General features: G+C 47.6%; 24 protein-coding genes and 5 long non-coding RNA genes across 84 annotated transcripts in view; 17 read left to right on the forward strand and 12 right to left on the reverse strand.

Moving 5' to 3' along the window:
• The first annotated feature begins 3,428 nt into the window (after positions 1-3,428).
• cacna2d1a (calcium channel, voltage-dependent, alpha 2/delta subunit 1a) lies at positions 3,429-47,733 on the forward strand. 5 transcript variants are annotated; one of them, XM_029162127.3, is made up of 39 exons: positions 3,429-4,226; positions 12,758-12,839; positions 13,482-13,598; positions 20,760-20,828; positions 22,825-22,860; positions 23,230-23,350; positions 27,407-27,538; positions 27,658-27,712; positions 27,892-27,942; positions 28,514-28,613; positions 30,489-30,650; positions 31,003-31,104; positions 31,189-31,267; positions 31,346-31,395; positions 31,507-31,596; positions 32,239-32,301; positions 32,875-32,958; positions 33,057-33,131; positions 33,236-33,307; positions 33,406-33,477; positions 33,556-33,617; positions 34,047-34,123; positions 36,305-36,365; positions 36,504-36,610; positions 38,243-38,327; positions 38,467-38,529; positions 38,697-38,812; positions 38,895-38,966; positions 39,263-39,330; positions 39,408-39,446; positions 39,532-39,603; positions 40,924-41,073; positions 41,793-41,845; positions 42,261-42,316; positions 42,498-42,624; positions 43,235-43,347; positions 43,768-43,850; positions 44,340-44,428; positions 45,222-47,733. In XM_029162127.3, exons 1-39 carry the CDS (start codon positions 4,147-4,149, stop codon positions 45,259-45,261), a joined length of 3,225 nt encoding a protein of 1,074 aa, XP_029017960.1. In that variant the 5' UTR covers positions 3,429-4,146; the 3' UTR covers positions 45,262-47,733. The 5 variants fall into 5 exon arrangements, with proteins under 5 accessions (XP_029017960.1, XP_029017959.1, XP_055367516.1 ...); XM_029162126.3 differs by having other exon boundaries at positions 3,430-4,226; positions 42,495-42,624; XM_055511542.1 differs by lacking the exon at positions 3,429-4,226 and adding an exon at positions 12,018-12,195 and having other exon boundaries at positions 42,495-42,624.
• An 11,588-nt stretch (positions 47,734-59,321) lies between these two features.
• Positions 59,322-74,423, forward strand: hgfa (hepatocyte growth factor a). Of its 2 annotated transcripts, none has more exons than XM_029163734.3 (18): positions 59,322-59,598; positions 62,166-62,328; positions 62,422-62,534; positions 63,082-63,196; positions 65,742-65,884; positions 65,959-66,079; positions 66,245-66,363; positions 67,899-68,070; positions 68,130-68,281; positions 69,180-69,273; positions 70,292-70,431; positions 71,589-71,621; positions 71,739-71,847; positions 71,930-72,004; positions 72,374-72,511; positions 72,595-72,701; positions 72,783-72,916; positions 73,000-74,423. In XM_029163734.3, exons 1-18 carry the CDS (start codon positions 59,535-59,537, stop codon positions 73,174-73,176), a joined length of 2,169 nt encoding a protein of 722 aa, XP_029019567.1. In that variant the 5' UTR covers positions 59,322-59,534; the 3' UTR covers positions 73,177-74,423. The 2 variants fall into 2 exon arrangements, with proteins under 2 accessions (XP_029019567.1, XP_029019568.1); XM_029163735.3 differs by having other exon boundaries at positions 59,323-59,598; positions 68,148-68,281.
• Positions 74,424-74,895: 472 nt separating this feature from the next.
• Positions 74,896-78,751, reverse strand: pax4 (paired box 4). 4 transcript variants are annotated; one of them, XM_029164157.3, is made up of 9 exons: positions 77,743-78,630; positions 77,501-77,655; positions 77,205-77,417; positions 77,029-77,110; positions 76,825-76,935; positions 76,673-76,755; positions 76,526-76,589; positions 76,194-76,454; positions 74,896-76,120 (listed from the first exon to the last, which is right to left on the reverse strand). In XM_029164157.3, exons 1-9 carry the CDS (start codon positions 77,774-77,776, stop codon positions 75,849-75,851), a joined length of 1,275 nt encoding a protein of 424 aa, XP_029019990.1. In that variant the 5' UTR covers positions 77,777-78,630; the 3' UTR covers positions 74,896-75,848. The 4 variants fall into 4 exon arrangements, with proteins under 4 accessions (XP_029019990.1, XP_029019989.1, XP_029019991.1 ...); XM_029164156.3 differs by having other exon boundaries at positions 76,825-76,938; XM_029164158.3 differs by having other exon boundaries at positions 76,825-76,938; positions 77,525-77,655; positions 77,743-78,628.
• A 2,083-nt stretch (positions 78,752-80,834) lies between these two features.
• snd1 (staphylococcal nuclease and tudor domain containing 1) lies at positions 80,835-200,631 on the forward strand. The gene is made up of 24 exons (XM_029163567.3): positions 80,835-81,153; positions 83,172-83,321; positions 83,665-83,785; positions 83,939-84,020; positions 86,875-87,035; positions 88,361-88,452; positions 89,062-89,220; positions 89,302-89,408; positions 89,747-89,837; positions 94,292-94,396; positions 101,779-101,880; positions 107,940-108,040; positions 110,070-110,180; positions 111,489-111,561; positions 114,821-114,962; positions 120,814-120,923; positions 158,571-158,759; positions 173,745-173,886; positions 184,433-184,556; positions 186,096-186,165; positions 188,090-188,203; positions 190,677-190,880; positions 198,763-198,807; positions 199,768-200,631. The coding sequence occupies exons 1-24, from the start codon at positions 81,079-81,081 to the stop codon at positions 199,831-199,833; spliced, it is 2,736 nt and encodes a 911-aa protein (XP_029019400.1). The 5' UTR covers positions 80,835-81,078; the 3' UTR covers positions 199,834-200,631.
• On the reverse strand, positions 136,410-141,712 carry lrrc4.1 (leucine rich repeat containing 4.1). Its single transcript, XM_029163566.3, has one exon. It carries the CDS (start codon positions 139,827-139,829, stop codon positions 136,965-136,967), a length of 2,865 nt encoding a protein of 954 aa, XP_029019399.1. The 5' UTR covers positions 139,830-141,712; the 3' UTR covers positions 136,410-136,964.
• LOC114862845 (uncharacterized) lies at positions 187,324-190,678 on the reverse strand. Of its 3 annotated transcripts, XR_003787073.3 has the most exons (3): positions 188,913-190,678; positions 188,571-188,668; positions 187,324-188,360 (listed from the first exon to the last, which is right to left on the reverse strand). It is a non-coding gene; the product is annotated as an uncharacterized LOC114862845 (long non-coding RNA). The 3 variants fall into 3 exon arrangements; XR_005898141.2 differs by lacking the exon at positions 188,571-188,668; XR_003787072.3 differs by having other exon boundaries at positions 187,324-188,668.
• LOC114862844 (uncharacterized) lies at positions 200,496-328,469 on the reverse strand. Of its 6 annotated transcripts, none has more exons than XR_008695487.1 (10): positions 327,618-328,171; positions 327,069-327,119; positions 325,822-325,942; positions 324,861-325,001; positions 279,788-279,869; positions 209,999-210,141; positions 203,612-203,696; positions 203,466-203,530; positions 202,595-203,386; positions 200,496-201,985 (listed from the first exon to the last, which is right to left on the reverse strand). It is a non-coding gene; the product is annotated as an uncharacterized LOC114862844 (long non-coding RNA). The 6 variants fall into 6 exon arrangements; XR_008695485.1 differs by having other exon boundaries at positions 203,466-203,533; XR_008695486.1 differs by lacking the exon at positions 202,595-203,386 and having other exon boundaries at positions 327,618-328,170.
• A 1,561-nt stretch (positions 328,470-330,030) lies between these two features.
• On the forward strand, positions 330,031-337,213 carry LOC114862949 (leptin-B-like). The gene is made up of 3 exons (XM_055511925.1): positions 330,031-330,138; positions 332,720-335,955; positions 336,031-337,213. The coding sequence occupies exons 2-3, from the start codon at positions 335,821-335,823 to the stop codon at positions 336,349-336,351; spliced, it is 456 nt and encodes a 151-aa protein (XP_055367900.1). The 5' UTR covers positions 330,031-330,138; positions 332,720-335,820; the 3' UTR covers positions 336,352-337,213.
• Positions 337,214-337,385: 172 nt separating this feature from the next.
• On the reverse strand, positions 337,386-338,914 carry LOC114862948 (uncharacterized). Its single transcript, XM_029163721.2, has 3 exons — positions 338,667-338,914; positions 337,940-338,436; positions 337,386-337,837 (listed from the first exon to the last, which is right to left on the reverse strand). The coding sequence occupies exons 1-3, from the start codon at positions 338,687-338,689 to the stop codon at positions 337,491-337,493; spliced, it is 867 nt and encodes a 288-aa protein (XP_029019554.1). The 5' UTR covers positions 338,690-338,914; the 3' UTR covers positions 337,386-337,490.
• A 2,909-nt stretch (positions 338,915-341,823) lies between these two features.
• prrt4b (proline rich transmembrane protein 4b) lies at positions 341,824-355,831 on the forward strand. The gene is made up of 4 exons (XM_029162086.3): positions 341,824-342,088; positions 345,589-346,590; positions 349,649-349,729; positions 352,306-355,831. Exons 2-4 carry the CDS (start codon positions 345,681-345,683, stop codon positions 354,348-354,350), a joined length of 3,036 nt encoding a protein of 1,011 aa, XP_029017919.1. The 5' UTR covers positions 341,824-342,088; positions 345,589-345,680; the 3' UTR covers positions 354,351-355,831.
• On the reverse strand, positions 355,001-365,853 carry impdh1b (IMP (inosine 5'-monophosphate) dehydrogenase 1b). Of its 10 annotated transcripts, none has more exons than XM_055511465.1 (16): positions 365,833-365,850; positions 363,051-363,149; positions 362,803-362,880; positions 360,874-360,922; positions 359,653-359,754; positions 359,488-359,562; positions 358,990-359,196; positions 358,807-358,894; positions 358,519-358,718; positions 358,306-358,396; positions 358,066-358,161; positions 357,580-357,723; positions 357,339-357,483; positions 357,112-357,255; positions 356,940-357,023; positions 355,001-356,704 (listed from the first exon to the last, which is right to left on the reverse strand). In XM_055511465.1, the coding sequence occupies exons 2-16, from the start codon at positions 363,146-363,148 to the stop codon at positions 356,683-356,685; spliced, it is 1,623 nt and encodes a 540-aa protein (XP_055367440.1). In that variant the 5' UTR covers position 363,149; positions 365,833-365,850; the 3' UTR covers positions 355,001-356,682. The 10 variants fall into 10 exon arrangements, with proteins under 10 accessions (XP_055367440.1, XP_029017923.1, XP_029017924.1 ...); XM_029162090.3 differs by lacking the exon at positions 365,833-365,850 and adding an exon at positions 364,361-364,521; XM_029162091.2 differs by lacking the exon at positions 365,833-365,850 and adding an exon at positions 364,223-364,364.
• A 5,957-nt stretch (positions 365,854-371,810) lies between these two features.
• si:dkey-159a18.1 (sortilin) lies at positions 371,811-377,360 on the forward strand. 3 transcript variants are annotated; one of them, XM_029163225.3, is made up of 21 exons: positions 371,811-372,059; positions 372,269-372,331; positions 372,401-372,477; positions 372,547-372,643; positions 372,723-372,890; positions 372,973-373,046; positions 373,130-373,176; positions 373,248-373,384; positions 373,468-373,551; positions 373,788-373,848; positions 374,687-374,839; positions 374,907-375,004; positions 375,104-375,203; positions 375,288-375,462; positions 375,541-375,734; positions 375,890-376,079; positions 376,178-376,294; positions 376,370-376,511; positions 376,593-376,699; positions 376,787-376,907; positions 376,990-377,360. In XM_029163225.3, the coding sequence occupies exons 1-21, from the start codon at positions 371,811-371,813 to the stop codon at positions 377,002-377,004; spliced, it is 2,469 nt and encodes an 822-aa protein (XP_029019058.1). In that variant the 3' UTR covers positions 377,005-377,360. The 3 variants fall into 3 exon arrangements, with proteins under 3 accessions (XP_029019058.1, XP_029019056.1, XP_055367439.1); XM_029163223.3 differs by having other exon boundaries at positions 375,288-375,734; XM_055511464.1 differs by having other exon boundaries at positions 375,288-375,734; positions 376,818-376,907.
• Positions 377,361-377,850: 490 nt separating this feature from the next.
• fam3c (FAM3 metabolism regulating signaling molecule C) lies at positions 377,851-381,636 on the forward strand. 3 transcript variants are annotated; one of them, XM_029163226.3, is made up of 10 exons: positions 377,851-377,984; positions 378,370-378,465; positions 378,767-378,871; positions 379,135-379,161; positions 379,511-379,634; positions 379,892-379,950; positions 380,036-380,086; positions 380,182-380,266; positions 380,371-380,497; positions 380,899-381,636. In XM_029163226.3, exons 2-10 carry the CDS (start codon positions 378,450-378,452, stop codon positions 380,986-380,988), a joined length of 684 nt encoding a protein of 227 aa, XP_029019059.1. In that variant the 5' UTR covers positions 377,851-377,984; positions 378,370-378,449; the 3' UTR covers positions 380,989-381,636. The 3 variants fall into 3 exon arrangements, with proteins under 3 accessions (XP_029019059.1, XP_029019060.1, XP_055367441.1); XM_029163227.3 differs by having other exon boundaries at positions 377,882-377,984; positions 378,413-378,465; XM_055511466.1 differs by lacking the exon at positions 377,851-377,984 and having other exon boundaries at positions 378,029-378,465.
• Positions 381,637-383,876: 2,240 nt separating this feature from the next.
• LOC114863210 (uncharacterized) lies at positions 383,877-390,411 on the reverse strand. 3 transcript variants are annotated; one of them, XR_008695575.1, is made up of 5 exons: positions 390,317-390,411; positions 387,373-387,490; positions 387,023-387,096; positions 385,261-386,896; positions 383,877-385,150 (listed from the first exon to the last, which is right to left on the reverse strand). It is a non-coding gene; the product is annotated as an uncharacterized LOC114863210 (long non-coding RNA). The 3 variants fall into 3 exon arrangements; XR_005898179.2 differs by having other exon boundaries at positions 387,373-387,493; XR_005898178.2 differs by lacking the exon at positions 390,317-390,411 and having other exon boundaries at positions 386,988-387,096; positions 387,373-390,300.
• Positions 390,412-404,281: 13,870 nt separating this feature from the next.
• On the forward strand, positions 404,282-411,623 carry btg1 (B-cell translocation gene 1, anti-proliferative). The gene is made up of 2 exons (XM_029162492.2): positions 404,282-404,699; positions 407,384-411,623. Exons 1-2 carry the CDS (start codon positions 404,555-404,557, stop codon positions 407,785-407,787), a joined length of 549 nt encoding a protein of 182 aa, XP_029018325.1. The 5' UTR covers positions 404,282-404,554; the 3' UTR covers positions 407,788-411,623.
• Positions 411,624-434,200: 22,577 nt separating this feature from the next.
• On the reverse strand, positions 434,201-437,119 carry LOC114863239 (uncharacterized). Its single transcript, XR_005898191.2, has 4 exons — positions 436,982-437,119; positions 435,509-435,591; positions 435,341-435,428; positions 434,201-435,114 (listed from the first exon to the last, which is right to left on the reverse strand). It is a non-coding gene; the product is annotated as an uncharacterized LOC114863239 (long non-coding RNA).
• A 686-nt stretch (positions 437,120-437,805) lies between these two features.
• On the forward strand, positions 437,806-442,556 carry LOC114862727 (uncharacterized). 2 transcript variants are annotated; one of them, XM_029163341.3, is made up of 4 exons: positions 437,806-440,442; positions 440,552-440,623; positions 440,732-441,776; positions 441,852-442,556. In XM_029163341.3, the coding sequence occupies exons 2-4, from the start codon at positions 440,557-440,559 to the stop codon at positions 442,267-442,269; spliced, it is 1,530 nt and encodes a 509-aa protein (XP_029019174.1). In that variant the 5' UTR covers positions 437,806-440,442; positions 440,552-440,556; the 3' UTR covers positions 442,270-442,556. The 2 variants fall into 2 exon arrangements, with proteins under 2 accessions (XP_029019174.1, XP_040928327.1); XM_041072393.2 differs by having other exon boundaries at positions 437,806-440,623.
• Positions 442,557-451,956: 9,400 nt separating this feature from the next.
• Positions 451,957-461,750, forward strand: dcn (decorin). The gene is made up of 8 exons (XM_029163342.3): positions 451,957-452,426; positions 456,690-456,892; positions 458,320-458,432; positions 459,065-459,278; positions 459,459-459,572; positions 459,661-459,754; positions 459,839-459,977; positions 460,455-461,750. The coding sequence occupies exons 2-8, from the start codon at positions 456,709-456,711 to the stop codon at positions 460,653-460,655; spliced, it is 1,059 nt and encodes a 352-aa protein (XP_029019175.1). The 5' UTR covers positions 451,957-452,426; positions 456,690-456,708; the 3' UTR covers positions 460,656-461,750.
• Positions 461,751-464,369: 2,619 nt separating this feature from the next.
• Positions 464,370-467,535, forward strand: lum (lumican). Of its 2 annotated transcripts, none has more exons than XM_029163907.3 (3): positions 464,370-464,528; positions 465,296-466,179; positions 466,261-467,535. In XM_029163907.3, the coding sequence occupies exons 2-3, from the start codon at positions 465,300-465,302 to the stop codon at positions 466,413-466,415; spliced, it is 1,035 nt and encodes a 344-aa protein (XP_029019740.1). In that variant the 5' UTR covers positions 464,370-464,528; positions 465,296-465,299; the 3' UTR covers positions 466,416-467,535. The 2 variants fall into 2 exon arrangements, with proteins under 2 accessions (XP_029019740.1, XP_029019741.1); XM_029163908.3 differs by having other exon boundaries at positions 464,389-464,528; positions 465,299-466,179.
• A 1,704-nt stretch (positions 467,536-469,239) lies between these two features.
• Positions 469,240-474,032, forward strand: kera (keratocan). 2 transcript variants are annotated; one of them, XM_055511509.1, is made up of 3 exons: positions 469,240-469,436; positions 472,214-473,085; positions 473,189-474,032. In XM_055511509.1, the coding sequence occupies exons 2-3, from the start codon at positions 472,227-472,229 to the stop codon at positions 473,356-473,358; spliced, it is 1,029 nt and encodes a 342-aa protein (XP_055367484.1). In that variant the 5' UTR covers positions 469,240-469,436; positions 472,214-472,226; the 3' UTR covers positions 473,359-474,032. The 2 variants fall into 2 exon arrangements, with proteins under 2 accessions (XP_055367484.1, XP_029019984.1); XM_029164151.3 differs by lacking the exon at positions 469,240-469,436 and adding an exon at positions 471,240-471,397 and having other exon boundaries at positions 473,189-474,031.
• A 1,003-nt stretch (positions 474,033-475,035) lies between these two features.
• Positions 475,036-485,753, forward strand: epyc (epiphycan). 5 transcript variants are annotated; one of them, XM_055511507.1, is made up of 13 exons: positions 475,036-475,449; positions 475,532-475,656; positions 475,745-475,930; positions 476,080-476,414; positions 478,790-478,988; positions 481,511-481,664; positions 481,998-482,843; positions 483,095-483,307; positions 483,623-483,751; positions 483,915-484,073; positions 484,167-484,369; positions 484,486-484,581; positions 484,791-485,753. In XM_055511507.1, the coding sequence occupies exons 5-13, from the start codon at positions 478,797-478,799 to the stop codon at positions 484,959-484,961; spliced, it is 2,163 nt and encodes a 720-aa protein (XP_055367482.1). In that variant the 5' UTR covers positions 475,036-475,449; positions 475,532-475,656; positions 475,745-475,930; positions 476,080-476,414; positions 478,790-478,796; the 3' UTR covers positions 484,962-485,753. The 5 variants fall into 5 exon arrangements, with proteins under 5 accessions (XP_055367482.1, XP_029017981.1, XP_029017982.1 ...); XM_029162148.3 differs by having other exon boundaries at positions 475,552-475,656; XM_029162149.3 differs by having other exon boundaries at positions 475,552-475,651.
• Positions 480,102-481,523, reverse strand: LOC129604575 (uncharacterized). Its single transcript, XR_008695582.1, has 2 exons — positions 480,752-481,523; positions 480,102-480,254 (listed from the first exon to the last, which is right to left on the reverse strand). It is a non-coding gene; the product is annotated as an uncharacterized LOC129604575 (long non-coding RNA).
• A 1,115-nt stretch (positions 485,754-486,868) lies between the features above and the next one.
• On the forward strand, positions 486,869-489,866 carry si:ch211-244b2.4 (uncharacterized protein LOC541512 homolog). Of its 2 annotated transcripts, none has more exons than XM_029162152.3 (10): positions 486,869-486,999; positions 487,586-487,671; positions 487,778-487,970; positions 488,084-488,228; positions 488,316-488,448; positions 488,536-488,656; positions 488,747-488,828; positions 488,947-489,040; positions 489,119-489,233; positions 489,339-489,866. In XM_029162152.3, the coding sequence occupies exons 1-10, from the start codon at positions 486,984-486,986 to the stop codon at positions 489,392-489,394; spliced, it is 1,041 nt and encodes a 346-aa protein (XP_029017985.1). In that variant the 5' UTR covers positions 486,869-486,983; the 3' UTR covers positions 489,395-489,866. The 2 variants fall into 2 exon arrangements, with proteins under 2 accessions (XP_029017985.1, XP_055367483.1); XM_055511508.1 differs by having other exon boundaries at positions 486,871-486,999; positions 488,747-488,834.
• Positions 489,867-490,341: 475 nt separating this feature from the next.
• On the forward strand, positions 490,342-493,295 carry si:ch211-244b2.3 (uncharacterized protein LOC557230 homolog). Its single transcript, XM_029162153.3, has 11 exons — positions 490,342-490,672; positions 491,052-491,178; positions 491,258-491,402; positions 491,471-491,591; positions 491,674-491,752; positions 491,875-491,986; positions 492,175-492,280; positions 492,368-492,449; positions 492,567-492,630; positions 492,707-492,821; positions 492,901-493,295. Exons 1-11 carry the CDS (start codon positions 490,663-490,665, stop codon positions 492,960-492,962), a joined length of 1,023 nt encoding a protein of 340 aa, XP_029017986.1. The 5' UTR covers positions 490,342-490,662; the 3' UTR covers positions 492,963-493,295.
• Positions 493,296-493,362: 67 nt separating this feature from the next.
• scyl2 (SCY1 like pseudokinase 2) lies at positions 493,363-501,832 on the reverse strand. 2 transcript variants are annotated; one of them, XM_029162143.3, is made up of 19 exons: positions 501,667-501,832; positions 499,914-500,103; positions 499,613-499,770; positions 499,192-499,336; positions 498,884-499,033; positions 498,573-498,794; positions 498,380-498,496; positions 498,168-498,293; positions 497,889-498,065; positions 497,654-497,665; positions 497,355-497,477; positions 497,137-497,250; positions 496,920-497,052; positions 496,699-496,817; positions 496,495-496,595; positions 496,293-496,362; positions 496,113-496,190; positions 495,907-496,029; positions 493,363-495,816 (listed from the first exon to the last, which is right to left on the reverse strand). In XM_029162143.3, exons 2-19 carry the CDS (start codon positions 500,088-500,090, stop codon positions 495,184-495,186), a joined length of 2,778 nt encoding a protein of 925 aa, XP_029017976.1. In that variant the 5' UTR covers positions 500,091-500,103; positions 501,667-501,832; the 3' UTR covers positions 493,363-495,183. The 2 variants fall into 2 exon arrangements, with proteins under 2 accessions (XP_029017976.1, XP_029017977.1); XM_029162144.3 differs by lacking the exon at positions 497,654-497,665.
• Positions 501,833-501,986: 154 nt separating this feature from the next.
• On the reverse strand, positions 501,987-505,836 carry depdc4 (DEP domain containing 4). Its single transcript, XM_029163318.3, has 9 exons — positions 505,501-505,836; positions 504,843-505,266; positions 504,553-504,701; positions 504,252-504,447; positions 503,846-504,096; positions 503,475-503,617; positions 503,224-503,349; positions 503,064-503,142; positions 501,987-502,864 (listed from the first exon to the last, which is right to left on the reverse strand). The coding sequence occupies exons 1-9, from the start codon at positions 505,574-505,576 to the stop codon at positions 502,665-502,667; spliced, it is 1,644 nt and encodes a 547-aa protein (XP_029019151.1). The 5' UTR covers positions 505,577-505,836; the 3' UTR covers positions 501,987-502,664.
• Positions 505,837-506,149: 313 nt separating this feature from the next.
• tcp11l2 (t-complex 11, testis-specific-like 2) lies at positions 506,150-511,786 on the forward strand. Of its 2 annotated transcripts, none has more exons than XM_029163320.3 (9): positions 506,150-506,276; positions 508,264-508,444; positions 508,658-508,790; positions 509,004-509,124; positions 509,219-509,442; positions 509,534-509,858; positions 510,033-510,214; positions 510,307-510,479; positions 510,562-511,786. In XM_029163320.3, exons 2-9 carry the CDS (start codon positions 508,276-508,278, stop codon positions 510,825-510,827), a joined length of 1,593 nt encoding a protein of 530 aa, XP_029019153.1. In that variant the 5' UTR covers positions 506,150-506,276; positions 508,264-508,275; the 3' UTR covers positions 510,828-511,786. The 2 variants fall into 2 exon arrangements, with proteins under 2 accessions (XP_029019153.1, XP_029019152.1); XM_029163319.2 differs by lacking the exon at positions 506,150-506,276 and adding an exon at positions 507,824-507,980.
• A 538-nt stretch (positions 511,787-512,324) lies between these two features.
• Positions 512,325-531,913, forward strand: apaf1 (apoptotic peptidase activating factor 1). 5 transcript variants are annotated; one of them, XM_029163091.3, is made up of 27 exons: positions 512,325-512,484; positions 512,996-513,177; positions 513,279-513,468; positions 513,640-513,837; positions 513,998-514,187; positions 514,507-514,619; positions 514,744-514,875; positions 514,956-515,194; positions 515,299-515,466; positions 515,554-515,685; positions 515,825-515,938; positions 516,049-516,233; positions 516,335-516,464; positions 516,541-516,666; positions 516,741-516,881; positions 516,974-517,099; positions 517,234-517,380; positions 517,773-517,901; positions 517,983-518,108; positions 518,244-518,363; positions 518,522-518,647; positions 519,460-519,576; positions 520,669-520,794; positions 521,758-522,015; positions 523,379-523,504; positions 524,653-524,799; positions 530,734-531,913. In XM_029163091.3, the coding sequence occupies exons 2-27, from the start codon at positions 513,034-513,036 to the stop codon at positions 530,878-530,880; spliced, it is 3,897 nt and encodes a 1,298-aa protein (XP_029018924.1). In that variant the 5' UTR covers positions 512,325-512,484; positions 512,996-513,033; the 3' UTR covers positions 530,881-531,913. The 5 variants fall into 5 exon arrangements, with proteins under 5 accessions (XP_029018924.1, XP_055367763.1, XP_029018925.1 ...); XM_055511788.1 differs by lacking the exon at positions 524,653-524,799; XM_029163092.3 differs by lacking the exon at positions 519,460-519,576.
• Positions 531,914-539,104: 7,191 nt separating this feature from the next.
• anks1b (ankyrin repeat and sterile alpha motif domain containing 1B) overlaps positions 539,105-567,831 on the reverse strand; it is a 92,853-nt gene continuing 64,126 nt past the window's right edge. For 3 of the 12 annotated variants that reach the window (XM_055511208.1, XM_029163641.2, XM_055511210.1), the window contains 13 exons: positions 567,542-567,648; positions 563,041-563,139; positions 561,937-562,089; positions 550,418-550,525; positions 549,528-549,731; positions 548,669-548,794; positions 546,647-546,718; positions 545,449-545,535; positions 544,897-545,034; positions 544,651-544,818; positions 542,880-543,002; positions 541,404-541,495; positions 539,105-540,298 (listed from right to left, as the gene is read on the reverse strand). In XM_055511208.1, coding sequence (XP_055367183.1) covers positions 540,250-540,298; positions 541,404-541,495; positions 542,880-543,002; positions 544,651-544,818; positions 544,897-545,034; positions 545,449-545,535; positions 546,647-546,718; positions 548,669-548,794; positions 549,528-549,731; positions 550,418-550,525; positions 561,937-562,089; positions 563,041-563,139; positions 567,542-567,648 — 1,526 coding nt within the window. In that variant the 3' untranslated portion in view covers positions 539,105-540,249. Of the gene's footprint in view, positions 541,496-542,879; positions 543,003-544,650; positions 544,819-544,896; positions 545,035-545,448; positions 545,536-546,646; positions 546,719-548,668; positions 548,795-549,527; positions 549,732-550,417; positions 550,526-555,670; positions 556,045-556,647; positions 556,700-561,936; positions 562,090-563,040; positions 563,140-567,541 lie in introns of those variants that run through there. The other 9 variants (XM_029163635.2, XM_029163633.2, XR_008695518.1 and 6 more) reach the window with 8 other exon arrangements.

Genomic DNA, 567,831 nt, shown 5'->3' on the forward strand with positions numbered 1-567,831 from the left:
CAAATCAGAAGAGGACTCCACTTCCCCTGGGTGAGCCGCATACCTGCTCTTAAATGGTGATCAACAAACACTCCTCTGTTGCTGTGAGCTCGGCCTGATGGTGACTAATGCACACACTCGTGTAATTACAACCTTCGCATGGGTCATAGCTGTGAGGAGGTAGAGAAGGAAATGACCTGTTGCCGCTAAATTCTCCAAAGATACGCTGGTAACTCAAAGATAACTGTGTAATAGATGCGCGTATAGTAGATGTGCGATTTTCCGATGCTACTGTGAGGATGTGAATGGTTGACTCTGTGTTTTCAGATCAGAGGATGCCGGCCGGCGGCCAGGCTGTGGTCTCCGTCGCATCCTTTGCGTCTCCTCCTCCCCTTTCATGTAGCGTCTTTCGCCCATCTACATCCATCTCCTCCATAACTCCCCCTCTTTTTTCCCCGTTTCTGTCCCCGGTGGATCCCTCAGATCCTTCACTTCTAAAGACGCGTTTGTTCCCTGCGTTTTGCCTTCAAAGACGTGGCCTGCGTCAGACGGAGGCCTGGAAACACGCAGCTGTCGCCGCGCGGCTGCGCCTCGGTCGGCGCCGGGGCTGATCAAAACGACAGCGATGTGCCGAGGCCACGTCAGACGATGCTGCCGGATGCATCAGCGGATCAGAGGTCGCGCCGGGGTCACACATCTATCACAAACCACAAGGCTCCGCCACTCCAGCCTCTTATCTGTGCCCAGCCTCCTGGTTTCTGATTATTTCCGCCAGCCTGCTGCCAGGTGTCACAACGGCTCCCTGAGCTCCAGACCTCAGCTCATGGAGCCAGGACATTCAACCAGCCTAGCCTCGAAGATCCATCAGGACCTAATGAGGGGCTTTTTCCTTGTTGGGCTAGTGACATGTTCCAAAATGGACATCTAAAGAAAACAAACAAGGAAACGAGATTTTATAAGTAAAGAAATTGAACAGGACAGTCAAGACCCCTCATGCCCAATCACTTCAGATCTGCCGCCCGAAGCCGGCGTCCTGTCACTGGGCGCCTCCTTCACCCCGAGGCCCTCCTCGGCCCCGGCCATAACGTCTCCTCCTGACAAAATAGCTTCCACTAATAGTAATGTGATCAGTCAGTGTGCAGAGGGGACTGAGGCTGCCGCTGTCCCGAGTCAGGCATCATATCATCACACAGACTCACCGCCGTGTCGCTTTCCCTGAGTCAACTAGACGCTACCATGCCAACCAACGATGAGGAGGCAGAGGAAGCGTGGGCTTCTCCTTCTTTGTGGTGACCTACTAAAGCTCAGTCACGGTGACCAAGATGAGGAGGTTAAAATGGGTTTAGCTCAGGTCTTGCTGAGAATGTTAGCGTAGCTTAGCACAAAGACTGAAAGCAAAGGAGAACAGCTAGCCGACCTCTGTCCATATATATCTGACCTCATGTCCCATCATTCTTGCCTAGAAGACACTCTGTGTGGAAACCAATTAAACTTTATACCTGGAAATCATTTGTTGCCATGGTAACGCCCGAGCCACCCCCAAAAAATAAATGAAATATGCTCAGCAGCCTGTGGGGGCAGGAGAAAAGGCAAACAGATCTCCTGAATTTGCCTCCTTGGTTGAGGCCCGGCAGAAAACGCATCTGTTTGTTTTGTATGTGTTTGACGGGAAAGTGACAGTGAAAGTAACACGTTGACTGCTTCAGATTTCACAGATGCTGCATCCGCATCCTGTGACTTCAGCTGCTGCAATACGAGCACGTACAACAATGTCAGCATTAGGAAAGTAGCAAGAAATACAGTAAGAGCACGATCACCAAAGCAAGAGATGATGGGAAGACACACTCTGTTTTCTGTACTTGACTTTAAAGTGTAATTTAAAGTGAAAAAAGCCCACGGGAGCTTTTCAAATGTTATTTTAATAAAATGTAAAGGCTTTTGCCGTGGGAATGTTTTAATGAGCTGCTACATTAAGTAAAACCATATTATTCAGCGCTGCTTCCTATTTTCTGCTCGGCTCCACGAGAGGAGAGGCACATGCAGCGGTTCATTAAAGCACCACCGATACTACGACGTGCTGAGATGGTTTAGCCTCACTGCTGCCGCTTCCTCCTCTCCCGTGCTTCGCGCTCCGTCTGCTGCTCCCAGCTTTAGCACGCGCTAAGCACGGGAAGCGCGCGCTGCTCGGAAACAACAACAGCCGCGCGGCTCAGTTGTGATGAGTCGGCGTGGAGACAGCGAGCCGGGTTGCTAGGCAACGGCAGCCGGGCAATTCCCCGGACAGGTGGGTGGGGTCGGGCACTGGTCACACCTGCTCCCTGTCAAACACACACGCACGCACGCACGCACACACACACACACACACACACACACACACACACACACACACACACACACACACACACACATTCCTTATTCGTTCGGAAACATACTGCAACCTTTGCTACAGACCTGTCACCGACTGCTAAACGGGCACACACACACACACACACACACACACACACACACACACACACACACAAACACACTCTTGTGCTGCTTGTTTCGTCAACGTGACCTGAATTATACTTCAGCTAGTGGGTCAAGGGGTTCAAATTAGTGGAACAAAAGCCCAGTCTAGACACTTTTCTCACCATAAAGCCTAAACAGTAGAAGTGTGGGCTATTAAACCAAAACAACACGCTGAAGGGCTGCAAAGCCGAGGAAAAGGGTTGAAATTACTGCTTTGGTCATCATTAAGAATACTGGTATTGATACAACATAACACATCACATGTGACAGTAAACCAGGATCTATTTAGTCAAACCAAATTTGCTGATTTTGAGAAGCTTTTGTAAAACAGAACTAATCCCTGTGAAAATCCCATATAATCCTATTTAAAGAAGTGTGCCGTTGGCTCGCCTGGTTCAAAGACGTTGGACGGCGATGGAGGAATGCTGCCGGATTCTTAATCGTATGCTTTTGCTGCTTCCCCCAAACTCGGGGGAATTGGAGAACAAACCGGGGGCCTTTTAGAATTAAATAACACATTGAATACGAGGACGAGACTCACTTAATGGCAGGTGAGCAACACTTTGCCTTGTTTGTCTGCTCCGGCCCAACTTACCTCACGAGGGCAAATGTGAAAGTCAGCAATAATATCGCTGGGGCTCCAGATATAAGCGAGGTGCTCTGGGAACATTAGCCAGATTAGTTTTGTATCTAACAAACGGCTTTGGAGACAAACTCATTAGGAAGTGCAGTACATTCTCCTGGTGTTTACCTTCCTGATTGTCCCGGCAAAAGGGAACCGTCACTTCATATTAAATTTGCCACAGCCCTTGGAGCAAGTGGAATTTATTATCACATTTCTGCATAAGTGGATGCACCTCGCTGTTGCAAATTAAACTTAGACTTGTAGTAATATACATAAAAGAACCTTGAGTAGACTTTTTCTCACTTGGACGAAGGGAAGGGGGGCTTGTTGGGATGCGGAGGACAGACAGCGAAGCCCATCAAATTCAGATCTGCAGGTTGTATTTGAGAGCATCTCTGAGGAAGTGTCGAGGCCGTGTTTGACTCCAAAGGCGAGAAAGCCGCACGTGCCCCTGGCGGCGGCGGTCGGAGGTCGCGCGCAGCGCCATCTGCGCGCCACACTGTAAGAAATGCCATCAACTCGATCGGCGCTTTCAACCTGCCGTCAGGCGTCGGTTTAAGCCACAAGTGGCTTTGGTTGCATTCACTTTTTAAGCAAGTTGTGATGAGACTGGGAGGAGGTGTCCCGCGGTGAGGCACGACCGCCGCCGCGCCGCTGTCCTGGACGGATTTTTTTTTTTTTTTTTGCAGCGTGCGGCAGCGGCGGCGCGTCCGAACGCGCCCTCCCCCCTCTTTTCTCTCTTTGAGTTTGTTTTTTTTTTTACACGCGCCGTGGACTTTCGCTAAATGACAGACACTCCTAGCGGACGCGCGCGCCGAGCCAAAAAAAGCCCGCTGCCCAACTCCACCGGTGGGTGGAGGAGGGGGAGGGGGGGCGGACTGTAGACACCAGATGAGATTTGTTTCCAAGCGCGCACGCATGGCGCTGTGAGGCGTTCGGATGAGCAGGACGCACGGCGCCGCCGCTTCGTGGGGGCTGTTTTGTGCATTTTCTCGTGGACCGGATTCGCGTCCGGTGGAATAAACAAAGCCATGGATTACTCCATCTGCCTACTTTTACTCGTGTCATCGTTTTCGACCACGTCCACCGGACTTTTCCCGTCGGCGCAGATGTGAGTACGGCTCCGAAGCAGCCTGTTGGCTTTTGAAAGTCAGAATGTGCTGCGCGGAGCAGAAAAGTGAATCAAACGTTCATGTGAACGCGTATTTTCTCCTAATCGGAAACGTGCAAACATATTTTCTGTTTTCTGTTTAGTTGATGCTTTAATGGTGGTAATGCTTCAAGCGGTGATGGTTGCATCTGTATGCATGTGGACGTCACATGAATCGGCTGAGAACAGACACATGTGAATGTGGTTCTGATCCAGCCCAGGAGGTTCCACATGCTCCATCAGATATTACATTTCCGTTTCATACTTATTATGCAGTTCAGCCTTTGGGTCCCATGGGGTTGCCTGATCTAACTACTTGTCCTGCAGGATGGTACCGGACAGCGATCCGTTAAAGCCCGGCCCTGTTGAGATGCCTCTGCCTCCGTCCGTCTAAATTTGACCAACTCTATATTTGCAGCGCAGCCTTAACACATGATCTGTCCGGGGTCACAGAAATGCTGTGGCCGTGTGGGCGGGAGCCTGATCGGACCCGGCGTCTGCACATCGCGGTTCATCAACAGGTTTAAGATATTCCGGGTGGTTCCAGAGTCTCCGGGCCCTGGTTCTGGACGCAGCCCAAGTACAGCCCCCCCCCCCCCCCCCCCCCCTCCCTCCCTCCACAGAACGCTGGTGAGCCACGATGGCACTCAGCCTAATGGCCGAGCGCATGATGTCAGACTAGGAGAGTGGCCCACTCCCTATATTTCATAGGCACTAAGTGGATTGATCTGTGGGTTGTGTGCATGATATTCACGCAGGCCTGGCGCGCCGAGGACCCGCATCCACCGGCGCCGTTGACTTGCTGCGGGGAACTGGCAGGAGAAGGATTATTAAAATTCACAGCAAGATTGGCAGAAGCCTCTCGCTGAATTAGGCAAAGTTAATTTCATTCCTCTCATGGTCCTATTTGCGGCATCTGCTCCGTCGTCATTAGTGAAACCAACGTTTTTTCTCTAAAATGCCCCCCGCGCTGGCGGCGTCCCCCCCCCCCCCCCCCCCCCCCCCCCCCCCAGGGCCCGGCTTGGTGCCGGTGATGGTGATTTTGAGTGACAAGCTGCACGTTGACTCCTCGAGATGAAAGTCAGGGCGAAACGGAGACACTACAGGGGCAAGGGTGCGCAGTGTGACCCAGGGTTCGGCTCCAGGGAGTCCACAAACGTGAACAGGCCAGAAGCTGTGTGACTGAAAACTTTCTTTTCCCATCGCCCCCGTGTCTCCTGGTTGGGAGTGTGATTGTATCGCTGCACACGCCAGCATCTGTCTCCTTCAGATCTGTTTTCCTCCGCCCGCCCTCCATCCTCTCTCACGTTTTTTGCTCATTCCCTGTCTATATTCTTCCCGTCCCACTCCCCGCGTCCCCACAGCTTCTGTGCTTCTTTATTGCCGCAGGGCAGGTGATTAACATCATCGAATCTGAAATGCAAAGTGTGATGTCATAGACTGTGCCCCAGAGATCCGGGCACTGGCTAACACACAGAGAGATCCAGAGAATTAAACGAATAAAAAGAGAGGATCGGAGACGAAGAAAAGAATCCAGGCTTTGTTGTTTTTAGTCTCTGTGCAGCAAAGACTCTTCCTGTGTTCAGCTCAGCCATTCAAGACTTGTTCTCCTCCCTCTTTATCCCAGTCACCAAACAACATATTCTCCTCCATCTGTTTTTCCTCAGTTTCTGTCGCCCTCTGCTCTGCGTCTCTGGCGCTTTTTTTTTTTTTGTAAAGGCTAACAAGATTTCATGCTCAACCAGTTAAACAGCCATGTTTCATGTGTTCGCGGCCTTGTCTCTGGCAATCAGTGGCAATAAACGCGAGGGAGCGCTTCATCTACTGTACGTGTAGAAGATGCTGAGGTTTGAATTAAAAAGCAACACGTAGATAAAACTTCAGGAAATATAAGGATTTAAAAAAGAGAAAATGCTCTTTCTGTGTAAATTTTGCAAAAGATTGTTCTTCATTATAAAATTACATGAATTCAGGCATTCTGCCCCAGAGACCCAGCATATCAGCCTTCAGATTAATGATTAATAAGCGATTTCTGTGACTTTCTTCCTTTTGTTGTGTTGGATGTGTTTCTGTTCGGTCCTGACACTTGTTTCGTCCCGTTGGCCTGACGCTGACAGTGGCCTGTAGTGATTATGGCTCAGTTGCTGCATGAATGCTTCCATATGCATGAGCGAACTTCCTCTGGATCCAGGGTGACGTGATTTATCGCAGTGCGGTTGTACAATCTAATATTTTACAATTATAAAACACTGTCAAACATGGAGATGCAGCCGAAGAGCTGGAGCTTGTTGAGGCTTGACGTTGTGGTAGAAAATGAGGAAAATGTGCAGATACCGTGTCTCTAACTAGAGTCACAGCCGTTTTTAGTTTCATCAATGGAACAGGCTCCAGCTTCAGGCTCCGCTTCTTGATTGAATCGCTGATCCTCAGATTCTCACTTCTTGCTTTGGGGGAAACCACGATTAAAAGTCTCATCTAATATAATCAAAGAATAAAAAATAAAAATGAAAAAACAGTTTGCCTCTTAGATTTCAGGGCCGCGTGCAAATAATAAGGGAGGTTTGAAGCGAGTGAATTGCTTCAGACGAGCCGGTGGTCATGGCCAGGTCAGGGTGTGTAGGGTTTCCTGGGCTGTGATTAGCAGCTGAGTCGCTGCTGGCAGGTGTATTTCAGGAGTCAAGCAGCTGGAGGCCGTATCTGTTACACGTGCAACAGTGCAGCAACTTTTTACATAGACTGCTTTAGGTTTTCACAGTATTTGTGCTGTAAGAATCAATTTCACAGTTTAAACTTTGTCTTCTTTTTTATATTTTTTCCTCTTCTCTCTAATTTTCTTCCATTCACACCCTCTACCCCTCCTGAGCTCGGCTATACTTAGTCAGGCCTGTGTCGCTGGGGAAGGGGAGTTAAGTGTCCTGACTCAGCCCAAGGTAAAAATACAGCAGAGGGGTGCGGAGTGGCCGCGGACTCATCCTAAGTCTGAACGAGCTCCTCCACTGAACTCCTGTGGAAAAAGTTCCTGTATAGCAACTCTGTGAAGTTTTATATTTGGGATTCTCTCCCAAGAACCCTTTCAAGAACGAGAGACATGTTTCCTCAAAGCAGTGTGTGTGTGTGTGTGTGTGTGTGTGTGTGTGTGTGTGTGTGTGTGTGTGTGTGTGTGTGTGTGTGTGTGTGTGTGTGTGTGTGAAAAGAAGTGGAGTAAAGGAGCCCACAATCCTTTGCGACATGGAAATTCCCAAGAATTTTCCACTGCGCAGTTGCCTGGGGAACGTGGGAATCGCTAACAGCTGTTTGGACGCGTGTGTGTGTGTGTGTGTGTGTGTGTGTGTGTGTGTGTGTGTGTGTGTGTGTGTGTGTGCGTGTGTGTGTGCGTGTGCGCGTGTGCGTGCGTGCGTGTCTAGAACAGGAAGCACATCTGTGTATGTTAACAAAGTATGGGAGATGTAGTTTTTCAGGCCGGATTGTAAACGAAGCGTGCGTCAGGTTTATTTATGTGAAAGAGCAACGCGGGTCTTTTTATGCAGAAGACGAACCGATGGCAAACAGATGGCACAGAAGTAGAGGATGTTTGAATTAAAAGTTAATGTGAATCTGATCACTGACTCACTTCATCTGTTGTTAAACCGGGGGTTTTCATGTCTATCATGTCTATGATGTGGCACTACTGCTGTTTAATTATATGAGCGTTTAAGCTGCAAAGTGAGACTTCACACCCGTCCACTGCCCTCCAACGAGGCCTCTCTCGCTCCCTCCAGGGCTGAGCTCTGCTCTTTATATTTTATATTTTGCACAAGAATCACTCAGCAGAGGTGTGAAGTGTTTAAAATAGGTCTAGTTAAAAAAACACCACGAGCACAAGAGACCCACAGTGGCCTGTGATGGCTCCTCTTGAGCCCTTTAATGGAGCTGTTCTGCCGCGTAAGTGCAGTTAATGCCGGTGTTCAGACGGCCCCGGACAGGACATAGTTATCTAGTCTAGGACTCCGTATGTAGGCTTGTGTAGGCGTCTCGATTGATGTTAATTGGACATTTTGGCCAGTGGGGCTGCGTAATCTCTCTATTTATACGTTGCGTCCGAGAATGTGAGCGCGTCGAGGCAAAAGGGTGAGGTTGATGTTCAGAGGGACAGAGGGGAGTTTGCTCACAGAGTGTGAAGGTGACAGGGATGTGGAGCTTTAGTCATTGGAGCAGAGGTCAAAAGGACATGCAGCCGATGGACGGACGCTGCAGGGGGTTGGGATGAGCAAGAGGAGGGGGTCAGATCTAAGAAGTTCGACTTCCTGTTCACATTCGATTCAAATGCGCACAAACAGGAGGTGTGTCCGCTTCCTCCCCTGGACCGGAGCCTCTGCGGCAGGAGGGGTCGCTCTGCAGCAAGCGTGGACGCCCGGAGGTGTCACAACAGCTCAGTTTTGTGTGTCCGACTAAATGTGTCCAGACACCTGCAGGGAGAGGTGAGACCATGGGAGCCGCGCGTTCTGTCAGCATGTATATGGCATCTGACGTGGGGGGGGGGGCGGCTCGTCGCCGTTCCGAAGTGTGAGGTCAAACGTTGCCAAGGGTGGGAACAGCGTGACCCCCGGCCTCTGTGGCAGCGTCACGGTGCCAGTGGACTGAGTGTTGGAGCATTGCTCACATGTCCACACGCTTCACTGTCTTTGCCCATCCACATTTACAGACGTGCGAATGATGTTGCCTTTTGTGGGTTCATTCACATCATCCTCTCAGTAATCTCTAATTAACTGATTAGTAATGGAAGAGTAATTCTAAGGTGGAGCACTAAATACATGTCAATGAGGCTATGGCTGTACAGTAGCTGCAGCTGCCATGTCTAGACTGGATAAAATAGACCAGCAGTAAAATATGTGCTAATAATGGAACAGAAGTTGGTTTAAAGAGGCAGGCAGGATCACCCTGCTGTTGAACCCAACCAGCATTCATTCAGTCATTAATTCATTTATTCATTTACAAATGCTTCGGACCTAAACTCGTGTGATGGGCCAAACGATGGTTTCAGAGGAAGGTCTGGCTTGTTGGTTTTGGTGGAGGTTAAACTGAGCTGAACAGTCGGCGCGAGGCTGTTTGCCACCCGTTAAATCAGTGCAGCAGAATGAGCTTGGCACCAGAGGTGTCGGTGCACGACGGCCAACGAGGTAGAGTACAACGTCGAGTCAGCTCTCACACAGATGTTGTGTGATCCACCCAGACCTAAGTGCCTAATAGAGCGCGGCCGAGCCGGTTGCCGAGGCTGTACTCAGACGTGGCTCCTCCGACCCCGGCAGGGGGTGGTGGTAACTCGCTGAGAGGAAAACGGTGGAAGAGAGGCCCGAACATCAATAACATCTCCTCTCCCAATATCCAGTAATGAGGCCATGATGCATTTACAAAGCCTGCAATTACGGAGCTATTGACCTCCATAAAGGAGAAAATATCATCACTTGCCTCTCATTACGGAGGAGGAAGAAACTGTTGAGCGCTGGATCACAAACAACACAGTGTAAAATAGAATGAAAAGCTTTCAGAGGTTTTCATTGCGCTGGATTCACGCTGAGCCACAGAGGTGGGAGGAGGACATGGGAGGCGCAAAGACTTGGGAAGTTTGTTTTACACAAAACCAGACGAGTTTAAAGAAATCCAGCAACAGCCGATGAGGCTACAGGAAGTTGGTCAAAGAGGGAATGAGGCAGAAAGTGACAATGAGGGGTCTGAGTTGCTCAGCGGTCCCCCAGTGGCCCCGCTACAGTATGTCTGGTGACCAGGAGCAGAGGTAGCAGCTATTAGAGTTTTAGGGTTTCAGACAGACTCCACATCAGGGTGAGAGGAAAAGCATCTGTTGGTGAATCCTTTAAGATTTCAGCTCCACAGGATGAGACAGAGCTGAGCCGGAAACTCCCAGCCTGACTTCTGCTCTTTTCCAGCTTTTCTGTAATTCAGGCCATGATGCAGCGTCCGGCGTCTGCCGATCAATAAGGTGGACTTTCACTTGGCTCGGGGTGAGACGTGGTGTCGGGTGGATCCCTTGGTAAAAACAAGGGGAAACTATGTGATGAGACGAGCTGAGTAGATGCTGCTGAATGACAGCGCAAGGTCATAGTGGGGGAAACACGCAGTATCACCCTAGAGGTTCCTTCCTGTTCCTTGAATATGACAAGCACGGTGCAGGAAATTAGACTATTCATACAGCACCATGATTCTTTATTCTAATAGTTTAAAGTTTGAGTATAATTTTTTTAGTGAAAACCTTGGAAAGTTACAAAAAAAAGTCAAGGACATTTTAAAAGTTTGTACTAAATGTACTAAAGGAACCTGGGATAAGATTGGGCATTTGTATTTACAGCCAGTGTTGTCCACTAAAACCATCTCACTACAGGCTCAGTTAAGTAGTTCTTGAGCTTTCGGACATTCGATGAAAGTATGTGGTTGCAGCATGTCCATAAACACTTGGGTGGTACGAATCAGGCAGGAAGACGACCAGTGTGGGTGCACTCTTCAAAACAAAAGTCTTTTCTTTTCTTAACCAGCCAGAGGGGTTAAAAAGCACCGCTCTCCTGCTGAGTCATTGCTCTCTTTTCTGGGGTTGTGTCCACTTCCCCATTTTCTGCCCTCGCATTGGCTGCTCTGCTCTAACTGGCAGAACGAGGTTGTTTGTTTTTCGTCTAGGTTCTAGTCATGAGTCAGCTTAAAAATCCCAACAATACGATCACTCGTAATTTCCCACAAATCTGAATCAAATAGAAAAAATACCTACCCTAATCATGCCATATACTTTTACTACTAGTCTTACTGATCCCAGATCCATTACTTTCACAGCTGCACCTGTCCTGGTGACCTTTGACCTTGAGTAACCCCCTTGCGGTGTTCTGGTCACGTTCCACCACATGCTGAGTGAGGCGGGTCTGACAGGTTTTTATCTCAACAAATATCTGATCCAAAATGTTGTTTTCCGAGCTCGGCACATGCAGAGAGGCTGAATGAGGGAGTTATACAAACACAATATTGTGTCAATCCAGTTGAGGCCTTGTTTCATCCTGAATGAGCTGGATGTGGTGACTGGCCAAATGCAGCCTCACTCCTTCCTCACCAGCTGGAGATCCCTTTACAGAGCCTGTCAGAAAAAAAAACATGTTCTTCATAAGTGGGGGCATAGTAATGAGTCACTGGGACGTGGGAGGGAAAAGAGGCTTGTGATGCCAGCAGGTCTCACACTCGGCTGGCTTTCACATGGCTTTTCTCATTTCCAGCTTTACAATCTGCAATCACTGTAGCCCAGTGGTGCTACACGGCTCAGCAGCCATGTTAGAGGCCTCAGATTTCCCCAAGGAACTGGAACGAGAGAACGAGAGGAGGAAGGAATGGGATCTAAGAACACGAAAGGACCACGATAGCATCTGATTTTCCATATCCTCCAAGTTTTCACCCCCTCGTTACATGTTTCAGTGTCACTCTTTGCTTACAAGGAAGCAACAATCCTTGCTGTTGTGCAGGAAACACATGCGTTTGGCTGATAAGATGGCTACATGTGAAAAACACTGCTAAATAAAGCCTGGGCCTGTTTTTGTGCCATGTCCATAACAAAAAGGTTATAGTTCTGATAAAGTGAAGTATGTATGTTCAATCCGGCCCTCTGAATGAATTTTAAAAATTAAAAAAATGCATATAAGACACTAACTCGAATTTTTTAATAAAGTGCGATTCCTAAACTATCCGCTAGGGGCGCAGTGTTTTAGTCAGAGCAGAAGAAGACGCACAACTCCGGTGCTTAGACCGAACAGCAGAAGCAGTGCGCCTTGTGCTACTTGACTAGCTTATGTTCCAACACACCTTCCCACCCCCACTAGCCAAAACGTCTTTGTCAAAAATGAGAAAAGCCGACTCCAAGTGCAGAGTTTACCCAAAGAAACGAGCCGCTTCCTATTTACTTACAGAGGTGAATGGATAACGTTCTTTGTGTGGAATCAACAAGCGTCAGCTAGCTAACTGCTAAACAGCGTTAGCATCAAGGCCGTTAAGCTAAAAGCCACAAGATGACGTTAAGCTGAAGCTGACGAGTGGTGAATACATTCTTGCTGTAGGAATAGTTAAAGAATTAATTAAGAAACAATTAAAGAATAAATGTAAATAAAGTATGTACTGTAATGTTTTTTAAAAGGTCAAGATATTTTAATGTACTCATACAAACAGAAACATGGCGTTATTGTTATTTGTAGGCTATATTTATATTGTTATTTTTAGTTTTCTCCTGTTCTGTCCTATTTGCCATTAAAAGACGTTAACCAACATCACACCCAAGGGAGTGTGGCTCACTTTATAGCTGTGACGCTATAAGTAGTTTTTAGTAGTAAAACGAGTTCACTCAGCTGGGCGTTAGTATTTCATGCTGTCTTTCCCAGTGTCTCACCAGCTCTTTTACAATGCTGTGGCTCAGAATCAGTGCAGCTCATGGGATCACACTGGATGTGTTTGAGATGTTTCTTGCTTTGTGTTGTCAGGATAAAGGAGTGGGTGGAGCAGATGCAGGAACAGCTGATCACGTTAACGGACACAGCCAGCGGCATGCAGAACCTAATAGAGGTAAGCCTGACGTCCTGTCCCTCGATTCACGCACACACATCAAAACATTCAACAAATATTATGTGCGCACTGTTCTGCGCCCACACTGGACAAAGAAGAAATAGTCTCGCCTCAAAAGTCAGTAGTATGACCCTGCAGCCTAGCTCTTGCACTAAACCTAAATCTGCCGGACGCCTGGAGGTTGGAGACAAAGACGTGCATGTGGCTGTGTTGTGTGGTTTGAATGTTGGATAGTGAAATCCCTCAAGGCTGCTAAATAATTGGCTATTTGGCTTTTGTGTTCCTTATTTTCTTTGCAGAAGCATATTCCATAAGAATAAATGGTCTGGTTACATAACCTGACAGTGCAAGTTATTCACTGGACTTTTTTTAGTCATTGTGCTGCAGTCAGAAATGTTCAGTAAAGAAAAAATGCTGACCACTGATGCAGAGTAAAGGTGAGGACACACCTGTAGACCACATTCAGAAATGGGTCAGTCTCTGTTGTTTATGTCAGTTTCCTACATTTAACTTAACGCACATACAATACTACAACCACAACGTCATCTTGTTGGTGTCCTTTCTGTAGATTGGAAAGGTTTTCCTTTGCTCTGGATCAGTTTCTGACACATAGCCTTCTCAAACCTCTTCTGTTTTCTGCAGATATATGAAGCACACAGAACTCACTTCACCGTGGAGAACAACAATGCAGGCGAGCTCGTGGCCACAGCAGCTGGAAATATAGAGAGACTGCTGGCTAACCGCTCTGAAGCACTAAAGGTGAGCGTGATCTCTTCAATGAAGCCCATTTACTGCAAAAGAAGCTTGCTGTATTTCAGGTTTAGTTATACTGTACAGTAGCTAAAATGTTTGAGAGAGCACATCCAGTGAAAATCTGCTTCTTTTTCTAAATATAATAGAGCGTATTTAGGTCACACTCGAATCGAATACACGAGTCAATGCTCTTTAGTTCAAACATTAACAGCAACTGGTTTTCAAATGAAAATCTCTGGCCACTTTGGTCTCTATCAGTCTGGCTCCAAGAACCAGAAATATCCAATTAAATCCTGACAGCCTGTTCCCTCAGTTCCATTGTCATTGATTACCCCATCAGTTCAGCTGAGCGCTTTGTTTTTCTTACATTCCTCTAACTGCCAGGGGACAGGGCACAATTAGTTTTTGGTGTTGCCGTGTCAATCTTGGGGGCGGGAACAACTGCTCGGTGTATCGATGAGAGCAGAACAGAGACGTTAAACCACAGGTCTGTTTTTCTCATTTTATCAACACGGTCGTCTGTGTTTTTACCTGCCTCTGCAGCTGCCTCAGCAGCTGTTTTGCTTAAGGCGATGGAGCCAAGGATGAAGCTAGCCTGTTGTACAGTAGCTACTGTAAATGTTGTTCTATGCAATGATGCGGACCATAAATAGTCAGAGGGTCCATTTAGTTAAATTCAAAAAGAGAATTTCAGGGAGACTGCTTTTACTCTCTGTGGCAAGGTGAATTACACCTTTGTAGTTTGCAGTCATCTTCTATTTTTCCTCTCAATGTCCCTCTTTACCCCATTTCACAAAATGCTGATTACACGGCAAGAAGAGATTGAGAGTGAGCTTACAGCTTTCTGTCTTGGGGTAAAAATGAGAAAGTGAATGTGTACTGGAGAGAAATGAGGATGTGAGTGGTCCATGAGTGCACCAGAAGCCACACCACCCATGAGGCAGCGCACAAAGGAACAGGAGCCTGTTGCAGGCTCTTATCCATTAGGAGGCTGCCCCGTAGTGCACGATTCAACAGGCAGCACATAACAGCATGAACTGTCTCAGTCTCATTAGAATCAAGTACACAAGGGGTAGAAACAATAAAACCTGCTTATTGAATGAATATTCTCAATAAGTCCTGGTTTCTGGATGCGAATACATTGTCTCTGACTGTCTTTTCACGTGTGTGTGTGTGTGTGTGTGTGTGTGTGTGTGTGTGTGTGTGTGTGTGTGTGTGTGTGTGTGTGTGTGTGTGTGTGTGTGTGTGTGTGTTGTCAATGAACAGAGTGCAATTAGGATGATGGCTGCTGTCGTTAACTTAATCAGGGGCCTTCTTGGATTCGCTGTCTGTCATTCTGACATCTGCTCGTCCTGTCACCCAAATTCAAACGCTGCGTTTGACACTCGTGCTCCCTTGACATGCAATCTGTCCAGCGTTGGCAGCTGTGGCTACTTAGACGGATCATGTCCACGCCTGAGAATCACGCCCGAGGTTGTGTTTCTTTGAGCTAACTAAGACTTCCTTATTGTCTTTTACAGTAACTTTAATATTTAGTAGGTCTTGCCAGCATTGATGGGTGTGTGTCTTTCTCTGTGTCTGCCGGGCTGAGTCTCAGTCTCTCATCTCTCTTCGATATTTCAGAAAATGAGTCATATTTTCACTCTGGAGATTACAGTCGCTGAAGCTCCTGCGTGTGGTCCAACTGTACTGTACCATTTCTTTCTACCTTTTCTTTTTGTTCGCATGCGTTGAATCCGTTTCCCCCCTCTTGTCACATATAATGTCTCCTTTGTCTTTCATCCCTGCCTCCAACTGAGCCTTTCCATCTATTTTGCTTAGAACTCCCTGTTAACTTCCTTTCCCATAACTTCACCCTGATTTTCTGTCACGTTTCATTTCTGTTTTTCCATTTCTGCCTTGCCCTGTGTTCCTCTCTTCTCCTTTTCCTGTCCTATCTTATTTCTTCCCATTTTTGATGTAGGTGTGCAGTTGCAAGCGCACGTGTGTGTCTGCACATCTGTGTGTGGCATAGTTGGGATACAGATGATAAATCCTTCTGAAAGTAGCAAGTTGTTTTGCTTTACTCCACCTTTTTAAGGCCGAGCCCTGATTCATCATAGTGGGCAAATTATTTTCTGTGGGATTAAACTAGCTGAGTTGCAAAACATCTGCGAGAGAAGTAAATGTGCGGCTGTGCAAAAGTCTCCGGCGCCGTCTCATGAGGCTATTTATGACACAAACTGGAGAAGCTGTCAATGTTTTGATGCAGGAATATTATCTGAGTGCCTTCAAGGAACTCCTTTTGATGTTTTGCATACAGTTCAACCTTGAGGATCATGTCTTGTCAAAACGACCTGCTCAGAGAGACATGGCGTCCTGCCAAGACCTCCCTCAGATGGAGCAGACGGACCTGTGCGGAGCATGCGATGATTAAAATCAGAGCTAGACACATAAAAGGAAGAACGAGGAGTAGGTGAGAGAGATTGTCTCCTGGGAAGTTGTAAAGAAAAGACAAAGGAAGGAACCACCCATGAGAGGAAGGGAGAGGAGAACCGAAATAGCCGGAGCGAGACTACAGAACAGACAGCTAAGGACTGTGCTGTGTGAATATTGATTAGGGAGGGTTATTTCAGGCCTGGGATTGCATTAGCACTTTGGCAGCAGATCCAAAAGACTTTGGCAGCCAACCAGAATCTGAACCACAATCGGTGGCCATTTTGGAAACGCTAACAACAGTTGATTTTGATGCTATGGCCACTTGCACTTGTTTAAATCGTTCTTAGCGTGGCCGTCATGCTAGTGTTAAATTTCCTAATTATGAGTAGGCTGCTGGCGTTGGCCTGAAGGGGCAGGTTGGACTCGAGTCCTATTTGGGCCCAGGAAAGATGTCCTCTTCAGTGGGAGGATAGCGCACAAAATGTTTTTAGGTCTCCTGTGTCGGCATCACTTGGGATCTTTAGCTCTCCACAGTGTATGATCCACAGATGCAACAGGTTACCATGACACCCGGTTGCTTGGCAACATGAGCATCATAAACAGTTTTCTTCACTCCCGAAATGAATCACCTCTCTCTCTTGCTCTCTCTCGCTCTCTCTCGGCCCTGTTGTACATTTAGCACGGGGCAAACATAATGAGAGAACTTCAATTCAAGTACCCTCATCCGCCATAATCCACCACATGCATGTCTTAAAGACTGTAGCATTAGCATTAAGTAAATTGTCCAAGTAGAATGAGCTGCAGTACTCGAACAAAGCTCTCTTAGGCGTTGTGTTATGTAGTGGTGCGTAATTACAGAGGAGTCACTGATCTCAAGTGTCTGGAAGTGCATTATTAAACTGACACTGGATGACACACTGTGAGTCATTAGACTGTGCTGTTAAAACCCTAACCGCAGAATACACACACACACACACACACACACACACACACACACACACACACACACCGCTTTCCTATGTTAGACTAAACTTGTACAATTAGCTTGTATAATAATGTCCTATTCACTTTTCAATAGCATCCTGAAGAAAGTCCATTATCCCATCAATCACCATGGATGCATTTCTCTTATCGATACTCTGGGAAATTTATGTGCTCAGAATTGCTGATTGAACAACATTTTCTACTCATGTCACATGTCAGCAAGATGTTGGGAGATTATTTATGTTGATAGCCTCACAAGTTAAAGTGGGTGTTCCAGAGTAAAACACTATGAGTAGACTTGGAACTGTGCTGTTTCTTTGGGGGATCAAGAGGGTCAGATAGTGAAGTGTCATGTAATTTTAGTATAAATGATAATTAATTCCCCATACTATTATTTAATAGTACTGTTTAATCAATAATAGTTCCACTACTGTGCTTATTGTGCCTTGAGCCAAAGTAGGAGCCTCCTGTTTGACATTTTCTTGGTCGAAAACTATAAAACATATTTAAAAACCGCAACCACAGCCAACAATGTACAGTATACACAGTGCGGGGGCAGCACACAGAAGCTAAAAGCAGATGGTCTAGCACATCCACAAACATATTGAAAAGCATATTGCAGACTTTATAATATACCTTTTTTAGGTTTTGGAAGATGCAAGATCAGACGTGTTTTAAACTTTGAAAGCACACGATACATTAGTTTTAAAGGGTTTTTTATGAAGTCTCATTGTATTTAATAATCTGAATCAGTAGAACTGTCTACCAGTGACTTGTCGACCACTTATTGACCACTTCCTAGTAACCCTTACTATTCTAGCTATGGTGTCACCATCTTTTCAACTTTATGTACCAGGCGTGTGCTACAGTAAACAAACAGAGACGAACAGTACAGTATCTATAATGTGACTCACTCATTGTTGTCTCTCACTGTCGTATTCAGGCAGATTCAGGCGTAGATGGCAACAGCTGTGTTGTGGAACAAATCGCAAGTCTGTGTGTGACGCACAAAAGCTACAGTAGTTGATGTTGTGTAGCTCGCTGCTTTTGTCTGCTACACCAACAGCGATGAGCACTGATGCTGAAATAAATTAAAGAATGAAATGATTCCTGGCAATGAATCAGCTTCGTTACAAATAAAGTCAGTGCAAAGAAAGCGCCACCCGGCTTCTGATGATCACACATCAATGCAAAAAGCCAAACTTTTACGACTCACAGGGCAGTAGGCCTAGTGACGTGGGATAAGTGATGTGGGTTGCTGAGGTGGTTATGCATGTTCAGAACCGCGGTGTCAGCATTGCAGCTGGGTACATCTGTAATTGGGAGTTGTGCCAGCTGGTCTGCTGGCACGCTGAAAGAGAGCTGAGCTGTCAAAGCGGCGCACGGTAGTGGGTAGCAGCCTCTAACATGTCACCTCCTTCAAAGGTGGTGTGTTGGTGAGAGCAGTGTTCTTTCTAAAAGACCAGTGTAGGGGTCAGTGTACTTACAGTACTGAACACCTGTTTCTTTTTGTTGTGACTGGGAGCGAGAGAGAGAGTGAATGTGTGTCTCTCTCTCTCTCTCTCTCTCTCTCCTCCTGGCTCCCCACGGGCCGAGCAGGATACGTAGATCTGAGTAAAGTGCTGCCAGTCACAACAGCAGATGCTCATGTTTCCTCTGCTGTCCTGTGCCTCGCCACACATCAGTGCGATGGCAGGTGTGCGCGTGTCCTGTCCTGGCAGGAGTAGATGCTCTAATCAGGCTGCCAGGAATGTACGTCAGAACGTTTGCACAGTTCATCAAATCCAGTCACAGAGAAGCGTATTGAATCAGTAATCCGGTGTTCAAGATCAGGCTTGAATCAATCTAAGGGACATTTCTGATTTGTGTGTCACTAAGTAAACTAGTGAGACTATGCCCTCGCCCACCTCTTCTGCACTGAGATGAAGAGTGATCTAAATATGCATTTTATGTTTTTCATCATTCTCATTTGATAGATGCACTGAGAATACAACAGACAATGCAAAGAACATAAAGGACCCCAAAAAAGTGCATTTCAGCCCTTAATAGATGGATGCAGGTTGAGATGCAGCTCATTTCTGTTGTGCAGCTCTCAGGCATCAAACACAAACCAAGCATAAATCATCTTCATTATCTGTTCTGTACCTCAGCAATATGCTGTAATTAGTCATTCTCAGCAGCCGGCTGATATCGCCTTATTCCAGCTCATTAGCAAGTCCTATTGTTGCCAGGATTCCTTTCTTTTATTCAAAGCAATATTTTCTTTTCTTTTTATGAGATACTACCAGATCACATGGCATTTCCACCTGTACTAATTGCAGTGCTTAAAGGTGTGGAGAGACAGGACTGTAGAACCAACACAGGAGAACAAATTGGCTGAAGTATGCAGCAACTGCTGATCTTTGACCCATCAAAGTGCAGCAAAGCCTTTTTACCTTTGCTAACCTTGACGTTCCCAGCCTGTGACAGCTGCTGAAAGATTTTCACCCTAATTCGACATAACTGAGAGGTCATCATGACGGCATAGGGCTTTGGGCCTGGTGAGTCATGTGTAGCCCAGTCTGCAGGTAGAATCCTCAATGCTGTCTAATATAGACTGATACAAAAGAAGGAAATTCAGACTTTCATGTCATGTTTAAAGACCCCAAAACATGGACACGTCGTAGACTTTGTTCTGCTTCTCTGCTTCCTGTGACTGTCTTGTTCAATTTCACAGCAGAATTAACTCAATCACTCATTGTTGCAACAACCCCCTCCTCAAATTTCATAAATTCATTTAATCCCAAGTCCCCATCAGATCCCTCATCTTTCTGTGACTTGATCACTTTGTGTCATGCTCATAAGAAGGAAGAGCTGAATTTGATATTTCCCATGGGAAATTAATAATACAGTGCATTTCTGGACCAGGTACAGATTAAAAGCTGGGCCCATTATAAACTCATTAACCTAGTCATTAGGACCAGATCAGGGGAAGGATAGAATAGGTGTGAGTGTCTAAATTTAGCCCAACACTGTCACAGCTAGTCCTAATTCACAAGTGTTGCTGAGGAGATCAGCTGCCATACAAGCCCTGGATTGATGTGTCTGTGGTTTTCTGGTGTGGAATGTGAGCATTTTGTGTCCTAGTCATGAAACATGGCTTTACTTTTTTCCTTAATTTCTCCTCTTTGGCAGAGGAGTGTAGTCTGTGCGTGGGCGACGCTGTGGGTCACAGCCGTGTTAAATCAGCGAGAACAGTGAGAACAGTGTCACGTTCGTGTCGCCACGGAAAATACTGTCTCTCTTGAATATGTCTGCCCATAAAAGAGCGAACAGTTTACAGTAGATGCTGTATAGTCGCACGTACTGGGAGTGAGGGCGCTGAGGGTAGTGTAGTGACAGGTCAGGCGAGTGTCAGACTGAGGGAGACCGGAGCAGCTGTCAGTCAGAAAGATGTGAAAACGTTGAATTACAGCAGCAACAGCGATGGGGTTTCACTGGTTCCTGCAAGAACACAGAACAGCAGGAGAGGAAAATGTTCAGGTCCTCTGTCCAAGACAACTGCACATAAATCTGTGAGGCTCTTACAGTAGGGGGAGGCCAGTGGTCTCCTGGAGGGGTCCTGAAATAAATAAATGTGTTAACGTTTCAGGTCAGGAGCTGCTTCTGTATTTAAGAGTCAGAGCAGACTTTAGATGAAAAATGGTGATCTGTGACTCGTCGGCCATCTGCTCTGTCATTGAGGGGAGTCATGTTTTACTGGCGTGTTCTTTTACTCTGTCACAGAGGCTGGCAACGCATGCAGAGAGGCTTCAGATGGACCACACGTGGAAGGTGTACAAGGACGACACAGAGGTAAGTGGACGAGGCCAGTCTGTGAACACTGGTAAATGATGCTCTATATTCTATAATAAATAGCCTCCACATTATTGATTATCCAATTCTGTTGTAATAATTGGAACGGCAAATTGCGTAATAATTACTTGCTGTAATGACTTTTTACTATATCGTGTTGCATTATTGTGCCCGAGAGGCAGAAACTATTACAACTGTCTTTGCTGCTCGTTGCTGCTCGTTGCCTGTGTTGCTGTGTTTCAGCTCCGGCCTTTGTGTAATAAATGCAAATTGTACATTTCTTTCCCTGCTTTCCAATAAGAAACCCATCACGCTCCTGGCAGCCTTTTAACAAATGATAAATGATATAGTGTTCATACATTCTGTGGTGGAAGTACTTCAAAGAAATTCAACTCAACCGTATTGTGCGTATTAGCTAAAGAGCTCCACAGTAGAGTTTGCCAAGCCTAATGATTCTAGACCATTAGAAGCTTCCTATTTTTCAGTGTCTTGCTGTCTGCTGCATAGAAACAGAAAGAGTAAATGAGAATAGGCTCATTTATCTGCTTTATGACTCATTTAGTCAGATATTTGTGCAGCCTGGGATGCTTGGCTAGCAAACATCATCCTGACAGATTGACATGAAAATGTGTTGCAGTATATGAATTTATTCAGAAATGAACTTGAACTTTGAATCTCTAAGGCTGCGACTACTGGACTAAAGCGGCACACCATCTCTATGGAGCAGTTTAATTATATTAAAAGTTCTGGTCGTCTAAATGAACCTTAATCAATCTTATTTTTATCTGAAAACATTGCAGATGATGACATGCAGTACTTAACCAGCTGCATTACATTTTGTGTGAGGGGAACCAAGGTCTTGTTTTGGGGGGCTGATAAGAGACTGCAGGTGCTGCTAATGGAGACAAGCATCGTACCTGGCGGGAGCAGATGATTTTGCGTTCTCAGTGTGCGGGAGGAATATTGGTTGAGTCGTTAGTAGACCTAGAGCACAGTAACACCTGGATGAGATTATTAATACCTCAAATAGCATGTTCTTCTTCCATCATCCTCTTTCAGCATCTTTCACTTTGAGATGTGATACATTTGGCCTTGTTACTGTATAGTCATCACATTACCTATACCCTATAGTATGTGTGTGTGTGTGTGTGTGTGTGTGTGTGTGTGTGTGTGTGTGTGTGTGTGTGTGTGTGTGTGTGTGTGTGTGTGTGTGTGTGTGTGTGTGTGTGTGTGTGTGTGTGTGTGTGTGTGTGTGGTTTTTGTTTTACTTACCTAGTCATGTGTTTCACCAGCCGTGTTTAAGCTGTCATTAGTCACGTGACCCTATCAGCTGTCTTGCCTTGATTGTTAGTCTCTCTATTTAGTCTCCAGTATTCACCTCATTCCTCTGCCAGATTGTAGCATGTACTCACTCACTCTATCTAGCGTTCATCCTTAGTTCTAGTCCGTGTAAGATCCTGTTTCTTTGCCATGCTTATCTGTCTTTGCCTGTTCCCTGTCGGTACCTTTGCCTGTGTTTTTGGATCTTCTGTTGTTGACCATTGCCTGTCTGAGTTTTTGCCTGCTGTTTTGTGGAGCTGTCATCATTAAACGGACATTAACACAAGTCCTGTCTCTGGCTGTGCATGTGGGTCCGTCACCTTGCTCACTCCCTGACAAACGGCAGCAGTGTTTGCTCACACCTGCACAAGTGCTGGGCAGTTGGTGGGAGTCACTGAACCAGCTTCGTGGCTCCAGGACATCCTTGTGTCAGCGGGTACGCTAGCTTGTTAGCGCCGCGTTGGCCTGTGGACTGACAGTAAGCCCAGCAGTGTGAGAGCCAAGCAACACCACTGACTTCACTGGTTCTCAGTGTCAAACAGGCCACTGTGCACAGCTACGCTTTGAGCAGGGACGTAGATTAGGCCAGTGTGTCAATAAGATGGACAATCTGCGTTTGGAAATTTTCCCACTAAGATCTATTTTGTCATTAATTGTTTTCTCTTGTTCTTCGTAGGCTGATAAAATTGTTTACTACAATGCCAAAGATGACGTAAGTACATCTAGATTCTACTAAACATGTACATATTCAACACACTAACAACACAAACAAACACAAGACAGTAAATGCATCCCCTGGCCCCAGACGTCATCAATCTGTCTGATAAACAGGGCTGAGCATATAATTCCCTATCACACACAGAACACTAATGTCACTACGAATCTGACCAACACGCCTGTCTCACGTATTTCACTGCCTAAAACTTGGATTCAGTTTCTCTTCCATCTGTCAGTAGTGACATTTGAGTAGATGCTCAGAATTGACCACTTGTCATTCAAAGTAACAACAAATGCCATGTTTGCAACGTGAAGCCCAAGACCAGGCTACATAAGTCACCGCTCTTTCTTTCTTTCTTTTCAGGGGAATAAGACAGAGAAGAAGCGATATATTCCAGATGATTTCCGCGTAGACCCTGACTTCAAGCGACTCGTCTCCTACAACACCACTGCCGTCCACATTCCTACTGATATATATGAAGGCTGTGAGTACAAACGTCCCTCGTTCAGTCTGTTCCCATGATGCAGCCTGTCGCGTAGACATTTCCACTCCGACTGGGCCATTCTAGTCTATATTTAACGATGATACCACACATGGCCAACGCACTCTACCCCACTCTTTACCCTGGTCCCCAGCTGCTCCTTTCCCTCCCGTTCATTGCTAACACTTTACAACTCTCTGGACAGTTGCAGAGGACAGCCAGTCATAAGTCGACCTAAAGTCCTTCCCCTTAGCCTTATACACTGATGACTAGCTGCACTGTTTTTGTCTTGTTGGTACCTGTCTGCTGCATTAGCATATTGCTTTTTTCAGCCTCATCTAGGACACGGATTATTTTTAAGATGACGTGAGACAGTTGACGCTTCCTCAGCTCTGATTGATCATTCAATATCAATTACAGTAATGATTCTCACAGCCGGTTTGCTAAATGCATTGGCTCCTGTCACGTGACTCTAATGGCCTCATGTGGCCAACAGCTCCATGTACAGCACGTCTCACTATTGATGTGCAGCGCGATGAGGCCTCTGACTGCGCCGACGTATTCAGTCATTGCTAAATGGCCAAATGCACTCAGTTATTCTTACAAGCAGCAGTTACAGCGATTGAGGGCCGGGGTGGGCTGGGGGTCTTTCACATGTATTTTATAACATAGGAGAAACTGTGCAGCCTGGATACACGTTCTGATGGGTGGGGTCTGGGTGGAGCTGTAGTGGTGCTGGGCAGGAGTTAGTCTCTCTTTGTCTCCCTCTCTCCATCTCCAAGGACAAGCGACCACATCGATGCCACTCCAGCTGGCCAGCCCTGTCAGTGTTGCCATGGCGCTGTGTGTGTGTGTGTGTGCGTGTGTGTGTGTGTGTGTGCGTGTGCGTGTGTGTGTGCGTGTGCGTGTGCGCGTGCGCGTGTGCGCGTGCGCGTGCGCGGAAACACACTTAGACACGCCCTGGTGTTCTATCTTGTTGCTTGGAGGAATGACTGGTAACTTGATTAGGGGACTTTGTCTAGACAAGGCAGGCGTCCTTGTGGCTTTCACTGATGCTGGAGGAGGGATGGCCACATCATCTCCTTTAATTGCGGTCGACTTTGTCCACAACCCTTGTGCCTTATCGCGCGTTCACCTTGGTTTCTTGACTTGTTTTACATAAGCTTCCTCACTAGCTTGTGCTAATTGATGAATTCCACTTCATAGTATCACTCCACTGGCCTCCATCAGCCTCTCCATTACTCCACCCCCTAAGCCATCACTCTGTCTTTATGAAGCATATCAGTAGTGGGTGTATGGAAACGGATGTGCCACTGCCTTCCTCCCCCACGTTAGTCTGACTGATTGGAATCTATTGTCCCTGCCGGTCACGTGTGGGTGGTCAGTCTGGGATTCATTATCAGGTTTGTGTGAGCCTGCATGCGCTAAAGGTGAATCAGAGTTTGTCTCAGGGTGCGAATGTGTTTGGGCGAGAGAGAAACACTCGGGGTGTGAGAGCTGGCGTGCGTGTCACTTTGCATGCACCCTATCCACTGTACGCGAGTGCCGCCGCTGTGTCTGCGATTCCTTTCACTCATTAGGCCCATCGGTGCGGATGCGGTGAGAGGAGATCGGGGGCAGAGCGCCGCAGCCTTGGCAGCAGATCGGAGGCTCGTCTGATGCCCGTTTGCATCAACGCTGTGTGGCACCTGTCAGCTCCACGCATGCACACACGGTGACATGCTGACATACGCTGACACGGTGTGTGTGTGCGTGAGCAAGTTTGCGGTGAAGTCAGGGTCCCTGTGGCAAAGCTCCCGGTGTACAAATAGATTCTTTTTATTTTTACACTCTTGTGCCCGTTGATATGCGTCTTATTTCATTTGGGAAGACTGCCAAACTCTGAGGTATCTTTATCTTCGTCGTCGTCATCTCTCTCTGCTTCATCGCGTCTTCCTCCCTCCTCTTACTGCTGTTGCTGCTGCAAGCCGTGTCCTTGAGTTGGACTCCACGTCAGGATCATGACCAGGAGTCATGTCGGGCTCCATTCTATGCCAGAACATTCCTAGAAAAGGCTCTTGAGGGTAAAGAGTAGAGCCATTCCAAGATGTGTTGGCTCCTTAATTCACTATTAACGTGTGTAAAAGGCTATTCATCCGCATAGTCGCGTAGAGTGCCCTTCTGGTGCCAGGATTGCATGTTCTCGCCAACATGTAATTAATTTTAAATCCACAGGCGGCTTCAGCTACCGGCTCACTGCCGAGCGCCGCTTGGCGCGGCACTGCGCAGCTTCTTCCCCCCTCTCTCTGACCTCCTCCCACCACTGTCACCCTCATCAGTCACTGCCAGAGTCCTGTTTGATTTGTTTTTGAAAGTGTCCTCATGCCTCCGAGGGAAAATTTAGAATCTCCTTTTCCATATTCAGCTCCCATGTCTCATCGAGGCCATGAATCATTCATTTTTTTTATAACTCGTGTCTTCACTCGTTAACTACGTGATATTTGACTTCTGTGATTTATGAGGATGCCATGGTTGTTGTCAGGGCGTCCTTTCTGGATTCATCATCATCTCAAACAATGATTCTGCATTATTTTAAATGGTGTAACACCGTTAAAGACATGTTAATGAAAAGTATCCTTATAGGGGTCCAACCCATATAAATTCATGGGCATTATTGCTTTATTTATCAGAGACACTGATAATATCCATGCCTGTTGCTCCAATTAGATTCCCTGAATTCCTTTTAGGATGTAGTGTCATGCCTGACAAACAGAGCTTTTTCTCTCTCATCATCATGACCTCGAGGAAGAAACGGACGCTCCGCCGGGGAGATGGATCTGTTTACACTGAAATGGTGATTTATTCCAGCATTTAGCTGATGTTGGAGGACACTGCTTTGTCACACCTTGACACCGTTGCTAGGACTCATCGGTGGTGCCCTGCCTGCCTGTGACTGTTCGTCTGTGTCTGTAATTGCTTCGTCAATTTGGCACAGACGAAAGATGCCCTCAGAGACTTGCTCATTTATTTTGTCCCTCTTCTCTATCATGTTTTCACGGGCACGAATCGCTCACTGCGTCACCGGCCTGCAGCCGCGTCGCGTGAAAACGTGGAATTTCCTTGTTAGTGTGCCGCTCGGCCCGAGCTCCCTGGTTGAGACAAATACCAGAGCTTCTTGTTAACCTGCAACTTTGTGTCACTGATGTCACAGGAAGCAGCGGGACTGATCCATTAGGGCCGTCCTCTGGGAGCGCAGCGATCAGGCCCCAGCTAATTGTCACAACTTATCATTGGGACATGCTTTGCTCTACAGCACCACAGGGAGCCGTTGAAGGCCTGGCCTAAACTTAGTCTTTATCCCACGGAGCATAGAGACTTGGCAAGGGAGGAGGCAGTGGAGAGGGGAGTGAGTGGGGAGCCAACGGGGGCATGAGAGCTGCAGGACACTGAGGCAGAGGCTGAGGGGTCAGACAGAAAACATTTGTCAAGGTTTTATGGCCGGGCATGACTTGTTTACTTTGTTAGAAAGAGCACAGAGTTCCTCTTGGTGGCACAGGATTATTTTTAAATTCTATTTTTGCTGGGTTGCTGTTATTTGTGCTTATTGTGAGCAGTTTGTATGTTTCAAACAACAACAAATTGTAATTACTACCACCTCTTCCTATCACTTTCTTACTTTTGCTTTCTTACTTTTTGCTGTTTCCTCCATACAAACATTCAGACAAACACACAATACAGTAGATTTTAGTTACCGCCTCACATGGAGGTATGACTCATGCACAGCGTCCGTTTGACATGCAGCTCACTCTCCCAGCAGAGAACTGCCTCTTTGGATCAAACTAGATTGTTAGAGCATTAAGGCAGAAAGAGCTGCAGACAAACAGGTAAACACAACTTAAACTGTGTGTCTTTGAGAGATATTAAATTGAGTTTCTCTGTTTTTATATCTGTCTCCTTTCGCATCTTCTTGCTTTCCAGCGCTGTAGAATTTGGTGCTCATGTGTCTGTGAAGAGGTTTTAGTGAAAATATTTCTAATCAACTAGTGACTTTTCGTCTTTCTTCTTTTAATCTTTCTACAGCCACCATTATTTTGAACGAGCTAAACTGGACAGAGGCCTTGGAGGACGTGTTCCGGAAAAACAAGGAGGACGATCCGTCACTTCTGTGGCAGGTGTTTGGTTCTGCCACTGGATTGGCTCGATACTACCCAGGTGAGCAGCTCGGAGGAGATTCTCCAGTGGCTTTAGAAAAAAAAAAGTATAATAAAACACAATGGCCAACACTGTATTTCGTGTCATTAACATTTCTTTCTGTTTCTGTCAAATGCCAGCGTCCCCTTGGATTGACTATAAAATTGACCTCTACGATGTGCGCAGGCGACCATGGTGAGTTCAGGTGCTGTGATCGTGTCATATTGCTGGCTGCAATGTATATAATGCCAAAAGTAGAATAAGAGCCATACTGTGTCTTTACATTAACCAGAGAATGGTTCCATAACTCCCTTTGTCTTTGTGTCCTCTTGATGTGCTCAACCAACGAGTGTCCGCGTGTTATTACTCACCAGGTACATTCAGGGGGCGGCGTCACCCAAGGACATGCTGATCGTGGTGGATGCGTGAGTGACAATCCCATGATTCACCCATTACAGTCAGATTTAGTTTTCCTTTGTGTGCCAGAAGGCCTTGATGCTCTCTCTGACTAGCCGTGCCCCCCTGGGTGCTGCTGCGTTACACTCATGGTTGCCGCCAAGCTTTTGTGACACTGACAAACCAGAATGAAAGAAGCCAGTGTATGAGGCAACCTCATCATTTATGGTGAGCTTATCTTGTCCTGTTGTGCTTTAAAAATACAACGTTTTGGAGAAAGGATTCAGTAAATGCTTCTTATCAAGTTAATGCCGTGTTAAATGTGTAAACATCAGGTGAGGTTTCATTGGAAGAAACACTCACGGCACGGCACCAAGCCTAAATTACAGTGCAGGGTGATGGATGAGAAACTAAATTTGGCCCCTTGCAGCTCTTAACGCAGCTCTGATGAGAGGTTAGCAGACATTAAAACCTGGAACTCCTTGTCTTTCCAACCTTTCTTTGTTCAATCTTACTGATTACTTAATCTGTAAGGTTTGAAGATGGCATCCATATCAGTATTTACTAAACTAATTAGTCTTTTTATTTGTTAAACTACAGGAGCGGCAGTGTTTCGGGCCTCACCCTAAAACTTATTCGATTGTCTGTGAACAAGATGCTGGAAACCCTCTCTGACGATGACTACGTGAACGTGGTCTTTGTGAGTATTCACAGCTACAAACTCAACATGACTGAGCAGCGACACTATTACATAAGTATGTGCACACGTGTGTTTTTGTATGTGTGCTGAGCCGAGACGCAACACCGTGTGAACAAACCCTGAATGCCACAAGCTAAGGCTGATAAATGAATGTGTGCTGCTTCATCACGTCCCTAAGTGATTGCTGACATTGTGGTGGGGGGAATATTCATCCATCTTGATTTAAAGCGCCGTCCCCCATTCGTTTGAGGTGGACCCTTGCGTCCTAGCAACCGTGCTCGTGGAAAGAAAATTAAGTTTTAAATAGCGACATTGGATATTTGCTGTAAGTTTGCGAATGTCTCCAAAGCGACAAATATCGGTGCCACACAGGTGCCATCAGCTTGGACTGTTCTTTCACATTTACCTCAGGATACATCCTGCCCATGGATGCGACTGTGTTCTGTCCTATTTGTCCTACTTCTACTCCTTAATGGCAGGAAAGATAAATTACTTTTTGTGTTTACTTTCTAGATTGAACTTTGATTAAATTTTCCTTCACTTCCCTTAATAAAGTGGTGGTTTGTGTTTTGTAAGGAGCTTTCAAATCAGCCAAGTTGAAAGGCTTTTGAAGCTAATGAAATAAGGCAACAGTCTAATAACCATATCAATGGCATGCACCTCCATTTGTAGATCTATGTATAATAAATTTATCCTATGATGGTAGAATTACAGGTGCAGTGTTCCGCTTTTATTAGAGGACTGTGGTATTTTGAGATGCTTTAAGTTAGATGAAGTTCTAACTTGTACACTATATGTGTGTGTGTGTGTGTGTGTGTGTGTGTGTGTGTGTGTGTGTGTGTGTGTGTGTGTGTGTGTGTGTGTGTGTGTGTGTGTGTGTGTGTGTGTGTGTGTGTGTGTGTGTGTGTGTGTGTGTGTGTTTCGGTTGAACGGGCTGGTGTCTTGGCAGTACCTGCAATGAAACGTTTGCCAGAAACGATGGAGTCAGACATCTTTCTTTTAGCATTTTAGACACATGAACACAAATAGCCAAGAGACAACACACGGGAACAAGCAAAACCAATGAGTTGGAGACTGTTGTGTTTAGGAGGTGATCAGACAAAACTGTTCAGCATTATGACATCTTGCATGTTTCACATTAGTTACATCAGGCTGAACTTTCTTCTTCTTCTGAAATGCTTCATGTCTGCGTTTTGAACATGATCATGATTAGACTGGTGCAATTAAGGCCAAAACAGATGTTAGGTGCTAATGAGCCATGTCCCAGTCGTCCATAGATGCTCTGAGTAGATGTGCCTATGCAAATTTTTTGTGTGTGCATGCATGAATTGATTTGGTTCCATCTGTTCCTTCATATTATGAACTAGTCGCCAGTGTTAACGTGAGGACGCTCTACATGTAGACCTGTGTAAATGTGCTTTATTCAGCTACAGTCTGTCTGTCTCAACACCATAATCCTGCATAATCAAGCTCTTCGGTTCTTTTTTTTTACCTCCTTATGCCACTGTTTTCACATCCCTACCTGCTCTCCTGCCAATTTTTCCTTCTGCTCCCATAGCTCCCTTCGGTCTGTGCAGATTTGATTAAACTAATTTATTAAATCATTTTACAAAAGCAAGGCCAGAAGATAAAGTGTTATTAAAATACAGTAGACCTTTATACTACATTACATTTGTCAATTTTATTTTATTTTTATTTTTTTTACTTTATTTAATTTAGGTTATATCATAATATTTTTTAAAGTACTTTTATTTAAATCCTCCTATACATCTACAAAACTGCAACGAAGGGAATACCGGCCACATATTTAACAGCAAATATGTGAAAGTGCCTTCCCTCTACTTCCCATCATCCCTCCTCCCCTTTTCCCTGCAGTTCAATGAGAAGGCCTTCAATGCAGTCAAGTGCTTTCAGAACCTCGTGCAGGCCAACGTCCGCAACAAGCGCGTCCTCAAAGAAGGCGTGAAGAACATCACCGCCAAGGGGATCACCAACTACACGGCCGGCTTCGAGATGGCGTTCGAGCAGCTTGCGCAGGTTAGGTCGTTAAAAAAATCATTTTATTTTGCTTATATAATATATTATATGTTAAATATATTATATTATATTATATTATATTATATTATATTATATTATATTATATTATATTATATTATATTATATTATATTATATTATATTATATTATATTTTATTTTACATGTGCAATCAAATTGAATTATGCAAATAACAATAGCACCCAGGCAACTCATTTAGCAGTGGTCTTTTTGTTGAAATGTGAGTATTTGTCGACCTCTTGTGGTTCTTCTGGACATTGCACTTTCTTGCGCCTCTTCAGTAAATGCCATTGCAAATGCACTTCATTCCTTTCCTTGCGTCTGCATCTTCTAGAATGTGTCGAGGGCCAACTGTAATAAAATCATCATGCTCTTCACTGACGGAGGAGAGGAGCGGGCCGAGGAGTTCTTCAAGAAATATAACCCAAAGCAGGCGGTAGGGCCACCACAGAATCCACAGACTGCTCAACTCCACTGTTTCTTACTTTACTGCTTTTTTTACACTTCCTTCTCCCCACAGGTACGCATCTTTACATTTTCAGTAGGTCAACACAACTATGACAAACTGCCAATCAAGTCGATGGCCTGCAATAATAAAGGTTAGAAATATGGTAGAAATTCACAACATTTAATTATTTCAGCATAAATTGTAAAACGAGTGCATTGTTGTGTTCAAGGCTATTACTATGAGATCCCATCGATAGGTGCCATAAGGCTCAACACCCAGGTAAACTGTCTGTCTTTCATATCACCACCTAGTTTTATATTGTGCCTCCTTGTGGTTAAGTGGCCAACATGCAGCTTGCAAGGTGATTCCGAATACTTCTCATCCTTGCAGGAGTACCTGGATGTTTTGGGCAGGCCCATGGTTAAGGCTGATGAAAAGGCAAAAAATGTCCAGTGGACCAATGTTTACCTGGATGCTTTGGTACGTCACATGCTGTAAAACATCACTTGCTCACTCATTTTCTTGGTTGCCAGTCCATCACAGGGCCACATATATAGACATTCACACCTAGAGACAATTTACTCTCCCCAGTTGAACTAATTGCATGTTTTTGGACTGTGGGAATATATTAACCTATTAAATAATTACCAAAAGCAAGGCCAGTACAGTTTAAGTGCAAGACAACCTTGTGGGAAATGTCAATTGTGGCTGTGACATTCATGGAAGCCATTCTGTTTTCTGTCGAATGAAATATTCAGAAATTAGCTGATATTCTTAAACTCTGCTTCAACCCTTTTCCATTATCACATGTCAAGTTAAGGATAAACTAAATTTAAAAAGTCTGCAGAGGCTTGAGCCAGGGTCTAGTCCTTGGCGACTCTGTAGATAAGAAACCAGAAATGGCTTGTGATCATCAGTTTGCTGATGATCGCTGTCAACGTGTGTGACTGCGCTGACCTCACTGGGAGTTTAGTTTATAAAAGAATTTAGTTTATAAGCTGTGGATCAAGGGACACTTCCACATAAAAATAGATCATCCTTGAAGAAAAAGTATGATGTGAGTTAATGCTACAAACAAGTGCAAATACTTCACATATGTTCTATTTGTGCTGCATTTTCCAGGAGCTCGGCTTGGTGATCACTGGGACTCTGCCTGTCTTCAACAAGACAAAGACAGGACCAGGGGTAGGTAGAGAAACAGATTTGGGCTCATAATCACAGCTTTCATCAGTTTTCCTTCATAGGTTCAGTCTGCATTTGGCATGTGGGAGATTATTCTGGTACAGGGACATGTCATAGGGTTTTGCAGACCAAGCAAATGCTCTCAACCAGCATCTCATCACGTGCCTTTAACCTCTGCCTTCTTAAGGCTCCTTACGTCCCGCTACACCGACGGTCCTCAGAGCTCTACCATGAACCATGTGTCGTCACAGGAAGAGAATCTAAAATGTCAAAAAGCAGAAATCAAAAGGAGATCAATGGTACAGATCAGAGAGACAAATGATCCGGTAGCTAAGTGCTTCAAGATGAGTTTACATGTCTAGCTCGGAGGGTTCAGGGTTAGCTCCGCTGTGACTCAAAGCGAGACTGGAAATGCCTTGTCAGTGAGTCATGACGGCCCCTAAAGCTTTTGGGAATGAGACTGTCCAGATTTCTATTGCACTCCATTTCCTTGAAATCACTCAGTATACACAGAGGGACCTGACTCATCCAGAAAGAACAGCAGGACTCATAAGATCTCTGCCGGTTCTCTCTCAGAAATCTCAGAACCAGCTCATCTTGGGGGTGATGGCTATTGACGTCTCCTTGGAAGACATCAAGAGACTCACTCCTCGGTTTTCTGTAAGAACGCACACAGTTGAATAGAGCCGACAGAAACCAGCCTTTTAGACAATCTGTGTCAAACTGTGTCCTCTTGTTCTGTTTCATTTTTCCTGTAGTTGGGACCTAATGGCTACTACTTTGCCATTGACCCCAATGGATACGTGCTGCTGCATCCTAATCTCCAGCCACTGGTACAAGAGTCACTAGATTTAATGTTCTGTGTTATCAGTGCTGCTTTTGGAAACAAATATTGTAGAATAAAGTTTGCTGTAGAACCGTTTGCCTTTTATTTTAGACTGCCAAGTTTCACGAACCCGTAACGCTGGACTTTCTGGATGCAGAAATCGAGGATGAGATCAAAGTTGAGGTTTGAGATTCTTCCAATTCAGCATAACATGAGCTCATCAAACAGCAGCAGTTGTTTCCTGTGTGTTCTGACTGATTTTGTTTGAAATTGTTTAACAGATACGGAGGAAAATGATCGATGGACAAAGAGGGGAACGCAAAATACGCACATTGATAAAATCTCAAGATGAAGTAAGTTTACTCTGCATAATTCATGAAACTTTAGTGTTGAAACGTCCATGTTCACTGACCCCTCTGTCATCTTCACAGCGCTACATTGACCAGGAGTGGAGAACGTACACCTTTGCACCAGTAAAGGGGACAGATTACAGGTAATTCACACCAAGTGATTGCTTGTTGTATTTGAAGTGCTTTCTCTAAAATACTGTAAAATATTCATCGTAATTACATAAAACATGCTGTAATTGCTGTGATTTGGATGAGGAGGCCCATTAGAAGCTGCCTTCATAGCGCCTGTTAAAGTATGAGGAGCGGGACCTATTGAGACATTTGTAGTGGTGCTTACGATGAAAGCATGACTTTATTCCAAACATAAGGAGCAATATGACTTTGCACTGGTTGCCAAAACACACATGGAAACAGCTGGTTGAGCAAGATTTAATAGCAGTGGACCCATAACTGTACAAGTTGTGTATGCTGTTATTAATATTACTGTATTGTGTGTGTGTGTGTGTGTGTGTGTGTGTGTGTGTGTGTGTGTGTGTGTGTGTGTGTGTGTGTGTGTGTGTCCATCCTCGCAGCCTCGCCCTGGTGCTTCCAGACTACAGTATGCATTACATCCGAGCCACAATCGGTGACACAATCACACAAGCAAAATGTAAGTGGAGTAAGATTTCCAGGTTCCTTACACACACACACACACACACACACACACACACACACACACACACACACACACACACACACACACACACACACACACACACACACACACCTTAAACTCCAGTCTCTGTGGACTCACACCCTCAGCTTAGCTTTTTTGTCGCCAGACTGAGGGACAAGTGGCTCCGGGTTCACCTTTCACGCATTCATTTATTTAAAGCTGTGTGTCACTCTGTGTGTGTTGAGCCCCCTATTGAAGGGCACGGGGTGGATCAAAGGCTGCCTGTCTGTCTGGTCTCACTAGTTACTCATGGTGTTACTCAGGACAGTGTGTGTGTGTCTGTCAGTGGCCATGTTGGTGCTTTTATTTCTTGTCTAACAGGCATCTTGACCCTACGAGTGAATGATTAGAGCTCCTTGAGTGATTAGTACTTGGCCTAGATCGTCTGAACGTAAACTGATTTCATCATCTCACCCTTAATGACCTAAACCTCCTCTTGTATTCTCCTTTGGCTGCTTACTTGAGTTTAGAGTCAAAGTAAGCAAGACTTTTTCCTGTCCTTCTCTTTCCCCATCCCCTATTCCCCCTGCTCGCTTCTTTATCCTCCTCCCGTGCTCCTGCCCTCCTCAACTCCTGACCATCCCTGGTGTGTTGGACCCCTGCAGCATTTTTAGGCAAGTATTCTCCTCCTGTGCTTGACCTTTAACCCCAGGCGTCTTGGTACTGTGTCTCCCTTTGGGTGTATCTGCACCAATCACCTGATGTTAGTCACTCGTGAACACAGGAGGGTTTTACTAGCTCCTGATTAATAGTAATCAAGCTTGTGCTCTCGGAGGCAGCGTTTCGCATGCGATGCTCGCCCACACATCGAGCTGCACATGGTGCGTGTGTACATGTCCCTGTGTGTGTCTAACCCCCCACCTGCTCCAGTGGCTCTCAGATGTGGTTCTGGCACTAACCCGCTGTGGCAGGAAGAACCACGGACAGGACTTGTGCATTATTTAAAAGTGAAGCCATAAAGGGAAAAGCTGTGAGTCTGCAGAAAAAGAACATGAGTCGTTCCTTCCCTTTTGTTTTCTTTAGTTTTCTCTTTCTTGACTCACTTGGATGTTTTACTGCCTTGTTAAATAACACCTCATGAAAGACAGAGTTCCCCCTGACACGCTGACCTTCACCTCCTCTGGAGATCCTGTGCCTTTTATCATGTCCCGGTTCGTTTTTGTCACGCATTTACGTGTTTGCAGGTTCATTCATGGAAGGAATGCAGCAGCACATTTTGGATATTGTCAATAATTTAGTTGTGAGTGCAGGAAACACACGCAGTCGTCACTTCTCAAATCTCCCTGCTCTCCGTCATTACTCGGTACTTGTTGAATTAGTCAGTATTGACGGGATATCAAAGGAGAACCACATGGGTGCAATTATTACCCAATCATGACCACCGAAGAGCCCCTGTCGTCATGAGAAATTTGTCTGTACAGTATAATCAACTGTCGACACGAAGTGCTTTGGAGAATGTCAGGGAAAGTCAAGGTCCTGCGCTGCGCTTAAGATGCCTCAGTTCACTGTGATGTGCAAATACCTCACTGAAGTGTAGTAAGCCCCACGATTTACAGTACCACCAAAAGAATGCTAATATTAATGTTAAAGAGGAGCTTAATAACAACTTTAAAGCTTTCTGACCACATTTTAAGCCTGTCTTTGTGTTCTCCATCAGCACTGTCTCCATTTACATCCAAAGGCCTCAAACCCTTTGTTCACAATGCAATATTTCTATTCAGGACTCGCTCTGTGAATAAAATATTGTGTCACCTCTGACCCCTGTGGTTTTACCCTGTCTTTTTCTTTCCCCCTGTCGTCTTTTACCTCCCTGGGGAACGATCCTCTCATTCGCTCACTCTCTCTCTCTGCTGGGATTTTTTTCCACTCCAGGGAAAAATGGCAAGTATTTATTTTTTCTTTACTTTCATCTCTCTCCTCCCATTTTTGAGCCTTGTCAGTCCTTTACCCAGTTTGCTTGGCCAGCTCTTATTGCTTAGTGTTACATTAACTGAATATGCAGTGTAGAACTGTCCAGAACCTTTACTTCCATTAGTCCCAGTTTATTAATCTATACCATTTCATCTTTCACTTGAATAATCAAATGTCAGATATTGACATTATACCTTTCACTAGTTTCTGAAAGCCTCCTGGCGGACAAGTTTGATGAATATGGCTATACATTCATTGCACCAAGGTAAGATGTTATTCAGTTGTGAATTTTATATTTGGAACAGTTTGAAAACGTGTAATTTCTAAATGTGTTGGAGAGAATAAAGAACTACAGATCTAATTTATATCTTGTGGGTCATAATCTACTCCTGTTTTCCCTCAGGATGTACTGTAAGGACCTGAAGCCTCCTGACAAGAATGCAAACAACACAGAGTTCCTGATGGACTTCAACAACTATATCGACACAAAGACTCCAAATGACCCCATGTGTAAGTTTGAAAATCTCTCTTTGCGACATGTAAATTCCTATTTCCATTTCAAAGAGCAGCTCCCCTTTACGGTCTCTGCTATAGTATGTATATGTGAATGAATTTCAGCCATGTGGCTTCACATTAAAGTGAACATTTAATGGAAGAGCACCAGCCTGGGCCTGTTCCCAGAGGTCTCCGCTTCCAGTGAAATACGGGTCTGACTGGACGCTTCGCTGTGCTTGACCGGGCAGGGCTTTGTAATGCGGAACCCCTGCGTTCGTGTTACCTATTTGATGCTAACTCTAAAAGTCTGACGATCACACGCCTGAGCGCACATGTGTGAGGCTTGTCGGCTCAGATGTGACACACGCGCTCGCACACACACAATATTTATCAGTAATGCGCCTTCCACACCCCACCTATAGCCGCTCGACCTCATCCAATTACTGTGTGTTTGTGAGAAAGAGCAGGACACGTCAAGCCAAGAGTCAAGCAGGGCCATAAAACAAAGCAGGGGCCAGTGGACCTTCACCCAAACATCTGACCAACGCATTAGCATCCTTGCCTCCTTTTATATCCACTAATTAATATGCATCACCCTCGTTTTTTACTAGTTGACTAAAGCGAATGCCTCTGGTCTCCATTGGGTCCCATATTATAACTTGATGGTCTGCATTTAAGAACTCACTTCAAACATCTCACCGTGAACGGTCCAATAAAACTTTTCACCCAATTGAAATATTACTTTCACCATTATTAGCTGCTACTTTAATGGAGTCCCTGAGGAGCGGGGGAACGAGCGCGAAAGAGGAGTTGGGCCCATGTGGCCGGTTGGCGTTTCCAGTATCGTTACACGCCTTTCTTGGTTAAGCCACTGCAGTGGCGAAGAAGTTGAAGTGCATTAGGAATTCCTGGGCTGCGTCCAATAAAGAATCTCTAATGAAAACCACAGCCAGAGAACAGAAGGTGGGTTGGTGTGGAAGTAAAGTGTTAGACCAGCTGTTTTCTCTGATGTGTGTGGTGTGCCATAAAGGTTGGAAGAGGTGCTGGGGCTGCATCAACGAGCCTTAATGTTAATGGACTGAAGCGGGTCGTCAACGGGTTCAAAGAGACGGGCACGGCTAGAAAACGGCAAAGCAGCTTTTATCACCTGTTATGTTAATCAGGTGGTCTGAAAATAATTAGTCCAGCCTCTGGCCGTGCAGCCCCGCACCCAGTGGAGATGCTGCTCGCCTCCATGCATGGATTCCACTCTTGTCCTGGGACGAGGCAGCGGCCCAGTCTGGCCCGCCGAGCCAGCGCCTGCTGTTCCAGCCCACAGCAGCGACACTTTACTGCCGTGAAGTGTCCCCTACAGCATCGAGCCGCGTGTCCCCAGGCGGCGAGGAAGAGGAAAGACCGCAGCCACACAAGTGCTGCTGGCCCACCAGGAAAGATTTTTCATCCTCCTCCTCCTCGCTGTCACTGCAGCCTCGCCGAGAGCAGAGCTGTCTGGCTTTTGTGTCTGAGTGTTTAAATGTCTTCAGCAGGTGAGGCCTCAGCGTGTCGCACTGATTCATCTGCCAGCTTGGCTCCTATAGGGGACCCGTCGACGTACACGCTGTACCTGCTTACCATAGTGATCCACTAATGCTTTTTAATACTGCTTAGGTAACGTGGAGCTGGTGAACCGATTGCTTCTGGATGCTGGCATCACTTCAGATCTCATCAAGATTTGGAAAGAGACCAAGTTGCAGTATGTGAATCACTATTTTTCCTCCAGTGCCGTATCAGTACACATGGTTCTAGTATTTCATCCCCACCAGTAAATGTCAGGCAGGCATGAAGTACTTTCAACTTGTGTGTTTCATAGCTTTATCTCCTCTGCTTGTCAGGCAAGGTGTCTTGGCCAGATTTGTTGCCACTGATGGAGGGATCACCCGGGTCTACCCCAAAAGGTGCGTCCATAATATGTTGGTGATTATCCGAGGAGTGGAGAAATATGACATGGTCCTCTAGGTAGCCTGCAGCTCACACGTGTACAGCCGTTTCATGTCTAATGACCCGCCGCTGGCCGTCAGCGTCTGGGCCTCGGGGTCATGTTTTGCGCGAATGTGTTTCACAGCGCCGGGACGAGCTGGAAGGAAGAAGCCGAGACGTACGAGTCCAGCTTCTATAAGCGCAGCCTGGACAACGATCTCTACATCTTTACTCCGACGCCGTACCTCGCGAAGGAGAACGGTGAGGAGCGTCCTCTGCCCTTCTACGCGATGCAAATATAAATAAATGCAATAAATAAAAGTCTTTGTTTAACCTCTTCCAGCAAGCGACGACTCAGTGCTGGTGAGCAGAGCAATAGACCTCACTATTGATGGCGTCACACTGAAACCTGCTGGTAAGAACACACACACACACAAACACAAACATACACATAACTCTTTCACTCTGTCATTTACACATAAACACACACTCTGGACTTTGTCTTATTTGTAGCTTATGTAGGTTTTACTTGACGGCCTCTCAGCTGTTTGTCTGTTTCCCTGCTCACCCTGACACACACATACCAACCACACATCAGCTTGTCTCGTCTCCTGTGATCCTTGGCCAAATTAGCATTTCCTAAGTTCAGAGAGGAAAGTTTACGCAGCGGTCCCGCATGATGGAGGGTGTCTGACTCGTGTTTGATTCCAGTGGTCGGAGTGAAGTTGGACATCAGCACTTGGATGGCGAGCTTCACCAACACCATGCAGAGGAGCAATGTGAGTAGAGTCTGTCTGCAGGGACACACACTGTGCTCACCATTGCCATTCATTTGGCTGCTCTGCTGTGTTTCCAGTGCAGTGATGAAATCTGTGGCTGTCAGAGAAACCACCCGGTAAGAAGCTTCATTTCATATTCATATTTCAGGCTGAGAATCAGGACTCTGCAAAAACGGCTTCATGATTTGTTTGTGGTTGTAGTACGTGGACTGCTTCCTTGTGGACGACGGCGGCTTCCTGGTGATGTCCAATAAAGACGAGTATATTGATCAGGTGGGCCTCTTACTCACAGACCTGCACTGTATTCATCCCCAGCACCGATCCCTGTACGCGAGAAGCTACGAGGGGGCTTGTGCGGTCGTCTTAGTAAATGTTTTTTCATGTGGCCCCAGCTCCTTCCTAATCAGGGCTGGGTGTGCGCTGGATAAATCAGTCCCCCTCTGAAGTTTGGCAGCAGCACTAAAACCCAGGGACCTGAGGTCTTGTTTGGAAAAGGTTCTGTGCCCTCAATCATATTTGCTAAAGGAGCAAATTCTCCCTCTCCCTCTCTCCCGCTCTCTCGCCCTCTTTCTGTAAGCTTCTCTTGCTCTTTGTCGTCCTCTCTCCGGCTCGTTCTATTCTCTTACCCAAAGGCCCTCGGAGAGCGTGCTGCCAGCAGGGCTGTGACTGTTAATTCATTCTTGATGTTATTGCACAAAGAAAGCAGAGAAGATTTATATTTATGTGCATTCGTGTCCTCCGGCTGTTAGATGAAAGTCAAGTGGTTGATGATGTGGAGGATGGGTTGTTAACGGCGACCTTACAGAGTGGGAGAGGGAGACGCACGCATACTCAGACATGGATATTACTACTTGAACATTTCACACCTCCAAGAAGCCCAGACAAGCTGCTTCCTAGATGAAGGAACGAACGGCCGCCTTCATGGTCTCCATCGTCCTGCTTTGAGAGAGATTTACTGCTCGAGTGCGTATCTAAATTAGCCGTGAGCATTTACTGCTTATGTATTCACATTATTGGCCATTTAGCACATGTGTTTTACATACATACGCTGATTTAAGTATTGCGAGGGAAGAATATAAAATACGCCGAAGCCTAAAGTCCACTTTGTGCGTTTTAGTGTTTTTGCTCACACATGGCTCAAATATTTCTCAGTGGACCCTGAATTCATTTCCTCCGTGACGTTGTGAGGTCACATGCTAATAGTGCGGTGGAATAATGGATGAAGGCTTGTTTAAAAAAAAAAAAAGGTTAATGAAAATTATTTGTGTAGAGGAGCGATTGTGAGAATGGGCTGAATATACAGAGTTTTACAACAGGTAGTTTCTACTTTTATTGTGGGTCAGCTTATAAAGTTTCGGTCCTCTGTATTTTGGCTGTAGAGTACATTAAACCATTTTTAGCTGCTTGTGAACATTTTTGCAGATGGAAACTCACCTAGTTACCCGCAGCAGCCCTGAAAGCCCCAGTGAACTTCCACTAGAGAAGCACTTGAATCAAAAGGACCTTGATCATCATCAGCACTGAAAAGGTTCATCATTCACTGAAGCACCGCTGCAACATCTAACGTAAACCTTTTATAAATGTTTTCATTAGATTGGAAGTTTCCTGGGTGTTATCGACCCCTTCCTCATGAGGAATTTGAATGACTCCTTGTTCACGCTGAAGAAGACCTATGACTACCAGTCCCTCTGTGACCCCAAGAGGGAGAGCAAGGCGGCTGCAGGCCTACGGTCTGTTTATGTGGTGAGTTACATTGCTGCACACCTTTTGATAGGCACACATGCCTTTACTCATGTAATTACACTGTTGGTTGGCAGCCAACCATCAGTCTGAGCCGGGCACATTGGAAGGGAAGCCGAGGGTGCGTGGAAGTTGTACTAAAAGTAGTGGGATCAGGTGATCTAGTGAGTCTTCATTGACGCCAGTGAATTTCTGCCTAATTCTCCAGCTTACGCAAAAGGGAACTTTGTCCGAACCCACTTCTACTTTAACCACGTCAAATATAAATGTGTACAAAACACTTCAATCACCAAGGTGAGATGAAAGCTGCAGATATCGTTTAATCACACACACTGTCAGCAGCCCATGGTGCTTGTAACATGGTTAGTTCACGATGATTCATCTGACGGGAGGAGGATACAGCCCTGATTCACCCAAACAAGGCCCTTGCATGCTAAGACTAATTAAAGCAGCATGTTGGGTCTTTTACTTAAGTTGTGTGCTACATGTTTTCTCACTGGCTCTTTGTTTACATATTTATATCCGCATCTGTTGAGGAGGATTGCGTCCTAATTTCCCCTGAGAGGCAAGAAAATAAAATCTCTGGAACCTCTTGGTCCAACCTGGACGCGGCAGAGCCACTGTAAACACAATCAGGATGTTCAGATTGTCTCATCCAACTCATGATGACTTATTATTATCCTTTCCTGATATTAATTCACTTTTGTTTCTTCTTTTGTCAGCCGACAATAGCAGATATTTTGAATTTAGGGTGGTGGGTGACAGCTGCAGCCTGGTGAGTCCAACTCGTTTCTAATACGATTAGTGTCATCCTCTTTATGCTGGTGTTTTTTTGATTTATATGATTAATAACAACATTGTACCATAAGTTCTTGTATCCTAATGAAACGCAGGCCTGGATTTGCTTTTAGAACAGTCACATTGCATCTGTTAAACAGCTGAATGAATCCTTCCTGAGAATCTTCCACATGGTCTTGTCTCACTTGAAGTCGCTCTGTCTCACTGCCCTCAGTTTCATTAATAACTTGTCTCATAATGTATTAATAAAGTGGACATCTTTTTTCCTCTGTCTGGAACGAGTTCCTTTGTTCTTACATTATGCTAATGAACATTCCCACGTGGCTTCTATTATAGATCGTGTTCTAGCAAGTCCAGATATTGTTCATGCTTGGTTTATTGTTTGTGCTCAGGTCGATGCTGCAGCAGCTGCTGGTCAGCATCACGTTGCCCACTGTTCTGGATGCAGGTGAGCGCTCTCAGATTTTAGCTACTGCATCTCATTATTTGCACTATTCCTTTGTTTATGTTTTGCTGCCTCCAAGTGGCCAACATCCACCTAAAACACACAATGATCAAAAACATCGCCACAGGTTAGTGTTTAAATGTCGGCTCCTTGATGCTGATGTAGCTTTTGTGTTCTCCAGCAGCTGAAATGGATGATGAGGTGTCAGATGCCATGCTCAAGGAGGTCTGCATCACCGAGCAAACTCAGATCTACTTCATGGACGGCAACCTGTCTTTCAGCCGCACTGTCGACTGTGGAAACTGCTCCAGGTAAAGGCCTCACAGCAGGATGCCTCCCACGACCTGCGGTGACACACGCGTCCACGAGACAGAGGTTCAGAGCGGAATGTAGAGTTCACATGCCATGCGAGTATGTCAAGTCCAATGTAGGGACCACCGTCCTGCTCCACGCGTGCACACACACACACACACACACACACACACACACACACACACACACGTGCGACGGCACATGTGTGCCTCGGTGCTGGTTTAGGGCCCCCTCGTGCCGGCTAATGGAGTGCCTTGCCCGCATGCCGTGCTGCGTTCCTGCACACAGGGCGCACGCACGTTCCCTTTTTTAACGACGGCCATAAAAGAAGCAGAGAAAATCATTTGTGCCCCAGCGACATGTGGATTTCACTAAAGGTCTTAAGGACAGTGAGGTGGCAAAGCGGTCCCCACAGGAATGAGAGCGGTTAAAGGGTCCGAGTGGGGAGCACTCACACAGTTTACGTCGAAGATGAAAACTCCTCTGGTTAAATGTTCAACTTCCAGCATCTCTTGTGATTCTATTTATTTATTTATTTATTTATACCTTTCCCCGTCTTTCCTGGACTCGAGCCCATGTGTCAGCAACTGTGCATCTGCTCCTCTCCAGGACCTACCATGCTGAAAAGCTGCCCAAGACAAACCTGGTCTTTATCATTGCTGATGCGAAAATCACCTGCTTGACATGCGAAGCCAAGGAGTTTAAGCAGGAGGAAGAGCCGTGTATCCTTAAACAGTCACAACCCTGGGTTTTAGTGTTGACGTGTAGGTTTTGGCTCATTTGTTGAGAAGTAATACACAATATAGAAACGGTTGTTTTCCATACGCTACAACTTGAGTACTCTCTATTGTGAAGTAATTGATTGGCCCAGAACTGAGAGGTGTCTGTGCTGCAGATGGTTGTGTTGGACATGTCTGTTAAATAGCTTACAAACATATATCTATGATGCACTGTCAAGTGCCAGTTGGCCACATCTTTAAGTTATTGAGCATCGTGCTCAGAATCCAAACATGAATAACTCCTTTCAGCTTTAATCGCCTTTGATAATGTGGCAATAATGTAACACATTCACATTGTTGGACAAATGTTGGCCGGGAGTGAAAGCACTGCTCTGTGTCGTGGTCCTGACGGTTCGCCTCCAGCTGACGGTCCCGATCCCTGCGAACTGGCCCGGAACCCGCGCTACAGGAAGCAGTCCCAGTTCTGCTTCGACAGGAACGACCACGTAAGTTGCTTTATTAAGGTCTCGGAGCGGAACGCGTTGGAAGACGACGCGTTTGTCCCACTGTGGATCCCGTGTTATTATATTACTGGTGTTTGTAATCGGCCACATCCTGTGAGCAGCACCGGAGCGGGTTTTACAGCCACTTAGTGGTTCCAGCGCTTGTGGCTGCATCACAGCATCTTAGCCCAGTGCATGTTGGATGAAAGCTATACGTGCACACATTTCCCACACAAACACTAGGTTGTCCCTCCGCTAAGCTAAACAAACTGGCTCAACTCTGTTTGTTTTCACTCTGTGGTCTTTTTCCAGTGAATGAACTCTTCTGCCTCCCCGCTGACGCTCTCGTCTCACACTCCTCTGCCTCGTTCTGCTGTACTGTACTAATCGATACTGTGCACCTACTAACTAGTTTTTTTTTGCTCTCTCTGTTTGGAACCGCTCGCTGCATGACTCTGTCTCTGCTCTGTGATTGGCTGTGTCGCTGGTTAGGATGAGGACATGTGTCGAAGGAGCGCGGGCTCCCCGTTGGTTTCCTCTCCGCTCGTGTTACTGCTGCCACTGTTCATGTGCTGTCTCGGGTCAGTCCCATAACGCCAGCTCGCGCTCCCCCTCGTTAACGTCTTGTCTTTATCTTCTACTCAATCTTAGCAGCCGTCTCGCTCTCGCTCCCCCGATGTTTCTCCTCTGTTTGTTTTTCTCACCTTATCTCCTCTTGTGTTTTCATATCGCCATTGTTCCACGGCCTCACGTCCGTCTCCGTCAGCCTCCCGCCCTCGTCCCTCTTTGACGTCGCTTTCTCGTGAACCCTTGTTCCTCAGCCGTCTGTCCTCACGTCCTTTCCGTCTTGCATCTCCCCGTCTCCTGCCAGCGTTTCGTCCGTCTCACCTGACTTTGAACTCCAGCCGTGCTCTTTGTGATTTTTCCCCATCCATCATTATCCGTCTCTAGTGTCCGTCTCCACTGACGTCTGATTGCGAGTGTATCCAGGCACTGGCTAAAACAGGCCACTCACTTCTGATTTGCATCTCAGCGTTTGTTTTGACAATTGTCACCTTTTTTACCTCACATCTGTAAAAAGACTTTTTTCCCTTTGTACCTCTCCAGATGCTAATCAGTTCATGAATATTTATATTTCCTGACCCTGTTTGAAACCTGTGATCTAATTACCTACAGGCTAAGCCCCTACACCCAGTTGTTTGCTGTTAGATTTACTATTTTCCCTACTAAATGCTAATAGTGAGCATTTCTTAATAGTGTATGTGGAGTTTTGGCAGTTCCATCGCTCCTAGTTAGACTTTATTCGTAGGATTAGGGGTTTAGGAGTCTTTCTGTAGCTTTTAATAAACATTAACTTTTTCTTCTTTGCTTCAGGAAACCAATAAAACTGACTGTGGAGGGGCGTCCGGCCTGAGCCCCTCGCTTTGGCTTCTGATGGCTCTGCAGCTGGTGATGCTCTGGGTTGTGACGGGCTCCAGACACCACGCCATCCCATCATGACCCTGTACAAACTGGTCTCACCCTCTGTCCCGCTCCCCCCTCCCCCTTATCTCCAAGATGGCAACCAGCATGCAAAGCTGCCACAGAAACCATGAATGCTCAGCGGGAGCCAACAGAAAGCCTGTGAGCCCGTGTTTTCTTCTCATACCTTTCGTTTTCAAAGGTTTCTCACAGTGACGTCACCTGGTGCGAGGTTAAAGGCAACAGAACACCTCCTGCATCCCTCTGGCGGCCCCTGCCAGCTCAGATTAAAGGGATCCAAAGATTAATTTTGATTGGCGGTTTCCGAACTTTCTCTGGCGCAAGTCGCCTATGGAGATCAGACTGTATCAGAGGGACTCGTATCACAATTTTCTGTTTATTTGGAACACTGAGCAGCTTTAGTCTCTGCCAGAAACCGCGCCACCCTTTGCAGGAGTACCGTTTATTTTGAATCGATTTGCAGTGGCTCATTTTTAGGCATGTGTTGCTTCGGGGGTGGGATTTGGGCTGAGGTTGCTCAAAGACAAACGGCTACGTCCCAATCTGTACGCCCTTCATTTGCCTTAGTTGAGTTGTAGTCCGATTTTTAGGTCGCACCACCCAGAACATTCTCACAGCGCACGTGGATAGATGAGGATGATCCTTTGCATGCTCAGTGGACAAAACCCCTAGTGCCATGTGTGACTGTGCGACTCAGACAGAACCTTTAAGCTTTTAACTCCCGGATGGAAAGACATGTCTTATTTATTTATTTCACTATTTATTGTAGTTTTGAATGACGTGTCAGAACAGCACGCTGCTGTTTGTCACGGTTGTGGAGGATATGAGCATTTGTGCTTGGGATTTTAGTCAACAAAAGGAAAAATCAAACCTTTCACTACTGGCATGAAATGACTACTATCACGTCACACTTCCACCTGTAGAACAGGTCTTTGTCTACACGCCTGTGTATTTTCTCATCAGTTTTAGTTGAAACTGGAAACGAACTTCAGCGAGATGATTTCAATTAGAGTCCTAGTGCCACAAGGCATAAAAGTCACAGTCTGACTTAGTTTTCTCCCCAAATGCACTTGCGGAGCTTTAATAAATCTGCCAAAATGACAACAACACTTTTGACAGGACCAAAACAACAACAGCCTGAAAACAATCAAGTGCCAACGTAGTGCTACTACTAAAGGGTTAGTTAAGAATAAAGTATGACTCTAAACTAGCAGCTGTGTTTTAGTGGTTCATTCATGTATTAACACAGACAGGGAGGAAATAATGAATCAAGCTTGATGTAAAAACATTTTTGTTTTGATTTTTTAGATTTCTCTTGAATTTGACAATCAAGCTTTTTAAATCTCATCTGCATCCACTGATGCTGTCTGTGTTAAATGTACACATATGCATGTTAAGCTGCATTCAGAAAAGTCGTCTGTGGTTTTGTGAAACCAAACCGGATGCATCGCTACTGACGTAGACCCCTTTTTCTATCACTATCACAGCAGTTTGTGTGTGATGGTGGTTTTTTAACCATTACTCTTAATGTTTTCTATAACCTTCCAACTAAACAACGTGGTGACGCTTAAAATAATGGTATTTATGCTCCTTTTGCATTTACTAACACTCAAGAATATCAAGTGCCATATAAAAGTCATACTCTGGTGGAGAAATATATTATAGTCCTTGCAATATTTAAGCATAAATTTAGCAAGGCGAGGTGTAAGTCTGACGAGTAGTTTCCCTGTGCTGCATGGTAGTGGCTGACAATGTGTTTGATGACATATCCAGTGTGCTCCTGCTTTAGTGTGTGATGATTCTGGGTGTCAAGCATTCGTACATGAACTGATGAGACGTGATCAGCTGCTACTGCCTTTCTCTTGGGGAGACAGCGTTTGGCTCCACCCTGGAGACCCCATTGGGCCCCCCGTCCTCGTCTTCACTGTGACCGAAGGACCACGTGTGGGATCTGTAGCGTCAACTACTGGCACTAGAACGCTTCGGCTGGAACCTTTTGACAAACGTGGGGGAACGTTGGAGGAGAACCCGGGGGCCGTTGTGTCCAGATGTTCCGGACTACTCTAAGTGCTACAAGCAGATGCTGTCACCTCAGGAATTACCTACTCTCTGTGTGATATGAAGTGTTTTTCATTCTGTTGGTGCTCTTCGTATGGATCGTGTGTGCGTTTCTGGGGGGTTGTGTGTGTCTCTTAGCTGACGCTCGACGGGCCTGTCGATCGACCTTGGCAGGTGTCACTGTCCGACCTCTTCTACTATGTGCTTTATCACATTGTGTAAAAACCTGTACAGCGCCGATGTTGTTCTCAACCAAAAAGAACATTGTTTCTAATCCTGGAGAGGACAAATGATGTTTATTCATGTGTGAATAAGGTATATTCAGAATAAAAGTCTATGATTGCTATGGGTTGTATTGCCGTTCACTTGCAGAATGTCATTTCTTTTCCACAGCGGATCAGATTTCATTTTTGCTAACCTCTGCTTCACTTCCCATGCAAATATGTGTGAAAATGAGGAGGAGGCACCCCGGGCCTGCTCCCAGTGTCTCGCCGGCCTCAGACGTTGACGCCCGGCCAACATCAACAGCACCGCGGCCCCGTCCACGTCTCCGGCTCAAGGACGCGTCCATTACCAGCGACCCGCGGCGTGCCTCTGGTCAGATTACAGCCGGTCCCGTTCTCCCCACTGCGTGTTCGTCAAGTGGTAGGCGACGCTCTCGTTAGCGCTGGCTGCTTCAAACCAGCTGTGCTGAAGTCCAGATTCTGAGCCACTGCTGCTCACGGCCCCCCGAAGACAAACCACAGGCTCGTTTTACTCTTTATTATGGACGTTAAAGCTCGGCCTAGTCCTGCGTGGCGCACCGCTGACCCACCAAGGAAAAAATCCTGTTGGGGCTTGGGGACGCTTTAAATGAGACCAATTACAATGTCTTTAGTATTTACTTTTAATAAAAAATGGCCTTTATTGTTGGTAGGTAACAGCCGGTGAACGACTATACTGAGACCAATAATGTGAATGCGCATTTTAGAGCCCGACTTACAAAGATAATGATTTGATAGACTTTGTAATGTGTAGGAGCTAGAAAGCATTTCTTCAGGTTTCCTCTATGAGCCCTTTTTAATGCATTATCTCTCCTCCAGTGAATATTACATGAAAGATTTATGGCCGTGCCTGAAACCGTGTTTTCCAGCGGCTGCGCCCCGCGTCGCCGTCTTCTGGGCTCTTCCTCTCCAAAAGTGTTATTCCTTGTCTGTCGTGGATGAGCTGCAATGTCAACAGCACCCGGTGGGTTTCCTGTCAGGGGGGGGCTCTGGATTTCAGGTCTGGCCCATTGGTTTACACTGGGAGGTCGCCCCTGTTGTGTTTTCGATTGTTATCCTAAGTCCCCGGACTTGTGGCCCTCTGTCTCATCAGTAAACAGCCTTGAGAGTAAATATGAAGAGTTTATTGTGTCAATAATTACATTAGTGAGTATTAACAGTCTTCTCATTACACCAGCAGGTTTGTTTTTGCACAGAGTGTAGACGTGGTGTCACATATCCTGTGTCCTACTCTCTGGCCCGGGCACAGTCGCGTACTGTAGCTCACCTCTTCATCTGTATGCATGCGCCTCTCTCTCCTCCTCCTCACGCATTCCTCATCGCGCTGCGCTAGATGGGGAAGATACGGTTTCGGTATTCTCCCCCCTGTAATTCAGTGGAAGCGGTCCCACAGTGCCACTGGTTTTGGGTTACTGAGGATCACATTGTCCCCACACGTAACCCGCTCGGCGCCCGCAGACAATCACAGCCGACCACTACTGAGGCCGTTCTGTTGTTCTGTGCACAGATGCCGGCTACAAAGGATCCAGTAGGCACATGCGAGTCGGGAAGAAAGAACAACTTTGTGGAATTGCGGTTTGAGACGAAAGAAAATCCATTTTTGGGCCTCGTCTGACAACAAAGAACAAGACCACCAAGGCATTGTTGGGGTTTCGCTTCCACATCTCTCGTCTTTTAGCCCCTCTCTGTTATTTTAAAGGTTATTACTTTGACTCGGCGCTCAGGAGGGCCGTCCGCAGCCAGGGTCGCACTCCTCCATTTAAATTTCAAACGTCTCATAAAGGCATTTGTTTGGCACAGGCTCAAAACCCAATCACAACTGCTGTAATAAATATCTTGTGATACTCATGAGGCACAAGGGGATCTGGTTTCAGGGAAGCTGACAGTGATGTGTTTTGCATATCGTGTTCTTCCCCACAGAATTTCTTAGTCTCCCCCCCGTACCCTGAGGGTCAGCCGAAAACTGCATGCAGCTCCTTACGTTCTTTTTTTGATATTAGATCACAGTGAAGGAGATAACAGTCCAAGTCTGGCATTGACTCCGTGAGGTCAGCTGTAGTTTGAGGAAGGCTCGAAATAAACTGAGGTTACAGTTTATGTACAAAGACCGATCATACTGTCTTTTTTAATTCATCACGGAAGCACAAATCTGATCGCCTCACTCGGAATTCTGATTTGCCCTGATCTATTTGTGTCCATGTCTTGGGTCTGTGATGGGCTGATCTACCACCCACTGTCCAATTGCTGTAATGGAATTCCCGCAAGGAAACACTTATTGTGGACAAATTGAAGAAAATAATGCAATTCTAGGAATTTGCTCTTTAACGTTTTACTGTGCATCATTATGTAGGAATTATTTCAGCCATGAAGGTCAAAAAGAAATGTCTGCTACATTTTGAGTTGAAATAAATATGACAACAATTGAAAATACAGAAACTCAGAAGGCGGTAGTTCATTTTAAAGACACCGATAACACTGTAAACAGAAGTAGTTGATATGATGAAAGACCTTGTATCTCATCGTAATCAGGTTCAGAGTAATTGTGCGAAAACAATGCAGCAATTGCCTTTTGGAAGGTTTGCAAAATAGATTAAATTGGAAAAATCAGGAGTTTGCACAATAACTTGGCAAAGTTTGGCTGTTTCCTTTGTGTTTTCAGCTCAGCCCAAGTCCCAGATATCCTCCACCTGCTCCATGTGTCTCCACACGCATTCACGCCCGTCGGGTGCCCTGCTGCTTTGTGACTCATCTGCTCATCTGCTCCGCTGTAATTGCTGCAGCTTGGTAGCATTAGCTTTCATGTTGTTCGGCTGCAGAGAAAGTGAGGCTGAAGTGCTGCATCGGGGGAAAACAACAACACCCCCTGGGCAGCTGCGGGCCGACCGCCCTCGTCGGTACGAGCCCTGGCCGGCACCGCGGCTTTAATGTGGCTTTTGAATCACCGGCATCAGCTGCAGTTAGGTATCAGCTGGCCTTGACTGGAAAAGTGAGTGGTGCTTCTCTCTGAGGGAAACCAGAGCAGAGCAGCTCTTACTGTGGGGCGATGCAGATGAAAAAGTAACAATCTGTTAAACTCTGTCTCTACTTGATGGTGGTCCTAACAGGAAGAGGAAAATGGGAGAACTTCAAGAGCAAACGAGAGGATAAAGACATAGATGACACTGTCTAGAAATGCAAAAAGACACGTATGTTCATTAATAACGATTTTGTCATTCCTGAAGATGCTGGAGCCACAGTCCCATTACGAACATCTGCATTTCTAAGGACGGTCCAGAGAGAACCCCGCAGTGATCACCTCCAAAATACAAGCACACGGTGTTCTAGGATAGAAGGATCAAATTCAAATGAGAGTCACCTTGAGAATGTTGTGGTGGGAGCAGAAAACAGAAACAGACCGTGAAATCCTTTTAGACTAATGCCAGTGTTAGTTAAATTAAATTCACTTTAATAACATTTGATTACATTTAATTACATTCTCAAGACCCTATAACTATTTCAAAAAGTAATTTGAGACCAAACTACCTTTGCTTCTCTTGTGTTACTTTATCAGTCAGTTTCCTAGACAATGCGATCCTACAGAAACCCCACACGGGCTCTGGGTGGGCGGCCATCTGCCTGGACCGGCTGCAGGGAGGGCATGGCTTCAAAGGCCTTTGTTTATTTGATCATTAAGTAAATCGCTGGCGTGGCAGTGACGCAGCACGAGTCAGTCTTGAGATCTGCACTGGCGCAGCTTCGAGCCGCTGCTGTGACTGCTGCTTCCTACCAGCACAAAGACCGATCAACCGACAGTTCAGGCACGAAGCCAGCGGATGAGTAACGCGTGCAGACAAACTGTTAACGAGAACCCTGTCTTCATCAGATATACTTCCACTTTATAACCCACAGGAGAAGGAGGCAGCCATCTATTATTCTCGTCGGGAGTGAGTTATTTCCTGCGCTATGAGGCCCAGGTGTGGGATCGGGACACGCAGTCCACAGGACAACAACGCGGCGCGTGTGATTAAGCGCCGCTGACTGGCTGGCTTAAAGGTTCTCTGACACGCCAGGTCCTGCTGTGGGTAAAACTACAGCTGCATCAGGCGACTGGAGGGAAATATGCAGATGTGCAAATTCCTCCAACAGACACGCACACATACACATATGCATACATACAAAAATAAAAACAGACCACACAAGAGGATGTGATGGATCGTATAGTGCTTGTCTGAGCAAAGGTCACTGGGATGAGTCATTTACAACCTGTCATCTCCCAGACAGGACCACTCTCACACACACACACGGAAGAATTACAGGCACGCAAACAGGAAAAAGTTGCACCACTGCAACTGCACCATCACAACAAGGTTGTCGTGTTTGTGTGGCACTTAGGTAATAAAACACCGTGAAGGAAAATGGAGTAGCACAATTAGTTAAGCAATGTTAGCTGGAAACCTGAGACCTAAGTGACATGACACTTTAACTTAGTGCTTTATTGTTAGGTGATAAATGAAGCCGTCGAGCCAGCTCTGTCACAGGTGCGGACACAGGAGGAGATATGAAGCGATAAAGTTTATATCAGGCTTCCAACAGAAACTGTTAGCAGGTCTGTGCAGGCTTCATTTGTCGCCTGTGATTGATATCTCACTTAGTCTGAGAGTGAGTCTTAAAGGAAGTGTTTGCATTTTTGTTTTCTAAGCGGAAACACATTTAGTCTCTTTTAGGTCAGACACAAAATCACGTTTTAGGCCCAAATCTATTTTTCAGGAGTTTTGTTGGCTTCTACTTGTTCTCCCAATGCTGTGATGTCATCACCTTCGCATCCGTCTGTCAGGACATGAAGTGCTCAACTTAAAGAAAAACTTCACTGATTTTCAGTTGGGGTTGGTTGACTAAAACGATGTCGGGTAACATTTAAGAATAAAGAGACTTTCAGATTGCTCAATAATTTCTAGGCAGAGAAGTTATCATTTATTCCTCTGGTAAGACGCCTCGGCAGATGGTTTGCTGTGGGCCCACAGACCTGTACCTGCCCCAGCAACGGTCGGATGGAGAGGGGGCGGGGCTAGCTTGAGAGGGGGTGGGGTCAGTCGGCTGGAGCGAAACTGCTCAGGCCGCCATTGTTTTTCACGCATACAACTCCAGCACTAATACACAATGGCAAGACGACCTTCTCTGTATTATTTAGAAGACGGCAAGTTCTATATTCTATGTGACGGCCAAGCGTCCAAAGCGATGTCGCTTTTTGATCCTTTGATGTCGGCTCTTCCTATCATTGTGAAGCAGAATTCACCAAGCGTTGGATTGTTCACCCACTAATAGGGAACGTGAGCTGGGTTTAGACCGTCGTGAGACAGGTTAATTTTACCCTACTGATGATGTGTTGGTGCAATAGTAATGTTGCGATATTCAGGGTTACCTGTGAGATCCAGAATGCAGCCCAGGCGAGTTACATTACGCAGAGTGGACGAAGCTGTCACAGCCGGAAGGCGAGGCAGCCATCAGCAGGGAGATCCGACCATGGGGCAGTTTACAGGAGCGGAGTGCAGGAGACAGCTGCACCACACGCCCATGTGAACTCCTGAATATCCCTGTGCTGGATTTCACCGCTGCTGATTTAGTTCGGATGAAGTTGCGGATTCTACTACTGACGACATACCATCAGTTTTTGGGCTATATGTGGACAGAGAAGCTGGAAACTGGACAAAAAGCCGGGACAGAACAGTGGAATTAACACTAGGTAAGTAATAAATTAAACCGTTTATTGTTTTAGCTTGCGCTGTGAAGTTTGAGTAAAGTTACAAGCTGCTGCTTGTGTGTTTTAGACTGTCAGGAGTACCGTTAGCTTATGTTGCTAACGCTAGCTGAGTGGCTGTTACGACTAATTTAATAATACTATTTTATTTTGTCAGCAATATCGGCTTCATTGCTGCCGATTCCTCTGGGATGAAGTTGGGGATTCTACTGCTGATGGTAGAACGTATGAAGGATCCTCGTGTACTGCTTGTAAACAGAGCAGCAGTCCAAACTAGCTCCCGAAGGCCAATGCCAAACCAGAATAAACAGCCGGGACAGAGCCGTGGAATGAACACTCAGTAAATGATATATTCAACCGTTTATTGTTTTAGCTTGCGCTGTAAAGTTTAAGTACAGTTATGAGCTGCTTCTTGTGTTTTGGCCTATCGAGGATAGCGTTAGCTTATGTTGCTAACATTAGCCCGTATAGTAGCTTGGCTAGCAGCACCCTAATACTAATAAAATTATTAATTTAATTCTCTTGTAGGTAATATTTGCCGGTCGCAGACAAGACAACTGTCTTGTCCAGCCATTGAAAATTAGGGCTGTAGGAAAACAATGACGGACAGAGCAGTTACGCTTCAGCAGCCTGGCCCCGCCCCCTCGGTCCGACCGTTGCTGGGGCAGGAACAGAATAAACCAGGAAGCAGTAGTTATAGTCTGTGCCAATGGCAAATAATCCGCCAGGCTGTGTTGGAGGAGGAATGAATGATAAATTCTCTACATAAATAATACAGAGTGTCCCCACATTCTCACATACTACCCAAAGATCGGTGAAATTTTCCTTTAAACTGGACAACAAGCGGTGCTTTTTAAGTTTTTTTGTGCGCGAGCTCTCCGCCGTCGACGGATGTGGGCGTGGCCGTATGCGCGGGTCCGCGCGCGCCGGACGCAGATCAAACCTCCGTCCGGCTAATTTGGCGCAGATGAAACCCAGCCCCATTCCAGGCGAGCGACACAAACAAGCGCTTCAAAGCTGCAGGAAATCTATTAGCACCTGGCGGGACCCTCCCCCCCTCCCTCACCCCCTCCGCACCCACCCTGCCTCTCCCTTCCATCCCTCGCTCTGCCACCTCACCTCTCCGCCCCCCCCCCCACCCACCCCACTTAATAAAGCCACACAAGACCACCGCACCCCTGCTGCGCCACTAAAACCAGAGGATCGGGTGCGTGTGTGCGCGTGCACGCGCGCCCCAGCGTGCGTGTAACGTCCCTGGACCTGTCTTCACACACGTGGAGCCACTTAGCAGCGAATGAGGTGCCAGACAAGCACGCAGCAGCTGCCACACTGGGAAACAATGGCTCTCCATCCAGACGTGGGCTGCTGTCAGTGTCCAGCTCCAAGTGCCAGCTTGCAAATAAACTAGGTTTTGCAGTTGCATTTAATCTAGTATTGGGGGCTTTGATGTTTGCTGTCCATGTCTGGTCATATCTCATTTGTAGGGGTGGGTGGTTGACAACAGGGGTTGGATGCGTCTTAATTCCGTTATGAATATAAATGCAGGATCTCCGTGGTTTGAGGCACTTTGTCTGTGATTTGTGTGCTTGGTTTATCAGCAGACGTCCCTCTTCCCATGATGTGGTTGTGGACACGGGCCAGGAATCGGCCTGTTAAAGTCGGGCCGCTATGTCTGAGCCGCATGAATTTTATTTGTTCATAAATTGTTTAGCATCGACGTGATATTCTGATCACTGAGGGGAGTGAGTCAGGTCATGCATGTAAAGCAAAGTCAGTCAAATTAAATTTTCTACGGTTGTTCCAAATAAGAGTCTTGCAGCTAAATTAAAAAGAAAAGAGACTTTTTAATTTTTCACTCAATGAACTTATTTTAGCTATGAATGACTGGAATACACAAACATGTAGTTCTCGGGGTCCCATGAGGCTGGAAAGCTTTTATACAATCATTCCTTAGCAGCTATATTGGCACAGCAGGCCTCTAAAGCTTTGTGTCCCTCCAGACGAGGACATGGTGTGCACGGTATCCAACAGCGATACCCAGCATTTAAAGAGGTTGGAGAAAGGATTAGGGGCTGTTTTTCTTTTTCTGCATCAAACAGATGACTAACAACTGTAAAGATCGCTTTGCTCGTATGTGTGATCTCAGCCGGTGGAGGCAGATGGCCGCCCACCCTGAACCCGGCAATAACCGTAACTTATCAGGCGTTTGACTTAACAAGTGGACATTACAGAGGTTTTGCGTTCGTGACTGATGACCTGAAGCGAAGTCTTCTCTGCACTTGCCAACTTCACACATGTTACAGTTGCCGAGCCCCAATGGCTCCGAAGTCGTTTATTTCACTCCATAAAATTACAGTTATTAATTCTGCAGATATAATCCAGAGCTTGTTAACCATCAGTCCCCACGTCCAAGGTTTTGTTATATCAGGAACCAATAACAAATTTCTGGACGATGAGATTCTTAAATGTATTTTAATTATATTTCGCTTTTATTGTTCTTCTGGAAGGACTGGCTGCTGGCTGAAAGCTTCATCATCGATGTCATGTTGCCTCCAGGTCCATGCATGTTTTTTTTAATCTGCATTATTGAATCATTTTCAGCTCAAGGTGACAGCAAAGGCCTTTGCAGCACAACCGCAGCCCTGACATTCCCAGCGTCAGGGTGTGATTTCAGAACATTTTCTTTTTGGCATTTTATCAATTGGATAGAAAAAGGATGAGAAGCTGTCGAGGCCGATCAGCGACCCGCGGGAGCGAAGGCGGGCTAACCCAAATAGCCACAATCTCGCATTAGAACATTGGTTTACTCAAGCTTAGCAGGTCTTAAGCCATTACTACGCCGACATCTTCCTCTACCTGCTGTGAAAAATCAGATTATTTAAGTCAACTGTGTCTGCAGAGTGTTTGGGCGGCTGGCGGCGCCCGCCCACCCTTACCTAGCTCGTGTGCAGGGTCCGAACTAATTGGATTTATGTGCGGGAATGTTTTCCAAAGCCACACTTGTGAAATACCTCCACATCTGTTGGCCATTAGCAGTGGACATAACACACAACAGAGAGAGGAAAGCCCCCATCGCCCTGATTCATTGGACCTCGGCTCGGCTTTTATTGCAGCCGAGGAGGAAAAGAAAGGCTTGCTGCTGCGTTTCAGCTGCCTTATCTCTGTCTCTCTTTCTTCTTTGTGTTCCTTTTGTTTTTCCTTCCATCATTTAGTCCTTCCACCCATTCTTTGCCCCCCCCCCCGGTGCAGCTACAGTCAACTCATCTCTCAGTCAACAGTCAACACATCTTCACTTCTCCTCAGGTTTATTTTCCATTTTCGACCTCCACGCTCATTCATCTCCACCGTGACTTCCATCGCTGAGCCCTTTTCCTTCTCGCTCCCCATGGCGAGGACGTCCTCCCGTTTCATCCGTCCGTGGGCACAAGGAGACGCTAGCAAGGAGGTCTGGCAACCTCCTGACCCCTCATCTGTCATCCGAAAGGGGAAAAGCACCCTTCTAATTGGAGGTGGGGCGGCGTTGAGGGGGTGGGCGGGCTGCTGGGGCTGTTGTTATTCTAGCGTGGGGTGGGGTTAAAGGTCAAAAGAGGTGGGGTGGGGTGGGGGGGCGATCACGACGGTGATTAGCCTCCTTCGTGTGCAGGAATGGAGGGAAGGACGGGACACGTCTAAAACCTGCGGCATCGACAGGTAGGAAAGCTTCAAAAGCAGCCGTAAAAGACGTTCAAAGGCACTTGAGTTACAAGGATGGGTGTAATTCCAGACATTTGTTGTTCTTTGAGTTACACACACCAACGGCTTCGTGTGTCAGAGCTGTCGGAGCGAAGAGCGCATGAATCGGTGAGAAAACAAGTTGATCTAAGGAGTCGCTGGGCGCTGGCACGGCCCTGCGAGCGGCGCGTCACTTTGGCGGTTTAGCGCCGAGTGTTGACAGGCTCGTTCACACACCTGCCCTCCCATCGTACCAGTTCTCCCTGACGACGACAAAAAGACGTGAATGGAAAAAAGACTAACCGCTACGGGTGAAATTATGGACAGATTTTAAATCACTTTAATGACACCGGGTTTTGTTTGTTGGAAAACACACCCAACGATCCCCAGGAGCGCCGGCCACAGATCTGCAGAGTCTGTGGGTGGAAGTGTCACAGTGTTCATTCCTGTAATGGAGACTACTTCAATTTCCAAGAGCTGCCACAAATTATGTGGAAATCCTCCGCCAAGGATGCCGTTGATCCGCTTTATTGTTATTGCGATTGTTATTCCTGGCAGCGACGCGAGCGTCAGTCACGCCTGCTGCGTGAAGGCTTCGCTTCAGGAGCCGATCGGCTCCGAGCGTTGAACGAGAGGAACTCGTGGGGCTCAATGCCGCCGTGCCCCCGCCCCCCCACCCCCCCGATGCATAATCAGCTGTCAGACTTAACTTATCCACCTGCGGCATCTGAAGCACGCGGGACGGCGCTCGCTGCAGTTCAGGAGGTGCGAGGCTGCAGGTCGACGCTGATTGACGTTCCGCGGGTGTGATGTGTACAGTGCAGCTATGCCCCCCCCCCCCTCCACACACATGCCTCTACACCTGCTCCACACACACGCAGACCAAAGAGAAGAAAAGCCACCAAAGGAAGGGAAAATCCAGTGACCTGCGCTCGTCCTAATGAGGGAGGACCGGGCATCTGGCGTTTCCCTCCGACCCGCTCCCTCTGGAGGCTGTACGCCAGCCGCCCGTTAACGGCTGAAGTGTGGATTTCCTGTCAAGCGAGGGGGTTCGGGCCCTGGTACCTGAGGAGGATCACTTCCAGGTGCCCCACCTGAACAGGCCCCTGTGCTGCACAACCCACACTTTTGCTCCCGCAATGCAGATATTGGTTGTATTTCTGCATAATTGACACACTGCTCTGTTGTTGTCTCGGCTCACTCTCTGATGTGGTGATGGGACGAGCCCTGAATAGACTCCTGGCACCGTTTCTCCTTCATACCACTTTCTCTCCACGGGACAGGACAAATATTCCCTGAGCGGCCGATAGATATTTTTCATCTTCGTCACCATTTGACTTTCATGAGAACCGCTGAGCCGCCTTGTCTTCGGTTGCCGGTGCGGGAGACGCGGAGCGCCTTGGGTTCTGTGGGTCCAGCTGTCATCAGGTGGGTCTCAGTCATCGGGCCGTGGTGCAGGATCTGGACCCGCCGGGGCGCCGAGCGGCCTTTGGCACCACATGTGAAGAGTCGCATCTGCCTTTTCAGCCGAGCCAAAGCAAAGGCAGGCGCGGAGGCCGTCGCCTGATGATTGTCAGCTCGCTGTCACGCCGCCACCGCTGCCCAACAGTGATTCTTTGTGCCGTGTTTGCTTTGGCACCGTCCGCTGATTATTATTTAAAGAATCTAACAAAAAACAACCTGTCTTACTTGAGAATACCAAGCACAAGTGTTAACAGGTCTTTAACAGAAGTTTAGTGATTTGAAAATAAGCCAAGTAAAAGTCACTGAGTCATGTGTTTTTACAACAATAAATCAACACACCCTCAGTGAGAAACTCTTTTCTGGACAGCCCCTAAATAGTGCCGGCTAATGACTTAAACCCGGATTCTATGCAGCTGATTACAGGTCCCAGCCAAAAAAAAGCGTTTAACTGAGACGTCTCTTAATAGACGATGCCACAACAAATCCTCCATCAGGACGAATCCTTGCAGCTGTGTTACTTTCAAAATAAAAGTTGGGACACGCACACGCTTGGGTGCCTTGGGGGGACGGGGACTGTTTTGGAATTATAAAAAATATATAAATATTTGGCTTTGGATTTCATTGGAAACGTTTGTAGAGTATTGGTGAACTGTGTCCGTTTGTTTTAATTAATTTTATTACTTATTTATTAGTGACTGAATAGAACAATATGAACTTCTGCCCACGTCCCCGCCTGGTTTTATTTTGAAAAAGCCAATCGGAAGCATCCCGTTGGACTTGACAGGCAGGAGGACCGCTGATAGAGAGCAGCTCAAACTCAAGTGAAAAAGGGGGTTGAACCAAGGACGAGGGGTTTGTCGGAGAAGTGGCGCGTGGGTGAGAGGAGCGAGTCTCGCGCTGGTCATCGGCCGCTCTGGACTTCACTCAAGCAGCGGAAGGTCGGATTCTAACCCGAGCGAGCCCACGTTTCCAACCATGAGGACAAACGCATGGATTTATCAGGCTGTGGTTTGCGTCGTGGTCACTATGATGAACGCAGGTGAGTGTGACAAGTTTGTCTGCTGCGGTTTATTAGTATTTATTCATCTCCAATTAAATTTGTATTAGTTTCCTGTGTAACTGCACACTGTGGCGAACAACCAGAATAACAGAGACGGGAAGAAAGTCAAGGAAATGATGGATATCTAATGAATTTCTTCCTCATATTTTAAGGCATCTTTAAAACATTCTGATGCACACGTGTATTTGTCAGTGTAAACTTGGTGAGTGTTTAATTACAGGTTGCTGACACTAGATGAACTCTGTCACAAGTCCCGTCATGCGCTGTTGTTTCAACCCGCTTGTTGATAAATTACTATTATTCATTGAGGTTTGACAACCTGCCCCGGGCTATTTTCGTAGATCGGGGAGAGTCTGTTACCGAACGTTTAACACTTGCTCCTATTAAACAATCGCCGCGCACCTCCCTCTGAGAACCTATTGATGCGCTTGGAAGCTGCGTCGTGTCAGTTAACGTTCGGGAAGCGAGGAGAGATGCACGCAGAGAGCGAACATGTGAGGGTTCTGCAGAATAAGGAAGCTGCGCGACTCCGGCAGCCTCGAGGTGCGAACTGTGCCAACGCGCTTTTCATTCAAAAACTATTTGGGCATTTCAATAACAGGCACCCTGTGCGGGAGCCGCGCCAGCGCTCGCAACTCGAGCTGCGTGACGGCGATTAATCTCGTCGCGCAGCCCGTGGCGCGCACACGACCGACGCTCGTTAAACGGACCCGCACGAGCGCTGACTGCGCGACGGAGGCCGCGACCGTCCCGATAGGAGGTGCCACTTCGATAGGAGGTCAAGGGGGTGCGGGGTGGCGGGGGGGGGGGGGGCTAACATCTGGATGCTCGCGGAAGCAGATGTCATTTTTGCCTAATTCCCAGACACAGACGCACCCTTTAACCTGCTACACCTCCGCCGTTCACATAATCGTCTACAACCTTTTACCTGCACTTCCTGAGAAGTGAAGCGATTAGAAAATAACCGCTTTTGGGTTTTAACAGTGGGAAGGTTGACTTGTGCTGACGCTTGGGATGTTTGCTCAAGGGCACCAAAGTGGAAGTCTCCGGGAAAGGTCGCTGTTGGTCATTCACCTTTCCCACCTACGCATCTTATGCTAAAGCAGACACTCAAACCTGTACCTGGAAGCCATGGCTGTCTCTTCTCAATAAATCCCACGTCTCCCGCTTTTGAGATTACGCCGAGTGCCTTTTATTATAATCTCCAACTTCAACAAATGCTTGGGATTTGGAGATAGCCGCTGTCTGACTGCAGGCAGAGGAAGAGACTAAGTGAAATCTAATTGAGCGGCCTGGCCAGACATGAGGGCTGGAACAACACTGTGATGAGGGCCAGATGTGGTCCGGTGGAGCCCAAACATTAATAACATGTCCTCCCCAAAAAAGCCTTTTCAACCACGAGGAGCCTCTAAACGCCCCAGTTTACAATATCCTAAGTACACACACGGCGTCTGGAGTCGGAACTTGGCACCGTGGCGTGATGCTGTAACTCGGTAGCATTACATTTCCCCCTGTCATTTAGCTCACACTTGGTTTTAGGTGTAGACAGAAAACAAGTTGAACCCAGCTCGTAGCACATCATATCCTCGGCCTTCAGAAACTACACTTACATTTTCCAGCAGTTAAACATGAACGATGAACGATTTGTGTAAAAGGCCTAAAATATGGATTTGTCCTGCTTTAAACCCACTTGGATCACTTACGCATGATGCTATGGCTTTGCAATGATGGAATCGTCTTTTGATGTGCAAACAAACATCTCAACTTAGGCCAGTGCATTAAAAGAAGAATGAAATACAACCTGTCCTGATGGGTCTTCAACAAAATGTTCCGCTTGTTAAAGACGCAGGAATTCTGATGCATCCTGGTCTGAGTCTCCAAAACCTGAAGTACATGTACAAGAAGTACAGCAGGGGTTGGATACGACTTTCATGACGTGACACCAACTTCGACTTTCTGTAGGAATCCCACATATGCATTACACTTATCAGCGATAACATAAACTGTCCTGCAGTAAATCCTATCAAGTAGTAAAAGCTGACGCTTGGCTCTTTTGAAAGCAGTAAAATATGAAATATGCTTTTCATGAGCATCAAATCTCCGAAGCACATCAGCTGGATTGACTTCATTCTGTGTTCTTGGCTGCCGCCGCACTTCGACACCCGCCGCATCGCTCCAGCAGCCACCCTGGGTTTGCCGAGGGGCGTCTGGGCCTTTTCAGGGCCTGGCCTCTGACCCTAGACCCGTTTGGGTTCGGCTGCTTTGGGGCTTTAACCAATCGGAGGCTCCAGTCGGAGTTCTGACGACGCTGCAGCTGCAGCGGGAGCGATGAGGAAAGTTCTTGGCGGCTCTGAGACAGGTTCGACCCGTTTGCCGTGTTGCACAACGAGTTAGCGCGATGCTAACATGCCAACAGGCATAAGGAGCTGAGCTCATAGACCCTGAAACCAATAAGCATTAACATTCCCAACGCTGGTTTAGTGTTGGGAGGCAATTCTCTGGATTTCCCTGGATTTCTCTGCATCTGTGTCCTCACTTTGTCGCAGGTTGCTGTAGAAAGTCCCATCAGACGTTACAAAGGTATGAGAAGACTGAGAACCACGTGCTGGTCTGCGCGGGCTGTCCCCAGCCCCCCTTGGTCCGGGACAGCCGATCCCAGGAACACTGCGCCCGCAAGTGCAAGAAGGTGAAGCGGAACTTCAGCTGCAGGTGCGTTTCCACTTCCTTCCGCCTCCTCTTTTTTTATTTATTTACGTTTTTTTTCTTTTTTGCACTGGGTCATTCCTGCTCCTCTCTCCGCAGGGCCTTCAACTTCCAGAGGCACAACAGGAAATGCCACTTGCTTCCCTTCGACCGGTTCACCCACGGCGTGCAGAAGCAGGCCAACGTCAACTTCACTCTGTACGAGAAAAAAGGTAACCTCCGCGAGCGCCCGGCTCGCTGGGGGGGGTCCGGGCCGGCCGCTTGTTTGTTGACGATCGCAGGTTGTGCCTCTGGCCTCGCCTCCTTCATTTAGCCCCTCTCTCTCTCTCCCCTCCGTCTGCTGCTTAATGGCCCCGGCGGGGAGAGTCGCACGCACAACACGCAGCAGACTTGAGTGAAGTGTAAACAAAAAAAAAATTAATTGTTTACAGTCGCGGTGCAAAGGGGTTTTTTCCAAGGCATGCCGGGGAACCTAACACTTCTAACACTCTAGGATTTACTGCAAACTTTATAGAAACTCCCGCCTGGTGACATTTAATGAACTTCAGGGAGTTGTCTGCTGGGAATAAACACGCAAACTGAATGTGCTGCAACACATGCTGTAAAACGCCTCACTGCCCATACATGGGAAGATGCACCTCAGGTGGACGAGCGCACGGCTCAAATAAGGTCTAATTGCTGAAACGCTGTTTAAACTAGGACCGAGGACATGAATGGATGCCTTCAAACGCTTCTCCTGTCTCTCCCTCCCGTGCTCAGATTATATAAGGGAGTGCATCATCGGCACCAAGGACAACTACAGAGGGAGGAGGTCCTGGACCAGGTCAAACATCACGTGCCAAGCGTGGTCGGATAATAACATCAATGAGCACACGTAAGTCTGTGCGAGTGTGGAGGAATCGCCTGTCGCCCCGAGAGCGAGGCGTCGCTCTCCGCGGCGCAATGATCGCTGTGTTTTTTTTTGTTTTTTTTTTTCGTTTTTCGGGAGGCGGCGAGGTTCAATCGCTCGCCTCCTCTCGTCGCATTCCCGCAGCCTTCAAAGCCTGCGTCTCCCCGTCCTCAGCGCCTCCACCGCCGTCCGGGGCCGCTCCGCTCCCGCTCCCTCTGCGCCTGATGCTGCGCAGGCCCCGCCGCTTTTATTTATTGACGTGCGGAGCGTCCTCCTGCACCTCGGGGGGTTGGGGGAGGGGGGGGGGGACGCCTGAGCGTTTATCCAGAGTTAAGTCGGATTTCTTTCAGCACACGCGAGGATGTCCTCCCCCGACGGGCGTCAGGTGTGTCCCCGAGCGGGGCTCCATCAGTGACTTGGCAGAAGCGCTCCGGTGCCAGCATCTCATTAGCGGCGCTCATTAGTCATGAGATATTTTAGCCTGGGGGGGAGGAGGGGGCCCGAGAGAGAGAGAGAGAGTATTAAGAGTTTGAAGAAGTGCCTAGTGAGACGGCGCAATGAAAGAAAGCAAGCGCGGGAGATTTATAGACTGAAGTCTGTTCTGTGTGTTGTCCGGCTGAGACGTGCTGAGGGAAAATACCAGATCAGTGGTCCCCCACAATTAAAACGCCCGCCTCCCCCTTCGTCTCCCCCTTCGTCTCCCCCCAAAACCTCCCTCGGCTTTCCGGGAGCTTCACATTTGGAAGCTTTTGTCACTGTTTATTTGACACGCGGGCCCCGTCCCCCTTCCAGATGCTGGTCGGCAGCTGTTAGCCGTCGGGGGGTCGCAGGGAGTCGTAGGTGAGGGAGCTTTAGTGCCACTGTGTGGTTACCTAACGCGGGACTGTCCCGCTGAGTGAGAATTACCACCGTAATGAACCACGCTCCATTTGAGCCGTAGGCTAAGGATTATGTTCACGCTCGACCAGACGCCGCGGGCAGGGGCCATTTCTCAGGAGGCTCCCGTCCAGGAATGGGACTTCCACCTGTCTATATTTAGTGCCTGATGGAAGTAATGGGAAAATGAAGGAACAAAGAAAATGACAGTTCTCAAATAGTAATGAATGACACAGCAGCATTGTGTTATTTTACTACATCCTTTGGTTAAGTCGAACCTGCATCCATTCGTTTCCTGAAGCTTAAGATCAGAATGCTCAACTTTTCCATTTGCCAAAACTTCCAACTGTTCCTGTCATTGTTTTTGAATCTCACCTGTTGCGCTAGGCTCCCAAAGAGGAGAATTTACGCCCTCTGATCCGTCAGCCCTCTCTTTAATCTCTGAATACTTTATGCCCGTGGATGTCGCGGCGCTGCAGCGTTAGCGCGTTTGTTCCGCCAGGTGCGCGCTCCTGGACCTAGCGCAGCGGCTACTTCAGGTCTAGATTTCACCTCCGCTGATATCCCAGATCTGGCCGGCCGGTCTGAGGCATGTGTGCGTAGCGTCTGCCGGGGCTCCGATGGGAGAAGGCTTTGGCAACGAGATGAATAACTGGCCAACATCTGTTAGCGCAACATCATTACGGCTAACTTGCTCCCAGGCTGCGGCCTTTTACAGACTCTCACCACATGCAACACTTTCCTGTAACGTGCGGGACCTTTTAATTGCTTTGTAGACGTGTAATATTGTGTGTGATGGTAAAAGTGAGTACACACAACAGATGTGAGTTGGGGGTTTGGAGGAAGCGATGGCGTTCGACTGAGCTCGCTGGATTCGGTGTCATTCCCACGTTTGTCCCTCTTCTATCTCCTCCTCCATGCGGCTCAGTCAGACGCTGGAGATTTCTTCTGCCTCTGGCTTGAATGATGTTGTGCATTAGAGGAGAAGCCTTGCGTAAGCCCCAGGGCACGGAGGGGAGAGCGGAGCAGACTCCCCCAAGAAAAGAGTCATTGCCTGGGGTGGATTGTTCAGACAAGCTGCTGAAGGGAGGGCGGACTTTGGTTCTTTTCCTGCTTTTTTTTTCCTTCCCTGCACATGTTTTCTCTTTTTACATCACAAATTGAGCGCTGAGCCTCCAGTCTTTGCTCACTTCCTCATGCTCCCTTTTTATACTTTAAGTCCGTCGCTGGGCTTGCTTCTTTTCATCCTTCCGTCCTCCGCACCTCGAACGTCTCCCGTCTCATCCCCGTGTTGGGGCAAAGCATCAGGGAGGTGCTGACGAGCCAGCTTTTCATCATCCTGCACTGACAGAAGACAAATTTCACACACTGTCCATTTAGTGCGGGGATCCTGCAAAATCCCTTACGTGTTTAGGCCAGGTCTCATTTTTTTACAGTGTTACTGTATAGAACAGCCTTTCATTATGCTGTTGTAGCAGTTGACAGAGACAAATTGGCTTCTTAAGGTGTTCAAAGGACCTCCTTGACGCCTAATCATTCCAACATTTGAAATGTGCTGCTCAGATTCCTTTGTGCTGCTGCAGAGAGCAGGTTTATTTGCACGGCTCACGGCCTCGGTTCACACTTTAAACCGTGCCCATCCGCTCCCTTGCAGGTTTGATCCCGACAGGTATCCGACGCAGGACCTGCGGGAGAATTTCTGCCGGAATCCCAACAACGACCCCGGTGGTCCGTGGTGCTACACCACGGACCCCAACGTGCGCGCCGAGGAGTGCGGGATCCCGCAGTGTGCGGAAGGTAGGGCCGCAGCGCAGCACAGTGTGTCTACACACCATGAGGCTGAGTCCGACCGAGCGTTGTCCTGTCGACAGACGCGTGTGTGACCTGTAACGGGGAGGACTACCGGGGGAAGGTGGACCACACGGAGGGCGGCAGGGAGTGCCAGAGATGGGACTCGGCGAGGCCGCACAAGCACCGCTTCCAGCCCAAGAGGTAAGCTGCAAAGCCCATAATCGCCCGCTAGCCTTTCTCACGGACGACGCGCTCCACACCCATGACAAACGCTTACATAAATTACAGTAATAGCTGCTCCAGGCCTGAGCTGCGATAACGTCTCTCTGTCCCCCGCTCCTTGTTCTCTCCTGCCTGTCTTTGAAGGTATAAGGACAAGGACTTAAAGGACAACTACTGTCGCAACCCGGATAATCGCCTCCGTCCCTGGTGCTTCACCATGGATCCCAAAACTCCATGGGAATACTGCAACATCACTCTGTGTGGTGAGGGCCAATCTGAAATCTCAGAATGGTTGTTTAACTGTGATTTAAGGCTGTTGCTAGTGTTTCTCAGAGCCTCCTTCGTATCTTTACACAGCGCTGAGGATGTCTTCCTCAGACACGCTGCGGTTCGGTGCTTCCCTGAAGTGGTTCGGCGGGGCGGGGGGTTGTTATGTACAGGACTTTGGTGGTTTTGGGGTCGGCTGAGTAAAAACGCTCCCCCTGTCTCCTGCAGAGTCTCATAAGACCTTTGTTTACCCGACTGGGTGTTTAATGTGGTGCTTGGCTCCACATCCTTCCACCTCAACAAGGAAGGGTAAATAGGCTGTTTGCAAAGGGGGGGGGGGGCTGACCTCAGAGACAAAGATGTGTTTTACTGAGACCACGCACAGATGACAAGAGGCCATAAAGTGGCAGATGACAATAGGAACGACTAATCTGAGGTGCCTCACATACAGTAGAACGCCTGTAAGTTAGAGTGTAGCGTAAACACCGGACAAACTGGAAAAAAAAAACTGGGGTTGAAACAAAACTGTTGCAGATGCTCCCATGTTCAGAGACGGGGAGAATGAAAGCTGAGGGGCACTGAAGCTGCTGCTGCTGTTGTTGTCCATGGAAGCCGTGTGACGTCTCCGCACCCCACGGAGATGGGCTGTGTTCCTGATTTGAGATCATTTTTAATAATTATATCATGTTATTACGCTAGACGTGTTTGAAGCCTGACGGACGTGTAGATTGGATGACCTTTGCCTTCATTCATCATATAAAAGAAAGGAGGAACAGAAGAAGGATGGATGTCAGAAGGAGGTCACACCTTTGAGGAAGCACACAGAAACTTTCCCACGCGCACGACCCGCGTGCACGCGTGTACTCTACAGTACACGTTATGATTTACAGCCAGGGTGGAGGATCTGCATTTGTCCAGATGTGTGGATGCCTCAGTGCCTTCCTTTAGAAGAGATAAAAACCACTGACCTGTAGTGCGCTGCACACAGACACTGGCATGCATCAAGCCAAAGAATCCCACTCTTCCGCCCACCTTCTCGTTCCTGTCTGAAAACATTCCCTTTCCTCCTCCATCTTCTCCCATTTCACTTGTCAAAGGCTAAAGAAACAGAGACAGAAATCCGGCGGGGAGAGCTTGTTCCCCGTGTGCCGCCATCCCTGCTCTGCTGAGACGCGGAATTCCACGGGAAGATGTTTGGAATAGTTTTCCGGCGGATGAAGTTGCCCAAGCCCGACGGGGTTCGATGTGATATCTTTGGTCGGGCTGGAATAAACAGTTTCGCCAGAAACGCAGCTCTGCTGTTTAATGTTGAGGCAACGGCGTGTAAATAAATGGGGCCGGGCTCCGGGCCTTTCTTCCAGCAACCTGTAACAGTGTGTCCTGTCAGGCATGTTGTTGTGGATGTGCGGAATCCAGGGCTCCAGTGTTCCCAGCGCTCTCAGTGGGAGGCCTGCTGCTTCTGATCATCTGTCTCTGGGCCTTTCTTCTTCTCCGAACGCCGCCCTGAGCTCTGTTTGTCTTCCTGTGCTAGAGTCCGACTCCAGCGGCCGCTCCGACGTCAACGCCACCACGTCCTGCGTCCGCGGAAAGGGCGCCGGCTACCGAGGCACCATGAACGTCACCCCGGAGGGCGTGACGTGCCAGCGCTGGGACGCCCAGTTCCCCCACAACCACTCGTTCCTCCCCCAGAACTTCAAGTGCAAGTGAGTAGACGCGCCCGTGCTCGCGCGCATCCTCACCCGCGCCCTCATTTAAATTGTAGCCCGTGTGCGTGTTACAGAGACCTCAGAGAGAACTACTGCCGGAACCCCGATGGCTCCGATTACCCATGGTGCTTCACTACAGACCCCAACCAGAGGAGGGCCAACTGCACCCACATCCCCCGGTGTGACGCTGATGCCACGCAATCAACAGGTGAGGTTCATTAGGAACTGACAGTTAGAGCAGATACCTCACCTGCATGACTAACCTGTAATAGTTGCAATAACGATTAGTTTACACAAGTCAGCGAAACACGGGACAAGACGTGTTGACTGTGTCAGGTTTCTGGGTCACATACCAGCCTTCTGTTGTCATCTCCGTGATGTTTTTGGGTTGTGTTGTTGTTCTTCCTGGGGAGAACAAGTGGCAAGAACGTCTTGTTTTCGTGTTCTCTTTTTTTGCATAGCATAAAGACAACACGACCGAGTAGTTAGGCTGCAGTGGGTGTTTCACTTTCTAGGATAATCGCTGGTACACAATCACCCCGCGGACACAAGTGTGGTATTGAGCTTGTCGGCTGATGTCACCGTGTGAGTGATGGTATTGAAACGCCGAACTACAAAGGCTTGAAAAGACACGTTGTGTGCAAAGAGGAATTACTCAGACACTCCCCGTGGCCGTTGCCGTAGGACTGGGCCGCTTGGCAGGGTGCAAACCTATCAGTTGTTTCATAGAAGAGCTAAAAAAAAACAAAAAACCCATCAGCGCTTGGCAGCAGCACCCGCTGTCATGTCCCATGTTTACCTGCTTTGCATTGAAGACCACCCATGTGAAGGAAGCAGCCAGTGGGTCAGTTCCTACAGCTCCTCTGACTCTGTTTACGACGTTTTCCTTTACACTACACCTGACAACCACTTACACTGGGTGGATCCTAAAATCCATTGATTCAAACCACAAGAGAAGAAAAAATATTTTTTGACGTAATTATGTTAATTAATCTTGTGTCAGTGAGGTATTTGAAGATGCTCACCTATGGGTGGTTGCCACGATTGCTTTTGGCGTTTACTAAATTGTAAGTTGGTCTAAAAATAACCCGGTGTTTTTCTTGCAGAGTGCTACGAAGACGGTGGAGAGACGTACCGGGGCACTCTGTCCACAACCCGATCGGGGATTCCCTGTGCCGACTGGTCGCACCACATAAACAGGTACCGGAGTCACTGAGTCCGTGTCGTGCTGTCGGCCCCGCTGGGTGGAAAAGTTTCCTGGAGGGACCAGAGTGACATTCTTCTTCAGCTCGGTTGATGAGTGTTTGTTGACAACTTAGCTCCAGCCGCCTCGTGAAAATCCCTCTTTCATACGAATGAAGCTAAGCAGCGAAAACAAACAGCGAGAGGAAGCCGGGGGTTCCTCAGGGGTCAGCACCGGGCCCAATTATTATTCATCTAACTGACGAGGAGAAGCCCCTGCGGTGCTCCCATCCGAGCTTGAAGCTGTTGGACTGACTTAATTTACAGGAATTTTAAAAGCCAAAATGGCACAGACAGATGGACATGTTCCAGAGCCGACCCCTGACCCCAGGAAGTGCTTTCTGAGAGAAGCAGATCAAAGCCAATCGGCTCCCTCGCACTGACTGCAGCCGGCGAGTCTGCCCCGTCGGAGGTCAGAGTTCAACGTAGGAGAAACCCCTGGAAGCCGCGACTTGTTTAACGTTCTCCTGGGAAGTGGAATTATCTTCACCACCTGACAAATTGTTGCTTATTGCCCAGAATTATTTTCGCCTGCGTGTGTGTGTGTGTCCACACGCCGTCATGGGGATTGCAGATATGCATAGTATCCGTGAAAAATATTCCAAGTAACTGCTGCAGAGCCAGGTGGAACGCTCGGCATAGACGCGATTGGAGGTGAATTCTTCTAAATCGGGTGCAAATCGTGGAGGATGTGGCTCCTGCTGGTCTGAGCCCTCCTAAACGCTCAGAGTGCATACTTTCATACTCCCATGAGCACGCTCCACAAAACTCTGTTTCCTTCTAAGGCCTCTGTGCAGTCGGAGGATCCATTGCACTATAGGAAAGTCAGACTTTCCAGGCTCCCAACTCTGTGCTCAATACGCGTGCGACGACTCTTGTGTATTTTTAGAGAATGAGATCGTATATGAATCCGTATGAGATGCAACGTGCGAAATAACAAACGCAACGTGAGAGTCTGTATTTGTGTGTTTTACAGTGGGGATTCTCACTCCACAGTGTCCCACGTCGGGCTGGAGAAGAACTACTGCCGCAACCCGGACCGGGACAAGCACGGCCCCTGGTGTTACACCAACCCAAACAGCCGCCTGGCCTGGGACTACTGCCGGCTGAAGCGCTGTGAGTGTCTCCTCCCGCGTGCAGCTGCGCGACTGTAAATATCAGCAGGGCCTTATTTCAGGCTGCGAGTGATGCAACGCCTGTGATCGGTTCCGCACATGGAAAAGTTTGACTGTTCAGACCATCTTGCAGCATGTTTAGATAAGAAAACCTCCGTGACCCACATTCGCAGTGTCAGCGTATTAGAACAGCTGATTAACACGGCACACGGTGCAATCTCTGGGTTTATTAGCCTGTCTTGTCCTCATCAGGCGAATCGGGTTTCTCGCATGTGGGATCAAAACGCCTCAGGGCGTGTTTCTGAAATCAGAACGTGCCTTGTTGTTGCCAGCGAACGTGCGTACAGCGCGTAGGAGCGGTGAAACGGGAGGAATGCGGGGCGAAGGAGTCTGGAGCCCCGTGCCTTTTCGCAAGGTTGCCACCTGGCTAATTGCCGCGGGCGGCAGGTGTCCGTCCACGCGTCCGAAGGCGTCGCTGGCTTTAAAAGGCCCCAACGCTTGTGCAGGGCTTCATTCGCCCACGAGTCAGTGGACGTGGACGGGTTCTCGTACGGCTCGCGTTCCGTTTGTGCAATGTTCCCGAGGTAGACGTGTCCCAGATGCGCCGATAAGAGTGATCACCGCGAGCACGATCCGCCCTGATGAGTCCTTTAGATCCTGCAGGTTTACGCCAAACGCAGACACGTAATGCGGGTGGAGCGCTGGCAGCCCCGTCCCAGCGTAAACAGCTCCGCTCCGCTCTGACTCAAACGCTCAAACGCTGAAACGCTGCAGCGCTGCGGTTTCGTCCGTCCACAGCAGCGCTTGATGCCCAAACGGCAAACAGATGCACGTCTCCGCTGACATCTTCTCTATTTTTGACAAACACACAAGCGGCCGGGCAGCATTTCCCTTTCGCCTCGTTCTCAGCTGGGACGCATTGAGCGGCCTCGCTTTCAAAAAGGCCGCGCGGCCGATCCCCGTAACGCGAAACATGCCTTGCGTGAAGTTCTCTTGAGCAAATTCATTTGCCGCCTGCTGAGCCCAGATTCTGAGATAAGTCTTCATTTAGTGCAGAACGGGGTCTTTTTCGTGCTGTGCGTGTGTCAGCAGGGGGTCAGGGGGTGGATTTATTCCTGCTGCTGTAAATTCTCACCTTGCTTTGCTTTCCTCTATCAGGTGACTCGGACACAGCGGCTCCTCAGCTCGTCGGTGAGTCCGAGTTCTGCTTCTTCTCCTCATCCCATGTCTCTCCTTTTCCTTCTTCTGGTTCCTCTGGTTGTCCTGCACCTCGGTAAACATAGCCTTCTCTCTTTTGGACCCGTTCAGCTGAAGCCAGGCCCAGGATTTCATGCTTTGTGCACATAAACACCAGGATCGTTGGAGGTCACCAAGTGCGGGGCCCGGACGGCAGCTGGGTCGTGAGCATCCAGAGAGAGTGAGTCCCTTTGCTCCGGTGCTTGTGCAAATGCTTTGACCTGTGCTGTGGCTCCCATTCACCGGGACCATCGTCTCCCCAGGAACGTTCACCTGTGCGGCGGATCCCTGATCAGAGAAGACTGGGTTCTGACCGACCAGCAGTGTTTCACCTCCTGGTAACTTACATCCTTCATTCTCAAGCTCAGTTTAAAGCATAGTTGCGGGTTTTACTGTACTGAAAGTGATTTCAAGCGTGACCTGACCTCCGATATGGAACTAAATGGTTTGGACTGGAGGCCTGTTTAGCTTCTGTTGTTGAGTTGGAGCCACATATATTTATGCAGTATCTCTGTCATCTGCAGCAGTGGCTTCAATGAAAGCGTCCTCATGTCAGTAGGAATAAATAGCACATGTGGAGCAGGTCAGCTTTTGAGGTGCAGTGTTTATTTTGCAGTGAGTCAGAGTTCACCAGGAGCTTCTTTTCTTGCCGTTCGACTTTATTCAAATTCTAGCGGCGCTCGTTTGACGTGTCGTTTCGTCCTCAGTGTTCCAGACCTCCGGGACTACAGCGTGCAGGTCGGCCTGCGGCACCTCAACGAGTCGTCGAACCACCCCAGACTGCACATCTCCCGCCTGATCTGTGGCCCCGAGGGGTCCAACCTGGTCATGCTCAAACTAGCAGAGTGAGTTTCTGCTGGGATCTCGACTCCGGGGCAGACGGCGTCCTCTCAGCAGCGCGCTGAGTTGCTGTTGTTGTGTTTTCTAGCCCTGCTCCTGTGTCTGAGGGCGCTTCTACCATTCACCTACCGGTAAAAGAGTGTCACATAGCAGAAGGCACCAACTGCACCATGTACGGATGGGGGGAAACCAAAAGTATGGGCCTCAACACCGCATTACACGCATTAGGGTCGCGCAGCCGTCATCCACCATCATCACTGATTCTTCTGTTCTCAGGCGCAGCCACCGGTGAAGCTCTCAACAGAGTCACCATGCCGATGGTGGACAACGACATGTGCTCCCAGATCAAAGGCGACGCCGGCGACAGCAGGATATGCGCCGGAGGCAGGAGGGGGGAGGGCGTGTGCGACGTAAGGGCCGCTCGCCGGTGAGTTAGCGGGTCCGCTAGCGCGTAGCAGGCTCCTCATGGCTTCTCTCCGCCCTCTCCACGCAGAAAGACAACGGCGGCCCCCTGGTCTGCCAGGAGCACGAGCGGAAGGTCGTCGTCGGCGTCAGCATCCAGAGGACCAAGTGCGCGTCGTCGCAGCCCGCGCTCTTCGTCAACGTCGCCTTCTACTCCGAGTGGATCTACAAGGTCTTCAAGCTGTACCCCAGCGCCGAGAGGAACTGAGAGCGGCTGCCGCGAGGGACCGCCCCGTCGCCGGACGCCGGGGGTCCGCGCTGTGCGGGGCGAGACCAGACGAGGCTCCTCCAGATGCTCCGCCCTAATACTGCCGCTCTCCAATCAGTCTCGGGCACATCAGCAGCATCTTAAAGGATCTCGACAAGTTCAGAACTCCTGAAGCCATGAAAGAGACACTTCAGCGATTCAGTATTATCTCCTGGAATATACTTGAATATGGACCGGCCCCAGTCTCCGGCTGCGACTGCACTGGGATTTGGCTTGTGCCGAGCGACGTGGATGGACACAGGTGCCGTTGAGTGATCCAATCGGACCCGCCTCCGGTGCTCCAACAGCTGACTGCAGCGCCTGACCACGCCCCCCCCCCGGCCGGTCGTAGCTGCACAGCCCACCCCGTGGGAGGGTTTGAGTGGGACTCCGCTAACCGCTCCTAACCTTATGCTAACAACTCGTACCATGAGGGAGAGCGGGACGGGCCATGCCAAGTACAATATGGCTGTTTGGTCTCGGGTTAGGAGGGACCTGTGGCCCCTGGCGGGCTGTGTGTGGTCAGTAGGATGTTTTATAGATGTTTTTCTTGTTTCATGAAAAGCGACTCCTTATGTACATAACTGCAGATTTATTGAATGCGTTGCTGCCGTGCTGTTAGCTTTTATAGGTCTTATAGACCCGGAATGCTCATGGACTCAGATCGTGTTTAATATTTAAAGAGGCTGGTACAGTCGCTTGTATGTAGCTGTTAGGGATATTTATTTATGGTAATCGGCAGAGAGGACGACCTATCGATCAACGTAATCGCAGCTATTTATTTAATGCGCATGAGTCACGGGAGAGCGCGCGTGTTCATCTCCATCGGCGCTGTTTAAATCCAGAATCAGCGTGATCCACTTTAAACAGGCCACTCGCCCCATGAACAGTCTGTATATGCAGCAGGTCAAAGGTTACAACGCTTCCTTAGGTTCAATCCCATAATATAAAATGTGATAGATCTTGTACTTCTCTCCTGTCAGTGGAAGTCTTATTTAATTTTGCTTCGTGTAAATAGTCTTGTGCATTCTGTAAATTACAACTTGTAATTTTCTGTAAATATACAGTATTAAGTATTTTTACTTCCTGGTCCTGTTTATATTTGTACATATAAACTTTATAACAGCTGCTATGTTGCATTAATGAGACCTTTCTGACGTTGTTGCCTTTGTATTATTCCTATTTTAATAAACTCATTGACATTTTTCCGAACCTCTTCGCTCCCCTTCGCGTTTCGCACTCAGGGTCTGTTTATCCCGTTTCTGGCAGTTTACTCCCTGCGTCACATGGAGCGGCAAATTGCGGGGAATGATAAATATCCCTAAGTGGTTGAAAGCAGCAGAGGTCACACATACAAGCGCTGAAAGAGATAAATAAGGAGCAGCATTTGGATAACAAATCTGGACGTCCCCCGGCCCAAGTGATCTACGGCCCGACTTGGATCAGCTTTTCAGCAACTAAACCACTCGCTTGCTCAACGCGAGATAAGATGCAGCTAATGCTCCAGCTGGAAGATTAATATTGTGCCTAATTATCATTTTATATCTAAACAAAACATTTTGAAGAGTTAACAGTTTAAATACTCGCCCTGAAATGCATCATAGGGCAGATAAAACATAGTGTAAGTAGTTGGAGTACACTGAAAGCCACCGTGTGTAACCCTGCATCAGTAAAACTAGATTTATGTAGGGTGCAGAAACTTTTATTTCTGTTTCAATAACAAAAACAATCCCACAGGCACGCTGATAAATTACGTGGCAGCTGAAACCCCTGCACCATCATGTGCAGATGTAATTCACCTTCATTTGGCCGGCGGACCGTCTCCACCGAGCCGTTTGCCTCCCGATCCCGGCCTCCCTCCTCCGGTGGCCAATTATCAGGGAGCTCCGGGTCCCAGCGTCTCGTCCCCGTAGTAAAGGGACATAAAGGAACCCGGTGCCTCTGCCCTGTCGGGGTCATAAAAGCTGATACCGAGCAAAGCAGATACCGGGGTCGCGTTTGGACTTTTTGAAGCTGTGCTTTTATAGATTTTCCCATTCGCCGTCGCTGGACGGAAATGTTGGACGGGTGCCTTCATCTCCCCTCACACTTAAACAAACAGCGAGCCCAGGACTATAAAAGAAGATAACGTCCATATTGTACGGTGGTAACCTTAAATGATCCGTGTCGTTTTGATTTATGCCCGGAGACTTTTTAAAACAGACATAATGTCATCTTCTCATATTAGCAGTCGTAACTACACCCTCTAAAATATGCAGCGCTGCGAGCAGGACCTGTTTATTGGCTCAGTCACACCTTGATATTAAAACACTTTATGTCTTGGAATCTCATGTCGATGACTCCGAACTCCATTCATTACTTTCTCTGTTTAATGGCGCTTAATGTTGCAAAGGCTTTGTCAGTTCACGGTCCACTGCATGTGTCTCACAGCTGAGAGGCATAAACGTCTCCTAGTCTTTGTTAAAGACATTAAGGGACTTAAAAGCTGACGAGAGAATATTTGGCGAAATATGCGTGAAGGACAAGTTCGGTCACTTGTCGCCCTCTGCTGGTCACAATGCGTCGCTGCAGCCTGCTAAAATCAAATGAGTGCTTAAATACTTGGATGTAATATGTCGGGACTGTGGCTTCACTCAGCCCGTGCACAGATGGGGAGTCGCCTCCCAGGGCTGCTGAGCGAACGCGGGCCTCTCGTCTGTTTGATACTGGCTCCACGTGAAGGGAACCCCCTGCTGGTTCCAGCACTGGCCCGCCATGACTGCGTCCGTCGCCAGCGTCAGCGACGTCCTCGAGTCCGTAAGGTGGTGAATCAGTGGGAAAGTGACTCTGTCTGAGGGCATTATGTTGCCGCACTGGTGAATGAATGCCGGGGACGCTGACGTCAGACATTCAGGATTCCTCCAACCTGTGTGTCATATAATATCACGATTAACTGCCTCGTCCATTTCAAATGACCTCCTTTTTCAGAAGCGCCTCACCAGTTTCTGTTGGGAACACGTGGCTCTTTTGCGGCCTCCGGACACCTGCGTCGCGTGAAGTCCCTGCGTCACCGTGGACCCCCGACGCTCCCGTCGCTTGCGAGTCAACGCCCTCACGGCCCGCCCGCGCTCTGACGCCGCACGCCTGCACAGGCCCGACCGAAGGGCGGAGACCGCTGCACGTGCGCTGCACCTGCCGAGGCGCGAGCCCGCGCGCCACCGCCGGGCGCAGGAGCGCAAAACCCCGCTGCTGCGCCGCATCTGCAGAGAAAACGCGCTCCATTCGAGGGTCACTCCTTCCACGCAACGCGTGCGCGCTCGAACCTACTCACTGTGCGCGCCGCCGCTCTGCTTGGCCTCCCTCCTGCACTTGGCCCGTCTGTTTGAAAACCACACCTGGAGGGAGACGCGCAGTCACAGCATGAGCGCACGCGGGGAGCGGAGCCGAAGCTCTGACGTCACAAGCAGCGTGACTCTACCTTGATGGTGTCCTCGGGAAGCCTGATCTCAGCAGACAGCTTCTCCCTCGTGTACATGTCTGCGTACTGGCTGTTGGAGAACTCTGATGAGGGGACACAGGCGTGTCAGCGGGAGACGAGTCGCTGTAAAAGTCAGTGGAAGTGGACGTCACCTTGTTCCAGCGCTCGGCTCTGCTCTGGGGTGAAGCTGGTGCGGTTTCTGTACTGGACGCCTTTAGGTCTGCCTTCGCTGCGTTTCTCAAACATCTCTATGCCACTCCCCTCTTCTTGAATCAGACAATCACAATCAAAGCACGCGGACGGTCACGTTACACGACTTTACTGATGCGCGCGAGATTCGCAGCGAACCCACTCACCTTGCGCGGTGCTGCCGCGCGCGTTGATCTCCGCGCAGCCGGGTCCTTGGATCTTTCTTAAAATCCGATTTATAGAGGACACCTTCCGGAACACATGACGGGACACACGCGGTTCCACGATGAAACATTCTGAAAACCCGTCCAAACACAAACAGCGGACTTTGCGTGTCGCTTACGCTGGGCACTTTGGAGCTGCAGGCTCGCGCTGCTGCCAGACGCTTTCGGATCTCCCACGCGAAGATGGTCGGGTTCTCCCGTTTGCACTGGACTATCGTGGAGATGACACCGGGCGTGAGGAGACGGGGTCGGCTTCCTCCGATCGTTTTGGGCTCGAGGAGGCCGGTGCACCGGTACCGACTCAGGATCTTACTGACGCACCCGTTGGACACCTGGAGGATGCAGAGGAGTCCACGTTTGAGTTCGGGCCCAGTGGGTGGTGTGTGTATTCAGTGCATGCGCCTCTCATGCTTACAGTAAACATGATTATTTGTGATACCCGAAGCATCCTGGATATTTGGCTTGGACGCACTCCCTCCGAGGCCAGTTCTATCATCCTCCTCCTCTTGGATTCTGGGAGAGGTCTGCCGTTTAGGAAGCTCCCTCCCAGCTGGTTGATGCTTCCGCCACCTGTCACAACACACACAGTCTCAGCAGGTCGTTTAAATATCCATCAACAAGTACGCTTAAGTAACACAGTAAAAACACAACGATCACCTCTGCTGTGGAGATCAATGTTTGCTCCGCACATCCCTGTTCCACTGGTGCTGATGATGCGGATCCTGCTGCTGCTGATGATCAAAAATAAATAAACGGCCACAGTGTCCACGGAAAAAGAAAACGACCTCACTGCAAAATGGAATTACGAGCCGTGAAGGGGAAAGGGGTCCGTGTAACTCCACGTAGAGCAGCGTGGGCGACAGTGAGAGCGATGACGCCCTTCAGCAGACATTTATAGGCCCGCAGACCTCAGCGTGACGTGGCGGCCTGGTGCCAGAATGTCAACATAGCCTGGATTCATCATAAACTGGCATGTTTGAACCGTTACGGTTCTTGGGTCTGTGCTGCAAAAACGACTTCACGAACCAGTTAATCCACGCGGTCTCGAGTAAAGCGAGGTAACGTGTTTTTTACGTACTTACTTTTTTTGTATTTGCCTGTAATAATTTTCCTCCCCCTAAATGATAAATTAGACAAACAACTCATACATTTTTATAAACTGTGCATTCTGTCATCAGCGAATCGACGTCGTATGAATAAAAGCTGCAGTCAGACTGGTACTGCGTTTTTGCGCAGCGGCGGCCAACGGTCTCCATCAGACAAACTGGCTCTTACGGAGCAACATAACTCCGTGGTTAAACCTTTGGTGCATGTTGTTTTAAGAAAATAAAGTTTAAATCCCATCCTTTAAAGCGCTTCATGATCGACACCGGCATGTTTCCCCTTTACGGGGCCCTCTGGATCACGTGACTTGAGCATCCTCTCCCAGGTGAAGTGGATCGGATTGAAAGGATCTCTCGTCTCCTTCCATAAAGCAAACATTTGGAAATCTGCTCCAATGACGACGGCCATATGGTAAAGTGCTTTTTATAAATCATAAATCCATCACGCACTCTGTCTTTATTACATTTTCCTTCAAAACATGAACAAATAGACTCCTATATGGACGCAAGAAAGGGCCAATTGGAGGACCCCGTTTATCCAGAAGAGGGAGGCTAAAATAACCCTCACAGATGTTCCTTGGGCAGCCAGCAGATAAAAATGCGTTGTAAACGTTTCAAAGGGAAATATTTGACGAGCAAATATTAGCCTATGCGAAAACCCACACATGGCTCGTCTTTTGGTCTGTTTAATGACTAATTGAATATCATTAGTTGGGTCCACAGTGATCGACGTGCCACCGAAATAAAGGCTCAGATTTTAAAATGCCATATGGCCCAAATTATACATTAACCACGAGTTAGGGGACAATAACACCCTGTGTACAATCAGCCAGTAAACTAGAGCACAGCCATTTTGGACACCATCCTCTCCTTGCCAACGAGACAAGGGACAAATAATGCGAGCCTTTTTATTTATTACCGAGGAATTGATGCAGTCATTGATTTATAGTACTTTATTGCACCCACGGTGCGTGCTAGGCAGTGTTGATTAATGCATTTAGGTTGTGTTGTCAAGACAACACCACATATTCGCGGTGCGTAAATGTCAGCCTCGACCTCTCCAAAGGAGGGGGCGTACGTTTAAGTCCTGAAATCATGCCAGTGTAACACGTTTACACATTAGTTACGGGTTCTGTGTGTTTGTCCTGCTCGTAAAGTCAACAATACGGAGCTTTCCTGTGGCCCAGTGCGCTGAGTAATGTCAGTAATTTTTCCGCGTAAAAGGAGTAACCGAAACGTCTCCAAAGCGCACCGAGCGGCATGTCTCTTAGGACGCGCCTCCATCCTGCTGTAATGATGTAAAGGAGTCACGAAGTACTTTTTTGTTGTTTATTTTTTCTGTTTATTTTTACATCACAGATGCGTGTTTATGTTTCTTATATTTAACAGATCTATGACGTGTCCACGTTCGAGACTGTGGCCAAGTGTGCTGGCATTTTGTACTGCAGTAGGTTACACCACAAACATTGTCTGCCTTAGCGTCATTCCGTTTTAATTAAGCCTGAGATGCTTCATTATTTTTATTAGAAGTAAAAGCTTGTGAATCAGAGTCAAAAGAATAGTAATTATATGTTAATCACATTTATGCAGCGGAGGTTACACAAGGTCTACAGCTATTCTTATGTTCTTTAAATTAATCATCGTAATGATTATCATAAATGTTTTTACCTACAATTGAGAGGGGAATATCGCTCATATACTCAATTACATATATTTTACACTATATTTTAGTTACTTGTGTTTTGCACACATAGATCATTATAAATATAATTCCTCACACTGTTTTTATTTATTTTATTTCCCTATGTTATTCTCATAAATAATTTTCACCTTATGACAGTTTGTGAGACAAATTTGAGTTTGTCCAGTTACACACTGATGCTTCTCAGTCATAGGTTATAGCTGCATCCTGTCACATGTTCTTTTACTCTCTCCCTGTCGGCTGTCCCTCTCTCACACACCTCGTTACAAGTTTCTTCTTGTGGGAATTAATTTCTGAGCCTCAAAGAGTCAAAGCATACAAAGACATCACAAGGTATTTGGCCCACAGATATGTAGAGTGCCTCCCCAGAGCACCAATGTTCGTTGCAGTAATGCCCTGCTTCCCACTCACAGTTACTCACCTCTGAGAGCTGCCAAGTACAACTGAGCCGCAGCAAAACTGAACAAATGATTTGCTTCATCTGATACAGTGCTGTCCCTGATTTTAAGATAGCATCTCAGCTTTGATAATCAATGATTGGTCACCTTTATTTTTTATATTATTAGTCCAGCTCCATTGACAGTTGAAGTGTCATCAGCCTGGCTGCTGACTCCTGTTACAGCTATTTCAAGTTACTGCCACATGTAGCAGCATATCTACACTACATATTCAAATTCTATTACGTTAAGTATAATATTAAATAATATACCTGCAAATGTTGTGTTTAAACAAAACTATATCTAGGCCATATAATTTATTTAATGTTTTGTAGCATATTTTACAATATTTATACTTTTCCACTCTGTAATGTCTGTTAGTGTATGTGCTGCGTAATTATACTGTAAAATCCTGAAGCCATCATTTACTATTTTTTCGGCTACACATGAAGGCAGCATTAGCCGAGGCAACGCTATGCTGACGTGTCGCACCTCTTGCTCCGGAAGACTTTGTTCCGAATTGGCTACGCGGCCGTGAAGCGGCTCCGTTCGCTCCCATTCACTCTGGTTCGCAGACCCGGAAACGTTTGGAGTCGTGTGTGTACGCATGGCATAGTGTGTTTCCGGCATACCGTGTGTGTTGATCGGTGCTCAGCCTTTTTCTCTCGGCTTTCAGTAGCACAGTCACTTCAGACCCCCAGCTCCCTTACCTGTTCACCCCTCAGCGGCGTTTTGTCTCAAAGCGGCGGACATGGCATCGGTTTCGGCACCAGCTCAGACAGCCCTCGGTCAAGGCTCTCCTCTCCAAAGAGGAATTGTGAAAATGGTAGGAAATCTAAAGTGAAAGCTCACAACACGAATCACTGCAAACGGCTAGCCGTTAGTTAGCCTAGCATTGTCAGTTAAGGGCTAATTAAAGCCAAAACAGCTGTCTGCTAACGTTTAGCTTTAATCGACCCAATTTAACAATAGAAATGCTGTTGTCTGTTGAGTGCGAGTGTTGACATTACGTTACTGTGAGCTGTCATTTGCGTTTAGCACACCTGGCTGCAGCAGCATGCCAGTTAACATTAGCTTTGCTTTGCTAGCCTGCTAATACGCTAGAACCCATTGACGTTAGCACATGTTTGCTAACTTGGTGGTTAGCCACTTTAGTAACTTAAACTGAAAGGGAAATTAGTGTATTAGTAAAGGTGAAGTTGTCAAAAGTCCACACATTTCAGAAGTTTCTTTTTACATCATCTCTATATAAAGAACTGACTAGAAACAGTTTATAATGTTTAATCTTTCGGCTTTTTTTTAAACATATGTTTGGCTTCCAAGCTAACTGTTAGCTTGCTGACTATTGCTAACTTGACTTTACAGCCCAGTAAGTAACGTTGCTAAATGATATGGAAAAATTTCGTGATTTTTGGGTTTGCTGAAGCCAACATTTACACAGCGGAGTAGAATTTATGTTACAGATCACATTCAACAGCAGAAGCGTCAACTCAGACTAAATGGTTTTATATTGTCGTTTCAGGGTTTTTCCATAAACGCAACTGTGTAAATTTTGGCTACGGGCACTTATTAAGATGAGAAGACGTGAGTCCACTGTGTAAAACGTGAGGTGGTTGTGTAGATGTGGTCTTTCTGGGCACAGACCGCGTCTTCTCTGCGTGCTGCTCAAAGCAGACCACGGGGAACTGACACGTAGCTATAACTTTCTTGCCCCCCTGTAATCGCTCATCATATCTTGGTACTCTGTGGACTGTGCTCACCCGTAGGTTTCAGAACCTTTTTTCATTTATGCTTTGCCTGAGTCTTTAGTTAAAATTTGCCTAACTGGTAACAAGCCTGTCGCACTGTTTTTTTGCATGTTGATTGCACTCCAGTGTCCCTTTTGTTAGATGGAAATCGATAAGTCTAAATTTTTCACTGGCACCATTTACTTGAATAGGTTTAGAGGCGCAACCATAAAAGTTGTCTTCAAAAAGCGGAGCCATAATTACACAGGTTGTGAATATCTGTTTTTAGATTTGTGGTAACTAGTGTAAACAGTTAAGTGTCCTCCCAGGAGAGGGGCATGTGAGCCAGGCTGCACCCTTGTGGCTTTACTACCAAAGGAATTGACTGTTTTAGTAACGGGATGATTATAGCATCTGTTATCGCACCACAGACAGAAAATGTGGAGGTGATCGAGTCAAGCAGGGCCATGCATAGTGCAGTACAGATGGAACTTCACTGCTTTTATAAACAGAGAGGTCGGTAATGAATAGTACCTTCTTGGCTCTTTTTTTTAAGTCAAGTGAGTGTTTAGTTTGTAAAAGTGCAGCAAATCGTGCGCTTCATCTCTACTTGGAGGCAGTGAGTCAGTGGTAAATGATGGAGGTATCAGTTTATCCAGCTCTCATCTTAGATCAACATCCCCCAGAGATGCTCCCTGCTGACACAGTCAAGTGTCTGCAGATAAAATGTTTGCTCAGATTTGTGTAAATGCCACAGTTGTCAAACCCAAGAGGTGGTGGTCTTCCTTTTTTTGGAATCAGGCTGTGTTGTCAGATAGCGTGACCTCACCTGGTGTTTGAATGACTGATCATCACCAGGGCAACATGTGATGTAAAGTTGCTTTCTAGGTCTAAAACAGGCAGGCAAGCTTTGCTAATGTATTGCTACTGTATTAACTTGTCACAACATGTATTAAATTAAGTGCTTAAGTTAAGGGCAGTTAATTTGCAGACGTGCAAATTAAGACTATTACACGTTTTCCAATCTTTTGTGTTGAATAATTAAAGCTAAAGGTCTGAAGCTACAACTACAGGTTGTATTTGCTGTTGTTGACTGTCCTCATTGTCATCCTTTCAGGTCTTGTCAGGTTGTGCCATCATTGTTCGGGGCCAGCCTCGAGGCGGCCCACCCCCGGAGCGGCAAATCAATCTCAGTAATATCCGAACTGGGGCCATGGCTCGTCGAGCCGCCCAGGGCCAGCCAGACACCAAGGACACCCCCGATGAGGTCTGTAGCTCTGTCCCATTGTGTGTGTGTGTGTGTGTATGTGTGGTTTTATTTGTATTTCTGGCAAAGGCAAAACAAGGTTCTGCTCAGTACTCCCGCTGTTTACAAAAGGATATTCCCACTTGGGCATGAATCCTAGTGTGTGCATGTTGTTTTTAGTGTTCTAGTGTTTTAGTTGATCTCAGCAGCTATTGTGTTATTACTTTATATTAATCAGTTGTAACGTAATTACGTATGTTAATATTGAGATCATGCTGGTAAAAGTGATGTGACTTAGAGACAAGCATTTAAAACATTAACATCTAAAATCCTTTGCACATTAATGCTTCTGTCTGTAATGCAGCCATGGGCCTTTCAAGCCAGAGAGTTCCTGCGAAAGAAACTAATTGGCAAAGAAGTGTGCTTCACTGTGGAAATCAAGACTTCTTTGGGCAGGGAATACGGGATGGTTTACCTGGGCAAAGGTGAGGGCCCTGTCATTTCCCACCCGATAAACCTGCCTTGAGGAATGTCCACATTCATTTTATAATGGTTACATTTTCTTTTAGTAGAATGAAGAGTTGATATTAGTGAATTCATCATAACTGTATTTTTGATTCTCTGTCTTCTCATTATAGATACATCAGGGGAGAACATTGCTGAGTCTTTGGTGAACGAAGGCCTTGCCACAGTCCGCAGGGAAGGAATCAGAGGGAATAAGTAAGGTTTTTGCTTTACTGCCACGTGTGTCCCGACCTGAAATGTGCATATGCTATTTAAATATGGGCATGTATAAAATGACCCAAAGTAAAACGCCTTCAGTCCAAACTTTGTGTACTACACTCGACTGCACCATATGTTTTGTGTTCTTGTAGGTTTACCAGATTGTAATATGCATATTATGATTCTGTGATGAGACAACTGACCTTGAGTTGCCATTGTGCAAGAGACTAAATGAATTCCCCTCCATAATTTTAAATTTAATGCAAGAGAGCTAATTTTATTGCTGTTTTTATTGTGTTCATGCTGTGCAACACAAAGGGTTGCAAAGGTAATTACTGTTTTTTTTTTAATGTTTGCTAAAGCTTATTTCAGTATGACACTGGAGAATCAGTACATATACATGGTCCTCAGCTGGTGGAAGCAGAATTGAGATAAAGCCATCATGTCCCAGATGGTGGCAGCATAACCCCACTGCTACGCTGGTGTCCCTCTGAAGCCCCTTTGCTCCTTATTGCCCTAAAGCACTAATCATCTAAATATACCCCGCACTACACGACAAAGTACTGTACATCCCCCCCGGTGGCAGTATTTGCACATTACAAGTGATTTGACTTGTGCTGCTACATTTGTATCGTCCAACATGAGCACAGATGATGTGAATATTTCGCTACAAATGACCCAACTCAAGCGTTTTGCGCAATGGCCCAGAACTCGCACTAATGTAAATGATGCTTTAAGTGTAAACGGGCGCCATTTGGCCGAGGGAGGAGTGTGGGTTTCAAGGACTTTAGGCCTTAGTTTTCCCTGAGTACACACGCCTCCAATATCATTACCCCTGCTGCACATACTAACTATGATGCGATGATAATTATGTGGGTGATGGTAATGATGATGGCTTTGGACAGTGCAGTTAAACATGTGGTCAGACTTTGCCTGTTGGGAAAACTGTCAGCCTGTGCTCAGTGCTCAGCAGTGCACCAGAGCAGGCGGACACGCAGTTGTTTTGGGCTGGTTTTCGTTGGTTTATTGGAGCAAGAGAGAACACTCGGCCACACACGAAACGAAACACAAGTGGGACTGAATGTGTTTGCGTCCGTACAAATTATCAGGCAATTGTGTGCTCAACCTTATATTTTTACATGACCTTTTACAAATAAATGTCATTTTATTCTTACAATTATTGATATTTTATGTAAAAATCATCCATAAATAGCATTTGTTTGTTAATAATCGATCCATTATTTGACTAAGTTTAAATTTCACTAGGTCACTCAGACTGTCAGAAAATCTATCTTCTACTCATTCTTGTATCTCATCCTCGTTTATCTGCTAAAAACAGTGACAGTGATTTTGACTGGTGTTTATGAAACCGACTCACTGGAGCAGACGCATGCTGCATAAATAAACCTACTGTTCTTTATGTTGTTCCTCTTTCACGGGATCTCGAGAGGAGTTGTGTTTGAGGTGTGTAAATGTCTAGAGGATGACCGTTGCACTAGAAGTGGAACCCTGAACTGGGGAACACGACATTGCACAGCTTGAAGTGAGTGTTTAAAGACAACGGGAAGCTGTAAGAGGGTTTACTGAGGTTCAACATGTTATACCTATTTTAAGTGTTTCTGCTTGCACAAGGGAGCTATATGGAGATCAGTGATGTAGCCTACAGCATGTTTGTAACTAAGGGAATTGGAAAGATTTTTTTTCGGGCCCCTGTTCCTTTAGTAGTCTTACTTGGTATTGCATTTTCCTAGCCATCGATATCTGTTTTGATTCGAAGCAGTGGGTTGGTTGGAAGGAGTTGCTGACCTAAAAGGGAACCAACCATTCTTTTTAAAGAAATGGATAAGTTCACTATTATCTGCCTCCACACATGAAGCCACTTCTATATCGTAACCAATCTCCGCTTTCCATTTATTTTTGTGGCTTTACAATGCCTGCTACCCTTGATTCAGATTGAGTCTCTGTTTAGCACTCACATTCTAAGTAGCTTAAACACAACTGACGTCTTACAGAAAGTTTCAGTATTGTTGCTCACTAAGCAAGAAACTGTTTCAATTCAATTTGAAGTTGGTGGCTAAATCAGTGTAAAGGGGAGCGCGGTCTTGGGCACGAGTCCAAAAACACAATTAGGAGCCCACAGCTGGAGAACTGCGTGCGTGCGTGCGTGCGTGCGTGCGTGTGTGTGGCATTTAAACCCAGTCCTCTAAAGTGAAGTGTCTTATAGGCAGCAAGATGTAAAAAATTCTGTTTATGTACTGTTCATTTTTCAGAGGCTCTAGTTCCCATTGCGACGTCCGTATCAGTTGGACACCCTTTGGTTCTTGGAAGAAGAAAAGCCTGCTGGCCATTTGAAGTTCTAAATAATTAAATTTGTGCGACGGCCCTCTGAAAGCGTTAGGCTGCACAATTTGCAGAGCCAGTGTGGGATTAATTGTGGCGTTTGTAGCGACTTGCGTGGTTGCTTTTGTAGGAGCTGTCAAACGCCGTTATTATCTCCTCACTGGATGCTCAGATGCATATTTTAAGCAGTCATAATCTGGTCATGGGCCCATTGCCACAGAAACAACAGTGCGGTTTGTCAGGAGCAGCACTTAATCACTTTACCGCCTTACCAGACTCCTGTGATGCTAATATTTTGCGTAGTTGTTTAATTGCTGCCTGGCGAGAGCCATTAGAACATGTTAAACCTAACGAGAACTCCAGCTCTACAATTAAAACCTTATCTGCTCGTTAGCTGCTAGTTGAGTGTCCCTGAACTGCCAAGATGCTGCTTGAAGCTTAATTCTGTTCACTGCATGCTCAGAACTTGTATGTGTTTCATGCGTTGTGCCCTTTTTGTGTGTTCAAACAGCCCAGAGCAGGCCAAGCTCTGCGAGTTGGAAGACCAGTCCAAGTCCTCGAAGAAGGGCATGTGGAGCGAGGGCGGCGGCGCCCACACCATCCGCGACATCAAGTACAACATCGAAAATCCCCGCAACTTCGTTGATTCGTTGCACCAGAAACCTATCAATGGTAATGGGTTGGGGAGGGACATCTACACTGGTATTCATGCTGAGAAAGCTTAGCCTGGCAAGCGAAGATGCATAGGATGTGTATATATTAGAGAAGCCTCTGTTTTCCCCCGTAAAACAAAAAATTTCAGGCTGTGCAGGAAATCCACACTGTTTGCTGCGGATACATCACTCAAATCCACTTGAGGGCATGTAATGGCACACAGTATATTCCTCTTTACTGGCTCATTTCTCCAGTCTCTCATCTCTGACCCACCCGTGGTATAATGTGCCACTCAATTCATTTCCAGGCGGCTGCCGTTAACAGTGGCTCAGCTCATTTCACCACCCTTTAATTGAATGGGAAAATGAACAGGGGAAGACGTTCTTTCAGTTCTTGTTCTCATTCACCAGGGACTGTTGAGCTTGTTTCTGGATTGGAGGCAGCAATCCTGTCAAAGCACTCTAAATGTGAACAATACCAATTTCTCTCTCATCCACTTATGTGGACACACACACACACACACACACACACACACTCATACCCATACATAGAAGACAGGAAAAGCTATTACAGCTGTTGTCTGAATATCATTTGGGTGTTAAATGGCTCTCTCGCAGGCGACCCTCAGCCTGTCTAGACCTTCCATACTTTAGAGGCCATGAGCAAAAAAACAAGTGATATTATTTGTTGAAAATGTTCAGGAACAGTCAAACATTTCTCCAAGAACGGAGGTACACGATGGCTGTAGTCAGCTACAGGAACGGTTTGACTCGTTCATTCAGTCCTGTTACAACCATTTATTGTTCTGTCAATATATTGCTAAACACAGCTCTTGGAGTGTCAGGAAGTTGATGTCAATAGCCTCACCCTGAAGTGGTGTATTGACTGAAATTTGGCCAAACAGTATGGGACACAGTTGGCAACCTGACAGCTGGGTATTAGTAGAGGAAACCTGACATCTAAAATGGATTTAAGGTGACCACAGCCTTTTTGTGTTTTGAGAAAACCACAACCCTCTTCTCCTTCACCGTGTGATGAAAACTGGGTTTATATGGAGCATCACTTGGAGTGGAGTATAGAGTATGCCACAGAGGTCAGGACATTTCTTCTGAGAAGTGTCGCTCCCTCAGAAAGGCACTGCAATTCTGCTGCTCAGTAAAACACTGGGTCTTTTCAGAGGATCACAGATGTTATTGTTTTCAGTGTAGTAGTGTCATACAGGATGTTGTTGGAAAAACAAAGTGAAAGAAAGTCCTGATGTTAACCTGTATCCTAATGCTTATTGTAATTTGGCATACACGCCTCTTGAACCCATTTCCACGTGTTCCTTCCCTTGTTTACAGCCATCATTGAACATGTGCGTGATGGAAGCGTTGTCCGTGCCTTGCTGCTCCCAGACTACTACCTGGTCACTGTCATGCTTTCTGGAATCAAGGTAACTGCTGCACACATATAGTTAGGAACAACAAACAACACAAAATAGCTATGAAATAAGCACAAAGACTAACTTGAACGTGAGGCTGCAATGTTTTGACGGTTTCCTTCACACTCTTGTTCCACACTGTCAAAAAAAGACATTAAAGAGTACCTACTCATTTTTGCCGTTTCTTTGAGTTTGTTTCTTTGAGCAGTGTCATATCCGTTCTTCCAAACTTTGCCATCAATCTCCTCGCCAAGTCCAGCCTTTCCAATAGGCCACTCCAGACAACTAATCTTTTTCATCTCAAGATGAATATCTTCATCTTGAAGATATTACATCTATTTCACTGTGCTCTTTGTCTGCTTGTTCAAAGACTTGTCTGCTTGTCACACCTTAATATAAATCTGTGCAGTGTTTTGCTACACTCAAAAGAGTAATGGTGAGTGTGCATCTAAATGACAGTCATTGAAGGGTGATAACAGGAAAATAGTGATTACAGATCTCAAAAGTCCTCATGTTGTGCATTGATTATTGGAAATGGCAGTTGACAAAACTTGCTTGTCTTTTTAGAACGCTTTTCCAGTTGTGCAAACTGCTCTAAGCGTTGTCCTTTTTTGTTTCTAGTGTCCTACATTCAAACGGGAAGCAGACGGTACAGAGACACCGGAGCCATTTGCAGCAGAGGCCAAATTCTTCACTGAATCCCGTCTACTGCAGAGAGACGTTCAGATCATCCTGGAAAGCTGCCCCAACCAAGTTATACTGGGAACCATCCTTCACCCGGTAACACAGCGTCATTAAACGCCATTGTTTCTATGTCGGTAATTGTTGTTGACCCTTGTTCCTGTTTCATGCTTTTGCCAGAATGGCAACATAACTGAACTCCTGCTGAAGGAAGGCTTTGCCCGCTGTGTGGACTGGTCCATGGCCGTCTACACCCAGGGAGCTGAGAAACTCAGAGCTGCTGAACGGTATGCAAACACTTGTCTGACAGATGAATGAGGAGTGAAAAATCAATCACAAGAAGGATTATTGAAAATGATATATACATTTATTATCATATGTAAAGTTATAGGGCCATCAAAAGAGATGAACAGTCTCTCACTCTGTTCTGCTGTTATTTACTGTTTACCATTAATGCAGCAATGACTCTAAGCTAATCATCTAAGGGGTTTCTCATTTTAAAGAGATTCTGTAGTGTTCTCCAACCAGATGGCTAATTTGAGGCACTTAGTTAGGCTCTTTATCTGCTAATATCTGGCTGATTTTGAGGACTACCGCTCATGACGATTATGCGCTTTTTGCCTAGATCTGCTAAAGAGCGCAAGGTTCGCATCTGGAAGGACTACGTAGCGCCCACAGCCAACTTGGACCAGAAGGACAGACAATTTGTAGCAAAGGTAAAGTCGGGTCTACTTATTTTCCTACCTGTTGTTGTTTCAAGTGATAACATTCAGTCTCCGTTTGCATTGTGTTGCTCCAGTCGGCATCCAAACTTATTTAAACATAATGGGGAGAAAAGTAGTCCTAGATAAAACCGTCAAAAGCTCTTACCATTGCTCTGGTTGATGGCCACACTTCCAGTTCTGCAGCAAATGAAGTGCCTTTTTTGAGGCTTCTTACGAATGCTTAACAGCAACCTTGAAGCACTCCCCAGTCAAATTAGGGCCAATTCGCTGGCGTATGCTGTAGCAGCGGCACAGGACGACCCTCAGAATCCAAGAACTGGAGATATTAGTTTTGGAGGTTATTGGCTAAGGCCCCCGGGGGGAAGAAGTGTCCTCTACATCAAGTCCAAGGGAGTGCACTTCCTCCTAGTTTTCGCTATGCATTACTTCAAATGAAGTGAGATGGATTCTTCTGTGCGTTTTGCTAATATAAGCTAACCTTATTGCCGCTGTGAGACAGCATATAGACTTCCAGTGCGTTGCTTTAACGCTATGCTTAAGACATCACCTTTAAATCTGTTTCTGTGTGCGCGCACACACGCACACCCCCACACACTTTACCTGATGCATTTTTCTACTGAAATGGAGAAAGAAATGAATACCCCCAAAGTTCATCTTTAGCCTGTGTTTGCTCCCTCTGGACAGCAAACTTTTAAGACCCTGAAAATTCATTCATCTGCGGGTTACATAAAAGGTGTAGCTTTGGCAATCTGCTTACAGAATGCATTTCATAAACTGCACACGCATAAAGTAGGCGCATAAAGAAACTGCGCGTATGTATATTTTTCCCTGAGTCAGAGGGAAGAGGCTGCAGAAAGGATAAAACATTTATATTATCAGTGTGAGCTGCTCTCAGATCTCTCTGAACTTACTCAATAAAGGAAGGCTGCATGTGGGTAGTGGGAGGGAGCCTTTGGCTGTGGACTTAAGGGTGTTGCAGAAAGACTGTGAGGTAGTGGGTAAAAGAGAACTCCTTATCAGGGTCCCTGGGGCTGTGCCTGTCCTTTCTGTGGTATTGTTGCACTTTTTTATTTTTATTTTTCTTTAATGCTACAGTAGTGCTCAGCAGCTGGTTAAACCTCCATGCCCTCGCTTCTCTGATCCACTGAGGAATCTTGCTCCCTGTCGGCTGATGCTGACCGCCCGTTTGTTTGCAGAGTCGAAAGTTCTGAGTCGCACCTGGGGAAATTGTGCCTTGGGCAGAATGCTCCTTATTATGACCTTGGAATAGAATAATCTTCTATAACATGAATATCGGCAAATGGCATGAAAGGGCATTCTCACATGGGCAGCAGGCCATCATGGCCTCAAACGTTCACTATGACATGGTGAAGTGTTTTTAAGCTAAATAGATAGTGGACAGGCTAAGGTTATTTAGGCCCATCGTTGCCCTCTTCATACTTGTTTCTCTGACAGTGTACCACCTCTCCCAGGGACACGGCTATCCATCAGTCTTATCATCAAGCCCTCCTCTTCTCTCTTCGTCCATCCATGCTTTTCACTTCTCATTATTTGAGTGATGGATATGGTGGAGAGGCAGAGCAGGTCCAATCCCCACAAGTCAGTGCTGCTGACGCATCTTTCTTTTTGACTGTCTTGCATCTCTTTCCTCCCACCTCCACTGGGACTGGAGAAGCGGATGTAGGCCACGTCCCAATAGTCTTTCTCTTGCCTCCTCTCCTCTCCCTTGGGTAACCACCGACCAGCAAGCTGATGGATAAAAAGTGACGTGGTGTAAACTGCTTCACCATTCTCTCATCACAAGTTTGTCAGGCACACTACCACCTTTGCCTTTGGTTCACTAAAATCATAGAAATGCTATGGATAGAATTCAAAGGTCTATTGTAGTGGGTTTAAGTTGTACAAATGATTAATGATATTAATTTATTATGACTTGGTGAAATAAGGGAGTAAAAGGAAAAGTGCTTCTTTGATCAATCGATACAAGTGAGGGACGTTTTATGTCATTTGCATAATCTTTACAATGAGAGAAAAATATGACGTTATGGCCTCAAGTTAAAATAAGCCAGACAGAATGGTGACAAAGGGAGTAAGTAATTAAGTCGCATTTGGGGGAGATGCTGAGAAAATAGTAAATTGATTTTGTGCCCTAGTTAAAGTCGTTGAAGTGGAAGCACAGTGGGGCATGTTTCTCTGCACGTTGTTGGTGTCTGTCTCCCAGAGCATTCTGCACTCGGCTGCGCGGGCCGTACGCCAACTTAAGGTGTTCATTATGTCATCAAAAACCCACACCATGTAATTTGGATGACAAATCATCTCCCCTGGCAGCAAGACTGCATCACTGCCATAGGTGTAGTGTTTGAGGAGTATGATGTGACGTGAGTAATGAGTAGGTCCTGGCCAAGCTTACGCCGGGCCCTTTGGTCAGCGCGACCATGGATTCATCTGACAAGCAGCACATTCCCTTGCATTAGGCGGGACGCTCCTTGTGTTGTGACCGAACGTGGCCACTGCAGATGTCGTTTCAGCCACGGGGCTGAGGGTGGCAGTAGATCCCCACCTCTGTAGTATCACATTAGACTAGTGAGTCATACTCGCTGCCTATTTGTCTTGTCTTCTGCTCGACCCTCATGACAGCTACTTTGCAGAGACTTTTCTGCTCTATTTTTTATCTGTTCTCCATCTTCTCCCCAGCCTCTGTTCTGGTGATATTTGCGGAGAGATTACACTCAGTCTTGCTGGCTGGCTGCATTGTTCTGTTCCCCTGCCTTGGTGTGTGTGTTGATCTGTCCTCCTCGCCTCTCACGTCTCGCCTTCTGTGGCTGATAATTAGTCAGGAAATGCTAAGCTGTTCTCTCCTGCTCCTGCCACATTCACTGCGTTGCACTTTATTTACTTGGGCAGGCCACAAAATGACCTTGTTACAGTGTAAATGTATGTAGGCTGGTGTGCTCACATGTTTGTGTCCCTGTCATTACGTTTCACACACTTTTTTTTGGCCTCCCCCTCCCGCTCTCTCTGTCTCTGCATCTCTCCCACTCAGCCCAGTGATTACTATATGATTTATTTTGGCTGCTGTTGTGGGCAGCATATTTAGCATGTGGGTTGGTCTAATTTTTGTTCTCTGGTGGCAAATGCAGTGGCAGTTTGATTTGTTTTTAGTGGAATAATGAATATCCCCAAGAACCTTAAACATCTGCGTATTTCTGATAAATGCACAATCGCGCTACGTCAGCCGCATTTTAATAAACACCATTTCTTTTGGTGTTTTGTTTTCCTGCCACATCATACGGCACAAGAACACCCACATGGTGAAAACTGCGCTTGAAACACTGGATTGACCGGCAGCTCTCGCTTCTAGGACCTGAGCTTGAGCGCAGCCTACATATGAGCTTCAGTTTGAGTGATGAGGCCATTTAATGCACATGTGGGTGGCAACATGTGAAAGGCGATTGATTTCTCACTCTCCTGCGAGCGGCCTACTTAAAAGCTCTTGGTTTGGATGCCTCCTCTGTATCAGTCACATTACATCCCCAATCTGTCTTCTTCCTTGGGACAGACTGAGTTATGGCTGTTATTTCACGCCTGTTTACTCAAGAGCATAAGCAGCGAGTTTGAAGAGATAGTCGGGCACAAGTGGCTGGACATCTAACTGGTTGGGTTGCTGGAAACCAGTGCTTTAGTCCGATACCAGACTCGTGTAAGTCTTGTTGCCTGTGATGTAACAGCTGTGATTTTTTTTTTTCTTTTTTTTTTTTGAACACCTACACGTTTTCCACTGAACTGTACCTGCTATGAACTGCGGTTGCGAGCTTAAGTACACGGAGAAATAACATTTAAATGCCAGAAGTAAATTAGTCTGTCTTCAGTTACACTTGTAAAGGTCTCCAGAACAAAGTGCTGGCAGCCAGTTGTTGGATAGAGGACTGTGTAATGTTCTGCTAGTCTATCTTTAACAGCATGTTTGTTTTTATAAAGATCCTTCTCTTGCACTTTGTCTCCCTGTCTCTCTCTCCCTCCTGCTGCCAATCCCCAGATAGCGAAACGTCCTCACCGTGTCCTCCAAACCTCTCCGGCCTGCTGGGACGATTTAGCTCGCTCACTTACTCAAGTCACTCAAGGATCACTCTTTCGTGCCTCGCTCCCTGTGCCTTCTGCTCGTGACAATGCACGATCTGCTCTGTCACTCTCCTTTGGCCTTTGAATAGATCACTTCCTCTCAATTTATCCTTTACCTAATCCTTCACTTCCCATCATTCTTTGAGTCTGTCTGCTCTGACTCTACCAAATGCAGTGCCAGTCTTTTTGCTCCAGTGTTCATCGGTCCTAGAAGATCTTACCTTTTACCTGTTTTTGAAACCTAACATAAAATAATGCTTAACGATGCCAGTCTTTCTGCTGTTTTGAATTCAAACCAGTCTTCCTTGTTTCTTCTCTTCATCTAGGTGATGCAGGTGGTGAATGCTGATGCCATGGTGGTCAAGCTCAACTCTGGAGAATACAAGACCATCCACTTGTCCAGCATTCGGCCCCCCAGGATTGAAGGAGAGGTAAAATCATTGTGATCTGTGTATTTGTATGTTTGCACAGGGTGTGTGTGTGCCCAAGTAATGTGAAAGATCCACAGGAATGACCAGCCTCAAAATCTGGCACAAGACCACTTGACTTCCATTGTGTTGTGTTTCTCGTCACATTCTCGTGCACATTGGTCTTATCTTTCTCTGAATGGCCATTTGAATAGATGTGACCACTTGGTGGCGCCCTTGCTGTGGGGGGCACCAGAAAGCACAGCGAGACACTTGCACACACCCAGTTGCAGTACTGCAGAGAGTGAGGCAGATCGATTTTTTTTTTCCCCTTTCCCCTCCACACTCCCTGTTTTCCTCGGAAAGTCTGCGAAAACACACACACGCACACACACACTGACAGCAAGGGAGACATATTTACTGACACAAAAGGGGCAGTATTGGGAAAAAGAACTGTGCGTAGTTGTGCCCAGACACCGTCTGTCTGCTGCCCCTGTTGTTCCTCTGTCCCCATCGCTCTCCTCCTCAACTGATTCTCAGGGAAGTTGTTATTTAAAACGAGTGTTTTCTTTTCATTGAAGTGCAGTTGACGCTTGCATTGTCAAGGGGTTAATTTCAACACAATACCTTCTTTTATTATTTTAGAGAAAACATACCGAAGCTGTCACATTAATTAAAGCTTTTGGTGAGATTCACCCTTTTGATTTCTTTTTCTTAATGAAACAATACCTCTGGCCGACACACTGTTTACTGTAATATCAGTCTATACCCAGCCCTGTTCAAACGGGTACCAGGCAGTGGAGGTGTTGTGCATCTGTCTGGGGAATATTTGGAAAAATCAAATGTCAGAATGTTTCCCACTGCCCTTAATTATTTCTGTTTCTCTGCATCTTTTATGTTTTTTTGTTTACTCTGTCTTTTCCCCTGATTGTTTAGTTTTTATCATCTACCCTCCCCCCTTCTGTTTCCCCTCGTTGCCCCCGTTGTCGTCAGTGCTTTGCATCATTAAGATCCTGCATCGTATCCGACTCGGTCTCAGTTTTCCGCTCCTCGCTCTTCTCCTCACTAGCGTTCCCTCCAGGTGTGCACGCTGGATTGGTTGTTGGCCTGCGATGTTGCACTTTGTGTGTTTATTCTCCTTAGCCTTTGTCACAAGCTTGTGGGCAACAACATCTCTCCATTTTTCTTTTTGCCCTTTCTCTTGTTGCGAACATTGCACAGCTTTCTCTCTCAACACTAATGGCTGGTCCTTACCTTTCTGGGCATGTCTCTTTGCTACCTTACTTTCCCATTCTCTGATGCTGCTCTGTCCCTCGCCCTATCTCCATTTGCCTTTCCTTTCTCCCACTTATTTTCCCTTTCCTACTTATTTTTCCATTTCTTTCACTCAGACCCCCTCTCCGTTCCATCACTCTGTCTTTGCATGCACCAGATGCCTCCACATTAGGCATATCGTGCTTCATTACGCTATTGTATGTTACAGGAAGCCGGAGAGAATGAGCCCAAATGTGAGCTCTGTAAAAATGTGACACAGCATTGGACTTGTGTGGTTGTGTTTTCTTGATATTTGTCTCAATCTGTCATTGTACGTGCTCACTGGGTTAGTAGAGTGAACTTTACTACCCTGGGTAAAATCTTCCAAGCTCTGTAATTATAATATTCATCATGAGCTAGACAGACAGAATTTATTATTGGCGTTTGTCTTATATTATTTTCATGTCCTTGCTTCCTGTATCCACTCTTTTTGTGCCTGATAGAGATTGGTCTTTTTTTGAGGTGTTGTTACTTAGAAACTGTTGCTTTTTGTGTTTTAATAAGGGTTTGTGCTGCTGCTGGTTTTGTTTGTTAGCTAGTTATTTTGGTCTATGAGCTAAAGAGCTGCCTGCCTGTCTGCAGCGCTGCTGGCTCAGATTGGAGTGTTGTCGCTATGGTAGCAATGCAGAGTTGTGATACTTTACTGAGGCTATGATGAGCTCTGGGCTGGAAGGTAAAATAAAGGCAACTGACAGGAAAGCCAAATGCAATTTTAGACTGTTGCATGATGTTTAATGTCTAGAGAATTCATTCAAAGCATGTTAGTGTACAGGTATGCTACACATGCTGCGATGCATGTAGGAGTGAGAACACAGCATTTCTCTGTGAGCTTGTAAGCAGCAGGGATGACTTTAATCTGCAGGTCAAACCAGTTAGAAGTCACAGCGGGCGTCTCTCAGCCGGTGCTCCACACACACTGACAACACGTTGACTGCCTCTGACATGAGTGAGCTACCTTAAACCACATTATCGTATCTCCAAAAACCTCTTGTACACTGGTGTCAGCTTCGGAATATATGTAAATATACAGAAGAGAAAGACAGGCTTCATATGCACATGATGGCTTTCCTGCGAGCCTCTAAAAGGGTCAGAAATGTAGTATTGTGACAAATGTGCAGATGTGTGTTGTAGTTTCTAGAGGTCTGCTGGGATTTTCCTGTGCCAGTTGTCATTATTATCTCGGTCTCCCTGGATGTGTCTACCCGTGTTTGACCGTGCGTTTGTGTTTGTGTGTGGGCGTGCCTGTCTGTGTGTGCTGTTCGGGGGGGTACCGAGGCCAGATGCGATGTACCAGTGCACTGATGAACTGTGACAGTTCCTGCCAAGCCCCTCTCCTCCTCTGGTTCCTCTAAGCCCGCTAACACCACACCCCGGTCCCCTCTCGTGACTACACTTATTGTTGTAAGACTGACAGATTGGTGGACCTTGCTCTCCTTCCTTTTCCGCTTATTCTGGCGTATCTTCAGATAGGAGTTATTTTGAGCCTATGGGATGGTGTCAGCATTTTATTTCCTGTTTAGCCCCCATTTTGGTCTCTTAGGCCTAGCATAAACTCGAATGGGGCGAGATGTTGAGATCTGTATTTACTTTGATGTGGATGCATTGAGTCTCCAGCTCCTGCTTGTCACACAGCTTCACTTAAACCACATGACCACAGCCATACTTTACACTAAGGACAATGCTGATGGAGCACACAGGGAGGTCAGCTCAGTGCTTCCTGCAGCCCTGCCCACTCATTTAACCTGCCTACAGTCGTGTGTGAGTGTGTGTGCGTGAGTGTGTTGACTTTGTGGATGATTTAGTCTCACAATACATCTTCCTCTGTCCTGTCTCTTGCTTCCTCCCATAAACCACCGGTGTATGTATTTCTGCAACTCATCCCCACTTATTTTTTTACTTTCACGTTATTTGGTTTACTTTTATACTGCAACACTGCACGTTGATTAGCATTTCTGTAAGTAAGGAATTTTTTTGCACAGGTCTTGGGGAAAACATTTACCACATTTGTGTTTGTGAATTTTAAGGTTTGAGACGTACTAAACAAATGACTGCATGATTCTGTAACTGCACAGCTGCTGTCATTTCACAATTTGAACAAAAGCAGTACAGATGGATGGCTGTGGTGTTACTGTCTGTACATGATAATGAATTCTGTTTCACATCTAGAACAGAAGTCAAGATGTCAAGGTCCTGACATGCTGGTAATTCTGTTACAGCAAGTCAGCTAATTATCAAGTGTAGCCATATTAAAAAGGCACCAATACAAGAAGGAAAAAAAGATGCTGACACCATCCTCATCCTGTCAGACAGACAACTGACACATACTAAACAAAAACAATAACGTGTGGGACCAAAAGACGAACAGATGGGGAAGATGAGGAGAGCGACGAAGCAACTCACAAATGGCAACGTAACATTATTTTAGTAGTTTTGGGCATAGTTATTGTATGATGCAGCATAAGTTAGGTAGAAATATCAGTGATAAGACAGAAATCCTGATGCACAGTAAACTGATCTTTACACTTGCTAGTAAACCCGAGGACGTTAATAAGCAGACGGACCCATTTGCCTTCACTGTGCTTCTTGGAGCTATTGCTCTCCACTCACCACCCCCTCCTCACTTCTGTCCCCATCCTCCAGCTCTTATGTCTGGCCATGTGTGTGCCGTCAGCGTGCCCACTGCCAAGCATGGCGTGCTTTGACCTTAGGTTGGGAGGAGGGTTGCCCACCTCATGATTTGTCTGTGCGCTATTGGCTGGATGGAGTCGGACTGATGGCCAGGGTCCCTCCCTGTATTTTTTGGCTGTATTTCACTATTTGGCAATCACTGTTGAACTTGGCTTGTTTGTGTTGGTGTAGGAGGAAGTTATACAGACAGAGGATACTGTTACTACTGAAATTATCAGTATAAAGCACACATACAATTCATTTGTTGCTTTTGAGCAGAATTTTGAATTCAATGTTTTTAATAGATGCAGTATGTTCCATATTTTGACTGTATATTGTCATCAGTCTGTAAGCAGTTCACTTGCTCATGGCGCTACAGGTAATTTCTGTCTATTACAGGATCAATTCAAGTCGCTTTAGAAGGGAGCTTTTGTATTCCGCTGTGTGGGAAATAGCGATGTAATTGTAATTTAATTCTGAATTGTCGTACTATAAACGTTAATATCCTTCATGCTCCTGCTTCAGGAAGTGTTTCCCCCTTGTACTGTCTCCCTCCGCTCATCCCAACCCTAAGCAGCTATTTAATGTTTATGAATGCACAATTGAGTAATGCTCATAAGACGTACAATAGTAAATGTTGACTGTTTGTCTAAGGCTCCCAGTGCACTGGTTAATCAAAAACATTGCAGTGTTTCTCTGCAGATACTATAGGTTGCACAAAAATTGCAAACTCTACTCAACTGCTTAAATGTAAAGTCCCCGAGGACCACAGCCCGACGTAAGACCGCATGACGTGCTCCTGAGTCATGATTTTTACCCTTGACGTTCCCGAAGCTGCAAATGCTTCCAGCCGCGGCATCCGCACATTTGCAGCCCCTGCAGCCCCGCGACACTGTACGATCCAGCGAGCGTCATGCCGCTGCCATAGTCAAAGATGATTCCTGAGCTGTGGCTGGTAATTTGGAAGGAAGGGAATTTACCCCAAATAGAACAGAACTCTGCCCGAGGACAGCGAAAGCAAACTGTTATTAGGTCATGGTTGAGACATGGTGGTGACTCTCTCCTCTTTCTGTAACCTTCCTGCAACTGCATAATAACAGTTTAAAGGATGACGTGCAGACGGTGTGTCCTGTTGAAGTAATTCAATAATACTAATGTTGTCAGCTTATCTGCGCCTCGAGACGGAAATTGAAATTGGCTCCGCAGTCAAATAATAAACACGCTCTCCTTTTTCATGCGCTCATTAAGGTGGAACAGCCTCGCGTCTGTTTTGTTTGATTGGCAGGACGGTTTGAATTGCTCTTAGACGTGAAGGGCCGCCTAAGCCTCGGTTCATTAGCACTGCAGCCGTCTCGGATTCCTTTGTAGTAGAAACAAAAAGTGGACCGGGCCCTCTGTAAAATGCTGGGTAGCCGTTGGAATCAATTGGCATCATTGATTCCTGGCGGCGCAGAGGCTCTTGTTAGCTGCCCTTTAAATACACTCTTTGGTTTAAACGTAGCCCCGGCCTCACCTTTTAGCTGGTCGCCGCAGTTGTGACAAAGTAGTTTCACCTACGGCGAGGGGAACTTGTCCAGCGGGTCACCTTGGAGGTGGACACTGGCTGAACATGTAACCCGACATGTATGGGTTCGTTTCTTGTTTTCTGACTTGCTGTCTCCCACTCTGTCTTACTTCATTCCCCACAGATGTTGTAAAAGATGAAAGAGTTTTACCTTTTGTCCCTCTTGTCTGCTCCTCCACTCTTTGTGCCTAATTGGTACAGAGTGCTGACATTTACACTCTTTGCCCTCAGTGACATGGCGGCCTCTCCTTTGTGAAATGGCTTATTAGCAGAGAGGATTTTTTGTATTTCCCCCTCCCTTAGGTGTATTCTTTTACTCCTCCCTTTTGAAGATTTCATTGTTTTTACTTGTTTGTCAGAGTTGTACTGGACTCTTTGAACAAGCTCCTAACCTACCTATCCTTATGAAAATCCCCCAGGGTATGAACACACCGCCTGGCTGCTAAATGCTAAAACACAAGCTGTAAACGTCGGTTTCACCCAGCCAGTCGCAGCTCGATAAATTCTCCTCATCACCAGCGATGCACAGCTTAGCCAACAGCTCAAGCACAAGATGGAGGTTTGCTGGCTGGCACTGCTCCTAAAAGGCCCCATCATCCCACTGCTACTGACTCGGTAGGGATGAAAGACCCTGACAGCGAGCCCCAGCTGACAGCAAAACAGAGGACGTTGGTTGTTGCAGGACTTCCACTGGCCATGTGTGAGATTAACTTGCCTAAGAGGTTCCCAGCTAAACTGCCCGAGTCTAGTAAAATTGGAGTGGGAAAAGGGTGAGGGCGTAAGAAAAAGATGGAAGGCTATTTAACTCTGAGGTTATTACCATCCTGCCAGGGTTAAAAGAACTGTATTGGCTGCTGCATCTGGCAATTTTCAGTGCTTCTTACCCAGGGCCAGCACACTGGGTCTTCTGTGCTGCCATGCTGAGGCGTTCAAAATATAAACAGTGTTTTGGAAGGAAAAAATGACTGAACCATTCTGTGTTGGACTTTTCTGATACCCCATCAGATTGTAAAGCTGTAAGTACATGCCCGACAATTCCAAACCATTTGCTCCACATCCATCGACCCAGCTGAGCACCACACCTGGCACACCCGAACAACTGGAGCCACATTAAAAATGAATGCAAACCATCGAGGAACAGAGGAAATGAGGAATTAATCCAACATTGTTTGTATGACAGAAATGATTGCGTTCATAGAGGAATGTGGGAGGGGCATTGGTGGCGAGCACACTGGTATTGTAATTCATAGCATCATTCTGCCTGTCGCTTATTTACCCACTGCGTCACTGTGATTGGCTGTATAATATTTTTTTTATTCCGCCCCTACAAAAACAGCACCTGTCACTGCGTGTGTGTGTTTGTGTTCGTGTGTGTGTTTGTGTGTGTGTGAGTTTGTCTCTTCAAACTGGGAGCAACACAAAATCTGAGCCTTCTTTGAAAATGCAAATAGGTTCTATTTGTGGCCTGCTCCTGTCAGAGTGGGTGAGTATATTAAGGGGAAGTTTTTGTGTGTGTGTTTGTGTGTGTGTGTGCGCAGGACATGGCTACATATGCTTGTGCACATGGTGTCAGCTCACTTTTATGCATCTGCATCTGCCATTTTCATCTGGGTCTTTAGTAAATATGACAGTATTGACATTAAGAAAGATACGTTTGCATGCGGCCACACTCAAGTCCAGAACCCAGATCCTCCCTGTAGGACTGAAGCCCACCTGTAGCTATGAGGGGAAAGGTTTTTGTTAAACTGTACAGCCTTGAACAGTGTGAATAACTTTCTCTCTCTCTCTCTCCCTCCCCCCCCCCCCATTTCCTCCACCTGACCCTTCCCCCCACTTCTCTTACCCCTTCATCTTCATCCAGGAGAAGAACAAGGACAAAGACAAGCGTTTCCGTCCGCTCTATGACATCCCCTACATGTTTGAGGCCCGTGAGTTCCTGAGGAAGAAGCTCATTGGTAAAAAGGTAAGAAGCAGTGACGGACTTGGAGAGCTCCTAGTCTCTCGCTCTGTGAATTAACGTGATTGCCCCTAATCGGCTTGTAACGCGTTAAACAGTAGCTCTAAATAAGGTTTTCCCCAGCGGCAGTGCATACACTCCAACGCCCTTTTACCCCTCACCGCTGGCCAAACACACATTTGTGAAGCCCTAAGCTAGATAACTGTTTCTCAGTGTGAATACCAAGTGCTCTCAGTAGATGCCCTGGGGCTTGGTATTGGCCCGGACGCACCCATTAAACAAGCAGTGTTGATTTCCCTCTCTTGTGTCTATTGATCGACTGGGTCTGTACACCTGTGGGGACTGCTATGATTTACACACATCTTACGCAGGAGAAATGAGCACAGAGCTGGAGAGCACTCGAGATACACACCACTGAGTAAACATGTGCCTTTTTGTGTTGACTTTCAAAAGATTGAAAGCTTATTCAAAATAGTTTGGTATAATTACTAGGGGCGAGTGGGCTTTGGTACATTTACAACTTTTCTTTGGCTGGACAGATTTAGACATTTGATTCAAATGGAAGCACAATGCCTACAGTGTTGTCATTTACTATACAGAGGCAATTTTGCAGCCTGTGGTGGCAGTAATGGGACAAGGACAAAAAGCACGTCCAGCAGATTTGTCCACAGCCCCGGCTTTCTCTGAGAAACACTAAACTCCAGCACGCAGGCGTTGTGTTACACTGGGAACCACACTGGACAAGACACAAAGCTTTCCTGCAAGACTTGCATAATCATTCCCTGGTCATAAATTCATGTCTGAAGCTAAGACTCTCAGCATGTCTTCAACGTCTCAGCATGTGCTTCTGTTCCAAGCAGATTTACAGATTTCCGACATTGCTGGTTTTCTTCTTTAATGGAATATTAACTTCAGCTCAACCTGCTAATTTAACTTGGTGTGGTTCCATACTATTGATGCTGTAGACTCTAGAGTGTTTCAAAAGTCAGTTAAAATGTTTCCATGCCTTTTTAGCCTCAGTCAAATTGCTGTTTGTAACAGTTATTGTTTGGGAAAGTATTCGTGATTGTGTAGGTGTCAAAAAGAGTTATTATGCTAAGTGTGATAAGAGTTTGCACGCTTCCATGGCCCTGTGTTCCACCTGCATTAAAATGCACCCTGGGTGATCCAATTACATGTGGCAGTGCATTCCATGATGAAGGCTGCAGTTGGAGGTGCTGGCGTCCATGTGTAATGTAGTGTGAATTTTAATGTAACCCTGGCAGCCTGTTCATTGTAACATGCAAACAAACCTGCACACAAGTACAACCTTTTATTTCCTAGTCTTTACTTAAATGTGGCCTTACACAGTCCTTCTCCATCATCACCTGGATGTATATACATGTACAGCTCACTGCACTGTATACCTCCACCTTTGATTAGTGTTGAAGTCAGGTCTCCCAAGGGTGTGCTCATAGGCGCTTTGAAGTGAGTTAGATTTAAGTGGAGATCTCTCGCCCATTTGCCAGCAGAACGGACCCCCTCCCTCCTCAGCCTGTAAAAATCAATAAGGGAAAAGCTCTGGAGCGTTGCTTCCCTCCCCATGTTTTATTGTTGCTAAGACACAAGGCTAAAGCTTTGAATTAAACCCCCTGTCACCATGTGTTATTTTTGCTAGAATAATTGCGGAGTCCTGAAAGAAATGCACTTTTTTTGAAGTTACAAGTCAGACGCTACTTTTCAACTAACCAACGAGAAGAATTAGTTTGGATCAAACGATTACAGGCTCACCAGGGGAGGAAAGGTTTGTTTCTAAGTACAATACTTGGCCCTTAAGGCTTTAATGTTAATCTGTGCTTCACTGGCCTACTTCTTAAGTTGGATACAGGTAGATGCACAAGTGTACAGATGCATGTTGCACTTGTACAAGGGGAAGAGTTTAGTCGACCCACTTATTGTCATCCTGTCTGTGAACACTAAGCTCTATGGAGACAGATTTGGAGCAGCAAGCATTAGTAGAAGACTGTAAGACCACTGCTTTCCCAGAAATTCTATAGTGAGCTCCACTTTTCATCTGCCAACATCTTGACAAATATTTTACCTCCGAATTGGGGCTTGGGCCAAAGGATATAAGGATAAATGGTCAATCTGATGTGGGTCTGTCCTCAAAGAAGCATAATACTCAAATCACTATTGAGGAGTGACTTGAGATTTGTTGGACCACGAAAGAAGTACCTTCGCATCATCTAGCTTGAACTGGACCGGAGCTAATCGTCCTGTCCAGTCGCATGGTTGAGTTAACGGACTGACCCACAGGCGTTTCTGTTGACAACAGTCCCTTTTAAACCCCGGAGTTCAGTACAGTTCATGAATCGAGAATAGAGCAGATTTTCCTTGACTCAACTTCCAGGACGTGACTAAGCATTAACTTGGAGTCTCAGTGTGCCGAGTCGCAGCTCAAAGCCTGCATGCTACTGTTCTGCATTAGGAGAATAAAGCTGCATTAAATGCTTTTGCCCCATTAAACCCCAATTCCTCCGCTCTGTAAGGAGAATACAGTGCTGTAGATTCCTTTATAGCATATCTAATATCCTTTTTGAAAGGAGAGCTTTTTTTTTACTTTCAGGAGCCGAACAGCTTCTATATTTGAAAGCTGTCAGAGGCAGAAAATAACTAGTGCCGTGCCTGTTCTGGTTCATCAAGGAGGACTCCACAGCCACAGGTTTTACATTGCATTACAGCGTCTACTCCATCAGGCAGTAGACCCTTGTCCAGTTCACATTAGAGACATTAAAGAGCCTAAAACTGAATTATCTGGTGTAATAAACCAGCATTTATGGGGGTGCATTGTGGTGTTCAGGCGATCTCTGTTGCTGAATAGCTAATTGTACTTAATGCCGTAAAACTTCTCGTGAACTATGCATTTAAGGTAGGCTAAAGATGCACCCCGGCATTTTCCTTTCTCTCCGTTCTGTCTGTCAGTCCCTCTCATATATATCCCCACCCCCATTGAAATGGCAGCACTTGCATGGTGACATAATCCCAAAAAAGCGTGATTTGGCTAACTTTATAAGTAGCGCTTCTTGTGCGCCTGGGTCTCAGCCTCAGCAGAAAAAGAGTTCAATGGAAATGTTGCATTAAGCCACTTATCAGGCTTGAGCACATTCGGATAATCCTTCGTGCTCAAAGTGGCTCCTGTTATGCAGCTGCATGTGTAGTAGTGTTAGCGCCAGAGTCCCCCCCCCCCCCATATTGGCGTGCACGTGAGACTGTTCATACGATGAGGAGGGGAATTTGATGTGGCGCGTATTTGTGGGAGCGAGACTTTGGGGAGGGGGGCTCGAGGTGTGCGCGTTTAGCAGATGCGTCACCAGGTCCCACGGTTGAAGATCCAGATGGGGCTCCCTCATCCTCCCTCGCTCCCCTCTCCTTTTACATTTTTGCCTTTTTAGCCCGAGGTTTGTTTTTCTTTCAGCACAGCTCTCTTCATTAAAGATGGCCAGCTGTGATTACAGCCCGCTCAAACTTAAGTACCTCTGTTAGACGCATACACGTACTTGTTTGTGCGCGGTCTTGCTTTCGCCTCCTACTTTGCTTTCTCATTTGTGCTAATTTCCCTTCCCAGGACTTAAAAGGAATTCAGGGATGTTTTGTTTAATCCAAAATTGAGCTTACAATTGGTGACAATGCTCAGTCTACTGCAACACCTGTGTGTGAATGTCTGCATGTTTAACATTCTCTCTTCCGGTGGCTCAGTGCTCAGTTCGGCTGTGATCATACACCTTTCCACCAAGGACCCTCACTGTTTCACAAAGTGCTCTGCAATATGGCTATTTTCCCCACTCATTTGGTGGCAGATGTTATAATAGTGCAGCCAAAATGAGCAGTTTTAGATGAAAAGGTGCAGGTGACAGGTGCTTATTTCAGTCTGAGCAAACCTGACTGCTCCTACACTTGATTAGTCAATGCAGCCGTGGTGGAACCCTCCATCCGAGATCAACATAAGCTGTTTGTGAATGCCTCGCCAATTAAGACCAGCTCAAATCAAACATAATTTGGAAAGCAGCCTTAGAAAGCGACGTTTTAAGTGTAATTGTAACTTTGGCACCTCCTTGGTCTTCAGACTTATACCTACATCATCTTCTGTGTCGTATGTAAACATAAACACTCCTGTTTTGTTGATCCCCTCGTGTACATGCAAAAGCACTACAACATATCCCATCAACTATTTATTCTCCGCCAACACAAACTCATTACACATGCAAACATGTAACACACATGATTCCCTCAGCAGAGTGAACCACCGTCTGCGGCGTCGCTGACAATACACGCTTGGCCCCACACCTCTTCGCTGTCCTTGTCCCTGTCACTCCCCCACATTCTAATCTATCCACTGCCGCTCCCCCTGTGTGCGAGACTCCCCTCTGGGGGATTCTTATAGATGGCTGTGTCTTATCAGGAGATCTGTTAGATGGCCCGAGGAGAATGGGCCTGGGACTCCTCTAATCTAACATTGCTTGGTCAAAGTTTAGAATCTGTCAACACCTCACCTAATGGAGAACTACCGCTTTATAGTTTCACTGTGTCTAAATGCGTTTCAGATGTTTGTTGTGTGTTTGTGTCCCCATTTTCTTGTTTATTTTCATCTTCTATTATCCTATTTTGTCCACTCTAGCTAACTCTCATTATTTTTTCATTGCTTTGTTTTGTCCCCCATCTTCCAATTACCCATGCATGACCACACAAGGCTATTATACACAAATGTAACCAAGTGCAACACAGTTTTTTACCCCTCATTTAAATGCTTTCACTTTTCAATGAGGCTGAATAGACATGAAGCTCAGCTGGCTTTGCATTACGAGGAGATGAAGAGCTTTGATGAGGGAGTCGGCCTAAAATAATTTCCTTCGTGACAATAGGAATTGGTTATTTGCATGGTAACAAAATTAATGGAATTGGGGACATTACATAATTGTTGCTGATAATATGATGGTTATTTTTGAACTATGTGGCTTGGTTTTTTCTGTGTCTTCATGCTACCTTTAATTTAAACTGACATTTATTTTGTATGTGGCATTTTTGAGTAAATATCTCATCACAAACACCTTCTTCTATAAAATTCCAAGCCCTACAAACTATTTGGTATTTGTGAAATGACTTTTTTTGGGGTCTCCAAGTACAGCATGTCCTCTGAAATCGACGATCCGTTCACTGGCGTGTCGTTATTTTCCATCAGCTTTTAAAATGCGCAGCTTCTGCTGAACAGTCCTCTGCAGCACATCCGTCCATCCATCCAGCCATCCATCCAGCCATCCAGCCATCCATCCATCCATCCAGCCTCGGCAGCAGCGCTTCTTTCCCCACTAACGCCGCCATGTCGTCATCCTGTCCGTTTAATGACAAGTTGACATTATTCTGTGTCCTGGTCGGTGTCTCTTTCATGTCCCTGTAATAGGCCTGTCTGCGCGGTCTCTGCTGGACTTGTGTCTGTGCTCTGATGTGGATCCAGAGTCCTGCAGTTTCCCCCCTCTATCATGCTTGTCTGACATGGTTGACACGTAGTGCTTAATCTGCCAATTGTGTGTACCGGTACGACTGCACCCCTGCTGTTGGCGCTGTCTGCCTGTGTCCTGCCCGTGGTACAGACCCACTCTGTCGCATGCCTTTGGAGACACACACACACACACACACACACACACACACACACACACACACACACACACACACACACACACACACACACACAGAGCAGAGTGACAGAAGTGTGTCTTCAGGGTGGGGGGGACTGGAATCGCTCCCCAGGGAAACACAGTGTAGGGTCATTTCAGTTCTGTTACGCTTTCCTGTGTGTGCGCGCACTTGTGTGTATTTTCCCAAACACTCAGTGTGTTCACACTCCTCCTCTGGGGAGATCTACATCGCTGCCTGATGTGATTCACACTGACTGGGGGTGACCTTGAGAACTAGGACGAACGCAAAGACGCACACAAGCCAGAACCCTAAGTGTTACCGTAACTGCTCTCGCTGTCAGTATCTCTGCTGTCTTGCCATGTTGATTGACCTTCTCTTGCTTGTGTGTCTCTCAGGTCAATGTGACAGTGGACTACGTAAGAGCAGCTACTGGCCCCGGGGAAGGCACCCCTGCTTTCCCAGAACGCACCTGTGCCACAGTCACTATTGGTGGCATGTAAGTAATGGGTCTCATTAAAGACCCCGTTTTTGTGTCTTCCACTCTCATGGTTTATTCTTTTGTTGTTGATGTATTTTGTCAATAAAGACGAGCTGACTGCATGAATGAGGCTTTTATTTCTCTATTTGCAGCAGACATTACCATTAAGCTTCAAGTAGGAGTTGGTTATGAATTGGCAGCCCTTACTGATAGATCATACAGTATCTAATTTGTCAGTGTAAGAGCCTCCACTAATGCATTTCTTTTTTATTACATTTGCTGTCTGTGTGAAAGCTATAAATTCTAAGTTAATCTGATGTAAGATGGCACAGAGTAATCATTTGTAAATGCTCAGAACCTGTAATCCCACCATGAGTCACAAAGTAACCCGGCCGTGCTTCTTTGTGTTTTAATTTTCATGAGGAAGGTTGCCTCTGTGCAAGCAATTACCTTCTAGATTTTAGTTTGAAACACGTATTATATGCATATATAAATGGGGAATTACCACTCAGAGGTTCACGCTTTAATTAAAATTGGATTTAAGAGAACTTTAATGCCAAATGATGTAGCGCTAGTTCTCACTCAAACAGTTAAAAAGTTGCACTCAGCCCCTGCACCATCCCACACTCAGAGCTCAGTCGCATGGAAACACGGATGTCTAGTTATGGTTTTGAATCTGTGTTTTTGTTGCAAAGGTCAAACCTTGGCCCCGTGACTGTTGGCATCACCCCCACTGAATGCCGACAGTAGGCTGGAAGGTTTTGACCATGTATGACCTTGTCTTCTTGCTGTGTTGTAGGAACCTGACTGGACTCTTATGGGCACCTACTTCACTTATGAAACCATGCATAGTTATTGAGCCTGTTATGGGAAAAATTGTGTCTTCCTTATTTCTATGCAGTTATTATATGATTTATGACTTATGTCCTGCAATTAATATCTTATGTTTTGTCTTACTGTATGCATTTGACATTTGACCTAGATTGTTCAATGGTTGTCTCTGCCAGATAGACTCTCAACTCTAGCTCCCAAACCCAAGGTCGGGGAGTTGTGTCTCTGTCTGTTGAGACTTGGTGCTCCTTTCTCACAGATAGTTGGACGTCAGCAATGCAGGTGTGAGAATGTAAATATCTTCACACACTGCGACAGGGAGGAGATGGTGCATGTCATTTGATTGGGTTAGAAAGACATTCCACCCTAGTTGGACAGAGAAAGGGGTTAAAAGGCAGAAGCAACGTGAGGATCGTGGGCTCTTTGCATCACACCTTCGTGGTGTGTGCACTGATCTCCCCAGCTGGTTTTTGGTTTGTTGATGTGCACGATCAACATCCATGCTTTTTATTTGCTTACCCCATTATTTTTATTTTCTTTAATATTTCAATAAATCGCACAAAAGGACAACTCTCTCTCTCATCTGCTTCTTTATGGAAAATTTCCACCACAAGCCGCAGTCATTGTCTAAAGAAAATAGTTGTTTAGCAACAGTTTAATTGTAGTTTTTTCTTTTTATTGTTAGAAATCTGGTGATTGTCTTATTTGTTTGGCTGCTGTCGTACCCCTGGTGTGGAGCGATGGAGTGAAATTTGGACGAAATAGGCTTAAATAATTTAAAAGGAATCCAAAGAGAACCTAATTGTGCTTTTGTTTTTGCTTTCCCGCTGTTGACGTGGACTTGAAAACATTTCATTGGCGTCATGAGAGATGTAATAAAATTGTTAGTCACACAAGGACAGACAAACACGCTCAACAGAAAGTTATTTCACAAGAAACGCTGTCCCCCACAGTTTAACTAGAACAGCGATGTCCAAAGGCGAGTCACTAAGTGCTGCTTTAAGTCCAAAAGTACTCTCCCCTCTGTGCCCTTCATCGTCTCGTCTCTACATCTGTGACACAGCAATGAAGTGCTTAGTCAAGTGTGCAGTGCCAACATTTAAGCGACCTTTGGGCTTTCTCATGCCTTTTTGTCAATCTTTGACTTGGAATTCAGCGTGAGGCCACAGACTCTTGTTTCTATTAACCCCCCCCCCCCCTTTGCTTTGACTTCCAGTAACATCGCAGAGGCACTGGTCAGCAAAGGCCTGGCCACGGTCATCAGATACAGGCAGGATGACGACCAGCGCTCCTCCCACTACGACGAGCTGCTGGCCGCAGAGGCACGGTGAGCAGCCCGCACACGCCGCACCCTCGCTCCCTTTCATCGCCTGCTTACATTAAGCTGCACACGCAACACAATGGGCTTATCAGGGGTACGCTCGTTGTTGGCCAAGGCACGGCATTGTGTGATTAAAATAACGTGTGTACACCTCTCGCACATTTTTCTACCATTCACACCTTGTGTAAATCCTTGACAAATATCATTCTTGGGAACTGGAGGAGAACTGAAAATGACCTTGCTTTTACAGCCATTGTGGTAACTCACTTAAAATTTCACAATTTATATAAGCAGCTCCTCTATGATTAGTCAGTCTATTACAGCCTTTGCTATATTTTCCTGGAAACATGTCATCACTCTCAAATATCTACTAATCCATAAATTCGTCCATTTTTTATTTTTTTAAGCATCCATGATTGGACACATGCACCTTCTGAGGAGCTGGACTCTAAATCAAAAGCTCTCTTTACACAGGCCCTATGAATATAATTATATGAAAGTGCAGTGGAGAGATTTAGTACAAGCTTTATTACTCCGCCGTAGATTAAGATCTGCTGGCTATAGGTGAAGCAGATGCAGCCACAGCCCTTTTAATGGGCCTAATTCTTTGTCTCCCCGTTCTCTCATGCAGTCCTCCCTGTCCATCTTCCCTTCTGGCTCTCCCCTCCTGCTTCTTCCTCAGCACACTTTGTCCTTATTTCTTCTGCGTAGCTGTTTCACTTGTGTCCTTCTTTGGCCTTGCACTTCTGGGTCTTCTCTTCTTCTATTTTTCTCGCGCTCTTCCCCCCTCTCTCCTCCTTGCTCACGCTTTCTCCTTCCCTGGTGGGGTCTTATTAGAGTTGATGAGAGGTTTCTGTTCATAGCCTTGGCTTTATTTTTAGTTCCCACTGCACGAGGCCACCGGCCCGCAGCTTTCAAGGAACCTCCTTCCAGCTATTAAATGAACATGTAGACATGTTTTAATAAAGGTACATGTCTTTTAAAGGCAGTTGCCTGCATGCTGTCGGTCATTTCAATTCATACTGACCACAGTGGTCATATCCATCACATTTGAGCCTGAAAGGTTTTTAAAGCAGGTTCCACCATCATCAAACCTTTTAAGTCTTATACAAATTTTCTAGTTTTATATGTCATTTTAATGCCAGTTTAACTGTACTTATAACCAGATACTTTGTTTTACATATTTATATCTGTGTATCTGCAGCAAGTACTTATTTCCCATTTTCCTATCCAGAATGTTACACTTCCAGACAGAGCCTTGGTTTAGTTTGGCCACGCAGGTGAATTGCATGCTTGTGGTTTGTCTGATTGTAGGGCCATCAAGAATGGAAAGGGGCTGCACAGCAAGAAAGAGTTCCCCATCCACAGAGTTGCTGATATTTCTGGGGTAGGTACCCTTCTGTGTAATATGACAACTGTGACTAATGTATTTTAACCTTTCTTACTGCTGACCCAACGACAAGACAATATAGAGTACTGTGTCTTTCCTGATGTTTAATGCCTGTTTCCTCATCGTAAAAAAACTAAGCAGCCTCTAAAAATAATCAACGCCATTAATAAAACCATCGGGGGTGCTTGGTCCTAGCTTGTTTACGTGTGCCCAGGGGCTTGATAGAGGCATCATTTGGCTAATGAAGCCTGATTGGGAGTGCTCACCAAATGAACATTAGTGCAGAAAACCCATAAAACCTCTCAGTAATGAGTAATGGGTGATTGGCGCACATTCTTTTTAAGCATGTGTTTTTGTTTGTGCAACCCAGGAAGCAGATTTTTAAATTGTTTCACTGCGATGTCTTGTCTTCCATTTTTAAATCAGCTTTATGAAAGTTGAGCATTTGTTTGTTGCTGTAGTTATTTCCAAAACTGCTGTTAACTTTTTCTTTCATTTTTATTCCCCCAAAATGACTTTAATGCACGTTGCTGTGCTGCAGCTGAGTGTCTGAGTATGTTGAGCTCTCATGAAGTGCAGAACAGGGCAGTGGAAAGTGTGATCAACTAGAATGGGTCCCGGTGGCATGACGAGGACTTAATCCTGGCACTGTGATGTGAATTGTTCCACGGTGGGAACTGCCCTTGCTACTGGCTTTATTTTACCATTGTGTTATTCTACTCCTGCCCGAAACAGGAAATTGGGGTCAGCTATTCAGGTGGTGGATAATTCACACCTCAGTACCTGGGTGACATCAGATGTCAGGTCAAACAACACATTCAGCACATTAGCCCTTTTTTATTTTACCGTCTTTTAAATAATATTAGCATGTTCATCAGCCTATGTCTTTATTACCTCTGTCTTTTGGTTTGAGGTGAACGCATACAGCAACAATTACAGATAAGTCAGTGGTTACAGAGCAAAATCGACCTTTGCACATCTGAATAATGTCCTCTATTATTCTACTGAACCAGAACATGTTACACCAGCTTTAACATTTCTATTCAGAATAATTCAAGCACCTCTATGTATTTTCTGTACTTGTTCACTAGCCATCACTTCCACATTACCATGAGCCACTAGATGGTCCACTTTGAAGGACTCAAAACTGAACTTCAGAAACATTAGCACCTCGTTGTCAGTCTCACTCAAGCTCTCCTGAAGCACTTGTGTGTGCAGTCCCTTGAGACACATTTGGTTAAATTAATCAGGCACTCTGTCTTTTTATTTTTTTATTTTGGGCCTGTCGTTATGCACAACTGTGCAAGTTGCTTTCTAAAGTGTCCTCGACTTCCATTTTAAAGGCGGCTTTCAGCTAAGTTATTAAAGCTGTTTAACACCAACAGGACTTTAGAGTCTGGCTAATAAGTTCGACGTTGCTTTGCATAACTGCCCTCCGATGTTATGCTGTTGCCCATTGTCATCATTGTAACTTCCCTGTGTCTTATTGTGTCAGCAGGACAGCTAAATTACTGGAGCCTGTAAAAATAATTATGACAGGGAATTGTTGTGCTGACTGAGCAGCCCTGTGCTGTTTTATCAGGGGTTTTAGGGCATTGGCTGCTTATAAACCTCCACCCAAGTTAACCGGCTGAATTGACCACATTGTGTGCGCAGTAATAACATGGGAGCAGTTAAAGGGGCAGGTGCTCAATAATTAATTTACTTTATTAACAGCGAAAGGGCAATATATGCCACACCCCACGTCCAGTTGGAGATTCCACAATGCTCCCTAATTAAAAAGTGTCCAAGTAACCCAGCTGTGTTGTGTGTTTGTGTCTGACCAGCGCCTTTTACACCCTCCGTTATTAGTGCTGCGCCGTCGGTGATTCAGATCGCTGCCATTACATGCAGCTGCAGCCTCTCCCGTCTATTAACTTTCTCAGTGTTTTTCCGAAAGGCCAAAGATTTGCGTCCCAGTGCGGGACCGCTGCCAGTCAGCGCCAATGGGCGTGTGTGCACGTGCATGCACCAGTTGTTTGGCTGGGCTAATGTAATGAGCATTCTAATAAAAGGACCGAAATAGCAACATTGCCTCCTCCCCTCTCCCTCTTTCTGATGCACACACAGCTGTACACGTGCATAGGCACATCCCAATACACACTTCTATACGTCAGCATCTTTTATCTTGGTGGTATTGGTTTACTGAAAGGGATTATGTACAGAGTGGGCTGCAGTCTCAAATAGAGCAGAGATGGGTTTGTAACGTATAGTGTAGGAGATCAGAACAGAGGTGGTGGGAAGAGAGTGGATAAAGCACTTGACTCACCTTAAACCTCTAAAGGTTGCATAATGAGGTCCTCTCATGTCTCCCCCCCCTTTTTTTTTTCTGAACCCAGTTAGGCTAGACAGCCCACACACTGCAGGTGCTGTAAAAGTGTTTGTGTGAACAAGTGTTTGGTTCTGTTGTCTCCCACTCAAGGGGCTATTTTGGACTTAGGTGGGTGGAGTTCAGGTGGTGCATCTCATGGTTAAGGCATGGACTTAACTCACGCTGTCCCACCGATGACATGTCACCCGTGGTTTCTGTTCAAAGCATTAGAGCAGTTCTGGACTCGCATCCGTGTCCAGCAGAACACGGGGAACCCATTTGTTTGTTCTGACTCTCCTTGTTTAAATGCCGTCCTTCCCTCTGAGCCTCTGCTCCTACTCGCATGTCCACAGTGCCACAAACACGCATACGATCTCTCTAAGCTGCTGCATGATTCACTGGTCTGTTGTGCCTACATGCTCATGCCTAGAGTAGGCGCATATTAAATAATTTTTTTATCGTTCATGAATCTTTCCCAGCCACTGCAGTACCAGCCTTGCTTGAATACACATGATTTAGCTCCGCTTGTAATTTTGGCCTGGGCGCACCAATAAGCTCATGAGTCACCCTTGCAGACGGATATGGAGGCAGAGATGGAGAGAATTATTTTTGATTGCATGCAGTTCCAGACGTGTCGCTTAGAAGCGACGCAGACTTCATTAAGGCAGACTAGAATTTAACGATGTCTTGAAAAAGCCCACAGATTCTGTCGTCAGCAGGTCTGTTCAGACTGTTTCGCCGCCTATATATTGTTGCTGGTGATTCATCTTGGTACTATCAAGTTTGTCTTTGGATTTTTCAGCTCTAATGGAATTCACCTTTATCAGTTACGCTGTAAATGTTGACGGTAAATAAGACATTGACACTGCGTTAGGAGGTGAACTCGTCTCTGTCTCTGTCCATTAGGAGACGCAGAAGGCCAAGCAGTTTCTGCCCTTCCTGCAGAGGGCCGGCCGGTCGGAGGCGGTGGTGGAATACGTCTTCAGCGGCTCCCGCCTCAAGCTGTACATGCCTAAAGAAACCTGCCTCATCACGTTCCTCCTTGCCGGTGGGTAGAGCTTTCTCTTACCTCATTAGTAGGTCAGTTCATTCGGTCTTTTAACCGACTCACTTCTGACGCTGTTTAAACATAAATCACTGCAGTGAGCAACATTGGCCAGTGTTTGCCACTTGTTCCAGAATGTGGAAAACGCACTTAAAGACGCTTATGGGGGTGAAATAAAGACTGTGAGACAGCAGGTCCTCGCATGTATTTCACCTCTTTGACCATTTTGGCAGTTTGCATTAGTAATAAAAACACTGACACACTATCTTTGGCAGCCAGCAGTGATTTACAGCCTCCTCTCGAATCATGGGGATGCTCAGAACAATGGATGACACTCTTGTTATTTCAGTCTCGATCTCCATTTCTCTTACTAGCACCCACACAGAGCTCCTCCTTTTCTTGTAGTAGAACAAACACTGTGTTATAATTCTGCCTTTAATTGTTTTTTTTGTCCACTGCCGTCTACAAGATGCACCGCCATGACCCCCGCCATAAACCAAATGCTGCAATAGGACCATTGCAAGCTTTTCAGAACTGAAGTGTGATAATAAGACGTCATGGTGTAAACGCTTGCTTTCAGAGCTGTCAAGTGTGTGTGAGGTCATGTTTACTTGCGGGAGGATTTTATTCAATCTGGTTATTGGCAAAATTGTGAGAGGCACATTAGAGTGCATGTCTGTGCACATTCAATTCACTCTGTCCCCAGAATAAAAGCTTCATCTGCTGGAAGTGAGTCAACATGTATGGTCTTTAATATACACATTAGGCTGAATCACCATTGATTGATACAAATGGCTCCTTTTCCTATTTTGTGTATTTTCATCTTCCCTTGCAATTATGCCCCACTGTATTGCCTGGAGAGCTCTCTAGTGTGCGGATGCTTTTTACTGTCACCTCATTCTCAAGCGTTTTTATCTGTGATGCGTTCACTTCTCATAGATTAGATAGAAGAGTCAAAATGTTTCATGTGGTCATGGTTTTTCTGCCCTTGTATGTGTTTTGCTTTCCTTTCTTTGTTCCTGTCTTGTTTTTTCCTGTCTCATAGCTGCTTTGTAATAAGCAGCCTCGTATTCTCAGTCTCCCTCTCATCTCCATGCACCATCTCCTACTGTTTCATCGCAGTCAAAGGTAACTTTGTTTATTCATCCAACTGCACCGTCTTATTCACAGGGCTTTATGAATAAGCTCTTAATGCTTTTATAGAGCAAATTATCACCATTTCTTATAATAACTCCATTCATTTTCCATTAAAGGTTAAGAGGTTAGAACTGCTTTGAAATCTGAAGTTCCTCTTTAGTAAATATTCACTATATTCAGATAAATGTGGCGTTTATTCGAATGGTGCTCCTGTCCTGCCTTAGTCATCTGTTTCATTAGAAGTGTTTTCTTTGTACTGTATTCATCATCGCATTTTCATTCTTTACCAGTGTTGTGGGAGGATGTTGAAGAACAAACAGTTTACAATAGTGCTGCAGATGAAATTGCCCTGTGGCAATAAGTGATGTAACACTGCAAGTTAAAATTATAATACCAAAACACAGCGCGGGCCTCTTGAAGCTGGAGTCCCAGCCTGCTTGGCTGTTGCTTAATGTGACTTAACACTAAACCCCTTTGGTTGGAATGACTTGTTTCTACAGTTAAGCACCCCAAAACCTCAGTATCCGTCCTCGCACATGGTGTCCTCTTCCTCCCAGAGTTCTCCTTGATGGATAAAGACAGCGCTTAGAGAAAAGTAGGTTGAGGAAAACTAGAGAGACCAAGTGAAACCCGTGCTTCAAAAGGGCCGGAGGTGTGCTTCAGGAGTTAAAGGGAAGTTCCTTTTCCCCTCCCACATCACCTTTCCTTTCTTGTCTGCAGCTGCTGTCCCGTGCAGTGTCACGTCCATATGCAAGTTTGATAAGGGGCAAAGGAGTCGTCCTGTTTGGAAGAAAAGAGCGGTACCACACAGGAAAGGGATTTGGGAGGGGGATGAAAAGAAGAGGAGGCGAAAGAGGTGTGGAGGCAGAGAGGACCGAGGAGAGATAAAAAAAGAAGGGGGATGTGGTATAGAGAAGACGAGAAAAGTACAATTGAAGTACGGTACGTGGGTACAAAAGCCTGTTGAAGCTAAGGGAGACCAAGCAGTGGAAAGGCTGTAAAAGTTTACTGGCTTCAATAGCTTTCATGGAGTTTCAGATGGAGGCCACTGCAGGTGAAGTGTACTTGGAAAGTAACTAAGAAAGGTCTGTTGAGCAGCAGCAGTCTGTCAGAAAGATGAAATGCCCATCACCCGGACACAAAGATTCACGGTGTCAGCAGGACGCATTAGCCGCTGCAGTCTCGTCACGTTCCTGAAACCAGCGCGTGCACGGTCGCCGTGTGTGATTGCGGGAGATGAATGTGTTTAATCGCGCAACCTAAAAAACGTTAGGCATTGAAGCAAGTCTATCAAATAAAGGCCAGAAATAAAATGTTGCTGTGCTGCGTCCTCGTGTGTGTCTCGCACATTTATTACAGCGCTGGGGGGCAGGATGCTTGGAGGCCTTGAGGCCCACTTTAAGGCCCGCCACATTACCAAGTTGCTGCTGAGCAAGAAATAATAACTTTGGCTAATAACACCTTTTATAGGTGTTACATGTACGGCACAATAAGCTGTAATCGTGGATCTAAACATAGAGCGTGAGCTGCATCAGCCTACAGGCAACCCAGTCAACCAACACGACCCAGTGTGCTGCAGCCACACGCCAGTGTTCGTTAGCTTAGAGAGTCTGCTCTGAGAGAAATGATTTTAGATTATGCTGCTGTCAAGGTGGTAGCAGATGGGATTTAGGGTATTGGGACCTGCTGGAGAAGTGTGATTTTACTCAGCAGCGTACCGCTCATTATTTGGCTTCAACCACTTGTGTGCGTTATTCTGCAAATTACCAACTTTATTTAGAAAGAACAAATATTACAAAACTGTCTTCTCGCAGTATGTCAGCAGGAACCAAGGAGACGTTATGAGAACTTGTGGTGGTTGGTGAACGAAATAACGAGCGAGCTTCAGAGCTGAAGTGAAACTGGATCGTGTTTATTGTCTAACATGGGTGGTAATCGCGTTTATACTGGGCTGGATCCGCCCGGCAGCCATCCATCTACAGCTGCAGACACGCCAGAGCGTAAAGCTTCTGGGAAGATAGGAGTCGAGCGATCAATATGCACACTATTAGTATGGGAATTTGCAACCTGATGTATTTCGGTGGGAACTGCAGTGGTGACACTAATGCGCAGCAGTCGCACATTGCGGCATTTGTCCCTCCAGACCACTTTTTTTTTATTCCCATGTATTTCTACTGGAAGAAGCTTATTATCCTGGCCCGGCTGATGGAGGCGGAGAGCTTGACTCAATCCTGTTCTCGTAATATGTTTGGTCAACTGAGAACACATTCAATTATGAAGTATGAAAAATGTATTGGGAGCGAAACGTCCTGCTGTAAACGGATGCATATGAATCCACCAAGTAACCAAGGGTGTGGTCTGCTAGAATGATCAGTCCTCACTTAACAGATATGCAGGAAACCGCGCTAAAGGGAAGGCGTGACGATAGTGACGCTGGCGTGTCCCGAGCTGACAGGCTCGTCTGTGTATTGATACTTGTCGGGCGCCGCTTTGCTGGCGGCGGCGTGAGCGATTGTGCGAGGAAGCGGGACCGGCGGAGACGGACGAGTGGAGTCGCCTCTGGACGGCGGCCAGGTGGGCGCGTGGCGGCGCGTGGCGGCGCGGGGGGGCAGGTAGTAGCTCATGCGCCGCTCGGCTTATCGCAGCATCGCGTCTCCTGCCCCTCTCGCACGGCGCCGCCAAGGCGCTGACAGACACGCTCATGTTTTACACATGAAGTATAATAGCGGTGAGACGCGGAGGACGGACGCCGGCCCTGCGCCCCGGGCACGGGATCCTGTGTGTGTGACGTGACGTCAGCGTTGGTCAGCGCACGTCTTGTTTGTCTCTGGGATCAGATAAGATGGATTCCCTGTAGTTTGACCCAGATGCTTATCTGGGTGTCAGGTGTGAGTTATGCATGGTGGTGCAGGATAAAATTGGCCGTGCTAAGTGACTCCCTGCCTCGGTCTAAATGCTGCGGGGGGGGCTGCGTTCAGCTGCTTATTTAGCATTATTAAATGATTTGCCTCATAATTCTTTAAGTTTGTGTCGTCTTAAAGAGCTTGACTTTGGAATTGTTGCTCCTGTGAGCCTGTAAAACCCACAAAGACATTTCACTGTATGCGCTATACAATTAAAGTCCATTGTGTATTACATCCTTGAGCAGTCTTTTCTGTGGATTATGCCAGAGAAAAGCGCCGTTCCCGGCCTTATCGTGGCTCCAGTCAAGCCAAGCAGAAACTTAAATCTCTCTCTCTGCAATTACTTCACACACCATTTTTTTTCACCAGTGCACACACACACACCTCATTCTGTCTCCCCTCATCTCTTTGCTTCTCCCTGTATTCTGCATTGCTTCCTCCTCCTGTCTTTCTTCTGGCTCTGTTGTAGCCAGCGTCCCACGTGGAGGCCCTGTCCTGGTCTACTTCTATAAATACTTGCAGGTGATCTTGGCCATCGGCGCGTCTCCTTCTCCTCTTTGCACTCCTGCAGACTCTAATGTTTGCGTTGATTCCGATATTCCGTCGTGCTGTGATGCAGCGTGAAGAACACGCATCGACAGTAGCCTTGTTTTTCTTGGTGATCTGCTGTACAGCTCAGTAAAAGCTGCACACTGAAACTTTTTTCTGCAGAAGGTTGACTCAACAGTTATTCATAGCTCCTAGGCGCTGACTGTCCTGTAGCCTCATTGTGCCGTTCCTGGGTCATTTCCCCTTCCCTGCCATTGCGCTACGTTGGCTGCTCTGATGTTTCTTGTTCTCATAAATAGGACGGACACAAGCATGGAGGGATTTGCAAAGAAACTGCTTTGTGTTGGCTGGCCGTCCTTGTTACGCCAAGGTTATGGGAAAGTGATTTTAGCTAGGGGTTAAGTGAAATGTCTTCTATTGAAGCTGCTTTTTGCAGCTTTTGACTACGGTGCAATTTAAATGATGGTCTTTTCACTACGTAGGCCTTTGTTGGAAACCACTTTCGTGTTTAAAGACTAGCGTCATCCGGTGACCTTCACGTATGAGCCGTCATAGAAACGTCGCTGTCCACACGTTATCTTTGTGCCAAGTCAGAAACACTTACCCGTCTGTTTTTCAGTGCAGGGCTGCATGAATAACTAATTGCGCGTGGTGTCATTTTTTGAGTATGGCCACTGTGCCTTCTGTTATTGCTCTTCCTGCACCTCCCACTGCAGCTGCTTGAGTTTGGCTTATGTTCAGTAGCCTACAGATGCTCCTATACCCTGTGTTATGTTTATGAAGTCTCGCAATCTGGCTTCCTACTTGTCCAGCCAATGCCTTCTGATGATCAGGACAAAACTGGAAATTAATAGTTCCTGTGCAGTCGGCTTTTATTGGAAGTCACTGTCATAAACGCGTACAGTCTCTCCAACCTCTGCCCAGAAGCTTCTGTATTCTCACCCAAACTCTATAAAATGAGTGCCAGCTGATGTTGGAGGACCCCAGGGACAAAGTGTCCACTAATGGTTGCATTTAGCCTGATCCCTCGATGACCAGTTTGCCATCATCTAGTTAATCTGCCTGGGGTCATGGATGACACAGACTCTTGGACGCAGACCTTGACAAAGATGCTCGATGCGTCAGTTGTCAGGAGCATTAGAGACCTGGAAATACTGGCTACTGTCTATTCAGCGTCACATCAAAGTTTCTTTTATTTTGTGACTGAAAATACCTTTTGATTAGCTGCTGTGCTGTCGTCTAACTGCTACGTTTGTGTTGGGCAGGTATTGAATGTCCACGCAGTTCCAGGAACACGCCTGGGGGCATGCAGGTGGCGGAGCCCTTCAGCGACGAGGCCATGCTGTTCACCAAAGAGCTGGTGCTGCAACGGGAGGTGAGCAGTAAAGCTGGACGATGTGCTGCAGCTTCACCACATCCAAATATGTCAAATTCCCACCCAGTCTTATGTTTACGATGCTGTTTTTGGCTTCGAAGCACATTTCTAACAGTGTTTCACATTCTCGCTCTGCTCTGCTCTGGTCCAAGCCCTTATTATTTGTGCAGTTCTTTGGTAATTGGTTTATCTATTCAAGCATGAGTTTTTATTTACCTATATGGTGAATGTAGAAAAATCTATATATCAAAAGTCATGTTTTTTCACCAAGCTACTATAAAAGCAAAATATACACTCGTCTTTTGACAGTTTGTCTGTTTCTGATGACAAGTGTGTTTCTCATCTTGAAACGAAGTGTCATGCTGCCAGACAGCTCGTGCTAAAATAGGATCGCTGACTTTAAGAAGCTGTCTATTCCCGCAGAAGCATTATTGCAGCATTTATTTTTTTTTTTATGTGGATATCAAGTGCTGTAAAAATCTGGACAGAAATGGCCCTAATGAAGTAGACGGACCCTAAAACGCACACCGTGCTCACAGGCAGTTTATGGAAAGCTCACGTGATAGTGGATCAGGGCTCCTGGGCTTTAGAAAACTCCATCCACTGTGTGCCTGTTCATTCACATGGTAATAGGTTTTTATAAGAAGCAGTGAACGGACCAAAGCCATGATGAAACTAGCTATAATCCTGCCACCACTTATCCGGGCCACACACTCTCTCTCCTGCTCCCCACACCCCCACCCTCCTCGTTCCTATCTCCGTTTTAAAGAGCTTTTTTGCGTAGGGTGGCTGACTCCACTGTCCTCTGGTGTTTAGTTGTCATGGAAATGTAGCCTTGGTCAGCATCGGAGGTGGACTTGTGTTTAGTGTGTATGTGTGTGTGCGCACCGAATAAGCCGTTACCGAAATAGGTGATGCAAGCACACGGCGGATTTTGATCGACAGAGATGCAGAGCTTTCCCCCCGTGAATCCGTAAAGAGCCTCTGTAGCAGCAACAGTTTGAAGCGAGGCTTTATTTATACAAATGCATAATTAATCAGATTTCTAAGACTTTTTTTCTGCTTTGACACAGCGTCTGTAGTCATCCCCGATTAAACCGAGCATTCATCAGGCACATATCGTCTTCCATCCTTACACACTCTGATGCACACACTCGCTCACACATTTTCTCCCTTGCCAGTCATTAGTGGTGTCAGCAAGTTTTTCACAGGTAGGTGGGAGTTAGCAGGCAGGACGGAGCCACATAACGAGTCCGGAGCCCGGTGCGGGGGCTGCTTGGCCGCCTGCAGTGACCTGCTGTTATGGGCTAGTATGAACACAAACGCACACGTACACTGGAGGGGACACATTCAAACAGACACCGCAGTTAAGCATGCACGCACGAGGTGCTGCAAAAAAGCGGCAAATTCATTATCTGAGAGGAAAGTATAGGTGAAAGATGTGCGTGTAATGGTGCACTAGGGTTTGTCAGTGAAGAGGTGAGAGCTAGCGCTGAACTCTAACAAGGGATGAGTCGCTCGCAGCAGAATTAAAGTCTCCACCTCTGACGGCGAGGGAGAGCTGTGCCCTTGAGCCATCTTTTCCCCGTTGTCCCTGTGGACCAGGGCGGGGAGCGCCATCCAAACAGGTGATCGCATGAATATGGATCATTAGATTTCATTAGCATGAGACTCTGCTGTTGATTTAGCTCTGAATAGCATCTGATTGCGGCCGCTCTGCGAGATCGGCTCACGTGAACAACGTTTTATTTGGGTTTCGCTGCTGCGTTTATTTGCATTCATCAAATGTGTTTTCTCACTTGTGCTGCTCGACAGCCGTTTGAAGTTTCCTAGAGGTTTGTCGATCTGAAGATGGGCTGATTCAAGGAAGGTTTTTTTTCCCCACCACATTCATTCTTCTGAATTTCACTGCTCTATAATTAGCAGTCTCCTTTGAAACTTGCTTTTGGTGTGAGGATGAAGGCGCTTCTCCTGCCTTTGTCTTGCTCTTTTGGCGCTTCACTAATGGCCTTTTCCCTTATTTGCTCTCCCTCTTCCCACTTGTTTGTCCCTCACACTTTGCTGCCTTCTTTATTTCGTGTCCGGCTTTAAATCCCGCACTGACATTTGCTCTCAGTCGCCCGCCCATTCTCGCCTGCCATTTCTCCCCATCCTCTCTTTTTTCCGTTTCTCTCTCTAAACTGCCACGCAGCCATGTCTTAATTTCTCCAGATGCAGACGCGCATAATTAATGTGGCATCCAGCGAGGGGAGCGGCCCTGCGTTTCTGTCTCTGCTATTTATAATCACCCCGCCACTCTCATTCTCTCTGTCTCTCTGGTGAGTCTGTCGCGTTTCTTTCTCTCCTCCAAAATCACTTTTGTGTTTCTCCTGTCTTCCCTCGCCCCCTTTCTCCCTCTCTTTCTGCCTGTCTTCCCTCTCTGTGGCGTTAATCTCTGACAGACACTGCTTCCGTTCCCAGCGTGGAGCTGAAACGGCAGCACAGAATAGAGGGGAAAAGCAAACGCATTGGTAAACACCACTCCCCAGACGTTTTCCTTTTCCTTCTTTTTTTCTGATGTCTTCCATTTAATTTCTCTCACCTCCCACCTTCCATTGAGGAAAAACATCCATTCACTATCTCAGACACTGAGCTCCTGTTGATTTTCTCTGTGCTTTTGGGTGGCAACTTCAAAAGCTCAGCCCAAGCAGAAACGAGAGAATTTTACTGCATTGACGTGTTTATCTTGGATGAGTCAGCAAGGCATGGGACATAATTAATGGTGTAGAGTTAGAAAATCAAAGACAAAAGTCAGTGAAACAATATTTATATTTATATATTTATTCCCAGCACCATAAGTATTTTTATTGAAGATGACTGCAGTGTGAATAAATCGCTGTCAGAATAAGGTGCCTCATATTTTAAAGATCAGCTTCTGCTTCACATTTGCAAGTGTAGTTTGAGCAGTTTCATACAGGATTAAATAGTCACTTTCATTCCCCTGTGTTAATCAGAAGAGGAACAGATGCCTGATTGAAACCAGTGTTTTATATATGTCTAGATTTCAGTGGCCACCGGGCGACAGATGAAGCAAGAACAGGGAAAAAAAGAGGGTGAAGCAGAAGCAGAGATGGAGTGTTTGATTGAGCAGAGATGAGAGTGGGTTAAGTGGACAGTAATATGCAGTGTACTGTTCCACCTACGTACACTGTCAGTCCTATTGACCTCATTCAGTCTGGGTGGTATCTCATCTACTGTACTGCCCTGACTGCCTACTCAGAGTTGCCCGTAGCTTACTTTCTCATTCGCCGGCATGTAAATAAAAGCACGCTATACTGTGCGTTCATCAAGCCGTTGCCATAGTTCCCGCAGACACAAGCGACGGGTGCCGTGGGCCGTGCACGGCGTCCCAGCTGGGCTGCGGCCACCTACCTCGGCGTGTGACGTGGACGTGGTGCACCAGGCGGCCGGGGTTGCGTTTGAACCTGCAGGAGGTCACGTTGTGGAGCACCGATGAGTCACCGCGCCAGCGTGGCGGCGCAGATGCCCCGCTAGCGCCCGTCTCCCCACATCTCCCAGCTTTAATAACTGTTCTTAGTGAGCACTTTAATTAGATACTAATAAATCCAGCACCTTTGTAATATCAAGAGGATTTGTGTGGATGTGTGGTAATCCCTTTTTGTACCACCACTACAAGTATAAATAGGCACACAGAGTTGTGCATCTCCGTGCACTGCCGTGGTCACTGCAACACAGATAAAATGATTTAGCTCCTCACATACCCACATAACCATGCAGAATGGATGCTCCATGCATCCCAGCCTCTCTTTATACGTCTTATTTTGCTTCTCGGGGCCGCAGGACAGCTCCGGATTTCTCCACAGCTTCCATGCTCCCACATTGATTTTCGATCACGCTTGAATTATTTTGGCACGAGGCCGATTACACAAGCACTGCATCTCGCACTCTTTGACCAGGCCTGCTCCTCTCCTCCCCTCTCCCTCGGTCTCTCCCAGACTCTTGACTCACATTCGGCAGTTTGCGTTGGCCCGTTTTGCCGACGCACGTTTGTATGTTTTTCGTCCTGCGCATCAATTTCCAAGATGTTTGTTTCTAAACTTTGTGATGCGCAGTTTGCAGCGTGTGTGTGAGTGCGTAAGCGAGGGAGGGAATGAAACACGTGGTGAATAATTCATGGTGTGGTTTCCTGGTCAGTGAAACAGGCAGACGGTGGGACGGTGAACTGCCCCTTGGGTCCTTTTCCCCACCACAGACTGTAGTTAAACAAACCACAGGAGCAGTAGGCAGCCCCACGTCCATATTACTGCTGCTTTATGGCCACAGACAGAGTCTGTCCCCTTCCATTTGTCAGTCTGCTACAGGATGAGCACCCAGGACCACTTAGCACGAGGGACGTTTAATGCTTTTATTTTCCTGCTTCTGTCCGTGTACGTGTGGCGTTCTTGCGGCGTAGCGACCGCAGCTAACCTCTCCATAATACTTTTGACTAATTGGTGTCACGAGTAGAGTTCATCTTTAGGTTTTGCAGCAGCTTGCAAATAAAGTACTGCTCAGCTGGTTTATGTGTATCAGTGTCACAGTTGGGGCGGCTTTGTTCTTTGAAAATCATGAATTATAGCCTGAAGGTGAACAGGATGACCCACATAAACGCATTCACGCCGCCGCAGCGACGCAGAGATAGATCGGCCTAAATAGAGATGGAGAGATGAGAGGACGGGAGAAGCCTGCTCACCACTTTATCACCCCAATTCGTTTACGAGGGCGACCTTGTGCTTAACACCCGTGTGTGTGAGTGATGGAATTGCAACTTCACAGTCCACCCTGATAAGCATATCCTGACACAGGCACACACTGTGCTTGGGGACCAGCTGAATCCTCTTAGCCTTTTCCTCTACATGAAGGGCACTGCAGTACTCTTCCACATCAATGAGAGCAATAATATAATGCTCTCACACTTTGAATGTATTGTCTGACAGTATATCTCTCACTGAATTACAATTAGGAATTTGAGTTCCCTCCCACTCTCTCCGGTCCTTTGCTTTCGCACTGGTGCCCATTTTTGCAGGTTTCCTGCCAGATTTAAGGCCAAGTCTCCCTCTCACTCTCTTACAAAGAGCAGAATGGACATGGGGCATTACATTCCCACAGTAGACAAACACATTTCACTCAAATTATTCTTGAACCTGGGGCCAGACTGAATGCGTTTGGTAAGTGACTGAAGCAGCAGGGAAAGGAAGGAGGGAGTCTTCGTGTCAGCCGTATCTTTGTTTGCCTTTCCCCTAGTTATACTTCAGTCCCTCTCACTTAAAAAGAAAGAGGCTGAACTACATATTGGATTTTAGTCTGTCTGGGAATACTGGGAGGCAGCCAGCCAGTAGCTATGTCAATAGCCATGTCATTACCTGTCTTATTATTTGGCTGCTCTTCCCTTTTGTTGTCTTGGCTTTCATTTTTACCTTCCATCCCACTCCATTGTTCTAATAAAGAACACTTTGGTCTGCATTTTGTTTCCGGTTCTCTGGCTTTATTGTGTCTTCAGTCAACAAGGTCCAGCCGGAGATGACAAATGAATAGACTGTTATTGAAAAGAAAGGAACGATAAGCAATTAATGTTAAATTTACAATTGGGAGTTGCTGTAAAATATCGACCCTGGTATTGAAAGAGGCACTCAGTAGCTCAATAGTTGCCTGGCAGTTGGACCAATGTTAGTGTTGTTGTGGTTTATTGCTTATTATTAACAAGGAGGTTACATATGGCTCCTACTTACTGTACCGGACTCATCAGTTTCAATTTTAGCTAATTAGTTTCTGGAATTCCTGGAATAGATGGAGGATGGAGATGGATACTTGTAAGTGGAGCCCTTCAGTTTTGATCATTTCCAGGTGATGTTTAAATGGTTGAGTTGCCAGAAATATTACTATATTTTTAGATACTTAGATTTAACATTTTATTTTTATCCCTTTTTAATCTCTTTCGACAAGGATTTTACATCCCTTCTTAAATCACTGCCACTGAACCAAGTGTGTTCTCCTTTTCTGTTAACTTTGGATTTAATTGTGACTCTGTGCATGTTACTTTGACCAACACACAGCTTTGCATAAACACACACGCACACACACCCCGTCTGAGCCACTAGCCAGTAGGTGTTTGTTGTCTGGGTATGAATAATGTTTGACGCTATAATAAAAATGTTGTGTCGCTGGCATCAGAAGTGAAATTAACAGTCGGCGCTGTCGAATAAACTTTGTCCTTGACTGGTAATTGCTTAAGCCATTCTCGTATAAAAAATAAGTGTTTTGCTGGCATTTAATGCTAGAATTGTAATCTCTCCCCTTGCAGGGTGACCTAGATCCTGCTCAGTATTAGACAACATGTGTTGGTTCTTATTAGCCTCTCTAAGAAAATGGGTTTGTGCCTTTTATGCTTTATTGATTCCCAGACTGATCCTTTTCTGCTGATAACTGTGTCGCAACAGTATATTGACATATTTGACTCCAGCTTGCATACATCACATACATAGATTTAATTAATCAGCCTTTTGCACACAGCACGAGCTGTGGCTCCAGCCTCAGCTGGTTCCAGAGGAATTATCTTCTCGGCAGTCGCTTACATTTGTGCGGTGGTGTGTGTCTGTGTGGACAAGTGCAGAGCAGATACCAGCCTTTCATTCGTGCTAATGGTTCCCTTGACAACACAGCAGTTGCTACACATCAACGTTGTCTTGGCTGTAGGGTTACAACACATTCCACGCAGCCCTGCGCCTGCGCACACGCGCACCAGATTCAGCTGTCACTATAAAAAGAGGCAGTCAGTCTCTGCGCCCTCTCTCCCACACACCCTGTCTCAAGTCTCCACAATAACAGAATTTACATATGGTCGATGCCAACCGACACGCGCACCGTCCTCACCTGTTCCTTTTCTCTTCTGTTCCGTTCGTCAGTCCGCTGTCGCTGGCTTGCCTATTAAATTGTCAACATCTGGCTCCTGCAGCGTAAAGCACACCTACCCAGACCCTGCATCTTGACTTTGTGTAAGTGTGTATGTGACAGTCTGACTAATTACAGTAAGCAGCATATGAAGGCAGATATTTGAAGGGGTAATCTCTGGCTAGCTTACCCCAGCGTAACGTCCTCGCAGCCGTACTCCTATCCCCACTCAGCATCTCCTTCCATCTACCTTTTTTCTCATTCTCTTTCTTTGTATCCCTTACCAACAGGAGGGAGGCTATCTCCGTGGCTGTGTCAGCGATCGGCATCTCCTTCCCCCTGCTTTCTCCCTCTCTCCTGCTTTCTCTGTTTTCCCAGAGGAGAGTCTGGGCCATACAGGGAAGAAACAAGCCTGGCGAAATCTTTTCAGAAATCCAACGGGGATTGGGCTCTGGGCTTTGAATTCATAGAGATAAAGCTAATGGCAGAAGTGGGCGACAGACAGGAAGCGGTGTATATGTGTATAGCTTCAATTGAGGCCAGCTATAGAAATGTAGATTCTAAAACTCCTTTGCTGGCTGAATCTTGCTCTGAATGTGCAGGGGTGTATACAGGGGAAGTTCCAAGAAAGGGGTGGCCAGGGCGCCGCGGCTTCTTAAAACGCCGCTCAATGCCGGCTGAATCTCTCTTCCAGGGAGAGAGCTGCTTCTCTATAAGTGTGTTCTGTCCGGCCTGTCTGACAGGTGATCAGTACTCACAATAGTTTTCTTTATCTCACCTGCCGGTGGATGTGATTTTTGTCTCTAATCCGTTAAAATCTTAATGTAATTGGTCGGTGGTGTAACAGACACCACGGCCACGTTTTTCACTGTACTGTCTGTTTAGCCAGCTTTCACTCGTGTTTTCCCACAGTGATTTTTTTGTTACTCTTTCTATGGAGCTGAATGGGTATTTGTTGTCGCACCTGACGATAAAACATCTCCAGATGAAGCGTTTCTTCCTGGCATTCACCAGAAAAGCCTTTCACTGCAAAAATGGAGGCTGGAATTGTCAAGAGGTGTGTTGCTGTCATTTGTGCCACGGTGTCTGGTGCTTTTGCAGCTGACATTTATCACAATGGTCTGACACCAAAAGACAAACGTGTGTGTGTGTGTGTGTGTGTGTGTGTGTGTGTGTGTGTGTGTGTGCCATACATTTCATATTGCTACTCCATATTATTTGCCACCTTCGCTGCCCTATTTGCCACTTTAGGCTGTGAATTGACACTCAAACACACATGTACAACCACACATGGCGTTATTATCTCCTGGAACAATACTAATAGATGCATGTACTGCTGTGAGCAAACTGTTTGTGCCTCGGCTGCCAACAGGGTGGGAGGGAAACGCTTGCCAAGCGTCTTTTACCCAGAGCCTCCCATTTCTCTCTGCTGCTCCTGTCCTCTTCATCCCTCTCCTTTCTATGTGTTTCTTTGGCTCATTCCTAAGAGGTGTGCTGCATCCTTCACCCTCCCCCTTATATTATTAAACTCCCATTAGAGTAGTAGCTCTTTAGATCTTGTGCTTCTCCTATCAGCATCGCACGATGCTACCTAATTGTGTTATTTTTCTCAAGCTTGTTGTGCCGGTGCCCGGTGTTTATACTCCGAGCACTCCCCCAGCTCTCAACTGGGTTTGAAGTCCTCTGACTGCAAAACTGTAATTGATAGACAAACACAATCCCGCATGCACATATACATGTTTGATGTGTCTGGTCGCGTTTAATTAGCTGCAGTGAGGGACGGCCGAGTGGTGAGGGCAAGGGAGCAGTACAACTGGCCGGCTAATTATTAGCAGCCCCCGCTGGGCAGGCACTCCGGTATCAGCCGGGCCGACGAGGTCGCGCTCAGCTTGGGGCCACGCAGCACCACTGATTCACCTCTTGTGCGGAAGTTTCTGGTTCTGACATGCTTTAAATACCTAAAAATAATTATCTCTCGTTTTATATGCAGTTTTCATAAGTCTGCCTCAGACTTGAGAGAAATGCACAATATTTTATGGCTTGCTTTTTCTCTCCTACTCTTTTTAATTGTACGGATTTGGCAGATTAAGAGATTCTACTTCTATTAAATTTCCCACATCTTCATATTCACAGCTTATTTTCATTCTGATGTTTTGCTGCATAGTTTGTCCCAGTGCAGCCCTAGAAGATCTAACGAGGATTTTATGCTGTCACATCTGACATTAATAAGCAGCTACTAGATCTAAGTATACTTTGCTGTCTTCCTCTTTCTGGGATGACATGTTCTTTGATCAGGTTTTGTGCGGAGGTGGCACAGTTTGACTGGCACAGGTTCACCTGTAGACACATCTGCACTTACAGCGTTGGAGAAGCCTGAGTAAAATCTAAACACATGGACCAAAACCTTTCAGACTGCATCTCATTCACAATTGCAGGGAAAAAAGGAGAGAGCAAACTATTTACCAACCTCCTTATTGTTTTACTGTCGCCTCAGATCGGCCAACAAACCCCGATGCTTTCCTGTTAAGTAGTGACTGTATTTTATGCAAGCACTTTTGGTGACATCGTTTATTTGAGATCCATTAAAACTAGTGGCTGGGATCAGCGCCTGGACCCACTACCTCATAAAAAACACAGATTTCCCCTCACTTTATGCTGTGAGCATGCGAGAGGTACTGCTAAATTACAGGATCCAGGTGGAATAAATTAGAGCCTGAAAATTTCCAAATACCTCCTAATAAAAACAACTACATATAAAATCATAGAAACTCAGCTAGAGGCAGAAAGACCTAGAGTGCAGTGAAGCTCGACTTGTCCACTGCAAACAGATTTGCTATCGATTTGTTTTGCATCTTTAAAGATCTTTGCTGACCCGACTACGCGCACACATTTAAACGCGCACAGCAGTTTGCTGCAGAGGCTGAATAATTTTGCCATCACATGAAAACTGCGGACGCTCCACTCAGCTCGCCGGCGCTTTCATCTCCACGGTGCTTTCATGTGCTATTCTGTGCTTAGCATGCGCTTGTTCTCAGCAGGTCTTTGACATTAACACGCTGCTTGTCGTCTTGAAGTCCGCATCGGTGTAACTTGGTAATCCTCCTCTTGCTGAGCTAAGGCTGGGCCTCCTTATCTATCGCGATCAGTTTTTCAATTCTTCCCCTTTTCCATCTTTATGACTTTGTTCCTCGCGTTTGGCCTTTGTCTCGTTTTCACTGTTGTTCCAGACAACTTCCTCTGTGGTCTTTATTCATCTAGCACCGCTGTCTCCTGACATAGTAAATTATAGTGTCATAGAAAATGTCGCCCTCACTTCATTAGCTTTCTTACCTTTGTCTTTTGTTCTCCTTTAATTCCTTGAGCAGTGTATGAGGCCACTTTAGAATCTCACTTCCAGCCTTCTAAAATATTGACGCCCAGATAAGTGCCTTTGTCATCCTTTAAAGCAATAAAAGCCTGAAACTCTGCAACCTCCAAACTTCTTTTCTTAACATGCAACATAAAAGCAAAGGTTTTCTTATTACCACATGGATTATAGTTTGTATTTTTCAGTCTTTTTTTTAATGGACCGTGCAATTGCATGGTAACGTGACTGCCATTAAAAACTGAAGATATTCTGGAGTGGAACATTGAATACAGATTTTTAATGGAGTCTGTATATGAGAAGATGAATTTAAATGTCTGTCACTAGAAATTACCGGAGGCGGGGGTGCGTCGCTCCAAGCAAAACTTGGAAAAGGTGAAGTTGTCCCTGTTTTTATAATCCTCAACCTTATTAGAGCCTATAGGAGAAGCGTCTCCCCATCTCCATACAAGAGGCGGGAAGGTGTACTACAGAAGAACACAAACAGAAACACGCATGTGTGGAAGTCATGACTTCCACTTACTAAGACTCGGCATAAGATGCTTTTCCTGTTTTTGCAGCTATTTTCTGACCTTTGCCTCTTTTTGATAATAAAAGGTAAGAAACAGCCAGGTAATAAGGTCCATATATTGTCTGCTGTTGTTTGCTTTTGTCTGTGTTTGAGTGAGTAACTGAGGGCTGCACCTGAACTCAGTATCTTTGATGCTGGGCCGGTTTCTCTTTTAGGCTGTAAATCTTAATGGAGTGAAATTAATAGTCGCTGGCTTCCCTTTGTTGCTCAGTGTGTACGTGTGTGTTTTGTATGTTTGTGTTCATATTCGTCTCTCTACCCATTTCTTCTGTGTCTCGGTCCGGCTTTATATTGTTCTCAGTGGACGTGATTTACTACACTCACGCACACGTCTCAGCCTCAACCACTGGACGCGACCATAAAAGTGAGCCTAAAACAACACAGGGATGTTTTTCACCCACCCAAAGAGCAATAAACTGTCACACAGGGCAACACGCTTGATGCTCAAGGTTTCAGCAGCCAAATGTGTGAATTTGTACCACAGTAAATGTCTAGTATGTAAAATCTCTTGGCGTGCACCTATTCTGCACTAAAGCCTTGACGACACTGGGCAGATCGCCGACAGTACGCCGTGGTGCATATTCTTCCTCTGCCTCTGTTGACCTTGGTGACAACAAATCCTGCCACCATCTGGTAGCTGATTATGAGTATTTGCATTGGTTTTCACACGGTCAAAGTCAGACACCAGCAAACATCAACTTGCCTTCACAGATTTCTCTAGTCCTCCTGCAGCTTCACCTCTACTTAACCTTCTTGGCATTTATGTAGTATTTCAAAGTAAAAGATTCTATAAGAAATAAGCAGCGCATCACTGTCGTAATGTATTTAATCTTTAATAAAAAGGCTGTTGTTTATTAGCGAAGCGAAGATGAATGAAAACAGTGAAGGTCTAAAGAGGAAGCCTCTCTCACCCTTGCATAAATCAACTCGGTTTCTCTTTTGGCATAATAAGCAGGAATTTGTTGTCTGCATAAGCGGTGCGCTGTCTCCACCTTTGACTCTGCACCCCACCCCACCCCACCCCCCAAAGTTCCTCTAGTTGACATTAGGACCAAACCGCTCTGTGGCCCTGACTCATGTTGACTCATAAGGCAGCATGCTTCTGGGCCTGCTTAGAATAGCCTCCTCTGTGCTCCACTAGCACAGTGGCTAGTGATCACACAACATTCATAGCACGTGTGCTGTGTAGCTCTCATCCCTCTTATAAGCTAGGTTTCCAGCCAGTTACTGTAACCAATAGGACCGACGGTCAGTGTGTTAGGTATCACTTGCACAAATACACAAACTTTACATAACATATTCCTAGTGTATTAATACCGTATATAAGTATTGGTGTGGCAGATTGTGCATTCAATACAATTGTGTTTAGATGGTCCAAAGATGAATGAGGCTAAATGGTGTGAAGATGAGGCGGCATGATGTCATGTGGAGAGATGCTCCTCCTTGGCACTTTGTTGCTCTACGAGCCACTTCCTCCTAGCAGCATTTTAGAAATGCAGTGTTCTTCAATGGAAGTAAATTTCACTTGTGCCGAATTAGACCCACTCACCAACCCTTTTTTCTTTTTGTTGCACAGATGTGTAACACAGCTCTGTTAAGCCTCAGTTATTCAGAGTGTTTGCTCTAAGTGCAGTAGTGTTTTTGCATATGTCCATTCCCCCCGTTGAAGTTTGCATTCTGTAATTTATCACTCAAGGCTGTTTCTCGCCGTGTGAAGCCTGCTTTGCTTCCTTAAGCCTCGGCTGATGAATGATTAATGACATCGGGTTTTAATGAAACAGCGTTTTGTTGTGGCCGTCTTCTCTGCCTCTGCATAGTCGTTTTACAATGATCAAAATGTAATTTAAAATTTCCTCCAGACTAAGTTCATTGACTTTGATTTGTATTTTATGTGAAAGTATTTTTCTATTTACAGCTTGTTAAACCCCGTGCCCTTCTGATGACACTGGAAACACATAAATATGCACATAGCTGCACTGTGGCAGCGTCTCTCCCCATAGTTCCATTTGTGCTGACCTCTTGAACCTCCCATCAGCTCTGCCTTCATGTTCACCGGTCTCCCTTCCTTAAGTACACCCAGTGGTCCAGTCCATTACTGGTATCAGCACTTCCTATCTGCGACACTCTGCTGTGGCCACATCACGTTTTGCCCACCCCACCTCCACACCCCCTGTGGTGCAGTCCAGGCCGTTCAGCAGCCATGCAGGAGCCATGACGGCCAGACTATATATCCCCCGTTCCATCTGTAGCTGGCACTCTTGCATCACGTTCTCTCTGCTCACTCCTTTCCCAGCGCCTTTGCTCTCTCTTGCTCCCCTCTTGCTGCTCTGCTTTCTCTCTTTTGTACATCTATGTCTTTTCATATCAAATCTTCAGTGTTTTTAAAATCACTCTTAAATCTTTTACTTTCTGTTTTTCACATTTTACCTCTGGCCTCCACACCATCACCATCTACCATATTCAGCTTATCCACGTTTCAGTTTTTTTTGTGTGCTGTTTGCGTCTTTGATCCTCTTTCTGTTCTTACCCTATTATTAATTTTTACAGAACATCCTTTTTTGCTTGTTCTCATAACGCCTAACAATCATGTTATTCTTTCAAAACACATTTTGTGTCCTATAACCCACATTACGCCGCTTAACTTTCCCCTACTTCATCTCCCATCCTTTCCGATAACCCCCCCTCCTCAAGCACTGTTAGCATTGGCTAGATGCATCTTGCTTCGCTTCCTCTTTCAAATGGCTTCATGATTGCTAATGAAGCACACACACAGAGGAAGAAAAAACATGACCTGCAGGAGGAAGGGGTGAAGGCAGTGTTTCCCATGGAGACGGGCCCCGCTGCTCGCTATCTGATTGGCTGATTGATGACCCTGTAGCCATGTTGACTGATTAGTATGAGGGGGACTTCTATAGTCCCGCACAGCAGGCCACTCGCTGCAGTTCATGTCAGTACTCAACAGTAGAACGTGGCTACGGTACGCTAGCATCTTAAAGTATGAGGATGGCAATACTGTACAGCGATGCAATGCCTTAGTACAAATGCTCAGACTCCAGTTAAATTCAGTAAGCCTAAACCGATCATCTGAAGTATCCAGGAGGAATGCATCCTCCTGATGCTTCCGTCATTTCCTAAGTCATGCCTATCCTGCACCATGCTTAATTTATGTATTTCAATGTATCTCACCACAAACCTTTAAACATACCTGACCAAATTTATAAACACATACACATCAATATATAAATAGTCATCCATTGTTACCAAGCACCTGGATGAAATCCTGTCTGAAAGTACATAAAGTAAAATGATCAGCCTTGCTTTTACTGCTTTTACTTTTACTGGAAAGGAGCATTTTATGGTTTTTGTTCTATAATTCTTGTATATATATATTTTTTTCCCTTCAACATCTTTTCATTCCTGTTTCCACACCAAAAGTATTATCTTAGTTGTCACACATCATCCTTCCTAGTCTCGTAATCAAATACAATGGACATTGTCTGTCTTGACAGTGTTTGATATGTTAACAAATAATCACTTACTGTACATGTGAAATGACAAAATTCCCAGGTTAGACTCCTCTGCACTCTTTTTGTAATGGGCCACATAAACCTCTCTCTCTGTTTTCTTTTAATTAACCCTTCATAAAAGCCAAACTTTGATATTGCTGTAGCTCCTGCAGGTATATTTCTAACTCAGCTCTGTTTGGCATACTTAGCAGAACTGGTGTCATCATCTTCTCTACAAGGTCAAAGCTTTTCCTGTTCAGATTTTCTAAAGGTATCACTGTCTTTCTGTTTTGTCATTTAAATAAGCCAAAAGAAGATCATTACCGAGAACAAATGGCCACAGCCTGCTTGGTCTTGTATCCCACATACAGTGTTTTCATAAACAAATTGTCTTACCTGGTCAATTAATGCAGATTAGTCAATGCATATTTTGTATTATCTTTCTTTGTTAGAGAGTGAGCTGTAACACTGTATTATGATTGAGAGGGGAGATATTGTCAAAGATGAAAAATGCACAGTTAACACTGAGACCTGCATGCGTTTGTCACCATAAAAAGCTCCCATACTGATTAATGAAGGCACAACAGCTGGCAATTCAATGAAAAGTGAAATGAGAATCTATAGTTTTTGGCAAAGTGCAAGACAGCCCCAACACCCAAACAGTTCTTCACCTGAATTTATCACCCTTTTCACTCATTAAATGCACGATTAATTAAACATGTTTGTAGAGGTGTAACAGACATCTTGACTAAAACACATTATGAGCATTTCAGGAGGCATTACATGGTGTTTAAGAGCAACAGAACTTAAGAGAACTCGAGATTAATTACACACTTTTGATCAGCCTTCCCTTGATGAAGCAGTCTGTGCTTGTGGTAGAAAATGAGCCATGAACGGGCTTTTCTCTAGTAAGTAATAAAATTAACGGGGGTGTTGAGAGATTCAAAGAAAGCACCATCCACATCTGCACTGTGATTCATTCTGCCTGAGTCATTCAGCACATGCAGGGTTAAAGTATAGCTGCAGCGTCTTACTGCAGTGTCTAAAGCATTTGGCTGATCGTTACAGTATACGGCAAGAGAAAAAGAGCGGGGGAAAAAAACATCTCTCTCTAATACTTCCTTTTTTCTTCCAAAAATCCTTTTTATTGCATTTATAACATTTGGCACAGTACAAATTCTTGGTGCTTTTACAAGATAAACCTGTAAAGATCAACACTGACCTTTGTTCGGTTTTAGTTAAAGAAAGTCTTCTCTATATAAATATCTTCTCGTCACTGCATTCTCTGTAGCATGGTGTAAAAATCACACAGAATGCCCCTTTTTAAAACAACACTACCCTCATTTTCAAAGTCAAGACAGCATCTTAAACAATTCATTGTTTTTAAATAGAAGTTACAAGTTAGAAAATAGTTTCAATATCTTTTTAATATATGTTTCTCTATCACCAGCCCATGGTAGGTTCAATTTGTCCATATATATATTTATTTATAAGCATGTACAACAAGAAAGCATCAGTCTTTAAGTTTGCACGCTGTACAAAAAGTAGTTCCTGTCCTTTTTTGTGCATTCTATTGCATGATTTAATGAGGAAAGGAAGAAAGGGGGTGTGGGGCAAGGGGGGGTTGGAGCTAGGGTCTGAGAAAAGGAATGGGGAGCCTTTTGGGGGCCCTCTTAAATCTGAGTCTCCTGTACCTTCTCTTTGTTGTGAGTTTTTATGACGAAGGGCTCAGCCATTGCTGTGATGGCGCTGGGCAAGGTTCGAGGCAAAGAATTCCCAACATTGTTGTCTGTCCATTTAGCCCCATGTCCACTCGGTTTATAGGTGTTATATTTGGGCTTTAGAGTGCTGTATTCCACCTTGTGAGGGCTGTAGTCCACTTTGTGTGGGCTGTAATCAAGTTTAGGTCTCTGACTATGTGGACTAAAGTCAGACCTGAAGGCGCTGTAATCCGCTTTGTGGGGGCTGAAGTCGGTCTTGAAGGCGCTGTAATCAGTTGCAGTCTTATGGGTGGCATACGGGTCCTTAGGTTTGTAGGTGATGTCTGTTTTTGATCTCTGGATACTGTAGTCCGCTTTAAGTTTAGGCTGAGTGCTGTAGTCAGGCTTAAATGGGCTGTATTCAGGTTTAGGTCTCGGATGAGTCCCATAATCAGGCTTGAATGGACTGTATTCAACCTTGTGTTTAGGCTGTGTGTTGTAGTCTGATTTCAATGGGCTGTAGTCATGTTTAGGTTTTGGCTGGGTGTTGTAATCTCGTTTGAAAGGACTGAAGTCAGATTTTTGCCTTGGATGAGTGCCATAGTCTGTCTTGAAGGGACTGTAGTCCGTTTTAGTTTTTGGGTGAGTGCCAAAGTCTGGTTTGAATGGACTGTATTCTACTTTAGGCTTGTGAATGGTGTAGTCCTGCCTAAAGGGGCTGTAGTCAAGCTTTGGTCTATGAAGGCTAAAATCTGGTGTAGATTTGTGGGTACTGTAATCTGGGGCTGATTTGTGGCTACTAAAGTCCATATTTGGCTTATACGTGGTATACTCAGCCTTCGGCTTGTGAAGGGTAAAATCAGGCTGGGGTTTATATTCTGCCTTGGGTTTGTGAAAGCTGTAATCAGTCTTGTGGCTGATGAAGTCCAGCTTGTGTATGCTGTTATGGTCCCGAATTTCAGGTAATGTCAGAGCTGTCTCTTGAGCTGCAGAAGCTGGTGGTGGAAGGTCCTCCTCATCCACCTGGATAATCTCCACAGTGCGAGCAGCTGCCACTGTGCTCCTTTGCTGGTGCCGTTTTCTCAGTTTGTAGAAAGCGATGAGCATGACAGCAGCCAACAGCGTGACTGCCACAAAGCAACCTATTATGATCTTTGTGGTCTTCATCACCTCATCCAGGCTAGGGCCAGACTTTCCTGGTTTGCCCGTGGCACCTTGAATTCCAGGCATCACAGATGGCTTAACTGCACCTGGCGAACTGTCTGTGCTTTGTAGTAACACAGTTGGCGTGGAAATGAAGACTGGTTGAAAGATCGAAGGAGAGGCAGTTGTAGTTGTTGTCCCAAGGCCTGCTCCTCCTCCTCCAGCTACCCCAGCACCTGCAGCAACAGCAGTAGTTGTGGTAGATTTAGGCTTGGGCATTTCAGTGGTTGGCCCCATGACCTCCACAGTCACTGTGGTAAAGTAACTCAGGTTGGATGTATTAATTTCAGCTGCACTCACATTGAGGTAGGCTGACGCATTTGAGTTCCCAGCTGCATTGGACACCATGCAGGTGTAGGTGCCTGTGTCTGCTGCCAGCACATTGGAGAAATTGAGGGTCCCATCATTGAGCACTGATATTCTAAAATGACTAGAAGCATGTGTCAGGATAGTCCCATTCGGTAGGAGCCAGCGCACTGACGACATTAGAGCTGTGCGGCATCGAAGCTCAGCTACTCGGCCTGCTGAGATGTTAAAGTCTCTTGGTGCATCAGCAATGAATGGTGCAGAACACTGAACTGCAGCACCCTCACCTCGGTCCACTTCAACCAACTGTCGACCTCTCATGCTGGCAGGTGAATGACATCGTCCACAGCAAGTTGAGTTGGTGGGGATGTACTCCCTTAGCCAGCGTGCTAACCATACAGCATCACAGCCACAGTTCCAGGGGTTATGGTGGAGATGGAGCTCCACTAGGTACTTTAGCGGGGAGAACAGATCATGTGGCACAGCGCTCAAGTTATTGTGGGCAAGATTAAGCTCCACCAATGAAGTCAAGTCATCAAAAGCATTGCGCTCTATCACCGTTATTTGTGAGTTCATCACCCATAGCTTTTTCAGTGCGCGTAAGCCTTTGAAGGAGCCTGGTTTTATCGCAGGAAAGTGGTTTTCAGAGATCTCCAGCTCCTCAAGGCCCTTGAGGGGACTTAGGTTTGGCAAATCACCCCTTACATTGCACATGCCCAGGTTGAGGTACTTCAGATTCTGTAGGCCCTCAAAAGCTCCTTCAGAGATGTACTCCAGTTTTCTTAACTCTCCCAGGTCCAGTCGCATGAGGGAGGGCACTCGGTTGAAGGCATACGAGGGAATACTCTCAATGGGATTGTTCCTCAGCCACAGTTCTCTTAGTTTGGACAGGTACTCAAAGGCCCCACTGGGCACCACTGTCAGGCGGTTGTCAAACAGCTCCAAGGTGTTGAGACTGGTTAGTCCATTAAACGCGCCCACCTCAATCTGCCGTATGGCGTTTCGCCCAAGCTGGAGCACCTCAAGGTGGTGCAGGTGGCGGAAGGAGTCAGCCTGCACCGCCTCAATGGCGTTTTCCATTAGATTGAGGTGTCGCGTGTTGGCAGGAATGCCAGGGGGCACGCGGGTGAGGCCACGTCGGGTGCACACCACCTTCCCTTGCTGATTACTGCAGGAACACTGCGGTGGACAGCCCTGGGGTCCTTGAGACACCGCCGCCCCCGCCAAGGCCAGGGAGGCGCTGCTCCACGCTCGCGCCATCAGGAAGAGTACACAGAGCAGGGCGGCTTTCCTGGCACGATGCACAGCTACCCGCCCCAGGAGACTCATGATGTGGCACGTTCATAATTCAGCATCATCTGGGGGGGAGGATGGGGTGTTTGGGACTGGTGTTTGGGTACTTAGGGGACAGGGAAAATAGCTGGTTGGCTGGTTGTACTGTTAAAGGGACTGGAATAAATAGTTTAAGGGAACTGAATAAGACAAGGGGAAAGCATGGGTTTGGGGTAATTGCAGGGGGTTGGGAGGAATTGAATTATCCTCAGTTAAGCAGTACCTTTATTGAAATAAACTGTTCTCAGGACAGGGGAGGGTCGAAAAGACTGGCTTCCCTACAATGTGTGTATGAGAGGGACATGATGGTAAATTAAGCAACCAGAAACTGCATTACAAAACAGAAGGGAGGGTAGGGTGTTATAAACGTATGCAAAGAGGGGTTGAAACACTAGACACCTACCTCAAGTTATTATTACAGGTCCTTGAACTGAGATATAAAGCTTCTCTCCTTTTTTGCAATCAGAAAGAGCTGTGGTATTCAGATCAGATGTATGTATATCCAAGAGCAGCAGAGAACGGCTTTTTGTATTTGCTCTGTCAAAACAGGTATCAGTGCCAAAGAGCTTAAACAAGATGAGCCCTTTTGTAAATCCACACATCCAAATAGAAAGATTTGAAGGCCTTTAGTGAATGTTTTTTCCCTTTCCGTCTTGATTAGAAAGAAAAGAAAATGCAGATAGGAATCCAGTCAGGCTTCCAAAGCAGTAGTGCTCCCTTTCTCTCTCCTTGCTGTCGGCTCCTCTTCTCGTGCTTGTCCTTGGAATCCGATAGTTGATCCCCCACCTAGACACCTTTCCCAGGTCTCCATAGCATAAGCGACCATACAAACACACACGCACAATTTTTCGTGCGCCGAAAGCCCAGACAAAAAAAGACAAAAAAGCGAGATAGGTGGGGTTAGGACGGATGAAGACTGAATGAAAATTCCACAGTCCTTTTCAGTGTTTTTTGTCTTTTGTTTACAATGGTTGGGGGGTTGACAAGTCCACAAAAGGTCCCCCTCCTCCCTTAATTCCTCAGTTCACTTTTCAGTGGTCAATCAGTTGGTCGCTCGGTGCGTCTGACAGCCCTTCTCCCTCTCTCGCTCGTCTCCCTTCGCTCCCCCTTTCAGTGTGGCGTCGTGTCCGTTAGGTTTTTTTTCCCCGGTTTTTCTTCCTCCAGGAGTGCTCGGCGGGGGTTTAAAAGGCTAGGCAGCGCACGGTGCCCTTCTTTAGCGTCCTCCTCCTAACTAACCACACGCTTCAGCAACGGCAGCCGCCGCGGTGGCAGCAGCGAATGCGAACGCGCGCACACCATCCCCGTGAAGCGCACAGCAGCAGTAGCGAGCGCACACGGCAGCAGCTGCAGCTTGCCTCCCATGCACTTCTCAATAATCCGTCAATTTCTTCAGCGGCGGAGTGGGGTGGGGGATGGATGGGGGTGCTGGGAGGAGTGGGGGTGCTGTAGCTGGGTTGATCAAGGTGGGTTAAAGGAGGAGGGGTGCTGCGCAGTTTCTCCGTCCTCTCCGGCTTGTTTCTTTTGCCCCTTGTTTCCAGTTTTTTATATTCCTCTCCGCGTGGCGATCAGCACCCCCTCTGTAATGCGGCGTCCAGCTGGGGAGAGGAACAGGACCGGGAAGGCGAGCGCTGGGCAACCGCGCGGCTTACAGGCGTGACGTTACCAGTAGCGTCGATGTGGAAAGGATCCGTTGTAGCAGCAAAAGAGAGAGCGTGCTCCTGCTTGGATCTCTCTCTATCTCTTACACTCTCTCTCTCGCTCTCTCTCTCTCGCTCTTGCTCATTCGCATACTCACCCTCTCTCTCTGTCTCCCTCTCTCTCTGCCTCCTTCCTGCTCTCTCTGCAGTGTCCTGAGGTAGTTGGATGAGCTCAAAGCACTCAGACCTTTTTAGAGATCTACCTCTTCAAAAAACCAGTTTGCTCCCGCTCTCCTGTAATTTTTTTTATTGCTCTTTCTCTTGTTTTGTGGTTTTGTGTGAGTTAGAGGAACCGAGAGACTGAAGGCGGAGATGGACAGTGGTATTGCCACAGCAACCAGTTTTTAACCCTGTCCTGCCCAGCAATAATCCTGGCATTCCAGCGAGTTTGGCAAAGCTTTCCAGCCGTGCTTTAGTGGCTAAGGCAAGCAGATGGGACCCTGTTTGTCACTCACTTGCTTTGCCGTGTTCTTTTTTCTTTATCCTTGATTTACTTTCACTTCATTTTCTCTCGCTCTTTTCGTTTTGTCCTTTAGTGGAAAATAGAGGAACATGAATGGACTGCTGACGCATCCTGCTCGGAGCAGTGCTTTGGTTTGATGCAGTGTGTTTTTGAGCATTAACTCCCCCCACCCACCCACTTCATCCTCACCCTCCTTACTGTCCTCTCTTCTATACTCTGTCTTCGTCCATCACTGTGTCACTATACTTTATCTCTAGCTGTCTGTCGTTTTTTATATAGTCTAGCACAACCTCTTTATTTTTTCTCGGTTTTTTGTCTCTTTTTTTTTCCCTTTCCAGTTTTGCTTTGGGACTGAGAGGATCTAAAGATCAGTTTAAGATGTCTCTATCTCGACCTGAGTCGTCTTTGCATATGTATGAAGATATTTTTACATTGTAACAATTAGCTTTTTTTCATTAATATGCAGACGTACCTGATTTATAGTAAGGGCTTAAAAGTGATCGGGTTGGTTGATTTTGACTGTGTAAATCTGCATTAAAGCTAAATATCCTGTTCTGTATATACATATTCTGTATATTTTTCCACCTCCCGGTCTTCATGGGTCTTTACATGTCGTTAGCAGACTCTAAATAGGTGAGCCTTAACCCTCAATTTGAGCACAAACTGTCGCTCCAGGAAACACACAGCCATAAAGGTCATGTTAAGGAAGGCAAACGGGAGAAAACAAGACGTGCTTTACCTTTCTGCCGCAGGAGAGGAGGCAAAACAAATGTACCCTACTGTCCCATCACCCCTCTGTCTCCACTTATTTGTACAAGCCTCCGTGTCCATTAAACTTGGAAGCAGTGTGAGGTAATTGATGGTAGGTAAAGCCAGCTGTGACAGTGCTGCTAGGTGTGTGCACGCTCGCGTCCGAGCTCGACAGTGAGCTCGTGAAAGGGAGGAGAGAAAGCACGGCAGCTAGAAAAGGTCACACTGCCTGTAGCGCAGTACGGTATTCCCACTGGCACAGGACTATAGAGCCTGCTCCTATAGTATATACATACGCACACAAACACACAGGCTCTCTCCTTGACTTCGATGCGGATGAATAGGAATGGTCTTCAATGAAGCACATGTAACAGTGAGGTGGCAGTCACCAGAGTATACAAGGGGTTTTCCAGGGTTCAGGAAGAGAGATCATTTCCCTTCCAGAGGGATTCCCTAACGTGTAGAGGTTTATACAAATGGTGTCCTGCCACTACGCCATTATCATCTGTCCATTCTCAGAGCAAAGGAAAATGCAATAATGGAAGGCGTGTGAAAGCAGGTTATGACACAAATGCAGTGTGTGTAGCAAATGTGCTGCTCAAAACAGCAACATTTCATTGATCCGTGTTGAGCTAAGCCAACTGTAAATGAAGGCTTGTGGTTTTGTTTGGGATCAATAATAGGAGCAGTCTGGTATATTACAGTGTGCATACTGTTACGTATGTGACCCAGAATGAGTTTGAGGTGAGGTCCTCTCATCAGTAAAGTACATCCTAGACCACTACAGTGCTGCTTTCTATGTTGAATTCAAACCTGGCTAGGCTCTCTTTCTTTCTCAGACTTTCAAGGCTTACGTCATAGCATGAAATCTACGGTGGATAGTACTCACCAGGCGGCCCAGCATTTGTCACACATGGTGTTGTAAGTGCTTAACCTTTGGACTTGGCTGATTGTGTCTTGATGAGCTGTCAGGTATGTTGGACCTTACTGCAGTGACACTAACCCCAGGCCCCTGCTGTATGACCCCTGCCCTCCTACTTCAGCGGAGGCCCTATGGAGCTGGCACTGGGGGTAGTTTGGGGGTTCCACACGACCTACATTGGTGTGGCTTGACAGCCAAAATGTTCAAGGGGTATATGCAAACAGCACAGAACCAGATCCCTGGGGTGACTGCTACTAAATCTGGGCTGCAGCCAGCACATGTAGGTCAGCAGCCTGCGTCTGTTTGCATGTGAATCTGTGTCAGTGGTTCCATTTCCATGAATGACCTGCTGGACGCCATGGCACAAATGTCAATTAGATTGCAGGAATGTACAGTTGAATGACAGCTCTGATGGTAATGTCATTACCTCTGCCTGCTAAAGTAAGGGCTCATTCTATAGTAATGGCCAAACATGAAACTTTTTCAGCCGACCATAATAATGTGTATACAACCAGCGCAGAGAAGCCTGACTTCATGACGCTGACCTTGAGTTCAAGGACATGCTACTAAACACGTCTTTTCCCATTTTCATTTCAGTTTTCAGGAATTAATTCTGGTAGAGATTACGTGGTACAGACTTCCACGCGCACAGACAGACATGGTGCTATCAGAGCCCCGGTGAAACCTGTAGATAGGGATTTTGTTTTCATGTATTGTTTTTCTCATCACACATACAGATACACACACCAGACATAAGCCAGCGTATCAAGAGATTATACCGGCCGCTGGGGTATTTTACTGGCGTCTCTCTGACCAGGTGAGATGAGCTGTCATGCTGATGCCAGCTCTGCCCTGGTAGTTTCTCCTGTGCATCGTCCACATACAATATACTAAAATCACCATATCAACATTATCCTACTTAGTTGAAAACTTTTTTCTTTCCTGTACATTCTCTCCTCCAATCTTTTGTCATCCCATATTCTGATGCTCTTGTTTTTGTTTTCCTCGTCCTCCAGTCGGTCTTCTTTGACTCACTCTTTGCTTCCTACCTTGTCACAAGGGTTCACTGTTTGCAGGTCAGTCTTGAGTTAATTGTGTTTGCTCATTCAGCTTGTTTTTGTATGTGTGCACACTCTCAAACAAGGGCAATATCAGGTCATGGAAAGTGAGGCCCACGGTAAAAGATGAGTGTTTTCACTGATTTTCCCTCCTATGCTGTGTTCGAGCGCTGCTACAGCCTTTGTCTCAGACTAATGGGCTTCATTATGTTGAGCTGTGTTCATACTGGCTGCCAGAGCGGGGATTAGCTATAGCCCCATGTTAGCTGGAAGCAGAAGAAATATATTGCTAGGTTAGTGCCATTTACCCAATTAGTGTGAGCTGAGATGGCTAGATAGGGGGAGGTGATCCATATGTGTTTAAAGAGTGTTTGGCCTTGTGTTGTTCTGGACAAGTCACTGCATCAGCTGTTCTCATATGATTCGTATAAATATGTATCACAATGTTGACGTTTCATTTGTAAAGCTGTGACAAATGTCTCCTTCTCGGAGCATTGTGATGGTAAAACATAGAAATTCACCACAGAGGGGCAGCTAATCTTTCTAGACTCTTAGATCCTTGAGCAAAGATCTTGTCTACATTTAAATCCACCCTTCTCTCTTCTTCCTTTGCTTTTGTCTTTCTCAAAACAAAATGCTTTGCATGTGAGCTGTTCTGCAATATATGTGACACATGTCTCTGGTTGGACTTTGACTTCTGTGCTGTTTGAGGTTGACAAATGTTTCAATTGTGCATACGATTCAATGTTTTGTATTGCCTCAAGCTTCCTGTGTATCCTTTATGCATTAATTACTGCAAATCTACTGGTAGCGGTGATTTGATCAAACACTAGAATGAAATCCTGAAGCATGGGCTTTCTGAAAGACCGTGCGTCTTTTGGGTGGTGAATTGGCTCCTACCCCCCCCTTCCCGCTTTTATGCCTTTGACCTTCCACTATCCTTCTCTCCCTAAAATCACAGCAACGATTACCTTCTATACAGTTTTATTTCTGTGAAATTGTTAATCCCAGAGTTTCTATTAGTTTCATGTCGGGGAGGATTAGCTGTACGGAGACCGGTTAGTCTAAACACTAAGGGATAGAAGAAATGAAATGAAATGTTTTATTCTCCAGGTCCACCTGGCCATACCCAGATTACGGCAGCACTGTCCAATAGATAAAGGTTGTGTGTGCACACCGGTATTCTTCATTTGCACTTCTATTCTTATGGGTTTGTAAGACTAGTGGGCTACTGTAATGTGTATTGTGCCTTTCTGGATCTAGACACAATGATACTGCAAACTGGTTTCCAAGGATTTTCATATGCGAGAGAGCAGATGGAGGTTTAATGAACGTCTTTTCCTAATACAGCCTGGGTTTCATAAGCGATAGTTGCCTGTCTAACTTATCAGTGTTCAGATAAACTATCTGCTCTCCATTTTGAGCATCGTATATACTCCCTTCCAAGCTGGTTATTTTTCCTGTGCGTTATCCTCTGTCTCTGCTTCCATTTTTCATATACTGGGGATTTGAGAAGCCAAGCAAGGTATGGCTAATCTATGAGCGTAGCCACAGCAGTGTCATATGTTTGGTGCCAGTGTACCTGCAGCTTCCAACAATATACCACTTCAGTAGATGTTCATCCAAGCAGGTAGGAGACATTGCAGGATGACGAGGCTGAGAGACGCAGGAAAAAAAACGCACTGGAATGGACATTATTGCTAAACCGCTGTGTAAAATAAAATCTCAAGGAATCAAGAAGAAAAATTGCTGGAATGAAGGAATTGCAAATAAAAGGAGAAATGGAATATAGGCCAAAGGAAAAAATAGCTGGACCACACAGCCCAACTCACCCCTGCAGCCTTGCTTAAATGTGTTTTCTGTAGCAGTGTAATCGGGGATATCCCCCGGAGGTCGGCTACAGGTGGGGGCCGGCAGGGTCCTGGCAACAAAAGGAGGGGGGGAAAGCAGCGGGCAGCACTTTCTAAATTGAAGTCAATAACACAGCAGTCCATTCTATCAGAGCCAGTCCTCCCACACAGGCAGCTTACAGTCACTAAGGAGAGCCGAGGGTAGGATGTCGATTGGGTTCTCCAAAGTAGCAGTACGCATAGCAACATGTGTTTGTGTGGGTGAAATAGTGGTGTCAGTGCAGAGAGACGTGGCGGCGGAGCTGTAGAATTCACACTACGAATGTGCAGTTGTTTAAAAAACACTGACAGCAAGCGGCCGAACGCCCTGAGCCTGCTGCACGAGGGGACTGGTGCCCTGCGTGGAGCCGTTGGGTGGAATCTTGCTAATGCAGGCATATCTGACACACATGCACACACAGCCTTATTTGCCTTTAATCCCTTTCCACATGTTAGCACTTCTGCATAGCTTTAGGGGATTAAAGTGGTGCGGCCGGCCGGCCTGCCCTGAGCGGGGCTGGGGAGAGCAGGCTGGTGAGTGGCAGAGGGCGACATGCGGGCGACACCCGAGCACGTCGCCGCGCGTGCTTTGTATCGGAGTGTGATCGGCGCAGCGGTGAGTTCGCGCAGCGTGGACCGGGCGCCCTCCGTCTGGGAGCAAGGACTTTTGCTTGCTCTTGCTGAGCCACAAAAGTTGTCGGGCTGCAGTTTTAATACTCGGCTCCCAGCTGTGTGCTTATGTGTTGTTTTTCAAAGGCAAACCGAGTTTTATAAGAGCACATTAACATTTCTGTTCCTGAAGACGGCTGCGTAAGGTGTTAAGCTCTTGAATTCAAATGTCACAATTTATTTTAATTAAGTGACGGAGCAAGTCGACAATGGCAAACTCCTGCCAATAAGTACAGGCTATAATATATTAAAGTAAAAACATCTAAGTCAACATCTGTTACAAGGAGTAATTTTACACATCCATGCTGAGCACTGCCACTACTTTACCTACTGGTTCTCACTCTTCCACTGATGCTATCAGTCTAGGTCACTTATTCCTGACACACACACACACACACACACACACACACACACACACACACACACACAATACACACAATACACCACACACAGTAGTGACTTAACACATGGATGAACACTGGTAATTTCCCAAGGCAGGCATTGATTTCACTTTCATTTTCCTGCCACCCATTGTTTGACATCCTGCCGCAAAATATAATTTTGACTTTAAATCTATTTTTATTTCATTGGCTCATTTAGATTTTTTTTTAATTTCACATACTCCAACAATAACCTTAAGTGTTTGCAAGCAATTTTAGCAAACAGCGCTGATTGTAATTGTTGCAATATTGCTCAAATGCACAGAATGAGGTAGTGAATGTGTGTTCTGTAACCGTAATGATGCATGGGAGTCCTCTGTAGTCTCCCAGGAAAGATAACACATTCATGAGGCTTTTAGCCTGTTTCACACGATACCTGAGTTGAAGGCTTTGTTTAGGCACGACCCATGCATTCATTGCATATCAGTGACATGCAATGCTTCCATGTTGGTGCTGTAAATAGTGTCTGCTTCCATGTTTTTCCTCATGTTTGTGTGCCGTGTCTTTCTCCTTCTGCCCTGTCCCCATCCATTTTAGTGGCTTACCTGCACTCAGCAGTCAGTGGCTGGAGATTTATGAAACCGCAGAGACACCGTTTTTGAATAGTGTTTATGGAAACAGTTGAACTCACCACTTATTCATTCAATAGAAATATCTTCCAACAACAACCTGTGGGCACAGGGTCTTACTTCAAATGTGCCCCGTAGGGTCTTCAAGCGATAAGCCTGGGCAGCGTAAGTGTTGAGCTGGGCACAAGATTGTTGTGGCTTGTAAACGGCATGATGCATTAGTGGGGTGTCTTTTGCCTGCAGTCACATTGTTGCAATTGGATTTTAAGAGTGTTGACGCTGCCTCTTTTGAAGTTGGTGTTATGCGTTTTCCTTGAAAGCAGGAATATTGCAAACCTTGTAGTGTTAAAAGCTCCCCTGTCGAAAATGGTTGATTCTAGGGCAAATGTGTCACATACTTAATGCACCGTGTGTCTGGATGGATTTATTCTGTGATATATAGAATACATGTTCTGACTAAGAATTAGCTGCAACTCTGACACAAACCCTAGAGACGTAAATGCAACGCTGACACCGTTGACTGATTCACGACTGAGTCATCGCTCTCCTCATTATAACAGGACACAGCTGGGGAAGATATAATATATGTAATTTAAAGTCTTCATGCAGACTGTTATGAATCACATTGGTCCGTTTTTATTTCCCTATTTCTGTTCTAGTAATCCTAAAATTGTTTGAGGAAAAACATCTGTGGTAGAGTGAGACAAGCATACTTTGTTATAAATGTTCATTACCACCCATCCCTACTGTGTGACAGTGTAATTACAGAACAGCTGCATTACACTTGTCTTGTTGCCTGTCCTGCATATTCCACATCACACTGTGCATTTTCTGTGTTGTGGGGCAGATAAAAAGGGGATGATGGGGTGGTGAAGGAAAAACGGCACCAGCAACACTCTTTTGTCATTTTGTCGCCCTTTTTCCATTTTTTCCCCATTCTAGCATTTGCACTTCTCTCGCTCCCTCTCATGCTTTCAGTCTCATTTCACAAATGTTAGCCCCATTTCTCTCCCTTGTCTTCTCATTATGGAGGTGTTTTGGAGGCTTAGACTTGTTTTTAACATTGATTTGTTTTTCTTCTCTCTTCCTCAAATGGCTGGAGAAAATCAGAGAAAAGGAATGATGGCAACAGAGTCACTGCAAACGTTAAAAAGACAAAAACATGTATGTTCATGAACATATGTAAGCTGGAACATTGAAGTAAAATAAAACTGTTCTATTGTCCAATTAACAATACTATACAGTAGGTCAAGCTGATGAAAGAGATTAAGAGATCACCAACCTTCCTAACCTGCCATTTCTCCGTACGTAGCAGAGCTCTATTTCATCTTAGGATCCCTCCAAAGGTCGTCCTGTGAAGCAGCCACAGGTGCCACCGAAGGAAGAGAATAGAGGGCAAATCATATCTGCAAGCGAATCATCATTTGGAATCCAGCCTGCCCGTAGAGTCCCTGTGTCGGCATGACGTGATTCAATCAGCTCCCGTCTCCCTCTCACGACCACACGCCGCCCATCTCCATCAGCGGTGTAATTTGTTGGTCATCGTTTGTCATTATGTGATTTAGCGTACGGCAAGGTTGAATGTGATTGCCAAAGTTGAAGAATGATTATAGGGTCATTTGTCTGAGGGGATTTTTATCTTGTGCATTGGTGACTGGGGTCAGCTCATCCATTTCTAAAATACTATATCTCCCTCCTGGCCGGAAAGATTCATCTTAGCTGACTCTAATGTGCTCTCTTGGTGTCCCTCATAATTGCCACACAAGTGACTTGACACCATTTTGCTCCAGGGCATATTCGTTTAGACTTTTGGGTCTGTTCACTTACACATCCACCAAGTCAAAAATGAAACAAATAAATGCCGTTAGCAGAAGTGTCTCTTTAGCCTTCAGCGTGCAGTCTCTGCTCTTCTGTGTCCTGCTACTTTATAGCAACATGTAGCACCTCTTCAGTGGCTCGTCTCTACCAATTTTCTTACACTCAAACTTCAACCCCTGCCTAACAACTCTCCAACCATCCCGGGAAACCAGGCGCTGCCTCTCATTTTGACAAGCACATAGAAATTGACAAAAAGCCAAGTTGAAAAATGCCTCTGTCTGCTCTTTTCCCCTCCCTTATCCTCTCACTCTGTCAGCACCGGCGGAGTCTTGGAAATGGCTCTTTGAGTGACACAGGCCGGCTATGCCATTCGCCGTGTCAAATGGTGAAAGAGGGTGGAAAAGGAGGTGGAGACAAATGATGATGGCCTGGCCATGATGGTGCCGCGCCCCCTCTAGCTCTCACCCGCCATCTTTTACCCTCAGGTCGTTGAGGTCCAAATAACATTGCTGCAGTGCCAGTAGGCGTAGAGACGGACCACGATGGAATGCTTTTCTCCCTCTGAATCGAAATACAGATGAATCTAATCTTGTTTTCATTATGTGCCCAGTTTTTCTCTTGGAAATGTTTTCGTCTGAATCTTAGCCTGACGCGGCTTCTGGTCAGTCAGACCGTCCAACGCACGGAACACGTCCAACTGCTCCCCGTCCTCTTCAGCGACTGCAGTATGTGCAGTGAAGTGTCTGTGTAGCGATCATGTAATCCCATGGTCTGTTAAGTCTTTTCCGCCACAAAATACTTTCTCAATTCTATTATAAAAGAAAAAAATCAATCCATAAAGATGCAGTAAGTGGAGCATGAGTGAGAAAACAGCATCTCGTGTCTCTGATAGAGTAGGACTATTATTTCAGTTTAGCTTTACGTCTGCTTCCCCAACATTACGGTTAATTGTAGCCACCCAATTCCCAGCAAGCCCAGACAGATATTCTGACTGGTGACTAGTGAGAATAAAACATTGCTTCTTTGTCCCCATATCTTTGTAGCTTTCTTCCTGCTCAGTGATTGCAAACTAATGGCGAGGCTTTATTGGTTATGTACTCAAAGGTGTATGTGTAAATGGATCTGCTGGAAAGCAACGCTGTCGTTGTCAGAGCTAATGTGGCCTAATGCCTTTTCCAATGGTTTCGACCAATCCGAAATGTGCTCAATGTGGCTTGACTGCTCTCACCAAGCCATTGTGGCTTCAGGCTGCGATTTGGATTCATCCCTCCCACTGCCTTTTGACGCCCCAGGGCCTCAAGAAGCTGTGCGTCTCTGCTTAGAACACATTGTTCCCTATAGAACTAAGAAGGAGATGCTCAAAAATCAAATTACGGCGTCCATTCCAATGAGTCCAATGCTGCGATTGTTTCTTTTTACTTTGCCCCCTTTTTCTATTTCCTTTTTAATCTGTAGTCTCAAGGTTGTGTTTCGAAGTAATAACTTTCACAGAGCTTTGTGGCATTTGTTTTTAACAGCTATTCGATAACCTACCAATCCAATTTATGTTTTCCCCACCACCACCCAGTTAAGGACAAATTATATGATATTAGTAATATTACAAATGTAGCTCAATATTCATCGACCAGCATGCCATGTCACCCCTCTCTTAAAAATTAGATGGAGTGTAGTTATTGCCGTTATTGATTTTAATAACCAGGCTGTTGAGTCCCAATACACTGTCTAGGCCTTGCTCAGCTACTTCCTGGGCTGTTGGGTGGCTGTAGTGCTTTGATCTGGATCAGGAAGGATCCATAAACTCATTTAACTACAGGTTTAGGATGATTAGGTTTGCTGACTCCTGCACTTTTACGTATTTGACTTGACACGCTCTCAGACACGTGTGCGCTTTGTACCCATTCTTCTCTCCAACCTACTTAACCATGGATACATGTATAAATAGGTCACATTCACGACTAGGAGACTTCAGGTAAATGGTGTGAATAAGAGGCCCATGAGAGGTACTGTGAGTTTCTCGAAGCCTCATCATAATGGAGGTTTAGTCTTCCTATGTCACGGTAGCTTGAGGTTCCCATATAGTAGCTCTTGGATTTACTACTACAGAGGACCACAGGGAAAAATGGTGGAGAAATCATGCTGTTGGGATTTTCAGTTTTCTCAACAACCCCCCTGTTGCTGCCAGAGTGAATACAGTTTAGTCTCGGCTTGAAAGGCTGGTGATGCCAAGATACAATAACAGATTCAAAGACTTGCAGGTGGCAGTGACAGAGCATTTTGTCTTCCTTTAGCTTCAACCCAGAGAAATACGGAGCCTTCTCTTTTCCAACCTAACTCTGTCTTGTCAAAATGTAGAGAGAAAACATAAATTATGTATTGTAGAAGAAACCTTCATTGACGGGCGTTAGGCAGGTTTAATGGTGGGGATCATGTTGTTTGCCTGACCATTAATTACCATTGGAGAATCTGTTTGACTTTTCTCCAACCCGCCGTTGACGTTGATGCATGGGACACCCTGAGTCACATTGATCATGTAGGGTCTCTGCACACATGAGGAGACAAAACAACACACCCTGCTCTGTGTGCATGTGAATTGTTGCATGGGTGATTCAGTAATGTGCTTTTTTTTCCCTATGGAAGCGTGAATTGAAAAGTCTTTGCGATAGTTTGGACCAAAATCAACCTACTCCTCCTAAAAGCTGAGGTAAAGCTCATAAATACTAGTTATGGTAAAAGATTTGCTTGTTCTTACAGTTGCTTCAGAGGGGGAAGCAGAACATGTGGGGAAGTAGTGCTGAGAGTCCCACAACAGCCCTGCCAGCCTATTGTTTAGACAGCCAGATTGAGACACTGTTCAGCTCTGCAGTGAGCGATGTGGAGGGCAGTGTCCTGCTGGGGTGAGGCCCACCCCCCCTTTTAACAGTACACTAGCTCTGCCTCTGTGAAAGCTGTGCTCTACGCCATGATTTGATTCTCTTCTCCTTCTATTCATGCACGATGCGTCCAAAACATGTCATTTTGTAAATATTTTATATGCTTTGTGAACAACTTGATGAAGTAATCCCGTCGCTCTCTCGATCATCAGTCTGGTGTCTTTACTCTCCAACACTAGCTGCAGCTTTTCTACTCGTGAAGATTATTTTTAATTACAGGCCCCATTAACAGGCTATTTACATTCCTGTCTGATCTATGCCATTAAGAGATCAATAGTGCTTTGTTTAATTCATCCATTTATTTTGTCCTATCACCGTCTCTACTTTTTTTTTTTTTTTTTTTTTTTTTTATAGGTGATCTATATTTATGGATTCCTTCTGGAACGGATTGGCCTTTCCCTCTGCCAAATCGAGCCCAGTGACATGCTAACACATTTAGTCATTTTATATACAGGCATTCCTGATGTGAAGCGATGAGAGGTGTGCAGCACTTAAGTGGCGCCCTTTGTTAGAGTTTTGTCTGTTTATCAGTCGGATGTCAGGTAACCACACTTAAAGCGCCTATTATCATAATCAGATAGCTAATGTTTATTTTGAAGGATTTAGCGCGCGCCCCTGGTTTCCCGTTCATGCTGAGCCGCTGTATTCCATTAACAGCAGTTTATGGACCTTAGTAATGGCCCTGCTCGCTTGATAATGGGCTGTGGGATGATTTTTAGAGGCGGTACAACTGCATGTTGCTTATGTGTGCTTTTTTTGGCACTCGGGCCTTAACAGTGTGAGTGTTTGAATATTTACTTGCAGCAACTGCTCAGATTTTAATCTTCCCCTTTTGTGAGCAAAGATTATACAGCACATATTTTATAATGTGGACCTCACAAATGTGTGACAGCCCCACAGACATGAGACTCTTCTTCTGTCCATTACAAATCCATCAGATCCACGCACAAAAAAATAAATTAATATCTCTCTTACCTTCACATACACACACATTATAGGATCAGCGTGGAGCCAAGTCATCTCCCCTTTACAAAGCTGTCAGTGCTGTCATAAACTCTGAAACGCTAATAGTGAATTAGTAGTAGTTGTCTGTTGTTTAGTTGGCTGCTTTCCCATTTGTCATCCTTGACACTTTGATTAAGTTTACAGTTTCTGGCATTAATTATCTCCGCCTAACACGAACACCTTCATGAGATATTGATTTCGCTCGGAATCTTATCAGAGCTGCGCTCGTACAGCTCGAGTGACGGTACAAATGTATCGTTGGAAGGCACCGGCGTGGCGTCTTCTTACAAAAATGATTCATACACGCCGGCGCGTGTGCCATCGTTGAGGGATGATGGACTTGTTGGATGAGGCCGCGCCTCGCTCCAAATGGAGTTTTCACACACGGCTGGGTTTAAGGCCGTGAAGCTGAACCATCAGTGCTCAGCCTGTGCTACTTGGATCCATATGTGCCCGAGAACAGGGCCGTCGTGGAGACATGAAGCCAGGACTAACCTAATAGAAACAAGATGACAATGTGAGAAGAGACATGAACGTCTCAACATGTTATGTCTTAGTTTAACAACCTACATACATGTGTGGAAGAGCAAACTGTAGCCCCCAATTAGGGAGCTCCCATTTTCTGCACAGCCCAGTGTCTTGGTCTAATGTGTCTTTAGCCATTTGACCTTTTGTGCTGTTATTAATAGGGAGCAACTTGCTGTACATTCACAAACCTGGTGCGTCTGACTTCACTGGGTCTGAATATAGGCTTATAACCTAAATGGTCTCATCTCCTGAGAGTTGGACATGCAAACATACTGTAGCCGAGACAAATAATTAATTAGAGATTATTTAATGCTGCGTTTTGTAAGTAATGTTTTACAAATTACCCAGGGTTCGGCCTTTTTAAATGACTTGGAATAGAGATGGCCTGCCCAACTTTGCTCCGTTTCAGGTATCATTCATCACTCGGATGAGACACCTTCACATCACGGCTTCAATCTCCTCCAAGCCTTGGTTTGATAAAGGGCTTATTCTGCTGAGTGAGTAGAGCTGTTGGTGGGAGTGCCTTTCGTTTTTGTTTCTTTCTCTGTCTGACATTTTTTTCTTTGTTTGTCTCACTTGTTTCGTGTGAGTCAGAGTGATGAGTGAGACGAGCACAACATAGTATGACTGAGATGGAGAAAAATACCGATGCTGGTCCTCTGTTACTTTGTCATGTCTGCTGTGTGCTCACATCCTCTCTTACACACACACACAGACACACAGACACAGACACACACACACACACACACACACACACACACACACACACACACACACACACACACACACACACACACACACACACACACACACACACACACACACACCCTGCTGTATCAGCGTGACCATTACTTACACACAAGGTGTGTTGACTCATGAGCACATATATAAATATTATCCCCTGCCTCATTGACTTGCTTCGTAAGATCATTTCAAGATATCTTTGCTTTTTGATGATGCATACAGGATCGACGAGAGCCCAGACAGGAGCGCAGCGCAGCAGCCGCTTCCTCTTTGCATAATGCCACTGAATAGAGACACGCCAGCACTTCTCCACCTGCCTGTTGCCTCGTTTTCACGAGGCATTTGCACATTACCGGGGCCTCTATGACAAGCGCGCACACTTTCTCACCCTCTCGGTCACTCGTTCGCTCGCGCGCGAACACCCGCAGTCTAGACTGCACATTTAAATGCTCGGTGGCAGCTGTCAAAGCGTCGGCCTTTACGCTTTTACGACCAGAACTGATAATTTGACTCATACCAGCCTAAATCTCCGCGGTGATAACTGTGATCTTGGTAATTGGAATATGCAGTAAAACAGATTTAAGTGGTGGCAGAGGTGCTGACAGTGATGATTGAAAGCACTGACTGAGGGATTAATCCTGTGCCTTGCATTTTTATATATTTACGCTGCTAGCTTCCCTCGGTGAGAGAATAGACTGGCACATAATGCACGCACGCACGCAGCAGTCTGTGATGAAGCTAAAGTTTACATTTTATCTACATTTTACCCCCCCACAGGAAATCCCTCAGCCTGTGTCATTTTCTCTTAGTGCTTGGTTGAGCTCTGACATGACGTGTCACCAACTGTGGCCTTTTTTTTTGTTGTTTTTGCTCACCTGCAAACAGCTAAGTGAATTAAATCTGCTTCAGTTTTAAAACATGCCCTTGGGCCGGGTTTCACTTCAGTGGTACCAAATGGCTTTGTCTTTTCCGCTGGTGAAAGGCCACGCATGTATATGCGCCCGCACACACACGCGCGGCTCTGTGTGTTAGTGTGTATGCGTATTCAGTCTTTTTCTCTTTTCCATCCACTGTGTCGACACAATCCCAGCGTTTATGAGATTACCAGAGCCCATTTGTGTTCCGGCGGGAGCCATCTTGGCTCAGAGGAGGCCTCCACTGGGAACCATCTGGGCTCTACTCAAAGTAGTTTCCACACCGCCTCCTCTGTCCTCTCCACATTGTGACCAAAGCTGTTTACTTTAAAGGAAGGAGGAAATCAAATTCTGTGATTGTGTATTTGTCAGTTGGATCAAGCGCCTCTGCAAAGGTTGCAGAGCACAGAAAAGGCAGAAGCAGCACGTCATTGTGTGGTCCGTTCCGATCTGAGCGTTGTACCATAGATTGCGGCGCTCCCTTCCCTCCCCTGCCCATCACCCCTAATGAAAGCATGATTGATTTGACCTCTTCCTGCTCTGTGATTTCTCTGTTTGTTCCATTTGTCACTTTCATGTATGGTAGTTGCTTCATGGGTGGGAGAATTATATTTTCTAGAGGGAAATAGAGGTGTGGAGATATAATGTCCCTTTGACGTCAGCACAGAGAAAAGGTGTAAGACTTCAAATTCAATCAACCATAATGACGCAAACAATTAAAGTAGACATCTTGAATGTGTAATTCTTCCCAGTTGAGCTTTGATCCCATCCTTTTGTGTGGTGATGTTTCGTATGCTCTGATTTTGTGGCGTAGATTGTGGTATTGTTTAATTCAAGCAACTATTCTTTGACCTCACTCGCTGTAGTAAAAGGGAGATGTTGCCATAAATGGGTCGTCGAAAGGCGAACACTCGAGCCAACAAAGGCAGCTAGAGTTGCCTTTGTTTTCTGTGATGATAATAAGCAGCCCGTGCTTTCATGAAATTTAACTTTGCAAACTTTGTTCTAATTTTATAACACCTTTTGGAATAGATTCTAAGAGCTGGGCTTCTTCTTTCTTCACAGAAGGTCAGTGGCTGCACCAATCAGTGTAAACAGCTACTAGTCGACTTTGTAGTTTCCCACCAATTTGGACTTTTTCCCAGCTTGAAGTGTTGATTCTAGTTGTTGGTGCCGTTTTATTTTAGTTTTACATTCGCTGCCTCGGTGGCAGTTCATAACGGTTCTGGTACTCGCCTTTTTCTAGCACTTGCCAACATCCACATTTGACATTTGGGTGCTTCGAGAGCCAGTGGTGCTCTAATAGCACAGTTATGTAACTGCTTCTGCACTTGGAGACAAAGAGAGATAAAATGGGTGTGTGTATCTAATTTAACAGAGAGGAAGCAAGGAGAAGCAGAAAATCTGGCCGTAAGTGATGCATTGTTCATGTTAGATGGTTTGATGGTTTAATCCCAATAAGTGGTTTCAGACGTTAAAAACATTACATTGTCAATACTACGGAATATGCATAGATTGCTGACTTTTGCACAACAAGGCAAAGCAGTTTGGAAACTTAATTCCTCTCTCTGTAAGCAGCTTAGGTCTCGGTCTCTTGACTCCTTATCATTTTTAGCACCACCCCCCTCACTTCCTCACCAAAGCTTTAGACATAGCAAAAACCAAAGAATTTTTTTTTTCTTGCGTGTTTTTATCCGTCACATATGAAACAAACTAATAATTTGACAATGTACATTAATGGGCAGAACTTGGTTATGGTCGGTTGTAGGCAATGCTTTGTCAGAAGGGTCAGCTGCTCCACTGAGCTCATTTGTTAATGAAAGGAAAATTCAGCTTCAGCGTCACCAATCGCAAATGATATGCGTTTTAAAAAGGTAGGTTGCCAATATTTGGAGTCCTAATCAGGTTGAAGTGCATATGCAACACTAATTAAAGATGCTTCAGCTGATTGTACAGGTCTTGTGATTTTTCACAGTTAAGAGCTGTGTAATTTCCAAACAGAGACAAGAATTGCTTCCATTGAGCTTCTGACAGTGATGTCTAATTGAAAATGTCAAGGAAATTTAGGCCAAGGGGCCACTGCTGGGTTTTGTCTGCCCTGACTGTGCAGAACAGACACCACTGACTGGGAAATGCACAGCAGAAGAATGAAACAGGATCTCTGTGTGTGTGCCACCTAATCAATAGAGAGCTCACGGGCCTCCATTGATGTGTCTATTTAACAGTGGTGTCTGCTCAGAGGACCCCCTTCACTTAATTGCTGTAATGGAATCTCTAACCTAATCTTGGATGCAGAATATTAACTGAACGCCTTCTCCTCCTCCCCTCTGTTTCCGTTCCAGGTGGAAGTGGAAGTGGAGAGCATGGACAAAGCAGGGAACTTCATTGGCTGGCTGCACATTGAGGGTGTGAACCTGTCCGTGGCCCTCGTCGAAAACGCGCTGTCCAAGGTCCACTTTACAGCCGAGCGCAGCTCCTACTACAAAACCCTGGTCTCAGCAGAGGAGACGTGCCGACAGAAAAAGGAAAAGGTAAGAAAGGACCTCTGCACTGCAGGAACTGCAAAGCGTGTACAACCTAGAGGATGACGTCACTCTAAATATGAAATGTTTATTTGTAAGTTCTACACCAACAACAATTCAGTAAAGACTTAGGATGTAATGCAGATAATCTGCATTACATCTACAGTACAGTCATCTTTACCTGAGACGAATTTGACCTGGAAAATCAACACAAATCTCCTCAAATGTATCTGTAGCATTTGGTGCAACACATTTAGAGTTGCACAACTGGAAGGAATCCACAGCTACAGTTGAGAGCAGCCACTTATTTTCTGTTATCATTTGAAGCTTGCTTTCCTCAACGGGAGTCTTTTGATGGATGGAGGCCTCTCTCACACTGATCCTGATCTCACCCTGCATTTTCATTATGGCTCCGCGAGCCACCCCTGCCAGATGCATAAAGTGCCAGGCCAGCTGTCATCCTTGTCCTCCTGCTCTTTATCTGTGTAACTTATTTCATCTACTCTCTCGTTATTTCTTCCTGCACTCATTTCTGCCTATTTGGGTCTTTTAGGAAACTCAAAGGCCCCGTATAAATGTGACATATTGCTGGAGCTAGCAGGGAGGAATGTCCCTTTTCTCTGCTGTCTCCTCTCCCTCGTATTCTTCTACCCTACTGTTTGCTGACCTCCACTCTGTCATTCAAAAAGCGAAACGTTGCCTGCGATGTGAATGCCGTGTTAGATTTAGCTGCTGCAGAAAGGCACGCTCCCCTCCCGCCTCCAGCGTTGAGACAGATTGACTTTCACCACAAGGCTTTGACTTGAGCTAACCTGAGTGCGGACAGGGGCTGAGAGGAACGGACAGACGCTGAGCATGTTTGATGTTGGCCTGCCACAGGCGCACAGGTACACAGATCAGCCACAGCCTGATGGAGTATGTAGGGGAACACAGAGCAGCGAGTTGCTGGTGTAAATGCATACTATGCAACTTGAAGACAGATGGGGTGGGACTTGGTGTTTTAATTAACCCTCAGAGACCATCTTAAAGCTACGAGCTTGACTTTTTCGGCCCTCCCTTTAGAAGCTGCGGCAGGTCTGTCTGTGCGTGTAGGCGGAGGCTGGGTAGGAAGCCTTGCATCCCCTCCCGCCCCCTCCTCCGCCTTGGCCTCTCTAGTGTCCCTACGGCTGTAGAAGCGGAAGGCATCAGTGTTACTGCTGTGTCAGGTGTCCCTACAAGAAAACAAGGCTGTTGTAATGAAGTGGACACACACACTCATTAAAGAAAAGTTTGCGTTGGTGGCCCAGTGGGAACGCGGGACAACAAGGGGGGATTTAGGCTTGCTGCAGAAGCATCCTGGACCAAAACTGCTTAGTTGGAGTGACTCAAGTAAATGCGCTTTTGCTACAATGAGACCAATGGGACAAAGTGATTGTGTTCTGAATGAAGTATTCCAAGGGGTTTGGAAAAAAAAGCCCTTTCTGGAGCTCAGCATGTTTTGATCTTGCACATCAGCATCTCTTGGGACAATATTTTGAAGAGCAAAAACCCAGTTCTCCTCGCGTACGAGCCTCAAGCTGTGGTCCTAAGCACATTTGGAATTCTCTTCTCATCTGCATTTATTCACGGATAAGCTACTGTTCACACAAATCTGTGTGTCACCCTGTCAGAACCTATTGTCACACGTTCGGTGCTGACATTTCTATGATCTGTCTGGCAGATGGACCCAGATCGCTGCATAAACCTAATTCATAATATTTTACAATGAGTTGGCTGGTGCCAAGTAATACACATGCCCTGCTTTTCCACTGCTTGGTTCTGGATTGCAACATTGTGTTTGCTATTTAGATTGGGTAGAAAAGCATGTTCTTGCTTACTAGACATTTTGGTATTGTAGTAGAAGACAGCTTGTTCGCAGCTTATTCCTGTGACGCCCCACTCTTCCTGTGCGATAATTGAGGGAAAAGAAATTGACAAAACAACAGCAGTTTGGCTCGAAGTGTACTGAAAGCCACCGTTTTAATTGTGGAAACATTGGCTGTAGCAATCACTTAAGTTCCACTAAAAAGGAACAGATGTGGTTTGTTAATATTTGGTTTTGCCTCAAGGGGCTTTTCGCAGAACTCAGAAACAAATAAAACAAATTAAATACTCTGAAATTGGGAGTTAGCGTAATGAGAATGAAATTAGTTGATACCTTTTAAAGCTCTTGTTACTTCTTCAAGTTTAGGGCTTTTAGCCAGTATTGACAGGATTAAAGTCTGTTGAAAAGAAAAGCAAACATGAAAGGAAGTGGAGTGGCCTGACTGTGAATAGCACGACAAATGAGCCTGTTACAACAGTGTGCTATCAGGGCTGAGCATTTATTTATTGGGGGTAATTACCCAACCTTGACAGAGACACACTCCGATGGACCTTCTGTTTGGTAGAAAGAGACGGAGGAAATGACAAACCCTGTTAAAGATATTTCATATCATGGGAGTCTCGTCTTTTAATCATCACTAGCCTTTTGTCTTCAATCCTGCTCAGCGTCTTCACAAGCCGACTCTCCTTTTCTTCTCTGCTTCTTATTTCTCCTTGAACTAACAATCTTGATTTTTTTTCTTATTAGCCAAATTAGTGTGATCCCCTTTGCCACATTACAGTTCTGTGGTCTCAGTGAGTCAGGAACCTGTTCTTTGATGAGAAAAACATCTCCTGGAAGCACAAACCGAAGATCTAGTGCTGCCGTTCCCTATACTTCAGCCGTCCATCAGTGCCACTCGTCAAGGCACTTGAAGCGGCATCGTTTTGACATTGAACCTGGTGATGTGTCCTTGGCGCAGTCTTCGTGAGCTTTGAGTTGGACATACACAGTAGCCGGTCCGGCTGACGCGATCGTCACTGAATATCACACAATAAACACAAGTTGGAGGGTAACGAAATGGATTTGCGGTGAATGGCTGAGCAGCCTCACATGGAAGCTGCGATGCCTCTGGCTCCTTCTCTGGGGTTAAGTGGGTTGCCTCACAAGCCATACATAGTGAGCTGTAACCACTAAGCCCCGCCCCCAACCCACTCACCTTTTGTCTGTGCAGAAAGCGGCGTCTGAGCTGTGCATTCTCAGCAGTCAGCACATCTGGCCATGTTGACTTTATATGTCTTAACCAGAACAACTTCTATCCAGCCAGTTTTGAGGCAAAGCAAGATGGAGACAATGAGTCCGTGTGTGAAATGCTGATATTTCTTTGTTCGGTCTATGCAGAATTACATGCGGCCTGGTTTAGTTCCCCTGGATGGCAGTCCCTTTTTCCATTAATACCATGCTCAGTGCTTCCTTAAGCCCTGAAGCCATCGAAACGCTTTCATGGCTGCAATCTTTTTCTTTTTCCCTTCCCATTTTTCTTCAAATCACAGTGAAATAACCTGTGGCAGTCACCAGGCAATATCGTGGAAAAAAAGGCCTGGGATTAATATTAAAGTAGCTCATCTAAAGAGGCTTCAAGTCAAATGACAAAATAAATTTCACTCATTCTGTTGCTTAGTCGACCCATTGTTTCTCTAATGTCGGTGTGTTTTTGGCCAAATCCCTTCGCTGCTCCTGCAAATTATCTCCTCAACTTCAGCCATTTCAGTCTTGGCTGCCCGTACTCCAGAGATTTTAGGTGAACATGAAATCATTACTGTTTTTTTCCACGTCAATTGCATTAGGCCTTGTGAAGAATAAGGCCTTAATTGCTTTCAGTGGCAAATGGGATGATTGTCTCTCCGTTGGCGTTCTACTCACCCCTCTCTGTGTCTCCCATCCATGCTGACTGCTGTCATTGTTGCCATGAAGCAAATATGGTATCAGGACATGAACAAACATGACACACACAGTCATAGGACATGATTCAATTACAGACCAGGTTAGATGGATATGACCAGTCCACTTTAGAGGAGGCATGAATGAAGGCTAATGCCTGGCTAATAATAGATGAAAATGAATTGCCCAGCTGTGTTCCAGAGGACTTGAAATGCAAATTCTGCTTGGTCGAATAAAACAAAACCTTTTGTTCAAACTTTAAATCTTTCAAATCAAAATTGAGACGATGTTCTGTGGACTTTTGTTTGTTAATATTATTTGGTGCCAGGTCGATGTCATAGGGGTTCCTCTGGCTAGGAGTTCTACCGCTGCTCCTAATTTCATAACGAGTGGATTGGCATTTGCTTCTGTAATTTCTTGGCTTCGCGTGTACAGGATTCTTCCCTGTAGGCTGAAATGGAATAATGAGATAATGGAAAACAATTACAATGTATCTATCTGCAGCTTTGGGTGTATTCTTAGGGTCACGAGCATTCACAGCGTTTTCACATTTCCTCAATAGCTTTTTGGAACGGTTTCAGAGCAGGCCCCGCGCGGCTCGATTGGCTGTTTTTACACAATAGAGGTACTTTGTGTGGTCTTAGAGGGCAAAATCTAATCTTAATTTAATGAAGCTGGTCCTTTGCCAGTGTTGGTTTTAAAGATTGCGTTTGCTTTTTCTTCGTCCTGTTCATTTTTTTCGCTGCTGGAGATCTCGTTGCGTGCGTCTTGTAGGCCTTGAATAATGCAGGTGTTAAACTGCTGATTCAAGGTTCCTAAAGCGTCAGCATCCGCTACGTATTCACACATGTTGAGCCTTTAAGTCACATGATTGTATTCCCCTTATATTACACTGTTAAACTACCAGTGCTGCCACGGTGAATAGCATGGTGCAGTTTGATGACTGTAGCAGGCATTAGATTAAAGGAGTCAACAAGCTTTTGTGTCCAGATTCGGATGTTTTAATTGGAATGCTGACATCTTCTGCAGTTTGATCAAAGGTTTAGTAAGTACAGTGGAACTACGATTGTGTTTGTTAGCAGATATGTCATGTGAACATGAGGCTGTGTTTCACTATGCCATTATGTTTGTGTGTGAGTTGACTCCTCTCTTTGTCTTTCTTCTCAAACCCCTACCTCACAAAAGCAAAGAGCTGAGGGAGGCCTTTTTTTCTACAGTATGGCTCACAGATTACATAATATGATTCACTCTGCACTGTGTACACATCTGTGCACACACAGACTCGGCTGCAGATGGAGGGAGGCAGCGCACATGCACACACCATACTCTCACTGTCTCTTTCCTGCTTACTCAAACACCGTTTTGAGCATGTGCAGACAGTGCATACACATGCACACGCTCTCCAGGGATGTTGCCAGCCCTACCTCTCCATCCCTCCCCACTGTACACAGCGAGCTGGACCCTCGGTGCCCCGAGGCGGGGAGTCGGACAGGAAAAGATCAGCGAGCCCGGTGATGTGTGCGTTATTTACACCCCCTCCGTCTCTTTCCCTTTTCCACCCACTTCCATTCTGCAAACTCGGCACCCTGTCAGCTCCGCTTGCCATCACACCGACGTTCTTTCCATTTTTATCTGCTTCATTGTCCATCCGACACGCGGGCCGCGCGTACCAGCACATGGCGGTCACCTGCGCAGCAACTCGTTAGAACCGGCTTTGACCGAAAACCATGCGACGCACTCAGCGAAGCGGGTCCATCGCGGCTCTCGCACCTTCTGGATGCTGAATTATACATTCGTACGAGTCGCAGGATTACACAGGTTGACTCTGAAAATGTCATCAGCATAATGCGACCGGTAGGAGGACTTCACGGCGATCCCAGGGAGCTCTCGCACTCTGATCAGATGTTCTACTTGATGAAGCATGTGAGCAGGAAGTAACCCTTTCTGGGCTTTTGTAACAGTCGCAGCAGTAAACTTCTGATCGCTCCGCTTGTGTGTGCGTTTTCCTCCAACCGTACTCCCCTCCTGCGCATGTGCACGTATGCGTTTGAGTGGGTGACCTTGGCCGTGTGCTTTCACTTCTCCAGTCATGCACAGGATTCTTGCGAGCTCTTAGCTGGAGTCCTCAGGGGCAGGTTTGCGGCTGCCTCCGGTTTATCAGTGCAGAAGTAACTCGGGCCGTTCTTCCTGCAGCCGCACCCCCCAAAAACAAAACAAATAAATAAACCACACAGCACATCCACACTGTGGGTGAAGGTCTGGAAGTAGAAAAGGCGGTAATAAGGCACAGACTCAAATCTTTTCCCCTCATCTCATATTTCATGACTATATTTTGGTGACGTTCCATCTTTTTTTACTCCCCCCCTCTCTCCTCATGTCTGCCGATGAAAGCAAGTGTGAAGGGCGTGCGCTGACTGGAGCTGGGCCTGTGGATTACTTGTTTTCTCTCTTTTCCTGGTTTGTCCCCACTGGGACACTGTAAGGAGACACTTTTCCACTTGGTTTGCTCAGTACTGGTCGTGGCTGACTGCGTCCTACCTACTAGAATGAGTTCATGAAAGGCTGCCAGTGAGCCTTGAATTTTAATACGAGCATATTTGACCTCAGTCTGCAGAGCTTTGATTAGTCAGTCGAAGCAGAGGTTATTACATTGTGCAACAGCCCTTTATTGATGCGGTATTTACTTAAATATTGTCACAGATGTGTCCGTATTCACTGTGGGCCCTTATCCCTGAAAATAGTCCCTTTTGAAATGCGTTTTTGATATTCAGACCTTTTCTGTCACCACTTTAAATAGCTGAATACCATAAAGGTTAAAAGGCTTGAGGGATTACACAAACCTAAATGGTATTGTAAGTATTGGCCATGTGCTTTTATTATGAAGAGGAGCATCAGTCACGTGTTCCCTTGTGGATGTTGAACTACGTCCACACGTTGTTGCCCTGCTTCAGGTCTCCTCACTAATTGTTCCTGTTTAATCAGGTGAGGAACAACAACGGTGTAGTCTGTCGCATTGGCACTAAAAACAAGGCGCGTTACTCTCATTTACACACACTTTGACATTTTTTAGGGCCCGTGCTCGGAGCTATACTTAACTCCGTTTAATATGGGTCGGCAGAGAAACACCCCTCCCACAGTTTTCCCCTCCCTGCCTCCCTTGCTTCTCTCTGCTGTCTAATGACATGCTAAATATTTGTTTCTTGAGGGCACCATTTAAATGCTCTCTCTGCTCGGTGGGATATTCAAACCTTGTCCCATTTAATAAGTTTTATTAGTTCTGAGGCATTATGATAAGATGTCGGAGACAACGACCTCTAAATTGACTATGACATTTGCATTTAACACCTCTGACCTTCCTAAATATGCACTATTGTAATTATTATTGTGGCTGCTATTGCGGATGCTCCATTAAACCCACGTTCTTATAGTCTGAGTTGAGGCCATGCTACTTTTAGACAGAATGGGTAGAAACTCAGAGCAAGTGTGGAAGCTAACGCCTCATCAGTTCTCTTTATTAGCTGCTCGCAGACACAGAGCCTTCGACACATTGGCAGATTGGTCTTGGATGAGCAGCCAATTCCACTCCTAAATGCATCTGCTTATTCCTTTACCTCTGCTCACCTCATCTTGACTCCCCCACTGCTTTGTCATTTCCCCCCTTCGACTCCTCCGCTCACTCGTTTGCCCTTGCCTTGATACCGACAAAGTATAATCTTCATCTTTCTTATTCCATAGTCTTGTTTTTAATTTAACCCTCTTTGTCTATCAGCTCTCCCTGTTCCCCACTCCCCCACTCCAAGCCTGGAATTCAGCCTTGTCCTTATTACTCTCCCCTCACCCGCATACTCTCTAGTGCTTTCTGTGAGGAGAATACAAAGTGCATTGATTCATTAGCGTATTTTCTCTCTCCTACTGTCCTGTGATTTCCCGCAAGAGCACCCAAAAAGACGTTTAATTAAATGTGACACCTTTTTTTCCTGAATGTGTGTTTGATAGACAGATGCTGAGAGTTACAGTGCATTATTGCGCTTTCCTGTATTGTTTGTCTGTCATGCTCTACCAGCACACGGATCATATGAGCCACATTTCTGCCAACTGCAAATGGCTCTTCATGTCAGCTCATGTTTTATTTCCTGTGTCCGTGTCTTTAGTGGCCTGTCACTGTCGTAAAATAGGATTGTCCAGCAAAATAAGACCTGTTCCTGTGACCCTAGTTAAGTTATAAAATGCCAGCACATTGGCTTGTTGGATTGCCGTGAGCCATTGAACATGTTTGTTAGACCTTTAAAATACGAGGCCTTGATAGAAAATTGATGGGTCCCTTTTCACGGGCTGTCAACCTTGGAGTACAGTGACATGTGGAAAAACAAATAGATGTATAAATACTAGGATGAAGAGTGGAAGAGAAGTGGGATGCGAATTATTGCTGAATGGCTTTAAGGGCTGAAGGAATACTGCAGGCACCATAATCAGAGGGATAGTTTGTTCCGTCAGAATATTTGAAAACTGCAGACATTATGCATTTAATAGATGTATTGAGACCTAATTGTAAATAATTACACATTGTTGGCAAAGATCCAGCTTTGCCAGAGTCTTTGATGAAATCTTAAGCGGTCCCTCGTCATTTAGGTCGGCCCACTTTAACTCGATGTCCTGGCTGGCTTCCCTGCAGAAAACACTCTAAATGTAGAGAATGGGACCACTCTACTGGTTTTGGGACTGTGTTTTGTGCATTTTCTAGAGACTCTCCCGTCCTCTCTCTCTCTCTCATGCCTTGGGGGAGTGATGGTTACATAAACAGCTCTCGTCATTCCTGCATTTCTGATTCCCGCTGTTGCACCAGTCTCCTTTCAACCCCCCACTTTCTTTTTCTTTTACTTTCTATCTTTTTTTCTCTATATATGTATTGTTAGTAGAAATATATTTGAGTTCTGTCAGTATGTTACTATTTTACTTGGGGCATCCAACTAAAATATCCATCTGTGTCCTTAAACCTCACTGGCAAGTGACTCAGTTGATAAACAAGAAAAATGCAAGAACAGTCCGGTAAAATGTGTAATCATCGGGAAAACGATCAGGAGTCCTTCAGAAATAAATAGAAGCGAAATAGAGAGAACACCACCCTCAGAAATGATTGCCATGGCAACTGTGGTAACCTAGGGCATACTAGCTTGTTAATAAAAAATGATTAATAGCCTTTTAATTGCACATTACATACGTTGTAACAGGTAGTCCTGTCCCTAAATCACTCTGCTTTATAGCTTATTTCTTTACCCTTCATCCGGATCTTGGGCATCTAAGGTTTTCTGTAATTGTCAGTGATCAGACCGGGAGTTTGCTCCTGTGGACAATAATCCGCTTGAGTTGATAAGCAGATCCTGCAGAGGAAGTATGAAGGGAACGACAGAGGGCAGAAGGGGCAGGTTTGGTGACAGTGCTTCGCAGTCATTGTTCATTTTAGTCCGATTCTTTCCGAAACGGCCCTTAGCGACGTCAGTGTGCGCATCAATTCATCATCATCATCGTCATCCACCTGTTATTTATATCAAGGTTATCATGATGCACAATAAGATAAGTTGTTGTCTTGATTCCAGCGTCATTCTCTCCCTCCTTTGCCTCTTCTTTCTCTCTGTCTACATCATGTGAAGACTGAGTTCTGTATCATGAAGCCTCCCGGTTGCAGCTGGTCAGCTTTAATTGCATGCTTATTCTCCAGCGTTGTTTTTGTTCGGCTCTGACAACATCTTGCTCGGCTTCATCATCTTTTAATGAACACAGACAGACACAGTCACTGCTCCAGTTAAAAATATAGGCCCACTTGACCCCCGGCTCCATATGCTGGAGTGGCTGCCTTCAGGGATGCTCTGCCTGGCTCTGTGTGTGTAATCTGTAAACAATGGCGGGTTTACACTCGCATGTCTGGCCTCCCGTACCGGCTGCGTACGGCTGCACACGTGCGGCCTTGTGTGTACGCGTAGCTTCCACATTACATATGCACCTACATGTCCTGTTTCCATGGCAACGCATGCCCCCCCTCAGCTCCCACCATGGATCTCTGTCAAGTGTGAGTTAGTGTTTGTTGCTAATAGTTCTTTGTCACCACGCTAAAAGATGTCAACACACACACACACACACACACACACACACACACACACACACACACACACACACACACACACACACACACACACACACACACACACGTCTAAGTGGATCAATTTCTGTCAATTTAAGAAGTGTAACAAGTTGCTACCACGATAGCCTCAGGTCGACTCGGAGCCCTTGACGGTCGTGTATGTGTCCGTGCGTGCGCGGCAGCGAAAGGGGGTCATATTAGCTGTGTGAGCTCGGGCTGAGTAGCCTCGCCGCCTGCTGCCTGCCGCCTCTTTGATGGCAGAACATCTGTTGGCTGTGATATGAAGCTGGGGAGTATCTCTTTCTCTCCTTCTTCCTCTCCCCTTCTCTTGCTTCTGTTATGAATTCCCCAGCTGTTCGTCCCCCTCCCTTCACCCGAAAACCCTGTCCCGTGCCACCTGTGCAGTTTTAATGCATAATTTATCTGCTAAGTAACCACATCCAAGAGAACCCCCCCCCCCCCTCCCTTCAGTAGGGATTGGCTTGAGCCATAGTTGACACCTGTGTCTAATAATCATATTTGAGCACATTACGATCGATTGGCTTCCAGCGATGGACTCCGGACTCAGCCGTCAACTATTTCTTAGTTGTTCCTTAAATTCAGTGTGATTTTTACCACCACAGTTGTTTCTGTGCTGCTTTTAACCATAACAGGATGTGAAGGGATGTTTTAACTCACTGTTCGCCTCTTAGTGCAAAATGTTCTCTTATATTACACAGCATCCAATGAACTCTTCACTGACAGCAAGCAGAGGAACCATATTACCCCGATTTTAACCTCCCTCTGTCGGCATCATTTTCAATCTGCCACAAAACTCACATCAGCTCAGTTGTGTTTTTTCCTTTGTGGTTAAACCTTCTTGCAAAATGTATACACACATTTTGATTGTATTTTATTTTACTTACTCGGTTATAGATCTTTTGAGATTCTTCTATTAGCATACAGACACATTTCACAGTGTACCTGTGGTAACCCGGCTGCCTTTTCAGGCATGACATACCAGAGTTGAATGATTTCAGGTTTTACAGCTTGTCCAATAGTCCTGTGTGCAGTTGACATGTTTTGTTACTGGCTTCATGCGTGTGACCTTGCAGCCGTTAGGGAGTCGTAATGTATTAGCCCATCGTGACAGCTTTGATGTTGCTACCGCATTTTCTGCCCAGCGTGGATAAATTCCACCCAAGGCCACGTTTACACTTTTGTGCACCTGTGTTTTCCAGCATGGACAGCGGCTGCAGAAATTGCAAGTTATTCCATATACGTTGTTGTGTTGGGGTTAACATCACAGCCCAAATCGGTAGAAACAACTATACACAGAGAGGTTAGTGAATTTGAATTTGAACAGAATACAGGCTGAGGGCCCGCCATGTCACATACTGTACACGGCGACTGTTTACCTCCAATGAATTCCTAAAAGCGTCAATAAATCAAAGCAGGGCACCTTCGCAGGCACTTCTCTATCGCTGTCACTTGCCTGCATTCACCTGACATCAACTTTTGGCTGTGACTCATATCAGGGTTTGTAAATAGAACATCATACTGAGAGCTGTTCTCCCCCTCACCTCTTAAAGCAACGTTGAATGACATTGGACCACATTTAGATTCTCCTATATTTTATCAGCCTTCTCTCACACCACCTAGCATCTAAACTGGACAGCATTAATGTTCAGTGAATGTATATTTCCACTTCCTATGAGAATGAAGCTTTAAAGAAAGCAGTTCATTAATTTAAATCCAGGGGCAGTCTTTGTTAAAGGACGTTTATCGGGGATATAAACTAGGCTTGACTGATTCACAAAGTGCCCTCGTGTGAGTAACGTGCTCCTGGTGCTGATTCCTGAGATACAGTAGTGTAATTAACAATGAAACTGTGCTAGTTCCCTTCTTACAAATAGACACGGCTGTAAGTAGGATCTTTGTCATCTTACTCTGTGCTTACGCTGGTTTTTGACAGATGCATCAGTACTAAAGTTTGTCATGGATTATGTTGGCACAGCAACCTTGCCCGCTGAAGCGCACTTCACTCTGAGCTGTGATGTGCAGCTTCCAAGCGCTTTATGCGCATCAGTGTTGCGTGTGAAGACAGGTTAACGAGTTATTGTGGAGACCTGCTCAATGTTCTTTTTAAGGAGAGTGTCGGATTAATCACACTGGCTGTTGCTTTCTTACGCTAACGTTTTTATAAATTCAGTCCAAAACAGCTTTTGAATATTAACCCGGGTTCAAGCATTGGAGATGAGAGTCTCTTTACTTTGTAGCTGTAAATGTAACTTACACTCTCTCTTTGAGTTCCATTTTTGCATTTGTGTTTCCTAATGCTGACAAAATCGGGGCGCCGCGCTGCCAACAAAGTGCACAGTGTGTAGCAACGGCGAGTTTCATCTCACTCGGCCGCACACACACACTACTGGAAATGACACACTGCCACCTTTAATCAGCGTTCCAAGCAACCCTCACCCCCTCGCGCTGGCACAGTGTGTGTGTTCAGTCATCCATCTGTCTGTGTTTTCATCCACCTGTGCTTGCATGTGTGATTCTCCGTGCCATAGTACTTCTAGGTAGCGGTGCTCCTCGTCAGATTAGAAACATCCAGACCAAGCCGTGCTGCGTTAATCAGTGGGCCACTTCACTCTCAAAGCAGAGCGGCACCTACAACTGTGGAAGAGCCAGGTATCCTGCGAGTCACGCTGGAAAGTTTAAGACACTGTTGAATTGCTGCAATTTATTCATTGTTATGGGCCATTTATTTCCACCATTGAATTGCTTAAACATATCTCTGTTTTTATAATATAGAGAAAACATTATTCACTTTATTTCATTTAGTGATTCATTGTTATTGTGCTCTTGAAAAAGGTGGAGACAACAAAAGAGTGGGCTTGTTTTTATGTAGTAAGAGAGAGAGTGAGGATGCCAGCCAAATGTACTGTAGCTGGAAAATAAAAAATTGAAAATGAAAGTTTAATCTCAAGTATGCATGCTTCACACTGGAAGCCTCATCCACACTATATTCAGCCGCTGAGCAGCTCTGCCCCAGGCCCATGCTGCCCTGAAGGAGTGGCTTGTCATTCACTTGGCCGTAAGTACGCTGTGTTATCCAGGAGTTGTGAAGGTCAGCCTAACCCACCATCTCTCTCAGCTTGGCCTCCATTATTAGAAGTTGTTGTCCCTTCAGCCCAAGCTTAATGGCCCGTTGCGTTTCTCAGCATCCACCCCCCCACCCCCCTTCTTGCTTGGTCCCATTGACTCTGGAGCTTGGTGGCTCTAACGTCTGGCTGCAGTTGCGGAGCAGCAGCAGAAGCAGCAGTCGCACATCTGCATTCAAGTGGAACAAACGGGACGGTTGGCTGCTCACAGAAGGTCATCAGCCCTGGGCGCAGAGCGTGTGCGCGTGTTGGTGTGTTTTTCATTTTATGTTTTAGTTCGCCTCAAGTCCGGGCCTTGGGTTGCAGCATTTCACCGTTACTGTGATCTGGCCGTGTTTCGCATCTTCAGCACTAGTGATGTGCGTCATAAATATCTTTGAACGGGGAGACAAATGTGTTGTTCTATCGGCCTCCCGCTTCTGTGACATTCATACTCAACACAAAGTCAAAGGCCAACAGGAAACCTTGTGGCTGCGCGCGGGTCCAATTCCACCGTCGGCCCACCCATTAGCTGCAGTCCTGCCTGCTCCACACTGATGGCCGCCGGGCTAATGAATGGTGACACTCTAATCTTTGTCGTCCCTAATTGATGCTGGATGTTTGATTAAAAGCCAAGCAGTGTCAGCTCCACTGCAATGTGGGAAGCATGTTTATTATCCGGCTATGTCTTCCAGCCTGTGCTGGTGGTGCACATGCCTGTATGCTACTGTACAAAGAAATCAAGTTCATCTCCGGGTTTATGGAGCGTGCTTGCGTTTTCGGTCTTCATTAACCTTCCTTGCCCTCCATTGAGTCTCTACCTTCCTCCTTCTCCCTCCCTCGCCTTCCTTCCCCTTCCCCTCTGTCTGGGCTACTTTCCTTTATTTTATCATTTGTTGGATGAATAATTGAATGAAATAGGCTAATAAGGCCCGTTCTTTTGTAACAGGTTAGCGGGGCAGCATCAATCGCCTCTGCTGTCACTTGTTTTTTATCTGTAGGCGTTTCCTCCTCTCGCTTTGTTTATTTCCCCTCCCCGTGTTTATCACCAGTCACGCAGCCACAGAGTTAAGTCCCGTAGAGCGCATGCTACTGTAGATCACCCCATCAATGAGGTAAGGGATAATCTCGCGTACTGAAGAGCCAGCATATTAAATAAAAAGCCCCGGGTATGATTAAATAAGCATTAACATTAGCATAGCTCTGCTCATGAGCTAAAGCAGAATGGAAAAATGACAACACTAAAACTAGCTAATCTAATTAGCTCAATACCATGCAGTTAAATAATTATCCAGAACCTAATTGGCTAATATCACAGCTCTGCCTCCTTTCTTCCCGTCTATAACCTTTTAAAAGTCAACACTCCCCAGATAGCCTGGAGATGTGAATGGGAGGCTCATCTCCACGCTGTCGCCTCCTGTGCATCTGCATCGCTTCCCCTTCTCTGGCGTTTCATCTGCAGCGAGACGATTAGCTCGCTTTCATCCCGGCCGTGTTGTGTTTGCACACGTGCTTAATGCCGCTACTGTACACGGATCCGTGCGCAGACATGCCGAACAACAACCTGCTCCTCTTTGCCGCATGTCTGCTTCCTGTAAACACGCAGACACACCTCATGCACACATCCCTGCAGTTTGATATGTGGCCCGAGGCAAAACACTTCTCCCTAATGAGCCTCCTGCCCTCCGTTTCTCCTGGGGAGCCAAAAGAGAACTAACCTTGATGCAACCTAGAAAGCGTGTAACCTGCTTACACACTCCAATAAATTGCCACGTTGGTGAGAAGACCATGGATCATGTGTGGGGCAAACTGGACACATGAGGTACCAGGAAGCACAGACAAAAGCTGGACCACGTTGAGCTGGCTCTGTTGAGTTTCTGTGCGGTTTCATCAAATGATTGGGGGTCATAATCCAACATATCCTGTTTGACTTGCAAAGTGAAGACATTTCTTCCTGTGTGTGTGTGTTGCAGATCTGGGCCAACTACGAGGAGAAAACCGTGGAGGAAGTGGTGCGTCTTTCCGAGGAGAAGGAACGCGTAGCCAACTACAGACCAGTATACGTCACTGAAATCTCAGACAACCTGCATTTCTATGCACAGGACGTCGAGACAGGTACGCGCGCCCTGCACCTGAATGCACGACATTGACAACTCGGATCATCAAATGATTGACGCCTAAAATTTATTGCAGACGCAAACTCAAACGCAAGATTTGCGAGAAACGGGCATCCCACTTGTTATTACTTTTGAATGACAGGAATAAATCACGCTGACAGGAGGAGGAGGAGTAAAGCTAACAATCCCTGCTATTCCCACATGGCTGCTCCCTCTGACCACCTTTGTCTGCGTCTATAATTGTGCGTGTGTGTTGCTTGTGTTAGCACTTGTGCATAATGTAGTTGAATATCAACATGAGGAGCTTCTGTTAAGTCTAACAACTGCAACTAAGGCAACGCTGTTTCACAATCACAGACCATGACAACACTGTGGTTCCATCAGTTGTTGCTCCTCACTCTAACCCTGCGTTAGTTCCTCTTCAGGAGCTGAAGACCCTCAAAGCTGCCATCGAAGTTGGTTTCTTTCCCAGAAAAAATACATTTAGTAAGCAAATATTTTCTGGTGCAGTAAATTTTCATCTCTGGCCAAAGTTTATAAGTAAGTTTGCCTGAATTTCATATCCTAATTTGAGCCCTCCTGTCCTTCACACTTGTGACCCAATTACTATCACAACTGTAAATTCCAAAACGCAAGCGCTCGCTCTAACTTGCGTTCGCTGGAACGGGCCTGGAGCCTCTGTGCCAAGCGTTCTCCCTTCATCATCTGCCAGTTTGTATGTGTGCGGGGGCAGCTCAGGAGCCAGAGGTCTTCCTCTGTCAGCTGCCCTCCAACATCTTGCTTCACTGGCACTTGACTGCAGCAATAAAATTGGCTTGGGCCATCTCTTAATTTTCAGTCTTGTAATGTAATTAATTTGCCTTCGTTAATGGCCTATCTAAGGTAGAATATTGTTGAGAGCGTTCCCAGGTATACGCTGGAAGGCAGCTGGTCTAGTCATTACCGTTCCTCCTTTCTCCAAGCCTCCATGTGTTATTGCGTCTGTACAAAAAGAATTCTGTTCATCTTCTGCCATTACGTCTAGATTCAAATCTAAAACCCCCTTGCGCTGCCTTGAGCTTTTCCAGCTTCACTCCCCTACAAGAGCGATGATGTGCATGGGCAGGGTTTTATATCACTGATCAAATCATGTCATCAAGAGGCGGATCGGAAGCTGAAGCCAGAGGAAGTGCCCTCAGCATTATTTACTGTCGGCGCGCTTTTATGTTGGAGGGTCTCTAAACAGGGACCTGGGGTCCGGGAGCTTTTGGGAAACATACACTTGTGCTGCAGACGGAAGAGCAAATAAAGCGCTTTTATTGATTCCTCGCTTTCCTCGTGCTCTCCTCATATCCAGACCTGAGACCTGGGAGCAGGGCACGGTGCAAAGCATTAACCTGTTCTCAGGAGCAGCCAAAGTGTTGCATTTAAGGAAATTGTACACAAACTGCATTTTTTATATTGCTGCCGTAAGTGTATTTTGACAGGGAAGCAGGGAGTTATTTAATCATTTCTTATGTAAAGGCTTGATTATAGATGATCCAGCAATGTGGGACCCTTTTAATTTATTTTCCTGCCTTAATTGGCCATGTTCTCACGCCAGGAGGGTACAGTATGTGCTAGTTTATTAAAAAAGTGTTATTCTCACCAGGGATGCGACACCTGACCTGTCCTCCCCCCTGCTTCAGCCTCCTCATTTTATGCTGCTACTCCCTTCATTGTCGATTCTTGCTGACGTTTTTAAGAGCTGCATTAGGAAGGACTACATCTACTGTACTTAAATGAGGGCTGCATCTTAAATCACAAATACAGGATGCTACTAGGATGCTTATTCCAAAGCATATGGAATGAATCTGTGTGTATCTCTAACGCTCCTCATCCCATAGGACAGTGCGTGAGCAACACCAATTAATCTCTAGCAGATCAGGTCAAGTAATTACTCCACAGAAGCGATCATCACAGTAGTGTAAATATCACCTTGGTTAAATGCAGTATAACTGTAACAAATGTGAGTTTTGTCATCACTATTTCTACAGCTGGAGCGGGCACATGAGCATCTGGCCTCTCACATACGTCTATCAGCATCTCTCCTTTATTCCAGTCTAGCATCGAGTCACTGCCAATACTTAATTTGCCAGATGGACAAAACACTTTGACTGAGAACCCTTGACCTTCCTTTAGGTACAGCAGCCTTTATGGCGTCATGGTCTTCTCTCTGTCTGGCTCTGAAAACTAGGAGTGAGACTAGTTTAACGAAAATGAACCAGTATTGGTGTGGCTTTGTTTTTGTCATCATTATGGTAGCAGGTGCGAGTCTTTACTGATTCACAGCCTGTGTTACAGGGTTAGAACCCATTGTAACGACTCTTTGACTTGGCAGGAGTTATTCTGTCCACTTATTGTCTGCTGAACGTAGTAGATTCCAGATTCAAATAACTTTATTGATCTGAGGGAAATTGCTTTGCCTACTTATGATTGCTCTCACATATAGAAAAATGGTAGTCATTGCTCATGTGCTGCTTTGCTGGCCTTCAGTATCATGTGATCATCCTGCTGTTGTCTACCAGGAGATATTATAGCGAACATCTAATTTGTAAGGTTTTAATTCACTGGGGGTGATTTTACTCCCATTTTAATTACTCATCTTTAATTACCCTTAACTGTTTTTTCTTTTTTCATATGGATATCCTTACACGATTAGGAATGGTTTTGCGGAGTCACTGAAGAGCTTGCGGGATTGTGCTCTTTAATCCACGGTTTATTTAAAGGGTCTTTATCTGTAGCTGGATGCGTTTATCTCTTTGTCTCACTTTCTTCCACGCGTCCATTGTATCCGCTTCGTACCGCTGTCTCTGGCTTCTCTTCCTAGTTTCTTTGTGTTTGTTGCTGTCTCCGGAGGCTACATGTAATTACTGTCAGAGGGGGACCTGCATAGATCTGTGTGACCTTGGACACTAAAAGACAGAACCCACTCCAGGCGCAGGGAAGGAGAGTGACTATGTGCTGTACACTGTTGTTGCTCTGCTACTACGCTGGAGACTTGACATAATTAAAAATGTGCTAAATATAGCCCCGGAGTATTGATGGGTGCACAGCTGTAATGACCGGATGTCTCTCGGATGTACTGTATCTTTGTATTACAAGGTAGCAGGAGTTTAACTTCAATCTGTAATAAATCTGGACTGAGACTCAACGTATCGCGACGTCTTTAGAAGCTCAGATTCCTCCTTGAGGTTGGTTTCCCTTTGCGCCCAAGTCCAATAGAGTTGTTTAGGTGGACAAAAGAAGGGGGCGTGTGAGTAGCTGTAATATCCACATCTCCTACAGCTGCTCCTCCCCTCATTAACCAAGGTCGTTAGCTGTGGCCTTTTGGTGGATGTGTGAAGTGGTCGGGGTCTCTCCGAGGGTTGGATGAAAGGGCAGCATGATAAATGGAGAACAGATTGTGTCTAAGGCTTCCACCTCTGTTAGGGGACATGCACATATACTGTATGGCTGCTCTCAGTCCCCTCTTGTGCTACTATCCTTGAGCTCTAAAGGGAAAGTACCATTAGGTAATCCTTTTTAGTAGTATTTTTATTTATTTTAACCACAGACTCATCTATTGACTGCGTTAATAACGAATGGGCGACCCTGGACCGGACCCCGCTCACTCAGCCCATCTCAGACAAACCCATATTTCCAGCCCACCCCAAGCCTCCGCTGCAGCACAGTTGGCGGTACATCCTGTCTGGTGCTTGTGTCCTGGCACTCATACAGACTCTAATGAGAGGAGTCGATCCCCCTCCAACCAGGTGCCATTCCGTCCACATTATTCACACTTCTACCTTTTACACATAGCAGCTGTTCATCACCTAATGATGCTGGAGCCAGCTACTGATGGAGCAAGGCAGGCAGGGAGCTGTTCTGTCTCTGGCTGGACTACAAACTAGGACCTTTTCAAACTTTGAAGCGAACGTTTGCATCGTCTTTTTCTATTAGCTTGTTCAGGCCCTGCTCGTTAAGAGTCCTAATACTCTCGCATCGGCGCAATTATTCCTCGGCCCCTCTACACTGATGGTATATGACAAGTGTATAGGTCGTAGAGGCACGATGCCACAGTACCTCCAGTGTTTACTTCAGCGGCAGGCCATGAGAATTACTATAGCATTTTACATTGATCAGGGTGAGTGGACTGCTAATTGGATGTCATGCCAAGGCAGTCAAGTGATGATGACTTTATTCAGTGGAGCTTAATAAAAGCAAGGGTGAAGATTCAGAAATGGCTCCTGCAAGGCTAGCGGCGCTGCTCCTTTTGTCGCCGTGTTTGTTCTGTTTTCCACTTGGGATGAGGAGTCTTTCTGTGGCACTGTGGGCACAAAGCCAGAGTCAGTCAGGGGTTGAGCTAATTAACTCCAACACCAGTGTGTCGCGAAACTTCTTCTTTTAAAAGGCCTTTGACTAAGTATTTTTGTGCTAATCAAGTGAGCCTAATTAAAACAAAGAAATAAAATGACTAATTGTACAATGACAAAGCATTTCAGGCGAATGACAAAAGAAATGTGACAATTGTATTAATGATTGTGTTGAATGGTTTAATGGCCCCATTAAATTAGGGTGGAATGTGAAGCATTGTAGCTGTATACTGTTAATTTGAGTATAATAATCTCAAGCTGCAGCTGCTCGTCTATAACAGCACGCTCGCTTAAATTGAGCCACTTAAAGGACGTCTCTGCGTTCTGTGAAGGCCGTGTATCTTTGCCCAACTGCCTCTTACGTCTCATGTTTAATTCAGCCAAAGCGTGTCCTCGGCCTTGTTTTGGTGCCAGTCGACCATATACCTACAGCGAGCAAACTCGGCAAGGAGTTGAATGAAAGTTGCAGCAGACACAGTAGTCAGTGCTGCTGTTTCTTCTTTCACTTTCACGCTTCCCTTCCACAGCAGCGAATGCAATATTTAGAGGTCAGACCCTGCACACATGATCCGGCCCCTTCCAAGACATTCATTATTAAATCGGATACGCAACTTAGCTTCTGAAAGGTCAGCTCACCTGTCGGTTAGCGGCGGCGCACTTTTAATTTCCAGGTGGATATTGAGCACCTTTGTGTCATTTTTCACCATGCTAGTGGGGCTCTGTGCGTTGATGACAGCTTCTGGGTCTATTACCTATAGCTGAATATCCGCCCGCCACTTTTTCGCAGTAGTGAGCAACTCATAGGTGCAAAATTGGACAGGCTCCTTCCTCCCCTGCACCTCCCAGCTCGCTTTCCCAAATGTGCTCCGGGCCAACCTATCAGTATATTTGTCTCCTCACAATCAAAACGGGGCATTAGCTGCAGTCAATGGCGCTTGACGTGATGCTCGTAGCAGGAGAGTGATGCAAAGAGAGCCACAGATGCTCCCTTTTTTTTTCCAGCCATGGCTTTTCCAGTTACAGAAGCAGTAATTTGCTGTAAAGGCTCCAGACTGTCGGGAAGGCTAGAAAGGGAAAAAGGTAATTGGTGGTGGGACATCACATGAGATAATCCATATCACTGTTCAGTGGGAGTGGAGAAGCATTAGTAGAGTAGAGGATCATTTATTTATTTATATACTGGCCTCCCCACACTTTCCAAATGCTGACACCACTTTAACCGTCACCCAGGAAGGGGAGTAGGTGGCCTTTGTCGTCTCTGCACTCCCACCTTTTCACACTTTGTCTTCACAGAAAGAGTACAAATATCCCCAGGTGAGCGCTGCTTCTTTGTTGACCAACCACAGGTGGCATTAGACTCATAACAGCTGTGTGGGTCTGTGCGCGTCTCTTCCTAGCACACACGGCGCCGAGGCTGCGCCTGCTTGTTTGTCAGGCAGCCTTTTACCTTTGAAGTGTTCCTTGTGTGTCCTGAAACGCAGCCATTCCTCTCTCCCGGAGGATAAAGCCTGTCCAAGGCTCATGCATATTTAACACGGCAAACTAACAGGTGGGCTGACGCTCAGCGCTCTCGTCGGTGGCCGTGGACGTCTCGGGCGGCGGACGACGCGCCCGTCGCCGCGTCCGGCGTTTGACCCGGCAGCCGGGGCCGCGCCGCAGCGTTTCTCAGATTAGCGCGGGTTGTTGACGGGAAAAATCTTCCTCCAGCTTCTGCTCCACTGTGTCGCTCTTCCAAGTGTTACCTTCCTTTTCCCGTCATGAATTATGTGTAATTATACCCAGGCTCCAGTCTCTTGTTTCCCCAGCAGGTGTTCTTTTCATAGGCGCTCTCCATTTTGTCTCATAATTCCTTCATTCTTACAAGCCAGGAAATTAGAATGCTTTCATAAGCAACCATTGCTCTCTTGGCCTCTGCCTCTGTCACATTTTGATTATTTACCCTTCTGCGGTTTAATAGCTTTCATAAACAGCTTAATAGAATTCGGTACAGCCTTGGGATGCATCGTGAAATGGCACGTTTTAGTGTTTTTGTTGGCTTTTTGCTCCCTCTTGTCTCTGATCGCACACCGTGTGCTGCAATATAATCAAATATGATTATAACCAACCTGTAAAACCATCTCCGTCCCCTCTTCTCTCGTCTCTCTCTTTTTTTTTTTGTTTGTTCAAGGCCTAATCGCTTCCTCACTCTGCTCCAGGCATTCACAATGTAATTATATACGATTTACAAAACAGCTGCGGCATAATGGCGTATAAACTAAACACAGAATGAGAGAGAACAACAAAACAACAGAAATGAAGAGCTGAAGACAGAGAAATTGGCCGGCGTCAGACAGTCGGCGGTTCGGCTGCTTTTTGGATCATCGCTTTGGCTCTCGTCGACACAAAATAAAGCACTCGTGCTCAACATGATTTACCCCTTATGCACACAGATATTTAGCTGTCTGCGTGCCAGCATTAAATGGGTACTGCAGCGTCGTCTTTGTGAGGACTGGACCGTGGCTCCCATTTGTAAAGCCAGAAACGTGACAGGCCCGTAATTCTCTACATGGAAGGGGGCAGCAGGTTAATGAGGCCCTGCTTAAAAGTGTTGGGGAAGGTGCCAGTCGCGACGGGTGTATTGATTCGTAGATATTAATCTGCGGACGGGTGCTAATCTCAGCCTAAATGTACACATGGAGATGATCTTCATGATAATTCCACAACCCCAGAGCCAGTTTACCTTTGTCCAAAATGTCTGCACCTAAATTAGAATAGACCTATAAACCCAAAGTCTTAAGCTGGAATTGATGACATGGATTTATGTGTGACTGAGCGTTGTTTGGAAATAGTTTGTGAAATCAGCGAGTCACCACAGATCATAAATTATTTTGCCAAGAGCTGTGATCCATAACACGACAGAGCCAAAACCCATTTCTAAAAATAGGCGATGTAAAAACTCACAACTTAAATAAATGAAATATTTTAATAAACTCCCTATGGCGCGGCAGATTTGTTTGTTACATTTAGACAAACCTTTCTGTAAATCACGGCAGAACACATGCTCAACAGTTTTTCCTCCACAGTCACAACAGAATAATGGACTGTCAACATTCGTAACACATGCTGTACAAAACAAAACGCCAGTGGAACCAAAGGCACCAGACTGTAAAAAGTCCATCAGTGGCGCCGTAGATGGCTTCCATTGAACATGCTCGTCCTAGTGAACCATGAGAGAAGCATATTATGCTCGTGTTCCTGTGATTGTACATGCTGCTCATCCAAGAGCCATGAATCCCAGAGACGTTGTCTGTACGTGAGAAAACCAGTCTGTTTGGGTGCAGAGATGCTATAGCTGAGGAGCAGAAGATGCAGCTTCTGAGCTTCTGGTGCTAAGAGAGCGCTCGCGTGAGAAATGGGCACATACTGTACGTTAACAGGCCGTCGCCAAGATTTACGGCCTCCCCGTACGTGTAATTGGGAGCTCGCAGGATGCTGTTGTGATAAAGCCTATAAGCAGAGTGTCTGATTTGACAGCGAGGAATTGGCTGTCACATTTCTGACAGACAGAGATTTGGCGCGTCGTATCGGCTCACCATCAGCTAATCAGGACCCCGTCCACAATCTGGCGTGTTAAACTTTTTACCCAATTAATGCGTGCTTATTTCAGTCCTGCAGCTCCGTGCGTCTGCTCGACCCCGCTTCATGATTTACACCACGGAAGCACTTTTACTGAGGCTGCAGCGAGGCGCCATCCATTAAGGCTCCCTATGTGTCAAAGTACGTATAGCGGCCGGGAGACTTCACTTGAAGCTCATGTGTCATTTATTTTTCTCTGGACCCGGAGTGCAACAGGAATGGAAATAAATATGTATGAGTCCGTGTGCATGCACAGTATCGCACACGCGAGGCAAGGAAGGCACACGGTAACTTTTTTAATTAGATAAATAAATCAAGAAGGTGGCTGGCTGACACCACCCAGCTCCGAGCTGCTGTCCATGTGACCGGCCCTCCTCTGCCCGTCAGGCGACGCCACTCATCTGGCACCTTTTCCAGAAGCTGTTTTCTCTACAAAACGCTCCGAAGGTGTCTCTCTGGCGCGTATTTGTTTGTGTATTCCTGCTCCCGCGCCCCTCGCTGCAATCATCAGCAGTTGGTGTAGCAGTGGGTGGCCGGCGAGCTGTTTGGACACCCCACCTCCTCCTCCTGACCCTGCGGCTCCCTCCGAGCCTCGCGCTGGTGTCTTCCTCGAAGTTTTAGCCGACGCTAATGACGGTTTCCTGTCAGCTGTTCGTTGGCGGCTGCCTGAGTCTCAGGCCTGAAAACGGCATCATTATTTATGTTGTCTTGTTCTCCAGCGGCATCAATAATATTAGGTGTTAATGACGACTCACAGCAGCAGAGCAGGAGTAGGGAAAGGTGATGCTCTGCCTGCCTGCAAGCTGTTTGTTTGATAGTAACATGCATAGTAAGCAGGACTCGGTAATTTTATACAGACACACAGGGTTTCCCCTTCCTCATGTTTAATGTCAGCTGCATTTGTCCTCACGATAAACCCGGGCCGGACAGAGGAGCTGGGATTACGTGGAAACGGTGGGATTCCCCCCGTCGTGGTTTTAGGATGACGTATTTACACACACAGTTTGGCAGGTTTCTCGTGATCGGAGCGTTTGGGCCGATGGCAGAGTGAGTGTGTGCTTACATACAGTTCACTCATCCACAAGCTCATTGGTTTCTTTGTGCTGCTTTTATAGGTAAAATGTAAGTATAAACACCTGCCTCATCTGTGTTAGTAGACGTTTTTTCATTATTGTCAAATTATTCATGTTCTACTTTTGCTTATTTGCATAATGGCTGTCTGCGGTTTGATTGTGTTGTTAGATAATGGAGAGGATGTAAAATGTTCCTTTTTGCCTTTGTGAGCCTCCCATTGTGTAAACGTGAGGTTAAATATGCACCACTCCCCATGTTTCTGCCCACAAACCACCTCCAGGTGGTAAATGAGTGGAAATAGGGCCTAAAAATAAAGACGGGGAATTTCACATGGGCCACTTTGCTCAACCGGCTACTGTAATTGCATCCGTGCACTTGTGAGCACTAGTGGATGCACTTGTGCAAACACAGCGTGCCGTGCACAAACAAATATTGCTGTACGTGATACACAAACATCACATATGCAGCGGTGCCAACAATGATCTAGATCTAATGGCTTGAAATTGGGCTGCCACTTAACAGTCATCGAGTCCATAGAGCCCTGACTCATCTGATTCCTCCAACTCCCACCGTATCGACAGCCACATTCTCACCTTGAATCCTCCATAATAGGTTCTATCCTGCACGGTGTAATGGCTTGATAGGCCATAAAGGCGCACTGGGAGAGCTGGCCTCTTTTGCTCAATGCGGGTCAAACCAGCATTAGCTGCATGGTGCTAATGGGCCACCAGCTACTAAAACCTCTGCTTATTTTCAGCTTGTATTTCTGGCGTCGGGTTATAAAGGGCGCATGGGGTTAACACGGCCTTTTTAGCTGCTGGGAAGTCTGTTTAACAGAAAACATTCATACCCTATTATTTATTCCTTTGTCCAGGCAAATGAAACAGGTTTGAAAAAGCCTTCTCTGTGGCAGTGGTGAAGCCAAAGGTCTTCACAATAAAGCCTTTTGCAGCATGCAGTAAAGTAATTAATCATCATCTTTTTCACACAGCGCAAACAAGCCTCAGAAACCCCCCCGTTCTGCACCCATGCATAACAGACAGTCATGTTCTGCACAGTTGCATCAGACTGTGCTTCATTTATGTTGATGTATTTATTTAGAAGCTCTGCGGGGATAAGATACAAGTGTTCGTTCTCCGCTCCCGCTTTAGGCCCTGCGCTGTCAGTCACTCTAGCTTTAGCCAGCGTGCAAAAGCGGAGGCAAAGCGATCCCAACTCTGAAGCACAGAGATTTAAGTGGAATTTAAGTCCTGTTTTACACAATCAATGGCCAACATGGAAAAAAATCTCTATTGGGAGTGGGAAAAGATTTAAAATTATATGAAACTGAAATAGCGGAAACAAACATCACCGTGTCGGAGCAGGAGCAAAACAAGCTGCAGTGATGCAACCAGACGCAACTTCAAGAAGTTAAGCGCAACTATAAATTAATAGGAGTCTCTATATTAGTCCTCGCTTACTGTATGCGTGCGTGTCTTTCAGGAGGCCAGCTGGAGAGTCTGATGGAGACCATGAGAGCAGAGATCGCTGGCCAGCCTCCAGTGGAAGGATCCTACTCCGCACGCAGAGGGGAATACTGCTTAGCCAAGTTCGCTGACGGAGAGTGGTGAGCAAACGCTTTAATACCCGTGACCACCACAGCCCTTTATTGACTCTAACCCCTCCAGTTACCTGACTGCATCAGCATATACCCGGATATTAAAGAGCCGCACACTTCTAATTACGCACAACACCTGATTTTACAATAACTGCGGTAAATCTCATTTTGTTGTTACCTTCCCCCTGTTTAAATCTGCGATGCATTAACTGCTGACACCCACAGGGTATAATTAGCTCACTGCCACTGCTCCGGCCCTTCGGAATCAGCAGTTGCTTGACTCACGCACGCACGCACGCACGCACGCACGCACGCACGCACGCACGCACGCACGCACGCACGCACGCACGCACGCACGCACGCATGCACGCACGCACGCACACACGCACACACATACTCCTTCTCATCCTGCCTCCTCACCGGATGTTATAAGTTTGCAGATGGTCGTGGGGACAGATAGAAGTCACAGTAATTGAGGGGGGGAGAGAGAGATGTCAGGAAGGTGACGTTGGGGGGAGGAAAAGACGATAAAACTGATTAAAAAAGCAAATGTTCCCCCAGAACAGGTGCTCACCTCTTCCCCCGTCATCCTTGTGTGAGTCGTCCTCCTGCCCAGGCCACTGTATAAGTCACGTCTCCGACTACAGCTCAGTGGAGCCGATGCTGTTCCTGTTTTCAGTGTTCGGTGGCTATGTCTTTATATTCTGCGATGCTTGTAGGATGTCAGATTGTTTCATTAAAGAGATAATTAGAATTTTGTTGCCTTTCAAGATGTGTCGGAACGCCGCAGTGCCAGGGAACAGAGAGGAAAACGTTCCTTGCTCTCTGCGCTCATTGCTATTCTTCATGTCATCCTGTTAATCGCCTGTTTGGCTTCTTTTTTTTTTTTTTGCATCGTTCTCTCGTCTCTCTCTTTGCCCATGTGGGCCTAATTATTTATTTCTGTCCTGCTGTCCTTGCTTCTCAGCCAATTTGTGTTTCCCTCTGGTTTGTTTGTCGGAGTCGAGGGTCAGACAAGTGATGGTCAGACGAAGAGACACTTCTTGAATTCGCTCTTAGGAAACGTGCTGCTTGGGATTTCAGAAAAGGAATTTGTCTAACATTCCGCCTTTAATCTGTATGTTCCGATCAAATCTATGTTCCTTCACAGTTTAACTTGGCAAATATGCTTTAAAGTCAGACCCTATCGACTGAAACTGCTGGCTTTTTGCGATTAGCACTAATACTCCGGCACTATTTGCTACAAGGCAAAAATGGGTTTAAATTTCCGACCTTTATTGCAAAGAGGCCTCTGTGCAATTTTCCTAGCCATGCTGTGTCCTGATAGATCCCCCCTGTCCCCCAGTCTGTTCATCCGCTCCTGCTCCTCTCTCCCGATCACAACAGACAGATCCTCCAACACCTTATCCCCAGGGAAATAAGCACAGAATCATTTACTCATCTCCTTTTCCTCTTGTGTCCTCTGTCTTCATCTCGCTTTCCCCTCCGCTCCGCTCACACCTTCCCTGTATATCTCGCTCTCTCTCGACTCTTTTTTCGCCGACGCAGGTACAGAGCCCGGGTGGAGAAAGTGGAGTCGCCGGCAAAGGTTCACGTCTACTACATTGACTACGGCAACGTGAGTAACTCTAACAGCATCGATTGCATTGTCATTATTAAAATAGTTCTGTCCTTTGGGGCTGAAAACAAATCCATTTCTAAAGTTGTGATTTAGCCAAACCCACAGCCAGAGGCGCTCCAGTGTTTGAAGAGGGATTACTTCTATTTCTTGCATCTATTCAGACACCAGTTACTTCCATGGTTCAAAGCAGCCTAACAGCCTTTATGTATCCTCTGCAGATTTTAGGGCGAATATGATGCTGCCTTGTTTGTTTCCTTTTGTATTGTTTGTGACTGAAGCGTAGCGTACGACTGAGTGTATCGTTTTTATTCCTTTCATAGCGACGACAAAAATCAGAGCTTCCCCTGTGGATCCTCTCGTATTTACTTTTTACTCTGCGACGATGACGAAGGCGCCCCGTGCCTCCGAGTGCATTCTTCTGTGTGTACTCGCCCGCACACACGCACGCGCGCTTGCATCACCAGCCAAACCCTGGCCGATGGGAGATTTCCCATGATGCAGTGCAGCGTCACAGCGTGCGGTTGACCTCGGAGCGGGGGACAGCTCGAGGTTTGGCTGGCAGACGCGATGCGCCTTGGCATGTTGCTGAAAGTGTGATTCTCCGAGCCCCGGTACAAAAAAGCCGAGCTGATATCCACCTCATACTCTAGTTTGCCGTCATTTGGGGATGACTCATCCTGGCCTCCATATCATGCTGCTATGTCATGAGCTATTAGTCGGTGATACTGCCACCTGTCTAAGGCCCAAATCAGTACCTGAGTTATGTGCTCGTTGGCAAGCACAGCAGCGCTCTTATTTTTAAAGCTGACATTTACTCAGCTGTCAAACTTGAATACGCTTTTGATAAATCTTAGCTTTGCGATCCATAATAACTGTTGAGGATTCTCAGTCTAGACTGGTCACTCCGATGAACACATTAACCTAAGATATGAGGGTCATTAAATGAACTGCCCACTTGTAATGGGCGCGTATGGCCGACCTTTTATCTGTGTGTTCTGGATGGGAAGCCGGTGGCGATTACGGGCTCCTCGTCACTCACATTAGCTCCATATCGGTCAGAAAGCGTCACGAGGTAAAACAAAGTCTTTAACATTATGAAGTGCTAAACTCATCAGCATCAGCAAAAACATGAAAATACTTGTATAAATAGATCTGTGAAGACAAACAAAAGCATATTTATTAGGTTGTAAATGCAGGCAAAGACATAAAAATGAATGAAAACACTGGATCCAGTGCACACTAATGCCACGGTACTGTCTCTGTACATGTTTAACAATCCTTCAATTATCTGTGTTTAAATTCTAGATTAACAGTGTTTTCCCTGCCTCCTTTCGCTGGCTGATCCATCGGTCGGACATCTATCGTCGTCTTTAATCTTAGCTTATAGCTGAGCTCGAGAGCAGATGGAGCTTAGTAAAAGAAGCCTCCATCCTGCTGTACACACAGCTGTGGAGCCATTGGTACAGCGCTGTGTACAAGCATGTAGCCCATACGTTGTGAAAAGGCATCTGTCCGTGTTCACAGTCGTGGAGCGTCGCCGTTAAAGGGACACAGATTGACATATTGATTCAGAATCAAGGAGTAACGCATGAAAGGGGACGGGGACAGTTATTACAGAGAGTGTGTGCTGTGTTGTTGAGCATGTCCTTTCACAGGCATTTTCATTGGACAGATGCACAAAGTGAGCTTTCAGTTACACTAAATTTCATTTTGTTATTGAATAAGTCAGACGTTTGTCCCTAAATCCCCCCTGGCTGCTTTTAGCGAAGCTGTAAAAAGAACCGGATGACACTCATTGCAAACGCGCGTCCGATTCATTCAAAGTCAGTTTTTTAATTAACTTTTTCAGCTCAGGTATTGAATCTGTCCTGAGAACAGTTTGGTGAAACGCTGACATCTGTCCTTCCCACGTCCTCCTCAGAGAGAAGTGGTGTCCTCCACTCGTCTGGCTGCCATGCCCCCCGCCTTCAGCACCAGGACCCTGCCAGCGCAGGCCACCGAGTACACCTTTGGCTTCATCCAGGTCCCACAGGACGTAAGTGCAGATGTGTGTCACAGCTCAGGCTTCAAAACTAACTTTGATTTAGTGCAAGCACCGTAAACGTTGCTACTGATTTACTTGAATGCAAGGAAATAAGGTCATGCAGCAGAGACAGCCTCTTCTGTATATTAGGTTTTCCTCAGCCTCCACTCTGCAACAGAAAATTAAAACATTTCCAGGTACTTTGTGTATGTGTTTACATAATCACTGAGCAGCACTTAGATTTTTTACAGCTCTAATCTTCTTGTTTACATCCTCCTGTGTTTACTCAACCTCAGTGACCATCTACGCTTAAGTGTGTTTGGTTTAGTTCGTTTAGGTTCAACTTTTTGCTACAGTAGTATCCGGTGCAGATACAGACCTGTTTTCTTTCTCCGGGAGCCTGATTGGCACAGGACCAATCCCCGTGTAAGTGCACGTGGGTCTGTGCTCATGTAAATTGCATTTGTTCCACTCAGCCTAGATGAGATATAGAGCATTGGTGTGATTGTAATTTACAGCTGCTTATAAATAGCTGTGGCTATAATAGCTCTCTTTGAAGAACTGTTGCCACCTTATTGGGAATGTGTATCAAAGCTTCACTCAATCAGTTGTGGCTGAGTAGAAACTCTCGTGTGTGTGTGTGTGTGTGTGTGTGCGTGCGTGTGCGTGTGTGTGTGTGTACGCACACGTCAGCTGGTGGCGGCTGTGCGTATGCTGTCACCTGTCTCATGACTCAGTGTCTCCTGAAGGATGAAGTGGCCCATCTGTTGGTCCCAGCCCAGGGGACACACGCATCACCTACACTTTGCAGCCCCCAGACGCACGCGCGCACACACACAAACATACACACACACACACACACACGCACAGCTTTAGCACTTGTTGCAGGGTGACATGCACCTTAGACCTCCCCTCCTCACTCTTCCTCTGTCACACTGCATCTGTCTAACCCTTCCCCTGCTCTATTCTCCCTTGGCTTCCCTTTCATGTGTGCGCCGCCTGCTTTATCTGAGGCTTTTCACTGTGTCACTTACACTGACAGTACATCACAGTGTGCCACTTGCACTGCGCCTTCGCTGCCTCACATGGGAAAGGTCGCTGCCTTTGTTTTTGTTGCCACCTGATGTCTCGCAGAGAATGCAATTGTTCGCCAGTTATGCGGCTTCATGATCAGTCTGGAAACCTTTTTTTTTCCTCTCAACACCAAATGTCTTTCTGTCAGTGGAGATCATTCCGGCGCACTCGCTGTATGTTCCAAGAAGCCACGGTATTTTCAGGAGCAACAGGATTACACTGTGCTCTCGCCTCTGTTGTTTTGAAGGAAGAACACCCTTAGCTGACACTGTGACTAAGACACAATGTGCATCTGTCATGCTGAGTTCCTACTTCCATGGATGTCATGAACTCTCTCACTCAGGACATGCTGCCACTTCTCTATTAAGCTAACTTTAGCAACAAATGAAGTCCAGCCAAAAACTTCCATTTAAATCCTAATGCGACAGATGAAATAATTTCTTTTCAGACTGGATGATTTGTGTGACTGAGGCTACACGCACACTGTCATACAGTAGTACGCCTTGTTGAAGTCACTGATGTTCTGATGTTGAGCGAGCGTCATCAAATTTCCAACGTTCCTCGACTGATTTCAGCCTCCTCTTAATGTGTGAAAGTGCTAAACGGCGCATAAGAAGGGGTCACTCCAAGGCCCTCATTAAATTCCTGTTGCCCCCTCATGAGTGTCACCGCGTTCTTGTTCGGTAATACTCTCTAGCCTGAGTCTACTGTCTCCTCCCTCACTGCCCCCCCCCCCTCTAGCCCTGAGCTCCCCTGCAGCGCCTGTGACAAGATGACCAGGGGGAGACTGGGGACAAAAAAGGCCCTTAGTTTTGTGCCTGGAACAAGCTTCCCTGCCCACACATGTTCACACACACGTACGCCAAACACGCACATACCCAAGGGCGGCTAGCTCGAAGGGGGTTGCCATGGAGACAAGACCAGGGCGAGAAAGAAAGGAAGTGAGGAGATGGATGGTGTAGGGGAGGGATGGATGATGGCCAGGGACTGATTTTTTTTGTTTTAAAAGTGTCTTCATGCCTTTGAAGATGCAGCCTCCTTGCTTTTCTCATCTTTGCTCCGACTGCTGGAGGACGTGAGGTCAGGCTCGCATTGCAGCTGTTCACCTTCTTCACCGTGCGTTCAATCAAATGGCGGCCTTTCATGCTGAAGGAGGGTAGGAATGAGAAAAGGGTGAGGTAACGAGCTGAAGTGTGTGAGAAAGGGATGTGAGGAGGAGGAGGAGGAGGAAGGTGGTGCAGGAGTTACACAAACTCAACTGGTCGAGCAGATACTTGTTGTGCTATGACAGAACACTGATCCTGTAATTGTATTGATTAGCGAATTAGGTTTATGTGTGTACATATCTGTAAAAATGTCTTTGATGCCTTCCCCCTCCCCTCCGTTATCCCTCCTCCCTCCGCTCCTCCAGGAGGACGCCCGTGCAGACGTGGTGGACTGCGTGGTGCGGGACATCCAAAACAGCCAGTGCCTGTTGAACGTGGAGTACACCGGTGCCTCTTGCCCACACGTCACGATACTGTTCGGGGACACCAAGGAGGACGTGGGCCTCGGCCTGGTCAAGGAGGGCTTGGTCATGGTGGATGTCCGCAAGGAGAAGCACCTGCAGAAGATGGTAAGTAACAAAAGATGCTGTGGACGTTTCTTTCTCTACTGATGTTATGCCACTGGGAGGTTTCCTGCTTACATTCTCATTCCAAGCTTAGTGTTCCTATTGGCTTGGGCCCAGTATATAGTATGATAATATAGTGTTTGATGTGGAAAGATCCATATGTCTGGTTTGGCTTCCTGACAGCTCAATAATCACCTCATTTCCATCCCAGCAAATGTTCATCCAACCTCTGAGTTTGTCATGAGACAAACTGTAGCTTTCATGTGTCCAGGGTTTGGACACATGAAAGCTACAATTACACTAAATCTAGAGCCCAAGAGACAAAATACCTCACTTGTCAATCTGTAGCCACATAATATACATTCACACACTGTAATTTGCCTCAGATGGCGGCCATTTTGTTCAACCATAAAGCGACGCTCATTTACTTTGGCTCATTATGCTAATTTGAGCAGCAGATTCAAAGCCAAAAGATGAAAGATACTGAGGAATAGAGGACATTTGTTCCTGATGCAATTACCTCATCTGCACATCCCCAATATTAGTCGCTGGGCTGTTTATTTAGGCACAGTGTCTGTTATTTAGTAAGCATCCTATCCTGGTTGGAAATGCACTGGCTTACTGGCCAATGATTAGTATCCAGGGACTCACAGGTAAAGAGAAAGGTAGCGATTCAAATCTCCAGTCCCTAAGACTAATATACTCGTATGTCAGTAGATTTATGATTTAGTGGGTCTTTGCTATTCAGCAGCTCTTTGCTTCTTCCTTAGTGGCTACAGACAAATATTTTGATGTGGACAAAGCAGCAGTGCTCACAGTGTGCTGAGGCTCTGCAGCGCTCCTCATTTGTAAATCCACCCATCATGTCTGCGTCCAAGCTCAGAGCTGCCTCAGCCTCGGTTAAAAGTGTGCGACTGTGCTGCCTCTCAGATGCAGTAACTGCGCCTGTGATTCATAGAGCGGTGCTGTTGGCAAGAAGTATACAGCTTCAAGCTCTAGTGATTATGAGAGTGAGACTGAGGAAATGGCTTCATTAAAGGTGATTTGTTGTCTTTGGATAGAATCGGAAATTGTTTTTGATACAATAGTCATTTTTGAGTATTTTTGTTTTTTTTTTCCATATCAATAAAACCAAATGTTGTGGAGATTATTTTCACTGAAGTCCAGCTGTTCAGCCGTTGCCACGTGGTACTTCTCAGTAGCAGTGGTTCTCAGGCCAAAGTAAATGTTAGAACCTCTCGCTGACCTCTGGATCCGTGCCCCTATTGCTTTCTCTTTTATAGAAAACTCCCCTCGGGCTTCTAGTATCCACACCAGCACGCCCAGAGCTCTTTGTAGCCTGCTTTCTCTCCTTTCAGTCCTCCACGCTGTCAGCCTGTGTGTAAAAGTGACTTTTGTCCTTCGTCTCTGTTCCAGTTGGCTCTGTCCTTCCTTCATTATCCATTCCAGGGGATTGAAACACGGCCGTTGTAATCTGCACCCTAGCGCTAAGCATTGCGTAACAGATGGGCTGTAATGTTCACTGGCACTCCGGTGACTATCAATAGTGAGACGTAAGTGCACTGAAGGTTAACACCGGTCTTTGAGGATGGCGTTGTCCCAGGAGAGGGACGGCAGAGAGAGATATTCATCCATTTGGGGTTTAATGCCCCCCCTAGTGTAATTGTGCCTTAAGCCCAGTACGCACAGCATATGGATGCTTATACGACATCATCATCAGCATCATATGAGAATATGACGACTGATAAACAGGCATTGTGTCCATTGTGGGCGAACGCATGGAGCTGTGCCAGCTGCTTTGTGATTGAAGTGGGATTTTAAGGAGAAGGACTCTGACCGTCACCTGGAGGTTTGAATGGTCGTACAAGTAGGACTGACCCAGAAACCCTGACATTAAGTCTATTTGGTTTCATTCCTCCCTCCGGTATAATATGTCTGTACAGCTGGCTGCCATGGGACACAGAGGCCGACTCTACATATAACCATCATGCTAGTAGAATAAATGAGCTGCTAGCAGCGCCGGCCTCCGGCCGTCAGACTCACAGCGGTGTCAGTCACATCATTTGGTCCGTCTGCACCCCCCTCCCCCCCGACGACGGCTATTCCTGAGTTGGGAAAGAAAATCAGTTTTTCTTCCCTTCAGAGTAAAATCTGCCAAACGCATGAATAAAGCGCGCATTGATTTTCCCTGTCAGAAAACGCGGGAGAGAAAGTAAGTGTGGAGGGCGATCGATGGGGCATCAGCATGCACGGGACCGGTATTAACGGTGGGGAGCCCGGACGGCGCCGACAGCGCGGGGCACGCATGATGACGGCAGTTAGTTACAGTGAAGCACTGTTGCTCCGCCTCTAAACCACAACAGAAAGTGGGCTCTGGCCAAACTCTTGTGCCTTTGACCTTCCTCACCACAGACACTCAGTCCTCCTTCCGCTCTGTTCGCGGTGAGACTTTCCTGTTTTTAACCACATCAGTTTGTCGCCCTCCTCTTCCTCTCCTCGTCTTTCCTGCGCCCTCCTCTTGATTACCTCCTTCCTGTTTGCTGGGATCTGTCCTCGCGTTGCTCTCTCTCCTCTCCATGCTCCTCGCTGCATGGCTTCACCCTACTTATTCCTCCACTCCCTCTGTTCCTTTTTAACCTCCGTGTTCAGAGCTGGAGTGGCCCATTTGGACGGCGACGAGGAGGCAGCACATTTGGCTTTTGTGTGCGCTAATGTCATGATGAACAATAATCCCCGTGAATTAAAGTGGCAGACCTGATGTCAGCCTCCTAATAATCTGATGTAAACGCCGTTAGCGGCAGCCTGCCTCAGGCCGCGCTGGAAGCGCTGCGAGGCTGAGCAGAGACGCTGTGTGTGGGCTCGTGCAGGACGCCGTCGGCCGGAGCAGATGCCGCGTTCTTTCCCGCAGCAGCTGTCTTTGACCAACGCGCATTAAGCTGCCACGAGTCTGTCATGACAGCGCCGCCGCCGTTCCCGGCTCCACGTGCTGCTTTTTGCCCGCGCGTCGCCAGCGTGACGCATTCAGACTCTCGCAGGCCACCCGCCGCTAACCCTCTTGTCATCTCCGCTAACTGACATTGGCGCTAGCCTTTAAAGTTCATTAGGGATACAAGCTAATAATCTCCCGTTTGCTAATTACAAGACAATTACTAATGCGGAAGTGTCTGCCTCTGCCTCGCTGGTGCAATCATTATCAATCACCAGCAGCCACGAAGCTGATGAATGCATCGAGACCTAGATTCCAATATGTCCTCTGGTGAAGCAGGGACAGAAATGGCGCTCGCACAAGTTCGACAAATGCTCGTGACGGCACAGTTAGCGTCTTTATTAGAATGTCACGTTATTGTGTGTGCGCAGCAGCCTGGGTGCAACAGCTGTGTGTCGCCTCCCTGGGAGCGCGAGTACTGGAATATGTAATTACCCAGCAGCCCTTAGGGGAATGTAGTTTTATTTTATCCTTTTATCATCTTTTGCCGTGTTGTTTTATATCGAGGCCTCATTTCTGCTGAATGAACGCCGAGCAGGGGACTCTCAAGTAGCTTTGAACGGCTAGAGGAGAAATAAGAGTTGTCCTCCCCGAGAAACGAGCGGTGAGAAAGACGCAGGAGGCCCAGACTTCCACGCGGTGCTTCCATTTATAGAAAATGTGACAATGTCGTCCTTAGCAACCATACTGTCAAAGCCCTGACGTGGACGATTAGGCTGATGATGCTGCTGGAATAACGGGTATAGATAGGTAAGCGCCCGTTGACTCGGCCTCATTCCCTCCACCCCCAGCTCAAAACTGTCCCTAAAAGGCTTTTATCCGTATGCAGACCAACACACACACACACACACACACACACACACACACACTGCTTCCTGGGTGTGTGACAGCATGTCCGCTTCCCACCAATGGCTCAATACCTAATTTACAAGTAGAGCCAGAGCTGTGGCCTTTTAACGGACATTTTCTGCTCCCCCATTATCGAGTGCACACGCTGGCGCGGGCCGGCGCCCCCCCTGCCGCCGCCGCCGCCGCCGCTCTGAGGGCCCTTTCGACATGTCCTGGCTGACACGCGCCGCTTCCCTCCTCTGCAGATGCGCCTCCCACACGTCCTCGGGTCGAGCACAGGACAAACACAGGCGAAGCAGTTCAAACTCCCATTATTTGAGAGTTGTGTGATCTTGTGGGAGAAGAAAAAAAAAGGATCCTGGCGTCGAGCGGTAGAGATTTACACAGGCTTTATTAAAGTAAGGGAGTAAATGTGAGTGACGTTTCCCTGTGACGCGTTGTTGTTTACGCAAGACCCGAGTTCTTCCCAGCGCCGGCGGGAGATGCTGGAGAATATTCCCTTTGATGTCCGTTGTTAATTCTCACATTCGATGCGTGCACACTTCACACGTGTGACCTCCTTAACTCTACGAACTCACGCTGGTGGGCTTGTCATCCCGCGTTGCCACGGAACCGTCTGATCTCCTCCGACAGCCATGCTGGGGGGACCAGCATGCAATAGGGCATAATCCCAGTTTACCTAGGATGGCGACCATGACGGGCATACGCAGCTTACATCAGGGGTTTATTCAGTCGTTATGGGAGGGATAGTCGCATTGTTTTCTCTGCTGTTTCTCTGCTGTGTGTTTTGTAGATACGGTTACAGATTGTATAGAACCCCTCATGAAGTTTACATTGTAAATGTAAAATTTATGTCATTTCTCACACACACACACACACACGCTGGCACGGTGCTTATGTAACGAGCCCTTTCCTATCGAACCACTTTTGCAGTGACGAGTCTGAAGAGACTTTTTTTTTTTTTTCTCCAACCCCGGCCTCCTCTCCGCTCGCCATGCAGTATTCATGCGCTGGCATGTTGAATGAGAGCTGTCTCTTTGGACTACAATCCACAGCTCAACCAAGTACACTCAATTTGCCACGGTGTGAGTTACAGACATAAAAGCCATTATGTTCTCGTCGTCGTGCTGACGCCGGTCTGTCTCGCGCAAAGGTTTCTTTTTGGTTTTCTCCAGTAGAGTCTAAAGAAGATGGGCAGAGGGGAGATTAAACGAGACGCGGCGAAGATTGAGAGCGGAGCGGGAAGAGAACAACACTGCAGCCTGATAGAAACAATGATAAAGGGTAGCGGTGTCAGTTTCCCACTGCCAGCTTGTGCGTGTGATCATCATTGCTGTTAATGAGAAAAGCCCAACATGCACGGAGGACAAGCCTCATTGTTCCTTCTCCACTCCAGCGTTTTTTTTTGTTTTTTTTTAACATCGCCTGGCATCGGATCTCCGGGCGAGCACACGAGGCGCCGAAACTTCCATTAGTCACTTGCTTCTCATATTTACTCGGTCCAAAATGTGGTTTCACCTAGCGCCTCGGCGCGCTGCGAAATCAAAGAAGTGGCAGCGCACCTACGCACCAGACGTGCAGGCCCCAAAGGAACGCTGGAGCACCGGACCCACCACCTGGTGTTCAGCTTACTGAACACGTCTCCCTCTGGAGAAGCACCTGCACTAGTTTTTTAGGTCGTATCACGAGTCGGCTTCTGGGATCAAACTCCCCGAGGGTGTTTTGCTGCTTGTTGCAGACTTTGAACAAAGTGGATTGGATGCTGTGTAGTAATGTGACATTCAGGGGACGCTCCCACACACAGGCCGTCGTCATAGCTCTGTAGGGTCATCCAGACATTCTGCTTCCTTTCACCTTCTCCGTTGGCCCCGTGCCTCTGCTCAGCCGGAGCGTTGGTCCCTTTATTCCCAACTCGGCGTCATCCCGTTCTGCATCCTCTCTGCAGTGACACGTTCGCTCCCTTCGCAACTTGAAGTCTCCTCCAGATGAGCTTGGCGGCGTTTGTGTTGCAAATGAGCCTTTATGCCTCCCCACTGGAGCCGATAGAAAAGCTGTGAAAGGAGGATCCGGAAAGGGGGCCGTTCGCGATGCGAAAGGCAGTCATCGCCAGCGCTCAGCTGCGCGCTGATTGGCTGTTGTATTACGCGGCGCTGAAGTGAGCGCCCGGCACGGCACCCTCCCTGCCGCGGCACAAAGCGGCTGCCGCGCCGCTTCCAGCGCGCCAGCCGTCATCTGTGCATATTGTCCTGTAGTGCTCTTCACTGTTTCATACATTACCTTGCATGTGGATTCTTTCAGCCACACAGCGTTTGGTAAAGTGCAGATAGAATATATTTGCTTTTGAATGCGGAGCCTCTCCTACAGCAGGTTGCCATTTTTGAACAAATGTGTTGTACTTGAATATTGGTGAATTCACGTTGCCTAACTTTTGAAGTGTCACCCAGACCTGCTGCAGGCACCGACAGCTCGCCTGTGAAGGCCAAATGGTGGCAGTGGCCCTTTGTATCGGTGAAACAGCATCAGCTGGCTTTTCCATATGGTGGCATCTGCCTGGTGGGACCGAGATGCAATATCCCAACGCTTTCCCCACGAAAAGCCCTCCGTTAGTTGGCTTTGATGAATGACTGGTGCCGCTGCGGCATTCTCCCCCGCCGCACATTCACACGTGCACCCGCTCAGACAAAGCTCCAGGTCTGTTATCTTGGCAGTGCCATGTGCAGTGTAGCTATCAAATCAACCTATGTGTATGAGCTAGCTAAGCAATTAAACTCCAGAGCCCCATCCACGCTCGACAGTTTTAACATCTGGCATCCTTGTTCTGGTGTGTGTGTGAGCATCTGAGTGTGAAAGCCAGCTCATCTGCTGCCATAATAAGCTCCAAAACGTGTTACACAATGACTCCATTACAGAAACACAGTGATTCTTCTTTATTAGTTCTCTTTGTTTTGGCTTTATTTTGCTCTGCAGTGTATGTAAAGTATCTGCCGCCGCCAGTCACACGGTGAATGCTGTGGGTGGCTGCGGGAGGTGAGGTGAACTGTGTTTAAAGACCATGGAGCCGGATCTCGCTCTGACTCCACTCTGATGCTGTAGCAGGAGGCACGTGTGGGCAGGATCGCGTTGCTCCGGAGGTCTGTAACATATGCTCCGAGGTGCATACAGGGAAATGCTCTTAAACGCAGCGTAGTGAGTCTGTGAATGTGTGGCAGCCTGTGTTACGATCCATAGACTGACCCCAACGTGACATAAACTCTCATAAGCGACTCGTGCCTTACTTTAAGTCCTGAGCTCTACGTTGCAGTGACCCTGAATGAAGCAGATACCTTGGACCGGTTCAGGCAATAAAGCACTGATTTGAGATGTAACCTGTCACACACATCTTGGACTCTGTATGAGGAAATGTGTATTAATCTTCCTTCCACTAAATGAATAATAATGCTGTCAACATGGTATTTTGTCCACATTCCTGTTGGTGCAGTGTCATTGCGATGCTTCTCCATCACACACTGGGACTGTGGGCCCTCCCCCTCGTGGGAGCCGCTCCCTTAAGGCGTCCTGTAAAAGCACTTGATTATAAACTGCTGATACACCAGTGATGGTGGCTCGAGGCAAGCAGGCTTTTGTTTTTTTGTGGCGAGTAGCTCTGCTAATGTGAGTTGCAGAGCGATAAAGCCCATCCTTACGATGGATAAAGCAATGACCCCAAACAGCGAGCTGTAATGTGGCGCTCTGGAGGCCTCCGTCACACGCTGGTGTGCGGTGACATAACCGCTCTGCGTATGTGTTGTCTTGATCTTCAGAGAACACTGTGTTCTTTACATGCAGCGACGCTGGGCGGACGAGCAGGCGTTCCCCTGGAGAATCGGTAATGTTAATATTAAAGTGGACCCTCTGCAAAGGAACTTGTGAATCTCCATATAAGCAGCTATAAGGAATGTCTCCTGGGGCAGAGCAGGGTGACAGGATGCATTGATTCACCTTAATCCTCGAAAATCCTACGTAGGACACAGCAATGCGATATGTTAATGACTTGTCTCCTTATACCCGTAGGTGACGGAGTACCTGAACAGTCAAGAATCAGCCAAGAGCGCCAGGGTAAGTGTCTTCATCCCTTCGTCCCATTGTCTTATCAGCTTCTCTGCCACCTCATCCTAATAATTGTGGCTTGTCTGCCTCTCTGTGAGAAATCCTATGTTGCCAAAACAAGAGTACACAATTTTGTAGTGAGAAAGTGTCTTTCCTCATTGATGCGTCTCTCCCTCCCTCCCAAGATGACACGTTACATTGGCAGTCGCCACTGTCCCATATGGACCACTGCCCACAGTCTGTGCAGGTCCATACTGTGAAAAGGGGGGAGGGGATTGGCGCTAAAGCGCGTAGTGGAGGTAGAGGAGTAATGGACTGTAATCACAGGATGCCGGGACACTGAATGGTTGAGCTGAAGGAAACAATGAATGATGTAAATCTAAGAAGGCTTTCACAAGAGCCCCTGGGATTTTGTAGTGACCTGCTGGAGCAGAGGTAGTGGGAGGTGGTGATGACTGTCACCCGAGAACCTACTACCATGTTTTCAGGGTGTCAGGAAGGAGGAGGAGGAGGAGAGGAAGTCAGTGAAGTGAGAGACGCCGAATATGAACAAACGACTTAATTCATTCATTCATTCTAATAACTAGCGCTAATTAGCACAGTCGCTAATTAGCTATGAATCACACCATTAACAGCTGAGTGTTCGTGCCTCCGAGAGCCAACAAAGGAGACGGAACACTCGAACGCGCAGACACACGGCAGCCCTCAGACGGCGCCATTTTCCCCACATTTACATAAGCACTCGTGCTCCAAACGGCACACACCGACTTGGCCAACTGCATCACGATAAAGGCGACACGCAGCCAGGGACCGTGCGTGATGGGTCCTGAGGCGGCGCATGTGCGCGTAATGGAGTAGCCTGGCTGGTGTTTGGATGCTGCCTCCGCACTCGGGCTGTGAAGCATGTTGTTACAGGCGATGCACGGTGACGTCCCATCGCAGCAGTTAACGTGTCTGTCCTCCCATCAGCTCAACATTTGGCGCTACGGAGACTTCCGCGCGGATGACGCCGATGAGTTTGGCTACCGACGTTAAAAACGAGGACAGGAGGAAGGAGGAATCGACCACCCGATCAACACCATTCCAAAGACCAACATGGACGGCAAGTAATGCATTGGACAGAAGACAAGGTAGACCAAGAACCCCAAACTCCACGACAAGCGTGACTCACCTCTTTCATCCATCTGGCCCTGAGTGCAGCCCCCCCCCCCCCGCTCAACACAGGCCATGCTAGTAATGCTAAAGCTAATCATGCACTTTCCATTCCCCCTTTGTTTTCCTGACGACCTGCCAGCTCACCGCCTGCGTTATTGCCAATCTGTGTTATTTGCTGTGTTACCTTTTCAGCAGACTCCCTGTGTGAATGATGATTATGATACAGGCGTAGGTATGTGAATATGCTCCTCATCCCTGCTATGACTTTCCCACGTGCAGGATGAAATGGGGTGTTTGGCATGTGTCGTTGTTTATTAGCAAACATGCTTCCCTAATGAAATGTACATGTGAGAAGTGTAAGTATTTTAAAGAAATACTGTCAGTGGAGCCACACAGACAAACTTGTTTTTGTCTTCAGTGTATATCTGTGTGATGACCTTTTTGCAGATGTTTTGTGGGGAGTGTCATGTCATTTATTCGCTGTCACACTTTTATGATCAGTAAATAGAAACGCCCTCATGTGGCATTCGATCATCTGTATCCTCCTGTAAAGTTTACATTCTACTTAATAGCTCTGACTCTCTTCTTTCTGTCTCTGTATGCCTTGGCAGAAACGGTGTTTGAATTGTTCCCACATACTGGATCTTTGCATTCTAATAAAAGTCTGATGAATATGAACCAGCATGGAAGTGTGTCTTGATGTCGACCCCCGAACACCGTCCACGCATTGCCTGCCCAGTATCTATATGTACAGTATGTGCGTGCAGCTAGCACTTAGTCTGAAGATATTCGGTCGGCAGGTAAATCACCACTGAGCTGTTCAACTCCTTAGCCGGGAGTTGAACCCAGCACATTCACATGTAGCAGTTTAACCATTACACAATCCGAATTACTGACATCAGTTCATCATATCGTTACTCTTGAAAACAACTTAAAACAGGGTTCATTTTCTAACTTCGCTCAGTGTTTCACTATTGGAATCGCTTCCGTGTGACCAACCATGAAAGCTCAGATCTGGGGGTGCTCCGGCAGCGCCTCAATAGATCTTTTTGCCTCTCAGGACAACACTCACTGTCCGATGTTCTTGTCACTCTCTGACCCGAAGGCACCTCTATGGGTGCTTTAGCCCGTACATGGCCTAAGGTCCTACTGTATGCTTTCCCACCCCTTAGCCTGCTCTCGCAACCTTTGCCAGGGTGAGGGAGGTGGGGGCGTTGGAGGAGCCTTGGCCCCTCCCCCTTCAGAGGGACCTGCTGTCCCAGGCCGGAGGAGAGATCTTCCATCCCCATCCACACAGAGTGGCTCTCTGGGCTTGGCACGAGAGAGGTGGAATTTAGATGCAGCAGGTTTGCCAGCTGATACTATTCAAAATGCAAGAGCTGCCTCCACTCGGCACCTCTATGGTGGTAAATAGCGTATTTTTGAGGAATGGTGTGGCTTAAAGGACACTATTCCTTTTCAGTGGCAGACATCCTGTGTTTCCTTCAGGATTTGTTGGAAAAAGGAAGAGCTTTTTCTACCATTAAGGTCTATCTGGCTGCAACTTCAGCCTGTCATGTAGGATTTGGTGACAAATCAGCTGGTCAACATCCTTTGATTTGTCAGTTTATGAAGGGTGCACATCACAAGCTCCCAGTCTCAAGGCCACTGAGTCCTATATGGGATTCGACAGTTGTCTCAGACGCTTTTTCGAATCTATGAAACAGTGGGTTTTAAGTTTCTCTCACCTACAACAGATGTCAACAGATGTGGTGTCATTGGAGCTTCCATGGTTGGTCACGTTGAGGCGATTCCCATTGTGAAACACCTCACTCTGTTATCAAAGGACCCAACGTTTCACAAAAAAAAGCTGAAAGCCAAAAAAAGGACAACACTTAGACAGTAGTAGTGAGGACAGTAACATACTGTATGCTTGATAGCCGCAAGTGAAATGATGCGAAACTCTTCACAAGATGAAAGGAACCGTACTGGAACACGACGCTCAGGCTTCCAGGTGATCGACCAATCTAGCCATCTCCTTCAGGATCAGGTCCTGGCAATTTTGGAAATGGAAAAAAAATGGAGAGGACGATGGAAGGAGCTGCACTGTGTCACTTGACTTTGGTGCATAATGCCTCCTAGTAAAACAAGGGGTCAGAGTCAAGTTAATAATCATCAAAGTTGACTAATACAGTATGACATGGTACTCCTAAATACTAAAGTCCTAATTTGTGAAGTTACAGTGTATCAACTCTAGTACAAGGACATTGCTGGTGTGAGTCTGGCATTTTGGACCAAGCGCGGACGAACGAACGACGGCTCACTTGACCACAGTGGCACCAGCTTCGAGGGGAAAAGAGGTGGTTTTACTACTGTAGTTGTTGTGTTTGTTTGATTGTTTGTTCACACTTCACAATCAATGCAGCCAAAGGCAATATTATTGTAAGAAACTAAGAACAATGTATAAGAAATATTGATAATGTAATCTAAGAAAACGTTAGGCCATTGTTTCGATGGGACGGGTTGTCATATGTTGTGTTACGTCACGCTCATCAGCAGCAGCTGTGTGACGACAGCGCAACAGCTGATCTTCATTAAGGCAATTAACGAACCAAGTGCACGTGCGCCTCCCGAGCTTGAGTACCAGACGACAAGCAGTTACCTGTTAGTCAATCAGAAGGCGACGAGAGCGCATGTTCTTAGCGGAGTCTTGGCTGGTTCTGATCCAACGTGTTTTCTGTTTCTGGACGTTTTGCTTTAGTTTTCTTTGTGTTTTCCTCGAGGAGGCCGTTGGGGATCCACTAAAGGTTGGAGTGCTTTCTTCAGGCTAGTGTAGTTACTGTAGCCATGTTTGCATGTGAACGCGGCTCACCTCCAGTTTCCACGTGTTTGTAGCAGGAACCTGTGCAGCTGCGTCGGTGGAGCTGGTGTCCTTCAGAACCGGGTCTGGGACGGTGGTTGGGTTCGGGGACTGTTTTGTGCTGTCTGTCTTTTTCAGGTGAACAGCCCACATGCACAAGTTCGGTGCTGGAGTGACGGGCGGCTGCGTGTAGATCATTGTCGTGCATTGTGACTTGTTTGTGCTAGTTTCTTTTCAGGGCCCGTGTCTGGTTGAAAGAGGCCATTTGACTTCAGTGACATGCAGTTTCAGATTGTTCAGAGTTAATGTGTTGGCCTGTTTTCAGAAAGTAAGTGGCTTCTTTTGTTACTGTAGTTCAGCTTGTGCTGGGGTCTTTTGGGTCTGTGTTTTTGCAGAGTAGTGGTAAGTAACGTCCCTCGACTCCTTTTACGCTTTCAGGTTTGCTGAGGTAAGTGCAATCACTGATAACTGTGGGTTTTCTTCCTTAATGGTGTAGTAGATGTTAACTTGTGCACATTTGCCCAGCGCTAATTTATCATTTACCTCTCTCTCTACACAGACTTGTTGATCTGTGACAGCCAACATCAACCATCACTGAGGAGGGAACAGACATGTGAGAACAACCACCGGTGTTCGGTTGAATAACGACTTCCAAGCAAGAACATAAACTCACCTGTTGCTCTGTGACAACAGCCAAGAAGAATCTCCCTCATGGGAGGTGAAGCATCCTGGAGCAGACTTCTAATAAAACACACACGGTAACAGCATGTCGAAACAATGAAGGTTCAAGTGCCTCCTGGTTCCACAGCATGCACTTACTCAGAGCAGCAGCTCGTCACGTGTCCAGCAGCTCCTGGGTTCCTCTCTCCTTAGGTCCAATCGCCTTCATCAGCCTTCGGTTTTACTGGAAACGACAAGCCTTTCATCAGCTCCTACAGATGATACCTGCTCATAACCTTCACCGCTTCACATTTCACCTGCAACAACACTTCTCTTACAGTCCCTTTCTCCGGTGTGCTGCTGTGAGCGCCACAAACGGCTGCTTCTTCAGTCGCCCACAAACCAGCTCGTCTTCTGTGCCCCTGGTACTTCTAGTACTTTTATATGGCTTTTCTTTTCTCCAGGTCCACTGACCCCTGGAGCAGGACTGGGCCCCTGGTCTGACGGCATGGCTCCTGCCGCAAAGCTGTTCGCTAAACGGTTCTGATGAGGTCTGACTGTGTGTACTGATCCAACTCTGATCCAATGTTTGGATGAGAACCTCTTTTTCTAGAACAAATCAAGTATTTCTGACTACTCCAATTGAAAAAATACTCTCAATTTCTCCCACTCAAGTCAATGAGCCATTCTGACTACATGTAATTGCAGATACTCATCTCCAGAGCACAGGTCTCAGAAAGACAACAAGCACAAAGACGACCTGGACTGACCCAGAAAACACAAGTGACCCTTCGCTGCCTCACCTTGTCTGTGTAGACAAAGAACAGAATGAGCTAAGCAAGGGGGAAGACGTCAGGACGATGAAGAACTAGAACACAGCATCAACCAGTCAAACACTCATTCCAGGCATCATCGCTGTGATGCCTTCAAACACAGTGATGTCTATGGACTACTTCAAAAGCTGTGGTTTGTCCTGGACAAACTACAGGGATGAAGAACTGGAGCAACTTAAGCAGGTGACACTGTTATTACACATGATGATGATGACGAAGGTAAACCCACCACTTCAACACAAGAGCCTCTGCAACAGGAAGTGATGCAATGTGCTTATTGTAAATGAGCCAACCATGTTCTCATGTGGGAAATGTCTGTGAAAACTGGAAGAGGCACAACAAAGGCTAAATTTCAGTTTCCAAGAAGAGTAAAGAGCTCCCGCTGGAACCTACAGAGCAGGACTGACGTTGCAGCGAGCGGCTGCGGCTCCGCCGTGCGAACGCGCCCTGTGATCTCGGTGCCAGGCAACAGAAGCCGGAGCTCACTCTAGTTCCGCCAGCGTGGAGTTGTTTTTCTGGTGAGGGCTGTGATGTGCTGTATCAACGGGCCCCGCTCGCCAAAGCATATTTAAATATGCACCCAAATCATCAGTGACAATCATACGGTACGTTAGGAGTGAGGACACTGAACACATGTTTGGTAACTACAAGTGGAGTTAGGCTCAGTTCTGGCACGGGTGGAGACGCTCAGTCATCTGGGCCCCACAGACGTTCCCACACAGGTGATGCTGCAGCGGGTGTCATTGATTCATTCCAAAGATGAGTGTAATTTAAGCAACGACAGGTTAAAAAAAAAAAAAAAACCTCTGTTCCGGATGCCTGTCTTCATTCCAGCTGCCACGCCGGAGTCAGGAGCCACCAAACCAAAGCCATTCATCACCGCTGTTCATGTCTAATTACCAGCGGTTGGATGAGGAATGTGCTCCGAGGTCAATTAACAGCGCTGTCTGTTCCGCGGGCCGACCCGTGGGCCGAGCGAGCCGTCCTCTCCGCTCCCTCAAAGACCAGGTGAAGAGCGGCGCTCCGGTGGCGTCGTGGAAGCCGGACCTTCTGGTTCCGTCCCGGCTCTGTTTGCACAGCTGCCGCAGTTGCACCCACGCCCGGCGGACGCCGCAGACACATTGCAGAGGCCTCCTGTCAGGATTGTCTGCTTAGGAACGTCGCAGGCGGCCAAATCACAAGTGTGTCAACAGCAATTACGCCGTGAAACGTTCCCTTGTTGTGGGGGATTTGTAAGAGAAAAGAAAGGCCCTTTCTTGCAATCAGCCAAATTGTGTTTCGCTGTGATCTGCAGTGTCTGCATGTTTTACACACAACTGACATAATTACAACAAAAAACTGGAGTAAAGAAGGAGTCCCCTGTGAAAGGGGCCTCATTACAAACACCCATTCACTGCTCACGGGATCCTTCGTCCCCCAGGTTTCATTTAACACCACAAACACTGCAACTGACACACGAGGAACTGTTGAGTTCACTTCCCTCCACTTTTAATATGCTCATCGCCAACATCTGCAAGGAGTCCAGTTGATGTGACTCAACCTGCAGACAACTTCCACGGATGACGGAGACTCTCCAGCGACACAATGCTGAAGACTGAAGAACACAAAGACACTGAAGCCATGAGGGGGCGGGGCCCAAACGAACACACAGTCACTAATTGAACAAGGTCAAACACACACACAAGGTCTCAATTTGCACTGAACTAACGTCTAATTAGAACTACAGGTGAATCATTTCACCCAATTTAAATCAATACATGCACAATATTACAGAATGTGGTGTGATTAACCGTCTTCTCCTGCAGTTGGTCTCCACTCGGATCAGTGTGCGGTTGCTGAACCAAACCTCCTGCTGTGGGGCTTTTACTGAAAATTCATTAGAATTGATTTAATAGTAAATTAATAAAGCAATTAGTTGTTGGGTTTTCTATATAATTATGGAAGGTCTTAACTACATTTACTTTATTGTCTCATTCAGACAAGTAAGAAGTTGTAAAACAAGTTGATACGTGGCTGAGTGCTATTAATCATTTGAGTAATATTTGCATCTTCCAACTTTACTACTGCCGTATGAGTGTAATTCTGAGCGTATTGAAAGGTGGAATACTGTAGTAATTCTACCGTGTTAAGACTGGAGCACAGTACAGTAGCTGTGCCCGTGAACGCTGCATCAGGAAACAGACGCTCTTTGACGAACACAGCTCCGTCCTTTGTCAGAGCCAGAATCAGCTCAGACTCCATGAAAAGACTCCACGGCGGCTTCAGCGCGAGAACAAAAGCCGAGCGCCATTTGGCGCCTTTCACGCGTAACTGAAAACATTCGGAGACGCAACGCTGACAGCGACCGCCATTTCTCCTCCACGCGACGAAGCTCCAAATAGAAGCCACGGCCCAAAACACGCTTGGCTCCTGACGAGCGTCCCGCAAACGCCCCGAACCGACCGCTCGCCGTCCCGTCCACTCCGCCAACACAACTTTTCCCGCCATCGCGGACGAAGCGTGGCCTGGAACCGCTCTTTTGGGGGATGCCAGCCGTTTTTTCATCCCTGAGCGATTTCAAGGCGCTAACGCGCACCGGCGCGGATCAAAGGCGGTGCCGCCCGCTGTCCCCGGTGGATTGCGAGCAGTTCAGCGTGTCACGGCGCTACCTTCAAGTGCCGCTTTGTATTTGCCCGCCGTTTGGTCTCTCCTCCCTCGTAAACACGGCGGTGTCTGCGGATTAAACCGCCGTTTGATTTAAAGTTAGTCTCTAACTGCTAAGTGCACGTCGCTTCCGCTCCCCGCGAGCTCGCCGGCTCCATCGCCCCAATTATTCAGCGCTCCTGACAGTTTAGACACCGGCGGATTGAACCCGGCGCCTCGCTGCGTAACACGTGTTTCTGTTCGGCTCGTTCACTTCCACGTAACCGCAGCCTCGCGTGCCGAGCGCTCGTCATCTTAGTCAGCGACTATAAATACCTGCCGCTAAGTGCGGCACAAAGCGCGGCAGCAGCGTGGAGTCGAGCACGTGACTCCCCAAACCCCTGCAACGCCACCGTTCAAAGACGGATATTATTATATTAGGAGCAGGTCGCATACGTCACCTAAGCATCGACATGTGTTATGAGGCGGCGGAACCGGGCTCAGGGTGAGGGGCATCCGCCTCGACCGGTCGGCGGGACCCAAACCCTGGAACACGCAGGTTCTCAGGAACGCTGATAATCCAGCCAATGAAATATTTAAGATAAGTCTTAAATAATGCAGTCATGCAATTCCAATCCATTATGCTCACAAGACGTGTTTGCCTTTTCAGTCCCATCAGCATTATCCCAGTGAGACATCTGTCATCTTTTCCGCCCCAGTCATTATATTTGCACGTCCTCACACCCATAATGTTAATAAAGTATGAGCTACTGGAATTAGCCTCTGGGATCTGAGTCCACTATTAATATTCCCCCATGGGCCGGCGCCGTCCAACACCTTCTCATTCATCTCATTTAAACCAACGGCTCGGACTCGTCCTGGAGACGGAACCCGTCCCGCTGCGGCCGCTCGTTATTCTGATAGAAACGGAATTGACTGTTTTCAACGCGCCAAGGATCGAGGTGAAGCAGGTTAAACCTCGTGTCAGGATGTAGCAATCCTTAAGAAAATATCTCACTTCAAGAATTATAAGCTCTCAGATGATGCCCCCAGGAGCCGAGCCTGCGGCTTAATTAGCTGCATTGTCCACAATATATAGATTTACATGTAATTCCTTTCAGTTTTCAGTGTAATCCTGCTTCTTAACATCGAACCACCCCAGAGTATTTTTTTCTGAGCTCCATTGTCGGCCCCACACGCTGATGAGGTTATTGTTAGTGGACACAGAAACAGGGATTTGATCTTTTGCTCTAATTTAATTAAACCCTTTGAGCGACGTGAGCTTTTTGTGCTAAGTGTTCGAACGTGATCAGAAGGCGACCGGCGCCGCGTTCAGAGGCGACGGCTCCTCCACCGCCGCACGCTCCACGCTGACGTCTGAACTCGCTTTCAGTGAAACGACCCCCCTTTGAGCGAGCGTCGCCGCCAAAAGGGATCAAAGCGATTCCAGGAGTGCGAGCGCTGATGTGGGCGTTCGTTTTAAAAAAAGCCAAGTTCGCTCTGAAAGCTTTTCAGATGCGTCCAGTGCGTCGGACGGTTTGTGACAATAAACACAACATCATAATCATCATCAATAATTACAGGTTGCACCACTTTATATTTGCAGAGGGTCCCTGATTGCTGTTCCCAGGGGGTCCAGCTTGGACGGACACATTACAGCACCTCAAAGACTAAAACCTACAGAAAGTCAGCTCCCAGCGTACGGCAGAGTCACCAGCACAGCCATGACTCATGTTCCAGCATATAGACCGCCTGCTGCAGTTCAACAAGCATTCATTCACCCAGGCTGCACGTGAAGGACGTACGACACGGGGTGGAAGGACTCGCCGGGTCTCAGCCCACGCACACGCGTCACGGCTCAACCGCGGCGGCGGCGGCGGCGTTCCACAGGGCTCAGAAACTGCGCGTCGTGACATTTCCGAAGCGGCGGCTTGTGTAAAAACGGGGGAAATGAAAGACGACAGGCGTTTAGTTTCCCAAAGCCGCGTAGCTGATGCGCTCTCCCTCTGTTTGTATGCGATGTGACTTTGACCTTTAAGTGGTATAAGCGAGTAAATGCATCAACAGGAGCATCATGAGGAAACGCTGCGCAGACATGAAATGCTCCACGGCTCAGCAACGAGAGGCGCCGCGCTAGCTGCTCCTGGCTGCCGTCTAATTGCCAGGCTGCGGCGTCGCCCAGATCAACAGAACCCGGTGAGAGGAGCCGCATACACGCCAGGCTGTCACTCCCACCCGCCGCCTGAAGTGGAGAAAAGAAGGTTGAGCCGGCAATTAAGTGTCGACGCACGTGGATCCGCCTCGACGCGCACACGCCGCCGCTGCGTAACGCACTCGTCGGCCGTCGGCGCCGGCGGCGGGGGCCGAGGCAGGCGCGCGCTCCGTTTGCCGCGGAGGAAGGCGAGGAGGCTTCCAGCGGGTGAGACCGCGGAGGGGATGAAAGGCCTCGCGCTCCGTTTGAGCAGGACCTCGAAGCGAGCGCTTCCCTGCCGGACGAACCACGTGCAACGGGCCGCAGACGAGCAATGAGATGGTGTCATTTATCAGACCGCCTCCTCCTCCGTGTGTCTGTCTGCAGCCTGTTGCTGGTGCAGAGTTATGAATAAAGTGAAGCGAAGGCCTCCTTGTGAACTCTACACATACTGTATGTGTCGCTTATTTCCCAGTGGAGCTTCAGCAGGAGCTTATCTTTTACTTTTTCCACGCCTCGCTCTCAAACTTCCTCATTTTTATGAGTTCAGCCTTTAAAAATCCAAATAATAAATACTCTTCCCTTTTATTTTTTCTAAAAGTCAAAACTGCACAACAGACGTCAGGTGTGCGTTGACCTTTGACCCACCGCTTTAACGTTAACGCCGTCTAACAGCAGATCCCGTTCCATGACATTTCACGTGGCAAAGCAGTAATTATCCGCCTCATCTATAATTTAACACAATGTACCTTCTGCAATTTAAACGGCTGCGCCCAAATGAGGCCGTGTTCGATCAGAGCTGCTGAGGCTGAAGCCTGAAGGAACCCATCGCGCCTGAACCAGAGGCTGTGGGCGAGCGCATGGACGTGTGCAGCACCAGACTCCAACTCAAAGCCTCACCCCTTCGCGTGCCGTCGCTCCGCGCCTCCGTGCACGTGCCAATCCCACACGTCCCCTCAGGATGCAGCGTTGTCAAGAGGCTCCGCGGCGCCGGCGTTGCTGTGGCCCACCCTCCCGGGGCAGGTGGCGGCCTTCAGGTGAGCCTGTGAGACGGACGTGTGGGTTAAAATGCTGCCATGACGTAAGGTGTCCTGCAGAGCACTGCGACCTTAACGCAAAGCAAAGCAAAGGCTTCCAGACACTTAGCCACAATCTGAGCTTTCCGTGGCCTCAGCGGTAATGAGACGCACCCACTTCTTCAATATACCAGTTTCTGTTCACTGCTGAAGCCTCCAGAACTCATCTGACATAGAGCACATTAGAGTTATTGTTTTTATCCCGTCATGGCGGCTCCTTTTAATTTCAGCGCATGCTAAAACAAGCAGCCGCACTGACTGAACGTATGATGGAACACCGAGGGCTATTACCGCCGACAGCCTGAGATCCAGGTACCAGGCACCGACTGAGGATGTGCATTAAACTGTTCATTTGCACATTTCGCCGGCACTTTCAGCCAAATCAAATCAGTTCAGAATAAAAAAAGGATTAGGAATTCCTCTCTCTTGTTGCCTCAAAGTCCCAGCCGAGCAGGGACGGCCACATGTGTTCTGGATCCGGCAATAATCCCCCCTTGCCTTTCATCCACTTTTAATTCTTCGTTACCATGGCAACAGGCTCTGTTGTCAGGTGTGCATTGACATGCACACCCCACCCATGGCTAGCGCGGATCTACATAAATAGCTATTTCACCAGCTTGTCTGTTTCCTCGGCAACGCCAGGTGATTCTCCAAGGCAACATGCGCCCACAGAGGAGGTCGTCTGCACCCCCCCACCCCCCCTCCCCGGCTCTCACACACACACACACACACACACACACACACACACACACACACACACACACACACACACACACACACACACACACACACACACACACACACACAGGAACAAGAGACCCGACATAAATGAAAGTCAATTTGATTCTGATTTAATTTTAAGCTAATGGATAAAGCACATTTTAGGAGTTTGTGTTCCTGTCCAATTGTTGACGAGAGATCAAACACGTCCCTGTGTGACAGATAGACAGGCAGACAGACAGACTGCCCGTCTGCCTGCCTTTCACAGCCCAACGCCGCTTCCTGTCGAGCTGAGAGGTGGCGTCAGTGCCGGTCTGTCTGTGAGCAGTCGAAGGACTGAGGCGAACGTTGCCAGACGCTAAACGGGGGAAGTGGCATTAAGTCAAAAGTGTGTGTGGTCTTTTATGGCTTATCCGTTGCCATGACAACCAAGTTTCTTCTTTTTTATTTCCCCTTCGCCGTCTCCTGCAGATAAACTTGAATAACTGTTTAAAGAAGTGACATAACTCTGATGTGTCACTGCGGAAAATATTGAAATAAAAATAGTAATAGACACGTCAACAGTGAAATGAAACCACTGCCACCTCCATGATGAACAGTAAGACTACACATTAGCATCACAGTTATTCGTCGATATCAGATTCACATTCTTGTCATTTCCACTAATTGCCCATCACTGACAGTCCTGCTGCAGCCTCCTCAGCCTCCTCCAGTCGAAGCTCTCAGCCCGACATCGTCCAGCACCGTCAGCAGCAGCTCTCCCTAGTCAGAAGTCTGCTCAAGGGTTTTCTTGCCCAGCACCATTAAATTCTTGGAACCATCAGTGTGAAGGTCCAGCAGCTCGATCTCCAGGTCCCGGCTCCTCCAGCAGTCCATCTGTCACTCTTATTCCGCGGAGTCCAGCTTTTGAACCCCGACTATCGCCACTTGATGGCTGCAGTGAGGAGCTGGAAGCGCGAAGCCGGGTCCTGGTCCAGCGTTGGCCGGGGTTTAGGCTGAAGCCCTAGTCCAACCTCTGGAGTACCAAGGAGCGTGAGGAGCAGCTTGCAGTCAGGCCACATGGACACCAGGAAGGCTGGGCTGGAACTGGGATGCTCCCAGAGCCTCTTGTGCTCCACAGTGGTCACCCCCAGTGCCTCCACACAGATGCCTGCCCGTTCTACCCTCTGGTCCAGTTTTCCCACTTTCCCTGAAGATGTGTCAGTGCCCGAGCAGGACTCACCAACGGGCTAAGGTGGGCTGGATCCAACATTGTGTCTGCCCAATATGTTTCCCAGAATCCGCTCAGCAACCTGAGAAAAGGGTCTAGTCCGCTAGTCGTCATAGTGCATGTCTTGTGTTTCCTGGCCTCAGCTTTGCATTATAATAAATACATAACCTCTGCACAATGTGAGGTAATGGGACACGCGATAAGAAGAGATTTCCTCCACCGGTCTGAGAGTTTATCATGCCTTTCAGTGAGAAGAGAGAAAACAAGTGGCGCGAACACACATTAAAGTCAATTTAGATCAGCGTCACTCTCTTGTCACTGCTTCTAAACAACGTCTGCCTGGAGGGCAGATGAGCTTTATCTTAATTCCAGAGGCCTCCGTTGTAACAACGCCGTCAACAGGTCTGCGATTACAGAGGTTTCTGGGTAAAGCGTCTTTGTTGCCGCTTCCCGCTGAACCCTAAGCGTTACAAACTGCTGCGCCGCAATCCGGAAGACAAGGTGTTTGTTTTAGTGTAATTTGTCAGAGAAACACAATTAAATCTACCTTGGCAGCTCCATCTTTCATGCCTTAGAGTAGCCTTGGATCTCTGCCTCTTGATTTCTGACATTAAAACTGTCCCCTTGCCATTTGTTGCGCATATATTAGCCTTTACATGATTGATTGAATTCATTCATTATTTCGCTGCTTTTAATCTGCTCAAAAAATGCCTGTAGGTTGGGACTGAATGGGAATTACCCTGCAGAGCATAGCTAATTACCAAACATTAGCATATGCAAATTTGACGCGCTATCTTGTGTACAAAATGTTGCTGGTGGTAAACAGTGGCTAATCACTTTAACGAGTTGAGCTGTTTAAATGCTGGTAATTGCGTATTGTTTAAACAGATGAAATCACAGCAGGAAGACGACGACGTCTCTCTCTTTTGTGTCCACTTTGTGTTTCACCTTGGCTGCAGCGCCGTTGAAGGGAACAGTTAAGAGGGAACAGGAAGTGTGACATCTACGGAGGCTTTGAGCCTGAGCGTCTTAACACCAAACATTAACTTTTGATTCATATTGGGTCGAGTGTAAAAACTCTTTGAGGCTAAAAACCTCATTTATCAAACAGAGGAATGAGCCAGAAAAAGTCTTTACATAAAACGTTTGAACACAAACAAATTGTCTCGTCTAAGGCTCCAGTTAATAACCACAATTAAAGATTAATAAGCCAGTTATTTCCCCGTTAAATATTTCATTATTTGCTCTGTCAAATATGATAAAATAAAGAAGATTCCAGTCACAAGATCTTAAAGCACAGCTCGCTTGTTTTGTCCAAACAATAATTAAAAGCCGACATGTTTAATTAATGACGTCAAACTGAAAAGTGCCCTCTGCCTCATGAATACGGAAGCAGCGCATCAGAGTTCCGCTTTGTCTTAAGTAAACTGACTCCAGTCCTCTTATTTTATTTGCTATGACTGAACAAGTCATTCTGTTTTCATCATCCTGTGCTTGTGCACTGTCAGACATAACTAAACAGGCAGCTGAAGCTTTTTGGAGAAATGATGAAACTGATAGTCATATATCAGTGAGCCTGAGTAAAGCACATTTATATATGACTTCAATAATTACAGCCCTGACATCTAAACAAATCCCTGTTCCGCTTTGGCCCCTCAAAGACAGTTTCAGCCATCAAACAACGTTTGGAAGTTGTGTGAGCCGGCCAAAATGTGTCCGTCTGCATACGGGAACACACAGCGGTTAAGGCTGTGCAGGGGGAGAGAGGCAGAGGCAGTCAGACAGAGAGAATGAATGCTTGTGTGCCTCGGTGAATCACCCTGCAGACCTCTTACAGAAAAGATACAATCATTTCATCATGTCGCAGTGAACACCTGCCTTATCGCTCGCTGTAGGGGACCGGCCGCGAGTCAACCACACCGAAAGAGAAGCAGCGATACGGCGGCGCGTCGTCTGAGGGATGCGGACTTGGAGCGTCTGTGTTTTTAATGGAGTGGAGAGCAATTAGAATCTGGGATCTGAGCTTTATTTTGGAAAGACGGAAGAGTTCGCTGGCTTCCGTTTGGGTGGAGATGGAGCGAGATCCGCTCCCAGACCCACCTGACGCCGCCTTCCACTGTTTCTGCCACATCAGCGAACTGAGATGGTTCACACATCGACGTGGAAGTGAACAGATCCGCCCGCGGCGCTTTCTCACCTCCACGTTGTCAACACGTCTTAGCTGAATGCCGCTGCCTTTCTTCCAGACGCACCAAAGGTGCTACTCAGCATATTAAACGTGTAATCAAACATCATTACTTTTAAACGACTATGATTTAGGCCCTAATACCAACACAGGACAAGCACGGATTCACAGCGAAAGTCCTCCAACAGCACATTTGCCATCATCCTTTCGCCTCGCGCTGCCATATTTCAACACGGCGTCCGCTAAGATAACTCATTAAAGTTCATGTACATGAGCTGCGACGCTCGCCTGAAGGTAAACGTATTCTCGTGGCTCTTTTGTTGGGAGTATAAAGATGAGAGACTGGATAATTAACACCAGCGCCGCCGCAGCCGCCGCCGCAGCTGCAAAACTAAGTGATACAAGTGGACACACTTAGAATTAATACCCAGCAGGTACAGGAGGAGGGAGAGATAAGAGGGTAAACACGGGGCCTTATTATAGATCTGCTCTGTCACAGCACACACTATTAGAATTAGCCACATCACTATGCACGGCCACCATTAGTCTTTGGGTGATTGTGTGTCTTATAGGTCCCATTTGCTGCAGCCAAAGTGTGAAGCACTTTGCGGAATCATTATACGGCGGCTGAAATAGTGCATAGTGAGTGTGAATTAAAGGCTGTACTTTAAGGCTAAGGGAGAAGCCATCAATGGATTTTCTCTATATTGCAGCAGTCTGTTGTTGCTAATCCAGTGTATGGTCCCTGCAATTGGCCCCATTCGGGGCCCATGTGTAGGCGTCCACGCCTGGCTTCATTCACTGGAAAACACCTGTGGGACACGTCCATAATCTGCGATGATGGATCCCCCCCTTCTTCAATCCATCTGTATTTCCCCTGACCCCCGAGCCCGGCTCCCTCCCCTCTGCCTGTGGTGTCTGAGGGATGGGGAGTCATTAGCAGGTAATGAATGCAGGCCATGTGTCTGCGGGTGCGTCCGACCGGGGGAACCGGAGAGGCAGCGTTTTCCACACCGCTTTGTGTCCACACTCAGGGGAGAGAGAGAGAGGGGGGGGTGATTTCGGTTATTTTGGCCTTGCTCACAAGGAGCGGCGTCGTAATTGGCTCCCCTCGGAGACCGGCCGGCGTCGGGGCAAAATGTGCCCAATTTGCTGCGGCCAGTTCATTGTACAAGGCCACATATAGCATGTATAATGGATGCGCGCCTCTCTCTGCGCGTCTTCAGGGCAGACGAAGCTGCTCTGATTCTCACCCCGTAGTGTGATCGCAGGAGGCCGGTGGAAAGCCGGCGCCGTGATTGGGCGACACGCTGGGTGATGCATCGTTGAACCGCTTTGACTGCTGCGCTGCGAAAGTTGCCATCAAGAACCCCTCCCTGCTGAAATATACATCAGGATCCCGGCTGGTTAAATATAAATGCAGCGTACAGTATGTGCCGAGCGAGGACAGTACGGCTCAGTCAGCGGCGCTGCTGGAGACTCAGCCCCGTGGGGGAACGCGGGAGACGCTCCGCTTTGTTTACCTGACGGGAAGCGGTCCCGTCTCGTCCTGTGTGTTCCAGAGTGGCAGACAACTAAATCACATATTTGTGAGCTAACGCGTCAAAATATGAAAGTGCTGGTTCTGGCAGCGTGACACACTGAACCAAACCGGGCTCATGAAGTACGCAGTAATTAAAAACAGATTATGGAGAGCTTCCACAAAGCACCTGCTGCGTTTATGACGCGTCAGATGCCAAAACGTGTGCAACTTCACAAGGTAGTGCTCGAAAAGATGAGCGACGGGCAGGAGCCGGGCCGAGCCGGCCCAAACTGTGATGCTGGGGTTCTGCTGAGGCCCAGACGAGTCCGCTGTTTTAGTATCATTATAAGCCGATATCGTCTTACAGCAGAATCTCCCAATATACGGTGACCCGCTGCATCTAGTGCTCCATTCTCTTTGTAATAGCAAGAAAATGGCCCTGGTTCCGTTTCACATCGCTCTCGTACCCTCGATTTTAAGCGTCGCGCCTGATGCAAACGCGTGGCCCGGGCGAGAGCGGCGCAATAACAGCAACGCAGCGATGAGCTGCGTTCGTATCTGCAAGGGGATCAATAAAGGAGACCTGTGCAGAGACAGTGCCGGGAACCTCATCCCCGTCTGCGCTCTGATTGGCCGAGGCCACAACAAACGAGCGCTGAACTCATACTACTGCACCGCTGTCGGCTCGGCTGCTGTTAAAGAGACAAGGACAAACTGGAGCTGCATGAATGGATTAAAGATATTTACAGTTATTTAAAATAATGACTTCATTCACCTCCGTCCACATCCTCTGCTGCAGAGAAACGGCTGCAGCAGAAGACGGTCTGTACAAAGTGTTCAGCCTCTCAGAAACGGCATATATTGCCATGGTTACCCAAGAAATATGAGCTAGATTCCACCTTTTTGCTCTCGTGTCATTATAATCACTGTCTGGGAGATGTTGAGACATGACCCATCATCTCGGTGCGGTGCCAGTATTAGAAGGCTCGTTTAAAAGTCCTCTGGCTGTGATTCGGACCGTGCTGGTCAGACGGTAGCTAAATTCCGCCATTCACTGTAGTAAAACAAATTTGGACCATTTGAAATTCTTTTCCTCTGGTTTTAATAAACACAGTTTATTTTCATCAGGGGCCACAGCTCAGAAACATCTTAGTAATATGGCTTCCTTCAGATCCAAGGTCTGGTTTGTCTCAAATGTAAAAGACGGATGTCCATCACAGCCAATGATGACAAACAGACTCTACACCTTTGTGCTCCCACGAACTCGCTTACTGCACGAAAGGCTCAATTCCATCTCAAGGGCAGCGCTCCTCGCGTTCCAGTTGTCCATTTGTCGCAGTGGAAACGGGAACGCAAATGACCCTGAACTTGATGGATTCCGCTTTGGCGAGGTTCCCTCAGGGCGAAGTGGCCGTTCGACGCGTCGTCGCCATGGCAGGAGGCGGGGGAGTCGGCGAAAGGTTAAGGTGTTGGCGATTGGCTGGACGGACGCTAAGCCAGGAAGCGGGACGTCAGATCGGGGCCTGTGATTGGACGGAGGGGGAACAGTGCGTTTCTGGTTGCTTAAGCAGCCAGTCCTTGGGCCCCGGACACACTCCACCATGTTCTCATCTGCTCCTGCTAATTAGCTGCTCGCCCCAGAGAGCGCCGTGCTGCCGGCCAACCCCATCAGCCAAGCAAGCTATCCCCACGAATCCCTGCTCCACAAACAAACACATGCACCGTCACATCCATCACCCCGTCACGGCTCCCACCAAGCCAGTATTCATGAGCACGGCAGATTTTATTCATCTAATAACCCCGACCTTTGAGTGATGTGTTGATGCCGAAATTACAGGGTGTGCTCCCTTTAAGAATGGCCAAAATGGGACGCGTGAGGGGGCGCACTCATATCTCATCCTCTTCCTATTCTGCTCCAGCAGCATAATGAGCCATCAGCTACTGCTGACAACCCAACATCAGCTGGCCAATTAATGCCCATGCGTCTTTTTTAATCAGGCGCCTGTGCAGACGCCTCAGTCCAACAATGTCTGGGCCCTGGCTATTTGGAGCTCGCGTCTTTGTGAGCCTCTATAATGATTTCCGCCAGAAAAGCAGAATTCACATTTTGCCAGATGATTAGTCCTCAATGGGAGCGTCTTGGACAGGAGCCTGGAGGTGGCGTTGCAGCCAGCGGAGCGCCACGAAGCGTGCAGACTAGAAAGTACAATACGGAGGAGGTTAAAAGCAAAACAAGGCCCGCACACCTGTCCGGTAAAGAGGTCAAAGGACAAGAAACCGATGCTCCAGAGGAGCGACCAGTCGTCTCATTACAGAGTCAACAACAGTGAAACGTTTCCACACAACAGGACAAAGAAAGGGACAGGAAAAGAGAGAAAATGTGAACTTTCCAAATGGCACTGGGGGGAGATAAGCGGAGCTATTTGGCTGCAGCTGATGTTCCAGATTAGGGCCATGCTTCACTACTTTTGACAACTGCTCCGTCTGCTGTCAGTCAGTAGAGGAGCCCGTTATCGGACGATGCCCAGCAGTGGAAACCTTTCCTGGAGATGCTTCCTTGAAACAGGCCTTTCCACGTCCTACAGTATGCAGTGGGGTGTGTGTGTGCGTGGGGGGGAACTATTATGAACTAGCCATGATTCATAAGGTAATTACATGCTGGGACAGATCTAGAAAACTCCCAAGGTTGCTGCCTTGCCTTTATCTCCGTTGTCTTTCCCCTGTCCCCTCACAATCTGCAGGCTCGTCATGGAGCTGACACAGGTTATCCTGATGATGGCAGATATCATTTAATGTGGCCTCCGTGGGGGGGAGCGAGGAGCTAAGGCTAATGGAGAGTGGAGCGCATCCGATTCCTGCTCGACAACACTGCGCTGCCTGTGTTTACTGTAATGGTGCCAGCAGCCATGTTGGATGAATTTACTTAAACACTGAGCTAGGTGTGGAATGAGCACGGCAAACTGTCGGGATAATATATGCAAGTGGGTCAGCAATTACAGGAAGCATGCAGGTCACACGTAGCAGCAGCCAGTTAAGCAGATGATTGCTCAATCCTATTAATTGGCAGGTTTCATTTGCCGTGGTGTTTCACCATGCCACGCTAATGGGGACGCAAGCAGTGCCAGGCCTGGGTTTGAAGGCGTGGAAAGGCTCCTGCAGTTTACATGCGAGATGTCTATCGATACGCCTTCAGGGCAGAGGAGGCAGATGTTATCAGCGGGCAAATAAATCATACATTTTTCTCATGCTGTCACGAGAAATGTGACGGGCACCGTGCAAAGGTCAGCGCTAACGCATGCATGTGAGGACATGAGTCCTGACAGGGCGGCCGGGCCGGGCTTCCAGGAGCACGTATCAGCCCTCACATCTACATCCACACGTGGAGTCCAACGGCACATCAGTCTCTGTCACGGGGAACGCAGCGCCGTCAGCTCCGCTTTCTGGATCCTGCCAGGACCAATTGAGATCTCGTGCGTTACTGTCCCCGTTGCAGATCTGATCTAACAATAGAACAACGCAAAGCAAGCGCTCGTCAACGCGGGCTCCACGCGCGGAGGTGAGCTGGCGGGTGGAAGAGTGCACTAGCTAATCAGTGTGGCTGGGATTAATCACGCGGCGTCGCAAACAGCATCAGACCCGCTCTCACGCATCTGATTGGGCACCCTGCTGTTCGTGCACGGCTCCGGGGTCGCGACGTGCACAGAAGACACTGGAGCAGGTGCGTGAACAAACCTGCACCTGACGGCACACAATGCGAGGACGCAGACACATGCACGGCTCCCGCTGCGCTCAATAGAACAGCCTAATCAGAGCGCATTCGGTCCGCGTGCATCACGCGCTCCCAAAATACCCTCTGATCTCAGCTGACACTGGAGCCCTGTAATTAAATATGACTTCTGTCATCGTTCTTGCTTGAATAAATGAAATGCCAACACACACTGCCAGCGGCCTTTAAGAAGTCTAACCTTCCTGTCAACTGACTTTAGGGTGGGCCAAGAAAGGGGGCGAGGAAGAAGAAACGCATCAGACGGATGCTTTTAAGATCAAAGCTGGTCTGACGCACCGGCGAAGCCGCGCCGCAGAATAATTCACCGACTCTAATGGCCGTCAAAGCGCCGCTTCCCCCGAAGACGCGCACCGCGGGACACGTCCGGAGCGCCCTGTGTTCTTAAGCATCAAAGTCAATGACTCTCCCACCACGGGTCATTATTGCAAACGGCTTCAGTCAATAATGAGTCAGCAGCCCTGAATCTAATCTGACGGAGGGCGCGAGGTTTGAAGCCGAGCAGCGGCTCGTTTCGGAGCGAGCGGCACCGGGCGGCTGGAGGAGGTCCGCTCGCCGGTGTGTGCACTTCGGCGGCGCCGGGTAGCGCTGCGGAGCGAGTTGCGGGGTCCTCTGTTGTGATCGGACTGCTCAGGCACTCATGCCAAAATATATTGACTGTGACTGATTCAATTATTGATGGGTGGCTGCTTGCTTTTGCTGACTGACCCCATCCAACTGTCCCGTGTAACGCCCTAAGGGCGACGGACCCTCTGCCCCCCACCTCCTTCACTAGCACTGGGCTCTCGTCAGACCGCCCTGTCAGCCAGTCAAGTCTGCGTAATGCTAATCCAACGCGACGGCTCGCAGCCCTCCACCCCTCTTTGCGATGTCAAGGGCGTATATATTCAGCAGCATCATTGTGGAACAGCTGTGCTCACTCCGGTGCTCCGTGGCCATCACCCTGGGTCCACGGCCGCGCGGAGGATAAGAATAACAACCTTGATGCTATTGAAGTTAATGCACTGTAATGTAAATATAGCAGCAAAGGCTGCTCCTCGTCAGCACTATTCACCACCTACTGTGCAGGACTCGCATTCTTCCAACCAGAATGATGCTTAGGCATGTGGATTTAACATGAGACAACAGTGAGACAGGTTGATGATGGCTGGAGGTTCCCCACAGTTAAATAAAAAACAATAAACATAACAATAAAAAAATAAGAGTTTGACATCTGTTAAACAATCTGCTTTCTTTTCGGAGAAACCTTCCACTTCTGCTCAGGCTCCACGAACATATAAACCGAGCTCTGGGTCAACACTCGCAGACCGCTTGTCTCATTTTTCATCATCTCTCTCACCTGAGCACATATGCAAAGCCTATTAAATATCGAACAAAGGCTCTAAATCCATACCAGTCATCACATACGGGAGCAGCTGTTCAGGACAGATCAGTATACATCATAAACTAGCTAGCAACTGCTAACAAACTTGTTAAAACCCTCAGACGCAGCAGAGTAGAGGCTCAAAACAGCTGTGCATCAAAACTGAACTGAAAAACTGTGGATGCGTCACTAAAAGCTCTAATAAAACTTTGTGATACGTGTGGTGCAGATGTCACAACGTATCCGGCTGCGCAGGTGCGTTCATGTCGCGTTAGCAGAAAGTAAAGCAGGCTAGAGGTTAGATGAGAATGAGATGAAAGGCGCTATCCTCCTGCCGGCTCCCCTCCCGCAGCATCAGCATCAGCATCACTCAGTCAGCTCGCTCTGACGAACTGATGGGGAGCTCCCATTACATCATCTCCACCCAGCTCTGTCATATGCCGCCACGCGCTTCCATATATCTCTAACCGGATCACGCGCGCAAACAAATTATTTATTTCACCATTTGGTCTCCTGCATCATTTAAGGAGTCGCATTAAAATTGCAAATGCATCCACGTCGCAGCGCGAGCATGGGAGCCACACCTGAAGTACTGTAGGTCCTAATCCACTGAGAACCGGTGTTTGTGCTCCACATCAGCGGTCTCCAGGGCCACGAGCGCAGGAAGGAAGCGCTTTAGGAGGACTGGAAGTCGCACAAGCATTTTTCTCAATAGCCAGGACCCTCCTGAGTATCACCCGCCCCCCATCTGTTCATCTATCCAAACAGATGTCTAAGCAGGAATCGCAAAAAACAAACATCGCGCCGCCATGCAGTATATGGAGAAGACAATATTGGTTGGAAATCAAATGAGTGTTTGCCTGCGGGCTGTTTGGGACATTCTTGCAGTTTGAGGCATGTGAAAAAAGACTGTGTATATCTTTTAAACTTGTGCTGATTTCCTCTAATCTCCAGATGCGTGATGTGCTTCAGCAGCTCCACTCTTACTGAAGGGGCCCGGGCATCTTCCATTTATTATTTCCTCCTTTTCCTTCCAACAACGGAACATTAACTGGGCTTGACTTCATTTGTCGGAGCTTCTTTATGTCTCTGGCTAATGACCTCTCTTCTTAAACAAGTAATACTCTGCCTGCCTGGTTCCTGAACATATTTAGGGGCTTCAGACTGTTGGGGAGGTCAAGACACGCCACCTTGATTGGCACAATCCAAGGGGAGCATTCTCAGCGTTAGACTGGCGACTGGTCCACACATCAGCTGGCTGGGTGGGAGGGAATCACCACTACTAGCAGAGAAGCTGGGGCTGCAGAACAGGCCAGCACTGCCTATTCAAGCTCAGATGGGCTCTGAGCAGGGGCGACACACTGATGAGGAAGCAGGGAATCCTCATTCCAACACACGTGTCCACCATGTTGACTGGTGGGAGGAAGCCACAGAGGCTGAGGCTGCACAGGACTCAGGATACTGCATAACAAAGACTTCCATTATTCATCGTCAGGAGACATAATTATCACACCCATCTCGGGTGCCTCGTCCATTCTTACTGTAGGTGGAACTGAGAATGACTGGGCTGCTACAACAAAATAAAATGTTTCTAAAAGGAATGACTGACACACTGTATTGTAAATGCTTAACCATCAAAAATCAACAATTATGTTAATAAGGTCCATTAAAAAGCTTTTAATGAGCCTAAAAACAAGTTTTACTTTGTAGGTTCACAAATCCTTTACCCTGCTCTGAAACTGGCCCAACATCAGGACTTACTGTTGAGGCCATTGTTTCCCACTTCACCACTACAGCACAAGACTCTCATTGCTGGGTTTCATCAGACACGGCCACGGATCCTGTTAGGGAACCAGGATGAGCAGTGCTTAAAACAAGCCAACGGCGTAAAAGCCGAGGGCCACTTTCATGAGAATGTTGATCAGTGGCACCGATGAAAGGCTGGGGACGTGTGGGTGGAGTCGAGCTTCCAGACAGCTCACCTGGAGCAGCCGTGCTGTCCCACCACCAAACCTTAAGGCCTCATCGTCTCGTCTGTGTCAGGAATAATTAGGCTTGGTTCAGGGAAGCGTTAATCTCCCCGGCCGTCGATTAGCCTCCAAATCTGAAACGATCTGGCTCACGCGTAGCCAACTCCTAACTAGAGTAATTAGCCCAATTTTGGTGCTAAATCTTCCTCAGCTCAGGCAGGTTGAAGGTTCCTGCTGGAGTCGTACTCGCACTCTGCTTTTTCTGGAAGCAGCAGTGTCATTTATATGATTGATGCCTTCAACAGTAAAACTTTTCAAGCAACAATATTTGTTTTGTTTTTGGAGAGAAAATATGTTTTTGTTTTATTAGAACGTAATCAGACAGATTAGGAGGAAACTCATTTTATTAGCTAAATTAGTTTTTCAGCCCATTTGTAGTCATTTCATTATAATCCTTGAGGACAGACTAAACCCTTCCCCGCTGTTATATTTATTACATTTGATGCAGTGTCTCTTACAAGCATTTCCCACTTAATTGGAAAACACGCTCCCTCCCAGAACAAAAGAGGTGCTCTCAGCTACAAAACTCAATCTTATCAGGAGAAAGCCGTCTATTTCGGTGGCGGTGCAGGGTGAGGTGGGGGTTAATTAAGATGTATAACTAAGAAACCGCAATTAATACCTCGGCGCTGCTCATTTGGCTGCTGGATGGGGCTCGATTTAGAACGAGCACGCTGAGAATCAGCCTGATCTCCATCCGGGGACCAAATGCAGCCGAGGTTTGGGAGCTGCTTGCCTCACGTACCTGTATTTACTGGGAACGCACTCGCTGGTTTTGGATGATTGATTTCTCAGCCTTTCCATGACATGGCACACTAATTTAGCATAAACAATAAATTAATCAGCCCGTTTTTTGACATTTTTCCTGGCATACTCCAGCAGTTTGCTCTTTAGCTTGATGTGACATACCCTTTCTCTAAGTTGTTTTAGTGTGAAATAGGCCTATTACAGCCCGTCCCCAGGAGGAATCAACCTAATGATATTCCAGTGTGATTTAATATTCCAGGTGTAGTCATGGTGTCTTGCTTTTTTTGGTCGGGGCTCGTCTGCCGGACACACCGATGTATCAACGTTGGGCTGTCAAATCTCTGCGGGTTCTCCAAGGTCTTCTTAGACATGACTGACTGACCACATCCCCATTCTTTCCATCTCACTTACATGGAGAAACGCTCAGAGTGATGAGAGGCGACATGGCTGCTGGATGACGCCTCCATAAAAGAGAAAAACATGCTGCGTGAACAAGCGGCGGCCGTCCTGGGTTTTTTTCTCCTCGTGGCGCTGCCATTTGCCCATACGAGGAAGGATCTATTTTAAGTGTGTGACCTTTAACAGGTGCCTCGTCTCCGGTGGAGTGAGTGGAATGGAGGGTGGAATTAAGGGTTATTAAGTAAAGTACTGGCCTCTTACACACTTAGCTCGCTTGTTAAATTATGGGGAGACGGCTGCGTGCCCCACATTCACCCACATAACGTACGTTATGAACGTTAAAGATTATGGGCATACATGCAGATCCACTTGGCCAGGAAGCGCGGGCCTGAGCGGCGGCCATCTTTACCCCTGTGATGCTATTTTCATTAGCGTGCCCAGCTAATCGCTGGTTTTGGACGGCCTGCGGCTGCTTTTCTTAAAAAAAAAAAAAAAAAAAAAAGAAAGTCAGTCAGCTTTGCCTGGCACTGTTACTATGACGACAAGCTTATAGAAAGCTAATCACACTCCGCTCACCCCCACAAGACGCCACAAATATACAAATATGTATTCTCCTACACACTAAAATACAGCTGTAGGAGCACCATGCATCATGCTGGGATGAGATGCACAGCTGTTGACTAGAGAGCTTGCCAAAATGCCCCGTCGCTTCTTTTTCTTGGACCCAAATCAAATCCCCAATTTGTTTATGTTATTATGTTAATAAAGGGTGGCATTTCCATATGAAAATCAATATTTCAGTAGCAAGTGAGGCGTTACTGTGAGCACAGCGGACAGTGCGATATGAATGGGGCTCCATTTGGAGTGTAATTTCACTCATCTGATTTTCTCCTCCTCAGATGATGTGGAAAGAGGGTATTTTTAGAGCCCAGGTGCTTATCCTCTTTGTGCTGCTGGAGGCTAATGTTAAATGAACACATCAATCTTGGGTGTTTCAGAGAGAGTGGGGCCTCTGTGATTCTATAGCTTTTTAGCGCTGTACTTTGCCACAACACCACTGGCTCCTCAGTCACTCGAGGGGCGGAAACTTTGGCATATGCTGTAATTAAAAAAAACATTATACACTAATTCTATCAAATTCATCAAGGGCCTCAAAATTCAGTATTAAAAAAGGATGCATGCAGCTCTACAGTATATGCTGTTAGGTTTCCTTTAGTTTCCAAGCTACCACACAACAGATGGTGTCAATAATCTGAACCACCATTGTCCTGAGAACTTTTTCTCACTTCAAACTTTTATTGATCAATATAAAAGTGGAGAAAGTTATTTTTTATCTCTGTCTTATCCTACAGTAAATAATAACCTGGGTTAACTTTGATTGACACTCAGGAAATAAAAAGATAAGGACCAATATGCATCAAAGTAAACACTACAATATAATGTGAAAGAAATTTTACTATGAGTGAACTTCGGTCTTTCTGCAGTGGCACCACACTTTAACATTTAGTAGAGGTACAAATCAATGTTAATTTAGTAAATGGCAGCACATGAGAAAGGCCTCGTAGTCATGGGTTTACTCCTCTGGCTTGACTCTAATGTGGGTTGTTGGGATGATGTCAGTGGCTTCCATCTCTAGGAATCTGATTGACCAGCCGCTGTTCTGATTGCTGGGCTGGGAGCTGTCATATAGTGGAAGCGCTCTTCGATTGCCTTTTCTAGGCCATCGACTGATTTATAAGTGGGACAGCACACTGACAATACAGTCAACCGGTCATCGATTCCCCTCTGTTTATTTTACGTCATGTTGTTGGACACATTGTACAAGTGCCATAGCTTCTGCCACACAGGAGAGACTGGAGGACCTGATCACATGCATAGACACGTAGAGTGTTTACAAACGCACAAATAAGGCTAGATAGTTTAAGCTTACAGTATTAATGTAAAGGCTTAAACAACAACAACAACCAGTTAAAGAACACACGGCTCGTTTCAGACTTGTTGCCATAAAACATATGAATGTCTGTCTGTGAATGTTCAAGTGTTTCCTAATGACTCCACCTGAGGCACAATGACCATTAATCAAGTTTGGTAATCAATAAGTCCAGCAACAGTACAGTCAACAGAACCTCTCTAGGCCTCAGCCGCACCCAGATCATCCAGCATCGAACACGATGAAGCCTCCACACGTCTTACAGGTCACAAATATGGACAATTCTCCTTCAACAGGATCACTGACAATAAAACTAAGACGATAAATGTGCAATGCATGCGTCTAGCTTTTTAGTTGGGTCAAGTACCAACAACTCAAAATCCTGTTTGTTTGCTTGTCAGATAAAAACCCTATTAAGGAAAATCTTTCTTTTATGTGTTTTTGTGTCAACCAGCACATTCTGTGATTTTTCCACTAATCCAATCTCTCCTTAATTTGAGAAAAAACAATTAACTAAAAAGTGCACTGAAGAGTTTTGTACCACGGCTACAGTTTTTACAGAGTTATGTGATTAAAAGAGAAACAAAAACTGCTTTTAATAATCTTCACAGGCTCATAAATAGCGTTGATGTGAATTTAATGAAAAGATAAAAGTCACCCCCCCTCCCCCCGCCCAATGCTGCTCCGAGGCTTAAAACAGGGCCATATGCCCAGTGAATCCACGGGTAGGGTCACCTTGAAAGTATTAGGATTTAATATGATTGACTGTGCAGTCTTAGCAAAGGATTAATGCGATGTTGTCCGTATGCTCCCTGAAAACGAGAGGAGTCAACAATATGCTTATTGGGATGAAACGGAGATGAAACAGGGCTCGTTGGGAGAAGGTGCCCAACAAGTGCTCGCGCTTCAACCAGGCTGCTCAAAAATGTGGATGCAACGAGTTAACGTAGATGAGAGGGTCATTGTGTTCCATTAGCTCGAAAAAAGTCTGAGGTGAATCAGATGAGCTGCGAGACTCAATAATGTCCTCACCCCCCACCCCCCATCGTCTCTCTCCCCCTTCATCCTGCACACTCAGGGTCAAGCATGGCTTTATAAATGTTATCTGATTGCTGAGAGCTTTCCAATGCCCGGATTCGAGCGGTGAAATTAATCTCTGACTAAAATATTGACGCTGCGCTGAACCTATCAAGTGAGGCAAAGCAATCAGGCAATAATGGAGGAGGCGTTGGAGTAAATAAAAAAAAAGGAAGACTGCAGATAAGCACAATCAATCGGACAAGCTCACCCCAGGTTTAGGTGCCATGGAGAGGCTTTGGAGGGGAGTCGAGTCTGAGCAGCTACAGCACAGATGAATTAAGACAAAGTTGACCTTGAACCTCATACTTTCAATAGGATAATCTCTAGAATCGACAGGTTAAGATGCTACAAATATGAAAATGTATTATTTCCAAATCCCCACCTTAGCATATGGATGTGCTACACAACCAGCCAACATCATCACAATATATATTTTTCTATTGATGATGTCAGAAATTATTATGAATTATTTGCTTTATCTAAGACGTATTAATCACCTTATGTTGGACCGTACACAGCTGTGACCTTCCAGGCTTAGAAGAAAAGCACCAAACGGGCCTTAATCTTCTTAATGCCTCAGTCCTTTGTCGCAGCTCTGAGGGAATGTCACAAAGGCCTCCTGTAGTACCTCCTGGCAACTATAGGCACGGGGAAATAATATAATAAAACATTCATCGTTCATTTTGTAACGCCGAGGCTGAGGAACATGAGAAAGGGCGCGCGAGAGAGAAGTGAGGAGAATCAGGCGCACGTGTGGAACACGGACTGACAGGATTACTTCATGTGGAAAAACAGCACTAATTCATACAGTAAGTCCTCCTGTTTGCAATATTCATGTCACCTGGCACCAAAAAAACACACATGAGCCGGATAGCAGCGGGTCTGGAGGTCCACCCATCAGAGAGCAAAGCCCCCAAAATCCTAAAGTTACACCAAACGAGAGGAAAAAAATGCATTCATATTTTAGGAAGCGTCTTCTCTGGCGGTGGTTCCAACTGTCGAGTTGCGAGACGAAGTTCCTCCTGTACGTGAGCTTGACTGGGATGGAGGTCTGAGGAGGAGAGAGCGGCTCGCTGCTAATAAAGACACGTACAGTCCGCCCAGTCGGGCCTCTATGACTAAACACAGTGCCAGAATCAAAACGCTAACTTGCGCTGCAATATGTCATTTGTCCTTGCGCCTGGTTTCCCGGGGCGGCGGCGAGCGCGGCCTCCGGCGCCCGGCTGTCAGCTCCGCTCTGCTCCGCTCTGCCGGGGAAAAGACACCGCGACCCCTGCGCGACCCCTGCGCGACCCCTCCGTGACGACGCCGCTCCAGAACAGATTAGGGCCCCCGATGCCGGGCCACGCCGGCGCTCCTCACATGCTGCCCTTAAACAGAGGCGTGGGGCCGGCGGCGTCCGGCCGCAAGGAGTCCGCCCACTCACAGAAGCCGCCCAACAAACATCTACGGCAGTAAATAAACGTCAGGGTTTATGCGTGCGAGCGACAAACAGTCTGACAGGAACTGGTGTTTGGCTGCGTCCAGGTCAGCACACAGATCCCAGATCTGCTTCCTGAATAAAAGCAAGCCAAGCTGGTGAAGTGAGATCCAAACAGTCTCATCTTTAATTAAAACACTACCAACAAACAGAGAACAAACCACATCAAGAGGTTCAAACCAGTAAACTAATCATTGCTCCTCGACTTCACCACAAATGAATGTGGACTCCAGTCACCTTCAGATCCCACGTGCATCTCATCAACCTGAATAGTCAAAGTTTGTAGTTGGGTTTGTAGCCCACCTGTCACATCACAGTACTCTCCCTGCATCTGAATCTAATCGCTATAATAATAGATATTAGGCCTCGCTGACCCTTCATCCCAACGATTCCACTCAGTGCTCCTCCATCCTGAAATATGACACAATCCCCTCATTGTTATTAGAAGCTGGCTCCATTATTACCTTCTCCAAGTCCAACACCGTTTCATTTCCTGGACCGTCTCTAGGAAACTGTCACCAGGACTTTTGATGATGCACTGACTGGGGAAACGAGGTGAAGGTAAGTGAAACGATTCGCGGTGTGAGCAAATTAAGCGCTTATATTTTCTCACATGCAAGCAGAGTTTTCAGAATATATTTGGTTTGCCAATAAAAGACGATAATACCTTGAGAAATCATGATTTGTCTAATAGTCACGCCTCCATTTCATTTCAGCTTGACATTTCTTTTCATAGCTGCGTTCCTGTGGATGTTTATCTACCTGGATATTTGCATTTTCAGGTTTAAACCAAATTCATTTTCAAGCGATTTGCTTTGAGTTGCCAAATGTTAACTTTTTAACAGGGAGGTAAGGAAGGAAACATGGAGGTATAACGGTTTCGTATGATGGTTTCAAGGTAAAGGTCATTAGCAATTAGAATCAAGCAACGTCATTATCTATTACTGTTCTGCCACTATCATCACGTTTTCAATTTGTTCTTAAACCTCTCAGTGACTACAGCTGATGCAATTGGAATCATGGTAAGTAATGTGAAATGCATAATGCGATTGTTTTGCCCAATTGAGTTCATTAATCCTGGAGGGACCGTGGGGAAATGCGACTGACCTGTTCTATTCAGGGCGCCGCGTGCCGTGCGTCAGCGTGGACGAGCGCAGAGAGAGAGAGAGAGAGAGAGAGATGAGATCCCGTGGCCCCGGAAGGCAGCAGCCCAAACCCGTTGCTGTCACTGAGAAGGCTGCGAAGGTGTACCGAATAAAACCTACTGAGGGGGATAATAAAAAGGCTCCGCTATGATTCATCAGACTGCAGCCACGGCCGCGGGTTTCTGCCGCCCGTGTCCTTGGCCGCCCCCTGCCAGGCAGCAGCCTCGCGGCGGCCATCACGGACGGAGCCACATGCGAACCGATCCCAGCGTCTTGGCAGGCTGATAATTAAATATCAGCTCCTGGCGCGTGCGTATGTAAATAGCGCTCCTGCGCCCGCCTGGCCGCGCGCTGACGAGCAGACAGGGTCCTGCCAGGTCCCGCTGCTAGCTACTACTCTCAAAGACGTTATTAACTTAACGTCTGAAGCAGGTCTGAACTCGCTGGCTGGACGGCGTGTGGGCAGATGCAGGTCAGTGTGCCGGCCAGGTGGCCCGAAGAGCAGGTGGGGTCGCAACGGCGGGGGCTCATGACTCTGAGGTCGGAGGTCAGTCAGGGAGATATTCTTTCCACGGCAGCGTGGGCTTATTAAATTTCCCATAAAGCCTGTCGCTGTTGGCAGAGCAGAAGGATTTCCTGTTAACATGCCCATGTGGCCATTGTTCTGGCACCGGCCCGCTCTTTGTGTGGCTGCAGCCTTATTAATGGTGCTCTATTAAACATAGCACGCTTTGATTACACCCTTATCAGCGTTCAAGCCCATGTCAGGCTTGTTAACCTGCCGTCGAGAGCCTACTGTAAATGTGACGTTTCTAATTGAAGCGTCGCTGCGTTTGCTGCTCCTTTCATTCCTAGTCCCTGGTTTTTCTTATCAAACCACAGAGCTGCCTGCTTGCTGTGCCCCTGCATAAACACCAGCAGGCATTTTAGCCAATTTGTACCGTGATTGGAGCTGAAGAGGCCCCTGTCACTGACAAGGAGAGATTTATCAATCACAGAGGCGCCGGCTGCTGTGTTTGCTCACTTACGCTGCCTGTGCTCATCCCGGAGAAATATGCGACGGAGGAAACTGCTTTTGTCCTACGTGATAACGTAAGGGAAACGGCACGCAGCCCGGGAGAAAAATCATTAGGAGAATTTGAATATATTTAATGCAATGCGGCGCTCCAGATGTTGTTATTTGACATAAGCCAATTAAGGTGGCGTAAATGTACTCAACATGCAAGAACGCCTGCGTGACCCTACTACATATGTAAAACACCACATCGCTAATGCTGAGCGCCACCGTTTGTCAGCGGCATCCAATTAATTATCCCTGCGCCTCTGAATGCCTCCGTCTGCCTCACCTCATACGAATCCAATGGATTAACTTACGCTGTGTACAAGTAACAAAAACACGCTCCATCCTCCCACCTCTGCTTCTATAGCGCAGCTCTGATGCACCAGCATCACCAGCAGCATCAGAGTTCAACTCCTCAGTCGCGCCAGGCCCGAACCTTTATCGAACACCTCCTCAGATAAGTCCGGCCCAAAAGATAAAAGGGACATGTTCAGACAAAATAATGATTGGTCGCTAATGACTGATCAAACAAAACACACCGCCACTAGTAAGTAGTGCTTTAATGAAGTCTGCAGAACGCGAGGCGATCGATAAGCCAAAGTTCAATATATGTTAAGTCGGAGAAATCTATGTTAAAAAAAAAAGTGCTTCAAAATGAACAGAGGAAAGTGATCCGTGATCTGTGGAACGCGGCGCGCACACAAAACAGCCCAAAGTTTCCTCGTAGTGCAAATGAATTGAATGCCCTTTCAGAGACTTACACTTCTGACCACAGATGCACTGTATAATGTCACAAACCACCTTATATAATGAATCAATGTGCCTTCTCCCCATCCTCGCCCCTCCGCCTGCTGCTTTCTCTCTAAGCACTGTTGACATTTGGCTCAAACTGCACTGATTTATGCCGGGACGCCGGGCACGTGCGGCGCACACAGCGACTTGGAGGCGCGAGGCAGAGGGTGCGAAATGGGAACAAACTGCAGTCAGTATATCTCCTTAACGTGCTTTAGTGCGTCTTCAGAGGCCCACTAGCGTCTTATCGGTAATGAAAAGGGGATCCTAAGTGCCAATTCATTTACATCTGGAATATGTCAGCCATATTCATCCACACAGTATATCTGGCAGCGCATCATACACAGCAGGGAGCGTTCCTCAGAAGAAAAGAGGCCTTCAAGGACAGAGCTGCAGCTTTAAAAGCCTTGGAAGGTGAAAATACTTCATGGTTAATCGTTTAAGAGAAGCCAAACACGTCCACGCGGCACATTCTTAATGGACCCGTTGCCTCGGCGGCTCTTCGGCTGCTCGCCCGTATTCCTTTCATTTGCCCGGGAACGTTTGTGGAGCCGCACGGGCTCGCAGCTCAATCGACTCTGGATCTTGGTGAATATGTATACTGCCGCGTCCTGAATAATGTATAGGAGTGGAGTACGTTCAGTGGGATGGGGGAGACCCGTTGTGGAGCGCAGCGCGGAGCTTTGATGTGAATCCAGAGCGTCATGGATTTAAAACAAAACGCACAGATGTGTGAGCTGTGGGACTTTTGTACTTTTGCCTGAATAGATAAATTAAAAATGAGGAGCTGGAGCTTCACGCGCATCGAGTATTTACTGTACCTCACATTTATTGGACTGCTCATATAAGACAATCGGGTCAACCCTTGGTGCAAACGGCTCTTAGGTCACGTTTTCTATTTTGATAGTCATAAGCAGATTAAACGCATAATGAAACTCTGTGATCTCATGTTCACGCTCACTCGCACTACTGGGGCATGAATGTTACCACTTTAATTAACGTGTATTCTATCAAAGCAGTCCCATGCCCCTCGGATATCCAACTTTATTACTTTTTAAACAGGATAAAATGAGTAAAAATTAAATTCACTGTCAGGCTTTTGTGATTAAACAAACAGAGACAGAGCCCAGATGAAGAGAGATCATTGGGAAATATGCAAATGTGGGTATGAATACAGATCAGATTTCTCCTCGGCAGGGGATGAATACATTTACCTCTCATCTATATGCTGATGAACAACAACAAGGTGCCTTTTTTTGGCTTCCGCAAAGCAGAATCTATAATGCTTCCATAAAGCTTTCAAGGTCAGCTGTTTGAAATGAAATGAATACAGCCTTAATAGAAAAAGAGGATGTGAAGCAAATAAATTTAGACGGTGTCCACTAGAATACCGCTGTTTACAGTAGACCTTCTCTTCCAGGGAAATGACTTTCTATTCTTGTGTGACATAAGAAGACCATTAATAATGTTCTAGTAGTTAACCTGAGTCAGAACCTGCTCCAGTCCCTCCAAGCCCAGTCAGAGTGTTCACACAGAAAAGCTGCAGGTTTATGGTCCTAAAGTGGGGAGATTGCTTCTCTAACCCCTGTGGCATGAACCCACTATATCCTTTCAATCACATTCTCAGTGGTACAGTCTGTCTCCAGTCTGGGGGCTGGAGGGGATCTAGGGCCCCGGCGCCATGGAAGCGGCATCGACGCGGGCCGCTGGGTATCAACACGGGCTCTTTGAACGAACGCACCGCATTTATATTCATTTTAACCTGACTAAGATGTTCGGAGTGCATCTTGCATTTCTCCCCCAGCTTATCACTGTGTTTCATTGCAGCATCCGCAGAACGCCGCGTCTCAACGCACGTTTGGAATCGCAAGCAAATCTGCGCCGCCGCCGCTGATCCACGCAGGAAACAAGTTCTGTCTTAATCTTATCCGCAGTTTAAGGTCTGACCTCAATCCGTCAGTTATTAGTCACATCCATATTCATTTCTGCTCATCATACTGCATACGTTAGGGTAAAACCCTCAAGGTGGCACCACTCCTCAGATGCATTATAGAACTATTAAAGGACAGATCACATGAATTATTCACCAGCGCTCAGCGCTTCAGAACATTATACGACATTAGGCCCAAGAAGACATTGTTCCTCTAACAGATTCAACTGATAAGCAATAAAATGCACCACCTGTCAAACTCCATTCTAACCTGCAGCACCTTCAGAAGGCAGAGCTGTGATGGATTGATTCAATCATGTACGCACACAGCGCAGGCTACAGTACGAGTACCACAAGTTAAATCTATTTCTGTGGGAAAAACCAAGACAGAAGTATTAATACTGTTCAAGTATCACATTCGTTGCTGAAGGACACCCAGAATGAAGAACTTGGATTTGATTGAGGTGCAAACTTTTGACTAGACTTGTCTCGTACTCTATGAAATATATTTGAGGTGGTACAACATAGTGAAGCTCATTTACAGATGGCACGAAATGACTACAAGGTGAGTGTTAATGAAGTTCTGAACAGTCTTGTCTCCTCTGGCAGGTGGATAACCGAGGAATTATCAAGCCAACCACGCAGGTAAACCAGGAGTCTGGTGTCAACATCCACAAAGCTGAACTCCCGTCGCACAGAAAGAGAGCAGCACGTACAGCGAGAGTGGGTTTATAGGCGTCGGAGCCAAAATGGAGCAGGAATTACAGCAAAGTGGTCAAATGACGGCTGTGCGTCGAGGGTCGGCCGCTAAAAGGCCACTCGCCCGTGATCTGTTGTCATCCCCGTGTGCAGCTTTACGCATGGCGCTACCAAGCAGATGGGAGAGAGGAAACGCATCACTTTATATATATATATAAAAAAATGGCTGCCGCTCGGGTCGGCCTTATGCTCCGACATCTGCAAGATAGATGCTTCTGTGTGTATCAAAATACATCTCGACAATCAATCGAGTTTTCCCACCTACGGAGCGATTTTACAATTCAGGTGGAACCCACAGCCCATTGTTTATGTCTTGCGATTTAATGTTGTTGTTTAACGTGGCCTTGGTATTAATATTACACCACCAGCGTCGGCTGTCTCGTATTAATTTTAAGTATAGTCTACGATCCGGCTGCCACAGTACGGTCCAAAGGCTTAATTTAAAAGCCGTCCCGCTGTGCGCTCCCTCGGCCTTTCAGTGAGTCATCGTCTGCATTTATATTATGTTCAGAGCTTTGTAGGGAGCTGTGGTGGTTAAGGCCTCTGAAATAAAGTGAAATGTAAACAACTCCCTGAAAAAAAAAACAGCATAATCGCTAATAATGAAAGCGACACAGTTTTTATCGGTGACAGATTGTCTGCAAGCTTGTGTTGGCGATGGAGGACCTGGATGCTCCAGTTTTACATACATTTACATTCAGTTATTGTCAAAATGGATTCCAAAGCGTTTTCTGGTGGTTTCTACTCTTCTTTATTTAATGCTTATTTCAATAATCCATATGCTCACTTCGAGGAGACGAGGAGAACACGTGCCAGCGCCTGCACAAAAAATAGGGTACACTCTTGGCACAGTGCACAAAATGATGAATAAATAAGCCAACATGCTGTTAGCCGGCGGATAAAAGACACACTGTTAGTTTTCCTCCATTAAAGTCAAAAATTAAAAACTACTATTCAGCGGCGCCTCACGCAGACGGCGGCGCCGTCCTCTGCGCCTCAACTCCATCCAGCTCCCACCACCTTCGGCCGCGGCCTGAGCCTTTTACCCAACGAGCAGCACAACACGCTTCTCTCTATTCCTGCACACCCATCCTCTTTTCCTCCGCACCTCCTGCCTCCAAAAATCCCCTCTAATAAATATTAATGTCAGCACCCATGTGGCAGGGCAGGGCTTACTCGCTGCCAAATGATCCTCACACGGAATAATGAAGGTGGTGGGATCCAGGTGAGAGGACGGAGGGAGGCTTATGTAACTCAGTGCCTTGTCAGGCGGGTTTCATCTCTAATTTAACACCCGGGGAAGGAGATTGGAGATATAGCAGGAGACATGAGGAATTAGCTCCATAACCTGGGAAGATGTGGAAAAAGGGGGTGAGCAAATGCAATAAGAGAATAAGCCGGCAAGTCATATACAGCATAAATAGCTCTGCTGCTAAGTTTTGGGTTGTGATAAATGCGATTAGGTGGAGAATACATCATGAATATACCTGCTGAGAGCATCACACATTTCCTTTGGGTGAACCGCAGTGTTCTGGCTGGGCACTGATTCAATAACGCCACTCTCACACACAGCGCAGCACTGATCAGTACAAGACATCAGCAAACATCTGCCCAACACCAGGCTTTGCCACGTCGACAGTCGTCCCCCGTTGGCACAAATCAACAAGATGAATGGCCCTGACAGGCAATTTCATTGACAATCTCGCACTTTGTGGAAATGGGTCACGCAGCACATAGACGCTCTGTGTCAGCCAAACAATCAGACGAAGGCAGGAAACAACACAGGTATTGATCCAAGCGGCCTGTGACCTGCCTCTCTGGAATCACACGGCGCACAATGACGAATGTGAGCAGGTGGATCCACTCAAGCTGCACCTTCACCTCAAGTTTAAAGAATTCTAATAATGATATAATGCTTCGGGTGAAAAACTAGCTGAAGGAAAGTCTGTGGTAAAATACTAGAAGGTACTAGAAGAAGAACTGCACTTAACGACATATAGTAGTTTGCGACAAACTTTGCTTTTACGAGAAATATGTTGACAGGCGACAGATGAAGACGGGGCTCCACAGCCACAGAGTCGCAGAGTTATTCCCATTCCTGCATGATTAGTATGTTTTGCAGCTCTCAGACTTAATGTAACTCTCGTAGTACGGACCACCTGAAGCTGCGGAGCCGAGCAAAGTCGACAGATTGTGAGTTTTACGGTGTGGCTTCAAGTGCTACACCTTAACTTACATTTCATGCCGAGCACAGATCTGGGCAATGGCCTCAATAGGCGTGAAAACGAGGAAGTCTGGAACCACCTGTGGCCTGACTTAGTAACTCAGGGCCCTGGTCAGCCAGCACAACTCAGAAGTTTCAAAGCATTTGGAGGAACGACGCATCTGCAGCATTATTAACCAAGACTTTGAGCCTGAGCTGAACGACTACCACACTTATGATGGCACACAGCGGTGGAAGCGTTACAATAACGTGCTTTCAAGGGCAGGGATAGAGAGCCAGATCATCATTGAGGGAGTGATGGTGGTGAATGTATAGAGGCCTGCTGCAGCCTGCAGACAACCTTGAGATTGAGATTAGGGTTTATCTCTCGAAAACCAATCTGTGTCCCTGTGTGCAGGTGTGTGTGTGTGTGTGTGTGTGTGTGTGTGTGTGTGTGTGTGTGTGTGTGTGTGTGTGTGTGTGTGTGTGTGTGTGTGCCTCAAGATCTATACTGGCACATAACACACATAACAGCTGGAAAAAGTATGCAAAATCCCCACAAATCCAAAATGCAAACAAGTATTTATGCATAACACATCCATACGCGCGTGTTCGTCCTTGTATCAAGAACGCAGTGTGCAAAGTGTTGAACTGGCGACCACCAACGCAGCAAGGCCGCGGTCCAGGCAGGGGCCAGACTGATCAAAAGGCCCCTGCGAAGCCCGAAAGGCCACTAATGGAGCTGTCATCCTGCCACGTCCTTGCTGTCAGACACACACATGCAGTGCTCGCCGCTTTCACCGACTCAGCGCTTTCTCCTCAGCTGGAGTTACGCAGAAAGAGACAGTCCAAAGGCACAGTTGGGTTGGATTCGCCAAATGCTGTGCAAAACACGAGCAAATGGTGTGGGTAGATTTTCAATTTCACATTTGTCGATTTGATGCCCTAACCTCGAGAATCTGCACAATCATAAAAGTCGGTGTAAGTATTACTAATATGTAGCTGCACCTCTGGGGCCGACTTTGATTTGCATTTTGACCTGATGATTTTTCAGGAAGTGGATGGTATTTTATGCAGAGATATTATTGAGACCAACAATTTATCATAATCATAGCAAATAACATAATCCATCCACCTACTTAACTCTGAGTTTGTCCATATGAGGAAAATCCAAAATCCAAAACCAAGACAGAAACTTGTCCGGTTTAACCCACAGCTTCAGAGCTGTACAGTACATCCCTGCATTCAGGTCAAAGCCTTGGGGCTTTATAAACAACGGTTTTTACCACTTCAGCAGCTTGTTTTTTTTTGTTTTGCCCTTGGAAAATAAGAGCTCCTCCTTGTGTGTGCTCAGAAACTCAATTTGGCCTATAAAATATTTGCTCTCTGTTTGTGTTTCATTGTCAATTTCAAACCGATGACCCTAGCAAAAGATTGTTATTATGGCTTCAACATTATTTTCTTATATTGAGCGTGAATCCCGCAGAAGTTTGCATTAATGCTAGTGAAAGTAACAGACTGCAGGAATTAGCGGGAGGATGTGCTGCCTGGCCCGTCTCCCTGCTCCTGCCTGTAGGCGTCATCACGCAGGCTCGGGCGTGTCACTGACACTAATCTTAGCTTAGGAAAAGAGCATTTAGCAGCAGTTCGGGTTAGAAGGAGGTTGGTGGAAAGTCCGTGATACAATAAAGACCTGCTGGGATCCACTGACTAAGCAAGTAGAGCTGGAAGCAATAAACTCTTATTTATAGACCACAAATATCAGGCTGACGTAAAGGAAGGCGGTTATAAACACTAACTGGGCTCTAGTTCAATCTGTAGCTATTATTCCATTGTAGCCATGAGCCTTTCATCAAATCCATTCTGATCTAATGCTGTCCATAAAGGTCACTATACGGACAAAGATGGCGGCCGGACAAAGCAAAACACTGTTCATGCAGCGCCGCAGTAATCCATGGTTCACACCTCTGCTACTGTATGTGTGTGAAACGCAGTAGTATCTCCTCGACGAAAACACGCTGCCAGTAAAATAATACCTAATAGAGCATGAGTGCATCCAAAATACATAACAAAGTGAGTCAGCCCATGTTGAATGGAGGAAGAGGCAGAAATTGCCGTCCTGCAGATAGACTCCAAATGTCAGGTCTAGTAAGAAGAAGTCAAGGCTGCTTCCACAGAGCAATATAATTTGAACCCAATTTTGTGACTCAACTAGATATATCTTCTCTTTTTCCTTCCGCGTGAGTGGAAATATCTGCCGCTGTCATTTTTAGAGGAGAGCAGGGAGGAAATGAGCCGTGGAAAAGACGGATTTGGAAGATAGGGCTGCGTCGGCGCGCTTGTGTGTGTAAGAGACGGATAACTTCTGCAGATTAGGGCTGCGAAAGGAGGCGGCGCAGGTGTGGATGGTGCTGGTCAGTCACATGATCCGCCGCAGAGACATGCGTCGGTGCGTGTGTTGCAGCACCTGAGGACAGAACAAGAGAAAGTAGAGCGTTCGTGTCGGAGCAAAGGCTCAACCTGTTTGATTGACAGCCAGCTTGACAGAATCAGATAAAACGTGGTGGAGGATGCACTGCAAAGGTTTGAATGCCAGGATTAAAGGCAGGTCCGGCTCTGAAGTGTTTGCCAGCGCTGGGACACGTCTTACAGATGCCCGTGGCTCCCTCGACTCCTCACCCGCATCAAAACAACCGCCGCCTGGTGCCCGGCCATCTGACATTTCGCCGTCTCCTCTATTTCGCAGTATTGTCGAAGCCGCGAAAGACACACGAGGTATCGATCGCAGTCCGAAGGTGAAGGGGGGGGGGGTGTGAAGATGGAAGCTGAATCAAGGGGGGATGTCAGGAGCAGGAATGTGCACAAAGAAAGATTAGCCAAGAATAAAAGCGGCAGAGGAGACGGTGAATCTGATAAACGCAGCTGGTGTCAGCTGGAGCTCTCTTCCTACAGCGGCGGAGAGAAAAGATCCACAGCCTCCCACCTGCCTGCCATCAACCGGTCAATGGGGAATCCCTATTACAGTTTCTGCCTTGCTGGCTGTGGATATGGACTTGACACAGCGGGCCCACGGGAGGTTATTGGCTGCACTCTCCTTCAATAACCACTACCCATCTCCCTCCAGCGCTTCTCCATCAATCAGGCCTGGCAGCCAACTTTGTGAGCTCAGTTTGTTTGGGCCCTTCCTTGCGTCTCCTCTCTTTGTTTCACACGCCCGCTCTCTCTCTCTCTCCGTCTTCCCGCTCGCGTCTCGGACGCCCGCACCTGATTCCTCCTGCGTCAGAGGCTTCCTCTCCCCTCGCCGCCTGGCATTCACACGCTCGTTCAATGCCTCCCTCCTCCGCTCTCCATCATCCGATCCGCGGCGAACGGCTCCATAAAGCTCGGCCTTTGTTGCCGGAGAGACAGTGGGCCCACACACGGGTGACCCGCTCATTCATGCCACGCTGCGCGCTATTCAAATAAAGAGCGAGAGGAACATCAAATGGCTTCCGCGAACACTTTCAACACATAAAGGCAGGAGCACGCGAAGTGGGGAAAGCGGCGTTTTGCCGTCGGCAGTCAAGGTCCGGTGCAGGAGTCGAAATCCCACTCATCAGAGGTGTTGCTGGAGGAGCGTTGGGAGCTGGAAGGCGAGCGCTGTGACGCCGCATGGCACAAGGCCGCCTGCTGCCGCACACGTGCCGTAAAGACGGACAGGTCACGAATCGGAACTCATCACTCAAAAGATGCCTATTAGATATCATCCTGTTTCCTTTACTTAAGTGCAGGGAGCCATTTTCCCACCGCCACCTTCCACACAAGCCTCAGACAGTCAATAGCAATATCCTGCTTCAAACTGTACTGAACACTGTACAGCATTTACTGGAAAAAAGTCAACAAAACCGCACACACAGCCAAATCATCCCCATTCAGAAACTAGGACAGATAGATTGCTCCATTTATTTATTTTTTCCTGCAGTTTAATATATTCTACTATGTATGACATAAACCCACCGGGCTCCCCTCCATCACCAGCAAACACAAGATTGAATTTTGGGGGAAGAGCAGGGGAAGGGGAAGAGGGACACGATGATGGAGGCAGCCGGAGAAAGCGGCCAGTAGGTGGTGAGAGGTGGGGCTCATGAAATCAGTAAATCGCTGCATGTAGGCGCACGCAGACAGGAGCTGTTTGATTCCTTCTCTCATGCCTCCTCCTGCACACTTTGCAAAGCAACGGGTACGCGAGGACAGGCAGAACGAGGGGAAAGCCAGTTCTGCTGATGCTCCATACGTCTTTAATGCTTTAAAAGTATTATCTCCCTTTCAGGGGCGGTTACGTCCCCCCTCCTCCCTCCGCCCTCCCTCCGTCTGGGATTATGCAGCGCCGCGTGTGATGTAATGAATCAGCGGCTACAGTAAATACGGGGCCGGGAACGCGCCTCGTGACCCGAGAAGCCTCCTGCAACATCCCCACACGGCTCAGCCTCCACCAGCGCGCTGCCAAGGAACGGAAATGAGATCTTATCCAGGCAATTCCATCACGCACTGCTGCACACCCGCGGTCCCCTATCATGGCGCGCCGCCTTCCATTACGGCTCCTTGTCTTAGTCGCACACTGTAAATGCTGCTACAGCTTCCTCGCACACGCCGACCAGGACCGCACCGCTGGAGTAAATACTACATCTCTCAGCTCGCTGGAGGAGGAAGAGGAAATTCATTAGTTGTAGAAACTGTATAAAACTAAAATTCCTCCTGTGGCTTCTGGGTTTCTGAGAATGTGCTCAGCGATGCTTCCAAATCAGACAAGGACGACCATGATTACACCTATCATGTCCGCAGATGCAGACAGATCACCACAAAGATCTTAGTTAGCAGCTTCATATTATTCATCTGCTCTAAAACACTGCGCTCGCTGGCAGGAAATACGATCGGGATTAAGAAATGATATATCTGGTGAAGATAATTTCTATTGGCTTGTAAAATATTACCACCCCCATTCAAAATACATCCAACAAGACCTCAGTGGTGAAAGCTCTATTATGCAGTGATGAATAAGGGGGAGTAAAACTGTCTTCGCTGCTATCTCAGTGTGGGAGACTACCACTGGAGGCATTCTGAGTTCAGCCGGCATTCATATGACACAATGGACTTCATGTCAAAGTGTATTAGTGATAAATGCAGCGAGAGCGAGTCATGACAGGGATCACAGAGGTGGAGGTCGTGTGCGCGTGCGTGTGACGTGAGCAGCCGCGGACGTCCGCGCCGCAGCTCATCGGCATTCCGAGCGGCCGCGTCCCGCTTCCGTCTGCGCAGTGCGAGGCACGTGCGCGTCCATGCGGAGACGCATAAATTAGGAGCGCGCGAGGGGGGTGAAAAAAGCTGCAACGTGATGAAGGCGGCGATAATAAACGCGTGCCATCGCAAGCTGCAAATGCAATGGGAGCACAGGCATCGAAGCGGGGCTGCTGTTCTGCACTTGTTTCCTGCAATTAAACAAACTTCATGTGCTAAACTAAAAACAGCATGGATATAAAAAGACCTGCATATGAATCTCCTGCTTTCACGTTTATCCTGACGATGATGCAACGCCAGTCCAGGCGCCGTTCTCAGCAGCTCGTCAGGGAACTGTCTGAAGGGCACTGCGTGCAAATATGTCATCATGACGCATTCAAGGCGGTGAGGGACCCGAGTGAGAGTGTGACGGCTCTAACAAGTTCACCCTAAAAACCGGGGGCCACCATGCGACCCAAACGCTAACCGACTAATCGATGTTAACAACTTCAGTCGCTTAACAATCCTGATCAGCGCGCAATGTTAATGTCTCAGCTTTTCCCATAAAGAGGCGCTATAATGACAGCAGTGAAAGGAGGCCTGTCACACAGGAGAGCAGAGAATCGCGGGCCTGTGTAATTAGAATCAATAATTCACTTTCCCCTTTTCTGCCACGGCTCCATTCAAACGTCCCCTCGCACGCCGTCAGGAGAACTTCCAAACCTCTGCAGGGTCACAGTAATTGGACTGAGAGGTTTTTTCTTTTTTTTTTGTCCTCTTCCTCTTCTTCTCTTTCCACCTCACCAAAATCTCATCAGCTAAATGCAGAGGAGACTATTCTTTTCAGGGTAATTGTCTTCGACTGCCACATGACATTTTTGCTGCCCTTTCCCAGGTGCTGCTATTGTTCTATTTGGGCCGGCTATTTTGGGGGGAAGCAGAACTTTGGGTTGTTGAGTGCCAGACGTTATTTGTCCCCTGGCCATAATGCCGCCTATTAGAGGGCTGAAGCCTATTGCTAAGTGGATGAGCAACACGACTTGTATTTTTCTGAGAGCTGGCTGGAATAATTATAGGAGTTCTTCTCTTTCTTCACGCTGATGGTGGCTTTAATCACCGTCAAACAAGGACGGGCCTATTGTGTGAATGTGCAGATTCTTTGACTGAAGGTAATTACATCCTGCTGGTAATGTAATGGACTTCAATTGCACATGTTCAAATTCATTTTCACTGCCCGGGCAATTTCCCTGACAAATTCATCAGGACTGATATGTATGTACAGCATCATCGTAATCATTTCCAGCACGGCCGCCGATACTGATCACCGATCGCTATCAGCGCACTCACCCCAGCCGTTTGGACAATAATAATTATCATTGATCGGTATCGGTGTGATGGTAATAATCAGCGTTAGCATCGCCCCCGTAGCGTCGCTGTAGCTGCCAAATGCCGAACCCGCATCGCTTTAAAGCTGCGAAGTGGATCCCAGTCAGTGAGGAGCAGGAGGTCGCTCTGGGACACGGGAAAGATCACGGCTACCTAAACGCGACTTAGCTTAAACGCAGGCACATTTCTATCTGTGGGTGTCACCCACAGAGGCACAGATGATAGCGGTTGGGAATGGCTCCTCTGTCACTCTGCCATTCCCGTCTCCCTGGCTGGGATTCAATGTGACACTTATAGCTATTGCATGGCTTAGCCCGCAGATAACAAGGAACCATGCCTGAATGGAAATGAGATTGTCATCTGTCAGCTTCCCATCAAACAACTGGAAGACTGACAAAGTGAGTGGGGCAAACATTGAGAGAAATACTGGGTGATGGAGAGGAAGGAATCCTGTAAATGCTTATTATTTCGGACCCCCATCGCTGATGCCCTTATCTGAGAGCGGCGATGCCAGCGAGGCTCAGATGGCCCAGAATACAAATGTGGACAGACATGAGTCACTTGCTAATCTCATGCAGGTCTATCACCCAGTGGGACTTTTCACTTCTGCTACATGATGTAACCAACCGGTGGTGCATGGGCGGCGAAGGAGCAGCAGGTTTCAGATTTTGGGTTGTACATCACTAACATGAGGCCCAAAGATGGGAGGTCATCAGAGAACCAAAAGAAACCTCCCACAGACTCTGGAGGCCACAGTCCAATGCATTTCTCAGCTGGCACTAATTCAATTTCTTTTTCTTCCATTTGATTTTTCAACTTCTTGCTTTGTTTAATGTTTAATCATTCATTGTTGAAGCAGAATGTCACCCGCAGGCCGTCCCGCGTGAGTAAAACTTCCACAGACCTGCCTAAGGAGCCTGCGCTCAGCCTCTTGAAGGTGACAGCAGAAGGGAGCGGGAGGCCAGTGAGCTGAAATCAAATTAGCGTCACAATAAATCAGCGGCGGAGAGACAGCCGTCAGAGTAAAGGTGAGGGAAGAAGGCCATGGATTTTCTGCCACAGAGGCGACTTGCTGTCAATCAGGCGCCTGGGGGAGGGCCATGGACCGAGACCTCAAAGGGACACACACTGGCGGGCGCACGCGGCACAAATGCACACTTGCTACTAAAGTTGCACGCGACAATGGCATTGACACCATCATGGCCAAACCTCCTTCCATGCATCGATTCCTCAAAAATAAGAAATCATCGACTGCGGCTAAGTTGATTGGGTGACAGGATAGCGGTCAATACAGACGTCCCACGAAAACAGCGAGAGCACTGCTCACTATATGCAGCGGTTACCTTGAAGCGCATTATTGTACAGCACACACACACAAACACACACACACACACACACACACACACACACACACACACACACACACACACACACACACACACACACACACACACACACGACCCAGTGGGTAATTAGTCAGCCTGACAGAACATCCCGTGGCAAGTGAGGACAACGGCAGCAGAATTAGACCAGAGAAACTAGCTGCAAACATGCAGAGTTACAGACTCACACACAGTCACTAGGGAGGGTCTCTGCACAGCATGAGAGCCTAATTAAGACACACTGATAATTGGGAAATGGAGGTGGGGTCAGTGTGTGGGCGTCTGTTTCTTTAAAGAACTCACTTTTCTATGGTGAGGTGATAGACAATGAGAAAGGTACCGGCAGGAAAGGGAAGTGACAGCAGTCCACAGACGACAGGGACACAGGCATACAAGCTATACGCGCCAAATTTAGAAAAGAGAGAGGTCGCAGCAAGACGGAGGGAGGGAAGGTGTGAGAGGCCGGATGAAAAATGAGGTTTCCTCACAGACGGGCCTCAGACGCTGCCGCTCAGTCCCGCTACGCCAGAGCCTTGGGGGTACCGTACGCGAGGGGTTTTGGGTCCGACTGGCTGCTGGACCGGGCCGACAGGCGTCCAGGTCCTCATACGGGCTGCGGCATTCTAAAGGGCGGCCTGTGAGATAAGAGTCCAGTATGTAGGTTTGTCCCCGCCCTAAGGTCGACTGGAGACCAGCCACACAGCATTTATCAACAGCAGGCGATAGCGCGCTCTCATCCCTAAGCTAAAATTGGATGAGACGGGTGAGAAATGGTGACTTTTACTTTCACGGCATAATATTCCTGCTTTCGTGATCATATTTTAAAAAGGTGTTTTTGAAATAATTCACAGAACAAGGAACAGTATTACCTCTAGGGAACACCATCACAGAGGCACATGGGTATGTGAAGGCAACATAATGAGTCATTACACACATTCTAAAGTGTAATTTTGAGTGTTCGCGTTAAACTATGATTATGTGTGTTGATTTTTCCAGCCAAATTATACACACTCATAAAACTATACTTACTGAAAATGCTCCTTTTCATTGGCCTCCCTTTTACTGTGCCTGCCTTTGTCCTCACTCACTGATTATAAAGTACATGCATCTATGGGCTCCTTGCAGAAAACAATAGTAGTAATATCACTAATAATGAATATTTAATTAATGTCCATGAGGAGGTTCGTGCTGGATTTAAGGCATTTAGTATCTGTGACACATGAACCTCGCATCCCGGGGCTGATGGATGACTCAGCTACCGTCTACGCCACTGAGATGATGAACCAAGACCTGGAGTCTTTTATTTAATAAGAGTGGTCATGCTGCGATAGTGGCTTTTCACGAACAGGCATGTCCTCAGCACAAACCCACTCCAATATTAATCACCATGACGATGACATCACTGCAGTCTGAGTTCCCACCCAGTGTCAGAGTGGAGGTGATCCCTCTCTGCTGATCCCCCAGCAGGAACTTATGCTCGGGCAAACGTCAAAGGCCATCCCTCACCTCTTCAAACCCCGGGATTCTCGCTCTGCCTCCATTTCCCTGTTCTTCTCAGATACAAATTGTGCTATTACAGATGAGCCGGTTAATGAAGGATCCATCTTCTGTGATTAACATTTTCCCAGGGCTGGGAATCGTCTGCGGCTGCAATTATCACTCAGGAGCCCACCTATTGTTCAGGTGGCATGCGCCCGCTAAGTAGAGGTTTATACCTTTAACATTGTGCATTAGTGCACATCAATTATGCAGGTGGCAGCAATTACATATTTATGTATTCTGATAATTACATTTTTAATACAGCAGATGTCAGCCCCATTTATAGCAGTTAATGAAAATGAATGACAGCCATTTTACAGTGGGAAGTTCATAGGAGTGCTGAAAGCGAGGCGTCTGGGAGTCAGCTGTGCACGGATGACTTTGGCGCTGTTGTGACATCGCCTCTATTGGTTAGGCACAGCTGAAGCAACCCAGAGTTATAATTTCATTGTTGGGACCGTGAGCCATGATCCCCATCCTGAGCTACAAAATGGATGCTACGCGTTCACACGTGGCTGTCGCCAGCGTGAGCCGATACCCACGCAGTATCAGGCCTAGTCTATGTTGCACTACATCATTATTTCCCACTCAACCGTGTCAGGTTCTGAAGGCAACATGTCAATCACCTCCTCTACGTTGTCATCCAGTTCCTCTTCCACGGCTCGAGCTAAAGAGCTGCTAAAGAGGGAAAAGGTTTGGAGGGAAGGAATCGGCGGCGTGCGCATCGAACGCTCCCAAGGAGCAAAGCGACTACTCACATTTGTGATGGCATTCTACCCCGCGACTGACATCTGAGCAGTGAGTCACCGGCGGTGAGTGGCATCCGTACAAAAGCAGCCCAGGATGGAAGTGACAGCGATTCAACCGCCGTTTGCACTCATTTCCTGGGAAAACGTCGTGTTTACCGTCCAGTCACTCGTAGCGATGCCGCAGTCATCGCCGCGTGCCCTTAGGAGGATGACGCCGCACATTAACGACTCCAGAAATATCCCCGCTTCAGCGAGAGTAAAATTAGCGCTCGCATGAGACGTCATCGCAGCGCGTGGCCTCGGCAAAGCGTCATCACCAACCAACATGCGCATCCCCACAGAGACAGGGCCATCTCCATCCCTCCCGCTCTCTGACGGAAGGCTGCTACTCGGAACCGAGAGCCAAGGTCGCGACCTCTCTCGCATCCTGTGAAATGAGTCGGTTCTGACTGCACGACGCCACCCGCATTCGGGCCGCTGTGAGAAGCAGCCCGTTTGTCAGGCTGCTGCCATACTTGACTGGATTACACCATGTTGTTCCGTCCTTGCACGACACGCTTTTCTTATTTCGGCTCGTTTGTTTCATAACGTACAAAGTCGTTTCTTGACAGATGATTAGATGTTCTGAAATCGGCCTTATCTGAGGAGCTTATTGGCTACGAAGTACAAAACTGGGCACGACTCCCCTGGGCGCGGGCCAGCACTTCTGTCGAGGCTTAGTTAAGTTTATGGAGCTTGTGCATCACATGGACTTGGCAGAGGAGGGCCTCACACAGACAGAGAAAGCTGTGAAAATGAGTGTAATGTTAACGAGACGCGCGGGGGCCGTTGTTGACATCTTCAGACTTTGGCTTCTTCTCGCTCGGCGCCGCGCGGCCGGCTTGTTTTGACGGCAGGCGAAGTTAAGGGCACATGCAAACGATTACTGATCGATACCTGCCAGCGCTCGCGGGGCCGCCCGGCCTGGGTTTCGGCTGCGATGCATTTCTGTCCATCAACCGCACACTTCGGCCCCAAATTGAAAATCCAATACTCATTTATAGAGCTCCAGATATTGTGATTAATTAAAATTTCGTCATGCCGTCAGTTTCTCGCCTCCTTCCCCCAGCGGTGATCCGCGGGGCGGGGAAGCGGAGTCCATCTTGCTTACTGTCTCTCGCTCGCTCAGCCTACTTCCTCAGCTTTATGCCGGAGTAAAGACTCGAAAATGAAAGAGACGTCAAAAGGGTGGAGGAAAAAAAAACTGTCACAAAAATGACAGGCCAGTGTCAAAACAATTCGCCTGCGGTAATATTTGTGCAAAGGAGCTTTAACATGGTGACAGAAATGCACATACAATATTCATTAGATCTCAGGAGCTCCTCAGATGGGTTTCATGTGTGAACCGGTGATTGACTGGCTTATAATTGTCTTGGTCATAAATCGAGGAGCGCTGACAAGGACAAAAAGGACACTGCACAAAGACGTGGCATGCGAGAGAACGCCAGGAGTCACATTGAGCTCGCGAGCGGCGCCAGTAAACACCGCAGTCCCAACGCCGGCGATGTTTGACGAGGAAATTAATGCTCTCAAACGGAGGACGCTGAATAAATTAAGTCAACAAGTACCCAATCAGGAATTTAAAGCGTTTTGAACAAAGAAGTGATTATGGTTGGTAATCCACCGACTTGATGACTCTCAAGTGCAGTTTATTCATTAACCTTTTCCTCTCGTGTCGCTCCAGCCTCCAGTCGTGAGGCTTCTCTGCAACTTGTTGCCTTGGAGACGGCGGAGCTCCAAAACAGAGGAGTCTTTGTGGCGGCAGTAACAAGCGGATGAACAATGTTACGTTTGCTTTCTTCCACCCATCCCCTTTTTTTTAATGAAAACTCTGCCAAAGCTGGAGTTGTTTCCCGACTCACTGAGACTTAACGGTTTTTCACATGAACGCTTTGACAGGTAAGAAGCTTATGCTGCCGCGCAAATATTAACTGGAAAACAGCCGGTGCTTTACGCGTCACGTTCCACGGCCGTGTGACAGCTTCCAACCCTCACCTTAGACGGCGGCATAACAACAACCGATTGGAAAGTTGTCAACATGTGAAAGATGGAGGAAGTCATTATCTTGTATTGCTAGTAATTAAAGTACAGCAAATTGCAACCGGTTATTATCTTCTAATTAAGTCTTTGTCGGCATTGGCGTCCCTCTCCTCCTGCTGCATCATCACCACCACCAGCAGCATCTTCTTGGTCCATCTCTGTGCTCTAACTACCCCCTGCTGTGCCATTAATTCTTCACTCTCACATTTAAACTGTTTTGTCCGATCTCCCAAAGCATCTTAGTGCAAAATCCTCCCAGCGTGCAATATGCGGCTTCTCTCCACGGAGACAACAAGCAGGAAATTGATGGATGACATGGCTGGAGTTTGCCATCTCCCAAATCATGTCCTGGGGATCTTAAAAGCAGAGGGGATGAAAACAGTGCGGGGATCTGCTGGTATCAATCTGCCCGCTGCCCGCCCCTGACGGATGCCTCTGACAGCTATCCATAATTACCTGCTTCTTAACAGTGGAGAGAGCACAGCAGACCCAGGGAGGGGTCCCCTCACTGCCTCTGCTGTGGCCTCTCCTCACTGTATCTTGCTCAGCGAGACTGGGACCGGCCCCCAAACTTTGGCTTAAGGACAACCTTGCTACGGTCAATGTAATGAAGTGCCGCCCTGCAACTCCAGACCCACACGCGGACGCTGGTTTTGTGATTTATGCCAAGGCACCACCACCCAGGTTAGTGGAGGCCTGACAGCTTTATTGATAAATTAGGTACGCGGCTACATGAAAAGCATAAATCACTCAGCTGCTCTCAACGCTTGTTTTATCCTTGAGCTTTTCCTCAGAGCTAATCTGAAGTGGTGGCTGAAAGCGCTGTCAGGCTGAGAGCTACTCAGTCTCTGTTTGTTTTACTGGGGTCTACAAATATCTGTTTGGGGAAATTCGGCAGCAATTCAAGGCTGCGGAGACAAGTCTGTCACTGAGTTCACTGAGTCACAGGACTGAAACTGCTTGGTTCACTTTGATGTCTCTGTTCAACTGTTACCAACTGGATCCAAATGAAATTGATGCAACCGCATTCAGTTAGTCAAAGTTTTGACTGTAAACTGGTCAAAGGCCTACGGCAGCAAATTAGCTGCAGAACTGACTACAGTATGTAGGTCACAGACACCCTTTGAACATCCACCATTTTTATTTGATCAGGGCTAACAAAGCTGATCAAATAACAAGACAACCCAAGCAGGAGGGAAACAAATCTTAAACCACGGGCCTGGTCCGATCCATCGAGGAGCCGAACAGGATGAGAGGAGGAGCGTCAAAGGAAATTAAATCAAAGGGAACAACACAGGACTCAGATATAGAGATAATGTCGACACCCACTTCCCACACACGCGGCCCTCTTTGCATTCCCCTTCACATTCCCCACGATTGTCTCTGTTACCAGACGGACGGATGCACTTTTGAAGAGGAGTCCGAGGAAACTTTTAATGAACAAGAAGCTGGCTGAAGAGCTTTTTGAATTATCTCACGGTCGATAAGCACCCCATAGCGCAAATGGCACCGCGAAGGGTTTCGGTCAGATAAACAGCATCTTTTCAGAAGAAGAACAGAGGAGGGAGCTGACACTCGAGGACAGATTAGCAGGGTCTCTTTTCAGGGCTTGTCAGGCCCACTGGACAGGAATCGACACCGTGAAACAGACTTCTATGAGGAGGAGTCGCCGGTGCGAAAAACAACTCATTTAAATGTGGTTCTCACCTTTGTCACGAACATTTCTGGCACTCCGATGTTTCCAGCTCATTAAAATTAAGATGCTAAATAAATTACAGGTAATACTTGACACTGAGAACAAAAGTGTATCGTCTATCGTCTAAAAGAAAGTCTGGCTTTTAAGATGTGCTAAAATCCATATTTAATGTCAAAGCCTGACAATTTGTAATTATCTCACTTTCTTTTCTTAACATTACCAGTATATTAGCTCAACAAGTACGACATTACAGTACTGTATGCCAACAGCACTGGAACCTTCACATTTGATCAGGCAGATACTAATTCTATTAAACTGTTGAGCATAGATTTTCATATTTATGTCCAAATGTAACCACCAGGTTACATCAAAAAAACAACGCTTTACAGCGTCATTACATTTCATTGACTATAGCAAGGTTTTCCTTTGGCCAAAGTTTGGGGCCGGTCCCGGTCTCACTGAGCAAGATACAGTGGGGAGAGGTCACAGCAGAGACTTATTATTTTACATACTGTAAAATAATCAGTAAGTAATTAGAGATGACAATGAGTCAAATAATCCCAGATCAAAGTCTGAGGTCTTTGACCTTTGAGAGAACTACTCCAGCTCTCTCTGATGCCTCTGGATTAATTAAGAGCTCACACAGGAAACGCTGCTGGACATCAAAGGTGCAGTACAGGCTATTGATTAGTTAGTGACCAGGCAAAAATGATGGATTCCCCAAGGAAGACGCCATCCATCTAGATAAAAACAACCACATCATCAGATCGGACCAGTCCACCAGAAGGCAGCTCGCGATGTACAGTAGTTGTAACATATGCTAAGCTATGCAGCCTACGGCAGATATGACAAGCATGACAATCACCTGGATTTCTGCTCTTCTGGGGAATGAGTGGAGCTAACAGAGGGCTGAAGCAGATGGTCGTTATTTAGTTTAAATATGTTAACTCACTGGTATGGGGCTTTCAGTACGTTTAAGGGAGGCCATTCATCAGATTTAATGATTAAAAAATGCTATAAAATCAAAAAGTACATTACAACACAGTGTTTGAGTGAATTATGGACGATAAGAGAGACCCAGGGAGTGAAATGACATATTCTGCTTTGCTAATGTACTACACTGCACTATAGACGAGGTGTCAGGTCATTTGTGCCACCGGTGGTACACTTCATTGACCCCCACAGCATTAATGAGATCTACCTGCTCGCCTCCCGTTGGGGCTGGAATGATTGGGCTCAGTACAATCGTCCCTGCGGCTGTGTGTGCTGTTTGGGTCCGAGGGAAGTTGGCGGTGAGCCTGCCGAGACCGGCCTTCAACGCGGCTCTCAGATGTTTATCGAGCTGTGAAGGTGAACGTCTTAATGACCTCTCATAAGCAGGGGGGTATACCATGAGGTTAATGTGGTAAATGGGATGCACCCTTAATTGAGCTGAGCTCTGCACATTAACGCAGGTGAAATGTATGCGCCGATGAATTTGAAGGAACTCAGCAGTTTAAAGTGAGACAGCCCGATGTATTATTATGAAGTTGCTGAATGATGTGAAGCATCCTCCAGAGCAGCACCTATGAAAACGCAGAGACATATGAATGTTTTGCGAAATGACGTAAATGACTGAGAAAATTACAGACTTGGTGATTTCTTCTTGTTTCATTTCCCCGAGGAGGCTGCTTCACACTCTCCCTCAGCGAGCAGTAAACAGAAACTGTCAGCTCGGATTTGCAATCTTACCAAACAAACTTCCATCTCCACGTAAAGCCCATTAGGCCCAATCAACGCCAACAAGCGGACACCCGCAGATGAATCAGTTAGAAAAATCCCGCACCCTGGAGAACAGGCCAGCAGAGAGTGCCTTGGCTTCCTTAAAGCACTATCCGTCATTACGATCTGAGCACATGCCAGAAACAGATCATATACTAACTTAATATTATTTTTCAAGCTCATCATGCATGAAATATACATTTTTAGTACGGTGGAAGCAGAGAAAGAGCAGAAATGTGTTCCAATTTAAATTTGTTTTGTTGCCACATGCCTTTATTAGACAAACAGTATCTCCAAGGGTTGGCTCACAATAAATGAACTGATGCAAATGCCAATTGGAATCAATTAGAAAACAACATGACTGATAGTAAAAATGCTTCGTTTCCATATGTTTTACTTTGGTGAACTTTGTTTTTTCGCAAACTTTAAGTGCAAATATGGTGAAATTCAGGTCAGCTTCACGCAGCCAAGTTGTGCGAAAGACATCCAGGAGTCCTTCAGATCTGTGTTAGTGCTGCCTCCGTGGATTTAGTGGGTCAAAGAGAGCCAGGCACAGCAGGACGGTATGAGCTCAGTGGGAAGAGTGCAAGGTACCAGACAAGGTCTGAGGAAAGGCAGCTTTTGATTAAGACCTTTCCACTACAGAGCATTTTTGGAATTTCCACACTGCTGATTTAACACAGCAAGGTTACAGGTACGGGCAACCCTGTTGGGTTTTAGCTCCGGGTCAAGAGCAGGGTGCAGCGGCAAATGAACAGCAGCACGCTATGTTGGTGCTTTCTATTAAAACTCTAACTAAGCAGGCCCGGATGGCTTTGTAAGCAGGTTTGTGGAGTGCACACTTCGCCAAGATGACAAGTTGTGTGTATGTGGGGGAAGTGTGGTGTGATTTATGATGAAATTGGGCCACCGCTGAGGAGGAGACGGGGATCACATCACATGCATACAACAAGCAAGAAAAGACTTCTTGTGTCGCTGTGTGACTAGTCTGAGGAAAGCACCTCCATGACACAGTCTTCTTAGAGATGCACTGATCTAACAGATGATACCTGAACTCTCCTGGAGAGAAATCCGAGCACTGACGCCTAGTCAGGTCTCGGCAAAGCGGCCTGATGGACCTCCCCACAGGGAGAAAGTAGCTACCCAAGCATGGCCGACAGGACAAAGCGAGGGAGCAGGGAGGCAAGAAGATCTGCCTACAAGGGATTGGAAAGAGGACTGGAGAGCAAAGAAGCAAGGAGAGACAGAGGAAGAGACGGAGCTACGGAGTGAAGGGGCCCACATGTAAGACAGGACATGGTCAGTTACCCCTCTGCACTTCACTAACAGCACAGGCTGGAGGGTGAGAGATGGGGAGATTGGGAAGCAGTGGCATTGTTCAAGAGTCCTGGTGTTCTTAAACACAAAGAAAGGAAAGAAAAGAGCAACAAATAGACACCAACAACGTTGCAAATTAAACCAGGTCCTTGATACTGATGCTAATGCTAACAGGGAGGCAGGTGTTGCCCTTTATTGTAATATCCACAATTTCTGCTAATAGTTGCATCCAGTCAGAGCAAACTGAAACTTTTTCGTGCCACAACAATCCCAGGTGCACAATATTGTCTTATTTATCTCCGTGTGGGTCAGGCAGACTGACAAATGTGGGAAGAATCTAGCAATGATGTCAGCCTGGTACTCGACATTGGAATTAACCTGTAATATTCAAGTCCCTGAACTTGAATATTACAGCGTCGCATTTCTATGCAGTATGCAGCGGGGTTGGTGGCATCTGTGCTGCGCGGTGCCTTTGGAGCGAGGCCCGTCCAGACAACTGTGGTGAGGCAGGAGCATTAAGGGGCTCTGGAGGAAGAAAAGGAAATTCTCGTGTATCGAGTGGGAAGGCAGCATTGAAGCAAAGGCACAGCTTAGTCCTGACTAAGCAGCAGTGTAAGTATGGATTATAGTAGCTAGTGTGTTTTTCCAACTGATGAAGCCAAACAAATCTGCCAAACCAGCCATGAAAATGACTGAATGTGTGTCCCAATACTGATATCACTCAGTTAATGCTGAAAACACGCAACAGTGAGAGAAATGAAGCTATTGATTTGATTTTTTCTGTAGAGCATCTTGCTAATGTCAATCAAACAGGAAACTGCAACCTGTAAACTCTGCAGGTCTTTCTACACAATGGAGGAAATGACTAACTTGAGAAACTACTTAACCTACAATCAATTTAAATATAAGAGAAACAGCAAAGGACAGAGTGTTTTAAGGAGATGACAAAGCAATGGGGCCGGCGACTTTAAGGTAAGAGCATCTCCAAGAAGCTTTATGTCCCTGTGACGACTGCAAATACTATTAGGAGCTTGGGACCGCTGCCAGACTCACTGGACGTGCATGCACTCGGAAAAGCACCCAACTACCCAGAAGCAAAGTGTGAATGGCAGAAAAAGAGACAGCTTCCAAAGTCACACAAGCTGAAGTCCAAGGTCAATCCATTAAGTGCCCGACTGCACCATCAGCGAGTTCCATTACGGACTTCACTGTTGTAGTGAAACATTAAAAGCCAGAGTGAAATTTGCTAAAACGGAGCTTGACAAGCCACAGTGGCTCTGTGAGAGAACGTCCTCCCCGACAGAGGAGACAGCGCTCGGGCTGCTCACCGACAGAGGCCCCGAGCCCCCGGTGGAGGCTCCATGCAGGGCACGATGCAATCACACATCTCTACAGCATCAAGGAGGAACAACCACACATCTTTAACCTGGATCAGCCTCAGAGCAGAGCAATCGGAGGAAGGCCTTAGTATTTCATCAAACAGGGGGAACTCCACTGCCCCAGTTATATCTGCTTCCCTATTTAACTGAGAATAAACACAGAAGCAGGTCCTGTGGGCATTTCCTCAAGGTTTGCACAGTAGCGCTATCATCTGTAAAACTGATCCTGGCACCTCGGGGTACGTGTAGCGGGTGAAAGAACTTTCTTAAAGCGGCGTTCGCGTGACACATACAGTATAACACACACATCCTTACGGCGGCCTCAGTCTCGCTGCAGTATATTAGAGGCGCACACAGAAGGACAGAGAGACAGAGACAAACGAGCTGACATTTTGATTAAGGTGGCAACAAATTTATGTTTGCAGTTTTAAAATGTCTCCCTCGTATTTCCCACCGGCACCGGAGGTGAGACAGGACAGGTATTCTGTCCCAACTTCAGCTGTCAGGCATCGATCTTCGCTAGATTACACATCACATGCAGCCACAGTTCGCTGCGAGACAAGCGATTATGAATTATGGAGCAGCGAAAAGATGAAGACCTGATTCCCCGGTGGCCGATTTGCAATGCACCTGGTGCCAGAATTAAATGTACAGTAAAGGTCAGCGGCATCCAAAACATGGAGCTGGGATCTCACTGATGTTGTGTAAATATCAGCTTGTAAGGAATTATTCAAAATGTGGATATTTCAAACTTCCTGTTCTCCCGGCCTCCAAACTATATACTGAATAATGTCACGTGAACATGTCTCACAGCGAACCGAATGTGTTTATATCAATTTTCTCTGGACAAACAATTTACACTCTATTAGGCTCCTGAATAAGACACTGAGAACGGTTGCAGAGATGGAAAATGAAAAGTGGGCCCCTGCAAAGTGCCAACTCTGCACTCTGGGAACCCTCTGCGCCTCAAATAGGCAATTATTTTTGTCATATTTACCGACTGACCCACTGGCGATCATTCTGATTTAGCAGGAATCACTCTCGCCTGCGCGTGTCCCCATTCTCTCCCAGGTGCCCAATCAAATGCACAAAAGCACGTAGGACGAGTGTAAGTCAAATAACCACGGCACAGAATTCCAGCAGGGAATAATGTATGAATATGATTAATAATGTGATGGCTTATAGTGAAATTGTGCCCCGTGTTACTGTGGCAGGAGGACACTTCCTGTTCAGCCCTAATCCTCTGCCAAGGACCAACCTGATGTGCCGGGTGTCTCTCCTATAAATCCGTAACCGTGAACTGCCTCTTTCTCCCCTAAGCTGTGCCCTCTGGTATGAGCCTGAGAGGATGAGAAAGCCCATCTTTTCAATGCTCCGTCTAAATCTGACAGTCTCTCTCTGCCTCGCAGGGGGAGGAGGGGGGATTCTTTTTTTGCCTTCCTCACTCCTCCCAGAGGGAGATGGGTGAGTGCCATGCTCACAGCATATAAGAGGATCACACGGCGATGCTGAGGAGTTGGCCATTTCATGGCAACTCTCTGCCGTGACAGATGGGCAGTATGCTATTGCCATAGCCTGGAGTTTAAAAACACAAGCTGCTTACCGAGTAAGTGAGAGACGCAGGGAGAGGGACGGTGGGTGGAGCCATAACAGGAAGGAAGGGAGATGTAAATAAGATTCTGTAGGTGAGAATGCATCTGAGCGGGCTTGAAATACTGCAACGTACCTTGATGCAGAACACGCGAGAGCAGGAAATGCTTTGCGTGCAATGACACGGAGCGGCTACGTGGGTTGCGATCATTATATTAGTTTCCCATAGGGAGCTCATCAGCTGCTGAGGAGAACCACAGAAATAATCTAAATGGAGATAATGATTTGTTGTGTCAAAGTGGGACTGACTCCTGGCTGCCGAAGGAAGAAAACAGCTGAGTTGATTCATTCTATTACCACATTAAATAGTATCTCACACCCTAGGGTCGTCCTGTGCATCGTTTCCCCCTCGCCGTGCTGTGAAAAGAGTCGTTTAGGAAGCGTTGACGTGCGTATTGGCCATCGGCGCCCGTGTGAGTACACATTCAGCACACGGCTGCAGAACTGCTGACACCGTCTGAGCAAAGGCTCCTGATGCAGGCGATTATTTTGTAAAGCTGAGGTGTGATCCCAGCAAGCCTCCGTGTGCCTCTGGAGCACTGGCCCAATCAATACATCTAAAGCAAAAATCAAACCCCGGCGAACTGAGACACTCGCACACACTTCCAGCTCAGTGTGGATCCACTCCTCACACAGCAGAGTAGAGACGGGGCGCTGCCCCAGAGGACCAGGACAACGCCACAGTCACACACATACATGTATACGAATAATAACAACATGCAGCACGGCACTCGCTCGCTTCTCGCATCCCCTCCAGAGAAGCTTGAAGATAAAACCAGCAGAAGCAGCCACCGCTGCACGCAACCTTCATGTGCTCCCTATGCATTGCAAATCATCCTTTATGCAAATCGTCCGAGTGCTGCAACAGTGTCTTATGCATATTCATGCTGCTGGAGGAACATGGCACCTGTCTGCCGGCCGGCTGCCTGAGCTAAGCCTACGTGTTAATGTTGAGGCCAGGGTTATTAATGCGCGGCCGGATGACACGTCTCCATCCGAGGTTAAGGAACGAGCAGCGGCGAAGCGGCTCCACGCCGCGAGGTCGCGTCGAAGCCGCTATTCAGCCGGTCTTCTCGCCCTCGTTAGTTTAAGAGGAGGTTGTGCGCTACGCAGTTCACAAGTGTTCCCTAAACACAACACGATGCCACCGGGGAAGGCGCCGCGTCTGCTATTAGAATCCCTTTTAACATGAACGCTGCATCTGCAGTTCACTGTAGGATCGGCATAATTAAAGATGAAGCCGTCGCCACGATAACTTCCCCGAGTTGTAAAACCCAGTGTAGGACGTTTGCAAACCACTGTTCTGTGCTTTGGCACCGACATAATTACTCTAAATGCATAAATCCATTCCTGCAGCTGGACCTCCAGGACTCTATTAAATTCATGTGGATGGTCTTATTACCATTTGAAATAAAAACACTCTGTGTGAGCGGACGGGGGAGCGCCTAGCGTCTCCACCAAATGTGGGAGTGCACTGGTGCGAGTAAGTGGAGACGAAGGAAGTTTTAGTGGGTGGGTGGGCGGCGAGTCGGCCGGCGAGTGGGAAGAGCATCGGGAGCGCGGCCAGGCCTGCTGCAGTCCGACCGCATCATCATGGGGATTCTGGGCGTTGTCAGAGTGATGACAGAAGCACAACGTGTGGGCAGGAGGGCGACAGGCTGCCCGTGTCCTCGCGTGCGGCGCCAGCGTCCTGCACTCCTCCCTGTGGGGGTGTCCGGCTTCATGGGCCACGGATTATTACATAGCGCGCAGCTAGGACTCAGACATTTCATACTCTCTCGTGTCGAGGCCCTGCGTGCGAGGAACCCATAGACGTCCACAGACGACAACATAGAAACGAGCCAATTAAGGAAACTGGACAGTGCAAATTGTGAGGACGGGAAAAGGAAACGGGCGCTTCTCGTCTGCGTTTGAACGCCGTCCCTGCGAAACCCAGCGTTGTGTAATTAGCGCTGGGTTCCAAGGCAGACATTAGTGTAGACATCCCGCCACTTTTACAGGGATCCCATTAGAACAGGTAATTAAAGCGCAGGCAAACTGGCTGAGGACTGCATGTTGAAAAGGCCCTGAAATACGGACAATGAATCTCCCGCCCGTCTGTCTGTAGGGTGCTTTGTTCGAGTGCATTATTCAGGAGCCTCTTGTTGGCCGAGGCGCCAGAGAAACATATGCTGACAGGAAGGGGGACGGCGAAGGTGGCCAAGCGGCGGCCATTTTGTAGGTGACCTACTTCTGGTTTAATTAATTGAGGAGGGGGAGGATGTGAGCGGGCTTTGGAGCTTTCTTGCCAGATGAAGCCACTTGTCATCGCCGTGGCTCCGCTGATACAAATATTTTCGAATGCTTTCAAATCACGCATTCGTCACGAGCACCCTGATTTGCATTCTCCGCCGTGAACGGGCCAGGCTCGCTTCCCCGCCGCCGTGATTCTAATGACATTAAGGTGTTCCAATGACCATTTTCATAACCAACACCCTCGGATCGCTGACGAGTGCGGCCGTCGTCTATCGATTGAACATGTGGGGGGAAAAAAAAGGCTGGAGGTGAAATCGAGTGCTCGGGCCCCCGTCGATATCAACGCTTCAGAGATGACGTGGAAGGGAGACAATGGAGGGGGTGGGGGTTTGTTGCATCGATGCGACTGTAAATGGAAACAATCAATATCGCGTAACATTCTGGAGCGCGGGGTCATCAGCACTCGGTGCACGCGGCAGCAGAAGCTGGTACTGACGGATGCTGTGTGTAGAAATGGACCCGCAGCTACTGAGGACGGACAGAAAAGCTGGGGCAGACTCTTCTACGGCTGGAGAGAACTTCTCTAAATCAACTTTAATATGGACAAATGACTCTCATTATCTTCTTCTCAACTCAGCACCAGTTACTGGAGGAGGCCTCTCAGAAAGAAGATCTGATTCGAGAGGTCTCTCTCGCTCTCTCTCTCATGCCCATCTTTTGTTTTCCGCCTCCTTCAACGTCTGTAACACACCAGAGAGCCCAGCCTGGAGAGTACAGGGAAGCACACTTCAATTTAGAAAGCATGAATAAACAATGGGGTTTCCATGTGCTGCACAAATTTCCCCTGGCAGCATTCGCTGACACACTGTATAGAAACCCCTGCACACATGTGGAAATCACGCCAGCTCTGTGGAACCGACAGCCTCGTGTACTGATGATATTTGATTCATAAACAGCGAAGCGATGTGAGATATTGGTGAACATCTGAAAATCCCCAACTTTTCTGGCATTTAAAATGAAAACGCACACACACACGCACACACACGCACACACACACGCACGCACACGCACGCACGCACACGCACGCACACGCACGCACACACACACACACACACACACACACACACACACACACACACACACACACACACACACACACACACACACACACACACACACACACACACAGTCTGCCGACCACATACAGGAGCTTTATGGGTAGTGATAGGCAGCACAAAATTACTTGCACACAGCACACTACACTGTCACAGTGAAAACTGCTGTGAACACAAATCTAGATAATGGTCGCACACATATCGGAGCACACGCACACACAAACCGCATGCATGTGTAACACTGCAGAGATCTTTGTTACGACCTATTTCAAGCAGACTTTCCTTAAGAGAACACTGAGATGGAAACAAACAGTTCCTTCAACAAAGCCTCCCTTGGTGCACAAATTAGGATAAGAGACTCAGTGTGACATAGATGTGTGTGTGTGTGTGTGTCTACTGTACATCTCAGTGTGTTTGCATATGTATGCATGCAGCCCTTCAGCCCTCGTTCCTTTAATTCTGCGTGCTAAGATAATGAGAATTTTATCTGCGACTCCTCTGAGGCGTGCGCCTCTGATTGAATGGGAGCAGAGTGTAACGGATGAGACAAACGATAGCGGGCCGGCTGGGTTACACTGGGCCGGGCCGGCGTCCCGCCAGCCGGCTCTGTGGGGGAACGCGCCTGTGCCAACACCGAGGGAGGCGTCGGGAGCCTCTTGGCACGTGGTGGATGTCACGGCCGCGATAATAATAATACTCACTGTGTGACGGCAAAATAGGACACGGTGAAACACACCCAACGCCACGCTCACATGTCTGAACCCTCGGGAGTGGAACCAACCAACATCCAAGACTGAGGATGTATATAAGCAGAAAAAAAGTCATCCCACACTTTTCTAGTCATTTGAATGAATAATCATTTCCCTCAAAAACGCTGCTTAATGGCAGCACTGATAAGTCTGACGTCAGGTTCCGTTTAACAGCCAGCAGACCAAGGGCCGGAAGGTAAAAATTAACGAGATTAATCAAATTAATTAAAACATACTACTTCTCCTAAATGTGGAAACGGGCTTGAGACCAGTCCGCATTGCTCCGTTTCTCCAGCAGAATCTTCTTTTATGATTGCATTCGGCGCTTTTATGACGACGACGGTCGGTAATCCTGAAATCGTGTCGTGTTTAATTGGCCACCATCACTTTTTAGCTATGACCCAGAAAAGGAGGCTTATACAGTAAACGCGTTTTCACTTGCTCATCTAATTATGGCGAGGATGAGAGGAGATGTGTTGGCTAAAAATACGGCAGTGTGCTAGCCAAGATGTAAATTATACGCTTATGTAAAGCATGATTGTCAATTTGTATATGTGCTGGTGGAAGCTGAGGAGACTGATCTGCAAGGGAACGCAAACACACACCTTCATCGGCTAAATGCAACACTGCTATTATAAATGTGCTAAACAGCCTCCTCCCTATGATCAAACTCCAAAGGCAAAGATTTGGAAATAACTCAGTCACCATCTCCATCCAGTCTCTGTGCAGTAAAGAAAATGAGTTCTTCATAATGAAGCTGAATAATGGAAAACAGAGAAGAAGTGAAAAGCTTCTCAGCAGCCTTGTCTGCACGTGAACCTGATGCTTCTGTCTGTTTGTCAGCTTTTGCTCCGCAGGGCGCTCGCTAATCAGATCCTTTAAAAGTTTATTATCAGCACAAACACCTCGCAGAATACATTTTTGCATAATCAAGCTTTTCTTCAGATGATAAATCTGAGGTAGAACATGGAGGGGATGTTACAAAAGCTCATTTACTGGTAAAATCCATGCTGGGAGATATTGACCAGTGGGCCAGAAAAGGAGCAGCCTGACATCCGCTTGACTGAGAGAGTAATTGTTTGGCTTCAATGGGAACAACGGCCTCGGAGAGAAACGACACTATCGTCGCACAAAACGCAAACTAGGACAAGATTTGAACGAAGCGAGGATGAATGGAAGCATCCTGAGTTTAGGACGAACGTCAATGTTGTCAGGTTGAAATGCCCTAGAAAGTTTAGTCCGAAGATGAAAGGACCGCTCAGAAATATCAAAAGGGGAAATTACCCCAAACAGGCAACGCAGCGAGGTCCCTGAAACCGGCAGCAACCGGGTGAAAGTGGTTTGAAGAAAGGCAGGTCATGAAGAAGCGCGGGTGAACTGGAGGAGGCGGAGTCAACACCACTTAACCTCCCGATGCCAGGCTTTCTGCCCGCTTCACACCAATTCACACTAATTCCCCCGGCTTTGATGAATCCCTCTTAACGGCCATGCGGCTCCTGGGACCTCCTCATCAGTCAGAACGGACTTCATGGGAATGTCGCTCATTTCACCACTGTGACAGCTCCACGCACGCAGACCAATAGAAATGTGGGTCGTCAACAGAGTTCGATGCCACTCTTATTTCTTTTGGTAGCGGAGTGGAGTTTCAGAAGGAGGTTTTTATTGAGGTTTTTTTTTTTACAAGTAGTGTCTTTTTAACTTTCTCACTCTGAGCCACTACATCACAAGATAACTGCAAACATCGGGCCTTTTTGTCATTTTACGGCAATGTGAGCTCCAGGTCACGAAGACGCCGCAGCCATGATGTATAGTTTACTCTGATATACAAGCTACAGTAAGAGCGCAGCTCGAACTCCAACCTGCTTTTTCTTTGTGTTTTAAACATTTGCCTAATTGCTTCTTTGCTACTACTTAAAGCCACTGAGCTTTATAAGTGCACCCTAAGGGATGAGTCAATGAGATGTGCTTTTAATAATGCATAACAGAGAGGCAGGCAGCCCTTCACGGTAATGCCAGGTGTCTGGCAACACAGACAATACAATTCTTCTTTCCCCAGCACAGATTATATTATAAAACACTGTTACAGGATTCGCCCATTAGTCAACAACACTTTCCACACACGCTTTATCAACTGAATCTCACTCCCGGCTACAAATGATCAGGTTCAACAATTTTCTTTAAATGCAAATATTTTCCCATGACTTCACATCGCTAACGCATTAATGCAATCTCTAGATGTTAATTGCCTTAAATTGTAATTAGGAAGACAAAGGAGGCACACATTCAGTGTCTGCCCCATTGTTGTGAGAAGCCTGTTATTTTTCACTTGAAAATCAGTATAATGAGAACTGCTGTGCAATAAATAATATTAAGACAAGAAGCATTGTTCTGGCTGTCTGAAATCAAAGTAATCGGAAGACAAAGCCCTGAACTGCAGATCCATTATTGTCTCCCACTTTCCATTAGAAACAAAAGATGCTTTGGTAGCAATCATAAAAATATACAAAAAATATTTTTAATTGGTATTTAAGGGCGTATGTGTGGGTATATTTCATGCATTTGCATATACTGTACTGTATGTGTGTGGCTATTCGGGCAACGCGACCAGCCAGATGCTAGACTTTCTCAGAAGTGGATCGATGCAAATGGCGCTGCTGCAATCACAGATGCCACAAGCAAGGACAGACAGGAAGCCAGCATCTCTCTCTCTCTCTGTCCCACTCGCACCCGCGCTCTGTGGCACAAAATGATCCGCCCCTCTGAACAAGAGTCGGCGCTACAGGGTGGCCGCTGGCATCCATTTATCAGCACCGGGCTCATCCAGAGTAGTGCCTCTCCCTATGGCAGGGAGCAAATCAAACAAACAAGAGGACAAATGGAGAGCACCAAGTAAAAGAGGAAGGAAGGAGAACAAAGAGGGAGAGCGACCTCCTCAATCAGAGCAGAGAAACAAGCCGTTTGAAGGCGAAAGGCTCAAGTAAAACAGCCAGTGAATCATGAGTCAGATTATCTATCAGCCTTCAATTCCTCTCTCCCTCGCGCCACCGCTGCCGCCGCCTCGCCGGCGCGACTCCCGCTCCTCGGAGTGGGTCCCGCTTCTTCCAGTCCTTCGCCTTAATCACCATTCTGTTCTTTCCAGCTGTTCCCTCCCTGCTGCACACAACGCGATTTATATAGATCGGCGGCGAGAGCCCGGCAAACAGAACAGGGTCTGACATTTCTGGCTGCTTTAGTTGAAGACAGCCTTGAAAAGGGCCGTTCCCGCGCGACCGTACAGTGGGTTTTATGTGGGTCTCATTACGCCGCGGTCTTGCCCGGCTGCGTCGGTGCTGGCGGCCTTGCAGACAGCTCGCTGTGCCCATTACCTTAAGCACGTCTGGCTGGGGCGAGCTAGATTAGGGGAGGGATGAATAAGCCTTCTTGACTGTGAGCACCCAGCCATCTACCCATAAATCACCCGCTAAGTCCCCACAGCCACCAGCAGCCGCCCTCTGGGATCAAAAGTCTCTGACCTACTCATTTTCTCCCTCCCCATTTTCCTTGCTCTTGTTTTATATCTGCCCGCACCCCCACCCCTCTTACTCACTACACTCTCCTTATCCGTACTCATCTACGCCAGGTATACGCTTTGCCATCGCTCTCGCTCCCCGTCTCATCACTTCCTTTATCTCCCAGTTATCGCCTTCTGTGCCTTGCAGCCGCCGCGTCTCGCCGTGTTCTCTGGTTTTCCCCCGTCTTTCTCCCACTCTGCCTCCTACGTTCTGGTCCAATTCCTTCTTGAAGCGGAGCGTGGAGAGGAACGACGACGACTAGCTGGCTGGTAAAATTAGTTGGAAGAATGCGTTTGTTTGGTCATCGTGGCAGTTTAGCACTAAGGAAAATGAGCTTCTGCATGGTGAACCTCTTAGCTTGTTTATTCCACACTGGTGCATGCATTCAGCCCAACTAGATTTAAATGGCTGCATGTGATCTGACTAGATTCAACTTTAATTATGCGTTTGTGAAAATGTGGGTTGTTACTGCAGCAAAGAACAGATACAGTGTAGACACAAATTACAATTATTTCATTAATAAAAGGATTACAAATGTCGAAAGGAACTGCAACTATGTGAACACGCTGCTAATATTAGCATGTTTAGCAAAAAGGAAGCAAATAAGAGAACTGTTTTAAAGATTCTCTTCAACTTTTTTTCTGGTGCATTTCGAAACCAGATGGGAATGCCGAGCGCTGCAAGAGGCCAGAGTTCACTGGTTCAAATCTAGCTGCTAGACAGCGGCGATGAGTAATTTGGGGCTCGAGTCAGGACATTAGTCCCATTTTCGAATGGAATCCTCGCTGCAGTTCATCTTTACACTCAGAGGGCTGCAGAGTTTTGTAATGAGGTGATAATGGAAAAGGAACTGGGCGGCTTTCACTCTCCCCCAGACCCCTCCCCTCCCCACGTCCCCCCGCACACACGACTCAAGCAGATCTATGTGCACACATGCACAAGTTGGAAAGTGGTTTTCCAATTCACCAACACTACTGAAATTATTATTATTATGCCATTGTCTTGGTTGTAATTATGTCACTGGTGTTAGTGATTAGGAAATGCTCACATTAAGTTACAATGACAGGGCATGTGGCTCATCCTGTACTGACGTCTCCATTTCACAAAAGATTATCGGGCAGAGGCAGTTTAGTCACGATCAGGCATTCACTCCACGGGGCTGCGCTGAATCCTGCAGCATGGAGGAAAGCTAACCTGTCCCATTCACACTGATGTGCACTTAATGAGCGGCTTTAAATGTGTCTGCCAATCACGCCGCCTTAACACCCCGAATCCTCAGCTTCAGAGGCTCTACCTGTGCATATCTGAGGGGGGGCTAAAAAAAGTTTGCCGGCAGAGGGGCCTGCAGTGGCTCATTGGTATGAGACCCGGGGTCTGTTCAGCGGCATTAAGCCCCAGCTAGTTCATTAAGCAGCATGAGAGGGGAAGGACAAACAGGGGCACAGACGGACTGACTCGATCAATGTAGATGAATGTCTTGCACCGCTGCACGCCGGGCTACGGGGATGGTGATAATGTAGATGCATTAAGTGTGCGGGTGTGAAGACAGACGGAGAAGGAAAGAACACGGGAACAAATGTGCAGCAGCAGCGAACTTCAGACGCGCTGCCTCAGAGCTGGCGAACCTCAGGCCGGACCGGACCGGCGCCGAGACGCCGGTCGGGTTCCCCTCGCGGCTCTGATAAACACAGTTAGACGAGCAGGCAGGAACCACGGCGGTTGACACCCTGTCATTACCCGGGCGACAATGACAGGCGCTGGGAGGATGAGTGGGGAGAGAACGTCACCTGTTCCAGCGGAGAGAGAGGGAGATGGAGATGTCAGCCTCTCAGCCTGCACGACTTTGTCTCAAGGCACTATCATTTTCCTAAATAAGAAACACCTTGGAAAATGAAGGAGGGCTTCGGGGAAGCGGGGGCGCCGCTAAGGGAAAATAATCCACGAGACTTTATTGTTTGAGAGAGAAAGCTGCTTCGCCAAATTGAAACGTGTACACAAAACACCAGAGGGTGATGTGTTTGTTAGTGGAGGCGCAGCAAGTGAACGAGGGAGCGAATGAGGCCTCTCCGTCTTTAATATACTTGATTTGTGCCGGAAAATCTCAAAGACAGATGCTGGGACATCATTTGAATGCATTTGGGTGCTTACTGGTCTGGCAGGCGGGCGGGCTGGCACTTGTTGCCGGCCAATCACAGTCCCCATCCTGATCATTATGCTGCTTCATTCCACTCGGTCGGCTGCTCCGTCGCCAGTCTGGAATGCTTTTTCTCTAGTTTGTGCTGTACTATTTCTCTTATTCTTCATACCCCCTTGCTTTTGCGCCCATCCCCCCCCGGGGCAAACAGCGCTTGAGGAAGCTGTACTGGGATGCAGAGATTATTTCTGACTTTACCAGGTGTCCTCGGCAGAATAACAGAGCGCTTCCGTGAGGACGGAGACGATGCGACGGCGCGCGAGAGGGAGAACACTTTCAGAGGGAATGATAGATCACAATGCATATGCATCAGGACGCAGTGAGCGTCGGCCTCACTTTCCCTCCAAAGACTTGAAATAAGTTTGCTTTGCGCTGCTGAACAGGCCAAACGGCGAGTGCTAATAACACAAACCGTTCTCTCCGCCCACGCTCAAAGATGACGGCGACGGACTAAAACCAAGAAACAACCCGTGGGTGCGACTGGGATAATCTCTAAAGCTCTGCACTCGGCTTCAGTGAAACATTTGAATGAGAGTCATTGTGCGCTGAATTAATTCTTAGACAATAGGAGGTTATCAGGCTGCAGCCCGAGCGAAGACTCGCTGGGACGTTTTGGTCCATGAACAACACACCGAGCATTTGACATCAGGGAAAACGCTGCAAACAAAAACATCTGCTATTATTCAATTCCCCGTTGTGCCATATCTTGACCTGATGAAAGTGAAATGAATAAATCATGCTCCATTAAATGTCATTATGCCTGTTAGCAAAATCTAATTCTACTAAAGTTCAGCGCCGGTTTACAAATTGAATGTAATTGCCCAGAATGCAAATGGGATGGGCTCTTGTTTGTGCGAGTGTGAGAATGAGTGAGCGACGAGCACAAGCGTGAGCGAGAGAGAGGCGGAAAAACAACATGTGCAAGTGGGAGAAAACCTTTAAGCGGCAGCATAATGGCCAACACTTCACAGTTTTCATTCAGGAGTCGGAGGGGATACTAACGCTGGGGAATTGTCGATTGTCAGGGCTTTAAAAACTGATGGTTTCATTTCGGCAGAAAAAAAAAAGAGGAGAGATGGGGAAAATGTAATTACCCAGCGAGAGCTGTGTGGGAGTTTTACTGTTTGATAATTATCCCTTAAAGGCATGCTAAACTTTTCCTTAGCTATCTGTATAAAACTCCACAGAGACACAGAAGTAGCAGAGAGGTCACCGAGCGTCGGGGGGGAACAGCAGGGGGAGAAAGGCACGAGATTAATGCGAAGGTGAGGAAGGATCAGATAAGCGCAGACGTGTTAGGCAGCTAAGAGAAGGAGTACAAAAGAAAATGAAACAATCCATCAAAGGAGGAACATTTTGGAGGATAGGTTAATGCTAAAAAGGATCGACTGGTGAAACGTTCCATAAAGGTAAACGTTGGATTTTTTTAGGACGAGGCATCAAAGTATGCAACACTTTGGAAATGGATGACTGGAATTTGATAGGCCTCTTTTCAATTCCCCCGTCCTCTTCACCGTGCCATCTGTCTGCTTCATGGATGTGTGTGTGCGCTGCAGCTCTGCCTTCACAGGGCGCTGGAATAGTAAGCACAAATGCTCCAGTATGAGCGCGTAATATGAAAGGCTGCCCTCTGACACGGCCCAGAACAAAAATACATCTGACAAAGGGATAAACATTCAGAATCTAAATCCAAACAAATACAGAGGAAGGAGTCGGAGAGTCACCTCTGTTCACATCAGACTCTGACATCGGTGAACTGCCCTGTTCACAAATGCGAACTGGAAACTTTCCAGGAGCCGCAGAAAACACTCAATGTGCCTCCGCGAGAAAATCAACTGCAACAAGTTTGCCTTGCGCTGACAGGATCCGTCTTTGTGGGCTTGAAGGAAGGTCACATTAACCTGAAGGAACTGGTTTCACGTCACGCCAGCGCTTTTCATCACGAGTCAAGCTGCTGCTGCTTCCTCACTTCAATAGACTCCCAAAATAAGCTAGAAGAACTGCTGCCATGTTTAGATCTTAGAGTGCGTAATACCCATTCATCTCTGGGGTGTAGTTCAAGTCCTGAGTAAACCCACGTTGCCTCCCTTGTGCTTAGAGTCATCAGCTTAACTTCTGTATCAGCAGCATTAATCGTGGTGATACACTTGTTCTAATTTAAAAAACTGTGGACGGTGAACTATTAGCTTTTAAACTCGTGAATGTTATAGCAAGAACCTGCGACTAACAGACCTGTCTCGGAGCAACCCACCGTCTCCCTGTCACTACATGCCCCTTGTCTGTCTTTCATATTGCTCTACCTCTACAGTATATTACAGTACCAAGGATTCACGGGGCTAATGAGAGCTGATTGATGTTAATCAAGAAAGTTTATAAGCACTAACATTCAGGTCATCTGGCAGCAATCACAGAGGACAGCAAATTAAATCAGCCGCTAGGAAGTGCTTATCTCTATTCTCCAACACGGCGTTGGATCTATTCCACTAAGGATATCTCTGTAAGCAAACAAGGGAGAAATGCAATCAAGCTGTGCTTTTGCATATTGTTTCCTGCCCCATAATGGCAGGAAACAACATGCGGCCTCAGCAAAACACTGCAGAAGCGTAGCCAGAGACAGAGGGGCAATGGGGGGAAAATATGTCGAGGAAGCAGACGCAACTGTGACAGACTTTAATAAAGTCAAGAACATCTGTGGAAGCTGGCAGGAAGAAAGAGAGAAGCGATGAGATGAAGAGGAAAAAGGGGAGGGCTGGAAGGATGTAAAGGCTGCGTGGACTCCTCAGGGGCTCCTGTAATTGGGCGATACTTTAAAAAATTTAGAAAAAACATGAATCTATACTGTATGCTTAACTTTGGCAGGATGCTGCAAAAAAGTTTTGCAGTGCTGCCCTGTACCTGCAAAGCACTGCATGAGATCGACATGAGAACAGCTCGCCGTTTTCTATACTGTAAATCAATGCTGGACACTGACCCGGCCTGACATTTAAAGAGTCGTGACCCAACCATTAGGAGAATCAAATAACCTTTGAGGTGCCACTGTGCAATAAGGACTAATCTATAAGGGTTGCATGCAAAGGAAGCACAAGCGAAGGGAACAGGAATGTGTTCTGAGAGAGTTACTGTTCACTTGGACTGAAGCAACGCATCAACAAACTCCCAACCCTGTTTTGAAATCGTTTGGTCAAAGCAGACCTTTAGACTGAGGCATTAAAAAAAAGGTGGTTCTGCTTATTTCTAGAGGAAACTGCTTCTCACTGAGCAAAATAACTAAACTTTTTAAGTAGAAATAGTTTCTGCCAAATGGGAAGTAATATCCCAGAGGCTTTAAAGGACAAGCACAGCGTCGCAGGCTGTTAAGACGACCACGGCGCGTTTGACACCTGAAGCGGAGAACGTGTCCCAAACTGTGGCCCACAGATATGAAAAGCCACCGAAAACATAAACAACAACTTCCAAAATCACAGATACTTCTGTCTAACAGGAGCCGCTCCAGTGCACAGCAGAGGATGACGCGTCAGCAAACAACAGAGCTGGACCCTTAATGTCATCTGAGAGCTGCAGGGTTTCAACACACAGTACTACTTGAAGATCACAAGTATTAGAGGCACAAGGTGAAACAACTGAGCTGGTGCCTACAGTGCATCCAGTTAGTCAGATACTAGGAATAAACAATGAAAATAATCTGTAAAAAAACAAAAATTTCAGATGAAATAGTTTGGAATTGTGGAAGACCTGGATGGAAAAGAATCTTTTGAAGGTACTTTGAACATACAGCTGACGGGCGCTAGCAAAGACCACAGAGGAAGAGGCGGAGGGGCGGAAAGGGAGACGGGCAGGAAGAGAGAAAGTCCTCGAGCACTGAGGGGAAGGTCAGAGGAATGCAGGCAGATGTTAGAAGACGTCCCAGAAGCATTGTCTCTGCTGCAGCGTGTGATTCCCTCATATCAAAGAGAGCGAGAGAGAGAGAGAGAGAGAGAACACAACAATGACAGGCACAAACAAGAGCATTCAGAGGCACAACTCAGTGCATGGCTTTATGGAAATGTACCCTGCAGATGAAAACATATCTGAATGAACCCCAGACACCAAGCGTGGCCTCGCTTGCATGAGATTAACTGCTGGGTTCCTCTACAAACGCGCATGAAGACATTTGTTGCTGCGTCCGTCTCTCCATGAGCGTCGGCATCCTACACACACCTGCATCGGCAACATCAGTCCACCCAAGGACACAGAGCATGTCAGCTCTGATTAAGCCAGCACTCAGCTGCTAGAATGGAGTTCTGGTGTGTGTGTGTGTGTGTGTGTGTGTGTGTGTGTGTGTGTGTGTGTGTGTGTGTGTGTGTGTGTGTGTGTGTGTGTGTGTGTGTGTGTGTGTGTGTGTGTGTGCGTGTGCAGGAAAAGAAACGACTTGTGTCCAGTAATAAATGGCTGCAGGCAGCCGGGCCCCTCGGAGCCGCAGCCCGGCCGACCCCCAGCAGATGCCGGCTGGTCTGGCCTGCCAGTTGTGCCGCGGCCTCTGGGCCAGCGGCATCATGAGCGATGGCCGCGGTCCAAAGCGGGGGGTCTGCCGCCACGGGCGCAGGTGTAGACGTCGTTAACATCCAATAAGAGGAGGACGGAGCCCTGCGGGTGGGGCAAAGTGGTATTGATGGACGCTGGTCTGCAGCTGCTCGCTTCACCGGGCAAATATAAGAATGAATACGGCCTTTTGTGCGCCGTGAACATTTCATTAATATTAGAGCGTCCATTAACGGCGGTCACTACGGGTTGACAACCGCCGTCTGTTGGAGCATTTTGCCGACTGTTTTACTGCTCTCCCCATCCTCCTTCAAATGACGGCGCTTGTATATGCGAAGTATGGTCCAATGTAGTCTCCTCCTGCCAAGCTGGCAAAGTCCATTATGTTTGTTGTTTATTTGGAAGTTGGGTGATTATGTGACCGTTTGCCAAGCTACAGACATGATCAGCTGCAAATTAATCCTGCGAGGATTCATATTGTTTTGGCAAACAGCGTTTTCCTCCTCATTGTGCCGGCACTGCCAGGAAACGGAGCGGCCGTGTGAAAAACACGAGCATCTGAGACAAAGCTGCAAAAAGGATAAACAAGGCTGGATATGCAATAAGTGACTTGGTGGCGGGCCAGCTGTCCTTCCATGAATTAGCTTCTCTAGGCATCTAACCTTGTCAACATTAACCCAATTCTACAAATGCAGGCTCTTCCTTGTGTTTTAATAATCCTCACATCACATGTTCCAGCGAGACAAAGCCTCTCTGTGACGCCTCCCGGTCCTCCATCCAGGCCCGGCTCCCAGGCGCCAGGAGCCTGCAGGCCAGTGTCTCATATTATAAAGTTCCCAGGAAATCCTTTGAGCAGCCGACAAATCTGAGACGTCCCACTCAGAGTTCATGACTTCTTATCCCCATGCACGCCACTAGCAGATGAGCGGCATCTCCGTTGTATCTGGGCACGGATCAGAGAAGCAGAAGTGGATCTATCCTCGCGACAGAAGATGGACTTCCCTGCAGATATCTTCAATGAGCCACGCCAGCTCTTTATCTCCTCAGTGGGAACTTCCTGTGGCGCTCAGGACTCTCTCCCATCACTTTGAGGGCATTTTCTCGACGGTGAGCTCCCATCACCTTTTCCTCTGTTGACTGGATATCGAAGAGACTCACCATAGTTTGGTTGCAGCTGGATTCAGGATGCTGTAAACGGGATCCAACTCAACGGCAGAGGACACGCGCACACAGTCCAGCCTTCCCCTGTGGTGCATCTGGACTCCATCGGCTGCAGAGCCCCCACCTGTGAATGCTTTAAAGATGATACTGTCGCTGCCGCTGACCTCAGTTCAGTGCGTCCTCCCGGCGGTGATCTGTACGATGGCTGTTATTTTTATGATCAACTCCGTGTCTGTCTTTATGGTTTGCACCTTCTCATTTTAGGGGACACTTGGCCTGTAAAGCGCCAAAGCGACTCCGGGGTCGAGTGGGAATCGCGCGCGGGGCCACGCTGCTGATTTATGTGCGCCCGAAGCTAAAACAGCGACACCCCGGCGGCGCTGAGGCGTTTCATCCAGCTCCGGGCAGCCGCGGACCAACCCAGGTGCCATTCAGTGCGACCCAGCGGCACCAGATCAGAGCAGGGGCTGCATGTTATCACTCTCCCCACCTGTGGCTATGCTGGTAGTTCGCTGGACACATCGTGCTCACCGGCCTCCTGCCACTGAAGCACGCGTGTGACAGAATGTGGCCGCCTGGAGCTCATTTTGCACACGGAGGACATGACAGTGGGCACGAAGGCTTCCAGCTTCACTACTAGAAGACTAAAACCAGCATGAAAGGTTAAAGAGCTTAACAACACAATGCCTCCATAAGACTTTCTGCATAATAGTAATTAAATCATTTAAAACACATCAGCAACTTTGACACGTTTTGATCAATGTGCAGGAAAGTCACTACTTCCAGGCACTTTACATGTAAACATGTATTATGACATGAACAAAAGGCGGCTGTTCATCCATAATCTGTGATGACATTTTAATTAAAGGGATTATTAAAAAGCACCCGTGTGGCGTGACGTGAGGCACTTTCGCTGGCTTGAGTTACTTGTAATTATTTTAATAGCGTCCTTCTGGCACGTGGCCATGGCGCAGACTGCCGCACGCCGACGCCCGTGACATACAGGTATGGATGCCTGCGCACGTTCACATAAATCACCGGTTGAAACGTCACAGACATTTGCAGCGTTGTGGAGGTGGAGGGACTGAGAGGCGCGAGCTGAGTAATGACGCCAAATTGAGGGGACGTAAACACACAGGGCTGTTGTTTCTATCGGACATTTAACCCCGGAGCTGTCGTCCCAGCAGCCCTTTCACCTGTAATTTATTACAGAAGTTATTCTACAGGAAGTGGTCGTCACTCGTTAGCTCTGGGTTACCTTGCCTCACCTGCCCATGTGTTCCCATCAACCACAGGAAGCCCCGCCTTCACAGCCCACCTTCAACGTGCATGATGAATGAGGTTACGATGGCCAACACTTCAATCTAAAAGCCACAAGTTCAAACCTAGCTGCTTTGTTTTCTGGCCCATCTTATACTCTGAGGTCAAGCTTTAGGGCTGGCCCTTGGCTCAGGTCTTGGGGATGAGGCTAAGTCTTGGCACATCCCCAGTCCAACCACCTGTCAACAGGACCCGCAATCCCTGGCAGCTGAAGGGGATTTTTCTCCCTCCTACTCGGAGCCTACCATCCTTTTTCCTTGGATTTAAAGGTTATCTGCAGCCATGCTGTCTGGGGCCTCTGGCAAGAGTTGCAGTGAGCAGTCGGCCCACCACAGGTGTGAGCGCTGCCGATAAGCAAAGGAAAGACTGAGGGAGGAGACGAGGGGTGGGGTAGAGGGTTGCAAAGAGATATGTGCGTCTATGGCGGCCTAACGCTGACCTTCACACAGATCAGAGCTCTAGAATGGCTGTGGCTGCCTGCACCATATACCTGTTACCTTCCCAGTCAGAGACAAGACAGTGGTGCCGGTTGAGCAAGAGGCTTCGCGTGTAGCATTATGAAGTATTCACCATGTACAGTACTGTAGCCGAATCTGGCCTTTAAATGTTTTTAAAGGCTGCACAAATGTGAGGGATTAGGATGAGGGATGTCATCTGTTCTTCCTGCGCCGCAAAGTGGAAGCAGCGCCAGGGCAGGGACACGGCGGCCAATCCCAGGACTCACTGGCTCACTTTCAGCATGCAGCTCCTCCATTAATAACTAATAGGTGGAACATTAGGGGGAAATTGTGAGTATGTCTGGAGGGCTTACATTAGCCCGGTGTACAGAATCTCCTTATCTGTGTGTAGGACAAGACAGGCAGACAGACAGGTGGTGTTGTCCTCTGTTTGACTCTCTTCCTCCATTAACTGCCCCAGAAAGATAATTTAGGCTACTGAAAGTGCACAGAAACAGAGTGGATGTTGTTCAGCGAGGCAGGAGCGTAGCTGCTGGTATTTCCCTAAACATTCTCTGCATCCATGTAAAGCTACTGTTTAAAAATGAAAATAGGTCCTTTATGGCAAATGAGGGATTTTTTATCAACGTCGACAACCACTTGCGTCGATCACGGTACTATTTAAATGAAAATTAAGACTCCACATAAACAGTGAAAGCAGGAAATAAAGTGCTCCGCACTTAGGTTTCATTTACATGTGTAAGTAAACAAGTAATAAAGTAAAGCTTATGATCTGTGTCCTAAACCACCGCCCGTGCAGCGAGGGCGCTCCAGAGGTGCGACTGCTAAAAGGACCCACAAACGAACGCTCGCGTGAGACCGAGCAGGATTTATGCAGCATTAGGCGAAGCTACCACTGCTTTTTGCTAGGGAATGTGCATAATTATCATAATAACTAATGATGATTCATGGATTGTTTATCAGAGATCACTGATGCACACAGATTGTATAGCGCCTGGGGAGGGGAGTCACCCCTGTGCACTCGGATAGAGGACGCCCGTTTTTGAAAAAAAAACGCGGCGCTTTGTGCAACCCACACACGTACGACTGCACAGAAAGAGAGAAAACCACTGTTCTAGATCTCTGGCTAATTTCAGACTCTGGCTACACAAACATCATTAATCAAGTTGACTAAGATTAGTCACTGGCAAGCTCCCCTACCTGTTTAATATAATTAAATCGATGTACATGTCATTGCAGGCACAGACCTGAACCATCGCAGAGCCGGTTGTGTTCACCACAAAGGTGAGCTAAAAAAAAACCTGAATTGGATAAAAGTTGAGGTTTGACAGAAGTGAGAGGTCCTTTTTGTTGTTCTGTATTTCTAACACATCCGAGAGGCTATTCAGAGCCGTTCGGATTGGGTAACCTCCCCATTCACAGTCCCGCAGCAGAAAACATCTCACAGAAGAATAGAGACGAGATGGGAAAGCAAGCGAGAAGCCGGGAAAAAAAAGGCAGAATAAAAGCAAAGCCGCCACGTTTAAGCAAACACTCCCCCGTGTGAATTCTACAGGGCCACTGGAATCGGAGTTTGTGTATTTCTCCAGCCTGTATTTTCCTCCTGATGTGTGTGGGATCGTCTCCGTGACTGTCAGGAGATAACATTTTCCAGAAACGACTGTGTGCTCAGTGTTACGAGTGGATGGCAAGCGCCGCGTCTACACCTCTGTGCTCTTCGCCTTCGTCTGATCGGGCTGGCGTGCAACACGGCAGATATTTGACTTGTGCCGCCTTCGGTGAGAACACAGCAGATAAAGCAGGTGAAGCCACTGAAAGTAGGGTTTTTTTTGGGGTAGAAACGGGGAGATAACGCGACAGAGCAACGGCTCATAAAGGAAAAGTAAATTAGGAGACTGTGGTTTATGACTGTAGCGAATTAGGTGGCTGACGACCAAGACAGGAAGCGACAGTGGGGACTTTTATCTGGGCAGCACATCTGGATGCCAGGCCGGCTATAAAGTCTTTCCTGCCATAAAACATCCTCCGTCAGAGATGTAGACAACTGTCTGAGTGGTTTAAACAGGAAACTGTGGCAATAGTATGGAAAAGACGCTCTAATGTGCAGTTCACGGCCTTCAGGGAAGGAATCAGCCGACACAGAGCTATCGGTGTCAGTGCTGCTTTCATATCTGAATGTTCTCGCCGGACTCACTATTTTAACAAGAGCAGAGCAAGTGTACGGAAGGGAGGCGCGCCGGCGAGCTGGGCTGCAGATAACATGGCCGGAATGACTGGCATCTGAATAAGGGGAGAGCGAGAGGTGCACCAGCGGAACGGTGAATAAAACATGAGCGGAGCCACGGGCGCGGCGGCGGCGGGCGGACTGAGGCGGCCACGTCTTTGTACGGCACCGACCCCTGACCCGCTAGTCAAAGCGGGTGACGCCCGGCGCCACGCACACAAACACGCGCCTGTGATAAGACGCTGCTTAAAAGGCACCGCCGTGTTTCCCAAAGTAAACACGTTTCCTTTCAACTCTGTGGCTGCAAAGGAGAACGGAGCCGTTTGTCCTCCCTCTGTGTACAGATGAGGAAGAAGAAGAAGAAACGCTGCCCTAAAAGACGTCTGAGGTTCCAGGAGCTGATCAGAGGTGCGTTCCTTTGAGGGGCGGTTCTGAATCACCGTTAGCATTTTATTACAGTAATTACACTAATTCCTCAAAACCAGTGTAGTATCAGTTTATTGGCGTACCAGAATATAAAGTACAGTCTAGGAAAACAGACATGGTCCTTCGTTAAGGGACCCCCCGCTGACGGCCGAGAGGGCTCGCAGGAGAATATGCTCATTGCTTTCAATTAAACGCTGCCAAATGGAGCTTCCTGTGCAGGATCCAAGCTCCGGGCGTCGCATGTGGGCCTTTGGCAGGCGGCTCCGCTGCAGCCAGCCCGTGATCAAGAGGCCGAGCGCCGCCATGGAATGCCACACAAGCACGCTTGGCTGCGGCAGGTCTGACTCCAGGAAGCGGAGCGCCTGCCCAGGGCTGGGGGAGCTACGGGGCCTCCTCCTCGCCAGTGTCCACGCACACGTGCCACGGCTGCGGCGTTGCTGCCAATCGGGTCCTGCTCCGGAGGAGGCGATGAGTCATGTACTTTACCGCTGTTTGAAGAGGAATGCTCAGAGGTCAGAGGAGGTCACGGGGTAACAGGCTTTGTGTTTTATCTTATGGGTATTAGGACTGGATCCCCTATGTCACTATATGCTGATGGATTGCTGATGTCAGCTCGTTAGTGGCACGACCTTTGCAAAGTCATCGGTCCAAGCGAGCGCAGCAGAGCTCACTGGTGTTATAGATCACGGATCAGAAAGGAGGGACAGGAGTTCTGCATATCGGTTTATTACCACACTTTTCATTTATGCTGTGTTTTAGTGTCTCTTTAACTCTTTCCTTTTGCTTCAACTCAACAATGTCAGCAGTTAAATCTAAAAGGATGTAACCTGGCCTGACTGTGTGCTTGAGCCCGGGGTGGATTCCATCTCTTCTACTTGTTAATTGGGTGCTCACCAATAAAGGAAACGCGTTAACCTGACGAGGTTAGGAGGAGCTGGTCACCAGAACCAAGTTCCGCTGCGGGCTCTGAATTCAAGGAGGTGGAGGCTACTCCTCACACACTCGAGAGCGACAGAAAGACGGCGTGAGAGAGGGGGAGAGACAAAGGCGGCAGCTCTCATTCTGTAATGGAACGTGGTGGCGGGTGGCTCACCACACGTCGCACTGGTTGCCTGGAGCGCCATGGCAACAGAGCGAGAGGAGAGCGGAGAGAGGCGTGGGGTTCAAGGACTTCACTTGTTCCAGCAACATTTTAATTACTTTGGGCACCAGCGTTTAGTGAAACAGATGCATTGTGAAGTCCCAGCAACAACTGGGGAGAAACCCCAAGAGATGGGAGCCCTTTCTGAAACACAGCAACAATTGGAAAAACAGAGTGATTACAAAAAGCAGACTGATAATGAGAGGGGGGAAGACGGAGAGGAGGAGGGCGGAGAGAAAAGGCACGAGTACAAGAGAGACGAATAAGAGGGAAGATAACACAAAGTGAACAAAGATAAGAGATCGACAGTATGGCAGATACAAGCGGTTTGAAAGAGGAGGCTGGTAAGAGATATGAGGAGAAAGGACCGAGGGAAAAAGGATTGAGGGGATTTGTAGGGATATAAAAGCTTCAGCGTTCTCCTCTCAGAAGCACACACACATAAAAACGCAGCAAAAAGTAATTATTTGGAAGAAGTTTGGCTCCGCGTCGCCTGCCAGCTTCCGGAGATATGCTTACATACAGTCTGCATGCACATGCACAGTATACGTCTGCCAGTGTGTGAGGATGCAGCCACCCAACGGCCGCGTTCCCCCGACGCCGGGCCCAACGCGACCGGCGCTCATTAGGAGCTGTGCGGAGCCCAGGCACCTCACCAAAACAGGAGCCCCGGACGAACCCAGAACCCAGAACCCTCTGAGCCTCCTCTCTCACTGTAACAAGCTGCCTTCCACCTAAAGCACTGACAGTCCAAAAAAAAAATGCATCACATGCATCTCCCGCCTCCTCAGAAAGTAATAAAAGTGTCATTTGGTGAAGTTTCATTTCCTCATCATCAGATTAAACAGAAAATCTATAGTGTGTAATTTAAATAATAGTAGTATCCGATATTCAAGTATTCCTTCCAGTCTAATCTCCTCTAATGCGGACGGCACCATCTTTTATCAATCATCTTTTCATCATTTACTTCTGTACATTCATGACCGTGTGAGATTATATTACTGCTATTTCATTAATCAGATCCGTCTAATCCTGTTACATACTGTATAAACCGTCACTGCCCAAACGGCTTCATGGTTGGATAATCCTACATCATAATCCTCCAGGGGGTATTTGTGTACCTTAAAATCCCCACTTCATTTAGTCACATACTGCTGCACGTGGCCGACGGTGGAACAAATCAGGCTTGCTTTGTCAAAGCTGGCCATTTTTCATCCCAGCGTTGAAATATGAGCGCAGGAGGTCGCGCGTGCACGTCCACAAGCGCCATAATATGCAGAGACAGGCTAATCCATTACACCTACGGCTCCGCCTATGGCCGCGCCGCCGTCCGGCGCTGGAAGCGAGGCCACGGAGCGCGTCGGAGGTGTGGCACCGTCCTCCTGCACCACGCCGGGTTCCACCCGGGGATTCCAGCCCGCGGCTGCGCCTCTGTAGCTTCGCCGTCGCTTCTGTCGGGCGTCCTTATTAATCTCAGTCAAGTGAGCGGCGTCGTAAAACCATAAAAAAACGTAAAACCAACGGAAGCGTCGGCGCACCTTCCACATTCGCCTCGATTTCCCTCACACACATTCAAATCTGCTCAAATGAAGACAAGCTCTGGCCATAAGAGGTTCTGGATGATGGATTGTCTGAAAGGAGAGGTTAATGGTGACTAACCCCATTTCCTCGGTGACACTGAACCCGGCTGACCTATGTTAAATGACATCAGCCTGTGACCCTGGATCGGAGGAAAGACAGATAATTTGGGAGGGAATAGGCAAAAAGGAGGAATCTGGGGAGTGTCTGCCACCGTCCAGCACTGCTCCACTGTACGACTCCACTGTCACTCTCCCTCCTGTCATGTCTCCCATTCTTCTTCTCATTCTCTCTATCGCGCGCTGTCAATTTGTGAAGGCTCCACATCATTATTGTCAAAAACCACACTGCAGCGCCAATACAAAAGCCCCGCGCACAATATCGCACACACAGGCGCACACACTTGTACTTACCGCCCACTCGCGTTGGAAGAATGACTTTTCTTCCCTCCAACTGGGTTCTGACACTCGGCAGCGAGCTTCTCCCAGGAGAATCCTGAGTGAGACAGACAAGCAATGTGAACTTGTGGGTCTTTGATTTCTCCTGTCAGACGCTTTTAGCCCCCTGGCCCTAAAAAACACTGTCTGTGCCTCCATCTGAATGTGTCATTGTTCCTAACGGTTTGGGTTTGTGTACACGCTTGTTGCTGTGATTGCCTTCCCCACATGCCGCACAGACCGTCTCCGCACAAGCCCGTCTGCATCGCGCCGAGACGGCAGCGTCCCCGCGCTGTCGCACCATCACGTCAACAAGCGTTTGAAGGGCAATAGTTCGAATTGATAGCGAGTGGGAAACGACTGCGCGGGTTCCACTCCAGGGTTTGGGGAGCAGCTAAAACCATAAGGAGCCTCTTAGAGAGAAAGAGAGGCAGGTGATTAAACCATGCCATCAAATCTCACACCTCCTTTTCAAGCCACAGGAAGCGACTGGAGAGTTCTGATTACCATCAATGACACTCCACCCTTTCCATCTGATCCCCGGCAAGAGGCTGTTAAACCCATCGTTAAAACTGGTGTCAAGTAAATAATTGATCTTTTTTTATCCAAAAGGTGAGAGGACTGGATAAACATAAAAGAAAGCTTATCAAAACAGCGTTCTCGTCAGATCGGCCCCCGATTCCTCTCGTATACGTCCGGGTGACTGATTGTGGATTTTGCCCTGATGTGGAGCTAATCGCTAAAAGCAGTTTATGCTACTGAAAAGAACCAATGCTAGCCATTATTAGCTAATCTCTTAGAGTCTTAGAGGTCATCAGCTGCGTTTCTTGTTTCAATCGTGAAAGTGACTTGAAGCTCAGCACAGTCTCTAAATTAAACCTGACTCAGTTTGTGTTAAAATGAAAAATAAAAAAAAGAATTATTAGGGCAGAGACAGATGTTTTTAATTTATTCTCTTTAATAGAAACATCTACCTGCTGTGGCTCTGGCACCAAATCACAAATAACTATGGGAAGACAGATCAGAAAAGTGTATGAATTAATGAATAACAAACTGTATTATTATCAGACAGTTCCATCGCTCTGCTTCCATCTCTGCAGCTACACACTGACTATGGTCATTTTACTCATTACTGCCTAATGACAACACTAATGTGGAGGACTAGGCACCCAGCCATGTTTACTGTACATTACTCTGTGTTTGACACAATGAGAGATTCATTTTCCCTCCACTGCAGAGGAGGAGAACATCCACAGACACATACTGTACATACACATAACACACAACCCCACCACACTCACAGGCGTAACGTGTTGTCGTAGTGTTCACCAACGGCTTACACACACACACACACACACACACACACACACACACACACACACACACACACACACACACACACACACACACACACACACACACACACACACACACACACACACACACACACACACACACACACACACACACACACTTCAACTGATTCCTCATTTAGTTTTCTTCATAACTGCAGGACCAAGAGATGCGATTTGTCTGGGCTAATGTACTGGGCGCATTGCTAATGTTCTCCACCATAATGGTTAAATAATAGTTTTCAGTGCTTTAACAGAAAGAGCGATTAGAAGGGAGGAGGCCGATGTACTGATAAATGAAGAAAGTGGGAGAATGTGGTTGACGGAATAGACAATAAAAAGCAAAAAATGGTGATGTGACTGATCCAAATAAAGACAGAGGAAAATTACATGAGGAAAGTGGAGGATAATGAGAATAGTAGTAACATGTGGCAGGATCTCACCTAAACTCGCCTTGAAAAATACTACCTTATCGCGCCCACTTGTATGAAATGTGTGAAACAGGTTCTTGTTTGGCTTTCGTCGCCCACAGCAGCAGCCATTCAGTCGCTCATCAACCCGCTGGCGGCCACAGATCAGAGTGGAGGGTTAGATTAGGAGAAGGCGCGCATGCGAGTTTAATTAGCACAAGTCTTATTTGGACAGCGGCGCGGTGGGGCTGTCCTCTTTGTGTAGGTCACTATATTAGGTAGATTTAAATGTTCCGCTTGTTGACCTCCTAATGGAAACCGCGGGCCTTCACCAAGGACAGAAATGTTTCTCGGCACATTGAATTCCTAATCATCCCGCCGCCCGTCGCCCTCGGAGACCGGCCACTTTCCTCTGCCCAAAACGTCTGACAGTTAGGTGACACGGTTCACGGCACTGCCAATGGCAGACAAAGGCAAACGCTGCCAACTGCGGGAGGTAAACTCAAATTGTTTCTGTGCGACTCATACAGTACGGCTGGACAGGCTCAATTCAAGATCGTGTATAAGTTTATTAGTATTACGACTGTTAGGGGATACAGTGAACACACCTGGAGATGACACATTCTGAGTCTAACCTTAAGATCCAAAAAACCTCATGAATCCTTGAGGGAAATTGCTTTGCCCACTCATGTTTGCTTTCACAGACAGAGGGGAAGACTGAAAATAGAAAAATAAAAAAGCAAAGTATTATCAACATAAATACATTACAAATACACATACATGTACATGTATATACACTTCTACTCAATCACATCCTCCTCTTTAAACCTGAGAGGGATGACAGGACTCAAGTGGGTCCATCACCAGCTCCTTAGTTTTGTTGATGTCCAGTTGGAGGAGGTTCTGTCCACCACTCCCTTATGAGTAAGTCTACGATGACTCAGCTTACGCTGGCTTATAAATCACTCAGATATATTTGCTGGTATGTAAAATTAAACAAGTGAGTTCTTAACAACCTGAATCACATAAAGCTTAGTTGAGATTGAAATCCATCTTGAAATATTGCTCATGGCAGCGTGAGCTATGTCCTTTCCTGTCCAATATGTTTATTAGTAATACTCGGCTGCCTTGAGCAGCTTTATAATTCATTACGCTATGATTAAGCTTGCCAGAAAATATTAAAGTTTCAATTCCTATATTAGTTTTACCTGCAGAATAACAAGGATTTCAATGTGACACCCCCCGAGGTATGCACGTAGCAGGGACTCGCTGGTCAGAGTGCCATCGTATCATTTATTCATTGCCGTTTCATAGTCATATGTTACATTTCATGATTTTTCCATCTAGCCCATCATTATTCCAAAGAGGCTTCACATTTTCTATTAAATTCATCCCTATGAACGCCCCAGAGGAGAGACGAGCACAAAAGATTGGACTATTATCCCAACACGTAAAATTCATCATATTAAGATGGCAAAGACATGCAAAAGGCGAACTAATGGACAGGCCTTTTAACAGTATTAGGGCTCTCACCCAGCCTCGGAGTTTGTCCATTTGGATTAAGTGCAGCCTTCATCAGGTGTACAAGCTGGTGAAAGTCCAAGAAGGTGACTGTGAATGAAGGGAACAAAAAACTCTGGAAGACGGCTTGAGAGGCCGCGTGGCTCTTTTAGAAGAATGTGTGCTTCCACAACGGCAAATCTGCATTAAACCAAATCAATCGTGTGTGTTGTTAAGGTGTTCACGACTGACGACTGCACCGCACCAACACAGAGACTAATTTCCTCAGCGTGCAGCCAAGGGCCACTGACAGACCACGCTCCAACAGGATGTAACCCCTTAACCCGTCCTCATCCGCTGATTCCCTACATGACGGTAACTCCAATTTCCCCTTGAACCACTTGTCTCCAAAGCAATAAACTTTACTGACGTAACGCTATCTTTGTGCTCCTCAAGACATTCATTACCGGAAACAATAATCAAAGCTGCAGTGGCTATTGATCCAAATGACATTGTTATTAACCAACAGCTGGAATTTAAATCCCATCCACTCACATCTCATTAAATGGAGACGAATCACATAAAAGACCATCAATCAGCATCAGAATGATTATAATAAGTGATTATTATTATAAGTGGTAATAAATCTGAAAGGGATAGTATTGTGAAAATTCGAGCAAATGTATTATACAGTGCTAAGTAAAAAAAAAAAAGGCTTCTTCTGTTGACAAGCACACGTAATGACAGACATGACTACATACAGTAACATCCAGCTGCGTCATGGTCAGGATGAATACTTTAAGTGTTAAATGAGACTTCAGGGAGTGTGTCAGCACTTCAGATAGTCCCCTCCCTACTCTATTCCAGCAGTCTTAACATTATGCAAACTCACCCTTTGATGTGAAACACTGAAAGGTGGCTTTATCTTAGAACAACAGAGAGACAAACAATCTGAGACTTCAGAGGACGCAGACCTCAGAGAAACCTGGATAAGAATAGAAAGATGGAGGAAGGGGGGCGGACGAAAAAGGGTGTAAGATGGAGAGATTACGGCAGCCAGACATATTAGTTGCTTTGTGAGAAGGTAAGAAACATGATATAAACGTGCTACCTCTATCCACACAGGCACACGAAAACTATTCCTCCAAAAGCTAATGCTCAAGATAAATATTACATCTGCAGTAGCCGCACACGCAGCAGGAGCTAATAGTCCATTTGTGATTTGTAATAAAGAGCAGCTGTAAACAAAGAAAATTTAACTTGACTTGTACCCTTTAGGAATTTGTGTGTCCACATAGCAAGGATTAAAAAAGCCGACGTAACATTAGCATTTATTTCAAGACATATTTATAACCACCTCAAATGAAAGACGCAGCATTTGCCACTTCTCATCCAATGTGAACTAAAATAAACTCCAGAAAGTCTTATTGTAGTTCGAACCTCTATTGAGCTGCTTCTTCCTACTCCAGAGCTGATGTGTCCGGTTTCTCCTCCAGCCTGTCGTCACCCACCTGTTGCCGTGACGATAATCCATCTTGTCCCCATCGCACTTGATGCAAGTCGGCAACATCGCAGCTCATATCAAGTCTCAAACCACGTCACAGTTCCCCGTGTTAAATGCTGGCCTGATACAACCTGCGCGCCCATACGCCCGTAACCAGCAGGCCTCCTCTCTGAAAGGGCTTAAGCTGCTTTTAGTTGCGTGGAGTCATGTTGGCATGTGACAGAATGACCAGCGTGAATAGAAACTGTCTCACGGCGAGCTGTAAATCCAAACCAACTGAAAAACCCATAAAAAAGCTCAAACAAGCAGAGGCCAGCAACCTAATCTTTGGTTTTAATATTTCATGTGCTCTTATTATGCATATTAGCTATTATTTCTATTACAGCGAGTGAATTGAACCTAACTAAATCACCTGGCGTGCAGAGTCAGGAGACAGAGAAAAGAAACGCGGGGCTGAGGACTTTACAAATTAGAGGACGGCAGCATTGCCCTTGCAGTAGGATCACCTTATCAATTTGATTAGAGTGTGAAAGGACACTTAAGATCTCAATTGGCAGCACATTAGCAGTCCACTCAGCCCCCTGCCTTGGAATCCAGTGCCAAATGTTTGGGGTAGTGGGGGAGTTTAAAAAGATTATTTGATTTCACTTAGATATGCCCCTGCATGTGAAATCAAATAGAGATTAGATATTATGTGTGCTAAATATGAAAGGGCCTGCTTCATTTGAAAAATTGATTTGCATTTCAAATGTTTTTTTCTTGCCCAACCAAAAACACATCAGTCTGCTCCAAGTCGTGTAGAAACCCTCTAATAGCAAGACCTATTAGATTACAAAGATTCCCATGTTTTCTGCTTCGCCACTGATGGAGATTATTTTTCAAGGGCTTTAGGAAACAGTTTAAAAAGACAAGCCAGGGTGTTCACAGGAGATAAAGGTTCCTTTATTTCCTTCTGCTCTTGGTCAAAGAGAGAAGCAGTAAGCAAAAATGTATTTAAGTATGAAGAAAGCGGGGTAAATTTCCTATTAGACCTGTTATGTTTATCTCAAAGAGGAGAGGGAGGAAATTTAAAGGCAAGATTTTCCACTTTGGTCCCTTTATCTTTTGTTGCCTGAGCAACTTTTAATGCTGTTTATTGAGAAGACAATGCTCTTTGGGAGGCTGACAGTAAGCTTGTAGAGAGAAATCTGGATGAAAGGCCGAGTAAACAGACGCGTGCCGCGCTTGTATTTATGGAAGGCACACACCCTATGAAATGAATTGCCTTTTTCGAGGCAGGAGACAGTCAATACGCCTTTCAATAAACAAATAAATCATGGTCCAACTTCATTTCGCTTCTGTCTTCATTCTTTAGACACAAAATCTCCGGCGCCACGCTTGCATTCTGAAGTGCCTCTAAAAAAAAATTCACCTGCCAGACAAACTTTCATTAAACTCCTCTTTGACATGAATAGGCAACAGTCCAAAGTCAGAGAAAAGGCAATTGGATTTGATCTGTCATGTTCCCATAAACACGTTCATTCACAGCCTGTGGATTGCTTCAGCTGTGCCGCTCGCAGCTTTCAATTCTTTAGCCCCGGATTCAATTTTCTGAAAACTTATTTGAAAACCTAAAATAGCAATGGAGCGTTTGGCCGCAGACCGAAGTAAATAAATAAATAAATAAATATCAGGATGTTCAGAACGGCTCCAAAAAAATGTTGCTTTGGGAGGTATTTACATGGCTCATATTGGTTTCCTGCTACACACACGAGCCTTCACAGTCTCGTAGGGAGACTAATCATTACTAGCATAGCAGCACATCCAGCCAATAAAGATGATTCAGATCACCAAGGGAACAGAGCAGGCCTCCTTTATGCGCCTTCCTATTTTCTCTCGCACGTCCGCCCTCTGTCTGTCTGTCTCCACAGGTCCATCTCAGCGGTGGGTTCTCTCCCTGCCTCCATTTCCCCCCTCTTTTCATTAACGCGAGCTGTGTTTTTTTTCCTTGCTGGCCATTAGTCGGCCTCCTCTTCCCTCTGTCTCACACCATCAAGCTCGCATTCCTTCTCCTCATCAAAGTGAGCTGATTGAGATCCTCTTAGAAAAGGTAAGTGAGCCTCCACACAAAGTCAGCACCCACACACAGGCACCGTCGCCAGTCTACGCACGGGCTCTTGTGCTAATAAGCTGATGACTGGCTCGAGCAGAAGAGCTCCGGTTTTATTGGTGATGTGGGCAGAGTTTTATGGGCTTCACTATTTGTGTTTACAACATCATCACCATTGGCCACGGCTGCTACATCAACAACGGCGAGCACCTCAATGCATTTCTATGCATACAGTACTGTACTATGAGACGCATTGACAAAGGGCTGCAGCTCAGCGTAGATGGAGGCAATAACACTGAAGGAGGAGAAGTGGGTTTGCTGTTTGTATGTTTATGTTTCTATCTCTTTTCCTGTGCCCTTTTCTGATTGTGCATGAGTGTGTATGTGGGTGTGAGGCTGGCTAGTGGTTATGCAACACACTAATTGTCATGCAGCGCGCAGAGAGCAGAAACCAGGCACAGACGTGAAGCTTGCTTCGAGCCCACAGCGATGAATATTAAAATAATTAAGAATAATGTATCCACAAATCCAAAGGAGGGCGAGTAAACATCAAAACACTCCCTGCTTGCGTCAATATACTCCTTGTATGTCTGTTTTATCGCACACATACAGGCCTCTGACCGCTTCACTATCTGTGTGTTGGTTGACACACACATATGAATTAATAAGCGTGTACTGCGACTAATCACAATTTAATGCAGTCTTAGTACATGTGTGCAATATTTATGGGCTCCGAGTCAAGTTCATTTGATGCTAAATTAGCTGAAATCCTGCAAATGTGTGGCTCGTGTTGCACTTTTAAGCACGAGAGCTCAAGGTTGCGCAGGTTTTTTTTCCACCATTTATTGGATGAAGTAACTTGGCTGAAAGCTTCTGAGTCTGAGAGCTTCTGGAATTTAGGTTGTTAATCGCTTCCTGTCAAGACATCAGAGGATAATTGAAGGATGAAAAGAGTTTATATATATATATATATATATATATATATATAAAATGTCAAAGAGCATAAGCAATCAGATTCTGCTTTACTCAGAGAAGTGTAATCAATTTTGTATGAGAAGTCTCTTAAGCAATTTGCAAATTCCTCTTTTGGCGAAAACTTCTAAGACCAACCACAATGAGCATTTGTGACCTTCCTCTTCATTGTGCTCGGCCTCTCTTGAACTCCCAGAATTGAATTTTGGGGAAATAAAATTGTCTTGCCACGCACCGAAGTAATGTTTTGATCATTTTAATTTCTTATACGCTGGATGCTACTACGTTTAACCTGATGCCAAACATGAAACATTTGGTCGACTGATGCAGAAAAAGGTGAAATGTAATTATCAAATGCCTGATTGCAGCAGTGACTCTTAATTCGCACTTCAGAGTTATTTCTCAGTATTTATCATCATTGTTTGTTTTCTGTCATGTGAGCCGCCCATGGAAGAATCCAGTGTTTCACTTAACCTTTTTAAAACACACCCCACACTTTGACATGAAGGACGAATGAATGTAATTCTGAAAAACCTACAGACAAGACAGGATTTCTGTCTCTGCCTCTTGCTGTGTGTCTACAACTCACCAGGGCTCCGGCCTTGAATGGGCAGGTAACATGCCAGTGCGGTGTGAAATCCGAGCCCTGCGGGAGAGACTGGAAATTGGGTGATTGGTGCTTCATTTAGGCAACTGCTTACACCCGAGGCTCCCCGGAGCTGGAGGGGCTCTCTGTGCAAATTTAAACTACATTAGGAGTTGAGACGGCCGCGGAGGAGAGGCCGGACGCTCTGCTTTTCTGGCAACTCAGCTGGCTTGATCTGATTAATCTGCCTTAGGTATGCTGCATTACCACATTCCATTACATTTATCTCCTGGGGTTCCCGCAGTTCATTTTGTTAAACCTCAGGAAAAAAAAATGTAACAAGTCAGCAGAGATCAGCAAGTAACGGCGCTGGGGGTTTCACGCGGGAGGGAGCAATACAAGAGGCGGCGCTTTTGTTTCCGCCCGTGCCGTCTGCAGGCGGCGCCGCCGCCGCCGGTGTTCGAGCTCAGTCCGTTCAAAAGGCGAGACGGCGTTCACTCAATCACAACACTGAGGCTCACAACTGCTCTTTTTTCTTCTTATAGCTACACAATTACAATATTTATGAGAAGTCTTGCTGATGGAAAGACTACTCGCCCCCCCACACCCGCTCCGCCTCCTCCTATCTCCCCTTTCCTTTTGTGGTCCTTGGCTTATTTTAATGAAAAGTGTGATGGTGAATCACTCAGGCATTTGGTGAGCCTGTAATTTCCACAACACGATGATGTGAATACCTATGAGCTCCGGGTCCTGAAGACAGTGACGGTGGCCACAATAAACGCCCGGACAAAACACAGGAGGATAAAGAGCTGAATTCCTCTTTGTCTGGCCCCACTTTGCCCCTGAGAGCCTCTAAAAGTAAATTGCATGAAGTCGTTGATTGAAAAATGAAATGTTCAGCACAATGACCCCAGACGGCGAAGGAGAAAGGCATGTGAGAGCGGAGCGAAATAAATGCATTTAAAAACGGAGCGAGCAGAATGGAACTTAAATGTTCCTAGCAGGGCAAATACCTTGGAATAAACCTCCACCGGGGAAGATTGTTGATGGAGTGTGTATGATTCCAGTGCCACCGCTGGCTAGGGCCGCCTGCCTTCGTTCCTAGAAACAGCCCTGCTGTAATATGCATCAGAACCAGCGCTCGGCCGCCGCAGACAAGTGAAATCTTAATCATTCGAACTTGAGGCTTGCGTCCTGGTGAGAGATGCCTTATTCATGGCGTGGTGTGCACCGGGGGGGATCATCTGCCCATGCAGCCTCCTCACCAAGGGCATCCTACAGAAAAGCTACCTGCGGTGAAGCACATCGCCTGTGAAGCCTTAACATTAACGAAAAAAACACAGGGATCTATCTGCAGCTCAGCAAAGACAAGAAAACAGATAAACGCCTGCGAGGTGAGGATTTAAACTGTCCATTGGAAATTTACAATGGTTAATAGCTGCACATACTTTACCTCCATTACTCAGAGAATGTGTGCAGCCTCTGACTGAATAACTGCGTACTCATAAACATTTCCCTTTGCCAACATAAAGTAGAAAAATACTCACTCAGACTGTGGGGACTCTAAATTCTGCGTGCGTGTTCAGACGACATCAAGGAAGAAGCGGTCGGTATTAAATATGCAGAATGTAGGATGTCTAGAAAATCACAGGTCCTCGACCACGTCAATTCAGCGTCGGGGCAAAGAGAGCGACGCTACAGAGGCGTCGTTGGAATATTTAAATGACAGCGTCACTAATTAACATTGCGGGTTTTTGTGCTCGTTCCAGCTGGAGGCGAGTGCAAGTCAAACCTCGGCGAGATGACACAGCTAATTGGCCCTAATTGCGTTCACCTGAAACCCTAGGTGTGAAACAAATCCTGATTAGATTAGATTAGATCTGATGCTGCTGCAATTAAAACCAACAGCGCCGCGTGTCCCGGGGCGGGTCGAGGCGTCCGCGCGGCGGTGACTCATGCGCGCGCGGGGTAATCCCAAACCGAGTCAAAACAAGAGAACTGTGGGTAATGGCGGCGCCGGCTCCGGGGACCGCAACCATTTCATGGCTGGTCACCCTGGCCCCTCAGTGTCACGGCGTGATCGATCCACACGCTCGCTCGCTCGCTCGCTCGCCCGCCCGCCCGCTCTCGGCCTCTCACGGCTTCCCTCCTCTCTCCGAGGACATATTACGCCGGCTTATGCAGCGATGCATTTGATTGCACAGCACCTCACCAGGGCCAACTCATCAAAAACTTGATCCAGGGTGAGGCAGGTGGGGGAATAAGTTTGGGGCGATGCTTTCTCTGGCGTGAGCCCTCGGAGATGAACTCTGTTTGGAACGCTTTCACGAACGCCACCGTGGTGTCACATTATCACAGTGATAGTCGGTGGAAAATGTAACGGCCATGAATAATAATAAATTACAACGGCAGCACTCAGGGCTCATCCTGCAGCTCCGCTTACTGTACGTCCACAGCTGCCCTATAGAGTCAATGTCCTTCAGTAAGCAGCCGTGTCACAGCTCCAGCTCAGTCATTAAATGATTCAGTGGGCTGTCCTAGCACTTTTCTTAAACTTCTCACAGCAAGGGACTTCATTATTGATGAGTCACTGAGTGCAGGACGCTCAAATATGCAAGATTTGCAAACTTGTGTCAAAATGAAGAGTCTCCTGTCTCGGTAACTGTGCTGTCGTCTGGCACTGAGAGCTATGCTACGTGGTCTGCGTCTCCTCCTCCCTGTGCTCGGCAAAGCTGGTTTTTATACCTAGGGAGCGCCACACACTCCAGCATCTTCAAATTCATCCATGTGACAACGGCGCAGGCCTTTCTAACCCCGCCGGCTCATTCTCACAGCAGCAGGTTAATAAAAGAAACAGGCATGCTGTAAGTCTGTCCATATTTGCTCAGGAAAACTAAGTAGGGCGCTCTAAGCCGGATTTGGTTGAGCAAACCGAGATCAGTGAAATGAAATCTGTTTGCAGAAATGCAAGACATTGTGCTGGAGCGTGTGCGGCTGCAGGTGGGAAGCAGGAGCAAATGGGGCGAGCGCTTCGGGAGTCGCTCCTCCTTCAAACAGCTTTAAGGTGTCTGTATCGCAAACCTTTTCTCTGTATCTGATCAAATCACACCTGCGCGCATGTATGTGTACACGTTGTGGACGGCGAGAGCAGCCGCGCTAGAGAAAAGCAGGAGCTTGATCCCATTTCGGAGACGCACTCCTCGCTCGGCGCTCCAGTGTAATCACAGCCTCCGTCCGTGCTGACACTCACCCAGCATTCCCACTGGGACCGCGTGTGTTGTTCTTCTTCTGTCCGACTGCATACGGTCTATCAGCCAGTCTGAAGTACAAACACTACTAAATTAGAGCTACTCTTGGTGCGTTCGTTTTGCTTTAAAGCAAAGCAAAAAGGAACACATGAAGGAAACTGCAGTTCAAGGATTTCCCAGATTTCCAACAATAAGGTTGATGAAAGTCAATAGAAGAAAGCCTGATCACTTTATTTAATTGATTCAGACAAGCTGGGGAGGGCAATCAATGGTTTTACTCTCTGCTGCCAGAACAGAGCAAACATGTTGTAAAGGAACTCGTTCAGGGATTCATAAAGATAGATCCATGTCTCAATTCAAACTTCCAGCTAATTATACGTTTGTTGTATGTTCTACACTTAGCCTTAAACAGACATGAACTGAGGCCGGATTAGGTGATGATTTTACCACAGGCAGCATGTTATTGTTTCCCTTTGTGTGTCTGCATCTCCTCCTCCTGTGACGCAGGCTGAGAAAAGTCATGCATTTAAAAGCAGGAGACTTCACAACCGCCTGTTTTGTTTGAACACAGTCAGCGTGTGTGCGTGTGGATGCAGATGCTCGCGCTCGCCGGTGTCTAGTTGTGTAAAGCCAAAGCGTCCTTTGTAAGTAATGCAATTGGATTACGCTGGTGTAGACCTGCTGTTGTTCCTTGTGAGAATCTAGGAGGATTTTCAAATCTGACGCCCGGTGGTAGAATTATCTTTTGTTTTAAGCTGCCGTCTTACACCACGTACTGTAGCAGGATGCGACGTAGGAGTGAGCTAAGCCCACAGTAATAGTGTCTCACACACACACACACAGACACACACACACACACACACGCTACACAACTGTGGATTTCCAAAAACTAGCAGCTTTAGCAAGTTGACGCATCGCCTCAACCGTCTATTTTAAAAACAAGGGGTATAAAAAAAAAAACCAATCAAGTGAAGATGACATAACACACCACCATTTGGCAAAGGTAACAGAAGATAACATGTCTTGTTCTCTGAACATAATTATAGAAAGAACTGAGGTTAAGTGAATATTCATTGAGTTTGCCTGTATCTAAAATTAAACAGTACAGACTCTGCACCATTTAAAAGGGGGATGGTTACACAACAAGAAGGTTTCTTTATATATTTTGATACTGGATGTCAAAACTAAATCTGCATTACATTACATTGCCTACCCCCTGAAGTGTGGTGTTCATGAGCTGAGGAATATTTTAAATAAGAAGAACAGTGAAGAAGAAGGTCAGAGAGAGAAACAAATTATCCTGAGCTAGTCTATAGCTTGATATTATTAATGTGACTGAAATATATATATTTAAATAAATATGCAGAAAGCTGGTGAAATCATTGCCATCATCTGTGAAGGTGTATGGCAGCGGTTGAAGGACAGTCTCCCTCCACATGCTATAAAAGTGAAACATTACCACACCTCTTTAATTGATGTACATCCGTATTGGACCATCACTGCTCTACTCATGTGAACCAATACATGTATTTTTGCCGCTGGCTGCTGAAAAGGCAGCGAGGTTTAATTTTTAAAGCACATAAAACACTCGGACACGGAGGAACGATAAAAGAACGACGAGCAGAGTAACCACCGACTGTTCACATTTTCAAAAGCTCACTGCACATTTTCCAACTATTTGCATAGGACGCCTTAATGACATCACTCTGTCTTCCTCCTCCTGCTCCCAGCGTAATATCCTTAAAAAACAGCCAATATATTTTGCATACGTGCCAGCCTCGCAGCGATGATACCTGGCATGTGGGTCTGTGATATATATGGGCGGAGAGTCCATTCTGTTACGGCGGTGAGTTATTGCTGGTGTCCTTCACCGATGCTGATGGAGGAAGTAAATTCATTACTGGCCAAGCAGACGGCCTGTGTCCGATAGCGCACTTTTGGCCACGCCTTGTACCCTTGTGAGGACTTGAAAAGGCTGTTTGAGGATTAAGGCTTAAGGTCAGGCTACGGGACAAGGGCCACGTTGTGCACATGATGAGCGGGAGACAAACGCGCATGCGAGGATGATGTTTGTGCTGGCGCTTTCCGGCGTGTCAGAACCAGTGAAGGTCGAGCTGATAGGTGGGGTCAGTTGACTGTTATTCAAGAGCGGCTGTAACGGACGCTGCCAAGAATATTGATGGACAGCGTTTACAGCGGACAGCTCCACTCGGGATGTGACTGACATAAAATGCGAGGTTTCCACCCCAGTAAAAGAGCCATTGATTTTACGGAGGATGTTTTTTTTCTAGTTGACCACGCAGTGCACATGAATACTGATCTGAAGAGGCCGAGGGGTGTGTTTACAGACATGGCTGCTCTGAGTCCGATCCATACAGCCTAGTCTGGCTAAAACTGTACAAGCACATGCACATGAGCAAATTCTCTCACACATAAGTCACGGGGTGTTGTTTTAAAAAGGATCCAATCTTATTTGAGTGTAGTTCTTGATTCTTTGCTGTTACTTGCACATTTCTAAGTTCCTTTGCCATCGTATCTTCGACTTACTTCACCCTGAAGGCTCAAGACTGACGCAGGCGCTGAAGATATCGTTTCAAACGTACCAGAAATGGCCTTTTCTCATCCAACCAGATGAAGTCATTCAATCGCCACCCAATATGGCAGGGACAAATGACAGCCATTAGGGTGCAAAGCTTCCAGTTGCACTTTGGCCAGAGCAGTACTTCCCGCCTAGTGCTGGTCATTCATCAGGAGGGAGATGAAACTGACTGGAGGAGCGTCTGATCACCAGCCAGAGCTTCTGAAAAGATAATTGTTTTTTTCATAATCTCCCATTCTGGACTTGCTTTGCTCCACAAAGCAGATTTGTGCAGCCTTAAAAAGACGTAGTGTTGCCTGTGACTAAAGGCTTCGAGAGGTTCAAGGAGCGCAGGCGGAATCAGAGTCAAAGACATGGTGGTATTTCCCCCAAAATGTCACCGGGATTGACGGTAACTACAATCTGACATGAGAATAAAGTGAATGAGGGGTGGACAGAAAAACGGAGCATCCGGTCCCTCGACAGCTGTCGGTGGATTCAGAACGGGGAGAAATAAGAAAAAAAAATGATCCAAAGCCACAAGGATCACCTGATGATCCATGCGCTGATGTTATTAAGCAAAAAAAAAGTGAGCATAAGTGATAAGTTATTAGCGCCTCCACTGCTTGTGTTCCGCATCTGTGTGATACGAGGAACACGGTGTAACACGCTCTGTTCAATTTCCATGCTGCCGCCAAGCAGGATGTGACAGCAAATAAAGCGAATGTCTACTGTGGGGCTAGTTTGGCCGTGATATACTGAGCACCTCCACAGGAAAAGTGCCACATGTGGCTGTCACATCCAACAAAGAGCTGCCCTTATATGTCATAACATGTAATCCACCAGCTTTATTGGTTTTCAAAGACAATTTAATTAAGGCAATATTCTGCTGCTACTAAACCCACAGACCTTGTGCGCCTGACAGCAACAATTTAATATAAGGAGAAGCAACTGTCACATTACCTCCTTCACCACCTTAATGTTTGTTCGTTCTTCAAGCTGTTTACGGTTTCATTTCCTACAAAATAAAGGCTCTCCAATGACACCGCGCTAACTAGCTGCAGCTTTATGGTAAATGAACATCAAAGGCGCTCCTATGAACCAGCTATATAATTATAATAGTTTATATCATGCGTATTGCAAACAGCTCATCAGTAAATCCACCCAGTAGCTGCATTTGCACAGAGGACACAACAGTAGGACACATGTTGATTCACCAACACAAACGAAGCTTCACCGGCACATTACAGTTCCCCCACTAGAGCGCGCGCAGACGGTCTAATTACTGGAGACGCCACGGCAACACCGTCGAGGTCCACGCCTCAATCAACCTTATAGTTAAGAGCAAAATGACGAATGACGATCCGTCGAGAGCAAGCGAAAAGCAGTTAAACGCCATCTGCTTCAACTGCCAAAGAGCAGCTCTGCTCGCGGTTCCACCGTTGTCAAACCATATGGCCTAAAACAACGCTGCCATGATGAGGGTTATCATGCAATCACATCCAGACAATAAAAGCCCACTGACTAGACGCCATGTGACACCGGGCCTAAGTTTGCATGTGCCCACTGGGTTTTTGCAAAAAAAAAAAAAAAAAAAGTATCAAATTAATCAGCTGTATCTGCAATAAAGCTGTAATTTCCCACCTGAAGGAGTAGTGCTGATGCGGGCGGCCGATAATATATATCACAGATATGTTTATATCACGTTTCAAAGTGTTTGTTGTGCCAAATAACGGCACGAGAGAAAAGGTGGCCGCGGGTTGACGGGCAGCTGCAGACAGTGGCTGTGGGCCAGGCCCAGCAGCTTGTCCGTGTGTGGCGGAACAAGCGCCCATCCTCTGGGACGCCGATGCAGGGGCAGGTCGGATGACGCGCTCGGCCAGGCGCGGCCTCCACATATGCCAGGGCGAAGTGGGGAACGTCTCTCCAACGCGCAGGATTAGGGTTCCAGATACAAAACGGGACCACGGGGCCAGATGGGAGAGCAGCTCCGCTTTCATCTGCTTGCGGCTCGGTTCAGTGTAAGTAACAAGTTGCTACAAGACGCCCGAGGAAACATCTTTTTCCAGCTACTTCGATAAATACAACACACATTATCCCCTGTTTATTACTGGTATTTTTGTCTCTTAAACCATCATTGTCGCTCCGTCTGCTTTGATCCATCCTTAATTCTCTCCTAATCTCCTTGTTTTATGACTTCGCACCAAAATGTCACTCCTAAATCATGCTTCTTTGTGCCGCACCGGCTCACGAGCTCATAAAAGAAAATCCAAAGTGGGGGAGAAAAAACACGATCACTTAGAGCGACGGCAGCACGCTACATTACTTGAGGACAAATGTATTTCAGGGCCGCGGAGGCAATAAAACTGACAATGTGTAAGTTAGGAAATTAAGCAGCAGAGGAAGAATGAAGGCAACAGCGGCAGCCAGCGTAGGAAAGATGGGCTGTCTGGCCTATTTCTTCGCAGCGAGCTCAAGCCGGCTATTTTTGCTGCTTGTTGCTGCCTTGTTTAAATCGCACCCTTTCCTCCTGGCTTCTCTCTCGCCAGCTCTCTATATCAACGTTGTGCCCCCATCTCCTCATCTGTCTGTTCTTTGAGGAGTGCGATCATCCACTCCTCTCCCCCGTCTCCCCCTCCCCCTGCTCAGACGTTTGAAGGGCTCAGCGAGCGGAGCACAATAAACATTTTACAGCCGTTTTCGGGACTCGTTTCATCTCAGTCCTTAAACCTTCTTCTTCTTTTTTTTAGTTTTAATATTGCCAGGGACTCGCTGCGAGGAGCTACACCTCTTCCTTAGTGGGCACATTTACCAAGCTGCATGTAAGCGTGAATGAGGTGCGTGGGCTGTCGCCGGTTCGCAGAGTGGGAATACTTGATTATATTTAAGGATGAAATACAGAGTCAAGTGTGCCTGAGTGTACGGATGCCAACGTATATTCAAATCAAACTCTGCATTGTTGGCCAAGAACATATTATTACTGTTGTCTCCCTAGTTATTATAATTAATGACCCTGCACTTTCAGAGAATGGTAAGTTGTGAAAATCATTCAATTTCATGTCTATTATCCTTAACCACGACTGGGAGGAAGTACTTACAAACAGTGAATTCATTAAAGTGCAGACTGCATTTTTTCCTACCTCAAAAGTCATATTTACATCAGGAGCAATTCACAATGTCACTATTATTTATTCAACGTATGCATCATGTATTATGAACTAGATCCTGAACCTAAATCCAAGATGGCGCCGGCTCACATTACAGAAAATTGCTCCCTAAGCACATTTTCTATACCTTCAGGAGGAATCTTGTTATGCTAACCAGCGGTTCAAACCAACAAATGTGTCTGAGCAAGCAAACGCAGCGCATAATGCTTTGGTTTATTCTCATCACGTATTCCCCTGGTTGTTGTAGCTTTAAACCTGAACTTTTGCCTTTGCTGCTTAACGTCCTCCTCTGAGCCTATAAAGGCCTTCATTACCGTTGCTGCTTAGATTAACAGTTCGGGTCAGATTCTGGCTCGATTAAAAGCACTTGGTGTTTGTTTCTCGGAACATGTCCCGAAACCCGGAGAGCATTTACATCGTGGTTAAAAAGCTCAGTATTACTTGAATTATTTCCAATGTTTCTTGAGATTAACACCTGATAAAGGACACACACCTTGGCACTATATCCGTTCCCCTGACTGACAATTCACCCTCAGGACAGACAACCCAGTTAATTCGAATTTTAAAGGTCAGAGCCAGATGCTGTAATGAATTACTACTGTCAGCGCGTAATGAAATCAGCGAAGGATAACGATTAACAGATTTTTTTTAATTAATGTGACCACCAATACTAAGTTTAACACCATAAGTGCATTTTTCACAATGCACATGGTCCAACAGTGAATGCTAATATTCTGAGAAGTGACTCAAACTGAACTGATACGCTGTAACGCAAACAAGACATATGCGCTGTACCCTGCCTTGTATCATCATAAAGTACTTGTCCCCCGACTGCTGACCCTCAGCGTCTGTCTGCGCTTTCCTTCATCAACACTAATTAAACATCTGTGTGCTCTTTCTCCAACGGAGGCGACGCACTTAATTGCAAATTGATTACCCACTAATTATGTCACTTTTCAATGTCCGTGTTTGTTTTGGGGAGTTTCTGAGTGAAACCGTCAATGTGTATGTCTGTCAGCGCCGACGCCCCCCTTTAATCTACCATTATGGTGGCAATAATGGAAATAATGACTCCAGGAAGCTTCGTGAACCAGGTTTGTGTGTGATGCTTTCCTTTGTGAAACGTTGCGTTTCTTCTCTCGCGCTCTCACGCATCATTAGTTCAAGGGGGCAGCACTGTGCGCCAGTTGAGGAACCTGGACTAGCCATTAAGATCGGTCTGGGTCTCATTTTTCGCCTCGCGCTATCTGTGCGTCAGCATCTGTCTATGCGCTGGGAAATGGGAGTCCCTAAGGCAGGTCAGGTGAAGGTCTGGCCAAGACATTCAGGACTACAGACTCCTCTGCCGCACGTCTACTTTGGCTTAGACAAAGGGAGGAAGAAAAGAAAATCCCAGCATGTTTTAAAATATGTGTTTCTTTGATAAGGGGGAGACTCACCACTGTGGTGGGAAGTGAAGCAAAAGAGAAAAGGAAATGGGAAGAGGTCAACAGGTCAAGGTAGACACGCTGGGAAAATGAGTAGATTTAATGAAACATGCAGTGGTTCACAGATTCAGACCTTCTCCGGCTAGAAGAAGATAATTAAGGATGGAAGCAGACAGGCAGTGATGCTACTTTTAACTTTGACGCCAGGCACACAACGAAGACCTTCACACAAAACAAGTAAATCCAATAACTGGAAACAAAGACAAATGATTAAAAAATGGAAGCAACAACAGAGAATGACAGAGGGGGAATAAAGGGATGCTGAAGGTTGACAATGTGATGTTCTTTGTATTCCATAGTAAACTATAATGACCATCTGCGTATACAAGACTGCCTTCGTGTCCAGTAGGCGCTGGTGGGAGGTTCTGGAGGCATGTAAAGTTGTTCTAAGGTCGTGGCAAGGCGCCAGATCAAACTAGATTCAAATGGATGCACAGGAACCACTGCATCGACATACATATTTGTATATCTTCACCCAATGTATGGAAAAGTAAACAGAAGAGAAAAGATAACATAACAAGCAAGAACAAGAACATAAGAACTTTTATGCACATAAATATTGTTCAAACACACACACATACAGTACACATATACACACACCAATGTCCCAAATCAACCTGCCTGCATGTTTCTGGACTGCAGGAGAGAACCCACACAGACCCCCTTGGCTGCTTTCCACTACGCTGCCACGCTGCTCCTGGCAACACCACAAATGAACAATAAAAACAGTTGGATGTGAGTAAATTACACGCTGAACACCAGAGTGTTTCAGACAGAACCTGCCATGTCCATGTCCAACAGACAGTTTTACTAGTTAGGAACTACTTTCACAGACATTGTAGTTGTCAGTTTCTGACACCCGGCTACTGCAGACATCTTCCAAGAAGCCAAGTAAAAACCTGGAACTAGGAGAAATTACATATTAATGTAAAAACTGTATATAGTGAGTGAACTAGTGCTGAGGAAGAGATCCGACGCCTGTGAAACTCCTTGCGTGACGTTTCCAGGTTTGAGTCAGATGCCTGAATAGTGGAAGTAGTCACAGAGGCTTTGACTCACAAAGTACCTGCATATACCGAGTGACAGTAAAAGTCTGCGTCCAGCACGCTGTAAGCCTGCAACAAGACATGCGGTAAGCTGCTTAATGTCAACACAGAACAGAGGGAAGAGAGGAAGACGGAGGGAGGGAGCTGGATGGATGGATGGATGGATGGATGGATGGATGGAGCAAGAGAAAGAAACCAGGATTTGGGCCTGTGATAGGATGTCACAGGATGGGGAAGGGTGGATGGATGACAGGCAAAGAAAAGGATGAATGTGTGTTTGAGAGAGAAAGTAAGGGTGAAATAGACAGTGAAATGAAAAAGCCCTTGCAGACAGCTTGGTGACAGGCCTAAGTAACCCCCCAAGTCAGTCGGAACATAATCCAGGTAACGTGGCAGGAATAATGAATGAAACATCAAACAGCAGCCCCACTGGCCTGCCCACCTTCAGCGAGCAGCTACCAGCCAGCCCATCCCATCCCAAATCCCCTTTCATGTTACTGCCGTGCAGCCCGCTCCCAGAGCTCATCACCGCTGACAAATCCGCCTTTTCCCAACGTGCTGGCACACATAAAAACACAAGAGCTTTTTATTGGGTGCAAATTCGATACTCAGGAAAAAAAAAAACAAGAATGCCGACATGTTCATTACTGATTCTTTTCAGCGTGAGGCTGCTCTACGTTTATGTCAGTGGGAGCAGGGTGGTCGGAGCTGCTACGGTGACAATTGGAGGGGATGGTTACGTAAACGCGGAGCCCGTTCGCTACGGCTACTGTAGTCGGTGGAGGAGGCGGCTCAGTCCCCTCGTGTCGCCTGGTAATTGCGAATGCTGCATCACTGCGGCTGAGTGAGACAAATACGGCAGCGGCCGCTCGTGTGCTCGTGTGTCATCGGTAATGATGGTCGGAAACTTCTGCCTCCCCCAGCGAGCTGCCGCGCAGCGCTGCACCTTCCGGGCCCCGAGTGAGTGGAGGCCCGCTAACGAGTAATTGAAAGTGGCTGGCTGAGCGCCGCTGGAGGCTGAGGAGAAGGTGGGGTTTGATCGGAGGCTGGGGGGGTCACAAGAGGGTAAGAAAGGCAAAACCCAAGCCCGAGTTTGAGAACATGCGGAGGTGTTTTTGATAGAGAATGATTGGAGCTGAACATTCCCCTCCTTCCCCCAGCTCAGGACTCACACACACACAGAAGGAGAAACACATGTACTGTTTTGGAGAGCCAGAATTTTCCTCATCAGGGCCGAGTCCTTGGGGCCTGGGGGGGGGGGGTCTCCACTGCCCTGCTTTCCCCCTCTCTTCCCCCTCCTTCGCTTCCCTTCTCACGCTTTCTCTTCACTGAGCCCCAGAGCAGAGGCCTTAATGAAGACGAATGCAAGGAATCAATTTGCGGCATCTTCCCTCCATCTGGATGGGGCTCGTCTCTGCGCCTCAATTAGCACAGCAGCTGGGGGAGAGCTCCTCCAAAGCAGCCCTATTACACACACCAGCGTCTTGAGGAGCAGCTACCGGCTACAGGCTTTGCTGCGAGAAGAATGAATTTAAATGGGAGGACTGTGCTACTTAAAACTTTACAGTGAAAATCTGTTCCTCTTCTGAACCAAGGAGCACAATGATATGTTTGCTCAACTCCACTCTGGACCATTAAAGGTTCAGCAGCAAACCAGCTGATGAGCCGCAGAGTGAGTATTTTAATTACTTGTGCCGCCAACTTTGAAAAAAAAAACAAATAGTGATAAAATTGTTCCCTTTTCCAAGTTTCATAAAGATTTGTACAAACTTGTGGCAAGTTTTTATAAAACATGATGTTTTCTCCAGGACCGAGGAAAACAGAACACAACACTGACACTGCTCACTGAGCGGATAAGTCATCCATGATCTTACTTGTTGATTTAACGGGACAGCGAATCCAAGATGGGCTGTTATCCAGACGCAAGCATAAATACTGTACCAGCGTCTACTGTTGCTACCGTCTGCTGTTTTCCAGGATTACATCAGTGTAAGTCCAGCGTTACACGCCGACCAACACTGACCAAATATTTACACTGCTGCTATGAAACCGTTCCAGCTCAAACTGCTGGTGTCCATCATCCTGCATATCAGACAGCGCAAAAGCTAACAAATAAGGGCACAGCAGTATACTGCCAATATCTGGCTTAATCTTGGGCATTGACACTGTAAGCTTGTTATGATGACAAGCTTGGCAATAGACGGCTGGGACGGAGTTAACACCCGACTAAAGAGCTCAGGCTCACAGAAGCTCCGTCCCTCCGAGGGACGGCTCATCCTGAGCGGGACCGCAGAGGTTACACGGCTCAGTTGGAGGACGACCAGCGTGGCCTGGTGCCGGAGGTGAGGGGGGGCGTCTGGGGGGCTATTTGGCAGGAGGAAACCTAATTAAGTGCGCAAGACAGCCCGTAAGCTCCGTATTTGCTGCTTTGCTCGGCGGCGGCTTGCTCCTGGGGATATTAATCGCTCTTAAGGTAAAGGGAAATTGGACTCCTGATTAAGTCAAGCCTAAACTTTGTCCAGACACTTGTATTAGACTTTCAAAATCCAATTTTTTTGTCCAAATCAGAGGAAAGTGTTTTTTAAAGTGCTTTTAGAAAAAATTAATTAACTAGCAATTGAATTTCCTCAATCACTCACGCTCTGCTGCGGGAAGCGGCATTAACAATGAACTAACAAAGCAATAACAGTTACTTTGGCTGTAATGTGATCATGCTTCATGCTAAAAGGCCCCGGTTACATTAAATGCACGTGCGTTTGCTAAAGTAGACGTGATTTGCAACATGCTTTTACTTTGTCGCTACTTCAAAGCATAGAAACGCTACATATATGCATTGCTATGCATCTATGTGCCGGTAGCCTCCCTCCCCTGCAGCTTCTGACTCACACATTAAGTTCTTCTGAGAGCGTGCCCTGCAGTGATGGATACGCACTCCTCTGGATGAGCTCTACTCAGTTATGAAGGGATAAGAGGTGGGGAAGACCCCCTCATGCCAACGCAGAGGAGCCTCTTACATCCGCGGCGGCTATGTGTGGCTCTGTGTGTGAGTACATGTGCTAATGAGTCAGAGTGAACAGCGAGTCCTGCCTCTGGGGCATCGGTCCTCCCTGGTAGTAGCTATGTCAGCACCAGACATCTCAGCCTAATGTCAGGCTTCCTGCAATTCACTGGATTCTATTTAAACATGCATGTATGTGTATTGGAATTTAGAAAGATGGTTTTACATGTAAGTGTATACAACTATGACTTTATGGTCATAGCAGGTTATGTAACACTGCATCTTTGAAAGGAGATCACATTCAAAAAAGGCCTTGAGCCGTGTCCATAAACAAACAACGCCCAGTATGTGCGATGAACCAACGTCCTTGGTAATGACTAAAGAGATCTGAGAAGCAGCAAAAGAAGCCCCCGCATCCACGTCGCATGTATGCCCCCACTGTATACCGTGGACCACGGCCTTGCCAAATCCTACAAACACTCAACCGCTGAGTGGCTGTACTCTCTCTGAAGTCATTCCACACCAATTAGCCTTTGCTACAAGCTGTGCCTTCGCGCTGTCAGTGCAGATCACTTGCTAGTTCAACAGAGCCTATTAAAGACGAAGATGACTGGACGTGGAGGTGGTCGAGCGGGGTACCTGTCAGGAGCGGTGCTCGTTCGCGTGCTGGCGTCTCGACTTGAGAGGTGCGATCCAGCACATGTACGACTGCAGAGTTTCTACACTGACTTAGCCCGTTTTTTTCTTACCCTGAAGTTATGGCGAGACAGTGAGGAGAAGAGAACAAAGAGACAAACATCTACATGCTTTTGCAGGAAAAAAAGGGAAAAGCATGATTAGTCTTCGCTGGTCTGTAAATAGGGGCACAGGAAGTCGCCGTAGGAAAGCTGCATCTCTGCTGCCCCTCTCAGGCCGTTAGACGTCACTGTCCTGTACCTGTGCTGCTGAGAGTTCGAAAAGGTCTTTTACAAACATCTCCTCCAGTTTTTCTGCCTTTTCCCTTTTCCCAATCCCTGCTTGTTGCCCCTACTACATTGCGTTAACAGTTTCATGCTGCCTCTCTCCATTCCGGATTCGCTCGCTCTGTCCGCTCCCTCCCTCCCTCTCACTGCTGCAGCGCTATGTAATGGATGCCCATGGGTCATGTGTACCTGCTGTGTACATTATGTACAAATATCCTGTCTGCAAAGATAAGCTGGTACGTGACATGAAGTTGAGTAAAGAGAGCATAAAAATGGCAAAGCCCAGATTTTCAAACGCCAGCAACACACAACACTGTATAAACATCAAATAAATGTGTTCCTGTCACATTACTGGCCTAAACCATGAAAATCCACTAGAGACCAATAACTAGGGCTGCTGACAATGACAAAATTAATTAAAGACAGACAGTCGTTGGAGAATAGGAATGTGTTCACTGTAGGCTGCCACCAAATTAAAAGTCTGGAGTGTTTCCAGAAATCCCCGATTAGATTAGCATTTAAATCATGCTCCAATCACGCTAACCTTCCTGGTGAATTATAACCACAGCTAGGCTACCCACACTCTTCCGTGATTATATTTATCACATTTATCGCCACTGAGCAGCACTTTTTAAATGACTTCAACTTCTACTTAATCTCAACATGTAGCAGAAAATAGGAAAAAACACACACAGTCCTTAAAGCACAAAAGGGTCGGTCCATCATAGTTAATGTTACCAATGCTGACAGCTAATAATGAAATTAACCACGCAGTCTGGTACAGATGTCAGACTTGTGCCTTATACAAATATCATCTATTAGATACGAAGTGGCTCAAGAAGTTAAAATGAAAATGTAGTTGCAGTGATTAGTAGACGTTACTGCCGCAGACAGGCACAACACTGTGACTGATGGGGTCACTGTCCATGGTGCTGAAAGCTGAGAACGGATACTACCAAACTAATGACACATTCAGATGTTGGATGGACTTACTGTGCAAGTACTATGCATTTTAATGCAGTTATTTTATACAGTGCTATTAATGCAATTAGACAAATTTACTCTTCAGTTGTAAAATGATCTGAGTGCAATAAAAGCATCTCTGCTGAGCCTGCGAAGTAGGAGCTGTGCAGCAATGTAATGACAGCGCCACAGCTAAGTACAGAGTCTTGGAAAGATGTACTTAGAGCTTTAGTGGCGTATGCTAGACAGCAAAAGCTGACTGCGGAGTGCTGAGCACCACAGGGATGCCAAAGGGAAACACGAGAGGGAGCAAGAAAGAGGGAGAGGAGGGGAAGGAACAGTAGGGAGGGAGGGGTATGACAGAGGAGCCTCCATTACTAAACAGAGGGAACATTAGGATGATTTAATTTGCCTAATGACAAAGGAAGATCCCTAAATGGTTGCGCAGTATATTGTAGTGGGGCATATTCCATTATTGCAACACATCTCTTAATATTTAGGTCTGGCTCCCATCAGCTTTTCCCACCTTCATTTGGGGTTTCTGCCCAGCTGTGCCTCCCTTATTACATAATACTGCAGACAAAACTGTTTTTAGCTCTCTGTCCTGTTACTCCATCAAAAGCACACACAGCCATGCTAATTTTTTACGCCAACCTTCAGGATGTTAGTAAAGACACATGCACAAAAAAAGGCCATTTAACTGTTACAGCAACAGTTGAAACTGAAAATTGAAACTGCCAAAACGTACTTTTAAAAAGCAGATATTTGGGCAGAACATCCAGCATTATGCTAGTTAGACACATTGTGGTGATTAAAAATTAACTAACACGGCCGCAAGCGTGGAATCAACATGCTTCTGTAGGTGGGAAGCCAAGTACACAGGTCCCCGAAGAAAACCTCCGCTTCTGGTGAGCATTTGGCCTGAAACGGGTACAACAACATGACAATGACCCGAAGCACACAGCCAAGGAAATGATTGAAATATGATGGCAGATGCTTACCATCCGATCTGACAGAGGTTCGGAGGATCTGTCAGGAACAGAGACACCCTGGGCAGATCCCAGTCCATCTCAGCGCTGACATATAGAGACATACAGAGACAGACATCCTTTCACACTCTCACCTACGGGCCATCCAGGCTCAACCAATCTGTCTAAACTGCACGGATTTGGATTGTGGGAAACGTGAGCTTGCAAGAAGCAGAGAAATAACACGCAAACTGTCAGAATGAAATAGTATTCATTTCAAATTAAAACTGCCTGAACGCTATTTGGAGTCACGGTATAAATTCCTGCACGACACTTCATCAAACATACAGTAAACCTCATTAGCACTCGAGTGCTTCCTGAAGATCTGCACAAACCTGCATGTCATTAAATATGCAAGATGGATTACCATGTTGTTAAACCTTGGTTGGAGCGCTTGTGTTTTGTGAAGCTTCATTTGTTTTAGGTGGTGCTCCAATTTGTCGTACGTAAGCAGCTCATTTCTCTTTGTTAGCAAGCCGCGAGCGTTGCGGGAGACTTTGTTTTGCTAGGCCACAGAAGCACCCTGAGCCCTTCTATCCTTCATTCTCCTCCGCTGCAAAGCTATACGTTTCGTTCTCCACCGTCCCACATGACCTTGCCTTCTGCAGCTGTGTTTGAGATTAGATGGAGGAGAATACAACAGAGGGGATTTAGATAGTTAAAGAGATTCTGCCGCGTTATGCAGGCTGCCGAAGAGAAAAGAAAGGTCTTAAAAGATACATTAAAGTTGAGCCGTAAAAGCGCTGGGAGATCGGGAAAGCGATGGGAAAACGGCCTGCTGCATATGTGAGCGTGTGCATGCTCTGGCCTTCGTTTGCCTCAGGCTGCAAGTGGTGGGAGGTCTGCCTTTTCATTTCAGCATAGCTGTTAATCCCCTAATTGCACTAAATCACCTGATGATAATTAAGGCCCTTGATAGTATAAATAGTTGACCCTCGTGATCGCCCAGAGAAAGGCATAAACAGACGCCCGGCTGGCTGAAGCCCTCCCGGGGGGGTGTGGGTGGGTGTCTTTGTATTTACTGTATGTGTTTGGTTGTTTGTGTGCATACAATGTCAAAGGGGGAAGGAAATGACAGAAAATGTGCTGGAATGCAGCCTTGTGCTGCCAAGTGTGTGGAGGGATTGGAGAAAGCAGACACAGACAGGAGTGAGATGTCGCCGCTCCAGCTTTGTCTCTCCCCGTTTCATCACATTTTCTCGTTTTCTTCCGGTGATAATGATGAGGGGGTGACATGGCAGTGGGTCGGCTCTGTTAACCAGCTTATGTAACCTTGCCCCGGCGGCTCCGAGGATGTGCTGACAGCATGCTTTCTCAGCGTCATTAGCACAGCTGGCTCCGAATTAAGAGAAGGGGGAGAGGGAAGGGAAGGGGGATGGAAGGATCAAAAAGAGGCAGAGAGGGAAAGGAGGAAAGAACGTGTGACTGGGGGAAGGTGAGATGAGACTACACAGTGACGGCAGTGTGGGAAGAACAGAAAGGATGTCAGGTTACCAGGGGCTGTGGGACGTTCAGGAGGCTCCTCTCCAACTGTCCCAGCTGAGCACCTAACACTTCTTTAGCCTTTTTCCTTGCACTTACTGAATTTCTACCGCAGCACTGCAGCAGCAGACCTTTTGTTTTTTGTCTCCGAGGAGTCAGACAGGGAAGACGGGGGGGAAGAACTGCCTCTCTCCCATCGGGCGCTCATCCAGATATCGCGCCGCACATCAGAGGCAAAAGAAAAGCAATTCACATGCAAATACAAGTCTCCCTGTGTACTGAACACAGATTAGGAAAACAGCAACGTTGCATCACGGCCCCCGAACAATGTCGGGGACGACGCGTCAGATAACGAAGACGTAACGTGCTGAAGAGGAGAAGGGGGCTGTCAATCAAAATTTGTGAACTCCAGCACTTTGCGAGAACCAGGTGAAATGTTTCTGCTAATTCCTCGCTGCGCTACAACTTTTGCGCTGAGTGGCTAGAGCAACAACAAAGCCTTTTCGCCTCTGCTATAAAGCTGCCATGCACCTCCAATGAAAGGCCACAACAGGAGTTCAATCAGCAGCCAAAATATCTCTGAGGCGGTTATGGGCAATTTAAATTACGCTACAGCAGCTATCATTTCTTGCCCAAAGAGCACAGCAGCGATAATAGTCGCACAGGCATCATAATGAGGACAACCGATGATGGAGAGGACTGGTAAAAAGTTGACGCGGTGCTGCACACACACACACACACACACACACACACACACACACACACACACACACACACACACACACACACAGAACTAGTCAGTGTATTCTTTTCTGCTGCATTAAACATAACTCTGGACCAAACACACACGCACACCCACACGATTTTCCAGCGCTCTCTCCCCAGCGTGGTTTAGCACAAGCAGCTTGGCAGCTGCTGCCTGTTTACGTGTTGGTATTCAAGCTGAGTATGATTGGTGGAGGGCCCGGTCCACCGAGAGCTGCAAGCTTAGGGCCTGGGTAAACATCCGCTGGGCACGGCAGCGGCGGAGCGCGAGGCAGAGGTGGGGAAAGCCTGCACGTCACCAGCAACAGCACCTTCCAACGGGGATGCTGCTGTCGACAGGACGACGAGTGTGTGCAGCATCAGTCAGTCCATACCTCCAGCTCTGTCCTACCTTTGTAGCCTCATTTCTTGAATCCTTCCAATGCCCTCTCGCCTCAGACACACAAACACACACACACACAGTTCTAATTTTATTTGTCTCCATCACTCTGATTTCCCACAGTCGCTGCCTTCATTTCTTACTTTGCCAAGGCTCCCATCGCTTCTTCTCTCCAGAGGGGGGATTTCTGCGGGACGAGTGCCATGTCATGGTTTGTGGTTATATAACCTTTGTTTTGTTTTTTAACTCGATGTGTGTGTGTGTGTGTGTGTGTGTGTGTGTGTGTGTGTGTGTGTGTGTGTGTGTGTGTGTGTGTGTGTGTGTGTGTGTGTGTGTGTGTGTGTGTGTGTGTACAGATGCCTGTTGTGCATGTGAAAAGTGACAGGCAGATAACAGGCTTAACTCTGACGAGCCCCCCGCCCCAGAAACGCCCCGGGGCAGTACAGTGACACGGTTTCACCTCAAAACTGCAGAAATATCCTGCAGCAGTGCTTAACTCAGAAAGCACCAGCTTTGGCTCGATGGAGAGTCTGATGTCTCCAAATTCACATGCAGATATGCTCCTAAATATGCTGCATTATTATTAGGAATATTAGTGTATGAATCCAACTAATTCCATTAGTTAAAAAGAATCCGAAACAGCTTTCACGCTGCCATTATGTGTAACTGAACATATGAAACCTGGAGCCAAGCTTAATTTCTCTTACAGACTTTTTGGTGGTCCCACACAGATATTTTGCACAGGTTGGGCCATATGATTTCTAAGTGGACAATACAGCATTTCCCGCGGGCAACAACCCGGCCAAGTTGGCTCTGAGGCTCCTCCTGAGTCACTGTGCTTTAGCTGGAGACGGGGAGGGAGAGCGATAGATGTGCTACTGATTTCCTAGTCTATGTGAGGTCCGCCACCCGTGTGAGCGTCTCCAGCAAATTTCTGTGTTTTTCTAAAGCTTCTGTTAAGTAGCTCACTGCAGGCAAACACAAATATCCCCAAGGCTGAGGTGGCGGGAGGGCTTGAAGCGGGCACAGAGAGAATCGATTAGAACCCAAACACTTCCTGGTGGATCTGTGCAGGAAGCCACATTCTCTCTCTCTCTCTCTCTCTCTCACACACACACACACACACACGAACTGTACACGCATATGCACACACACACACACACACACACACACACACACACACACACACACACACACACACACACACACACACACACACACACACACACACACACACACACACACACACACACACACACACACACACACACACACACACACACACACACACGAATAGACGCTGCACAACACTTCATCTATATGCCTCGGACTCAACAACTCGCCTCCTCCCCATTTATCATTCACAGTTTTCCTATTCTGTGCCATTTTCCCTACTCTCTGTTGTCTCCCCGCCTTTAGCTCCACATCCCGACCCCCTGCTTCGCCGCTCGTTTTGTTTTAACACATGGGAGTCAGTGAGTGTCTTTCCCTTTGACTAGTGAAAGACACACTAAACACAAAGGAGTCCAATTATTTTTTTTTTTTTAAAAAAGCCCCTATGCCTCCAACTAGGAATTAATAAGAGTTTTAAGATTTACTAAGATTTACCAACTCGCCTCCCATTATGACAGAAATGTGAAAGGATTAATGCGGATACTTTGATCACTGGCTCTCTTTGGCTGCGCTGGTAAAGAGATCTGTTCTGTTGCCAAGCGGCGTTTGCCAGATTTGTAAGGCTGCGTTTCAGCACACTCTCTGTTTTGTAAATCACTTTGGATAAAAGCGGCTGTTAAATTATAGATTAAGCACAAACCAGGACTGTACTTGAGATAAAATGATTTCTTTTTAAGAGACGCTGGCAGCCACACAATTGACATCAACTGGCTTACAACTGAGTGCAGGTGGTCGGGGCTCAGCCATGTTTGATCAGGATATCAGCAGAATGAGTGGATGCATCCATTTACATGCCCACGAAAATGCAAGCAGGCTGAAAGAACTGTCTGTCCATCCTCGTGGGGGGTCTCTATCAGCTGAATGATGCTTTTAACCTATCCAACCAGCCAAACGCACACATGTATGGACCGTATGGTCCCCCCAAACCACTCAGCTATCACGCTGTGCCTGGTGTAGGATGCACCTATCGCTATGCAAGGCATGTGCAGCCTTGCTTTGATGTGTTCTCACCCTTTACACGCTCTTGGCTGCACTCCGTGTCTGATCGCTCTGTTTACCCCAAGTTGGTCAAAATTTTAATGTCATTTCACGTCAGCTTGGAGGTTAAGATGGAGGTCAGACAGAGCTTCATCTGTGCAGGAGTTACGTCCACGTGGAGTCAAGACTGTCTGATATTGCTTTTAAAGACATTAGTGTTTAGGAAATTAATTTATAGTAACAACAATAACATCTCTCAGCTACCAAAAAAATATTTTTTAGATTAAAAAAAGTTATGAACCCTAATTCAAAAGACCTGCTCGGATGTTGCGTGACATTGGAGGTCATTATCTAACGTAGCATAGATAGTCCCGTGTAGCACACAAATGAAAGTGAAGGTTAATAATAACAGTGCTTTGCACCAGTATCTGAGCTTTTCCCCTTTGATCTAGAAGAATAAAAAGGGAATTCTGAAATGTAAAAACCTCCTGACTAGCAATGAATCTGGGATTATGGGGAAAAGCGTGGCGAGTGAAGTGACATCTGCTGTCTTTGCTTTAACATCACAGCATGGAACCAAGGCAATCTTGTGCCACTGTACTCATGCAAACTCTGACAGCTTTTCCCCCGAGTCGCCCCGTCCCTGGGGAACTGTGCACAGACGAACACGCCTCCTCCTCACGTGCCTATAAATGTGCAGGTGCACGTACACAGACACTACAGTTGCCCACACGAGCACAAGCATTAACACAGACACACTGGGCCCCCATCGCCTGCAGTGGCTTTGCCGGCACACTCCCTCCACCTAACTGTTACTGTGTTAGCTGTAAAACGTAATGATGGGCAAGGTTCTGACTGTCTGCCATCCTCGAGGGGCTGAAGACACTGTAGGCTTTCACACAGCGGAGAGGGACACGCTGAGGTTAAAAGCAATGGAGGTTGACACATGAGTGTGTAGACTCACATGAAGTAAAAATGAATGAGGAGGCGAGTTACTGCTGTGTATGTGTATGTGTATGTGTATGTGTATGTGCTGTGTACAGCGCGCTGCTTTAATCCTGCAGACCTTAACACTACAACAAAGAAAACCTTTTCCTCTTCAAGGTTTCAACAGAAAACTAATAAAAACACAACTATTGTTGTGTGTTAATAATTATAGTTGCTGGGAAATGTTTTGTGGTTGTTATTTACTCTTCTTTACTTTGTGAATAGCAGCAAACACTTTAAAAGGAAACACCCCTCATCTCTAATGCAAACACCACCAACTCTGGAGAGAGGGAGGCGAGGAAACCAAGGGTTTCCTGGAAGCCAGTCTTCATTAAACTCAACGACGACAGCATGTCTGCTGCAGCATGCAGCAAAGTGGCCACGGACGAACTCAGCTTTAAACAACAAACAGATCAAACAAGCCTAGAAATAAACAATACTGTCGAGAGAACCGTCTATTGTGAAAGACAAGTGTGTTAATGCTGAAGACAGTGAAGTACTGAATGAGCGACTAATCCACATCAGATAAGTCAATTAGTGCTTTTAATTTTGCCACAAGTCAAAAGAGGTCATGAGCGGCTTATCATCAGTATTTTGAGGTCTTAGGCATTAAAAAATTTAAAAAAGGTGTAATCGTATCATAAGCAAAGCTGACACATTACGGCTGTACATTACTCTTCTTATCTCCTGCCCTTGAGGGACTGTATTGATCTGAGCAGTGAAGTTAAAACAAAGGAAGTTTTCCTTCCCTTCCTCTACCTGTCTTTAAAGGGCTTCTTTGTGTCAGAGCACGGGTGCAAGTCAACTTCTATTGCTCTTTATTTCACCCCTCCCTCTTATTCTGCAGGGAGAAAGTGAAAGGGGCAAAGAAAGTCAAAAGAAGAGATAAGAAGAGTCGGAAAGAAACAGAAAACAGTGTGCAACTTTTAGCACGGCTCGCCGAGATGAGGTGACCTCTAAAAGCGTCTTGTGATGCAATATAAATGAAACTATGATTCACATCAAATCAAATCTGTTCAACTTATTGCACTAAAGCAAAGACAAATTGGAATTACCTTTCCATGGAAATTTAAGCTCTTAGAATTCCTCTACTACTAAAGGTATATTTATTTAATTTATACACTGTACTCATAAATATACGGAGCAGGCCACAAAATTACATTAGAACAACTAATCATCGTTTCAGGACTCAAATGTCAATATCTTGGCTTTTAATATTTCACACACTCATAGACCGGTGTGTGGATAAATTAGGAATGGGCCGACAGAGTTGCTGCTTGTGTGATTTAAATCTGACGGGACGGTGGCGGCTAAATAAATCCACCGGGCTAAACAGTGACGACCTGAAAGAGGCTGTAACTTCTTCTCTTGTCCCATTAGCTTTAATTTTAACTGTTTGTTAATCAATAGTACGTCCACAGCTTTTGCACATTTGCCATCAAAGGGGTGGCCAAGTGTGAGGACATCATTAAGCAGATGGGCTATTGGCAGACCACAGTCCAGCTGAATTGGCAACCAACAAATCCATAGGAAAATCTGTTTCCTGTCACTATATGTGCTGTCAGTGCAATTAGTGGTGGGTTTAAGGTCTTTAAAAGGTGACTCTTTGGGAGGATGTTGCAGCATGAACATCCCTTAGACGTCGTTAGGATGCAAGCTGCATTAAAGAACGATAGTCATTTATATATGTTTTAAAAAGACTACAAAGAGACATGTTGTTTGCTGGTGTTTGGAGCAAACGAACATCTCTGAGTGAGTTACATGACCCGTAATGGATAGCGAGTCTCAGACTCTGCTGCACTCTCTTACTCACATCACGTCCTCGGTAACTTTTAAAGTGTGAAGGTGTAAGTGAGTGAACGAGAGACATAAAATGATCAAAGTTCTGGCTGCAGGAGTAGGAGGAGAGCACAGCCTCACCAAACTACACATCGCACTTGTGTATATCACGCCAGTGGTTGTGTTTGTGCACTCAGCCACTCAGGCATCTTGACAATGACAATGTATGGCACTGAAAGCCTGCAGCCACATCCGTGCTGATCAGCATCCTGCATCATTCTACTTACTACATGGAGTGCACAGCTAGAGGACACACACACACACACACACACACACACACACACGCACAGACGCACACACACACACACACGCACACTGCACCAACGCTGTCACTGAAAGTTGCGCTAAAAACTGTAGAGGACAGATGCATACTCAGCTGGAGAGTCGAAAGCATGGAAGGACACACCTAGCACTACGGCCGCGGAGAGAGAGAGGAACAACAGACAGATAATGGCGTGTAAACCCCCCAACAACACACGTCAACTCCAACCTTGAGGCCGTACCGTGAAAGTTCCATTTTAAACCCAGTCACAACAGGAAGACGTGACGACAGCACAGAAGTCCTGAGTAAAGCCGGGTGAAAGTCAGACCATCTTCACTACTTTTCCTGCTAAGAGACGTAATCTAATGTGATGTGTAATTAATTTCTGAATTAAAGTAAGAAAAAAGGAGAAGGAGTGGGGCTGGGGTGAGAAAGGACTGACCTTGGATAAGGACAGTCCAGGCATTTGTATATAACAAAGCTGTACTAGGTGGTAGACATATTTCTCATTTACTTGAACAGAAGTAAGTTGCAAGTAAAAGCAAAGCCACATTATGAGGCCAGATCCACAAAGTTAATTCCATATCTGTTCATTAACTTTGTATTTTGCTAAAACACCTTTCAAAAGCTACTTTTACCAGTGCACCACATTCAAATCAGTTTATTTCCAGAGCGTGTTTCAATCAAATGACCTCAGAGGGCTTAATTTAGTAAGTGTAAGACCCTTCCCAACTAAAACCAACAACAACAAATCCACCGTGAGGAGCGGTGGAGATGAAAAACTCCCTTTAACGGAAGAACCCGAGAACAGGAGAGGAGAGAGGTTCAGTGGGGATAAATCAGCGTTGGATATCGGTCCTCTGTGATGTGTTTGGAATCGGGGGCACAGCGGCTCTCTCTAAGTGCTGCACCACTGGCACAAATCGCAGGTGTGCGCTGACTCGGGCTCTGCTGGCCTTTGTGCACACACCTCACTGACTCATCTCACCCACAGACGTGCTGTTATTTCCTCCGCCTGTTTCTTTCTCCTCTCCTCAACTGCGTTGCTGCTTTCAGCTTCGCGTTCTGTCAAAATGTTTGGCCGATTCAAACTCAGAGGAAGCGTCTGGCAGCATGGAGAAGGGCAAGTGCTCCTTTTGTACCAATAGGATCTAGGATTAAGAAAAACACTTGGATATTTATGAAACAGAGCAAATCAATTCGTGTCTGAATCTAATTTCTAGTTTCTCAGACTGTTTTAGGACTCATCATCAGTGACAGCTGTATTTTTGGCTGTTCTTCACCCCACATTAATTCTGTTTTCAGCCATTGTGAATTTATTTTTACGTTGTCAGAACCTCCCGCAGGTTCAACTGGAGCCATACAGAACACACTCAGGGCTGTTTAACTGAGAGGCTCATTATAAATAGACTTGAATCCTGCTTGCGTGGAAACTGTAACGTTCCCAACAAGGGAGCCATTTTCCACAAACATCCATCCTGTGTTTCAACAGCGAGTCCGCCTATTATCACTCCGGACGAGTGATCGACACTTCGCTGGTACGAGTGCGTTAAGAAGAGAACTGCTGACGACTGTCGACTACATGCGCAATAAAAGAGGAGCTGAGATCACTGAGGTCCCAAATAACAAGTAACTAACAGGTAACCGGTGCGAGTGTGGATGATCATTGTCCACGAGCTTCCGTTACATGCACCTGCCTACACATTTATCGCATGGTGGTGTCTTTGTAACTGGCTTCAAATGCGTCGCTGGACAGTCCATATGTTTTGCATTTCTTCTTCTGTTATTCTAGATGTACCAACTTGGAAGATAACAAGCATTCTCAACGCGTTCTTTCGTTTTTCTACGTCCCCTCCTCACCTGACCAACAGATGCCATCTGTGCATTCAATCACTTTTAGGCTGTGAGCTCAGTCTGTGCAAATTTCCTCTTTTCTCTTTTAAGTTTCATAATTTTTCATAGCGTGGAGGTGATGCAGACTTCTTCGTCCGAATAGCGTGTATAAACCTGCCTCGGCTCCGATCCGAGCAGAGAACTGACCAGACAGGATCCCTCTAAGGGGCCGGAGCAGTCTGAGGGCTGGAGGATAGGTGTGGATGGGGTGCAGGAGTAGCTGCCCTGTTATATGAGCCGAGACGCAGCATCCACTTTTGTTAGTAGCTCACATTCCCCAGCGGAGCTCCCCTCGTTCCTGCACAGCCAGCATCCTAAATTAACAGTCTGGGGCTCCAGACAGCGAGAAAACAGACACACAGTTCAAAGCCACTGAAGGCGCGCACGCACGCACACACGCACACACAATCCTTGTAAGTACACTTCCGCTGACAACTGAACACTGAAGTGTGTTTCTGCACCGCTCCACTTGATTAAATGATTGAATAAATTGTGTATGAATTTAAAGAGAAAACAGACACTAGCTTCCCAGTGAGCAACAATTCACAGTGACTCCCGCTGTTGTCAGCATTCTTAATATATATTCTGTGCATGAACCAGCTCTTCCCCTCACTTCGCAAATGACTTCAGCTGTAACCTGATGTTTTACCATTCGATGCTCAACACTTATCCAAAACAAAACATTATGTTAAATCGCACAAACCGTGCGAGATAGTTGCATTATAAGCAGCTTAAGTGAAAACCTCCAATCTACAATGGTCATAATCATGAAGCGTCTTAAAAAAAAATCACCTCAGGTTCTTCTGACTACAGTCAAACAGGTGCCACTGAAGTGGCAGCAAGACGAATCACACAGACAACAAACATCGACTTGTCAGTGCACATTACACAAGCTGCTACACACATACACGTCGGCCATTCGCACAACGCCAATGACAGAGAGGATCAGCGTGTCAGCATAACAAAGCCGGAGCGGTGGCCTCCTCACTACATGACAAGGTGGGAGATATTGAGTGCCTGGCCCCTGATCCCGGTGGTGCCGACAGACCCTCCGGGGTGGAGCGAGAGAACGGAGACCAGGGAGAGGGAGAGACGAGGGAGACGGGAAAAAGCGATGGCAAAGAGTACAAAGAGGGGAAGTAATGATGGAAAAAGAAGGAGACAAGGCAAAGGTCTTAGAGGCATAGTGTAAAAGGTGGGCGAGCTAAGAGGGGAAGGAAAGGTAGACGGTGTGTGTGCAGCTGGAAGAAACAAAAGCTCACCTGATTAACTAAAGTACTTGGACTAGAGTAGATGAAGCCCATCACACACCTGAGCCGCCTCAGGGTTTGTCATGTACCATGTTTGAAATATGAACGTTAGAACAGAAGAGATCACTGCTTGACAAGGACACAGAAAAAGGAACTTTCCCAGAAACTGCGCAGCTCAGACGAAACAGGGAGGAGGGAGCTACATACTGTATGATGGGCTGCAACCAGACTTCAAACGACTGCAAACGACCCGCAACTAAAGCTGACGGCAACAGGCACCGAGGTTGGAGTTTGCACAGTGAGGCACAGGTTACGAGCTGAAGGTGTCACTGCAGGCACCCGTCGTGAAGAGGGCGAATCGGTTTGACACTGCGGCAGTAATAAAACCTGGATTCTGGGTTGAATTTGAAGGAACCACTAGATCTGTTCACCAACAACAGCAACTTATCTTGAACTCTTCTTCACAAAAGCAACTACATGATGGGAAGCTAATCATAATTTGCTTTCGCTTTCTCATACATGTCTGTGTGATATATGGAGAGCTTCTGCAGCAGTAGGACAGACAAACCTGCATTTTAATATCTATACCAGCTCATCTCTGAGGGATTCGAGATCCTACTCCCTACTACAACACTGCATTGCGGAGGAAACCCCTGGATTCCCTCCACTCTGTACCAAGCACAAACACATTACACATGTACTCTAAGTGCTTTCTGTCCTCCTTTTCATTCCACAAACAACACTCTCTCTCCCTCCGCCTTTCGGTGGTTACTGTATAACCTATGGCTGTGCACACAGCGAGTTTCCAAAATCAACCCCTCCATCAGTTTGCGTGACCTTGCACAACTGTTTGTTTCTACAGCTTCTGTAAAGCGTTTTACGCCTGCACACAGTATTTGCACTTTGTTCTGCAGAGAGTAGATGTTTGGTTTGTTTCTGGGCTTATTAAATGCAGCTGGCTTCGGATCCTGATGGGCTAAGTCTGGGAAAGGAGAGGAAGAGGGAGTCCGGGAGGCAGTGATAAACGCGAGCGGGTCCACTCCTCCGAAGCTGACGACTGTGTGTTTGTCAAAGTGAATTTATTTATCACAGATGTCAGGGAAATTAGCATCGAAATGATTGTGGTGACAGACTCGCCCTGGATATCGCGGATGGCAGACACCCAAAATGTTTATGTTCACAGAGCTCAGGGGGGAGAAGCAGAAAGGGGCAGTGGTGAGAGAAAGAACAAGGGAGGGCGAGCGAGGGAGTGAGCTGATGCGGTGTGGTGAGATAAGAAAGGTGAGATTAGGTACACTAAAAAGCCAGGGCAAGAAAATTGGAAGAAATGCTGAAAACCAGATAAAATATGTAAGAAGACTCTCGAGGATGAGCTCCACTGTAGAAATAGTTGAATTGTGAGTCACGCTTGATAAGGACTTCAACTGGAGAAGAAAAAAAAAAGTGTCGTCCTCCTACACAGAGGGACAGAGAAAAGAAAAGCGCACAGAAAAGAAAGAGGAATACTTCAGTATGTATGGGAGAGATACTGCACAGAGGCAGGGCCTGGGAAAAATGGAAGGTGAAATTGTGAAAAGTCTGGAGAAGGGGGAGAAAAACAGGGTTAATGCAGAGGAAGACATCAAGATAAAAGCTTCCTAGAAGAAATGACAGGGCGGAGAAAAGGGCACAAAGAAGTGGGAAACTTCTTTAGCGGAGAGAGGAGCCAGCAGTGCAGCTGATAGCGAATATACCTTATGTGCACATTCTTCTTCCACGCGAATAATAATTTAAAGCCACCTATCGGCCGTTTCATTATTAACCAGCGAATCACAGAGAGTCTAGCTGCTGAACCACAGCAGAACCGGCGGCGATGGAAGAGGACTGAGGGGAGAGATGCAAAAGAATAACGGTGTCAGCGGGAGAAATGGATGGGAGGGAGAGAGAGAGAGAGAGAGAGAGAGAGAGAGAGAGAGAGAGAGAGGACGCCGGTGAACCGCTCAGGGAGAGCACAGTGAGAAACAGAGTGTTGCCATGGCGATAGATACACTAGTGGCTAAGTGTGAACGTTTACATGTAAATTGAAAGTGAATTCGGCCAGTTTATTACAGATAAAGCTTTTTTTTCTTTTATTTCATCTTCCGCCAAAGCTTTCAGCATCTGGGTGCGTCATCGTGACCTCCACCTTCTCAGCCACATTCATCAAGCGTATTATGCGCCTTTCATCAAGGAGATATCGCGGCTGAAGGGAATACGTGCCTCCACACTAAATGAACGGAGTCAACGCGTACCCGGTCCAGGATTCATTATGAAAAACGGGGATCCCGCTCTCGACACATCACTTAAATAACACTGAGAGGGTGAACTAAATAGGGAGCGATTGGCAAACATTACTCATTATAGAGCAGAGCTGTAGACAAATCCAGAGGGTATTAGTGCAAACCTTATTAAATCATGCAATAAAGCTTCAAATGAACCACTTAGCCTCTATATTGATGTTAATTATTCAAGAAATCAAAAACTTTAGCGTGTGCCATTCTGGGTGGGCCTCGATGTAAACTACAGACACAAACAGCGCGTCCTAATGCGAAGCCAAGCCATAAAAGGCCTAGAATCATGCTACATTTACCTTAGGTTGTGTTTAAATGAGATAACACACAAGTAAACAATCCCAGCGTTTAATCTCCAAAACGCTGAGATTCTCCAAAGTAAATCCCTCACAGGCTCAGACCGACAATTTATCCTTGTGTTTACGTCTCATTTTTGCAATTAAGCAGGATATTAAAATGAAGCGGCGTGGAGATAAACGACTCAGGGGGCCACGCGCAGGAAACCCAGTTTGCCTCTGTTGCTTCGACACGTGTGTAAAGCCAAAGCAGAGTTGCCATGTTGCTTAAACACGGCGTAGGTCTGCCTCTTTATTCGGCCTCTGCGTCCCACTGTGATGATCAACCACTGTCTTCTGAGCGGCCGGATGCATAGCGACGCGCTCCCTCCTCTCGCTGCGGCGGCTGCAGCACGGCTCGAGTGTTGGGCAGAGGAAGGGGATGTTTCTGGGTCACCAGCTGCCTGCGTTTTCTGCAAACACAGCACTGCTAGACCTCACCAGCTGTTTTCTCTCACCATCACTACCCCCTTCGAACCTCCTCTCCTCCTCCTCCTCTCTCTCTCGCCGTCTTTTATCCTTTCCTCGCTACACGTTTCTCCGCGCTGCTTCCAAGTGTTTGCCTGCAGCTAGAGGAAAATTAACTGTCTCCTCTCTTACTACGGTCCGTCTACCGTGCGTAATTTTGTTTGCATATTAACAAAGACGAGATAAGAGAGACCCATATCAGAAACATTTGGGCACACTGATCATTAGCGAAGCGGCTCGACAAAGAAAAACAAACAGAGGAGATAAAAGTAGCTGGAAATTGTACTTTGATTTTGGCTGAGGGGTCGGAAGGAGGAAGTGGTGGAAGATGCCATTACCCTCAGCTGCCACTTTTTTTTAATTAATACTCTATAACCTTGCAAACGAGGGGGCGAACAAAAGGGGGTGAATAGGCAAAAAGGGAAATATAGAAAAATATAAAGAGCGGGGAGAGAGACGAGGAAAAATGCAAATGGAACTGGCAAAAGAGTAATTGGACAAGAGCGATAATTTTAATCCTACAGCAGTTAAATGTGCATAAATGGGATTTAATCCATGGGGCAGCAAATGTGTGGAGCCACAGTGGCAGTAATTGTGAGTGTGTTTTTATGTATGTCCCATATTATGGATGAGCCATTTAGGCTGCACGCTGCTACTAGAAATACTAATGCACACGCTGGAGGATGTGTGTCGTGCCCATAGACAAGGCAGACGCGTTTAACTTGTGCTCGTCGGTTTCATCGCCTTCAAACACTCTCAAGTTTGCTGTCGTTTTAAAAAGCGGGGAGCACAAACTCTACCTGTACTCATGAATATGTAGATCAGCGTCCACGTGTACAGCTCTGCTCAATCTTAGTGTTTTGGAGAAAAAAGATCAAACACAGTCAAGTGCGGGGATTGAAGCTCGGAGGTCATAACGTCTGGTAGGCTGGACGGCTACCAGGCGTCCCCACTCGTGTGTACAGTGGATTAATGGCTTTGCCGGCATACAAATGCAAACGTGAGTGGGGCGTTCGCTCCTCCTGCTGATTGCACGTGCGCGTCCGCGGACAGAGGGCACGGCCGCGCTCGCAGGCGACGCCTCGGGGTGAGTTCTACTTAAAAAAAAAAAAAAAACAAGAGATCAATCGCTTCAAGCAAAACATTATCATTTCACACACGCTTTGAATGCGGGCGGGTGGAAAATGCCGAGCAGCGACAGCAGCCGATATGCCCTTGAACGCTCCTCTTGCCGCGCCGCGGTGCAGCGGCTCCCCCGGGAACCGTCGCTGCAACCTGCAACTGCACCAACTGTCTGAACCTCGTCCAGCGCCTCGTCTAACGCTCTCCTTATTAGACTTTAAACTGGGGCTTCCAACCTGACTGACACCGTGTTTATGACTTTCTGCTCGTTGTATGTGTCACTGAATGCAATGCACAAATTATCAGTCTTGTTTACAGCCAGGTCTTAACCAAGACAGTATTTATAAAAAGGTCAGGTAATTTCCACAGCGAACTAATTAAATCATTCATAATTAATTACCTTTACTGGTATAAATGTGTTAAACTACACTGTAGGCTGGAATTAAAGAGCGATGTCATTACTCATGAGAGCAGCAGACGTAGCTTGTGGTACGTTTGTACTGAACACAGAAAGCACTCCGTGTTCCTGGATGCCACCTCCGTGGTGCAGTGACGTACGCAACAACAGCAAATCCATAATGACAGAGGCAATAAAAACAACTCCCCTGCAAAGGAATAAGGGTAACGCAGGAACACAAGGACCGTTAAAGTGGGGAAAAAGGCGGAGTGGGGGATCATTCAGATCAACAGACTCCAAAGCAGCATGAGGACATGTGAAAATGACACGATGACGGAGCTGGAGAACAGGACAAACACGACAGGGAGGATGAGCCAACGACACGGGAGCTGAGCGGTCAGAACCACGTGAGCCCAGTCACCATCAAATCCACACTTTAGCGCATAATCAAAGTCCAGGCTGACTGGTCACTATTTAAAAGAAGCTCCTGATACTGCGCTCTAAGAATCTGTTCTAGTTTCTTCTCACCAGCCGGAGCCATTATAGGACAGTCAGGATGATGCGCTGTCAGATGCCATCCACAGCAATAAGGCCGTAATAACTACCGTCAAATTATTTTCAGGGACTATGTAACTTTTCCCACATCTCCCTCTTTGGCCCCTGGTGCCTCTTTTGCAGATCACAAAATGCTTATTATCATAATTGCATAACTACGCATATGGCATTTGTGATTTTGAACTGGGGCAATATGTGCCCATTCTCATCATTAGCACACAAGAAGATTAGTGAGCTCCACTCAAGCACAAAACTCGTCCTCTCAAGTGGACGTATTTTCTGTAACACTTCTGAGTAATACTGCAGGTCTGCATGCATGTAGTAGTGTGTGTTGTAGCCCACACACACACACACACACACACACACAGAGTCTGGATACACTGCACAGCAAGCAGTTAATTACAGTACATGAGAATTTGCTTGGCATTTACATTTGCCTCTTTTCCTCAAGAGGCCGCTTCGGCAGTGTGTGTCAATGATTAAGAGAGAATGAGAAAAAGGACAAGAGAGGGAGGCGAGCGAGACAACCGACGAGCACTTGGTTGTGTTTAGGGGGGCTCGCCAGAGTTAAAGTGACATTTTGGTGAGATGTGCACTTTCCAGAAGCCCCGTGGGAGAGCAAGAGGGCGAGCCCAGCCACGCCAGCCCACTCCACAAAGTCACACTGTACCGTGACACTAAGCGCAACCGGCAATCTAGGCCACGCGCCCAAACACATTACTCTCCTCCTTATCCGACTCTCAAGCAAAAACACGCTTATTCTATCGTACCTGACACAACAGCAATAACCTTTGATAACATTGACCCACACCTTCATCTGCGGCAGATGACGGTCCACGTAATAAAAGCTTAAAGCTCTGGGTTCAACATCACCCAGTGTTGTGCATCTGGCCCGCAAGGCCTTGACCCTCGTTCTCCCACGTGGATTTAGGTGGAGGTGATGTATTGCTGCAAAGTGATGTGATAGAAAAGGACTGAGCAGGAATATTGTGTGTTTTGAACTTCGACACGCTGATATGAAATAATCTCGGGTGGCTGTGAGGCGCTTTCAATCCCAATGCTACGCGACAGGCTGCTTTATCGACCGCAGAACAACATCATTTGGTGGAGAGAATACACAAAACACAACGAGCCGCCCGACAGCCCCCCGTCCTGGGGCACGAAGAGGGACAGCACGAGTTGATTAGTTCACATTCTGACAGAAGCGCTACTGCTAAAATGTCAGCACACTGTTGGGAGATTGGGACAAAGAGAAGCTGGAGAGAGAGGGACAAAGAGAAAACGATGGGGGGTTACCGTGCTACGCAAAAGTCACAACCTCGGTGGGCAGAGGTTGCTCTTCAGTGGAAAAACAAATTGCAGACAAAATTTCAGAGACTCGGACGGAGAGAAACAAATATGAGGCAGTGACTACATCAGGGGAGATAACACTAGTGCACTTCATGAACAGTAGATGTGTTAAACTAGTCTGTCAGCGTCCAGCTAAGCTAGCTAATTAGCAACGGTGACATTAATATTTAAAACAGTGGCATTAGAGTCAGTCGATGGCTGCCAGTAAAGTCACATTAGAAATTCTGCTGCTCGAGCTGCACTTTTAACAAACTTAAACGTCGGAGAGAAGCACCCGGACAAGAAGAGACGAGGGAGCTCATCCTTCACAACAAGGTGAACAGCCGACGCCACGGGCCTGGTCCCGGAGCCAGACGGGTCTGCTCTGTCAACCAGAGCGTCATCATCAACCGACATATAGACTAGCTCATTAAAGAGTGGAGAATGTGCAGCACGATTTCATCTCAAATGTGTTGTGTGGGGATACGGCCAGAACGGGCCGTCTGGTGTGGAGCATAAAAAGGCATGTGTGGCACACATAAGGTTCAGCAGGATTAACAGTTCACATGGAGCACCTACGTACAGAAAGACAGTGAAGGTATTTACAGCATAGCTCAAGTATATTCCCATTATTGGCCCTCAGAAAGACAGAACGATGGGTAAAGGCTTGGTTCAGTCCGATGAGTAACACTGATCAAGTCTCAATGTTGAGTCCTGTTCTGATGCAAAAGCTATGTGATCTATAATCTATGATCACATATGACACCAATAATATCCCTATGAAAACCCTTTAGGGTTGATACTTTGCTTATTCTAATTATCCTATCCAAAAAGTTGGTTACATCCAAATTAAAGAGCTTTAACTATACTTAACAGTTTTTAGCGAATATCAAAATGAATGAAGAATATAAAAATCCCCTATGTATCATGATTAACCTGTGTATTAAACCTTTAAAAGACACATTTAAATACTTCTGCTTGCGAGTAAGTGAGAACAGTCCAGCAGCACAAGGCTGAAGGAAAATCAAACCCAATCACCTCCAGTGTTAACCAACGTACAAGGACATTGCTGGGCTATAACCATCTTCTTAATTTAATGGAAATAGTTCTATGGTTCAACAAGCGCAATCAGCTACAGCGCGCTAACAACCTTGCTGACCAAGAATGTTCATTTTATGCTCCTTCCTCTTGTTCTTTCCTTCATGTGTTGGGAGGTAGGCGCGCACACACACACACACACACACACACACACACACACACACACACACACACACACACACACACACACACACACACACACACACACAGGTCCAGGACTCCAGAGACCCAGTCTGCCCTTTCTCTCTCCCTCTTTTCCTAATCCTGGCAATTAGTGAGAAATAATTAATGATAAAAAATGAAAAAGTTGAGGGCAGAAAGCCTTGAAGATAGAGTTCTGCACCGTAAGCATTCAATTCCCCCTCTCAAGGTCCTCAAGGTCCACTGCTCCTTGGCTCTGATCCTCACACAGCTATTGGGGGAGGCTCGAACAAAGGCCTCTTTGATATCAGCCCACCCTTCCTCACTCAATACTAGTCCCTTGCTACGTCTTACACACTCTTCTTTTCCTAACTAGCTTTGCATACAACTTGCTTACCTGCTCCCCGTCTTCCTTTGACGCCATCCCTCCAACACCAAGGTCGTGGCCCGCCCGCTAAGGCTCCGTTTGAAAATATTTCAAAGGTTACGCCGGACATCTGCTGCGCCCCGTCGAGTGCGGCTTTGTGTGATTGCCTCCCTGTGAAATTAATAAGAGCAGCCATTAGCAATCTGGTATAAATTGGAAGTCCGAAGATGTGTGGCTGCGTGATGCAGCTGCATGAGTCATGAGAGAACGAGGAGGTCGTGACCATGTGCAGTCACTGGCTTCACACACAGGCTTCATCACAGCAAAACTGCAATGTCATTCCAGACTTAGGAGGTGTTTCATCCATGGAAGCATTTAAGAAACAGCAACTGCATATAGACATAAACACATCTCAAAAATAAATAAATGGACACATTCTTATGTAGCTCTGTGTGTATTTGTGCATGAGTACGTATATATACACTGTATCTAATTTTACTCTCAGGAGACAGACGCACAGGTTAAAACAAGTCATGAGGAAGGGAGGGACTGTGGAGAACACACTCCTGAGCACTCCTGCCCCCTGGTGGCCGTTCCACTCAGCACCTTCCACTGTGGAGATGGAGGCTGTGACTGAGGAGAAGTGGGACTTTCTGCATGAATAGTGTGAGGCTTTCTTCTTATTGCACCACCACCGCTTCCAGGAGCAAAGCTTTGATCACGGCGTACATTTAAATTCCAAAGAGGGCAAAAACTACCAACGGGCTGGTAAAGCTCATTCATTCATAAACGCAGCAACTGGGGTTTAGATGTTGAATTACGGAGACAGAAGACTTCATTTCGCAATATTCTTGACATTTGAAATGGCTGACGTCAGACCTTGGAGACTGCCTTCACGGGGAACTTCTATTTGTGTCATGCAGCTACGCTAACCCTGAGTTGGTCAACCCTGCACCACGAGAGCTACGGCTTGGTTCATTCCTACACTTACAGCTTGTTATAGGCTGAACGCAGCGTGGCTCTTATGGACAAGCGTTGGCCGCACTGCACGTTGGACCAATCTGCCTTTCATCTCACCCGACCGGAACTGTAACCATCTGCAGGAAGGCAAACTAAAACAAAGAGAAAAGGGAGAAAGGGTTAATAAAGACAACGCCTGCACACATGTACTGTCTTGGGTGAAGCGTGTAGTTTACAGGTTTAGCCAGCAGATGGCATCAGCAGTTAGTGTAGCATGAGCTATGGTGCAGCATAACCACCCCATAGCTCATTATTTATAGCCAGGCCTTCACATTTTAGCAATCTGCATTTCATCATTTTGACTAGACAAGCTAGCTGCTACCTTTCAGGGGAAACATAACGGCTCTGTACACTTAAGCACTACGAAAATCATTTTTTCCAGTGTCGGCATGATAGTTCAATCTCCTTAACTGGCAACCCTCCCGTGGTCTTACACTCACACACATGCGTCTCTGCCACCGGGCCTTCGACCCGGCAGCACCAGTTGCTTGTGTATGCATGTGCGAAGGACAGAAGGAGAAAGTGAGAGATCATTAATACACATGCTAAGGAGCATGGTTCAACTTGTCTGGGGAATCAATAGACACATCAGGAGGAGGAAGAGGAAGATTAGATATTGACTGAGGTAATGGGGTGAGGTGGGAAAGTATTGCATTCAGCTTACTGCTGTTTTCATCTGGCAGTACTAATATGGCTCATCTAAATGGATGAAGAGTGAGCGCTTACGCTTTGACCTGAAAACAGAGAGTATCATTATTGGAATTACACCTGCATGAAATATTGTGCCTGAGTCGTTGCTTCCACACAACATGGAAAAGTGAATGTTATTTCTCTAGACTGAAATTTTGCCGCCAGTAATCATTCGTCATCATTCAGGACGGAGGAGGCACAGTTCATCACTTGAAGGGCTAAAAACACAATTCAGTTCAACAGAGTTCAAGCATTTTATGGTTTATGAGGCTGCACTACTGGAAATGCATCACCTTCATGCAGTTGATCAGTGTTTGGGTTTTGCAGTAGGTTTACTTCTCATGTAATCCTCGTAATTCATTAAGTCGACGCATTCAACAATTTTATGCATTATTTAACGTCCAGTAGCAAAAGTGAAGGCGTGAATTGTTTTTATTTCCACTTAACAGGGCGACCTTTTTTTGAAAGGTGGGGTCTAGAAGCCACATCAAATCACTGAGCTGGCAGGTGCTGAAAATCAAAGCTCACCTGTCCTTTACAGTAGCTACTCTGCTTTAAGGGGTCCGAGACGAAGGAGCACTGGAAGAACAGCCACACTGGAATATCATTTAGTTCATTGCCATCATCACCATGTCAACAAAACGTCACAATCAGAATTACATCATCACCATAACAACAAACATCAGAATCTCAGCATCCCCTTCATCACCAAACCTCTTTACACTCATTGCTGCCCTCTGGCTCTGCAGCCTGGTCCAGTCCTGTAATGGGCAATACCTGAGGAGGAATATGTCTATGTCCTACAGTTTTACTTATAATTATAGTAGTTTATAGCGTGCTTTATTGACACTTGGGCAGCTTTAAAATGCCGTTTGACGCTGTAAAAGACGACTACCGCCGTTTTTACGAGCCAACAAACAGTCAAGTTAGCTAAACGCCGCACGCGCTCGACGTAGTGACGCTAACTTAGCAACGGGTTGCTCGTGAATTGGCCTCGGAAAACCTCTTCCGTGTGACTCTGAGGGTTACGGGGATCCTTTATGTCGCTTTAATAATAAGACAGTGGCCGGTTCTTACCGTGATTTGTGTGACACGTGGTGTTTCGTGGCGTTAGCGGCTACGGAGATGAACTCACTCGCATTAAGCTAAGCTTGATTGCGGGCTCACGACCAGCTGCTCAAAAAACAGGCACATATAACAAATAAAATACTTCAGTCCTCTGATAATAATTGAGTCCCCCATGAAGTTATTTGGTTAGTACTTATAGTAAAATACTTTCCACTCTGACCATAACACATCTTAGCAGCATTTCATAAGAAAACACACGTTCACGTATAACACGACTGCTAATGTACAAAATGTAATTCGAGGGTCGCATGGATGAGAGGCGCCTTTCAAGTTCTTTATTAATTCCTGAAAACTCCAAATAGCCACGCGTCAGGGCAGTAGACTCGTGAATGGCTTGATAAATTGTCAGGAGAAAGTTACAGCACTGCGGGTGCAGCCAGGGGAGCTGCGGCTCAGGATGATGATTGATGGCGGGGTAGTGGTTGTACTGTAAAATAGTCGGAATACTGCTCCATGGCATTGCTATTATAATAATGTGCAAGAGAATATTCATTCGTAACCTATTTTTGGCCCCTCAGCCTTAATTTGTGAACTATTTATCAATTACCCAGTGATAATCTTCTTCTTCTTCTTCTTCTTCTTCTTCTTCTTCTTCTTCTTCTTCTTCTTCTTCTTCTTCGTCGTCGTCCTATTCTTCTTACTTGTTCTTCCTCCTCTTCTCCTTTATAGATTTCTTAAGGCCACGACGTAAATGCAGCATCATCATTCGCGTGCCAGCGCGCGTGCCTCCCGCTGGTGTCACGAGGCCGCGGCGTGCGCACGTGCCTGTACGCGAGCGGTGGCGAACGGTGGGGGGGAGGGGGCGCTCTGACAAGAGGGGAGATGGGCCGCACGCGGCGCCGCATGTCACTTGATGTCGAACATCAGAGCAGATAAATGAAGCTAAAGCGATTAAAGCAGAGGAGGGTTCTGCGTCACCGGAAAGGTGGCTGCCCCGGATGTGTGAATGGATAACAACGGCATGAATGAAAGGCCAGTGAATGGACGCCTTCCTGTGTTTTATCACGTTCACCGAGGGTTCATCGTGCGTGTCAGTGCTTATTCATGTCGAGTGAAGCAAAATGTGGCAGAGAAACAGAAAGGTGCTCAGACACGCAACTGCAACTCCGCAACGACGGACGACCCAGGTCCGAACAGTGAAAGGACAGACGGGGGGAACAGGAGGACACGGAGGAAGGAACGGCCAAAAATAAACAAGGCTGAGGCTGACGGAACATTTGTCTCCAAGTGACACAGTTACCAGATGAACACAGTCTCCATGAAAGTCCGGGCTCCTTCATCCCCTCACACACAACACCGATCACTCCTCCTTTAGTGATTTTACAGGATCTTTAAGAACTTGTTTTGTCTGTGGTGGGTTCTAATGATCAATACATGCCGCTGATCTCGAGGCCCGGACTTAGACACTAAATTCAAGTTCGAAGACTATTATAATTATTAAATCAACCCACAAAACGTCTTGGGGTCAGTGGGACGTTAGTCACGCATTGCATTCAGTTAAAAACACCACGTTATGCCCGTGTCTCTGTTCTGAGTGACTTAATGGTTCATAAGCACAGTTTTATGCTGCATTTAGAAATGATATTTAAAGAGCACAGATGCCGATAAGGCGTCAGCTCGTCACACTGCCCCTAGTGTTACTCTGGGGTCTGTAGCTTAACAAACCCAGTAATATTATAATAAAAACATAAAAAGACAGAGTGGAATACCCCTAAAATAAAACATAGCCTTAACGTTTTTAATAACTTGTGCATCTGAGCAACACAGAACCTCAAATGTGTCCTGTCAACAACACGGAAGAGCCATAAAATAGAATAGAAGCAAATATATGAATGTCATTTATAACAAAGGGAACGCGTGAGCGCCGAGGAGCAGCGCAGTGAGCGCAGGAGCGAACGGGGTGTGTGCACCTGCGTGTTTGTCTGTGGAGGTGAGGAGGGCTGGGTCAGAGGATGATGGGCTGATAGAAAGAACGAGTCGCCAAAAACAGCCCCCAACTACCCCCTACCCCAGCCCCCTCCCACCAGCCTGGGGTTTGAATTAATGCGCTTCTATTTTTGGCTCTCCCGTGTTTCCAGGGGAAACCTAATGACGCAATGACGTCAATGCAGGTCACCAGCAAGAGAAGCAGACTGGAGGAATTGAGTGGCTTCCATTAGAGGGTTTTTGCAGCCTTTCCCGGAGAGGAGGGAGCACAAAATGGATTACGATGAAGAAATGCACCGAAATAAAAATAAGCACGGAGCGAAATGAATGGGGAGGCAATGCGACTGACGTCTGGGAGGAGAGAGAGAGGATGGAGGGAGGGTGAGAGGATGGAGGTGGAGGGGGGGCTGGCTGCTGGTGGTGAGGAGGGGGGTGCTACTGCTGCATATCAATGGGTGCCGTTCAAATTCCCAGGGATTATTGGAGGGAAAAAAGGGGGGGAAGAGAAAAACGATGCGCGCGCCCTCGGATCGGTGATGAGCGGGTGAGTCCGTCCTGTTTTTATTATTATTTCCATATGTTCTTACTGCTGGAGTGAGTAAGACACCGAGCCGCCGCTGTGTTTTCGTGCTTAGAGACTGTGTTTCCATACAGAGAACCATTGAGAAATTCACACCCGAGTTTGACGGCGAGACGCGAGTGGCCGGTGTGCTTTTATTTCTCCGGCGAGAAACGACGGTGTGACACGGCAAAAGAATGAATATGTTCAACTAAAAGTGTGTCGGTGTTTACTTCCGCCGAGTTAATTGCAATTCTTCATCATTAACCGCAGCGGCGGACGTGCTCCGCGCGCGGCACCGCTGTTCCAGTGCATTACGGATTCTGCATCCACCGATATACAGACTATACGTGTTCACCGCTGGCGGAGAGTGTGCGTTGGGGGGGGGGGGGGGGGGGGGGGGGGGGGGGGTCACGTTTTGGTATCGATCATTACGATTGTGATGGCTGCTGGGGATATGGTAACGTTAAAAGCGCCAGCGGTTAATTGCGAAGCCAGTGGCTCGTTTTGAAATGACATCATTCTGGAGTAATTGCAGTTTCACTAAAACCCAGCTATGTATAGAAATGAAGAAGGTTGATGATCGTTGCGCCAAGACGCTACTTTTCCCAGCCGGAGGCGCGTGCGCGCGCGTGTGTGCGCGCGCGCGTGTGTGTGAGGTGGAAGGTGGAAGGTGGAGGTGGTGCTGGTGGGGAAGTCGTACGCGTAGAACATATAATAAGTGACGAGACTTTTTTTTCCAATCGTGGAACAGCGCCCGTGCCCGAGTACTCACGCACGCGCATTAAACACACATTGCCTACTCGGCAGCGCGTTATGGCAACAAGTGCCAGTTCTCGCACGGTAAAATCGCCGAAGCCGCAGCTTCCACATCGCACAGATGCTATGTCGTTCGTACTGTCGTCCGTTCTGACCCACTGTGTCCGTCTTCCTCCACATTGGGCCCCGGTGCCGGGCGTGTACCGCTCGTTTAGGGCCGTGTGTGTTTCAGGACCATGGACAGTTCTCTCCCTTACACCCGTGGCTTTAAGGCCGTCGAGCAGGTGTCGCGGGCCCAGCGGGCTCTGTTGTAGAGGTCGAGCTCCCTCAGCAACTTCTGTGGGAGAAATTAAGGCGTTTACGGGCCTGTACGAGTGACTCTACCAAAATACAGCGATTGGAGGCAGATTGCACCATTTTAAAAGCACCGCAGGTTATTCAGCAGGGCAATAAATCACCGGCCGCTCCGGCCGCGAGCTACGGAAACTGCGCTGGGCACGGAACAATGTAGGGCACATTTGGAGGGAGGACAGTGGGGAATGTGACACGCTTTCCCCACATATGACGCATGTGGTGAGGTAAGTGTGGCAGATGCCTGCGTGTGCAGAGGGCCCAGGCTGCCAGCCCCCCTCCGCCCTGGGCTTGACGTAACACCCGTATTCATCCCCCAGATGTTGTCATGTGCTGCGCACGACCGTTTCCTTGCTGGCGCATTAGAGACCAGACGATGATGTTTTCTAATGAATTCACAAAGACCACGAAGCATTTTATAGACCAACGATCATCGCTGCAGCTTGATTATATTCTCCAAATAATGCTCAAACCTTTGAATTAGAACAGTCAGTGATTTAGGGCCTACGGTGGAGGTTACAACAGCAACCTCACGACAGACCAACAAAACAGCAATGTTCACATTCTGAACAGTTTAAGCAGAAAAAGGCTGCACCACACTGTGAAGGGGCAGCTAGACACACATGGTGTGTCCTCACGGTGTCACGATTACACTTCCTGATTACATGTGCGGTGTTTTTAGTGATAATTGATGTGCAGCGTTGATGCTCTTTTATACTGTATATTTATGAAGTTTTACTATGGTTTTGAAGCTGTGACATATTTGAGGTGAAGTTTAACTGGTTGAACTGAGCTTGGACAACATGTGGATGCCCTCATTTAAGGTTTGTTTTTTTAGAACACCCTAAATCGGTGAAGCTGTCAGAGAGGAAACATTGACATGTTTTGGCCCCTCACTTACTTTTAACATAGTGGCGAAACCATTAGAACCATCTCATATAATTCACTCCATTGTGACCCGGAGAAACCAGTAAAAGTGGAAGTAATGACTGAAATTAAAATGAAACCTTTGTATTATGAAATAATAATATTTTTATATTCTTTCTCCTACACCAGATTTCCTCTACATCCTCAGCAGCACATGGCCTCAGAATTCACACAGCCCATCACAGCAACAACACAATCTCTGTCGTATACGGGAATGCTTTGTCTCCATTTGAGCTTCAGGTTAAAAACTGGGAAATTATAAACTTTAAAAGTAGGGAATTGGAGGTAGTTTGATAGAATTGATGATACACAAACAAGCAAATCAATACAAAAAGGCCCAAAATTCATTCCTTATGTTTCACCCTAAAGGCCGTGATCTGCTACAGTGCTGCTGAAATATTAAAGCTGTGTGGATGTGAACATCTCACAAACACGTGCATGTACAGCAGGGAACCTGTGAAAACCACCGGCCTCAGAGCGCTCGCATGATCCACGCGCACTCACGTCTCTTTCCTTTTGTTCCCTTCAGGTGCAGAACAACCCGCCGGGAGGTCGTGTGGCTTTTTTGTCCTTTGTGGGTCTTTTTGCGGTCTGGGCTTGCTGTTCCTAAGGCGCTAGCCAGGAAGCCCTTACCCCAAAAAGTATCTGCACTGGATTCTGGCGTCTGAACCACATCTGGCCTGTCTCTCGCCTCGATGGAGTTTGTATCGAGTGAGTACACTACATATTTGTGGCACATTCAGTGGGCGGCAACTGGAAAGCTGGAAACATTTATATAGATATTCATAAATATATGAAATTATATAAAATGATCACAAACTCCTACAATTCATCAAGAAGTCAAAGGATCTTTCATCAATATTCTGTCTCCAAACACCATCTTATCGAATCAGCTGCTAATAAGTTGTTTTCATACACTTCTTGCTGATTTCGCCCGTCAGTGCTCTCCACACAAAAACCCCAGACATATAATGTAGCCTCACAAGAGCTGCCGCGCAAACGTATTAATGAGGAGCATTTCATCTAAAAATACATCATGCCAAAGATTTTCAATCTTCTATGGAGTGCGCCGCAGTAGCCGGGGCAGACGCTAATATGTTATCTAAAAACAAGATAAAAGGACGAACGCGGCCAACAAATGAGCCCAGGGAAATCAAACGTGGAGCTTTGAGCCTTTGACGTATTATGTGTTACATAAATGTGATTATTTCTCCAACCCGTGAGTCTTCACAATGTGGTTTTGACGTCAGAGACACATGTTCACCCTCATCATCATCATCATCATCATCATCATCATCATCATCATCATCATCATCATCACCCTCATCATCATCATCATCATCATCATCATCATCATCATCATCATCATCATCATCATCATCATCATCATCATCATCATTATCCAGCGAGTGTTTAAGTTAGTGTGTTACATTATTATATTATGTTATGATAGATGTGTTATATGTAATATGCAGATGCTCACATTCGCTGCAACATGAAATGTTGTTCATTTTTAAATGAGGCTTGAATAAAAGTCCAGTGAAACATTTTTCTGTACTGTTGCCTTTTTTGTCCAATTGTGATTTTTAATCTTCCTTTTGAGCTTAACCCACTTCCACTATAAAGCACTAATACGCCCCGCTTTGTTTGTTTGCCTCGTGGGCGTCCGCGGCCTCACACAGACTAATGTGTCACACGTTTTCCGGTGGATCTCGCCCCTGCGTCTACTAATTGACCCAACGGATCTCAGACTGACCTTCACGGGAGATTCTGGGTTAAATCGCAGCCCACGACTTGTGTGTCACACATGGCCCTGGGAAATGGGCCAACGCCAGACTTGTGTCATCAGATAAGGACGGAGGGTGATGGATGCACTTTTGCTCCTCGTCCAAAAGAGGGGAAAACCTTTATGTCTCATATTACTGTACAGCATATCTGAAAAGAAGGAATTTCCTTTTTTTTAGTGATGAAAACACAACAATGTAAAACAGAAAGGCAGCATTTGCATTTGAGCAGCTAAAAGACCAGACCACTAAATTAAAAGGCAGTAATGAAGAGTAAAACCCAGCTGGTGAAATAAAAAAATCAGATGAAGCCAAAAGTTAAAAACAAGACTCAAGCGAGAGGCCTTTCATGAGATTTAGTCAGACGTCCCTCACGAGGATATGGATGAGGAAGCAGCAATGGGCCGAACGCTGTGGAGACGAGCCCGGCCCTCGGTGGGATGTCTGGGACGGCGTGGCCCTCCAGAGGAGGCTGCTGGGAACTGCAGCAAAGCCGTGTGAGGTACAGGCCCATCACTTCCTGAGCCTCATTATATTAAGATAAACTGACAAATTCATCCTGGAAGGCTCCTCCTCACCACATAACAATAAAAGGTGTTAAACAACCTGCTGTCTGAGGTGAAACTTGGCCGTTCTTGTCTTTCCTGCATTTGAAGATCTGCTTGCTGGTCAGTCCCGGTGTTTTTGCTGAGCGCAGCCAAGTATTCAGTGATGTGATTAAATTCAATTGCTCAACAAAGCGTGTAAAAGCGATGTGGGGTGATTTGATACCTTGTCCCAGTCAGTCACGTGAGTGGTGGGACATCTGGCAGCGGTGCCAGGTGTTGACGGGAAGCATGCAGAGGTTCTGGTGGGTCCTACATTAATGTCACTGTCATCTGGGAATTCAAGCCTTGGTTCAGTCTGCAGAATTAGCAAAAGCACAGCTGTTCAATTCTTGAATTATTTTTAACTTGGACAAAGTCAGAAATACCAAAGGAGGATTTCGCAGAATTATCTGAGTGTTTGTCCACGGTTCCTCCATTCCTCAGCCGTGAGTATTAGGCCACATTTATCCCGCGTCCGCCTCCCTTCTTTTCACCGGGGGTCGGGAGGAGGGGTTCGGCTGGTAATCATGACAGGGGGAAGGGGTCATGAGGGGTCATTACTGGAAGTGCAGTGTGTGAAGAAGTCCTTCCAATAACTCAGCCCTGGTTTCCGCACCGCCTGTCTCATCTGTGCTTCCGTCGGCATGTTCCCCCAGCGTGAGCTGTGCGGGCACTGGGCCCAGTCGGACGGACGCAGTGGTTTGAGTGGGACAAAGACACGTACAGTAAGAGCTGGTTCTCGCTCAGGTCAAGCGGATGAGTGTGAGGACATGGTGCATTCTGGGAAATGGTGTCCTGTGTGAGCCTGGGGGAGCCCATTCTTGTAATCAGCCAGATTCAGATTCTAGATTCTTCCAAATGTATCACATCACAGGTTTTGTGACTAGCTGCAAATTGTCAAAAAGCATTTCGACATAGGCCGGTCCCTGAAGGGAGTCCTTCTGCACTCTCACAGGCTCCACAGCAGACATTACCCTCACACGGGCGTGAGTCAGATGGAAGCATGGAATAGTTAAATGATGAGCCACGGTCGGGCTGAGGGTTAATGGGGGTTTGATCCGGAGGAGAAAGGAGGAGGAGCTATTTAAGTTGAGGAGCGATGTGTCCTATCCCTGTCTGTCAGTGTTATAGGAGCGGAGCTGCAAGTCCAACAATACAGGTAGGACGCTTCTCAGATTTAAAGAGCGGGTCAAACATTTGCTCTGATAACATGACAACGAGAGTAGAACCCAACACGATGTTTGTGTCTGTCCTGCAGCATGCGCCTCCTCCTGGCCCTCCTCTACGTCTGCTCAGGTCTCCCTACCAAGGGAGACTCCATGGGACAGAACATGGGCAACATCGTAAGCATCGCTCAGACGACCCTGGTCCACATCAAGGAACTCAGGACTCAGGTGCAGCGTGTTCACACACCACTAACAGCTACTTATAGCTCAGCTTTTCACATGTCTTCTTCTATTCTTCGTCAGTTACCAGCGGCTCCACACGTAGACGCGGCCACTCCTCCCCTTGAGGGACTCGCCGGCATCATCCAGCACCTCGGCGCCCTGGACGACGAGCTGCAGAGCGCCCCGACCGGGCTCCTGGGCCAGATCCAGGCCGACGTGTCCAGCCTGCACGGGAGGCTGCGCTCGCTCGCCCAATCCAGGGGCTGCGCCGTGTGGGACGGGGCCGCGGGAGCGCCGGGAGACGGCCGGTTCCCGGAGAGTCGCCTGTACCTGACGCTGGCCAAGGTGCAGCGCTACCTGGATGAGGTCCTCCACAACATGAACAAAGTCAAAGTGTGCTGAGAGCTTTCTGTCACGACAAGGGTGGAGAACAAGGATTTGCATTTGGACTCCATTTTATATAAAGTTTAACCTCTTTTAAATCAATTACCTCGATACTGCTCATGTAAGTATAACAGGATAAGCAAAACATTTGTTCCAGCATCGATTACAGCGTAAAAAAAATGTTTTAGTACTATGCATTTTTGTAGTATATTTTGTGCTTTTGTACATTTTTACCATATTTAATAATGGTATATTTTTTTAAACATTTGAAGAGAAGTGTGTAAACTGCAAGGCAAATCAATGTGACATTGATTTGTCTAATGTCACATGTTTTGATACACGTGATTATTCTCAAATAACTGATGGTTGAACATTATTTTAAATAATTGGGACAGAAACTACAGGATTGAATGGAGGGTTGGGGCCACACGCAATACCTTGAAAATCCACCAGAGGCAGATCTCAAAGAATTTCAACCACTGCTGCAGTAGATAGTATTATATTTATAACAAACGTATTTTTATAGTTCAGTCTGTGCTTGTACTCACTTTATAAGCTGATGCTTTTGTTTGTTTTGTTTCTGGGATGTAGTTCTCTACCAGCAAATCTGTCATGTTTATTTCCTATTATGATATGTTTCTTAGTCCAGGTGATCAGCTAAACTTTCCAGATGTATTTTTGTAGCATCATTTTGTAGCAACAGATTAATGTATAATGGACCTTTTTAGTTGCTTTTCTCATTGTATCCCAGTTTTTCTGGGCGTTTTTCTCATCGGTCGTGTAATACCTGAATTGCACTGTGGGGGGAGGAATTAAGTCTAAACATGGGAGTGTGTATTTGGCCTTTCTCAGATTAAAAAAAGAGAAACAACTTCATAAACCGTTTCCTGTGTGTCCCAGTGTCGTCAGCGCCCTCTATATATCTAGATACTGTGCTAAGCTACAGGCTAAAGACCACGCTGATCCAAGACCAAGTGGCTGCACTATTTCGGCACACAGGAGCTGCTTCTAGCTGCCAACCTGGCAACCCAATGAGACTATAACAAAAACACTTCTCTTTTTGTGGCAGAGCCATTTGTATTTCCTCCTTTCCTCGTGATGTGTCTCAGCAGAAAAAGTGCACCCTGTGGGAAATCAGTCAAATTTACATTTTGACTTCAGAAGGAACTGGTCAGTGGCTCTAAGAACCTCTCCAGTGACGAGTGATAATCCTCTGAGTGGCAGCGCATGTGGGCCGCGTGCACCGACTCCTTCCACTTCCTGCTGTGCACGTCGATGCCCCTCCCCCTCCAGCCGTCCATCAGCGCCTCCAGGGCGCCCGGGTCGCACATGGCGTCGTTCTCGCAGAAGAAGAACAGGGCCGGTGCCGTGACCGGGCTGTTGTGGAAAACCTGGATGCTGTCGTTGTACAAGTCTGCCGTGTGGCTTTTGAAGAGCCAGAAGTAAAGCAGGGCCAGGTTTTTGACCAGGCCCTGGAAACGAGGCATCAGAGTCCTCCCAAGACCTGAGAATGAGAGGCGGGGGTCACAATGAGTGGCTCAGCTGATTTAAAGCTCTGGCACACAGCGACCTGCGCCCCGGTGACTGCGGCGTCTCCATCACTCACCTATGGCCATGTGCTCCAGGGAGCCAACCACCAGGCTGTCGTAGATGTGTCCTATCACCCTCTGAGCCAGGCCCTTGTGCTTCGCCGGTCCCCGGGCCACGTGGGCGAGCGTCTGGCTGAAAGTGAAGCCGCCGATAGACGTGGCGTGGACCAGAACCCGCCTCTCTGCGAACCGGGGCCCCTCCAGAACCTTCAAGATCTCCGCGCCGTAGTCGCGCCCCCACCGAGGCCACAGGAAGTGCGCGGCCGCGCTTTGGACCAGGAGGACGTCCATGCCTCGAGCCAGGTACAGGTCCCGGTACCTGGCCAGGCCCCGGGGCCGGGCCCCGAGCCAGGGGAAGAACACGAGGAGGGGGCGGGAGGCGGGGGGAGAGGCCGGGGAGTCGCTGGGGAGCGACGCTGCGGGGAGCGCACCCTCATAATAAGTTATGCTCCCGCTGATGTGATTCACTGTGAACTTCACTCCACTGACGCCTTCAGACGCGCTTGCATCAGTTCTGCAACACGATGTCACAGCAGAGGCGAATTTCAAAACGATTTCCACATGTTTTATTTAAGAATAGCACATTTCACAAGTAGCACGCTATTTAGGGTAACATTTTAAAGCTGGTGATAAAATCCCATGCAAACATGCATTCTGACTTCGCTTCCTACTCCTATCTATAATAACAGTAACCATGAACGCTAATGTCAGGGGTGTCATTCATTGTGCGTGTGTGTGAGCTACCTGGAAGGCTGCACGTTTCCCATTATAGCTGCTCTGCGCCAGGCTCTGCCGGATGATGTGGGTCAGAGGATAGTGCGGATTAAACGACGCCGGCCTTTGTCTGCGTCGGCTTCGCTCTCGCCTCCATTGCGGCGTTCTTTCTCGCTGTACCGTGAGCGCGCACGGCGCAAGTGCGTCCGCTGCGATGCTCGCTCCCGTCTAAACGCACTCTAGCGCGTATTAATAGCGCGTTTAAAAAAAAACGCTCAAACGCTCAGTGTGCTACTGAAACGTGCCCGTGGACTTACATGAAACAACAGACTTATCGTTGTGTGGTAAAAAAAGCTAATCACAGATGTCTTGTTTATAGACTCAAAGCTTGCGATCACGAGCAAACCAGCACCGTGACAGTCAGACAGACCCATTGTCTCCGTTAATCAGGTCAAAGATGTATTTTTTCCGACCTGCTAAAAAGCTAAATGCAGTTCATTTCACATCCACAAGAGGGAGCCACGCGCGCGCGCATCCATTCGGCGTCCAGGCGTCGCTGGACTCCGTCTGCGCCACAACCACTGGAACGGATTTGTTTAATTGTTATTGATCATTTTTGGAAAAGCAGCGGGTCTTTAATTCGTATGGATTTAAAGATAATGAGGGAACAGAGAAAAGAAACACAACAGTCTGACCAGCAACAGAGATCAGAGGAATAATTGAAAATAAACACAAAAACAAATGTTTGTTTTCTGTTTTCCCCCACTTCCAAGCGCAGCCCTCTCTCCCCTCTCAGCCAATGCGTTCTCCCATACGTTCCTCTCACCAGCAAACTGACGCCTCCATCGTTCTCTTCCGCCCCTCTCACCCATTTCCCCCTCTCGGCACCCCAGACCACCCCCCTTTACTGCTGCCACACAAACCCGCGGCCCTTCCTTTTAGCATTGTTTCACCGTGGCCCCTATTGTCTGGCGAACGAGGGAAGGTTGGGAGGGAAGGGGGGCCAGAGAGGCAGAAAAAGGGGGACGAGAAGGGAAAATGTGCACTCTGTGTTCTCTGGGCAGGAGGAATCCACCCACATCAGGGCGTGGAGATTCCGGTGCAGCTTCCTGATTCCAGCTTTCCCCCTTTTTTCCTCCTCTCGGTCGCCTCGGCCACATTTCTGCTGGTATCGCGTGTCTTCATGCATGGGGTGAAGGGACGTCAGGCATGCGGGGGTTGATTCAACAGCGCTAAATGCTCAATTAAGCCACAAATCCAGCTGTTTGAAGTGCGGTTACGGGTGTTTTCACGCGGGCTGACGATTTGCATTTGGAACATGCGCCCGTGTGTGACACCTGTCGTCGAAGGAGGAGCTCCAACCTATTCCTCGTTGGTACAGCAGATGGAATGCCCACATCCTGCTGGACCCAAACATCTGGAGCGGGTCCCGACAGAAGCCTCTGTCTGTCATTTAGCATTTTAATCAGTCCTGTTGTCAACGCAGAGGTTCCTCCTTCCATTTTAAGCTGCAGCCGACATCCTGAGCTGCGCTTAGGTCTAAAAGCCACTTTGTAAAAGCATCGTCGGCTCCTGATTCCCCTCAGCTTCTGTTTTAGCGCAGGGGTCAAGCGGCCTTCAGCTGCAGCGGGCGGCCATCTTTAATAAAAAGGGTCTTAAACACATTGCTCAGTGCGTGCCAAGCTCTACAAGGAGGGGGACCGGCTATGAGGGAGCATTTAAAGCTAAAGGGGAGTTTGCTCTGAAAACATCCACAGTCTGCACTGGACCAGACAGTAGAAGCAGCTGTGTGTCTGTATTAAGTGTGTTTGTCCATCAAGGTCGACCGTGGTGCTCATCTGACAGCAATAATCAGCCATAGCACATGTGCCCCACACACATTTAACCCGTGAGTTACCCAGCAGTCATATCCACACCATGACCGACACGCCTGTGCTGTTAATTCAGTGCATTTAAACACGCGACAGTGACTAGCAAACTCGCGTGTGGGTTTGGATCCACGCGGTTCCGACCTTGCTGGTGCTATAAAAAGGCAGCGAGCGAGCGACCCGGGGGGCCTGGGCAGGGTCCGCGCAGACCGCCGGCCCAACGACACTGGATGCAGCCCATTGTTTCCCCGTTCTGTTGATTCAAAGAAACTTTCTTTTAGCTCCACATTGTGCCATTGTCCAGCGCCTTCCGTGTGCAGGAGCCAGGGGACTTCACAAGAGGAGGACATCAGCGCGGCGTCACAGCGAGAGTCCTTTTAATAGTACATCATTATTAAAGGAATGTGTGTAAAAGGGCTCGACGCGCTCCACAGAGGTCACTCTGGCTCATTTTTAGTAGCGCCCGCTTCTAGAGCTGAACTGGAGCAAAGGCTCAGCTCATCAACATCCTCCCTGGCATCGTACCCGCATCGCATACCTGCCTCGACTCGCTCCGAGGGTCGGGAGAAGGCTACGAACGCCCAGGTGCAGACTAACCTCAATACGGCTCCACGTAACGAAGATGAAAGGATATGAAGAGAGGACGGAGACACAGTCGTGTTCAAAGCAGCAGGAAGGCAGTGTTCTGCACCAAGGTGAGAATAGCAAGCAGGCCCAAGGTCACGTCCAGCTTTTAAAGGGATTTTCATTGCACATGTGGGACTAACCACTGTTCAGGAAGCAGCGTTCTATATTTGACTAATATGCTATAGATAGAAATAATGGGTGAACTTCAACCTCCAAAGGAAACATGAAGCAGAGACAAAGACCTTGATCCACGGGGGTTTCTGTGGTTAAAGGGAGTCACCCCACGCTGGATCCTAATCCCCACTGGACTCGTGACTCTTATGATAATGACACCAGAGAAGTTATAAAATCCCCGCTGTGCCATAACACACCGCATTCCTGGTTCAAACCTGCCAGAGTTACACAGGGTCAACCCTGTTTTCCAGGGTCCGCGGCGCTTTGTGATCTCCCCGCTAATGAACAATTTGCTCAGTGAGGTGTGACCACAGGCATTGTGACGGCAGCCACACAGTGGAATACTGATGCAGTGAGAGCGAGAGAGAGCGAGAGAGAGAGAGTGAGAGAGAGAGAGAGAGCGAGAGAGAGGGAGAGAGAGAGAGAGAGAGAGAGAGAGAGAGAGAGCGAGAGAGAGAGAGGGAGAGAGAGAGAGCGAGAGAGAGAGAGAGAGAGCGAAGAGATAGAGAGAGAGAGAGAGAGAGAGCGGGGAGGGAGGGTGCAACTCAGTTCCACGCAGACGAACCTACACCGGCTCAGAACGAAAGTCTCTCCCGCAGTGCTCGCACCCACGGCCGTGGATTCCTCGTCCTCGCGGTTCCAGCCGTAGGTGAGCAGCTGCCACCCCTCGTCGCGTCCCTCTGGTCGCGCTGCGCATCAGCTGATCTGCATCCAGGCTTGGTCGACGCGTGGCCGCGATGACTCCACGCGTGCACGCTGCCACACGCTGAGCCGCAGCAGCAGGTAAACACACCGACACATCGCATTACTGCGTTTCATCCGACACCCGTTAGAGCTGCTGGTGTGTGTGTGTGTGTGTGTGGGGGGGGGGTGTTAAGGTGATCGTTGCTGCACGGAGCGTAATAAGAAGATGCTTAGAATAAACGGGAGAGCGTGACCGCACGGATGTGATGCCGATGCTGTGTTCTGTTGTGTGTGTGGCTGTCCATCACAGCAAAGTCTCCGAGGTGCTTACATCCCGGGGATTAGACGTCTCTGGCTTGTGCTGTCACCATGGCGAAGGCAGCTGCGGAACGTCTGCGTTCGAGAGCGTCCTGTTTAATCTGCAAGTTGGCCGCATTCATTCATCCGCACCGGGGCCAGGTTGGTCCCAGCACGGCACAGCTGATCGGTCTCGGGCTCGGCGGGGGGTTACGGTGGGGGGTCCACAGGTGCTCGGCGCGTGGACCACGCCGATCAACAGGTCTTCACGCGCGAGCGCCCAGAAGATGCCGCGCGCTCGCCCGCGAGCAACTCCGCGAGTGCCAATCAGCTGATTAGGATGACGTGTCAGCAGGAAAGCCTCAGATTAAAGCAGCGCGAGGCTGATCTTTGTGTGTAAATAGAATGAGTCGGGGACGTGGAGCCAACGCGTTCGTAATCTGCGCGTGATCCCGCTCGTCTGTTATTCTTAGACAAGCGAGCAGCTCTAGTTCCGGTCAATAATGACGGAGGGCTGATCGATCCCAACGGGCTGCACCATATCTGCTGTGCTGCTGCTCGCTCGCACCAGACTAGTTTGTGACTGATTCCGCCCTCCAGCCCTTCTTGGAGCCCTCCGCGTGTGTTGCTTCACGCGTGGCGCGTGCTTCGCGGCCGCTCGCGTTGAGTCCGTGCGGCATCGACGTCCCCGTGCGGCGTCAAAGTCACGAAAGGACACCGGGGAAAAGCCACGGAGTGACTCCTGAGCGAGCTCTTGGTGTTAAAGGGCTGCAATCGAGAGGCACCGCACGTGGGAGGATGCGCATGTAAATACACACCCTCGCGCACCCACGTGTGAGGCGCGCATGGTTTTAATAGCAGAGGAGAGCGGGGAGCCTGTAAATACACACGCCCACTCCGCCAATTAAAGGGGTTACTGTACAAGGCCGTGGCCGTTTGCGGGGAGGTAAATGACTCCATTACCCCGCAGGCAGTCATCGATCCTCGGGCTGCTCCCTCCGCTGGGCCTACAGCAGGTTGCTTAAATAGTAATGACACCGGCCTCGGTCAATTCATCTCAATTTGGAGCCTCTATTTCAATCACTCAGCCCTGACGCAGTCACGGCGTTCGGGCCTCGTTCCCTCTGGTTTAATTGTGTCCTCTGGCGTCTTGCTGTTTCCTCCTCCAGCTTTATTATGACGCCGATGAGGCAACAGACTCGTGTAAAGAGGACTTTTCTCTTCTCTTCTGCTTGATTGAGAGCTGGGTGACTCGAGGCCCGGGAGAAGCTATGTAGTGAAGGCTTCTCATCAGATAGACTGAGGGGCAGGGGTCTGTTTACACAGTTAATGAGACAAAGTAGAGGGCGCATGAGGAGACGGCTGCAGAGCCCCGTCTCCCGGACCGCCGACGCCACGGCTGGATGTCAGCGCCGCAGCTCTGTCCTCCACCTGCCCTCCTCCCCGTCTCCGCCCGGCCGAGCCTCACGCGGCAGCGAGCACGGGCCCAACGCCGGCGAGATAATAGCGGGCGCTTGTAAATCCCCACAGACACATTCTATAGGTCCTTTCCACTCGCGCTGCTGCGCGACAACCCAGAGAGTGGCTTCACTAACAGGCGTGTGTGTGAGAGCAGTGGATGAGTGCAACACAGCACCCACGAGAGTCCAGAAATGCTCTTCAGCAGCTCCAAGTCCTCCTGAGGTATTACAGACATCAATAAATTATAGGAACGGATGCAGTAACTAGTAAAGAACTGGTACCTTAAAATCTGTTGGGCAAATGATTTTGATTGCATTATGTGTGTCTGCCGTGAAGTGAATGAGCGGCAGGATGAGTCAGCCACCAGCGAGCACCATCTGCTGAGCTCGAGTCGGATCAAACTGGAAGCTCTGTGTTTGCCTCAGCGATTGGACCGAGCCGGAGCAGGAGTGGTGTCTGCGAACAGAATGAAAGTCTAATCGGGGGAGGATGCGCTCGTCGTTAGAAAGGAGACGGCAGAAGGAAAGTGAGACGTGAAACGTGAGAATGTTCGCCGGGAATGAATTATACATAATATCTGCTGGCTAAATAATTGATCAGCTGTTCATTCGATCAACAAAAACGCAATCAGGGATGAAAAGCAGCTGGTGATTAAATGTACATGTTTCTCTTTTCCTTTAAATGCTTTATTTAAGAGCTACTTCGTTTTTCTCCAAGCCTCGTGAACCAACTAATAACACGAGCGTGTGTGGGTGTACAGTGTGCATCCACTCCTCAACAGACACGCATTCGCTCTGCAACGTGATCCAAATTCCCCAGAACCGTAGGATCAGATCGCTGCACGCATCGAATGCGGCCGTGCGTGGGCCGGTGCCGGTGCCGGTGCGAGCGCGAGCACGCGGGCGGCTAAAAACAGCCTCACCTCACTGGAAGCTGACGCCGATGCGGTGCAGCTCTGCCAGAGTGCTCAAAGCGGGCGCTGCGTGGGCAGCTCTGCGTTTGACCCCGCTGCGAGCGGATCCGGCCTGCTTCTGGCGCTCCAGAACAAACGGAGAGCTGGACGGGTCGAGGCCCGGTTCCGCGCGCATAGAACCGGCCGCGCGAGAGGGGAGGTTGAAAATGGACTCGAGAGCCTGGTGCCACACAAGCAGACGCGTCCCCCTCCGCCGTAAAGAACAAATAAATCTGAGATTGAGAAGAGAGTTGGAGCCTGAGGGGGGGAGGATCGGGGATCGAGGGGGGAGTTAAGTCCAGATGAAGCACACAGGTTGTTGTTCTCACAGAGGAAATTCCTCGGGCGCCCCAGTCTTTTCACTGAGGCAACAGGCCAGTGACTTTGAACTGCTCCACGCTCTACAAAAGAAAAGGGGGTCCCTCGATTATTACGCTGGCAACCCAGACCCTCATTTCTCACTGCCTCCCCCTCCACTCACCCCGACGCAGCTCCCACACACTTTATTACTCCCTCAATGGGCTGCACATGGATGTCAGTTCCTTCTCTAATTGGTCGGTCCATGTCGCTGAAGCAGCACGCATGTACATAAATACTGACCACCACATCTAACAGGGCACCACTAATTGCAGGGTTTCCGTAATACTTAAGGTCTTGTTGTGATCTTTGGTGGAAGGCATATTTTTTAGTCTCCTACTTTCAGCGTTTGCTTGTAATGGGCGGCACTTGATTTACTTCACAGTCAACAAACTTGCTGAAACCCTGGCTGGCCTTCCACAAAAAGGCCCGGCTAAAAACAGATAAAGAGCAGATGCAAAGTCTATCAAGGATCCGTCCAGTCCGATAGAAAAGCGCGTCACTCAGGGCCTGGTGTGTTCTTGTCTTTCAGGGCGTTTCAGGCCGCAGAGTCCACCAAACCTGCCCCGGGGGCGGGAGGATGGAGAACGCCATGTGACTCAGCTGTGCCCCACAGTCGACAGCATGCCTCACCTTCACCGGACCTTGGTGCTGTGCCTTTGGTGCTCGCTGCTGCTTCACCGGCAGGTTGCTGCTGACGAGGAGGCCGGGTGGGGGCCGACGCCGGCGCGCGAGAATCCGCCGCAAAAGAAAGCTAGCTGGTTCTGGCCGTCTCTGCCCAAGCTCCCCTCCCTCCCCTCGCTCTCCATCCCCTTTTATGGGAGCTCGAACGGTAACGACAAGGCTGAAGGTTCAGCCTCTGGGGAGCTGAACACCTCCGATGCCTCTGAAGCTCCTGAACGTCCCACCGCTTCCACTCAGCAGCTCCTAACTAGCGTGACACAGATAAGAACTGAATCGCCTCCTACGGGGACATCAGATTCTCCGCGAAGCAGCAAAGCCCAGAGAGACAATGACAGTCTTGTCTCAAACTCCTACTCTCACACCAGCCGCTCTATCACAAACACGCTGTCCACCATCAGCACATTCGCTCCTGAACACAACGCGACGCGCACCCGCCCACCGTGGGGCCCTGCGACTCCCGGCACGGCTGTTACAGCGCGACACCTTCCAGGCGAAGACGAGGCTGGAGATTCTACCGACAAGATCTCCTCAGGGATAGCCCCAGAAACGAGGGTTCCCACTGCCCTGACACGGGCCGCTGCCCCAACAGCCACAGCACAGAGACCCTTCCTGGAGCGTGGCACCCCCTCTGCATCCTTAGGGACCACAGACCCTCCTGTCAGCATCACCCCCCACCCCGCAGAGGATACGCTCACAGAAAATCACTCCACTCGAAACGAGACTGACTCGGGCTTGACGGAGGAACCCTCAGGGGAACCCACCCCCACCATGGAGAACCATCACAGGCTGGGGTTGGAATTCACAACAAGCACAACGCAGAGCCAAAGGGTTAATGTCCCAATAGCAGGAGGTAAGCAAAGTTAAACAAATCAATGATAACTGGATTGACTCAATGGATGCAATCAATCATGTGCAGGCAGGTGTTAAGTGTCCGATAGGCCGCTGTCAAAAGGCGGCAAACAGTTGGGATTGATCGATATCACATCGGACATGGTCAAGAGTCAAAGGTCTGACATTAACATAATCCAGACCTCATAAATACACAGTAAGTACAAATCTGCACAAGAAGGAGATTTGATTTGTGTGTTTTTAGCCCTAGAGAACCTATGAAGTAAATCACTAGCCTGTAGGAGTGGAAACACTTCCACACTAATCAGAAACGCTAGAACAGTGAACCACAGAAGGCCTCGTCTCTGTTGTGCTTCCAGAGCTTGATTCTCCACGACTTTGGAGACGCAAACGAAGCATCGGAATCCGTTTTGCAATGTGTTATGGGTGCTACAAGGGAGTTGGTTGTACCACCCTATCCAAAGAATCCACCCCCTCCCCCAAAAAAAATCCATGATGATATTTCAAACAGTAATTAAACTCCAACATTGCATAAACCATTGCTTCAGAGAGAGGAAAGCAAAAGGTGACGCTAACAGAGGTTTTGTTCTAAGCTGGACGAGGAGCTAAAACGGTAATGTCCCTACGGGGCCAGTGCCGCCTGCAGCAGGGCCCATCCCCCTGCACTGGTGGCGGTCAGGTGTCTGGATGCCTAATGAGCGTTCATCTCAGAGCAGACACATTCATCATGTGGGGTCAGAGGCTGAGGCGGAAAATGATGAGTGCGTTATTGTTTTCATCCTTGGAGGTTCGGTGTCCATGTGATGAAACCTCAACCTTCCCATGAACGCACGAGCGCAGCCATTCCCCGCCCGCATCCAAAGTGGTGGATGCTATGGTTTGTCCCCGGCGCCCAGACGGGGTTGGGGGTGGGGGTGGGGGGGCTGCTGTGGCCGTGGATCACTATTCCGAGCGCACACTCAGCGAAAGCGCCACCTTCTCCTGCGGGAAACATCCGCTCGACACCCGCTGCCCGTGGACGTTGAACAGGCCTCCCCCGTCCCTCCCTCCCTCCCCTCCTCCTCCCCTCTGCAATCACGCATCCCTGTCACTTTTTCCGTGAACGGACACGTCAGCTGCGGCCGCTCCGGGGGTGAATGTATTCCGATGTTTGTGGTGGTGCGTGAGCGGCGGAATAGTCTGCTCCTGGTGGCAATGCAGCGTTTAAACAGGACGCAGGAGGGGAGTGATGTGAAAATGAAAGCAGGGCACCTCTGCATTATCATAAATTATGCCACTATCTGTGTGCTGTAACTCATTGGTGCACAAGCTGAATAATTTCCCTTTTGCATCCACAGAGGACCTTCACCACATCGATGTTAGTGTTTTCTTTGACCTAGAAGAGTACCTACTGTGTATGATGTTGCCCTTGAGGAGTCAGGTGTTTTAATGAAAAAAGAGCAGAACAGCAGCGATGTCCTATATCTGTGCTGGATCCTCCACTGAGGGGCAATACGACATCCCATAGATACAGAGTAGAGTGATAGGATGCAGTGGTTAAAAAGGCAGATTGTGGGTTAAATGCTGTAAATTGTCTCCTACCCCCTCCAGCCTTTCGCCTCCTCCCACCTTTTACATACACTGTTATGTTAAACAGACTGCCGCCAGACGAGAACCTTGAATCTCTCCATTAGTACCTGCAGGAATTTACTGCGCCTCTGATCCGACGTGGCCGTTGACGGGTGAATTGATTATGGAAATGGATTTACACGGGTCGTCCTCGCGTAGGAGCAGCTTCAGCAAGAACAAGCAGGGCTGTGCGAACCCTAGTGCTAATGACACCTTCATGTCCGTGGGTTTTATTCCAGTTGGACCGATTTGGGCAGATGAGCACTTCTGTTCAGGCTAAAGATCTAAAAGGCATCGTGTGGTTCTGGTCCGGGGAGTTCATTACTAAGTAATGGAGTTAAAAATGTCACGAATGCCCCAGAAACAATCTTAAAATCTGCAAATTAGCAACGACATGACGCAATTTCATGACAGCCACGCTTTCATTTAGGGTGAGAAAGCTGCACTGTACTCACTGATTATCAGCGGCTGAGCATCGGTGAGCAGTTGTCTGTAAATAGTTGGTGATCATTAATTTTGCTTGTAAGTGCCAAAGGCACGAGCCTCTCGGTTTGTGTGAGCGAACGAGTGGCTGCACCTGTTTTTACTGTCCCTGCAGCTTAAATCTGGTGCTGGGAGCAAATCCGAGGCGTCTCATCTCACGAGCTTATTACACTCTAAAAGCAAATAAGCTGAGCCAGTGTAATCAAGGCATTCCATTTTTATGAATGCTATAAATAAAAGAATGGCAGTGTTTTGATTTCATGCAAAACTGCAGCACAGACTAACTGGAGTATTTTATTATTATTCATTACTTTCTATCGCCGTTGGAGCTGAGCTCCAGCTATGGAGACGTTAACAAAGCAATAAAGTGATGAAGAGCTCGGAGACTTTTAAAACACAATTACCTGAAGGCACAGTCGATTGCATGATAGTAGGTTAAATTGCCCCATGGCCGTACTTGACTAATTCTCCCGGTATTTGATTCATATTCTGTTTGCTATGTCTTGTCTGCGAATGAAAAGACACAAGAAAGCATTGAGGCTCTGTCGTTACTTTCCCCCCATTCTTTGTGCTTTCCCCCTTGTTTACCTCCACTTCCTAGCATGAAGACAGACGATTGAACAAGGAGTCTGGATCTGTGATGGACCCGGGCAGACACACCCATGCACGCACACACTCACTATAGGATGTCAATGTAATTAGACTACAGAGAGCCAGAGCACTGGGCTACGGCTGACTGGCTCCAGCTAAGTGGATGACGGGCCGATCCATATGACAGAACTAGGTTAGGAAATATAGGCCTCACATCCTCTGCAGGGTGAGGTCTCAGACATCCTGAGACCAGACAACAGAGAGGGTGCTAAAGCCTACACTTGCTAATCTGACACTTTGGAGTCACGTTGTCGTGCGTTTTGTAATCCCGCTGGCACTGACATCACTCAGAGGTTACACTGCATGTGTGTGCACAGAGCTGGAGGCCGAGGAAGGCGCGTCTCCATCGGCTGCAGACGGGTCCACGCCGGCGCCGACGTCCCCGCAGCACAGCACAGGTGAGCCAACGCATCCCAGCACTCGTCCCTGCGTCTTCAGCTGCCATACTGTAACAAGGTAAATGCTTTCATAAGCAAAGGCTGGGAGAAATATTTATCCTGCATCCTTCGCCCGAAGCCTCTAATTGCTTCCAAAGGGAAAAGAAGACCGCTCGGTCAAGCTTTGACTGTGTGGAACTCCAGGGAACAGAAAAGATGGGAACCCACTGCACAACACGCCTCTACTGCCTCTCAGACACATGTTAACTGTCCTAGTGATGATGGCCTCAACACTGAACACAACGCCAATCACTGCAATTCAGAATTTTGACCTGAACCGGATTCTTGTAACGAGCGTTAGTCCATTTCCATGAATCAGAATTTTGGCAAAACACACATTAGGAAACTTTTGTGTTCAGGTTTAGGCCCAGTCCACAGGAGCACATGTAGCCCACATTGCCTCGCCCAGAATAGCAGATGCTGTCAAGTGGTTTTCAGAAATAGACCTGTCAAATGTGCCACTTGCCGTCGAAGGGATGCTACAGAATCTGGTGTGTCATGAGTAAGAGAGCAGCGGACCGTTTCAAGGCATCTGTCTGGACTCAACCTGCTTCACGCGCATGTTAATGAGCTGCACGTGAAGCAGATGAAGCCTCGCATGTCCTCAGTCTGAAGGAGCTAGCTGCTTCGTGGCTCTCTGGCTTTATCGGAGGTGAGCCAAATTGAAGAAGAAGGCAATCAGACGCAAAATACACGGAGTCTAATTAAAGATGAGTGTGGGTTGGCAGGAGAAACCCTTCATCTTCACCCCTTCAGCTTGTCCTTCGGCTCTTCAGATGAGACGGAACACATGAATGCAGCCTCAGTGGAGTAATAGTGTCTCGACGTGAACAACACAACGGCTCTGTATTATCAGGCTATATTAATAATTAAATCACGTCTTCTAAATTGTATGTACATGGTCCCAGAGGAAAGAGTTAGCTGATGGAGCGGCAGCGCCCTGATCCATTCTGTATCGTAGCCGTTCAGATGACATTTACAAACAAATGACTCAATGCTTTTTCCACCCGGTCCGACCCGAATCATCACCCGTGGAAAAAAAACAAATGGCGAGACATGTCCGGGACCCCGCCTTCTTTATCAGCGGAACCCACATTGGACATGCCTGCACCTGAGTGTTTGCTTTACACTCCAGTCACACTTCCCTCACAGCTATGTCCTCTGTTTTGATAGGCTGATAACGCCGGAGGAACTGGGAAAGCTTTCTGTGCAAAACGAGAATCAGCAGCAGCGCTTCATTCTTTCATTTGGTGCCGAAATGTTATTACGAGAACGATGCGCAATCGAGACGCGTCTGCTTGATTAATTAGGGCTAATTACACAAAAAGAGCTTCTGCAGAAAGCCGAGCCACTGATTGGTCTCTTTCATGCTCCTGGGGATGGAGTTAAGCTCCGAAACACAGCAGGGGATGCCTGAAATGAAACTAATGTGCTGCACCAACAGCTGGAAGATGGGTCATATTTCCTCATGCTAGCCATTTTCATCACAACCTGGGACTGTGATTCTGGGGGTCCGGAGATGAGTCGCTTCAGCAGCAGATCGACAGTAGGTGCGAAGCCTCAAAGGCACAGACACATGCCGAGCTGAGGGCTTCAGGCTGTTGGCTTCATCGCAGCGCTGCTGGAGAGCAACCAGCAGACACGCAGCGCGTACAACCCACCTGGAGCCGCGCGGCTGCGGTTCAGCGCAATGGACGCAACAGCTGCCGCGCGCTGAGCGCCAGGGGGGAGTCGGAAAAAGCGGGGCAGCCACAGTGCAGTGATAGAGAAAACTGTCCCAGTTTAAAAATAACAAACCCACCTTTGGGAGTTCCCTCTTTCTGAAGGCGGGTGTCAACGGGAATCATAACAAAACAGCAAATGAAGACACCAGGACAGGGCGGGATGGGAAACCAGGAACACAGCCTATAAAGTACAGATGAGGCGGACCTCATGCGTTCCACTGGTTTCGTTTAGGAAATGAATCAAGCTCCACAAAGACTGGGGTCAGTGGCACTAATGGACGCACATTTAGGTGTTTACTGGCTCACAGCGTCACCGCTGAGTGTAACTCCTTCCCCGGGCGCCGCTGCAGTGAAAACAAGTCGCTAATCTGGCAGCAAAACGGTTACACAACACACTCAGAGGCCTGATGCGCGGCTCCACCTGGCTCTTTGTCTGGAGGAGCCGCTGGAAGGAGGCTCCTGGGCTGCTGCTCCTGAGTCAGCGGCTGAATGAGATCAAGGCCTTCGTTTCTCATGAATTCCCTCCACGGAGCTGCAACACGTGTGCCACAATCGTAATCGACTGCAGCAGCAGGAAATGACGCTTATATATTGCCAAAGATCCAGGTCTGTGACACGCACTTAATTTGGATCCAGCTCAGTCTGAAAGCTTTTTAACAGGATTAGAACATTAGGAGGAAAGCACTCTTTCACCATCCTGGACACGAGCCAGTTGGCTCAGATAGCTTCAAATCTGATTGAATGCTTCTGTGTATTTTCTTGTTCTTGTGATGTAATGACCTGTTTTTTCCCTTCTTTGACGTCTCTCCACAGAAGCGCCCCGGTTTCCATTATTCACCGTGGACTGGACGTCCAACCTGGTGGACAGTGACGTCACCTTCCTTCCAGACTGCAATCGGGAGCGCGGTGGGATCTGCAACGTCTCGGACGCCCCGCCCACCACAGCGCCCTCGCGCGTCCAACCCACGGCGAACACCACGGCCGCCAACCACTCCATCAACCCCCTCCTGGTCCCGGCCCCGCCCATGCTGGTGCCGCTGTACACCGACTGGAACAGCGCCATGGCGTCCTGGGGCCTGGCCTGGGAGGCGCACGTGTACGGCGCCGGCTGCGCCTTCGCCATGCTAACGCTAGCCTCGGCGCTCAACCTGCTCTGCCTGCCGCTCCGCTGCCCCTCTGGGTGCGGCTACTTCGCTCTGGTGAGCCTGTTCCTCCTGGCCGCCGGCGGCACCAGGGCGTTCTCGCTCCTGTACGACGCCTACGGCCACCAGGACCGCTTGCCCTCGGCTGAGGCCTCGCTCGTGCTCTACGAAGCCCCGTTCCCGTGCTTTACCGCGGCCTTCGGCCTGGTTTTCCTTCTCCTCTCCATGCGCTCCAGAATGCAGCTGTCCTACTCGGCCTTCCAGAGGCCGTGTTTCCTGGCCTGCCTGGTGGTCCTGCACTTTGCTGCTGCATTCGGACCCGTGACATTACTCAAGTTCTACCAACAGAAGCCTCCGCTTTGCCTCTTCCTCTCACTCATCTCCCGCGGGGCCTTTGTGGCGCTGGCCATGTTTCTGTCTGCAGCCTACTTCGTTTTCTACGTCTACGTGAGGGCCGACTCGAAGCACATCTACCACCTCAACAACACGTCCCCCACCCCTGCCGAGCGCTACAACCGCTGCCCTTTCGCTGAGAGCCGGGACTGGGACCGTGCAGCTGCTACAGTTTGTCTTTCAGCACTGTTTTCCTTAGCATGCGCCGGGCTGCAGTTATACGCGATGCTCAACGCTATGGGTGTCGCGGGTGGAGAGGAGGTCTTCCACCCTTGGCCCTGGTGGGCTTTCCAGTTCAGCTGCAGGTTGTGTGAACTGGGGGTTTGTCTCACCTTAGCCCTGGTGGTTGCACAACCAGTCTACTGCTCTGACCACCTTCCAGCTGCGGGAAACTGTTGGACTGAACTGTTAGCATCCAAATCACCCATCCTACCAGGGAACTACCAGTGGACCCTAAGCCATCACGAGAAGCTCGCCATCGTTGACACGGTTGGACTTGGGGAGACCGAGAGCCTTCCTCTTTACACTCTGATGGACGAGAGGCTTGGTAGCAGTCTGAACGGCCTGGATCTGCTTTATCACAGCAACCGGGCCCTGGCGTACAGAGATCTGGACTTGGATATGGACTTACAGGGCTCAGAAAAGCCTGAGGTTGGAGGCGAGGAGCCGTCTGGTGGGTCCTCGTCCACCAGTGACTCCACTGCAGATTTGCGACCGCCTTCTCCGATCAATCTGCGCCGAAGCATAGATGAGGCGCTCTTCAGCGAGGCCATCTTTTCCCTGAGCCTCTTCAGCCCTGCCAGACCTTTACACGGCAGTGACCAGTCCATAAACAAACAGCGCACGCTTCCCAGCAATGGCTTCGCTGGTCCCATCTCAACGGACACCGGCCTCTACCGGACTTCTTCCTGCTTGGAGATGGCCTCTAAAACTCAGCACCCTACTGCCCAAACTCAAGACAAAGCAATTGCACGCTCCCAGACCTCATCCTCCAGCTGCTCGTCCCCCGAACGATGGAGGGACAGTTCGTCCTCCTGTTCTCTGTACCGGGCCTCGACCGGGGTATCGTCGCTAGTCCTGTGCCCGAGTCCAGAGAGAAACGCTCGGCTTCATCAGCAGGGGAACTCAAGCTACGTGGATCCCACGGACTGCCCGGCCCTCGCTGACCCACAGAGGCGCTACCAAACACTGGGTGGAGCCTCGCAAGAGAGCCTGGACCTGGACGGATCCTCTGAAGCCGACCGATCGGTGCAGGAGGAGTTCATCAGTGTGTGCAGACAAATTGATGCTCTAAGCATCTGCAGCGAGACCATCGACTTGTAAGGACAGTTTGGTCAACAAAGGGCTGCAGTAAGGATTATTTTACAAAAGTGTGTGGAGAAAGCTGAACATTTTTAAATGTGTATATCTGGACCTGCATAGCATTTGCATACGCCATAAATACAAATGGCTGCCAAAAACATTTTCAGATGGTTGATGCTTTCTTATGGAGTTATTTAGTGAATGTCTGAGGGACTAAGTGCCAAGAATGTCAAAAGCCAAAAGGGTGATTTCTAACTTTTTCATGTTTGATAGACGCTGTTGAAGTTTGTTACATGGAAAGTAATAACGTTTTACTGCGTGGAGAGAACAGAAATTTAGTTGTACAAATACTTTTAATTGCACTTAAACATTCCAATATAGTTACTGTGACTGAGCTAAGCACTTAATATACTACTGAAACTCTATGGAATTTAGCAGAACATTGTTATTTAATCTCACTATATATATAAAAAAGATGATTCTTACATTTTCCTTTCTGCAGTAATGACGCAGCAGTGCCTCCTGCTGGTAAAGCCCTGTTACCTCATGCTTTCTCATTTACCACGCTTCTACGTGCACATCTGTAGAATCATAACGGTTTAATAAAGTGTGTTTATTAATACTTTGTGTAAACTTTAGAAAAATAAGTGTCGAGGTGAGACAAGAGGCCATTCACAGTTTGATTTCTTTATTTTTCTTGAACATACTGAACAACAAAACTAACTTCAGTCTGTTGAGTGTTTTACTGTAAACATAGTCTGCAGTAAACCCTTGAATGGATTTCTTGAATACAGACTCTTTTTCATCCACCTACACAGCCCTCTTTCACCCATGTTGATTGTTGGTTTACAGACACGGTCCTCAATTTAAAGATGAAATCATAATTAAGTGCAAAGAAAATGTTTAAAACGTGTAAACCTCATTCATTAGCGCATTTGGGCTGTTTAGGTGGACTAACAGGACTCAGTTCTTCACAAGACTTTAAAAACCTAAACGATCATCTTCATGTGGGGAAACTGAAAAACGGCAGCAGCAGTTATTTTCAGCTGAATATAGGTGTTTATATATTCCTCTATATGCACGCGTGAATGCACGCTCCCATTTCAGAGGAAAAGTACACGAGCAGGTTAGAGAAACCAACAATTTGGGACAGATAATTAAAAATATAACACCTGGAAAAATGGACATTGAGTATGAAAAAGGTTAGAAAAGCTTAAACCTGCGCGAGCTGAACAGTAACGAACACAGAAATACTGTCAAAGTAAGAAGCAGTATGTGTAGCGGCGAGTGTTTCAGCGTGTCTCCACTGTGCGGTCGCATTTCAAGGCATTTCTCCGTGGAATAAAAAGAAGAAACGAGAACTAATGGCGTCACGGAGGGAGGACCCACGTCTCACAGAGCGCACAAACAGGCAGACTTGTAACGAGGCTACAAGCAACTTGCGTCGGTTTTGGTTCTGAAGTTACAAAAAAAAAAGAAAAAAAAGAAAAAAGAAACAAAAAGAGCTAAACAGTGAGAGGACCTGTAAAATACACTTGGCAGTACTAATGCAATTACAACAAAGCAGAATATAAATATAACCATGTTTGGCTTAGTGAAAAAAACAGACATGCATATCAAAATGTAATTAAATGTATTAAATTACGGGCACAGAAATGACCTCACGCCGCATTACAAACTATTTTAGACATGTTTTCATTTTTCTATTTAAAAACACACCTGATCCTCAGCTTTTGGTCCCTTCTATGCTCAACGTGTGAACACTGTACACCGAGATGGGGCACTGGTTATTTGGCTCAAAATGTTGAAGGTGAAAATGATTCTGAATGAGACTTTGGGTGTGAGTTCTCTCGACTCCTTTCAGCCCATCAGTACTAGGCAATATCTCAAACCTCAGTATTTTCGATACAGAGCGGACAATCACTGTGACATATTGCAGAGAAATGGGATGTGGTATTGAGCTCGATGGTGAGAAGAGATGCTTAAAATAAAACCTTACGGCTGGTCTAGACTGATTAATGAGGAAGAATTGTGCACCTTCACTTGTTTGTCCCAACTACTACCTCACAACACTCAACACACACATGCTCAAGACACAGGCGTCTTGTACATAAATCCTCAATGCGCCGCTTATAGAGTGCAAACCCCCAGAGTCTGGTGTCTGAAGATTCTCGTTTGCTACAGTTCCTCTGTCCTGGATCAGAGAAAGCACAAGTGTGGCTGCGATGCAGGGGATGCTAGGGGGCGTGTGGGTGGTGAGTATTTCAACAGAAGCGGTGGTTTCAGATTTGGTCACTGTTAGATTTGGACAGAAGTCACACGCACCGTGGATGGGTCCTTTGCCCGTTCCTGCTCAGTAGAGCCGCTTCTCATAACTGTGAAAGCGAACACAGGAAAAAAAAAAAAATCAGTCCCGTCTTCAGTATCAACCAGCTTTACCAAGAGTTGTGAAATCTAAACTTTTAGCCCCAGAACAGAAAGTCGAGGCATATCAAAGCAAAGCGTCAAAGAAATCTCAGTTTGGAGTTTCACTTCCTGTTTCTGTGCTGCCAAGTGTGACTCACACTTTTTACAATGAATTGTTGTTCTCGTCATTTCGATTCTACTTACGAGTGGAGTCCGTGAACGCCTCCTTCCACCTGTGCAGACATGGTCCTCTTCTCAAACTTGAGTTCTCCAGAGTACATCATGGACCTACAAAGCAAAAAAAAACGAAGTAAAGCACAGCTAAAATCAAAGTTTCAGCATCCAAGCAGTGACTGACAAACGCCCAGTAACTCACCGGAGAACGGAGAGACTCTTTGCCCCGATGTCCTGGCAGCCATGTTGGATACCAGCTATCAGGTACGGTACAAACTTGTGGATGGAGCCCTTGTCCTGAACTGAGCCAGACACACCCTGAGCCACCTTCACCTTGTCGCCCTCACTAGAGAAAATGATATCGCTCAATTATTTTTTTATCAAAACGTGTTCACAGCATGGTAGCCATAGGATTGGCTTCCACATTACCTAAAATAGCGTTTCTGGCTGCTGGTGCTCTTCTCCATAGCATCCAGAGAGCCCATACCGCGATACTTTTTCAGTCGCACGCCATCTGAGAAGAAGTACTCTCCTGGAGCCTCTGTGGTTGCTGCTAGCAACGAGCCCATCATAACTGGAGTGGGAGGCAGCAGAGCATTATGTCAGTGTTGTATTGTATTACCCAGCTACGATTCAAACAAATATACAGCACAAATGTTGGACATCTCACCAGTCGATGCTCCAAGTGACAAAGCCTTCACCACGTGGCCCACGGTCTGAATGCCACCATCTGCAATCACGGGCACGCCGAAACGCCTGGCGTACTCTGCCACCTTGTACACCGAGGTCCCCTGAGGCCGCCCACATGCCATGACTGGAAGGTGGAACATGTTTGATCAAGGAATCGCACAACATGCTCAAAACATAAGGCGAGAAAACAGGCTAAAAAGGCATTTATTTAAGCAACAGATATTTTAGGCTTGTGTTCTGCTCCTTATTGAGTGCGACCCAGTCGGAGCCTGGTCCCCATGACAACCCAGAACGGGGCACTGGCAGATCTCCATGACAACTAGCTATTTGCGACCACTAGTTTTTCCCTTCATGCTGTAGCTTGCAACTAGATGATGTGCAACCATGCTCCACAGCTAATATCAGATGATGTGTTCTAGTAGTTTGACAACAAAAAGGAGAACATGTGCTGCACATGGCCGCATACCTTCCTGGGTGATGCAGATGGAGCCACAGCCCATGCCCACTCTTAGAGCGTCCACACCGGCATCGATCAGATTCTTGGCCTGGGCTGCTGTAACCACTGCGAGTGAAAGAAGAAAAGCGGTCTCAAATTTGCTGTTGTTTTAGTTGACGCTATATAAAAATGTAAAGAAGTCGTTTAAGGAGCACTTTGTCTCCAGACAGATGTACATATTCACATGGGAGCAGCATGTAAGAAACTCACCATTTCCTCCCACCACTTGCAGCTCTGGGTACTTCTGCTTAATGGAACTTATCATGTTGATCTGGTAAACCGAGTTGCCTTGTGAGGAGTCCTAGAAATGCAAAAAACAGTCCGGAACGGCATATAGTTAATCATTTTCTTATGCACAGTTCACTCTATTGTAAAAAAATCAGGTCGGCACGGTTACAATTCAGTCCTGCCCTAATAACCCACCAGCACGACAACATCCACTCCAGCCTGCACCAGCAGGTCCAGTCTGTACTTGTCGTCCTCTCTGGTACCGATGGCGGCGCCGCACAGCAGCTGTTTGCGTGAGTCCTTAGAGGCCAGCGGGTAGTCCCTGTTTTTCTTCAGGTCTGTCCTGGCGATGATGGCCACCAACTCGTCGTTGTCGTTTACAATGGGAAGCTTGCCTGGGAACAGCGGAAAAAGCCAAACAGCCTATTGGCACACACTGGGAGACACAAACATTAAAAAGGGATCCATGCAAGGTTACTTCACCTTTCTTGCTGCGCTGCAGGATATCATTGGCTTCTTTGAGTGTAACACCAGCAGGAGCCACAACTAACTCGTCACGCTTAGTCATAGCCTAAAAGATCACAGAACAATTTTCAGTATTAATACATAGAAGAAAAAATTTTTTACTGATGACACACACTACTTAGAAACAAAAAAATTACACACCTCCTCCAGAGGTTTGTCGTGGTCTTTCTCAGAAAGGAAGTCAATATCCCTGGAGGTGACGATACCCACCAGCTTGCTGCCCATTTTGCCTGTCTCTGTGACAGGGATACCAGAGAAGCCATGTCTTAACTTGGCCTCAAACACATCCCCAACCCTGTGGCGTGGACTCATCACGAGTGGGTCTGTGATGAAACCTTGCTCAAACCTCTGGGAAACAAAAGCAGAGGTTACAGTCAGTCCTGGATTATTCTCATTAGTGCCTTAGTGTAGACCTACAGCCACTGCACGCCACGCACAGGATGTTAGGCAGACACAGTAGTGTGCCACACAATGAGTAGTCACAGCATACTGAACGCACTAAACACAGGATACAATTATCATATCCTACATACGGACAAAACAAAAAGGCAATAAGACAAAAATACTCCTCAATAATAGTAATTCAATGCAAGAGACAGGAAAACGATCTTTAACTGATAAATGATCATCTTAATTTACCTTAACCTTGCGGACTTCGTTCGCCTGGAATTCAGGTGTGCAGTTGTGGTGGATGATGCCGATGCCTCCCATGAGCTGCCAAGGTCAACGTATGACATGCAGGTATGACTTATGGGGGTGAAACAGAAAGCGTGCACGTTCTAGAGCGGTGCTCGGGCGCCTTACCGCCATAGCGATGGCCATGGCCGACTCTGTGACGGTGTCCATGGGGGAGGAGATGAGCGGCGTCTTCAGCGTGATCTTCCTGGTCAGAGCCGATGTCAAGTCCTAAGCCAAAACAGAACCAAAAGAAAAAAAAAAGGTTGAAGAGTAAGCGTTGGGTCTGTTACTACAGTACTGTCCACCAGGGGGCAGGCTGAACAAGGGAGACGTGCAGCCTTCCAGTTACTGAAGGACGGGTAAAAGACACTATGTTGTTTTGAATGGAAAAGGTTCATTTTTCATCTGATGTTTAAAACAAAAAGGTGTGTCCTTCTGTTCAGGGACAGAAACCCGACACCGTCTGTAAGAAATAACTCACTACAGCCAAACCCTGAAGCATTCCCACAGTTGGCAGCATTCTTTATTAAATGATGACATTCCTTGCACATGGGAAAACGTGCTAATGAGCTCGGCGTGGTCCACGTGTTTACGCGTCTTATCTGTGACAGACATAAACTCTGGCATCTGCTGGCTGTTTTTCTCAGGGGGTTCACGCTAAGGCCACAATAAATAAGGCCTAACACCACTTCTCCATTTACGGCGCACAACTGCACTAAGCTGCCAAATTCAACCGGGAGCTGGGAGAACGAGCGGCCCCAGAGTATTCTGTTCTGTGCGCACATGGCCTCTCCTCCGGTTTCCAACACTCATGTGTTGCACAAATTTCTCCGTGATGCCGTTGGGACATTTGTAGCAGCGTTTGTGTCATTCAAGCCTGAACTGGCTCCCAACCCAGTGGAAAAAGTAGGGCAGAAAAAGACAGTGGGGCGGCGACAAGCATGCGAGTAAAGAGCGCTCCTCTTAACGCTGAGGGAACGACAGACATTAAGAGGTATCAATTAGGTTTAAACCCTCTCAGATGGACGACACAGAGGAGAGGGATTTCATCTAGAGCACGGAGATTAACCCCTGTCATCTGCTGACGGGAGTGGGTGAGCGAGCGAACAGATGCAGACTCAAACACGAGGGTGAAGAAGCAGCCACACAGAGCACACATGGGAGAAATAGCAGCAGAGATGCAAAATAAAACCTGGTGGCGCCGAGGTCGGCTGGAGTTAAACAGTAAAGGTCAAGACTGGTTGGTCTGCTGACTACCCGACTGTTTACCCGAATGTCACCATCGTCAGCATCAAGTGCGTGGGTGTGGAGGGAGCTGAATAAACATCTGAGTACGCCCATACTTACCACTTCGTCTGAGGTAAAGTCGATGAAGCCAGGTAAAATCAGGAAGTCACTGAAAGACAAACAGAATGCAAAGTGAGCCTGCGTTCAGTGCTTCTCCTCCACAGGATTAACAAACTCCTCTCCATTTGCTTATTGTCAAAACAAATTCACCTTGAACAACAGAGCTTGCAACCTATTATTAGATGCTCTATTTTATGGTCCCAGAAATTTGCCGAGTGGCCGCGTGTTGATGCCCGGCATAGCTGGGTGCGTCCTGTACAGTTGACCTGTCTGAGCTCTCGGTGTGTAAACAATGACAAGTAGAGCAGAGAGAGTCCGAGAGCAGGCGCTAGACACGGGAATGGTGCATTTGCTTTTCAACCAAACCCGTGTTTACTTTGTGGCTGTTGTTTTTTTTCCCCAGACAGGAGAATAAGAGCAGCTTTATACGGCAGGAGGCGGCCAAAAGAGGGAGACGTCTGAAATCTCACCGCTGGATGAGACACTGCAAGGGAGGAGCCCCTCCTCGGCCAAAACGCCCACAGAAAGCTGAAAACCGACGAGCAGAAAGTCCAGCGCACATCTGCTAGCGTTTAGCAGCCAACCACAACACACACGCTTTACCCGACTCAGGGACAGTCACACCAGAGCTCTCTATGCATAGGCCTTATTATGGGTTACATGTGAATGTTAAAGCACAGATGAACCTATGATGCTGAGTGGGAGTGTTTCATGCTGCAAATAGAGGCCACAACTGGTTCCCAACCAGCCTGAGCAGGCGCCTGCCTGGGGCCTGATACAGAAACTATAGCAGTGCATGTATGTCACAAAGCAGGCACTTCAGATTCCCACAACAGGAAAAGTCACAGACACTGAACCTCCCAGAATAACAGGTTCATGACAACTTATCTCTAGGCTTGTGTGAAATCCTTTCTGCAAACCGTAAGTGTGAAATAAGCAGTTGTTTCAAATTGCTCTGACTTGCTCCAACGGCCATGAGCCAGTGTTTACTCAACATTCAGCCTGGAGCCTGGGAGAAAGCGGCCTGTGAAGCGCTGCAGCTTGAGAACAGGAAACTTTCCCCGGGTCTATGGACAGCAACAAGGCGCACTCGCTTTAGCGCTGTTACAAGAGGTGATCTGATTGAGAGGAAACGTTCAGCATCACTGCCAGGATATTTGTGTCAACCGCCCGGCCGCCGCCACCTACTGATCACATGACGTCAATTCAGGCAATCATGTGCGCGGCCTTTCCACTGGTCACGATGTGCTTCATTACAGAGAAGGTATTAGCTTTTGTATTTGATTATCTTCAGAAAAGTAGCAGCGTGATTAGAGCAGAGAACCGAATAGAGCCGCGTTTCTTCTTCAATTCTGAAACTGAAACACAGATTTGTTGCCCTTTACTGAGTTTGGACACTTAATTACCAAGTTCTGCATACATTACAGTATTAGTAGTAGTTAGTACACATTAGAGTGGTGCTTAGGACTTGTGGTAAACCAGTTGTTGGGGGGTGGCTTTCAGAAGGGTAAATGCACCATGAGAACAAATTCTAGCTTGTTATTGTTATAAAGTCTAGCTTGTTATTAATAGTAACTAATATAAATGAAAGCCTGCTTACATGGTTATGATGGTGGGTTAATAAAAGGCAGGATGAGCTGAGTGGCATAAAGTAAGAGGGGGAGATTAGGATGTTTTATCAGAGCAAAGGATGGGCTGAGAACTTTGATGTTAGCGGAGGTTTATGATGCCGTTTCAGCCACTTCATGTACAAGATGCAACACGCCGTCAGTTCTGTATTCATGCACTTTTATGACAATGGAGTGAGACTTGGCTTTGTCTCACATGCTTTAGAAGGAACGGTGGCTCTACCTGGAGAGACAAAGGATTCTTTTTCGTTTTTAAAACAGTACAGTTTTAAAACAGTTTAAAGACGACTGTTCTACTCACTTGTAAGTCAACCCATCTCCTTTAGAGCATAGCTCTTCAGCCGTATGACCGTCGCAGACAGCGAACTGTTGGTCAGATCTGCCGGTTCAAAATGTGTTGGCCATTACAAAGCACTGGTGCGGACAAGTCGCCCATCACTGCGCGCGGGCGAGCTTCTCAACAATTAGGACCTTATTTGAGTTCATTTAATGTCTGTGCTGAGATGTGTCTGGAGCCAAATCAAATTCCTGTGGCGAAGAAGCACTTACTTGTAGGTCAGGCCGTTTCCATCCGAGAAGAGCTGCTGAGCAGAGAGGCCGTCGTCGGGCACGTAGCCGGTACCGCCACTGATCAGGTAGTCCGCCATGCTGCCAAACAGACGAGAGGGAACGTCAATGAAAGGTGCAGGACAACAAGGATGCTCTGCAGGACGACGTAACCATGGCGACCACGGCATCCCCCTGGGTCAGCCGCCCCAGACGCTGCCACCACCTCCTGTGTTTGCAAAAACAAACCACTAATAACGAACCCTGTGCTTTCGTTTGACCCAGTAGCAGTCAACTGCACCGCTAGCGCTGCTCCCTCACGCTCATAGGAGAGAGGAGACACGTGGAGGGGAAACTACCGACATTAAACGGTGGCCTCGATTTCGCCGCCTCTCGACCTGGTGACACACATCGCGCTCAGTTATCAGCTGCGCACACGTAGATGAAATGTGCCTCTCCACATTCGTATTTGTTGTTGTGGTGGCGGCGAACATGGTATTTGCGTGCTACCTACGCTAATAAAGTTGCTGCATATCTAAAATACGCGAAGCCTGATGTTTAAGGCGCATCAGCAGCAAAAGTTGACACGTTGCCACGTTTAATAGATGCGAGCCGAACTGAAGAGCGGCTCGTTTTGTTTAGTGGAGCATTTTAAATACGCTGCTAACGCTTACGTTTGGCGTCTACGGACAGAGACAACGCTGGTTTCGCCAGGTTTGCATGAGAGTTCGGTTCGGCGTTCGTGCTTTGGAGCCCACGACACCCGAAACAATCACTAACCAGAAATACAGGTAGCCAGTGTTAGCTAGCCTGATCAGTACAGGATGCAGGCTAGCTAACGATGCTCGTTCTCCTCTACATGGGGAACAAAACAAACAAGTGGACTTTCTTCCCGTCAGCGAAAACAGAACCCCCCTGAAAGCTAGCGAGCTTCTGTTAATATCGCACTCATTTATCCGAATGAACTGCCGACTGACTAGGCAGCTGCTGAGCGCAGACATGTGGAAGAAACCGTTAGCATTTAGCATTAGCCGGCGGTTAGCCGCAGGTCCACCGGGGCAGACACCTCTACACGTGTTGCCTTCCAGCCTTTGTGGAGACGACGTGTCGAGCCGAGCGGCGCCGAGGCGCAGCGAGCCCTCGCTGGGCGTCAGCGCCGGCGTCGCTGCCTTCACCTGGCTGCGTTAGCTAGCTGCTCCGCGGGAGCCCGATGCCCACGTTGGCCGAGAGGAAAAGCAACTTCCCAGCCGGGCGCGCGCAGGAGGGAGGGAGGGAGGAGGGGTGAGGATGGGGAGCGCGGCCGTCGCCTTTACCTCGCTGAACAAACCGGAGGAGAGCGCGGATCGTCCGTGGCTCCAAGATGTAAAGGCGCCGGACGACAATGAAGTGAAAGAGGAGTGATGGTGTGGAGCGGCGGACGGCGCGTGCTGGTGTTATGTACCAGCGCCGCGTCACATCCTCCCAGAGGCGTGTTTTACGCTGCGTCCTGCTCCCGGTGACAGTACAGGACTACATCCACTGATGATGAATAAACAACCGGAGCAGCGCGTGACTGTGCGTTAACCCGCTGCCGCTACGCACAGATTTAGGAATCATGTTAAAAAGTATTTGTAATAGCTTTGGGCGTTCGCCTCATCCAGTTTAACGGTAAATCAAAATGTTTTCTTAGCTCAGACCAATTAGTACGTTAACATTAGTCTGGTTTCGCCTGGAGTCTGTGTACTTTGACTTATTAATGTGCAATCGTGCAACAGCGAGGCCTCTGCTTGAACCTTGCAGAAATGCTGACAGACCGGCTTCGTCTGAACGTCCCACTGACAGCGGCACCCGAGTGGAACCGGCAGAGGTTTAGCAACTTTCATGTTAGCTGTGAGACCTGGTGGCTTTCGGTGGTGGTGGAAGGCCGTCATCTTCAAACAAAGCCCTGCACGTGGGAAGGCGCAAGCACGTGACGTCAGCATGTTGAAATCACATGGGTTCGATAGCGATCGCCGTCCCAAACGCGAATCTTTCACGCCCCCGGTTTCCTTCGCTTTACGTTTTAAATGTGAGCAACGCTGCGTGATTTCCAGTCACATGCAAATCATCTAAACGTAATTCAATCCAGCGGCGCCGAGCACAGATATTCACGTGATGACAGCTGCTGCTTTGGGGTTGTAGCGTGAAAGGAGCCGGGTGAGTTCAACCAGTATGACAGAAAGTAAAAAAAAAGTGTACTCATCCTTTAACCACGTTATTGCTCTTATTTAGTAATAGAAGTTGTGTTTTATTCCAACACTTCCAGCCATTTTGCTGCGTCTCTAACACACTATTCTCAAACGTCCCCTCGCTCCATAATAACCTTAATTTCGGGTTTCTAGCCGTCTGCCTCTGTGACCCGGGAGATGTGCCTCCCACTCTGTTTGTGTAAATGTGGGTCACTGCAGATATGGGTCAGTGGTTCCTTTATGCACTGGAGCTATTCTGAGCAGTTGATTCAGCCTTGTTTATCCCCCCCGCTGCCCATTCCTGCCTTGATAGGCCGTCACAGTTTGTGTTTTTTTTGGTGTGCAGAGCCACCACGAAAATAGCCCCTGGCAACCGAAGCTGCACCGAGACATCGGCACAAGGCAGCAGAAAAGCGACAACGCGCCGTCCAAGGCAAATTGTTCAGCATCCAGGGCATTTGCAAACTACATGCAAGTGTGTGTGTGGACATGTAAACCGACCTCGAGGCCAATTTCCATGCGCACGCAGGGTCAGTGAACGCAGCGCCGCGGCTACGGATGCTGGTGCTGTCACTCACCTCTCCGGGCCCAGTCCTGCCTGCACGCGCGTGGCGCTGTAGCGCTGGGCCGCCGTTTCGTGGCCGTGCGAGCCTTGCCGAAAGTAGCGCTCGCCCTCGGGGGGCGGCCGAGCGCCGCCGCCGCCGCCACGGGGCTCCACGCGCTGGCCGCCGGCGTCGCCGGAGCCATGAGCGCACGCTTCCATGGTCGGAGCAGGTTCAGGGTCCGGACCCCCCGGCCCCTCAGCCTTGATGTCGAGCTGTCCTGACTTCAAATTGAATAATCCCAATGCTAACGTGCACTTTCCGGTCACAGCAGAGCAAAGTGATTTCTTTCTTCCAACTTCATCTCAAGTAGTAAAAGTCAAAGAGCTGCATGCTGCGCGCAACTGAAGCCGTTCGGTTGTTGCAGCTGCGAGAGACTTATCTGAGCTCCAGCGTCGGCTGCGTCTGCCCTCCAGATTAGATAGGACAGGCCCCATAGGTGTTCCCACAGCGGCGAGGACCAGACACTTCAGGCGCCTCCGTCTGCCTGTGAACAGGATGCACCTGCCTACAAAAAGGCTGCAGCCACATCTAGGCGTGTCAACAGAGGGCGTCGCCTAGGAGATGCTCCCAGCGAGAGCGCGTCGCCGTGGAAATGATGCCAGCGAGCGGCGCAGCGGAGGGCGAGCGACGAGGAGAGCGAGGGAAGCCCCGTGCGGAGTGGACGGAGCGGCCGGAGCCCCGAGCGGACCTGCCGCGTCCTCCGCCCCGCGTGACTTAATCTCTATCGGACGCACCGCATCACTTTCACAAAGAGGATTTGAGCATTAGAATGAGGCGCAGCGCGGTGGAGCTGTGCAAAGGCAGCGGCGCGTTTTTACACCACGGCTGAACCTGGAGTGGTGCTTCCACTCGTACCAGAGGCTGCAGCCAGCTAAACACAGCAAGCATAACATGTAGGAAACTACTCTTTTATTTGCAGGCTTCTCAGAAGGCATTGGTTTCCTATCCAGAGCTGAATAAACAGTGTGTGTAACAGGCCAAGACGAGGCTCGCGCTCTAATGCGACACCCTGCTGCATCTCGATGAAGCCGAGTGACGCTGAGTCTCTTCTGTAAAGCTGAACAGCTACACACTCTCCTCCAGGAGCCTGGATGCACCTCACTCTCACCCCGAGGCCCAAATGACCAGCGTCCAGTGTTTAGTGGCCAAGGTGGATCTGACTTCAGTCAGCTCTGTGCACATGCCTGTCATAAAGGCTGTCATGTGCACAGCGTGGCTGCTCATTGACTGGGGGAGACAAATCCGAGTCATGAGCTTTAAGGGGTGACAAAGGAGCACAGTGTGTGTGTGTGTGTGTGTGTGTGTGTGTGTTTGTGTGTGTGTGTTATTAACATAGCCCTATACAACCTGTGTGCGGATCTTATGGCAGCCAGCTAATTAATTTGTGCAAAAATAAATGACATTTAGGCGGCTATGTTACATCTGAGAAGGCAGAACTCAGTGTGTTATAAACAGCACACACAGCAACCGGACACTGGAACAGCTCAGAGATCCTTAATAGCACAATTCATTTTCTGCAAAAATAGTTTTATATAGTGAATGAATGAATAGTTTTAAACATGCTATTACGTAACCACCAACCAACCAACCAACCAGTATTCTGAAGTGTTTGATGTCTATTTCTAAACGCACTCTGCTCTCTGACATGTCGGACACCGCCATCTAGCGGACGCAGAGAGGACTGCACGTGGGAACACTCGTTCACAGGTCTGTTGTAACGTCTACAGCTGTGTCTAACACATTCACAGCTGCCGCGATGTCTACATTAATTGTGCCTTGTGTTAACCCTCCTGTTGTGTACGTTTCTCAAGAACAGCAATTTGGCCCCGGCCGTATGTTTAGTCTAGAAGTATCGAAAACCCCACAAATTCGGGAAAAGATATTGTCTCTACTGCTTCATTGATGCTTTAGAGCAATACTTTTTGCCTCGTCCTGACCAAGGTTCAAAGAGAATAACTTTGGTTGGTTCCACTTTGGTGTTTTCGCTCGTGCTGTACAGCAGCGAAGCTACAAGTAGTTCAGTGGAGGACGGAACATGTGGCTCTAATCAGCGTGTGCGTTAGTGGGACTGGCTTGGCTTCCGTGCTGCTGTTGCTCAGGGAGAAGTCATGTCTGGCAGTCTGAGAAAAGTGCTGAGTAGTCACTTCAACCACTAAAAATTCACAGATACAGCCATTCACTAGTTTTTGTGACTGTGTCAGAGTGTCTTCAACAGTAAAAGGTCACTGTGTTCCAGACTGTGACTGATGTGTGTCAACTATAAGGGTCATATGGACTCTGTTATATTCACTCATTGATTAGTGGATGGGCTGGAGATCCTCAAGCGGTGCCAAGAGGAAGTGAAATCACAAGTGTGGCTGTTTGTTTGTGCTTCTCATGAGGGATTTTCTAGAGTAAAAATCTCTACTCTGGAAATTCCCAAATGTTTTCTACAAAAGCGTGTGCGACCGGTTTATACAGTGCTGGGCTGTAATAGCGACAGGTCTGAGCGGGTGCTTGATATGAATGCGGCTGTGGTGGTTCTGATTGTGATCCCGGCGCCTCCCCTGACGATCTCTCCCTCGGGTGTTGAGTCATTCAGGAGTTCAGCAAACAGATTGTTCCCAGCGTTACCTCCACCGACCTTATCGCCATGAGACAACGACACACTGGCTGCGCGTGGGACATAAATCCATCAAATAAAAACTGCTTGTGTTCAACTTTTTCTGTCTTGTGTTTTCATTTTCTTGAGAAAAATGTGTCCTAATCGGTAAAAAAAAGCTCATTTCAAAAAGAGCTGGATAAGTATGTGATCCTAAAACCACAGTCCAGATGTTATCCTGTCCAACAGACAGCCCCTCTGTTCAATACCGACTGAATCCGTGGCCTCCGGTTACACAGTTTGGTAAACTCATTTTTTGTGAAACTCATGACTAAGACAAGTGGCATTTTATCAGCCTGATAATTACACTTCATGCAACTCGTGTTCTGTTCAGTGCAGACCAGCGGAGTTCCCCTTTAACCTTTCTCTCAGACCTGTCACTTTATGGCTAAAAGCTCATTAGGATCAACGTTTTCTTGCTAATAGTTCAGTGTGAGCATAATAACGTGCTGAACTCAGACTGAACTTCTTTCAGGCAGAATAATGATGGACGAGAGGGGACGCCTCCAGTAGACCAGGCTCAGGGTGGGCGGCCATCTGCCTCCACTGGGAGGACTGGGAAGCACTCTGAGAGACCAGTGCTTTGACAAGAATGAAAGTGAGAGGTTTTGTGGATATTTTCGCATTTTTGTTCAAAAACAATTTTAAGTTTTAATTAAAATCTGCAAGGAAAAACAACGAAACACTTATTTTGGCCAAACGTGTAAATATGTAGAAGACTCAAAGCGTTTCAATCGGTGTGTAGCTCAAAAGACCTCTCTGGAACCCCCTGTTCTGTGTGAAGTGCGCAGACAGGAAGTTCATGTTCTTATAAGGTGATGTCACGATTACGCGTATTATAAACAGCCCGCGACGCGCAGCTGCAGCAGCAGATTCGCGGCTCCAGCTCCGGGAGATGAAGGGCTTCCCACGGCACCGGAGCGCGAACCCCGTGCGAAGCCGCTGAACGCCTCTGTCTCCCGCTCGACCAGTTTGTTGGTGGACGCAGCTTCGGCGTTCGAGCCGCCGAGGAGGAAACGAGGAAACGAGGGAAGGAGGTCAAGGAAGGACCGAGGAGCGAACAACGGGAGCGAAGCTCGCGGTGAGTGCGGCCGCCGCGGACTCGTCCCCACGCGTTTATTAGCGCGTGTCGGATGATGACGACGTTGACGGACGGGACGACCAACGTCCACGTTCTTAATGAAGCCACGCGCTCTCTGCCGCCGTCGGGTTCGCGTTTCACCGCCCGCACTTTCGATTTTAATGCGTTTTTAGTCCGATTTATAAAACTAAAGTAACAGCCGTGGCGCCTTCAAAAGAGGAAGTACAATGCAGCGCTACCGTTACAAATAAATGGGAAGACAACCCTCGTGTTCACGTGGATGCAGTGAACATGAGCAACTTCCCACCCACACAGCGACGTGGTATCAAAAATGTAATGGTCTGTCAAATTGGGTCCGTTTAAAGTTGTCAGGTTGGATTCCCACAGCTCGTGAATGCACCACGGTTTGGTTCGTCTTCCTGTTGCGCTGGCTTGGCAACTACTGTAGACGCTCCACGCGGCTCTCTGTCCACGTATCTGTCGGTCTGTCTGTTTATGCATCTGTCTACATGTCTGTCTGTCTATTTGTAATCCACTATATCTAATTACCCGCTGTCCTGTGTCCTGCAGCTACCTGTCCTGATGGTTGGAGCCATGGTGGCAGCCGCCCTGAAGCTGTATTTCATAGGCACAGCTCTCACCGTCCTCGCCGTCTTTTACGGACTGGTGGACTCCTTTGGTGGACTCATGTACGTCCAGAACCAGGACTACGCACTGGAGCGGGACCATCACGCTCCGAGGGAGCTCTCGGAACGCACCCGCCAGAGAAGCTCGGCCGTGACCAAAACCATCGGCTCATAGTGGAGACATGGACGGGTCGAGGGCCGGGGACGTCATGATGGTGATAATGGCTGTACAGGATTTCCATTGCTGCGCTATTGACTGTAGGTGGATGTTTCCTGCAGCAGAGTGTGTTGGAGGCCTCGTATCTTCATCTGCTGTCTGACACCGGCAGCTGGGAAATACACAAATGTAACAGCACTACTGTACGTTGATTTGCACTGAAAACAACATTTTTTCTTTAAGTATTTTACACATTCCTTTTTATAATAAAATAACTTGAATTAAAATGTGTTGATCATTACTACAAATAGACAAGCCTATTATTGTAAACGGTACTGTTTCTGACGTCTTGTTATATCATCACACATAACTCTTCTACTGCTGGGGGGAACCTGTCTGTGTAAACCTTATCATTTACTTTCACACACTTTTGAAATGACCATCACCGCCTCCCAACCTGCGATAGCATCTGGTTTGTTCAAATCTGGAGAAAGTGCCGCTTCCTGAACATCCTAAACACGTTCATGATACACCCGTGCTAGAGTGGACACCTCCGTCCCGTCCTCCCTCTGCTCCAGGACTGAGTGTGAAGCTTTTTTTTTTTTTGACCTTCAGGGGTTAGGAGTAAAATCTGCACGTAGGCGCAGTAACGACACACCCATCAGTCATCAGAGGGTGAGTCACCGCAGCCACACATGCTGCATCAATAAAGAATCAGATTTCAACAGCTCCTATTAAGAAACGCGAACATCTGGACGTAAGAAGTAGAAAACGCAGTGTCAATGCGAGGTGCGCAATTTGGAGGCGCGCATACTGTAGTTACTATGAAAAACCGCAGCCACGTCATCTTCTGTTCATCTGAAGTCAACTTGTCACAGCCCTCGGCTAAACAGCTGCACCTCATTCGTCGCTGATCTCGTATAGCTGTCGGCTGAGATCTCAAATTATTAGAACTATCAAAGACGTCGTTGCTCCGCTCCATCGTTAAACACAGTTTCGCGTGCGTAAAAGCGCAAGTTCCGACCTGAGACTCCTCGTCACGCCCGTGGATCGCTCAGCCGGAGGCACTCTCGTACCCACGCGTGCAGCGGTGCCTCCTATAAAAAACGAGAAAGCAGATGCAAAACGTCCATCACACTCAATGCGCAGATTTTCTAAAAGAAACCCGTATCGTGAACGCGTCACCCTTACACTGTTCCTGCACAAAGTGCGCGTCCGTCCCACGTGTGTGTGTAAACCCTGCTGCTCAGCTCGCCTGGATGCGGGCAGAGGCACCTGCTGGCGGAGCACTCACCGCCCCACGCAGCACTTTTTACAGCAGCTTAATCTGCCGTCCACGCACTTCCCACCCTCACTTGTCCTCGCGCGCACCATGCAGTGAGCCAGTCCGGACGGGCGTCTCGGTCATCGGTCGGTTTTTTTTTTTAGCGAGGTCCACTTATATTGATGCTGCGTACGATGTGGAGGGTCGCGCTCCTCGGCGGGCTGTGTCTGCTGAGCGTGGGCACCGGGTCCAGAAGTCACGGGAAGAGGACGGCGACGGTCCCCGCGACGCGCCAGGACGAGCGCCAGGGCCGCGCGCGCGCCCCGGACGCGAGGGCAGCGTCCAGGCCCGCTCGCGCCCTTCCCTTCGCCTCCTGCCGGGACCCCCTCAGTTCGGCCGAACACGACGTTCTGGACGACAACACGCACGAGGTAACGTGACTTCGTGGTGAAGCCCGTGAAGGCTTTGGTCAACAGGCAGGACCGGTGTCTATCAGAGCAACATCTAATCTCATCTTTGTGTTGCTTTAGACACTAGGAGTTAATGGAAAGCGTTTTGCTTCGGGGATTTAACAGTTTATGGGGGGTTCGTTTAGAAGTGACGTCACGGTGCGAGTCCCTCTTCTCTTTCGTTCTCCTAGACAGGGTTCAACGGCGATGACGGCTCCCACGTGGTCCTCACGTGGGTGGGCGACGGCACAGGGGTGAGTATGTGCGTAGTAACAGAGCTGCCGCCATCGTGACGGGCCTTTCACAGCTGCTGTTTGTCCTAGGTCATCCTTGTGCTGTCTACCATCAATGGTCCACTGGATGCGTACTTACATGCAGGATCTTCACGGCTTTACAGAAGGTGAGTTAACATTTGGTCCATACTGTAACTGGGCGAATGAGCCGAATCTCCGTCCATTTTCCTGCCCAGCACGGACTACGGCAAGTCCTTCCATGACATTTCCCAGCGGATCAACCACACCTTCATCAACGAGGAGTTCGGGGTCAGCGTGGGCCCCAGGAGCTCTGTAAGTGAACGCTGGCTCTGTTTTGAGACCCACCCCCCCCCATGCCCAGCACTGGAACCTCCCTCTGACCCGCTCGCAGGTGATCCTGACGGCAGACGTGCCGGTTCTGGACAACCCCGGCGGGACCATCTTCACCTCCAGCGACGCCGGCGCCACCTTCAGGTCCGTCCGGCTGCGCTTCCACCTGGCCCAGCCCATCACGTACCACTACTCCAACCCTGACTACCTGGTGGCCCTGAGCATCGACGTGAGTCACCCGGCGACCCCCCCCCCCTCGTGTAACGTTCAGGCGCACGCGGGTAATCGCGCCTCTGCTGTCTGACTTGCAGAGCAGCCTGTGGCTTTCCCTGGACTTCGGCGGGACGTGGTCGAAGGTCCACGACGGCGTGCACAGGTTCTCCTGGTGAGAATAACCCGCAACATCAGCCAGTAGCGAGAACAGTAATACAGGTCAGGTCACGGTCCGTGCGTGTTCCTTCCCACCAGGGGCGCTGGGGTCAACCTGTTCTTCAGCTGCAGCCTGGTGGACGCAGGTAGGGAGCGCTAATTAGCACGTAGCCGCGCGGCTCACTGGTCTCCATTCACACCCTGGCTCCTGTTGTAGTCGACGCAGAGGAGAGGGGCGATTTGCTGCTGAAGAGGACCAGGGACCTGGGGAGGAGCTTCACCACCGTCCACGAGGACGTCTACAGCTTCGGCTACATCGGGACCTTCCTCTTCTTCTCCGTGATGGAGGATCCGGTGAGATGCGTGCACAGCACACTGACACGGGGCTAAACCTCCCACGCCTCCGTCCTCATCAGCGGGTGAATGTCTGCCTGCAGGGGGCCCCTCGCGTCATGTACTTCTCATCAGACCAAGGCGACTCGTTCAGCCGGGCGCTGCTGCCCTCGGCCTCCACGGAGCAGGTGAGGAACACACACACACACACACACACACACACACACACACACACACACACACACACACACACACACACACACACACACACACACACACACACACAAACTTTTTGTCAGCTGAAGGCGAACACACACCATCCCACATATGTGCGATTACACAATTACATATTGTTGTCAGCGCAAACAATCGCACAATGATTAGACAAGCAAAGATGGAGTGATCGCTGCCTCTGTGTTTACAGTTCTACTCCATACTGGACGGGGACGAGGACATGCTCTTCTTACACGTGGACAACCCCGGAGGTAACTGGTGGCACCCCGCGTTGCCTTCACTGTCCACCTCGGCCCCAGAACCGACCCAGGGTTCTCGTCTAGCTCCTCGACCTGTGTAGACGGCTCTTATTTGCATACGTGACCGCGTGAGGAGCAGGTGACAGGATTTAAAGCTCTGTGATGGAAAAAAGGAGCAACGGTGAAGAGCCGACCGGTTCCGCCGGTCCTCGGTTCTGCTGACGCATCATTCCATTAAACTGAGTGCAGCCGCCCAGTTTACTCCACGTCATTTAATTTCTCTCTCTCTCTCTCTCTCTCTCTCTCTCTCTCTCTCACTTTCTCTCTCACTCTCTCTCTCTCCCTCTTTGTCAGTCCTCATGTTCTTTGCTCACTTTTTATTCTGTGTAGCATATTTTCTGTTCAGTCTTTACTTTTTAAAGTGCTTGAGCTAGCGCTGAATGGGCTCAGTGAACATCAACCTGCTCCGGCGCATAGGGGAGATGTGGGTGAAGGGGTTTTATCTCTCGTCGGCTGTAAGGAGGGAGATTTATGAGACTTTGACAAAAGCTGACGGACGTATCTTAGGATCAGGGTGCACCAGAGACCTGTGCGCACGCACACACACACACACACACACACACACACACACACACACACACACACAAACACACACACACACACACACACACACACACACACACACACACACACACACACACACACACACACACACACACACCAGCTTATCGTTTTACATCTGCTGCCTGATGAATTAAACTCAACAGACTGTGGCGCTTGCAGCTGCTGCCGTGATGTGTCGCGGTGTTTTGCCGACTTGACAGACTCCCATGTCCCGCTTTGTCTCCAGACACCTTCTTCGGGACCATGTACACCTCCGACGACCGAGGGATCCTGTTCTTCAAGTCCCTGGAGCGGCACCTGTTCGATGGGCACAGGAGGAGCGATTTCAAGAACATCACGTCGCTGCGAGGCGTTTACCTCACCAATAAACTGGACAACGGTGGGACTCATTGTTCGCTCATTGTTCTCGATGCGATGCTGAACTCTAACCCTTTGCTTCGCCGCAGACGGCCGCATTAGATCCGTCATTACTTTTAACAGAGGGGGGACGTGGCAGCAGCTCAACAAACCCGAGAACGTGGACTGTGAGGAGAAAAGCAAGAACGTGTGTTACATCTGCAGCAAATGTTATCATTCAAATAAGTTACGCTTTTATACCAAATGTGCTTTGTGTGTGTGTGTGTGTGTGTGTGTGCGTCATCAGTGTAAGCTTCATATTCATGGAGAACACAGCCGGAAGAACCGCATAGTGCCCATGCTGGCCCTGTCTGAGCCCACTGCCGTCGGCCTGGTCATTGCACACGGTACTTTCCCTGCAGCCTGTCTGAGCTCTGATGCCTTTTTAACGGGTGATGTGACGATGAGCTGCGTCTCCATCTCTCCTCCAGGTACTGTCGGCGACTCTCTGTCAGCGTCCCAGCACCCAGATGTGTTTGTGTCCTCAGACGGGGGCTACAGCTGGAGGGGGACGCTCAGGGGTCCCCACCACTACTGCATCCTGGACTCTGGGGGTCTGCTTGTGGCTGTGGAGGCGCGACATGATGGACAAGTCAAGACTATCAAGTACCGAACAGATGTTTGTCACCCGGAGGCTACTAACTACCACGGGTTTCAGCGCTCACCGCCATTTCTCCTCCTCAGGTTCTCCACAGACGAGGGCCAGTGCTGGAAGTCCTACAACTTCACCGAGCAGCCGTTCTACTTCGCCGGCCTGGCGTCGGAGCCGGGCACCAGAGCCATGAGCGTCAGCGTGTGGGGCTTCCGCCCGGAGGCGGACGGTCAGCCCATGTGGGTGGCGGTCACTGTCGACTTCCAGAGCCTCATCACCAGAGCGTGTAAGTCCACCCTGCTCGCGCCTCGGGGCTGTTTCATGCAATGGACACTTAGCAAACTGGGACCGGGGACTTTCCATAAGCTCAGCCTCTAAAAATGAATCTCATGGTAGAACTGGCAAAGCTGTGTTCTGATTAGTCATCACCTGATTGGACAGGTAATGACCAGGACTACGAGGAGTGGTTGGCTCACTCTGCACAAGAAGAGGGAGAAAGACAAGGCTGTTTACTGGGAGTCAAAGAGACTTACAGGCGGCTGAAGAAACAGTCCGTGTGCAGAAACGGAAGAAACTTCATGGTGAGCAAGAAGCAGAGCCCCTGCTTGTGCACCAGAGACGATTACTTATGGTGAGACACTGTTAAACGTAGCGAATAGTAAACTCTGAGTTAAAAGATACTGAGGTGTTTTATCTTCTATCTATGTTTTCTATCCCTGTTTTGTGCAGCGACTACGGTTTCTACCGTCACGTGAACACCTCGGAGTGTGTGCGGCAGCCCAGACCTGGGAATAAAAGCTCGGACCTGTGTCTGACCGGAGAGGAGGACGAGCTGCTGACGTCAGGGTAAACGCCGTAGCTTCTCCTTAGAATTTGAAGACGCACTCCTGCAACACACCGGGCCGCTCCATGTGTTTGCAGGTACCGCAAGGTGCCGAGTGACAAGTGCGAGGGCGGATTCGATCCTCAGCGTGCGGCACAGACGCTCATCAGACCCTGTGTCACACCCGGCACCGGTTCAGCTGCCAGTCCGTCGTCCCAAGTGACACACTTCGACACACCAGTTAGTAGAGTTTTAGTCCATGCACTCATTTACGCGTGTTCTGCGCTAAGGGCGATCACAGCCAGTTGTGTGCTTTTGCAGGGCGAGAGGCTGGTGCTCATCCTGGTGTGCACGGGAGCAGGAGTGATCGTGCTGGTGGCCATCGCCTCGGCCGTCTTCGCCGTCCGGAGGGTGGTTTATAGAAACAGGTGAGCTCCACACACAGCGCGGCTGCAGGGGCCGCTTCACACGCCCAGTAGAAGGTGAGCACTGTAGTTCGCTGTCGCCCCCTGCAGGACACCGGTTTATCGATTCTCCAACCTCCAGAGTCAGGACGACAACAGCGGCATCGCGCCGGACCTTGAAAGTGGGACCAGCAGCAACAGCACCACCACCTGCCAGCCAGACTCAGACGACGTGAGCGTCAATAACAATAATATCATCTCATCACCCGAAATTGTTGCTACCATTCACTAATACTGCTGTGTTTCTCTTCTAGGATCTTATTGCATAACGTTACACACGACATATGAGTAAAAGCAACTGCACTGGAGAAGACAACTGCACCGGACTAATCCCACTTATCTTGATAGGACCACCCTTATTACCAAGTTCTGCTTTCTGTCTTTTGGATTGACGGGAATGAATGAAAATGTTAAACGCCTTAACTTATTGAGCCTGATTTACTTACTACATTGTGTATACTGCCATAATTTTGCGCGTTACTGTTTTTGTTTGTGTTGCACTACCTTTTTAATTTCTGTTTAGTGTGAAGATGAACATGACAATGCTACAAATGTGTATTTGCTGGAAACATGTTATTACTCTGTGATGATGTTATTATTTGAAAGATGCTGCAGTTGACTGGAATCTGTGGTTTATTGATACGAAATAACCTTTGGCAATAACGCGCCTGACCACGTGGTGGCGGCACCTGAGCGTATCCCAACTGTACGCAGTTGTATGTAGCACGCAGAGAAGAAGAGCTAGAAATTCAGAGATAGATTACTAGACAGGACTTCTAACTTGTAACAAAACCACGACATCAGATTGTAATGAATAGGTAGGGCGATTAAACACATAAATAAAAAACAGCAAACTAACAGATTATGCTGCCTTTTGGTACCATAGTTATATATGTTTCAAACATGAACGTGGAATCTTAGCAGCCCATTGTAAATATCAAATCATCACATACTGTTTCTTCTAAAATATTATGACTGCAAGCTCACTTAATGCAATAATGTGTCTATTAGTCCGTCCCTTATCGTTAGTTGATATGTAAAAATGGTTCGAATTGACTAAAACAGAGGCAATAAGAAAGATCTATATTTCCATATAGGTCTTGTTTGTCTTTCGTTTTTGCGTCAGAGTGGAGCATCTCGCCGTCTATTTCTTCGTTACGGGGACAGCTGTCATTACCCGAACTACTAGTTTCGCAACAAAATCGGATACCGCGCCTGTACGCGCTAGTTAACTGCGGCGATTGGGCAGGTAAGCGAGGCGTGATCATCGACCCGGTGGCCCGTTTTAATATAAAACCTAAATATTTCCACTGCTGGGCGTTTGTTGGGCTTATTTCGCTGGTGGTTGGGAGTTACTACACGAGAAAGTTTTCACAGCAGGCGCAGCGACCTGGCCACACTTTCACTGTTACGGCTGCATTTACACCTGGTTAGCCGTTTAACGTTTAGCTTCCGAGTCATGCAAATAGATAAAACCCAGAACTTTACACTGAAGCCTATTCGCGTGCTGCTGGCGCGTCATTACGAAGCTAAAGCTAAAAGTGTCCAACTTTCTACGTAGCCGTTAGCAGGGCTAGCAATGCTAGTGGGTGACCTAGCTAGCAAACCCGCTGTCAGTGCCTTCTGTCCCGCAGACACATGACGGACGGCTGATGCGTGTGTTGCTTGCCTCGCCAGGGAGAGCTGTGAGAGAAGAGGTCGGAGGGTCGTCAAGATGGTCCGGGCCGGCAGTAAGTGACCGCCACCAAAGTTTACAGGAGGGCATGAACAGTGCTGGGGAAGCTAGCTTGACACGTATTGACTTAAAGTCTAATAGCACGTAATTTGTGCGACAAATTATAATTCAACTCTGATAATACTGACACTACATACAGATCTGTACATTGTAGTACTGATGGGATCACATGCCATTACTCTCCAGCACTTCTCGTACTGTACAGTATGAGGTTGTGCGAGGTTAAACTCCCCTCCACGTGTCTGCTGTCTGTCTGTCTGTCTGTCTGTCCCATCTACTGCCTCTTTGCTCCTCAGGTTTTCTGAAGCTATGTGCGCTCCTGGTTGCGTTCCTCTTCGCTGTCTTTTTGGCTTTTCAGCTGCTGGAGATCAACACTGAGTTTTCACTGGGCGGCATGTTCCGTAAGTAGCGCCTCTCGTATGACTCAGCTTTACAGCTGCAGATATTAGATTGTGGCAGTGCATTGTTAGGGAAACAGGACACCTTTTAATAGCTATAGTAACTATATGGTGGAGTCAGTATGACCTGATTTCTTGAGGGGTCATGTTTTCACTACAAGGTGCTCATCTGGTCTTAGAAGCACTGAAAAAAGTTGTTTGGCTAGAGAGTTTTTTGTGCTGCTACAAACGACCTCCCTTTAACACGTCCACCCTTTGCCTTTCAGTAAAATACAAATCAGAGAACGAACACCGTAAGTACGTTTAAATTGTCTTCGCTCTACTTCCTGATGAATATTTACATACTTGTTCCTAATTAAAAAAACTCTCTGTGAATCAACAGAAGAAAGATAAATAATGAGCCTGTGTTGCACAGTAGACGGATATGGCTAAATCCTGTTGTAGGCATGTACACAATGAAAAAAACTCGCTGTGTGTATTACGCATAGCATGTGCATTAGGCTGTGTGTATAGATGCTTTTGTTCCAGCTCCAGTGAAATCCTCGCTTTTTGTTCTGTGTTTACATGGTGAAGGGCTTAATGTTAATACCTGACTTGCCACCTGTTGTGTTTTTTTTTCTTATGTCTTACTTTTATTCACAGCAACAAGGCTGGGACAGTACAAGTGTGGACTGACCAAGCCGTGCCCTGCGGCGCACTTCTACTTCAAGATGACGAGCGGAGCGGCCAGTGTGGTGGGGCCCAGAATGTGCCTGGAGGACAAATTGTACGTAAAGGAAATGAGCTGCACCGGCTCTAATGTCTTGGTGAACACATTCGGCACCCCTCCCTGTGACCGTGTTGGATAAAGGTGGTGACATGACTTGCAGGCAGTCCAATAAACGTTGCAATGTAATAAAAGAAAGGCTTCATGTTGGTTTTACAGCAGCACGTATCACTCTTTTACAACACGGTCTTCCGGGAGCATCTGTTTAATGTGTCCTGGACGTGTGAAAGCTTTTTACTGTTGGTTTTCTTTCACAGCCTAATGAGTGGAGTTAAAAACAACGTTGGGAGGGGAATCAACATCGCCTTGGCCAACGGTAACGTTATCAGCTGGGCTATTTGTTCTATGTCAAGCTCTATTGAATTCTGCTGTCACTTATGTAGACGCTTGTTGTCCACCAGGAAAAACGGGTGACGTTATCAAGACGGACTATTTTGATATGTGGGCAGGAGGTGAGGTTACTTACTTACTTCGAATATTTAAAACTATATTTTTATTAATCATGTCATTATTAATCATTAATCAATCATACATTAATCCTGTATAGATGTGGTTCCATTTATTAAGTTCCTGAAGGAAATCGAAGAAGGGACCATTGTCATGATGGCTTCTTTTGATGATCCATCCACCAAGTAAGGACCTCTTCCCCTCATTCAACCCTACATGAATTATTTACTAATAATAATAGTGTTTGTTCTGGTGAGGCAGCGAATTAAAATCTGTCTATGTCATGTAGGCTCACTGACGAAGCCAGGCAGCTAATTGGCGATCTGGGCAGCTCGGCTATCACCAATTTGGGTTTCAGGGATAACTGGATCTTTGTGGGGGGAAAAGGCATCAAGACAAAGAGTCCGTTTGAGCAGGTAACACAAGCCCCAGTATGCCCAATTTCTACATCTAAACCCCTTCAACAGAGTTTTGCGCAATTCCTGTGGAATGAGCAGAAGCAGGAAAGGTGACAAAGGAAATCTTGTCTGTGTACATTCTGAAATCTTCCCGACAGCAGGTACAGACGTTTAGGTGTTTCAGCAGTTCAGCAGTTGAGTGGGGCATTCACCTATGAGTCAGGTGTCAGGAATCCTCAGGCTGCGATTTTTCAACACCACACTAATGTGCTGCCCTTGCGTTTAACCAGTTTGAGTCCGTTTAACAGGTGGAGCCAGTGCAAGATTTGTACACGTGTCGTCTGTGTGGGGTTTTCATCGTCTTGCTTGTTAATACCTCCATATGAAAGTGTGATGTGCTCTTGCTTTTCCTCCTCCAGCACATAAAAAACAGCGCAGACACAAACAAGTTCGAGGGCTGGCCCGAGGTGCTGGAGATGGAGGGCTGCATCCCTCAGAGGCAGGAGTGATTCCAGCCGCCGCTGTCGTCGTTAACCATCCATTTCACACCTCCAGCATCCTAAAGACATTCCTGTACGCTGTAGTCTTTAATGGTTACAAGCGCAGAGAAATTCAGATTTTCCCACTGGTAGGTGCTGGTGTGACAGATGAGCCAGCGGGACTCCTGCCACACCTTAGCAGGAGGACGCAGGTCAGATGCTTCAGCCTGGACAAGGCTGGCATTCCATCACACTCCCTCCCTTTAAGGTCAACAGATTCAGCTGAGCTAGTGTTGCATTGTTGCACAGCTGTTATTGGAAATAATTGTATAGTTTTTTGTGTTCTTTTGGGGGGGGTCTAAATTGGTATTACCCGCACGCTTGCCTTAATTGTGCTATCCAGTTCGTTAAACATTTTGGTTTTTCCTTCTTTCCTGTCAGAGTGTTGATAGCTTTGAAATAAAACTGCCATTAGTGTTTTGGTTTTTTTTCAGAATATTATAACCAAATGTACCAGGTTCACTGTGAAATTTGTAAATATTTGTTTAGAGGTGATCAAGATTTCTTAATTTAATAAACATTGTTGTAGTAATAATAATAATAATAATATAATTTCTTTATGATCTTGTTAGAAAAGTATGGAATTTCTTGAGGTGATTAAAGTGTTTTTTCCAGTTACGTGTCTGTTTGTTCAGTATCTGATTGCGCTGATAATACGGTTTAGTTTTTCACCAGACAAACTGGAAACGACAGCGAAGAGAGTCCTCCGCACATTTGTTAGACGGCAGCTTTGTAGCAGAATCTGTTAAGGTTGCTCCGGGTTACACTCCACTAAATCCACAAAGATAACAGATTAAAAGTAATTTACACAGGTTAAAAATCCTAGAAGAGGGGCAGCATCCTGTACAAAAGCATAACTTTGGTAACTGCTTCTTTATACACAGTGGCTCATAAGTTGTATTAATTAAGTGATTAACACATCAAACCATCATATCTGTAAAATGATGAAGCAGCAGAAAACGAATCTACTTAAACTACTAAATATGTTGTGGGTCTATTGACAAAGCAGTGGAGTCACCTGAACACAACATTCCACATTCAAGAGTTTCTTCATGTGTTTATCTCTCAAAAAAAAAAACCCGTCCCGTGGAGCTGCAGCGTTCTGGCGGCTAGAGGGAGCCACTGCCTTTGTCTTTACATCCAATCTGGGTCAAAATATTCACAGGCCTCTGCGTTTCTGTACCTGTGTGTAGCTGTGCCTCATCCCCGTTCAGGACGTTTCAACCCTCTGTTATGGGAACTAGTCGCGGTCAGCGACACACAACAGGCCCATGCCTGTGCCAACAACCCGCCCCCTCGCCTTGTTGATGCCCCAGCACCCAGCCTGCCGTCCCTCTGACCTTCTGACTTCCTCTCAACACACTGCTCTTCTGTGTTCCAGGTGAATGTAAAAACACCGGGGTGGTGTCCCTGTGCTTGCGTGCAGCCGTGTGTGTGTATGTGTGTGTGTGTGTGTGTGTGTGTGTGTATGTGTGCGCGCGCGTTTTTCAGTCACAAACACAAAGATCTGCTCCCGTGAGACGAGCTTAGGAGTCAGAGTGTATGATGCATCAACTACATGAAGCTCTACTGATGAGATGCTGCGTAGAGGAGCCAGGGGGCGTCACAAAGCAGGAGAACCCCCCCCCCCCAGTCTCCTGTTTCACTGTTCCCCCCTCACTCCCCCGCGGCCTGTTTCCCAAAAATAAATCTGTCCTCCAAACAAAGCTGCTCGCTTCTCATAGAAACTCTGAGGAGCTCAGCTTTCTCTGTGCGGTTCTTGACTTTTGCCCTTTGACCTCCCTGCTCCAGTCATTCACGCCAGCTCCTCTCTCCTACTTAGCAGCAACTAGCGCCGCTCAAGGCCTTAATTCAGCAGCACAGGGGACTGGATTTCTCACGGTGACAGTGAACGCCACACAAGCCACTTAACACCTGGCTTCAGCTGCTCCCCTGCATCAAATCCCTCCGTGGCCTTAATATGTGAGGTCTGTCTACCACATATATCCAGACAGTGAAGGCCCCTGGATCAGGGCTCTAGCTGTGCCAGTCCTTACAGGAGTCCGTTTGTCTTTAGGCCCTGACCACTCCTCTGAACTGTCGCTTATCTGATACTGAACCCGAAACCAAGCCCAGCCCTGCGCCTCCCTCAAACCTCCACAACTGTTTCTCTCTGCTTGTTCGACCCCCTTCCCCCTCAGTCTCGGCTTTCAGCCCCACCTCCAATCCTATAATTACCCTTCCAACACACACACACACACACACACACACACACACACACACACACACACACACACACACACACACACACACACACACACACACACACACACACACACACACACACACAGCTGTGTTTACACTCTGTGGGAACTTCCTGCTGACCTCAGCACAGAGAGACAAAAAGCCCCACATGCGCCACAGACACAAATGGATCGATAGCTGATCACATGGATCATTTCACACAACCTGAGTGCTGCTGAAGGCACGCACACGTCAGATTAACTAGAGTAAACAACAGCTCAGGGTACACGGCATTTCCTCAGCGAGGTCCGGGCACCAGTCGTGTTCCTTTTCATGGATTCTTACGGTCCCACAAAGGCCTTTCCTGGAAACACCAAGGTGACTCTGGGCCCTGACGCGCCGCTGAGCGGCGGTGACCTCTTCACCCTGGTTATCGGTCTTCGCGGCTCCTACGCAGCGGCTTCCACAGTCCCTCCGGTCTTGTCTGTGAAACAGCGCTCTCATTCATGCTCTCTTTATTAGTCGTAACTCAGGGTCAGTAAGTCGGGGCGGGTCACATCACATGCTGGAAATCACACATTTTATTTTGGACACAACTTCCCCCCCGGTGTGTAATAACACCTCACCAAGCTCGCTTTGTCTTTGGATCCCTCCCTCTTTTTTATTCTACTCACTCACAGCATCGTTTATGGCGACAGCAGCTTTGACGTATTATTTCACAAGCTACTGGCAAACATTCATGAAGACGTACGGACACTAAAAGCCAAACGAACTTTCCATAACGTTGTCGCCCTCGTTTTTTTCCCCCTGTGCAGTTCCTCCGTGTACAAATGAACCTTTAAAACCTATTAAAACCCAGAACCCATTTAAGAGCGGCGCTGCCGTCAGTGGGAGCACGCTCGGCGTGACGCATGGAGTCGGCCTCCTTCATTATGCAGCAGGCCAGACAGCACACATCCACTTTCCCTCCGACGGAGCCCCGTGGCCTGCAGGCTCCGCAGGCTCCGCTGCCGCGTTTACACCACGGCGGGATTCAGAAAACGCTATTTGGGATATTTCTCTTACACGTTCTAAAACACTGATTTCAGCGTTTTATATGTACGTGCCTGTTCTAAACAAGTATCGGAATGACTCCACGCTTACTCACAGAGCAGGGCCTCTGCCAGCGGGCGCTGAGGAATCAGCCGGGGCTGAAAATCACACTCAGTGCAGCCTTTTCCCATAAATACAAGCACATCAATCTGTGGCGTGCACGGCGTCAGGGCCCTCTCCGCTTGTTGACTGGTTCTTACACGTACTGTGAGCTGTGATGAGGGTGGTGCCCTGTGGTTTTGGACCTGACATGACGTCTGGTGTCACTACAGAACATCTTGCGGGAAAAAGCCTTTAGCTGTTGTGACTGGAGAGACCTCAGGTCTGACACAGACAGACAAACACCTCACTAACGGCACCAGCACCGCTTTCCTGGTCCGGCCCAAACCGAGCGTGAGCGTCTGCAGGCGACTGTATTTCACAGGGTCGCCCCCGCGACCGACGCTGGACTGCTTTCGGCTGCATAAAAAGGATGCAGGTGTGGGGGTTTAACGGGCGGCTGCGCCTCGCGGAGCGTCGGAACCTGTGGATCCTGGGAGACTTGTGTTACTTAACAGCCCCCGGTGCATCTGGGTAAAAATAACCTCGGGCTCCGCACTTGAAAGTGTGGACCTAATCACACGCACGGAGCGCAGGGAGGCTGCAGGAGCGTGTCTGCGCACACATGTTCCAGGTGAAGCTTCATAATAAAAGGCTCCTTTAGTCGCTCTGACTCAGATGTTGACGTCTCATAGTAACGCAGGGAGTGGAGGTGGATGAACCTTTGGAAGGTGTTGCAATCACTCTCCTCAGGTGACCAATGGAAATGAAGAAATACCTGGTGATAAAAGCACAAAGGAAGGGCCATGGTGACTCGCCTGGATAAACAACATGCCCATATGTGTGTGTGTGTATGTGAGGTGTGCTGGAGGTGGGGGTGGGGTTTACCGCTACTGATGAGGTGATAGGACAGATGATGGGGGTGTTGCTGCGTCAGACTGGTTCCAAGCGTTCGGCACGGCCTCCACAGAGCGTGTTTGTTTTTAATCAGCATGTGCTGGTCTGTGTTTGGGTTTTATTGTCATACACGGTTGTGTGTGTGAGTTTGTGTGTGAGTGTGTGTGTGTGTATCCGCCGCTAAAGCCCCATATGCCCTTCATTCAGCACCAACACAATGCTTCTCAGATCATTTTTCATAACATCTCTGCCCCTCACGGCCAACCCCCCCCCCCCCCCATGTTACACGAGCTGTGTGGAAACACAACACCATTTGGCCCGGAGCTGTCCAAATGTGGCCCGCGGCCCGTTTGGTCACGCCTGCTTGGCCCCTAAAGGCGAACACAAGACAGCAATTTCATTATTGGAGCGTAGCAGCGACAGGCAATCGTGGCTCTCACTTTCCGAGCACTGTCTTTTCAAACCATTCAAGTGCTTTTCAATGGCAAATATAATTACCACCCACACAAGCTAATAACAACTAAGGACAGACATCCTCTGTCTCCGTGGGACAGGCACGAGGGTTGGGGGGTCTGTGAGGATCCACTCATTTAGCCTCTATTCGCCTTTATTACATGACCTCAATATCAAGCCTATCATTTTCTCCGCCATTGTTCCCGAACCCTCGCCGCTGCTGCTCCCTCCTCCAGTAATCTGCGTCAGTTTGGTGATAATTATAGCTTACTGGAAGAGATGTGGCTGCGAGCGGTAGGAAAAACACTCGGAGGAGGCGTCTTGCCTTCCCCAGAACGCAGCGTTTGGGGGTGCACGCAGGATTCCTGCTGCAGAGGGGGCTTCGGGGGGGCGGCTGCCGGGGCGCATGTCCGCCTGGGTTCGGCCTCTGAGGCTTCCAGGTCTGATCCTGTTACACTAATGGCTGCAGTCTCTCTTAATGGCATACGGAGTTCACCGGAGACAGATGGATGACACGGGCCAGAAGAGGACGCAGACACACATGTTGTATGGGCAACAATGCCACACGTCTCCATTACTAGACAGCCGCACAACACAACACATGCTACTGTAAACTGCTGAGTGTACAGTAGAAGGGGCCAATCCCTTTTTTTTCCAGGATAAACTCCATGAACATAATCTTTAATTATGTCGAGCCATAAAACCCACTTGGACACGGAGGATGTGGAACACGCACAGGGATGAGAGCTGCTCCTCATGGGAACGCTTTCCAAATGTTTTGTCAGTATAAACTCCCACTTCTCGTTTGTCTCTACTCTTTCTACCACTTTGATAGTTTAATACACAGTAAACTAGGACCCGTGACCCGGGTTCTCAGAATGGAGGTGCTCCTCCTCTGTTGATGGAGTAACGGCTGAATTGTGCTTTGCAAATGTTGACACGGTTTACAGTTTTGGTGAGTGCTGCTCTGAGGAGAACGGCTCCCCGCGGTCTTAAAGGCGGCCGACAGGATGGGAGTCTCTCCTCACGCCTCCGTTGCCCAGCGAGCCGGGTTTATCCGGGCTGAGGGAGCCAGAGCCGCTTCATTACAGGCCCCGTAAAAAGCCAGGCTCCGCTCCACAGCGGGAGCTCATTGTTTCTTCCTTCAGATCCCGGCTCGCAGCATTTCTGCAGACTTGACGGCAACACAAAGCAGCAGAAAAACATGCGATTCACACAATTCTGAAACAAACAACTCCCCGACACGACATTTATATTTAACTCACTTTTTGACAGTTGTGTTTTCAGAGTGATTTCTTACTTCTTCTTCTGCTTTTCTTGTGTGCAGTAGAACTTTTTTTTCCCCAGATTGGAACAAGTCGTCACATTTGTGTCCTGGACAAAAGTAGGAGGTTAAAAAATACACACTCTGAAACCAGTTGTACATTCACAATTAGACTAATTAGTTTCAAACCCCTCGAGTCAATCGGACCCCTCTGATTTTAACAACACTTCAACTTCAACAAATAATACAATAATGAACAGAATCTAGCCACAACATGCACCAAATGGAGGAACCTGGGCTCCAAGTCAATTACTGCATCAAAACACACAACAATATGTGTCAAACAGGCACCAAACACAACAACAGCAAAGTAAAATGTCTCTTACCTTCAGTTTTCTGCTGTGGAAACCTTGTTATACTGCTGAACTTCCTGTTGCTCCTACTTCCTGTCCGTCACTCTAATTGGTCCTGGTGCCCGAGCTTTGGGTCCCTGGGGAAGCTTTGCTGCTAGTGAATGTGACAGAAAGTTTGATTGGATGTTTACAGAATCACCAAAACAGCTGTTTTAGGATGTGTTGATCTCTATTATCGATATACAAATTTTTCAATTCTCATTTCATTATGGATAAACAACTTTCAAGCAGGGGATAAAAAGCACCAGGCGACAGGATGGCAGATTGAACACTGTCCTGCCTAACCATCATTTCAGCACACAAGATTCCTTGGAAAGCCTCCATATGAGCAGTGGCCTGTCATAACATACTGTTATTGGCTCCAGCCACGAGTAGAGAGATTTGATGAGCACGCGTTGGAGTCACCTTTTGTAATTCACCCCCCATCTCCTCCACAAACCCATTCAAAAGAAAGCTCATGATTTACCCAGATGTCCTTGTGAAAGGCAGCATTATTATTCTTCATGGTGGCTGACACTCATCCTCTTATAACAGGTGGGGCGGGTGCCCAGAGATTATGGGAACTGGGAAACAATGCCACTACAAAAACAACAATGTCCTATTTGCTTAGGGAAACTTGCTCGACTTACTGGAAAGTGGATCATGGTCGTGTTATTGTGAGACGCAGGGGAAAAACAAATCCAGCAGCTTTATGCGCACGGTGCTTTATATAAGGTTTAAAGACTATTGAAGCTGAAGCAAAAGCTCCTGGTTGTTGTTTCCACACAGCTTTTTATCTTCCCTCTCTCTTCTTATCCAGCTGGCATCACCATTACCGCTGCCTATAATGAAACCGCTCTCATGCCCCCTTCATTCATCAGCTCCACAGTCACTGAGAGTAATGGTGGAGAGGTAATGGGTGATGTCTCCCTCCTCTCTGCCTCCTCCATCTAACCGCTCGGCCTCTTTAATGGAGCAATCTGTGTAATTAACTTTTTTTTTCTATTTGGTAAAAACGTGTTGAATTTTGTGCTTTGCGTCAACCTCAGGGCAACAAAAAAAAAAAGAAAACACCGTCAGGCTTTTGGATTCATATGGTTAGCAGGAAGGTTTTATGAAGAAATGGCAGCTGCTCCTGGCAGCGAAACGACAACCAGAACCAGGTCCAAATCACAGTTCATGGAAGTGAATCGCTGCTTGGCCAAAACAACGACTTCCAGGAACAGATTTGGACTCATGGACGCACAATATGACTTTGATATTCCCAAAGCACCCGGAAAACCACTGATGGATTTCCATGCGCTCACTGGCTGACTTTCCATAATCAAAGACACATAAGTGAATAAATACAAACGTAAATTCAACGCTGGCAGCTAGAAGCTGTAGAAGCCCCAGAAATGTGTTTTCAGTGCAACACGCTTCTCAAAAGCTGCTTCCCATCCCCCTCCAAAGAGCCTCCTTCCTGGCAGCCAGTCATATCTTTAGCAGACGAATGCGGAGAAAATCCACAGGGTATTGAGTAGTGGAGAAAGACACCACACATCCATTCACAGACAATACACTTGAGTGACGTGCTGTTCTCCCAGGATCACGTCTCCGCTGCTTTCAGCTCTAATGTATGTAAAACCTCTCAGGTTCTTAAGGCGCGCGTCCTTCACCAGGCGAAGGTGGAGATGCACCGCGTTAATGTGCCGTCTGGATGAAATCAGGTTAACGCCGAGGCTCCGGTGGGTTTAGTTACGGGGCGGTGCGTGTGAAGTCGAGTGCAGATTGATCACAAATGTAATTTTGAACACGTGTGGCGTGAGCACAGGCAGCTGGTGGGCCTAAATCTGATTACGTTAACCTCCACCTTTCATTTCCTCATATCTCGTTTGGTCTCGACACCTCCGCCCCCTGTCTCTCCCAGGCACCGTGTGAGAGATGGTGCAGGCGTGCACGCGTGTCTGTTTCTTCATGGAGAGTCAGAGAAACCAACGCTGCACAAATAAAATATTGAGGCGTGTATTTTTCCCCCCGTTCAGAAGCAAATGAAAAACTGTCTTGGCCTAGTTTTTTTTATCTCCAAGGCAAGAGATATTTTTCTGTGTGTAGCCACTGAGGCAGTTGTAATAGACCTAATTTCCTATTTCAGGCAAGTATGGGGATTTTTTTGTCAGGGTTCCAGCCACGGTTTGTGCTTATGGAAAGATGACGGAGTTCGAGAAACTGGGGTTAAGACAGAAATTGATTCAAAGACACTGAAGATGTCCAGACGTAAACTAAATAAACACCTTATTTCTGAACATTAATACAAATATTATTCCACTTCCTGGTCCACACATCCACATGTCGCCTCCTATTGTGATTTCCTTCCATGTCGTTGGGAACGGCGTGTGGGAGTCGAGCAGCTCGTCTCCACGCGGTGCAAAGGTCGCTCAGTCTGCAGCAGATGTTAAAAGGCCACGGCACAAGGCAGCGGTGGTGAATGTGCTTCTGTTCATTTGGACACAGTCAGCCCGATTGCATACAGAGAGGAACGTTCATCCCAAACTCACTGAGAAATTGAGAAATCTGCTTTTTAAAAGTGATGATGTTACACAATGTGAAAACGTGGCAAATGGCTCCTGCCAGCTTATCTATCATTTACCCAATCAGTAATCAAGTTACCCAATTTTAAATAAAGAAGCGTCCAAACCTGCCAGATCGACATTTGGACCGTCTGAACTCTCTGTGTGCACGCCTCCTTTTTTTAGCAACTGATAATTAGGAAAAATCGAATGACTGAAGTGAGAGTGTTTTGGCTTTAAGGCTAAAGGTCATCTACCACGCGGAGGAGCTAGCAGCTGCTCGTCGCCAGATGTTCGGCTGCCACTAGTCATCTAGTGACTAATGTCAGTACAACCTGTGAAGCCGAGGTCCAGCTTGTTACACAACAGCCTTTCTGAGCCTGGTTTACCTGTTTCGTCCTGACATGGAGCTAACCACGCTCAGTCTGAAGCTAACCAGAGCTTTCCCCTGTCGCCGCGTGGCTGCAGTGGCGAGCACTTTCAATCTTCCGTCAGCATGTTCTTCAGGACTGGAAACACACAGAAACCTACAGCAAACAAATAAAGACATTAGCGCCTCCAATTAGCGCTCCCGCGAGGAGAGTCAGGGGACCTACCAGGACGCAGCTCCTCCTCCGCTATCCCATAATCACACGTCCCCGGACAAGCCGCGCGCACGAAGCTGCTCGTTAGCACACAGGTGCTCAGGAAGGGATGAGTTCATCACTGTCCTGTATTTCCATTTACCTGCCCCCGGGGTGATTCAGTTTGCATGGGGAACAACAAGCTGCAGGTGGACAATGCAGCAGAGGGGAAGTTGTGTTTACAGACGATGCGCCAGTGTTTAATCAGCAGATGCAGTGTGTGTGTGTGTGTGTGTGTGTGTGTGTGTGTGTGTGTGTGTGTGTGTGTGTGTGTGTGTGTGTGTGTGTGTGTGCGGTGGGAGCGATTTCGTTGGAGGAGGCCAATGGACTATAATCAGCGTAGGCACATGTTAGGAGACTGTTTATGCTTATCAGCCACACACGCGTACACAACACACACCCATGCAGACGCGCAGCGGCAGGAGCGGCTCCGCCATTGGCTGCTCGGTGTTGTTTTAGGCTGCGGTGGAGTCTGCGGCGGGTAATCGCTCAGGTGTTTTTTCGTCTGCAGGTAAACTGGCTGCTTCCTTCCACGCTCCACCCCCGGGTCATGCAAATGCAGCAGATACCGTCTCCCGCTCACCGGACTCCATTTGCATCCCAACAACTTTCATCATATATCATATAATGCTACGTGCTGATGCCACGGGGGCGGTCGGTGCTGTTCATCTCTTCCCCGTTCAGCCGTCATTGTGTTGGGTCACGAGACGGGCCGCGGCTGCCCATGCTTTTCCCACGTGCCCACGCTGCTCCCTCTCTGTGCCCGTCTTGTTTGGCACTGGCCGCTCCTCTCTGCCGACATAAAGGGCCCATTGACACTTCTACAGGGGTCGGGGGAACTGGCTACAAACAAGCTGCCTATTATGAGGCCGAGACAGATGCAGGTTGTGGAGTGTGTGCTGGAAAGCGATAGCAGTGCTTGTGTGTGCGTCTCGTACAGACTCATCAAGTGACCATTGTTGATTATGTCTGTGATGTAGGTCGATGGAGTCCTCCTCCCGCCCTCGCTGGACTTCGGGCCTGTGTTTTGTGGGGGAACCAGGGGAGGTTTGTGCGGAGAATGGGTGATGTCACTGCTCCTACAATCGCACGCATCGCACAATCGGCTCCGTTGATGTCTCAACAACAAAGGCGCGCCGCCAAATGCATCTCTGTACAGTTACCAGCCGTAGCTGCTGCGAAGGTCGGCTGTGCGTCCACGCTGCTCTCGCACATGGAATTATGTGTGATGAAGTGTGACGGGTCGTCTGCATCAGCCCCGAGGCCTCTGCCCGTGGGCAATAACAACACATGCATGTACGGAAATAGTGGCGTGGCCGTGACACCCGGTCCCCGGCTGAAGGCCACTCCACGGTCAGGTGGGCGGGGGTGGGGGGGTGGTGGGGGGTCTGTGCAGACCCTGCAGACACACAAAACCGTGACCCGGCTTCACGAGACACCGGATGACACTGGAATGCTGTCAGACACTGGATCCCTGTAATCTCTGGGCTGCTCGGCTTCCAGCCATAGCTTTATGGTCAAAATATCTCCTAGTCTCACTTTATCCTCCCACATGGTTACATCAGTAGCTGTGTATTTATACATCTATACACATTTGATGTACTTGCACCACATCTTAACAACCGGCGGAGGCAGATACCCCGAACCTGGTTGTGCTGCACGGTCTGTTGAGTGTGTGCATCAGTCTGTTTAAATCAAACTACGCTGAGCTGATGGTGCGAGGCGGGTTCAGCCTCTACAGGCATAAAGGACATGGTGCTTTGTTTGACACCGACAGTGAGCTCAGATAGATTCTATCCTCCCACTGGTCCAGGCCGACGGCACTTGGCCCATCCCTTGTCTGCTCTGAGGTTATCTCTTATTTATGAGATTCTGAGGTCAGCATCAATGAGACACAAAGGGCCTAAAATCCTTCAGCTCTCCTGACATTAGAAGAAGCATATTTCCTATATACCTCTGATATTTTGGTATTTTACACATTTACACAGTTTTAATGAACTAATCTGGGGCTACATCAGTATATTGATATTTAGATGCACGTAGGAAGGAGACTCTGTCATGATACATCTCTCCTGCTGCCGCTGGCTCTCGGTTTCACCCCAGGAGGCTCCTGTGGCCCATAATGCTAATAAATTTAGTAGAAATCGCATCAAGTAGACTCAGCGCTCGATCGATTTTGAGCATGACATCATCTCTCCTCTCAGCCATTTGCATCCCCACAGGAGGTCAGGGGAGAGAAATCTTTAACTGGGAGAGATCCTGTTTCAGGAGGAGGCGGTTTTCACCTGCCTCACACAACAACACCAGCATCCGCGCAGTGGAGGGATTTGGCTCCGGCGCAGTTTTCCACATTAGTCTGCCAGAGGTAGGTCGGCGATCTACGAGGGAATCGGCCTCTCCCACACTCAGTGAGAGCTAATGAATGGGAGCCTGCGGGTGTGAGCTGGGAAGAGGCGAGAGGAGCATGCAGCAGAGTCAGTTCTGCAACATGTGGACATCTAAAGCTAAATGTCCTCAGCACTAATAGGAAGAATACGATTATAAGAAACATGCAATGATGCTAAATCACCAGTTTAGCCCCGGGCAGATGGACACACCTGTAATAATCGAATAAAGCGGGAGAATGCACTGATGGCCATGATGCACTAGATCTCATCACTGCATTCTGCCTGTGCCCAGGGGAGCTGATAAGACGTCCTGCCAGACAGGGGGCATCACCACCTGGACGCTGCAGATATGCATCAAAGGTTTGACTCTAAGCACCCACAGAAAGGCCTCGGGTCATTTTCCACACGGTGTAAACACCAACACAAAACAGCGTTCACTTGATCTGAGCCCGGCTTCATGTGTAGTAGACAAAATTAGACTTAAGCTTAGTGTTTGGCTTCAGAGAAGGAGTGAATAAAACAGCTGGCTGGAAGCTAGAGCTCATACACAAGGGTGGTTCCGATACCTGTGTGTGTGTGGGCGTGTGTGCGTGCGTGCTGTTGCAGGTATTTGTGTGTTCTGAACCTGAAGATTAAGATGCTGCGTCCGTTCATCCATCAAAGATAACAGCGACACCTAATCACCGCCCCCGGCCCCTGTGGCCCTCCCATACATCCTCTCACGATCCCTATATCAACATTAGTTTTTCTGACCACTATTTATTCATCTTCTGTCCTTTAAAATGTATGACATTTAATTATAAATGGATTAAGAATTCACTTTGGGGTGCAGTGGAGAAAACTAAACAGATTGAGGGCATCTCACACACACACACACACACACACACACACACACACACACACACACACACACACACACACACACACACACACACACACACACACACACACACACACCGAGACACAAGACGGATGAGGTTTGTAAAGGCTGCTTCCATTAAAACCTGCTGCAGACAAATTATGGAGAGAGAGCTGCTTGGAAAAGCGTTTGCTGGAAACTCCATGGAGTCGGAGGATAAGACAAAGGGCTGTGCAGGACGGCGGTGGTGGTTTACTGCTGCTGGAATCATCATCTTCCTCTTTTCATTTCCCCATTTTTCTCCCCGTTGCTGATTCAGATGCAGAATTATTATAATTCCCATTCAAAGTAGGTCAAAGGCACCTCTCTCTCCTTCTGTTGCCCTGCTCTCTAAGTCTCACTCTGGCTATATTCCCTGTGTAATCCCTATTCAAAGTGCTTCACTTGGGGGAAAAGTGGCAGGAATGAGATTGGAGTGCTTTCATTTCGCCTCAGAACTGTTCTTGATGTCTGCTCTGCATTTCATTGTCCATCCAGTCACCTTTTGTCCTTCACCACCCTGGAAACGTCACCTGCTCGCTCACTGGGACATCATCGGATGCTTTTGTGCTGTTTGTGCAGTAATCTGCATCCTACAGCTATTGAAGGAGAACCGTGGATTATAAAGGCGTCCTTTGATACGCAGTCAGTGATTCGCCCGTCTGTAACAGCACTAAAGCCTCTGTCAACGCCCGCCATGACAACGTAAGGCAAAGCGCTCACAGGGAGAATGGGAGGCGATAATCCCTTTTAATTATGGGAGAACAAAAGCAAGATGCAGTCACTTGAGAGTGACGTGGGGCATCCTTCAAAGTGCCCGTCGCCATGGCGATGGCGGTGGGCAGGACAGACCCCCGTGGCTCACATCTGCCCGCGCCCGGCGAACGCGTCGCGGGCGCCGCGCGGTTCCTCGCCGCGAGGCGCCGTGTTCTGGTAAACGCTGGTGGAATCTACTGTAATGTTTAATTCAGCCTCCTCCGTCGCGCTCAAGAACCGTCGCGAGGAATGGAAGCGCATTTTTGTTGCATTGTTAATGTGACATTCGCCTTTAATGCCGGGGACAAATCGCGGCGCTCCCCGGAGGCAGCGGCGACGCAGAGCCCCCGCTTTATCTGGTAGGAACACGCGGCGCCTGCTGCTTCATGGCTGGACTGGAACCAGCCAGACTAATGAAGTGATGTGCGAGTACAGGTGACACTTACAGAGTCCTGATAAATTAAAGACACCGCCCTGCACTGCGTGTGGGTGAACCCTCCTTGAGGTGAAAAAGCTGTGGGGCCACTCTCAGACCCCCGGCTAATTCAGGGCCCCTGCTAGTCTTTGGACTTTGGGAGGAATTCGGAGACTGATCGTTCCCCTGAAACCCATTTGTTCCATTGCTGGACTCTTTGGAACCTGACCATCCACCAGCAGATGTTGTTTGTTTCCACATATCTCCACAGTTCAACTTTGACCATGTAACTGCTGCCATAATTTGGTAACTAATTGATGCACAGGGATCAGAAGTGCACATGATAAAGCTCTCAGGCCTCGGTTGGAAACTGCTGCACTCTCTCAGTTTACTGTATGTAGTCAGGGGTGAAATATTTAAACACACTTGATTTCTATGTGGAATGTTGACGCCTCGGCCAGTTACCATCAGTTCGTGTCTCCTCGACGACCATTCTAATCCGCACACGTGCTCCGTGGCCGTCATAAGCGCTCGGCCGCTTTCGTCTGGGACGCCGTGAACTTTTGGCTGCATAATATGTCATTCTGATCATCTCAGCGGTATTGACTGAAACCAAGTCCCGGCCCAGCCGCAAACACTTCGCTAATCTTCAAAGCGCAGCCTTGTTATACGCGAAGGGGGTATTTTACGCTCGGCTAGGCTGTTCCTTCTTCTAGTTAATGCCACATGCCAGGAAATACCCTCGTAAATACAGAGGGCTCTGCTCTGGCTGGACACGGGAACAAGGAAGCCTGTTCTTGTGGGCGGATGACAGACTCAGTCTAGACCAGTGTTGTGTCTGGCTGCTGTGGCAGGTGTGTTTACGCTGGTTACACTGTAAAGGTGTGTGCAGATAACTTGCAATTTGAGTCGTCCGAGGCAGTTAAAGGTCATTAATCATTCCCAGCTCCGCAGAAACAATAAAGCAAGGTTGGAGTGCATGAATGCATACATGCACATACAGCAGCAGATGAACCATGCATCCTGATTTGAATCCGAGCCACAGGCACCCAGGACGTATGCATGCACACGTTCAGACATGCAAAACCATCACGTCCACACGCTCGCCGTCTCCTTCCCATCAGCGCAGATACTGTTTGCCTACTGGGTCAGAGAGCATCGTCAATGCTGTTGATTCAGCTGCTACACAGAGTGAATGCTGTCGTTGGTATTGTGTGTGTTATCTGCTAAACATCGGACACACGTTCTCCTCTATTTGCTCTCTAATGTCACCTTTGTCCTGGAATTCAATTAGCGGAACGCCAACGTTGCTGACAATGGAGCTTCACAGGCACCGTTCAGCACATTGGCCTCTCTCATCCATCGCCATGGCGATGATGTCATCGCCACCGGCTGATTTAACCGCCTGATCAACAGCATGAGTGCTGCACCTCAAGAAGCCAAGTTCCTCTGTCGCCCCTCCAGCTACGTGAAGCCATCGCTGACGCTTGTGCCAATCTGAGGAAATCTGATGAGTTGCACCCGCTGCTCGGTACTAGGTCGTCAGAGCCCCCCTGAGTTGAGCAACGGGCCACAGCGGAGGCCGGACAGACGGAAACGGCACAGCGGTGCCTTCACACCTGCCCGTCACCTCGACGCCACGCCACTTCCTGCTCTGCAGCCGTGTCAGTGCTTCTGCAGCCACGCGTTTCATCCCAGCCGTGCCCTCGGGCACCGCTAGGAGCTGGAGCTGGAGGAACGCGCCTGGATGTGACCTCGCTCTGATACTCCCGTTAATGTACAGACGGCAGCCAGAGGACAGGTGCTGCGATGCTCACACTTCCTCTGCACGCTGCTGGTTTCCTCTCATCTTGACAGACATTTGGCTCCAGCGTTTGTCTCCTGATGTGTCGCTCTCCGGCACCGCGCTGTGCTTTTCCGACGCTCATTTCTCTCCCACTCGCGGCATTCGCCCCCCCCTCCCCGCCTCGCGTCGTGCTGCCGACAGCAGAGACGGCAGCTACACAGCACCAATTTCCTGAGTGCTGCTCACCGCTGGCACTCATTTAATTACTGCAGAGACAGAGGCGGGAGGAAGGACCCGGATCAGCGCGGTTCTGGATTGGAGGAGCACTGCGGCACCGGACCAATTAGCAGGCGGAGGTGCAGATTGGAGTGGACCACCTGGTGAGTACCTGGTGCTGGGACAATCCACCAATCAGGCTTGGACAAGGAAAACCAGTGGCTGATGGGTCTTATTACCTTTTATTACATTTGTGTACACAGAAACTATTATTAAAAACTGGCGTGAGTCTGTGGAGTCACATGACACTTCTCGCTCTCTGAGGCTGCTTTGCATCTTTCAGCCACAGTTGATGTTTGCTTTGAACCCACCCACTCTCGGAGCAGGGTCTGTGGACATCGCCATGGCAACTGTAACCACATTCTCCCTTTGAGAACTTGAACGCGTTCGTATACAGTGCGCCGACCCGAGGGCGACTGGGTGTGACGTACTTAGCGATTGATTCCTCCTCTGCAGACACGCACTTAAGGCGTGTATGTGGGACACAACATGTCCTGACATAACTCCAACCCAGCATCCTGTAAACTGGTGCTGCTTGAACTGGGGCTGGCGTTCACTTACACTTATTCAGACATGCATATGATCCTTTCCACGTAAAAAAAACACATAAGACAATAAAAATAGGCTTCACACATTTTTGTGCGTCAGAATACTTTTCTCCTTGGCATTTGGGCTCGTCATGACTTTGCCGGATGAAAGTGAAACGCGAGCTGCCGTGGAAAAGACACACCACCAGTGTCAGTCCTTCAGCTTGTCCTGACATGTCTTCTGACACTGACTCACCCAGAAATAACCTCAGCTTTCATTTAGGAAGGTGTCTGTCACCAAAATAACACAGACACGCAGCAGACAACTCCCTTGTATGGTAGCAAAGCTCAGCTACCTTCAAATTCAATAAGAAAACAAAGTCTTTTAAAAGCTACATTATATTTACCAAGGTTCACTTTTAAAGCTTAGTAATTTAATATTAGTTTTTGTTTCTGCACATCCTCCCTACACTGAAGGACTTGGTCTACTTCTAGGGGACTACTCTGTGCAGCGGATGAGCACATTGCTGAGGCTCCGCTGAGAACCTCAAGGAACCAAGCTCCATATGTGGGACTGACTGAAAATAACCTCCGGCGTCTGGACAGCAGGAGCAGGACTCCGAGCACACACTCAGCGCTTGTTAGTAGGATCCGGCCACCGGTTCCAGTCTGTGGTGAGGTCTGCTGGGGGAAAAGTACTGAACAGCGAGCGACATGGACGGAGCACTCGGCCCGGTTCTATCACACCAAACCACCTCCACGCTGATGAGTGCGCTTCCACGGAGCCGGCTCAACGTCTGTCCGTTAAGACTAACGCGATCAATAGCAGCTCCTGTCCTCCCCACGTAGATGTGACAGGCCGGCGCATAGGCCCAGGAAGGGATTACGTGCACGTCCGACCCGTTCAGCCTTAATTATACGCTGTCACTAATTGCAGCTGCTGAGGAGCTCAGTGTCAGGGTTGTGGAGGTTTATCGTGTCTCGTCTGTGTTACGGTGCAGAGCGTGAATCTTAATCTAAGCATTTCATAGACCTGAGCCTGAACTTGTCTTATTGGATAAATAATCCACACATTCATAATTCAGAGTGAACAATGGGATTCAGCAAAGCAGTGGAGTTCATCCATGACATAAACTCAATCAGTCTAATATTGCTTCACAGTGTCCTGTTACCTGCGTGACTAACTGCTGAGCGTGAACTAAATCCCTGTGTCATGCAGACTGGATGTGGAGCAGCCTCTAAGCCGCTGTCCCCGCCGGGCCGCCGTGCACATCGGGCTTGTGTGCGTCCCGGCGTTCGCCCGCTCCGCGTGACGCTGCGGCACCAATGACAGCTTGCAGTGAAATGACAGCTTGCGTGGGCCCAGGCTGGATTTGATCCCCAGCTGTTTGAGGCTGTTTAAAGCCTGACTCATGGCGAGGGCTTTAAGCTCCGCGCATGCCTGCTCCTGCCTCGGCTCTGGGAGAAGGTGGAGCCCAGCGAGGTCATGGCCGTCAGGCTGAGACACAGAGCACAGATCATAGCACCCATGTGGCATCTGTGTGTGATCCTTCTTATCTCCCTCAACGATAGGGCCTATCATATACCTAATATTGCTCTTTGAAGTATATGGCAGACGGCTTGTTGACTACACAAGGTAGTAAAGCAACATGGGTATATCTGAGTTTCCTTGCTTTGCTGGAGATCTGATGATGGGGTCGTTGTGGATGCACAGCAGAGCCTCAGCAGAGCTCCAACCAACATCAAGGCAAAACACAATGATTGCATTATTACAGGCCGACCGACAGCAGAGAAACGCTGTCCCAGATAGTGTGAGGGACACGTATGTAATATTCATTGAAGTATTACGTATTCATGCAGCTCACAGACTCGCCGGAGTCAGACGGGACCATGCGGCCTGCTCTGGCTGTGTGACTCAGCCGTGGGCCACTGCAGCTCGGCCGCTCCACCGGGGAAAGACGGCAAGTCACTGCACGAGGTCAGCAACGTGCCGCACACGCAGCAACCCGGGGCACCCAACCACACGCTTCATGCAAAGCCGACAACTCTACGCTTCCTAAATGGGGCCTTAGTAGTAGATTTGCATGTGTGGGCAGATAGTAGTGCTAATGAACCACCGCCTGCTGATTCTGCATCAGATGTATTTATTCCAGCCACATATGGCTTCGAATGAGCATCCTTCAGGTTCCATGCAGCCTTGCATCACAGTCTGGCTGTTTCGAGCATGGTAGAGTAGAGGCTGGTAGAAGGACTTCACCTGGGACTGGCCCTGCGCTCTATGAATACACGCTAACATGAAGCTATTTGAGGTTTGCATTGTTCAGCTCAAACGCAACGTGGTTTCATTTCTGCTTTCCTGAACAGCTGCGAAAAAACTGTCCCCATCATTGTTAAACGAAGGGAAATGGGGGAAAATGTATTACAAGAAAGTAGCTGTAGAGAAAAAACTCTGTGTGCACGTTTCAGTTTGTGTGCGAGAGCCAAGGCCAAGCCACAGCGCGCTGAGGAAGAGTCCGGTGGCGAGAGAGGCTAGAGGAGCATCCTGCCTGAATTAAAATCGGGAGGGAGAGAGAGCGAGAGAGAGCGAGAGAGAGAGAGAGGGAGAGAGAGAGGGAGAGGGACAGAGAGAGAGAGAGAGAGGGAGAGGGACAGAGAGAGAGAGAGCGAGAGAGAGAGAGAGAAGAGAGGGAGAGAGACAGAGAGAGAGATGAGGTGAGTGAGAAAGAGAGAGGCGAGGAAGAAGTGAGAGCGAGAGGAGAGAGAGAGAGAAGAGTGAGAGAGAGGAGAGAGAAGAGAGAGAGAGAGGGTGAGATACAGAAGTCAGACTAGGGAGAGGAAGAGGGGGGCCACACCTCCAACCAACTAGAGATACCATTACTTGGCGCTGCGGACTCCCCTTCCTTGACTGGCCACGCTTCGCATGGCCTCGACGCGCGGCTAACCATACATAATTAGGCTCCCGCAAGCGTGCGTCTGCTTTACTGCCGAAGCCTTCACTCTGCGAGCAAACGACACCCGAGTGGACGCCTCTGATGCACGAGCAGACGGGCGCCGACGAAGACAGAGAAGATAGAAAGAGAGAGAGGACGTAGGGGACGCGAGACCGGCGGAAAGCAGAAGACGACCCCCGCAACCAGACCGGAACAAGCCCCGAGATGGAGAAGAACGGAATGCTGCCACCGAGCCGCCGAGACGAGGCGGAGAGAGACGATGGGAGTGGAGGGAGATGAGAGGACGCCGAAGGAGCGATTACTGATGAACGTCAGGAAAAGACCCAAACACAGCCCACCTGACCCGGAGAGACTTCGGGCTCGGCCCAGAGACGATCGCATAGGCCGTTCGCACGTTGCGAGAGCTCGAGGAGGAGATGGAGAGGGCGAACTGAGGCACGACAGACAGCGGAAGGTAACCTCTGGAACGCGACACCGACCCGAATGGAAAGAGAGCAATGAATCGGACGTGAGAGGACTGGACGAGAGAAAAAAGCGAGTCATGAGATGTTTGTAGAGATAAGTTAGAGGATAAGTGGGGGTAGAAGAGAAAGTAAGGAGGTAGCCAAGACGACGAAATGTAAGAGAGAGCAGTATGTTCAACAAAATACGGAGAGGACCGAGAGATTTCTTCGACAATCCGATGGAGCGAGAAACGATGGACCGCGCCGGAGACGACTCGCAGAAGCGACCGACCGAGCAGGACACGCAGGGATCCACCCAGCAACACCGAGAGGGAGGAACCTTCCACTTCGTTATACCGAAGTGACCCCCCCCTTCCAGAACTCCGGACTGACGGCAGGCCTGAGGGATGGACATGGGAGTAAGCCCGACCGAGAGACGAACGAGCTCCGAAAACTTGTACGATATCGGGAAGAGAGAGAGCAGAGAGCGAGAGAGACGCGGAGAGAGAGAAGATTGATGACCCGGATACCGGGAGAGAGCCGCCGAGCCCAAGAGCGGTGAGGAGCCCAGAGCCGACCCGAGGAAAACGAAATGAAGCGGAGGAGAGAGAAGAGAAAGATTGGAAACCGAGATAGGGCAGAGATGACAGAGCGTCGACGACGAGCAAAAGGCCCCGGAGAGCAAGAGAAAGAGTCACGAGGAGGTAGAGCAACGATTGCAGAGGAGAGTCCCAGCAGCAGATCTGCAGGTACCACTGCCAGGAGAGTGAGTCAACCGAAGTACGACCGCGAACCTCTCCAACGAGAAGAGAGGTGATACGAAGACGACGACGCAAGATGAGAGAGAGCGGAGAGGAGAGAGTAGATTAGAGAGCCGTTCGTACGGGCAACATTAGGAACCGAGGGCCAGGTGGGGAAGACTCCTGACAGTGAGAGGGGAAACGACGAGAGATGTCTGAGACAGGGCAGCGACATCAGAGAAAGTGACCCGATACGAGAACGAGAGAAAGAGATCTCAGTGGAGAGAGTGAGAGAGACGGTAGAGAATAGAAGGAGGGATTTCGAGATGAGGAGGCACCGAGAGAAAAGAGCAAGAGACGAGGAAAGAGAAGAGACAGAGAGAGAAAGAGAGAGCGAGAGAGAGAGAGGGCGAGAGAGAGAGAGCGAGAGAGAGTGAGAGAGAGAGAGAGAGAGAGAGAGAGAGAGAGAGAGGGAGAGAGTGAGAGAGAGGGCGAGAGAGCGAGCGAGAGAGAGAGAGAGAGAGGGCGAGAGAGAGAGAGAGAGAGAGAGAGAGAGAGCGAGCATCATGGAAAGTTTGTGGTTTTCTCAGATGACTCTCTTCCTGGTGACCAAGGATCAAAGTGTGAAGGGCGTGGATGGTTCCTCTGACTTGTTTGTCTGAAGGGTAATTACTCCATGCGAGCCGCTCCCACGCGCTCTCGGCACGGGGACGGCGTTAGCTCGTCGCTTCGCTGCTCACATTCCTGGCAGGAAAGCTGGTTGTTCGGCGCGAGGCCGCTGGGGATCGATTCCAATGTAAGCGCATGCAAGTCAACTTGGTGTATTTACGACGCGCTGATTCACAATAAAAAATAAAGCACGCGCATGTGTCCTTTTCTGGATTATGGACTTTTACAGCTGGCTCTGTTGATCCCGTGTTGGTTTAGCTTTTGTGTGACCCACAGATGTCGTAAACCCACCACGTCCATACACACTGTGTGTGTTCATCACCCTTAAAGGAGTTTGGGGGTAAAAGGCCTGCCCACACTAACAGCTAGCAGGCCGCCAAGGTCTTTCTCTTCATTCCCGACCTGACATTCTTTCCTCCGCTGTAGTTCACGTGCGGTTTGGAGATAAAAGCCTCCATTCATTAGTCTAACTGAGGGCCCGGCGTAATGACAGGATACCCCACCCTTGTCTGGCAACAACCGGGGTCATATTTTTCCCCCCGTTCTGCTGGCTCTCGCGTTGAAAACAAGCAGTGCAGGCCGTGTGTGCTTCAGGTGCTCCGGTATCACAAGCGTAAAGGGAGGGGATTTCCAGGGCACTTTGTTTCTCTTTCCTTCTTCATCTCCCCGGTTTTACCACACGCACCCCCGCACGCTCGGCAGTGAGCCGTTCAGCCGTCTACAGCCGAGCGCTGCATGCAGCACAGATGTGGGTTATCGGGCCTGTTTTTTTTTTTTTGCAAATCGCTCGCTCGCTTCAAGGAAAATCCTGTAGGAGCGACTCGTGTGCATGTGTAAACCCAGACCTGGCCTTTTGTAACACACCGAAACTCTCCAGGGTTTTTTTTTCTTTTTCGTGAAATAGGAGGTGTGTGACTGTGGGCGAAACTGTGACTATGGTTGTGTGTGGTGGAAGTCTGGACATGTATGAACATGTTGGTTTGAGTGTTTCCTGGCCAGAATGAGAAGACCTTCATTTAACTAAACCGACAGAGTAAGTCACGGTTGGTGTAAGTAGTCCTTTAAAAGACGTGAGTGAGATATTTTAAGTTAGTGTTTCTACTGTACAAGTTAAAGTTGTCAGTGATTCAGTCCCTACTGTAAAAGGTGGCCACTCTGTTGTTGTGCCTCTTCGGGCCAGTGGTCGGGTCCGTTTGTGTTGGACTCCAGTGGGATTAGAGGACTCATCGTGACTGGGCACGGAGGCTCTGGCCACTGGAACCGAAGCCGCAGCCATTTGTTTACCAGTCTGTGTGTTTATGTTGCATTCTGGGTTGTTGTTCCCCTTTGTAACATAGGAGACAGTAGAGAGCTGAGACGGATTTAGGCAGTGGTGGTGGAGGGGGGTGCCACACGAAACAAAGGCCTGCAGCTGCTCGGCGTTTAAAGCTCCTAGGCCACCAGCTGGTATGTGCTCCCGAGTGCTGTGGGGCGTTCAGCGTTGAGGGCAGAGGTGATGGGTACTTCAGGTTCAAGCTTCAAACCAAGACTAACCTTGTGTATTGTTTATTGTTGCCACAAAATGCGCTGCACGTCATTTAGTCATATTAGTTGTTAGTAGGTGCTAAACGTTTTCTCTTCGCTGTTGTTTACTTTGTCTCCCTGTTTTCCGTCGTTTCCCGTATTTCCGACGGCCCGCAAACGCGGCGCGGCTTCACGCTGTATGCCTCTGTTTATTTCCAGAGCGCTGACGTGAACGCCGCTCTCTCCTCCTATATGTGGCTCGTCAGACGGCGGCGGCGCCGCGGATTGGACGGCCGTTGTTGCTGTAGCAGCTTGTGACGTCGCTGCGGGGAGGGGGGGTTGAGGGGGGGGGGGCGCCTTAAAAGGCCATCTCTCCCTCTCGGAGAGCCTCACTCTGGAGGAAGAAGGCGACTAAAGAGGGCTGGTCGACGTGGCACCAAGGGACCCGCCACCCCTCCGTATTTACCAACACCGAGACGTCCGCGGAGAACCCACGTTCCCTCCACCTCGAATAATAAATGCCAAGAGAACCACCACGCGCGCAACGAGACGAGGATCGCGGCTCAGAAGTGGAGAGGAACACAAACACGTAGCGGACGGAGAGAAAAAAAAGCACCCAACGCGCACGGGTCGTCGCCGTTGCCTTTTTCTCAATGCATACCCTTTGTGCCCGCGGAACGATGAAACCAGAGATCAACGCCGCCGTCGGATTTCTGTCGAGATTTCTACGGGTAAAAGGACACGTAAACGATCGACAGGTCCAAACATTCAGCCAAAGCTTACAGGACATCTTGGCAGGTAAGGAGAGCGAAAAATAGCCCCGTTACGCACGGAAAAGCCGTTTCATAATTCGCCGTATCGACAGCTACGGTTCCGGGCGTCGATTTGAGATCTCGTTTGACGGATCAGGTGCTCAGATTTGCCTTAAACGCGGTTTGAGGACGGTTCGGAAGAAGCCTTTCTTTGTTCTCCCTAAGTATCACTATCAGCGCGACCATCGCGCAGCCGCGTCTGCGCACGTCGGAGAGAAGGGAACGGGACAAAGTATAAACACGGTCGACGATATAATGGACGCGAAATGACATTTTGCGAAGACAAAAACATGTAATTTCACCAAAGTGTTCGCTTTGTGTGGGAGGAGGAGGAGGAGGGTCGCTTTGCTCAAATGAGGAAGTGCGCTCCGCTCGATGGAGCTCGGAGAATGGAGCAAAACAGCCCCGAGTGAGTTGGTGACTGCTCAATTACGTAATGCGCGGCGAGGAACGGGTTAATAACGACAGGATCCCGAACGGCACGTCAATATTTAGTGTTCTACACAAACAAACCCGTCGCATTTGGCGGCTGGTTTATAGGAAATACGACTATATTATATCCTCCCGTGTAGGTTTATTACGTCGTCACTATTAGGGTGAATTACCTGGTAATAGAACAAATGGACCGTGAATCCATTCCTCAGTATAGTTCGACCCGCAGCTTTGATTTTGAGTGCTTTTTTCTAGGCCAGTTTTAACATGTAAGTCAGCGCTGGCTGTTGTAAACACGTCATGTCCTCAGGACTCTAAAGCCGCCATACATGAGCCACACTCCAACAGATGACCTACATTTACTCCGTCCTAAACAGGACAGAGTGTAGCAATGACACGCTGTGACATTTCTATTGCGAAAGTGGGATTTTCACAATAAAGGTCGACAAATGCAAAGCCTGCGGCTTCGACCTCTACATTAAGGACGTTCCGTGTTTACAAACATTACCGACGAGTTGATTCCTTCCGGCTGCATTTCAGCAAATAAACAAACCCGACGGTGGTGTTTGTAAACAGACGGACGTTGGAGTTGAGCCGTGTGCGGCCTGCGTGTGTGGGGGAGGGGATGTTTTGGTGGGCGCTTGTGGGGGATGTGGAATTCTGCATATTCCGATAGGAAGCGGAGGGGAAATGCGCTGAAACGACGGTAACGGGTCCTTTGTTTGTGTGTGTGTGGGGGGGGGGCATAATCATAAATAAAGCATTATCATAAATAAAGCGCAGCGAATTGTGAGGTTTGCTGAGATTTCAGGGTCTATTCTAAAACTGCTCTTGTTTTTTTTATTAAAAAAAGGCAGCGGATTAAACGAGGAGTGGAGGTCGTCGCGTTGTCGAGCACGAGGAATGTGTAAAAACAAAGTGAGCGCGTGCTCGCCGCTGAACGAGGCCAGCCAGCCGCCGCTTCACTCGCTCGCTGTTGTGTCTGTCTGTGCACGGGAAGTGGTCGAATTAGCCCCGATGACCAGATTGGAACCAGGCTAGTTGCGTAACTGCAGCCAGCAGGGTTTCACTTCTTCCCGTTTGATTTCAAGCTCTTACCTGAAATGAGTTTGAGTGGGAAAACACCCAGCGAGCCGTCCGTGTGTCTGGTCTGAGGTCAGACAAACAACCCGTCTTTTGTCAAACCCTGCAGCTTAATCTCGGCTGCTTATTTTTTGTTTCCATTCCCTCCCCCTTCGCCCCCCCCCACCCTCCAGCCGTGCCCTCGTTTTTAAGAATAGGCACCGCTGATCCTCTCCAAGCGGCTCTGGGTGATTGTAGGTAGCTGCTTTTTTGTCTCCCCGGGCCGAGGCTGAAAGATCATCCGTCCCCTTGTGCTCTTTCACAAGTGCCAGCCCCTCCATTAGCTCAGCAGTATACAGCCTGTGATAAGACACGGGGGAAGGGGGGGGTCGGGGGTGTTATTATCCCGTCGATGCATACAGGTGGCCTCCGGGCCGTAGCCTGGAGACTGGCCTACTTCACTCCCCCTGTTATTTATACGGCGGTTCGATATGGATGAGGGTTCTCAAGTTGAGGTCAGAACTAAAGATGTAGAGGTGGAAAGTTGCTGGGAGCTACGCTTTGCCGCTCCACATTCCAGACAGGATACAGTTAAGTTTTTCCCCTCGTCACTCTCGACCACAGAATCGCCCGAAGCGAGGCGCGAGTGGCGTCACGCTGGTTTCACTGCGCTCGTGAAAGGAGGAGGAAAAAAAACACCACGCTCAGAACACACATGTTCTCCCTCTCGGAGGCGGAACGCTGCGCTCCGGGGCGGCTGCCTGACGCTCGGGCACCTTCGCTGTTTTTGCTCAGCCATGGACTTTGTGACTCTGACGACAGCCAGGGGAGGGATTGTGCAACACGGGGGCTGGGTTCTGGGCACGTAGGCCCCCGGCGCCGCTGGCCGCCTGTTAATGGCCACTTATCAGGCCTGTAACAGGTGGTGCCGTTTGTCTTTCCGTTGCTGGTATTTATAGTTTGGCCCGATATAGTGGAAATGTGACATCAAGGATAAAAAGTTTAGTACATAACTACATATCTATTCATGTTTCGAAACTACCCTCCTGCTTTCTCTGTTGACCTTTGTTCAACTCGCACTGAGTCTGTCGTCACCATTTCCTGTTTTCAACCCACACAAACAACCTGATTGCAGCTAACCTCGATCGCCTCCCTCTCCCTTCTGTGTCTCCGCAGAGCAATACAAGCACCACTGGTTCCCAGACAGGCCCTGCAAGGGCTCAGGCTACCGCTGCATCCGCATCAACCACAAGATGGACCCGCTGGTGGGACAGGCCGGGCAGCGCATCGGCCTGACCATCCAGCAACTCTACCTGCTGCTGCCCAGCGAGCTCACGCTGTGGGTGGACCCCTTCGAGGTGTCCTACCGCATCGGCGAGGACGGCTCCATCTGCGTCCTGTACGAGTCGCAGCCCGGCCCCATGGTGATGCCGGCGAGCGCCGCCACCAGCGCCCCCTCAGGAAACAGCGGGTCGGTGAGCCCCATGGTGGACAGTCACATCAGCTGCAAGGAGGAACTGATGGTGCTGGGCAGAACCAGTCCCTCCAAGGCCTACAACATGATGACTGTGTCCAGTTAGAGAGGCACGTGGTCGCCGCGGCCTGCTTTTGTTCAGGATCACACCATGGCTGGTCAGATTCTCCGACCAGACCAGGGTGAGCCTTTTTAAAGCTAAGAATATGAAATGAAATAGTGAAAGAAGAAACCTGTAAAAGAAAAAAAACAGAGGATGTGGCCTATCATCCAGGTGATGGAAACCTTGTAGGTTTGATATTTTACCCCCTCCCCCCTCCCTACTGTCATCTGTTCTGTTGTGTCATTGGATCAACTGGGCACTCCGTTTTTCAGGAGAGGCTTTGTGGAAATGGAACTGTTGGGGCAGCTAAAGCAACCAAGCTGGACCCCACCCCCCCACTCACGGAGACCGGCTTCACTCTCCCCAATTCCCTCAACTAGAAACAACAAAGTGATCAGCTCCATCTCTGAAGGGGCTATCATTGACTTTGCACTTTTCTTACTTATGGTTACTATGGGTACATGTTCAACACACCACCAAATCCCAAATTATGAGGAGTTATTACCAGGATCTACCCTTGATTTGCAAAATCCAGAGGCTTTTGAGTTGTTCTTTTTCATCTTTGTTTCCTGGGTGGGGAGGAAGTCGAGGTTCAGACCGAGCCTTTCGCTATTCGAGCTCACGACAAAGAAACTCCCAAAGAGAGCTTCTCTATTTTCTGTAAAACCTTTTGGACCACAGGGATTTAGATTTCTTTATCTTGTAGCTGGAAATAAAGGCGTTCGGTCCCAAGTCCTCCTCTCTCCTTCCCTCCCTCCTACCATCAACACGGAGCTTCACAAAAGCTTCCTGCCAGCCCGCTCTCAGCCCATATGTGAGTGCAATCGGAACGAGCTGTGACACCTGTTACCTGTGGCTACCAGTGTGTCCTGTTGCACTGCCTCCTTCCCATCGCTCGGGTATTTGTAGCTTTCCGGGGGCGAGGGCAGGGGACTCCACCTCCTTCCGCCTCCTCCTATGAATGTTGTAGAAAATTCACAATCAAGATCTTGTGTTGTTCATTTTGCCCTGTCCCCCCGTCCCCGTCACCACTTCATCTCCCGCATCACCAAATTTTTAAGTGTAGCAAAAGGGGTGGGGCCCGTAATACCCGCATACTTATCATTGTGGCCCTTACAGAATTGACATTGAATGCACTTTGACGTGAGATTGTGTGGGATGTGTCAGACTTTCAGACAAAATCGCCTGCATTCCATCCATTCGAATGTCATCTTTCCCCAACGTTTCTGTTGCCCGTCACGCATTTTAAGCCATTTGTTCATACTGTGGCTCCCACTTAGGGCCGGCCTGAACTGCCTGAACTGGGAGTGAGCGTCTCTGGATTTCACAACCCCCTTTTTAACACTGTATTCGTGAGCGTTTCGGAGCGGTGGCGCTTTAGGTGCGGAGTATTTGTTGGTGGTATGTTAGACTTCCTGTCATCCGTTCATATGGCACTGTTCGCTCTGGCAGGTCGCAGAGCTAAGCTGTTATCCCCTAGCTACACACACAGACACAAACGCAGGGTTTGGGTTGCTCAAATGAAAGACACCGTTAATGTGGACTAAGTGATGACTGTGTGGGACTTTGGCCAAAGGGAGGTCTGGAGCGTCGACTGTTCAGAGATCAATTTAACTTGAATTTAAAAACACCGGGCCTTGTCAACCTTCGATCTTCACTTGCATTAGCTATTCTCAAGGTCTTGTAAAAGGGAGAGACTTATCTGTTGGTACGCATTGAGGTGCATTGCCTTACGTCGACGTCATCATGAATTGTGAGCCATTCATGACTTTTAAACCCATATCAGGCTTATTTGAGCCAGCCTGGTGTACAGCGCTGCCTAGACCCTCGCTCGAAGGTGTCACCTTTTGCAGCCTGGCAGCTTCAAATCCACCCCACGCCCCTTCTGGCGTGGGGGTAAGAGTGCCTCAAGTGCCACATATCGACCCCTTAGCTCAGACCTCCTGTTCAGCCAAAAGCACGCCAGCATGCTGCTAGCCGACCCCCTGTGGATGCAGGTAGACTTAATGTGACACATATCATCGTCCATCACCGTGGGGAGCTGGGTAAGGAAGGCGGGGCTTGGGGAACTGGTGTGAGAGAGGGGGGGCCCAGGGACAGACTCTTTTTGTCTAGGGCAGCTAAAATCCCTCCAGCCCCCTCTCTGGACTTATTTGACGTCCCCTGCCCTGGCCAGAAGCCCTCGACCCTCCCGCAGCACTGATGGATAACTAAACCAGCACACACGCTTGGCATGCTCAAGCTGCACTGGGGGGGTGGGCTAGTGAGAGACGAGGAAACATGGATCACAGATGAAGAGGGTACTAGGCCATTGTTTTCTGTGTTCATCTCATTGCGCAGCACTTGATTAGGGACTTTGAGTAGCAACTTTGTTTACATGCATATGAAAGGATGCGATGGCTGTCTGACCCCCACTTCACTCCCAGGTTCTGGGCAGAGCGGTTGCCAGCAGATGCCGAGGGCGGCCGCTGGCCAAACTGCAGGTTGGTTCGCCGCTCGGCAGCCCGGCGGGAGATTAAGCTCCCCCTAAGCCTGTGAGGATCATGGGTAATAGAGCTATAGCCTTTGACGCACTGCAACCCCGTAACCCCCCTTCCCCTGCTCTCTGCTGATACTCCACTCAGCATCTGTGAACAGCTTCCTGGGATCGAACCCCCGAGCTTTGGTTTCCATGGTGGGCACTTGTTTTGAAATCGCACTGCTCCATTATAGCTTTTTAATGTCGCGTAGCAAGATGTTTTGAGATTGGTGTATATTTCGGATGCGAGATGATCATCCCATCTCACGTTTCTCTGTTTTTTTATGGTCACACTGGGATTTTCTCATTTTTCCCCCTCTCTGCCATCCCCATTTTAATTTTTTTTAGTCTGGTGGTCTAACCGAGTTTTAACAGACCTTGTTTTCAGAGCTAGAAAAAAATGAAACCCAAATCTTCATCACCTCCTTCTAAACTGTACCACCGCCACCCCAAATGGTTTTAAACTAAGGATCCATTCAGCTTGTGCGCGTATAGCTTACAGACCTGCGAGTGCTTTGAGTAGTCAGAGGTGTAACAGCACATAAAATGCACTAAATATGTCAAGTTGAAGTTGTGACTTTTTTTTTTTAATGAGATGTGAGGAGTCTCTCCTGGAATGTATTGCCAAACTCAGGCCTCGACATTCAATAAATACCCTTATGGAACAGTTGTGCATGTTAAGACATGAAACCGGAAGGGAACAGCATTTTTATTACTGTTGTTGTCAATATCGTCATCAATTGTTTGAATTATTGCCACTTTCGCATCTGAGGTGTATTCCATATTGTAGAATGTATTGTAAGTGTACAACAAATGGTAGAGTACATAACATTACACATGGGAAGTGCCAATAATTCCAGTTCTGAGGTGTTTTTTCGGGTGTTTTTCCTTTTTTGTATTTCATCTTTTAACATGGATAACGCTTTTTCGTAAGTGAAGCCATTCGTGATGGGAGTGTTGGCAAGGACCAAAGTTGTTTTGGTTAAAAGATATTAGTTTCCATGATCTGTAAATGTAGACGTATCCTTTGTTTTTTTTTTCCTTCTCAGTTTTTTCCCTTTTTTTTCTATTTACATACAAAACCAGAAAATAGACAAAAAAATCTGAGCTTACCCAAGAAGAAAAGCTGTCTATCTTGTGATCTCTCATGTCAGTACACTTTTATCGTGTTCAGTTTCTTTTCCTTGGGTATGTTGTGATGAACTGCTGTAAATTTGTACAGTTCATGTAAATTGATTGTGCCGAAGTTGTACAGATTTCTATATTTTGGAAGAAAAGTTTTTTTTCTCTGTAATAAAAGATTTCCTATCTTGGCATCATATTTCCTGTGAGCGGTGTCATTCTTTACTGATAAAGTAAAGAAACAGAAGTGTATCTAGAAGGGTGCAGCTTCATGAATCTAAAGCTCCCAGATTGGAGTTTGACCCAGTCTGTGAGGACACGGTCGGTCATCTGTGCCAAGAAGATCAGCTCTTCTCGTGCCTCTGTGGTGTCTGTGCTCCACATCCTGGGAGTAGCTGGAACATTTCATAAGCTCTCGGCCGCTTTCTTTAAAAAGCTCAGATCAGCAAATTCAATTTTCGGACATTTGGAATAAAGGTCAGCATTTCATTTTCCACCCACGGGGAGCCGAGCCTTTCTAACAGTGGGATGTGACAGATGGCACCATTACCACGGATTCAGGAACTAAAAAAAGAAAAACTGGCACTAATGCGCAAACAGCTGACTCTGCAAAACCCGGAGTTAGTACGGAGATCGCTGCCCCGCTCTGAATCCCACAGGTTGCTTAGCAGCGAGGGCAAGAAGACAAACATTTGGCTGACTTTGACACGCAGACAAAAGCAGAGAGCGAGACGAGCTGGTTCAGCCGGAGCCGAGAGGCCGAGGGCGCGGGGAGGGAAGCGGGCCGGGCCCGTGTTTACGTCGGTCCCAGTTCTGCCAACGCAGCGACAGATTCCGACAGGCCTGAATCGAAATGTCTGGTTGTACCGAGCTAAAGTTGCTGGTGGCAGCAGGTCAGAGGTCCAACTCTACGGCACCGAGTGGTTTGTTTTGTATGAAAATAACGTCTGCACGGGAAGCGAATGCTTAAGCGTCCAACAGAAACACCCAAACGACACGCGGTCCAGATTGAACAGGGTTTTGTAATCCTCCCTGGACGCGCGGGTTTTGCAATGACTTATTTGAGCAAGATGTTTTGACACGTTTTCATCTCGGAAAAATAAGAAGTGAATTGTGACCCGCGACTGAGCTTCGCAAGGTGATGTTTTTCACAAACACGCCACGCTTTCAAGGCTTTTTTTCTTTAAACCTAGCAAAATGATCTCATCAAAGCTGCAAAATATTTGACTCGTTTTCCAAGAAATGCTGCGCCTTGGCCGCGTTTGCTGATTCCGGGTCAGTGTTGTCACTCTGGAGCTACTGGGCCGGGCTACGTGCATGGACCGGTTGGAAAACAAAGGTGTGGTGAGTGACGGTGTGCGCTGACAGGCAGAGCCGGGCATCTGGGCCAGGCCTCCTGCAGAGCCGGGCTTCTTGTGCTCCTCCGAATAGAGGACAAAGGCTGTTGCAGCTGCGTATGTCACAGGCTTCTGCGAATGCGCCCCGGGCTGTGGGTTCGTTGTGTTTTGATGCACTACATCTAAAAGATGAACGCCGGGCGAATACAAAGCAGCCTAGTCTCATTATGCTTTTTTATCACAAGCTGCTAGTAAATATTTCACTAGGAATTTGTCCCCGAGACTTAACTCTTATCAAACGTCTGTTTTACGACGCGAGCCGCAGAAACCCCCGGCTGTGCACCGCCTCACTGCGTGTTTTCCACTTTATTGTGAAGGTGTGTGTTATTCAGAAGCCAAGGACATGTTGAGTCCTCCTTGAAACTGATCCCTGCCCTTCCCCGGTTTGTCTCCGGGGTGTAGCTACAACGCTACAACCCCCCCGCTCTTTCTGCCTCCCCTCGGGGGCACGATTCATCGCCGGCCCCCGACATCTGCCCCCCCCCCCCCCCACCTTGCACACCCCTCCCACCGGCGTCCGAGCCGGGACAATTCGCGGGACGGCAACCGGCGGGGGCGCAGAGAGGTCCGGCTCAGGCTGCTCACGTCAGCGGAGCGACTCTTAGGGGGAGACGTAGCTGTAGCGTGACAGTTAACCAGGCAAAACGTCCTGGAAACCAAAATGATGATGTAAACACGCGGCGCTGGTGCTAACGACCTCGTTTTCGTCGCCAGATGACTGTTTGTGCTGTGCATAAACAGTGCAGGTCACTATTTACAGACGCTCTTGTGTGCACATGTGCAAAACTCGTCCAACTCTTGAGGTTCTGCCCTGCTTGTTTTTGACCCTGTGTCCCGGCCTCTGTTTGTCTTCACGGCTCCTTGTCCAGCCTGTCGCTAGCATCGCCAGCTCACGCTCACACACTAGAGGAATTCCTGGCATCAGGCCTTACTGGGACGAGGTGCGGGGGTCTCAGTGGGGGGTCGTGCGATGGGATAGTGTCTCTCTCACCTTTGTGAGCGTCGCTAGCGTGTTTGTCTGCTTCCTCATATGGTTATCTGAGCGCTAGCGGGGAGACGTGGAGGCAGCGTGTCCCTGTGGTCAGCGTCTCCTAATCAGAAGGTCCCTAAATATAGCCTGTCCTCAGGGCTCAGCGAGAGGCCTGGCAGACCGCACGCACCGAGGTGCAACCGCGTCTCCACACAGACGCAGAGTTATTCAGCTCGAACCCGCTGTAGAGGCCCACGCAATCAATCACATGCTCTGTGTAGACAGTCCACTCCCACGGACAAACACAGCGGCGACGCTGGGATCACGCCAGTAAACAGACACGCACAAGCTGTGGCTGCAGACTGCAAACGACGCTACACAACGCTGTGCGCCGCCTCGAAGCCGCTGCCGCTGCTGCTGCTGCGTCACACCGAGGCTCCAAACAAAAACAACAGTGGCTTGGCCCCGGAGCACGTGTTCGTTTAAAGCCCCCGCTGCTCGGAAACCTCGCTAGCTCGCACCTCGTTTCGCGCCCGCGCGGCCGCTGGATGTGTCGGTTTCGTCTGCTTTGGTTTGGTTTTCTGAGAAACTGACAGGAAAACGGCGAGAGAAGACAACCTCTCAGCTGTTTCCTGTTTATGTTGATTGGAAGGTGTCATCTGCCAGCGAGCGGCGACGCAGGGAGATGCTGAGATACAGCGTCTCGTTAGCGAAGCGAAGTGAAATGGATGAAAGAAGGCTCAAGACAGAGCAGAAGTAGAAATCAGTGCAGGTTGTACTTGTATACGTATAGAACAAGACTTATAGAAGAAAAAGCCAGGTGTGCCTCGACCCGGTGAGGAGGCAGTGAAAGATGTGTGTTTACAGTTGAGAAAGACTTAAACTGTTAAGGAAGAAACAGCTGACAGGAAGTCCCGCTCCCCCTTTTCTTCACAGCCGTGCGAGAACACACACGTACAGTGTTACGTCTGCCTGTGGGTGTTTTGAAGCCAGTCAACAGTCGGCGTAGAATGTACAGAACACGCTGTGCCGAAGCCAAAAAGGGGAAGAGTCTCGTCGAGTGAGCGCGACAGACACGTACGCGAGCGTCCACAACAAGATAAAAGACAACGCTGAAAACAGCCTTTATTCATGGTCCCGGCTATAAAAAGATCCTGTGATAGGATCTGCTCAGGCATGTACCCGTTGGTGTTTCACTTCCCAAGTTTGCTTCAGCTGCGTTTCCATCGTGGGGCTTGGGAACAGAAATCACTTCCAGGAGCGTTAGCAGCAAAAGCATCCGAGGCTAATTTGTTTATGTCGAACGCTAGCGGGTTGGACTGGTTTGTGTCTCTGGGTGATACTGCTGCCCCTGTGGCAGCCAGATATGGATGATAAAGCAGCAGCGCGACGTGGAACGTGCGAAAACAGCCGTGACCTAGTTAAGATTGGCAGCTTAATGAGTAACTGTGGGAAAGTAATTTCCCCGCGGTACTAATATGTTACTCATTACCCATAAAGCACCTCACTGTAACACACACAACCTGGCATTGTACAAACAGTACAGGAATTGGTCATCTTGTGTTTGTAAACTAAGCTTCTTGTAAAAGTCGCTCCATTCACCTGATTGGGTGAGACACACACTACAAGGACCCAGCCTAGAGTCTAGTGTGTGGGTTTGATGTGTCTGCAGACCATCATGAATCATGACAGGCTTGGTTTGGCGAGTTATCCGGAGGACGGGATTGGTTCTATTGCTGTGCTCCGTTATTCCCTCCTGATTCCACCGACTGAAATAATCCCACAGAGAATGAGGAGCGATGATTAACGACTCCCAAGATCTGAGATTTCATCTCACGGATGATAGACATGGACCAGCGGGCCCGGCTGGAATGGGCTGGAGCGGCGCCGCGCATTCCAGTGCCGCCGTGCGCTCTTCGCTGGCCTACTTGTGTCAGCGGGGGCCTTCCTCCTCCTCCTCCTCTTCCTCGCCGGGGCCGCACATAAACACTTGGGGGCGGGAGCACGTGGCTGAGCTCCACGTAGGCGAGCGCAGGCGAGCCCACATCACTCGCACACGCTCTGCAGCAACTGGACGCGCAGGCGCGGAAGCACCCGCCGATCATGCACTTCATAGTTAATAGCTTTATAGCTTTCATAAGGGAAACATCTGGCAGCATCCAACGCCTCGCTTCTCTTTTAATCTCCCTCGCTCTCTGAAGTCCCCCCTCTCCTCCCAGCTTTCAGCCTGGCGGTTCGGTGCCATGACTCTGTCACATCTGGAGCTGTTTTTGATCCGTCGAGTGCTTCGGCGGCAGAAAGCAACGGCGCTGACCTCCCCCGAATGCACAGGCCCTTCTTTCTCCCGCCGTGCAGCCTCTCCGCGTCCTCCCTTCTGTTTATTTTCCAGTTTTTCCCCCTGAAGCCTCCGCCAGCTGTGGTCACACATCCTGCATCCGGCCGTAGTCCGCTTTTGCCAAAATACAGAATTCCAGGTTGCACCAAATGAACCGGAAAGGACACGAACCATTTTGGCCTTCCTGGAAAAGTCAGGGACAGGCCACAGCCCAGCTCAGCTTGGTCGCTTTGTATTTTACTCTTCTCTTCCTACTTCTGGACAAGGACAAAGTTGGATCTGTTGCAGAACAAGGCATGACGTGGAAACAGGCTTTGACTGCAGCTGCATGTGCTTGGCCTAGTTTTTGAATCCATTAAACGATCGGTGTGTGTGTGTGTGTGTGTGTGTGTGTGTGTGTGTGTGTGTGTGTGTGTGTGTGTGTGTGTGTGTGTGTGTGTGTGATAGAGTCAACAACTGTCAGTGATGTTTTAATGCACGTTTCACAACGAGTGTCTGCGTGAGATGCGATGTGTCACGTTCGCAGGTTTTCCTTTTTTTGCGTTGTTTCTTCTGCCGGGGAGTGAAATCCGCTCCAACATTCCTGACTCTGCCTGCACGGAGCCGACCCGCTCCGCTAATGTCAGCCGGAGGAGCCGCCGCAGCCAGGGTGCTTTTACACCTCTCATTGTGGCCCAGACAAAGGAGAGTCCACGCGGTTCCTGCCAACAAACGAAAGCCGCGCAAAGAGAAATACCAAACCTCCCTTCGCCACATCCCTGCGTTTGGCCAAAGGCATCTTTGATGTCATCCAAAACCATGCTTATCTTCTGTGTAAACGCTCCAGCTTTGTGTGTGGCTTAGCCCTATATGCTGGATGTAAGGCTGGGTGTGCACCTCAGGAAAGGAAGGAGACAATGGGCCACTATGGGCTGGAGGCTGTGGAGCTTTAATGACAGGAGCAACCTGAAGGCTTTGACAGTTGTTATACTAAACGTTCCCTCCTTCACAAAGGAAGCGGGCCTGAAAAACAAGCACACGAGACTCGGCTTGTTCCTCCGGCACCTTCATGCAGGCGTCTTCCTGCCCATGAAGAACATGCTCCAAACCGCAGAAACGCTCCCCGATCACCCCGCTCCACTTTGGGGTGTTGTTTTCCGCCCATGCACACAAATCGAGGTCGCATTTGCGCCACGTCTGCATGGCCGCGTGCAGCAGATGCCCTTCGCCTGCAGACCCGCGGGGGCGACTGCGCACACGAACAATGCCACCAGTTGCTGCGGGTGGAAGCGTCCTGGTCGTCTGCCAGCGCGCGGGGAGGGACTGACCTCACAATGGAGGGCGTGAGCTTGGCTCCGCTGTGCTGCGCTGGGGGAGGGACGCAGAGGTGGAGGAGGCGGGGGGAGGAGATGAAGCCAGACAGATGGGGCAGACAATGAGGCCTGGACACCCAGCATGCACGTCAACAACACCCTCCAGCCTCCTGCTCCTCTTTACAGCCACGCTGTTGCTTCTTTGCCCAACAGCCCTCTGCTCATTCCTCAAACAAGCATGTTTTTCTTCCACCTCCTCCTTACTGTCCTATCGCTCGCTGGGTCTGATCGGTCTAAACCACGATCCAGCTGTGAATTGCAATAAAGGAGGCGCAGCCCCGTCTCCCTCCATCCGTCGCTCATCCATCTCCGACCACAAAGGAAGGTCGGCTATTGTTGGTTTGTTCTCCGCTGGGGGCCCTCGCCGCTTTGAATTCGCAGGCACATGCGCCAATGCAGGGGATGCCGGCAACCTGACGGGTTGAGCCTGGACACAAATCAGGCCATTCTTTACCACAAACAATCTTTTACTGGTGAGGAGTAATGAGGCTAAGCCTGTAGTCTACACAAATATGCAGGAGGCAGTCCAGCTGCAATCAGCTGCTCAGCGTGTGTGTGTGTATACGGCCACATCTGTGAAAAGCTCGCACCGAGTGGCTCTTTGAGGATCAATTGGAGGGCGCAGACAGGAAGCCCGGGACAGCGTTCACACGCTGGCTCCACGTGAACAACTGCTGATCCCAGAGCTGACAGAAAGGAAAAAAAGGGGCGACCTTTGACCTTTCAATATAGCCGGTGGAAAATGACACTGTATCACTGTGTCGCTAAACTTTAAAAAGGTAGGATCAGAGGGGAGTAATAGTCAACAGAAGGGTTCCTGCAGCTACAGTTGAGCTTTAAGAGCTGAAAAATAATACACACAGTCTGTTTATTGTCACAACAACTGAATTCACTCTCTAGATACATGGTGCAACCTCTTGACTCATGTCCTGTCACAGCTGATGAACTGCGCCCGTTGCGATATTCTGTGAAACACCCACTGTACGGCATTGAAGCATGTATGGAATCTATGTATGACGACTATGCGAACATGTGTTCAACCTGGGTTGATCTTTGGGCGTGTGGGTCGCTGGGGCGACATCTGCATCCTGTGCCCCCGCCACGGGCGCTGAGGTTTCCCAGCGGGCCCTGAACTCGCCTCCCCGCAGTGACAGGTGTTGCTGTGTAGCCTTGCGTGCACCTGTGTTACTGTAAGACTGTGTGACATACATACATACACATTAAACAAATGGTGAAATAAGCTCGACCATATATGGTCATATGACAGCGTGGGGCCATCTTTACATCTCTACAGCTACTCGTAGTGGTTCATTTCAGTTAATTGTGTATCTTTGCAGCTTTAGATGCTCACACCCCATGGAACATGTTCATTCTTCATGGTTCTTATAATCAAATGAACATACACAAATATTGCCGTTGAAATACTGTCAAAACCATTAGGCATTCAAAATGTCACGTTACTGTAAAACACCCAGAGATATTTCGGAGTCAATATGTTGCAGCCAAGTGAGATGAGACGGAGGTGAGGCTCGGCGAGAAGCGGTGGAACCGGTTCGCGGTATTTATGGAGCGGTTTCATGCGGCTAATCGCGCAGTCGGAGGGCTGCAAATCAATAGTGACAGCAGGGCCAGGCACTCCCTAGCATGAAAAAGACAAACAAGCAGAGGGGAGGAGAGAAAGTCCGCTCCTGTGAGTGAGCCAGAGTCAGAGGCTTCCTGGAAGGACGGAAAACTGAAGTGAGCTCACCCTGTGGCAGCCATAGATTGGATCTAGAGCCACACACACACACACACACACACACACACACACACACACACACACACACACACACACACACACACACACACACACACACACACAAAAGAATTCTTTCCACATACTTAGCGCTCTACAATCAACAGGTAATAACAGCTCTAAACTGCATGTATACGTTGGATAATAACTCTGCCGCTTGTAATCACGCATCACCTGCACTCCCTGACCAAATTGCTGCAATTACTTACCCGCCACGGCATTTTCATTCCCGCTGCCAGATCCTGGGGTGATTATGTGTCATTACAGGCCGGTTTCAAAGAAGATGCAATATGCATGAGAGCGGCAGAACAGCCGAGCTCGTCCCTGAGGTCACGGAAACTTTGCTATTGTTGCATATCGAGCCAAATAACAAGGAGGAGGGCAAAGAGATGACGTCTTTCATGGAGAATCTTCTCGGTAACACAGCTGTGGGCAGATGCATTCGGGGTCGAAGGTCAAGGATGCAGCAGTTGAATGCGTAGGTGGACTTGCGTAATCAAACTGCGTACAGTCAGTCCCTCAACAGATGCTTCATTGAGTCAATTAAATGGTGTCAGTGCTGATGTGACTGAGCAGGTGGGGCTCGCCTGCGAAAAGCAGATTAAGAAGCACGATTTGTGTGTGTGTGTGTGTGTGTGTGTGTGTGTGTGTGTGTGTGTGTGTGTATGTGTGTGTGTGTGTGTGTGTGTGTGTGTGTGTGTGTGTGTGTGTGTGGTAATGCGACCTTGTCCTAAGCTCAAGCCGCGGCAGGGAAACAGATCCCATGAAAAGAATTGGAGGAAGCGCACAATAACACTCCCCGCAGACACACTCGCACACAAAGAGGTGGCGTGAGGGGATTATGCACACACACACACACACACACACACACACACACACACACACACACACACACGCTCAGGCTGGAACACAGGCCGGCCCGTACACCGGTGACAACTCGGATCGGCTCGCTTGTCAGTCAGACGGGAGCGCCGCCCGCGCCCACGGAGTCGGGCCTGGTACCACCGGTGTCACACAGACTATCACCCACAGTGACAGCGCCGGAGTGGAGAGGACGCCACCTGCAGCCACCGCAGGCTGTGAAGCATCACCCCGTGTGCTGGAACATTGCTGGCTATATTTACCAGCACTAATGGGTGAGTTATTAGATGTTCTGTTCTGGGGGGAAATTGGCCAATTTGTGATGGATTAACTGTGTTTGGAGGTGGAAGTTTAAAACCTCGATGGTTAATTCCATAAATTCAGCCCAGAACACGAAAACAGGAGATATGAAATCTGCTCAGATAGATGGAAACTCTGCACCAGAGGCGACATTTGCTCATGTTGGGTGTTCAGTACATCTGTATATGAAGTCCTAAACAAACATAGAAGAAGAAGCAGCTTGAACGGCCTGACCTTCAGTCGCCCTAAATGCATTCACATCATTCCAGCCACTTTAACTGCGGGTGACTCTGCAGACCCGCATGTTAATGGGCTTCATGTAAGCAAAGTGCTTTTCCCAACTTTGGCTTCCACACGAGCTTTTCAGGCTGTCAAGCGAACAAAGAGCGAATAAAAAAACCAAGAGAAACAAAGACAAGAGAACAAACACTGTGAGGGAGGATACCAACACCTGCGCTTCTGTGCCTTTGGAAAGTACCCCCTCCCACACACACACACGCACACACACGCACACACACACACACACACACACACACACACACACACACACACACACACACACACACACACACACACACACACACACACACACACACACACACACACACACACACACACCAGACTGTTATGTTCTTTCACTCTCTCATCACCATAGCTACTCAGTAGAAGTTCTCCAAAGGGCCCTTACAGCCCACAAAGTAGCCAGATCCTTGCTTTTCTATGTAACCGCCGGCAACAATACGTACACTTGTTTGGCCGCTCGGTTTTGTAGGTCTCCTTTGTGTATTAAGATGAAGAGAGAGGAGGGTGAGGCAGTCTGAGCTGCTTTTGGACACTCTTTCGGGGCAGCGTGGGCAAAGACGGAGGGAAACATCTGAGCCGAGCTGGAAACGGGCCTGAAGCAGCAGCCGACGTGTGTGTGTGTGTGAGTGTGGACGTCTTCCTCCAGGCTCCGTACCTGCGCTGCGGGACTGATCAGACGCTCCTTCATCTCTGCTTTTGTTTCAATCCTTTCTTCTTCCTTTGTGTCAAATCCTGTGTCGCTCCCCTCTTGGCCTGACCTAAAACCCCAACTCTGGCCTATTGTCCCAGAAGCTACACACTGACACACACACACACACACACACACACACACACACACACACACACACACACACACACACACACACACACACACACACACACACACACACACACACACACACACACACTCGCAGCCTGCTCCATTGTCCTGCCTCTGCTGGCCTAAGTCCTAATGCTGCGTTGGACTCCTGCCCATGTAAACAAGCTCCCCGTCCGTCTTTCTGCCCGTCCGTCTGTCTCTCCGCTCGTCCTTTGTATCCATTCATGTCACTATGATCACTCTTTTCACTTCATTATGCCGCTCTCCATCTCTCCGGCCTCCTCTGCCTCCCTTCATGCCGTTGTGCTCTCTAAGCTGGGCTGAGCAATTAGTTAATGCACCCTCCACCCCAGGGGTGACTCTGGCACAGACGGCTTCTCGTCTGTGCCTGGAAGTGAGTGTGGCTCTGGCCCTCATCTCAGCGCGCTCCACGTAGTAGCCGGGGTTCCAGCAAACAGCCTTTTAATTACCGCGTTTCGGAGCATCCGGACTGACTGTTATAAAACACGGTTTGTTTATTTTTGGCTGTTGCAAGAAGCATCAGCATGTCTTTAAATGCATTCATGCTCTGTCGTCATCTGTTAAAGGCAAGTGTTGTGTAAACAGCTGAGGCTTTTTCTCTGAATCAGGGATTAAATGCAGCTTCAAGCAGAATTTATAAAAAGATTGTGAAAATATTATGTACATAAACAGCTCTTTAACTCAATATACTTAGCACATGTTACTTTCTGCATCTACACTGAACACGAGCTACTGCTGCTCCATCTGTAGCTACTCATAGAAACAAAAAATAAAAATAACGTCCTTATAATCATTTTAATCATTCAAGTTTCATCTTAAATCTCATTATTACACTCATATCTTTTTTTAATCCTCCTTAAAAGGTCTCCTTAACATCAGAAAGACTTGAGACTGAAGAGCAAAGGCAGATGGTTGATGATGCGCAGTGACATATGAAGAAGCCGCTGAATGTCAGGTGTTGGGGCAGGTTTGATCAGACAGGAGGAGCAACATGGTGAAGATGAGAGAGGGAAAAACCAGAAGAAAACACCACTGTGTCCTGAAGCACATCATTCCACTTCGTTCACATTCACGTCAGTGCAAAAATAGGTTCACGCATGTGGTTGTTTACTTCATCTGTTTCCTCGCTTTGAAGGCTTGGGTCGGTGGAAAAGGGCAGGCGGGCGCGTAGCCGGACGCCTCAGTGTGGCTCCAAAGGCCCTGATGGACGCCCAGCGTGCACATCCACAGAGCAACAACAAAGGGGGCCGGTGCGTCACCAGCGCAGCGGGAACATTGCTCTGTGTGCGCGATTGAAGCAGTTCAATATTAGTACTGCAGGCGCTGATAACTGCACACGTGACGGCGAAGGTTGGTTTATTGCACGGATGCTGGCGTTTAGCCCACGTTGGTGCTCGGGCCCTGCACACTGTGGGTGGCCAGGTCACGTAGGGCGACACCGGCCCCGTCTCCTCGAGATATGATGCGACCGGGCACCGCCAGCAGGACAGAAGGCCAGACCTTTTCACCTCCCCCGCCCTCCCTCCTCCTCACCCCGTCCCCATAATGCTTACTGGGCAGCGCTATCCTGGTCTGGGTTCCAGCCCCCCCAGCCGTGCAATTACATTTGTGCAGAGGCGGTAGACAAGGAGGGAGTAATATCTACGCGTTTTGTTGTTGTGTTGTTCCCCATAGAGAGATGACCCACTTCCACGCAGGCTGTGCATCTGTCTGAGCGAGTAGGACGGCTGTGGTGTGCTCTCCTTAGCTCAGACACCGCCTGTCTCTTTGTGTTTGGGCTGCTCGTGTGGCCCACCGCGCTCGCGTGCGTGCCTACCTGTGTGTGTGTGTGTGTGTGTGTGTGTGTGTGTGTGTGTGTGTGTGTGTGTTTCCTCCACCTGATGGAGACGGAGCAGCAACCTGAGGCCTGCTGGCCCAGCGTCCTCAGACTGTCCAACAGGCCGCCATATGGGCTCCGATGGACACAGCACATAAACTAGGGGAGAATGAACAGTCTAAAGGCCGGCAGCACTCACCAAAGCGGTGGACAGCCCCCCACCCCCCACAGCCCATCCCTGAGAAACGCATTTCAGGTGCACGGCCTTTGTTCCACGGGCGGCGGCGTCCGTGATGGAATGGTTGCATCTCCCGGTGATGTATTTCATCAGCTGCAGCTGTGCTGGAAATGAGGGGCTGTCAAGTCGCCAAGTAGCTCCTTTATCAGCATTAGAGGGACAGCCAGAAGTGGTGGTGGTGGTGGTGGTGGGGGGGGCTGCTCGTCTATTGTAGCTCAGGTGTGAGGGCAGTTCCTCTCACCCTGGTCTCAACGGCACCATGAGGGTGGGAGGTGTCAATGACTGTAGAGATGAAGCAGCCTCCAGCACATCTGTGCCAACGCATGGAGTAACAGTGTGATTTGAGGACCGAGGAGCGGATCTCTGTACCTGAGGCCGCGTGTGCCTGAGCTGCGTTTCTCGCCGCTGCTGCAGTGCGTTTGCTCGAGCGTCATTCGAGGCGCAATCGTGACATAAGAACGCACTAAATTGCACACAGCCACCCACAAAGCACAGGTCTGCGCGGGGATGAGTCACCGAGGATCGGCAGGAGAGCTGTTTACATAAGTCCTTTGGAGCGGGAGGCTCGGCTGGAGCCCGCGCTTACGTAACGCCGAGCGCCGGAGCTGCGGCTCCGCGCCGCAAATAACAGCCACGCTTCCCACAGACGGCGGCGCTCCGACGCCGCGCAGGCGTTTGTCAGGATGGGGGATCAGGGATGGCGCCGGCGGCCATTTTGCCACCGCCGCCGTGTTAATTGCGTTAATTGGCGGCCGTGAGCGCCGGCGCGGCCTGCGCTGCGTCTCTGGCAGCGCGGCGGTTTCAGGACGTTGCATCATGCTGCTGCCGACGCCTCGCTCTGGTCTTATCTCCGCTCTCTTTGCGAGCCTGCGACTGAATCGCTCCACACACTCAGCGGCCGCCGCGCTGGTAGATTATATCAGCACTTAACGGCCCTCGCTGCCTTCAGGCTAATTGAAAAATAACATGCGTGTTTTGTGCCAAGCGACTCCAGGGAATGAGTCCAGGCTGGAATCAAACGGGGGCTGTATTAATATTTTTATTTTCCTGCCTGTTGCGGTGGCTTGTTGTTCTTTTCTCTCTCCTAAATCCTCTCACCACAACCAGCTGAGGCTGATGACCGGGTTCACCGGATGCTGACAGAGGCCCTGAGAGCAAAGACTGCTCCAAAGCGCTGGGTGCCCTCCGCTGGAGTGGTGTTTAGACAGAGTGGCTGCATTATTCATGCTCAGGCAGTGGCCTCCAGCTCAGTCCTTATGCTGCGTCGCATCATAGCCGGCTCGAGTGGCCATAATCAAGACACACACGAGCTCTCGTCTCCAACGGCAGCACGAGTCGGGTCCACCGGGCCGCTCCCCTGCCTCCACCTCACACACGCTCAGAAAAGCTCCAGTCTCCAGCTCAGCAACCCTCGCGCCAGCGCCCCCGCCCCACTTCCCCTCGTTCAGCTTTCAAAGGCTGACGCGCCACTGAGCTCGCGCTAGCGTCTTTTATCGGCGTCTCACAGCGGCGCGGGACAAAGGCCCGGCCCAAATGCCACACTCAGGCCGGCGCGTGAAAACAGCCTGACGTTCAATCATTCATGCTCAAAAGGCCAGATACAGTAGAGGAGAGGCAGACAAGGAGGATGGGAGCGCGGGGGAGGAGGGGGAGGAGGGGGAGGACAGCGTTTGGTAATTGATAACGCTGAATCCCCAGATGAGGACGCAGGAGGCTCGGCTGCAGACGCCCAGGAGGATCCAGAATCCTCGGTGGCACATGATTCTTTATTTGTCCTCACTAGAAACAGGCCTCCATTTAAATATCAGCATCCCTAAGTATGCGGCATCTTAAAGGCTTAAAGGGCAAAGGTCACGTAGCCGTCAGGTCTTACAGTCAATCTACTCGGTGAGTGCAGGCACGGTCTGTGTGTGTGTGTAATAGAGTGTGCGTTAATCCTATATCTGTGTCTACTTATCTGTCTCTGCTGTCTGATCCCTGACTCCCCACACATCTAATCTGAGCATCCTCCTGCCACCAAACACCAAATACTGTTCATGCGTCTGTATGTTTAATGAGTCTGTATCAGCCTGTTAATAGCTGGGGTTCTTTTAAAAGCAAGGCAACAAGAGGCCGGTCCAGCTGTTGTTCAAACATCTGCCGGACCACAGGCTCACTCCTCATTTCCATGTTCATGCTTCACAAACTTCTCTCTCTCTCTTTTTTTCGCCGCTCCCTTGCAGAGTTTATTTACAATTCCTATTTAAGTTGGGGAGATGGACGTCGCCCTGCTTCTCCCTAATTACAAGTCGAGGGGGGGATATTACGAATAAATGCGGGACACAAAATCAATCGAGCTTTGATCAGGCCGCTGCTCCAGCCCAGCGAATGCTAATGTTGCACCACTTGCCAGCGCGCTACCATGGAAACCAAAGGGCATCCGAAGGTCGCCTCACTTCAAGAAAGCACTAATAAATGCATGCAGCGGGCTGTAGTAGGCCCACCTGGAGATGAAAGCAGGCAGAGAGGGGAGGTGATGGAGACTGGGGGGGGCTGTGGCAGATGGATGCAGTACGCTCATTCGCACAATGCCCTGAGAGGCTCGCAGCCTCCCACACTGGGGGTTTGTGGATTCAGTGAGCGCGTCCGGGAAGACAATCCCATCTTTAGCCCCACTGCACCCACACCTCCGCTCATCCTCTGTCTGGAGCGAAAGAAGATTTGAATATTTTCAACTCAGCACGCCGGGATTTGGCTTCTTAATCCACGCTGCCCGTGGCAGGAAAGCTGGAGAGATCCCGAATCAGCCGGCGGAGCTAAATGTAAGACTGCATCCGAATGAGGGTCAGAACCAGCCGCACAATATGGGAGGAAACCAGCAAAGAGCTGCGGCCTCTTACGCACAACTTACAGGTCGGACATTTTGTCCCCTTCTGTCTCCGTCACCATGAATATTGAAGAGAGAGAAGCACTCTGCCCATTCAATACACTAGAAATTTACAGTGGCACATGCACTTTATGAAGATGTATCGGTGGCTGTCACGTGTGTGTGTGTGTGTGTGTGTGTGTGTGTGTGCGCGCTCTTATGAGGCTCATAGGTGCTTTACATGCACACACGTCAGAGCAGTGAATCAATCTACCTGCATTGTGTCAAGTATAAATGTGACGTCAAATTAAAATGGATCTGACCCTGAGGTCCACTGTTCCAGCGCTGCCTCTTGCACGTCCTTGACTGAAATGCTTCAGTAAATCACAGCAGCGCATTCAGAGAACGAGGAAAAGACCCGACGCCTGTTTTCTAGAACTGTTACCGTACAAACACTCTGCTACAGAACAATTATTTATTTATTTATTTAAAATTTACAGCACCCAGGCTCTAAATCTCACCTAAAGCCTGTTGTCCTCCCGGTCCTGTCTGTGGATTCTCCCACAGCCCCCATGACACCAACCGTCTTTAATTACTAATGAATTTGTCTCCGCGTCTGTCTGGCCTCATCCTCCCAGCTCTGCTGCGTGAGACAAGGACAGGCGAGGACGACGGGATCCAGTGGTCTGCGCGGGGATTTCATCATGGCTCCGTTCCAGGGGAATGGAAGCGGCAGCAAACAAGGGCTTAGACAAGGACAAACAACCCGACAGGCCGCGTTGGAGACTTTCACCGTATCATCTGGAGGGGCTGCTGTGGCGTTTGGGCCGTGCGCCGGTCGCGTGGGTCCCTGGACTCGGCCCCCTTTACTAATGTATGCCCGTCTGCAGCCTCCCCCACCTCAGAGTCACACACGCGCGCACGCCGAAACGAGGTCAGATGGTGTCATGAGCGTCTCCCACCGCCGGCGCGTCTGACATCCATTGGAGTTCGGTCATGGGCATCAGTGTCTGTGCTGGAGAGGTCACCGCCGGGGCACGGGTGTTTACGGCAGCGCCGCGTCCCATTGGCTGCTCGCACGTGACGAGGACCAGACCCCCTGCGGACTCGCGCCAGTGCATCAGACAGCCCACACATGCACCATTATCCCCCGAGCTCGCTGCTGTGCAGAGCACTTTGCTGCTCCGGCTGGACACGAGTGTGACATTCTCAGCGAGCTGACAGATGTAGGCCACGACGGGGGCAAGAGACTGCACAGGCTGCGATGCCATGAGGCCTTTGCATCATTCTCCTGAATTTATTCATCAATTAGCATTTGGGTTTTAAAACCTACCTGTTGCTTCTATTTAAACATGAGTTTAAATAAAATATTCACATTTTACCTGAAACTCGAGCACATGGACGTGTCCCGGGCATCGAGGGCAGCAACGCACGGGTGCGTGAAGAAGAAGCGGGCGTGAATAATCTAGTTTGGAAACCAAAGCAGCGTCATCATTATACAGTATCTGGGCAGAGCATGTACGCGCAGAATCAGGCGCTAATCGCGTGACGCTGTGTCCCTGCACCTCGCGGGACGCGGGCAGCAGCGGAATAACCCCATCTGCTCAGCGGCGCGGACGGAGGGCGCGTCCGCCCGCGCTGCGCCCGATAATGAGGATTGTGTCGCTGCTCCGTGTCTGCGACGGGTGCAGGCGTGCAGGAGGAGAAGGAGCACGCGTGGATGTGTGGCTCAGACGTGTCTCCTGGCAACAGTGGGATGGAGGCGACGGCGGCCTCTGACGTCCGAGGTGCCGTATATAAATTCACATTTGGACGAAACGTGTTTCCAATCAATTACCAAGGGAAATGGATCCCTGCACACGTGTATTAGAACAGTGCAAGGTCAAGGTCTGTTTGAAAGTCATTGCTGCCTGTAAATTATTGAATGCACCTCCCACATTCGCTCGTCTCATCCATACATGGAAACCTTCCTCTACCCATGAATATATTCCATTACTGCCACCTTCCCCCAGCTCAGGACTGCAAATCACCATGCGTCCTAGGAGCCCCAAGAAATAATAAATAATAGAAAGAAGAAAAATATAAAATATAAAATACACATAGCAGCAACAAATTTCATCAACGTTGGCCAGTTTCGGTTGTTTCTCACCCACTTCCCAAACGTGACAGCAGCACTGTCAGCGTGAGCACACGCGCTTTTTCATTTTCACCTCTGAAGGAGAGCAGTCGTCGTGGTAACGCTACTTAAACACTGCCGTTGCCTGGACGCCCACCACCCACAGGGCAGCCGAGCCAGAGCCTCAGCAAGAAAAATGTCCCCCGGAAAACGACGCCCGGTCCCAGTAAGGGTTACTGGGACCAGTAAGTGTTACTGGGACCAGGCTGTTTGGAGAAGAAATGGCAGAAACGTGAATTGGCACAGGAACACATACATAAGCATACGTCTTCAGGTTCAGTTGGACCTGTTGAATGGGATTTTGAGATTCAAGGCCGCTGAGTCAGCGAAAGGCCGACTCGTCCAGAGGTTTCCAACGCTCTGCTCGGGGCATCGTTCCCTGGAGTCCGATGTGATTTAGCCGTTAACTGCCTCGGTTTCTTCACCTGGCTGATCCAGTTTGCCGCCTGGCACTCGTTCATTGTCACCTAAGTTGACATTAAGTGTCCTTCCTGGAACTCTGACTCAGTTTTCTCAGAGGGACGACAAGTGATGTCACCTTATATTAACGCTACACCAGGCACGTGCCCAAGCTCAAACTCAGCTACATATCGGTCCCTCTGGGCGTCATGAGACTCTGCAGCAAATGATGAGGGTACATAGAATTAAAACATTATCAAACATCCTGAAGGATTATGTTTATGAGCCAAATGCGCCCCATAATCCCACAGCCTTCTAGTCTCTGTGGGGGAACGGTGGAGGCAGTAACTCAAAACGACACTTGCACCGTTGCCATAGTAGCTGTGCTCTCAAGGTCAAAGCTCTGACCTCTGACACGGATCAGTGGAGGCTGCTGCAGAGGTGTAAATGAACTTTTGCACTGTGTGACTGTGACTGTGACTGCGGGGCCGCGGGAGAGAGGATGAAGGAAGGAGATCAGGAGCTGGGGCGCCTCAGGAGGAGGGGGATCGAGGAAGGCGATAATAAGTCCGGAGGCGGTGAGTGACAAGCCAAATGAGGACGAGCCGGCAGAAGTGGATGCTTTAATGGCTGGAGGTCATGGGTGGCGAAACAAAACGCGACCAACAGGCGAAAAGTGGGGCAGCGAGAGGCTGAAGGGACTTTAAAGCGGAGGGAAGGTGAGGAGGGGGGGGGGCACCAAATCCTCAGGATTAGTTCCACACATTCTTGGCACCGGTCCTCGGTGGCACTGCAGGCTGGCGAGGGGAAGGCATTAGCACGCGCCGGTGCGGCGGGAGGCGTCGCGCCGTGCGTCTGCGCCCGTTTTCCTCCGCGGAGCTTCGTCACGCGGCCGCCGGAGAACCTCGAGGCCCCGGGTTGCGTTAAACTGCAAATATGACTTCACTCACGCCACAAGTTCTTGTTTCCTGTTTGCACCCATTCTCAGCACACAATATGAGACTTGTGGCTTCACACTGTGTCAGTCGTCGCTGCCGACGGTGGAACGCGTCGAGTTCTCGGCTTCGCGGCCCTGATGTGAGGGAATTGGCAGCTGCTGCACCTGTTCCACGGTTCTACCTCTAACCCTGAGCTCCGTCCTGCTGCTACAAGCAGCTTCACGCATTGAGCAAGACAGAGGTTGAACGCCACAGCGTATTATGGTCTGTTGAACAATGGGCCTCCGCCGCACAGACAGACAGTTTCCATCAGAACCTCAAGGCAGCGGAAACAATGTCAGCGTTGTGCTGGAGTGAATTAAGATGGCTTCATGAAACCAGCTAAACACACGCTGTCATCTCAGGAATGTCCAAGCGTGAATGAAAGGTATCGTAGGCACGAGGAAAGAGGACGGGCCTTCCCCGTTGACCTTAAACTTATGTCGACGCACATAAACAAAGGTTTTCATGCAGCCTCGGCTCGTCCCATGAAGCCGATGGGCGGAAATGCAGAGTGTAGTGAGCGTCTCATCCATCCCCGCGGTGTCAGCGCTTCCTCCTTTGTTCGCCAACGTGTCAGTCTGAGTCATGTCTGGGATGTTTGTGTAAACCAGTCCATCTACTGTAAGTGTTTGCTTCTGTTTTCATTTTTTAATTACAGGGTCTCCAGAGCCCAGCGTGACCTCTGACCTCACACCCCTACCACATGTTGACCCATTATAAAGCGGGTCGGTTTAGAACAGCCACTGGTGCTGAGTGGGGCACATGCTCATGAGGCCCGGGGTGAGGTGGGGTGAGGTGGGGTGAGGAGGGGTGAGGAGGTCCATGGCTCTTTAAGGTGGTGATCCTGCTCACGCTACCATGGCAACGGCCCGGCAACAGTTACGCAACAGCCGGTGGAGCTCCCACCGAGGCTTTCGAGCTCACAGGAAGTCGGCTGCGTTTGGCTTCGCTCTCAGCCCGGACCTTTTCCTTAATTACATCAGTGCAGCACAGCCCCACAACCGCTCTTTGTCACGTGAAGCTGCAGCGCTGACATTTCTCCACGCAATGCTTTCCCTTCTCCCTCAGTATGAAATATTTACGGACGGACAGATGCGCTCTGACACGAGGCGGCCTGTCGCTGGCGGCTGCGGGCGGGCAGCGAGGTCAGGGCGGCTGCGAGCGGCCGCTGTGTGATGACCTCCCATCACTCAGCGTTTGTTCATAAGCGCCGTCATCGGGCTCATTATCCTGCTTTTATTCAGCTCTGCGTGTGTGTGCGTGCGTGCGTGTGTGTTTCCTTGCACTAAACATGCCAGGATCTCTTTGTGGATTCCAGATGTCATGGCAACAGCGTGACAGCAGCCTGGAGCCCACGCGATCATCGTCACCGATGAGGTAAATACGCTGCACCGAGTAAAGATGTCAGCACACGCGCTGTCCTTTAGCTCCACCAAACAAACAATCTGGCTGTCTGACACGCAGACACTTGCACAATCGATGCACCGTTTTATTTTTGGTCCCGGGTTGAGACATCGCGGTGACAGGAAGTGAAGCAAACGCTGCAGCGCGTTTGTTTTTCAGGGGTTTCAACGTGCGCCGGGCGCAGAGACAGGAGTAGAGCGACAGGAGGCCGACATAAAAGCCGCGCGGATCCCTCCATGCATTATTGAGCACGCTAAAAGCTCCCACTTGTGAAACAACAGTTCGTCACCTGAGGTGTTTCATTTCTTCCAAGGGCAGAATGCTTGCACTGCTAATATATTAAACAAGCTTGTGGAATGGAGGCTGGTCGCGTCGGAGAGCGAGGCTCAGGTGGATTCAGACCGACGGCCGCCGGGACCGGGGGCCGCTAGCGGAGCGCCGCACGTAGGAGGCAGCGGCTGATGAACCCACGGCTGCAAAGGTCGCGCTTCAAAAGCAAATGTCACTTGGCTGCGTGCAAAAATGAAAAAAAGCCCCCTTCCTGGACGCGATCCAGGCTTAAAGTGCTTAGACTGAGACCCACACACGGACAGCTGGCGGTGAACTGTGGAACGCGGCCCACTGCCGCTCCTCGGGCCGCCTGGCCCCGATCCAGCAGGACGGAGAGCAGCTCGGGGCCTGTGGGTGAGGAGGCAGGAAGAGTTCATCAGGTCAGCGGTGCAGGAAAGACACATGGAGACCAGGTCCCGTAACCTGAAGGAAAGAACACCTGCACGGGACGACACGGGAGCGATGAGGGTTTAAGTAGGAGGAGCCTTCAACAACTGCAGCCTCCGTAAGATTTAAAGGTAACTACATTCGTTTCTCTTAGTTTTATCTCACTGGACATATCTGGGAAGAGATTTATGCGTTTTAAGGAGGAATCTGAGCAAAGGGAATCCAACTCGGGCCTGGAGTCTTATCAGCACTGAGCTGTGTGGGAAGCAGGCAGCGACGTCCGAGGAGCGAGGTTATGAAACGGTGAGTGGGCCGTTCGAAGGCACGACCAGGACGGGGGGCGACGAGAGGACGGACGGGCCTGTGAGCCAATGAGAGGCCTCCTGCTGCCACGCAGCCCGCCTCCGGCGCCCATGAGCGCTTCTCACGCCGTCAGACACGCAAACACTTAGTCACTGCTTCTCACTTTGAGAAATAGTTCTTCTTCGCCTCCTTCTTTGTCTCCGTCTTCTTCACGATGAAGAAGACTGTTCCAGCATTTAGTCAGTGACGCCTGCCAGCGTTTATCTGTCACTGCAGCTCTTTGTTCGCTGTTCATCACTAGTACAGTCATTGCAATGATGCGCACACACACACACACACACACACACACACACACACACACACACACACACACACACACACACGGTGTGTTTACCGAAGGTGGGTGACGTGTGGAACAACAGAAGCCGAACCCGTGACCTGGACGAGAAAGGTGCGTTTGCATTAGATAGCGACAGCAGCTATTGGACGGATCCAACCTCACTGGTGCAGTGTCACGTCGTTCCTACGAACGCTCCTCATCCTCATTCCTCGCTCGCCAGCATGTTTTCCACCCTCCTCTCTCCCACACACACACTCTCCCCTTGGACGGCGGCTCCAAGCTGCTCGTCTCTGCTCCGTGATCCATGTCGGTCCCGTTCACGCAGCCACATACGCTGCACGCGCCCACGCATTGTTTACTGCCCGATCTCCGTACTTTGCATATGCAAATAGCTCCCAAAGGCGTTTTTTTCTGTTTTTTTCCCCTGTGGCAAATTATTCACTAAGAAACCACAGATGAAAGCTGAAATCACACAAACAGTTACCAAATCTCTCCACGTATACTGTACGTTCAGATAATTCCACTTTAAGAGGATTTTTTCCCACAATGTCACATCAAATAATCCTTCGGAGGAATTTACGCATTATAAATGAATTCCCTGCATGTTTTTAAGTGAAACACTAGGTTGGTGTGTCGTCCTGAGACGCCGCACGAAGCACAATTTACAGCATGTGACCCATTTAGATTCCTGCGCTTTATGACTTTCCTGGCACTGTGACACAGTTGTGCACACAGAGGTTAATGGAAAACACTAACAGGTTCTTTTCTTCTAACCCTGGAAGCAGAGGAATAAAGCAGAGGTTTAGCTTAAGTTACCTGATCAGTCCAGTATGTTTCCCACATATTGATTTTTCAAACAGAGAGATCTCTTTTCTGAATACTTATTTCTGTGGCGTTTCCTCTGAGAAAGAGGTAAAAATAGAAACTTTCATCTCGATATCAAAGCGTGGAGCGATCCTAAGTGCATTCATAAATTACCCTGAAAGCAACGTGCACCATCCCAACAGTGTTAACGCTGCTCGAAAAGTCGGAGACAAAAAAAATTTAAATCTCCGGCTTCTGGGAGGGAGCGTTCGCCTTGATCACAGTCGGTTTCCACAAATCACACGCAAGTTTTAACTCTGACAGTAATTGGCTGCGATTTGCTCCGCAGCCGGCTGGTAAACAAGGTCTTCTCTGAGGGGAGGGAGGCCGGACATGCACATACATAAATACGCAGCCACTCACAGGGGCTACATTTGTTCTCATTAGGATCTGCATTAGTTCCCATCCAGGAGGCCACTTATCCTACTGCTCCTCAGAATCACAGGAGGTTCTCTTGCATTAATTAAAAAAAGGAGAATTTACTGTACAACCACGTTTCCACACACTGCTTGTTATTGTCAATGTGCCCAATTATAGAAAAATACACTGCAGACAGGAAGCTTTAGACTAAAGGGGAGACTTCAGAGAGCCTATTTATTAAGATGTTGATTAGGCCATACTTCCTTATACCAAGCCACTCATCATGTACTTTTACAATTCTATTCACTTTTATTTTCTGCACAGCTGGAAGAAAATGAGAGATGCATGCGAAGAGACCACATCAGAGATCAGCGCAGAGATCAGTTGCTGAACCATCTGCTGATAATATGGTTTTCATCGACATAAGATGGGCTCGCAATCTGGAGCTCCAAACACACACACACACGTGCACGCACACGCACATGCGCAGACACACACACACACACGCACGCACACACACACACACACACACACACACACAGAGGTATAGATTTACAGCAGCGCATGCGGACACACGCTGAACCAAAACCATCTGCGAGAGCTTTGAGTCGAGAAACAAGAAACGCCATGGTTGCCGTGGCAACGCGCTCCCATGCAACAATCAAAACAAATCTGCATTTGAGCGGTGCCATGTTGTTCTCAATTCTGCTACATAAGAGGAAATCTGTCTAAATGCTTTGTTTGTTGTCTAAAATCTGCACGCTCAGTTAATCTGGGGGAGCGACGGATGTAATCGCCGTTGTCAGGAAAACACCTAAACGCCCCGCGGCTGCTCAGGTTTGGGCTTTGTTGTTGACCTCGTGGGTTTCATTTAATCTAGTCTAATTTCCAAATATGCAGAGATGGTGGACGGAGCAGACGATCTAATCCAGGGCTGGACTGTGGATTAGGCTGGGATTGTCTGGGCAGCGCAGTGGGAGCAGATTGAAGCTGCTTTCTTACATTATGCAGGGAGCTCATTGATCCGAGCAGTGATTGGTTTGTTTGGACAGACTCCCTCTTGTTCCACAGTGAGGGTGGTTGGTGTCTGTGCCCTGTGGATGAACCCCAAGGGTCGCTTAAACCAACCAAACAAACAACTCATTTATATAAAAGCTGAGCTATAAGGACATTATAACCATATATTATACCATTTCTAGTAGGATGTTTGGATCAATACAAAGAGCTCAATACAAAGAGCTCACACTTAAAATGCATCTGACCCCACGTTAAAAACTCAACTTCACAATTTAAATACTTGATGGAGTTTGGGCCCCCCACCTGAGTTAGGAACTGTGGTCTCATCATCCGGACTTCTTACACGCCCTTCCAAACCTTAGATTCCTGCCTTTCTGGTGATATAATCCATCTCCAGCAACAACAACAACAACACAGTCATCAAAACCTCAAAAAACAAAAACAACAAAACAGAAACTTTCCATCACTTACTTTTGACGACTGTCTAAACCATCAACTCAATGGCGTCTGTAGGTTGAAACAGGTCAGATTTTGAACCTCTTGGGTCACAGGGCCTAGGTGGATGGGGGGGGGGGGTTATTATATTAGAAATAAGTGCCATATATTGTGCCATATATTGTTTTTAATGCAATTTCATGTATTTCTTCATATATAAATACATTTGGCTTCATTTTTTGAATCCCTTTTGCCTTTCACCCCATTCTACCACACACCAGGGTGAGACGAGGAAGAAGAATATTTCTCTCTCTGTATTTCCCATTTAGATCCACAGTGAATCTGACAGCTATGGCGAAAACCACAGTGTTACCTGTCCAAAGAGCCCAACCATTTACATACACTTCAAAGGGTCGAAGTGCAGCTTTCATTTAAATTTCTATGGACCTGTGTTTTCATGTCCCCGCATTTACATGGAGTAAGCAGACAGGGACTCCAGCCGCCGCCCTGCAGCCAGAGGCTTCATTAGTCAGCAACCAGAAGCTGACAGGTGACGGCTTTGCAAGCCCGAGTGTGGAAATGACAGACGAGCTCCCCCATAAATCTGCCAGGCCTGCGGGGCCACGAGCGCCGCTCCAACATGTCGAGTCTCAACGCGGGGTCACACTCAAATGAGCGGTTTACAACAAGGAGAGTTTTGTTTTGCTTTTTGTTGTGTTGTGTGGCGCTAATCTAGGCCACTGGCAGCTGCTGCGCTAGCTTCACTGACTCACCTGCAGCACCGAGTGTCTGGTGCGACCGTGCGCGTGCGTGTGCGCGTCTCCGTCGACCTCCGGGGGAGAGAGGAGCCGAGCGATCTCAGAGAGATCCGTGCACTCGTTTGATTGTGTAATTACGGGATGCGCCCACCCACCGGTCTGCAGCGCGCACGCGCGCGCGCGCACACACAGGGGACGCACGGAGGTGGGACACCCGAGGAGAACTCGGAGCCTTGTTTATAGCACCGCAGCTGACCCGAGCATTTTCTCTCTCATCCACCGACCGCGTGCGTCACCGCCACCGTAAAACAAACGCTCATTATCCCCGAGAGATGCGAGTCAAATCCCCCCGTAAGCCGTCGCGGAGCCCTGGAAACACAGGTTCTGCAGCGGCCTGTCTCGGCCTGCCGAACACAACGCACGCGGCGACGAGCCGCTCGAGGAAATCCCAAGAAATGTTGCTGTTGACGCACACGCACGTCCGTGTTGTGCCTACACTTAAATGTCACCGGTGTATTGTCAAAACCGAGGATGTGAAGAACAATAATAATGGGAGGTGGTAGTTTGTTGTGTGGCCTCGCCTCGACCAGAGGCCGATGGGCGATGCTTAAAAGTTATTGGAACAAGGCGCTGGAGTTTGACAAAGTCAGGATTCGACATACATCAGAAACTTTTCATCTAAATCGGCCCGAAATTAGGTTCAAACTTGTGAAAGTGCTCCACGCTAAGCGCGACTCGTCCGAGCGCTCACATTGAGCCGGGAAACATGAGCCGCAGCCTCTTTTCTCTTTTCTCCCCGCGTGTGTTTTCCTCCAGCAAACTTTCTCACAGTCCTCCGTGTTCTCTCGCTCCCCGTCGTGTGCCGCTCCCCCGTTCACTTCCTCCTCGCGCGGCCCTGAGCGATTGGATGTCGGAGGTGGAAACTCGGCCAATGGGAGGGCAGTTGCCAGGCAGTCTGGGCATTGTTCGGAGGCAGCTGGAGGCGCGCACAGCTGTTCCATTGAAAAGCAGCCGGACAAAATAACACGGGGCCCCTCGTCGTGTGCGCGCACGGGCGCGAGGGCACACAAAGGCGCCGAGCGGTGAGAAGTTTCCTGCGCTCGCTCATCTTATCTTGTTTTCGAAAGTCTGTCTGGGCTGAGGGCTCCTCGAGCAGGATCCACACCGCGTTTGTGGCGAAAACACCGCCGATAAGGGCAGTAAAAGCCTCCAACGGCGAAACTGTTGTTGGGGAAACAAAGCAAAACAAAGCTGAAAGGTGCTAAAATGGGCTACAAAACAGAGGATACCCGCAGAGCTAGCTTTGCAACCCTCATTGGTCCTCAATGAAGGAGGAAGGGAAGAACTCACACACACACACACACACACACACACACACACACACACACACACACACACACACACACTCACACTCAGATCAATCAAGTGTGTGTGAATACAGTGAACCCACAGCATTTATACACCAGGTGTTGCAGATGTTTGTCGAAGCGAAGGCAGGGCCAGACGCCATACGCTGATAACATCAGCGACGCCATCATCCTCATGGGCCGAACGGAGACGTCATGGAGCGCGTGAGTCACTCGGCAGCGACAATGGGGCAATTTACGGGACAAAAGGAGCCACGGCGCTTGAGCGTCGCTGCAGCTTCAGGAGCTAAATGTCGAGATGAGAAGGCGATGGATCCGCCGTCTCGTCCGTGGGAAGCGTGAATGGTCGGGGCGTTGGTAAAAGCGTGTATATACAGTGAGGACGTGCGAGAGGTCGATGAGTGAGCCGGGATCCATTTTATGGATCAGACTTCTAATTGTGCAGCTGGGTGTTTCCAACGCAAACAGAAACGCCTCTCCTGTAGCTCCCTGTTTTGTCTGTGACCCGACCTTGTTGTGATCGGCCCGTTCTGACCTCGCCTGCGTGGGACCGAGCGACCCGTTTGCTCCGATAAGCTCGGCGAACGCTAGGAAACAAGTTGTTTTCCAGCGCGCGTCTTTTGTCTGCTCCTCCTCCATCCTCCCACCGACGCGAGGACCTAAAACAAAAACACAGCTTTAATTCAGTGGCGCTATTCTGGGCCGGGTTAAGACAACACTGGTACCGGGCGGTGTGAGGCCTCCCACTTAGAACTTCTGACCTCTGAAGCTAAAGCAATAACAGTACTCGGGTGTTCAAAGCCTCTGTCTGTTATTCCCTCCGTGCTTTGCTTCCACTGTTCAGTTTCCACTGTAGCTCATTCTGTCATTTTCTAATAAACATCCTGGATGTTCATTAACTTGCAGAAGTGCGGTCACTGTACCAGAACACAGTCTCCGCTCTGGGGCCGGTCCGTACCTTTGGAACTTGTGCGATCAATGTTTGTTCATTTTCACTTTAGCCTCACATGACTGACTCAATTATTTACTTATCAGTACATAACGCAGTCATTAGCGGAACTGGACAATCTGCAAATGGAAATGAGCAGCACCGACAAAGTCCAAACACCGGTGCTTCACGTCCTGAGAAGCAGCGCAAAAGGAGAACAACACAAGGTTTGCGTCCATTGTGTGCCGTCGTTCAGCGAGTCACGTCTCTGACGCTCTCAGCCAACCAATCGATGGCAGTCTGTGACCTTTGCCCTTTGCTCCCGTTCACCCCCTCTCCCACCGCCGCCGCTGCTACCGCCAGCAGACAGCTGGGATCGCGTGGGGGAGGGCGTCTCCTCCACAGCCGTGCTGTCACTCAAGATTATACCATAACATACATTTCAGACAAAAATATACGGCTGAAGACTCAAACCTCCCTCCACCCCATTGGCTGCTTATCCGCCCGACCAAAAACAAACAAATGATTTGGCTTTTAATACACTTTAATACACACAATCTCACTTTTTGCTTAGACACACACAAAAGGGTTGTTTTCTTATCACCAAGCTACTGAAAAAAATCATTTTTAAGGCTAAAGCCTCTAACAACATCTGTAACAGCAGCAAGGGTATAGACACTGGTTCTGTGACCTAGTTGGGAAAAAAATGATTATAGTTCAATCATATAAAGAGGTTTTCCTTCTATCTGGGGCTTTGCCAAAGCAGACACCAGCGCCCAGCGGCCGGGGTGACTGGCGGGCAGCTGCCGGGGCATCTGGATGCACCGGGGAACGATCACTCAACTGTGCCAGAGATTTGGCTACGAGGCGAAAGTCCAGACAGACAGATTTTATATCACCAGCTTTGTCTGCGAAAGGGATTTCTGCAGCGGCGCACGGCGAGGTACCGGCGCCCCATGAGGCCGGCGCTCCCGAGCAGGAGATTTGTGCCATTATTAGTGGTGGGAGCGGAGGACGTGGCCACTTTAAATACGTCTGAGTGACACAACCACAGCCCCAGTGTGTCTCTGCCATGATTGCAGCCTTCCACGCATCCTTTTCCCTATATTACGTCACCTCCAACAGGAAACAAGCTGCAACAGCTCAAGGTGAGACTCCGTGTGAGCCTCTACCTTTACTCCAAAATTCATATTCCCTCTCCAAATTGATTTGGGCCGAACTGAAATACAAAACCATAAAAATGCCCTCCGCTGTGTTTTCCTGTGCAATGTTATGCAATACATGCTGTCAGCGAGGCTGGTGCGGCTATTCGTGGGTGTGTGCTGCCTCCTGGTGGCTGCTCGAGGTACTACTTCAAATCCTGTCCGCTCATGACGGGCACTAGAGGCCAGAGTTTGACTCCAGCAAATGAAAAAAATGAACAACGGACTAGTTTCAATCCTAACACGCAATATTTCCTGATTCATTCTCATTTAATTTGATCGGCAGTTTATATTACTTTCTTCTACATAAAACAAGTGGCAAAAGCGATTTAAAGACCTAAGGAGTGGTGTGCATCAGCGCCTCCCAGACGCCCTGAAGCACGGCGGTGCATTAACATAAGGCTCAAAGGCCAAGCAGCACCTCGGTGGGACGCCCACGTCTCCCCTGAGCTACTGTAAAAACCAGGCGTCACCTCTGACCCTGCCGAGCGCTCCCGCCATTGATCCTCCAGATTCCTCCCACGTCGAGGGTACGTGTGAGAACTCCCTTCCCGGCGAAGGCATTTGAGAAGTCATCACCTGCGCTCGTCCGCGCTCGAGTGTGCGTGAGAAAAGCATCTGCAGACGCGGCGCCGAGGCCCCGCGCTGCCTTCAGGACGCTGCGTTCAGCCGGGAGGCAGCTGTGACGTAGGGAAGGAAGCCCTGCTCAGCTCAGGTAACGCGGAACGAAGCTTTTTGTACAAAAGGCCTTCATTTGTATGGATGGTGGATTGTGGCATGTTTACAATGGAGGACTTAAAGGTTCTCAACTTTGTGTCCTTCAGATAAGATGGAAGTTCTTCCACTGCTGCTCGTATTTTTCATAGTGTCTGGATATTCGTACAAATTACAGCCAAGTAAGTGGAACGTCGTTATTCACAATGTCATAACTCTGATGAAAACACTGTTGTTGTTCTCAACGTACATCTTTTAGCGGATGACAAATGTACAAACTGTGCTTATAGGACTGAGCTTCATGCAAAAAGCTGAGTTGGACACAGACCAACTCTCTGAGATGGAGAGTGCTTCATCAGCGATGGAGAGACAGGATGAAGGCAAAAGCGATTTAGTGCCTCTAGAGTCGAACCCTGAGGAGAGAGGAGATCTGACTCCGGAAATAAAGCTCCCGGGGAAACGTAAAACAGGAATCCATAGGAATGTGGAAGGACCCATGGAGAGAAAGGAAGAACGTGAGAACGTGAGCGAGGAAGGACTCACCGGGATCGAGAGAGTTGTCACAGAAGTTGTAACAGGGAGAGGACACAATAAAAACACAGTGCTAACACATACGTGGATACGAGATGATGCAAAGCATGACACTGCAATGAAAGTCAGGGGAAAGGACAAGCAGACAGTGAGGGAGGAGGAGACAGGAGAGCTCGTTGCTGGTATCAGTCTTCACAAAGAGACAGGAGGAGACACCCATGAGATTGAAAAGGTGCCAACTCGGGAAATTATTAAAGAAAGGGGCAAAAGTAATGAAGGACAGAGAAGAGCAGAGAGCGAAGCATCCCGTGATGAGGGTCCTGTTCTTGGCTCCTCTCCCCCTCCCCCCACAGCTGCTCCCCAGCTGCTCCCTTCTGCTGCAGCCTCAGTGGATCCCCTCACGGTGGCGCCGCAGAGAGAGCACTCAGTGTCAGCAGGAGACGTGATCCTCAACCCGCTGATAAACGCTGCACGGGCCGAGCCGCAGACCACACGCGCGGCACAGGACCCGGACGCCGACGTGCAACCAGAACAGAGCAGGTCTACACCAAAAGCAGAACCCGACCCGACGCCGAAGCCAAATGATTACACACTTTCTGCTAAAGCAGCTGAACTTAAAGCGACAACGTCCACAACGCAAAGCAAAGGACCTGGAAACAACGTGAATAAATCCCAGGAAAAGAGAAGGAATGAGATCAAAACACAGAAACCGTTGGAGAAGAAGAAGAAGAAGGTTGCCGTGGAAACCAGCTTTCATTACTTCACAGACAACTACTGCCCTCTAGAGTGTGCGTGTTACGGAAGGTAAGTTGTGACGGCGTTCTGGTCGTGGGGGTCCGTTTCCAGCGTCTCCTCACGCTCGTCCTTGGTCTTTTCCAGAGTGGTCCAGTGCTCCGACAAAGGGGTGGAGAGGGTTCCTTATGGGATCCCCTACAGCGCCCGCTACGTCCTCCTCATGAACAACCACATCCACAGCATCCAGCTGGACCTGCTCACTGACTACGTCTCCATGGAGTTCCTGGTGCTGAGCAACAACCAGCTCACGGACGGCGCCATAGAAGGGGCCTTCTACGGGGTCCCGGCCCTGAAGCGCCTGTACCTGGACCAGAACCTGCTGGAGAGCGTCCCCACCGACCTTCCGGCCTGTCTGGAGGAGATCCGCCTGGACCACAACCGGCTGCGCGCGATGTCGCCGGCCGCCTGGACCCGGAGCCCGGGCCTCCGGGTCCTGAGCCTCAGCAACAACAGCCTGGGCGACGGGCCGGAGCCGCTCCCCGACCGGGTCTGCGCACGCTGAACCTCAGCCACAACCGGCTGGCGTCGGTACCGCTGGGTTTGCCGCTGTCGGTCCGGGAGCTGTACCTCAGAGGGAACCGCATCCGGCGGTTCCGCGGGGGGGTGTTCGACGGGCCGTCGGAGCTGGCGGTGTTGGACGTGAGCGGGAACAGGCTGAGGGACAAGGGCCTCCTTCAGAGCTGCCTGGTCAACGCCACGCGCCTGGAAAGCATCAACCTGGAGGGGAACCGCCTGAGGCGCCTCCCGCGCCACCTCCCCCTCTCCCTTAAAACCCTCAATCTGGAGGGCAACCTCCAGCTTCCCCATTGACATGGGGAAGCTGGACGCGCAGGCCTTTAGGTGCTTACGCGGCTTCCAGGTGGTGCACTTCTACTGAGCTCAGGTCCAAACTCACGGGTTCAAAGGAGCCGTTTAGCTCCGTTCTGCTGGAGCAAAACATTTATGACAGGGTTAAATGTGAGCCTGCTGTTTTACCCTCCACCCACTAAAACACTGCAGAACAGCAAAGCTTCCATGTTCATTAGAAAGACTTACAATAGTAATCAGATGGGGACAATTTGTTTAATTTCTTGGCATTGTAAGTATTTGTAGGGTTTTTTCCTGCAGTTCCACCAGCAGATCAGAGAGATCTTCAGTTATTGGTGTAAATATTGTAAAACTTATCTCAATAAAGTTTCCCTTAATTATATTACAATGTCCACATTTTGTCTGATTCAATAAAGACCTCTTCCTTATTTCTTTTCATATCTTCTTATATTTATTGACATCTCAAACATGAAGAAATGGCTGAATAAACACAATTTATGACGTCATCAACGTCAGAAAAGCCCAGAATCCAGGTGAGTCCGACTGAGGAGCCCAGTTAAAATCAGTTTTAACGGTCTACCATACAAACGAGAAAAGACATAGCTTAACACTAGTGAGAAAAACTGTCCAGTGGTGTAAAGGTTTAACGCTGTGAATGTCCTTTCTATAGTCTTTATTTCTACGTTAATTACCCAACAAGCTGATTGGATTCACCTGGTCTCTCTGATTGTCGCGCACCTCCACCTCGCTACTTACGCTCGTGTGTGGTGTAGTTCACAAACTACCCTCTAGGTGGCGGCAGTGTATAGGACGCCGTTGACCTTCCGGTTTTGACGTGTAATATGAGATGCCAGCTCATTCTGCAGCTTGATTTTGTCTCAGGTCCAGTTGCCAGAGGAGAGACTGCAGAAACTATGCACAGCGAGCAGCGCTCAGGCAGACACAGACGTGAGTCATAGAAAGAGTTCCGACTGTGTTTATAAGGTCTTTAGCAACACTGGGAGAAAAGCACACGAGGTGTTTAACACGGTTTACCTTCGTTTTCCTCTCCGCTTGGCTCCTGGAAGACCACGGGGGAAAGGGGGGAGGGAAGGGGCTTTAGAAGAGGAGCGAAGGGGAGCGAGGGAGGGAGGGAGCCTGCAGGATGAATGCAGGCTCCGCGGGCTCAGTGCACGTCCAGCTCACCAGCACCTCCCTACAGTCCAGCAGGACCCTGACCCCGAACCAGCACCCGGCACAGCGCCTCTACCTGAGCGTGCTGCAGCCCCCCCCCCCCCTCTTTCCTTTAAAGTTCCCCTTTTGCAATCATGCACATTTCTCTGGATGTGTGTGCGTTTGTGTGTGTGTGTGTGTGTGTGTGTGTGTGTGTGTGTGTGTGTGTGTGTGTGTGTGTGTGTGTGTGTGTGTGTGTGTGTGTGTGTGTGTGTGTGTGTAGTCTCCCCGGAGCATGTGTGAGCCTGTGTGTCTGTGAGTAGTTGGGCAGATGGTTATTTGTGTACCTGGCTCCTGTGCTGGAGTCAGTCTGGTGCGGAGGCTGATCCCCAGTACGACTGCATTTACTGCCTCCTGTTCTGCTGCTGGGTTCTTGCAAATGTGCATTTTTATTTTTATTTTGGTTGAATCAGTCCGATGCACAAACCATCACGGCTCTTCTTCTGGCAGCGCGCGGAGAACAGGAAGAGCTGGACAGAAGTGACGGATCAGGACGCATCAGATCTGTCCATCTTCGACAGCCTTTACGAGTCTGACAGCGTGTAAACACAACTGGTTTGATTTAAGTGGCTTTTTAAAAGTTCACGAGCTGTGGGATGAATTTTATGGAAAACATACAAATGGGAAGTCGATACGTCCCAGTGACTCAGAGCGCATGATTTGTGGCGGCTCTCGCTTCACGTGGTAATTGAACGCAGTTGCAGCTGTGCTATGTATAGGGACGCTTGCCCATCTGTGTCGCACACACACACGCACGCACACACACGCCCACACACACACACACACAGAAAATTAAAACCTAAACTAAATCTCAGACACGTGTTCTAAGTCCCTGCGAAGGGTTAAACGGCTGCATCGGTCAGAGGGAGGTGGCACAGAAACAGGGGTGAGACAGTTTTGGGGGGGGAGAGGGAGGGGAGACGGGGAGGGAGGAGGGGATAGAGAGAGAAACCATGGGAGCCAGAGGGACCTCTAGACACGGCCCATCCCGACACTCGCCCGTTTGCGCCTCAGGACGTGCACATATGCGGAGCGCTGCCGCGCTGGGACTCCGCGCGCCCGCTCCGCTAATGCAAACATCCTCCACCCGCACAAGCGGCCCCGTTCACGCCGGCGCCGCTGCCGCGGGGCTCCAGCAGGGGGCCGCGGCTGCAGCGCTGCAACCCCAGAGGCGCTTACATCAGCCGTGGAGCTCGGCTCCGTCAGGCTGGGACGGGGCAGGGACTGGCGGCAGCACATCGATGCATGCGGCGATAGAGGTCAGGGCACGCGACATGAGGCCTCGCACTGCGTCTAACGCACCACGCGTGCTCCCAACAACTATCATCAAAGCGGCGATCAGGCAATAATTGACTGAGTCGGACACATGTGCGTCTGGTTTTACAACGAGACAAACACCGTCTTCGCTGTTCACCTTAGCATTAAATCACCTGATTACTGTTTTAGACAGTGGGAGAAAGGCTGGGACTTTATATTTGAGTATTAAGGCCAAAAGCCCTTGAGTCAGTTTGCGAGTCCTTATACTTTGCAGAGACGGTGTTCAGACAGCGTTTCAGAGGCCGGCGCTGCTGACGCGTCGCTTTTCGGGCCCGTGGATGCTCCTTCATCCTCATCAGGTTGGGTGTTTATCTTGAGCTGTTATTTGGATCGGATCCGTGACCCAAAGGTTAATGTCCCTCACTGAGTTCCTGGCTCCGAGTTAAGACTAAACACTGCTCCGGCAGAACTCCACGCGCTGCTTGTAGCGCTGGACGCGTCTCAGAACCCGACCCGCTGTCCCGCCAGGCGCCAACTGATGGTTCCGGTCCACCCTGCGTGTCAGCGCGACACTGGGGAACTGTAAACCAGGTCGCCACAGGAAGCGCCTACTTCATGTTCTCACCTTCCTGTGTTGACCATCACCATGGCAACGCCTTTAATCAGGGTCTAGACGGGTTGGAAGGAGGCGAAACAGGTCCCAAAGAGCAAAATCCTGCTCAAGTAAACGGTTTACAATAAATAATTAAGGATATTTCAATCTCACTGACACCAGATCACACTTTTCCATGCTCAGCAGACGTTACCTAAGCATTCACCGCCCCTCCCACTTTTACTGAAGTCTGCTTCTGAGTCACTGGAGGAGCAGCAGGAGTAAAGTCCCTGACAGCGTTTGCCGCGTCCCTCATTATGCGGCCCGGACGATCACAAAGGTACGACGTTGTCGGCAAATCAGCTGACACCGCGGCTGCGGCGGAGCGCGTCGTCACCTCGCGCCGACGCACGAGCCGGCCGCGCTTCCTGTTGGGCCTCTAATTTCACAGCCATAAAGTGAATTGGTGCCATTGGCGGCGAGCTGTCAAATTAGAGGTGATTTCTCTCGCTGATCACACCGGTTATTACACGGCTTTAAAGTGAGCGGGCTAAAAAAAAAAAGAAGAAGAAGAAGAGCAGGCGAGTCTGAATAGAGGAATGAATGAGAAAGCTTAGGGGGAAACAGAACCCGGCCATGTCTGCGAGCTCCATCCTGGTGATGATGTTCCAGAAAAGCAAATGAATATGTCTTTTCAAATTCAGCTCATTCATATCAGATGATTTAATATTTTCTCATATTAAGCCTCTTAGTGCTCGGTGTTTGTGTGTGTGTGCATCATCTAAGCCTGTTTTCCAGTCTCACATCTTCTCGTGCTTTCCCCGGTTTCCTGGAGCTCTAACCAGAACCTGACGCTGTCCGGCCGCAGGCGCATCTGGTCCAGACGTGCTCGTACTGTAGCGCCAACATCTGAGCCAACGTGGCTGCGAAGGGGAAAAACAGTCCAGCTGACAGTTTAACAGGGGCTAACGGGGGCTTTACGGGCAGGTAGGCCGACACCTGCGCGTCACTTATTCCACAGGAGCTCATCGGAACAGACGCTGTTAAGGTGGAAACTGCGGTCTGGTATTTTTGTGGTCATCTTTCCCGTCTGTTGTTGGAGACACAAAGCAAACGTGGACGTGAAAATGTGAAGAATGTGGAAAGAATGGAGGCAGACTCTAGAGTAAACGCAGACCCGTCCAAGAGCAACTGCGTGATCCGGTCGGACCGAGGTTCTGGTTCTGAACCGCTGCGCCCAGTATGTAAGTCACACCCTCGGCTGCCTGCTCCTCTGTTGCAGAGCTTTAAGAGTTCTGGCGCGAGCAGCGTCTCATTCGCTCCACGCAAAGCGGGCCGTGGGCCTCGGATCGGTTCTGAAGAGATCCAGTGGAACAGGAGGGGCCTCCTCAGAACACAGACGCTGCCATGTCTCCAAAGCATGCAGTGAAAGCGCTTTGTCAGGCCTTTAAAGCTCGTCTGACCTCAATTCTCTCATATCTGTGCTGGTCTGTGAGGAACTGAAACAGAAAAAGGGCTTAAGCAAGCTGCACATCTGACGGCACCAGCTGATTCATGCTTGGATCATAAAGTCCATGATGCTCCAAGACACTTTCCATGTCGTTGGTTTTTGTTTCAGACGTTTCCAGTGAATTGGCTGAAAGTGGAGCCAAACGGCGCGAAGCAGCCAAGCTAGCGATCGAACGGAGCGGGTCGGCGGCGGCGGCCGGGCAGGAGCACAAGCACCGACCCAAACCACGAGGACCGGAGGAACCGAGACGTGGCGGCGGCGGAGGACGAGGACCGAAGGCGTCCGTCCACTGCAGCCCTGCTCCCAAAGCGATAAAACCATAAAACACAGCGGCCGTCTCACACGAGGCCGACGAATAAACCCTTCATCCTCCAGGTTCATCACGTGTTCCTAACTATTCTATTACTGGCACAAGCAGGCTTTTCCTCCCTCGGCCTCCCGCTGCATTTGTTACCACCTCTCTCCCAAATGGCCGCTTGTTGTTGAGCCTCAGGAACAGCTCGGTCTCGCTTCGCTGACAGCTTGTTTAAAACCCACTGGATTTGATGTAATGCACCGTTTGTATTGGGGATATTTGACATTTTAAGGCTGGACCTTCACTCGAACATCTGCGTGTGTGTGTGTGTGTGTGTGTGTGTGTGTGTGTGTGTGTGTGTGTGTGTGTGTGTGTGTGTGTGTGTGTGTGTGTGTGTGTACTGTATGTGCAGGTGTGATCTCAGCATCTGTTTATTGACTCATCTGCCAGATGTGACCCCCCCCCCGGGTGACAGCTTCCACTGCAGCCCAAATGGACACTAGCTCATCACATTTCCTGTGATTTAATAATCTGTTTTTTCAGCAGAAAAGATGCGTTAAAAACAAGAAAACCAGAGTGACTTCATCCAGTGTTTGCCACAGACTCTGGGCTTTCTGCTCTTTCACAAACACACAGCCAGACATTCACAGTGGCGGACACAGACCAGGCCTTGTCGAGGGGGGGGGGGTTGAGGTGCAGATGCATTTGGCTCATGACGGCACCCAGGAGCTTTACTGCAACGCAGCCAGCGTGAACTATTCTAATAGTAGAAAGACCGGAGCAATGATGGGTTTCAGGTCCGAGGGCTTGGAATTTCCCTCCTCTCCCACACATGACATGTATCCCTGACCCAAGCCAAGATCGTGATAAACACACTCTGCATAGAAATTCCTTAAAGCCGCATTCATGTTTGTGAACGCCTGACGCTGCTAAACATGAAGTGAACCATCAAAGCAGATTCACCCAAGATGTTAAAACTACACAAAACTGTCAATCACTGCTCATATTGTGACAGGACGGCTCCCGACACGAAGCCTCACCCTCACAAACTGCTGACTGGACACATCCCCTGTTACCTGTCATGACGGATTAACGCCACAGCAACTGCCTGCGAGTCTGAGCAATCAGAATAAGCACGTGCTTCGCTGGCCGATGTGAAAAAGAGTTTTAAGGAAGAAATCAATGTAAAACCAGGGCAGAGGTACTTTAACATATGTGGGCCTCGGAGCTCCTTTCATTGAGGAGCAGCTTTAACCCACGGGCTCCGCTTGGCCTCGACCAGAGCCGCTCGGCCGCTCGCCGCCTCCCGGCAAATCAGAAGCAGGCCGAAGTGGAAAGAAAGAAATGTGCCCATCGAACGCATCCAGAGCCACGCGAGAGACCACGAAGCCGGTGAAAACAGCAGCAGAGCACTCGAGCTCGCCCGAGAACCCGGGACGGAGGATGGAGCCTGAAAAGACCGAAAAGATGAAAAAGACTGAAAAAACACGCTTCAACCTCCACTGCAGCACTTTCACAGTTTCCGTTTATGGCCTTTTTGAAATCATACGCGCTTTTACATAGTCCAGTTGTGGGGAAAATGCCTTGAACTGTATTTCGGTGCAGCGTCGGCCTCAAACTGGCAGATTGCTTGGTTTCCTTCTTGTTCATTTCTGTGCATCTAATCCCTGCTCATAGTCCAGTCCATAATCCACATTTCATCTTTAAGTAGCCCTTTAACTAAGATGTCAATGAGTTTACAGCTGCACAAGCTACAGTGTTATAGCAGCATCATTTGCACATAAGCTCCAGTTTGCCACATTTTGTCAGGCCTCTTCACAGATATTTGAGGAGCGTCGGCTCCTTTTTTCAGTAATTACCAACAGGCAAAGCTGCATATTGGAAGCTGCTTTCAAAGGAAATAAAGGGGCTGAAATATTTCACTTTGTCAAAGTGAAACATGGCTGTAAGTACTGTGAATTTACTGCCCTGTAAGAGGATATGCAACATATTAGTCCAGGCCTGGTTTTTCACAAGAGATTGCTGTAAAAACGTCTGTGCTCATGAAGTATCTTCGCCCTGAATTATTATTGCTCGTAACAACGTGAGGAATTTCGACAACGTGTCGCGGAGACTTCCCTCACACGTCACCTGTTGATTTGTGCTCGCGTCAGATTGAAGAGATGCGATCGGTTTAATTGCCTGCGAACGAGGAGCCTTGCAGCAGGTTCACACGCCCACCGACTCCACTGGTTTTACCGGTGAGCTAAAAAACAAATGTGCTGGTAAACTGGGAGGAAAAAGCCCAGAGACGGTTCCAGGGCCCGCGTTCCGTTGCGTACTGGTGATCAGCCTAATCCCACATTTCTCAGGCCAGGAATCAGTGTTAGCCTGTTTATTTGTATTCAGATTAAGGGAACCCCCCCCCTCAGTGTTTTAATTATGCTGCTCACCAGCCACACAGCTGTGTTTGCCTACGTCCCCGCATCCCGCTCCTTTATTACAGGCTGCCGTGTAAACTTGGCCCGGTTCGAAGTCTTCCCTCGCCTTCCCTGTCACCGTGGAGACATGAATGGCCACGTTTAGGCCGCAGCCCTGCGTCGCCTGTGTCAGGAGTGCCTGTGTGTGGCTCTGCGTTACGATGACGAGGACGCTAATGGGCAAAGTTGGTCAGATCAGCCCCTCAGCGACAGCTCATCCTTCAGTGCGATGAGTTCAGCAGGCCACTAATGAACCAATGACAGATGCCCATTAAAGCTGGCTGTAAAGCATCCAGTGTGTGTGTGTGTGTGTGTGTGTGTGTGTGTGTGTGTGTGTGTGTGTGTGTGTGTGTGTCAGTGAACAGAAAGGGTGTAAACAGTCAACAAAACTGACGGGAATCCTCCGGGGCAATTATCATATGAATACGTATCAACACACAGCCCCACTTTGATTCGGCCAGATTTCCCACAGCGCCACTGGCCCAGAACCCGATTGTGGGCCTGTCACGGCCGTCGCCGGTGCCTCTGATGCCGCGCTTGTGTGCGACGGCTCTGTTTTGTCCATCACGGCTGAGAAGCTGCAGGCAGAGATGGGAAAGGCAGGCCTCTGCCTCCGCCTCGCTGCTGCTGAACTGTCTGCGCCTTCGCTGCTTAAAGGGCTTCTGCTGCTTTGACTCAGACGAGTGGGTCGGCCCGATTTTATTCCAGGATTAAACGCTCCTTCATATCCACATACGCTCTCACGAGCCGTGGTGAATCAGGCCACACCAAGGGTCCACCTCCACCAGAATTGCTGTTTTGATTTCTTCAAGTCCTCGTGGTTTGTGGTGAAATGGAAAGAGACAAAGGTCGCGCCTCGATGGAAACCATTTGACCTCTTCTCGAAGCCTGTTAGTTGGAGGAATAGCCTGTCAGCCTGTGCTCATCTCTCCCCAGCTTTCCCGAAATCTCCAATAAACCAGTTTCTGTCTGATTCTTTTCTTTATATTGGGCCTCCTGATCCCCTCGCGCCCCTCACGCGTCAGTCTCCACACACCTGTCCTCCTCCAGCGACAACAAAGGTTTGCTTAGCTTTAATTAGTGTGTGTAATGTGCAACTCTGAGCCCCTGCAGACGTGTTGTCTGCCTCGGTGTGGTCCCACTTCAAACACATCCAGCGTATCATCACTGAGTAACCACAAGGTCAAAGGTCAGATCTCCGCAAGATGCTCACGTGTCAGAGTAGGACCAGACTCTACTGTGGCCTTCAAGGGTCCATCAGTGGATGCTGATGCAAACGTTTTTTTCTTGTTTAAATCAAATTGAATGAGCCAGGTCTGACCTGAGCGTCGTCTCCAAGGCCCTGACCTCTGACCTCCTTCCACGCCGGTCTGATCCTCTCACACTGAGACTGAGCGGATCATGCAGCAGCAGAGCAAGCTGCATCTTGACTGTGCTCACATGCAGGAGTCGGGCAGAGCGCGCGAGGGGATTTTCTCTGGGATGAAGGGATCGCGCCTCATGACACTTTAAAGGCGTCCTAATGCGCGGTCCGATTACAACACGCGTCCCCAGAGTGAATTACAAGGAGGTGGATACGCGTCCGCTGATGAAGACACCGGTCTGTGCAAACACGTCGCCGCCCCAACGCCTTCCAGCTCGCTTCTCTTCTAACATCAAAGTGATCATTGATCCAGATTAGCAGCCGCCTTTAATTGGTGCGTTTGTTGCTTCCGGAGCTGGAGTCGGTCCCAGCTGTCATTGAGCAGGAGGCCTGGACATGGTGGCTGTCAGTCCCCGTCCTCAGCTCCACCTTCATGTAGACTGAACCATGCGCTCATTCTGTGGAAGGACATTTGGATTTGTTTTAAGAGACGCACAAAACTCCAGTGGATCCCACAGAACAAATGCAACGGAGGGTTAAAACTGTGGACTTTCCCTGAGAGGTGTGTGTTGTTGTTGTGTTTTTTTTTTTCCTGTCTGCGAGTCGGAGGCAGAATGAATGAGCCGGAGAGTGTGAAAGAGGGCGAAGGAGAGTTCTGAGTGCAGGGTTCTCAGCTCAGCTCCACACAGGACCTATCATTACCAGATGGTGGCCGCTCGCTGCTCGTTCCTTCCTTTTTTCTGCTGCTCGCCGCCCTTCCCCGTCTCCCTCGCTCCGCTCCACTCCCTCTCTCTCTCCCTCGCCTTTTTCCTTCCTCCCTGCTCGATTTCCAGCTGTTTTTGGAGCGCACAGCGAGAACGGGGGAAGTTCTCCACCAATTGTTTTGGTCCAGAGAGGAGCTCGGCGGCCGGACCCCTCCCTCCTCCTGCCTCTCTCTCTCTCTCTCTCTCTCTCTCTCTCTCTCTCTCTCTCTCTCCTACCCTCTCTCTCTCCTCCCCTTGTGGAGCACACCTGCTTGATCTTGGCTGCACGCGCTCCGAGTCCAATTACCCCACGGGCCCTCGCAGCCACTTCACCATCTCATCCCCCATTCGGCAGGATTTTTGGGAGTCAACACCATCTCGCCCACTTCTACTTTTTTTTCCCGGCTTTTCCCGAGAACAGGTAGGTTGATCCTCACTCTCTGGGCTGCAGCGGGACGTGCGAGTGATACCGGGAGGCATGAGGTTAGGGATAAAATAGACTCAACTCTGGACCCGCTTTGAGACAGAACATTGACGCGGACGCCTTCGGTTCTCGCTGACATGCAGGCAAACGTAGCGGCGCGTTGATGGCTGATGATGCCTTTTAATGAAAGCACAGCTCGCGTGATTCCCCCTCTAGTTGTGCTTCTGGACCTGATTCTGGTCACCGTGCGTTTTGCTGCTTCTGCCTTCCTTGTGTGCGCGTTGTGCATGTTCCAGATATGTTGGCAGGTTGTGTTCCCACAACGTAACGAGAAGCTTTAATCGATTCCAGTCCAGCGTGAAGGCAGCAGTGACTGGGGGAGGGGGTGTGGTGTGCCGTTGATGCTGGTACCTGCCTCCTGTGCCAGAACCCATTTCTCGGGCCGGTTATTAATCCCTAGAGAATCTTCCACTCAGAACCCGGGAGCTTTTCAACTCGCTGGCTTGTTTGGAATGTTTAGACACTTGTTGACCGCTTGGTCGTGACCCATATGAACGAAGACGCTAGTTGACTTTTTTCCTCCTTTTGTCTGTATCTGCTGGTGTCAGTGGAAACTTGGCAGATTTGTTTGTCTCTGGAAAACGTTGTCTCTGGTGCCTTTCAGGTTTTTTCCTCTCCCACCGCCTGAACAAGCAGACTGTGTTCGCTTCGCCTCTTATCGGTCCTCTCTGCAGCCCTGCTTCTCCTCACTGCGAGCCTCCTCTGCCCACTGTGGAGCTGTGCTGCTGTTTTCACTGGAGTAAATCACGGCCCAAATTGCTACAGGCAACTTAAAAAAAAGCCGTACCTGGCAGCGCATTGTGCCATTAATCCTGTAATGGTACGGCTTCCTCTATCAAAGAGAAGTCTGACGGCTTCCCGACAAGCCACCACACAGCTCTCAGATAACTCATTACATCCTTTTTGCCAGGAGGGAAAAAAACCTAATAAGCTTCAGATGCATTGGGTTGCACTGAGTGGACTGGAGCGAATCTGAACAAGGGAAAAACTGAGACAAACACAGTAGAATTAAAAAGTGTGACTCAGAAGAGAGGAGACGCCAAAAGAGGAACACTGTACTAGAACACACTCAGCAGATGTTTTACATTTGGACCCGAAACGAGAGATAAGACCCAGATTTGCACTCAGGGTCCGTGTTTTTCCCATCTGGGCGTCAAAAGGAGCAAAAAGGGGACATTGGGTGAATACCAACCACAAAACCTTTGTCCCCTTTTGTTCATTAGAAACACCACAACGTTCCACGTCACTCTTTTCTGGCCGGCGCTGGAGGGGTCAGGCAGGCAAAGAAAACGCTCCGGGCGATGGGAGAAAAGCCGGGGGACGGAAGGAAGGCGCTCAAAGAGGGAGCAGGAGGTGGAAGGAGGAGAAAGGCAGTCAGTGCGCGTCTGGTGATAATGGGGCCGAGGCCGGCGGCAGCTCTTCTCATGGAACAGCTGAAACGCGGTTGAACCGCCCGCTGGCGTTCTCATGCTCAGCAAACCCCAAAACCACCCTTCAGCAGCAGCCGAGGAGCTGCCGCGTCTTTATTTTAGTTGGATGCGTAGGTTTGCTCTGACTCGAGGTGTCCGGGGCACTCTTTACTTTCTTTACTTTCGTGCTTTTTCTCCCATGCAGGCGAATGAGAGCAGGGATGGCCGGTTTCCAGACAAGAGTGATTTGGCCCGAGTCCTATTACAAAAGTGTTTTGGCTCCGGAATTGTTTGTTGGCCGCGCCGCAGCATAATTCCAAATGCTAGTTCTGGCTCCCAAAGTCCCCCGACGCATCAGGCGGCGCCGCTTGAAAGTAACGACCGGCGGCTCCAGCCTGGTTGTTCGGCGTGGCCGCGCGTTTGCCGTGCGCATCTCCAGCCGCGTGGGAGGGGAGCTCGCGCTCATCCCCGGCGGGTTAAAAGGGCCACACGTGTTTTAAATGTCCTGTGGCCTTGTAAATACCTTCCAGTGATTAATTGCTGACAGACGCTCGGCAGGGGCCGACGCAGGCCTGTGGGGGGCCGGGGGCGAGGCAGCGGGCAGGGGTGGAGGTTGCACTGGGCTCCTGAGACGCCACCGTGCTAAAGGCGCTGCTGAAGCGTTGCTCCACTGCGATCGCGGCCGTCCTGCAGGTGCTTTATTGCTTCTCGGAGCGTGAAGGTTTTTATGAAAGGACAGAAAGCGACAGCGCAGCGGAGGGAAAATCACTTCTCGAATCCTCTTGCGAGCGTTGCTTCCTGTCTGGGAGTCATTAGCACAGCTGGAGCCAGACGTGAGGGGGGGGGGGGGGGGGGGGGGTGAAGGGAATGACGAGAGCGATGAGACAAAAGATGCAGGAAATGTCATGTTTCGTCCCTCTTCTCTTGTTGACTATCCTGACTGATACAGTCAAAGCGCTGGTCTATAAAGTTTACTTTGGTCCAGATGTTCTGCCTCGTACACGCTGAGCTGAGCTGAGCTGAGCTGAGCTGCAGAGTTTGCCGGCCGGGTCCTGTTCTCACACGCCGTGTTGACAGCCCCGGAGCTGCCGGTGGAGCCGTGTTGTGTGTTCCTTAGATTTTGTCTAGAGAATGTCTCAACCCCAAAAACGAAGAGAAAAACGCGTAGGTAGCTCGTTCGCACCCGCTCAAGCGTCTCCTGAAGTAGGTGAACTGGAGCAGGCGCATCTTGGTAGTTCTGGGACAGTGAACACATCAGGGGGTCTGGTAATGAAAAAGCCGAGGCCTCGGGCCCAGCAGGCTGCCCCATGCATCTTCAGAGCCACTTTGTTCTGTGTTTTGAATCTGTGGAGTCCAGGAAGACCTCGGTTGGCCATGTGTCCTTCATTACATCTAACGTGCTCAGAGCCCAGTCAAACTCACCCTCTGCATATTATTTACTGGGTCGCCATTAAATGCTCAGAGTTAAGTTTACAAATCGCTTTCAAAGCTTTTATGGCCAAACGTTGATGGAATGATGGCGAGACCCATGGTGGGCCGATGGAAATCCTGCACCAGGGCCCATGTGGATGTATCGGGGTCAGAGCAAGGGTCAAAGCGCGAGCATAGGGTTCAGTCATCAGCTGTGAGGTTTCTCCAGAGCACAGAGACACACGCTCTGTAAATGAAACCCCACCACTGAGCCCCGGAGACGTGCCAGATGTGCAGAGTTCACGACCTCAGAACCGCTGCGGAGCGTTGACCTTTGACCTGGCGTCTCCTCAGCAGCACAGAATGACTGGAGAGTCATGTACAACCACTCAAGCAGCGGTGCTTTTTCATCCTGACATGTGAAACACAGCGGAACATTCCTGCCCAGTCTCCAGACGGGGTTTTCATTGGACGGAGCTTTCAGCTGAGCTCAGATAAGAGAACGTGACGCAGCCAAGATTGCTCTGCGTTTCAGTAATGAGAACAACACGTCCTCTGAATTTATTGTGTGCGTTGTATGTGCGGACGGCTGTTCGGCGTTTGCACCACATCCCGCTGTGAAGCGGAGCTGACGTAGAGCTGATCCAGACAACAACCGACGTGTGACACCGTTTAAGGCGACTTACGAGGCGGAGACGTCGCCACCAAAGCCGATTCGAACGCGGCCGCGCTGTAACTGTAACGCCGCTGGGCTGGAGCTGTACAGTGCGTGGCAGTAATTACTGCTTACAGCGAGAGTCGCTCTCTGTGATCCGCGTGACCCGACGTAACCTCAACCTGGGTTTAGACTGCGACTGCTCTCACAGGAACCGTCAGCGGGCTGCAGGACAGCAGGCCGAGCACCAAGCATGTAATCCAGCCCAGGCTCACTTTCCGCTCGGCCCATTTGCTGGTTTGGGGTCAGTTTCATCATCCCGCTCAAGATGTTCAGGTCAAGGTCCGTCGAGGGCCGAGCGCTCCGCGATCATTTGTTAGCAGCTGCGGCTCGAATGGGCCCTTTAATTACTGCGGCACCGCGGCGGAAAGGAGCGACGTTGTGGCTTGGCGCTTGACGAGCAGATTGATGGGTCTGCGACGGTGCGTGCGTGAGGTCACGGGGGTCGCGCGGAAGTCGAGAAGCGCATGCATCAGGAGGGTCGTGGGTTTCGTTAGGGGAGGAGCTGCAGATACTTGCTCCTTCACCTCGTATTAAAGCACAGGTTCATCGGTTTGGAATAGAAGACGTAGCGCAGTGGTGTCAGTGAACGCCTCATGATGCTCCCTGTGCAGATGGTACATACTTATACTCAGCCTGTGTGTATGTGTCCTCCCGTTCCTCCAGACTCCCTGCAAGCAGCACCATGAGATCAGTCTGCCTCTCCCTGCTCCTGGTCACTGCCTGCTGGGCTCTGCCCTTCCGTCAGTCCGGCTTCCTGGACTTCATGATGGAGGACGAGGAGGGCTCGGGGCCCCAGCTGCCTGATGGACCCAAGTGCCCGTTCAGATGTCAGTGCCACCTGCGTGTGATCCAGTGCTCCGACCTGGGTGAGGCCACCAACCTCCCGCTCGCATCCATTTTCCCGGCTCCCTCCTCCGTTTGCGGCCTAGATTCCAAACAGCTGAGCTCACGGGGATGATGGATTATATGCTGAGGTCAGACGGGTGTCTGCTGTAGTTTTACTGTACTTTAATTGCGCTGAGTGACATTTTAAGAGCAGAAGAAAGTCACTGGGTTTATAACCTCCAACATCCACCCAAAGTCAGAGTCTCTGGAGGGGTTTAGCTTGTGTATGTCTAAGGAGAGCTCACTCAGCCGGGCTGGTGGTTTCGTTCCAGCACAGTCACAACAGTTTACTTCGCTCTCGTCGCCGGCCGCGTGGAGCTTATCAACTCTGATGCGAAGCATATACAACAAAAAATGAGTCATAGTCAAACGCTGCCTTCGGAAAAAGTCCCCTGACCTCGTTTATTCTCGCAAATTATATAAAAGTGCTTGGCTTGTGCAGCTGGATGTGGCCGTGTTCTGGCCCCGTTTTTATTGGAAAGGGAGGGACTTCAAGGAGACAGGGAGGGTGGATTTAAAGACCAACACGGTCCGGGTCTGGGAGCGGGCGGAGACGGCACAGGCGGGTCCGCGAGGAAGACCGCGTCCTTCCATCCACAGGACGTTCTGTACGGGCCCGATCGGATACTCCTGCACCGGCACCGTTGGCCCCGGGCCTCCATCTGCTCCCCAGACCCTGCTGATACACACACACACACACACACACACACACACACACACACACTGCCCCATCAGTGACGTAATGACGTAATAACGTAAAAATCTCAGTGGTTACATAAGATGTGCTCACGTCAGCCCGAGCTTTTAATTGACCCTCCAAAAACAAAAAAAAGCTTTTAGCCAGTCGGCTTTTGCTGATCATCTTGTCTTTCCCGTCCACGGCTACAGAGAAGCAAATTGCATAAACACTGTCATTAATGTTTGAAAGAGTCGGGTCACATCCAAAGCAATTATACGCTTCGCGTCCCAATCACTATACTTACAGTGCAAAGTGATTAATAGTGAGTATGAAGGTGGGGGCGAGTCCCACGGTCGTCGCGCTGACTTTACTGCACAGCTGAAGTTTTAAAGAGGGACAATGAGGATGAATGTGTTTGAGTGCTGTGCCGTAATGACGGGGAGCGCTGCAAACTGATGTCAGGCCGAGCTGGACGGCCGTCAGCGCAGCAGAGCGTGGGCCCCTGCAGCTGCCTGAGCGCAGCGGGGGCCGGGGGCCGGTTCCCGCGTCGCGGCTGAGCTCAGCGTCCAGGTATGCGGCAGGAAATGAGTTTTAGGGCTCATTTCCGCCACGTGCGCCTCAGATTCGGGCCCCGGTGGAATGGCGCCGTCGCTCTCCGCGCTGCACGCGAGCGTCAGGGAGGAGGCTTGGCGCTTTGCACGCGGTCTAACCATCCGTGTCCCGTCACAGGCCTGAAGGAGGTTCCCGGGGAGATCCCGGACGACACCACGCTGCTGGACCTGCAGAACAACCGCATCACCGAGATCAAGGAGAACGACTTCAAGAACCTCAAGGGGCTGAACGTAAGCCAGCGCCGGGTTCTGTGCGAGCGCCTCGCATTGCGCAATCTGCGCCGTTGGGCAATAGCCACGCAAACCGCAACCCATCTTCATCACAGCCTTCGCCATCCAACATCTTGTAGCGAGCCCATTTGTTGCCTGCTGGGAAGAGCTCATGCCTGTTTGTGTATATTAGTACAAATTACAACCAGCTTCAGTAACCGGGTTGCCAAAACACTGTCACACAACTCAGCACTCACACCAAGAGAGCCTCCTCCTCCTCCTCTTCCTCCTCCTCCTCTTCCTCCTCCTCCTCTTCCTATGATCCAGTGAATCCCGGCCACCAGCTGCATGGAAACTATTCCCCCGCAGGCCGTACACCCTCGCAGCCTCACACCTTCACACTCCTCTAGCTTGTTTTGCTTTCAGTAAATACCTCTGTCTAGCGTAGCCGGCCTCTGGGGGGGGGTGACCACATACTTCACCTAGACACACGTCTGCTTGCACAAGAGTCAAACAGCAGGAATGAAACCGTGTTAGCGATCACTCCTGACTGGACTTGAACTCGGCCCTGCGTCCTGACAGCACAGGTACAGAGCGAAAGAGCATCCAGTAGCTGCTTCTCACAGGATCTCCCTCTCTCTCTGTCCCTGCAGGCTCTGATCCTGGTGAACAACAAGATCACGGTCATCCACGCCAAGGCCCTCAACCCTCTGACCAAGCTGCAGCGCCTCTACCTGTCCAAGAACATGCTGAAGGACATCCCGGCCAACATGCCCAAGAGCCTGCAGGAGCTGCGCATCCACGAGAACGAGATCACCAAGATCAGGAAGGCCTCCTTCCAGGGCATGGCCCACGTCATCGTCATGGGTACGCGCTCAAACACAAAGGGGCCAAAGTGGCCGCCCGGGGCTTTGTTTACTCGTGACTCAGCTCTGTGTTCCCGTAACACATCAACAGAGGAATTAATGTCACCGCCATAATCCATTACTGCTGTTCTCGCTGTCTTTCTGTGGCCCCAATTGTTCTGTCTTCCGCCTCATTCCTCAGAGCTCGGCTCCAACCCGTTTAAGAGCGCAGGGATCGAGGCCGGCGCCTTCGCCGACCTGAAGAGGGTCTCGTACATACGCATCGCCGACACTAACATCACAGAGATCCCCAAAGGTGCAGCACGGACACCTACTCGCAATCCAGATCAGAACGACTGATTGTTGACTGATGATGTCATCACTGTGCTCCCGCCGGTTGCCAGGTTTGCCCAGCTCCCTGTCCGAGCTTCACCTGGACGGAAACAAGATCACCAAGGTGACGGTGGACAGCCTCAAGGGCCTGAAGAACCTGGCTAAGTAATGAGGATGATGATGTTGGTCTTAGCATTGTCCCCGAAACCCTGCCGTCTGACGCCATCGGTGCCCTCTGGTGTCTCGCAGGCTGGGTCTGAGCTACAACGAGATCAGCTCCGTGGAGAACGGCACGCTGGCCAGCGTCCCCCACCTGCGAGAGCTGCACCTGGACAACAACGCTCTGACCAGCGTCCCTCCCGGCCTGCCTGACCACAAGTACATCCAGGTACACGCGCTTCCTCTCTCACCCACCCACATCACTTACGACATGTTGAGCTTTTTATGTTTTCGTGAACCCTGTGTGTGTTTCAGCTCCTTTTCTTCTGCATGCTCAACTGTTTATAGAGGCCTTTGTTATTTATTATGACCTTTGTCCATGTGCAGTGTTGTTTGGTGTTTCGGGTCTGGCAGCTCTGGAATGTGTAATTAGCCTTATATTGTGCGGCCCTGTGACTTTGCGGCGGCTACTGTGCTCACATGGTGCTCTGCTGGTTTTTATGCTATTCTACATCCACTACTTGATCTGAAGCATCGTCATGTTGTTCACTGCAGGGATATATTTCTTATAAACATCCTTAAGAGAAAAAACGGTGATTATTCATTCGGTGGTTTATTATTATCGCCGTCATCTGCTGTATTTTGGAAAACTAAATTACTGCCCTCGTCAGAGACCACGTTGTCATTATTCAAATCCCATCTCTAGGTGGTCTACCTCCACGCCAACAAGATCGCAGCTGTGGGAACGGAGGACTTCTGCCCTCCTGGCTTCAACACCAAGAAGGCCATGTACTCCGGCATCAGCCTGTTCAGCAACCCCGTGCCTTACTGGGAGGTGCAGCCCATCACCTTCCGCTGCGTCTTCGACCGCTCCGCCATCCAGCTCGGCAACTACAGGAAGAAGTAGAGGCCCCCAGCTACCGACCCCCGACCCCCGACCCCCCCTGACCCCCCCTGACCCCCACGTGCCTCGGCGAGGATGCGTGTTTGTAAATGAGTATGTGAAAGTTTTGTAAGTGTGCGTCGACCCCCCACACGCTCATTTTCCAAACGTTAGTGGACATGGACCGATTAAAACAGACCCGCTCTCAGCTTTCGCTTCGCGGCCGGACGCAGCAGCAGCAGCAGCAGCAGCTTCACGCAGCTTACAGACGACGCGCGGCACATCCCTAACACTGCAAACACGCCCTCACATCCACGCTGCGCCATGTTTTTGTTCACACCACGTGCAATTTGAGTTCAGTGGCGGAGCCGAACCAAAAAGATCTGCAGTGTCGCTCAGTGGGGAGCGTTGGATCCCGGGTTTTTGACTTTTAGCCATTGTATGAATTCTAGGAACGCTGGCTGTAGAGCAGGCAGCGAGGGGTTAACTTGTTTCACACTAGAATGTACTAGATATTACCTGTGTACTAGAAGTAGTGCTCTCATGCTGCACAGATCCCACTTTCTATTTGCATTGTACTCAATTCAAGTAGAGATAAACGCAAACGTGACTTCTATCGCACTTACTTCGCCGCGTCTTAAGTTTTGGGTTGTTGTGTTGTTTTTTTTCTACACTTCTTTTCATCATCTCCCAGTGTATGTTGTTTCATAAAGACTAGGTGATAGCTTCTGAAAATATAGAATAAACCATATATGTTTTAAAGAAGCCATTCCCAAAGATTTATATGCATGCTCCTTCTCCTTTGCCTTTCAGCGGCAACACGATGCTTTTCCGAACGTCTTTGTCGATGCCTGTATGTGTTGGTCTCCATGTTTCCTCGCCCTTGTTTTTTCCAGAGTGGAGAAGAACTGGAGGGTGGATGTGGCCTGGCCTCAGCACCCATGTTGGCGTGTTGTATGTAAAGACTGTATATAAATGCTGTATAGAAACGTCTAACCACTTTAAACACGAGCGCCTGCCGTCGCTCACACTTAATATATCAGCACAAATAAGGTTTTGGCCTTTTTTTCCCCCCAGAGCAGGTGTACTGATAAAAATAAATATACTAATGGAAAAAGAGACAGTATTTAATGGCTGTAATGACCAAGAAGAAGACTAAAGGTTAATTCCATGCAACATGAAGGAAGTGGTGAGCTGATTTGTCTTAAGTTGGAATGTAAACGTCTTCTCTGAGGGAGACCTGTGCTGTGATGGTAAGAAAGAACCAAATGAACATGAGCAACATTCCCAGAATGCATCAGGACACACCCCGGACTGGTCACCAGTCCATCGGAGGACTTGGACAGACTAGACAGACTCCTGCTCACCAGGTCAGGAAGGTGTGAGGTCCACAAAGGTGAGCAGGCTGGAAAAGCCCTGAGTGAAGAGGAGCCAAGCAGCGGGAGGAGCAGAAGAATCTGCCTTTAGTGGCTGCACAGCCTCTGATTCATACAGACGCTGTGGACACAGGTTGCCTTCAGTTATTTCAAAGGGAATATTTAGATGAATGAAGAGTCTGTGAGACGTCTCTGATGAATATGCAGTGTCTCATTATCAGTGTTTTTGCATTATATACTAATTAGATGAATAGTAAAATACAGAGGCTCAATAGGGACAAACGTCACTAACACAAATTGATTTTATTATATTATATCTTCAGAAACTGAATAAAGTTACAAAAGCACAGTCTTTAGTTTTATAAGAAAAAAAAAAACCTTTAATAGTCCCGCAGTGTCAAGACACTTCTGCCTTTTTGCTTGTTTTCTAAAACAATGTCTTTATTACTATAGAAATGAAAAAAAACTGAGATTTAATTTGCTTAAGTAGATAAATGTGGGGGTCAAAGTGCAAACTAAACAAGCACTGCATGCAGAAAACAAACTCTGAAAATGCAACTCATGAGTCCTCTCATCTGTTTGTTGTAGGTTTTATTTTTATTTGGAAAGACTGAAAAGAATGAGTGTTTGAGCTCTGGCGTCTGTCCCAGCACCTCACATTAGGTCCAACGCAGCGGGATGAACTTCAATCTGGTGCCCCCATGTGGGTGATGTCATAACGACAGTTTCTACACACACACACACACACACACACACACACACACACACACACACACACACACACACACACACACACACACACACTCAGCAGCACTAAGCCTCCAGTGTGTGTGTGTGTGTGTGTGTGTGTGTGTGTGTGTGTGTGTGTGTGTGTGTGTGTGTGTGTGTGTGTGTGTGTGTGTAAGTAACCTGAGCAGCCTCACCCGTCAACGTGTGCAGAACGTAGCCCAGGCGCAAACACGCGGGACAGAACCTGCACTGACGGCACCAGGGAGCAGAGGTGTGTCCTTCTAATCCTCCGACTGCTGGTCACGCTCCCAGGACATGTCAGCCTGGGAAGCAGAGAATCCCTTGGCCGAGGCTGAGACTATGAGCTTACCACATGCTAGGAACAGAAGGTGGTGTCTGGGCGGCGTCTGAGGGTTTATTAGGAGCCTGTGTGTGTCTGCGCCCACATGTCCTAGACTGTCCCCGTTTGCTAATATCCTTGGATCTCTACCTTTGTAAACACTCCTAATTTCAGCATGTATAATAGAAAAAAATATTAGAAGTCGATCATGAGGCACCAACACTGAGAGACTTAGCCACAGCGTCTGCTGTTCCACCTCCAACTCTACAAACAGTCTGGAAAAGCTTAAATCTGGGTGCGCAGAGAAATGCATAACAGAGGCGAAAAGGAAAAACACTCCGGCCTCAGAAATCTAAATATTCTCCATTCTTTGGTGAAGGGAACCAGTTAGTAGATGAGTCACTTGTTTGCTCCCACGGGCGAAGCCTAAACCGAACCCAGGCTTTGTCCCTACTGGTTAAAAACCAGGGACAACTGAATAAACTTGGTCGCGTTGAGCTGCTTTGTCCAGGATCTCTCTTACGCCTCTCGGGAAATTCGATCTCTGCAGTTAGAATGTGAGGAATGAAGACTTTCCACACATGAAAAACCCATCCAAGATGGTCTGTTGCAGGAAGGCGTGTGAGTGGAGAAACAGACCCCAGCACGAACAATCAAACCCAGGCTCTTGATGGACGCCCACCAGCAAATGGAGCGACATTTGGACCTCTCTCCCCCGACCCCCTCCCCCACTGCAGCTCTGAGTCCACGTAACTGTTCATGCCACTGTTTGTAAGATGAGGAGGAGGATGATTACAAGGCAAAGACGAGATGAAGATGAGTTGTGTCAAAACACATGGGACCCATCTGATCTGCTCTACCTGCCTCCCTCTCCTCTTTCCCCCTTTTAAGTGTTGGTGCCGTCTGTTGTGTAAGTCTCTGGCCGTCCTCGAACCTTCGCGTCAGATTTTCCGAACCTTTCCTTCGCAGCTCAGTCGATGCAGTCGAGCTCGTCCCGCATTAGAACCAGCGTCTGGGCTCAAGATCAATTTCACATTTTTCCACACAGACCCAGCTTTTCCAGCTCCCCAGACTTTTCCATGCACCGTCTGCTGAGCTCCAGCTTGTTTTTGCCCGATGACACTTTGGACGCATTGTTTGCAGGGCAATTAAAAGAAGTGGACAGTTTGCAAAAGTGCTGAAAAACAGGTTTATTTTATTAGTGCACCTTTTTCTTGGACACAGACTCATCATATGATGACCTGTCTCCAGAGGAGACCTCCTCTTCTCCTCTCCCCCTCCTCCCTCCTTTTTCCCCGCTCTGTCTCTCCATCTATCCCGCTCTCACTCTCCTCCCCCTCTCTCCTTCTTACCTTCAGTGTTTTCCTCCAGAGACTCCCAGTTTTTGAACACCACGCCGTTCTTACCTTCTGGCCCTCCACCCAACACGCACAGAGAGAGAGAGAGACACAGGTAAGCCTGCATATGGAGCCATGGATATGTGATTTCCTGTTTGCTTATTCCACGTTATCTCTGTTTTCCGGATGGGATTGTCAGATGTCCCGGCTAAGCTTCTGGGCATGGGCTAGTGCTGCAGCAGAGACGCTTGTCATTTGTGTTGAATTAGGTCAATAACCAGCTCCACTCCACAGATTTGTTGACTTTATACTATGCAATGTCTGCTGCTGCACTTGGACCCATTGTCTGAGTGCATTTTTCACGGGTCTGGAATTATTCATCCTGGCATTTGCACCGCCTGCAGAAAGATTTCATACAGTCTGGATCCCAAAGTAGTTTTAGTCCTGTTTATTTTATATTGCTAATCGTGTATGATTTCTATACCGATACCTGGAAGACTGTGTGTGTGACCTGTGTTTTATGCCTTCACGTGTGCCTACCCTCTGCTCGTCCTTGGAACATCTGCGTCCCATCATCACGTCTACGGCTGATTCACATAAACATTTATCAGGCCGATAGATGAAGGCGTACCCGTATCGCGTGTTTTGATCCAAGCCGCAGCTGGAATGTGGTTTGAGGCTCATACATACTGTAGGTTGGAGAATCCAGGAGTCATGACATGAACTCTTGACCAGTTATACAATATTCTGGGGAGTGGGTGTGGCAGCAGGGGGAAACTTTGATCTTTTTAACATTCCAAAGCAGTTTGAACGTTTGCTTGTTGCATATATTTTATGTATTGACGCCGTATTTCCTGTCTCCTCTCTCTGTGGGATCCCCAGCAGCATGCCTCTTCTCCGAGCACCCCTGTTGGCTATTCTGGTCAGCATGGCCCTGTGCCAGTATTATGACTATGACTACCAACCTCCTCCCATGATCGGGCTTGGACCATCAGGACCCAACTGTAATCAAGAATGCGACTGCCCGATCAACTTCCCCACCGCCATGTATTGCGATGATCGCAATCTGAAGTTCGTCCCCGTAGTCCCGACAGGAATCAAGTACCTGTACCTTCAGAATAACCAGATTGAAGAGATCAAGGCAGGAGTGTTCGACAATGTTACTGCTGATCTCCGCTGGCTCATACTGGATCACAACCAGATCACCAATGCTAAAGTGGCAAAGGGCACGATCGACAAACTCACTGGCCTGGAGAAGCTTTTCTTCAGCTTCAACAACCTCACAGAACCCGTCATCCCTCCCTCCAAGACTCTGGAGGAACTGAAGATGACCAACAACAAGATGACCAAGTTCCCGTCCGGACTCTTGAATGACAAGGAAAACCTGACCTCTGTCAACCTGCAGTTCAATCAGCTATCCAACGAAGCCATTACAGGCGCGTTCAAGGGGCTGAAGAAGCTGCTGTCTCTGGACGTGAGCCACAACAAACTGAAGAAGCTGCCGGCTGGAGTCCCCAGCTCAGTGGAGATCCTCTACGCTGACTACAATGACATTGACAGTATCGGAGCCGGATACCTGAACAAGCTTCCCTCCTTGCAGTACCTGAGGATGTCCCACAATAAGCTGGTGGACTCTGGGATCCCCGGCGGAGCCCTCAATGTGTCATCGCTGGTGGAGCTGGACCTGTCGTTCAACAAGCTGAAGTCCATCCCTGAGATCAACGAACACCTGGAGCAGCTCTACCTCCAGGCCAACGAGATCAACAGTGAGTAGCGTTTTCAGTCTTCCATGCAGGATGTGTTCTAACTGCCGAGAGCTCATGATCTCGTTTGCTGATTCTTTGCAGAGATTGACATCGCGAGTTTCTGCAAGACCACTGGACCCCTCAACTACTCTCGCCTGAAGCATCTGCGCCTGGACGCCAACAACGTCACGCACCTCAACCTGCCCCTCGACGCCGGCAACTGCCTGCGCCAGGCTTCAGATATCATGTTTGAATAAGGACCTCCCCCACATGTATGACCTCTCCCTGACCCTCCCCTCTGCTTTCATTAGACGGCTCAGCCCCGAGTTCTGTGGATCTAAACGGCATCACGTCCCGCCTCCATCGGCTTCCGTGTCTTAGCACTGACACTGACAAAATCACATGCACATCTGGGATATTGTAATAATCTCTTTCCATCAATTATATATTGTTTGAACAAGCTGCAGATAGACAGCGGGGCACCGATAACATAGACAAGCTATGAACACCTTAACATATGCGGCGAGTCCAAAATTCTCTCTCTTCTCTTTGTGATTGTGAATGAGACTAAAAAGGAAAAGATGAATAAAAACAATAAAAGTGAAAATACCAAAAAATTTAAAATGTATTCTTATACATAATTAAGAACACACACTTCACACATTCCCAACATAGATTAGATTACATGTAGTACACGTCCAGTGTCTGGTTGTGTTGTCTGTCTTGTATGTTCCAGTGTTTAGCATGTGTAATGTAATGGGAGGTACAGGAACGAGTCCATTGCTGTGCAGAGGACCAGCAACAAAGGACTGTAGATTCTGTGTGTACTGCCTTTGTGGGAATAAAGCCAAATATTCAGTATCTTAAACTCTCTGTTGATGCACATGACACAATGCCCCTGACTGCAACGTCAGCGCGTCATGTTATCCAGACTCTTTTGGGGGGAATTCCCTCTCGCTTTACTCATTTACATATTTCTATGTGTGGCGTTTCGAATGACATTAGCCTTAAAAAGTAAACACTTCCACTTTCTTTTCCACAAATCCCATTTTGTTTTTCATCTTTGTTGCTGTAACTTTGTTTCTATCTGTCCACATGCACTTTGCTGATTTGTATACGTTTGCATTGCCTGCATGCATCCAATGGAACCATTCTTTAATAATAAACTTTTGCAGCGAAGGTCCTCTCATTGGTCCTCTATGATACTCAGACCAGTCAACTTCAGATTAAGTCATGTTATTACAAGATTTACATGTTGTTTCAGTTCAGTTTGTCATTTCATCATCTTCATCCTTTTGTGGCCTTTGCTTCAGTAACTGCTCTTGAATTGATTGTGAGGAAACCAAACGCAGCTGAATAAACTATGTTTCAAACGTATGTGCATCATATCACTTTTTAATCGTGTCAAGCAATTTCAAGCAGAAATCTGTAATTCGAGTTACAGATGTTTGTGTCTTATGTAAATCCCTGCATCAGTGTGAGTGACTACAGTGTAATTTAATGCTGAAAAAAAGGTATGCGACAATTTAAAGTATAAACATCAAACGAAAGTATTCAGTGTGCATGACCTGAGCATCAGGGCTGGATGTGATTGTTTGCAGATGACGCTCCATCATCCACCAATGTGCACTGACTTCTCTTACTTTTACTTTCTGTGTTGACCATTTTCCATTATTTACAAAATGGAAAATTATAGATCCACGTATTTACCTCAAAGCTTGTCACTGTGTTTCGGGCCTGCTGTTTGAATGCATGGGCCAGCTGACTCCATCCACATGTTTGGTTTCCTATGTTTGACTTCAGGTGCTTCAGGGCATTAATTTACAGCGACATCATGGCCGGTCACCTATGTTTAGTCCCACAGAGTCAGACAGTAAGTGCTGGTCCTGCAGGGATACAAGGGTTGCAGGGTTTCACTCAGAATGCTTAGGGAACCTCACTGTTATTTATAACAGCACATATGATTTACATTTGTGGAAAGAAAAAGATCAAATATCCGCATTTATGTATGTTTTATTACAAACAGCAGCTGCAACAGCTGTATCAAATTCACATTTGTTTTCATGAAAGTAAGAGAAAGATAGACGTGAAATATATATTTCCAAAGACAAGCTGTGGGGCGTGTAGCACAGAGACGACACCTCTAAACAGTGGTAAGTCCAGATCCAGCTAACAGACAGTAGTTTAGCTGATACGTGGCATTTACACTTATTATGCTTTCCAGATGTTCTGTTGGACTCCTGCAGAGATGCTGTTTGTAATTAGACCCAGCTGTAAAGTCTGTTGCACTTAAAAGTTTACCCACTTCTGTAAAAGCAATTCAGCAGCTGTCCTGTCTGCTCTGAGGCCATTTCCACAACCAACCACTTCCAATGATCCTTTAAGTCAAGTATTATTGCTACACTAGATAAGAGTATCCATTCACCACAACCACTGTTACAATATGTTACATTGACACCTTTTTTTACACTTCACATGTTTTGACATGGCCTTTTGGACCTCTTTTCCATCTGAGAAGTCCTGGTCTGAATCCCATGCCGAGCTCCAGAGTCCTTTATGAAGCCCTCAGCCTCACGTCAACCTACACATGACAGTTAGTGAAAGCATAATCAGCTGCTGCATCAGCTGGGGTCGGCTCCAAAGACGGGCCCTGACCACCTCCAGCTGTTGTGTCGGGTCATTTCATCATCATGTTGTTTATTTATGCCTTGTTTATTTTTTGCTACTGCTGCTGCAGTTCGATTCACATCTGTAAAAAGCTGGGTGTGAATATCTGAGCGCAAACATCGCTCAGCTCCTCTCTAATCTCACCTGACGGCCTAGTAAACAAGAGGCCTGTGAGCTGAAATGACTCCCAGCACATAACCCCCCCCAACACAATAAGCCAAGGGAAAATCCTCCATCACTGGTCAACTGGTTAACGGGGGGGTGGTGACGACAGTTTAACCCCCAACGTCACACAGATGACTTTCATTTCCACAGTGGGAAGAAAGACGCTGGGCTGGCAGTGGAGTAGGCAACACCAGCTCTGAAGGGACATCCCAACTCACACACAACAGTCCTCCCACCAACAACATATGCTCCATCCTCTGGGTTCTGCTGGTGCATGTCCAAGGTGCAGCCTTGGGGGAATCAAACCAGTGACAACACGAGGCTGGTGCTGACCACATCAGAGCCCGTGGACAACTGTGGACGACCATCAGTGCTACTCGCTGGAGGAGCAGCAGGAGCATCCCTCCCCCGGCTGCAGGCAGACCACTCACCTGTCGGAGAAGCAGGTAACATGATCTGGTCTTTCTTATTGTTATAAATGTGCTCGAGAGATGGGGAGCAGGCTGATGTAAAGCAGATGGTTGACATCTCACCTTGCTTTTGATGTGCCATCTTGGCTCCAGCCTCTGTTTCAAACGTATAGATGATATATAGAGTTGTAAATGCTTTAAATGTGCCTGTGTTTCTCTGGTTCCTCATTGATGATGATGATGCTTAAACTCAATCACTTCTGTAATCAATCAGCTGACACTCATTCTACAAACAAGCCTACGCCTGGAAATGAATATACTGGCGAAAAAAGGCGAATTTAATTGCTGCGAGTTTCTAAGTGTCACAAATCACGGAAAATCCCGTTTACTGCCAGACATAATAATTACCCATAAACACGTTGCTCTGCAGAAAGCCTCGCTAACGCCTCCGAAGCACAGTCGCAAAGCGGAATCTCGGCAAAGCCTTCAAACGGAGCTCATCCTGCGCAACCCTCGCTGTTCAAACACGACCCGTGGTGTAATTAACATAACTGGTTTAGATCAAAAAGCCCTTGGCAGGAAATGAGCATCATCATATTCCTCTGCATGTGTTTCTGTTTAGCGCAGACACACTGAAGCCGCTAATACGTGTTCCATTTTCAGATCTATCAAAACCTGACTCACCGTTCTCGGAGTGAACATATTAAACTCCGGGTCTTGACCCACGTTGTTAATGGTTATGCTGTAATGAGAACTGTGTTGCGTGGAAATCAACAATTTATGTTGCTAACACCCCATTTAAGCTAAATCAAACAAAGCCTGCCATTGTGTGAGTCTATGCATCTGAGTTTATGACTTTCTTCGCATTTCTGACACCTTGGTGTTCGGTCATTCTCACGGTTCACATGCCTGTAAAAAGACAGATGTGCTCACACGCCGTCCTGAACTGAAAGGCTGCTGGAGGCCACAGTAGCTTGACGGCTTAACTAACTCCATTAGATGCCAAGTCGTCTCTGCCTGGTGAGCTCAGGCATTAACTAGAGCTCTAAACATGTTATTAGGAAACTATTGTGACTGATGCAAAGACCCATTCGCCATTGATGTACATTTCATCAAACGTGATCGCTGTTCCTAAATGCTCCGTTGCAAACACAGGAGCAGCTCTAATGGGTTTGTGCGGCTGGTCGTGCCTGAGTCCGTCTCCGATCCTCACAGTTACCAGATTATCGTCTTTGCCCCAGAGCCTTTGCCGTCATCGCTGAAATGAGAGCGATCTCACGTTGAGAGGACACCAGTCTTGGCACTAGGTAGCTTCGGCACAACAATGAGCGTGCTGTGAAATCCCCCAGATTAAGTCTGACCTCCCACCGATAACAACATTACCTTCCACGGCTGCAGATAATAGAATGCGTCATCTTTGTGCTTTACTCAAGGAAAAGAACTGAATCAGGCCGCATCCACCGATAGTTCACCTGTTTGACATGAGGAAGGCCGGTGCACAATTATGCTGAGCAGTATATGTGTTTGTTGACTAGTAACACTGCTGGACTTTGAATGTGCCTCAACCAGCTTAATTAATGCTGATCACTCTGTGTACGGCAGCGGAACAAAATTAGCACGAACTCTGGCGTAGGACTCACAGGGATTTGTGAATGGAGTTTAGAGGAGATCAAGCTCATCACCAAATGAGGAAGCTTTAAGAAGTGCATGTGGGCGCTAGCAAACAAGAGAGGAAGAAGAGGAGCTTGTTCCTAAGTGGGCCAGAGCTGAGAGGGCTTTGCACACCAAACACCACCACCGGGTTATGACCTTTGCAGAACCTGATTGGCTAAAAGTAGCGATGGCGTCATCATGAGTGACAGGCTGGCACACGATGAATGAAAAGGCTGGTGGTATATATACAGGGATGGCAGAGGTACTGTCTCATCCTTTGGAACTCTACTAGTAGACCTGCTGAGAGGAAGGAGAGAAGGAAGGAAAACTACGAAAGGATAGAGGTAAGATGGGGAAAGCAACCTGGTAGAGCGCTGTCCTGCAGCACGAATGGGTTTTACTAGAGTCATGAAATACACTTGGGTCAAGAAGCTTAAAGGAAGCAAGGACACATCTCTGAAAACAGGTGCGCCGGCTTCATCTCTGCAGTGTGCCCATCCACCAATAGGCACGGCCGAGCCTGAATGAGTTCCAGACAAACAGGGAGTGCATGGAAAAATTTAAACAAGCAACAGATGGCAGCTGAGAACAGAAGAATCAAGTAGAGCCAGCGGAGACGGATGAGGAGAAGATGGCAGAGCTGGAACTGGGTTTTCATTCTTTCGGCTTTCTTTTGTCTTTGAGCTTCAGACCTAGCTTCTGTTGTTTTAGGCCTTTGCTTCCGACTTTCCTTCTCCAGTGGTTAGCATTCACCTGTTTTCCATGAGAAAAGAAGCTCTTCAGCGTTACTCAGTTGTACATGTCCAAATATGTGGGTACTTCAGTGCATAATTGTGTCAGATATGTAGCTGTTGTAATTGGAGCTTGTGGAGCCATACACTGTGTATTTGACCCTTAATCCTTAATAACAGGTGTCCACCTAATATTGCAGCTAAAGAGACTTCAAGTCTGAGGCTGAGGTTGCCCTTAAGGAATTATAGTTGACCTGGATCTGCATCCTGTGTTTGGGGCTTTACGGGACTTGTTATTGTCAGACAAATCCGTGACCCAGACAGACAAGGCTGCCTTAGTCTGCTGGGAGCTGCATTTAGAGCTACGCTTAGAGTGTGCTACTGAGGGTGTTTAAGGATTTTCATCACACCTCCTCTGTTCTATCATAGATTGGACGGCGAAATGGCAAATCTTCAGACCCTCCTCTGCTTCCTGTGTGTGCTTGGCCCGGTGCTCGGCCAGGACATGCCTTACGAGCACTACATGGCCCAGATCCAGGCCTGCCCTCGAGAGTGTCACTGTCCTCCCAACTTTCCTCATGCCGTCTACTGTGATAATAAAGGCCTGAAGAGTGTCCCCAACATCCCTCCACACACATGGTACCTCTACCTGCAGAACAATCAGATTGAAACACTATCAGCAGATTCCATGCGCAACGCCACGCAACTGCGCTGGCTGAACCTAAACCACAACAAAATCACCAGTGAAGGAATGGAAGGTGTGCTGAGTGCATTGCCTCAGCTGGCGCACCTGTACATGGACGACAACCTACTGTCTTCGGTGCCATCTCCTCTGCCTGCCACTCTGGAGCACCTACGTCTGTCTCGTAACCGCATCTCCAAGATCCCAGCCGGTGTCTTCATCGGACTGGAAAAGCTCAGCCTCCTTGACCTCCAGGGGAACAAGCTGATGGACGATGCTGTGACGGAGGTGAGCCTGAAGGGTCTCAACAACCTGGTGCAGATCAACCTAGCCAAGAACCAGCTGTCGAGCATGCCCCTCGGCTTGCCTCCCACCACCACTCAGCTGTTCCTCGACGGCAACAACATCGAGAAGATCCCGGCTGGCTACTTCAAAGGTCTGCCTAAGGTCGCCTTTCTGAGGCTGAACCACAACAAGCTCGGCAGCAGCGGAGTTCCCAAAAATGTCTTTAACGTCTCCAGTATGTTGGACCTGCAGCTGTCACACAATCAGCTGACGGAGGTTCCCCTCATTCCTGCAGGCCTTGAACACCTCCACCTCGACCACAACAGGATCAAAAGTAAGCTTGCTAATAAGTTATTAGAATGATTAATTTACCCTGTGAACAGAGTCCATAATAGGAGATCATTGTTTAATCCTGTGTTCTAATTTATATTTTGCAGGTGTAAGTGGCTCCAATGTCTGTCCTGTTTCCGTTGATTCTGTTGACGACTCCATGAACGAAAGCGTTCCACGATTGCGCTACCTCCGACTGGATGGCAACGAGATCAAGCCACCAATTCCCAGGGACGTCATTCTGTGCTTCCGCCTTCTGACGTCCATTGTCATTTAAGAGAAGGAGGAACTATCACTATGTGGCTGTGGATGCTGGTCACACAAAATTCACCCGTGACATTAACTGCATGTTTGTGAAATATTTGACACTAGTTGGCATCAATGTATTTTATTGTTGTGTCTTAAGGAAGAATACAAACCAATCATCTAAGTCAATAAGGAAGTGACTGGTTAGAAGCTTTACTTAAGGCAGCAATCTGCTGACCTGTAGTTGTGCCTTATGTCAGTGTAAATTCTGAAACCCATCACAAGGTAGCAGGACAAATTTAGGAGAACGTGTGTAATTCATAGCATGAAGAGATGATTCACTGTCATCATGCTTCTGGAAACATGTAGATGCAAAGTGATTTATCTTTTGTAGACTTGAAGCCAAATGAATGGTGTTATGTACTAGGTTTGTCTTCTCATTTGCTTTATGTCCTACTCTACTATAAATAAGAATATTTACTGTAGGTAATTTATTTTTATTTAATACAGCATTTAAACCTGACATGTAAAAATGTAAAAAATTGAGGCCACATCTTAATGTTTTGTATACAAAATAGATTTATTGTTTTCAATCAATGCCAACACACTTTTTATTTCTGGCCAATATTTTTCTGATTAAGATTTTATTTTATTGTTTCTAATTTGAAATAAAAGTGAAAATTAACAAATACAATACTATTATTTCTGTTAGTTTTTTTACATAGCATGAATGCATGAATACAGAATTAGTTAGATAGATAGATAGATAGATAGATAGATAGATAGATAGATAGATAGATAGATAGATAGATAGATAGATAGATAGATAGATAGATAGATAGATAGATAGATAGATAGATAGATAGATAGATAGATAGATAGATAGATAGATAGATAGATAGATAGATAGATAGATAGATAGATAGATAGATAGATAGATAGATAGATAGATGGATATATAGATGGATGGATGGATGGATGGATGGATGGATGGATGGATGGATGGATGGATGGATGGATGGATAGATAGATAGATAGATAGATAGATAGATAGATAGATAGATAGATAGATAGATAGATAGATAGATAGATAGATAGATAGATAGATAGATAGATAGATAGATAGATAGATAGACAGACAGACAGACAGACAGACAGACAGACAGACAGACAGACAGACAGACAGACAGACAGACAGATAGAATACCTTTATTGTCCTGCGATGGGGACATTACCATGTTGCAACAGCATAGACACATATAAATATAGAAATAATAATAGCAATAAGAATTAGAAAATTAATAAGAAATTATAAGAAATTAGAAATTAGAACTTAGAACTCCACAGGTTATCAACATTATGTAAACATGACAATGTGGTAAGGTGACTGCATCAAACAAAGTGAGTGAGATATTAAAGTGACTGGTGCTATTGCCCTGGAGATGCAGCGTGTGTGGCAGTGTGGTAGAAATGTTCACCATGTTATAATTGTTCGTTATGAATCATAATAATTTCTATCCACCTAACATCTAGTAATAGCAGAATAAAGTAGCAAAGATTGTTTTAAATATTTGAAGACGCCATAATTTATATTTACATTTTATCATTAAACAATGTACATATTTTTCCGAAGGTAGTTAGTCCCTCTCATTTAAACCGTTACAGCCACTAAACCTGTCAGCGATAGCCGGACTGATTTGAGCGACGGACAGGAAGTGGGCGCAACAGAAATTAGGGTCGGTCACTCGAAAAAAAAAAACATTTAGAGGCAAAACAATAAAGATAAGATCAGTTGTACAATTATCGTACAGTTTGAGTTGTTATTGGAGATGTATAAAATGTTTATGTAGCTTTAATGCCCAGATGCAATTTGTTGTATAGAATTCTTTGAAATTTATCTAAGTTTTGCAAAGCTGAAAATTCCCTCGTAGTCACGGTATGTTCTGGTATCTGGACTCATGGCTTCGCCTCTTAATAAGACCCGTCTTCAACAAAGGCAAACTGGGGCCTCGGCTCAATTTTCTTTATCTGTCACACTGTCTTTGCTCTTGTGGAAGTTCAAGCTTACAGCCAAATACTACAATTCCTTAATTCCTCACAGGGAACTGGGTCCCTGTGTAACGTGAGCATCACACACCGTCAGAAGTTGGGGGAAAGTTCATTGAATTAGTTTGAGTGCTCTGCAGAATTAAATCCCTGCATAGAAATCCCATGTTAATGGCAGGTTGAACTCCCACGGTGTCCTTTTCCTCCCACTTCTTGAGGTGTAGAGTTACTAGGAAGATGGGAATGAGACAAAATCCCGGCCAAGTCAAACTTGTGGGGTGAGGTTAGCGTTGTTTCAACAGTTTTAACAACATTAATGACATGTCTTTCAGTGCATGCATAGATCTGTACCTGCTTTGCTCTGATTTCAGATCTGTAGGCAATGGCAAAGAGAAAGCAGCCTCAACCAATAGGGAGAGCAGAGGCCTTCCTCCACGCAGAGATTTCCTTCAGCACCATGCTAACAGGGCCTCCTCACAGAGGTCCCATTGTGTACGGGCCTGTGGATCCCCCTGTACATGAAAGCAACACATGCCAGAGTTTCACCCCAGGAAAAGGTGGGCAAGTATTTCAGTCTGATTGAGCCACACTCATAAAAATAAAGGATACTCTTGTAAGGGATTAAAGGGATTTTTTTACCAATGGGGGGCCCTTGCGCTCTCTCTCTCTCTCTCTCTCTCTCTCTCTCTCTCCCTGTATTTGAAAGGGTCATGCATGCGGGTGTACAGTGTGGGGTGGGTGCTCTGCGAGTGACCAAAAGCAATCTGCTCTGGTCCAATCGGTCTCAGTGCCTACCTTCACACGTAAGCGGTAGGGCACTCGGGTCTGCCAGAGCACACAGCCCTTCACATACACACACACACCAACACACTTGTCACATTTTTGCACACACACACACACACACACATACACACACACACACACATATACACCCTCCCTTTTCAAGGCACCCTGTGCGACCTCTCACCATTGGCCAAGTCCCGGAGCCCTCAGCATCTCCATCACGGCTGAAGGGACCATTCGGGAAAGCAGGACACAGAGGTAAGCGTTCTTGGTACTATCTTCACGCTGGTTCTGCAGATCTCTGGTGCAGGGCTTTCTTCAACCAGAGGGACTCAAGTAGCCCCAAAGAAGCACTGCTATTCAGGGTTTGCTGAAGATGTGTGTTCGTATTGTGGCAATTTTATTTTAACTCTGCTTCGCATTGTTAGATTTGCAGGTGTCTGATGTGGATGTTATTCTCTTTGCGTTTATTGTGAATCTGGTCTAGGAACTCTGTGATTTAGGTGTGAGCATTTAGCAGGTGTTTTTGAATATATAGTGCTGTACTGATGATACTGGCATATTGTGCATCAGGTAGCTACAGTATAGTATTCATTATTTTAAATTATTCATAATTTTTACTCCTTAGCCCCTTAAGACCAATCTATTGCAGATAATAAATCTCCCAATGTCATGAAATGTCAGATTTGTACATTTTCTTTCCTTTTTATTATATATATATTTTGTAAATTAGTTTGTTTGGCAAAAGGATGTTTGTCAAGATTGAGTGTGGCTTTTGAGGGAACATGGTAGAATCAATGGATATCAGGAATGTCCAACGCAGAGCCAAGCATAACACAGAGGGAGTCTGCAGTGTGCACTAATACACACGCATACACAGCTTCCACTAACTCTACACTGTAATGGCCTGTGTAAAGCAGACCTCTGTCTGGCATAGCCCCTGTCAGTGTGGTGCTGCTGCATCTTACAGCCTTGTGACGGAGTCTGTTTTAGCCTGGATGCTAAGCAGCTCAGGTGCATAAATGCTTCATTTGAACAATTACACAAATTATGTAAGCTATGATTTTGTTTTGGTTTAATTTCTATGTGATCATCTCCAAATACTGTTGCAGATTATCAGTTTTTTGCTTCTATAAAAAACTGTGCATCTGTTAAAGGTGATCCTCTTCAAGTGTGTGCGTGTGCGTGCGCATGTGCATGTGTGTGTGACACCCTCACTCCTGAATAAAGCTTCTCCTTGCAGTCGTAACTCACTGCCATCCTGTCCACAAACCTCGGTGGAATTTGGAGTTTGAGTGCTGAGACAGGCACCGACTGGGCCTCATAAAGGCCCTCTGTAAAGGGTGAGGGGTCGAGGTAGCGTAGAAACCTCTCTCTCTCTCTCTCTCTCTCTCTCTCTCTCTCTCTCTCTCTCTCTCTCTCTCTCTCTCCCCCCCTTGCTCTCACTCTCGCACTCCCTCTTGCTTTCTCCCACTCAGTCTTCTCCTCACTTTCTCCATCTAACCCTGAGGGCCAACATCTTGGGCACGTCTTCGCCTTCTCACTCGTTTCCTGCTCTTCTTCTTTTCCCAGCTTCCCGTTTCTCTGACCAGACCCAGAGGACTCTCTCTAAGTTCTTCTGCTGTTTCTTAAACTTGTTGATGACATAATCTGTCTCAGACTAGCTGCACAGTGGTCACATCTGCAAATAGTGTTCTATCAATAATTAATTCCTACATAAGCCTAATGTCTGTGCTGCCAGCTGACTGAGTGGTAATTATCAGATACTAATCTCATTAACACGTCCCACTTGGGATTCACGCTCATGAACTCCGTCAACCTCACTAAGCTCTGTTGGCAGATCTGCACTGAGGAAATGAGTGAGATTATGAAGAGCAGATATTTAGGTCAGGGCAGTGCATCGTGAATTTGCACCCAGTGAAACTCATATGTGCTAATTTTAGATTAAAGCAAAGAAAGACACTGTTCTCTTTGCCATCTCTGCCAAAGTAGTCATGGTGTGAGTTGGGAAAAGTTACAGAAACATTTTGTAATTGGAAACAACCCAAACCTTTTGCTCCTTCAAGCTCAAAGTAGATTTCTCAGGGGTGTTTATCCCTGCACACTAAAGAAACGACTCTATCAGATGAACTCTGGCTCCTTTGACCTTTGACACACCACAGGTGAGCTCTGATTTGAACCTAGATAGCTGTTGACTGGAACAGTGGACTTCTGGCTCCGAGATGCAGGGGGCCTTCATACTTCGGTCCCTAGAGCTGTCTGCACCTTAGTAATGAATTCACTGACCTTAAACATGTGGCCCAAAGTCAAACCCTGCTCTGCAGGTACTATAGGCTGGTTATGCTGCCAGTATTACAGAGTGAATACTGAGCCCCTGTCATAAAGACAGACCTTACTGTAGTGCACCAATGTGGATCTGTGTTTTAATGCACAGCTTGCCAGTTAAACCAGCAAACATCAGTCTAAAAAGACTTTTGCATGTCAAGAACCTTAATTATGATTAAGGAGCTTAGCATTTTGCTGGTTATGTAGAGCTAATTACAATGAATGCGTGCCAATCATGCCATGCGCACCAATTGTAAATATTTAATTGGACGTTCCTTGTTTGAGTTGGCTTCTCTCTGTGTGTCGAGGTGGACTATGAGGATGCTTGTGCGGCTTGTGCTGGGACTCTTCGTCCTCAAAGCGGTGGTGGCCAGCCCCAGGTTTTCTCGACAAGCCGACTTGGACTCATACGACACGGACAACTACGATGTGGACATAGACGATTTAAATTCAGAGAACCAGGAAAATTACGACTATGAAGATGGGATGACAACTGCTGATCCCGAGGTAAGAAGCATGAAAGGACACAAGGAGACAAATCATTTCTAAATAAAACTGCACTGAACGGACTCCTACATATTTTCTAGTTTGGTGTTTGTCACATTCAGGCAACTTTCGGGCCTGCTGTGCTTCACACGACATTAATCACAGTTCTGACAGCGTAGTGTTGCTGATGCGTGTGGTCTGGACCTGAGGTCACCAAGTTCATAGAGGTGAAAGTTTCAAAGGCAACAAGAGATGTTTGAGAAATTTTCAGACTGATTTGCAGGCAGTAACAAGACACTATTTAATACGCTAGATGTTCCCATCCACAGCTGTCTCATCTGAAGAATCTGTGTAGGAAGGGAAAGCGTTCCTTATCTTATCATCATTTTCATATCTTCTTGGAAGGCAGCCTGCATTACGCCTCTTTGACTTTACAGCCGGGTCTAATAAATATTTCTGGCAGTGACATGAAAGTGCAGGAAATACTAGTGTGATGTCTGTGCGTGTGTTTCTGTACATATACTAACTTCACAAGGCTTCAACAAGTAGATGTCAATGAGCTTCGAGCTGGACACCTGCTATTGATGATGAGGATGGCAAGCTTTAGCCACATTTCATGTTTCCATTTATATTTCTCTATAAGAAGGAAATTAGGCAAAGGTGAAGTCTGGTATAAAGCAAATGGTCCACACAGGATTTACACTTGGCTTCCTTTGAGCCTGTGACTCAACCCTGAGCTCACTCTGATGGGTCCTGTCCCACACTACAAAGCAATTGCTGGTTTTGTTATCCACAGTTGCAAAAAGGTGCAACCACAAGCTTTTGCATGGATCTGAAATGTTTGAGTCCTATTGTGTTGTGACAGCGGGGTGTCACACGCGCCAGTGCTCAACGTGGGAAAGTTCTCATGCGTTGCAGGGAAGTCTGTGTGTTTAGGCCTGAATGTGACACGTGATACAGTTTAGTGACTCGAAATTATCGTTTTGATATGAGCTTAATGGCAAAAGTTGGGCAATTGCATTTAGCAGATTACTGTCTCATTGTTTTGTTGACAAAACAGTTAATTGTGAGAGAGCAGATCTTCTGTAACACTTGCTTAATAAGAGGGAAGATGAAATGGATTTTATTCATACACACACACACACACACACACACACACATGCACATCAGATTTGAGGGAAGAGCTAAAGCCATGATGAGCTCCCTGCCTCTGGAATGCTGAGTCTTTACTTTCCACATCCAGCTCTTTGTTGGCATTTCTCGTCGCTGTCCTCGGGGCTTGTCTTTCTGAGAAAAGCAAAGACTGATCTACAGTGTGATCCAAGCAAAGTGCCTTCAGTCTGGTTTGCCCAAAAGCCTCTGCAAGTACGTTAATCGCCTAATTTGGATGCATTTAGGCATTATCTTACTGTGGCCAAGAAATTCTTTCAGTCATTTTTTCCCTACAAGTCAAATAACATCTTTGGAGCAAACCAGTTTAGATAATAGCAGCTGGGAGGTTGGACAAACTGACATTTATACCAGTACATTTGCAATCCAGTGGTTAAGAGTGGTAATTTCTGAAGCTTTGTATGTGAAGCCTTATCTAATACTTCATCATTTACTCAGCTCATCATGTCCTCCCTTAATCTCTAGAGTTTTTAGCAGATTATTATCAGGCTGTAACTAATATCCTGGCGTGCTGTGACTCAAACTTGACGTGTCTGAATGTGTCTACTGACTGATATTCTATATGGAACCTATACAGACAGCTACACAACCTGTGGCTTTGACATGATGCTCACATTCTGTGTCCCTGCCTCTGCAAGCTTGTTGTTTTTCAGTATTTTTGGTTGCCAGCCTTTCACCTCTTCTTTTCCCCTGGGTGTGTGTTTGCTTTGGGGAAAGGGGGAAACGAAGGGGAGAGCTGCAGTGAGCTAACTTTTTCAAACCCTTTCAAAGGTCTACCTTGTTGTATCCCAACCTGTGTCTCAGCCAAGCTCTAAAAATGTGCCATTCAATGCTGGGTATCTCCTCTACGCTGCATTCAGTGTCATAAAATACATTTCATATTCCTGGTTACTACTTGTCTTATTGAAATCTGATCACTTCATGTGAAAGAGGCAGCTGTGGATTCTTGCAGCTACCATGTGTGTCTTGGTTCCACAAGGACCATTCCCTGTTCGGAGGGTGGACGTGAAAGTGTCAGGTATTACCTGTGGCGGGTGTGTGGGCTTTCATTGCCCTCGTCTGGGTGAAAGACATAACTGCAGCTTTTAACAAGCAACTGTCTGAGTTGAGTAACATTGGCCAGTTCGATCACCAGGACTGCTGAGTCTTTGTTTATAGGGCTGATGTTTGAAACAGGTTTGAGATATTAATGTCAAATTGTCTGCTGGTGTGCTTGTTCCTCGACTATATGTCTTCTATGGTTCCCACAGTAGTTTTTGGTCTCTGCTCCTCCATATACCTCTGGACACACACTGCTGCCATCTAGTGATTTGAATGGTAGAACAGTAAGGTTGTGTCTCCCACGCTGCCTTCTGCTGCTTTCTTTCCCTTAGGTAGAGATCGGAAGGCTGGACCCAGACGACTACAACCTAGGAGAAAAGGAAGACGAAGAAGAGGAGGAGGCAGTGGAGCTGCCCCTGAAGCCCTTTGTCGTCCCTCAGGGTTCAGGGGGATCTGGGGTTCTCATGGGTCCGAACACACAGAAAGGTCTGAAAAAGCACATACTGTCATAAACAGAAAGTTAGTTGATAAATAGGTCATGAGCGTAATATAAGGCCTTTGCTCACCCCTGGGCCTGTGCAGCATCGCACATAAAGTAAAAACACTTCAAACTAGGAAACACTAATTTGCCCTCCAAATTCATTGTCTGCATCTTCAGCTACCATACTCTCCATGTGCATGCCTTCCATTTAACTAGCTGTTAAGAGTTAAATGTGTTGTCTTGAATCACACTTATCTACTGTACTTACCCCAATCATTACTGTGAAGTCTCATCCATCATCTGTGTGTTTATTAATACCTAATCTTGTCTCTAACAAGAGGTGGAGCTGCGTCTGGCGCCCAGTGAAGTCCTACATATTTCCGGGGATTTTGAGGGCTCTGTAGGGTCTGAAACCTCAGCAGCTTCTGGGGCTTCTGGGTCTGGGGTCTCAGGACACCTACTGGTCTCTGGTGACTCTGGGAGTTCTGGTGACATTGTCTTTACCTCTGGCGCCTCTCATGAACTTTTCAGCTCTGGGGCTTCTGACGATAACGTCAGAATCTCTGGAGAGGAGCTCCTCGGCTCTAGTGGCTCTGGTGAAATTCTAGTAATCTCGGGAGCCTCTGGGGAGCTTCTTGGCTCAGGGGGTTCTGGTGACAGTGTCAGAATCTCTGGGGCCTCTGATTATTCTGGGGGTTCAGGTGACATTCTCCTGATTTCTGGAGCATCTGAGGAACTCCTCAGCTCCGGGGGTTCTGGTGACAGTGTCTCTGGAGCCTCTGGGGAGGAACTTCTCGGTTCTAGTGCTTCTGGTGAGATTGTCCTAATCTCGGGAGCCTCTGAGGAACTCCTAGGTTCTGGAGACATTATCCATATCTCTGGAGCCTCTGAGCTACTCTTTAGCTCGAGTGGCTCCGGGGAGTTCTTGGTATCAGGCGATGTCCTGATTTCTGGAGATCTCTCCGGATCCGGGGATTCCTCTGGATTCACAGAAACCACAACGTCTGGAGCCTCTGGAGACCTTGGCTCTGGGGGTTCTGGGATCTCAGGCTCCGGAGTGTCTGGGGACCAGTCTGGTTCTGGGTTCTCTGGTGATCTTTTGAGCTCAGGGGCCCCTGACAGCTCTGGGGTTTCTGGGGTCTCTGGCGAGTCTGGGGACGTAGAGATAACTCTGTTGCCTGGAGGTTAGTATCTTTACAGAGCAGCAAAGCTTGTTCCTGATCACCATCATAATTTGTCTTACTCTGTGTTGTTGTTAAAGTCCATTTAACTGCTTCTTTTTTAAATGTAGTTAAATGTTGATGTTCTTTGTTGTTACAGTATGTGTTCTTCTTTCTAACATCCGAGCTGAGTGTCATTGATTGAACTTGTGTTCATTTCACCCTTCGCCCCCCTAACTTTCTGTCTTGTAACCCCAACCTTTGACTCTAACAAGAGGAGGAGCTGCCCCTCATTCCCACCTCCCCCCCCCATGAGGTAACCGGGGATTCTGAGGAGATATCAGGGGTTTCTGGAATCTCAGGGGCCTCAGGGAAAACTGAAACCTCTGGCGACTTAACTGTCCCTGAAACCTTTGAGACTTCTGGTGTCTCTGGAGAGACTGAGGTCCCTGAGGTGATTTTGCTCCCTGATGATCATGATGAAGAAGGTCAGTATTTAGTCGAATTAGGCGAGATACGGTAACTAAAGGGTCAAACTCAACAGCTGTAGTTATTAGCTACTTGTTCCATGTTTCTAACAGTTGTGATGTTTTCAGCCACTAAGAAGATCACATTTCATGTCATTAACACCAACCAACCGTTTCCATTTAACTTCCAGTTGTCAGTTAAATGCAGTAAGCTTTTAGTAATACTATGTAACTTATAACTGTGGCAAACAGTGCTCTACTGATTGCCAGGCTTCCTGTTTCATGTCCATGCTGATCTAACCTGTTTCTTTAACACCTAATCTTGTCTCTAACAAGAGGAGGAGCGGCTTCCGACCACACCACAAACCTCTCAGGAGGTTGGTGGCACTATAGAAGGCTCAGTGAGCCTTGAATTGCCAGAGCCTCTCGAACCTGAGGAGCCTGGTGTTACTGTGACTCTCCCAGGTCAGTAATGAAGTAACGTAATACAGAGATGCATGCAAGAAAGACGTCTCATCAAACCTGATCTCCTTAATCCCCATTTGATTAAATTTGCCCCTTTGGAGGCTTTCATCCAATCTCCTCTCCCTACCTCCACTCTGTTCCCTTCTCGCCCATCATGACCCAGGTATGCCCACTTGCTTGCTGTGCACCTGTCTTGGTGGCTCGGTCTACTGCGATGACTTGAAGCTGGACAGTGTACCGCCTCTCCCCAAAGACACCACTCACTTCTACGCCCGCTACAACCGCATCACCAAGATCCACAAGTCGGACTTCGCCTCCATGAGTATGCTTCCTGCTTATATGTAAATCGATATTAGACTAGATGATTCATAAACAAATAAAAAGGCGTCTATCAAGCATTTGCGGCTCTTTTTAGACAAACTGAAGAGAATCGACTTAACCGCCAACGAGATTAAGACCATTGATGAGAAAGCATTCTTGGGTCTCCCTGAACTGGAGGAGCTGGTGATTCGGGAAAATCACCTCTCACAGCTGCCTGCCCTCCCAGAGACCATGACCCTGATCGACGCCAGCCATAACTACATCGGCAGCAGGGGTATTCACAAAGAGGCCTTCAAAGTACGGTTACAATTTGTCGCACACATTTCCCAATAAGTACTGTATAAATGATTTTAATACGTGTCGGAAATTCCTTTGTGTCACGAAAGTAATGTTGTTTTCGTCTCTATATCCAGGATATGACTAGCCTGCTGTACCTGTACCTGACGGACAACAACATCGATTACATCCCTGTGCCTCTGCCAGACAGCCTGCGATCTCTACACCTGCAGGTATACATCTGTTCATCTGCCTTTGTATCAGCTTCAAGACTTGCACAAAATTGATAGTAGGAAATTCAAAGCGTAATATAGAATCTTTCCCTCTTTGGAAATTGAAACTCTAATAAGAAATTAGTGTCTTTAGAAAAGGTTTGAGGCTGTAGTGCATCTTTAATGCTGTGTTGGCTTCTAGTTATGTGACCTTTTACCTTCTGTTCCAGAATAACAATGTCCAGATGATGCACGAGGACACATTCTGCAACCTGAAAGACTTCAACTACATCAGGAACGCGCTCGAGGACATCCGTTTGGACGGAAACCCCATCAACCTCAGCAAGACCCCGCAGGCTTACATCTGCCTGCCACGCATACCCATCGGGGATCTCATTTAACCACACAGACACATAGCAACCCATGAATTCAACCACATCTTTGTACATACTGTTATACAGATACCGTTCGTTCACTCGTCAGCCAGTCGGTTGATTGCAACAGCATTTTGACACTGCTCACATGCTGCTGATGTCTGCTGCAGTTCAATAAGTCTCTGTGGAAATGTGTGTCTCCAAGGGCCACCAACACATGAATCAGTCAGACACTAGTGGTCAAGCACATATACACTGCTCTACTCCTCACGCCAGGTACCGTCACTCAAACAAATCTCCACAAAGACAGTAAGTGACATTCAGAGTAACCAGTTCATTAAATAACGTGTCTGTTCAAGACTGGCAAAAGCAACCAGTAAGTTGGTTGAGACGTATTTGTTTTGTAAAAATATTAAACTTATTGATTACACTTTCAAAAATGTATACTCCCATGAACGTATTGAAGCTGGAGCTTAATGAAAGGACAATTGAGAATCCATTGCAATAAAAGACGCATTTAAACACAATTCTTTGTTGTAAAGTCTGTACTGTAATATAAAATTATATATTCAGATTTTTTTTACATGAATTGCAGTATCTGGTATATTAAATTTCAAAAGGCAATGTTTTAACTGTGCACAATAGCTTATATCAAAGAGTCTAATGTCTAGAGTGGTCAAATAAAAACTAATGTATAATTTGGGAGGGGGGCTGTTCATTTTGATTATGGACGGGGTTGAGAATAATTCTAGCTCGCTGTTGTGTGCTCTGTATGGAATAACCACAAGTGAATAAAGTTGATTTAAACACCTCCCTGAATTGGTGGCTCAACGTTTTCATTCACCTTAGAACCAAATATGAGATAGACGCGTTTAACCGGTTGCCATGATAGCGTTACCCCGACAACGGGTGCACTTCCGTATCTTTCAATCAATCAATGCTTTACAGTCCGCGTAATAGACGAACGCTACACAACAAATGCAACTAGAAGTGAAGGTAGGCTACGTTTACGTACTGTACGTTGAATGGTTGCTGTGTGAATGAGGGCTTGTAATAATGTACTTGCTTAGGAGTTACCGCGGCTCTGTCTACTTTTATGCGTGAAAGCAACGGGCTTGACGTCATCATAAGGTAATAACCACACGGTTATTATATGAATTATATAAAAATGAAAATGGGTGAAAATGATTTTACTAAATAGTTATTTAATTGGTATTAAATCCATGTAATATAATAAATGCAAAATGATTGTGTTATATGCGCCAGCAGCCACAGGGGGGCGCTAATTCCCAGCTTGGGGTGGCTATTAAAACCAGCTACACAGCTTTTCATCACAGTGAGATGAACTTAAACGAGGGGCTAGAACGAAGACACCGATAAAAATGGTGCCTAATAAGACCACTGAACGTGACGGAGGGTGCACACTGTGAGGTCTGCATTTGAAAATGATGACGTCCTATAAATTATATAATATAGAAATCCACAATACGATTAAAAATCGAAACGCTAAGCTTTTCTTACGCTGGCTGTATTTTGTGAACTGTGCACTAGGGGGCAGCAAAGAGCCCCGTTCACAGCTGCTGCCATGGAGGTTATGAGGGATGCAGAGATCGGGGCAGCTGTGTGGGAAAAGCACCGGGTGGAAGATGAAGCCCGAGACAGCTGCTTCTTACCGAGCCTGTTTATGGCAGCTAAAGTGATGTGAAAGCCATTACATAAACCAAGTCTATAAATAAACTCAGTCGGTTTCGTTTCTGCTCTGCTTCTTGTGCAGATCGCATGTGTGTGTTTTTAAACCATTTAAAGTTTAGGTTTAAATTGTTAAAACCTCGTGACATGAGAGGAGACAATTTCTCTAGAATTGCGTTAAATGTGTGTATTGACTGATTGCGAGCCCGCATCCTCATCCGTGCACCTTCATACAGTGTAAGTACAGGAGGCGGCAGCGCTTTTGCTCGGAAACGCGGTATTAAGTGGGTGTGGCCGCGTGGAAGGCAATAAATGCTTCAGGATAGAAAATGAAAGTACAACTACACAACAAACAACAGAATGGCTACATGTCACCGTGAGTGGATTTTATGTTGCATTACTTGTTTCCTGTTCGTGTGTTCATTTAGAAATGCTGTGATTTATACCGGTAATTTACTTTCCGGAGCAGCTTCTGTTTTAAGGTGTTTACTATTTAAAGGTTCGATGTTTCAGACACAGCAGCATGTTACTTCGATAACACTTTGTTGATGCGGTATTCAACATGTACGGCGTATTTGTGCCACAGTGAAAGGTATTATGACTACAGTAGTTGTACGTTTTTCTAAGGGGGCTGCAGGTTCTCATTCCTAATTTAGTTATAGTGAATTGTGGGAACTTCAACTTCAGTTTCAGTTTTGGTTCCTGCAGGTATGGACACGGTGTCCCTTACAGGAAGCATCCACATTTAAAGCTCAACCCTGAATCAGAGCTTTGCTTAAAGTGAATTTCTGAGTCAATCCCTGTCAAATCAAATGTGATGACATTCAGCAGTGAGACTTAGACAGCATCTAATTTGGGCCAGAGCTCTAAAGTCCATCAAGAACTCAGAGGATTTAATATAAAAAATATAAAAATCTGGTTTCATTTTTGCCCTGTTTTTCTATTTTATGGTTTATTTCCAGTGTCAGATGACGAAAGCAGTTCTGAAGATGGAGTCAGTGATTTATCAGACTATGACACAGGTTCCAGTGATGAATCCAACTGTCAAGTAGGTTTTGTATCAGAATATCCTTCAGTTATAAACACCACCATTTTTTTACGAACTATTATAATTGCTATCGTATAATAAAAGCTTTCTGTATTTTTACCTCAAGCCCCAGTCGAAGCCGTGCAAGTATTACAACAGCGGCCAGTGTCGGGACGGCCACAGGTGCAGCTACCTGCATGTGTGTCAGTATGCCCTGAAAGGACACTGCCGCTACGGCTCCTCGTGTAAGCTGAAACACCCGACACCCGCAAAAGCCTCGTCGCACGCAAGCAAGTGGGCTCCAGATCCATCAGCCAAAGGTGAGGAGGAGGAGGAGGAGGAGGAAGGCCCAACCGGAGGTGCTTTACGCTTCCCCTGACAGGGGTTAAATTGGGGTTAAATTTCAACATCAATCTTATTTTTCTTTAAACAGACCCAAAGCTCACTAATGGCCGACCGTACCAGTGGCAACTACATGATGGGAAAGGTTGGAAGGATGTTGAGAATGATCACATAATAGAGGCCCAGTACTGCCTACCTCACACCAAAAGCATAAAAATCTACAACACACCCTACGGGTAGGAGCTGAGCGCGTGAACAGTGTGGAGGCTAATGATGAATGTCAGGACGGAGGCCTGAGGCCGGTGACGTGTGTGTCCCTGCAGAGCAATCAGTATAGATTTCAACAGGATGAGAGTTCATGGAAAACGTCTCGGAGTGAGACGTCTGGACGATGGCAGAACCGCGTGGACCTGGTACTGTTCCCTGCGCCGCAAGTGGAGGAAATATGACGACAAGGTACGTCCTGTCTGTGGACACGTTGAGCAGAAGGCCTCTATAACAGTGTGTGAGAATAGTCAATATGCTGGGTTGGACTATTGACAGGACTCAAAGGGCAACTCAGGTCCCGTGAAGAGCTCTGACATTGAGACGAAGTTCCAGAGCGACCCGTCCGGCTCCATTTCCTTCATCATTGGAAATGACACTTTTAACATAAAATTCACAGGTACCGTATATATTTATACAGTGCCAACTTCCTCATTTTGAACATTGGTTCACTGATGCTAAACTCAACCCCTCTGTTGTGTCTTGCTAGAAATGCGGCAGGTGAGTCAGAAGAAGAAGAGAAGAGTCTGTCGTCGTCCGGTTTACAGACAGGCAGCAGGAGCAGGAGCAGGGTGGGTGTGGGTGTTTCATCAAACACACTGCCGGAACATTCTGCCACTTGACACAACACTGCTGCGAGGCGAGCGTCGCGTCGCGGGCTGACGTTGGGCTCGTTTGCTTTTGCCGCAGAGCGTCTCAGGCAGCCTCGGCTTTGAAGCGCATGTCCCTGGGCGCCACGTGGGAGTTTCAAGGAAAACACGGATGGCACAAGTTTAAACAAAGCGTAAATATAAATATGTCAGTAGCGTCGCCTGATGCCTAACGGCGCCACCATTCACAGGGATTGTGCTGTTTTTAACAGAACGTCTCTGGATGCTCAGTGACCAGTGACGACATAGAGAGGGAATACCAGAAAGACCGCTCTGGGAGCATGAGCTTCCACGTGAACGGACAGTCCTATAAGCTGGACTTTAAAGGTTGGGTCACGGAGCTTTATTATATTAAAACAATAGGTAAATATTAATTGGGTCTCTTGCAGACAGGTTCATTTATTCTGTATTTTTGACCTTTATTTTCCACAGCCATGACCCAAACAAACCTCTCAACCAACAAGTCTCGAAAGGTCAGACGTGTTTGAGCCTGGAGGACCTGGACCTGCTGAGGACAATCACAACAACTGTGCAATGCTGTACTCGCCAGCAGTGGCTGTAGATTAGTTAGCCTGAGGGTGGGTTTTATGTTTCCATAGGACAGAAAGCCTTAATGGTTACCAGCACACACCAGTTGCCTTTTACAGTGTGTGACTATGAATGGTGAAATCATGATTTCTACTTTTTCTCAGGCTGCCATGCTCTTATTTATGATGCTGAATACCACTGCCTCCTCTGCCACTCTACACCCAAACTAATGCCAATTTAAGCCATTTTACAGTTTACATGGGATGAGTTTTACATGTGAATTGAGTTTACCAAAGCCCACATTTGGGATTTGTGTCCTGTGTGGTTTCACTGTGTTGCTTAGAGTCAATGTACAACACTGACCTACTCTAATGATGGAGATCATCACTTACAGAATATTACACCATGGTAAAAAAATACAACTGACTTATTTGTATGTGTTTTTTTTCAGTTAGAACAACATTTATTCTCTAAATCAGATTGTATGTGTATTGTTTTGTCTGTCAATCTTGTGTTGTGTTGTAATTACAGTGGATTCTGAGTGTGGTAGGTTAATGGAACAGAAAACCTGTTTTGTGTATTTTTCCTCTTTCTGAATTGTCCGTCTCAATGTTTACACAAAACATGAATGATTTTGAGGACGTCAACACAACTTCAGGTGTAAATTTGATTTATTGCTACTGAATTAAACACTTTTACTTTACTTGAATGCTGCTGAATTGCCAGAAATCGCCTCCATCCGACAACTGAGCTTCAAGGAAATGGCCATACATTTTAGCTTTCTGTTCTGTAATCTGCCTGACAGCTCCTTCAGGTCAGATGTGCGCACAACACAATGAGATCACGTTGTGTATTTCACAGCAGACTCTGGTTAAATTCTAGCCCTTGTCTGATGAACTCCAGTCATGAACGGTAACGCTCTGGAAACGCTCGGGTTCTGGTCGCCGTCCTGATCAACAGCAGGAACATCAGGAGCTGAAGAGAAACGAAAGTGAAGCTGTTGTGACGGGAGACGCCGTCGTGTCGGTGTCCAGGGTTTGAATCAGACTTTTAAAATCACCACCGCGTTGGATTGCGTTTTTTGGTTAGCGTCAGGTTCACTGTGCGTCTTCGGACCACGGTGAGAATAAAAACAAGCTGCGTTCAAGTTCACTCCGAGGCTGCTTTACAGACGGACCGTTTTCTCACCGCTACGTTGTCATATTTACAGGCTTCAGACTCTTTAAACATGGCTTCAGGTATGGATTCACAATGTTTCATTGAGCTTTAACTGTTCACCAAAGCCTCTAATACAATACATTGATGTAATGTTTATTCCTGCTACTATTACATTACAATTTACAGCTATTTTTAATAAAACATAATATCCATTTATGTCACATTTGCATGACAGTTTTGCATTAAAAGCGCTTTCACTTTTGCTTCTTTTGGTTCAGAGTGATGTGGACTTGGTTAAATCCTGCTCCTGGGCTAAGTTGAAGCACTGACTTTCATTTAAAAATGTTCCCTCAGGCATCTGCCAGACAACATTCCTGTACTGGTGGAAAGCTTTTAAATTCTCTGCCTGACAACTCTAGCGCAACGGCTGCATAATAAAGTCACTCCTGTATTTCACAGGTGGGAAACGTTACGAGTGGCAGATGCAGGTTGGAGGTGAGTGGCTGCCAATTGATAACGACCATGTGATAGAGAGCCACTACTGCCGCCCTGGAGCTAAAGGAATCAGCCTCAACACTCAGCACGGGTCGGTTTGTTGTTCTGTGATTGTCCCGTTCGTGCTGTTATTTTGGATTGTATTAACAAACTGGCTGATCGGTGAACAGGAAGGTATTCATAGACTTTGACGACCTCCAGACGACAGACCCGGCTCTAAAGGTCCAGAGGGTCACGTTCCTGCCTCAGGGTCAGGCTGAAGACGTCGGCTGGTACTTCAGAGATGACATCCTGTGGCGCGAGTATGGGTCACAGGTGAGGAGGGGTCGGTCACGGAGCCCCTGGGTTTACGATCAGGGTTCTGAGTCCTCCTCCTCCTTCAGGGCTCGTCCATGGCGTCCTCCTCCGTCAACAGCAGGGACGTGGAGCAGCAGTACATTCTGAACTCACAGGGAACCTTCAGATTCAGGGTGGGCTCCACCGGCTACAGGCTCGACTTCTCCAGTATGTTTGACCTCACGTGATTTTGCCCGATATTGCTCACGATATTTCTGCAGCCATAGACTGACCGTACTTTATAATGCAGACATGGCACAGTTAAACTGCAACACAGGCCTGCGCAGGAACGTACGCAGGCGTCCAAAATTCACCCCCGCCCCAGTGAGGTAAGACCCGACGGCTGCAGGATGAAGGATGCGGGTTAAGTAATCACATCAGCGCGTTCTCAAACATGCATGTTCTGGTTCTGATGGCCTTGACATCCTGCCCATTCATCATTTCTCTCCAGCCACAACCCCGCATCAGCTCCCCCCGTGACTCCCCCCTCCCAGCTCCCAGGTGGAGGCTACAAGTGGGAGTTCATGGGCGAAGAAGGAGTGTGGACTGAATACCAAGCTCATGTAACTAGTTTAAATGTCTATTTAAAGTAGTTTGGATTGACTGGGCTGACTGGAAAAACGACTCTCTCATTTGCTGTGGTGCTTATTATCACGCCAAATATTTAATGATGTCAAAGTAGGCAGTGACATCTAGTGGACGCATTGTGAATAGTTCAGACTATTCACGGCCTTTTTGTTTCCATGTGTAGATATGTTCGTTTAACAGTGCTGCTATCGAGGCCCAGTACCAGCTCAACCCTCAGGGACAGCTCCTCTTCAGTATCAGGAGGTTCTCGTACACACTGGACTTCTCAAGTAACAGACACATCAAAGTAAAACACTGTGCGGTCAGTGGTTTTATACAGTAGAAGCCTACAGAGCCTTCTCGCTGGTTTATTACAGGAATGTGTCAGATCAATAACAAAATTGGGACAACAAGAGCAGTCAGGAGGACTTTGAACGATGGGAGTCAACAAACCAGCGGGTCAGGAAAAATAATGCACTACTATAAAAAAAATACTTAAAATAGCTGATTACAGCTGAGAATGTTCCAGATATTATAATATTAAAATACCTTTTTAACTTTAATTCTGTTTTTCAGTTTGGGAACACAGCCACGGTGGCAATTCAAAGACATTAATGGAATATGGACCGATTATTCCAAAGTAAGACTCTAGATACCTTAGATACCAGTGATGTCATGCTAATTACTGTAAACGCTTGCTGCTCTTTGTCGTGCAGAGTACACGCCACTGCAGCGTTTCCAGTCCTGAAATCGAGCTCCAGTACCAGCAGGACCCTTCAGGCATTATGAACTTCAATACCATGACCTTCTCCTATGAGCTGGACTTTTCAGGTGAGCTGGCACTTTAGAGCAGGTGGCTGCATTACAGCAAAGAATGAGTGCATCTGAGGAGTTGTTATGTTTTCTGCAGCCATGACTCAGAGAAACCTGTCCACAAACACCACCAGATCAGTACGACGACTTGACCAGTGACTGTGGGATGAGATCAGGTCTGGAGGTTGCGCTTAACTTAATGTATATTTGGCCCATGGGGTCACTGCTGAAGAACTAACTTACTGTACACATAAAGTCATTACAAGTAATAGCAGGGAGACAGTCGCCTTCCCATAAACACCTCCTGGGTTTGCGGAGCAAGTTAACCTTAGATATTTGCAGAAATTAAGGTAAAACAAAAAAAACCTGCCTGTACTGCCTTTTAAGCCATTTTGCAAGATGCAACTCACAACATAGTACAAAACCAAAGAAAATCAACTTTGTTTCATGTTTTTCTATGACTGAATAAAAATGATCTCTACTGCCCTGTAATCAGCAGTGACTTTTTTCTATTGTTTACATCATGTAAAACAACTCACAAATAACGAATCCAGCCTCATAGATTAGATCATGTACTTTTTATATATACAGGTTTTCATTGAATCACCTCATAAACCAACACCTTCACACATAAAACAGGGGCCACGCTACACACATGACAGCAGTAGTATACAAACAATCTCGTAGAAGAATAAGCTTTAGTTTCCTGCTTTGGGGTTCTGCCAGGGTCTGTGGAACACGCTCCAAAGATCACGTCAACTGTGAGGCTGTGAAGTCAGAACTGCCACATGCTGCTCGTCCATATACAGATGAATGTACTCTGAACACAGGCAAGTTTGTGAGTGAGTACAAAAAATGTGGGAACTAACAGAACCTAAAAAGCCTATTCGCTAGCATGCAGCTAGAGAAGCTCACCCTGTACGAACAGTGAATCCAACAAGACGTTACACACGCATGTCAACAACAATCATTGTTAGCAGAAACACAGCGGTGACCAAGGTGCATCTAAAAACTCTAAAACCGTGTAATCCTGTTCAGAAAGTAAGATTCACAACGAGTGCACATTGTGTTTAGCAGATCAGCAGAATCAGACCAGTCGACAGCTGCTCGAGCCAAACGATACACACCTTCAACTAGCAGTGAGGATTATTGCACACGACTCATCTAAGGCCTCTTCACTGTTATCACAAGATCATAAAAATGCCAAGGCCCTCACAGAGTAACCCATTAAATAACTTCATAGATTTACACCTCATAATATATATTTATTTATTCCCAGTACTGGTCGTCTGACAGCTGGAATGTGCTGATATCAAACTATATAGTGAGAAACATGGCAAGTTACCAAGTGATCAACAGAAATGAAGCAAATATTAAAAACAATTCATTGGTCACCAGAAACATTAGGAATCATTATTAGAAGAGATCAAACTTTTGATCTTGGGTGGTTGCATTTAATAATGTGTAACAAAAAAACCTAATAATACTTGAGTAAGCGGCGAGTAGTTCTACAGATGCGCCCGTGTAAGGCACGTTATCTTAAGCAGTGTGTGTTTACTGCCTTTAGTGTCTAATCAGACAGACACTGTTCTACTAGCTACTGAACCTAATCCACCAAGAGACACATTTCATTTATACCGGACTTATACAACGTGTAGCAAAGCTGGTGAAACTGTTAATCTTTAACTAAGTGTGACTAACCCTTCCCTTTGCAGCACATCTGCTCCCAGTGATGGAAACCAATTTAACCACGTAAAAGGGCAGAAAATAATTCAGAAATAACATTTTTCCAAAATGAAGGTGATGGAGGGATACGGTTACCGTGGAGATGGGCTGCTGCGGGGTTATCTTTAACACAGAATCCTCCTGAATGCAGAGCTGTCAGTGCTACACTATAAGCTACCTGTCTAAGCCAGTGGGAGGCCACATTTATTTTGTTTCTAATTCTGCCATCACTTTTAATATACAAGTCCTAAAATAGCGCAGAGAAGCAAGAAAAGTTACAGATGCCTGAAGCGAAGTTATATCTTCCTGGTTCAAGGGATGATTCAGTTTCAATCATTCTAATACTACAATCCAAATTAAGGACATCCAGACTCCCAAGAATGTCGAGTAAAAAAAATGTAGGAAACCCCCAGCATGTATTGAAGACAGCATAGAAGAAGTAAGTCCCACCCCGTCCTTGTGTCCTCCAGCTCAGGTAGAAATGGTGCAGGTAACTTTACGAGTCGAATGCGAGCAAGAGTCCGAATTGAAACTAGATCACTGTAAAAATTACTCTTGAAAGGATGTTAAATCTTCACAATCAGTCAGTGTCTGTGAGAACAAGGTTCGTCTATACGAAGCAATTAGAAGAATATACTCAATCTTATCTTTTCATTTAGCCAAATAAATCTTTCAGATCATTGTTGGCGGATGCGCTGTGTTTGATTCCACTTTGGTTCATGCTACCAGCAGCTGCAGGTTGGGAGAAGTTCTGTGGGCTGAAAAAGGGGTTTGCTTGCATCCCAAAGCCACTCTGCATACCTCCCATAGCTGCTGACGCACCCTGCATCTGAGTCTGAGCGTTCTGGGCCGAACCAAACTGACTTAGCCAAGGACTGTTGGCTCCAGGTGCAGCCATAGGACCCATCTGATTGAGGGTGACTTTGCCCTTGCTGGGTGTAAAAAGACTGTCTAAAGCGGACAAGTCGGGAGCTTTATGCGTTTGCCCCATGGGTCCTTGATTCTGCGTGACTGATCCAAAGTTCGGGGTGCTGGTGGTGGTGGCCATGCCACCATAAAGGTTGGGGCCTGTGGGCCGCATCCCCATCGCCATGCCTCCGGTCTGGAAGCCCATGGATGAGTTGAAGCCATTAGAGAGCGGGGCACCCATGGAGCTGCCCATTGGGCTGGAGGAGGGGAAGGCAGACATGGTGGAGCCCTGCACTGTGGCTGGTCGGGCTGTGTTGGTCAGAGACATGCTGTTCAGAGACGTCATGTTGCTGAGAAGGCTGTTGGTCAGATCCTTAGTCTGCAACATGAAACAGATTTTTCATCACTAACAGCGTCTGACATGTAGAAGCTCATGTTTTAGCCCAGACATTTGCTCTTTTTTTTTAACCTGTGCGTTGGTGGAAGCAGCTGGTTTGATAGACTGCGGCGCCAACGGCTGCTGGTTCCTTAGTTTGGCTGCTTGTTCCTGCTCCTTGGCCAATCGTTGCTTTTCCTCTAGAGTCAGAGATACCTAGGCAGGTGGAAGGAGAGGGAGAACATAAACAAACTTGACAAAAAGTAAATAGTTGTGTCAGCGAGGTGCATCTTCCATACTCTGTTAGGCTGTGAAGCTGTTGTTACAGATCCATTCTCTTTCCCATTAACACCAGTGCTGCCAAAGATATCATCAATCTGAAAGCAAGAGAGACCAGTTAGCATGACTGCACTTACAAAAAAAAAACAAAAGGTAGTCCAACCATACGTTACTGGGTTTACACGGAATTGACCTCTCACCTGGCTGCCAGAGCTAGGTGTGCTCTTGGTCTCCTCTGATTGGCTGCCGGGGTTTGAGATATTTATACTCCTGTCAATTACAACAATGAACACAATCAGAAGGCTGAAGCAGTTTATATAGATGTATTTATACGACCCCAAATGTCCTGCTAATATTAATTACTGCTTGATTCATGGTTAGAATGAAGGAAAATGAGATGACCTATGCTGCTCCTGCATAATATGCAGCTGTTCCAACTTGGTCTTGTGCTCATTCTCCATGCGGCTCAGCATTTCGCGTATGACAGCCATGAAAGAGTTGAACTGAGAAACAAAATACATAATCAGAATTGACAAACAGATTTTTTTACACATTTGCAAGTAATCTAAATGGTACTGTGTGGAAGTGTGTTTGGCTGTGTCGTACCTGGTTCAGGTTGAGGTTGTTGTCTATGCTAAGAGAGACCAGATGGGGCAGGCTCTTGGTGGCGAGGTGTTCTTTGGGGATGCCCAGCTTCTTATGACTAAAGGTGCACTTATAGATTCCTATAGTGAAAGCCAGAAAATTACAAACAAAACATTATTAGTAGAATTAACAACAACAACAACAACACAAAGGAAAAGTAGGGTCATCTCCAGGTTGTTTACCTAAAATACCCATGAGCACTGCTGGTTCTCTGGAAGGGATCTGTTGTAGAAAGGGCAGGATCTCATCGATGACGAACCATTTGTCCAGATATTCCAAAATCTTTCCCAGGCATACCAGGGAATTAACCCGTACCTACACAACAAGAAAAGACAATGCATACACTTTAAAGCACTGTGGACACAGTTCAGCATTAACAGGGTCATCAAGCAGACTCACAGCCAGTGAGGACGTCTGCAGACAGGCCGATTTGATTCGCGGGATGAGGGAGTTCTTCATAGACGGGTAGTCAATCAGGTTGGCGAAGGTTGGAATGATGTTCAGACACAGCTCCTGCTCGGCCGCACAAACATTATGATATTAGACATTTTTATGATGCCACATACAGAGACCCACAAATACCAGCATCTCTTATTGATGTTCAGTTTACATCTCACCTGGATCTGTACGGAGGGGGCTTCCAGAGCTCTATAGACCATAGGCAACACGCAGTTCTTAATATCCTCCGCTGGGGTTTTGGTCAGCAGCAGGTCCATCTTTTGCAGGAAGATCAGCAAGATCTGCCCAGGACAGAATTACCATTAGGCAAGCAAATATCCAAAGGCTGAGAGGACTCTCCTACCTTCTAGTGGTGAGTAAAGGGGTTAGTGGGCGTTAGAGGGTTCCGTGACTTAGTGGCTTTAGTAACTATACTAGGTAATGTGGACAGAATGCATTCACAGCAGAGACCACTCACCATGTTACTAGCCTGAGGAAGCATGGAAGGAAACAGAGACAAGTCTCAAATACTCAGCCCAAACAGAGCATGCTCTTTAGCCAGGATATATGCTATTTAGCAGTCTCAAACATGCATCTGGTAGAAGGTAGAAAGACATCATGCAACAGCCATGCAACAGACGCAGGATGCTTTTCATAGTTTACATAACTTCCGTAATACCAGTACTGTCTATGGTGTTTTTGCATTTGTCTACCTGAATGGGCTCTTGCTGCTTGAAAACAGGCGTGAGGTCAGGCAGGATTAGACGAACATACTCCTCCTTGGTGCACTCTTCTGCGATTAGGAGCACGTTCGGTAGCACAAAGGGAACCATGTCCAAATTAACAAACTCAGACATCAGCGCTGGCAAGATGCGATAGACCACCACTCTCTGAGGGGAAGGGAATCAGAATAGGTGATAAGTTAACTGACAGTAATATGATCTGAGGCGTTCTACTACTACAGTCCCTATATAAAGTGGGCATGTCTGTACCTTGGGTAGTTGGGGTAAGACTTTAGGGAGGCCTTTGTAAAACTGAGACTTCTGTAAGTTGTCCCTTTGGAAGAGACTGTCAAAGTACTGAAGAGTAACAGCACCCACATCATCAAAAAATGGAATCTGTAAGAAATCAAATGGAGCCAACATAAGCACTTACTGTCAATGTCCTATGCTATGAAAATCATGAATGCTTTAACAATGCAAACCTTTGTCATCTGGTCGGCATCGGGACGGACAGTCGGTGTGACACTGAGCAACATTTTGACATGTTCTCGCACTTCTTTAGGGATCTTGTTCAAAAGTGATGGATTCATGCTACTCAGCTGCAAATAAACGCAACAGAACAGATTAGAGGCGACCTGGAGGTCAAACCACTCGCTAAAAAACACTTTCACTCACCTGGTCCAGCTGCCGGCTGAAACTCTTGAAAATGTCATGCTTGTTGACTTGGAAGACAGGCTTGCCCTCATTGAAGACGGCATGCATGACCACGCCTAGTGAGTACATGTCAGAGGCAGAGTCACAGCTGACAGACAGGATGTACTCAGGGGCCAGGTACTCGGGATTAGGGAGGCATAGTGGAGGGAGGTTGGGCTCCCACTCTTTACACGAGTATTTAGGCTAAAAGGAGAAGAAAATAGGAAGACAGGTCAATACATGAATGACCTAATTTTGTCAACCAACCTAAAACGAGTTAGTGTTTATCATACATCTGAATCTGAGGGGTTGGTAGAGGAGATACTGAAGTCGAAGCCCATGATCTTCCATGCTCCGCTCTTATTGAGGATAATGTTCTCAGGGCAAAGGTTGCCATGGACCATTTTAACCCCACTGTGGAGAAAGGACAAGCCTTCCGCAATCTAAGATATAGAAGATGGAAGAGTGAAAAATGCAGAGTACTTACAAGCATAAAGATTTTTAAATCATTAAAATATGTTATTCTAGCCTACATTTTTTCAAACATCAATGTTTACATGTACTAAACCAGCTGCAGTTTTTTGTATTTTTTTTCCTTTACCTGAAGCAGGCCATATTTGGTCTCCACATCATAAAGTTTGTACTCTTTGATGTCGTTTGGTACGGGGCTGGGCAGGTTGTCCCACTGGCCGAGCACATTCAACAAGCTGGCAAACACTGGCTCTGTGCAGAATGCTAAGCAGTCTCTGAGGGCCACAGAAATAACACCAGTCCAAATAACAAATTCAGACTTCAAGACGTGACAGGATTCTGCTCACATACGAAGACAAATTGATTCTTATACACTAACTTCCGTACACAGCCAAGACCCGCTTTGAGTCATTAAATCTGTGCATGATTTACATGTTAATGAGTGTGTGTGTGTGTGTGTGTGTGTGTGTGTGTGTGTGTGTGTGTGTGTGTGTGTGTGTGTGTGTGTGTGTGTGTGTGTGTGTGTGTGTGTGTGTGTGTGTGTTAATTACCGTGATTCTTCCAGAGGATGCTGCACAGTCAGGAGACGAGGATGCCGCAGTCTGGTCAGCTGTTGCACACCTTTTTTCAGTGAATCGATTATTTGGTCCTTTTCAAATTTTTGATATTTGTCGACCATCTTCTTATCAAAAACAAATACAGCCACTTCCTGGGGGGTTGAAGACAAACAACAAGGTCCATAACATAGTGCTATCAAGCCTGACGCTAATCTTGTGGAGGAGATGTCCTCAGCTGACCTCACCATGAGCACAATAAATCATTAATAAGTTAAGTAGTGAGAAGGAGACTCACCTGTTTGGTGGATTTCTTGGTCCCATTGTAGATCCTCCAGCACAGGCCAGGACCCCCACTTGCAATATGTCGTCCAACCTCAAACTCCCGGGTCACCGGGTTGCCCATGACAGCGCTGGTAACATCTGCCGTCACCTTGGTGACGGTGCTTTTGAGCTTGTTTAGCATAGACTCCATGTTTAGACCTGACCTGTTAGTTAGGATGCAGGAGGGGAATGACAGATCCCAAGGTCAAGTAAACAGTTATAGAGAACCAGTTTCTAATTAAGAGGTGCTGCATAGAATAATCATTCAAATGTTACATAAACAGTCTCAGCAGTCACTCAAGGACACAGACGGAGCCTAAATCTTTCTAGCGCAAAAAGGTCTTCAGTGATCCAGCAGTCATGCCACTAAAGCACCGGCTTTAAAAATGTTCTGCCTTAGCCGGCTGAGGAGAACACAAACAAACGGACCCAAGCTATTCCCACATGTGCAAAATGACTCAGAACCAACTAAACCCCATCACATCAAGCCTCTATTTCAACACATTTCTATCAGGAACAGGAAGTCAGAGAGCAAACATGGCTGACAGTCATGCAGCTGAAAGATGCATGTCAATTCTGAATGGCCACAGTGCACTTCAAACAACGCTACATAAAAAGGTGTAATAGCTACTGAATAACACCATAATACAAACTGTATTCCGGCCATATAGAATCATGTGTTGCATTGTTTGGCATCAGAATAAAATGGATCAATATAGGCTGAATGCACATCCAATTTAGTATGTCCTGCCAATACTCACTTTAATCCATTGTGCTGATGAGAATCCCAATATGTGCTGCATAGAAAATGCTGATATACAGGATTAGATCAGCTTCAAAAGCAGACAGACAAGCAGCCATTCGTGGCCATGGCCGATCCCTAACTTTGAAGAACTTGAAAGACAAGTAAACATGGCTCATACTGATCCCCTCACTTCTCTCAAATGTCTTAATGCATCAATGCTAGTTTGCCTTAGTGGACAGTGAAATAACGCAGGACCCGTCACCTGACTCTGAGGGGAATCATTTGGCTGCTCTGTATTTTTTCGTTATACAATGAGCCAGTGGCAACAGGTTTGGCTGTTACAGTCTCAGGAGCTGCCACCCACTGACAACGTACAGATTCTAGTCACTGGCTAGTGTATGCGAACATAAGCTGATATACACATACTGAAGTATGTGATATACTCATACTGAAGTACGTATGCCTTTACCAGTTTTACGTCTAGAACCCCAAGCACAGAGCCTGTTTTCCCCAACTAGCACAGGATTAGCACATTAGCCACAAGGCTAGCTGGCACTTCCGTTAGTACCTTGGTGATACCTGACAATTACCTGCTTCATAACGTACATCTGTCTATAATCTGCCGGCTATATCATCTGGGTAATATATGTGTCGCTTAGAGTCACTGTAACGTCTGATTTGGTGCCACCTTCATGCTAGCGTAGCTGAACCACCGTGTCTAGCCTGGCATCAGACTGTCACAGCACCTTGTCACTACCAGCCGCTATCATCGCAAGCCTTTTAACCCCTTCTCCATCTTTGTAATAATTACCCATGACACTGACGTCCTGCTTTCTACCGAGGAGCGTGTTTTCACAGTTAGCTATCCAAGCTAACTAGTAAGCAACAATGCGCAAGCAGCTGCTAGACCATGACGTTAGTCATTAACATTACACCCAAACACAACACAAAGCTGTTACTGCGACACACTTCGGCAACTTACCTTGATATGTAAACGTGCGTCAGCCTTGTTATCCCGTTATGAATGAAATCTCAGCAGTGTCGCTGTCAGTAATGTCTGTGAAACGCAAGCCCCATGTCTCACAGTAGCGTACGAAGCGAGTTAACCCTAGATTAGTGCGCTGAGACCCAGCGGCGCCACTTCCGGGTTCTGCTGGCGTCAGGTGCGTCAACGTCATCTGTTGTTTAATAACTTGTCTATTATTATGATTGTGTTCATTATTATAACGGTTGTGTTTTTATATTCACACAGCTAAGATTCTCCACTTCAATCGGCAAGTAGTCAGTTAAGACAGTGACATGTTTTTGCAATTAGTGATGTTTTTAATCAGGTGTTATTTTACCAGATTGTAGCGTCTATCAGTGTCTTCTTTCATTATAAAGTGCATGCTAATGTTTGCTAACACAAAACAAACAATTAATTAAAATAATAAAATCAATGCCTTTTCCAGAAAAAAGCATTATGTATATATTTCAAGTAAAAACATTTTTTAAAAAGTCCTGTCACTGGATGTGTTTAACACTAAAATGAATTAATCTAATACAATAATGCATCTATTTCTATTTCACTTGAAACTCATCACAGAAAATTCTAGTGAGTTACAGTTGAGTGTCATCTCCACAAAACTTTGTGTTAATATACTACATCATGCTACAGTCCAAAGCAAAAAAAAATCATCCTTTGCCTTACATGTAGAAATAATAATATCCAGTCAAAGGGCCTACAGCAATTTTCCCTTTTTGTAAATTAGTGCAAAACAAATCATAACACTCAGTTATTAATGCCTCCAGTTCTATGAAACAGTAGAAACTATAATACATAAAATCAAGACCTAATCAACATATACAGTAATTACCTGTCAGACTGTTACAGCTATAGGTGTAGCATGTCGCCTTTAGTCATTTCCCCAGTTTTATTTCCTCAGTGTAAAGTCAGGCCAACACAAAATGGCCTTGTTAGGTACCCTTCCATTTTATACTTCAGAAGGTACTGGAAAAATGCTGAAGGAAAACCACAGGGTGATGTTTTTCAAACTCCTTAAGCAGCCTCCTCTTTTCCTTGGCAGGCATACTCTTACTCAAGGAAATGTCATGCAGAAGCTGTTTGAGGCCCTCCAGGGTGGCAGCCTCCTGCTGATCCTCATACTCCTGTGGTGTGACCTGCTGACAAAAGGTGAAGGCTGCAAGACACAGCAGAGAAGAGGACAGTGGTGAACAAATGCCTAGCCTTTTTTATGTTAATGAGAAAACATGCATGCATATAAGATTTTCCTGTCCACTAATTCAAGATAAAGCAACACAAGTACATTCTGTTGCAGATCTGAATCCTGTGTGTGGTAACTGTGTATATTTGACTGCAGCCATGTATATATAACTTACTGGCAATAGAATCAGGGTCTTTGCCTTGCTGCATAGTCCTCAGTGTTTTCCTCACGGCTTCAATGAGAGAGGCAGGAGTCTAGTTACAAAAAGCAAGGAAGGGTTTTAACAATGCATAATTAGAAAACCTAAATTCAATTTTATAGGAATAAAACTGTACCTTGAAGAGCTCAGTGTGATTGTCCATGAGGAACAGGACCAGGGTTTCACTCTGAGATCGATTAAGTCCATGATTTTGAACAATTGCTTTTTGAAACGTGCGACACACCAAGGTCCTGTTGTCAGTCTGAAAAGCATTTGAGAGATGCCACTGTGAGATGCATTAACTGGTAATATAACTTATACTCAACAGAATAAATGTGTGCAAGCTGAAGTGGATGCAATGGATCTATGGAAACTAAATCACCCCACCTGTTTCTGCAGACGACAAGAATCCAGGTGAGCAGCTGTGGCCATGAAGGCTAATAATCTCCGTAATTCTTCTCTCACGCTCGTTTCTAGTAGTCGCAAGCACAACTGAGATGTTGTGTTGGCATCCTGAACTTTTCCTTCATCTGTAAAATTAAATAGTGAAGAGGATGAATTAGTGAGATTATCAAAGGAAGATGATAATTGAATGATCTTTGAACTAGAAATAAATGGTGGCAAACTAAACACAAAATGTAGAAGCACTGCCACTTAATGCTTCATGAGCGCACACACACATTCATTTTATGTCAGATACATCAGTATTTTAGATTCACCTTTAAAAACAAATCACTATAAACCTATTAAAGTTTCACCTAGTAAGTTCAGAATTGCAGCATGTATGTCCACAAAGCGTCCTGAGAGAAGTGGAGCTTTCTCCTGTCCACTGTAGTACTTTGCAATGATGTCAAAGAGGAGTCTCTTTTGGTTTGTCTGCTGCTCTGTGTTATCCTTTTCATGAGAGACAGTACTGGTTTGTTGGCTGAGCTGTTCCCCTGCTACTACAATCAGCTGGTCAGGGAGCAGCTCCAAGCAATCTGCTGCTGCTGACAGCCACCCATCCAAGCTAAAATTAAATTGAACAAAACAACTTCACTTTACTCTAGTCACTGTAGAGACAACAAAAGACATTTAATATAATATTATCTTTGCCTCAGAGTTTAGGCATAAAGTTCTGTCGTTTGTTGTGCTAAAGATTTAAGTATTATTTAGAGCACTGACTGTGGCAAATGAAGGGTGTCTGGTACTTCTCTCTCAAGGCATCTATTCGAAATAACCAGGTCCTGATTAGCGACAGCACCTCCACAGGTCTGGGACTGAAACCGGGCAGGAGAGGTCAAGATGCAGTCCAGCATGGGCAGCTCCACTATCTGTAGCAGCTGCAGCAGTGTCTGCTTTTTCCACACCTCATCTACCACTGTGACAGAAGGAAAAATAATTCCATATTAGCATCTACCAAATGTAGTTTCTTAAAATGATGCGCAGGCTGTTCTTTTGTGTAAAATAAGGTAATCAGCCTTACCAGCCTTAGACAAAAAGGTAGAAGTCTGAGCTGTGCTTAAAGCTGTAGACAGGGAGGGCTGCAGGTTGATGGCTTTCAGCAGTCTCTCAACCTTTTTATCTGATGGTCCCGCCGCAAGAGGGTTGATAATTGTTCGTTGGTCATTCAGCCTGCAGAATAATAGTATACCTTAAGGTTCAACACATTTTTTTAGAGGTAACATTTACTAAAATATCAATATAATATCATCAACATATGACATTATTATAACCCTATAACTGTATTTTTGTGTTCTAATGTCTCAAACCAACCTGGAACTCTTCTTCCTCTTTGCTCCGAGCTTCCCTGATGACTTGTCTTCTGTGTCACTACTGCAGTTTTTCACAGATGAGCTCTGAAACACTTTATGTTCCAGGAACCGATAGAGACTGCAGCTGCTGTCCTCAAAAGTCAGATCTTTGTCTCTGCAGAACAGCTTCGTTCCCACCGGCTCAAACACCTTTGCCTCCATCAGAGCCTGGCAGAGTCGTGCGGCTTTGAGACGAGACACTTCACTTGTGCAAAACACCACGTTCTGCATCAAGTAGCTGAGGACTGCATCCACAGCATCTGAGCCCGTGAAGCAATCATTGTGTACACGAAGGTGCCGTCTACAGCGACGAACCTCTACCTGAGTCTGCAGGGCCTGGATGATGTTGTGCCACAGCTGGGTAGCACCGAAAGGACCAGTGAATACTAGGAGACGACAAAGGGTTAGTGGGAGAAAGTTTGTTTACTTCAGGTTTTGCATTCTGGGTTAGTTAACGTCGATGTCGAGAAGCAGTTTTGAAACCTCTCCCGTCTTAGCTTAAATGCAGAACGTGTTAGCTTTAGTAACGTTTATTGACAAACGACGCATTTATTCAGGTAGTTATAGTAATAAAAAATCGTACATAGTCTGTTGTTGTCTTGCAACTACTCGTAACTCACCGTGTTGTACATTTTCACGAAAACTTCTGGTCTGACTGTTAAGCCGTCTGAACCGAGGAGTCAAATCAACCGCCATCACGACCTGACTGTGACGTACACGCGTTCTTCTTCTTCTGCGGTTTGTCGAACTAGACCGCCTCCGTCAGTTAAGGTAATTTTCTGAATTTATTGTTCCATTCTGTCACTTTCCACTGATAATGACGCGTACGGCGAATGAAACCCTCTTCACATTTCTCTCTTTCAATCCTCAAAGCTAGTAGTCTTGTCAAAGGGATAAACATCTGCTTCTTCTTCCGCCATCACATCTTTAGGCATCGCACTGCTGCCCTCTACAGGCAAATAATGTCCCAACATAAGCGCGTGCACATATACACACGCGCACATACAGTACTATGAAGACACTGACACCACATCCGTAAACACATCCGTCCCACGTGAGGAACCGCGGACCGTACCATTTTAACAGAGGGTGGCACATCTACTGCGCATTATTTTAAACCGGTTCGTGTGTTGGAAATCCAAATGTTTTAATGTGTCTTTGTGGAGTCTAATTGTAAACTTTGGGAAACGAGTTGATCCGTAGAGTCTAAGCGCGTGTGCGTGTTAGTTTGGCCACGGTGCACCCCTGCAGGAAACCAACTTCCTCCTTTTTGTCCTCTGAGCCAGCTGGTCGAGCCAAGGACCTTTAAACACACAGACAAGCACAACTAGACGGTGAATCGTCGAGGTGGAACAACTTCTGGTGCGCAAGTCTCCTTCTTGGAGACTTCAATTAGGTAAAGGTCGTTTTTCTTTTGCTCTGTTTACTGTTACTGCACGGTTTACATTATGTTTGGATTTGTTGTAGAGCGGAAACGTGATTTAAGTGGTTCAAGCGAGCATGTCAACACTAGTAAAGTACAGTTGTGAAAACTGAGCAATTTATTTTTATATTGGGCAGTTTTAGCTTTGGCTTTATGAGCATTTCAAGGATGCATCTGCAATGAAAACAACAACATGTTCTTTGGTACTTTGCTACAATAAACGTCACAATTCGTTTAGGTGCTGACGTGTTCGTAGAAAGCAAACGTGTTTTGTGTGAAATGTTGGTGGGGTTGTTTTGGTTTGTAGCTCGCGTCACGTGTACCCACTTCTTACGCGTGTGTGGATTTTTTTATCCATGTGCACAACTGTGCAACCAGAGATTTTCCATGAAGGAATGAAAGACAGGGAACTGTAGCCAATGGGACGAATCTCTGAGTGTTCGCCCCGCCTCCCTGAACCATGGCTTTGTTTACAATATTCTGCAGTCAGATCTGCTCTCCAACAGACTGCCTTTGTTCCTGAAGGAGTATCTGTAACAATCACCTCTAGTTTCAGCCCAAGGCGTGTATTTAATGATGATTATCCAGCATTCATCCAAAACATTTGATTACAATTCTAAACACATTAGTTTATGCGTTCTTGCAAATATATGGAAAGCACATTGCTTTTTAAGGCAAATGTGTATTGGATATGATTAATAATTATTATTATTTCATCTTCATGCGTCTGATTAACAGGCCCCTGAGACTGAAAAAGCAGCAGATGACAGAGCAGACCTAATCTGTAAATGTCATCTGTAAGGCCTCAGTGCTCCCATCACTTCCTGCCCATCTAGATAATCTCTAAAAAATTGGCCTACTTTGCTATGACCTATCTGTCAAGTCTAGCAGATGATGAAATGAATGAGCTTTAGAGAAAGCAGGGCTACATGGACGTATGTCAGTCCCTATGCCCACCCTCCTCAGCCCATGAGCTATCTTTAAACCAAAAGAGCAGCGAGGGAGTGTGCTTTCATTTTTGGCTGCAGATAACCGAGCACCCGGACAGGAACACCCAAGGGTCGCATTGCCAACAGTGCCTTTATGGGATAATAGTAGATAAGCTGAGGTCTGCTTAATGTTACAGTGATCATGGTGTATTTTTATATTTTATAGTGTACTGATTTGATTTTATGTGCACTTTTATTAGTTTAGTTTATTACAATTAAAGTTCTGTTTTGCTTCTGTGTTTGTGTAAGTAAGTAACAGGCAACACATGGATCGTTGTAAGAGGATCCTCTCAGTGCTTCAGAGGGACTCTGTTGTCCCACGTTGCCCTGGAGACACAACTGATCTTGTATAGACGTTAGCCCGGTGTCTCTTTTATGCTTAAGAAATAGAGGCTTTTGCTGTGAAAATGAATTCTGTTAGTATAATAGTTGCAGCCCTGTGGCAGTAAACACATACTCACCCGTCATATGCCTTCTCTAGTTATTTCATTTTACATCAAGATGTTGAAACTTCAAACTGGAACAGGACAACTAACTGTTTCCACGGTTACTGGCTCACCAGCTGTTTAACTTGGAGTGATGTTTTTGTTCATAGCCTTAGCAACAGCAACAATAGCTGAGGTAAAAAAAAAAAACTAAAGCCCTCTCTTCAGGTCATACACTCAGACTCTCCCCAACACAAGCACAGGTAATGTTTACTCTTCTCTAAGATAGGTTAAACAAGAAATTGTAGTTTTGTCACAGTGAACAAATTCCAGACAAAAAAACTACAGTTTTATTAGGTTCTAAATAACAGTAGAGCTCTGTGATGTGGAAGTTAAAGTAGACAGTTCTTTTAGATTGGTTCATGTTTCTTGGGATTATATATAAGTAGATCAGATCCTTACTGAATGTTCATGTGACTGACATCCCTGGATTTGTGACTCTCTGGTTGGATGGACTTAACTAAACTTTGCCACTGTCCTGTGCAGCTATAACCCAAGATGCCCCTAAACGACGAGCGGCCTACCTCCACATCCAGCGGTGAGGACCAAGGCAGCGATGTGGAGTCGTCATCAGAGCGCTATGACAGCGTGACGTCGACCAGTGACTTGGACTGCTCCCGTGAGAGCTTCACTAGCGACTGCTCCAGCAAGCATTGCACACCCTCCTGTGAGTTCTGCCCCTTCATCCTTGCGTGTCTCAGTATTAGCTCATCCTTGCCTGCTTGTCGTTCCTTTGTTCATTTTTGTGTCTGTTTATTGCATAACTGTTATTTTGAGGTAGTTCGGGTTTTGTCATGGCAGCCTTAATAGTCAATTTTATGCTTTCTAGCGTTTTTGTTGCTTCCCTGTTCACAATTTGTTTAATATTTGCTTCCCACAGCGAGCCCACCCAAAACCTTAACCCTAGATGAAGTCATGGAGTCTGCCAGAGATCTGTCCAATCTGAGTTTTGCCCATGAGATTATTGTGAATCGAAACTTCCATCTAGAGCCAGACAGCCTACCTCAGGACAGGTATAGCAGCTCAGTATGTCCGTCTGTATTCTACACTGGAAATACTGGTCTGGCAGGAAAGGAGTTTATAAAATGTAAACTAACTGGCTTGTCTGTTTGGTAACATGCTCATTATTCTACAGATGTTGTTTTGTAGTGTAAAACTATACATATATATATGAGATATGTAGTCTCATTCAGAGCTCAACTAAATTATTTTTCCTTTTTTCTCAGTTTATGGAATGCAGTCAAACATAATGTCCACAAAGCCTTCTGGGACATCTTGGAGTCTGAGCTGAACAATGACCCTCCTGAGTATCAGCAGGCTATCAGGCTCCTGGAGGAGATCAGAGAGGTCAGCTCACAAAATCTGCAATGTAAATAATTGTACCTAAAATAATTAAAGTATGAACACTTTGATTTAAATGACCATTTCTTCTTTTCTTCAGATCTTACTGTCATTCCTTAATCCAGGAGCCAATCGAATGAGGACCCAAATCATGGAGGTGCTTGACATGGACCTGATTCATCAGCAGGCTGAAAACGATGTCGTTGACATCCAGGGGATTGCCTCCTACATTATCACCACCATGGGCAAGATGTGTGCACCAGTAAGGGATGAAGACATCAAGAAGCTGCGGGAAAACACAGAAAATGTAGCAACAATGTTTAGGTGAGTTCAACATTTTAGTCATTATTATTTGAGAGACATTGTGTATTTTTAAGTCCATCTCAGCAGCCTGCTTTTCTCTACACGTTACTAGAGAGATCTTTCGTGTGCTGGACCTGATGAAAGCAGACATGGTCAACTTTACAATTGAGAATCTGAGGCCTGTGCTCCAGAGACAGAGTATTGAATATGAAAGGGCAAAGTTTCAAAGCATACTTGAAAAGACCCCCAGTGCTTTGGACCACACCACCTCCTGGATCAAGTTAGTAGTGGAGGAGCTACAGTCGGCCTCCTTCCCCACAGAACAGCCTAACAGTGAGGGGAAAGGACAGCGAGCTGTGCCCGGGCCCTTCCAGATCCTTAACGCTGCCTTCATCCGCATCCTCACATGGGATTATGATAAGAGCCCACTGCCTGAGGTAGGTCTGGTTTGGATGCATTTGTAAGATAGAGGGCAAGTATTAGACACTTACTATTATTAATTAATTGTTACACTTTCTTAGTGTATTGGTTAGAATAATATTGACCTAATAATTAATCACCTGTCAAATATAAACTTGTTCATGGAAGCCTCTTCCTTGGTTTGTTTTTAGACCTGGATGACTGATGAGATACGTCTGCGAGAGATCCAGTGGAAGCTCCAGCAGTGTCAGGCAGTGAACGAGGTCCTGCTCATCATCTACAGCACTGTTGGAGGGCCCATCCAGGGTCTTCCCTCCCTGTCCGATCGTCTGAAGCGCATGACCAGCGTGCTGCTGGATGGGATGCACAGCCCGTCAGTTCACTTCTCTTTCTAGCAAAGTCCACGTTATTTATTCACACATGGAGCAAATCATTAACTGCTGTTTATGCCACTCTTAACTTTAGCAACTTTAATCTAGAAGAAGCACTAGAGGGTGTCAGTGCGCAGGTCTGCTGCGAGCTCAACAAGTCTTTAACAGAGAGGAACTACCCTGCACTGACCCCAGCACTGCAGGCCACCCTCACAGGCCAGATCTGCAGCATCACCCAAAAGGACAATCCCATTCGCACTCTAGTTGGTAAGACTGGCTATTCAAAAGTCTGTAACATGAAAAAATTACTTCAGGGGAAATTTCTAACTGTTTCTTCTTGTCTGTGCAGAGGATCGTGTGCAGCAGTACTTCAGGATGCTCGTCTGTGATCCTAAACCACAGGCCAAATTTGAACAGGTACCATCGGGCCTGACTGCCCTCAAGCCTGAACTAGCACTGATGGGAGCAAAGTTCATCTCCTTGGTCAACTACAACAAGACTGTCTACGGGCCTTTCTATGCAGATATCATAAGAAAGCTAATGTTCAGCAGCAGCAGCCCATCACCAGGAAACCCTCCTCAGGACACCGCTCAGGATGCTGTCACTTCCAATTAAAGTTGACTTTTGCTCATGCAACCTAAGGAGTTATTTCTTCCAGTTCAGAGGTACTTAGGTAGCGGGTCAGTGCTACTGCTTTGCTTGAGCAGTGTTCTCCCAAGAGAAAAGTAGTGTCATAGTTAACCTCTTCAGAACATATTACTGAGGGCACATTTTAAATCTGTCTGCAGCTAAACTCCTGTTATTTTGGAGCAATACAGAAAAAGATCATAGTATGTCTATTTTAAGCTTTATGAAGCAGAGGGAAATCAAAGTCTATATACTAAAAAAAGTAGAGACTGAGACTCTACATATAACATGTTATTAATGTTATGTTATGTGTGTAGTTAAGTATACAATATAACTATGAACAATTTTTAGCCTACAAAATAAGAGGTGGGATGAGTCCTTTGAGTATTTTCCCACTTCCTTCTTTAGCAGCCAAAGAACTAGGGTTTCTCTTCATTTAATCTATTATACAGCAAACTTAGAAGTTAGGAGTTAAAAAATGTGTGGGATTTTAATTCTTATAACAGTTGTCTGCATGAGTAGTTGTGTTGGAATGTGTTATTAGTTTTCACCTGAGTTATTTGTTAAAGCATTTGCCAGATGTTGTGTGTGTATAGTTTACTTGTACTTGCCAGGAAATACTTGCTCCATTACTTTAGGTTGTTTGTATGCTACATTTTGAAGTACTGTAGTTGTTACAGTATTGTTACGTTGGCTGTTAGAACCTGTTGAAAAAGTAAAGGTGCTGAACTCTGATTCTGTGCAACATTTCCACCAAAAGAATTTGCACAAAGAAAAGCTGTTATGTACTTAAAGGTTTACGTAAAATGTCAGAAGTTGTTTTTTTTCTTCTGTATTTCAGTTACAATAATAAAATGAAAAAACAAGCTGTGTTAAAAAATTGTGTCAGTATGATTTCAAAGGTCCTATGTCAAGCATTACTTTACCCAATAAAAATAATTTCAATACCTAATGTTTTTTTACTATGTAGTAGATTTGCAGGTCTGATAATAAGCTAAAATCACCACATCATTATTTGCTTAATCTTCTTATGCTTGCATATAATTGACCTATCAATGCATCGTTGTTCCTCGGAATAAACAACATGCTCTCATCTCTTGCTGTCACCAGGCAGTCCTGCTGCTTTAATGGACATACCAGAAGTTTGTATTTGTTAGTAACGCCAGTTAGAAACACAACAAGGGTGTGTTGTCTTTCTGCCTTCATTTAGATACGTGTGGAGTTTATCAACAACAACAACCTTAAAGATGCATTCGTTGTTGTTAAGAATAAAAACATATATTTCGAAGACATACTTATGCTTTTGTTACGAGGACAATGGGATTTCAATGGGTGAGCAGTAAAATTTACAAGCAGAATAGAGGTCTGTGAAGGCAGCTTCTCTTTGCCTCGTTACAGATTACGGTTGTAAGTGTGACCTCATGGATCACGTGGTTTGACTACCTTGACGCTATTGGTCGCTTCCCACCGGGGTAGTTGTTGTTGTTGGGAATCAGGAAGCTCCCTTCTTCTGAAACTGGGCGTGTAGTGTAGCGTTAACAGAGAAGCAAATGACATTTTACACATTAGCGTTTCTAAAAAGTGTTTTTACATTACAACCACTGACAAATTAACAAATACCCTCTCTGCCAGAAGAAAGACGGTGGTAAGTGTTAACCTGTGGTGTCTTTCTTTGTTTGACTCCACCAAGTTAGACTCGGAACTTGTCGAGACAAGTGTTCAAACGATAGCAATGTTAGCGATGAGCTGGAAGGAAGCGGAATGTGACTCGTAGACTAAAGACGGTACCTTTACATTTATGTAATCAGACTTTAAACTTGGTTTAATATCACTTCTGCTTTATGGTTGGTTGGAGGTTTTACTTCTATAGTGACGCCACTGAACAGCTGCTAGACACTTATACTTTTATTTGCAGTCTCTTCCTGTTTTGGTTTCGAATTAAACCCTGACATACTGCGTTGTAGAGGGGTACCAGGTGGATCTGCATGATGAATAGGGTTACCTGTACACTCACAACCTGGTCGGCCTACAAAGAGCCTGGACTTTAACACAGTCTGACACGTATTAACAGAGGGAGAGGCAGTGCATCTGAACAACTCAGATCCACCTATTCTCATCTGAGATTCATTTGACTACTATGCATGTTTTCTTTGCAGGGAAACGTCGCCCTGCATGGTTAGTGTACCGTGCAGAAATGGCTCTGGAGGAAGGGGCACGATGCCGCCTACTGCTTGTCCGCCATCAGCTGGAGCAAGACATCAAGCCGTCCTACCTGATGGATCATATGATTAGTGATGGTGTCATAACTGTAGATGAAGAGGAGAGGATCAGGACTTATGTGAGAGGGCACCTGAGTTTAGTCAAATTATAAATTTAAATCAAAATGATCATAATAATTTGCTACAATGTCCACATCTTGACTCTTCAATCCCACCCCAGTCAACCAGGAGGGATCAGGCTGCGGCTTTGCTGGAGCTGCTGCTGAGGAAGGACAACCGGGCCTACATCTCTTTTTACAACGCGCTGGTCAAAGAGACATATGAAGACTTGGCCAGTCTGCTTCAACGTGATCTACCGCGCATTTCAACTAAAACACGTAACAGCACATCTGATGTACCTTCATTGAACGGTAAGAGTCGATAGCTGTGAGTGGACAGGTTGGAGAGTTTTGCTGTCTGTGTGGGAGTTCTGTGTTTAGTTGCTGCTTTATTGTTTTGATTTAATGTCTGGATGCTAAAATATAAACTGCTACAGGTCATCGGACCTTACACTTTAATATAAATCTTTTCTTGTTAAACAGTGCAAACAGTCCTAAGTGAAGGTGGAGTCCCACAGAGGCCTGTGGTGTTTGTCAGCCGAACAGAGCTGGTGAACCGGGTCAGAGACAATCTCTACCGCCTGCTGAAAGAACCTGGCTGGATCACCATCTTTGGAATGGCTGGCTCAGGCAAATCTGTCCTGGCTGCCGAGGCTGTCAGAGACCATGGCCTTATTGAAGGTTTGATCAACACTGCTCAGCAGTAACTACTTGCATAATAATTATAAAATAAACAAATTCAAAGTTATCCTCGACTGGTCTTCAGTTTCAGTATCATATTCAACCCTTTTTTTGGTCTTATTGTCGTTGTCACCTTTTTTTTTCTCACAATCTTTTGTAGATTGTTTTCCTGGAGGCGTCCACTGGTTGTCCATTGGCCAGGTGGACAAACCAGACCTGCTGGTAAAGATCCAATCATTGTGCTTCCGTCTGGAACAGAGCTTAGATTCCCAGTCCCTCCATCGGCCCCCAAACTCTCTGGATGAGGCCAAGGAACGCCTTCGCTTCCTTATGCTGCGCAAATATCCAAAGTTGGTTTCATTTGTCTACTTAAACCTTACTTATAAGAACACGTGAAGGAAGGTCTTGTTTGATGTTATTGCTGCTAAATTTGGGTCAGCCACTTACCTTTTCCTCCATGTCTTTGTATGTTTGATGGGTGTGTTTAATTAGGTCCAAAAATATTGAATAAAATATGTTAAGATAAATGAAAAAATACAGAATCCAACAAAGGGTTAAAGCATGACAGCTTTGCATGGCATACATTCAGAATAAGTATTTTGTGCAAATGTGGTCTTCTCATCTCTCAACATCTGCCAGGTGCTGTGATAATGTGTGTTCTGGTTTTAGATCTCTGCTGATACTCGATGATATCTGGGACAGCGCAGTGCTGAAGGCGTTTGACATTCACTGTCGGATCCTTCTGACCACCAGAAATAGAACCCTTACTGATTCAGTCAGTGGTACGTTGTCATTACTACTATGCTATTTAAATATCGCAACTAAATATTAAGGTGTTTTCATTTTTGTAACTTTTCTGGAGCAGATAAAAAGTGCGTAAATTAAACCTCCTGTGTTTTTTTGTAGGTGCTAAATATGAGGTTGAAGTGGAAAGTGGTCTGGATGATAACAAATCCCTGGAGATTCTTGCTCTCTACACTAACACTAAGCTCCAGGGACTTCCTGAGGAGGCTCGCAGCATTGTCAGAGAATGTAAAGGTCGGTCAATGGAAATAAAGTATATTTGCATATTTGTCCTTTTGTTAAGCTCATATCTTTCGGTTTGTGTGTCACTGCAGGATCCCCTCTGGTGGTGTCCTTGATTGGAGCGCTGCTCAGAGAGAAACCCAACCGTTGGCGTTACTATCTCATCCAGCTGCAGCAGAAGCAGTTTAAGCGGATCAGAAAGTCGTCCTCCTACGATTACGATGCCCTGGACCAGGCTATGGCTGCCAGCCTTGAGGTCCTACCTGAAGAACATCAAGAGCTCTACAAGGACTTTACTGTAATAGAAAAGGATGTCAAAATCCCTGCTAAGGTTTGAATAACATGGATTTTATTTGGCACAAATCTTCACCAAACAGATCCACTACTGATCCATTGCCTATAATATTATGCCTATAATATTATGTCTTTCTCCAGGTCCTGTCTGTCTTGTGGGACTTGGAGCCGGAAGAGGTGGAGGACATTCTCGAGGAGTTTGTGAACAAGTCTCTGCTTTTTGTGGACAATCACAGTAAAACCAACCTGTACTACCTCCACGACCTTCAGCTGGACTTCCTAGTGGAGCAGAACCGTACTGAGCTAGAGGTCAGTCAGAACGCAGACTTAGAAGAATTACCTTTGTTTGCTTTTAGTATTGTTAGACCTACTCTTATCTAATCGTTTGTGTCTCAGAGCCTCCATGCTAAGGTGGTGCGTCAATACCAGCAACACTACAGAGATGGTCCTCCCACATCAAGAGATGAGGAAAGCCTCTACTGGTTCAGATATCTGACCTATCACATGGCCAAAGCTAATCTCTCACAGGTACACGTGACACACCTGGATTTTGTTTGCTTTTTATACATTTTAGTATATTTTTGAAATTGTTACAAGCACATGATCAACAAACTTTGGAATGTTCACTAATCCAGTATTCCTTATTTTTCATGCTTTCTCTGTCTAGGAGCTCTACTCCCTCATGTTCTCTCTGGATTGGGTCAGCATCAAGGCAGAGATCTTAGGTCCAGCCCACCTTATCAACGACTATGTGGAGTTTGCAACTATTCTGGACAAAGAGGTCAGCGGACCACAGAATCTCTGAATATAAGAAATGAGTTTGGTGTGAAATGCTTCTAATACAGAAGGTTCAAGGCAGTGCCCTGATGCTTGGGTTTCCTGTCCTCCCAGAACAGTGACGTGCGCAGTCAGTTCCAGGACTTTCTGTCTATGAATGGCCACCAGCTGGAGCAGCGTCCTTTTCCTGACGTGGTGCAGCTTGCTCTCTCTCAGCCACAGACGTCTGAGGTCTACAGACAGGCCCTGCAGAAGGCACAGGGCCGCGCCAGCTCAGGAAAACTCTACTTTGACTGGTTGTACGTGAGCAAACAAGCGCTTAGAAGCACGCACTGATGTGTGCTTCTATAAATTAAGAGGTTAACTGTGCAGTTTGTGTTCTTTGTCTACTTCTGTCCAGGAATAAGAGCAGCGTGGAGAGTCTTCCCCATCTTGTGATCCACCCCCAGCAGGGCTCCATCATCTACTCAGCCTGTTTCTCCCACGATGGAACCAAGGTTGCCTCCTGTGGAACCAGCAAGAACATCAAGGTATTACAACAGCGACTCTGCTTCTTTGTGTCTATGTGACAATTTACTGTATGATTTCCATCACCTGTGCGTGTAGGTGTTTAGAAGCACCTCAGGTGAGAAGCTCACTGAGATCGCCGATCAGGATGATGAGGTGCTCTGCTGCGCTTTCTCCCCTGACGACCGTCTCATTGCAACCTGCTCCAGCGACAGGAAAGTAAAGGTAAGTAGACAACTGCCCACTCACATGTCATGATCAGCTTTATCGTAATGTTCTTGCTGCGGTGCGTCTGTTAGGTGTGGAACGTGGAGCGAGCCAGGGTGATGAGGGTGTTCCAGGAGGAGCACGAAGAGCAGGTCAACCACTGTCAGTTCACCAACACCACACGGCGCCTCCTGCTGGCCACCTGCTCCAATGACAAGTGCTTGAATGTCAAGGTGTGTGAGTCTGTTTACACACACACAAGCCTGTGATGCGACATGCCTGTGAATGCGTCCCTCATTCTCATTGTATCCTTCTGCTCTTGTAGTTGTGGAACCTTAACAAGCCGACCTCCCAGAATACCATCTTTGGCCACTTTGAGCCAGTCAACCACTGCTGTTTCTCCCCTGATGACAAATATTTGTCTACTTCCTCCAACGATGGCACTGTTAAGGTAAGTGCAAAGCTGCCCTTTCCTGTGGCAGCGTAATTAAATCCTACACAACTAACGCAAGTTGGTTGAATATAATTGCATAGACAAGGAAACTGATCTAATTTGAAATGCGTGCCATTTTCTAATTTGTTCAGCTTTTTGAAGTGTCTACTGCAAACGAGTGGAAGACGATCAACGTGAGGAGCATGTTTGCAGAGGGCGACGAAGACGTCCTCGTGAAGTGCAGCACCTGGACTGCAGACAGTAAACGCGTGATCTGTGCCGCCAGGAACGCTGTTTTGGTGAGCACTCTTACTTTGCAAGTGTATAATTATGTTTTAATTAGGAGAAACGTGTGATATTGTTTGTGATGCGCTGTTGTTGTTGGTGTCGGTTTGATTTGTTTTGCTGTGCACGCCTCAGCTGTACAGATCTAAATCAGCACCACAGGGTTCACCAAATCCTCCCTGACCTTGCTGCCATTTCTCTGAAGGAGGCAGGGAAGAGAGATTGTTTGTGAGATTGTCTCCCAGAGTGTCAGAGGAGTGTGGCCCTGATTATAAATGTGTTCAGCCCCTCCTGCCCTGAGCTCCTTTAATCAGTCGGTCCGTCCTCAAACTTCTCATTTGTTTATATTCTAGGAATCAAACCAAAGCAAACAAAACAATGACGTCTGAATTTTTTTTTTATTCAGGTGTTTGACATAGAGACGTCAGACATGTTAATGGAGATCAACACCAGTCGTCTGAGCATGGTGCAGTACTGCCACGCCTGTCCTACTAGTAACCTGCTGGCCATCGCGTCCTCAAACTACGCTGTGGAGGTGGAGCTCGTATTATGCTGCAGTAGATTGAACCAGCCTGATGAAACAACATGGTACTTATCTAGTGTGTGTTGCTTCCAGCTTTGGGACTTGGAGGCCAATAAGAAGAAGGCAGACTGCAGTGGCCACCTGAGCTGGGTCCAGCGAGTCCAGTTCTCCCCTAACGGCTCCCAGCTGCTCTCCTGCTCCTACGACCAGACTGTCAGGGTAAAGCTGACTCCATTGGTTGACCTGAACTCTTTCAAACCTTCCTCGCACATTGCTCAGAACAAAGCAATATGTACCATGAACAGCCAGAGCAAAGTCGTATGGCACGTCTACAGCTTTTTGTGTCCTGTGTAGTTATGGGAGACTGAGAAGGTTCACACCTCCTCGGCCATCTGCCTGAAGAGAGACTCCGACGTAGTCTTCAGCGATAAAGATATCATAGTTTCAGCTCCGGACAACTGCAACAGACTGCAGGTGAGCCAGAGGTGAATAAGAGGTTTGAGTGAATAATTCAAAGGCAGTCAGCCACTGTACACAAAGCCAGTGGGAAGTATGTGTTTTGTGTGGGTTATAAGATCCAAAGCAGATCAGTATGAATATGCGACTGTGCTTTATCTTTCTTTTTTTCCCAGGTGCGCGAGGGCCTAATGGGGTCCATGCTGTTTCAGTCTGAAGAGAAACCATCCAGGATCCGGTGCACGTGTTTATGCAGACAGCCTCCTGTGGTGGCCTTGGGCCGGGAGGATGGCACTGTGCAGGTAGAAAACAACACCTGTGACTGCCTTTACTCTTTTTTCTCTTTTTGCCTAATATTTCTATTCTCAACGCTCCTTGCGCCAGCTGTTTTTTTCTGTGTGAGTGTTTGACTGTATGTGGCAAAGGTAGAGAACACCACAAAACTCCCTGTCCTCTATTAAAACATCAATGTCCCGGCTGGTCCTTTACATTAAAAGGTCTTGCAGTCTTAGTAAATAGAGTATTAGATGTCTTTAATTGCATCTGTTTTCTTGCCTTTAATCTGCTTTTGTCTCCGGGCCCCAGAGATGTGAGAGCGAAGCCTTAATGTACACGGATTAGAGTATTTAAAGCCAGCTGGGCCACAAAAAACTGATGCACACACCGAAAAATACATAATCATATGTTTAAGTTAAATTTTGGAAGCAGCGACAGCATATCTGAGGTTCACACCTGTGGTTTTCAAGCATTTTAGCCAACAGCCTTAAAGTTTTACACTCAAATCCTTGTTAGAGGTGTCCAAATAATCTTATATTGTAGCTGCTGTGGTAAATTCTTTATTATCCTCACACAGTGTTTGTAGACGCTTTAGCTAACACCAGAGGGAGCTCTGTAGCTATTGACTACTGCAGCACTGAATCACATTTCTCATCTGGACTTTGTACTTTGGAGAAATTAACCTATGAATTTCACTGCAGGAGTCACCCATAGGTGAAAAAGGTTTATAGTCCTGCTCTTGTGTAGGGTTGATTGAATATATGGAGCAGAGCTCTGAAGGTTGATGTGTGTTTCTTTATGACTGGGATAGTGTGAATCTGTGCGTGTTCTGTGGCAGGCAGCAGGGCTAAGAGCCAGGAACGCACTGAGGATGGTTGGCAACAGGATCCAACGCCTCTTGGCCTCCAACACGAAGTCAGTGCTGGCTGTAGGGCTGTGCAGTGGCAGGGTGCAGGTATGGTAGGGCAAGAGGAGCATGTGTGTTCAGTGGCGAGCATCATCTTTAAACAGGTGTTTTCCCCGTAACACCAGGCTGCTTGTATGGCGTTCGGCATTTTAACTGAAACCTCGCAGGAATTCTGCTCATGGCACCGTCCCAGAAATCCTTCCGCTGCATGTGTGAAGCTCTCCAGATGTTCTCGAAGGCCCGAGGCTTTTTCTGCTCACACTTCAGCCCTGCTCTCTGTGATCTAAATATGTTAGCGCTTGTTAAAACCCCAGGTGCTACAGGTGCTGTACAGTATGGAAGATACATCCCGTGTTTATTTTTATTAGTTTTCTCATTTGTGCTCTTTAGTGATTGTATCAAATCTGCAGAGGTGCAGACTGAGCTTGTGCAAAGCTAATTATGATCACCAATCACCAGCAAAACAGAACCACAACAGATTTTGTAATTGCAATTATAATCTAAAGCTTTTAATCATTTTTGCATCATACTGTAGTATCTTAATTAGCCATTTGTCTTTCTCTCTGATGGGAATGGAATTAAAGAGATTTGTGACGCTGTACTGAGGCACAGATGTTCTCAGTAGCCTAAAGACTCACATTCTTTCAGATATTCTTGGTTTTCTCCCTAGAAGCATGTCAAGGACTTTCAGAAACCCCGGAGCATCCAGATGTCACCAAATCCTCCATCTTGTTGAGCCACAGTTAAATAGTCTTTGAAGGTTTCTCATCTCAAGGGCTTATTTTAATATCTGCGGGGCTGTCGCCGCGCCTGCAGCCGTCTCCCGTCCTGACCGGACTAGCGGCTGCACTCAGACCTTGCGTTTTTCCCCACTCCACTCTCTTTTTGATCTGCTTATCGCCATCAAGCCAGCAGCGGCCCTTCACCTTTCTCCTTCTCAAGTAATCGCTCCGAGTGGGATTTGGAGAGAAATATTCAGGAAAACTTTCCTCCTTAAGCAAACCTGGGCTTATTTAAACCTCACAGAGATGCTTCAGACGCCACGTGTGACTTTTTTTGCACTTCTCAGCTATTTCCCAATGCAGTTGTCACTTTTCTCTCGAGTATTTGCAATGCTAAGTTGTCTCTTTGTTCCTCTAGGTGCTGGAGCTGCCGTCTGGGAAGCTCCTGGCCAGTCTGTTAGGACACACCAAGACGGTGGTGCACTGCCAGTTCAGCCAGAACGGCCAAAGGCTCATCACCTCCTCAGAGGACACCACCTTAAGAGTACGCATCTCCTCACCTTTGTCGGCCTCATCCTGTCTCCATCCTCACCATTCTTTTCCTGCTTAAGTCGTGGCATGTTCCCTCTCCTCCCCCAACTTTCTTCTCATTTTTCTTCTCTGTTATCGATTCGCCTTTGCCCTTTTCCCCACTTCTCACCTTGAGTAAAACTGCCTGCTATGCTGAATCACTCACGCTCTGTTCCAGGTGTGCGAGATGTTTTCACCTCACCCCACCTGTTACACTCCACCAGCTCCTCCTCACCTCTCCGTCCCTAATTCCTCCCCCTCTGCCTTTCCTTTGGCTTCCCACTGCGCTGTTCTGGATAGCTCCTTATGTCCCTCACTCTTGTGTTGATCGTCAGTGACCGTTTGTGTTCCTGTGTGTGTACTTCAGGCCGTCATGCTCCGTCAAACCCCGGGCGTTCACGCTCCAGTGCTCATTCCCCCTTTCTTCTCATCTCCTCCTTCTGCGCCTTCTTTGTTTTTGCTGACAGACCCGTCCACTGCAGCACTTCCCTTCCCTCTCAGACAGCGCAGCCCCTCGTTCCGTATTCATGAGGCTGCTGCGTACACCATCACTATTCCCCTATCGTCCACCGATTATTCAGAAGCCATTCAAATTCATGCTGCTTGACAGGTGCTTGCAAGGAAATGCAAGTGTGTATTTAGATGTTAGTGTAGATGCAGAATGAATGCTAAATCCTCTAATAACACTGATGTTCACTGGTGATGGATTTTTACCCTTGGATTAATGACATATTCCATTAGATGTGTTCAACATTGCATGAGACCGATGATCCTGCCTGTCCTGTCTCCTAGCTCTCATTTCCTTTAAATACTCAATATTCCTTGAGCTAATGGTTCACCAGTTGGGCCAAATACTGAATTTTGTGAGTGTGGTCCTCTGTAAAATGCTTAAACTAACACATTCCTTGTCCTTCTTTGCCTCTGTGTTCCTCTGTAGGTGTGGTGGTGGCAGTCAGGGGAGTGTAAAGTACTTCAGGGTCATAAGGAACAGGTGAAATGCTTCTCTCTGCTCCCCAGCCCACCCACCAGCTCCAGACTCCTGTCCTGGTCCTTCGATGGCACCGTGAAGGTGTGGGACATGGAGAACGGGGAGATGCTGCAGGACATGGAGGCCCATCAGGGAGCCGTCCTGGCCTGTCACGTCTCCCCAGATGGACACTTCTTCGCCACCGCCTCTGCTGACAAGACTGCTAAGGTTTAACACTTACACACACATTTTTATTGTCCGTGTTAGAAATAGACGTTTGAAGTTTAAAAGATTTTCCCAGTTTCTCCTGAGATTAGTGTGCAGCACATGCCCCCAGGCTTGATGATTGAGCTGCAGGTCAGTCTGTCCGCCTACTCTCACTTCCAGTGATCGTTTATTCTCCCCTGCACTGGCTGACAGGGTGGCCTGCAACTGACCCACCTCCCTGCCTGGATGCAGTCTATGCCAGGTTCCCGTTTACCAACACCACAGTGTTTGACTTTGGCCTGACTTTGACTGACTCGTTGGGCCGGAGAAGTGTTTGTTTTTTTCCACAAGCAGCTTTTAAATGATTGCTTTTCGTACCCTTCATCTACAGGGAAGTGAACTGCACTGACACTGGGGGATCATTCATTTTCTTCTCGTATAAATGATTGAGTGTTAGATTTATGCGTCTTTATTCAACCGTGGATTAAAGCTGCTGCTCCTCAGAGTCCAGCATTAGAAACAATGCATAGCCGTTTGTTGAACCTGTTCATTTAGCGCCACCACCACAGAGTTTCACATGGGAATTTGGACTGGGATAACGTTTGCTGTAGAGAACAGCCAGTGGGTTGCGAGCCAAGCCGGCCTCGGTCAATGGGTGTTAGTGAGCGGGAATGTGTGTTTTATGGATTTGGCAAAGATGATAATTGAGGTGTCTATGAGCCCTGTTAGCCGCCAGTCACATAGTCCTCGCTCTCCAGACCGAGCGGGGCTTTGGTTGCTCAAAGCACACACCAATGAGCCCAGTCTCCGTCCATGCAGAGGTCAAACCCAAAGTATCGGTCAGAAGCGTATTTATCGAGCACCGCGTAAATTAGAAGGTTTTTCTGCTCTGCTCATACGTTTCTTTCCATCTGCCTCCGTCCTGCTTCTTCCAGCTTTTTCTCCTGACCTTCAGATGACTTGTACTCTGTTTACAGACACGCTGTAGTTAGCCAGCTGCCAAAGGAAGTATCTAATTATGAGCTGTGGTGTTTTTCTGTGCAGTACAGGATGCCAGGGTGAGAGAAAGAAACACAAAGCAAACGACTGAGAAGGGAAGAGAAAAGGAAGGAGGGAGTATAAACAGAACAATGGATGAGAGCGAGACAAGATAGTGAATAGGGCTCATTAACAGTTGCTTTATGTAATAGTAGTTTTGCATTTGGCAGCATTGTTTGTCCTTGTGAGACCCATGAACAGATGAAGAGGAAGAGAAATAAGACTTTATTATTTTTATTGTTGCTGTTGTTGTATGACAGCGGGCCAAAGTAAATTCATCCAGTACCTGTACAGAGTTTGCAGTAAAAGGTTTATAATCAATTTATCTGCTTCCTGATTCTTCCAGCTGTGGCTCTGTGAGTCTTGGCAGTTTGTCCAGGCGCTGAGTGGTCACCAAGGCTGCGTCCGAAGCTGCCGGTTTTCCTGGGACAGCCGGCGCCTCGCGACTGGAGACGACAATGGAGAGATCCGGGTTTGTGTGCAAAATTCTTTCGATTTATAAATTTATAGCGGAAACAAGTTTAATTTGACTTCAGAGAGGCCACAGATGAGATGTGAGGAACGGGTGTCCTGCCTCACAATACTGACTTCAGTGTCTGCACACATTAAATAAGATGGAACTACAGAAGTCAGCACTTATTTCAGAGATCCTCATAATTACATCACACCACTCATTTAGACAAAGTGCTTACTAATATATCATGATTGCTGCAGTGCAGTGAAGAGGTGTGAGATTAAAGGAAGGAGGCAGGGCCCCTGCTCAGGAGGGGGTGCAGCTTGTGTGAGAGGAAGGAAGAGGAGTAGACGTCTGACAGAGGGGAGGTGAAGGAGAGGACTCGGGCTGCCAAATTGGATCCCCGAGGCTTTGAAATCACACCGTACACAAACACACTAAAAGTTGTAAACCAAAAGTTAGACTGCGTGCAAAGCACAGAGGAAGAGCAACCAAAGTCATTCAGCACCGTTCAATCTGCTGCAACATAAGGCGCTGCAGCGTGAACCTACAAAGGGTTAATGCCCTCTGAGCTGAACTGCTCCATTATCCAGAAATGGCAGAATTATCCAGAAATGGCAGAATCATCAGATCCAAACACACAAACCACACTGAAATCTCACCTCTGTTTCTATGGAAACAAATGTGAGTCATTCGGCACAAAAGCACGCCAAGTGTTAAATATATCGCTACGTGTGATGTGTCATTGTTGCATAGCAGCAGTAGACATGATGGATGCGCGGCGTTAGCTACCTCACAATCACAAAGGGTAATTTCAAGATGTGTCTTTTTATTCAAACCTCTGTTTTATTTTCCAATCTTGAACAAGAGTTATGAGTTACATATTTCAGTAACTCTTAATAAGCAGCTACCTTTGCACAGTTGCCATGGAGATGATTGGGTTGTTCATGTGTGACCTGATTAGAGTAACCGTGACGACCGCCTCCCTCCACGTGCAACCACCTGCTACTACACAACCAAAACTCCATATTTGCGGACGGTGATAACAACTACAGTATTCTATCTCCATGGCAACTGATCATACGTCAAATGCTAATAGATGACATAAGATGCAAATAATTTACACAGGTCATACTTAATGTCTGTTGAAATATAACCAATAACAGATTTGGAGCGTCGAGGGTGGATCTTTGCTTAAGATTTGTGCCCGCAATGGTAAAGACGGCATGGACTCACTCCACGGAGGATGGGTGACCGACCTTCAGTTCTCCCCAGACGACTCCCTTCTGGTCTCAACTGGTGGCTACATCAAGGTACAATAGGACATAAAACCACTCGAGGGCGGGAGGAGGAGGGGAAGACAAAGGCAATGGTAATCTGATTGAGGTAATCAGCCTGGGTTGGGCAGATGTGGTGGGAGAAGGGCAGCCGGCCCCTTTGCAAGCTCTGGCTTAGACAGTGATATTTTGTAATATGACTTTAGAGAAGGTAGGGGTCACAGACCAGGCTGTCTGGGATCTGATCTGCTGTTGGGCGGTGATGTCATCGTCAGGGGACAAGTCCAGATTGTGCAGTTAAACATGAGTGCATGTGAAGGTTTACACCTGCTGCAGTAGTAGATGGTCGAACACGCAGTTACAGCCTCGACAGTCCACCAATATGCCGTGATATGTGTATTAATGAAGGCTCATCGGCTTCATCTCTCCTTACATCATCATCAGCCGTCATAATTATTCTGGGAATCAGCTTTCAGATCGCTGCTGAGTTAACGGATCAGCCTGTAGATGTCGGGAGCAGCAAGGGATTATTATTTCTGTCTTAAAGGCTGAACCCTCGCTCAGTCCCGGGCTGTGATGGACTGATCGCTTTGCGTGTCAGCTGGACAGCTATGACACTGTCATGTCTGTCACCGTGAGCCCGCGAGGACCCGTCAGAATCATCCGTCTATTTGTTTTTAAGTGGGCCAAGCTTGAAAACCGCAACCGATGTAGAATGGTCACCACCAGACGTGGAGCATGGTTATTATATTAAGGCTTAGAAGAAGCTTGGCAATCATCTTAGTCATCGTAAGGGTATTTGGAGTGTAGTCATCCTCAGCTGGTGTAAGGGACAGTTTTCATTACGGAGGATCAGTGGGATTGTGTAACTTGTGCGTTTGGATCATAGATGCAGTCGGACTGATATTAAAGTTTGGCGTGACGTCCATGAAAGTTGTTTTCAAAATGAGAAAGTGGATCTAGATCCATTTCACCGTCTTTATTAAATAAACGCGGCTCCAGATGACTTCGTATGAAACATCGCTGTGGAAATGTATTTACGCGTTCTTATTCAGTTTAGCTGGAAACGACCGGAACTAAAAGCGACAAAGTAGCAAATCCTTCCTGGAGGCTTCTTCTAAATACCAACAAGATAAGATGGACTGAGACCCACGAGCGTGAACAGCCCCTTTAAGCACCGCTTGCGCCTCCACTACAGTAATTATCTCACCGATCCTCATCGTCTTTGTTGCCTCTGAATTCCGCACCAGTCAGAAGAGGTGCTGTGGGTTTCGAGCGCTGCCCTCACACACGTACAGCATCAGCTGTGGTTCGTGTGAAGCGCGCTCCCACCGTCGTCGCTCTGACAGCGTTCCTAGAGGAAAACGCAGATAAAAATAAGCAGCGCAGTCGACAATAATTATATGATTCAGTGGAGAATATTTCTTCCCTCTGATCTCGACTCCGAGCGTCAGCCGCCTTTCCACGCGGCGCCTCACTGTGTTGCTGTTGCTGCTAAATGGGACGGTGATGTTTTTTAGTGGGATGAAAGCCGGGGAAAGTGACAGCGGGTGATGTCTCCCATGGTTCCCACTCAGTGGATTGGTTGATGTGATGCAACGTGAGGGTTATAGCGGTTGTTTGCCTCTTTCTATTTGTCTCTGGTTACCTGGGTGGAATGTTTTCCTCTTTTTACTGATTGCTGTCACTTCAGCTTTATCAGCCTTAGCGCCCCCTCCCTCTCTGCACGGTGTGCTGCATACGCGCTAGTTACCTGTGTCGCGTGTTTAATTAAACATGTCCGTCTCACACTTGGCCTTCGCACAGAAACGCCAGGCGCACACACACAGGCAAAAAAACACGGGATCTGTCACAGCGCCACAATCCAAGAGGGAGGAGACAGGTGTGAAAAGGCTCATCCTGACGCCCTGCAGCCCAGAATAATTCACACAAAGCTGTCACCAGCAGAACAAAAGCTATTAAAATTCTCTTTACAAATATTGACATCTCTCTAACTGCACCTATTTTTGTACCACGGAAGCTTTCTCAGACTCAGGACGGCGTTTCTTGATGAACAGACACGTTTTCCTATTTAATCCAGCCATCAACGTCCAGACTGGTTTCAGAGCGGTCCTTCTAATCCTTCGTCTTCACTGGGGTTTTACTCCCTGCTGGGACCATCACAGTGCTGCTCACCATCCAACCTTTTTTGTTTGGACAATTACATCATCTGTGTTATTATAGTTTCAGCATCGAGATCAGTGTTTGCAGCTTTTCGTGTCTGTGATGTTGCTGCAAATTATATTTAGACCACTGAGTATAATAGTTAATTCATTCTAATTATAGAGATTTAATTTAGCATTAATAGTTTTGTGTGTGAGGTGAAAATATGTTCCGTCACAGAGTTGTTTTCTCACAGTTCTTAGTCTTTCCATGAGTTCCCACTAGACCCCGTCTTCCTCGGTTCTCGTTCCGTGTCGTCTCTGTTTTAACACCATTCGGGTTCTTTTATGCCAACGACTCAAACCTGAAGGCGGGACTGCTGCTTTAAAAGCTAAGCGTCATTCTTCCTTGGAAAGGCGTTGCCTGTAGCGCTCTCGCTCCGAGGTCGGCTGTTCTGTTCAGACATAGACTCGTTTGTGCAGGTTCTTCTGGGAGGAAGTGACAACAACTGCGTGTGCGCGCTGTTCTGTTTTATGTTTCCAACCTGAACGTCTTGTTTTCATCAGGGCCTTTATTAATCTTTCATCCCACCTCCCTCCAGCTCTGCTTACTCTCCGCAGACAGATGGAAATAACACATCTTGACGTCCTTCTGACACGCATGCAGATGAGGCCGCCGCGTGCCGGTTCAGGCAGCGTCTCGCGGCCCCCCGCGGTGCTGATTCGGCGTGGAAGCAGACCTGCCTCTAAAAATACCTGCACACGCGCTGACGATCCTGAAACGGCGTCCGTCCCCTCCTCTGAGTCGGCCGACCCACTGCTCGCCGCTTGTGCACGCCTCCTTCTGGGGCTCTGGCCCTGCTCAGACATTAGCACCGACTCGCCTTCATATGAAACAAAGCGGGAGGGAAGAACTTTAAACCAGTGTGGCCTGGTTTCTGTGTTGTTGTCAGGCTCGGGGTATAAACACAGGCTGGTGAAATATTTATCTGTCTCCAAGAGGCAGCTGTTTCCCCTGTGTTGCTCATTAAACCAGGGTTAATTGTCTCTCTGGCTAGAGATGGGACACAATGAGACTTTCTTGCCTTCCTCTGATTTTTCTAAACCTCTTATTCACTTTTAGGCTCTTTACTCATGGGGCTCATTTATTTGAATCTCAGCCCTCCGCTTTTCAGACGTGCTTGTCTGCTTTTATCCTTGTTTTCTACTGTTCATTAGTGGGCGTATTTGTACTAGTAGTGCTGATGTGGAGATACAGCCCATTGTCATTTTTTTTGCAGTTGGGCAAATAAAAGCATGTGGGAGAGAGAGAAAGCAAAGCGAGAAATACTGTGTGTGTGAGTGAGATGTGTGTAGAGGATTGTCGGAGCATCAATATTTCAGTGGACGGAACCTTAGATGAATAATTCAATCTCAGTTTCTTCTTCCATGTCCGCCAGACTCTTGGCCTGGTCTCTCGCTCTCTCTCTCTCACACACACACACACACACACACACACACACACACACACACACACACACACACACACACACACTCTAAATCCCTGGCTTCTTCGTTCTGAAATAGAGGTAGCCTTACAAAATCTCCTGAATCTACTCCAGCTGGTGTCCCCCTCTGTCTTTAATCCCCCTCCTGCCCCGCCTCCATCCATTGTGTGCATCCTGCTGCCGTAGGAGTGTTTATTATTTTTTTATAAAGCATAGAAATCTGTATCTATTCCCCCTGGACTCTGTATCAGAACTATTTATATTAGAGGAAGAGGAATGACTTGCCTCTGCTGCATCTGTGCACATGGACAGGTAGGTTATGTAAGCGACGCTCGCTCTGAATAACAGACCTATTTCCTCACCAGATCTGCCCGGGAGCCATGCCGAGCAGATCTGGCTTCTATCTGCTGTCAGATGAAACCAATAAGGGTTACTCACTCGCGTCGCCACCGCAGCTCCCACAGATGTGATTTCTAGCGGCGTGACACCAGGCGGCAGCTTATCTGAACATGCAGAGCGGTGTGGTTGCACAGATAAGGGCTCGGTGGGCCCTCTCATCGTTGTTCCACCAAAGCAGGGGTCACGTGCATAGACTTCGCCCCTCGTCGATCTTTCTCAGATCTCTTTTTTTGCACATCATTGCCATCTTGAAATCCAAGAACTCGCCTGACAGAGCTGAGTGACGCTATGTTTCCACACTGCTGCTTTATCACTTCATTCAAAGGTTGAACATTTTCAACAAACACCAGATCAGCATGTGTAGTGTCAGGTCCTGTAGCAACTACATGCATCACTAGCTTCCCCATAAATCAGCACGTCAGCCATCTGCTCTGAGTCAGTGTTGGTGTGTTTTCACGGAAGCACCGATGCTGCTAAACCTTTACAGTATCTATAATCTACCTGTGCATCTTCTTCTATCCCTCATATTTCCATCCGTTCTTGTCTCCTCGCTGCTGGAAGTGATTCAACATAGTGATTTTGGCCCTTCGTAATAAACCTGGCCTCACTATGAAGCTGAAACTCATTTTCACACTTCCCGTTCACACGTCTTCCTCAGTCGCGCTGCAGAGACGGACTATTTTCAACATGCATTCAACGCCAGCGCGTCATCGCTCTAATCCTTTTTTTATAAGCATTTGAAGTCTCTTCTGTTTCGTCACGGACTTTCATCATTCGCCCCTCGCCGTTGTTTGTCGTGAGATTCGGTTTGTTGTTCTCCGACTCGACTTGTTTCCTCTTTCGTCTGTCTGGCAGCGTGTTGATGTATTTATCCAGGGGAGCGTGTGTGCAGGCATCTGGGTATGATTTCTTTGTTTGAGCTGTCAACGCTCTGGCACCTGGCGGACATTTTTTTATTATTTAATTGCATTTGCACTGTAATAAACAGTCGTAGTTTCTTTCCTTCTCCTTCTTTTCAGACTTGGAAACATTTCTCTCAAGATTACACACTTGACAGAGGCATGAATATTATTTAATTCATTATTTACTTGATAACATTATATTAGACTCATATTCATCAGAGCAATTCGTTGCAAAGAGCATCTTTGAGGACAGAGGCACCGATTAAGGCCCCGTCTTGTCATAATTAGAGGCTCGGGATCTGTGTGAATTGGCTCAGCAGGTGATTGATTTATTGCGCGTTAGGTTCTTCAGAGCAGCCTGTTACAGTTTTACAGGACAGATGTGACCTTTTTGATTCTGGAGAAATGCAACACAACCAGTGTAATCAGTCACAATGAGGGAGAAACCTCAGCGCTGCACCGCTCACAGAAGTTGCGCTAATGATCGCCAGTGGTGCAGTAACTGTCCGGGCTAAAGCTTAGGTTGTGTCACTTTCTCGTGGTTTGTGTGTCTCCAACCCAGTAGCATTGCCTGAAATACTAAAGTGACTGAGTGAATGAGCAGCTACATGTACTGTAAGAATCTTTATACCAACTACACAAAGCAGCTTTTCCAAATTGTAATATGTGGATAAAAGGCTTTTTCTGTGTGATGCCAGGACCAGATGAGGACAGAAGGGCAGAGACCAACACTTGATTAGGAATAGGCTGTTTTCAAACTGAACATTCACCCGTCTGGAACAATTTCTCATTTTGAAGTGACTTTCATAAAAGCTGCATGTACACAGAGCCAGCACACTGATGCCAGGCCATGAATGATTGACAGGTTGTGTCCCAGTGAGATGTAAAATGGCAACTTTACACTGAGATTAAAGGGATTGAGAGGGGAAAGCTGATGCATCAAAGTGAGGGGTGCGTGGCGACAGGACTTAAATCTCATTTCCTCTGTCTAAGACATGGAGTTGTGGACGTGACCTTTCTCGTTCTGTGTCTCTCTTCCAGTGGTGGGACGTGGAGAAAGGAGAAGCCCTGCAGACCTTCTACCCAAAGGGAAGCGCGCTGAAGAAGATCCACGTGTCGTCCGACTTCTCCACCTTCGTCACCATCGACAACATCGGCATCCTGTACATCCTCCAACGTGTGATGTGATGCCGCCAGAGCCGACGACCAGCAGGATCGCGACACCGCAGTCCGATGGAGCTGTGTGTCACGGGCTGTGTTTGACTAAGCTAAGAAAACTACGTGTAATTTGCAAGAAGAGCCGCACTCACTGCTCATTTTGCCTGCGTTTCCACTGCACTCCTTGTCCGTGTAGGCAGACATTAGTCAACAGCATTACAGTAAAGCCTTACATAACCGCGAGTCTGTGGGGGCAGGAGTTTACCAGTTTGCACCAGCTTTAAATAAAATGTGCACCAGCGATGTTGGTGCATCAGGGCAGCATGTTGAGTAAATGAGAGTAAATAAAACTAGGGTGCTCAAAGCTACAGATGTGAGAGCCTTAGATAATAATAAAAAATAATGTAAATCCATATTGCATTAGGGTGAATATTATTGGATGTGATGTAAAAGCATTTCCACCGTGCTGTAATGAGCCTTGTGCGTGTCTGAGTCTTTTATTGCTGTTTTGTGTTCGTATGTTTGCTAATGAAGATTCATTCGGTGCTTTTGGCTCGACGCTTGTCTGTTTACAAAGCCGCCGAGCCTTTTCCTTACACTGCAGCCTTAGCCTGACCGGCGATGTAAGGCCTGTTTGTTTCCAGTCCACCAGCATACACAGAAACTTCTGGTGCACTTTGATGAACATGAAATATTCATAGGATGATTAAGTTTTAATGTTAAAGCATTTAAAAGTCTTTTGAAAGCCTGAGTCTCTATGTACCTCTGAGCTATTTGTACTTTTAAATCCAGATCAAAACGTAAAAAAGTAGAATGAGGCTCAGACTAAAGTCTAAGTTTGTACTTTTTATTATGAGATTCCTCCTTTAAAACTTTGCATCCATTTTTACACTGCATTACTACTGAGCCTTTTCCAACCACTTTGGAGCATTAATACAATCAAGAGTTTTGCCTTCCCGTGCAATGGTATAAGTAAAATGTATTTCTGTGTGCTAGGGATGTATTGATACTGTTATGTAGTGAGTGAGTGTAATATATAATGGATTAAAAAACTTACACTATGCTGTTGTGTGTCTGTGTGGCAACCAGATTTAATTTCCCGTCCGCGTGTAGAGACTCTTATCGGTGGCCCTCAGTCCTGCTCCCTTTGCTGTTAGCTGTCGCTCAGCCTTGGCTTCAAACCACCAGACTGTCACAATCAATAGACTTGATGTCTGAATGGGACTTTGTCAACATTTGTGTTCTAGAGAGACTTTGAAGGATTTATTCTAGTAGAAATCAAACTCTCGCCCAAGACTTGTGTTATAGAAGCGTTAACTCAAGCCGATTCAGTTTGAGTATCACAAAACAAACAAGCAAAATAACACTTGTCCTAATTAGGGTCTTCAAAAAACACAGCTAACGTAGTGTGTAACCCTGTGGTTTCCCGGGTGAAATATGGCTGTGATGACATCACTAGGCATTCTTGCCGGGGACCTGCTTTCGATGCCTTGTCAGTGTGTCCTCTGTAAACCAGTGCAGGCACAGCGAGAGGCTGTGTTGTCTGCCCACTCCTCCTAACAGTTTGTCTGACTGCAGAGCATCGTGGCAGCGCTGAGACCTGGGACGAGGTCCAGCAGTGGTAGAAGCCTCGAAGCAGCCACGTGATATAGAAACGTAACATTGCCAGCTGTCAGACCTCAGTGCTGTCTATTTATATGCGGCCATTTGGAGGATAGAAACACAGGCTGGTGTCTTTGGTAGATGGAGGATTCAGTAATACTCATTGTTCACAGAAACCGTATGTTATGAAATAAGCATCTGAGGTTGGTGCTCGTCTCTTCCTGCACTCGCACCTGCGTGGACAGTTCAGATGATCAGCAACAGCCTTGGAATTCTCTCAGTGCACATTTGTTGCGGCGGCGCCTCTCGAGATTCCATCTAATGAAAAACGGGGGTTTAGATTCTGCGACTTGATGACTGTCAGCCGTGCAGTTACACACTGCTGTCTCTACAGGGAGCGTTGGTTGAGGTGTGCACTCACCTCATTAATTTTGCTCTCTCCTCTCACTTAATTAATCTTTGTCTGCCGCTGATGTAATTACAGCTACGGGGCTTTGTGAGTACTGTCACACCACCGACACCACCCTCCTGGCCCCGGGTTTGCTTCCTGCACCGTCTGATGCACCAGGCTTCGAGCGGTGCGGGCTAATGCAAGGCGGCTTTTTAAACCCTTGCATAGTTTTCCATGTGAGGTCTGCAGTCGCACGTGGACTCCCAGGAGACCTGGAAAGGTTCTGTTTCAACAGAGCTCAGCTTCCCTCTGGCTTTCTGTCTGCTAAGGCTTTAATTTAGTTTTTATTTTCTCTGCTCCCTCTGTGCTGTGCATTCGCAGCATCGATGCCCCTGCCAGCACAAGCTTTTGTACTTTATGAACATGACTGACTATAGTCCTATTAGACTGAGGAGGACATTGGAGGAGCTGTTGTTGCTCTGCTCTCTCTATTAGATCCCACAGCCCAAGTATCACCACTTCATCACTCCCCTGCGCCTTGTGACCCTGTTTGTCTGCTGCGTCCTCACTTCGTGTGCTACCTTGTGTGTAGCGTGACTCCCGAACACCTTGGCTGAGATCGATTCCTGTTTCTGTCAGCTGTTGGCTCAGCTGCACGCCACCTTTATTGCTTCCACTCTTCAGGCCAGAGGGCAGAGAGCCAGAACTCAGTCGCGCTGTGGACAGTTTCCCATTTTTGTTCAGCTGCTTCACCTTCACTCACCCATCAGGCCAGATGGTTGAGCCAAGGCTGCATCGAGATGTTGAAGCTTTCACTTACAGTAGCTCTTGAAGCGGCAGGACAGTGCACTGGTTCCTCTGCTGCCTTTCATACAGGAGACATGGGTTCAAATCTCAGTCAGTATGTCACGTAAGTATATGTGGAACAGACACCACAGCAGACTTTAAAGTGGCAGGATGGTGCAGAGGTTCTGATGTACTGTAGCTGTTGTTTCAGGCCAAAGCCATCTGCATCAGCCTTCAAAAGATCATAAGTGGCCTGCGATAAGTTGAAGTAACCTGCTAAGTCGAATAAACATCCATCAACGTAAACAGCTGTTGTTTATGTGATTTTCTCATTCTGCTCTGCTTCCACTGCTGTTTAGACCTTGGCTTTGGTCCATTGCGTGAAGGCTGGGCGAGGTGTTATGTAAGCCACAGTAAGTACACATTTGGGTCTCACTTCAAAAGAAAAGCGTCATTGTCTTGCTCAAGGGCACTTCAACCAGCATGTTGATGAGTTTAAACACACTGGTTGTTTGTAGGCAACACTTTGTTGGACCCCTTCAATGCCCGAGCCAGATCAGTGTCCTAAACGCCTTCCAGTGTTTTACATCGTGTTCTCTTAGTTGGAGCAGAGCAAACCTGATCTTTAAATATGACATTATAGCTATTGAAAACCATCATTGTAGTTATGTAACAGGCTTTTGGAGAATGGATGAGAGTTTTATTTATGAGAGCAGACAATCTGTAAGTCTCTGGAGCAACTAAAGCATCCGTCTCATGCAAAATAATTACGCACTTACAAGAAGTAATCGTAACTCGATGAAAATACAAACATTACCAATGATTCATTTGCATTGAGGTGAAACTAATAAACAAAGGTTATGCATGTGTGAAGTTGTTTGATGCCTGATGATGTCTGACAGAGAAATGTAGGAATACAGTTTAAAAAATAAATAAATGAACTAAATATAAATAGCCACGTACATACAGTAGGCACGCGTATATGATTATTTTTATGTAATTGGAACTTTAGACTGAGATACTGTAATTTAGAACTGAGCCTTATAAATCCTATCAAAAGGCTGAGCCTTGCCTTTAAAAGGGAACTTTAACTTCTTTATGTAGAACAAACATCAATGCTGAAACGACAAGACGGTGGTGGAGGTAACTCATATTTAGATCAAATGTCAATGTTGAAGTGTCAAGATGGCGCGTGGGTTCTGCAGCTGCCCTTGTCTTAGGAGACTGTGGATCAAGACCTGATGTTAGCTCTGGTAACTTTAGAGTTTTAATGTCTAACCATCCAAAAGTGGATTGAAAGGTGCTCAAAGAACTTGTGGAAACCAAGGTGCCCCTAAGAAACAGGAGGTTATAGAGAAAACCCACAAAGTCTAGTACACTTTTGCCACTATTTATTAACTTTATAAGACACTTGCTGTGGACTGGGGGCAATTCTAGAGTGGTAGAACCAGAGTAAAGTTAATGTCACAATTTAGACTCAACAAACAAACCATGACCATATTTTAACAAGATACTGTATATGAAGGACTAAAGACACACTACTATGAATGACTAAAAACCATGTCATATTTTAATGCTGCTGTTACTTTTAGAGTCTGCACTTACAGTATAAGTTGCGCTGTTCTGTGGTGGCACCGTTCTTTACTATGTAGCGAACGAGATGATTACTGCTGTATGCTACAAGTAAGAGTATGCCTGAATATCTGTCAATATGTGTAAACAATATTTAGACTGGCTGTGACGTGAATCCATATCCATCCAGGAATTTACAGAAACCATTTACAATAGCCACAAAAGGCACCACAAAAATACAACTAAATGTAGGGAAAAAAATTCTTACTCAAGTGGAATGTCTACTGAGTAAAGTTAAACCGTAACTTGTGCCTCGAGATGACGTTTGCATTGACATTTAAGATTAATTGATTACAGGGGGCTCCGACACTTGTTGATGTGCTGTGGAATCTGCTTATTCAGAAGATACCTTGTTCACGCCAGTTATGTTTACGTTTATTTCACCGCTTTAGCATTAGCGCTAGTTGCTAGCTGTACACAGCGCTGCGTGATGGACGTTTGCCAGCAAACTTTCTCTTCAACAGAGACGGGAAGCAGCTTTTAGCCCCCAAACTAACGGAAAATGTTATTTGGTAAGAAAGTAATTAGAAAACTGTTAACTAACTTAGTTCAACTTTATGATGTCACACGAACCGGATACTCGGGGCAACAAAGTGAATAGAGCCAATGGAAATGCAGAATACTGGAATCACGTGTTGAGTACTGACCAATTGGAGCAAAGAACAAGCTTATTGGTTGTTCGTCCAGCGGACAGTCGTTTTATTGGTTACCTGTCAGTGGACGGGCTTTGCAGAGTATTTTGTAGAGTCCCTCGCATTATTTAATGATGAGGAATAAATATTTATTATTAATAATACTGTTATTATTTCTATTATTGTCTATTTTTTATTTAGCCATATGCAAAATACAAGCCAGTCCAATAATCTCGGCTCAGATGTGGTCACGCCGTCAGCTCATATCGCTGTCTTAGCTGCTGTGTTCACGCAGCTCTCCCACATGTTTTAACACCACCTGCTCTGCTGTTGTGTGAAACGCTTCATGTGGACCTGTCAAATCTCGTTTTTCTACGCTGTTATCCTGCGCCCGTTTGGCACACTGAGCGGACCCAGGCACACAATCTCTCGTTTCATTACTTTGATGATGCTTTTTTATACAGTCGCGTAAATTTATTTAATAAAAAAATTGACGCACGTGAGGCGACGTTCTATCTCCTACGCCCTCCTTGATTTGAATACAGATCGTTGTTGTGTTTGTAGTAATGAAGCTACCGTTCGTTGCTGAGGTCTCTGAAGGTAATGCGATCCACCTGTGTCCAGTTATCAGCTAATTGTTGCCACTGTGTGTCTCCAATTGTTCAGGTTTTAGGCTGTTGTCTTTGTCCGTACACCCAAAGAAAAGCTTTATGTCCTACATTTCTTAACTTATTATTTAGCCATCGTATATTCATGAACCCAGATGCTTCTTGACGAAATGCTGTGCAGAATGATGGAAATTTTTGTGTTTAGGCCTTTGCAGTAAAGGTCTGTTGCTCTGTGTCTTGTTTTCTTTCTGCCTTGCAGGGACACAGTCTGTCTGAGTCTAATGTGAATGGCTATGCCTTTTAGTTTGAGGCCAGCTCTTCTTAGTGAAGCCAGATTCATCAGATTGCACATTTCAAGCCTGTGTGTGCGTGCACACTAACCCTTGGTTACCACATTCTGCAGAGGAGCCTTATTCCTCTATCCCTCTATCCTCTGTAGCCAGTCATTTTCCAGCTTGGACTTTTCTGTCAGTGCATTAGGATATTATGAGCATTAACACATCTGCCACGTGCAAAGAAAAGTTGTTTTTGTGTTCAGCCCACCCATGCAGCACGTTTTCTGTTTGTTCCAAACAGTTCCTCAGTGTAGAGCTTTCTCTTGTTTCATCAGACATAAACATGTTAATTGGGTTTGGGTGCGTTCATGGTGTAAACACTACATTTCAATGTCAACCGGTTCTCTGTCAGTAACTTCATTAGGTAGTAATTTTCTCGTCTGAATAAATTACAGATATTATTATGGTTATTATGAACAAAGTTTTTACAGGATTGTCTCATCAAGCTGGTAGCCGTGGGCAGGAAGCACCATCTGCAGCTCTGGCCCTCTCCCACAGTCTGACACAGACAAAGCATGCACGCTTCCTGCCATGCTCCTCCCTGCAGACTGCACAAACGTGAGAAAGCCTAAAGAAAGTCCTCGGTTCCTGCCCGTTGCAGTTTTCCTCTGTAATTCTCTTCTCATTGTCCTTTTTGTGCTCAGTTAAGTCGTTCGCCTCCACCTTTGCCAACAGTCGAAGTAAAGCTGAGCTGTAGGAGCTTTGGGAAGCCTGAATTCAGCAGCCGCTTCGCCGCTCCTCACTCTCGGTCTAATCTCCCAGAAGTAATGCTTGTATTACCTCCCACTCCAACCCTGCAGTGGTCTGCTCTTTCCAAACAAGCAAATGTTTTGTCAGTTTTCAACATAATGGCCCAAATTGAAGATTGGCAGTAAATCCCATCGCCACAGCCTGGTTTCTCTGTGTCAGTCCCATAAAGCAGCCCAGTGGTGGCTCGCGTCGGCTGCAGACTGCAGCTGTCCATGCTGTAAACACACGGAGAGCTTTTCCATTCAGATATTTTTGCTTTATATTTAATTTTTGAAAAACATGACTGCGGTGGACAAAGAGGGAGACAGGGCTGTGACTGAGATGAGGCTCTAAGTCTAAGATCAGCTGTGAGCTGTTCCTTGGAGGATGTGTCTTTAAAAGTCACTGAGCCACCAGGTTTCAAACAGATCCTCTAACCTCTGAGCAGTCTGCCCAAACTGGTCTAAGAATTTATTTAATTTCAACAGGAATTAAGTCTACATCCAGCTGATTGCTGTCCACACACATTAGCTCGGCTCCATTGGCTGGTTGTAAATTGTTTACATCTCTAGAGATTTATATCCTTCCTACTAACAAAGCATGTAGCAATAACGCTGCATTATACCTTAAAGACCTCACTTGCTTTTGATGTGTCTTATTACCCAGTTAATGTGATGCTGAAATTAGCAAAATGTTTTGTTATTAAAAACTAATGAACCATAAAATGTTACTTACCTTTGTCACTTTCCTCCATAGATCATGCTTAAACTGTCTTTTCTTCTGGCTGGAAGCTGTGTCAGTCAAATCCAGGCTCACCATGTGGTGAAAACAGCCAGAGGGGCTCCGGCTCCCAGACTGTGCCAGGGTCTTCATGTTTGTTTGATTAAAGCCCTCAGCGCCGGGCTCTGATCGTTTTTATTAGTGCATAAACAGCTCTATTCACTTGGCTCATGTTTAACGACTGATTAAATAATCATATGTGGGTTTTCATCGGATATTTAAAGTCCTTTAATATTTCATTCAGGCATTTCTGGACATAAATGTGCATTGAAACTGCTTTGTATGCTGCATCTAACGGGACATGCTAAGTGTGCTACCAGGACAGCCCTGCAAAACATGAGACAGGAGTCTGTGGACTCCCATTTAATACTCACAGTAACAGAGCTTCTGCCTTTGGTCACTTTACGGTGGCAGAATCAATGGATGTAAGCTTATAGGCAAACTGCAGGGATGCGGTCGCCATGGAAACAGGAGTGCAGCCCCTGTTTATCACAGTGAGGCCAGTAAAGGTAGTTAATTGACCAAATAAGGACGCAGCGAACTGCTGACCCCTCTGTCACAGTGGATGCACCCCTGAGCCGTCAGCAAACGGCAGCCAGGCTGTATTACCTGTGTAAGCAGTAGTTTGACACTCAACCATCACCTCTGGTATTTGTTCAGATATCAGTTCTTGCTCCTTTTCTCTTCTGCTCATGGGAGCGAAGTCAGACCTCAGGAGACGATAGGAAGAAGAGACAACTTTTTCCTCAAGGGTCAATAGTGGTTGTACAAGTCATTTTATTCCATGTGCTTTACAAGGATATAAATAATGGCCAGAATTACAAAAATCAGTGTACTGGAAGCCCAAGCCTATGTACATTAGTTGGTCAGCAGTGATGCCTCCATTAACCGTTATTTCTCAGTCAAAATACAATCTCTACAACCCACCACCACCTGGTTTTAAATATCCAACCTTTATTTTGGTACCTTGTTTCCAGTGCCACATACTGCAAATCCTTTCATCTTTTACATTACATGTATGAACAATGAGTTGGCAAAATATCTATGTACATTTTATAATTGGATAATGTCTAATCCAAATACAGTAATACTGCGTTTAAAATAGTACATCTGCTTGATAAGAGTAGAGCCCCATGAGAAACGATGGATTGACCTGACAAGAGTTAGCTTAGCCACCTGCAACATTCACTCTGTATACAAGTATGCTCTTCTATTTTCGGTTTCTTTTCATTTTTTTTAAGAGGCCGTCAATCTCAGCCTGAAGGTCAAAGTTCATCTCAGCATAGAAAAATAATATAACATTAAGACAACAGTAGACAAGAGTTGCACAAGAATAATCATCATGGTAATAATACTCTCATATTAAACATTAAAACGTCGGGCAATACTAATAGAATACTTTTTTTTTTTTAACAGCAGATGCACTTTTGTTCACATAGTTTCACCATCCGTTATGATGAGACACTCGTTGCATCTTAATTGTTACAGCTAGTCCAATCACATTTATACGCTTGTGCATATTTTCTGAATTGAAAAAAACAAAACAAAAAACAAACAAACGAACAAAAGAGCCACCCGGTTGTCCTTGAACCCAAACCGACACCGACACATGCCCAGTGGTGCCTTAGTGAGCCCATAGTCTGTTACCAACGTCGCCCCGTAACCTCCCGAGTGCGGCACATAAAACAGATCCTGCAGGAAGCGGAGGCTGCTTTCAAATAAGTGTACATTCAGAGCAGAGCGTCTGTCAAGATGCAGTCCTGTGTGTGTACGTGTTTACGGTGGGTGGATGAATGTTAAAATTTCAGTAGTCAACCTTAAACACTGGAGTGGCGTCCATGTTTGTAGTCCTTTTGTAGTCCGTTTTGCATTGTGTGTGTGACAAGGTCCGTGTTTAGGGCTGGCTACATTCTTTGCATTCCACTGTAATAGACATGTGCATCCGGCATTGCCCTGCAAATGAGATGACATCACTTATCGAGAAAGCCCTCACACCACGCCTCTCCACCGGCCCCCTGCTCAGCAAATCCAAAATGGCCACCATGCGTCTCACAAGCCACATGCTAAAAACCGTTTACACACAAGGTTTTCTTCCCCCAAATAAAATAAGGTTCACAGCCAGGGAAAAATCCAAGTGGTCAAAAGAAGTTTGAACATATACACACACACGTGCTGAAAAAGGTGCTATAAAAGCAAAATATCACCTACATCTTCCTGTATCACAGGTCAAGTCTAAAGTTGTTAGCATTTTCAAAAAAATAATCTGATATAAAGAATCAAAAAGTTGTAATACATTCTAGTAGCCTGCTGGATGAACCAGTCTGAGTCAAAAATGACTGTGCTACATCACCTCTCCTCTTTGATTTAAAAAAACGTCTCAAAAGTCTGCACTTCCTCCGGTTGTCGTGCTCGACAACGTCCCTCATCATTGTCAGCTCCCGCACTGGGCTCAGCAGACAGCTAAAACACTGTTACGGCTCTTAGCAGTACTCTGGTTTCAAATCTCATTCAGGTCGTCAGCGGCAGTTGGACAAAAGGGGGCTGAGATGTCGAGAAAAGCGAGGGATGGAGGCAGTTGCAGGAGAAAAAGGAGAGGGATAAAGCCAACGGTTACACCCATCAACAGGAAGAGAAGAAAAAGCAGAGCAACCCACTGGTTGACTGCCGACTGACCAACAAACAGGAAGTGGAAAAACGGAGCTGACCGTTCCCCCCTGCAAGTGGAGACATAGGTGCACCACAGCCCTGGGTTCAGAGGTCATGCGCCAGCCCTGCAGGCAGGAGGATGGGACCCAGGCCATAGGGGGGGTTGGCAGAAATGAAAGAGACGAGAAAGAAGAGAGAGACAGCGCAGCGCCAAACATCATCATGCACTGGACAGGCTCTGCTAACGGGGCGGGATGGTTTGTTTGTTATTTTTCAGCCGGTGAGGCGACGGCAGTGTGCGTCGCTCGTGCCCGACTTCGGGGCAGGGCCCCGGCACAGGGCCACCTCTGAAAGGCACACACACACAGGAGTGGACAAGGCGGGTGTATGTTAGAAAATAGTGGTCTCGTACTTGGTGTTGACTCCTCTCTTGGCCTCCTGACCGGGCTCCACAATCCACGGCACGTTGGCGTGGCCCTTCTGGTCCATGGACGGCTGCTCCATCTGACAGAAGGAGACCAAGAACAAGGGAGAGTGGAAACGGGGGGGACAAACATTACAAGAAAGAAGGAACACAAGAGCCAGAGAGAGAAGTAGGACAAAGAACCACGTCAGTCTCAGCGTCCTACATATGCAGAACTTTGAAAACACTTTGCTCAACTGTATCCATGTGTTTCAGAGCAAACGGCTGCAGATGTCACGGGCACACGTCTGACACAGCTTTATGTTGATGGATCGGTGAAATCAGAGTGATGTGGTGGAAGAAATGAGGCAAGCGTATGGAACGTAAGTCGGTATCAGAGACAGAGGAAATCCAGAACATACATGGAAACACAAAGTGAGTTCTCTAACTATCCATTAGAAGCTGCTAAGCTAATGTCGCTCCAAAAGCAAACAGTCGGCACCGCCTTCAAAAGCAAACGCGCGGCAGCCAATGGAGCCACTGGGCTTGTTGCTGTTTCTTTTGCTCTCGTCTATTGGCTTTTTTTCATGTGTTTTGGGGGAACAGTGTGACTGTGCGTGAATTTGTCCCTGCACTTTACGTTTCAAGTCGCTTACATTACTAAACATGACGGATGTGTCAAACGTCAGTAAACTGATTTAATGTGGGAATTGTGCGATGCGCTAACAGCATTTGTTCTTATCTCCCCTCAACACGCGCCGACAATAACGATCACATTAGCGCAGCGCTCCGTCCCTCCCCTCTAATGCACGCCGACACCCGCAGCAGGACCTGGAATCTAGTTAGGGGATTAAGGGCGGACGCGCGCGCCGCCGCGCTCGCGGCCAGGTGACAAACTCTCCCGGAGCTCCGGGATTGAGTTCATCGGCCGCACACGGAGGCGGTGACAGAACAATGTGCTTGTAGAGCGCCCCCGTTGTCTGGTTCTCAGCGGAATGTGAGCGGGAGACGTCGGCACCGAGCCGCGGGGGGCCGCGGGAGCGTGATGCGGCGCACCGGTAACCAGCTGACTCCACGCAGGCCCCGGCTTCGGCTGCATGCGGACACTGGGACCATTTGTATTTGTTTGTATAACTATAAATGTGCGGAGCCTGTGAGTGGCGTGTAAAAGCCCATTTCGAGAATTAAATGAGGTCCTGACATTTTACAATTTCTATATTACCGTGCGGCGTCTGACTGGCTGTCTAGTGTGGAGTGGATTGGCTTCGCAGGCCTGGCTCTGCTGTCATATCTGTCTTTTCTCAGAGCGGTTCCACTACTGTACGCGTCATTTGGAGGAAGGAGCACACAAAACACAAGGCTGCAAAGTTGGATGAATGAAAGCCACACAACAAAATGGAAGCACTTACGGACGACGCTTTCTCCTTGACTACGAACAGAAATCAAGTAGAAATAAGGGATAAGAGAAGGAAAAGCGTGAAGGACCTGTGACCGAGCTTTGTGAGGAAGATGGAAGAGTCGAGGGGGAGGAAGAGGAGGGTGGAGAGGAGGCCGGTGAGGGGTGTAAATGTGGCCCAGTGACCAGCGGCTGGAGGGGGGCATGATGACCTACAGGGGCAGAGGTCATATAGAGGTCAAAGTGCGCCTGCTCGGCATCACCAAGGAAAAAAAGAGAAACCACAGCAACGGCACAGTCGATGCACGGAAGCGGGGGATAAGCAACAGCAGTCCAAAAACCAAAGCCAGACACGAAGTCATCGCCCTGGAAACAGCGTGAGACAGCAGCATCGATGCAACACAGCAAAAGTCAAGCTGGAGGTACGCCACATTTATATAGCAACTACTCCACGGCAACAAGACTCGCACACGGCAACCCATCCCTCTGCAGAAGCAGCTTCACGAGCCCGTCTCATCGGTTAGTGGCTTGAAAGAGGCAGACAGGTCAGTTTTTACAGAACACAATGGCATCAGTTCCATATTTGAGCTAAACTCACTGTGTCATGCCTGTGCGGATCAAAGATGAGCGCTAACGCACGCACGCACACACACACACACACAACAGAAAAATGTTAGCGACAGGCTACGGAGAAGCTGCGAGACCAGACGACAGCACTTCAAAAGCACGAGGGGTTCAGGTGCTGCAGGACGGAGCCCACGGCGGCAGGAACGTTGAGCCAATCCTGCAGTGTCTTTGTCCCGCCGCACACCACAAGCCATTACCCACACGGACACAGCGAGCAGAGGGGCCAATTAACGCTTAATGCAACGGCTGCCGACTCAGCAGGCCGTGCGCACACGTGCCGTCGTCCATCATCTCTGCGGGCGCCGCACGCACGCGGGCGCTACACGGACAGCGGGGGAGCACACGCCGCGCTCCATCTCTCACTCCGCCGTCTCGCCCGTCGCTCTAACTTTGGCAAAGTGGCGAGGCTCCATTGCCGGCGCCCCCAATGATGTGGCTTCGGACCCGGCCTTTTGAAACATGAGGAGGAGGCCTGTGCTGCTATTTTAGAGCTCGTCTGGGGTTGAGGAGAGACGACTCCAGAGGACACACAGCTGTACGGCCAATGTGACCCCAGCACATACTGCGGCTCTAACCCTCGACGCAACGCTCGTTTTAATCTCAAGCTCAAATCTTATGTACTTAGCTGTTATCTGATCAGCTGATCCCACTAAACTGAACTGTGTGTTCCTTTTTTTAGTATTTTTCATTAAGTCCGTCAGGAGCTCGTTCAGTGATTCTCCATCTTCGCTCAGAAGCGCAGCCCCTGCGAGCCGGCCTCCCCGGAGCCCCACGCAAACAGCCCTCATCAATCAGGTCGCTGTGTAGCAGACTGCAGGGACGGCGAGGCTGCACGGACGATTAACGAGACCAAACGTTCGCCCGCACCTCTGTCGCCACTCGCACACACGAACCCGAGTGAGCGCCACGAGCCGCGCCGGGAGGAGGAAACCAAGCGGACGGGCGGAGGAGAGCGGGACGCGCGGCAGCGAAGGGACGGAGGGGACGACTGGATGGCAGTGAAGATGGGACAGAGGGGATGAGATGCTGCGTAGGATTAGAAGCAGCTACGGAAAAGCTACACTGGAGTTAGAGCTAAGGCTGAGAGGGGACATTAGGAGTAAAGTTAAAATCCATCCCAAAGCAACTAATGAATGAGACCTCGCAGTCCCCTGAATCTAGACCATCTGCAAGTTTGAGGTTGAGTTTGGGATGGATCTTTCCTTCAGACGCCGCCGAGCCGCGGATGCTTACAGCTTTGCGGATGTTGACGCGGGGCTTGGGGACGGGCTTGCTGGGCTTGCTGTCGAAGCTCTCCGGCAGCGTGGACGACCCGTGGCCGCTCTTCCTGGCCTGCAGGGCCAGCTGGTAGGCCACCTCGAACGCCTGGCCCAGCGTCAGGATGATCTCGTACGCCAGGTTCTGGGGGGTGAAGGGGGACAGGGGTGAGCGCAGAGAACAGGCCGCGTGTCTGTAGAGGCGAACGCGCTCCGTACTCACCACATCAAACGCAGTGAAGACGTGGCAGTAGTGGTGACTGGACTTCAGATCTTTGGTGATGTAGGCAAACGTCGACAGATCTTCCGGATCCTGCGCCGCACATGAGATGTTTCGAATCTCGTGCTCCGCGATGATATTCTGCAGATGAGGAACCAGAAGGATACAGCTTGACTTTGTGGCTATTCATTATTATTATTATTATTATTATTATTATTATTATTATTATTATTATTATTATTATTATTATTATTATTATTATTATTATTATTATTATTATTATTATTATTATTATTATTTTCATTCAATTTGAGCTTGAGTTTCACTAATTAGTCCTCTAGTAAAGCAAATTCACAGTGAATTGAAGCTGGAGGAACAACACTAAGAAATCACTGCAACATCTGGGCTGCTGTTTTCTGCTGCACATCTAGACGTATTTGTGTGGTCCTGGATTCTGGCCAGGCCTGACACACCTGAAGGTCATACACGTGCAGCAGCCCGACCTTTAATGCGACCTTTCCAGCGGCATCGCAGGAAACGAGCCGGGACTCTAACCTTATTTGTGGCATCGATGAACTTCACTCCTTTGTAGGACACCGAGAGGACGATGGTCGGCACTTTCTTCATCTGTTCCGTCGACTTCTTGCGGGACACACGACAAGAGACAAACAAATGATTTGATGATTTCAGAGGAGCACGATGCAGAACAGAACACGAGCGCACAATTCCATAAAAACAGTTTTGAAGTAAAATTTGCCCCGGATATAATCGGCCTCTGGCTTATCATTCAAACAGAACAGCAAGGTAGAAGAAGTGGACCACCGTATTGACGCCTCTCTGTTTAATTAAGAGTCAGGAGCTGATGCCTGTAGAAAACCGAGTGACTGCAGCGCTGCACGTCCGTTAAACGCCCTCACATCTCATCAGTCCGTTAATAAATTACACACTCATTTCCGATTACCTACATTTCAGCTCAATAAGCAGCGAGCCAGAAGTCATTATCCTCCAGGTTGCCCTTCGACCTTTATATATTCTAATAAACAGATGTGAGGCCTCAGCCTGTCCTTGCGTCTCACGCTGCAGAGTCTGGTTCCTTCGCTTGGCTCTCGGCTCCCTCCGCAGCGGGGGGATGGATGGAAGCGAGGGAGGCAATAAAGGCCTGCGTGATATACGACGCGCAACTCGCTGCACATGCGGTAATTACAACACGGCGAAGGGAAGCAGCGCTAGTGGGAGTGTTTTGTAAAGCTTCTGCTATGATGTGGAAATGAACAGAGAGGAAGAAGGAAGAGGGGAGGGAAGCTTTACTCATGAATATTAAAATGCATATTCAAACTGCAGGGGATGAGAGAGGGAGCGAGATAAAAACTGAGGCCCACAGAAAAATATGAAGGAAAAGACACAGATAACAGGAGACAGATGATAGTAGGGAGAAATGGAGACGCAGAGAAAACAGAAGAAGGTGCTCTGAGGTAAAGGGGGGCTGCATCATGCTACGCTGCCAAGCATATTAAAAATAAATCCCTCAATACACCTAATCTCCGGCATAATATTTTAGGTAGGCAGTAGTAGTAGTGAGGGAACTGAGCCTCGGAGCCCAGCGAGAGCAGTCACACACGCTGTCACTGTCAGAGACATCTGACAGTGTCAGAGAGAGGCTTTAACGTTAAAACTCAATCAGTGTCACGGGCGTAATCGCTCGCGAGCCGTGGCGATTCAAGCAGCAGCGAAGGAGCGAGTTTGTGTGCCTTACCCTCATCTTGGCGCAGGCATCTTGCGTGGACTCGGTCCCTCTCAGCTCCTTCACCAGCATGGAGCCCAGGTACTGTGGGAAGAGCACAGAAACACGGTCACTCTGCCTGCGTGCAGCGTTCCACATGTAACAACACATCTGGACCAGATGTGCGGCTATGACAGCTCAGCTTCACGTCGAGCGTCCGACGGACGACCGCGGAGGCCCGACGGACGTGTGATGGCGCTTAGTCACACGCCGGGCGCTCGACTGCGACCGGCTGCTCTCCCTCCCACTGTCTGGCGTGTGACAGAGGAGGAGATGATGGAGCCAGTCACCGGCATCCTCTGACATGATGGGCTGCTCCCAGTCAAACACATGCACGCAGCTCCGGCAGCGACGGCGTCGACCTTCAGAGGCCGGTGGAGCCACATCAGCGCTGGAGTCTGGCATCCTTCTGTCTGGCTGATTTAATAAAGACCACGGCCATGTTTTACACGCTGACATTAGAGCACTTAATGGCCCCGACGCCGACCGCCTCGTCTCGCAGCTCATTCCCTCACGTGGCACCTAACAAGGCTTTTAGTGAATTAGAGGAGGTGCGTTTACAGCTGCGCTCGCGTGTCCTCTGTGACTCAACGGTAAATAACTCAACAGAACAACCTCTGGGGCCGGTGGCTCCGTGCGAGGACGTGGGATTTTTATAGCCTGTGGCTCAGCCTGTCTGGGCATGTGCATACGCAGCTCCAGCTAACAGCGTTAGGCCACTGTTGTTGGAGGGTTACTGGCAGCTACTGTACGCTAACAATTGCATTACAGCAGCAGACGAGAGCAGCTGCCGCCTCGACAGCGGTTCCTCCGAGGCCTTTTATTAGGTCTAAATGCAACTTAACCAGGAGAACATGAGACAACAAACATAATCCTAATTCTAATCCTGACTCACAATCAGACTCATGCAAGACTGGAAAAGAGCTTTTATATTACAATGCATGTGGAGTTGGTAATATCTATTTTGGAGCGGGCTTCGTGAAGTCATGCTGGACGAGGCAGAGAGGGTTTTGTGTTTGCTCAGAGGCTGAGCTGAAAGTGAGGACGGCGCTGATGCATCCTGTATTGTGTCCTTCTGGCTCGTCACCACCTCGCTCCCTCCATTAACACAAACACAACATTCCCTTTGTGCCGCGTCCATCTCATTCCTCCCCATTCGCTCTGCTCGTCTTGCCAGCGCTCGCATGGAGCTCGAGGCCTCGCAGTCGCGGCTCCCGCTCGTTTATCTCACTTCGCGGCGAGCGTCGTCCGGGGACGGCGGGTGTTGGACGTTGTCATAAACGGCTGCGTGAAACCACCTCCGTGCGCCCCCCCCGGTGTCCCGCCCGCTGCTCCTTCCCCCGCCCGTCCCCACACCGCCCGTCTGCGCATCTGTCAGACGCCGAATAGCCTGCGCTGTCGCCATCAATCAGCGGAGGTGAGTGAATAACGAAGGGGAGGTTTCTGACAGCGCGAGTTCACTTTTGGCGCCCGTTCACTGCGTCTTTGTTTTCCTGCTTTCATCCATAAACTCATCTCGTCGCCACATTTCGTGTTTTCAATCTTCCTCGTCTACCTTCTCCCTCTGCTCTGACTCTTATATAATCCGGCTCATGTCGACACCGTGCCGTCTCCTATGAACCAATGGAGCCTTGTGCGTCTCAGATGCCTGATTGTATTCCTCTTGTTGCTTTACAGAGCTACCGGCACCTCAGATCGCTGCTCTGCAGCGTTTGTATCCACTCCATGGAAGTATTTATCACAGTATCGGACGATCACACGTACAAGGCTGTATCCGTGGTAACGCAGGTTTATGTCATCCTTTATGTAACTAGGAAAGGTCTAAATTTAACAAAGTGCTGAGAATAACTAAGTGCAGAATTGACTCAAAGGTAAGGTTAAGAGTCAGTGATCCTTCATAAAACCCCTACTTTGTGTGCTCCGATATCAAATACCGTTCAGTCCAACTACAGCATGTGCACATACATAGGTTAATGAAGTGGGAGTCAGACTCACGTAGGCTTCGTAGTCACAGGACTGAAAGATGAGCTTCTCTGGGTGATGCTGCCAGTACTGCACCGGGGTGGACGAGGTAGCCTCATTGGGAGGACGCAGCGTGATGGGCTCGCACCACTCGCCGGCCTGAAACGACCAATGACACATCAGCACACGCAACCGGACGGCTGGAAGATAAACAAGACGCTGAACCATGGTGATGAACAAAACAACAGCTTTCCCAACTGAACACGCCTGGAAACTAACCTCAGACGCATTAAGCGCAGCTTTTAAATACGTTCCAGCATACTTTGCATACTTCTTGAATGTTTGTGGACGGCGATTCAAGCAGTTCCACATGCTTTGCTGAGCGAAACCAGATGTGTGCGGACGAAATGTTTGTGTCGGTATGTGATTGCCAATCAGCATGTGAGCTGATGAGAGGCAGCGAAGATGTTCACATCCTTCCTCTTTTCTAGTTCTAGGCAAAGCTGACTCGGTGCCACCTCAGAGCACTGTGTCTGGAAAGAGGGGACACACTGTGACACACACACACAAACGCTGCTGGTGGTGTGTGTTCGTCTGCGCCGATAAGCTGTGTGATTCACACAGAGACACAAAAAGACCCTAATCATATGGAGGCTAAACACAGCTGCTGCCTCAGATGCTCACACATGTGTGTGTGTGTGTCTGAGTCACTGAGCTGTTGTCGCTCGTAAGTCAAAGTCAAAATTCAGCATTTGAGAAACAAATGTGGAAATGATGCTCCCCTTCATCTGTAAGTAAACATAACACATCTCCTGACCTCTCCTACATCCCTGTGACCTTTCATGATCCTTCTCCCGACTCCATCCCTGCCTCCATTCATCCCCCCCCTCACCATGCTGACTTGGGCCATCTGTCGCTCCAGCTTGGACCGCGGCACGTCCTCGAAGTAGTTGTCATTACTGCGCTGCCTGCGCCGGGCGTCCGCCTGCATGATGAGGTGCTGCACGTCCAGAGATCCGCCCGGGACCCCCGCTGTGTAGGCTGCCGGACCAACCGATGGGCTGAGCTGGGGGGGGGTGTGGTTCCCACCGGGCTCCTGGGACAGGAGGAGAGAAGGACTCATGCAGCGCTCCGTCATGTGTGTGCATCGTGCAGTCAGGACCAAGACGTCCCAGCACATTCAACCCGTCTGTTTAGTCCCTTCAGTGCATCAGCTTCATGCCCAAAGTGGCAGAACGATGTTTATTTGGGAGGTTTGTCAGACTGAGCAGAGGATAAAGGATAATTTAATGGCGTGGTGAACATTCAAGACTAATGAACTCGACTATTGGTCGCCGTTTGTGCTGTAGCAGCGAGCAAACGCAGCCTAGACTGTGTCATACCGCTCTAATAACCCAGCGACACCTCTCTGAGTTCTAAGCAGCAAAAAATGCTGCACATTTAATTGTTGTGGCCTCTCTAAGCAGCATAGATCAGGCTGAGACTCTGAACGGCAGCGCAAACAGAAAGAGAATGTCCTGGGGACGTTGGAGCGCAGCCCCACAGGGAGAGGGAGAGCCAGTTCGCCGTGATTAGTATCCAGGACAAGCTGGCAGAGAGGAAACTGCAGTGGGACGCCATTTTGTGCCTGCCGGAGAAATCTGGGCAATCAGTTGGGTGGTAACAGCAGCATTGCCTTTGGAGCAATGCACAAGCGTCTGAGGTGTCTGTGCTTCTCAACGTCCGACACGTCCATCAACCAAACCCCCAGCTTTATTAACACGTCGGTGGACGGAGACTCACCCTGAGGGAAATGGCCCGCGGAGGCTTCTGTGGCGTGTCTTCGTGTAGCCGGTCCCCCAATGAGGCCAAGATACGTTTCCTGTGTCCAATTAGACTGATTTTCAGCACCTAAACGAACACACACACACAAAAAAGTCATATATACTCGCAGCTTCCGAAGTAGAGCCTTTTGAATCTTTTGCATGATTTAAAACCGCTTTCATAGACTATCAGGGTTCAAAGTCTTTCAGATGTGCTAATAAAAAAACAATATATTTGAACAAAAAGAGCAGCAGCAGCTTAAATATAGACATTACTGCTGGTTCTAGTGAGCGCTGCAGCTCCAAGGGAAGAACTAATGAGAACAGGATATAAAATGCCCCCCAGCCCATGCATACATCAAGTCATTATTATTACATAACTAACGTGATCTGGGCGGCTGTGCTCGAGCCGTCGGCTGCTTTGGTGTACGAGCAAAATAATGAAGTGTACACCAGGCCCCGCAACACACGCTAGCGCAGCCTAGTGTGGATTAATGCTGCCATGCAGAGGCAGCAAGGGAGGGCCTGATTAAAATACCCACGCTGCTGCTCTGCTCCCTTCTACGAGGGATGAGCAGTCCCTCAGGCCGGCCAAGAGTCACTCACAGTCGCTCCCTACAAGCTCCAGTCGCAGCAACCGGGACTTTCACTCGATTGTAGCGAGACTTCACCATAAAAGACGTTATGAAAATTTGTGCAACATTAAAAGAGAATAAACACAGCAGGGGGGCCGCTTTGCACAGCATATATTATATATGGTACATTTTCTCGCCCCCGAATCAACAATAGGAGTTTGTGGCCATTGGTTTTCCCCAGGCGTTGGGTACTGAGGCACAAACGGAGACAAAAGCACACAAGCACACTTGGCCTCCCATGAAAGCGTTCATTCTTTGTGTGGTCACCAGGCGCCCGCTGACTGTGCCAGTTACTGGCTTTTCCAACGGAGACGAGCCGGGACACGGCAGCCGGCTCTGGGAGGTCGTTTGCACCTTCTGGCATCCAAACTCCTCCATACAGTGAACTGGTGCCTGGTTTTACGGGGCGGCCCCCGTAGGACGCGTTGGACAATGTGTGTGAGCCGGTAATTAGCCTCCACACGAAGCCTTGCTGGGCCTTTAACGACTTCCCCGACAGTCCCCCGACACGGAGGCCGTGCAGCGAGCGCACACACACTGGAGACATTAAGTACACACTGGGAGGGCGGCGCTTGGTTCAGCCTGGGATTAAATCTAACTCTCATGCATTATCCAGCAGATGCATCCATGCAGATGGATGTCTTTACAGTGTAATGCAGGGAACGAGGAAAATGCAGATAAGTGGCTCAGAACACGTTCAACTCCATCCTACGCTGCTTTTAATTGTTACAATCAGACGGATCAAAGGCAAAACGAGCACGGCTGAGTGTAGTGGGTAGTGGAACTAATTGGCATATTATGGCAGCCTCCTTTTTGCTTCCGCAGCTTCTGCGGCACCTCGTTCGCTCTGACACGCTGTCCTTTATGGGTGATGCTCCTTTACGGGCTCCAGCTCTCACTCTGACACACACGCACACACACACACACACACGCTGCTACAGTTACACACGGCGCTCGCCTTATGCAACAGCATCGACTTCAGCTACAGTACAAGGCTCAACCTCAGCTTCAGGTTCAACTGGTTCAGCTGTCGCCATGGCAACACGGAGCCACAGCAGCAGTCACCCACACGCGCTCATCCGACCGACCGACAGACAGGGAGAGGGAGAATGAGAGTCCACACGCACGTGGCTGGTATCGCTGAATGGGTAACAAGTCGCACGCGACCCAGACGCTGCTGGTAGAACACGCTCGCGCCCGGTCACGCTCGGCTGCAGCGCTGCCCCATTTGCATCTAAATGACATCAACAGGAGCCGCACGCCGTCGCAGGAGCGGGCTCCTCTGCAGCTCGTCGCCGGTCTCCGTCGGTTCGGCTCCGTTCAGATCAACTCAGGCGGGCTCTGATGATGTAACCTCGACAAGGCGACGCTTGTATGTTCGGTGTCAACAGCACTTACGCGCTGACAGCTGAATGGAGGCGTCGAACCTTTATCTGCCTGCGCCGCCGCTGCACATCGAGCCCTTGACGGCTGCTGGCAGCGAGAGAGAGCAGAAGACGTCAAAGTTCCCACCTGTCCGTGGGGACGCCCGCTCCCAACTGCCCCGACTCCACCTGCGCTGCTGTGTGTGCAGATCAGTGGATGGACCCCGTCAACTGCCCCGTTAGCCCGGACTGAACTGGCCTGATTAACAGATCAGCATCACACGCGCCTGCTGCAACTCCGCACGACAGCCTGAATTAAATATACAAGTTAACTTAGCAACAAGTTACGAGATGAAAGCACAACTTTGCATGTTTTACTGAATCCCTGTCAAGAAGCTCGAGGGACACGCTGACCTGGTAGGAAACAAGAGGTGCGCTGACGGATGACGACCGCTGTGACAGAACGACCCGTTTCACAAAGAACCCAGTGGAGGCAGAAAGCGTCAGCATCGACGATGACCTCGCTCATTCAGGACACGAGACAAAAAAGCCTTTCTCTGCTTGCGGCTGGGGAAGAGGCTGGGAGCTGGTGGACTCACTGGAGCATGAAGCCCAGGGAGCGGGCCGACAGCCTGGTCACTGTCTGTGCTCACGCTAGCACACGGTTTTAATGATGGGGACGGAGGAGAGCGAAAACTCCTTCATTAGACTCGCTGCTGCTGTTTAATCTGCATCCACTTGTCCAAACACCCCTTTTAACGCCTCTTCATTCCCTCCATATTCGCCTGACCTCAGATTACCCTTCAGCTTTCCTTTTGGGCCCCACATTTTTCCCTCTGCTCCTCTCCTCCTCTATCCTGATGATGGAGTGAGATTTGCCCTAATAAACAGAGCTTCTTCTGCTCAGCCTTGGCAACGGCGCCTGATTGGCCAGGCTTTGTAACTTCTCCAGGCTCAAGTCAATGTGATCAGCCACCTCTACAGTACACGGCTGTGGATGCTGTGACATCACTAGTCAGTCATCTGAAAATGGTGTGACTGAAAAATCATCAATCAATTTTTCCAATCACCTGAAGGTGACAAACTATTTTAATATTGTTTGACAACTTGGCTGCATGTAGACCAGTACATGTCAGCGACATGCTATAAGATCAGAATGATCCATTTCTTTCCCAAGGTCATGTCTGTGTAATACAGTTTTGAATTTTAAATCTGCTTTGTATTATTACAAACTTATTGATATATTTGTAGGGTTTTGGGTCAACATGAGTTACTAGAGTTGCTCATACTACATAACTACTACATGCAACAGACACTTGACTTGTTGACATCAATAATATGACAAAGGTCAATCTATCCGTGCTTAGATTATCCTTTACCTCCATTATTGATGTGGCTCTACTGAATTGTGTGTGTGTGTGTGTGTGTGTGTGTGTGTGTGTGTGTGTGTGTGTGTGTGTGTGTGTGTGTGTGTGTGTGTGTGTGTGTGTGTGTGTGTGTGTGTGTGTGTGTGTGTGTGTCTCTCTCTCTCTCTCTCTCTCTCTCTCTCTCAAGGTGGAGCCTCTCACATGCGCTGATTATTATTGATTTGCCTGGACTCCTGACAGAGTGCACACACAGTAAAACACACAAACACCACAGAGCTATTAACTGTCTAATAATTACATAATAGTGCTGTAAGTACTGCCTCAACCCTGGACACACACACACACACACACACATAATATATACAGTACACAGATATACAGTACATACACCAGGGGCAGTGTAGGGAAGGACAACTAGCTGCCTAGCAACGGAAGCAAAGGGGAGTTGCAGCTAAACATGATCTATTAAAAACTGTGGCCAAAAGGGACCGATAGCTTGTTTTATTGCTGAGGAGACAGACAGCCAGCGAGGGCAGGTCATTAATGAGCCCGGCCCTACAGACGGATACAGTGCATCTCCATTAATAGACCCAGACCATTGCCATAGCGACAACGTGATGCTGTTCCACATCGGACATGCGAACAGCTGCTGGTTGTTGAAGTCAGCGAAGTGTGCAGAGTGTAGCATAAAGGCTAACGGGACACCTGTAGCCGCCATGTGTTCACGCGACCTCTGCTCCACTGCGATGTAGTCCAGGAGGAGTCAGAGGTAGTGCTGTAATACACTGAGCCAGCTCTGCTGAAACACCAGCCAGTGTGTTATTTCACAGCCCCTTCCCAGAATAAAACACTCTGTGCTTCCTTGCACTTAATCAAACCAGAGTGACACTCACTAGGTGTCCTTCTGACTGTCACCAGGTACATGCCTGCTCTCCTGGATATGCAGGGCTAGGTAATATTCTGCCCTTTAGAAATGAGAGAGTGGAGAAGCTGGACGAATTGAGATCATTGCAGTGACTGATACGAGCTATTTATAGGACGTCCAGCCCAAGATACTGAAGCTGAAGCTATAACCAAGTGTCATGGTGTAGTCTGTCATGAAAACTGTCACGTGTAAACTGACATTTTTACGTAACCATGTTTTAAATAAGCTGTAAACGGTCCAGATGTTTCTAAAAAAGGGGCTCGTTGCACCATCAGCCAGCTGAAACATGCTGGACTCATCCATCACACCACAGCCGTGGATTCTCTGACTAACGCCGCTCACTCAAATCCGCTGCAGTGACGAGTCAGCGAGCAGGATTGTGATTGATCAACCAGCTTCACCTCCGTCTCTGCGTGCGGCTCCTCGGCGGCCGCCGTCCTGCCGGGACTCGTCTCACTCTTTCCCTGCGTTTGTCCTCGCTGACATTCCCGTCCCGAGCCGGACCCCCTGTTCGCTCAAGCCAATATTTGAGTTATGGCACGTTATTAAGTGATAAATACTGAAGCACAACAACATATTTTTCCCCCCCTTGTCCCAGATTCCAACTCTCTCGCCCTCTTCTAGCGTGTGTGCATGCGGATGACGATGGGCCATAAACTAGGGCAGCCACTGGATTTTGTGCTTTTGTTTCATCCGGAGCTACAGACAAGAGCCGGCACGTTGGGAACTCGCCCGCAGGAAAGTCGTCACTTCGACAAAGCGCTCGCACAGATTGACCCAAACGTCACCTGTTGTCCTGTAAACGGAGCGAAACGGCACCGCTCTCCTTCTACAGCTACGTTCAGCTGCAGCTCCCTCACGCGCTCACACATCCCCCAAACGCGCCTAGTCAGCAGTGTTGATTGAGCATAGGAAGCACTTCCTGTGCTGTAATCACCTCACCCTGTGCAGCGACTGCTCTAGACAAAAGGATCAATGCTCCACATCATCTCCTGTGTTCCTGCTATGCCCTTGTCTTCATCGCGGTCCTCTCCCAACAGCCTTTACCTCTCCGTCAGGCGAACGCGTGAGAAGTCGCCGCTCTCGTCCTGGCGCTCTTCTTCTTCTTCTTCTTCTGCTCTTCTGCTGTAGTTGCTCTCTTTCCTGCCTCTTCTCTTTGTCCACGCTCTCCTGGTCTTACTCCTCGCCTCCTCACCAGCAGCTTCGTCTCTTTCTCTCACCCTCGCTCCCTCTCTCTCTCTGCAGATTACCAGCGCTCACCAACTCCTCCTCTTTCTTCAGCTTGCGGCAGCCAGACTACATCTCCTACATGTCTCTGCCTGAGCGCCCGCTCTCTCTCCCTCTACGCTCGCTCGCTCTCTCTCTCTCTCTTCCTTTCTGCCCAGTTTACGTTCCTCCCTCCTCCTCTCCATCGCGTCACCATGGCAACGCCGGGCTCGTACAGAGACAAGCTCGTGCCGGCTAGCAAGGAGCATAAACGTGTATATTTGTGTGAGTTGAGAGAGTTCAGCGATGTCGGCGTCGGCATTATTTCATGACCCAAAAGGCTGGGGTCAAAGTGGAGCAGCCACTGGTGCGTGAACAGCCAAATTCGGTTCTAAACACACAGTTTTGTGGCTGCTTTTGCCAGAAGTGAACAGATTAAGGGAAACAAGGGAGCTGGGAACTTTAAAAGCCTTTAGATCACCACCTCCTCCCCCGTCTGAGCCACCGTGCCTTCTAATAACCACTCTACTGAACTATAGAGACGGTTTGAACCCCAAACCTGGCTAAGTATAGTCATTTGGCAGGAATTGGCTCAAGGCAGAAATATCTCTACATATCTGACCATACCTGTGGTTTATATGAATAGAAAAACCTAATAAGACACGTTCGTATCTGTGGAAACTAGAAACATAGTTAAATGTAAGGCCACTTACTTTACAGAGAGCCCCTCGCTCAGCAGGACACAGCCAGGGTGACACCAGGACTGGACTGTGCAAACGTGCTGCTTATATATTTATATTACACATGTGCATGTGTTTATGTACGAGACCGTATCATGTGACCGCAAGTGTCACGTATTTGAAATCCAACCCACGAGGCTTGATGTCACTCTTACTATTTCTGTCCTCACAAGAGTCGACTTATAATCCAGAGGAGACAAACAAAGACGCAGACATATCGAGAGCTGGGTTGACTTCAGACTGTACGTTTCAAAATGACCCTCGGCTCGTGAAGCTTCAGGGTTCGTCTCTTAACCTTGAAGCTGGTGTGATCGGGACGGACAGATGGGCCCGAGATTTGCCCAACGCTCGATTCCAGCGGAGCTTGGGAGCAGAATGAAAATGCTTTAGTGACCTTTACGGATTCAAAGTCACCATTTTTTCCATTTGCAGCGTGGTGGAAGGTGACATTGAAATCAGTGGGCTCTGACGGTAAACACGGCTCCTGAGCAAACACCGGAGGACGTCGCCTCTGAACCGGCAGCTACGGCCGAGCCGCCGGTTCTGGCAGCGCTCTGGGGCCACGCGCGTTCTCCCCCGACGCCTCCCATGCCATCGCCAGCGCAGGCAGCGCTACAACAGGAAGTGCAAGCGCCCAAATAAGGCTGCAGGAGAGCAGCGGCGCCAGGCGGGGACGGCGAAGTACACTGCAGTCCTGAGGCAAATCCACCCACAGGAAAATTAACACCAGCTACTACTCACTCCCCTTTTCTCACACTGTACGTGAATGTGCCGTTTCCTCACACGTCTGAGCTTCCTGGACACATATGAAAGGCTAGATTATGAAGCGAGTGGATGACGGCCACGCTTGCTTATGGTGACACACATAAAGGCACCTTTTTTATCCAAATGAGCGTGAGCCTGTCGCCAGGTGAGGCCGAGGAGGCGCAAAGGCTGCGCTGAGCGTTTGCCTGCACAGGAACCTTTGTGGGATATATAGGGTTGTGTCTTGCGGTGTCTAACGAAGGCAGGAACCATCTGGTCTCGGGATGTGAGACAATCTGTCCATTTGGAAAGGTGACAAAGAAGGTGATAAGCACAGGAACACCACACACACACTCCAAGTATTTGGAACCGTGTCAGGGAAAAGAGCGCGCGCACGCAAACACACGCGTGCACACACACACAAACATTTCAATTCATTTATATCAAGTGCTCATATCTCTAGTCGCTATGGTAACTAGTAGCTGTCATGGCAACCGAAGACAAACGGTAGAAGACCGGCTGAACCCTCGTGACTGTCCTCGTTTTATTTTGGACAGTCTGCGCAGTCACACACACACACACACACACACACACACACACACACACACACACACACACACACACACACACACACACACACACACCAAGTTAGTCATTTTGAAGTATTCAGAACACTTCCCACCGCTCTGTGTGTGTGTGTGTAAGAGTACAGTAGCTACACCAGTGGCATGTTGTAATTCTGGGGAATGTTGGGGCAAGTCGGGCCCTGCCGCTAACTCAAACACGCTGTTTGAGGAGACACGTGCAATGTACTGGAAGACACGCTAAGCACTAACATGATGCAGCAGACCAACGGCGGCTGCTCCAGCAAAGACAAGCTCTCTATACATGACTATGGCTGCAGCGCCCCGCGTGCTAAATCTGAGGGGTTGAAATACAATAAAGTGCCAAATTACAAATTTTAGATCCGGCACTCAACTTTCGTCTTTTTCAGCTTCCCAACCTACATCACTAGATAAACCTCACACATGGAGCTGTGAGGAGCCGCTGCTGTGCTAATAGGTTGCTTTAATCAGCAGGAGGGTTTTATAGTGATTCTGGATTGTAATGTGTTCCCATTCCGTATAAAGTACCACACCTCCACTGAAACGTCTGACCTTGTGCATTTATCAGCACCAAGAACACACAGCATGCACAGCCGCCACCCTGCTCCGACATCCAACTTAACATAAGCGCAATAGTTCCTTGAGGACCAGAAGCTATCTGCTCTCCGCCGTCCTGAATGTGGCTTTCCAAAGCGAAATCCACTCCTAATTGCTTCGCTCAGGGATCCCTGAGGACTCACTTCAAATCAGAGCAATTTGCTGCCTTGACGCTGTTGTTCTGCACTCGCCTCCGCCTGGACTCGGCCTGATGGGAAGCGAGAGGCAGCAGCGCCACCGTGTGGCCTCAGAGGCGACGTGCCGGCGCCTGATCGCACTGCAGGGGAATTCAGACTCGTGCAGGTGGGATTCTCAAGGCATCCTACACTGTAGCAAAGGAAGCAATTACGAATCCTCCTGTTAATCTGTATATCGGAGGCGCGTCCTCCAGGCCGGTGTGAACACGGAGCCCCAGAGAGCTGATGCTGTCTGGTGTTCAGATGTTCAAGAAATCCACCTCCTGCTAAAAAACTCCCAAACAGCTTTCCTCCCAGGTCGGCTCTGCATAATGAAGATTATAACGGTAAATTATCCTCCAGACAGCTGACAGATTTTACCAGGGGACCCGTGATATTAAAAGCGGGCGGATGGAGTCGTACCGTGTTCCCATTATTACATCCTCAAGCACCTGACACTGCCTCTGAATAGGACCGGCTTCAGGGGGAAGTGAGAGATGGGAGCAGCTTAAATAGCAGGTCTCTGAAGACACGAGGGAGCTCACACCGTCCACCGATCAACATCCTCCCAGTCACTCGCACCACTTCAACCTTCAGACACGATCAGTCAAATATCAATGCATTTTAAAAAGCTGTGTGCTCACTTACTCAACCACTTTTAATAATGTATTCTTTTAAATAATTCATTATTATTAATAATTCAACGAAAGAAAATCTGATTTAATGAGTTTTCATTATAGAAGTTAACACTTCATCTCTATGCAGTTCCTTTTGCTCTGAAACACGGTAAAGGATTATTAGACCTTGGGTTTATAGTCGTAGTCGTGTTCTGTAAACAACAGATCATACAATAAAACACTTCAGATATTGATTTTATCATTTATAAAACAGCTTCTTCTAAAATTGGTTTCTTCTCATATAATAATCAGTTTTTCTCCAGAGATGCAATTGCAGCCAAATAACAATAAGATTCATGGTAAAATAACAACATAACCATTAAAAACGACGATCTGTTTGGGTTGTTATTCTTCAGCTACCCTGAACCACATGTGACTCACTGCACTGGTGACACAAACTCTCAATATGCTGCAGAGAAGGTGAGAAGACGATGCACCTGTCTCTGTGGAAATGTGCTGTAGTGTGTGAGAGACAGAGCGAGAGAGCGAGAGCGAGAGAGGCAGGATTAAAAGGTCCTTTGAGAACCCGCAGCAGCAGGACAGCACATGTGCACACACCTCAACGCCTGGACACCAATTATCTGGTGATTACATGAAAGCGGCGGACGGACGGTTCGATCACAATCCTCTACCTCCCTCAGTCTTCCTCTTAGATCTATGTGCCGTCATCACCGCTTTATTCCCCCACTGCAGCATACAGGCTGCTGCAGTGACATTACTGGACAGCTTGTACAGCGGACACAGACACACACACACACACACACACACACACACACACACACACACACACACACACACACACACACACACACACACACCCTTCAAATGGCCAAGCAAATGGGGACACGTGTCAAATTGCATTAATACCTCCTATGGTCAATGTTTACTGTGACATTTTTTTTGGGAAACCAATTGTTGAAAACTGATGTCCTCCATTCATCCATCCATTTTCTACCACTTTTCCCGTTCAGGGGGTGGAGCCTATCCCAGCTTGCTGAGGGCACGAGGCAGGGTACACCCTGAGCCGGTCGCCAGTCTATTGCAGGGCGAAACTGATGTCCTATTCAGGATTAATGAAGTAAACATTCATTTGGTCTTATCTTTCAGCGCTAACAGTGGCAGCAGTACGTCCTGGACAGTCTATCCAGGCTGGAACACAGACAGACATCGGACTGCGTGGGTTTGGACCCTATCCCCAACCACGCACAGGATCAATACCCCCCAGAACCTCCATCATAACATGCAGCTCAGGCTCTGTTTATGGAGAATTAAAGCAACACAAAAGGACCAGTCGAGCGAATCGTCCTAATGAGCCCATCACTGTGTCACAAACACAGTTGTGTTGTGATGAATGCTGCCGCCCCACATGTCACACACGTGGCTGAACGCCGGAGCGTCGACGGCTGCTTTAACCGGGAGCCAATGAAAAACCGTTACATAACTGCAGCAGACGTAAATATGTCAACTTCATTTGTGTTTCTATCCTGGACTTGCGCAGCCTCTGGTGGCTTCAATCTGCTGCACAGTTGTTTCTGTAGCCCACAGATGAAGTTTACAAATGCATTACAATATATACACATGCACACAGATTTCTAAACGTACTGAAGGGACATATAATACATATACACATATGCTAATATAGAACTGATGAATTCATACAGTCCAAATGAGATTTAAAGCCTGGCTTGTGCATTTAAACGCATGCATAAACATAAGCATCTATTAACACTTTGTCTGTCCCACATATGCACCGAGAAACAGCCCATCCACACACATACACATACAGTAAGTGCAGCAAGTGGGCGGCATCCCCAGCGCTGTGAAACATCTTGCATCCCACATGCTTATATAACTCCCTCTCCACCTCCTCCAGTTGATCACTCATCACTTTATCACTTTATCCTCCGCTGGGAAGGGAAAAACACCCCTTCCCTCGCTCGCCCTCACCCTCTCTCTCTCTCATTGAAATCTGCCAGACGGGACCCCTCTGCGATTGAGTATGATTCTTTACACAGTCTGAGCATCAAAGGGGCGAATCACTCCGATGCCATCAGACTGCAGCAAGGCAGTCAGTCCCACCTCCACTGAAGATTTCAACTTGGTTCAATTTGAATCATAAACTTGCTCGTGACAACATAGAAGCTCCAAAGACAAAGCAGGTTATTATCTGTCAGGGCTGATATTTACAGAGAGGTTCAGTCAAGTCGACGGAGCAGCGAACAGTCTCTCATTATGCAACACTTCCATCTCAGGTACAAGGTGAGGACGACCTGCTTCCTGATTGTATTCTCACAGTGTGGCCTCTGCGTGCTTCCCTCTGTGGGAGACTTCACAATGACTGCAGCGTGTATGCTGATCAATTACTGTACGAGATGCACGTTCACCCTGTGACTAAGCATTAAAGCTGCAAACCTCCAGCTTCACACACCTCCAGCTGTGAGTATAAAGGTATCGGAGACTTACGTTGATGAGCTCGATCTCCCAGATCTTTTTGACCAGCTCCATAGACGTGTAGCCGTTGATGAGGAAGGATTTGGTGTAGTCGCCGAGCTCCAGAGACTCCAGCCACTCCGCCACCGATGTGGGGTTGTTGCCATCATAGCCGACGGGCCTGACCTTTGGCACAGAAAGAGACGGTTCAAATCTGCTTCTAGGGTGTTTCTGACTTACGAGGTTCTCAAAGGTCCTATACTCTACTACTTCCTACTTGGGGTTCATAAAGATTCATTCAGCCTGAAATGAACTTTCAGCAGTTGCACACTTTACAGAAATCCGCATTAGGCCCCCGTGAGTTTAACAGATAATTTATAATCCGTTCACGTTTATTCTAAAAGCAAGAGCTACATCAGAGAACATATGGAGCTTCAAACAAGCTGCTCACAACCTTCACCTGAAGCCGAGCGCGTTTTCCTACACGAGGGCGTCCGAAGTGAAAAGTTTCTTTTATTTTTTGCAGTGTTTTGAAAAGTTTAGAAGGTTTGAAGGGATGAGAGGAGGAAAGTGCTGACTGGAGATCAAAGTTTGGGGGGGTTTCTGTGTGAAACCTGCTTATCTCCGGGTCTCCCTTCACTCGCTGTGCTCCCTGTTAGAGGCTCCTTTTTCTCCTAGCTCCATACGGTCGCTTCCTTTGATCCATCTCTCTCTCACACATGCACAAAAGCATCTAAGCACACTATCCTACAGAAGTCTGCACTAACTTTGGCTTTACTGATGCATTTGTAGCAGTAGCTGCTGTTCTGCCCTTCGCTGCACCTACACTACGACGGTTCAAAGCGTGTTTGGATTATACAGTTGAGACAAGCTGCGTAATTTAATATGCCTTGGATGCTGCATGTTTGTTATTTATAGTGATGAAGATAAGTGCGTCTTTCTCTGAAGCCCCAAATGCCTTTGTCATGCTTAAGCATCCTGCAGGATGTGCAGATAGAAACTCACCCACAGAGAGTTACATCATGCGGAAACACAGATGGAGCATCTGACGAGTAAAGACGATCTCTCGCAGCGTTTACACTAATCGTTACACATTTCTGTCCTCAAAGCGAGTCTATGAAATGCGGTAGGACTGACCCTGGGCAGCAGACGTATGGCCTGGAGGAGCCGCTGTCGGTGGGCAGAGTTGAGGATCCCGATCTCCAGCAGGTCCTGGTCCTCCACCACATTGCTGCCCTGCAGAGTGAAAACACACCAGCTAAAATCCAAATAACAAACAACGCTGGTCTTAATCAGGACATGGAGGTTGGTGTACTGTACTATATATAGCATGTGAGTGGATGCGAAGAGAATTAACTATGTAAAACCCCTTGTTGCTATTTAAATGCACTGTATTACCATGAATGTTACCGCTGGGTCTGTGAAATGACAATTAATCTGTGAGTGCTACCCAGGGTTCTCCAACTACTATTTGTTTGCCTCTTCACGGTGGCTGCCATAGGAGGTCGTGCATTATTCATAATATTTAATATTCATTAAAAAACAATACCAGCGTGTGCTCGTCTTGCGTCTAAGTACCATCGTCTTCCATGAAGGAGAGGACAGGTCTGTGCACACGGCTCTGCTGCAAAGCCACAGTATTTATGGACGCGCCTCCCGAGGAACGCAGTCGCCTTTACGCTGCTGCTGCTCATTACAAGCCCTGTGATGCACTCATCTAACACAGGGTGTCTAATAATAATTTAATATAATGAATGCATGAGAGAGTAGCAGCAGGGTTGATACACGCGACACACGGCAGCCTTGGTGGGCGTCATATTGAGCCTCACCTTTAATTAATCCAAGAGAAAAGCTCTTGGAGACCTGCTGCATCCGTCCCCAGGTAACAGGAACAGAAACAGTCTTCATGCAGACAGGTAATTAGAGAAGAGGAGGAACACGGGGAGACATGAGGATAGATGCTGGGAGGGACAGACAGAGTCCACCAAACGCGACAAAGGTGAGAAGTGATGCAACTATTGAAATGATGGCGGGTGAGGAAATAGCATGTGGAAGGGAGAGTGTGACCAGGCGGGAGGAGCGTGGAAGACACGAGTGCATCATGACCCGTTGCCAGGAGGCAGGGAGCAGAAAAGAGGAGGCTAAAGCTCAACCACGTTCCCCTGAAAACGACATCAAAATGACACAAGAGTGGAGGGAGAACGCAGGGATTGAGCTGTGTGCTTCTATTTTTAGTGTAACTGGACTGAGGAAGTCAGACACACACACACACACACACACACGTTAGTCCTGTCAGACTAATAACAGCGATAAATATCCTGTGGGAAGAAGAAAGACGTCAGAGATATCTTTCACCCTTCATCAGTTTCTCTTCTGTCTAAGTCCATTCAAACCCAGCATTTAACCTAAACGTCATTTTAGTTTTAAACTAGAGAGTTGTTAAAATGTCAACAAACAACAGAACCAAGTGACTGTTTTTAGTGAAACGACTTCCTCTGGGACATACTCAGAAACCAGAGGCAGCAGGAGCTCAGGCTCCTCTCGGTGTGGATGAACACATCGCTTCCAACCTGTGCACTGGCGCCTGGGGGAGTTCGAAGGTCGGCTCCCAGGCTGATTAATAGAGCGCCGAGCGGAGCCAGTGTTGGAGCCACCGCGTTACAACTTCACAGCAGAGTAATGACTCAGAGCGGCGGCCCAGGAGATGGTGGCGGGATTCACAGGCATGATTAATGGCTCCCTGTTGGGCTGCTGATAGTGAGAGATGGAGCTCCTGAATGTTTGCTCCTTCCCTCTCCAAACCTGTTTTGTCCCATTTGCCTCTGCCTTAACATTACCCTACGCACAAGCAGCCACTTTTAAAGGGGATAACCATCTACCGTAGGCTCCAGAGGTGCAGGGCCTTATTATAACACAGGCTTGTGTCGCTGGTGGTGCATGGTGTTAAGCAGCCTCCACGCTGCCTAATAACAGCCCAGCGGTGGCTCACCAACACACAAATTAACAACAACCTGCCATGGAGCCAGGGCCCAGCATTAGTGGCGGTGTACTGCTTTAACCTCTCCTCTCTGTCTCCTCTCTCCATAATTCAGATTCTTTTTCTTCACAGAAAACCTTCACAGGTTTGTTGCAGTTTCTCTTTAAAGTGGATTAAACGTTCCACCTTTAAAGAAGATGAGTTCATCACGCTGCTCCGCTGGGTCTTTATCATCCGTCTCATCTTTTCTTTCTTCCTTTCGTGTTGACGCGTGACGCCAAACGCGGTAACTCTCCCCTCTTTCATCTCTCATGCAGTGTTTATACTGTATGCCTCTGTTCATCCGCCATCCGTTGAGCATCCGGGTATTTGACGCTCGGCATCTCGCCGGCACTTCCAGTATGTCTCAAGTGAACTACGACGGACGGCGCTTGATCCGTTGGCTTCCGCTACCTGATGTGAGGTGTGAGACAGTGCTGGTTTAATGGCACCAATAAATTATGACTGAACAATGAATGGGCTCCGCAGACCAGACCAGAGATGCCACCCAGTCAGAAAGTGGCTCGGGTCCCACACAGTCATGGGCTGCACCCTAGATTTAACTCAACAAGAATGATAATTACTATAATGATCTCAATTAGCGCATTAATTGCATTAACAGATGAAAGTGTGACATGTTTGATTTAGGGAAGGGTTTTTAAAATAAAGGCTAAACGAATGCATCAACGTTAACAGGTCTTTGCTTCAGTTTGACACTCTTGCAATATCTTTCATCCTTTACTTTTATGATAAATGATTTCTCCTTAGCAACCACGCCTTCAGTATTTTACCCATCAATCTACAGTGGGAGTATTTGCCCTCTACTGGCTGCATAAGGCACTAGACTCACTCAATGTAATGACCCCTCTTAGAGGTAAATGATGGTGGTTGATGCTGTACGTCTGCATAAACTCTAACACACTCCAGTGCCTTTTCACTGCTGCTGGTACTGTAGGACTCTGTGTAGAATTTATTTGCGAACCAATCAATTCTCTCTTGATGAATGACTCTGGAATGAAGAAACATATTTTCTAATGCATTGCCTTGATTCTGCCATTTAAAATGACGTCCCATTGAGAGTACTGCTTGTAAATGAGTTTGACCCAAACCTCCCCTTGAATGAGCCATAGCCAAGAACAAAAAGGAGGGCTGCAAATGCCAACATAATCCCTGCAGCACGTCCCTCTGCTGCATTAATATCAATTTGTGGTAGATGAGTTCTCCTGAGGTCAGAAAAAAAACACATTACCTGTCACACAGCTGAAAGTCCACTCAGGAAGTGGGACAGCAGACAAAAGGAGAGGGCTGCTCACAAAAGGAACTCAGAAGTCCCTGTGATGTTCGGAAGGCTGTTTCATCTCAGCTCTGTTCTCTGTTAATTGTATCTAAAGGCATTTCAGGGGAGAAAAGTGGTGAGAAGCAGCTTTAGACCAGAGGGGTGAGGCCAGGAGAGCCTCTCAGAACGACTGCCAAGCCCCGTTAGCGACGGTAAACGAGGTTCCAGTGAGAATACGCTGATGCGATGTGGATGTGCCAGTATCGCAGGGAGGAGGGTGGGGCAGAAAAAGTACTCAATTACCCAGCAGTGATCACTAGACGAAGAACAGCACCACTACAGCAGATGAACCTCTACTACTAAACATCTACGGGCAAATAAACCCTGCGACCAAGCATCGCCTTCCTTCCCTTCCTTGAGCAGCAGCTCATTAGAAGCTGCATAGCACTAATCACCACTGCGAGGCATTCAGATGTGTAGAAACAGACTTTGAAGCTTTCCATTAGCCCCAAAACCAATACAGGTGATCAAAAACAGGAATACCACGTGTGGAGGAAACACTCTTGTTGCCACGGTAACCAAGGAAACAGATGCAGGTCACAGAATGCAGAAAGAAGCATGCATTACTGGTTAAAGGTAATTAATGTGCTGCGTGTGGAGACTGGACTGGCTCTGAACTCTGGAGGACGTCCTCTCACTGTAAAGCAATCATCTACCTGAGAAACTGCTCTGCACCTCCAGATAAACTGATCCAGTCAGCATCCCCCCGCTTTGCCTCTCATCTTTCTGCCTTTGCTGCGTTTTCTCCTCCACCGCACCTCCTCTGATTTCCTACCTTATAGTTTGCTTATTCTCTCTCCTCATGTGGGTCTGTGTTATGAACAAATGCAGATACAGCACAAGCTCCCTGTCTACGTCACTGCAAATGAAGGCGTTACTGGAAAAAGCTCAAGCCACAGGTGGTTGTAGCTGCAACATTTTTATACGTGTGCATGTAGGGAAAAAAAAGAAAGGAGCCGAGCAGCTTGAGGCTGGAACTGAATTTCTGCTGTGGTGAAGATGTGGCGTAGGATTTCTGTGCGTAGGAGGACTTCACATGGCATCGGTGGGGAGAGGCAGCGATCATGGGAATGGGAGAGCGAGAGAGACAGAAAGCAGAGGGAAGATGACACAAAGGTGCAAATGCAGTAAATGAGAGATCAGAGCAGTCACGCTAATGAACGCGAAGGAAATGATGAAACCACGAGAGATGAGGAGCTGTAAAGAAGCGGGGAGATGGAATCACATTCATCACACAGCACCAACCCCCCCCCCCCCCCCCCGCTTCCTTTCCCCAAAACACTCACCATGAACTGGACGTTGTCAAACCCATTGGCCAGCAGGTGGTTCTCGTACTGGACCAGGCCGATGGAGTCGAGCCACTGGCCCACAGACTGCAGCGGGCAGCGGGGACCTATGAGGGGGTGGAGGGGCAAACGCTTCAGTAGGGAGTAGCCGTCCACGCGGTAGCAGCGGCAGTCCGGCTGAGACAGCTGGCACTGCCACATCATGTTATGGCGGGCGAAGTGGCTGTCGAAGGAGCCCGCCATGCTTTGGAGGAGTCTTTGGCCAAGCAGCGGCGAGAGGAGTAGTAGGG

The sequence above is a fragment of the Betta splendens genome, chromosome 9, assembly GCF_900634795.4.
Source record: "Betta splendens chromosome 9, fBetSpl5.4, whole genome shotgun sequence".
NCBI lineage: Eukaryota > Metazoa > Chordata > Actinopteri > Anabantiformes > Osphronemidae > Betta > Betta splendens.

Excerpts from the sequence above, each read along its gene's own strand:
- cacna2d1a (XM_029162126.3), top strand. The coding sequence starts at position 4,147 with ATGGATTACTCCATCTGCCTACTTTTACTCGTGTCATCGTTTTCGACC. Across the intron at positions 23,351-27,406 it reads TACTGATATATATGAAGGCT|CCACCATTATTTTGAACGAG; the intron begins GTGAGTACAAAC and ends ATCTTTCTACAG. Across the intron at positions 38,813-38,894 it reads GTACCTCGCGAAGGAGAACG|CAAGCGACGACTCAGTGCTG; the intron begins GTGAGGAGCGTC and ends AACCTCTTCCAG.
- hgfa (XM_029163734.3), top strand. The coding sequence starts at position 59,535 with ATGAGGACAAACGCATGGATTTATCAGGCTGTGGTTTGCGTCGTGGTC. Across the intron at positions 68,071-68,129 it reads CCCCAGAACTTCAAGTGCAA|CCCGTGTGCGTGTTACAGAG; the intron begins GTGAGTAGACGC and ends TTTAAATTGTAG. Across the intron at positions 72,512-72,594 it reads GTCATGCTCAAACTAGCAGA|CCCTGCTCCTGTGTCTGAGG; the intron begins GTGAGTTTCTGC and ends TGTGTTTTCTAG.
- pax4 (XM_029164156.3), bottom strand. The coding sequence starts at position 77,776 with ATGTGCGGAGCAAACATTGATCTCCACAGCAGAG. Across the intron at positions 76,756-76,824 it reads GAGCCGAGCGCTGGAACAAG|AGTTCTCCAACAGCCAGTAC; the intron begins GTGACGTCCACT and ends TCCCCTCATCAG. Across the intron at positions 76,121-76,193 it reads CGTGTTCCCAACAGAAACTG|GTTGGAGGAATCCTGAATGT; the intron begins GTGAGGCGCTTC and ends TATGACACACAG.
- snd1 (XM_029163567.3), top strand. The coding sequence starts at position 81,079 with ATGGCATCGGTTTCGGCACCAGCTCAGACAGCCCTCGGTCAAGGCTCT. Across the intron at positions 190,881-198,762 it reads AGAAGCACCTGCAGAAGATG|GTGACGGAGTACCTGAACAG; the intron begins GTAAGTAACAAA and ends TTATACCCGTAG. Across the intron at positions 198,808-199,767 it reads AATCAGCCAAGAGCGCCAGG|CTCAACATTTGGCGCTACGG; the intron begins GTAAGTGTCTTC and ends TCCTCCCATCAG.
- lrrc4.1 (XM_029163566.3), bottom strand. The coding sequence starts at position 139,829 with ATGAGTCTCCTGGGGCGGGTAGCTGTGCATCGTGCCAGGAAAGCCGCC.
- LOC114862949 (XM_055511925.1), top strand. The coding sequence starts at position 335,821 with ATGCGCCTCCTCCTGGCCCTCCTCTACGTCTGCTCAGGTCTCCCTACC. Across the intron at positions 335,956-336,030 it reads TCAAGGAACTCAGGACTCAG|TTACCAGCGGCTCCACACGT; the intron begins GTGCAGCGTGTT and ends ATTCTTCGTCAG.
- LOC114862948 (XM_029163721.2), bottom strand. The coding sequence starts at position 338,689 with ATGGGAAACGTGCAGCCTTCCAG. Across the intron at positions 338,437-338,666 it reads GGAAACGTGCAGCCTTCCAG|AACTGATGCAAGCGCGTCTG; the intron begins GTAGCTCACACA and ends ATCGTGTTGCAG. Across the intron at positions 337,838-337,939 it reads CCTGGAGCACATGGCCATAG|GTCTTGGGAGGACTCTGATG; the intron begins GTGAGTGATGGA and ends TCTCATTCTCAG.
- prrt4b (XM_029162086.3), top strand. The coding sequence starts at position 345,681 with ATGCCTCACCTTCACCGGACCTTGGTGCTGTGCCTTTGGTGCTCGCTG. Across the intron at positions 346,591-349,648 it reads TAATGTCCCAATAGCAGGAG|AGCTGGAGGCCGAGGAAGGC; the intron begins GTAAGCAAAGTT and ends GTGTGTGCACAG. Across the intron at positions 349,730-352,305 it reads GTCCCCGCAGCACAGCACAG|AAGCGCCCCGGTTTCCATTA; the intron begins GTGAGCCAACGC and ends GTCTCTCCACAG.
- impdh1b (XM_029162088.3), bottom strand. The coding sequence starts at position 364,048 with ATGTCTGCGCTCAGCAGCTGCCTAGTCAGTCGGCAGTTCATTCGGATA. Across the intron at positions 357,724-358,065 it reads CATCTGCATCACCCAGGAAG|TCATGGCATGTGGGCGGCCT; the intron begins GTATGCGGCCAT and ends TCCACCTTCCAG. Across the intron at positions 357,024-357,111 it reads AAGAGTCTCTCCGTTCTCCG|GTCCATGATGTACTCTGGAG; the intron begins GTGAGTTACTGG and ends TTTGCTTTGTAG.
- si:dkey-159a18.1 (XM_029163223.3), top strand. The coding sequence starts at position 371,811 with ATGCTGCGTACGATGTGGAGGGTCGCGCTCCTCGGCGGGCTGTGTCTG. Across the intron at positions 375,005-375,103 it reads GTGAGGAGAAAAGCAAGAAC|TGTAAGCTTCATATTCATGG; the intron begins GTGTGTTACATC and ends GTGCGTCATCAG. Across the intron at positions 376,295-376,369 it reads GACGAGCTGCTGACGTCAGG|GTACCGCAAGGTGCCGAGTG; the intron begins GTAAACGCCGTA and ends ATGTGTTTGCAG.
- fam3c (XM_029163226.3), top strand. Across the intron at positions 379,162-379,510 it reads CAAATCAGAGAACGAACACC|CAACAAGGCTGGGACAGTAC; the intron begins GTAAGTACGTTT and ends TTTTATTCACAG. Across the intron at positions 380,498-380,898 it reads CAAAGAGTCCGTTTGAGCAG|CACATAAAAAACAGCGCAGA; the intron begins GTAACACAAGCC and ends TTCCTCCTCCAG.
- btg1 (XM_029162492.2), top strand. The coding sequence starts at position 404,555 with ATGCATACCCTTTGTGCCCGCGGAACGATGAAACCAGAGATCAACGCC. Across the intron at positions 404,700-407,383 it reads CTTACAGGACATCTTGGCAG|AGCAATACAAGCACCACTGG; the intron begins GTAAGGAGAGCG and ends GTGTCTCCGCAG.
- LOC114862727 (XM_041072393.2), top strand. The coding sequence starts at position 440,557 with ATGGAAGTTCTTCCACTGCTGCTCGTATTTTTCATAGTGTCTGGATAT. Across the intron at positions 440,624-440,731 it reads TTCGTACAAATTACAGCCAA|GACTGAGCTTCATGCAAAAA; the intron begins GTAAGTGGAACG and ends CTGTGCTTATAG. Across the intron at positions 441,777-441,851 it reads GAGTGTGCGTGTTACGGAAG|AGTGGTCCAGTGCTCCGACA; the intron begins GTAAGTTGTGAC and ends GGTCTTTTCCAG.
- dcn (XM_029163342.3), top strand. The coding sequence starts at position 456,709 with ATGAGATCAGTCTGCCTCTCCCTGCTCCTGGTCACTGCCTGCTGGGCT. Across the intron at positions 458,433-459,064 it reads AGAACCTCAAGGGGCTGAAC|GCTCTGATCCTGGTGAACAA; the intron begins GTAAGCCAGCGC and ends CTGTCCCTGCAG. Across the intron at positions 459,573-459,660 it reads CATCACAGAGATCCCCAAAG|GTTTGCCCAGCTCCCTGTCC; the intron begins GTGCAGCACGGA and ends GCCGGTTGCCAG.
- lum (XM_029163907.3), top strand. The coding sequence starts at position 465,300 with ATGCCTCTTCTCCGAGCACCCCTGTTGGCTATTCTGGTCAGCATGGCC. Across the intron at positions 466,180-466,260 it reads CCAGGCCAACGAGATCAACA|AGATTGACATCGCGAGTTTC; the intron begins GTGAGTAGCGTT and ends GATTCTTTGCAG.
- kera (XM_055511509.1), top strand. The coding sequence starts at position 472,227 with ATGGCAAATCTTCAGACCCTCCTCTGCTTCCTGTGTGTGCTTGGCCCG. Across the intron at positions 473,086-473,188 it reads CGACCACAACAGGATCAAAA|GTGTAAGTGGCTCCAATGTC; the intron begins GTAAGCTTGCTA and ends TATATTTTGCAG.
- epyc (XM_055511504.1), top strand. The coding sequence starts at position 478,797 with ATGAGGATGCTTGTGCGGCTTGTGCTGGGACTCTTCGTCCTCAAAGCG. Across the intron at positions 484,370-484,485 it reads TTCACAAAGAGGCCTTCAAA|GATATGACTAGCCTGCTGTA; the intron begins GTACGGTTACAA and ends CTCTATATCCAG. Across the intron at positions 484,582-484,790 it reads TGCGATCTCTACACCTGCAG|AATAACAATGTCCAGATGAT; the intron begins GTATACATCTGT and ends CTTCTGTTCCAG.
- si:ch211-244b2.4 (XM_055511508.1), top strand. Across the intron at positions 488,449-488,535 it reads GGAGGAAATATGACGACAAG|GACTCAAAGGGCAACTCAGG; the intron begins GTACGTCCTGTC and ends GACTATTGACAG. Across the intron at positions 488,657-488,746 it reads TTTTAACATAAAATTCACAG|AAATGCGGCAGGTGAGTCAG; the intron begins GTACCGTATATA and ends GTGTCTTGCTAG.
- si:ch211-244b2.3 (XM_029162153.3), top strand. Across the intron at positions 492,281-492,367 it reads GTACACACTGGACTTCTCAA|GAATGTGTCAGATCAATAAC; the intron begins GTAACAGACACA and ends GGTTTATTACAG. Across the intron at positions 492,822-492,900 it reads CTATGAGCTGGACTTTTCAG|CCATGACTCAGAGAAACCTG; the intron begins GTGAGCTGGCAC and ends TGTTTTCTGCAG.
- scyl2 (XM_029162143.3), bottom strand. The coding sequence starts at position 500,090 with ATGGAGTCTATGCTAAACAAGCTCAAAAGCACCGTCACCAAGGTGACG. Across the intron at positions 498,066-498,167 it reads TCTTACCCCAACTACCCAAG|AGAGTGGTGGTCTATCGCAT; the intron begins GTACAGACATGC and ends CCTTCCCCTCAG. Across the intron at positions 496,818-496,919 it reads AGTGCTCATGGGTATTTTAG|GAATCTATAAGTGCACCTTT; the intron begins GTAAACAACCTG and ends CTTTCACTATAG.
- depdc4 (XM_029163318.3), bottom strand. The coding sequence starts at position 505,576 with ATGGCGGTTGATTTGACTCCTCGGTTCAGACGGCTTAACAGTCAGACC. Across the intron at positions 505,267-505,500 it reads TCGTGAAAATGTACAACACG|TATTCACTGGTCCTTTCGGT; the intron begins GTGAGTTACGAG and ends GTCGTCTCCTAG. Across the intron at positions 503,618-503,845 it reads TGCAATTCTGAACTTACTAG|ATGAAGGAAAAGTTCAGGAT; the intron begins GTGAAACTTTAA and ends TTAATTTTACAG.
- tcp11l2 (XM_029163320.3), top strand. The coding sequence starts at position 508,276 with ATGCCCCTAAACGACGAGCGGCCTACCTCCACATCCAGCGGTGAGGAC. Across the intron at positions 509,125-509,218 it reads TCCTGGAGGAGATCAGAGAG|ATCTTACTGTCATTCCTTAA; the intron begins GTCAGCTCACAA and ends TCTTTTCTTCAG. Across the intron at positions 509,443-509,533 it reads AATGTAGCAACAATGTTTAG|AGAGATCTTTCGTGTGCTGG; the intron begins GTGAGTTCAACA and ends ACACGTTACTAG.
- apaf1 (XM_029163091.3), top strand. The coding sequence starts at position 513,034 with ATGGCTCTGGAGGAAGGGGCACGATGCCGCCTACTGCTTGTCCGCCAT. Across the intron at positions 518,364-518,521 it reads ACAACTGCAACAGACTGCAG|GTGCGCGAGGGCCTAATGGG; the intron begins GTGAGCCAGAGG and ends TTTTTTTCCCAG. Across the intron at positions 524,800-530,733 it reads CAACTGGTGGCTACATCAAG|TGGTGGGACGTGGAGAAAGG; the intron begins GTACAATAGGAC and ends TCTCTCTTCCAG.